Source organism: Apteryx mantelli, chromosome 6 (genome assembly GCF_036417845.1).
Source record: "Apteryx mantelli isolate bAptMan1 chromosome 6, bAptMan1.hap1, whole genome shotgun sequence".
NCBI classification, from domain to species: domain Eukaryota; kingdom Metazoa; phylum Chordata; class Aves; order Apterygiformes; family Apterygidae; genus Apteryx; species Apteryx mantelli.
The window spans coordinates 43,847,389-44,424,104 of NC_089983.1; the positions used below are offsets into that span (position 1 = coordinate 43,847,389).

General features: G+C 40.7%; 4 protein-coding genes and 1 long non-coding RNA gene across 10 annotated transcripts; all 5 read left to right on the top strand.

Moving 5' to 3' along the window:
* The first annotated feature begins 36,945 nt into the window (after positions 1-36,945).
* On the top strand, positions 36,946-71,637 carry LOC136992323 (uncharacterized). The gene is made up of 3 exons (XR_010884510.1): positions 36,946-36,985; positions 38,649-38,822; positions 71,582-71,637. It is a non-coding gene; the product is annotated as an uncharacterized lncRNA (long non-coding RNA).
* Positions 71,638-92,783: 21,146 nt separating this feature from the next.
* THSD7B (thrombospondin type 1 domain containing 7B) lies at positions 92,784-312,281 on the top strand. The gene is made up of 27 exons (XM_067298639.1): positions 92,784-92,856; positions 92,933-93,740; positions 102,828-103,076; positions 109,594-109,763; positions 122,158-122,313; positions 123,919-124,116; positions 153,948-154,139; positions 157,712-157,946; positions 160,317-160,432; positions 169,065-169,197; positions 170,278-170,381; positions 207,847-208,041; positions 212,500-212,763; positions 228,960-229,138; positions 276,565-276,698; positions 277,427-277,580; positions 286,702-286,843; positions 288,314-288,429; positions 288,887-289,004; positions 295,505-295,650; positions 301,416-301,575; positions 302,103-302,276; positions 302,374-302,469; positions 303,482-303,564; positions 305,183-305,375; positions 309,170-309,257; positions 311,110-312,281. The coding sequence occupies exons 1-27, from the start codon at positions 92,784-92,786 to the stop codon at positions 311,189-311,191; spliced, it is 4,758 nt and encodes a 1,585-aa protein (XP_067154740.1). The 3' UTR covers positions 311,192-312,281.
* A 7,106-nt stretch (positions 312,282-319,387) lies between these two features.
* LOC106498446 (carnosine N-methyltransferase 2-like) lies at positions 319,388-342,397 on the top strand. The gene is made up of 8 exons (XM_013959674.2): positions 319,388-319,407; positions 332,909-332,970; positions 334,153-334,291; positions 335,339-335,391; positions 338,418-338,525; positions 338,659-338,789; positions 341,078-341,171; positions 342,042-342,397. Exons 1-8 carry the CDS (start codon positions 319,388-319,390, stop codon positions 342,395-342,397), a joined length of 963 nt encoding a protein of 320 aa, XP_013815128.2.
* Positions 342,398-369,486: 27,089 nt separating this feature from the next.
* On the top strand, positions 369,487-387,268 carry LOC106498438 (histamine N-methyltransferase-like). Of its 6 annotated transcripts, none has more exons than XM_013959666.2 (9): positions 369,487-369,550; positions 369,670-369,717; positions 369,833-370,101; positions 374,203-374,396; positions 375,271-375,323; positions 378,517-378,624; positions 382,493-382,623; positions 383,132-383,225; positions 385,996-387,268. In XM_013959666.2, exons 4-9 carry the CDS (start codon positions 374,272-374,274, stop codon positions 386,349-386,351), a joined length of 867 nt encoding a protein of 288 aa, XP_013815120.1. In that variant the 5' UTR covers positions 369,487-369,550; positions 369,670-369,717; positions 369,833-370,101; positions 374,203-374,271; the 3' UTR covers positions 386,352-387,268. The 6 variants fall into 6 exon arrangements, with proteins under 6 accessions (XP_013815120.1, XP_067154694.1, XP_013815124.1 ...); XM_013959668.2 differs by having other exon boundaries at positions 369,545-369,575; XM_067298593.1 differs by having other exon boundaries at positions 369,497-369,717.
* Positions 387,269-533,844: 146,576 nt separating this feature from the next.
* On the top strand, positions 533,845-571,519 carry SPOPL (speckle type BTB/POZ protein like). The gene is made up of 11 exons (XM_067299397.1): positions 533,845-533,902; positions 550,250-550,384; positions 550,571-550,692; positions 550,973-551,124; positions 555,114-555,241; positions 559,993-560,170; positions 560,264-560,319; positions 562,104-562,226; positions 564,860-565,002; positions 565,090-565,143; positions 567,233-571,519. Exons 2-11 carry the CDS (start codon positions 550,307-550,309, stop codon positions 567,375-567,377), a joined length of 1,179 nt encoding a protein of 392 aa, XP_067155498.1. The 5' UTR covers positions 533,845-533,902; positions 550,250-550,306; the 3' UTR covers positions 567,378-571,519.
* Positions 571,520-576,716: the final 5,197 nt, after the last annotated feature.

A 576,716-nucleotide genomic window follows, 5' to 3' on the forward strand; every position in this document is an offset into this window, starting at 1 on the left:
GTCAGGTTACAATTCCATCCTGGCTATCATTCTGGTTACAGACTAGCTTCTCAGTATGGTAGATAAATGATCAAAACTGAAAACATTCCTTGAGCATTTCCAACTACAAAATCTGCCAAACCTGAGTGGTTTGCATTTTTCTTGCCTTAAAACTAAAAATCCCAGGATTTCTTAAAGTTGCAAGCATGTCTGGATCATCATTTTCATATAGGCCTGCCTAATTTATTAAAATGTATATGGAAAAATAGTTGTTGTATTTGCAACTTGGTCTAGTACTAGATAATTTTTTTGTTTAATTTTTGTTTCAATGTGTGTGGCTATTGCTCTAGAATTAGGAAAATGTTATCTCTAGAAATTTTGCCTTTCTTGAGATGGGTTTATTTTTGTTTTGTTTTTTTTACTGAAGATGGTGGAAATTCTGGAGCTTATCTTCAAAAATGAGTGGGTGGTGGAGCAGCCCTGAAATGCAGCCCTTTGCATCCTCTAATTCAGGGTGGAAATGTGATGGATTCCTGATTGCTTGTGGTAGTTGAATAATCATAATTTTTGGAAGCTGTTTGCCTTTAAGCAAAGAATTCTGAAAATAAAAGCTTCAATATGTAATGTGTAAACTTTGTATGGTGGAGACTACTGTCACTAATATTACCTTTGGCTATAAGTGTACTATTACAGGTAAAATTACATTTTTAATATTTTGTGTTTTAAAATTCCTGTGTATAACACTTAAACTTGACTATTAAAAATTGTTTTCTTTATTCTTGATTCAGCAACATAATCCATTTCTTGGGTAGAGTACTAAGAGTGTCATTTGCAAGAATCACTCACAAAATGTTAATTCGCAGGTAATATTGTTATCAACAAACTTCTAGAAACTAAGTACTTCTAGAACTTTGTCCTATTAAATGTTCAGGTATAGTTACAATGGGAAAAGCTGCTTCCAAATTCGGGGAAAGTGCTAAAGAATGCTATTTGTCTCTGATTAAATATTGAGGACTTCTGTATTAAATATTTAACTGGCCAACTGTACTGCAATCGAGTAGCGGAGAAATGATAAAACCCTGCGTTTTCACTTAAAGACCGTTTCTGGGCCAGATGAATAACCTGTTCCTAAATGAATTGGAAAGAGGGAAGTGGTTTAAATACAAACAAGTCAGTCTGTTACCGCCAGTGACGCTCCGGATCTCTTGAGAGAGGACACTTGTTAATCATGTTAACCAGTGCTCTTCTGAGCCATTTTATCTACAAGCTCTCTGAAGGCCTATTTGTAACTTTTGGCTTTTGGAAGCAAGTGTCTAGGAAGTTTGGAAAGGCCATAGCCCATATTGGGGAAAGCAGAAATCATGCTGTTTGAACTCTTCTTGTTATGCCAGAAGTCTGTATCAAAATTGGCATTAAAATGATGCAAAGTGAAATGATTCAGATTGATATGATTTTTGTCAGTTTTATAGACTTTGAAGCAGATAGTTAGAAAAAGCAAAAATACTTTTTCAACAATGCATGAAATGCTCCTTGTACTTTGAGGAGAAAGTGTGAAGGAAAAAGGAAAATAGCACACTACATTGATGCTCAAATTCACATGGTTGTTGATTAAAAAAGAGTTTAGGACTTGGTCTTTTTACTTGTTGATTTTGAATGCTGCACATTTAGCTTAGAGACAGGTAACCAGGTATAATGGATGTGAAGGCAGAGTTCTAGACATGGAGATACCGTAGTGTACTGTGAAGTCATTATGGGCCCATAACACCTTTTTAAAGAAGAAAAAAAAAAAAGTCTATTTTGAGGCACTGTTAAATAGTCAGTTGGTCCAACATTACTCACGTAGATTGCTTAAACTCTGCCTCCGTACACCCATGACACAGGGAGAAATAGTTTGTCATGAATCGCAATGATTGCCTCTAAAATGCTCTGAGAAACGTGTGCTCTGAGAAACTCTGTGCAAAGTGTTACTCCAGGTACCGCTGAGAGGTGACATGATGGCTCTTTGCTCCATTTGCTCATCCTCTCCTCTCTTCCTCCCACCCCACCATAAATTACAAGGCAAGGGGAAGATCAGCCTCAGATATCACGATGAATGATAATTTGGTATCAGATGACCTGGATATACATTTGTCTTAAAGAATTTTAGCCTGAAAATTGAGAGAGGGTTTAAACCACAAATGAGAGAAGTCCTGGAGCAGCATCTCGGTCTGGAGGGGTTATGTATCTGCAGTCTCTGTATTTGCTGTTATATCCAAGGGAGTTTGACTCTAACTTGGCACCTTGATGCTATGGCTTTTAATGGGCTTTTGTTTTGTTTTCCTCAATGTATTAAAGCTTGGTCAATGCTAAAGATGTGCTGGTGTCTCTCCTGAAGGGTTGGGAGATCTACCTTGTCCATGTGCTTGAGCTAGTCAGATTACCAGATTTAAAGACTGGAAAGCATGTTCATCCTGATCAGAGAAAGTTGAGATTTTTGGCTTTCTTCTATAGCATATGGGATAGCTCACTTTCTAAGATCGTCTGGGTGTTCGACATAACAGATGGCAATGCCCATGATCTGTTCTTCTGTCTCTCCGTGACATGTTACAGTCCTTACTAGTGTCTTTTACTCTAGGTTTTAACTTTGTTATTGGCTGTTTAAAGTTGATTGTAGTGTATGTGGAGACATGCAGACTAGATGTTTTATAGGCTTCTGGATTAAACATCTAATGCACTTTTCTGTGGTTGTAGCGGACTGAACTTAGTGATGCAAATTGTTCTTCCTATGTTATGTTCTTTGAATATATTAGCCAAGCTTTTCCAAATATGGAGATATTTCTTGTTACTATTGTAGTAAGTTTTGTGATTGAATTCATCAAATGTAAAAAGAATGACTGATTTCATTGGAATGTCATAAAGCTGCACCTTATAAAAGGCGTGAACTTATATAAAATAAGACATACTAAAAAGTGGGCATTAATCTGTACAAGCTTGCTGGCATACTATAAATTCTGCCAGTGGACCAAATCTTGACATTTAATAGCTTTCACATTCCATTTCTTGGTCTTCTCTGAGTAAAAAATGTCAATGAGCGCTACATAAAATGCTGTATCTTAAAGACCAGTGACTTTAAGTGTACTTTACATATTGTTTTTACACACTCTGTGGCTGTTTTCCCACCAGGCGTCAAGGGTGTGTGTGTGTGTGTGTGTGTGTGTGTGTTTTTTGTGAATATTATCAGTATGTGTATGTCACTTTTTTAATATTTGAAGGCATCTAACTTATGGGGACATACAACTCTGGATCAATTACCATATGAATAAGGCTTAACTGGATCCCTAACCTAATGGGTATTTAGCCATGTGCAGTTTTGCGGTTTGAAGTTTGATATCAAAGATATCTGTAGCTTGGCTGAGCTTTATCACTTAGGATAACCTTTGATTGTCATACGGGGTCTACAGCACAGAAGCAGAGAGACCTGCTTTTGGTTGGTGAAGACTGGTATGCAGGAGAGAAAGGAAGATGCTTCAGTTAAGACACTGAATTGAACCTTGATATACTCAGTCCTGATACAGGACATTGAAGTCCACTAAGTGGGAAAGATGACTGAAGATCCGTATTTAGTTTCATAATAGTATGTTGAGAAGTCTGTAACTTTGTGAAGCTATTAACGTTGTATTGTAATGCGAGTTGCAGTTCTTACTCTGAATTTACATCAGATTTCTGGTGTATCCTTTTAACAGTTTTCTGAATGCAATATATGTATTCACAGAGGGAGATTCTGTTGTTTGAATATCTACAGCTTTTTCCAGCATCCTCATGCAAAATATTTATCAGAAAACTCTGATTGTAGCAGACTGCTTAATGAAAGATTCTGGGCTTGACTGAAGTTCTTCTTCAATAATTTTTTTTTTCTTGTTCACAGTAGGATGGGGGTTAGGGATTTACGTAGGATTGGGGATGCTTGGGTTCAAATCAATGCTGCTTGGCTTCATTCAGAACTGAGACTTGGATTAATATTCTGGAATGCAGGTAGATATTTTGAATATAAAGCTACAGTGAGGTGTCTCTCTTTCATGTTTTTGATGTAAAATATATGTGAGGAAAAAAACCATTCACAATCGGGGAGAACATTAAAAAATTGCAAGATGAAATAAACCACTTCCTTTCGGTTTTAATAACAGTCATGGAGGAGCTCTGCAACTCCCATGTGCACAAGACAAGACTGTTCATAACTGGGAAAGTTGCTTTAATTTGGCTTGAAACGTGGTCCACCAGGAAGTATTATAAACAACTTTAACTGTATTATACAATGGAATGAGGCTATTACTTACCTAATTACCTAGATTTTCATTAATAATGCAAAGTTTCCTGCTTCTTCATTTCTTCTGGTGATTAACCAAAGATTTTTCCTCAGTGATTTCACCTCTGTTTTGAGAGAGGTGCAATGAACAGTCCGATAGATCTGTCCCTCTCTGTCCCTCCTCTTTTTTTTTTTTTTTAAATGAAGTGATTAACCTTTAACGCAAAAACTACCCTGACTGTTAACATCTTGTATGTTATCCATGCTGAGCGAATGCTGACGTGTTGGTGAGAAGGTTAATGACTGAACCTCAGGCGAGGGGAGAAATTGATCTCCCATTATTTAAATATAGATCCGAATGCACGCTCTGAGACTGTTAGACCAAAAGTTAAAAGCAATGAAATTCTAAAACTACAGCAGAACTTAGATTACAGAATCTGTACTGAAATTATTAAAGTTACATTAACAGGCAACTCTGAATTACAGAGCTATACTTCTGTCAAAACAATATGGTGTTATCATTAACTGTAAGAGCAAAGCATGAGCAGTTGCTGTAGTTACTGGCACTCTGAGATGGTTTTGTAGCCCATAATTCAAAATGTGCTGGCTGATACTTATTTTACAAAGACTCTGTCGCTGGCCTGTGCACTGCTCTGGGCTATTGCTCCGGTACGTTGTGTTGCCCTTTAGACTTCACTCTCATCTCCCAGATTTCGAACGAGGGAAGGCAGGAGCTCGTGATGCAGGCGAGATCTGGGAAGTGCCTGGGTCCTCTGGCGTTAACCGCCTGAAGCAGGTGGGTGGCCAGACCGCCACCTGGAACCAGGCAGGGACCTTGTTCTGCGTGTCTCCATCTCCCACCCCACCTGAACGGGGCAGTGATTCGTTTCAGAGGAGAGCAGCAGTTTGCTGGTTGAACCGCTGACAGCGATGGTGGCATCTTTCTCTGTGAATTACGTTTGTTTGTGTGAGTTAGTGTCGTTATCTTAATAAAGCATGAAAACGATTGATTGCTAAATCCAACAGCTTATTGTTGTTTGTGGCTATCAAAGAAATTCCTTATATAAACCATGTGTGATAACTGTAGCCTTAGTTGTAATCTTTTTTTCCTTGTTAGCTTCTTAAATTATGGCCTGTGTTTAACATAATTGTATGAATACTTTTAACTGAGTGGTCACAAGATTCAGACCTGTGGGAAGAATATCAGTAAATGCCCTGACCGTTGTTTCCATTCAAAACATTATTATGCTCTAACTCTAGTATAGAAGGCAAAATTCTCAGATTTAATATTTTTAGAATATATTTTTGTAAAACCATTTTAATGCTAATTTTTATTTTCTTTGCAAATAGTGTGTTAAAAGGCAAATGGGTAAATGTTTGCTTGAGCTGAAGTAGTGTGATGCTTAATAAGACAATTGTTGCTGACGTTAGGAGGAAGCAATTGAAAAACATACCTATGCTTTAATTTTTTTTAGGTATCTTTTTATATTTAGTTAGAAAATAGTGTGATTGTATAATCAAGGTAACTGTTTTTAATGGAATTTTAGGAAATATTATTTTTAAGTATTTTTTTTCAGGTATTGCTCAATGTATAATCATTCAGTGCATTTTTTTTCTCCATAACCATGTGTTCATCTCCTCTTTGTACAGTCAACTTTGAGTTAAAGGGTCAGTGAATTAGATTCGAGTTGGTGGGTATTAGGCTTTGTTTTTCTAAATAAAATGTTAAATCTAGGCATACATCTTAAATACAAAAAGTTGCACATAAAATGCCTGGGTGATCTCAAATAGTGTGTGGGTTCCAAAAGGATGTACAAGTAGCTTCAACTTCTTTGATTCTGCAGTTCATCATCTGTGAAAGAGGAAAACTTCACAGCAGATCCTTGAAAAATGTACTAATTTGGAGGTTTTAAAAAAGAAACATAAAATTTGAAGGTTATACTTTAGCAATGGCATTCATAAACAACTTCTATTCAGTTTGGTGTCAGCCTCACCTGCTTTTTTTGTAGTGTATAATGCTTATTAGGATGGGTTCATGATTCAAAACTGAAGATGCTCTGTACTCTTCCACAGTATGAACAGCTGTAAAAACAGATTCACTAGAGAGCTCAGAATAGCAGAGATTGGAACAAAGCAAATGAAAATTACGTGAGAATTCATTAGTGGTGATTTCTGTGGAGTTTGTAAATATGAGCAGAGACACTGCATTACACAGCTGTTGCTGCTGATGTACATGCTGGTTGCTGGGACGGTCGCTCTTGGGCCCCGCAGGAGGTTCAGGTTGGACCCGTTGGCTGCCGGGGTGCCCTGGTCCCCTGGGATCATTGCACCAGGGCTGCAGGCATGAACCTCGCCTCCGTCCTACGCGTTGCTGGGCCGAGTGACGCCCGATGGTGGGGGGGCTCTTCCTGCAGGCATTTGGTTCTGCTTACTGCAAAACAAAGGCAGAGAAACTAGGCTTCATTGACCTCCTGTTCTTGCCCCACTGTGGTTTTTGTTATTATTATTTATTTATTTACTTATTTTATTTTTTGGTGTGGATGCAAGCCTGGTGTTGAGATTGTTTGGGGGAAGATTATTTGTCCTCTTGCTTCGCTGCTGGCAATGCCTTTGCTGAAGTTAACAGGTGAATAGCCTAAGTAGTGCAGTAGTAGCTTCTATTTCTGCTGCTGTCCTACTGCAGAAACATAATGGTGCTTTTATAAAACAAAATTTAAGTAAGATGCTTTGTGGACTTTCTTCTCAAATGAGTTTAATACTCTGGGAAGCTCAGTAGAGAATTAGGTGTTTATGCATGGATGAGGAGAGACTTAATGAAAACTACAGTCTTTACTCATTTTAGGCTTTCTACCGTTTTCAAATAAGTCCACAGAGAAGTTGGAGTATTTACAATAAGGAATAGGTGCACATTGTTCCTCTCAACACTTCAGCATAGATATTAGAGACAAATAAAACCCCCAAAACCAAGCCCAGAGGCAAGCTTTGAAAAACGATAATGGGAAAAATCTCAGAAAGCTGTGCATTTTGGAGAGAACTTCTTGAAAAATGTGAAACTCCAGGGCTACATTGCTATAAAGTGAACCGCTGCTTTATATTTAATTGCCCAAGCACTGAGAAATTTGGCGAAAACGCATGGATTTTGCTAGGCACGGTCTTTAACAACAGCAACAACAACATTGGCCGTTGTTACTTGCTGCAGGTAGGGCTGAAAATGCTGTTAGGCTTTATGCAGTTTATCTCCCAGTGTGCAGGTTCAGTTCCCTTCCCTTCCCTGACCACATGTGAGAAGGGGCAGTGTGAAGTAACATATTCTGTCTGTATTCATAATTTATTTCAAGTCCGCAGGCATAATCTCATTTGTCCTCCACTGTTAGTGGGATAAGTTTTGCTGGAAATCACACATGCTATAAGTGGTGAGAGATTCTGTTTTTTCAGCTTTTCATTTGCCTCCTGTAAAGAGTTATTTTGAATAAAAGGGCAAATTGGGGAGTGTTGTATAATACGCTATACAGTGTGTTACCGCCGTGGTTTTGAGGAGGCTCCCAGGACTCTGGGTTGCCTGGTCAATAGATGAGCAAGTTTTTTGGGCAGATAATACGTTTCTCTCGAGTGCAGGAAAAAGATATCTCAGATGCCTCCTATCGTCTGTTCAGTTGTTTGGCAGAGCGTTGTGAGCTGGCCTGAAGACGACAACATAGCTCTGCTAGGGCGTAACGGGGAAGTGCTTTAAGGTGTGAAGGGAGGTGGGGGACCCTCGTGCTTCTCCCGTGATGGTGTTTATCTGCCATAAGCGAAATGCAAGCACGGAGAAGTCCAAGACTCTGATCTCCCTTACAACTGTGCACATTGGGAATCATGCCAGCAGCGAGGCCAGGGCAGCAAGAGTTTTTCTTGGATGGAAAACGTGGCAGGACGGAGCTCCTGTCCGTCCCGTCAGGAGTGCTGGGAATGTCGGGGACTTCTGTGGGAAAGCAGACACAACTGCATAAATTGTAGAGGTATTAAAGGTAACTTTAAACTACCAGCAGTCTGGCTGCAGCAGCATGAAACTCATCACAGGTTAATTTTTCCCTCTTCTCAGTATTTCTGTGGTTGCAGAGGAGCAGAACCTTCTACTTGCAGTTTTTCCAAGTTAAATCGGCAGGTTATAGACTGCCCTCCACAGTGTCAAATCAAGAGCCTGTAGAGAAAGCAAGTGTGTGTGTGTGTGTTTTTAATCTTGGAATGTTTTGGCAACTACAAATACAGGAAACATGAATGTGTGTTAGGCATTTTGTGCAGCTTCTCGTCTTGTTTACACTGGAATAAATCTGAATGAGCTCTGGTGATTTAGGATTTATTTGGTGTAAATTAGATTGAAAGTCACCCTGGGGGCTTAATTAAGCAGCGATATAAATAGTGGCGTAAGTTAAATATTAGCTGTAGATTGCTCCGATTGCGGGTATGAATGGATGCGAGCGTAGTTAAACTTTCATCGACGCAGAAGTTTTAATTCCACTTGTTCCTTGCCATCTCACTGGTGTTTGGGAGTTACTTAGAGGCAAGGACGGCGACGGGAACCAGAGAGCGCAGGGAAGGCGCAGGCGCTGCAGCGGGAGGAGCGGGGTGCAGCCAAGGCGAGAGAGGGGTGTTTGGGGCATGCAGTAAGGAGCCGGAGGAACTGCAAAGAGAGGTGGGGAAAGAGGACGGGAACGGAGAGAGAAGCCCACTAAAACTTCAAGTCACATTCAGTGAGGATGGGAGCTGGAGTCACCCCAACGGCTGGAGGTTCCTCCCTGGTTGGTATTTTGTGTTTTATCTGTTGCTTTTGTTTACTCCTTTGCCTTTCAGCCAAAAGTACGTATGAAAATTCACGTTCTTATTTACCCTAAGCAAGGGGGAAGGATTTAAAAAAGCAAAACAAAACAAAAAAAACCCCTTGTCCCTGAAGACTCTTCCATGTTGTTGACAAAACATTGTGTAGACAGACTTGAATCTCCCAGTCATGCCGAATAAAATCATTTTCTGACTGATTAAATATAGTACCTGCAGAATATGTTATTAAATTTGCAAACTGTAATACGGTGTCTCCTATCTTGTTCCTGATAGCTAAAGGTGGCTGTGGAAAGTTTTAATACGTTGTCCCTTCTGTTTCCCTGGTAGATATTTCTGCAGAAATGGATAAGGTGATGAGATCAGAATCAGCCGTGTTTCATATGCAGAGGCAGTGCTGCGCATGCAGGCTAAATCCTTGGAAAAGCATCTCATTAACTTGCCACATGCTTAGTGGTGGGCATACAGACCTAGCAAATACGTCACTGCTGCACTTTCCTGAGGGAACGGTCCACTTGCTGGAGCAGTGACAAGATATGTGTCTATATAGCTTAGTTAGTTTTATATTCTTTTAAATGTTAAAGGTTATTTCTTTTTGACCAAAGGTTCCATGCAGATAATAGGGAGCTTGCAGTTTGTTTTGCATTTGATTGAATCCTGAATTCAGTGGTAAAAGCAAGAGATAAATTCATTAAAAAACAAAAAAGCAAAAAAAAAACAACAAAAACAACCCTCTCCAAAAACTCTTTCCAGCAAGGAAGTTTGACTGCGACTAAAGCCAGAATTTTTCTTCATGTAATATGTATTTGATTGGCTTTTAATGATTAAAAACTCAAAGTAATTTTGGTTGATTTTAAAAGAAAAAAAATGTTATGAACTTTTAATTAAAAATATTTGTATTCTTATTCATTTCACTTTCATAGTTTATGATTATTGGATATGGAAAGTGCTTTGCAAAATTTAAATTAGGGCTGTCATCTTGTGGTTAGAAATTTTCCGAGGAGTTAACACCTGATGGGTTTGATGCTACTTTTGTTGAAGACGGCAGCAAAACCGTCCCTGACCCCAGCTGTCCCTGTAGTCAGGGCAGGCCCCGCTGGCCTCGGTTGCTAATCCGCTGGGAACCGAGGCCTCCGTCCTCCCGAAAGCACGAGAAGGCCCTGCGAGAGGAGGCCTTGGTCTGCCGAGTTTGAGTTTTCTACCCTCTTCCCGCAGTGGAGCCCGCAGGACCAACGCAAGACTCTCCCCTTTGCAGAGAGGAGCTCCGTGGCTGTAGTCACGCTCCGCCGCTCGGCTGCGGTGGCTGCCACCCGCAATCCGTAGGGCGCTGGGCTTCCTCTCGCTTCCCGCAGCCGTGCGAGCGCGCGCTGGGGGAGTCGCTGAGGAGCGAGCGTCTGACGTGCTGCGCCTCGCCGCCCGGCTCTGCCCCGCGGAGCTGCGGGTGCAGCCCTGCCCCGAGCCGCCTGCTGCGCGCCGCCCGCCCCAGCGCCTCGCTTCCCGGGCTCGGCGTCGAGCCGGCGGACGCGGCGGGGGGCCTGCGAGGAGCCAGTGCTCCGCTCGCCCCGCGAGGACTCCCAGCGCCCCGCGACTCCCCTCAGCGGTGCTCCTGGGGCAAAGCGAGGACGTTCGCCTCCAGCTGGTGAGGGGAACTGGAGCAAGCCCTGCTTCTGCTTTTTGCATTTTTAGTTGGAAGAGAAAATAGCATCACAACCAGCTTTCTCATTCTTTCAAGGGCTGAATTAGGCTTGAAAGAAAAATGTGATCCCAGTAGGAAAATATGAAGTGCCTGTTTATTATACTAATATTTTTCAATGGCGCTTTTTACAGGCGTGCTAAAGTTTTCTAGAGCTTGGTTTTGCAAGAGAAAATTGGGCACTCAATTTATAAAGTTAATAAATGATGAAAAATAGAGTCTTTCCATATGGATATAAGGCCCATGATAAGACTGAAGATGTTTAGATATGAGACTTAGCATGTTAAATTCTTTGTGCTTTCTGTTAAATAATAGTAGAGGGTAAAAAATGTTTTTTAAGTTGCAAACATATTAAACAAGGATACTACACAATAAGCACATCTGAGCCAACAGTGTGTCTCTTTATTTGCAGTAAAATCAGGTGGCCAAGGCTGACTGAATAACAAGTAGAGAGAGCACTTTGGAGTCCAGAAATGGAGAGTTGGATGAAATAAAATGTGAAAAACTAAGAATAAATTGTTAGGCTATGAAATAGCCTATCAAGAGATAGCTGCCTCTGAGACTTTCTGTTTCTTAACAGTAGACTAGACTGGGCACTCACAGGTGGAGTAAGGAAGAATTTTACGATGACAAGAAACCGGAGTTCATAAAACAGGAGGACTTTCTTTTTTATTAATCTGTCTTCTATGACATAACTTTGTGGTTATGACTTTGTGAAGAGCAAATGCCCGACTCAAAAAAATAAAGTGCTCACAAGTATTGTTTTAATGAATGAAGAGGATCTTCTTGCCTAGTTCTTGTACTTAAGCATGCAACAGATGGGGTTGTGCCAATGCCTCTTCCGCATACCCACCACAGCATATATTTCTTCTTTCTCTTCCTTTTGACTTCAAGTTAAAACACAGCTAATGGAAACTTCACCTTGAGACTTAGCAGGTTTATGTACATCATTGTACAACCTTGCATGTCTTTGTTTAAAAAAAAAAAAAAAATCCATGAAATGGAAAAATAATGGGATAAATGATCAAATCAGACCAAAGCCTTATGGTTAACTTTTGCAGGTCTACTTTGTTTTAAGACACTCTTTGATTACCTGTTTTGGAGAGTTTTGTGTTTTATCCATATTCTTTTTTTGGATTAAGAAAATAATTGAAGTGAGTCCCTGCCATGTGAGTTATGGGAAGTTCAAATGTAGGTCAGGTTTAAAGAGGTTTGTAATGAACTTTGTTAGAAGTATCTTACTTCAGTGGTTTCCTCTGGTGTATTCAAGCTCATATTTTTTAAAAGCTGCTGATTTAAAGCCTAGCTTATATAAAAAGGATTCCTATGTTCAGACTTTTTTGACACCGGAGGCCAAACAATTCTCACACTAGTCATTTAAAACCAATTTTACATTTATGAAATAAACTTTTTTTAAAACATAGGGAATGATTAAAAGAATAGATTAAAAATGGGGAAAATGTGCCTGTCATATGTATTCCTGTAGGATGAGAATATTCTGTGTATGTTGATTAAAAAATAGAGGCTTGTACAGGAAAAATGGTGAATGTTCTTAGGGTTGACATTCACATGATAATCACCTGAGAGATTAGCACTTTGGTTAGCCGCCTAATTCAATGAAATGGTAAACTTAATGATTAAACGCCATGGAGGGTTTTGTGCCAGGTAGTTTTTTGTTTGTTCGTATGCTATTATTAGACATTACCAATATTTGGGGTGAGGAAAGTTGGTGGATTCACAGCTGTGTTGTAACTCCAATGGAGGCAGTTTCACTGAGAACCTGAAGATCTTTTCAATATAAATTTGGGCCAGCTGTAAAAGCCAGGATGTATTGCTGGTCTTTAGGAGGTGGAGATACCGAAAGTGAGTCCCTCCGTACCCTCCCATTGCTGCAGATGGTTTGGGTGTCGGATGACTAAGTCCTGTCCTTTAAACAACTCCCAAGGAGTGCATTGGTACAAAGTATTGCAAGGTATAAATCCTCCTTCTGTCCCAAAACATCCTGAGGGGTTTCATGTAGAATTTCCTAAACTTGTTACTCTGAGAAACACGATACTGTCTCCTCTCTGATTTTTTTTTTTTTTTAAAATGTGGTTTAACCCAAAGGGAACAGATGAATTCCTATAATTGGACTTTACCACTAACTGTGCGTTCCTTAATTTCCCTGTTGCATATAGGTGTTATGGAACATACGTGCCTAGTTAACAAGTTGTTATGCACTTGTCAAGATTGAAAGAGAAGAATATCACTGTAGCCTCACTTTCTTATTTCTCACCTTATACTTCTGTGAGGCAGAACTGGCTCTGAAGTAGTGCATTTATTTATGGATTATTTTAACTAATTAGTGTTAGTGAATTATAAAAATGATATATTCAGATATTTCAAACTGCACTGAAATATTGAGAAGTCTATATAGAATATTAAGAAATATACTGCATTATGAGAAGTCTGTTGAAATACAATGGATCACAGAATTTGGAAAAGTTCATTGTTTACAAGTGCGTCTACCTGTATTGGTGTTCTCTACCCTTCTTTGTCAGGGTTCACGGGCACTGGCAGTGCCTTATGCGATGGTGTTGAGAACTGTAAGTCCAGGCGCCCTTGGGAAGTCGGTAGACCTGTGAACAGTTCATTACTCTATATTGCACAGAATCTTGTGGGAACTTAAATTTGCCAAACAAAAAGCTTTAAGGCTACTGGCTTTGGAGGATTGCATGGACTGTACACTTATCTCCATTTCTTTTCATCTTAGTGATTTTTTTTTCCTTCTATTTTTAGAATAGGCCTGGTACTCATCATGTTGTACTGAAAAATTGTTCACAGTTATTTTATGGGTATCAAACACTGCAGAAAGCATGGTAGTTAGTGAAACAATTGGGTGCCTTGTACCTTGTCTAGAAATAATTGACTTATTAATCTTAACCACGTCAACCCCATCACATGAGGGTCAAACATAGGTTAATTCTAATAGGTAGGAATGTGTCAGTTTACACTCTAGTTTTGACAGTTATTCCTGTTCCCTGAGAATTTGCTAATAATTTTACAAAGAAATTAGAAAGAGAGAAGGAGATGCTGAGTGAAATATAATACATATACTGAGACCAAAAAGAAGCTGTGTAGCAAAATTTAAGCCCTTATGAATGGAAATTAGAAGAATAGTAAATGAGGAAAGTACCCTAGCCGTCAAACAAGAGAACAAAAAAGATGTATTCTCTTCTCTTTTTGCTTTTTTCCGGGGCTCTTGTTCAATGATCAGTTTTCTCCTGTTGCAAACTGATTGTTCACCCGCATACTTAGCGATCTACTACCTGTTGAGGCAGATGTTTAATGCTGTCTTGGCACAAAGTAGATTCTAGGCTTGGGTTTGTTTTCTTCTGTCAAAATCTGTGTTACAAAATTGGTATTTTGTAATGTTGTTGTGATGCTGTATTGTGATCTAATGGACAGAAGTAACAATCAAAAGGTGAATGTTAAATAGCTTCAGCTAAACAGATGTTTGTCAAGAATAAGTCAGCTTACCTTTTACATGCAGCACAAAGGTCTCTATGCTTCTGCTTAATCAATTTTAAATGAGTTCACTGAAATCAGTTAACAGTGTTTTAACACTGCTAACAAGTATGGGAAGACCTGAAGATGGGAATTAAGTGTTTTGCTTGTGCACTTAAATGCATATCAGACCAGTATAGATTTTGGAATCCTTGCCCTAGACCTTGTGCTCCATGTATGAACGGCTGGCCTTGCTGAAGGGAATATTTTCAGTGGGGACTGACTTAGAGGGGAGAAAAGTATGGACTTCCTCCAGGAAGTATGGGCTTCCTCCAGGCCTTCTTTTTTCTCAACTGTGGAGCAGAGAAGTTGTGTGAGGTTGGGGTGAGGAATGAGTGTTGCAGAGAGTCACATAACATAGAAGTAGTGTCAATATCTAATAAGTCAGAGGTGATAAACTTGCATCATTGCAGGAGCATGGCCGTCGTTGGTATGTTATGTCCATCTCTTGCAAAAACTGACAGTAAAGCTAGTTACTCTGAGTTTCAGATGGTCTCTTGCAAATACTTCCCAGCATTCTTGAGAAAGCAAAGGCTGTTTTAGAGCTGTAAATGAGCTGGTTGCTGCAGAGGGAATCTCTTAGTGTTCAAGCTTTGGTCTGTGAACTACTTTACTGTCCATGACTACGCAAGCAGCTGGTTCTTGGAAGCATATTAAATACAGGATTTTTTTTAATTTAAAAAGTCTGAAGAAAGTACATATGATCCATATGGAAGGGAAGGGTGACTGCTAGAGCTGCAGCTCAGACAGAGACTGCCGAAAATAGGGGAACATGGAGTTACTAAGTTCTTTTTCTCAGTTCTTGTTATCAGTATATACGTAGTTTATGGTACGATTTTCATTAAGGGGCCCAGAATTGTAAAAGGAAAAGGCTTAAACATTTCATACCACCTCAAATGATCAGTGACACTGCAGAGGTGGTCACTGCCATTGCAGATGCCAGAAATACAGGTCAGGTAACGCCAAGAGCCCTGTTAATGATACTGGAGAAACTGGTACCCTTAAGCAAACCAGTCATGATTCGTTCAGTTGTCTGGAAAACCTTTGTACTTGTTTTCTACAGTTCCCCTCATGTCCCTGAGACAGCTTTGCTTAGCTGTGCTATGGCTAAACAGGTGATTGTCTGTTTTAAAAAAAAAAAAAAAAAAAAAATCTAATCTCTACATTGCCTAGCCAACATAGTGACATCTAGCAGTAAGCCACGGTTTTAGAAATGAGTTTAAAGACTTTGCAGAGAAGGGTAGATTTAGGCATGTCATTGGTAGTCAACATTATCCTTAATCCAATAAACTGATGAAAAAAGGTGTCAAAAATATTAAAATGCCAACCGAACAAGGCTTCAGAATCAGATTCTCTTTAGTACTGTTAAATTACAGTGATGCTAGTGAAGCATGGATTGTCAATTGCTGACATTTTGCTCAACAGAAAACTGAAAGAAGAATGCTTATAGTGTCTGATATCGATGGTGGAGTCATTGGGGATTACAGATGTATAAAGAGACAGGCAAGGTTAAACAACAAAAAAATTGATGTGATTTGGGGTTCCAGAAGTTGCCTCCACTTCATGAAAGTGATGCTATATGTGTCTCACAAGAAGTAACTTCAAGGTCATAGAAGATTGTTTCTCCGTACTGTGGAGTACCAGGTGATAACACATGTGGATTGCAATAGCACAGGTGATGAGTCTTTATGTTTCTTAAGGTCTCAGGCAGTCCACAACTGTGATAGCTTGAAATGAAAGAGTTTATGGCTTCAGGACATGGCATAAATGAATTGGTTTCCCAGTGATGCTGATATTCCAAGTGGAATTGTGTTCATCTGAGCAGCGGCATGAGTCACCTCCAGGACTAACTGAATATTACGGTCAAATTTAGTTCATAGTTTGACTGTATTTGTTTGGATGTTCTATATTGTTTAGTTGCTGAGGGTCCTTATTAAGCTTTGAATTGAAAAGGAAGACGTGCTGAGGGGGCTGCCCTTCAGGGCTTTCTCTGACGCAATGTCAGAGAGATGTTGCTGACTTCTTGTTAGGCAACCCGTTGAAACTGGACATGGCATAAAGAGGACTTTTGCAAGAATGTTAAGCACTGAATGGTCACTGAAAGCTTCTGAATCTTATTCCACATTTGTCTTGTGATTCCTTGCTCTCAATGCAGAAAGTACATTGCCAGAAACTATGGTATCAAGTGAATCATTTATATTATTATAGCATGGATCTAGTTTGCTAGACATTAGTCTAGTAAAATATATGTATGTTGAAGATGATATACGACTGCTGTTAAACTTTATAAATCATTTATAGTGTTGTAAATAGGGTAAAATCAGCTAGCCTGGAAAGAATATGCAAATTAAAAAGTAAAACTGAAATTGAAAGAAGTGTGAAGTGAAAGGAGAGATGCCTGCATTTGTGAGAGGAAATGAGAAGAGGATATATTCTCGGTATTCTCTCTGCATTCTTGTAATCCAACTCTGAGAACTGGGGAGAGGAGGAATTAAGGAACTTCACAGCTGCAGCAAGCAAAGCAAATTCAGATAAAGCCTGAGTGAGCCTATCTTTGAGAGAGAGAGAGAAGCAGTGGAGATGAAAGAAAAAATTGTTCTGAGCAGCTCCAATGCTGGGAAGAGAGCTCACCTTCCCCTGAAGCTACCTAACACCCTGGTCTCTAACTGAGACTTGGTACGGGAGAAGAGAGTGGTGGGAAAGGGTTGGTTCTGTAACATAGCAATGAAGGGCAGAAACACTACTGAATTCATCTTCGCCATGGGTAGCTCAGAGATGCTCTGAAAGGAATTGGCAGCTAAAGGCAGAGTAAAATTTCAGGTACATATTGATATATAAAACATTTTTTTTTCCCTCTGTAACATGTTTCTGATTTGGCAATTAAACACCTAATGTTTGCTAGAGTAAAGCTGATGTTTCTTTCCTTATCTAAGGCTAGTCATGAGAGAAGCGACGAGGTGATCCTACAGCAGGGGACGTCTCATTACTTGGACAGCGGTGAGCCTGCCTGCAGGAGCATGCAGGTCTACTTGCAAGGAGTCTCAACTCAAAACTTGCTTTTGGGCTCTCAAGAATTGGAACAACATTTCTACCACCTTGTGCAGACAAGTGACGCTGTTGAAGGATGCCTGCTCTGACTGAAGTGAGCTAACACCCTTCAAACAAGTAGCTCGTGGGATGATGGCAGCCACTTAGCCATACGTGGCTTTGGAAAGAGTTCGATAGTTTTTTCAGTGCCCGTCACTAGCAAGTTGAAGAACAAAGCAGAGTGTGTATAGATTTTGAGAGGTATGGAGGCACGCATAAATGATAGGAGAGCCGTGGGAGATTGAGCACTGTTCTCGGCTGTAAGAGTAGTTGCTTTGCGAAATTTTACATCCCTGGAGGAGTAGGACCTGCGGTGAGGGAAGGCGGATAAAGTGCAGTGTGCTCTGGCACGTTGCCTGTAAGCATGTGGCTGATGATTGTTCATAAGATGGGAACTCATCTAGGGCTGTCAGTACTGGCATTTAACTGGGCAGGATCCTTAATCCAACCTAAATTGTTATGAGGCTTTCAATTCCCACAAATTAAGGCTTCGGCTTTCTGTTTCTTTCAAAAGACAGGACGATTTCCTAGCACACCGATCTGCACTGTATTATTTGTCTACCCTTATGATTCAATTTTCTATGTACTGCTTAACTGCTGTGAGGAGAAAGGCAATGGGATTTTGCAAGGCAGCCCAGGACGGCTGCTGTCGCAGAGCAGGTTGCGCACGCAGACGTGCCCAGGGCCGGCGCCACGCTCTGCGTGGAGCTCCAGGTCTGGGTCGGCAGCAGCGTCAGTGCAGTGCTTTGCTGAGGCCGCCCAGCTAGCGAGGCGTCTGCGGGGCGGCTGGGAGAGCCCTGCCCTTCGCCGTGCCGTGACGGTAGGCACCCAGCACGGAGGACACGTACTCTGCCTCCCTGAAGTACCAGGTCTGCTTCACTTGATGTCCCCTGACTCATGAGAAGCGATAGATAAGGAACGGGGCTTTGTCTGAGCCCGTGGGCCATCGTGCAGCTCTGTCAGGCTTGCCCCGAAGCCCGGCTCTTACCAGGCAGCTCCTTGCTCTGCCGGCCTTCCTGTTACAGCATCAGTCCCCAGAGGGAGCTTGCAAGCTACGTTTTCATTATTAGTCCTGTGTTTGGATTTGGTGCTGGCTGCCTCGATCTAAAAAAAGTGGCGATTTTTCACCGGAATCATGCAATTTGAAACAATGCAATGTAGTGAGTTCCTTTTAATTTTTTGTTGGGTTTCTGAGCCCTTAGAGTGCATTCAGGAGGATGTTTGCAGATTTTGCGTTGCAGCCATGAAATACAGGGAACTTTCTCTTTTGAGATGAATGAGGAGTTTCATATAATAGTGTGATGTATAGATCTGGACCTTAAGGAAAAGAAAAAAAAGTGGTAGACTATAAGAGGAGTATTTATGGAGGCATTTTTATGTTATAGTTAGAGTGCTTATTTTTAGTTGGTGGTCTATTAGTATGCCAGTTGCGAGCAATCAGTTTTCTATCAAATAGTATAGACTGTGTTGTCAAATTATATATTCTAATTGATTATAAGCCTGTATGTAGTATATGATTAAATTTTATTTTTAGTTGGGTTTGTGAGTGCCCGTTCAGTCTGTTGCGCAGTCGAAAGCAAATTTCATAGAGGGATATATGTCCTAAAGGCAATTTTATTTCTCTGTGTGTAATGAAAGTTGGTGGCTGCAAAGAGGAGGGAAGCAAATTTAATGCTCCTACTGGTGAGAAGGCTGCAGCATGTGTGGTGAGCATATCAGGTCTGCTTGGCCTGCTCTGCCAGCCAATATCCGTGTGTGGTGTTTGGAGGCAGCATTGGGAAGTGCTGCCTCTTGCTCAGCTGGTATTATTAGGGATAAGGGCTGAAGCTGGAGGTGCTGCAGGACCTATAGAAGGTCAAGGAGATTAGAGGATATGAAAAGAAATTGGAAGTATTGGTGATGAGGCAGCTGAGGCCATGGAGAAAATGGGGGGACGAGAGTGGAGGGCATGTAGGAAACAACCATAGGAAACCAGGCTTCAATAGTTCATGGAACAACTTCTGAATCAGATAAAAACAGTAAAAGAAAAACATCTGTTTAACACATTACATATAACACATTGTTAAACATTAAAAACAAATTTTCTAACAATTTTATTTAAACTAATTGCTTTTAAAATAAGACCATAAGTTTTAGCAAGGAGAATGGGTAGATACTGTTCAGATTCCATTAAGATAATTTTCATAATACCATGTTTTCCATTAGAAAACGACATGAGAAGTGTAACAGGCTGCTCTTTTGTTAAAAACAATGAAATACTGAGGAGTCATGCTAAGCAACTGAGAGGTGTGATTTGAGAAGAGAGCATATGTGAGGACAAGGTGCTTCATATAACCCCATTTTCTCTTGTAGAGTAGGTTTGATTTATATGTGAGCATGGGAATTTATTGTAGTGAATCTAAAAATGGAAACAGATCTTTGTGATATGGGCTATGGTTCACTTCCTGATTATTTGCTTTCTTAACAATAAACAGATACGCTAAAACTGCGTGTAACCACTTTTCTTTCTTAACAATAGGTATGGTGGCTACATGCAGTTTTAGGATAGAGCCAAATTTATTATCTCTGTTGTACAGTTTGGATTGTGTCTTGCTGCTGGTTGCTCTTTGCAACTACAGTTCTCAGAAAAACCTGTCATTTCCCTGAGGGTCTTAAATTATTTCTGTGTTGTGGGTGTGTTTTTTTTCTTTTTTTTCTTTTTTGCACTTTGGTTCAAGATGAGAGCTAGATGGAATATTATTAATGAACATGTTTAATGAGTATATTAATGTATTTTATGTATTGGACTGCTCATCTGCATACATTGCATATTCTGGGACTTTATCCAGAAATCCATTTTTCCTTCTGGAAATAAAATGAAAAGGATTTTAACCAAGGAATTTGATTTTCACCTAAATTATAGTAATGAAAAAGTTCATTTGAGTTCAGTGACAACAGAATCAGGTCCAATATTGTGATAGTTCATGTCCTGAGGGTAACTTTCTTTATATAAGATTTGTTGAGCAGTGTCTGTAGCCTTCAAAAGAAAGATTTAGGGAGACCTTATATTTCCTTCCTATTATTTGAAAGTAAATGACACTTTCTTCATGAAAAATTCATATATACAGCACTAATTAAGAAAAGTATACATCAGGATTTATCTAGACATATTTTTTCATGGTTTCTGTTCACTCTCTTCCTCTCCATTAAAACTATCTCCTCCCCTTCCCCATTACAATCTTTTTGAGCTGGATCCTTTCAGGATGAAGTCCCTCCTTTACAGAAGCTTAGGCCCTTGGATAAACCCTTTTTTAACATTTTAAATCTTTTTTAGTATTTCTGATATTCTATAGTAATAGATAATGGCTTTTATTAGGACTTGCAAGCAAAGTGTTTTTTAATCCCAAAATAACAGTTAGCCATGTCAGGATTATATATAAGCATAACCTTTTTTGAGTGTGTCTGGAAATCACAATGAGCCCGATGGACATTATTTTTCACAGGCTGCTGTTTTAACTCACTAAGGCATCGGAAGAGAAGTTGCAGTAGCGCATGTAATGTGAACAGTTTTGGATGCATTTATTTTTCATTTCTCTGAGATGCCTCTAAAGCACGGTGGCCTCCGGAGACTCTGATCACTTGCTCTCTGCAATCTCAGCCCATTTAATGTGTCCTGTATGGGGCGTCTGGAATCATTGTTCACATTGGAAAGTATTGCTTAAAAAAAAGTGTTTTTTTTTTTTTTGTGTGGGGGGAGTGGGTGTGATGATGGTGGACTTGTGTTCTTTTTCAGTCAAACTCTTGCTGTTATGTTGAAATGGAAAGATAGATAGGACGGGGTTCAATGTTTGCATACCTTGTGTAATTTTTAGTACTTTAAGACTCAAATTTGTAGCCTTAAACGATGGCTAACTACAGGAGCAACTTTTCTAAAGATAAAATGGCTTTTTCAGTTCTTGACACTTTCAAATCAAGATCACATCTATCTTTAAGATACATATCTTAGCTCAAGTAGAAGTTACAGCCTTGATGCAGATATTTTCAGTTTGATTCTTTGGACTGTTTTTGCAGGAAATTAGATTGGATGTGCACAGTGACCTACTTAAACTGTGTAAGTCTTCATTAGAGAAAACAAACTTTACAAAGTTTTCATGAAACTAGGTATCTGTTCTTTTGTTCAGAAGTTAATAAAATGATTGTAAACAATTTTGTGTGGATTATGAATTTACAGGAATCTCTTAATATTGAAGTAGAAGCATACTAAGCAGTGGAATGGTACGACATGCTTCTGGTATGTCACCTGGCTGAAGGGACGGTAAGGTATGGGCTTGGTTGAGGGTGCTCCAGCGCAGTATGCTTACAAAAATGTGTATATATACAAAAGCAAGAGGAAGGAATTACATTGCTGTACTGTAACTCCACACCAAAAGAACACATGTTCTTAGAATGATATATTCATTTTTAGCTCTGCTAGAAATTCCTAATTCTCCACTGCTGAGAACTGGTCTGTGAGAGAAAAAAGCTGGCAGCTAATGGGAAGAGGGGGGGGAAAAAAAGAAAAATGGGTATTTTTGACTTATTTCACACTACAGCTTGTTTTGCAGTCATAAGCAATGAGATTCAGTTCAACAAATATGTAAAGTGAGGAAAATCGGCAAATGGAGTGTTCTTCCCGTTTCATTATCTGTATGTCCTTTTGAGTGCTTAAAGCATCCATTGAGGTATCACTAAAATTAAAACCTTTGAAAGTTATATATGAAATCACTGGTAATGTTAAGGTTCACTGTTTTCCAGTGAAGTGTTTACAATGTTTATGGTATTTCTAATGTGCATTAGGATGCTGAGAACTAGACAAAAACTCTTCTCGTAAATGTAGAGTAGATTTACTGGAGCCGGTACGCTGCTGTTTACTGGGCACTTGTGTGCCTGGGGGCCTGAGAGGTTTCTTGTCAAGTTGTGCAGCTTGCGTTTACAGCTAGGTGAGGATGTGCCTTGCCCAGACCTCTGCCGCCGGAGAAAGGAGAAAAGACAGATCTTTGCTCTGTTAGATTACCCTATCGAAAAACTCCGTCCAGGGTTTAACATCGCGTGGTCCCTGAGAAGAGTCAACACAGGTTTTTCCTGGCTTCTCCCTGCACCCTGGGCTGGGTTATAGAGGGACAAAGTCCTGCCACCCCTAACGGCGGGGGGGAATGTGCCCTTGCCTGGCGCACCGCGGCAGCTGCCCCGGGGACGTGGTGCTCCTGCGCGTCCCCAGAGCACACAAGGGAGCCCGAGGCTCCAACAAGGTGATTTATTAAAGCAAGGTGGCTCTTGTGTTGTCTTCCAAAAAAAGAGACTTGGAGTCGGAGGTACCATTTCAGCAATCTCTAATTTTTATTTCCCTTTTTGTTTAACCAGGGTCTGGTCTGTCACTAATTTAAAGTGATTCCATGTTATATCGACTCTTCACGGTGAGCTTCATGGATAAGCACTTTCTTTAAATAATTGAATATGTCGTCTTTTGTTGTGGCAGGTCCCTGCTCACATTTCATCTCATATTCTCCTTCTTTGTGGCACTGCAGTAATGTGGGGTCTCATGGCCTTTCTCGGTGCACCCGTTTGCAGCACAGATTGTTTGGAAAAGTTGCTGGCTGAATGCTGTGCTGCTTTGATTATCTGGAAGGCAAACTGGCATCAGAATAAGACTGTTTCGCTCAGCCTACTTCTGCCGCCTGTGTAAGCTTTGTCAGAGATACAATCGCTTCTTAGAATCACTGATCACCAACTGGCCGTCCCAGAAATGCTCAAACTTTTTTTCTTTTTTGGTGTGGGATAGTCAATGAGTGCCTGTGTATAATGTTCACTCATGGTTTTAAATGCTTTTTCCCAATTGATACAGTAGGTATTGACCTTGCTTTCTGTGTTTGCCCTTGGTTCCTCTCATCCAAGTGATTCCAGTATTGCCCTCCTGAGTATATGCTGTCATCTCTTCACTCTGGGGAGGCTCCGTCTGTCACCTCCTTCCCATGGGGTCCAAGGGCCATCAAGTGTTGAAACCGTGGCAGGCGCTTCAGCGAGCGCTAACAGCGCGGTTCTGGGTTTGGAGGGCCCTTGCGGTTTGGGCAGGACGATCTTGGCGAAGGGGAGTATGGCTTTTCTTGGATGGGCCAGCATAGTTGTGAACCTGACTTTTTCGGCTGATTCTGCCAGCTCCTTCACCTGAAGATAGGTTACACACTGAAACTTCAAGATTGCTTTTTTTCCATTGGAAGTCTAAGCACATCACTGGTGTGCAACGTATACCCTCCCTTATATAGGGGTTGTCTGTGCCCATGGAGGCCTCGCGACTAGCTGGGTCGGTGGGATGTGTTCTGCAAGCTGGTGGTCTCACGTGCTTAAGGACCTGCTTTGCCTTGTTTAACGTCACTAACAAAGCTATTAAAATAAAGTGAAGCCTTAAAAGCAATTTTTGACATTCTTCCTAAATAAATTTCATGAGGCTTAAAATACGTAGTTTATGATAATATCTATGTGTATTTTGTATGAGATGGGGCAGAAGATGGTGTATGGCCATAGCTTCCTGTTTAAAAACTGCATGTTGTGTAAGCATTTGTTTTCCTGTCCATTTTCATATTAATTGTTCTAAAATAAAAATTTTACAACTGATTCTCAAGTCTTAGATGCTGCTGAAAACTTCTATTAGGAATAGATTTGTATAGATGATATTCAGTACTACTTTCAGTGCATGGAAATATACTGAAAGACTATTTTTAGACATTTTACAAGGCGGTCATCATCTTGCTCATCCTATTGCCTGTACTCTCATTTCTTGCAGTTTGGAGAATTTTTAGATTCAAATAAAGGGAAAATTAGGTACAATGTATCAATTTACCTGCAATTTTCAGTCTCCTATTACAACTGCTAGTATTTTTGTAATGGATACTGAGGATAATTTTAAATAAAACTTTTAGGCTTAGTCAATTTGTGCAGTATTTTGGGAGATAAGCTGTTTGTATATGAAGAACTATGCATATTTGAAGGGCATTCATGTAGCCCTCTCGTTTTGTATTGTTTCTCATAATAATAATCGATTATTCTTTAGAAAGGCTGTTAGAAAGTTGGAAGCAGGCAAACATTTGAAATCTGCTTGAAACTCTGGTTAGAAACAAGCCTGGAGTATCGAGCAATCTTTCTCAATATACAATTCATATCGTATTTGTCAGAATGGACAGAAGTCCAGAAAAAACTGATTGGATTTTATGCTCTGCTATAAGCTGTTTCCATGTTTCTGTGTGTGTGTGTTTTCCCCCACCCCGGACCCCACCAAGGGGTCTGCAATGAAACAGAAGCTACATTTTCCTGTCTCCTGTTCTCCCCTTCTGCCTCTGTTTTTGCTTGATTGTTGTTTGTTTCAGGACATTAACAACACCAGCATCAGAATATAAGAAGTGAGAGCTACTAAGTAGGATTACATTAAAATGATGGTTTACTTGAGCTTTTACGTGTGATTAGATGATTATCTGTCTGTGCTAAACTGCAGTAAACCGAGGTCCTTGGCAAGAGAATGCCAGGTTGCTTTTGGCATTCATTAACACTGAGTCCAAGTCGCTGATAAGGTTGTCTAGCAAGAAAAGTGATAGAGAAAAGTAGAGCCTGTGTATCTCATTTTATCATATTTATATCTGAAAATGTGTATTTTTCTGTAAGTCGGGGGAAACTTCCCACAGGACAAAAAATTCTGTAGTTTCTCCTTTATCTTCCAAAAAGAGTGTTGATATGGAACAATTGCAGGCACGATGAAACCCCAATCTTGAAAGTAGGACAGGAGACATTTTCCACTTTCTACAGATCAATCTTTTTGTATCAGAGCAATTGCAGTCCTTTAAAAAAGACTCATGTACTGAAGAAAAATTACATAGTAAATGGAGTTCTGACTCTTGTAGTAACTCAATTCCCTGCTAGTTTTACAATGTAAGGAAAAAAAATTACATGGGCAAAATTACCGCACAACTCTTGTGCTGCCTGTGCCAAATATTGTTTGGTAGATTTTTAAAGAAATGTCCCAGGCTTGCAGCATGTTTACTGCTGCCTTTTAAATTGCAATTTTACTTTAGATTTGTTTGCGTAATCAGGTATATTAGATTACTGCTCCTAAGTCATGTATTTAATTCAGTTTTTCATCTCTGATGGACAAAAATCCTAAAAAAGGGTAAAATAGTCCAAATAATGTGGAAGACAAGCCTGAGAATGGATGCAGATTTTAATATTGAAAGTGCTTGTAGGAGCAGTCCCAGGTACTTTAGGCAAGCAAGAATGTATGTAACCTGGGAAGCTATCAACAAATGAGATTTTATGTAATTTAAAGTACAGCCATTTCACTGAGGAAGCTGGTAATTGCTCTAAGCATAAATCTACAAAGAGAATTTGTGCCAGCTCTGATTTTTCCTGGACATTTACTTATCTTTTATTTAGATTCTGAAACACTTGGAAAATAAAGGCTAAAGTCTGGTAAACATCCATCTGTATGTATGCTTTTACAAAAGATAGCTTTATACGCTAATCAGCTCATTCCTTAATTCAGCTGATTTGCAAAAGTATAGTTTGTGTGTGGGGGGGAATGCAGTAATATATATTATGCCGTAAAAGACTTGCGAGTTTATCTTGACTAGTATGAGAGCATGTTTTTGTATGTCTTTCTAAAAAAAATAAACTTTTAGCATATTTTAACCACCACAAACTCTAGTCAAGAAAAAGCACGTTTAATATTTGTTGGCAATTGGAATTGGAAAATCTGGGTTCCCTCCTATTGAATAATGTGTTCTTAAAATACACCTGGTAGCCGAGTCATGACACCCTTTGAGTTGTTCTCAGTCCTTCCCCTGAAGCGGTGCTTTATAGCTTTATACTCCTTGCTTGCAGCTTAGATTTGTGCCCAGTATGTCTGAATAGATATTATTTTACTTTGCTATTAGTAATGAAATGGAACTTTAAAACAAAACTAGCCGCTGAATATCACAAACTGATTTGGGAGCATTTGTTTTATAGACTCTATATTGTTCTTTCTTTAGCCAAATGGAAACTAATCCATAGCTGGTTTAAAGAAACTTTAAGTTATTTATTCTAATATAGTTAAATAAGTATATCTGTTTCTAATAGTACACATAAGTATTATAAATGAAGCTAATAACATTTCTTGTAATTAAAATTTGGGGGTATGATACTGATTACTTATTTTGGAGAGAAAGAGTGTAAGGAAGTCTGTAAGAGGGTTAAAAACAAGCGTGGTTAATAGATAAAAACAAAAGAAATCAGATGGATTTAAATTGCTTTTAATATAAATTTTAGGAATATGATAAAAATAGGTATAATCATGAAACCTGACTATCATAATATATAACCACAAGGCAACCTTAATTCTAGCATTTCTTAAATTCTGATTATTTGCAAGTCTAAAATTGTTCTAGTGTACTATTTTGGATGGAATGCAGTGTGTCTACATGCTGCTTCCTTTATAAGCTTTTCCAGAAGTGGGGGAAGCAGAAAACAAGAGAAAATATGGAGTCATGAAACTGAATGTAGGGAACCAGAAAATAAGAGAGGGGACATGCAAGTGGACAAAGGGCTAGTGAGGGGCAGAATGTTGTAGAGTGAGAAAACCAAGCTGAGAAAAATGTCAAGTTTCTTAAAATTGTATCAGTTATCTGTTGGAAGATATCCACTAGTTTAGTATGGGAAAGAATTAGAGGAGAGGAAAGAAAGGGTTTGAGAACTGTGGAGGAAATAGCCAGGACTAATTGTGCAGCTGGCAGTTCAACTGGAGAGCTGAAAGGGATGGCAGAACTGAAAACAGAAAAGAGAATTAGTTTGAAATGGCAGAAACGAGCCTGGTTGTAGGATTTGTGGAGATGCACCACAACTTGAAAATTGATATCTGAGAAACAGACATTGGGCTGAGTTTGATAGACTAGCTTTTTGTGGTGGGAAGTGGAAGCAAAGAAGGTCAAGGACAATATCAAATACCCTGTGTGATCTCATAGCTGATCCTGCTTTGAGCAGGAGGTTGAACTAGAGATGTCCTGAGGTAGGGACCTGCCAACCTGAATTATCCTGTGAACCTGTGAATGAGGCATGAGCGGACCTGATGACTGTACTCAGACACGAGGGGTCAGAGCAGGGAAAGAGTCATCAGTGCAATGCCAAATAATTGTGTGCTGGGAAGGGCTGTGTATGAAATGAAGCTAATGTTGAGAAACTAGGGCTGGATGCGACTGGGCTGTGAATGTGGAGGGATGGGCCTATGCAGCCCGTCAGTTCACCGTGTTTGACTGACCGTGGGACAGAAGCAGAGCTTATGGAGGAAATGTAGCCTCTGCTTTTCCTTCTCTTGCCTCTCCTCTTCTTCGGTAAATCTTTGCCTTAAAGAAACTAAGTGATAATGGTTGCAGAGGAGTGCCACCACAGGAGATGTTAAATGGAAAATTGTGTTTGAAATTAAGTTAAAAAATGCCTGTTTCAGTGAATGAGAATGATGAAATGGGGATACAAATCCGTTGAATGATGAGGACATGGCAACCACAAAGCGAAATAAAACAGGTCCTCCCCCTAGAAGCTGAAGTCAGTGAGAATAAATGTGGGGATTAGGAGGAGGGAATGGAAGGAAGCTTGATAACAGAGGTGTTGGTCAAAAGTTTTAACAGCAGTGAAAGCGATGTAGAAAGAAGAATGTAGTTGACCGCAGCACTCAGAAGAGGAGAAACAGTGGGAAGTAGTAGAAGAAATTGGAAGCCTCTGGAATAGAGGTAGAGAAGTTCAACCTTTCCAGCTCTTTTTGATCCATAGCAGTGTCTGCGAGAGAAAGAGAGGGCTCTAATGAAGATCCTGTAGACACATATCCCTCAAACAGTCACTGTGGGAGCCAGTGGTGGGATAAGAGATGAAGAGACTGGGGATAGTGCTGTGTGTTTTTCTTTTTTTTCTTTTTTTCTTTCTTTTTTTTTTTTTAGTGATGGAGTGGGTGTTCCTAAAACAAGTGAAGTAGAGTAAGAGGGGTTTAGGTGTAAGCTATGGGGTAACTATACAAGAAAGGTATAGAAGGAAATGGAGGGAGAACCAGAATTTGGGCAGGTAACAGTGAGGAGATGGGCATTTTACATGGATAATTTTGATAGCCGTGTTCTGTACGGCAGGACCTACCACTGTCCAGTGCATGAGTAAAACCTCTTCCTCTGGTAGAACTGGCAAACAGAAAACACTTTCAGCTAGATGTTCTCTTTCAGTGTGGGAAGGGTTGTTAATCATAGACCTGTCAGGAAAGCTGAGTCTAGAGCCTTGTGGGCTCCACAGTCAGAGAAACCAGAGAACACTTTAAGTTACCAGTAGCGTATTGAAGCTCTGAAATATGAAATTAACTGCTAATTTTCATAGGTCACGCTCTTTCCCATAAACCAAACTCATCTGCTCTCCCAGGGGGAGGTAGAACAACTGGGCTGACTTCTCATTATCTCTTTCTGTGGCACATCCTTATTGAATTACTGCCAGGTAGATGTAGCAGATGCTCATCAAGCCACGGCAGGACTCCTCTGTTAATTGAACTGTAATGGGGGTGACAGCAGGGAAGGTCAGGATGATAGGACCAGTGATGTAACGTGAACTCTGGTAGGAACAAGCTGCACAGGCAATTGACCTTGCTTAAATAATATTATACTAAGGATTTTTATTAGTTGATATCATTATGATTATTTTTTCGTATTAATACTGCGGTAGTGTCTGGGACCCCTGCGTGGATCATATTATATTGTGTTCAGGGCAAATATCTTTCTCTCCCTAAAGAGATCAGACTTTGCAATGTGATAGAGTGAGTGACTATAGGAGAAAAGAAATATGAATGGAAAAGGTAATAAAGACAATATTTTAAAATAGATATATAGTTTTACCCAACCAATTGCTTCAATTGATTTAAAGAGTAGTGTCTGTCTTTTTGACTACCTTTATGATGACATGGTATCTTTGTTGTCATCATGCACAGTTGATCTCGGGATGAAAGCATGTCCATCTTTAAATAAATGTGTAGGAGTTGTTATTAATAGCTTTTCATATGAAAAGCACGTTCCTAAATCTGTTTTTGTGGCTTTTACAAATTTCCTGGGAGTGCCTGACCTTCAGGCATGCATCCTAATGCCATGTTGAAGCCAGAAAAATCTATCTGATGCTTCTTCCACTCCAGAGGAAGTGATGGGAGCTTGCGACCGGTTTGTGTGTCTCCTGGGCGCTGCAGCTGGTGACATGAGGTCTAGGGAGCCTTTTCTGAAGACCCTCTCACAATGGCATAAGAGGAGGTTTGGTATAAGCAGTGATTCACACAAAAATAAAGTCTGGGGGCCAAATGCTACCTGTGTTACAAGCCATATTGTGTTACCACTAGGATGTTGCAGTGAGTTTGTATGGTAATTTCCATAAATTGGATTTAAAGCATAGTGTTTGCATATTGGCATTTGTGCCTTGTTTTTAGAAGCAGTTTTTAGAAGCAGAATTCTTTATATCTGTGCCAGTCTTTCTAAGTTTTTTCCATGTGTGTTCAGCCTTTGCTTTGTCGGTTTTTTTTGTTTTTTAACATAACACCATTTTTTTTAAACCTTTTAATACATGGTGTATATACAGGCCAATTTGCACTGATGGCAGGGAAATCTGCTGCAAATTGGCTGGCAGGAAAGTGAATGATCCATAGCAAGGCATCACAAAATGTGTTTAACTTATTTTGACAACTCTAGCTTTAATTATTTAAAGTACGTGTTCTTCCATGAGACCTTACTTATACAGGGTATATACTGTAGAAATAATGAAGCCTTGCTTGTATGAGATCTCATTACAACCCTTCACTGTTGATCCTTGATAGGAAATAAAGAACTACTGCTTCAGTATTTGATTAACAGCGCTCCTCTATATAGTGTTATAGCGTGGCATTGTGCTCCGTGTTTTCTCCTTTCCTGCGAGTTCATACTTTGCATTGAAGTAAACAGCTGATGGCAGAGGATGCTTTGGAATAAATGTTTATTTCAGCACTTTGAAAATGAGTTTTTGAAACGGAATTTATCTTGTGGATACATGTGCGTCTGTTCATATTAACTCATTCGTGCATAGACCAGAGGATATGTAGCGCGAGCTGCAAAATAGTAAGGACAAAAATATAGATACAACTACTGTTGAAAAGATATTATTGTTAATGTAGGCATTACAGCAGAAGGAAACTCTATATATTCAAGAAATATTGAACTTGACCTCTGCATTTTTGTACAGCCATATAACAGCACACTGTGGATCAGGGTTATTTTGGCCATAGTCACCAACTGGTGGAGTTCAGTTTTGAACTCCTCAATACTCTCTCTGGAACTGAATATCAAGGTAAAATTGTAGCATTTTTCCTGCATCTCTCTAGCTAATTTGTTTGGTCAGTTGCTTAGATATGTACATGCACTCAGTTGCTCTCGTTGTTGCATGAAAGTGTAGAATATAGAATTTAAATTAGAGATAAGCTTCAGATGCGCCACTCCTGTGGCAGGCTATACGCTAGCAAGAGGCAGCTCATTTTTTGCAGGAAAGCCGCGTGAGCCTTATCACTGTGCCTGACATCCGCTGTCGAAATATCGTGGAGATGGAGGTGAGCATCTTATTGTGTCTCCCTCTCCGAATGGCAGCACGAAGAGCTCTCTGCTCGCAGGAGCTCGGTCATGTCCTGCAGCGCTTGGAAAGACCAGAGCTGAGGGGGAAGCAGATGGCCCTTCCCCTACGAAACAGAGCTGAAATCTTTGCTGAGTTCGTATGCTTTGTGATACTCCATCGTATTATTTTGACCTTCTGCTTAAGATTGATAAGCTCTGTGTGGTGGCCATGTTCCACTGAGGGGGAGGAAAAAGACCTGACCTACAACCTGTAATGCCATATTCATGTCAAATAATATAAAGTAATGTCAGAATGCAAAAGAAAATCACTGCAGTAAAACCGTTTAATTTCTGTGAACTGAAAGCACTTTAATGGGGATGTGAGGAAAATCTGCCGTTGTTCCTGCAGCAAAGGTTATGAGGTGGGTTTTTCTTTTCTTTAACTGTGTTGCCTTATAATTTGTGACTTCAAAGCCTTCCATTTTCGGTGTGAACGGTCAAGATGCTAAAGTAGGGAGTTTGCTCTGTGCCGAGTCTGATTTCCAGGTTTGCTTGTTAAGGGAAAATAATTTAAAAAGTAGTTTTCAAATGGTATTATATTGCTGAATGTGCATTATATGCGATGTTTTGCCAGTGAAGAGAGAGTAACCCTCTTTGAACAACAACTTGCAGTAACACTTACTGCAATAGTGTTGGAACCAGTGCCAGCTCTCTTTCCCTTTGTTGTGTTAATTGCAATTCAAAAGTAATCCAAGATGTATGCAACTGTGACTGCAGTTCTTAGATATAGCTAAGTTTAAAGGACCTTTAATTCATCCAGTGCCGATGCTAAAAGATACAGCAGAGCAGTAAATTGATAACGGACTCAAACTTCTCCCTAAGCAATGAAAAATGAACGAAGAAACTTTGTTTTATTTTCAAAGCCATAAGGTTTTGCTGTGACCCAAAGTACATGCCATAGCATGAAACATCACTGAGCTTATTTCTGTCTTGTGTCCCGCTGTGTTGGCTGACAAGCGCAGCACAAAGAGGCATCCATGGGTGGCTGCAGAAAACTTATATACGTTCAGAGATAGACTTCGTAAGTTTATAGGAGTGAACTCCGTTGAGGGCTATCAGGTGCAAAGATCTCCTTCGTCTTGACTCGAAGTGCATAAGCTGGGAATAGCAGGGAAGTATAAGGAGAAATATCATTTATGCATATTCTGTTCTTACGCTGTACCCTAGGCATTTCGTATCGGCCTCTTGTCAGAGGCAGGATATAGGACTACACAGGTACTTGGTTTGACTTGTTACAGCTGTATATTATGTATTTAAGTAAATATATGAAAGTGTACAAACAGTGTGAAAAGATTACTTTTAATTAAAGTTATTGGACGCTTTCTGTGTTCTGCTGCTGAAGAAATGTTGGTGCCAAAGTTCACGAGCAGAAACCTATTAGCAGTTTTGAGCGTTATGGTCTTATTTTCTCTGTGCCTGTTCCTGGTGTGAGAAGTATGATAAAAGCTTGAAGGGTATTAGTGAAGGTAAATTAGTTTACTTTGAGCAAGAAGACATAATGCTGAGATCCCCCAAAAGTCCACGACAGTTGAATGCAATGGAAAATGCCAAGGCTGGCATAGCCTTCAGGTACTCATAGTTGTGACTGATCCGCGCAGAAGGAAGTGTTGGGGTGCTCCTCACCTGCTGAGCATCATTCGCCCTGCTCTCATCTGGCAGAGGTGCTGGGGAAAAAACTGTGTGGTTGTGCAATTGAGGAATAATCAGGACGGTGCCGTTCTTTCATGAACTTTTGAAATCTTGCATTTGAAATCTCTCTGCTCTTTTGACAGAGTGCAAGTCATATGCATACAAATGAAAACAGTTTTGCTTCAGCTGTGTTTGTTTAACTGATCTTTTGAACTGGGTTCCTCAGAAAAATTTGAAATCATATATACTTTTTATTACTGAAAGTCAAGCGTGCTTCCATATAATACATTGGAAGCACTTAGAGTGAACTAGATGCAACAGCAATATCATTCCAGGGAAGAGTTCTGTTCTATCGTTGTTTTAATTAAAGTCATTCTGCTGATGGAAAGTCTATTCTCTGGTGTTTTCTTTAATGTAGTCATAATGCATCAGTTTGAGCTCCATGTCTAGAACATCTTTCATTATAATCCACTTAACTAAGTTTATAATTAAACTCCTGAATTCAAACCTGCCTTTGTTATGTTTTAGGATGCACAAAAAGTAAAGCAGGAAAACTTAGGTTTCATGGTTTTTATCCCAAATAAATCAATGTAAATTAAGAAACACTTCATTGGCAGTACAATAGCTTCACATTCTTGCTTTTAATCCCCAGGATTTTCCGTAGCTCTGAGAGAAGAAACAGGTACTATTGAACAGAAAAAAACCCATGGAGTAATTAATAGGTTCTTACAATTAAACTATAGGAATCACCAAAAGACCGGATTTTGCAAATGTAACTGATAAAGACAGTGAGTACCTACTAGGTTTTTCAGCAACTAAACGTTGAGAAAACTTGTTTATACCTGAAAAAGGATCAGACTGGATATAGGTTAAGCTTTCCCTGGCTCGAGGGGCTGGGATCCTCAGGAGGGAGAGGCCAGAAGGAAGGTAGAGCTCCCTGCTGCTTTGCCCCCTTGCCGACTGGTTACTGGGGGAAGCATGGGTGCGAACTGGAGCATGAACGCAGCGAGCAGTATGCAAGCTTACTCCTAGTCCGAAGCAGGCTGTTTTAGACTGTCTAGTAATCGTTTGTAATTATCTTCCATATGTAGATGTATTAACAGCAGATGTTCTCTTAGGCATTATTTACCCTTGCAGTTATTGTAGGAAATTACCAAAGAATTATGCAGCTTAATATTTTGATTCCCTATGAGTGACTGCTTACGACAAAAATGGTCACAGGCAATTGTCAACCAAATCTATAAATCTGGAGCGTTTGCACAGTGTGTTTTCATCCCGGATTTTAAAATGCTTTTGGAAGGAGCATAAATGTCCTTAACTGAGGTTTGCAGATGAAGAGGTAGGGGTATAGAAAATCAAGCTACCCTTCTCATATATGCAGAGTCACTCCACTGAAATCAATGGGAGTACTTGTAGAATAAAGTATTAGTGTCAGAATGTGACCTTGAGTGGTTTTTCACACAGTTTGACACAGCTGAAAATAGAATTTAGGGTGCCTGTGCTTTAACCAGAAGCCTGTCTTTCTCCAAATGTGTAAGTGGAAGATTCTCTAGTGTTTATTTTTCATATGGAAATAAAGGCAGTTTAGTTTAACTGCATTTAGTATTACATTAAAAAATTGGGCAGTATGCACATATACCCATGCCATATGCACTTACATGTAGGATCTGTTCCTAGTCTGATTTATATGGGTGTGCAAACATTTTCATTTTTTTTAAACTTAGTATATCTAAAATAACTAGTAGCCTTTTTTTGGAAGACGTATGCCCCAGCGATGGTCTACAGTGTCTGTGGGTGGTTGTGGGCCAGGCATTCTGCTGATTTTAGAACAGAATAGAATGAATTTTTTGGATAACAGTTTTTTGAGAAGGTGAGACAGACTTACTGCTACCTGGGGATAAAGAGTATACTATAAAGGACCAAATTGTCTTAGAGTATCGCAAGTAGTGGGTTTGTGCTGTACGTGGCAGGCATACAGTTACATAATTGCTATTTACGTTTGTGTTCAGAAAATTTATTCATGATTAATGACGCTTATCTTTGTACTAGATACCTGCCAGATGATTTATAGCCAGATATAAGATCTGCAGTTTCTTTTTTTGTTGCTATTTAAATTGTTTGGGATTATTCTAATTGCATCATGTATTTTAAATGAAGAGCACTGTCCAGGTGTCCTTGTAAGCATATTCTTCTCATAGAAAAATATGAGAAGAATATGCTTACAAGGACACCTGGAAAAAGTAGGTCAGATTTACCTGTGATGTGGAAGGTTGTCACTCCCGGTGAACTTGAGAGGAGTTTAGTTGATGTATAACATGGCTAAAATCATATCTTAGATTCAAATCTGTTTAAATTGATTTTTTTCTAAGTTCGCTAATAAATACTGTATAAATGTTGGAACAGAGCCAGACTGAATTTTCGTAAACCATTGAAATGGTGCAGAAAGTCTAAAGAAATATCGTGTCCTGCAGATACTTGCAGAAGCAGCAACTGGTCCCTTTTCCAGCAGTGCAATCTGTGTAGACTGGGGAGTAAAAATTGGACCATCAATCTTTTGTCTTGCGGTGTTGGATGCTTCTGAGGACTCTGATGTTTCTTGGATTAGCACAGTGACTGTTACGTGGAAACATCTGCTGCCGAGCGCTCGGCTGTGTCTTGCGGTTGTCTGCACAGTGGGCTGGGAAACGGGAAAAGTTTCAGGGAGACTTTTTTTCTTCACCCAGCTACGCAGGGATTAGGCCAGGATTTGACTGCTGGGTATTTCATTGAGGTTCAAAATTAAATTAAATTTTGAACTTTTTAGAAAAATAAGATGTTTGTAAACTCTGTGCATATTTATTCATTTATAACATTGACACTATACTTGAATAGCTTGTTTTCAGTAGAAATTTAAGTGTCTAAGTGAAAGTCTGTTCTTTAAAACTAGTTTTGTTCAATTCTGTCATTAATGGAATTAGCAGAGAATGAGATAATGCTTCAAGATCATCAGAAAACTTGCACATGTCGTTTTCAAAACTGCCTTGTAACTAATGGATGAGGATAGCCTTATTTTTCTGACCAAGATGCCATACGAATGGAACAAAATTAAGAGGATGCTTGTGTCTAACGCTTCAAATGTGAAGAAGACAACAGTGGGTCACCTCATTATTTTAATTTCATGAGAATCTATTAGTGCAGAAGTTTACTTTGCCAGGCTTGTATTCTAAAGGATATTGAATAAATCCAGATAATCAGTTTTGGAAGAGCAAGATAATTTTCAGGTAAAGCATGCATCTTGAACAAATTTAAGCAGTTACATGGATTTAATCATGAGTAGTCTCAATGAAGTCAAATTTTAAAATATGAATTTCCATTATTTTTTTTTTCTTTTTCTCCTCTGTATTTGCCAATTTACAGCTAGCCATGCTGACACATTTGGAAGCTGAGATATACTGTAACTAAATTTGATGTGAAGTGTTGGTGGCCTTCATAATGTAATTTATTCATGTTTCTGTAGATAGCGTATGTTGCCTGTGCAATAATTTTTTTTATCGTATCAGGACAGAACTGCTCCTGTTCCAAATTGTGTTATACAAACTGAGATACACAGACAAATTTTTATTGTGCTTACTGTGGTGTAAGCCAGTGGACTCTGCTGAGTTTTGCTGGTGTAGGTGAGATTAGAATCAGTCTCATGGTGTCTAATTTATTTCTAGTTTTTCTGACTTAATGTAATCTCTATTCTTGCTCCACAGGGAGTAGCAGTCTGTTATCTTTGTCGCTTGCCCAGAGAATGAACATATGTGAAACCCCTTGTTTTGGGCAGGAGTCTGCTACCCTCGGGGATTTACTGCTGTTTACTGACCCTTTTAACGCTGAGAAGGAGGAAGTATATTTAGAAAGAAGCTGATTAGTGCTCCTTGCACTTCATTAAAAATCTCAGCATCTTTATCAGCTGTTGCTGAGTTTTCCTTGGATTTGCCCTTTCCGTGCCTGGAGCTGTGCAGGACATGTTGTGTTTACTGTGCTCTCCCGGGTCTGGAGAGCTGCCCTGCAGCTCGCACGTGTTGTGCGCGCCGCGTTGGGCACGCTGGCCCTGAGCCAGCGCTTACCTTGGAGCATCTGCCTAACTTCTTTGCTTGCATCGCACTTCTGAGCGTGAGCAGTGTTGGAGCCAATGTCACTAATCCCGTCTCTTTCCCCGACAGAAAGCTGGTGACTCTGTTTGCTGACTGTCATACGTGGTACTTGTAATGCTGAGGATACTAGGGGAGTCGCTCATCCGCAACTCTTCTTTCTGAGGTGAGCACTGACTTCAATGAGCGATGGCCAAAACCAACCAAACAAAAAACGCCCCACTTAACTGCAGGATGGCTCAGAGCCGCGCTCTCTCTCTTAAGGTCTTCTCTCCTGCGCTTGTGTTGGGGTAACATCCTTCTGCCAAGGAACGGAGCCCTCGGTGGCTCGTGGCTAAGAATGCCCAAAGTTTCCGAGCTTCACGTGGGCTTCTTACAAGGCCCCCTGATGGTCTGCATTGCGCCCTTGAAGTGTCGGGACTCCGCAGATCACGTTCTAAATTAAATGCGAAATTCTAAACCCTAAATTAACCCAGAAAACATGAGAATGCAATAAACCTGTTACGTAGCCTGCATTACTGTGTTTGTTCAATTTGACAGGTTTTTCAGGTCGTGCAATTTGCTGCTTGTATAAAACATGAGAATGAACTAAACCAGATAACAGATATAACATTGTATATACCATTGCAGTTAGTCAATATCTGATTAAATATAATTACATGAATTGATCATGACAGTAAATGCTTCAAAGTAATTTAAATACAGTTTAAAATTAAAAGTTTTACTGTATATTCAGTATATACTATTTTCAGGTTTATCTTCAATTTCTTATCAAGAACTATACTGTGTATTATGTATTATAACAATGTTGCTTTTCATAAGGTTAGAAATGTAATGAAATTTTCTCCACTAAACTTGTAATAACTGATAATTTTAATGAAAATCACCAAGATTATGCTAGTGAAGACAAATGTCGAAGACGGATCTTACCTCTCTGCTTACCCCAATATGCATGTGACATTTTTACCTATAAAAGTAGGATTAATCAGTAATAACAAGTAGAGATGTGCTGAGAATATAAACATGATATAAATACAAAAGTTATTATATAAGAAAAATTTAATATGTAAATTTACCTCAGAAAGTAGCTCTTGTTTATCGAGTGTGGCATGTACTGTGAACATGTTTTGATATTTCAAAGCTGTTTGGATTCAAAAAAGGTATCTTGAAACTTGCATAAAACAAAAAAAATCCCCCTAAGCAAGCAGGTAGTTGGTATATACCTGGGTAATTCCTGGTTTTCCCTTCCAAGCTGGTTCATCATGTACTCATAAGCAGTCCCCTGCTTCCCTGAATTTCCTGCTGTATTTCTCATGTTATTTCTGTTAATACTATGTTAATACATTGTATGGAGCTAAAACATTTCCAGATCTGGTATTTCAGTTGTCAGTGATCTTAAAATGTAGGACATGGGATCTATATTCAGAGCTGAATTTTGCCCCTTGAATCCATTCCCAGCTTTGGTTTAATCTGCCTATAACGTGATAATATTCATGCTAAAGATAAATTAAATCGTAAAAAGAAGGGACATGTGACACACTGTTATCAGATCCCTTGTCATTTATTTGCACTGGCAGATCTTTTTTTAAGAACTTGCTAAAAGCCCTTACAATGGCTGTCTTTGTAGGATGGGACTGCAGGCCCTCTGGGAGCTGCCAGTCTCTCCCTCGCTCTCTCCCCCTCCAAGTTGAGCCTCTGTAACAGTCTTGTCCTCAGTGAATCAGGCACACAGGGACTATGAAATATAGTGCCAGCACTTTACCCTTCGACTGAGCCTATTGCCTTGGTGTTATAAGTCTTCTAAGAAACTTTCTTTTGATTGATTATAGGACTGAAGAAGACAAGAGACGGTATTATCTGAATTATGCTTCTACAACAGACCTGGGTTTCTCCTCACTGGGCATGGCAAAGCCTGGGGAAGTCCTTCCTTTTATTTGTATTTTTACTGTTACAAGCGGCTGATCTGGAAGCCAGGAAAGATCATCGGTTTATCTGGAAAACAGGTAGGAAAAAGTTGTGTTGGCTTATTTACTATGCATTTTCTGCATTTGAGGATGGAGTGCTCTTTCTCCATTCTATTTTATCATAGTAAGAAATAAAAAAGCCTGATAATGTCTTCTGTTTATAAATTTTTTTAACTGAAAAATGGGTGTTTTATTTTTTATTTTAAATTAGTAATCTTCATTTTTATTGCAGTGTTATGCACCTGAGTGACCTTAGAATAGAATTTTGGACTCCTTAGTGCTTTTAATCTAAAAGTAAAAAACTTATCAGATACTGATGTCATCTGAATGTTGCTTCTTTTGAAATATTTAATCATTTTCTTTTCACATTTGAATGAAAAGGTCACACCAACACCTTTCAGAATGAACTGAGTCAAAATTACATATTCTTGGTTCATATACCCATATTTAGCATTTCATTGGTATATTTAGTGAATTCCTCCTGTCCATCAATCAGATTGGATGCATGCAATGTTTGAATGTCCAAAATTGGATGCACACAGTGTTGAAAACTTTTTCTTGGAGTCGTATTGATAACACTGAGATCCTTAGTGCTAGGAAGGAGATAAAGAAGAGATGATAGGATAAAAATGCATAAAACCAAGCGTGATACATGGTTTGTAAATCACATGCTTATTTTGTAGCATAACACGAGAACAAAGACTGTTCAGTGATATGGAAGGACTGGCAAATTCAGGAAATCTTTACTCAAAGAAAGTACTTGATCAGGAATAGGCAGTTGGGCTGGGGGATTCATTGCTCAGGAATACCACTGAGGCCAAAGACATACCAAGATAAAAAAGGCTTGTCCATTTATGGCCAAGCAACAGGGTGGTTAAATTTGATAAAAACATAATATCCCCCCTTTTGGGGGAGGAAATGCTTTTTTTTTTGGTTTGTTTGTTTATTTCTTTTTTAATCATAGTACAAGAGAAGGTAATAGACAGAAGTAGCCACATGATGAAACGATTGTCCTGGGAGGGTTCCTGCCCTTCTGATAGGGTTACTGCAAGTTTCTCGTCTTAGCCGCTGCAGAGGGGCACAGTGCTGGTTAGGCAGGATCTGACAGAGTATTTCTAAACAAATTTTTCACAAGATTGTGCATGTAAAATGAAGAGGAAGTGAACAGCAGCACAAACTGACAAACTGTCTTTCTCCAATTCACTGTTGTATACATGATTTTTGAACAAGCTTTGAAAGGTAGAGGTGTTTTCTTAAGGACAAATTAGACCCTTCTGTTCTATTATACTTCTCTTCAGATCTGAAATGTATTGTACCATCAGTCTTTAGAGGTGTGCATAGGAATTCGTAAAACTTTATTTTGACTTCATGATTCTAGCTGACAGTAAAGAACTACTGATGCTTCAAAAACTGATGCAGATATATTTAGAACTAAGAAAAGATGGTCACAAGCTTCCATGGACATGTGATACTGTGCTCTGAAAGTCCAGTGATGTGTCCATCATGGAGCTCGTAGCTCGTTTTCTGGATGCAAGAAAAAAGAATGTGTTGGTTCTCATGTCTCCCACAGTGACATCTCAAGGCTAGTTTTAAAAAGGTTGAATCCTGAATTTTTGTGCACTTTCTCTACATATGTAATGATTAGAGGTAGAAAACAGTGCTGTGTGAAACTTTATTTCTGAATGAAAATAATTTGTGAATTTTGAGCCGCATCATTTATCTTGTTTGGCAAAAAGAAAGGGTTTCAAGTTAAGTCTAAATCCTTTTATATTTGTAAACAAAATTTTCATTTTTGTTTAGGAGTATTTTTTTTGAAAACTTGATTAAAATTTACTAAAGTTGAAACCAAAAAACATTTAGTTTTTTTTTGAAATGAAGAGTATGTTCACCCAAGACATTTTATGTTTTGCTAATGAAACAAGGTAGTATTTATGAAGTTAACAAAGTAGCTCTGCAGTAGTGAAAAAAGCATTTCTAAATCCTGAATCTCAGTCTTTTATAGTTGTTCTAAGAAATAATACAACTGGCTGAAATTTATCTTTACTGTCTGAATGTATATTTGTTTTGGGAAAATCTTGACAAAACGGTGTTAGGTATCTTTTACAGTGTCATGACATAGAAAATAATCTCTAATGACTTTTATTGGATAATTCTGGCATTATGTATGTGTTGCAGATTTCATTTCAGAAGCATTTAGGAGCATGTATTTTAAAATAAAATGCAGTGACCTTGAAATTAATTACAGAAGAATGTCAGTAGATAATTGCATAACTCTGCCATCAGGATTGCATATGTGGTTTGCTTTTGTATGCCTTATTTTTTAATTTTTTTTAACTTAGCCTTACATGGTTTTTCAGGAAGAGTTAATCACAATGGTGCATTCTTCTTGCAAGAGATTACAGTAAGATGTTTTGGGAAGAAAGGGATGATAACTTGGATGGAACAAGTGGATCCGGAGAGTCAAGGTGTTAACATAACCTGTTGCTGTAGGATATTAGTAATATAATAACTTTGGGATTTAGAGTCTAGAGATATTGGCCTAGTTTGTGTCATATATAATAGAAGAATTCATGCCACACTTTGAGGACCAGTGTGTCCAATACAAAAAATAAATACAGAGCATACTGAAGCTAATATTAAGTAGTTTTTAATGTCAGAACTGAGCAGATCCATTCTGATAGAAAGAAAACCTGTGTTTACTGCCTTTTTCTACTGAAATGGTCTTTTATGAGAAATGAGCAATTCCTAATGGGAAAAAAGATAATCTGTTTTGTTTTTAAACCTTGAATTGTCTGTTGCAAGCATGGCAAGTTAATTACTTGCTTTAGAGAAATTCAACTTATTATTAAAATGCTCCATGCTTTGTAATCAAATGAGAAGATTATAATTTATTGGAAGCTGTGGCTTTAAGACAGTGAATTTATAGGTGCTCTAGTGGCGTTTCCTGGCAGTTAGGAGTTCAGAGGCACGTTCTTAATGGTGATGCCAAAAAATGCACTGTATCAGCACTCTGGTGTATAAAGCAGTTTTTTTTTATTTTTACCTAAATTCTTGTCTGTATCTAATGAAGACTCATATATTTTCACCCTGGGCATGGTGGTCTTGGTGTAGATGAGAGCAGTTGTATTGAAGTCACTGCATCTGCAAACAAAATTGGCTCTATATTTCTAAAATTTAAGAGCTTGGCAGAGTGGTTTTGGAATAGATTGTACATACTCTTTCCTCAGCTATTCAAAGAGTTAGCACTTGTATTTTACTTGTTTGTGGCCTTTTAAAAAATCAGATATTTTTAGCTCCTGGTTTTCTAGAGGATATATTAATATCTAAATATCTATATACTGTATCTTTTGGTTTCAAGATATTTCTTATCAGATACTTATTTTGTGACCACCAGCCAAACATGAAAGCGATAATTATACCAATTAAATTACTCAGCGACCTTAAGTAGCTGAATAATTTTTCAGCACTTGCTCACTAACAAAGCAGTTCTAGTGATATAATCTTGAGAAAATGTAATTGGTTTTAAACCCTTGTAAATTAATATTGTTTAATGTGATATCCAATTAGCAATGTGCATATTTCACCATGTTAATTTTCTTCATCTCTTGAATGGTCCTAAAAGTGCTTGGGATTTCTTTAATGCAGATATGACAATGTTATAATAATGGCCACTCAACCTTTTAAAACTGTAAATAGAATATTACTACACACGAATCCTCAACATTAGTTTTTATTTTGTGGAGAAACTCTGAAATTAAGTTCTTCAGTCTAAAATACGTGCAACACAGGAAATCCTTCAGGTGTCTTACAGCAAAGGGACTGATAATTAGGATTACAAAATGCTTTGAAGAGATCCATAAATCACTGTTGGCAGAAAAAACAGCCCTTCCCAGAGGCACTTGTAGTTATATTGGCAAGTTGCATTCTCACTATCACTTCTGATGTCTTTAGCTCCTCTATAAACCACACATCAGTAACAGCGCATGTGCTGTGTCCCCAAAATGTTATCAAAATTGAAAGGAATAAGAGATGTATGCCATGAAGGTGACTATCAGAGCTACAGCTGTGATGTAGCTTTTTTTAGTACAGGGAGTATTATTAAAATGCTTTTGTATCGTGAAGCTATTTTGATTTTTAGGGAAAAGTTCTCAAAATTTGGTAAAAATGCTGTTTAACATGGAAATAATATACTGTATAGTACAGAAGGGAAGAAGAGGTCAATTAAAAATCCAGATGGCCTGTCCCAGTGACTCCTTCATCTGTAATTCAGTCCATGAAATAGATCCCAATGGGCTTGCAGGCCAGGAGGGACGCGATTACTCTCGTGATTGGGAAGATGCTGGAACTAAGATGTCAGACTGGGAAATAAACTTGTAATGCAGCTGATCACAGTAGGAGAGATTTTACCTGAAGAATAAACCATTAATGGTTTTTGGTATTTGTGGACTTACAGGTCACCAAACCTGTCTTCCAGAAGTTTTATTGCCACAGGTGAACACGCAAAACTTTCGTCAGAGTTATTACCAGTATCTGAAAGGGATTCTTAAAAAAAAAAAAAGTTAACCATTAGTTTTTGATCATTAGTCTTCAGGCACAATCCATAATGGAAAGGGTATGAAATCAAGTTTTCAGAGAACATCTTCTAACGTTGAGGAACCTTTGAACTACTAGTGAATGTGGGTGAGCCAGTTATGAGTAAGATGAAAAAGATCTTTTGTTCTCTCTTCTCAGATAATACTGCTCTAAAGTACCCTTTCTCAGGATCTTAATTTCAGGAATACCAAGTGCTAGTTTGGAGGTGCCTTTGACCTTACATGTTAAAAGACAAACTTTTACCTAAATACACCAAGTGTTAAAAGGACTCCACATCTTTATCTTCAAAGGACGGTAGATCTCAAACCTGCTGAAGAGAGATTTAATTGAAGATAACACTGCTGGATGAGTAATATCTTTCAAAAAATTCTACAAGATTAAGAATGGCAATCTATCCCAGATTAAGTGGTTTTTTTTATTAGATAGGAAAACAATGCAAGAATGAAGTGCAAATATCTTTTTAGTGATCTTTTTGTTGTAGGTATGTGGAAGCTTTGTGATATTTCTCAGACTACCTGACGCTTACAAACTCCTACTGTTGTAGCAAATGTTCTTTCTCATTGTAGGTTATTCTTATGTTTTCTTGATGGATGGAATTTTCAGTATTTTTAGAATTGAAATTCAGTCTTGATTTAATCAAATTATGAATGATCCTAAAGTTCTTCAGTATGTTAAGAATTTAGGACTACAGTGGTTCTCTTGGGTCATAGGTTGCAATCACATCATATTGACAGCAGCAACGATTAATTAATTATTAAAAAACCCTATTAAGTTCCATTCTAAAATTAGTCAGAATTTTGTGATAAACTTGGTAATGGGAAAGTAGGTCTAGAATTACAAGCTTTCTTATTTTCACTTTTTATTTTATTCCCAACTAGTTTATGCCTTTGTTCTTGTGTCACACTGTTCTTCAGTTTAACTAACTCTTCTTTCCCTGGTATTTGTTCCTGATTTATTGGCAAAGTAAAGACACCAAGCTCTTCAAGCCCCCTGTTGTTAAACAAATCCTCTTCGATCCAGTTTGTCAAACATGGGTCTTCAGAATTATATCAGAGATATCAGATGAGATTTGACCTGCTGATATTTTGCAATCTTCACTAGAAGTGTCCTGCTTAATATATCCTAGGAGCACATAGGTGCCACTCTTTTGAACATTTTGTAAACAGTTTAGTCTGAAACAGTTCTCATGTCTTTAATCCGTTAGTTTAAATAGCCTTTTAAAAATGCTTTAAATATAAAAGATTACTTTAAAAATAGTTATAAGTTGTTCTAAAACATTCTTTACAAAGAGCATTTGTTATGGGACAATATACATTATATTTCTGCAAAAACTTTTAAGTCACTGATTCTGTGAAACTTTGTAACAGAAGTTGTTATGCAAAATTTCACTTGCAGCAAAACTTAATAAGCAGAAAATGAAATTTAAATTTCAAGGTATTTGAAAAGTTAGCCTGGTAGATTAATGAAAACAACATTTTTAAAAAATAAGTCGCAAAATATTTTTTATGTTTTATTTTGTAAAAAAGGTGAAGTATCACTTAAAAAAATTCTCAGGAATAATTCAACAGCCAACTTAAATAATCCAAATGTCTTTTTGCAGTGGCAAAATAAAAGGAATTGAAATCTTCAGTTTGCTTACTGCAAGGTTGTATAAGAAAAAAAAAATAAGGAAAATAATGCATAATGTTAGGAAAATGTAGAGCAGGTTTTTCTCTGGTCAACATATAACATGGTTGATAATATCCAAAGGCAGATTTAAAGAAGTGGCTTCAGCAACGGGGTAAAGAAAAGTCTTGAAGCCTTCTCCTCCTCCCAAACACCGTGATGAAAGAAGGCAAATAACACCTTAAGTTTTATAATTTTTTTTTTTTTTTTAGAATGGCAAATTGGAGGGGAAATTTCTGATCATTGGCAAAATCTTTTAATTGTTATCTTCCTATCATTTCTGTTCTTTCTTTTCTTCCTTTTTGTTTCTTCTTGCCTGTTTCCCAGAGCCGAAGCCCATTTGCTCGGCTCCCAGCTCCCTTCCTTCTCACTTTCTTCTTGTACTTTCCTTTTCCTCTGTTTCCTGTGTTTTTTTTTTTTTTTTCCCCCTTCCTTGCTGGCTCATATCAATCACTGATGTTGGAGAAGATTTAAGGGTGGCCTCAAAGCTGATCTCATATTTTCTTTGAAAGGAGAGCCGTTGTTTTGGATTGTGAATTAGCTTGCTTTCTCTCCTTATGATTCCTGACCCTTTCCTACCCGATTTTCACCTTTCTCTTCCACACACCTCTAAATTTTATTATATATGCTTATGCTACTTCATCTCACCCTTATCATTTCAGTTCTGCTGATACTTGTATCCCCATCTGGTATTACTTCTTTAATATATAAACCAAGCTTGGAGTCATGGAGATGCAGCTGTTGCTTTCTTTTGTAACCCTTTGTATGGGTGGAACAAAGTTTTTATGTCTGTAAGACATTTCAAAATTAGCGGATACACTGCGTCCTCAGACAGCGAATGGCAGTGAGTTTGTCAGGGCGTTGGACCAAGGTACATGAGAAGAGCTCGACATATCTGAGGAATGTTTCTGACGCTGGGAAGTGGCTCTCCCAGCCCGGCTGGACGAAGGTGCCGGGGAGCCGGGGGCACGCTTGTGGCCGGGCCGGCTCCTGCTGCTGCGGCCTGGGCTCCAGCTGAAAGGGAAGCACGTGGGCCGAAGGCTGCAGGATGGGCATCATTAGCTCAGACGATGCTAATGAGCATGAGAGGTATCTGAATTACTGCTGGAGGAGTAAGGGTTGAGAAGCAGAGGCGGAGGAGCGGAAATGTGTAAACTGGTGCCCTTTCTCCTTGTCTTGAGACCTTACTATGTTCTTATTAGCTTGGCTTTTCCGCAGCGACTCTAAGACACAAACCGAAACATTCTTTCTCGTGGTATTACTTGGAGAAAGAGTTGCTAGCTTCTGTGGTCTTCCTAGAAAAATGTACTGCAGCAAGCAATACTGGAAGCCTTGAGTATTGGTCAAAGAAAAAAGATAAGCTAAGGAGAAACGGAATTGAAACTGAAATATATATTAACATTAACACTTTGCATGCTTGAGGAAAATATGCAGGATACGAGTTCTTCAGCAGAGACAAGTACTGAGTGCTAGCATGGCTGGTAGGCTGAGGACCATGCTTGCTGCATTTGGTCGTAAGCTTTTACAGCATGCCCCGGGTAGTTTTGTTATTGGTGGGCTTGCAAAACTCTTTCAGTAGTTCTTTCACACAAAGACTACACACTTTAACAAATATCTTTGTCCAACCAACATCAAGTGCATCAAGTGTTCAGTAGGTGGTTGTTTAAACTAGATTGCACAGGAGATTTGTGCTAATCTTTTAATGTCCCTCTTCCCTTCCTGAGAATAATAGGTTTTGAGAATGAGGTGCTCTTTCCCTTTTTTTTTTTTTTTGTTGGTACTGGGAAAAGTAGGAGTTAGCCATGTTATCCTTTTCTTTCCTCAATAGTTACTATGGGAATAGAACTGTGGGTCACAGGGGGAAATCTGCAAAAGTGGCTTCTTAAATTGTTCATGTTTTTTTAAAAAAACAAAAAACCTTATTATTGGAATTGTAGTAGTTTTCATTCAACTTTGTTGGATTGTATTGTTGTACATATTTCACTCATAAAAGAAGCACAGTGAGTGGCAAGAAAAACAGATGGAGATGTTTTTGTACTTTTTCCTTGGGGTTAAATTTTTTTTAATTGAATGCAGCTGTTGGGAAGATTTCTGTTACATATAGGCGGAGTATTAAAAATGGGTGGTCACACTTTCAGCCTATTCTAGTGCTACTCTAGAGTTAATCATTCTACTGCTGTTCAGTACCCCATCTGTGTGTGTGTGTGTGTGTGTGTGTGTGTGTGTGTGTTTTTTTTTTTTTTTAATAATTGTATCTTAAGTTAGTTTGAACATGGGTTTCACTTAGCCACTTAACTGAACAACTTCAGTATATAGGGTAATCGCCCTCATTCAGTTATCATCTATTAGATAACAGAGCTATTGTGGATGAATGTGCAGATGCGGATTGTTAATCTCAGTATGCAGGTAACACAGTTGACAGTTTCTAGGACCATGAGTTTTGGGTAATCTGATACCACTGTGTCCCTAAAATTTTTCCTGCTATGTATAGGAGTAGTTCTGCTGTCATCCACGTAGTCTCTTTTTATTCCTTTTTTCTTTTTGAAAACTTTGAATAGTGTAAGCCTGGAAGTGGCAACGGAGAAGTTAAAAGGAATGAGGCATATTTCATGATAATCCAGATTATTGGTGTAGTGGTCATATGGCTTGTTTTAGTTACCTTCAGCTAACTGATAGATACAATGAAATTCTTGCTTAATGTAATAGATTCAAATATATATTAGCTTCAGTTTGCACAGAAAGTTCCTGTTGAGATCAATAGGAGCATTTTGTGTAAATCTATAGGCAAAATATGGTGCTCGCTTGGTAACTTTGCCTGTTGTCTATCACTTTGTAGACTTCTGCAGTTACTTCTTCTAGAGACCTTTGAAAGTTTATGGTTAAAATTATCTCAGTGTCATACTTGAGAAGAACAGTGATTTAGGATTATGGAGCTAAATTTGGAAAAGCATGTTAAAATTTCAGTATTAAAGTTCTAAATATATTGGTTCTATATGCTGGGGGATAAGTTGTAGACAGTTGCCGGAGTATATCCTGCTTTTGTGTGGCACGTCCTGGAAGGCTAGCCATGAAAAATCGCTTTCCAAATTAGAACTTAATAAAAACTTTCCTGCTCTGAACGCTAAGCCCTACTCCCTGTGCGATTAGTGGTTTCATTTCTTTCTCAGCAGTTGGGTAATGATTATGGCTCCAGATGCTGCAGCAGTGATAAAGAGATAGATTAATTTCACTTGAAAGGGCATATGTTCAAAGGGAAGCCAGTCGGAGCACCATGGCCCCGGAGCAGGCACCGCCGTGGCCCCGCAGCCGCCGGGCCTGGTACGCAGCCGTTCCTCGGGAAGGTACCGCTCCCCTCACGGTCTTTATCTAGCCAGTATGGCTGGTGCTTAGTTTTTCTCATTCTTTGGTGGAATGTTTTGCTCTCCGTGTTCCACAGTATCTTGTTTTTGGGAGCTGTTTGTATCTCTTTATAAAGCAGGGTCATAAAGCTTTCTGCTGAAGCTTCTGAGAAGGGGGCTGATGCCAACCTAGTCCAAGTAAGAGCAGCCAAGTGCAGAGCTGAACTTCCGCTCTGTAGAGAAGGAGCGATAATGAAACAGTCCCTATTCCCTGCCATAGCCAGTGGCAACTTCAAAAATGTTCTTGGTGCTTTATTTGCAGTAATAGTTCAAACCATGTGACTTACTTCAAAAGTCAGGATTTTTCAGTATTAAAATTTCAAAATAGTAAAACAATTTGATGTGTAAGATAAATATTTTAGTAAGTCTTTATTTAGGTCTTTATTGACCTATTGAGTAGGTCAATGCAAGAATAAAATATGGCTGGTGGTGATAGCCACACGACTAAATACAGGGCTATGATATCTGATGTTTACTGTGTTATTATTTGAACTTTTTTGCTGATGCATGTCCTTTGGGGTTTATTCCATCACCCCAGAGATCCAAAGACCTTCAAATACCAGCAGTTTAAAAAATATCCACCTGTGTGTGAAACATGGTTTACTTCTCTATAGTGTGACATTTATATCCATAAATTTTACAGGTCTGAAGCTGTCAAAGACAATAATAAATTCTGAGCTTGCGACATGTTTAAGATCTTTTGACCCATTAGTTGAGTTCCTTGATATCACTCAGTCAGTTGCTTTTAACTAGAACAAGCACTTGTTTCTAGCTATTGAAAATCTTACTTACCAAACTTCACAATGGAGATACTAATATAAAGGAAAATTATTTCTGTATTTTTTTAAATAAAATCTGGTGTGTATTAACTGCCTGTTTTTGAAGCAGCTGCCTGGAAGGGAGTTACTTTACAGGCAAGCAGCAAAAGGATGTTGTAATGATAGAACACTAGGAACTTTTCAAAAATTTTTATGTTAAATATATTGCGCATAAGATAGTGTTTGTGTAACATTTTCATTGCCATTCCCTCATAAAAACACTTTAATATTCTTGCTCATATTAGTAAAGTAATAATGCTGAATTCAAGCTGGAATAAAAATTAATTACAATAAAATATTCGCCACTCTGTGTGTTAAATGTATACGCTGTAAGACAAGAATAAGTAACTTACCCAAGCTTTCAGTATTTTCAATTAAACTAATTCAGTACTTTAATTTTTCTAGTGGAATCAAATATTTCTTTGGCCCAATATACCTACATCTTAATTTAAATTGTTATTATTGTAAAGATTCTTGATGTGTATTCCTGAATTTAACTTCATTCACTATCAGCAGTCTGCTTGCAATGTGTGAAGTCATGCCTGTGCCTGACAGGCAACACACATGTATTCATTTCCAAGTTCCAGAAATTTGATCCTGAGTGTCTATGCAAACTTTAACTATTATTGTTTATGCTTTTATGTTAAGGAAATATAAATCCTCTACATTTTATATTCCTTTGCAAAGTACAAAGAAAGCCTTGCTTTTAGAATTTGCCCCAAACATGAAAAAGCAAACAAAACAAAAATATCAATTATATTCTTGTTCAAATAGCACTAAAATGAATTTCATCCATCATATTTGTGTTAAGTATATAGTATACGGTATATCTATGCGTGCTAGTGTCTATGTGCAAGTGTATTTATCCATATATGTTTTTTGCATATATTTATATATAGGTCGTGTATAACTATTGCCGTATAGGCAATGACACTGGTAGAGTGACAGAAATAGAAACTTAGCTGCAGTGTTTTGAAAAGACTGAAGAAGAATCAGAGACAGGGAATCACAGTAAATGATGACAGTAATGTTATTGTGCCCTAAGGGTCTTGCAAAGTACAGTACTTAAAACCAATTTTTGCTTTGTAGATAGGTGAGCATGTCTCAGTTAAGTCAATATATGCAATAAATGATAAAGCTTGGTATTACACACCTTCTTTGATATTTTTCATACTTACTGCTTTAAAGGTAAGATTATATTTATGTTCAAAATGCTATTAAGCATTTTATGGTTTTTTTTTTTTTTTTTACAACCTTTCAAACATGTTGCTTGGTTTAATAATAGGAGTTCAGGCAGCCCCAACATTTTTGGTCTTGCATTTGGTGTTCATTGATGGCTAATTGACTGCTGACCTTTGCTAGAACTCTTCAAAAAAGCAGGCAGCATGAGTGATTGGCACTTGGGGATAACAAATCAAAGAAGTTGAAAAGTAGATGAGAATGTTTAATTCCCTACAGTTACCTTTAAGTATTAGACTGTTTTGGGGATTAAAACAAAGAGTGAAAAACAAAAAGTTCTTTGTATTACCTTTTAGATATTTTAGAAATATTTATGTACTTTGAAGACATATTTTCCTAAAAGTGACGTCTGTAATGTGTCCTTCATCCATCCATGAAATCTGTATTACAAACAGTTACAAAACATTTTCAGAAATACCCAAACTTGAAATATTATTGTTATTTTTAAGGTGATTAATCTCTACAGTTGACATAAAAATGAAGTAAAGAGATGAAAATTTATTTATTTATTTATTCATCTTTTTCACTCTGATTTACTTGTTTTTGATTGATTTTTAAGTAGTTGAGTCGGCTTTCAAAGTCCTTGAAATGATTTAATTATTACAGCACACAGGGCCCCAAATCAGATCTAAGGCATTTTGATACAGTGTTTGGAAATAAGCTAGTGAACAGATGCAAAGGATGCCCAGCTGCTCATACTTGAGTCTACTAGATTATCCTGTAGATAGGAGATTCCCTGTAGACCTTAACTGAAAGGTCAGGAGCTAACCGTAGTTTGATAGTTTAACCTGTTTTACCTGTTCAATACAATATCATTGGGACAGATATGTTGGAACTCTATGGGTGCGTGTGTGTGTCTTAGTGTATCAGGAGCTAAAGAAATAGTAAACTCACAATGTTCTGAATACATTGTAAAATAAAGCTATGCAGCACTCAATAAAGCAATTACATAAAAAGCATTATATTCAACTTTGCTTCCAATATTAGCAGAAATAATCAATCATTTTCAATCCAAAGCATGGTCTAATCGTTTTTTTTTTGTTGTTGTTGCTGCTTTGAAAGGTTACATTACTCAGTTATCTTGCAATTGAGCAACCTTTTCATGTTTGCTTCATGTAGGATGTTATAAATGTTCTTTCTTTTAATCTCAGTATTTTGGCATTAGCTATTCTGCGATAGTCTTTTAATTTCAAGAGCTTTTCTTGTCCCCATATAATTTCTTATTGTTCTTAAACATTTTGGAGTGGAAGCACTAATTGTCACAAGCAGGAGATGAGGTTTTTTACATCTCTATAAAGCCTCTTTTTTTTGTTTTTTTTTGTTTTGTTTTTCTACTTGTGCAACTGTCACCACTTCTGTTGTCACTGAGTGTGTATCCAACATAACTAATCTCGTTCAGCTTCATTTAGCACTTGTTCCTTCTCAGTTTAAGGATTTTTCTTCCTTTGGCACACCTCAGGACGGTACACAGCCTTTCAGTCTTGTCTCTTTTAGCCTGACCTCCTTACAAAGTTACTCTTCAGTCCGATCCCCTTGACCAAGAGTAACTTCTTCTCTCTCATACGCTTTGCTCTGAGCTGTGCTGGGAGTGCAGCGCAAACTTCTGTTAACAGTTGTTGCTGGTGGGTATTAACTGATATCAGCTAGTTAACTGAACCCTATCAGATTCCTTCTTAATCAAGTAATTTGGGAAATGGTTAAGGAACCATTTAGACAATTGAATTTTCACTATTAGGTTAGCACTAGTCAGTTGATACTTTTAACAGAAAGAAGGACATACGAGAAAATGGAAAAAAGAAAATTCCTATCAAGCTTTCTACCTGCTTCACCTCTCAAGGTGAACAAGTATACTGGATGATTGATTAATAAAAAGACAGACTTAATTCAGATTTTTATCTTAAAGTGTAAGTTTTATAAAGACTGTTTTTTAGGAGAAACATAGATACTTTGGGAAAGAGTTAGTTTTCAGAATTTCTGGAACTAGTTCTTGGCAATCCTTTTTAGTTTTGGAAGGTGCCATTTAGACAGTATTAATCCCAATTTGAAATACTGACTTTTAAGCCAAAGGGTATCTCCTTTTCTTGGATATGAACCTGGATTACTGTTAACTGAATTACTGTATCCTGGATGCTGCCCATTGGCCCATAAATTTGCTTCATGCATTGACTAACAAATTTAGCATATTTTATATGAATGAGAATTAAAAGGCCAGTAGCAGTGGGTATTTTCATGTAAATAGCAATTGAAGCATCTGGAAAATCTTGACTAAATGCAACTTCGGAGTATAACTATGAATAACATATTAATGCTTGGAAATAAATTATCAGGGATTTTTTTCTTTTTATGTCTTAGACAGCTTTGTCAAGTAATTTCAGTGTAATTTATTGGTTATTTATTTATTTATTTATTTATTTTATTTTGTCCTAACAATTTCTTCTTGCCTGGCCTGGGTGGTTATGCATTTTAGTGCCCATTAGTCTCTCCTGGTATCCTATAGTCATGTACACATGTCCTGCTCTACTTGTCTTAGGGTAGGTATTAGCATATGGAAGATCCATATGTATGTGAAGGAGTTCCAGGTGTGTTTTTTTTATTTTAATTTTAATTTTTACTTTTTAATCAGCATAGATGTATTCAATCTGACTTCTGTTGTCTTTTTACACTGACAGCTTACTGCGATGACATAGGATATTACATGAAAATCATGATGGTTAATATATGCCATGAATAATTGCAGATTTGCCTTTTTTAATATGCAAAGTTTCATAACTTCCCTATAAAACCCTATTTCTGTCTGTCTGAAGACTCTATTGATAAACTTTCCCTTAAGCAAACATACAAATTAAATGTGAGAACCTGCAGCTAAAAGAGATTGCTCCAAGGCAATAATTCACAAGGATGAAAAATCAATAAGAGTTTCATTAAGGAAAGAAGGAAAGTTTAGACAGGCTCTTTGCTTTTATTTTCTATGGAAAATAGAGGGCGAAATCATTGATCATTTTATTCTCCTGTTCTCAGAAAGAGGAATCATAGTGCTGATGTAGGTATTTTGAAGCATGAATGTGGTTGGGTGAAAGAATCTGACATCTGGAATCTCTTTTATTATATCCCCAGTGTGTCTTTCCAAATTCTTCTCCTTCATGTCTTCCCTCTCGTTTGTATGAGCAGCACCTGCTGTAAGTAGAAGTATCCTCAGAAGAACCTGCCTCAGTAAGTAACAGCATGGATTTATCGAACATCAGCAGCTCCCTGTGAACTCCTGGTATGCATGTGGGTAGCGTCTTCCATGGTGAAACGGGAGAAGCTCTCTTAGAATACATTAAAAGTCTGTGTGTGCACACGTGTGTGTGTGTGTATACATGTATGCAGAGAGAAGAGAATTTTGAGGCAGTGGTATACTGAAAATTTGCAGTGAGGCTGAGACAGAGACATGACAGTGCAAGAAATTTTCCATATCGATGGTTTCCCTTAGCTCTTCCTCATTTCAGTTTCTGGTGTATCAGCCACTCCTCCCAGTTCTGTGTCATCTGCGAACTTGCTGAGGTTGCACCCTGTCCCATCATCCAGGTCATTCATGAACACATTAAGCAGTATTGGCTGCAATATGGATCCCTGGGGGACGCCACTAGTGACTGGCCTCCAGCTGGACTTGGGGCTGCTGATGACAATCCTTGAGCCTGTCAGATCTGCCAGTTTTTCAGTCCGTGTCACTGTCTGTTTATCTAGCCTGTACATCATCAGTTTGTCTCTGGGGATGTTATGGGAGACAAGGTCAAAAAAACCATTGAGTAGTGTTAATTTTCCTGTTTACTCTCATTCTGACTAGGAAGCACATCTCCTATATACTGATGAACTTCCTCTTGCTTTGAGTATGTAGAGCTGTTCCTAAAGGGAAAGGGGAGAATCAAAGACAGAAGTGGAAGTGTTAAGATGAAAAGGTCTAGACTGCCTACTTTTCTCATGCTAGGTCCTAATTCATTAGTCTTTGTCCAGGTCTGAAACATTTGGGTGGTCAAATGTGTCCAAAATAACTCTTGCTTCCTGCTGTCTGTGATGAGGTGATGAGCTATCCAGCCCCCACTATAGCTTACCTTGCTCTAAGTTTTTCAGTTTAGAGCTGTACAGATTTTTTTTTTTTTCCCTGATGAAGTGTTTTTGTACTGAAGTATATTTTACAAAACCAAAACAGAGCACTGGAGCAATCAAGTTCTCATGGAGATAGACCAACCTGCTGTCAAAAGGAGCTGTGTCCTCCCCCAGACACAGGTTTCCATCTTCCTATCCTTAGCCGCACTCCTGCACCGGGTCAGCATCAGTGACCGTGCCGGGTGAGTCAATTCATTTAGGAGAAATGATGGAAAATACAAGCATATTTTTAAGGGTTTTCTGTTGAATCAGCTAGCTGAAATGTGACACGTCCTTCATCAGATTTGGTGAGAATGAGGTGAAGTGATGGGAGGGCAAGAAAACAGTGAGGTGAATCTCCGTAGGTTTGATACGGGGAAGGGAAATGACACAACCACAGGTGTGTGGTGGGTGAGTGGGAATTACGTGGGTCAGCATGCGTGCAAAGCTCTGACGAGGGGTTCCCCTCTATGTGTGTATAGGAGCTCATACCTCTTTGGAAGATGGCGTGTTTGTGGACTGACATAGCGACATAGCAATTATATATGTGTCATAATTCTGCAAGTTTTTTTTTTTAGTTTTGCTATTAAAACTTGGTGATGACACATGTTAACAATCTTATAATGACCTTTGATGATTATCCATCTGTTTGTTTCCATTAAACACTGGGTTTTTGGTGTTTGTCTTTTAGTAGCTGTCTGATTAAAACATACCTGGCAAAGATACTGTCAGCCAAGAGCAAATTTATTTCTCCAAGCCTGTTTAAAAAACAGAAATCCTGGCATGATTGAATAGTAAATATGAGCTGTGTGTCTTGTTCAGTGGGCTTTTTTTGGATGCCTTATATGAACGAAATGAGTGACTAAGTGAAATGCAAGTGACCTAGGGCTCTGACAGAGTTGCGATGATGGATTAAAATCGGATCAGGGACGCTGCTACCACCCCGTACCATCTGCCCTGCTCTTTGTTGTAGATCCCAAAGCAGCAATAGCTGGTTTGTTCATGGATCAGCTTTTATAACACAGTTTTTAGCCTGGAATATTAAAGTAAGCTGAACGGGGGTTGATTCACTTTATCATACTTCACTAAAGCTGTTCTGGGGGAGCTGATTTTAGTCCACCATGGCATGTTATTTGTATTATGAAGGCCGCCTTAGGTAATGTAGTTATGCTGCTTTCTTGCTTGTGTCGTCTTACACTACTGCTCTGCAGTGCTATGTGGTTGCTCTATTCTGGTTTTGAGACTAACAGTGTCTCCACAACTTCGAATGTCTCTTCTCCTTGCTTTCTTTCACAGAGGAGCCAGCCCCAACAGTTAGCGTAAATGTTGCTCGAAACCCCAAGTTTCTTCTCAGCATATTTGAAATTGTACTTGTTCAACATTCCAGTCCCACAGAAGCACTGCTTCCGAGTTGTAAAAAATTTTTTTAACATCATCTTTTGAAAGCAAACTCTTCTTTGTCACTCAGATATTTCTATGATATCATACAGTGATTCCCCAACATTTTCATCTGCAGAGGATCTGGACTGTAATTTGGAGAAGTTTTTTGTTTGGTTGGGGAGCAAATTTAGATTTAAGCTGATCAGTTGCAGTCTATATGGTGCACCATAAACCTGTGCTGAGTTGTGTTAGATATTTTTAAACAGTAATAAACATCTGTTCGGGGCTTAAAGTCCCAGACCCCTAAAGCCCTTGGCCTGCCTAATGACCTGTTCACCTTTCCTAGTTTTGAACAGTAACTAGTGAACAGATTGGATCAGATCTTGTTTCAGCATCATCTGTTTTCACAGCTGAAGCTCCCATATGATCACATCATATAAATTATTTAAGATGCAGAATCTATGTAACCAGAGCCTCTAGTAAAGGTTAAGGCTCCATCTGTTCTGTCAACCTCAAGGACTGCTCATTTCAAGGAAATAATCCGTGTTGCTGGATGACATCATTAGAGTCAAGAAAATTCAAATATGCCCCAAAGTTGCGCAGTAGTGGAGGTCTAACTGCATTAACACAGTGCCCCAGAGATGCCTTTGGCCTAACTTCATTCCCACTAGTTCAGTTCTACCCCGCGCACAGCTGGTGCCGTGTTTAGCCTCCTTGACCAAAAGCTGGACTAGACTGGATATAGCAGAGGCAGAAAACATGTATCTGAGAGGCTCTTGTTCAAGAGGAGCAAAGAATTACAAAAAAAAATATGTTGCACATACTTTGGATTGTTTAAGTTTTCAATTAAAAATCTTATCATTAATCAGTATTTCAGCGATTCCACCCAGAAATGAGGAGAGCAGCTTTACTTTATTGCATAACTAGAACCAGTGGAATCATTTTATATGTACAGGTGATGACGAGAATGAGAATGGAGCTGTGCAGCTTAAAATTCCTTTTCCCCAGGATGTAGCTGTGCAAGTTTGTGTCGCTTGCCTCCTTGTCTCAGAGAGCATGAGCCCAGCTACTAAACTGACAGATTTCTTCTTTCTTTGCCTCCTTGCTCTGTGACATGAGAATTAACCTTTGCACTGTTCTCTGGCGTCTCCTCAAAACCAAGTGAAATATATACTCTCTATATGCAATATTATTTTTATATATTTATATATAAAAATATATATTCTTTATTAAAATTTGCATGGCTTCAGATGTAGAGACTTAAGGAGTCTCTAAACTTTGGATAAAATTTTGAGCATTTAGGATAAAACTGTGAGAGTTAGTAAGGGTGTTAGTCTCATAGATCAAAATTATAAACTTTTAAAGCTTTATTCTTAGAGCTTCATTTTTTTCCTATTTAAATTATTTTAGCCTATCTTTGAGCCTTTTTCTTAAGGCTGGCTGGTTTCCCTTCAGTTAGAAACTTGGCAGTATGATAGATAAAAGATCTACTGTGTAGCTCTTGTATACTTTTCTAAATATAATAATTATGTTCTAGTCTTACATTCTTCTGATACAAAAACAAACCAGAAGCACCGTATTCCTACTCTTTTCCAAGAACAATAAGTAACAGCCTGAACAGGCAGCGTAGTGACAGCTGCATAGTACCACTGATGTTACAGGTTGTTAGAGATTTTGCTAATGGTCTCTATTTTGGAGAGATTTATAACTCGGAGCTTTTGGAGAGAAAGGGAACAAACAAAGCTAAATAAATTTTTGTATTTTGTGATTTGAGAAGATTTTTAGAGAGATCTTGTTTGGAAGGCCTTCCTGGCCTCATCACAAACTTTTCTTTTTTCTGGTGATAGCTCAAAAGTGGAACAGTTTTGGCTGTTGTACTGTGATATATTAGAGCCCAGTGCGTTGCGGCTCTGGAAGGCGGGTCGAGCGGAGCTGCCGCGTTCCTGGTACAGAGCTGGGGTGGGCATCCGTGGAAAGCAGCAGCGTGCTCGCTCAGGAGGCTCCGCGGCGCCCCGGCTCCGCTGCATGCCGATCGCTGGCATGATGCGTCGGAGGAAGGTCAGGACAGGCTATGCTGCCTCTTGGGACCTTTGGGATTGGGATACGCTTGGTTCGGACCGTGGTAAGAGCTGCGGAGCTGGCAGCAGTTTCATGAGGTGTGTTTGTTCCCTGCCCCCACGGAAAAGCATACGGAGGAGCTGAGCTGTTCAGCCGGCGTGCCTGAATCAAAGATTTATCCCGGAGAGAAGAAGGAAATTAAGAGGAGACAGTTAAATCTCTTTTTATGCTTTTTGCCTCTATGGGATTTTTCCTTCTGTGCCACTACTGTGGTTTTCTGAGCTGAAAGCTGAAAATATAACAGAACATAAAAGCTCATAAATTTAACATAAGGCAGAAAGGCCATAGAATGAATAAATACATTTACCTTTCAGGAAATATCTTTTGCCAGTCGACTTCTCTCCGTTCAGTTTGGGCTCCGCTGTCTCCAGCATACAAACTCGCCTGTGAATCCTGTTTCCAGGAAGAGATTGCTCCCAAATGGCTTTAGCCTCCCCTTCAAAGGATGCTGCTAACCAGCGAGGACAGGCGGCACTTGAATTTTTCCTGAATTTAATGAAACGATCTAGTACCATGATACTATTAAACAAAGAATTAGTGGGGCTTTTAAGAGCTGTGGTCTCTTGGCCTCCTTTGCCCTTCGACTGCCACCCCCAGCGCTGCCCCCTGCCCCCATTTCCTACCCCCTCTCGCTGGGAGCGTCCCCCCGTGGCGGAGGCCGGCTGTGAAATACCCTTTTGGGCGCAGCTCCCGGCTGGCGCCAGCTCGGCCCCGCTCGCCGCTGCGGGGCGCAAGCGTGCCAGGGGCAGGGAGGAGAGGACGGGGCGCCGGGCTCTCCGCAGTCCGCCTGGCGCATCGGAAACCTCGGGAAAAGAGGGAGTGAAGAACGCCGGTGAGCGGTTGTGCAGGGCGTGCTGCGCCGAGGGGCCGGAGAGCGGGGGAAGACGGGCGCTCTTCGGAGGAGATAGGGTGGGTACCTTTCAACGTCCAGTAAAAGTGGTTGAGTGAACAGACCGACACGGCTGGCAATACCTACGGTTTCGTGCTTTTGTCAGACCTCTCATGTTCATTCTGACATAAGTTTTTAACCAAAAATGTAATAAACTTTTTATTAAAATGCATTAGCTGCCCATAATCATAATAGCCTTTCACGCATTTTTGGAGTGGTCAGGCTTAATTAAAGTCAACATGGTATTATTTTTTCAAGCATACAAATGTGTTTAACTGCCTTTAAAACCATGGGAGATCCTTTTCTCCCTGGTCAGTTCTTAAACACCCCTCATTAATTTCTTTCAAGCAGCCAAATTAGTGGTAAAATGTTTCCAAAATCTAAGTTTTGTTGACCATATTAAGTTTCTCTTTTAGTTTTTCAGAAAGGCAGGCAGGAAAAACAATATCTACTTGCTGCAGGGAAAAGGCTGCTCAAATCACGTAGTTTAAATCAAATTGGGATCGAAGTGACTCATTGATTTATTAAAGACACATAATTAACCAGAACTATAAATTCAGGACCAATATCAGCATTACAACAGATGAACTGCAGTACAAGACACTATAAATTTATAAACACAGTATTCATTCTTGTTATTTTAAAATTGGCCTTTCCATTTGAAAAGGGATATAGAAATAGATAAGAAAATGCTTGTAGTTGTTTTGTTTTGTTTTTCTTTAATACCTTGCCTTAAGAGAGGAAATATCATTGTCTTTTGAATAAAGAAGAAATGTTAATTCATATCTATAGCTGGTTTTTCTGGCTAAATAGGCATTTTCACTGCAGTAATTTCAGGCTGACAGATCCCATAGAAAAATTTTTGGTGTTTTGTTAGGCTCAGTTGGACTGACATGATCTGATAGGCCAAATCTCTGCGCTCTCATTCAGTTTCAAGGCAAAGCATTATTCTGGATATCAGTTTATATTCCTGGCATGTTAATGAAAAGACTTCCCAATTTACTGTTTGATGTTTCTGTTCCTGACTTACCATTTTTTCCTTTCTTTTTATTCTTCACATCCAAGGTGTAGCAGGCTTTCTGGGTGTTTGGAGTCATTGCTGATGAGCTGTGCGGTACCTAAATTCCCCAAAGATTTTGTCAACGCTGTGCGTGCTCCAGACTGTGTGTTAGCCAGACTGTGCGTGTAACATGAGCGGAGTGTGACTGAGCACAAACTGGACCTTTCCTTGTGGTCAGGAACCTCTGTGGTATCACAATTGAGGGAAAAGAAAATACACTTTAAAAGAGCATTCGGTGTAGGGCTGTCTGAGGTTTCTGGGAGAGAAATGTCTCTTTGTCTTGGGCATGTGCAGCAGATTGGTACTTCTGAAAAGTACTTTAGGTACGTGTGCTGGCTGTGCAGATGTCCTTCAGGTGTTTAGTGAAGCTAAAGCTCTTAATTCAGGTCCAAGAATGTATCACTCGGTGTCCAAGATGGATGAGTTAAGGTTATCTAATAAGAACTTTAATAGGACCCACATTGCAGTTAATCGTATTGTTATCGTGATTCCTTTGGTTCCTAATATTCTTGAAACATTCATGTTATTCTTAGCATTCATGCTAACCATCGCTCATGTTTTTTCTTTCCTTACGTTTTGTGATAAATTCTGAAGTCTAATCTGTATTCATTTTTATCATTTTATATCCTTTTTCCATTATGTTATATTTTACAATTTTTTTTGTGAACTGTTTTAAACAAGTCTGTGCTTTTTTCTAGATTGGTTTTTCATGTTTTCTTAAGTAGTTCCCGGTGATCGTTTACATTTCTGGTATATATTCTTTTTTTCTATCTGATTTGGGCTCAAAATTGTTTTAAGAGTATAGGCATCACCCTTTTAAAGAACTGAGTGTATATATATATTAGAAATTGGTAGGGACTGTAGTCCTTTTAATTATAATTTATATAATTAAGTCAGAATTACTTGTAAAACATAGACTACCACAGTGTTCCAGTTTCCTTTCATTCTTTTTGTTGCAAATACCAATAGCCAAAGCTCTCCCCCAAAATATCCAAAAACAAAATACATGGAAGAGATATCTGAAATATTGACTCCAATTATTGAGCTTTGTAAGAAGGGGTTTGCAGACAATTAACTATGACTACCAGTAATTTTTTTGAAGTGTTATGTTATTTTGACTACATACCTAATGATGTTATAATAGATGTCAACTCATGAAAATGGAAAAATTAGAGATGAAGGTGGATTTTCAACAGCACAAAAGATAATTAGGTGTCTGACTCATATCCAGCGTTAATGCAAGCTGAGTGCCAAGCCCTTTTTCTGCCTTCAAAAATCTCCCTTTAGGAAGCTAACTAGTTAAACTCCCACTAGTACAAGATTCAGTTATTTGCACATTTCATATTAATTTCCATTTTCTTTTATTAGCATTTTTTCAAAGTTGAATGTGAGTGAGTTGAAGGGCCAAAAACCAGGCTGGAGTGAGTGACTTGTTTTTCTTTTGGGGAGTGGGATGCATCTCTCACAAGGGTGTTGACTGTGGACAACCTGTATCAGAAGTACTGCGTAGCTCCTTTTTTGATCGTTCCTAGGAATGTCAGTTAAAGGGATGCTCTTGGTGTACCCCTCTTGGCTTACTACAGTCTTTTTATGGAAGGCTTAACTTTTTGATAGCCAGATGTGACAGAACTGATCAACTGCAAACTTAGTATTTGCATACAGATTTTTGAAAAGAGTGTTATCTAGACTTTTGTTTCAAATAAAGACTGTTCTCATAATTATTGAGCCAAAGGAACCCTCTACTGACAGTAAAAGGAAAAGCCAGGCGTTAAGCCTAAGATATAAAGCTATCATAGGTGACACTGCTGTCATGACACAGACTTGACTTTCTGGACTTCCTGCTTTCCCTCCTGATGCTTATTACTTTTATAGTTTTCTTTATTTTTTTTTTTTTTTGTATTTAAGGTTCACACACGAGCTGGTGACCTCATTTGTCCAAGCAGTTAAAATTTTTTTTCCCCTCTGAAGGAATATAACCACTTCTTTTGTGGAAGCACTAGATAGTTGAGTCAGCAGGAATTTCCCCTGACTTTGTGTGAGGTCTGCAAAAACAAACAAAAAACCCCACTACAAATCCATACACAACTTTTAAAGAGTACTGTCCCGATGGACAGGTTGGTTGCTTGAAAACACACTTATTAAACAGATAAGTGCTTCTTTGTAGTATCTTTTTTGATGCAAGGCCAGAACATGGTGTATATGAGAATAAATGTATGTATTTTACTGACATTCTGGAAACCTTGCTTTCCCTCTTCCACCTCAAATAAGACCGTAGGAACAACTGCAGTGAGTAACAGCACAGTTGCATTTAGCCTAGCCTAGTCTCAGATGTTGGCTGTGGCGGCTGCTTGGGGAAATTATGTAAGAAAAGGGTGAATGTAGAGGCTTGCCTCTCTTGCTTCCCCTTCCATTTCTGGCAGTCTGAAGCTTTAGGAAGTCCTGAGCTGGAGACAGTACCTGCAATAATAGCCTTAATAGCCCTGATGGACTTTTCTCTAAATTACTTTCTGAAACCATTTGTACTTCTGGCAACCAAGCATCCTAAGGCAACAAGGTCCAAAATTTAGGTCTTCAGAGACCTACTATGGCTTATGCTGAAAGCTAATTTGGTTTTGTAACTGTATCCATTGGTCTAATAAGTAATATTCCCCTTCTTTACAATTCTTGCTTTATAATTGAATTACACATCATGTTTTTTGCAAGTTTTAAGGTTGCTGCCTGTCAGTTAATGGTATGAGGATTAGTGAATAACCATTCCCTTTTCCCCTTTCCTCTTGCCCATTTTGATATTACATATACTCATCATATGTACCTTAACCGTTTTTCTTCTGTATTCTATGTAGTCCCTGTTTTGAAAGGAAGCCTTTAATAATCGTTGTTGCCCTTCTGTGGGCTTGTCCTAGTTTTGCTCTCCCTCTTTTGAAATGGGGATCTAGGACTGCATGCAGTCCCCCAGATGTGAATGCATCAATGCGTGTACCATGCCCTGCCTGGGGACGCCTTGGGTGTCAGTATTTCCTGATGGTCTGGTTGTCTTTTTCTTCAGAACTGTGGAGCTGGTGTTTTCATACCGCTGCTCGAAATGACTCTAAGATGTCTTTCCTGAATGATAATAGCTATTTTCAGAACACATTGCTGTGTTTGTGTAGTTAAGATTTCGTCTTCTCAAGTGCAAGAGGTTAGACTGCTGCTGAGTGCAAAACTGAATCAGGGAATTTGGTGATGTAGCTATTGAACATGAACCAGGGCATTTTTACCTGCAGGCTTGTTGATTCCTCCAAAGGACTCTCTTTCTTGAAGTGTGGCTTTCTTTTATAAAACCCGTGTTAACTGTTCCCCATAATACTTGTGAATCTATTTATTCCATTGATATAGTTTCTACCAGTTTAACTTTTTCATTAAGTTGTGGTTTTCCTGGCTTTGCAATGAACTGATGATGGGAATGGATTTCTTCAAACCTCTTGATTCCTCAAAAAACCCCCAAGAAAATAGAAGAGAGGAAGAAAAAGGGAGACGAGAAGGTAGGCAAGCATATCTTCTCTCGCCTTTTGGACAGCACAAGTCTATAGCACTCTTCATTCCCATTCGGCGTGCCCTAACAAAACCTTTTATAGGGAGCTGGCCTTATACATCTATTTGTTTCTGTTATGCCCAATGCTGTTAAATATCTGTCTCTCTGATTTTGAAAGAAAATAACGTTGTTTGTGAACAGTTCTGCTTACCTTTTAATAAAAATAACTAAGGTTTTTCTGTACTTTTGTTGGTGTCTGCTGGAGGTAACCTTGTTTTGTTACTTCTATAGGGAGTGTTTGAAATGTTTGTTCCTGAAAACCTGAAGCGTTTGGTGGGACTGAATGTGTGACCCAGAGAGGGTTTCTTCTGTTTAGCTGGGGTTGCAAACAAAGCAGCAAGAACAGTTCTAAAACTTGGTTTGATGAGTCTTTAGTGGTATTGCTCCGAATGCTCTGCCATTTTCAGAGTTACTAGCAGCTGTGTTAAGAGACCTGGAACTGTGAAATGAAAAGAGGAATAGTCTCCCTGGGGAAATGGGGAGTGCATCGGGAATGCTGGACAAAGCACACAGATAACTATGAATAACAACTTGTAACATCCGTGTCACAGACCAGAGGACATAGTGTCTTTTTAATTTCGGATGTCTACAAATATGTCTTTTCTTGATTATAATTAGAATTCTAGTGCATTTATTGCTATGAACAGATGAAAGAAAAAGCTCCTAGAAAAACAGGCAACGCCTATGTCAAACTGACTTGTTTTTCTGAAAATGCTGTGAGCAATGTAAAACTTTAAATACCTTTAAAGTGGCATATTTGGGCACCTGTATTATCCAAGTCAATTATATGTCACTCCTGTGTGCTTATAACAGGTAGCTGATAGGAGAATGAGAAGCCTGGCATTTTGGGAAATCCAAATCTCTTCTTGTGCTCCTCTGCCACAGAGGTGTACTTCGCTGCTTACTGGAATTCTTCCATGTCCAAGAGGTGAAAAGAAAATTCTAATATCAGTTTGGTCGTAGACCTTATCACAGCCTTGCTGGGTAATACCCATCTGTTGACCAGACTGATGGAATGAATGATGAGATGTCCTGTGAGATGTGTAAAGCTACTGAAAAATAATTTTTTCCTATTTTTCTTTATTGTGATCATAAAAAATAGATCATTAAAACTGTTTTATAAACATGAATGAGCTAGAAAATATTATGACAACGTAAGTTACTAAAGATATAGAAATGAAAATTTTTGATGAGATTTATCTTCTTCCTTTAATTTGTACTCCTGCTGTACTGTAAATGTAATAACCATCAAAATGAAAAATGCAACAGATTGATAATACCATTGAGTTTTAATTAAACCACTGAATTGAAAAGGGCCCAGATGGATAACTGGAAAATGTAGTTGTAACCCTAGTATGAAAAATGCTGGATTGCTAGTGATACGTCTTGTAAATAAATGCTATGCCAAAAATAACCTCATTTTTAGAACATCTTCCTAAAATTAATCATTTAACTTTCTAAAACAGATGGTTTCTAGATTTTATTTAATTTAGCTGCCAAACACTTATTACCCTAAATCAGGAAGTATGCCTTTAACAAATCCCTGTCTAAGAGTCTAGTCCCACACTGAAGCTTCCTAGTAAATAGATTAGTAGTGCCAAAGCATGTGGATTGTCAAATAAGTAAAATGACTGCTCAGTCTATTTAAATGTTGAAATTTCATTAATTTGGCACAAATGCTTAATACACAAAATGATTCAACTCTTGGAACGTGAGATAATATTAAACACTACCAAAGTAACATCAAATCTTCTACTGTTTGAGTTTTCAAATTATACTTTAAGTGGAGGTTCTTAATAGAAAATGAGCTACTCACTGAAACATTTCTTGCTTCATTTCTTTTCAGAGTATTCCAGTTAATATTTTTGTCACTAAACAAGCTGGTGTGTGTATTCACACACAGGTCTGTGTGCACAAATGAGGACAAAAATCTAGTTCTCCCCATTTTATTTTCTGGTGAAGACCCCAGATGTTGTTATCAAAGAGAATCTTTGTCTTCAAGTTATGTTGTATGCCTCTTAAAAAGAAAAACACTAGTCTAATTAAATTAGCTGTGATCAAATCCCGAAGTTAGCTCAGAAACTTGAAGAAATCAATATCTTGTTACCTTCAAAGCTTGTTATCTGTACCTTGTCATGAATTCATTTTAGAAACTTTTTATGCTAAATATTGTAAAAATCGATCTAAAGCGGCAAAAAAATTTGTGATCAATAATTGTCTCCTAGTCGGAGAGAAATTCATTAAATTTTATGTGTATTACATTGTCACATAGTCTTATTGAACTCTGTTCTAATCGCTACATTATTCTTGACTGAGAACACATTAGCTGTAAAAATTCATGAAATGAGAAACATAACATTATAAAGACTTTGTTTAGGTATTGTCACTAATGGGTTGTGCAGAACAGTGGAACACGCTCTCATTTCCCATAAAGGTGCATTTATGTCTTGCATTGTCTTACACTTAAACATGGATAACTTTACTATTTTATCATTATGTAAAGAAATTATTTCCCAATAAATTCAGAGAGACATAAAATACTTTCTCCCCCCCCCCCCAAAGATTTAACAGGCCTTTTCTCTTCCGTGCCCGAGATATACATCTTATCTTCAGGAAAAACAAGATTTGGGGCAAGATTTACAAGGTTCAGCATATCGTTCAGAGAAGCGGTTGAAAAAGATTGACTTATTTCCTTGACTTTTACTGTAGTGATCACTGGTGTGATTTTAGAGGGGTGTTGGTGATGATTTAAGGTATATCTCTTCGGCCTGCTCCAGTCATCTGTTTCAGCTGTTGCCTACGCGACAGTGGTGGGAAGGGGGTGGTTTAGGGGATGAAATAGCAGATGAACGCTCCGTAGGGAGTCCCCTCTTCAGTAACGGACAGAGCGAGTCCTCAGGATTTTCGTCTCCTCTATAATGTTGTGAGGGTATCCGCTTTGTTTTGCGCTGCTCCCGCCATCCTCCTCCAAGCCACCGGCTCGCTGCAGGCTTGGGGCCGGGTCCAGCTCAGGGTTTCCTTCGCGAGCACCATGGCTGTAGGGGTTCCTCCTCCTTTACAGCTGTTCAGACACGCAAAGTTGTTCCTTTGCTCATCGGCAGAGATGCGCGTTGGGCCAGACTAGACCGTGTTTAAGAAACCTGCTGGCTAACTATGATAGCGGTGAGGGGCAGCGCATCGCATACCTGTGTGTAGCGTACCTGTACGTCCACCCGCCAGGAAAGATGGAACGTTATGTTAGCTGGTATTTTGTTAACCCTTGTTGCTAGCTGCCAGGTTTCTCTCCTGATGCACTGTCTGTCTTTTTGCCTTTCTTTCTCTATCCTTTTTGGTATTCCTTTGGGCATATCCTGGCTTCCATACAGATACCACCCAGAGTGAAAAATAGGAGTAGCTGATATTCACATTCAGTCCTTCTCTACTACTTCAGCTTATTTTGATGATTCAGGGCAGCCTACACATTTATGTAAATTGAATAGAAAATATGACTTCCTGTTGACAAAACAGGGAGAAAATATGATCTCAGAGGAAAATGAAAAGCATCTCTTTTAGCCAGAATAATAAATAATTAAAACTGACTTGAATGAATTGTCAGAAAAGAGTACTTAATAAATTTTGACTGATATTAAGCATTATTGTAATAAAGAAAATCACTTTTCAGTGTAGCAGATGTCACAGAATACACGCATAAATGTAAAGTTATTATCTATTTATAGCATGTGTATTTTAAAAAAGCGTATGCCTGCATTTGCGTTTACTGGGTAACTGAATGTTTTTTACCCTTATAGCAGTTCATATATTCTTCATGGAGAATAATATATAATGGTGTAATATAAATGGTCTCTTCCCCTGAGTCCCATATGGTTTTATTTAAAGCAGAGTAGCAAAATGAGTTAAAGTAGTGTTAATTGTTTGAGCAAATCTGATTAAGGTTAGAAAAAACCCAAATAACACTTGTTTTCTCCATGTCAAACTTGGAGCCGTCACACTTAAATTGTTACAAGAAGGTTTTTTGGTTTGTTTTTGACAACACAGTTTTAATGGATTTGCATCAGCAGAAGTTGAGGCAAAATTTACATTTATTACTGGAACTGGAGTCAGTCTTATAAAGCAAAAGATTGCCATCTGGTACCTGTTTTATACTTGAAACTTCCTTTGCCAGGCAGAACAAGATGACCAGCAGGTGATAAAAGCGTTGGCTGGGGGACGCTGGCGCTAGCGTGTCTCAATGTGCCTTTTATGACCCAGAGCGTTTCACTTGCCTATTAATCGAACACTGTGCAGTGATGTATTGCATAATATGTTTGTGCTGCCTGTATTCCATAAAGCAAACATAGTTTGTACTTACATCACAGATTAACATAATCTCTTGACACACTGACTTTAACAATATTTTATTAAATTCCTAGTTCCTGGAACAGGCCACTCTCACAAGCGTATTTTTGAGAGGCTCACCTCCCACTTCATGCGACCACGCAAGTCCAAGGCAGGCCACAGTATCAGCCAAGAAGCATTTCACGCCAACATCTGAGCACAGCAGATCTTCTTTATCCTGCTAGCAAATGACAGAAACTGAGTATTTTCTCCTGTATCAAAACCAGATTGCTCTTACTCCGTTTTGACTGCATGAGTGAATCCAGTTCCCAACCAGTGGCATAGTGCCTTTTCATGCACACTGCTGTGGCTAAACTAAAATGTTCGTGTGGTCAACAGTATTCAACAGTCTCTAGGAGTAGCTCTGAGATGCCAGCCTTAGTCTGTCTTGTGTCATTCCTTTTGTATCTTTGAATTAATGTTTCCAGTTTCCCAGTGATTATAGTGCTAAATATTGATATTATATATGCAGTATCCAAAATTGCAACTCAATTATTTGTCAGAAGTTCTGCTGAATCCTTTTCATTCCAAGCTAAAATCTATGGTGAGTATATCATTTTAACCAGGGCCAACATTGTATATTAACTTGAGCCAAAAGTTTGACAGGATGTATTAAAAAAACCCATAGTCCTAATTAGCTTGTAATTCAAACGGTGCTATAGAACGAATTTTCGATTGTAGCCTCTCTTCACCGTGTTTACTCATAACAGTTCAGGTTTGCTGATGGATCATTGTATCCCTGCCCTTGCTAACTTTTGCGATCGTGAAATAAATTTTTAGTGGCAATCCACTAATTTTGAAGTACATTTTTAAGGGATGAAGGTAGTTAGAGTTTGGCAATCTAAATATTTACTGATTTACTGCATCTGCTGTTCTCCTACATTCATATATTGCACTGAAAAAATAGAATTTTCTCATGCTTAATTTTTTGTATCTTTAATACTTTTTTTGAATTTCTCAGTAAATCTGAATCTAATCCTGCTACCCTCCTTTAGGTGGTGGAATAATTTGGAGTTAATGGATAGTAAAATCTGGCCTTGAGTTTTTGACATTCAGGAAAGTAACATGTTTCTGTGTAGTAGTGGGGATATTTTAATGCAAATATTATTGTGTTACGGCTGTTTGTAAAATTGTTTTTTTTTGTGAGTGTGAGAAACTGATAGAAATGGCTACAGCAGGTTGCTGCCTGCTGGGGTACAGTTTTTGGTGTAACTTGTAATTCAGATACCTTGCAAGAGTTTTGTAATGAAAACACACACTATCATTTCTGTCTTTGTTTCCACGGCATTTAATCCCATGAAATAAAGAAGGGCATTTAGTCCTCAGTGCTTCAGAGATGAAGGAACTGCTATCTATCGAACCACTAACTTTATGTGCCTGAAGAGTATGAGATGCTTTCAGTAGGAGGAAAATAACTGTGCACCTCTGAGTCACATATTTCGCAGTTTTACCTATGATCTTTCATAGCTATTGCTCTTTGCTAATTCATTTATAAAGCAGGTGCCCTATCTGAAGTTTTCTTGGCAACCTGTCAGGTCAAAGATAAAATCAACTACAGTAAAATTTACTGGAAAAACTGGTGGTAGGCTTACTAATAAAAAGCACCTGGCATGATGAAAAGCAAAATGTATTCTATGATATATATGAGAGGAAGAAAGAGGAAAAAATAATCTCAGCTTGTAAAATAGCCTAAAGAAGGCTTTTTCCGCACAGCGAGAAACAGCTGGGCATTGAGCGCTTTAGGGCTGCGTGTCCTCTTACTCTGGACTTTAGACAAGGGACTGGTGTTTGGAGGGACCCAGCTCCGTAACTCCAGTGTCCTAGGCCAGTCCCCAGTCTGGAATAGCCTGAAATGTAGACGTGGCCCCGGTCGTGGAGCTGACAGCACGTGCGTCACCAAAAGCAGCAAGTCCCCGTGCGACGCTGCTGTGGCGAGCAGCTGTCCCTGCTGCAGGACTGCCCTGGCCCCTCCAGCTGCAGGGTGTTGGTCTCCAGGGTCTCCCAGAGGAAGACAGGAAGTGCCAATGTTTTTATGTATTACTGACAGTGTCTGCTGTGGTTGGGAAGTCTGTAGTTGCCTAGTAATACTACCTCTCGCTTCCTTCTCTTTCCACCGAATTTGGAAGGCTGTGCGTCGTCAACAGCGCTTGCGTGCAGTGGAGGCGTACTGCATTTGCAGAGCTTGCCCAAATAGATCCCAGTATTTCAGGAGCTTAATTGGCCTTGCCTACATGTAAAAGTTATACTTTTATGCTTTTATGGCATAGCTATGCAAGCAAAGCCTGAGGGCTTAGTTACAAAGCACAAATAATAACAGTAATATAGCCTTGCTGCTCTAGCAGCTGGTTTAAGCTCCTATAAACTCTTGCTTTATGGGAGGGCTTGCACTTGTATAGGTATGGTGGCAGATATGTGACTTTTTATTTATGTATGTGTATATAAATATATGTGCAACTGGGACTTCTTAAGGTATATAAACCAGGTTCCTTTAACAGTTTTTAAAAGGTTAGGTGATCTTAAAGGTAGGAGGCCAGCCTGACTAATTTGAGCCTGGGCTGTTATCCAAGGAGACAGGAAAGTGCGAGGAGTTTCATACTCAGACCACGGCCTGAACCCCCTGAGGTTTTACTGCCATGGGAAACAACATCTGGACACAACGGGCGAGTGTGGGAGGATCCTGGTCAATATAATAAAGAGGTCGTTCCCTTCGTGGAAACGGAAACTTTAGACAGAGCTGTATGTTTTTAGTATGTACAGGGCTTTTCCTTAGAGAATTAAAACTCTCTAGCATTGCAAAATAATTACAAAAATTCTTTTTTATAAACTGAGCAATTTAGCAGTAGAAAATTATTTTTATTTTGGGCAAAGTTTTGATCAAAACATAAAGTGGGAAAGTATTTGTGCTAGTTTTCCATCTGTAGCGAAGTTTTATAAAAACAGTGACCCATCTGTTTCAAACTGCTGCTTTGCTAGTGTATTTATAAATTCAGTGTTTTGCGTAATTAATTTTGTTAAATAAATATCCCTGACTTTTTTTCTGTACTTTAATGTTTCATGGAGTATGTTAATTAATGGCATTTGGTTACTTTCTACTAATAATTCAGCTTTGGGGAAAGAAAGCAACCGTGTCAAATAAGCTGACCATACTTCAATTTGAAGTCAATGACAGAGGTTCCTAACTACTTCAGAGGAAGCAATATTGGCCCATGGTATGAGATTGAAAAAGCCGTAATTGTATTAATTGAATTCAAGATCTGAAGGAGTTAACTCAAGATCTAGTTTTTTCTCAGCTAATTTACTAGGAACATGTGGAGAATCTCATTCTTCCATTTTCCTTCTGTCTTCTTTTTTTGTCACACAGCTATCATCATAATTTCTTCCCCACTTAGTTCCCAAATTATTCTGGTCTATAACTCTTCCCCATATCTACAGTTAAAATAGGCAAAGGTTCTTTAGCGCTCTCTTTTTAAAGGTCCCTTTTTTGCACTGAAGCAGTTTGGTTTTCAAAATACTCCAGTGATGTGCACATGAGGCATTCTCATTTATTCCTTTTCATTTTGTCTTCTAGCCACTACAGTAATGAAAATTTTAGAAAATGTCTCAACAGCAACGTAAACCATCAAGTCCAAAGATGTAAACAGATTAAAATTTTACCCACTATTTGCCTTGCCCGCTCTACCAATGTGCGATTTTACACCAGACTTTGAAAATCATCTGGTTGATTGATATAGCAATAAAGGGACATTTAATAGCAACCAAGATAAAAAGCTTTGCCTAGCACTCTTCCTCACGTAATAATGATCCTCACAACATTTCAAGACCTTCTTAAATGATGAAAGTACACTACATAAAAATGCCGTCTGACAAAACCCTCTGCACTTTGAAAATTGCTTCTAGTATGAGGAGACCAATTAAAAAAATAAAACTTTTTTCATGTGACACCTGCCATTGTAAGAGAATTTGGAGTCAAGTGAAGTCGGAAGAAAATGAACACAAAAGAATGTATCAGCCCCTTGTGGAGATGGAGTTATTTCCTGCTGCATAATGTTGGTTTTACTACTTTTTCTTTTTTTGTTAAAAGATGCATTGGCTGTCAGTCTTTACATTCATAAAAGGTTGGACAGCAATCAAAATTAGCTAGTTACTAAATATTGTCTGATCTGTTGATTTATTGTAACTGTAAATTTAGTTGAGCAACAAAACCATTGTTTTGTCATAAATATCTTTAAGGAATTTCTGTCTCTTTTAGGTTTCAGGAATAATGTACATTGCAAACAACGTTCAGTTGGAGCTGGATCTTTTGGGAATTGCATCCCTGTAGGTGAGGGCAAAGTTTTGTCTTCTAGAAATTTGTTACATTGGTAAGGCAAGGTGAACCTCATACCCTTGTTCTTCGCTGGAGTTGGGGAGAATTGAGCCTTTTGCCTGTGCTGAATTTCAGCAAAGTCAGGGCTCAGTTTTGCTCAGGGCTGTCGTAGGGTCTGCAATCCCATCCTCAAAGGGAACTAGGCGTATGCGCAGCCTTTGCAAGAGGCAAGGGAAAATAAATGTGCTGACTGGAAAGCATAAGGTTATGTACTTTTTTCAGCAGAGGGATGTGGACGTAGAAGTTTGAAAGCTTTGGATTGTTGAAGTTTATTTCGAGATGGGGAGGGAGGTCTTTAATTTCAGTTAGTCATTTGCAGACCTGAACATGCAGGACCATTTTCCCCTCATGTTTTCAATTAAAATGAGATATTTTTTACTCTGTGCTGAAGCACAGCTCATCATGAAAAGCAAAGAAGAAATTAGGAGTTACTGGATATGTCTTATGAACACGTTATAGGGTATGCAAAGATAGCGAGGGTATGGTTTAACAGATTATACGTGTGAAGGAGAAAGAACCAGTTTAAGCCAGTGAGTTGAGGATTTTGTTCTTCTGGTGCATCCAGTTGATTTCAGTTGGTCTAATATTTCTTCCAGGATTGGGACAGTAATATTTAGAAGACATTTGAATTTTAGTTGACTTCTTGAGAGGTCAAGAGAAATTGAGTAGCACCGCCATGGAAGGACTGGAGCTGAAATCTGTACTATTTACTTAGGAGCTTAATATTTGGTACAAATGGAGGATGGAGGGATTGCAGAGGTGTGAAAATCACATTTGAAACCCAGATTCGAAGTGATCTTACGCTTAGGTTTCTGCTGAGAAAAGTATTCCCAGGGGAAGGCCTAAGAAGACAGTAAGTGAAGGGATGTTCACGCTGTTTCTTTTAGCATGTTTTCCTCTCTTGGGCTGAATGAAATCTTCTCCCATCCAGCCCCATGAACCTTCCCAATCTTCAGCATCTTGTGAATAGACCATTTCAGCATCTGCTTGTCAGAGGTAGCTAAGGGCCTACAGTCATCTCAGGTGGTTAATGGTACACGGCTTATTAAAAGCACAGAATTTATTCTTCTACTGCCTGTAGCTTGGGAGTGACTTGAAGTTACAGATTTCTGCTGAAACAGCTGGAAAATTGAGGGGTGTTCGGAAAGCAGCTTTAACCTGACCCCTGCCAGCGTGGGGGCCGGAAGGGCGGCCGCTCCGGAGAGGAGCGCAGCGCGTGGGCCTGCTGCGGGCGCCCCGAGTCCCCTCCCGGGGAGCCGGCTGCTCTCCAGCGCCCCGCGGGCTCCTTCCTCGGAGTCTGCCCAGGAGGTGGCCTGGTGAGCACCGCCGAGGTTACCTAGTGTTTGGTTCCAGGCAAACGAAGCCTGTCTTTTCCCTAACGTTGTTCTCCACCACTCTCTCTTTCTCTGTTCTAGGGCAGGAGCCATTTCCCATGGAGTTTCAGTGCTTTTTTTTTTTTTGCCTTTTTTTTTTTTTTCTTTCTTGCACTGTGTTTTCTATATGGGCTGAAGAAACTGATTCTGTGGAAATATCTCTCGAAATAATAAATACTAAGTTACTCCTAAAATGACTTTGCTACTGAAAAGTTATTTTTGTTTATGTTCTTCTGGTGAACAAAGCAAGCTATGCCATTTTTATAATGTTAGTGTTTTGCTGTTAGAGAAATGCCATAAACATGCTTCACTTTCTCAAATGCTGGAGTACTACAGACTTGGCTTTAGATTGCTACACTTTACTAATAAAAATTAGTTATGTATGATTGCTCCTCCATGTGTTTCTTCACTCTCATATAAGCCAGTTGACAGAAAATAAGTAAAATAAATACTGTGAAATCATAGGGTAATTGAAGGATGTAAATTCCTCAGTATCTATTTAGGACATTTAGACATGATATTCTGCCTTTTGAAAACACTTTGGTTTGTACACTGGCCAGTAATATGAGATGATAATGATTTCCGTTTCATAGGAAACGTGATTTGCCCAAACGTGGGCTTGAAGAAGTTCTTTACTTTGAACTTACATTTGTGGAATTAAATATCAAGCCAGAAGGAAAATGCCTGAGGTGTTAATGTTTAATTGGCATTGAGTCATACTGCTGGTGTAGAATTTTCTTTTTTTTTTCTTCTTTTTAAACCTACAAATGCAGAACAAATATATGTAAGTGTTCCAGTGACTTTGACAGGCTTTGAATGGGGCTGTAGAGCATTGCGCTTGGGGATGAAATAGCGCTCCGTTTTGGAACTGGCACCAGTCATTTAAAACAAACAAACGAAGAAAGGTACCTTCTCTGCCATTAAAATGTGTCTGCCGTACAAAGCCAAAAGCACTGCTGACCTGCATCACATCTGACACGTTATCACAGATACGTGAAGCCTGAAGTTAGCGTGTATCCTGTTCCTAGATCTCTTCAGATATGTAAGTTGCTAATTTATCAGTGCTGAAATATTTTAAACATTAAATTGTGTTATAATTTGTTGCTGTTGGTAATTGGCAAATGTTACAATTAACAGTACAGCAAAAGTTGTTCCAGCTGCTTTTATGAAAGCCCAGGCTTGCTGTGGTTGCCAGCTGTAGCAAATTGCCAAACAGAGGCCACGCTGATTTATTGTAGAAAGTTTGCTGCTTAGTCTTTTTTATGACGAGCGGAAGTCTTTGCAATTTATGGTTATTCTGTATGTTGCAGTCTGCATTAAGCTGTTACCCTGTAAAACGAAGGTGGCCAGCCTTGGGTGGCCAGCCTGCCTGCGGAGGTTAGGCAGCACTGGCTGGAGTAACTGCCACATCTCCGCCGGCAGGCACGCTTGCACAGTTTAATTGTAAGGTGGCCTTGAGCTAAGATGACCCTAATAATTTTTTAAAAGAACAGAAATAAAAATCAGCAAACATATAACTTCAAAAGAAGCAGGTCCACTGCCTCCTCTAGCCCATCTGCACAACCTCCTGCTTGGCGCCAGAAGCCACAGGGCTTTATAGCTCAAACTGATGCTCCAGGAAAATCCTGAGCATTGCGCAAACAGAGCAGTGGAAAAAAAAGATCTTGACAATTTCTGAATTTCCACAGGAAATCTGTTTGTTGCCATTTCGGATTTCGAGTTGTCACTAGAGGATGAGATAGAGGGAGAAAGATTTCTCCTGTAAGCCTCAGGAGAAAAGCTATCACAGTGGAGTATTGACATGAGAGGAAAAGCCTATCTTTTGCACTATTAAACATACTTAGGGAAATAGTTTACTGTCAGTCACCGTTTACTGTTAGAAAATTTCTTGTATGTAATTCACAGGGACAATCTGAAGAAGCTGGTTTGTATTTAAGCCAACCTTTTTCCCTTTCCGCGTGGGGCGATTCTCCTCCTTGGTTCCCATCTAGCAGGTTGAGGCCGTGAGACTGCCCTTGCTCCCCGAGCACCCCCTCCCTGGGTCTCGCTACCTTCAGTCGCTGGTGTAAAATCTTCTCAGGGTAAATAGTAAAGCAGAAGCATGCTGCTTTATTCACTTGGGGCCATTAGATTGGGCTAGGTGTCTAGAGAAAGAGGCCATTTGCTTTAGCTAATGCCATCTGGTGTGTCTTCCTAACCCACTTTTTCTTCCTGTACAGACAATTTTCTTAGGACTGTGTTCTATTGGTATTTTTTCTAGAGCTAGTTTTTATTTATTTATTTATTTAATTTTATTTTTTCCCAGGTTTTGTCTGGCATATCAGATATTGGGTCTCATTCAATGGAACTACAAAATGCTTAAATAGATAACAAAATGGTGTAAACAAATAATAGAATTTTGTCTATGTAGTTTTGAAGCCATTGTGTAAACAGCCATTCGATATGGACTGCCTCAGGATCTATTTCTCAAAATTCAGTATTTTTAGAGCACTGTAATTTTATCCTGGTTAAATGCAAGTTGCTAAATCAAGAGACACTCTAAGGGGGAGCAACTGGGACTAAAACAGTGGCAGTGATAACGTATTCTCATAATGATTACTAAGGTTCTCAGGGGAAACTAGGGGGAAGCTATGAAATGGGAAATAGATCACATTCTGGCACCCATCAGCCTGTTATGTATTACTTTGCTTAAGCAGGTCTTGGGGTAAAGAGCATACTAAAACCTGAAAGGCTCTTGTCTGGGCAGAAAAGAAAAAATTCAGCTGCAGGATGACAATGGAGAGAATGACAGGATTGGAAATGGAATAATTTGTTTCAGCAGCTCAGGGGTGGAGGTAAGAGGCATTCTAAAAATTTATGAAAGAACAGGATAAAATGTATGTACATAGAGTCTGTTCATATAGACTCATTATTTTTACTCTCCAATCTTCATGTTAATACCTTTGGGTGAACGAACAAATAATTATTTGTGTTTGAAAAGAAATGGTTTTTGGACTCATTTTAATAGGAATTGTCACAGTGTTGTGAAAGAAGAAGAATTAGAGGTGTTGTGTTAACATGGTTGGAAAGCAGAGGCAATAGCCCAGAGAGCTATTCTGAGAATGGGTGATTTCATCCAGGAAGGGAAAAAGGCTGCATAATCCATTCCCCAAAGAGGTGGGGGGAACTAAAAAAGGGTTTTAAGAGCAGTTTCTTCTGCAACTGTAACACCTACTGATTCTCTTAACTCAGGTATTCACAATCTATTGAAAAATTCATGCAGGTTGTTTTAATTTTGTATTTTGGAGTAGTTGCTGTAGAATAGTAAGCTCCCTTTTGGTTACAAGCTCTTGTTGTTTTTACTAATAAAAATTAGGTTTTATTGTTCTCTTGGGATTTTAATTGCATTAAGAAATGATTGGCCCTAATACACTTTTACAGTCTATGATAATTATAATCAAGTAAGATATAAAAGCATAAAATTATGCTGAAGCAAGTGTATTCTTGATCATTAATTAGTGAACTATCAAAAGCATCATTGCAGATGGTAGTCATTTTCTGTGTTTTAGGACAGAGCCTGACCATTACAGCCTAGAATATTTGTGTGGTAAATATTTTTTTTCAGTTACTCTTGCTTCAGTAAATGCATCTGAATGTGTATTTTATATACATGTCCTACCTACTACATGTATATGTACTGAGTTTCTTTTCATATATGAAATTATCATCAGTAAAGGTATTACTGGCTCTTTTAATAAAACTATAACTGTACAAGTGTTTCACAAGTACAGGTACTTTCAAGGGCTGCTGCCATTGAATGTTTTGAATAAAACGCAGATAAAAGGTAAGATATTAAGCAACAGTTGATAAGTTGTGACTAGGGGCAACAGAAGGGAGTTTGGCATAAGCAGCATTTGTAGATACCACTGATTTGGAGAGGTTTTGTGACGAAGAGTTGATGTTTTGTGGCAGATGGTGCCATCTTTGGCTATCTGAGAGCTCTCAGATGGAGGTTGCCCCCTCCTCAAGGATGGGATGGGAGAGGTGATGCAGTGCAGCTCTGAACACCTTGGTAGCAGCCGAACTTCTGCCAACCTAGGGATTTTTAAAATGAAGTGCAAGAGGAAAAGCATAAGAGCCTTCCTATTTCTCTTGGAGAAATAGTGGACCTAAGAAAGGCCAGTCCAAAGTGTTAAGGACAGGTAGGCTCATCGGTCAAGTTTGTGCGAGAGCGTGCCATCAAAACTGTTGTAAGCACAACTTTATTTACAAGGAATGCAGAGCTAAAGATCCAGAGCATCAGTACCACCGAATTTCCTTGATCTACTGATAGATGACTCTGCCATGTGCAATATCAAGATAGAATGTGACATTTTTGTCTTACGATAAGTCCCCCTCTAGTTAAATGGGCATCACAGCTTTCTTTGAATTGCACAGAGACTTTGATTTTCTAAATCCTATAAAGTGGATTTAGGTCCCAGTTTCCCTTTCATTGATTAAAAAGTTAAATTTAATTGCTTATGCAGTGTCTCTTTCTATTTTACTCATTTTTATCAGTGAAATACAGGCCCACATCTTTGACTTCAAACAGTTACATTTGCATAATCAGCACATTTGCCATTCTCCCTCACAGTTTTCTTACTGGTTTAGCTAGCTGGGCTGCCATGTGATCTGACCACAACGGCTAACCACTCCTTGGTGGTAATTTACATTATTATTGTAATATGGATTAGGCATCAGTTGGAAGCGAGTCTGAATCGATACTATCTTTCTTCCTGTGCCATCTTAAAAGAAATTATTTAACTGTCTGATACCCATTTAGAAATTCATAAGCATTACTTAAAAGGTTCCTTGCCAAAGTGAGTTTCATCAGTGAAATTCAGCAATTGGCTTGACATCCAAACTGCAGAGTTAGAGGAGGAACAGCATGTGTTTGGACTGAGGACAGAATTTGGCCCTCTCTCTTTTCCTTTGGGACATAGTGCCACGAGCGCTTGGGTTGAGTGGCTGCAGGTTGCAAGTACTGATGCTGTTAACCTCTAGAGTTGAGAACATGGATATAGTGAGTAAAACATTAGTTTCTTCTTGTTGAAAAAGCATTTTTTCTCCTTGAGCCAGCAAATGCTTGCACGAAAGTAGACGGGAAAAATTAACGAATTCTCCTGCTTGCCCAACCAGTTCAGTTGTCTGGGGCTTGAATTCCCTGCAGAAAGGAAGTCTAGAAGATTTTGCAGGAAGTAGCAGCTGTTCTTCTCCTTCCCTGGGGCAAAGGATATGCATCATGATCAGTACAAGCACCTATCTCTTATCAATGTGATTGGCACCCAGTGACTTGTCATAACAGTCCAGCTGTTAGATATTGTCATCCTTGAGGGTCAGATGACATATGCTGTTGTTACTGCTACATGCCATTTATGCATATACTTGATGCTGAATTAATATTTTGATACAGATTATATAAGCAGTTTCATTATAATTGCAAGATTTAGGAGTTTAAGATAGCCATAAAATGGTCCTTTCATGCCTTGCTAATATTTTGATGGGGAAAATCTGTTTGCCTATAAATTATGAATGTAAAGACACTATAGACTTATTGTTGTGAATGGGCTTATTCACTTATGAAACTTGAGGGCTTTAGTATAGCCTTAATCTAAGGAAGAGTTTATAAAAATGCTCCAATCATTTGGTATTTAAAAAAACTAAAACCAGCTGCTGTCATAAGCATCTTTGTCATGCATAATTTTTTTCAATTATTACACATGAAATGAAATTCTTTTAAAAGATTTGTCTTCTGCATTAGAATATGTTATAACACCCAAGATTTTGAACTTTGCAGTCAGAGGTAGCCTTAGTGAACTTGTTTTTCTAAGGCATTGCAGCACCTAATAAATGGGAATAATCTTTCTGACAGGGTTTATGCAAAATTTTGTAAAATATCTTTCATTTACATCTGTATTTCTATTTATGCAAATGTCTGAAGCTGATTTATTCTTGAGAATAAGCTATTTCACTATGCTGCAGTACAGCAGGCACTTGTGTTTTTACCAGGATTTTGGCTGAGAGCTCTGCTCAGCCTGGCTTGTGAGACCGTGATCCTGCGTCTCATTTAGCGGTAGCAGTGATAGGACTTTGGGCTGTAGTTTTAGGAATGAAAATCCATAGAGCTACATTCACCAAGAAAGAGGGTGCATCTCTCAGAAATTGAAGTGGGTCTGTCTTAAAGTAAATTCACACTTTCCTGCCTTTGCAGTTCTTGTCCTGTTGTTATATAACTTGACTTTAGATAGACCATCAGTAACTGGAGGAGGTCTTCACAATACAGAGCTATCTGATGACTTTTCTGTAGAGTATTTTTTCAAGTGGCTCCACATTGTCTCCACCGCTCATCACTTCTTAAGCAGATGCTCTCTGTTGGATATCTTTTCTGTAGGGGCACAGAGGGAAAGATTTACTTAAAACTTTCAGGGCTTCAGTTTTGGGGTCAACCGGCTGTTCTCCTGCATCTCAGCACGGAGGAGTTTGTCCTCTGCCTGAGGAGTCTCGTCCTTTGCTCCCACCTGCCTCCCCTTTTGCTTTTTATAATTACGTTCTCTTCATTGCTGCCTCATCTCCATCTTAACTTACAACACAGCTTGTTAAAAATTCTCTGTGTGGAGCTCTGCTATGGGATGGTGACAGGCCTGCCAAGAGTTACGGGTCAGGATCAGAGGGGAGGGCATCTAGCGGCACCGTGGTGGGTGTCTGTCACAGACTGCCTCAGCAAAACCGAGAGGTCCGTGGAGCCTGTGTTATGCTCAAAGTCTTGCTCATGGGCAAGGAGGACGCACACCTTGTATCCTAGTAAAGCCAAGAATTTATTGTTAGTATAACTGAAGTCTTAGGCGTCTGATCATTATTAGTCCAGATCTAACTGTTATAGAAAAAGAAAGAATAGTAATGCAGTTAAAGTTGTTAAACACACACTTCTTAGTTTCTACCCCTTTTCCTGGTGTTACGCATGTGCTTCCCCAGCTCCTCTGGGCGCTAGTGTTGGTGGATGTTACAGTGAGTTGTCAGCCTCTGGAACCCACTTTTTATAGCCCCAGTAATATCAAGATCTAACTAAAATTAAAACTAAAAATTATTCTTTATCATCTGAGAAAGAACTGAAGTCATTTAAGACTGATTTTTTGAAGTTGATAACCGTCTTAAATTTCTAAATTTCAGATGGGACAAACTGTAAATGTTTTTAACATGCAATTAATACAATTTGTGTTTTCTTAGCTCCCTTTTCTTCATTGATTCTTCTATTCAATCACTCTTTTCTATTTGTGTATCTAAAATATATGGCTTACATTTAAAAGGATCTGAGATCAAATTGGCTTATTTACTTCAGAATACTGTGAATAATGTTTGTCATGGGAATCATGAGAAGGACTAGATGTTCCTGATAGAAGAGTGTTTTCAGGTGTCTTGATTGAATTAAAGAGTGCCCACTGGAATGAAAACCTAACTAACAGCAGTTATTTCAGTATCTTTACTGGAAACAACATATCTTTCTCATTGGACAGAACTACCAGTCTGATTTATATACAGTTGTGTGTTGTCCATTGGTTGAGGATGTCGACATTTTTTTTTTTAGTGCTGTATTTTGTGGATGGATACGCCAACTTTGCTGTGAAGTTGTAGTTCTGTAAATCTGTCTGGGGAGAAGATGGAGAGTTGGATTTCTTACTGGAACAGGTCAGGTGGCCCCCTCTATTTATTCCAAAAGTTGTTCCTGGTGCCGTTTATTGTTTTGTTAGGGTTGTATTGAATCTTCACCTGCTGGTTAATGAGCCAGCTGAGACATGCTAATGAGCTGGTTCATGTGGAACCAGCATATACATATAAAATAGCAACACCAAAAGGACTTTGAAATCTGTGGTTCAAGAGGTATTACCTAAGTCATTTTATTAATAATAATAATAATAACCCCCCCCCCCTTTCTGCCTGTCTGGATTACTGTCAGAGGATTTGGAGTAACTAGATGAACAGATTACAGTGCTTTGTCCATTGCCTGTCATCATCTAATGGTCACTTATATCCACAGCCTCTATCATGACCTCAGGGACACTAGAAGTATCTTCTCAGAGAAAGATTAGAAACTGGCTCCAGTATTTCAGAATCCATGATATGGCAGTCATGGCTCTTTGCATATGCTTCTGTTGCGTTGGGTATAGATTAGGTAGTACCAAAGGAGTGAAAGAACACTTAATTGTTTCCAAAATTTGCCTGAAATGGGTAATTTGGATATACATATCTAACAGTATGTGTGTGTGTGCGTGCATATGGATGTATATCTCTCCAATAGTATATTAACACACATATATTTCATTTTATTAAATTAATAATTTTCTTGCTTTTTCAGATGTGCATGAAAATATTAAGGAACATCTATTTTGGCTTCTCTTTTTCTCCACCCTGAGTTTGAGCATGCATGGGTTTAAAGGTTGCTTGGGAATAGCCATCTCCTTTCGGTAACCTCCCGTCAGGCCTCGGAACTCGTATGCTCCTTTGAAACACAGTGCTCTGTCAGTGTTCAGTAAATTGAGGGATTTCATGTCCTATCGTGATGAACCTAATGATGAACCAACCTGAATAGTTGTAATAGTTCTAATAAGCACTTTTAAATTAATGACCACGACATTTTCTTGACAATACTGCTAAAGATAATATGGGATTTCTGGTATTCTGACCTAGTTTTCAATCATTTCCAGTTACAACAAGGATGATAAATGAACATCACCAAGAAATGATATTTTAAAGCATTAGATTTGCTATATTGGTGACACAGTGGAACAACGATGTAACCAGAAGGGTACCAGTGCTGATGTTTAATGTAAAGCTGTCTAAAAATTTGTATTTGACCCTTTTGTAAAAAGTCTGATTTTGAAATGGAGGCATGCTTAGTTTATGGAGGTTTAACATGTAATTATTACAATGGTATAAGTCTTAGATTTGTTTAGGATAAATGATCATTTTATGTATTCATTAGAACTACTTAGGCTACAAAATAAAACTTTATTTTTGAATTTCATGCAAATATCTTTAGTTGTAGTGTGAAAAATTAGAACATTTAGGGAATCTTGTGTAAATTGGTAGCACTGTGTATAAATATCTCTGCAATTTAAAGTAACAGAGGTACCAGATGTGTAATTAAATTAGCACAGATATTCTGCAGAAAGCTACTTCTGTGAAACAGAAACAAGCTTAATGTGAAAATCTTTGCTTTTGAGAACATGCATGCTATGCACATCATTAACCTGTTAATTAAGTCTGTTAAGGGCTACATTTTCTCAGGCCTTGTTAAATGATTACTTATGTATCAGAACATTTGTTTCTCAACATCTTCAGTTGCAGTGTGGGCTAAAATTTTAAAAGCAAATGTTTAAGTTTGGATATAAAATATGCGTACAACAGATGTGCACCCATAATTGGTATTTTTCAACATTACCATTCTTTTACTTTAAAAAAAAATCATAACCATGTTATCTTTTATGGCAACAGTGGCCAGATTTATATGCTTACATCCTTACTTTCACCCAGGTTAAAAATTGTTCGTGTCTCTTCAGCAAACAGCAGAATACCTAAATGCTCTTTGCACCCTGCTGGATCTCTGATGGTCTTTGGGAAAAATGGATCTATGCTAAGCAAAGGTGTTCTCAGCTTTTTTAACATCTATAAATATGCATTTTTAACCCCAGTGCTGAGGTTTGTGAAAATGTGTGTAGAGGTGCACTTCTGGTAAATTTTCAGTGATGACTGTTCAGAAATATGTGAACGCTACAAATTCGGGATAAAGTGAAAAATACAGCCGTCAAAGAGGCAGCAAAATTTTAACAGTATTATAAGGCTGTCCTCTGAATAATTTTAGGGCATGATTTGGTGTTTGAAACCTACCACCTTGAAACTGAAGTCCTATTTTCAGTTTTCTCTTTTTTTCAGTAGAATAACTGTTGAAAAGAGAGATCCTGCCCCTTCTGCTGACAGTGCTTATTCCCACCCTGGAGGGTAACGTTGTGCCCGCTGCAGCCATCACAAAACTCGTGCTCGTGTTGATTTTACTGACACAGATTTATGACCAAGACTATGGGACACTCTTCTCCATTTTATACTTACAGACTTGCTGGCTTTTGCCCCAAGGAATCTAACTCAACAGTAAAAAGAAAAAAGAAAAAACTTTAAAAAAAAAAAAAAAAAAAAAAAGCAATCGAGTAGAAAATTGTTCTTTATGTTGTAGTGCTTTATTGCTCTCTATAGCTCTAGGTTTTGTTGTTGTTGCTCTCGTTTGGGAGGTATGTTTGTAGAGAAACGCTACAGCAGAGGCTCTGTTTCTCTGTATTGGATGTATTTAAATGTAACGTCTTGCTCTCCCTGAAATACACAGGCATAAAGTGCTCATTTAAAAAACTGGTTCAAAAGCATCGTAGGATGATACACCTCTTTATAAGATCTTCAGTTCTCAGGCTGGCATGGTGCAAAGATCTGAATCTGACAATATTTTACTTTCCCACCTGCGTTTGCAGTAGTTTTGAGTGAAACCTGACAAGCGGCTTGCAAATGTGATGGAGATTTTTCTTTCTTCACATATCTATGTAGATATGTCATGTTTACTTATATTTTGTAATTCCTGACACAGGAGTGCTTAAGATCTTTCTAATCTTAACATCTGTGAATGGAAGGAAAATAAGGAAATATGGAAAGGAAATAGTGTGATCATGCTTTCCAAGTGCAAACTCAGATATTTTAATTATTTTATTCTTCTGGACCTTGTAGTTGAGAAGTTAAATTTATGAAGTGATTGGGAATTTCAGTGTGGAAATTAATGGCTTAATGGCTTTCTCGTTCCTTCCTTCTCCTTTTCTCTCTCTCTTTTTTTTTTTTTTTATTTGCTATATGCCTGTCACTCTTCCCTGAAGTAAAACACACTTAGATCTTAAAGCCCATCATCCTCGTTTACACTGTCTAGAAACTTAAGCTCTTTGGTCCTCTTAGATTGATTGGACTCTGCTCAAAGTTCAGCCATTCTTCCTGTCAGCAGCCTTTTCTCAGAAAATCTACTAGAGAAGCAGATTGATTTACTGTTGAAGAACACTTTTCATTCTAAAACTATGGCACAGCTCATATTGGTATAGCTTTGTATTGTTTATTTCTGCACAGCAATTTCCAAGTATGGTGGAGACCTCTGCTTTTCCAGTGTGGTGGGGGTGTATATATACTATATATATATATGGGCAATATATATGGTGTACAACAACTTGCATTCAGATTTTATAAAATTGATTGTACACATATTTGAAAATGTTCTTTTTGCATTAATTAGCTATGCTGTCTGTTTTCTGAGTTTCGATCATCTACGTAGAAATACTAATTAGTAGCAGTTTGAGCACCATGGGAAAGCCTGTCCATACCATAGCTCTTCTATAATGCTTATGAACAATAACGCCAGTCTGGCCCATGCAGTTGAGAAAATGCTTCTGTATAAGTGGTCTTTTGCCATGGGTGTCTATTTTTTGCAGATTTACAACATGTAACTAAAGTATATTCTCATGTTGGTATATTAGCTAATTTTCATACTGCAAGGAAATCTCAGTTGAACTTTTTGTCATAGGAAAAAGCAGAATTAATGAACTTGATTTAATGTTGTGTTTCTGAACAAGGCGAATACCCAAGGCTAGATGCACTGCCCAGTGAGTGCTAACAGGAGACCAGAGGCCCCACCTGGAAACTCTTCTCCATTAACATACCGGTATGGGTGTACAAAATCAGCTCTGACTTTGGTCTGCGGAGCTGTGTTTTGTGACAAAGCTCTTCTGGTATTTTGAAAACTTCATTTTGGTTTTGCCAAACTGGGGCAGTGCCATTGACAGGGATTTAATGCAGTTCCAGCATTTAATGTCCTCTCTAACCAGAACGTGGTCGGGGAAGATACAGAGAGGGTGGGCTAACTCCTGGTCGATCTCCAACTTGTGAGTAGGTCTGGACGAGCAGAAGCGCAAAGAGAAAAGAAATGTTATATGAAGGCTGCTCCCACTCAGCTAATCCGGCGACTCTGCTGAGGCATTGCCAGCGGTGCTGGGGTGTCGTGAGCATCCAAGGAGAAGGCAACCTTGGGTGTATTGGGCAGTGCAGGACAGAGTTATGCAGGCATTTTTGTACCTTTAGCCTTCCACACGCAGGCTGACCCAGCATAGTGCCTCAACGTGCATTTCTGTGTTTCGATTCATTTAACATGGTTTACTGATTGCTGTAGTATCTGAAAAATACACTGGCTTGTGTACTGCAAGAGTTGCCATAAAATATGTAAGTTGAGAATGGCATGAAGCTGAGCAGAAAAAATACAATTCTCCCTTCAAATGATGTCAGGAGATGGATACTGAAAATTTCTGCGGTTATGTGCGTATGAAGTAACTTCTGACACTTAGGCAGAGCATCAGAAAGGTTTTGCAGCTCTGCAAGTTGTTTATGGGACTATTAGAGTTTTCAGCTTTTTTCTGTGAAACATAATTGTTTTTGTGAAGAAAACTTTTTTAATTAAAAAATTGAAAACTTTGAAAATATTGCAGTGGGCAAACATAATTTAAGCTTAATGAAAGAATAAGAAAATGAGAAACTGCTGTTGTCAGAATTCAGAATAAAGGTCTAGTCCTACGTTCCTTATATATTTGATGTTCCCATTAAGAGCAATGGGATTTCTTTTTTTGAGAAAGGACTGAATAATGTCAGGTAGGTCTATATCTTAGTATATTTATGTTTTCGTAAATATACAAATAAAATTCCTGAATCTAAAATACATCGTTGAAAGTATTTTTTGGTGTTTGCCAAGTAATAAATAATTATGGAATCAATATAAGAATCCTCCCAGTGTTTCGGACCTTGAGTTTCAAATGGATGTTGAATCACTGCCAATGTTTCCCTCTTAAGTTTCCCACTGAGGCCCTGTGTCAGAGCAATAAACTTTTCAGAGAAATGTCCTGGTATGGTTCCTTTGGGGATCCATTAGTGCTAATCTTTAAATCATTTGGGAAAGTTCCTTTCTGGTATTTGGAGGGGTCCCTTGTCCAGAGCGGAGCGTGCTGCCTCTGCAGCAGTTCTAGGAAGCTGGACCTGGGGTGAAATCGGGGTTTTGCACGCCGGAAGAATGAATCAGAGTGACTGTCTGTGTGAAGGGCAGCAAGGGAAATCCCATTTACGGAGCAGCAGAAAAAGCCTTGTGCAGAGGTTGGTAGTGTTAAAATCTGGGCCAGAGACTGTGATATGGCATAAGAACCTGTATAAACCTGGACTGGGCCTTTTGAATCGTCCAGTTTGGTCTCCAGTTCTTACAGGCATAATCTTACTGATCCACAGGAATGTCAAGCTACCTTCTGCTTCCCTGCAAACAACAGAATAGACACTTAGACCTCTTAGATGATTATGCTTGAAGAGGTCTGGCCTTTTCTATGGACTGGAAAGAAAATTGTAATATAATCATAGAGAAGAATGAGGCTCAGAAGTAGGCATCTTTGGGGTGCATGTCAAGTAATGCTCATGGTCTTCCTCTGGATCCCTGCTGATACGCCAGGAAAGCCCAGGCTGCTCCAGGTGGAAACCTGTGTAATAGTTTGGGTAGATGCCAGCGATCCGTTTGCACGACGATGCCTTGGTACCGGTTTTCCTGACCTTCTGTAGCCACGCTGCTGTTCACAGGCCCTAGCGAGACGGGTTAGGCCATTCTGGAGGAGCACGCTCCCTCCTTCCCGGGGGGGCCCTGTTTGCAGGGGACGCTCCTGTCCGCCGCCTCAGGCGGTTCGAGTGCAGGAGATGCTGTGGAACCAGTGTTATACTGGTTCTTGGCATTTGTCACTGGGAGATAACAGTTCCCGTTGGGGAATGTAAGCCCCTAATTCGGGGTAGAGTGACTGAAGAAACATTTTTCAGTTGCATTTTGTGTTAAGGTTATATTTACAAATATCTTGTAAAAGCTATTGTGTCTAAAAGAGAATCAGTTTTCATAAATGTTTAGAGCTGTGAAGAGGTCAAAGTTTGATTATAACTCTCTATAATCTAGTACTGATATGTTTTTAATCCTTTACGCAGTGTATTACTCGTAGTTGTAAGCTGCTAATAACATCTTTATACTTTTTGTTTTTATAATATATATAAACCTGTATAAATTGTGGCCCCCTCTCCTAATGTCAGTTGCTATCAAGACAAGAAATCTGTTCTTGCTAACCCTCAAAATATGTTGTATGGGCAATACAGAAATGTTTTGGAATGTGTGGGTTGCTGATTTTTTTAACTGGGAGTTGAAAGAAAAGACTTTTTTTTTTCCTGGGCTGTCTCGATGGTGTGGGCACATGATGGAGTAGCTAAGCTAATGCAGTTTACATTAGTGCTTAATATTGAAAAGTCCTGCCTTCAAGTGCCAAGGGTTAGTAAATCACTGACTTTTCATAAACAGCAGTGTTCATTACATTTTACTGTAGAGTGTCTTTCTTGCTGGAGTGCGTCTTGAGTAACCCACATGTGGATAGTAATGCAAAAACTTGAAATGTAAAATTGGAACAAACTGCTGCACGGTTATAAGTCACTGAACTTCACTTTTATTCAGATCTAAAGTAAGATGAATAACTAGGCTTCTGAATTACTCATTAGTGTAGGTCATGAAAATTTTAAAAAGTGCTGCAGATATTTGAAATTGATCACAGGAACTGGAGGAATTTGTGCCCTTTGTGACACATTGCAAATCGTACAATATACTCTTATTTTGTATAGCATCTCTCATACAAATTATAGTCGGAAGTGTTTTACTGAATTGCTGTTAATAAAACATAGCAAAATAATTGAGACAAATACAGGCAAGGAAGAGAAGCTGTATTTTGGCTGTGATACGTAACAGCATGGCGATTAGATGCGGGGAAGGCATACAGTAAGGCTCTTCCAGAAGACAGAGGAGAAAGCAGTTATGCTAGCGACAGTTATACTAATATTGCTTTGTAACATGAAATGCCTAACCATACCAGGTCTGGTATAGTAGACTCTGTACGGGGCTGGTACTTGCTCCAAAGATTTCAGTCTGCAAGAGGCACGAGTGAACTCAATACACTGACATGGAGAGCATGATATATAAATTATACGGCTTTGATCAGCTTGGTAAGGTTTTTGTCCGAATCGTTTGAAAGATTTTGCTTTGTGTTATGTCAAATATCTTTGCATTATACGAAAAATGAATTTAGTGATGAGAAAACACGTGGTAGTTCATATGATATTCAACAGTTTGTTTCCTATTAAGAAAGTCCAAAACTCATAAAAATTAATACAGATGCTGTTTTACATGCTTTTCTCATGCTATTCCCATTAGATAGAGTATTACTAATAAACAATTCTGAGGAAAGCAGTTCAGTGGAATTTATTTTTTGCCATTGAAACTAGTAATTAGAATAAATTGGTTGTAATACCATTAGGAATAAAGCCCTTGTGTTGTTTGAATCAGTTGTTTGTTCCCAGAAATCACCAAGTAAGTTGGAGCTTTCTATTTTGTTGGGCCCAAACATGATCTGATGGGAGGGTGCTAGAATGACATCCAGAGTGACTATACGGGATTTCAAGCACAGATATTCAATTAAGATACACTATGGTGATCTTCCAGAGTTAAGATTACATCTGGTGGAGTCATTCTTCAGCCAGGCAGTTATGAAGTCATACTTCATTGGTAGGATATTTGGGAATCTTTGTCTCTGCTAAGAATTAGTGCTGTTTAAACACAAATCGTTGAGGTCTAGAACAGCTGCTTCTAAATTTGATCACTCTTTTGTTACCTAAACTGAAGGAGAAGGAAAAAAAACCTAGAAAATCCATGTTCCAGTAATTGTCCATTAATTTTTCAGTGTCCTTTCACTATTTTATATATCAGATGTTACTTGGACAATATCTATTACCTGTTTGAAATAAGTTACTAATGTAATCCTCTCTTTAACTGATAGCTAATCTTGTGCCAAGGTTGCAAATCAGTACATAGTCACAGGTACGGAATAATTGTGGAAGATACTTATGCTGAATGAATTCTCACATGGTAAAATGATTGCAGTTAAGCTAAATGTAAATAAAAAACTGAACAGTAAAAAAAAAAAAAAGTAAAAAATAACCATTAAAATGTTAAAAATAAGCTAATAAGGATTGCTACAATGCTTATGCTTTATTAAGCAATAACATACTTACTGTGGAACTGTTTTACAGTTCCGAATACATATTTTAGGTTTGATATTTGTGGTGTTTCGGTTTATCCATAGTGTGTAATCACGGTATGAATAGGCTGCTTGTCTTATGCTTTTGTGACCTGTGTGTCAAAGGCCAAATGTCATTGTTTCCTTTCAGACATAATCATTGCATAATTGTAGGTCTTGCAGCCGGGAATAGCAGGTCAGTGCACGCTGCATCAAATAAACGACAATTGCCGTGTTATGTTGCTTGGTTGTAATTGGATTAGAGAAGCAGTATGGACGCATAATATAGTATTCTTTCCGTCAGGTAAAAGACGGCAAAACGGTGTGTAGTTTTACTTTGTTAGAATGTCTTAATTTATTAAGTTCTTTAATGTCATTATTACCCTGTAGTGTTACGGATGTCTTGTAAGAAACAGCGGGATGTCTTTATTTGCAATTATCCATTGTTCAACTTTCTCATTTTCAGGAATAGTGATTTGATTGAATTCCTCTCTCCTGTTTCGTTGACTAAGTAATTTATTTGTGCAACTGCACAAATAGGTTCCTAGGTACTTTTCATATCTCAGTGGTATCTTGTAACGTTTCCTTGTAAAAATGCATTTTTCAGTGCAACACTAAGTCCTACTGGGCAAACCCTTATTTTATTAGATGCTCATTCATAGAATATTAGAATAATTCAGGTTGAAAAGGACCATGGGTGGTCATCTCGTTGAACCTCCTGCTCAGAGCGCAGGGTCATCAATGAATTCAAGGCTTTGTCCAGTCAGATCTTGAAAACCTCCAAGGATGGAGATTTTTACCTTCCTTCAGGGCAGCCTGTTTCAAAGTTTAATTTTTCTTGTACCGATACGTTTTTTCCTTATATCTAGTTGGAAGGTCCCCTGTTTCAACTTAGTCCACAGTCTACCTTTCTCCCACTTGGCCCTGCTGTGAAGAGTCTGGCTGCATCTTCTTGATAACCCCTTCCCAACACATTATTTCTTAGGACAGCAGGATTTATACCCATATTCCTCTACATCAGCACATCATAAAAAAATCCCATGGAGTAATACAAAGCAGTTGCAGGAGACAACTGGCCAAGTTACACTTACTAAACCTATTGTTGTTCTTTCTCTGTTACACAGAACTCTTCAGTAATTTTTGTGCTTTTTTGGGCTTTGCTCATCAAATATTCTATCTAATGGCTGCAGATTTATAAATCCCTATATTAATAGGATAGAGAGAGATGCAGAAGAAGCCTGAGCTAGAAGTGGCTGTAATTTGATGTTAAATGTGAATTTAGAATGAAAAAAAAAAAAAAAAAAAAAAAGCAAGGACTCATAAGTAATTATACCATCATTAAACACAACCACAGTTTGCAACTATTCTGTGACAAACATGCCTAAAATGTAGCCTGTTAATCTGCTCTTGGCATACTAAAAAATAAGCATAAAATATAAGGCTAAAAATCAGATGCAGATTCCCATTACTATAGATTTTTTTTCCACTTCCCGATAAGTTCTTCTGGACACAGCAATAAACGCAATTTTTCATTGCTTAGCTAAATTTCCTGTTCAGTAGCTTAACTGAGTATAAGGATGTAAATACTTCCCAGTCAATAGTGTGCCTTGTAATTAGTATTTAATTATTTTTTAGAGGAACCATGTTAAATTTACACTTTCTTTGAAATAAATCTGAGGCCAATTAAAAGAAACAGCAGAATGCAAATAATAATATAATTACATTTTATTAAAAACACAATGGAATGTAGGCATCAAAGGCCAGAAAATTCACTTTCTGACTTGAAAAAAATACTAAAGATAGGGGAACTGTAGTGTATTTTCAGGTAAGTAGTAAGTATTATACATGCACTACTCTTAACAAGTGTAATAGTTCTGTTATGAGGTATTGGATAACTTTTAAGTGTAGGAGCAAGATGAGACTCTCTTGAGACATGATCACCAAAATCCCTTCAATATGTTAAGATTCAGTCTGAGTGCTTTTCTCTGCCTTTTCTTTTTACTTTGCAGGCAGTTTTACACTTTATAGCACCTAGGTTATTTTGCAGACCTGACAGATTTTTAGAAAAATGGCAAAAATCCTTCTATTTAGGTTTGTCTGATTTAAGTTCACTTGCAAATCATTAAATAAGATTGATATGATTTCAGGTATGTGTTTGTATCCTCCAAAACCAAAAAACCAGCACTGTTGGGTTTAATTTTGATTTTTGTTCTGTTCCCAAATGACTAGCTATGCTACTGCCTATAGTACCTGGTACTGCAAATGGAAACTACTTGCTAAATGTATTTCCCGGAGTAATTTAGAACTTGATGCGCATGAGGTGCCTTTTCGGCTATTAGGTGCCTTTTCTGCTATTAGGTGCTCTGTTCATGAAGCAGCACCCTGCGGGACCTATTTTTGTGGTACATATACTATAATATAGAGTCAGTTCCTCCATTTCAGACTCCTATTAAGAGTATGCTCTTATTTCCATAGTATTTATCTGCACTGTTTTATCACCTCAGATGATGATTCAGCTGCTTCCCAGTGCAGTTTATTCCATTGACTAATTGCTCTATTAAGGATGTTTTCCTCTTATCTAACTTGACTTTTTTCCTATTAGATTATTGTTCCTTTATGATCACTTTTATATTCATTTGTGCAAGTGAAATTAAATATTCATATTTCCTCAGGCTTTGGGATGCATTTTACTGCTCCAAAAATGTCACCGGCCTGCCTGTAATTTGGGATTTTATGGGACATTGGAAAGTACCAGGTCTCTTTCTCCAAGTCTCCTGAGAGCGGCCAGTCCTCGGGAACAGCCGATAGCTATTTACTTGTTAAAATATGCCGGAATATATTGGTCTGGAGCTTGATCTTGGTGTTGGGACAGATCCACGGCGGGAGCATTGTGCTGTTGGTCAGCCTCTGAGGTGGGCAACCAGCATGTCTTGCAGGAAGGCGCTGTGATTATGGCTCCGCGCTCTCTTCCGCAGGTCACTGGGGCCGGTGCGTGGGCGACTGCGGGGCAGGCGGCGTTCGGAGCCGGGCCGTGTGGTGCACCCACGCCGAAGGCTGGGCGACGCACCACGCCAACTGCGAGCCGACGGACAAACCCGAGGACCAGCGGCGGTGTTTCAAAGTGTGCGACTGGCACCTCGAGCTGTTCGCGTGGGAGGTTTCCGCGTGGAACGTCTGCGCGCTTGCCCCCTCAGCTCGCGGCGAAGCCGGGGCCCGGCCCTCGGCTTGCGTCACCGCCCAGCACGGGCTGCAGCGCAGGAGCGTCCGCTGCGTGCAGAAGCTCAACCGGACGCTCGTTGCCAGCGAGATCTGCGAGCATTTCACGCCGCAGCCGCCGACGGAGCAAGCCTGCCTGATACCGTGTCCGCGGGACTGCGTCGTGTCGGAGTTCTCCGGGTGGTCTGAGTGCAGCGCGCGCTGCGCGAAAAGCTTGCAGCACAGGACTCGCGCCGTCATCTCGCCTCCCCTCTATGGGGGCTCGCGGTGCCCCAACCTCACCGAAGCGAGGAGCTGCGCCCCCGCTACGTGCGCCCTGGGGGAAGAGGACTACACCTACAGCCTCCGAGTCGGGGCATGGGGCCAATGCCGGCTGCCTCACCCCAAAGAAGTCGGCCTGGCTGGAAGAGCTATGCTGGATTTCGGGTCGGAGTCTGGGGAGCGAAGTGCGGTCAGACTCCAAGGTTACAAACCGCACCTGCATTCGAGCCCGGCGGACGTGGAGATCGGGTACCAAACCAGGCAGGTCAGGTGCGTCAGGAGCGACGGGAAGAATGCTGCGTTGAGGTAAGGGTAGTTTTACACTTTGCGTTTTAGTTTATCCCAAACAGATTTGTTTTACAGATAGCTTGTTCTGCATGGCAAGGCAACAGCAAAAGCATGCACGTTTTTGAGTTCTAAATGCAGATTTTAATGTGTGGGTGTTTTATGGTCTTTTTTGATTTAATTCCCTTCTTGTAAAGCTAGTGTTTGCTGAATATTTTGCTTACTTCTATGATTTGTTAGTTTAATTCATTAGTTTAATTAATTTTTAATATTTCTCTTCTAATTTTTGTTGTTTTGAGGAAACATTGAGGAAATGGAAGTTCATTTATATATAAATTTCTTTCCACAGTTACTGGGCCCTGGCTGTGCATGAACAGCATTCTTTTTCAATGTTGTACTGCTTATATTTGGCTGAAGAGGCTAAAATTGCATCAACTTAAACTCCTTTATTCTTAAAAATCAAAAGTGAATAAAATAAGTATGTTGAAAAGTTTGGCCACACAAATTGACTAGAAAATAGTTCTTAAAAAGTTAGATCAGGGAGCAAAAGCCTGGTTATCTCCTGCCTACTGATGGGCCTTCACATCTGCGTGTATCTCTCATGGGTGCTGATACTGGATACGCAGATCTGTGGCTTGTGTTTCTTTCTTTGATAAGGTGGTTGTTGATATCTATCCTCATGTGTTTTATCTAATAATTTCTCTTAGTCTGTGTAGGATGGTTTGCTGTAATTTGAATGTGAAGGTAACAATAATATACAGCAAAAATTTGAAGGATTTATTCTCTCTGTTTCTTGTATTTAAATTCAAACTGTCTAAGCTCTGCCATTTAACTTCCAGATTGAATGTGAGCAGGTGCCAGGAGCTATAGGTTACTGAGAAGCTGATTTAGTTCTGAGCAATTCAGGAGCCAGGATTTTTGAAGAACTTTTAATGTTCTATTTTTCAATAATATTAGAAGTTCTTCAAAAATCCTGCTCCTGAATTTTGCGGAAATCAATCTGTTTCGCAGTAATCTGTAGCTCCTGGCACCTGCTCAAATTCCAGTTGCAGAGATAAGGGGCTGTTTTGTGTCCAATGCTCTACTCCTGCCAGTGTTGGTGGTGGTTTTGCACACCTACTGAGGTGAAAAAATATGCATTCTAGCCTTTTGCTTACTTCCTCCTATGAAACCTGTAGGAAAGTACAGTTTTATTTTATTGGCTGGAAAAAAAGTCAAGATTTCTGAACTGTTCCAGCAGTTTCTAGCGTCTTTACTATATTACCCAGCTCTAAATATATGCTGATTCTGAGTATACAGATTTTATGCTCGTGTAGCTGCTTGACTTTAATGGAGTTACTTGTGATTTATGTGGGTGTGAGATCAGAGTCAGGTTTATGTTCGCTAACAGTTATTAGCTATTTTGCCCGCTTTTGCGTATCATTCCTTCCCGGATGCTACAGACGGAGAGGACGGAGTTGGTTTGAACGTTACGAGCCCCGCGGTGCCCTGCGCGCAGCACGCTCGCCCGGAGAGGGGGGAAGCAGGGGAGCCGCCTTCGCTCTTCGCTTCGCTCCCGTGGCAGAGCCGCACGTGCGGCCTCTGGATGACCGCGCAGAAGGTCCCGGCAGCTTTCGTTTTAGCGACTCCGCCTGCGGTCAGACTTCCCCGGTCCTGCCTGCTTTTTGGGCGAACCAGCCCGTTTTGTGGCCGCGTACAGCCCCGCTGGCCCCCCGCTCGCAGACCTTCTGGGCTGGGGCTCTGTCGCGGGTTGGTGGCAGCAGAGAGCTGACGCTAACCCGTTATTTACTGTTTCTAAGCCCAAATACAGTTGGAAACTTTACTGATTTTGCAGGGGACAGAAGGTCAGGTTATTTTATACAGCCCGGTTTGTCACACGCTTTTCTTCTTTCTCTCTCCTTTCTTTCCTTCTCTTTCTTCTTCTTTTTTTTTTTTTTTCTTTTTAAACCATGTTATTAATGGTCACCAGGCAGCCTGAACTTGGAAACCTGAAATCCAAAGTTATACTGCATGGTTAGTGCCAGGGCTAGAGTGTCACCGATACAAAATATCTGTGACAACAGCTCCCTTAAAACATCCTGTGTTAATGTCACCCTCCTTTTATTGTGCAACATATTTGCTGGTGTTCTTTGGAAGAATGGACCAGATCTTGCAGCTGTCTCTTTACAAGAGTGATGATATTTTGGCTACTGATAAGGAAGAGTAAATGCATTTGCATAACCCTGAAGCAGAGTTTGGCAGGCAGCCAAAAGTCTGCTGTAAAACTGGCAAGAAATGCTTTATTTGTGCTTTTTCTTTTTTCTGGCTGAGGTTTCAAGTTTAGAGTAGGGCCAACACTGTTGGATAAGTACCGATGAGAGATACAAATTAAATTTGTGGAAAACTGAGGCAAGAGAGAGAAATATCTCGGGATGTGTTTTAACTGAAGTCTCTGAACTGCATAATCGGGAGGATCTGTCCGGCTTTTCCCGCCATCGTTAGTTCTGCTGCTGCCTAATTGTTAAAGGAGAGCGGCAGTAAGGGGAGCGATCAGGCAGCGGTCAAAGGCCACGCGAGGGAAGTAAGCGCACCCTAAGCCCGTTGGCAGATTTTATAACGTAATGGCAAAGATGACTCTGCAGTGGTAACAAGTGGTATCTATCATCCAGTTTGTTCTTTATTATCAACGTTTTTGACTTCCTGTCCTCCAATAGCCCCGTGGAGGATTGGGTCATTCTGCTGGTGAGCAGAAATCTGCGTGTGTGCAACGGAGAGGGAACGCTGGGACAGTCCTGAGTGCCAAAGACCTTTCTTTTGCCAAAAACTGTACTTTGGTGGAAAGGGCGCAAGCTGTTTTTAGAGACTCAGAGACTGAGTGCGTTCTTCTAGATGCAGGATCACTGGCAGGAAATTCATTTTGGCTTCTCCGCTGAAAAGTTTGCAGTTCCTCTGAATTGCAAATGAGTATGGTTCATGCCTTCTCTTGTGAAATAGCTGGCAGATGCAGGAGACGGGCCTGAAATGTGTTTTTGGTTTTTCATCGATTCTTGCTGCGTTACCCAGTTGAGCCCAACTAAGAGAATCCGTTGGTTGTAGAGTGAGCTCTAGGTGGGAGCTGAAGAATCCTTTGCATTTAAAGGAAAACATTGTTTTCATTTAAATAATTGATTATATGAAGATCTCTGTGTCCGTATCAGCCATAAAGGTACAAGCCAAAATCCTAAGAATTTTAAAGGTAGAAATTGTAAATTAGAATTACTTTTAGAGGCCTACAGGTACATGGGAGATTGGACATACCTATTATATCAGGTAAACAGAAGTGGGGAATGTTTTGAGGAAATACATTGCAGTCTGGATGTCCTACATTTGTCAAAATGAATGGAAGAGAGGAAAAGGATGAGGAAAGGCCGAGATGCATCTTTATGTTTTGACAAACACTTTGAAACATTTGAACCACAATTGAACTTGAGCCAGGTTCCATTTTTGCTTGGAAATAATTTTGCTGTAGACATTTTCTATTTGTAAGAATAAAGAAAAGTTTGAATTTTGTTTTAAATCTCATCTCTCATTACAAAATCAAGCATAAACACTTCCATATGTTTAAAAAGTCTCTAAAAAGTCCCAAGAAATGTACATGCTAAAATTCCTCTGTGCCTTTTCATCATGTCACAGTTGTGAAAATCTACGGAATATAGAGACAAAGGCATTTGTGTTCTTTTTTTTTCTGTTTAGATTAGACACCTAAATCACGATTTAGTGCAATGAGTGCCTATAGCTAGGCATTTAAATCCTGATTAAGTCTATCTTGATTTTCACAAGTGATGAGGCTGCGCTACTAAGCACACTAAGAAGTTAAAGTCAGGAGCAAACAGTTTTAGGGTTTGTTTTTACATTTGGATTAGGAGTCTTTTTTAGATATGTGCTTTTTAAACTCCTAATTCCACGTGTAAGATGATGATGATATAAATGGAGTTAGATTTGGGATTCTGCTTTCTTTGCCTTTATGTGTGAGGTCAAATTCAGTCAAGGGGTAGACCATCCATCGAGGATAGCATTCATGTCTCCTGTTTGCTTGTGTAATTCGAACTCCCATTATCCATTTCCTAGGGGATTGCACTTAATCACTGTGCTACAGTACATTTTTAGGAAAAATTATTTGCAGTTGCTGCTGTTGACACTATTCTATTCTCTTGATGGGTTTAAAATTTTGCAGTACGAAGGCGGGAGCACTGCACAGAAATATGCGGTTTGGTGGCTATGATTCTGCTCTGGGAGAGAGGAGTTGTGTATTCACATTCCCCCAGCAGAAGCAGAAATGAGCCTAGGTGCTCGTTTTTGAAAACCAGTCCCTGAGCTATTGGATAAGAAGGGGATTTTATTTTCTAGTTCTTTTTTCTTTTTTTTCCTTTAATTTCCTTTGCTTTTATTAAAAGCATACAAAACAAATGAGCAATTACTGCTTTTTTTCATTGCAATAACGGTAACATTTTAAAAATATTGCCCAGTAAGAACTGGGCTTTTTTCTTCTGTTTTCAAATTGTGCTGAAAGCCAACCACTCCTATAGCCTTAAGATTTAAATGTCTGCCTAGGTAACACAAATATAAGTCTGTATTTATTTTTAATTGAAACAGGATGTGGCGCATTAAGTTTTGGAGACTGATTCATCGCCGATGCCAAAGCCCTGTGATCTCCCGACTCCCGTTTGCTTTGCTCGGTTGTGTGGCAGGCGAGCGCTCCCGGTCTTGCTTACCATCCTGTAGTGCTCGCAGAAGGGACGGGTGCTTTTTCTGCCAAGGAAGCCTCAGCTGTATGAATTTAATACATGACATCATCAGTCTCCAAAATGGCCCTGGCAGCTCTTGAGGGCCCTAAAATACATTCCAAATCCTTGCAAGTATGCCTCTTACACCGATTGCCAGCCTCCAAAGGGAAAAACGCGTTTGAATCCTGCTAGACACTGCAAGACTGCTTTCGTTATTAGACGGTAATGTTGTTAGCCAAGCAGAGAGAACACGCAGTTATCCTAGTGGCCTGAAAAGTTGGATAACTGATTAGGTTTCCTTTGGTTTAGTGCTTTTTTTTTTTTTTGTATGTGGCTTACTCCTCCTTCGGTGCACAGGCAGGCAAAGGGCTCTCTGGCACTTGGGTGACTTAGACTTTATCCTTCTGCTGTCTGCTAACTAACTGACCCGTCTTAAAGCGCAGGCAACAAAACGTACATTGTGAAAATTTTTTTATGGTTTTACAGTATCAGTCCAACCATGCAATGTAAAAAGTATCAACTGTGTGAGTACCTTATTATTTAACAGTCATCAGATTGACCCCCAAAAGGGAGACCTAACTTGATATATTAATGTGCAGAAAATCAGTTTACAAACAGCGCTTATGTAGTATCTCGCCTCCTCAAGGCTTCCTTCCTCTTCTCCTGTATACCCTGCTAATTTGGAAACTGCCACAGCAGTGCAAATATACACGTGGCTGGTGGACTCGGAGCAGCGAGTGGAAGGACAGTCTTGCGTGCCCAAGCTTTATCTGTACTAGGTTGCCCTAAATACATCTGTGACATGAAAGATTGTGTCTGAACTTGAACTTAGCATAAAAGGAAGCAGCGTGTTTTTACATTTGCTCTTTGTGTTGCTCGGTGTAACGATTAATTTGACTTCTGCGCTCTGAATGAATAGATACAATTTAATTAGATTCCCATTCTGTTAGGCCGTTTCATGTAATGCTCTCTCAAAAACACCTACTTGAGCAGAAGAAAAGCAGGATGGAAATTGCCAGCTCCACGTCTTGTTCACCTTAAAGCCAACAAAGTTATCTCTTTCACCTTTTGTGGCAGGAGCAGTGGAGGGATTTCTAGGGAAAGAAATAGGTATTCAGCCTTCTCATGCTTCAGAGGGTTTTGCAGATAGCAAGAAGAATTGTTGGGCAGAGATGTCTTTTGTGGCCAGTGTTGGCATGTGTCCATACATGCATATTGAGGGGTATTGTCTCGCTAAGAATTGGGGCTAGCAATATTAATTTAAAAGAAGACCCCAAAGCAGTTTTTAAAGACCTAATTTTCTTCAGTATTTCGGTAAAGATCAGGCCAGACTTCAATCTCATTTACAAGCAGTGCAGCCCCCAAAATGGAAATGGCTTTTCATAGTGATGTCTGAAGGTGAAGCTTAGATGACTCTTTTAAAATGTGACATTGGTTACCCTCTGTCCTATGCTCTTAGATTGGCTCTATCTACTTTTCTAGCATAATCAGGCCTATGATTTGCATTTACTAGAATTTTATCGACTCAAAATCTGTAATTCTTGTTTTTTGTCAACATGGTGGCACAAGCGACTCTCCTGATAACCCTGTTGAAGAAGTAGTAAAGGGAAATAAGGTTACAATTTGTATGTGACTCCACCTAACCTAATGTTACAAGCAGAAGATTTGGAATTACTGGGTTAGGACGAGTTCAGCTGTAGCGATTGTTCCTGCGCAGCCCTTGGTTCAACAGGATTGACATTTTGTACCAGAAACTGTTTTGCAATAAAGTATCAGTTGCATTTGATAATAGAGTCATGAGAAATCTTTTTTAGATTTAAACAAGAATAATTTTGTTCTGAGGCATCTATATCACAGGTTGTTTCTACTTTATGAAGATGTTAATTAGTATAAAATAAACCTTAGCAAATTCACCTTTACAGCACCTGTGATGAAGTGAGTTATTTTCTAGGTGAAGAAACTGAGACAAAAAGCGTGGAGTTAAACATTTTTTGTTTGGATGTATAGATTTAGGCCACTAAATGCTGTATTTTGTCAGGAATTGAGGGTCTAATCAGATTTGATCAGGTGTCAATGGGAATATTCCTGTTGACCTTTGTGAGAACTGGACCAATCTGTCAATTGGGAACAAACGGGCAAATGTCCTGTGTCTCCTCTGCTTCCCATAGGAAGCTGCCATGCGACTGGCTCCTGAAATGTTACCTGTGCTACAGCACTCTTAAATGTGCTGAAAAAAATACTTTTTCCTTTATAAGAAGTCAGACCCTTCACGTTAGGTTTAGCTGCTTCTTCTACAGCTGTTTCTGCTTTTTACGCTCTGCCTGGTGAAATTTTTTTTTTTCTTGTGACTAGAGCTGGTCTACAGACTCTACCACCTTTGGCTTATTAAAGTTCCTCCCCAGAATTTATTTTTCAGGACTTAAAAAATGGATTACACTTATGCTTTAAAACTGTTCCTGTCCATACTTCTCAAGTATGTCTTTGCATTAATAAATACTCCTTGTGCCTCAGACATTGCCCAAAGAGACAGTCTTTCCTGAGCGTACTGTAGTCTAAAAAGGTCTTTCTGCAGTCCGTACTACCCTGCCTGCCGTCCCTTCCTTCTGCGCTCTTCTCCTCTGGACTGGCAACTTTGCACTGGACTCCTGTTATCCAGGCCTGGAGCCCCGTCTCTTGCCGGGTGTCCAACCTGCACCCTCTGGAGGTGATGCTGATTCCTTTGAAAATCTGTAAAAAAGACTGTAAACAATTTTTTGAAGCACATAAAGCTTAGTGAATAGATGTGCCCCAGCATTTTTTCTTTAGAGAAAGTTTGCTTTTTCTGTGTTATAAGTAATATTAAGTGAGCTAAACAACTGGTTCTTTGGCACCAGCGCTACATTTCACACCTTTTAAGTGTAGATATATTTCTTCCTTGCAGTTGGTAAAAGCCTGACTGTGAGCAGCTGGGGGCTGGAGAACAAGACAAATTTAAAGAAAGTTCACACTGAGTTCATGTGCGGTTCTAGTTTCTGAGACTGGTTTGCATCATCAGCATAATGCTGGGCAGAAATTGGGGGCTCCTAGTTCTTTTTCTCCTGGTAGCTCCTTTCTTCTGGCCTTCCCTTGTGGCGCTCCAGTGCCGTCTCTGCTTGTTCGCATCCCACTCCTCTTCCAGCCTCTCCTTCCCAGCTCTCTGTTGCCTCGGTTATCGAAGATTTTGAGAGACAAAGAAAGGTTTTTCTCCAGTTTGGGGAGCTTATTGGTGACTATGGGGTCAATGACAGGTTGTGATGAAGTGGAGCAAAGGAGCAGTGTTTCTGCGTGTTCACTTCCAGTGCGTGCGGGGCAGAAGGGAGCAATTTCAGACCTGCGCAGCTCTGGCCGATGCTGCGATGAAGGATCAAGGAAGGACAGTGGCCTTAGCCTTGAGTTTGTCTCCTCCCGGAAGTCCTTGCCACATGCAACTACTTTTATATATTTTGAAAAGCTGTTGTAACTTTGGGACTGTATCTTTTTTTATTTTATTCTGGGACTTTGTTCTGTTGTGCCTTGATATCAAACTGACCTCTACAGTAGTGAGCTCTTAAAGGTTGGTTTTCCATTGCCTTGAGCCTTGTGCGGTGTTTTGATCTCGTACAAAATGAATGAGAGCTGTGCCTGGTGTAAGCAGGGGGAACTGAGGCCAAAAATACAAGCACGGTTGCAACCTTCCAGACTCTTCCATCGTTTGTTAGGTCTGAAAGCACTGAGACCTTCTTTGGTTGCGTTCGTTCGATAACAGAATGCAAAACCAGACATAACCAACACATTTTTTGTTGGTAGGTGCCTCTGTTTCTTTTTGTGATTTTTCAGAAACAAGCAGCTGCAGGCCTCCGTTAGGGAGATGTTGAACTCTTCCTTTTCCAGTGGAGCAGAGCTACTCAGCAGGCAGCGCTGGGACACCCGGCCTCGGGGCCTGTGGCTATATAGCCCAATGCGTAGGGCGATGAGAACTGACATCAGTGACAGCAGTTCTTCTGGGCTCTGGTTTTGTTGTTGATGCTGGATAAACTATGAAATTCTGATTCTGCTCACGCGCAGGTGCAAGTGTAGTGCCTTTTGTGTCCCTTTTAACTTGAGGTGAATCAGACATTATTTGGAAAGTACTCAGCATGCAAAATTGCACCGAAACTTTCTGAAAATGCAGTATATTCACTGTATTACAGCTCCTCTTACTTTCATTGTATTGATATTGATGCAGTTCTTCTGACTTACCAAAGTGACCCTCAATTTCCTCTAGTGTGAGTGAGACCAGACCCTGACAGGGTGTTTGTGGGTTTGGGTTGAAAAATTAAAATCTGGTAATCAAGACCTCCTCGGCTCTTCTGCTGTTTTCTTATCACAGCCTTTGTGTGCAAGAAACCATCCCTGAGACCTTGAAGTCGTGTGTCATGGCGAAGGACTGCGAGACGTCGGCGTGGTCTGCGTGGAGTCCCTGCTCAAGGACCTGCCGTGCGGGAGAGCTCTCCCCGGGTTTCCGGAGCAGGCACCGCAGCGTGAAGAGCGTCGCCCTGGGGGCTGGCAAGGGCTGTCCCGAGCTAGAAGAGAAGGAAGCGTGCAGCGTAGGAGGCGAACAACTGCAGCCTTGCCCCAGGTAGCGTGCGGGCTTTCACCAAAGTCTTCTGAAGCAGAACAGCTCCTGTTTCATTATTGCCTTGTGCCAAGCACAGCTGACTGGCTGTGTGTATGTATGTATGCGCATGTGTCGCATTTAATTCTTTCTATCTGTGTCTATAAAATCATTGATTTGGTAATTATTTACTATTATTAGTGGTATTACTTGTTGTTAATAATATTCTTGTGATTGTTGCTATTATGCGTTCTTGCAGCAACAATGATTACAGTTTTATATAGATATAAGTTTAAATTACAGATGCTATTAATAGGTTTATATTTTCATATTTTAAAAATTGAGGGCAGATCCTCTGGTTTTTTGAAAGAGCTTTCACACCGATTGCTGTTTGACAGAATTTCCTCAGCTGTGCAGAGACTGGGCAGGTCTCCATAGCTGTACTTTCACTGACTTTGAAAACATAATCTTTACTTCATGTTTCCCCTTCATCTCCCCATAAAAAAAATTTCAGTCTCCTTGAGGAAAATGGGAGCTGATCAGAGGTAACAGACCAGTCTTTACTCAGCTCCATTCCAGGCACTTCTTAAAATGAAGAAAACTTTGCAGTCCCTGAGTGCTTGCTTGGTTTACCGCAATCTTGGCTCTGGTGGAAGGTGAGGATCTCATTTCCTTTCTATCTGCAAATCCATGCCATTATGCTTGGTCAGGCTAGCGTAGAGAGGGCCTCATTTGCTTTGCAAAGAAGATAAAACTTTGCTTAATTTTTCATGTGAAATGTTCTGGGATTGACTGTAGAATGCTTCAAGACTGATAAAATTTTATATATGTGTAGATAAATCTCACTGTCTGTGAATGCATGTGTTTAATAGAAGGACTATGCAATGATCAAGTCATGAATTTCTGGAGCTTTGCTAGGTACTGCCAAAACCTTTGCTAACGCCCTTGCAAGATGCATTCCTTAGAAAGGCATAACCTGTAAAAGTGTCGCTATAATGTTGAGTTCATTCAAAATCAAATGCTGATCATTTTTGTGCACCCTGCTAGCAGAAGAGAGGAAGTACAAAAAAAAATCCTGTTGCTTGATTAGTTCCTATGAAAAAGCTCTTACAGCGTGATTTGTGCTCCTGCCCAAATGCATATCAATTTCAAAGACAATAGAGCGCGAGATTGTCTCGCTGATTTTTGTCCCCTGTGCGGGAGCATGGCTGCAGGTGACGCCTGATTGGGGTATGAGACGCCGGCTCATGGGTAATCAGGCAGGGAGCAGACACATGGCTGTCCCTAGCTCCTCAGCTTTTCGCTTTTTTGATCCTGCAGTGAATTAAAGTGTGAATGATCACAAGGGCTTGGTGCAGAGCCAGCAGAGCCCCCAAGGTGAGACTCTGCATACTGCTGATGGTTTTGTCATGGTGTCACTCTTGGTATAGACAGAAACCTGTTAGTCTGTCAGTATAGCATTGCTTTGCCAGAGTTTTCATGAGCGTACAAACTCCTAAACTTTTCTCACCCTGCCATGCCTGCGCACTTTCAGTCTTTCAGTCTTTCCAGCAAGGTATCTGTGTGAACTGGGATAAACTGTCTAATGAACTAGCCCAGAACAATTAACATTAGATGTACATGTTAAATATAGCCATTGAACCAGCAGTATTTCAAACTGTCTGTAGTATTTTGTTATTTCTAGGGTTTTACTGTTTGAAAATGCAGGTGATAGACTATGAACTTTACTCACTACATAGCTTTTAAAGAGAATTTTACAATAGTTGCCTAGGAAGTAAACTTCTAATTTAGCCACTCAGCGCTGCAGAAAGAGGCAGGAAGTGAAAAGCTGTGATGCTGCAGTATGTTTAGTGGGTCTACCTGATCTAACGCTCTGTGGGCCAGAGGGATTTTATGTTAACGAACAGAAGGCAAACATTTCTGAATATGTTATTTGTGTATCAGCAGCCAGTAAAGGATGTTACCTGTGCGTATTGCAGGCTACAGCCTGGTACTTGGGAATTGGTGACTGAGATGACAGAAGTAGTGCAGCCTCGACAGCAGTAGCTTTCAGCTGCAGAAGAATGCAGTGTTAATCCTTGTGACTTAACGTAGGAAGCCCCTGATACTCCTGTTCTTATTTGAGCATGTTCTTTTTACAGTGTAATACCTAGAAACGTTAAACTTTTCTCCCCTTGAATCGTACGTACCTCATTTGTTGCTTTGCTGAGGTTTACCAGACAGTTTTCTTTTTTCCCCTTATAAGAAGAAAATAAATTTAAGGAAACTCAGTATCAGAAATTAAAGGATTTCTCTTTCATTAGTGAGATCTCAACATAAGCCTGTCTGTCTGTCTTTCTGGCTTGAATTTGCCTTATCAGGTTAGTTTTAAAATCTTTAAGGTAGGTATCTTATTTACTTTCTCAGTTCACAAGAAGTTGCTCTAAGTCCTATAGACTGAAGAGACCAAGAGATTTCTTTATATTAGAAAGATACTGAACACTTATTTGTTGCATAGCTGTCACTGAGTCATCATTTTAAAAACAATGTATTATGTCATTTTATCCTTGATGTGCAGCTTTCATGTTCACTGGGAATAGATAGATTTTCCAGAATTATGTGTTTAAATCTTTCATTTTGGTTGTGGTTGCTATGTTACATGACAGGGATTTAGAGAAAAACCTCTTTGCTTTGTTGGAAATTCAAAGCTTTTCAGAAGCTAAATGGTGGAAAATGGGAAAGTTTTTAAGATCTGATATGAATGTGATGGTATCACTTTGCAAATGAGCCCCATTATGTACCCTAATTAAAGGTAGGGCATTAGTGTGACGCAGGGAAGACTTTAAAGGAAATGCACTGAATCATATAGCTGAGCTGCTAGTGTTGCACTTTGAGAGCAGCAGCAGCACCACTCGCCGTCCTTTGAACTGTAGTGAGCTTAAAGGCAGCGTTCATGTTACTGGGACCATAGGGCTTCGCTGCTGTTGGACACGCAGCAAGGATCTTGCCTGGGCTGGAAAGCCTGCTTCCCTCCCCTCAGGTGAGGAACCAGCCACGGCGAAGCTTTGCTGCTTCAGCCCAAGGCTGGGCATTTCTCATGCGGCCGCTCTGCAGATTGGTGCACGTTGTCTTAAACAGAGGCATAAAACTGTGTGTAGATTCTGGAAGTTCCCATTTTGGCCAACACTGTCTAACTAGCCCTCTAAGGAGTGGCGATGGGGTCTGTCGATCTTGGGAAGGTAGCGAGACTTCCTGTAACTCAGCTGGTGTTGTCAAAAAGTGGGGCAAGCCTATTGGGAAGCCAAAGGCAAAGATTGTGATTTTTTTAGCTCTAGAAGACAGTCTGTAGATAAACCCGGGTCACAGCTAGGACTATAAGTATATTGAGTTTGGGTCAAATAATCCAATTTTGGTAACCAGGTAATCTAATATTGGTGAGTAATAAATGAGATGTTAAATCTATTGGTGTGAAAATTGTCATCAGCCACGTTTTTGCCATAGGGATTGCAAGCGTGCACTGAACCTGACCATCTTTGATGATCCAAATGTATAATGTCCTTTTCACTTCCTGAATTGTTGTGCTCGTCATCCTCTAGGGAAAGTGAATGAGGTTTCTGAATGGTACAGCCCCTGTCTTAATGCCGATGTAGTACAACCCTAAGGAGGTCAGTGGTTTTTAGCTTTTGCCTTCAGTTCCTGTTCAGTTGGCCTCCTCCTCAAGGATATGGCTTTGTAGTCCCCTATCTCCAAGGCTTGTGGTTCCACACCTTCTCCACCGTGATCCAGCAAGATGGGTGATGTCCTCGCGTGCAGACTATCCAGAGTTGCATTGGTGTTTTTGGTCATCTTCCTTCAACTGGAGAAATCACAGTCAGGTGGCAAAACCACTGTGGATGTTGCTAATCATTTGTGAATACTGGCTTAAGGCCACTGAATTTAGAAAGAACCAGGCATTTGCCAGCCACTGATCTCCATTCTTCACTAATTACTATTAACAAGCTTCTGATTAAAATTAAACAGAGATTATGCAGTCAGTCTTAGTAATGTTAACTGTGTTTATGATAGGTCATGGATGGGCAAAGTAATAGGAAGTATCAGCTGCTCTGCTTAAAAGCCTACAAAGATTCTGCTGCAAAACAGTGACTGAGGTCGCTGTTTCCTCCCGCAAAGATCTTTCCTTAGGTTTTGCACTCAGTGGGGTAACAGCATGTCAGATATGTTTCCAGTGTAGTTGCTTGTTAAAGACCATGAGAATGCGTACCTTTTAAGCAGCTAATACTTATGACCAGAATTTGGTTTTTTTGAAACTCCACACAGTTGAGTGCATGTCCAACTGGGAACAAGCAGGATGGTTGGTACAGATTTAGGCTGGAGAGCTGCCCACAGAAGAGCAGGCACCGACTCTGGCACCTGAGAGCTGTTCATTAAGTATTGCTCTGCAGCGGTGTAGCGGAGTATCCACTTACTCTGTGAAGAAATCTAAAGGGATTTTTTTAGATTCAGAGGCTGATGAGGTTTAATTATCTCTGAGCTCAGATTTAGTTACTTTGCATAATTTTAATCACTGATGGCCTAATTTTCGTAGGTGTTAACTCCCACAGTTCACACTGAATAGAAGGAGCAGGTGCTCACACCTTCAAAAATGAGTCTTTAGGGTCCGGAATTCACAGCTGACTACCTAAGCTAGATATTGATAATGAATCTTTCCTTAGTTACTTAATTATTGTTTTAAGAAATACTTCCCTGAAACAAGTGTTTCCATGACTGAGGAAAGATGTATGTGCTATATATTTAGACTTCCAGTTTTGAAAATACAGACCTGAAAAGTATGGTGTCCTAAAGGGCTGCGGAGGAGGAATTTTGTTCACCTAGGACTTGAGGAGGAGCAGCTTTCTTTGCCTACCTGAGAACTGGCGGGCTGCGTTAACTCCGCATGCTCAAAACATGCGATGAGGAGTTCCACAGAGGAAAGAATTCGTGGCTGTGCTTTATATGTTGTGGGAGTTCAATTATTTCATGCTTGTCGTGTAAAATGTGTATTTTCTCTGCTGGTAATAAACCCTGTGAATGTATCCAGATTTGTATTATTTAAGAGAGCATGACAGCTCATCTGAAAAGTACCTGTAAATTAAAAGTAATTGGCAGTATTCACAAACATTTTCTATGAGTATATAACAAAATTCATAAGCGTTTGTGGTAGAAATTATTCTTACGCCTGTATTTGCAACATAAGATGTTACACGAACGTTGATGTGTGCTCAGGCAAACCAGTGTATTTATTTTTCATATAGTTTTGAGATGCATGTTTCTTTGCCGTAGCTGTAGTCCTGTAGTCAGGCAACAGATATTTGCTATGGAGAATGAACAACATTACAAGACGGAAGTCGTCTTCCATAGATTTATCCAGTTGTGCTTGAGCTTACAGCGATCAGTCATCAGGCCAGCAAACATACGGCGTTTCAACAACCTGTGGAACTGATGTAAGAAGATAGAGCCTTTGTTTTGAGGAAAGAAGGAAATTATTTTGCACATACTATAACAGTAAAAACTATATGGAAAGAGTAAACTATGCAATATAGAAAAGCTAAGATATAAGGCAGCAGAAATGTAAAGAGATTGGTTAACAAAACATTTCCTAAGATTTGAAGTCAGGAAGCTGAAGGAAGACTTTGTGCTCTTATTTCCTGGACTGATACTGTGACCTGTTAATCAAAATGAATTATATCTGTGAAAACTGCTGTATTAGAAATATGCCCTCCATTTCGAGGCATGACAGTTTTCCCTTTCCTTGATGCATAATACTATTTTCCTTGTAGTTTTAATATGTTCTTCCTGGCACTTAAGCCAGGATGTACCAATGACAGTTGTTTATATAGCATTCACATATTTGTGCCCAAGAACGTTATCCTTTCTTGAAAACCATTTATGTTCTTTTGAGGTGAGCTGAATATAGAACAAAATTTTTTTGCTAGATCTTGCTATATATCACAACTTATAGAAAGAAAAATGTGAGAACTAAATTACTTTAGTCAATTCCTTGAAAGAATTAGTAATACCCTGGGTCTTTATAAAGCTGTCACCTATAGAAAAACTGCCCAGTGCTTGGAACTCCATTAATGTATGTAGGGTTTTAGCTATTAAGTGCACTTCAGAATGAGATGTTTAGTTATTGGCCAAGAGAGGTGGTTTTAGTGGTTTGAGCACAGGGTACAGAATTAGTTTTCACACTTAATCAAACCTCTTAATCTTTGTTCCTCTTTTTTGTACCCTCCTCAAAAGATGTTGTCATGATGATTTAGTGTTTTAGGATGCTTTGGAGATTAGTACTATGTGAGAAGTTTTACAAGTATTACTAACAAATGACAAATATTTAACAGTCATAAATTTAACATTTAACATGTTTCCAAACAGTCTGTGTCTCAAACAGGGAAGTGTTACTGCAATGAATAAAGCAATTTGTGTTCTGAAGAATTCCAGTTTTGTCATCTCATAAGCTACCCCTCCCTCACTCTGTTGTCTTTTCAAAAACTCTTGTTTTACTGACTTTCTTTTACTTCCCAAGGTTTTCATGGAGGACTTCCGAATGGAAAACTTGCCAAGTGTCTCTCCTCCTTGACCAGCAGGACCCTCGCCACCGCAAGCACGTAGCCCTTTGTGGAGGCGGCATACAGATGCGGGAAGTATACTGTGTCCAGATCGCCTTAGAATTTGGGATGCACAAACTGAAGGAAGGTACGTGCTCAGAGTCATTCTGAAATGTCTGGCACAAGCAGCTGTGACTGAGAAGCAAAAAAATACCGTAATATGCAGTCTTGAGGCGGTTAGGTTAGCTGATGCCATCGTTGTAGCGGTGGTCGCCGATGAAGGTGTTTCTGGGTGCCTGAAGAAGCAGGAGGGCTGCATGGCTCTGCGCAGGTTCCTTGCTTGTCCTGGGACCGCCAGGAGCCAGAGCTTTCTAGAGGTGAGCCCCTGCCAGTTCTGTAGGTGTATTCATATTGGGGGGGGGTTGGAGGATGGAGAAGGAGCTAGATTTTGTTTTCCAGTCCTCCTTGTAATTGAGTTTCCTTCCTGTCTCATATATCAGGTAGCCCAGCCCCCTGGTAGCTGAATCCATTTATCTGTATTTTTACATGTTTTAGAGTAAAAAATAACATGTCACACTCCATTCCGGATATGGCTTTAGCCTCTGCTTCAAATTGATACACAATCTTTCTTGTGATTTGAAGGGGAAAGCCAAAATAATATTGTCACAACTTCTGAGCAGACAGACAGTTTTTGGACTCTGGAAGTGAGTTATATTCCTTTTAGAAGAATAATGAGTAGATACAGATGCGTGATGAATAATTCATCTTAGTCTATTTTATTTACTGTATGTAGTGCTCCTGCAGAATATGCTTTTGAGCAGAGATGGTAAGATAATAAGAACACAACATCATCCCTTAGATTTATTTGCTTACAAAGCCAAAGCAAATGTTTCCTTGGGCACACTGTGTGCGCTAGCATCCTGCACAGGCACTAAGATTATAGAAAACCAGACTCGTTTTAATCTCTATTCAGTCCATGCGTAGTTGCTGCTTCACCTGTTCCAAACATCTGGTGCTACCTTGCTCTCCTACCACGAAAAAGACTCCACTGTTCTACATAAGCAAGCGATGCACATGCCTTCCCTAGTAAAAAAAAGCCTTCTCTTGGCGACAGGAGCCTAGCATTTCTTAACTGTCTTCATCCTTCTAACCACCTCTGTGATCCACGCAATCACTGTGTGGCCGGTCGGTGGGCAGTAAGCTTTAACTGTCTTGACTTTATTCACTTTTTTTTTATTCTTTATTTAGTATTGTGAGTTACTCTAGAAGACCAGTATCTGAAATTCTTAGACCAATGTAATTAGAAATAGAATTTGTGCTATATATTCAGTGTATGGTCACCTGTAGATTTTTCTTTTGTTCAAAATTCAGTACAGCTTAAAAATTGCAAGCCCTTTACTCACCAGAAAGAAAAAAGTTCTAATGGTTTCTTTTTTAAGGACAAATAAAAATTATTAGCAACTAAAAAAAACCCAAATATGCACAGCAATTGCACAAGGTATAAATTATTTCCACCATACCAAGGCAATACTGCTAATTTGCAGTAGACCTTAGAAAGTGAGAACCACATCTACCAACAGCATAGTGAGACACAAATACAAAGAGGGTAAAACCTAATGTCCTTCTCTACTGTCCCGTAATATTCAATGTCTCTCATTTTTTGGCTGATCAATTTTTGTTCTTTGAATAAATATGGAATGATGGCTTCTCTTGCCTCTTTTTTTGGTAGTCTGAACTGATAGAATAGTTTTATTCATCACTGGAGTACCTCACATTTTATTGAACCATTTTTTTTCAGTGCTGTGGAGAAGATGGGGAAGTTAATCCTTCTATGTTTAAGCTAATGTGGAGTCTAATAGCTACTAATGAAAATACAGTAGTTTTTCTTTCTTCATCTCAATGTCCTTAAAGGGATCCTTCAGTAAGCAGACAAGTGAGTCTAACAGGATATTGCTATTCATCACAGTGGATATACTTCTATTCAGAATTTGGACCTAAGCACAATGAGATATGTAAAAGAAGATTTTGTCCCATGGTCTCTCCAGCAGCATTCTTGAATAATATGTATTGAATTGATCTTGGAGAGAGGTACCATCTGTGAAGTATGTATATATATTGTTCCAAGCTCTTTTATTCCCACAGGATATCTCTCTCATTCTTTCATTTGATTAGTTTTCTCATCTATTTCTTCTTTTATTAAAATGTGTATATTTAGAATTGAGCCCCTGTTTTCCTGAGTCCCCATATGTCAGTTATTCAGAAGGTTAAGTCTACTTGAAATCTTTCTATTTTTGATTTATAGAATTCTGAATTGAAAATACTGGAAATGAACAACTTTCATCCTGGTATTATTTCAGAAATGTATTTATAAGATTTCATATCTTTCCCCCTGCAAAGAGGTGACCTAAGACATCCCTGCCGTGACCCAAGTCTAGTTAGTTACTGCTTAAGCGTTAGGGAGGAATTCCATACTTATAACATGGGTGATAAGTGGGAGGAACTTTTGAAAAGAGTGCAATGTGGTCTGAATGACCAGGTGAATTAAAAGTGTCTTAAGTCGTTTTTCAATTCAACATTAATCTAAGAAACCATTTTTGTACTATTCTTGTTTCATATCAATAAAAACTTGAAGTAATTTTCCCATACCTGCTTCAGCTGAGTTTATGATCTACTATTTGGAGGCTTTCTGCCTCTCTCCAAATCTGTGAATCGTTGTCTTCCAGTCTTTGAAGTCCTTTATAATATTGTTGCATTCAGAGACTCTTCCATATGTCTAGATGAAGCTGATGGGGAATGCTTGGTAAGTGTTTAAGGTGTTGTGTGATTCAGATATCTGTATCCCTGTATATATGGATAAGCCTATGTATAGAAACCTAGGTTTTGAGACAACACTATTTTTCATGTTATTCATGCTATTCCATCCAAGGAATCTACATTGCTATTCAGCTGCAAGACTTATGTTAATTTTACATAATGAGGTTTAAAAAGGTCCTTGTGTTTTTTCTTTAAGCATCTCATTGAAATTTTTAAACCAGAAAGGTAGTCATCTAATACTTGATTTATTGTCATTCGTTCAATATCCAGAGATAGAAGCAGCAAATGTATTTGAAATAATGTTGCTTTTAAGGAGGAAACAAGTTTTGCACAAAAAGCAGCATAGAATATATACAGTGAGTGACCCTGCATTACAGCCCCAGTCTGTCTTGTCTTCCCATCATCTGAGGATGCTCCCTGATCCCAGTGCCCAGAAGTCCCAAACCTAGAGAAAACTGTAGAAATAAATGGTGGTGGTTACCCTTGTTAGCACCTCTTTTTAAATGTTAATCTGTTCACATATCTAGAAGCTCTAGCACTTCAAAATAAAGCAGAAATGCAGATCCTCAGCTTATTTTCAAAGCTGGGTACTGCTAACATAGAATACATATATTTCATCCTTCTTCTGTAAGGGGATTTTTCTGGAGTAAGAGAAGATTTTGAGAGTGTTGATTTTATAAATATTATCTGAAATGTAATAATTTTAGATAATTATTCAAATAATTTTCCCACAAAAATTTGAGTAATGTGGATGAACATCACTAACTCATAATCCCCAGTGTACTTAAAAAAAATATATATATATATATACATATATATTTAAAAATAAGCATTTGGTAGAAGTATGGAAGAATATTATACAGCGATCACTTTATGCAGTCTCTCTCCTCATTTGGAGCTACAGCTGTCCTTGCTTCCTTACTCAATCACATTAAATATGTCCACTAATACAGGAATTAAAATTCTTTTAGAGTCTAGGGATTGTGTCTGTGTTTGTGTTCAAGTTGTTAAGGAACATATGAAGTGCCTACATGTAATCTTCAGGAATTTTTGCCTTCTGTTCTGGAAGCCAGGAAATATCCTTTTGTTTTTTAATTAAATTTTGCTTTTGGGATATTTCTAGAGATTATAACTCTTTATCTATAGTCTAGGGGATAGCATCCTTTACACAATTCTCCAGAAGTGTCATCTTTCTTATCTGAACTAGTTACCGGTCGTCCCTTGCTGTCTCTAGTGACTAGGATTGCCGTTTTCTCCATCTTTTCTGTAGCTTTCTAACTAGGGATCTGCCTGCCCTGTCATTCTTTCATAAGATTTGTGCTTTATATATCTTGACATTTTTTCCTTTTTTACTTCTTTGAATGAGATCCAATTTACCTCTCACTTTCAGAATTTTCTTATAAAGTTTTTGGAGCCTGTCTGCTTAAGTTTTAATTATAGGATTGAAAAGACCTTTGTGAAATGTTGTTCTTCCTTGAGCCTTTTTTTGTTTTCCCAGCATAGTAAACTTTGCTAATAAAATTTATCTTATATTACCACCTTGCCAACAACTCATTGCCTTTTCCAATCTTCTTAATCTTTGTTATTTTCCACCTGAAAATTCACATTTAATTCTCATACCTGTAAGAAGTTCTAGAAATTTGCTTAATATTTGTTTGCTTAATATTCGTCTCCATCATATCAGTCTCCATAATATTTGTTTATTTGTTCTTGGATTTTAATACCAGATATGTCAGTGAATGATCAAGTAGCTGATCACTCCTCCAGATACTGAGGTAACTCCATTTCCCTTAATATAAAAACCATGAAAAATATCATTCTAGAATAGTAAGCCTAATCCTTAAATATAGGCCCTTCATTATATAAATATTACTCAGGTTCTTTTTTTCTAGAATTTAATAGCTCTTCAAATGTTCCTCCTTATGCAATTCTCATCCCTCTTAACCCATCAAAGGCTGAATTATGATTTAATTGAAATCCCCCAACAAAATACGTTACCTCTCCATAACAAAGCATATTAAAATTCCTAGTAAACCATAGAAAAGAGATTTGACCCTGCTTAAAATGTATAGGGATAATTTTCCTTTAGGTGATTTTTGATTTGAGTGTATCTTCTTTCCATATTCATCATACTGTATTTTAAGACAAAAGAAATAGATGTATCTAATTAATGATATCTTTGACTTTTGCCGTTTTTGAGAGCGATGGAGTAGTTGTGCCTTATTTATTCTTAGATACCTTTTATTGTTACCTTGCAAATGTGTTTCTTGAAAAGGTCTTTTTTTATTACATTTTAATTCCTTTTTCCTATAAGAATTATGCAGCCTGTCAACTGTTGATCGACTTTATTTCTTGGCTTACTCATTCCACCATAGATCACCAGCCTATAGTCTTTTTTTTGTTTGTTTTGTTTTATTTTTAGGATTCCATCGAGTTCATCTTAGATCTGATTTTTTCATAAACTACAGTGTGCCACTGGCTGTAACAACAAAATATGTTGGTTAAAACTCCTTTAGTCTCTTTAAAGTTCAAAACTTAGTAAATGTTCAAGTAACTTTTCAGTACTAATAACGTTACATTTTGATCCACCCTTGTGTATTGCCTTGTATATTTTTGTCTTACAAGTCACTTCATTAATGGTATCCCAAAACAGTCAAAGCATTCCTCTACCCTCTCCTTCCAACTCTGACGATTACCGAGTCCTCCTTGTATGGGTTTCCAAGGATATGGGTTCCCTTTTCCCTTTCCTCTTTTCCACAAAATGTTGAACTTTCTCCCTACTTCTGATAGACAGAAATGTCTAATCCCTTCTTACCTGGTGAGCAAAATTTTTGGACTGTTCTTAATTCCCATCTGGGAGATGTTTAGGCAATGTGTTTTATTTTCCATAATTTCCACTCCTCTTTGGAGTTGCTCCGAGATATATTTGAGGACTCCCCTTTTTCACTTCCTATATTGTGATGGATATATTCTCATCCCTTTCTTTCTGCCCTTTTGTTTTTTTTAGCCTTAAAATATGCGTTTTTACCTCCTCTGGTCGGTATGCTCCATTTCTTAACGAGGATGCCATTTTTCTTCTGCAAGTTCTTTGTTCTGCTCTGAATCATGATCTTCCAGTGCATGCCTTCTGGGGGATTAATGTGTCAAATTGGAAACGTGGCATCTGTTCAATAAACTATGGAAGGAGTTTCAGGAAGTGAAAGATGTCAGGGAAGAGTGCTATTTGCACAGTGCGCCGTCGTGTCCTTGGAGTGCTAGCTGTCGTGCGAACCACCAGCTCCGACTCCTCAGAAGCAGTAGGTTGGTTGTGCAGATTGTTAACATTTAAGACTGTTACCATCTTGCATATTTTTTGGGAAAGGACTGGGTTGTTGCAGATAAGCTGTCTGTAGCAGTTGGCTGCCGGGTATGCGCTATTTGACTGAGTGCGAGCCCTGCCCTATATTAAACGAGCACTGGTTTTCAAATGTATGCCTCTATGCTGGTGAAGCTGCAGGAGCGAAAAGATTGATTTACTCTAAGGAAATAAGAATTTAGGGACTTTGATGCTTAAATCCTGATGTTCTTTGGTTTATGCAAATTGAAAAGGAATAGGTTAGAATGTGTTAGTCCTAAGAAAACTTGACTAGGACCATAGAGGAAAGATAACTGATGGTCAGCAATGGCATGAGAAAAATCTTGTTTGGCTGGCTGATGATACAGCAACGGGATCATCCAGCACGAAGACGAGTTGATCGAATTCACCAAAACCAAGTTCTCAGAGGGAACCCCCCTTCTCCCCTGCCCCAAACTAAACCAAAATGCCCAAGCATCTGCCTTACCCCAAACTAGTTAGTTATTGTTGGTGTGACCTAACTGGCTAGAAAAGATGAAAAATATACCTCTGAAGTGCAAAATATATCAGGCAAGCCTGCGTCAAATTTATATTGCTGGGATGCCGAGTTATTGATCTGTAAGCTCACCAAACACTGAGCAGAATTTACAAGATTAAAGTCACATAATGGAAAAATAAATATATAACAGCTGGCTTATTCAGGGGAACCCTTTAGAAGCAAGACAGCAAATCTTATTCAGTTCTTTGGGGTGCTTGACGGTATTGTTTAAATGTGCATTTCAAAAATTTGAGTTCAAATCCATTAGGGAAATGCAACCTGTGTATTTTAGAGGTATAATATTTTCAGTTCTTTCATGTCTAGAAACTAATTAGAGTGAAGTGAAAAGAATACATACAAAAGACTTTGACAGTGAAAAAATGTGCCTTCTAAAAGTACCTTTAAAAGAATATGCCTCTTTTTGTCAACAAGCTATTTGATATGACCATGAAATATTTATCTCATCAAAAATACATTTATTTATATAGCTCGCTGTGGTATGCGGCAGTTCACATGGTATCCCGTCAGTTCACATGAGATACTAGGTTTTAGTTCTGGTCTTTATCTTTGAAATCTGAAAAGTTAAAAGCATTTGTAATTTGTGGTTATTTCCTGCCGCAGGATTTAGATTAATTTTATTCAGAACCATGATGATTTGTTTTGCGTAATTTTGCCTGCTGTTACCACGAGGAGGGCGAGCTGCGCTGTGCTCAAACACCACGCTTGATTCGGCTGAAAGAGCGCGAGGGTTCGTCCGTGGCCGCCCCCGGCCGGGGCACGGCGAGGGGGTGCCGAAGCCGGTGCTGGCGGGGCCAGTTCTGGAGCGGGACGCGTTAGAGCTAAATCAAGCTTAGGCTCTCGGGACAGCGGTGCGTGGCCCCGGCTCTGCCGCTTCCCGGACCCGAGCGAGTGGCGCCGTACCACGAGCGTGCCCCAGCCCAGCGCGAGCCGCCTCGGGGCCGGCCGTGCCGCGGTGCGTCGGGGACACGTCCCTGCGTTATAACTTTACTTACTGGTGGGTCTTACTGTTGAATGAGCGAGGAGCGAAGTTCAAACTCCTACGCGGCTTTCACGAAGTATGTGCCCACCTCTGGGTTTTCTTCCCTTTTTATTCTGTGGCTTCTCCCACCATCTCTGGCAGTCTGTTGCCACCTCCAGGGATTTCCTGCCTCTGATGGCCTTTTCCAGAGAGCAGCGAGCAAGGTGTGAACATCGTACAGACTCCCTTTCCCCTCCTCCCGATTGCCCTTATTGGCACCCCCGCATCCCTGTTTCCTCCGCTCTTTTTCCTGGACACTCTTAACTTCTCTTACCACCCGTGCTCTGGTCAGTGGGGTGAGTGCCCAGCACGGCACCGGCTTTGGTGTGACAGCTTGCCGCCTTTGCTCTTGCCGTTGATATTCTGTACGAATTCTGCCGCAGCAAAACAAGAGGAGAGCCCAGCTGGGATCAGGATCCCGCTGTACAACGGAGTATATGGACACAGGGAAACTTCCTATTCACTGAAGTGCTAATAATCTATGTCGCTTTAATAAAGTTGCAAACATCTTTATTGTTCTGAAATATGTTAAACTGTTGTCGCTCTTGGCAATCTGCTATTAACCTTCTTTCATGCTGTGATTAGCCTTCTATTCATACTTTGTTTCCTGTCTATTAAATAGATTTTAATTGATAATAGGACTTTAACTTTGTGCCTTGTGGTTTCCAAACTAATTGATTCTTTTTAGAAGCATAAACCCCCCTTTGCATCAGGTGTAGGGTGCATTAGGCTTTTTTAATGGAGTGATGCAGCAGGCTAGGACTGGTGCCATTTGCAGGCTAGCTAAATTGCATTCACCAGTTCTCCTTTGTCTAACCTTCCGTTTTCACTCTAAAAACAAGTCTTTTGGGTAAAAGAAATTACTTTCAAATGTTGTGCTGGTTAATCCCTATTATGTTATACACAGGTAGGTGTTTTTATAACACAATTCACTCCCTTGTGATTTTCTCAAGTAATTTCACTTCATATTGATCCAAGAGTCCTTGGTTCGTAAGTCCTGGCACAGGCAGTAAGAACATTTACAAAGATACGCCATTGCTTTCTTGAACCCTGGTAATAATTTGTCATAGTTTTGCCAAAAGATATGGTAAATATCTGGATTTGTTGCCTTGAGAGTTGAATGTTAACTAAAACAAAGCCTGTGTCCATATAGAAGAGAGAGTCCTGATGTTCTTTACTTGCATTCTAGGTGTGTTAGAGATATTTAGAAATGTCTCATATGGCTGTTAATATCAGAAGTATGTTTTTTGTTCTAAAGGGGAAATGAAGCTAAGGTCCAGTGATTTACCTCCTGGAGAGTGAAAAAATAAATTTGAAAGGAATCACTGCAACCAAAGTGTAGTTCTTTATGTCCTCTCTCTGTCTGACCATCATTGCTTTTTAACTTAGTATTGGTATGTGTGCCTGCAAGTATGAATATATGTGACTATATTTACAGGTAATTTATTTATTGGCTTAAAAATACATTATGCAAATAATTGTATCAGAGCTGGTTTCTTCTTCCAGTCTCCCCCAAAATCAGTACGCAGGACCACAGTAAAAATATATAGGGAAACAAGATACTTTAGAACCCAATTTATTATCTCCTGCTGGTAGCAATAACTGGAAAATAACAGCAAATAGTATGATTCAAACTTCAGGCAGACACTGGTGCTGGGAACAGCTGTAGTCACATTTATAAAGGAGAGATTCAATATAACAGCTATAGAAATGTGCAATGTTTCAGAGGCTCCCAGATTAGTACTTGATTGCTTTTTCAAATTTAGTCTATAGATTGGGAATAAAGGATTTTTAAAACATATGAACAAGTGAAATAAATATACTGCTACTTGAATCAGAGATTATTGCCTCCCCTTCCCACTCTTCCCTTCCCTGACTCTTGTTTCTACCTTCCTCTTTACCCCCCCAAAAACAGACGAATATTTTTCCAAAGCACATAATTTCATAAAAAGCACTCTTTCTATGTGATTGTAGGAAAATGCCTTTACAAAGTCAATTACTGAACAAAATCAGAAGGCTGTCCAGTATTTAAAGACGGGTCTAGCAGCTCTGTTCATTTATCATGGGCATGCCCTGAGCTGTGTTTCCTGACCCTGTGCAACGGCGCGTCCCCGTGCCGGCACTCTCTGCCTTTCGGGACGCTGCTATCTGTGAGAGTTTTGGAATTTAAAAGGTTCATGGAAAAAGATACAGTATAGTTAATCAAAAAAACATATTTATTAGAGTATGAAGAATAGCAATAGTCAGGAAGATTCTGTGGGGAATGAATGTTGCTTTTTAAGAACGTTATATGACTCATGCGTTATTATAAGGAGCTAAATTAAATTGAGACTGTTAAGATGAAGCTAAAAAGAACCAAAGCTGTGTCAAAGAGAAGGTGAAGCTTGAGAAATCCTATCGCTGGCCAAAGGACTGAAGAGAGTGATTGCTAGCATCTGGCCAGGCTCATGGCAAAGCAGGCAGCGTTAGGACAGTCGGTTCATCCCCGACTCGGGCGCTGCGCTGAAGAAACGCACAGACCTTTGTGGAAAGACGTGACGGCGTTGGCACGATGCGGGGCGCCTGCCTCGCAGCGCACGCTGGGGGGCTGAGCCGGGACGTCGTCCCAGCGGTAGTGCCGGCGTGCAAGGTGTCCCCGCACGGGAACGCTCGGGGCGCCCGAAGAGGAGTATGAATGCAGCGCTCCTCTGCCCTGGTTCTTCCTCTCGGCTTCAAAACCTCTCCTCCTTTCCTCCTCCCTATAGCTTTATTGTAAAAAAAATGAAGACATGGTCACAAGGCTGAAAGCAACTAAGTTTAAGCAGGTGCACTGACAAAAGTCACATAAGCTTTTAAGCAGAACTGGTGGAAATCAGCTGATGGAAACAGGAGTTGCCCATCAAATGGCTGATGAAGCCAAGGAACTCTTTTCTAGAGAGCTCCTGCAGTCCATGTGGTCACTGTTTCTCATTGGAAATAGAGGCTGTTTATAGCAACTTGTTTCTTTTAAACGATGGTATTGTATACATGCTTATTAATGCAGCCTGTTCCTTTTTGTTCTCTCTTGTTTCTGAAGACTTTCACCGGAGGATTGTAGTCAGTGCAGTGGGAGTATAAACTGGCACAGGCCTAGAACATGTTAACGATATTTCATTAAAATAATCCCATGTATTTTCTAATTTACTTGTTTATAGACTATATAGAACTACTTAGGCAGGTGGGAAAACAAGCAGTCTAACTCTAGTGACAATTATGCTGTTGATCCTGGGTGATCATAAGAGGAAAAGAGCTCCCAGTAAGAGACTTTAATAGGAATCAGCCCAGAGGAGAAAGAGGAACTGGAAACTGTCCAGCAGAGAAAGGAAGGTAGGGATTTCCTCCAAAACAGGAAGGAGTCTTCCTTGGCCTATCAAAAATAACACGTCCCTTCAACTTGTTTGTTGTTGACTTTCCTTTTTTTTTTTTTCTTTTACTCAAACTACAATTCATTTAAAGCACTCTAGGCACCATTGGTTGTAGCCGTTCAGTATCCAGGGCTGGAGAACCAGCTGGCTTTATCTAATGATAAATTTTATCTAGTGATAAAACAATTAATTAACTTTTCTTTATTAAATTAATACAGAGAAAAGGGACATTGCTAACAATGAAACCTTGAGTAGAGCAGAGGGGGACTGGACTTGATTCTTTGAGTTGACTATATGTTCTCAGATGTATTTTCTTTCATTTCTGTAAGTCAGCTCTCCAAAAAACACTACACAGTTTTGCAAAGCTTAATGCTGAAAGGCAGGTTAAGTGATGCATGAGGCTTCTTGGTAAAATAAATACTGTTACCTTTAAAACTCTAATATTTATCTCATTCTGTCCATCACTTGCACAGTCTCTAGAAAAGGTCTGTTTACATTAGCATTCAGGTGAATTGGATTTATGCTGACTTGTAATCTCTAAATGATCATGTCAAAGGCCATACAGTGTCTCAAAAATTGTTCAGAAAGTGGTCTTTTTACTAATGTGTTCTCTTTCAGGTCAGAATTAAATTTCAGCTGTTAATATTTAATCCTGTTATTCTGAGGAGTCAGAATCACTGGTCTTATGTCTCAGCTTCAATACTTGCAGGTCAAAATTTATTGGGATTTTGAGCACTGAGATCGGGGGGGGGGCGGGGAAGGGTGTTTCTCTTTAAATGATTCATTTTAAGGAAGGTAGTAAAACATCAGAAAAAGAAAAGATTGATAATATTTTGGGCATATTTTAAAAATCCTTTTCAAGTTGGTTCTATGCATGGAAGCAAAGAAAAATAGACATTAAAAATAAAAAAAAAAAAAGAGGATAAAGCAAATTCAGTAGCTATAAAAATTAATGAAGTCTTGGTAATACCATGGCAGAGTAAACTCAAACAAGCCTTTGCCTTTTGAAAGACTGCTTTGATATTGATTTATCTAAAGAGACAGCCAAATTCAGCCCATAATGTAATTAAAATGCAGTATCATGTAATGACTCAGAAGACGGATTTAAGAGTCGTCTTCCTTCTTTTCCTGCTCCCCCCTCACCCCCCCCCCAAAAAAAAAGTTAAAAGGTGAGAGAAATAAATTGAGAGCAGAAATCTCTTATGATAACCGGATGTACAAAGGGAACTGGCTTTCGAATTTATAGTTCGTATCAATGCAGTTGGTGCTGGGCGAAGGTTGGGGTCTGGCACGGAGCTGAGCCTGGTTCCCGGTAGCAGCGTGAGCGTTGGAGGTTCCCTCGGGACGCCCCCGTGCTGCAGCGCCCTGGGACGAGGTCTCTGGAGCCCTGTGCATTGGTCAGAACAAAATCGCATCTTTTTCTTTCCCCCTTAGTTACTAGACCTGTTGATGGGAAGCTGTGCCTGGGCCCGGTCCCCGCCGCCTCCCAGCTGTGCAGCGTCCCGTGTCCCTCGGAGTGTGCCGTTTCCTCCTGGTCGGCCTGGGGCCCCTGCGCTCCCGAAAACTGCCACGATCGCCAGGGAAGACGAGGTGAGGATTTCTCTTACGGCACTGCGTGATCTGCAGCGAGTAATATTATGATAAGATTGCAGAAGCAATGGTGTCAAATTCTATGCTGGGAGCTCAATGTATTTATTTTTAAATTAATCTCCTATAGAATGAAACTCTTGGATGTGCATACAGAAGTGGAATATTACCTTTAAAAGGTTTTTTGCAGTTGTTCTTGAAAAAATTGGTAAGATTTTCAGCCCGATTTAGGTCCTTTTATCCTACGCTGAACTTGTACAAAGGGAGGGTTTCTTGAAGTAGCGACTGCAAAGCTCCGGACTGCCTGGCTGTTCCTCTGTGGTCCCCATCCAGCCTCGCCAAATGCCTGGCTGTGCAGGGGAATGCTGAAGGGAAGCGGGAGGGAAGGGAGAGAGTGTCAGAATCGGCCCCGAGATACACTGTGCAGCCCTGCCAGGCTGTAGTTTAGACTGACCTGCGCGTTTGTTCTCGTTCTGCTTTTTGTTTAAATACTTGGAGTAAGAGCGTGCAAATATTATTTAAAACCCCCTGGATCTTAATTGCCCAGAGTACATGTTCTTTGCTTGCAAGGCTTTGAGCTTCATTACAGAACTTTTCCTTCAGATAAAAAATATGCTGAAAAGATATTATTGGAGTACGTGTCAGGCAATAAGTATTATTATTTGGTAATTATGATGTTTTCAGAAAATAATACATGTTTCTCAAGTGATTAGAACTGGTCAGAATTTTTCAAATTGAAAAAGATTAAAATACTTTTTTTTGATGCAAAGGTTTGCAAAGCCTTTTCATTTTTAAATTGTTTTGAATGATTTCTTTTTCCTGGTTGGAGAATCATGAAGTTCAGTCTGTTGTATTCTCTGGAATGTTCATTTTTTATTTTGTTCTCGGTTTCATGGTTACTGCATATTTTCTTCTGCCTTTCTAATTTCTTGTCATTTCCATAACAAAACTTGCTGAAAGACACTTGCATATTAGTTCTGCATTTTGTACAGCAATATGACTTTTGGTTTTATTCAGAGGGACGTAGATTATGTAAGCAATTCTTTCATTATTTTTGTAACCTTTTTCTTCCACTTTCATTTGAATCTACCAATTTAATAAGATGTCATCTCCATGAGGTCTCATATGCATTATGTATCACAAATCCTTACACCATCATAAGGTGGAATACTAATTTCTTGCTAAACTGCTCTGCTATATCTCAAAACGAGTCTTTTCATTAGTGAATTCCCTGGCAGAGTATAGATGCCTTTTATATCTTCAATTTCTTATGTTTCTCTTTTTCTTTTTCCTCTAATGTTGTTGTTACCTTAATATCTGGCTGCTTTGCTATTTCCTGTATTTGGAAATGTGTAAAGTCAATGAGAAGGAAAAGAAATGCGAAAAATTTGTGCTTCTGGAATTCTTTGCTCAACATTAGGTTCTGCATGCCCAGACTGTGGGCACATACAGCCAGATACCAATCAATTCAGTAGTTGCAAGTGTTGTACTCTTGTTTGTGTTTATATCCCCTAGGTCCGCATGCCCTTTATAGTCCTCTTGCTAGCAAATTACTGGTATGAATATTTTTTTGCAGTTTTAAAGTTAATTCAGTTTCTCTTTTTCCAGGCTTTAGAATGAGACATAGGCATGTGATCGCAGATCCTGTGGGCACTCTGGCAGGTTGTCCACATTTAACTGAAGCTATTCCTTGTGAAGACCCAGCATGCTATGAGTGGATCATTTCAGAAGGAATATGTGTGACTGACCATGGAAAATGTGGGCTTGGAAACCGCATCCTGAAAGCTGTATGCAAGAACAATAGAGGTATGGAACTGTATCATCTTAAAAGCCCCATATTTTTTGTGCCTTCCTTCAAAATGTTTTTTCGTTGAAGAGCAATTGCAATTATTTGCAATAGGTCCTCACTGAATTTTTATGAAACCCCCAGATTTTGGTGTTGACTGTGATGTTCACCAAAGTGTAGCGCTAATACTACCTGGGATTTTGCTTGGAGGTTTCTGGGCTTCCACTGAGGCCAGAAGCACTGTGACCATTAACAAAATTAGTCTGGACCTTTTCATTTCTTCTAGCCTGAGTTTTTGGAGTGCATTTGAATGCTTATCTCGTTATAACAACCCACTTACAAAATCATGCTAAGGAATTTGTGCTGCCAAAATTAATACGAGAATTAGATGTTATATAAATGAGATGACTGTACTGAGTAATACTTTACTTACTTGGCAGCAGTTTGAGACCTGCAGCGTGTTCAGTTTACAACTTGTTAATAATGAATAAGTACATTTTTACATGACGTTTACAAACAGCCAGCAAGAGCTTATTGCTCGTACATGGTTTGAACTTCAGCCAGAACCTTCATTTCTTGATAAGGTCAGTGTTGTCAGATCTTTAGATTCAATTACATCAAGCCCAATTTTGCAGTCCTTAGTCACACTGAGACTGTACTGTCATCTCAAAAGAGGCAAAACTATGGAGCTTTAGAGCCTAATATTATATCTGAGATGGAGAATTCTTCTCTTACATGGTGCTTAAACTGATCACAAGAAATAGTTCCAAGTTGATAACAAGATGCGTTAATTGGCAAGTGGTTAAAAATAGTTCCTCGTTTATGAGGCATTATTAACTGACAGAATTAAATAACAGCAGCTTTGCCTGAAGAGCAAAGATTCTTTTGAAATGCATTAAGAAATATATGTAGTTTTCTTGTAAGTTTGTGGAAATGGAGCAGTGTCTTCAATTGTTACAAAATGACATAGCCAAAATCGAGTAGAGGGAAGTCACTGAGTTTTGTGCGAGTGGTGTCCTCAGATCTGTGATCGCAGTTGTAGCTCCAGTTCTGCAGTGACGTGCGCAGGTGGATTCTCGTATTGCTGAGGAGCACCGTGTACTTTGCTCTCCAAAGCTGAGCCAACATCCGTTTCTGTGCACTGACTTGAGACACTGAAGGAAAGCAGATAGCACGGCAAATGCTCGCTGATCTTTGCTCAAACTGTTCTCTCAGGTTAGGGCTCCTTGAGGTGCCATGCCTTTGAAGTGCGTTTTCTTTAGTTAGTTGTTCAACAAAGTACTTTAAGTCTCACAGTACCCTTTTCACTATCATTTCTCTGTGCATATTTAGTTGCAATAAGCAATGTTGGAACATTCTCCCCCTGCTCTCCCCTCCCCAGGGCAAATACTGTCACTATACTCAAACATTGTCTGCTTCTAATTTAGAAGATTTCCCGAGGAAATATCCAGATCACTAGACAGATTAGAAGCATCGGTTAATATTACTTTTAAGCTTCTCTGAATCTTTAATCCAGTAGGACAGGACTGTCAAAATCCTTAAAGTCAAAGTTGAAAATGTCAATTCGTTTATCCTTCTGTCAATCCAGTAATACTAATTGCTTTGTTTATAACCTGTGCTCCTTCCATAATGTTCTCTTAACAAGATTCCCACTGAAATAATTGGTATATTTTCCAGGATATAAACTGGAGTAAACAGCAGAACTGCATAAAGTGTTTTGCTTGGGATAGTTGATTAGTTGGTAGCTGGAAGCTGATAGCAAATCATGAGAAACTGCAAGACCAATCAGGTGTGGGTAAAACAGCAAAAGGGCTATGGTAATGCTCAGCATTTATGCAGAAGTTCAGAACTCTGTGCAAGTAACTGCGCTGTTGAAAGCATTTAGGGTAGCTGCTTTATGTGCTGTTTTCGTTTACTTCAGTGTCTTTTGTAGAATTCAAATCTATGTCCTAAAATCCAGTCATTTCTGTAGCCCTTACCATAGCATGGTTACTCAGTGTTCCCATTGGATGCCTAAAGAGATAAATAATACGTTTCCTGGACCCTGTTAAATGACAAAATCCTATGTACCCTCTTCTTAACAGCAGAGTTCATTTGGGGCTGGAGTATGTTGATTTGGTAACTTGATGCTTCTGTGTAGCCCTGCCTGCAAGACATCTTCCTTTTCCTGTTGATGCCAGACTTTTTGGCATGATGCTCTCCTCCTATTGCAGTCTGTTAGTCGAGTTGCCTTTAGAAGCTGGAAGGGGCTAAGCTGTCCGCCCGGTTCGTAGCAGGTAGGCTGCAGAGCAGCCACACGCAGCAGCTTGCCACCCTTCCCCATTCTCCACTGAGCTCCCAAAGCACCTGCCCTGATAAGGGGGTGCAGGGGGGGGAGCAGGGATGGGGGCTAACCACTTTCTCTAGCTGAGACTGCACCTCAGGAGCCCCCTGTAACATCCTTCTTTTCATTTCTAAAGGCTGTTTCTCCAAAGCCTTCTCTGTCAAAGCAGTATCTTTTTTGCAAGGGTTTGCATGGATTTCAGTGGCATAGCACACTCTTCTACTTCCACTTAGTCAAGAGGTATAGAACTGGTTTTTGTTTCTTAAATGCATTATTGTAGGCAGAATTTGGGTCCATAATGAAAGGGCCTCCATAGTGCACATGGTGCACACAGCATTTTTTCATGGCGCAGCTGGAGCCTATCGTTTATGATTTGCAGCAGATGGGAACGTGGGAGGACTGAAGAGACCATGGTCTTCTCATTGCTCTGCGACTGCCAGCTCTGCCTGCTTCCATCTAGTAGTATCTCTAATCTCTGCTGATAAGTCACTGGGACTTGTGCTGGGGTTGTGAGAAGCTCTTAGTGTCTGGTCCATGTTCCTTGAGTGCGCCTCTTCTGTAGGGTCTGAAGGCAACAGTATAATGAAAAGGAGGCAAGGAAATTATGGGTAGAATGGGAAGGGAGCTGTGTCAGGTGCTTCTTCCAAAGTTGTTCATTAATTAGTTACTCAAATATTGTGATGGACAAAAGATACTTTGGGGAAATCTGTGAAGCCAAAAGACTAGCATGGGAAAGATGGATGATGGTACTGATGGCTAGAATACGTCTGATGAGGTGCATGGACGTATAGTTCAGATCAAAGAATGTATTTGAAAACTGTTTTTTTTTTTTTGTATTCGCAAACAACCCAAGAATTGTTTGTGATTTTTCTCAGAGTTGATTTTAACTTGTTCGACAAGGAATTGAATAATCTCCTGTTTGTAATGTATTCTTAATCAGATTGTTGTGAGTATTTGACATTGGAAATTTGGACAGTTTTGATTAGAACTGAAAAACATCCCTGTGCATTGACTGGATGAAAATAACTCTCTGAAAACTTTCCAGTTCACTTGCTTTCCTTGAATATTGTTGCTCAGTAGATACAAAACCACAAACACGGTCAAAACCTTCTCATTTTAAAAAGCAACTGGATAGTAGCAAAAATGTGTTTTGTTTCAGTTTTTGAAAATAGAGACCATAATTGTCTTTCGTGTGCTGTGCCCTTGTGGTGGCTGCAGGCATCTTGAGTAAAGCGCGATAAAAAGAATGCAACGCTTCAGTAGTCTGAAGAAAACAGAAGATTATAATAGAGTAGGGATTGGCTCAGGGTCAGCAGGTAAAATGTCAGTCCGAACAGGAATTGGTGCACCTTCATAGGTGGTTTCCCAGTCTTCCCGTTTAGATGCTAAGAAAGACAACTGGAATCAACATATAAATGTTGTTTGGGTTCAGTCTGATGGAAGAGCGTAGGAACCCTCTTTATGATTATTTCACATTTGTATTAGGCTGTATTAAAAATAGGTGAGTAGACTGAAACAAGATAAATGTTGAACCAAACTGATTTTCAGAACTGCACACTGTAGCCACGTAGCTTGTGAGCAGAGCAGTGAGGAGTCCAACCTGGGCTCACTTAGGATGCACACTTAACATACGTTAAAGAAATATAACAATAAATTCCTGAAATAACAAATACGACTCATACAAATAACAATTCATTTTCCAAGCATTTTGTAAATGTTTCTTACAATACTCTAAATGAAATCTCAACTATCAGCAATATTTTTAGATTGTAAAATGTTATTATTCAGAATCATATCCAGAAGTCATCAATCTATTTTGTTGTAATTCCCATGTGATCGTTGGTTAATTTGCTTCTGGCTGTTCTGATACCCAGCAGAGGAGGTATTAGGAATAAAGTCAATTCCTCTGTGATAGTGAATAACCTAGTGTCCAAATAATCAAAAATATAAATTTATATCAAAAGGGACTTCATTTTTTTTTTATCAGTAGATCAGCAACAGAGTTTAATTCAAAGATACTCTCTGATTTTACTGAATTAAGGTTGTTTTACTTGACTTCTAGTTAATAAATGTAATCAAGGAAATATAATGCAGATTAGTAATAAAACAAGAATCTGGCTCTCCAAAGCTGCTGAGTGATTGCCGTTCCTTTCTACACAGGCAGCTTGGGTGTCTGGGTTACTTTACTTTGAGGGAATTTAAATTGCTGGGTTGTCTTCCTGTTGAAGAAAGTGTTTAATACCTTTTTTTTTTTTAATACTGTTAATTAGTTTTCCTTTTATTCATCTGTGTAACCTCTTTGGTTCTAGGCAGTCAGCATTTAGAACATGGCACTTGCCAAGGAGGCAGCTGGGTTTTTTTGTTTTGTTTTGTTTTAAGCATTAGTCAGTTCACTGAAAAAAGTACATTTGGGATGAAATACATCTATTCCCAAATTTTGATTCAATTTGACAATTTTTTCTCTAGAACTGGTGAAAAGATTTCATCGAGTCAAAATGTTTTCTTTCTTGTTTTTCTGGATTAAATATTTCATGTTTACCTTTTTGCAAATGAAAGAGACCAACTTTAAAACTAAATTAAAAAAAAAACAAAATAGAAGAGGATATGAATAATATAAAAGCAAAATATTCTTTTTAGATTGAAACAAACGTTTAGCTTTATCTTGAAATTACTTTTTTTCCTAAATCCTCTCCCAGTCTCTTTCCAGTCTACTTTTTTTCCTTCTGCAGTTTTTTCTTTCTTTTCTTTTTTTTGCTTCAGTGCCCGAACAGAAACCCATTATTCACACAATGCTATTGACAGAGCAGACACTAAAATCCTGTTGGAATTCAAGCAAAGAGTAAAGGGAAGTAAGGTAATCAAAGCAGTGTTATTTTAAGATCCAATATTGTGTTCTGCCAGAGCCTGACAGTGAAACTCTGCACTTACAGAAGGCTGAAGACTCTTTGGGGGTAGAATATTAATAATGCTGTGTTTAGCTACCTGTCTGTGCTTCCATTTCAATCACGTTGTATCTTTTGGTCCCCCAAAATGGTCGTCTACAGAGACAGCTTGCAGCGCGTATGCCGCTCAGTACGGAGCGTCGCAAGAGGCCTGAGCATTCACGGCAACTTTGCTTTTGGTCTTGTCACTAGCCTAGAGTAATTACATGGAAAGTATGCATTTGACTTTTTGGAAATCGAAAATATGAAACAAGCATTTACAAAGTCTCTAAAAGTGCTCTGAGTTCTTCAGAAAGAAGACACTCTAAGTACAAAACCTGGCTGTTTTTAATTCCTGATTCAATGCATGAAGCTAGCAGCTTTCTGAAAAGTTCTGATTTAATGCAAATCTCTGCAAAGTCCATGTCCTTATTTGAGTTGGAGTGAACTCTTGATTTTTTCATGTCATAATGGATTAGTGATGCAGAATAAATTTGCAGTCTGTTTAATTTCTCAGAAAAATGATGTACTGTGTTAAATTTACTGAAAAAAAGTTTTAAATATGTTTTTTGCCTTGTCAGAATAAGTTTTTACATCCCCAGTGATACATAAGGTTCAGTGACACCTCACAATATACCATGTCCAGTAGTACATATAGATTTGTTTATCCTGTAATAAGAACAGCATGAGCGTAGACTGTGATCGTTCTTTATTTCAGAAACTAAAATTTTTAGAAACCAAAGAAGCAATTTTGTTTGTAAAATTAAAATAGTTGCTTTCAAGTTAACATGGAAATGTACCTGTCTTTAGTCTGACTATACCTGGAGTAAGAAAAAACATTTGTTTTTTAGTAATGTTTTTTTTTTTCCAGATCTGCCTATACACTGAACATACCTGGGAGGGCTTTAACTTACTGGGGAGGACAGATGAAGAACGCGCTTCTGGTGATAAGGGATAAATGAGAGAACAATGTATAGATAAAAGTCATATGGCTCAGCCACTGGATTAGGAACTGTTTGTCTCTGCTTCCTAAATTATTGTGATTCAAAAAGACTGTACAATGAACTGTACACTTTTTGGATAAAATTTGTGTTGTCAGCATTAGCGTGACAGAACTCACAATGGGAGTTTTGCCTGAATAAGGTCTGATTAATATGGGTACTCTACAATATGGACTATTCATGTAAGTGCAAACTGGAGACTTGACAACTTAGGCTGTGAGATTTGGAATTACTTCGTAGGGAAAGGTAAAATTATCCAATTACCCAAAACACTTGCAACACACAACCAAAAAAATAAAACAGGAACCAGATAAGTCTGCAGGTCTAAGACCTAAGTCTGCAGGTTCAATTACTGTTGTAGCACTTGGCCTCCTGCACCAATTGCTGATTCTGCCCCTTAGTCTGTGATTTTCCCCCACCCTAGCTGTTGGAGCTGTTGATCCCAGCACATCATGTTTTGTTAACTGTTGGAAACGCAAATCCTGACAGGCAATGTGCATGGCCTTCTAGCAATTAGGTAGAATCCTTACTTGTCATTCACCAGGCTTTTTGTCTTCCAAAGGATGTAAAATTGGCCTCTCTTTATTTATTTATTTTTTTGAAGACCTAGTCTTTCTAATTAATAAGCTTAGGAAGCAGAAGCTGATCATTTTAGTTCAAAATGCCCTTTAGCTTTACATTGTAGAGAAAAGTTTTTTGTGCTTTTTGGAGTAATTTTACCTAACAATGACCCAGGATAATTATGCTAAACTAAAAGTGTCTTTAAAGAACCGTTGCACGTAATTTCTTAAGTCATCCCTAGGTGGTGATTTAGAAGATCACCACCAAGCAGAGAACACAAGTAACTCAAATGCCTTCATATATTTCGCGTATAGAGGCTAGGAGGAGGCGGCTAGTGGACTGAAGGCTTTTGATCAGTTTGCAGCAGTGATGGAAGGTAATATATTGCAATGTAGCAGCAAGGTTGCTGAGTGTTTCAGAAATCCTCAAGAGTGGTGTGGGATTTGTTCAGTAGATTTGAGGCTCTTTTTGTAGTCATGAAAACTGACCTGTTCTTTGAGCAGACTGGCTGTTGAGGATTGCTACAAGCCAGGAGGAATGGATATAATTATGTCCATCAAGCCTTACCTCTCAGCAGCTGGTACGGTGACAGGTATTTGATATCTCCTGCTGGAAATGTTTAAAAAGACAAAATGCAGATTGTGACCTGTTCTCGGGATGGTGCATTGACAGTTGGAGGACAGGCACCATCAAGAATTCAAGTGAACTTACTGTCTTTGCATGCTCTACTAAAATTGGTGTCTGCAGAAGAAAGAGGGGATCAGCTTTTGGTTAATTTTAGGGTCAGTAACTTGCTGAAAAATAAGAGCAGGGGCATCCAGATCGTACGCTTTCTTTGCTAAGTCACATTTTAATAGCTTAATTCGTTCAAGACTGCAGCAAACATATGGCCCACAAGCCAAGGAGGGCAGAAACTCAAAAGTCTGTACACAGTCCTTGTAGTAGCTATACTTGCATCAATACCTGTCTCTTGGAGTCAGGCATACTGTGTCAAAATACAAGGTGAAGTATCTAATGGTGGGAAACTGGAAGGGTTATGGGCTTGAATCTGGAGGATAACCTCACGCATACTTTGATTAGTTTCCTTTATTTTTAAAAGTGAGTAAGCTGCATGATTTCCAGCTGCCCTGTGGTTATGCTTTTTCCAAGTCCTGATAGTCATCCCGAAAGCAGGTATACTCAGTACCCAGCAGTGAGTTTTGCTCTGTGTAGCTGGCAGACAGAGATACCAGCAGAGATAGCTGATCCTAAAGGAAATACATTGAGTTGATTAGGCATATAGCCAGTTTTCGTCCTCTCTGTGCGTATCGATAGAAGGTATTAGATCTACTTGTGAAGATTTTTATTTATGCCGGCCGAGATAAGTGTGAGCTTGTGGTGTGAAGTGCCTCACAATTCGCTTGTGTGAATTTCTGTGCAAAAACAAGATCCTTTTCAGTATCTGGCGCTCCTTGTTAGTACCTAATGCGTCCGAAAGATATTTTTCAAGACTTCAGAACAGTGTTAAAATGGTGAAGGCAAAGGCCGTTTCTTCCCTGTGGCTGTTTTGGTAGAGAGGAGATGATATTTTCAAAGATCCAGCTCCCACTAGCATTAGTGGGAGGGAACAGCAGGTGCCGGTTTTTGTGAAACCAAGCTTGTAACGCTTGCAGGTTTGGAACAATGGTTCAAGATAGCCCTCTAAGAAATGGGAATTACAACATTAAGAAAAGTATAAACATCACTCATTACTGCAAGATCTGTATTGCCCTTTTATGTTTTAAATGTTATGGAATAAGTTTGACATAAGTTGATCTGAGTTTGTGATAAAGGTTACTTAAAGAGCATGGTGTGTGTATGTCCTGTAGATCTGTTACACTGATGCAATGGGTTTGAATCCACTGTATAAAAGGATTAATATTTGTATATTAGGCTAGTTCAAAATGTATAATTTTAAACTATTTATTCAAAAAGTGCTTCTAAACCATTTTTTTCAGGTCAAAGGGGTCTTTTTTTCAGTCTAACTCCTTTTTTAATTTCCCAATTACAAGACTGAAGTAGTTTGTTGTATTTTAAAACAGCACATATATTTATAGTTAATTTTTTTTAAATTGGAAAACAAACCTTAAAAGAGATTTTTTGCCCCTCACAGTATATTGCAGAAAAAATCCCATGTTGCTTAAATGAGAAACAAGAAAAATACCTGTAAATGCAGGTAGCAATCCTTGTTTTCTCAGGGAAACTGAGCATACAGCATAAAATACCTTTTTGGCTGTTTTCTTTGAACTAAGTATAACTTCACATGTATGTTGAGTTCATTTTCTTTTTAGAGATTTATTGCATTGCTTAGGGAACACTGATTAAACAAAGGGGAGATGTAAATGAGCAAGATAGGATCCTTTTTGAACTCTATTTGAAAATATTTAAATGGTAGATAGAGGACAACGACTAAAATTAATTCAAAGACTAATATTTGTTTACGGAAGAGGAAGGAGACTAGAAGGATCATTTTGAAATGCAGTATCAGGGGCCGAATTCTTCTAGAGCTGTCACCTAGCGATGGCTGAAGTTACCGGGAGGAGTACATGGGAAGGGTGAATCTCATCCAAAAAGGTTATGATTTTTGGAACCAAACAAGTGAAGAATTTCACTGCCTTTCTTCTAATGAACGGAACATGGAGCATACATTGATATTTTCCTTACTTCTTGTATATCAGTTGATAACATTTGTGTTAAGTCTCTCAAAGACCCAGTGCAGTGCTCACAGTAAGAAGTAGGATTGGTTCAAGACATGTTTTTTTCCTTCTCATCCCAGGTTGTCCTTTGGGTCTGGGAGAGGGCAGGCTCTACAGTTAGCCCTAGGGACAGAGAGTAAAGCAGACTCTCCAAGGCATTGTATGCTCTAGTCCCATCCTCTTTGGTTTGGATATGTGAAATAGCGTGAGGGGGTCCTCTGAAAATAACCAGTAGCTCTCCATGATGTTCACATCAAGGGTATTTTCATCTGGTTTCATCTGGTAGAGCTTTGATAGAGCCTCTTTAGACAACTATGACACAGGGCAAATCACAGAACTTCCTCAGGCTTTAGTTTCCTGTCTGTAATACCCCCTTGAGATACGTGGATACAACGCTTTCAGGTTGTGCAGGCAGAAACCTTTCATTGAGGCAGCTGTTACGAATTGTCTGTATTGAAGGGGCAGGCGACCGTTTGCAGAAATGTTCACAAAATACTTACTTTTTAAAAAATAAGTGAACTAAGAAAGGTTGATGTTCTAGATATGTGTGGCAGCTGTCCTCCCCCTGTGCTAATCCCGATTTCCCCACCATGCCCTCAGCCGCCTGCCTGGCCGTACTGCTCTTCTCTATCTCGTAGCCCTTCCTTCCCGCGTGCCGGGCAAGCAGCTCGGGGCACTGGTGCTCCGCTAGCCGCTGTGCAGCCAGCAAACAAAGCACAGCAGGTAACTTCTAAAGATGGCAATGACTTGAGATGTTCTCCACTATTCAGCTGCTAGTTAAGTAGATGTGTAAATCTTTAAAGGAGCAATTGCTCTGTCAAATTTGGTTTAAATTAGTAAGCAGTTTCAAAAGTTTCTGGGGTTTGGCAGATGGTAAACAGCATGATGGCGTATGCTCATGTCCTTAGGAAGACAAGCTAAAACAAGCCAAAAGACGGTTTGTAATGCACTAGAAATATTTTTTTTATTCTTAATAGATGAAAAATCTGCTTCAGTGGATATGTTTGATGAATTGGTAATGAAAGTTATTTTAATTAAGACTTTTTTCCAGGAGAAATACTCAAAACATTATAAAAGGTTTAAAGTCAACAGAGGATCATTAGGGTAAACAAATGCCTGGCTATGTTTTATTGCATTCCCTATGTGAGGACTAGGAGGCTAGAATCCAAGTTACGATATAACTCGTGAAAGAAAAACAAGTTTCAGAGTGAGTTAATTGCATTTCGCATGAGGCAGGATTGTTTAAATTCTAGGAATTTAATCTCCCGAGGTAATATGGAAGGGAATAAACTAAACCTGATTCTGCAAACAATGTGTTTTCAGGATTGCGATCAAGTTTAGTGGTGAATATCCACAGCAACAGACTGCAGCGTTGGTAGCCTTTGTGCTTCCAGCTGCAGAAGGGTTTGGCGCGTGCGGAGACGGACGAGGGAAGAGGTGGAGGCGTCGGGGCGGAACAGGGAGCTGTAAGCAGCCTGCAGGGCTGACGTGCTCTGTATCCGCTGTTCCTCAGACAGTGCCGAGGAGTGAAGCCCGGGTATTTCATCCTGAATGCTATTGAGTGAAAATTAAAGTATTGCACTTTCTTTCAGTTTCTTCTTATCAAGCTGTTTATAAAGTAGGCTGATTAAAACAAATTTAGTTGCTCGTTTTGAGGTTAACGGGTGCTGGAAGTGAAGGCTCTTCCCTTCAAATAAAATGTTTTGACAAACTTTTCATCAGGAATTCAATAGATGGAAACTTTGGACCAGTTTGGCACTGAAGGGATTGGTTTTGGGGCGTGTTGTTCTCTCATTTTCAAAGTAGATCTTCCTCTTAATTCTAATTAAATATTTTAAAGCCAAGATACTCTGTTAGGCAGCAATTTGCACTTTGTCAGGTGGTCCTAATGGAAAGAGAAAAACATCTACTAAAATAGTAGAGAAATTGCAGAGCAGTAGAAATGACCGTGGGATGCAGTTTCTAACTGTTAGTTAATACTTGTCGGCAAAATTCCTGCTGGATTCAGTGCTCTCTGTGGGAATGGAGTCAGATCCTCGTATAGATCGTGGGCTGTGCAGAGGCACAGGAGTTCAGTGGACCTAGGTTACAAGATTGAGTTCTTAAGTTGTGACATGAAGTAATGGGCTATGAACAGCCAGAAAAAGGAAAAATTTCTAATTCTGCTGAGACTTGGAAGCCAAGCTATTATTTTAAGTATAGATTACACTTATCACATTTATTTATCTGTGTTGGATCTCATATTTATTAAAAGGGAGCTTTTATAAACTACTGGAGTGAAAGTGAATTAGTGAGTTGAGAAAGATTAGCTCTTTGAGAAGATTGAGAACAATTTAAATGCCATTGTTCAGTGTTTTTCTTGCTTTTTGTCTGTAAGAAGCACATCTGTAATTATCTGAAACTGGGTACTGCCTTTGTTTAAAAGAGTTAAAAAAGTAACAGGATAAGATTTTTCATAATTCCTTTTCAAATAAACAGCCTGTTCAGTTTGTATCTTTAGGCAGTTGGCCAAGGGAACATATATAAGAGGTGAAGTTTCTTTAGAACTGAATCATCCCATATTGGTGGGATGCCTTTTCCAGTTTTGAAGCCAGTTCCTCCCATATGGTGCAATTTTAATCCATCCTTTTACCATAGTTCTGAGAACCGGTGAATTTTTTTCAAAAATTCCTACTGAGATGTGGGAATTGGACGTGTTCAAATCTGTCCTGGGAGCTGTGGTCTGTATTTTACTATCAGTTGTCTGATGACGGTGTTGCCATATGTACCCTTATATTGACGCAGCAATCACCAAGCCCAGAGCCAAAAAAAAAAAGAAACAAGAAAAATGACTCAACATGGGTACTGGGTCAACAAGTGCACAACTGAAAAGCGGTGCTTTTTCCTTTCATATGATAAAATAGCTATAAAATATCAAGTCTTTTTTGTAGAGAAAAGCTGATGCTCCAGTAGGACTGGTAAGCCCTCATAAATTGTAGGGTATACTCTTAGGCAGTTCTTTTAAAGTAGCTATGTCAATGTTTGAAGCAGATGAGGGACAGGGGTTTTGCTGCCTGTAATACATGGCAGAAACCAAGATGATCCCATAAGCTGGAATTCTGTTTTTGTTATCAGGTGCAAAATATAATGAAGCAAGAATTCCTCCTGGTTTCACCAGATCTCCCGTTTAATACAAAGTTAGCTCTGTTCTGTTGTATGTTTAGTGCTGTGTCAAAGGAGAGTAGAGCCAAGAGGGCATTTTGTTCTTTTTCTTGTTGTTTACAAATAAAGCTGACTGATTTGGTAACTGTCTTGGAAACTCACTGAGGCTGTAAATTTAGCAGAGAGCTCCCTGGGCATGCATAGATCTAAAGGTAATAGTTTCTTGCCTATCAATAAGTAAGTATCTTAAGACCTTTGCTTTTAATGCTATATACAACTTAAATCCCAGGAAAATAATTCTACTCCTGCTGCTCATTTATATCATAGTAGTCTGCATTAATTCAGACTAGGCTACATCTTTTAATACATTATTTATTTAGGTCTTCAAAATGTCTGTAGTACGGCATGTGGTTGACAGAGCATTTTTTTGTATGTTAATAGTATATGGCAACCTGTTTTCCCAAGATGCTTAAATAAATGAATGTCTTGAAATAAAGCTCTGATTTAAAAAGCCCATTTTTTTTCTGTTGAAACTATACCATCCCGCAGCCTTTTGCTGATTTCTCTTCTCTACAATTGCCTGTTTTTAATAGTTCTGAAAGGATCTTCGATTCTTTACTTTTTTGTGCAAGATGTACTTAGATGAAGGGTGAGGTACTGAGCTCATATCTTCTGACAGTTCACAAAGCTTACAAATAAAAATACATGAGGGCTGTGTAAGCGAGGGTAAAGCAAATGGTGTACAATGCTCGGAAATGAATGAGTCCTGCGAATGAATATTGGCATGTACATCTTCAGCCCCGTATTAAGATTAAAGCGAGTCGTCTGGGATACGATTGCGTAATTGCTTCTGTGAGTGATTTGGAGCTGCTCTGTAATAAGTTGTGAATACTGTAAGCTGACCTGGTTAATGGGATATTTACTAAAGGAATATATTTGTATAGTTTAATAGGAGGATGTTTGAAAAAATTAGCAGGATGGGAAAGAATGGCTCAGGACAGTCGTTTTGCAGCAAGCACTGGAGCTGGAAAGAGACGGTGCCGGGTTTGGAAAAGGCTAAGGGATGCAAAAGGAAAAAAGCACCATGGGCAGATTAAGCTTTTCTCAGGAAAGAGGGAGTAAGTGGCGCGGTAAGACACGGTGGGAAGAACGCGAGAAGGATGTTGGACCTGTTCAGCTCAGAGGGGAGGAGACCCTGTTGGCGATGCGCATGCGTAGCCGATTGCTCTCGTAACATCCTTTTTCCCCTTGCCACCAATGACACTACGGAAAGGAAAGCGCCGCGGCCGCCCACGCTCACCGAGACTGTTTGGGGGAGCAGGGTCTCCACGCTGCCGGCTGCGGCTTGGGGCCTGCGCTCGCGGGGCTGCCGGGAGCTCCCAGCACCCGGGGCCCTCGCGCTGCCCGAAACTCCCGTCGGGGAGCAGGCCACCTCCGGCAGAGCCTTCCTGCTAGGAAGGATGTTTGCTTCTCTTGGCGTGTCCTAGCTTGGAGAGTGAGGTTTTTGGGTTGGATCCCCTTCCCGTCCCGGCGGGGCCAGCCCAGGGTGCTGGGGGCAGCACTGAGGTCCGGGCAGTGCGGAGACGAGCTCCGAGCGGAGGCAGCCTTCATCCTGTAGTCGTGACAGCTTCATTTGCTTAAATATCTGTTTTCAAATTTAGCTATTTTAAGTACCATAGACTAAGATAATTATTTCATGAAGTAGTATTATCTGCAAATTAACCTTGGATCTTTGGGTAAGTTCAGAGAGAGAGAGAGAGAGAGATAAGGAATTTTATCACAAATTGCCAGACTTCTTGAGTTTAATGTAAAGGCCGTGGCAAGTAATACATTTAAACTGCATCTAAGTAGAAAAGACCAGAATATTAAAGTCTAAAAGCAATAAACATTAATTTATGCAGAAAGTTTTTATTTTTTTCTCCTTCTGGTTTATATGTTCTCTTCTCACACTGTCATGTAATGAGATTATATTCTGATTTAAAAAAAGAAAAGTAAAATGTTTTATTTCAGTAGATAAAACATAGCTTTTTAAAAACATGGGCTTGCCCTGTGTTGTCTTGAACTAGTCATACAGCCTTCACTTTGTTCAGCATGGTTGCTGGACTAACAGGTTGGAGAGAAAAAATCCCCCTTACATAGACTTTCAATTGAGATACATATTTTCATTTTCAATGACAACTAATACATTTCCTGTAATTCCTTTCAAATATTCACTGGCAATATTTCCAGACATATATTTTGAAAGTTAAATGCTTTAGGATTTATATACTATAGTATGTAGGTAGGTCGGAGTAAGCTAGTAAGTCTGTATGGCCCACTTCATTTCAAGAGACTGGTTTGTATCTCGGAAACAGTATAGCTGTGATAGCACAGTTATATTATTAACATATATTAACAGCTTGGTTAATGAACTCAGGTTCTCAGCTCTTTGCTGGGCTAATTAGCCCAGGGTGAAGTGCTGTGCTAGAAAACTGCTGTTGCTGGCTCCAGAGCTGGCCTGGGTGTCGTTGCACAGCGTAGGGTTTTGGCCACCTGTCCAGAAACATCTCTCTCTCTTTTTTTTTTTTTTTTTTAATGGGCTGAAATTGGCATGAGTAAAGAGCAATAATTAAAATAATATTCCACAAGGTTTGCATTTTAGTACAGCAGTTTGATTAAAATTGGATCAGCTTTTTCCTCTCCTGTGAGAAATATTGTTCACTTCATTCCTAATGAAGTGGAACCTGTGCTGTGATCAGTGTCGATGATGTCACTCTGGGCACCTGCAGTTCTTGCAACCCTCTACGTACTGCGGAGCTGGAATGGATATTTTTAATGGTAAGCTAATTAAGGGCTATCTGTGCAACTCGATACTAAGTCTTGAATGACTGTTCTTAATACTCTTTCTTCTGAGATTCACGTGACTTACGTAGGTTAGCTTGTTCTCTTAGTTGTAGGGACTTAATTTTCTTGGATGATGTGCCTTTGGATCCCTCAGTCATGTCCTTTGATGTTAATTTGGCCTTTGTCTGCATTGGGAGCTACCACTCTTCAAGTATCAACTCTTGCTGTTGAACACACAGAAAAGCAGGTATGAATTCTTTCCGCTTGTTTACGGACTTCCATCCTACAGCATTTCTTCTTTTTATACTCCAGTCTCTACTGCAGGCTCTAGTAATTGCTGGAGATATCACACATTTAAATCCAGCCTGAATGCCATGGAGTTTCTGGCTAGGGTGCATTTTGGATCCTATCAGTTCTGGAACTGCTCCCAGCTAAGCCAGAGCTTTTTAATACAGCTGCTTGTGAAGCCCACAGAATTTGGCAGTGTTTTCTGTCCAAATCAGTCTCTCAATACTTTGTTCCACCGTTCTCTTGTCTGTTGACTCTTTCAGTGCTTTCCCAAAATATCAATATCATCTTTGAACTCTTGGTGCATTGCTTCCTTGAAGGCTTCTCCTATTCCCTGCCAGTAACAGCAGCTGGAGGCAGTCCAAAGTAATTACTAACTATTTTGGAGACTTTACTTTGGCTGCCCTATCAAATATGTGCAGTGAAAGCAGGATTGCTATGGGGCCTCTTTTTTCTGATCAGGGCATCTCTGTCATCTGTAGGCTCTTTTTTAATTGGAAATTACCCACTCTTATTAACACAGGAGATACCCTTTGGTCCAAATTCAGACACAGAATAAATGTATATAGTTCCCACTAAAGAGAGAAGGATAGTCTCATCCACACACTGCAGGGTGAAAATTTGCCCTTTTGTGTCCCTTCTATTTCTCTTGGAGGAGAATTTCATTTTCCAGTAAAGGCAATAAATTTTTGGCTGCTCAGATAAGTGACTACAGAGGTTCATCATCAGAAATGGAGGAAATAAGCTTACTAAGAAGATGGATGGTGACAAGAGGAGTGAAAGTTGTTATCCAATCATTTGTCATGGTCTGAGACATTGAGATGTATGGGTAAGACCCCTAAAGGTGTATAAAAGTTCCTTTTCCAACAGTCAGCTGGTATGCAATAACTTACCTTGTGCAGTCAGCCAGTGTTATATGCCCTCTGAAAACTCATTTTATTTGCATCTCTTTATATACATAGTACATAAGCAATAACATGTTATATATTGCTGGGAAGTATCTATACATTGTCTAAATGTAACCCTATGATTGCTGAATATACCGGCAGACTTCCCTGGTGCTTGTATTAACTCCCTTTTCTCCCTCCTCTGTCCCAGTCCAGATGTTAACATTATCTATCTTCCCTGTTTTACTGATAATGTTCTGCTCAGGGATTTCTCCAGAGATTTTTCCCTCTGAATGCATTTCTGTGGTTCCCTGCTTTATAGTAGTTTTCCTCTAGTTCTTTCCATGTCTCAAGACTTCTTTAAAAAAAAAAAAAAAAAAAAATGTAGCAGCCATTAGGTACAGCGTCAGCTAGTGAAAAATTAGATTAAACATTCATGGTTGTAGGAGTGCTTGTTAGTGTGTATGTATTAACACTTCCTGCCAGATTTCAATATGTTGGAAGCTTATGTTGCTAGTGAGGTGACTTTAAAGTGTTTTCCATCTGTAGTGGAATACATTTCAACTAACTATCTGAGAGCGGTTAAAATCTTGCTATGCTTACCTTGTTTCAAGGAAACCTTTCCCATTACTTCTTAATATGTGAGTATTCCTCTCAAAACAAATGTGGTCAAGACCAAGTCTCTGAAATAGTTTCTTATCCTTCAGCAGAAAGCACTCTTCTGTTCTGTGTATATAGGTGACTATACCTTCTGGTACAGAATCTCTTGCCTTTGCCTTGCTGCTTAGTCCACTTTACAGCTGTAACAGTACAAAAATCCATGATTTTGGCTGCGTTGTTCTGTGTTGTTTGCTGTTAGATTCTGATCTACAGCTTGGATAGCTGACTTCAAAAGGCATGGGAAGATGATGCTTGCCTTGCCTCATTTGGGCTTGCGGTGGCACAGAATAGCTCAGGAAGGTTAATTTGATCAACTCCATTGACTTTGATCAACGCCGTCAGCTTTTGATTTAACTCCGTTAACATACAACCCTCACCTATTTCCCCCAGCCTGTTCTAGTATTTCACGGTCAAAAAGTTTAATCGGCTCAATGTATTCAGTTGCTGGTCTCTCTAGTAGCTGGCTCAGGAGGCTGTATGTGACTGCTGTTTACTCATAGACAGGGGAGTTTTTCTGTAGTTCAACTGAGAAGGTTTTAGTGGTGAAAGTCTCAGGCTTAGTCCTCAGTGATGGCCTGTAAGCCTGTGCAGCAACGGAGGTGTGCTGAGTAACAGAGTAACACTCTACAAAGATCAAAATGTTGGTGCATCTCAGAGGTGTGTGATTAGGCGAATTAAAGTCAGGGTTTGGCTGCAGTTCTAGAGTTTAAGTAGAGTTTAAGGTTCCACCAGTGTGGTTGTATCAATGTGCGTCACAGTTGTGCTAGCATGATCTGTCTCCAGGAGAACAGCAGTTACGGACCCCATGAGTTTGGGAGCACTGCTCGAACCATTTCTAACAGTGTGACTTCACCTGAAGGCAGAGAGTTGAGGTGTCTGTGCCTGTGGGTATTGAGATGACTGACTGTGACTGGGAAATCTGTTCAGTCCAGGCTGTAGGAGGTGTGAAACATTATTTGGCTGTGCTTCCGGAGAAGCCAAGAAGATTTTTTTTTTCTTCCTATTTCCACCTTATCTATGACTGAACAATTACCAGAGATGTGATGAGAACACTGTATGCAGAAAGTCATGCCATTGCCTTTTTTCTAAATGATTCTGAGGTCCATCTAAGTGGCAGTTATCTCTGCTTCTAATCAATGAAGCTGAAGCTAATATGCTAAGTGACCTTTCAGAAGAAAAAGGAGGTTGTGCCAATATTATACTTGAAGTTTGAGTCAGCTTTTGCACTTTATCATGTAGTTGGTTGCGTAAACTGTTACCTTATTGACTTGTATTGCCGCATCATTTTGTATTATATAAACCAAGTTAGGTGATTTTTAAAATTTGTCTTGGTTGCCAGTTGTAGTATTTTAATTGCCCAGGTACCATTAGTCTTGTATGATGGCCCTTCTTCATTTTAACGTTTGATTTCACATGATCTTCATGGCTCCTCAGTTTTATTTTCCATCTGACAGCAGATATCTCTGTTGATACTGAAAACACTCAGCCCTGTCTCCGCACCCCACTGACATTCATTGGGTTACACTTAAATATCTATGAGCAAGCTAAATTCTTTCTGTGATCTCAGATTTTTGTGCTTAGCTGAGTTTGGAGCTCTTATTACACCACTGCACCGGATGAACACTTCCCAGTTGGGTGAAGTCAACAGGATTTTTACTGCTGATTTCACTGCCTGTGGAATCAGGCCAGTTTACAACAGCCTGTTGGTTAGCAGGGGCTACTCTCTAATACTTTGCTTCTCTACATTTTTATAGTGCTTAGGAGTCTGATGGATGGAGCACTCAATTATTTAGCATCGATCAAGCCTTTTGGTTACAGCTTCTAAACAAACACTAGTATTGCCTATTTTTTTTCCAAATATATAAAATGTAATTCTCCTACATTAATGCACAAACTTCAAATAAGCATGTGTTGTAGCCTAACCAGCCCTTTTAATGAAATGGGTTTTGAATTGAAATTTTAAGTATGCATGAAGACAGTAAGATACCATTTGCAGTGTTAGGATTTCAATAACATATGGAATTAGCAGAGCTTTATTATATTTCTGTGTGTGCATGCACTCTGTTGAGTAAAAGTTGTAATAAATAAAAGTTCAAAGGTAAAATTTTATTGCTGTGCATGAGAAGAGAAAGAATAAATAAGAGTAATGTGATCATGCTCATATATGTTATGAATTTTGAACTGTCTATTAGAAAGTTTGTCAAAATGTGCTTATGTTTGAAAATACAGATTAAATCTGAAGGTTTTAATATTGTTCTTCCTTACATACATATTCCTTGAGAATATAAGTGTAAAATATCTCCTGCCGAAAGCAATAGTCATAAAATGACACATTCCCATTTTAATAGCTGAATAATCAGAACGGGAATATTTTCTAAGTTGCAGAGTGGTTATTGCTTTTTTCGTTGGAAGACTCTTTAGTGGTTGCAAACCAAGTTTTATCAGATATTCTCCAGTTTTCCTGTTTGAGTTCTTGCTTTTGAACAGTGTGTCCAAATGCCTCCTGACAGTCTTGACACTTCAGGGTGCTTAAAAAGAGAGAGGTTTTCATTTAATTTCATTTACCGATTCTGTATTTTCCTTTAATCTAGTAGTAAAGTTAAAATAGTGGTTCTGCAACAGTAGGCGAAAAACTCTTCGAGAACGACTAGTTTGTATCTCTCCAGGCCCATTACAGTTCATACATCTTTGTTTCTGCTTTGGAGCAGCACAAATAAAGTAATAGGTCAGCATGACAGATTTATTGGGAGGGTAGTTGTTGGCGTGGGTGCCTCTCAACTCAATGAACTACATTTGTCTGAAACGCTAGCTCAGCACGTAAGCTGAACTTCGGTACGTTTGAGAAAACCCTGCGTTGATGAAATTTTGACATCAAGGATAATTCCATCTCCTCCATTTTCTCTAGTCACTGTCCATTTACTTGGTCCCCTATCATCTTCCTCATTTGTCTACCTGTGAGCAGAGGGGCGCTCTGAGGAGATTACCGTTTCAGGGCAGTGGCCTTTTGTAGAAGTCTTTGAACACAGTCTTCAGGTTTTGGCTTTGCTGCTTGATGTGAGATGAGTCAGCAGCTGCAGGCATGTAGCATACTCTCTTTTGTTTTTGTGTGATGGGGTCAGCAGTTGATTTAATAGCAACGGTTCGGCTCAGACCTTACCCCTGCCTGATGGGGTAGGGACAAGGGACTTCCACTCTGTGCGAGATTTGAGAAGATGCGGTGGTGGAGCTTCAGCATAGCCTCTCAAGCTCTTGGGCTTCGTCTTCTGGTAGCTGCTGATCTGGTGGCTACACACATTTCCCAGGTGACTACAGTAATGCCAGCCAATGCTGTGGATGTGTTTAATTTTGCTGTGTAAACATTCAAATGACAGTATTCATCTTCATCAAAGCAGAGAAAAAGAATGAAAAATTTCCTGGGAAATAGTTTCACCAGCCTAAAGAAAAGAAAAAGTAGTATGCTGCCTTACCTAGACTAAAAAATCTAGAGCAAGCTTCAGGCAAGGGCTTTGTCTCAAGGCTGCTGCGAGTAATACACATCATTTTTCTCTGACGCACTAGTAGATCTGTTATCTGTTGCTTTTTAATTACACTATCCAAATACAAGGTCTTCACCTGCACTGCCTACTAGGAAAGATTTCTTCTTGGAAACAATGGGATTTTGTCTAAGTGAGAGGAATAATCACAAATTCCAGCTCTTAGACTTTTTTTTTGATGACTTTGAAACATTTTGGACTGTGAATAAAGGGGAGAAATGGTAGATTTTTTGAAAGAACAGTAATCAACTTTAAATCTATGTAAACTTTCTGGAGCAGTAGAATAACGAGAAACTTCTAAATAAACCTTGCACATTTTAGGTGATCATAAATGATTCCCTCCCTTAAATTTTTTTTGTTGATGCCATCCTAGCTGAACTGTAAGCAGGATTAGGCTGCTGTTACAGTATAATCAGTGAACTGGTTATAGAAGGTGGAGCAGTTTAGAGATCTGATGCACTTTAAATGGCGCTAAAGGAATGATGCACCACTGACTGTAAGTGTAGGCATAGTTATTAGTGATGTAATTAAAGTTCCACCTGTGTGGGCAAAGTGGAAGCACACTGCAAATGCAATATTTATTTTGGGTTGCCAACATTGTTTGATTTCTCCCCATCTTAAGTACTAAATGATCTACACAAAACACAGTAGGAATTAAACACTTCCATTCTTCTTTTTATTATAAAATGGTTTGAGGATAGCTCAGAGTGTATTAGCTGAGTGTAACTTAACCCATCTGAGAGCTGGCTTGCCACCCCGGTTCAGTTTGATACGTGCCAATATTGGTGTAACCAGTGATCATAGTTTTTGTTTTTTATTGCTTTTGTCAACAGTAGATTTCAGTCATTCATTTAGACTCTCAATTGATGATTGTTCTGTGTTATTGAGTATATTTTCTTCTTTATTTTGGTCTTTTTAAAGCCGTCTAACAGCATATTTTAATATCCCTCCATTCTGAGTTTTGTGGATGAATTAGAGACAAAATTGCAAAATAAAATACTAACTACTGTTGGTATTTCTGATAAAAATAGCCTAGCAATAGCCTAGTATTCAATCCTCCAAGTTTTGAACATTTCCTGATAGATTTTTGAAGCTCTTGGAATTGCTTTACAGGATTAGACCACACTTGGAGTCTGAACTAGAACATATTTTTGTGTTAACTGCTTCTAAATGAGCACTTATTTTTAAGTAGTTGGCATAAATCTAATTTTAATTTACTGTTTTCATTTTCTTTTGCATTGATCTTCTTTGTAGAGATTCAATTGCAGACTTGGAGAAAGATGTTTTCAAAGAGGCCAGATGGTATTTGCAATTATTTATTATCATTAGTGTTCACCGTATCTGAAAACAGGACTTTTGCCAACTTAGATAAACCATTTCTGCTCTACTGTTGTTTACAATATTTCAGTGTCTGATGTTAATTACAGATCACTCTTGGGGCAATTTTTGTGGCTAGGAAAAAAAAAGATTCTGTTTTTCCACAATATATGGCAAATCGCTAACACTTATTTTGGGAATGTAATTTGGATTTTGAATGATATCATGAACAAGCCATCAAAGTACATCATTAAGAGTAGCATATTGGACCAAAAGTCAGAGTAATCAGAACAATGGGTATAAAAGCATTGCACTTCTCCATGCACACACACAACTTTTTTTTTTTTTGGATCAATTATTAGAGCATAAAAATCTTGTAGGAGTGTATCATTGCCATTGTTTGTCCTTCTACTCTTTTCTATTGAGTTTTGAGAATGAAGATGGCACCTGAATTGTGCAAAAATAGAGTGTTTAGAATTTACAGCTGTGATGCATTGGGAATAAAACACCACCTTCTTTATTCTAAATTAAAATGCCCAAATACCGCCACTAAAGTTGTGCTGCCCCACTGTACAAATATATAAGGTGAGGTGGACTCTATATGCTCTTGGAATAAACAAGCTGACTCTTAATGATTGTTTTATCTTAAATTTTTGGAAATAAATGAATATTTTAGTAGCACATAATATTTTAATACATTTGACTAGTTCATGTAATTGGCTTCTACAATATTTTGTGTTAATTGACATTTTTCACAAAGCAATCCAGAGAAGGAAATAGAGGGACACCTGTTTCATAGTTATCCTGCAGCATCAATTTCAACCATAAATCTTAATTGTAATCAGTCTTGATCAACCCACCTGTGTAGATTCCTCCATTTGTATGTAGTAGGGGGTAATGCAGAAAAAGGAAAAAGAGGAAAAAAACCCCCCAGAACATTAATAAGGAATATGTTTAGTTCTTACATTTTACGCTTCCAGATTGCTGTGCTCTGTTAATTATCCGGAGCAGCTACTTGAATTCATATGCTCTTCTCCAAGAACACAATGAATGTAATTTTACTTTCAGATGCACCTGAGCAATTTCTCTTATTTCGGGAGGAGTTGTTCACCCATCCACGAGTTAGAATTCGTTCTTTTGCTTTCACTCCCCAGCCCAGCAGGTGCATGTGTAGGAAATTTCTTTAAATGACTAGTTGTGTTGGGACAAAGAAATACATGGTCTGCGTGGGACAAAGAAATACATGGCAGGCAACGTGTTAGGTAGGTAGCATGCCTGATAAGCTGTATCATTTTTTAACCTCTAGGCTGGTGGCTGCTGTATAATAGGGCAGAGTCTTACAGCTGGGATGCTCTCTGCAGCCTTGCTGGCTGCTCGCTGAAATGCCCCCCGGTGTTCCCTTCACTGAAGATTCCTCGGAGTCGCAAATCAATTTTATTACATATATTTATGTAAATAAAAAGGGATAAACAGGCCAAATTGCAGAAGGGGATATGAAGGAAAGAAAAACAAGTATCACTTCTTTCCGTACTCTTCAAAGTCTTTGCTCTCATAATCACCAAAGTGATCACACGCTGCCCCTTTTGAAACAGCCAAGGGACATGGTCATGGCCGGTGACATGGGGATTAGGGCAGAACTTCATGTTTTACAGTGATTTTTATAATGTATTTCCAGACATACTATTTCTTCTCCTAACTTACTTTCTACTGCTCTGTGTCTGTTTTTTCATACTTCTCTTTATCTTTTTACTTTCCTGTTTCCTTATTCTCCTGAAACTTTCTGCTGTATTCCTTATTCTTCACTGTGAATTATGCAGTTGAAAATTAGTTTTTACTTTACCTAATGCTGTATTCTGGCTCTGTTATTGTATCCACTTCTTTTTCTTTCTATTCATTGTCTTTCTTTTCTTTTTGTCTAGAATGTTTTACTTGCTGCATTTTTTCATAATTGCATTTTAACAAAGTTTTTCAACTCAAACCCTTAAGGATTGTGTCATCTGTTTTCTTTCTTTCTTTTTTGTCCTCAAGGATGATCCTGGCTATATTTGGACTTATTCCCTCTTTTCCCATGTGAATGATTTTTCTTCCTCTCAGTTTAATTTTTTTTCATGATAGATCTTTACCTCCATTCTTCTTCTTTGTTACTTCATTCTTCTTTTCTGTTACAAGGTTCTGATAATAGTGATGGACCGCTGCAATTAAATTTATTCCATACACCACTGCTTTCCTTGACAAACTGACATCGCTTGTCACAGATGTTCTTACCTATTGACTGGCATTAACAAAAGTCAACCAGGAGCCAAGAATTTCAGTCAAGTGTGACATTGGTCTTCCAGTCCAAAAGTCAATGTGTGCAGGAAGACTGAACACAGCAGCTTGTGGATTTAATAAGGTATCTCTAAAACTGGTAGTGCAACATGGAAGAAAAATCAGTGATGTTGCTAAAACATGAGTATATGCAAAGCAGCTATATCCAATTTCTCCTATTGTTATAGTTTGATTGTTATTGCTTTTAAATGTAACATTTCTGTTAGCTGATTAGATGTCTAGGCCAAGATTTTGTCATCAGACTGCTTTCTCTGAAGGAGATATGCAATTGCCGTCAGCAAACTGGCATACAGTCAATATGAATTTTTCTGAATTTACTACTGTCTGTTGACATCTTATTCTGTTACAGGCAAGTATTTAATCAAAGTTTATTGTCATTCTTTTCTGAGATTTAAATGGGACATAAAATTTAACGATATGTATAGTATTTTAGATGACGGCTTCATTATTTCCAGAGAACAATTTCAAATGCTACAAGGAGAAATATTGATGTCAAACTGGTAATTGTCATTAAATATGCAGCATTTTTGCAGCAGTCATTTGTGCACAAAATAAATTTTCGTTACTTCCTGGTAGCAATGGAAAGCCATCTAAAATGCAATTCCTTCATGTTGGGCCTTTCCCCACTGCAGAGGCCGGAGCTCCACACACACATGCAAAACTGAGATTTTTCCAAGTAATGTTTCAAATTTTCCATCGGAAAAAAATGAACAGGGTATAGTGGTGAATGGCAAAAGGAGGCTATTAATTTATTAAGTTGATCCTCTTTCAATTCCTACTGCCTAATGGGACTTGTTTTTTTGCTATTTTAGTCTTATCCTGTCCAGTCGACTTGGGTTCTTTGCCAGTCTGCATTTCTGTAATACCCTTTGCCGGAGCCATGAGGCACGTCAGTGGCAGGTGTAATTAAAGTGTGTCATGGGAGCTGAGTACTCAGGTCACTGGGAAGAATGAAAATAATATGCTGGAGCTGTGGTTTCTGGGAGGCATTATGTAAAATAAGCAGATGCAGTTTAATGTTGAACTGACTCGGAATGAAATGTTCCTGTTGATTTAATGCCTCACAACGGCAGGACCGTGGAAGTGCCTTGTCCTTTCAGGATTCAAAGGACAATAGGAAAATAATTAAGTTTTCTGGAAAAATACGCTCACTCTTTCAAAGAGAGTTCTATATTGTTCCTTCTTTTCTGGGAAGATTTTCATTCATATGAATATAGATGAACCAGAAATTTCATTCAGAATTTTATTTCTCTGTATGTGGTGGTGGTCGCTTGTTCACTTTCTTCATGACCTTTTCCCAGAATTCAAATTAGGGACCAGGCAATAAGGCAACCTTATTAGCAAATATACTTGCAATAATGCCATACTTGTCTTTTTCTTTTTTCCCCCCACAGTTATTACACCCTGATATTAGAAAAAACAGGATTAAATCCCTCCTATGTTGAAAATGTTTTCTGTTGAATTCATCTTATGTATTTAGTTTTAATCATTAATTAAAAAGTTAAGTGAGCAAGTAATGAATACTTGAAGGGAGCCAATGAAGATGGTGGCCTACTGATGGAAGGTTAGATTCGATGAGCTGGATCCAGTCCAAGCTAACTAGTCTTTTTTTTTTTTTTTTTTTGAAATTGCCTATTGTCCTTTTGTCTTTGACTGCTCTATTTACTAATGAACAGTCTTCAAAGTTTATTCTGCCACTGCAGATCGCACCCAGTGTACAGTTTCCCATGAAGAGCCCTGCTTTGGGCTCTATGTAGGAAAGACCAGTGATCTGAAGAAGTACTGCTCTGCTCTGAACTGCCACTAAATGTAATTCCTGGGTAGCCCAAGATGAACTTCAGAGCAACGTTGTCAGTTCTCACGCAAAAAATTCTGATAGGGAGCTAAGTTGCAACTGTTGTTATCAGTACTATCCCCCTCCCTATTTTTCCTGAAAGCATTCCAGACTGGGATCCTTGTGATGTGATCTGCCATCCCACTGCTCTCCATGGCTGGTTTCAAATGCTACATCTTGAGACCTAAATACCTGCTTAGAGGGGAATTCATATTGTGTTTAGATGCATTATATAGGTGCTTAAAGACATTAGTGTTATTTAGCAGAGAGAGCAAACCTCCTCTAGAAAGATTATTCAGAATATCTGAGATAAGAATTATACCTTTAAGCTACTGGGTGAACAGTTAGAAAGCTCTGGGGACTGTAATATCCCCTGTAAATCTGTGACAATGCATAAAGCACATTTCAGATGTATCCTATTTTAGTATTTTTCATGGAAAATGAAAGATTATTGCCTTCTTTTCTAATATATAGTAGTTTTCTGAGAATTCTCTGCTAGGCAGCTGGTACAGAAGACCGTAACCCTTCTGTATTAATACAAACTAGTAATTAAACTTGAACACAGTGAATAGAACCTTAAAGTAATTCACAGAAGTGAATGTAGAATTGCACCTTCAAGCACTTGGTGGTAAACTGTTTACAGCAAAACTCAAATCTTCCTTTCTTTGCTGAGGAACCATGGATTGCAGCCTTTGTTTGCAGCGCTACTGTTGTTGCTGTTGTTTGCTGTAAATCCAATGTGAAAAAAAACCTCTGGGAGAATAAGTGGAAAGAGGATTTTTCTCCTTTGCCTCACTTCCCATGATACGGTTGCTTTAAAATCTGTGGAATCAGAATGGGGGAGTACAAGTGCCTCCTTTTAACCTAGGCTCACAGGTGGAAAAAGCCACCCCCAAGGAGACCAAAGTGTTTGGTGCTCTCTTCTGAGTAAAGTGGTACGTGCTTAGAGAAGGTCTTTTATAAAGTCAGATTAAACCAGTGGAAAAGCTTCAGTGGCTTTCAACAAATGTGGTTCTCTTTAATACTTATATCTGTCATACAATCTGATTGCTTGAAAATTTGGACTAAATCCAAAATTCACTTCTTGATGGCATTCCCTTGCCATAAAGTCCATATGTAATGAATGTATGGGGAGGAGGGATGCGTGCTTGCTGTGGCTGGTGTCTATGGTGGCACCCCAGGCCTGCGACCCATCTCGTGCCTTGTTGCTCAGCAGCCTGTTGCTGGCTGTGCAAATGCCTCCTTTGCTTCTTTCCTGGGAATACAATGGTGGGAAAGGAGGATAGATGTTTTACCAAAGAGCATTTCACCAAAGCATGTAATCTCATGATGTTACTGTAACAATAATTCCTAAAATCAAGCCTGACCGGGATGCCCTCATGTTATCTGCTGCTATACAGACAAGCTGTCAAAATCTTAGCAGGGATTTTGACACTAAAATAACTCAAGGAGACAGTTGGAATGAGGCTTACGGGTTTATTTGGGATTTTACGTTATTTTTCTCTAAAGATAGTTCTCAGTGTTACATGAGCATCCAAAGCAGCAGCGGTGATAATGGGCAAGTCTGAGTGGGTGAGTAAGCATGGTTTGCAGGGATTGCCAAATGCCGTACAGCTGTACACCTGTGCTCCTCAGGAATGGGGACTGTCTTGAAGGAAGGTTTGGTCTCAGTTTTGTTATTGAGCAGATTTAGAATAGCACTACAATGACTGGGTGTATCTAGCACTACAATGACTGGGTGTATCGAGCATTTCCTGATGAACATAGGCAAGTGCAAGGGAAAAAAAGGACAAAAAAATGTGTATTTTTAAATCTCTTGCATTCTGATTGCCTGCTAGATTCTCTGTTACTTCTCATAATATGCTTGAAAAGTTTTATTTGTGCCTCAGGGGCAATAAGCCTGTCTTCATCTAGGGATGCAACTGCAGATAATACCACTGTGCTATTGACAGCTTGATGTAGTCTTGCTAGCAGCCTGCCTGCCTCTCTTCTTTACTCACCGGTACATGTGTTGTCTTGTAAAAGCAATACAGATTTTTACCCTCTTAGTTATAATTGCGTTCTGGGCTGCCTCGTTACAGACCTCTGTTCCTGTAGCATGTGAGGTGAGAGAACCAGCATTATTCTGATGTTGCCATTATGAATTTTAATTTTTTCCTACATATAATTGAGCCTGAATAGTCATTATGTTTTCTTCTAGATTCATAATTAAAGAAACCTCAAAGGAAAGCATCGTAACTATTATAAGGGCAAAAGAGGTAACATTTAGAGTGAGCTTGTTGCTTATAAACAGCTCAATTTGAGCTTCAAGAAATTTCAGATTTGTAACTGAAAATTCATGAGGCCCAGCAGCACCAAGCAAGAGAACAGTGTAGCAAAGTCAATCATATCTGTCCATTGTTTACAGAGTTAATTTCTGCTATCATTTGAATTATATCTGCAAAACATTAGGTGTAATTCAATGCCAAAAAAATCATGAATCATTTCATCTCATTTTCATGAAATATGATCAATTATGCTTTTGTCATAAATCCTATGTAATTAATAAAATTACTGGACATTTCCTTTGTTATTTTTAAATAAAACTATATTTTACTTTGCTTTTTAGGCCATAGGCATTGAAGGGTGTATCTGTTCATCTGGCTTTCTGTGTAGTATGTATGTTTGGATCATATCAATGGTGGAAAGCCACACTCATACATACCTGAGGTCTCTGTCTCATCCCTTTTTTGCCATGGAACTCATAGGCAGTTTTATTCCTCTCCCACTCTAGGAAACTTGTGTATTCACTGGTGTCTTCCTTTCCCTAGGCCTGAGAAGGAGGAGGTATGGCTGGGACGTTAGTAAGCTGCTCCCATCTCCGTTCTCAGTTTTAGAGAGATGCTTCTTGTCGGGAATGATGGTTTTGTTCCCAGTCCCTTGGTTCATCTCCAATAGCAAATATTTCCTTTTGGGGCAGGGGTGGTCCAGCAGATCCGTTTTTCTGGATTTCCTGGGATTTGAGTGAGAAGCACACTTGGAAATGGTGCATGGCTAATTCTGTGATGTTGAAGAAGAATGACCAAAATGTCTATCAGACACTTCTGTGGCCTGCATGTGGGAGAACACACCTTCTGTGGGGACCTGCACAGTTCTCATTGTGAAAAATAAATTGTATAGATGCAGATACCTGGAAGATATGGGGCTTGTGGTGGTAATTGATTTTATAGTTTTTTACTGATTGAATCATCTTGTTCCTTCATGGTTGCCACCTTTATGAAGCAGACTATAGCCAAGAGGTTGTACATCAAACTTAAACCGCATTTTTCTTTTTTGCTTTTCTGAAGAAATATCTCAGTTGGTTGTTTGAGTACTTTACTTTCAAGCCTGAAAGCCTAATCAAATGTTCTTTTATGGTATATTCTTCCATTGGCAGACATGCATGTAACGTAAAGTCTGTCTGTGTGATGCAGACCATGGATATTGAACCGAGGCTAAACTTCGTCCGTGTTTTTATTTAATTTTATCTTGTTTGTTCCAGGTGAAGAAGTACCACAAAACCTTTGCTCAGAGCTTCTCCGTCCTGAAATAGTGGCTTGTGAAGTACCTTGTGCCACAGATTGCGTCGTCAGCGAATGGTCACAGTGGTCTCCATGTTCCCAGTCGTGTTCCAGTAAAAACGCTGAGGGGAGTCAAAGCAGAAGTAGGTCTATCTTGGCCCTTCCTGCAGAGGGTGAGTGGTAATATTTCAGATTGGTCACTGCGTGTTCATTCAAGGAGTTGGCTTGCATTCCTCTGCCAAACCGTATTTGGATCAGAGCTAACCCCAGTACTGTAACGATGACAAAAAATAGCACTTGTCTGTGCTTTATGCCTAGCAACTAAAAGATCTTTACAGGCTTGAATTAATGCATGTGTTACTTGGAGAAATTCTGCCACAGTTCAAAATTATTTACTTTAGCCTATAAATTATTGAATATTAAAGGCCTAGTCTGGGCTGAATATGCTTCAGCTGCATCCTACCCTAATGAAATTACTGAATGACCTAAACTCCTCATACAAGTGTTTTTATATAGGAACATATTATTACTGATTTAGAAAGGAGGAAGCTGTGAAAATGAGGAAATAGAAAAGGACCTTTATTATTATTGCAAACCTAAAATATGTTGGTCTTATTTTTCTGTTGGAGTGAGTAAATTGCCCTTGATGAATTTATATAATTTCCTCTGGATCTTCATTGACACATCATCTATCTGGATTTAAACATTTCAACATTACGGTGATAGTTTTTTACACAAACTATATCTTAATAGAATTATAGTCTTCCAACTGTAGTTACGCATATAGTAACTCATTGAGTGTGTTGGTTTATCACACAGGATTGGAGTGATACCATACTGAGTGCATAAAAATTCATAAAACAGTAACAGGTCCAGCAGACTAAAGCCTAGTTGACACAAAAGAAAATATTATTGCCAGTGCTATGTGCAGCTAATCCAGCAGCAAAACACCTCAGATGCAAATCTAGTCTGGGACAAGCACTGTTAAATGCTATTTTGGAAATTGTCGTTAAAACCTCCTTACTGGAGCAGTGTAAGGACTTGATCTTGAAAACCCTTACTCATGTGAATGGTCTCTATTCATATAAACATCCTTATGCACTTGTAAAGAAAATTGGAATCCTTCAGGATGAAAACTGCTATGTAATTGTAGATTGATAATAACTACTTCAAAAAAAGTGTATTAGCTAGAGAATAATTCAAATGAAAAATAAAGTTTTCTTTGTATATTCCATGGAGGGGACAAAATGCAAATAACAGGTAAACATGGAATTAAAAAAGTAGAGGAAAGTCTGAATAATTGTTATGTTAAGGAATGAAGACCAGAAGTACTGAGATCTTAAAAATATGTAGCCTGAAAACAGTAAACTAAAAATGGCATGCTTTGAACTGAACACTTCAAATTCCTCAAAAAGGAATAATTAACTAATAAAACTCTAACTTTTTCTGAACATCATAAGCAATGAATGTAATAGCTTCCTATACAGTGTCACACAGCTACATAGAGATACTTAGTAGTTGATCAGACTTTGCGAGTGAACGGCGACTAAAGCAGAAATGGATTTATTGTTTTTAGCCCTGCAGTACTAAGGTTACGTTGGTACTCCGTTAGCCTTAGTTACTGTGTTACCTGCTTTCCCCAACTCTTTCATACCCAGCTCATAAGCGAGCCCCCAGCTTTGGCAGAGCTCCAGTAACACCACAGTTCCCATTTCATTCGTTCTCTAGCAACTGCGACAGGAGTAGCCCTGGCTCTCGTCCCTGAAGGTCTTCTGGATCCCACCTCACGGACTGACTCCAGTTCAAACCCTGGGGGCATTTTCTCCAAGCTGTTCACCAGATCCCATAGTATGAGGACTAGGGGGCAGCTGATGAAACTAGAGGAGGTTGGTTTAAAACAGATTAAAAAGATGCTTCTTCACACACTGGGTAGCAAACTTGTGCAATTCGGTGCTGAAGGAGATTGTGGAGGCAGACAGTATCAGCAGGTTCAAAATGGATTAGACCAATTTGTGGGCAACAGGTCTGTAAATGACTACTAAAAAGGGCTTGGCGGGGATGTACTCTCCAGCATTTCTTGTACAACCGTTGCGAGTGAGCTGCAGAAAGTGGCCAGGCTCTTGTGCTCTCCCTAAGCAGCATCTCCTGCTGTCAGTTTTGGAGACAGAATATTAGGCTGGATGGGCTATACCTTCTCTTACATTCTTAAGTTAAATTGCCTCATGATTACCCTCCACTACTTAGGAGAGCTTGCTTACCACTGGCATTCCAAAAAAAAAAAAAAACACAACAAAGAAACAAACCCTTGGTTTTCCCTGGGAAGCCATAATTTGCTCTGCATTATATAGAAAGGCATATTTGCAAATTTTTCATAGTCATCTTTTCTTTTTTTCTGTCTGGTGGATGCTAGACATTTTACCATTTGCTTTTTACATTTGTTACATTTGCTCAAACATGCAAGAGCAATAACTGGTCTGCAGTTTTCCTGCCAAGGAGAACTTTTCAGGAAAGTAAGCTAGCTGGGTGGGCTAGTTTATCTTCCCATTTTTCACTCCATCATGGTACTAAACCGTTCAGAGAGTGAACGCAATGCGGAACAGTCCATTCTCATGAAAAGAAGAGAAAGAGGACAGTAATGGACTTGATTATCCAAATCAGCGTGCTGCTTAGGAAATTACCACCTTTCTTTTTCTTTTCTCCGTGTTACTGATTGGGGCCGTTTGGGGTTCCACATTATGTGAAAAGGCGCAGTCCTGCAAGGTGGTGAGCGTCCCTTTGAGGAGCAATAGGCCTTCATCTCCCGTTGATTTTAGTGGGGCATAAAGGTGCTCTCTGCCTTCTGGATTCTGACCCCAACACTTTTTTTTTTTTTTTTTTTTTTTTTTTAAGAACTGAAAACTTGTAACTTTAATTTTAATGCACTTTTGCTATGTCACAAGTTGCCAAATTTTCCCTCTTGGAGGAGAAAGGTTTTGATTTTAGTCATTTTTGCTTCTTTCTTCCTGAAATGACAATACTTACTGTTAGGATTTCACTGCATTACTTCCTAGCTTTTGAGCTGTGAACGTCTGATTCTTTTATGGAATAAATTCAGGTTGCTGGTTGGAATTGCAGTAGTTTAGCAAAATCTTTGGATGCCAGTTCGAAAGAGGCTGCCTCAGAAAAGTGAGGCTTCAAACTCAAAACCTATCTTTCAAGACTTTCCCCCTTGATTTGCAGATGAGGGTATCAAATGATACATGTACAGAACCTCCAAGACTGTGGTGCAGAATTGTATACAGCTCAGCTCTTTTGGTCAATGCATGAAGGGAATCCATATATTGGAAAAAAATGCTCCTCCTTGGGAAATTAGTAAGGAGAATGAGCATAAAAATAAAGCTTAATTTGTCTTTAAACCTAACTATGTGTTTGCTGCGTGATCCTGGCATTTAAATGGAGTCAATGTGGCTGTGTGTAGGAGTATCAGTAAGGTAACTCAGAAATACACTTTGCCTATTTCTGTTTTCATTATATGTTGGAATACAATTTTATGCAAGGCTAGTTTAATGGAGAAACAATATTTTAGAAGGTTGTTATTGCAGCCATAAAGGTCAGCAGCTTTATTTAAGCTTTATTTATTTATTTATTTATAACGGGGGGGGGGGGGAAGGTATTAAGCAGAACTGTCATTTCTATGTATTTTTCCATGATTTCCTTTTGCCAAATGTTATAAGGTAAAATATCGTACTGCCTTGACCATTTCCAGGTGGAAAAGCCTGTCCCCCTGCCCGAGCCCTGCAGGAGCACCGTTTGTGTAACGAGCACCCGTGTGTACCTCTCTTCTGGGAAACGTCCCCCTGGAGCGCCTGCTCCGAAGGGGCGCTGGGATCCGCGCTCAACGCCACTGTGGCCTGGAGCCGAGAAGCTGCCTGCGGAGTGGGCGTGCAGACCAGGAGGGTCTTCTGCACCAAGAGCGGTTCTGGCCAGGTTACAACCAAAAGGTATTTAAGAAGGTTTAGGTTAGTAGCGTTAGGTTAGAGCAGTGAGGTGGTGTTTAGGTTGCTACAGCTTTATATAGCTTGAGTGACTATTTATAGTTAAAATAGATAAAATATGAAAGTGTTTTCAACTGATTTAGGGAAACTACAGCTTTGAAAATAGTTTTATTTCTGGACGAGTTCTCCACTCTTCCTTCACTACTGTGAAAGGGATACTAATATATAGCAAAAATAAATAGCTAACCTCTTTTTAATTCTGTATGTAAAAGTAAGGAAAAAACACTTTTCAGTGGCACAGAATTTTTCTATAGCTTTTCTAATATTCTTGTTCACAGTTTTCGCAAATGTTTTTCCTGAAAGACAGTTGTGAGGGTAATATAAACTAGATCCAAACATAGCATTCATCAATACATTACTATCAATGCTCTAATACAATGCAATGTCTATTTATTTTTTTATTTTATTTACCCCATAATAAGGCAGAACAATATGTGTCATATATATCATTCTGTCGATTTGTATGGCTTTAGTATTGTGGTATCAACACAGTAAAATTATGTATTCTGCAGTAAACATATTCTGAATTTTGATTTGCTTTACTAAACTAGGCAAAAGAGTAGCACAGATGTTTTCCCTAATATAAAAAAATTAAGATACTGCTAATTATTTTTGCACTGTTAATGAGTCTAGAGACTTACAGCTGAGTTTCATTTCTTATTGTAGCTCTCAAAACAATCCGGTTCATATAAGCAGACTGTGTTGATTTCAGTAAAGTTAATTAAAATTCTTGAGGTTAATGAGATTAATTAAATAAAAGGAAAGAAATCCAGTATTCATTTATAGCTAGCGTCCATTGATATGCTGTAACTTTGCCTGCTTAAACATATTGTTTATAGTTCTGTGTAATGTCTAAAATAGCTGTTTGTCCCCTTCACTTTTGAGATAGTCTAAGGGGAAGTGGAATTGAAAGGGGAGAGTAAATATTCCCAGGAAGCACGGCTATGAGAAGGGGAGAGGAGAGCCCCAGCCCTCTTCCCCTCCCGCAGTGCCGTGCGGAATGGGCGCCCTTGAGCTGATCTGCAGTTGCCAAAACGGAGTAAGATTTTTCGCAGACATATTTTATATTAGAGTTTATGAAGGCTGATCCAAAGTAACGTTGGGTTTAAAACTGCTGCAGCTTTAGTGCACTAGTGATACGGCTTCAGGAATAGGTTATATTATGTCAATAAATAACCTTTGCGTGTTGGCATACTGAATTTTTCCTATTATGTGGTTTTCCTGATTTCATGAAGAAAAATTACATGGTATCTAATGAAGGTGCAAGCCAAAGACAGCTGAATAAAACCAAGAACTGTGCAGAAAAACATTTCCACATCTTGCTGGTTAGGTAACAGAATTCTACCTTCTAGAATAATCATGCTTAATGAGAAGAAATGTCTCTTTGTATTTATTTTCTTTTAAATTATGCTGCTAAGTATCTGATTACCATCTCGGTCATGGAATCATGACTTTAAGATTTATTTTTTTCCTATCATGGTTTAGTGGCATATTCCTTTTCTAAATGTACTCATTTGGTTACATGCATTCCTAGGTATTGTCGAGCAGTCTGTCTACAGGAAATTAGTAAAAATTAGAAAAGACTAATTCTCTCTATGTTCCCCCACTTGAAATGCACGATGTGCCAGATCCCAGAATATTGCCCCTTTGCCACCCTTCCAGTTTTTAATTATTAACTGTTTCTGAAATTTTTATAAGAATATTCATTACATTTTCTTCATTTAGGATTTAAAAATGAATAAAAAATCACAAAGGTCTTATTACTAAATTATGTTATATAACATTTCGAATAAAAATCTAGGCCTCAGTCCTGAGCTGTGCCTGAAGATTCCTATCACGCCTCAGGAAGGGGACCACAAAAATCACTTTAAGCTGCTTTGTATTTCCTAAAGGTTGACAGTTGAGGAGTGTCGTATCAGTCCTTATACACACCTGTAAGTGGTTTGAAGGCTCTTGTGCATTGTGCTAAAAACCGACAGGACTATTTGGTAAACACAACTATTCACTTTCTTCAGTAATAAATATATCTCTTTTGCTTCAGGGAGCATCATGTTTTAGGCATCGTATAGAAAGTAACATTTAGTCTTTAGTCATCAGGTCAAACTTCACATTTTTTTTTTAATCTAAGCAAGTGTGCTAAATTGAGTCTGGTTACATGAGTGCAAAAGAGAAGAAAAGGGAGGCTTGCTGTGAGCAGAAGTGAGATCTCTGTTATGGCACTACGCTCACAGCCCGATGAGCGTCTTAGGAGTAAAATGTTTCCCCACAGTTTGATTTCTGATTGATGATGTGCTGTCTTTGTGTTCATACTGATAGATGTCCAGACTCCATCAGACCTGAAATGGTGCGACCATGTCTTCTGCTCTGCAAGAAAGATTGTGTTGTTACGCCTTTCAGTGAGTGGACTCGCTGCCCAACAGCATGTCAACCCGGTAAGCCTTTAAAATGAGAATGAAATTTTAGGCAAGCTGTTAAAACCATAATGTTATTCCTGGTGTTTTCAAATCATGTTTTCAAGAATATTCATGTGGCTCACAGTATGTGTTAAATAATGAACCCACAGGTGAGCAAATGAGTCTTCATATCTTCTGAGTTTAGGCTCAGATAAGTAACAATTGTCTTGAGGAAAAAGTCTATCTTATTAGATAACCAAGTTCTTTACCCACTCCTAAACATGTTTTTCAAGCAACTCATTCATGTTCAAACTATTTTTTAAATCAGAAGACCACTTAGAGGAGATCCTAGCTTATTTTAAATTTGGGTAAACCATGTTTGCCTGTGATTTTACTGTGTTCCCCCTGATTTCAAACTGTGCCTTGCTGTCAGTTGTCTAAGATCCTGTCGTGAGGGCTCCTGACCTGGGAGCTGTCCCTCCACCTGCAACCATGTTCACCTCGCAGAGGCACGTCATCTTCAGACACTTTGACTCTGGGCTATTAGAGAAAGAAATTTTCATAACATATCCAGGCTCTGAGATTCTATTAGAAATATATGGTGTTGCATTAATATGGAAGGAATTGCCACTCTGAATTGCAGTTTTTGAATTTTTGTTGCCAAGTCTTCTAGCTACATCTGAAAGGCAGATACTTCATGTTTTCACGTGAGGAGGGAGGAACTGGGCAGAGAGCTCTAAGATGAAACCTGAAAGATTTCTCCCAATTTGGTGTATTTAATCCATGCCTCGATGCCAAACAGGGAAATGAGGGGAACCAGACGACACCAGGAGCAGAGGGGTGCCTGCAGCCCCATGAGGATTTCCTAGACTCCCAGGCATCTTGAGTTCACTACTGCTGCCTTCGCTTTGAAGTTTTTGCTGGGGCTTTAGCAGTTCCCTGTTCTCCAGGGTTTCTTTCCAGTTCTGTTTCCTGGCAGCAGAAGCTGCTATAGCAGGTCTTGGGGATTTCACGCACGGACTTGGGCAGCTGCCAGCATGTGTAATGCTGAAATGGGAAATGCCTGCACCAGGGCAAACATAAGTGAGCAGCGATGCCACATTAGTGAACAGAGAGAGACAGAAAGGATCCGCAAATACCTGAGCCCCTCCTTTTCTCACAGTGCACTTCCGTGGGGCGCCTGCAAAAGGGCGTGCGGGATGTAAGCGTAATGCGCCGGGTGGTCAGGGAGGGTTCCTTCGTGCGGGGAAGGCAGAGCTGGATAGGGGTTTTCCACTGAAAGAAGGGGCTGAGCAAGAGACCAAATCAGGGGAAGGAGCTCTGGCAGCTAAGAATCCCTTGGGTGGAAGTAGAGTGATGCATAGAAAACCCTGCTCACACAGATAAGAGTAGGTGGTAACAGCTGGGCTTCCTTATATGGCATATTTCCCTGCTGCTGTGTGTGTTGTTTTTTTTTAATATATATTTCTAACCAAGTTCTCTAAGGCTCATCATAAACTTCTGATCAAACCCACGTGCATATGCACACGCAGAGGCATTCCTTTGCAAAATTAGAGAATCTAGTAGTTTCTAGGGCATTCATTTGAGTGAGTTCTGAACTTGGGAGTTTATTGATGCTGATGTGTTTAAGGGGATTTGGGTCCTTAGGAACAGATTTGGACATGTAAATTCTCTTTCATTTGAAATTCCTTCTGTGCTTCTGCCTGCAAAGTCTGAAGTCCAAGTCCCCAACATTGTATTGATATATATGAAATTGCTAAACTATGTGAAATGTATTTCTCCTGACAAACTTAGGTGTGTATACAGGGTTGGGCAAATCGCTCCTGTGCTTTGCAGTGTTTCTTTCATCTAGCTGGTAAGCTTTTGTATGGTAGATGTTTAGCAAAGTTTCTTTATAATGACCTGGTGTTGTTTTTTGTGACAATTCTGTGTGTTTCAGTAATTGTTCAGATGAAAGTCCTCCAAGTTATCAGAATACTTCCCTTTTGTTGGCAGCTTCCTTGCTCTTCAAAGATTCTCAGTGGATGCTCTAGCGTAGTCCTTGTTAGATTTTACAGGGAAATTAGTTGCTTTCTAAAACAGTGAATCCTGTTTTAATTAGCAATTTATTTTTAGACTTTAAATGAGCTGCCTATGAAGAAGTAGAATAAATTACCTGGTAAATTACTTTGTTTATTAAATAATAGTCTACAATTAAAATGAGAAGAAATTAATTATTTAACCTCCTCGGCAGTGTTATCATTTTAATATAATTCTAAATTAAAACTTCTTAGATGGGGGAGTTTGCTTTTTGCTAGATCTGTTATTGATATGGCTGCATTGTAAGATTCTTTTTTTTTTTAATTTGCATTACACAATTAAAAAAAAACCTCAGCATGATAATGAAATTGTGAAAACACTATGCATATGTGAGTTGCTGAGTGTTTTGATTTTTATAGAAAAGTTGTATTTAATGAAAACAATATACAGATGGTGAATTACTAAGCAGATCAAGCAGGAGCAGGTATTGCATGGCAAATGTAAAATTAAATGCGTACCAGCGTAAGATCAGAGCTTAGGCAAACATGCAGTCTCTAAATCAGGTTTACACAGAACTTTACCTGTTAAGCTGTTTGTAGTTTATCTGAGCAAATGCATCCAACTTTACTATCTAACGGTAAAAAAGCTGACATTTCCCCTACATTTAAATGTCATCAGACAACAGGCTGTCTTCTGGCAAAGGATTATCTCACCTCAGAAGTGTAGACAGCAGTGAACTCAGGGCAGTAACAGATGGATGGACAACATAATTCACAAAAGAAGTGCAATTGATTCAAACACCTGTTGGTGAGTCAGGAACAGGGAGGTTGTTACAAGTTATTGATTCTCTGCCATTTCGGATACTTAAAGGTGACAACTGTCTACCACACTCTCCTGTAATATATCTATTTTAATTGGTCTTTGAGGATGAACTGAGACAAGAATCAAAGAATCAAAATACAAGTTTCAGAATATGAAATGGTTTGAGTGTGCAGCAGGTAGGTTTTCTCCATCACCTGCAAACCCAGTGGTGAAGGTGTGCTGGGGCAGTAACTGTTTTCGGCATGGGTGACGTTCTCTCTGATCTGTCAACATAGATATAAAATGGGGAGGTTAAAAAGAGGTCACCAACCTAAACAAATCACAATGAATACCATTTTTCATCTCCTTCCTGAAAATAGATTGTTCCTATAAGTTTTGAGTAAAGCGACAGTATCTGTATGGATCACTCTTATCTAAAGCTGGGAATATCTATACATATATTTTTCAGCTGACTTTTATTAGTAAGAAAGGGTGTGCATGTATTTAATTACTAAGAAAATATGTGAAGATTATTTATAAACCCATTGATTTCTGATTTTCTGCAGTTGAATGTTTGGGGAAGCTGGAGGCTGTATGAAACGGTGGTGGTAGTTGTGTGTACAGGATGTATGCAAGCTCCCTTTCTCTGTGCTGTGTTGGTGCTCCAGCAGCACCTCTCCTCTTCCAGGCGCTGCTGGTCTGCAATGCAGGCCAGCGATTTCAGTGTTATTTAATTCTGTAAATAAGTTTACATGAAATGTTAGGCTGTAACTATCCAATTTATTTCCCCCATGACTTAAATCAGTTTTGAAATGAGTTGGGGCAGAAGTAGATAAAATTTATGGCGTAGCCATGGTAAATAATTCTAGTGACCTTTACTTTGTGTCGGACAGTTTCTGTCAAGGATCTGCCTATTTCTGTTCTCATAAAAACTCACCCAGAGTTCGCCAGGTTTAAAGACTTAGGCCTTCAAAAGGTCTGTCCCCACAAAAGTACTGGAGATGACTTTGATTTTGGTGCCTAAAATCTTTAGGGTCGACCCTGATCATGCGTGTGCTCACAAATCCTGTGCTGCCTGGCCTGTGCATGTCCCCTCCAGTCAAGAGCAAAAAGGCTGAAGCTGGATGCTTCTTGTAAAAGCTTCCCCAGCTATTCTGGCAAGATGAAGCCAGGCTTTATGGTAGTGAACAAGTTTGTCCCTCTTCTGGCAATGGTGATTCATCTTTCAGAGCCCTGGGCAGTGTTCCCCAGGGCAAGCTGTGGGAGTCAAATGCAGAGGAAGCCAAAGTGCGAGAGCAAATGAGGAATACAGAGAATGGATCGATAGAAGGAGTCATATGAGTCTGTGTGTAAGGAGAAGTTGGGGGAATGGAAGAGTTGCTGGATGATGGTGTTTTGTGTTCCCCTGCTTTACAGGTGCCAGGAGGAACAGTCTGTGTGCTCCAGAGCATTGAATTGCCCCATTCATTCGCTGTTGGCAAATATCTGCAAAAGCTTCTGACAAAACCTCTTCATACTCCTTCAGCTCGGTTAGAGAATGGCCTGTTAATGACGACTGTAGCCAAAACAGAGGCCCATGACACCTATAAATTATAAACATGCTGATCAGAATAGAGCTAATATTAGCTTGCCTTGAACCTGAGTATAAAGCATACTGAAATAGTGTAACTAGCAACATTATGCAAGTATTTTGCAGCACTGTGATGGCATAGCCAGACACAATGTTTAAGGATTTTACCTAAGTTATGTGAGCAATATGACCACCAAAAGCAAAGAAAGATAGGTGTAGTTGCATGTAGGAGGCATTCAAGTAACAAAAGTAGCAAGACAGAGAAGATAAACACAAGGGACTGCAAATAGGTAGGACATCCACCCAAAACCAAACCAAGATATCCTGTGAGGGGAGCAGAAGAGGCCTCCCTTTTTAAGAGGGGAGTGATAGCGTAAAAACAGCAGGTGTAAAGGAGGAAAACCAGAGGAGAAAGAAGACAAGGGCATGACTGTAGCCCTCAGTCCAGAAAATATAGCATCGACTCCTTGATGTTGTATCCTCACAGCTGATTTAGGATGCAAGCGTTGAAAACTAACAGTTTTGTATATGTAGTGGTGATTAGTACTGTATAAGATTTAGCCATCAGCAAGAAGTGTGCTCTTAATCAATGACTTAAGTAAAACTTAGTTTTAAACTTTAAAACTGGCCTGATTCGCAAGTTTTCTAAACACTCCTATCACAGCGATCTCCGAGTCCCTAACTGATACCGATATGACAAGCGTGTTCAGTTGCAGCAGCTAGCACAGTGAGTGATGAGTACTGTCAGTAGCCCTGTAGACTCAAATGGCATAGGCCTGTGTAGTCTAAATTTCTCTGTCCTTCTGTCCCTGTGATGGCATATTGGCATTTCCTTGAAGAAAGGAAGGGAGATGACTTTTAAAATCCTAAAAAATAGCCTGCGCCCCAAACATTCTCAAGTGGCATTATCAAAGTTGCAAAGTCAAGGACATAGGAGTTAAGGTTGTCTTGAGATCATGGGGTTTGATCTTTCAGGAGGGCAAGCAGTCATAGCCATACTTGAAATCAGCTGAAGTTGAGCTTTAAACATACAGTACAACATAATGCTAACACTCTGGAAAATCAGACTATAACAATCTCAAATGATATATAAAAACTATGTTCATTAACATTTGTGATGAAGGCTGTAGAAAAGCCAATGAGGAAATTCAATTTTGAAAATGGGGTTTGAGTAATGTGCAGTAGATGTTGAGGATAATTTAGTTTCTTGAGGTGGAGAAAATTGCTATGGGAAGCTCATTTAGATTTGGTACTGATTAATAGGAAGGAAATGGCTAAGATTCTAATAGTGGAAGATAATTTGAATGAAAATCATCTCAAAGCGATAGAGTTCACAATTCTTAGGAGAAGGAAAGAATGGCAATATCATCAAGACAGATTTAAAAAAGACAGACTTCAACAAACTCGGAGAATTGGTAGCTATACCTCGTGGGAATATGCTCTGTGCAAAAGGGGTGTAGAAAATCTGTGAGCTACCAAGAAAGACTGTTCTAAGGTCTGAAGCCTGATTGTGCAGTTATGCTGCTTCCCATCTTGAAACTATTTCAATAGTAGATAGGGCCGGTAACACAGGTGAACAAATGTATGTAGGCCTGTATAGGACTCGCACGTTCAGGCTTCCAACTGTGAAGAGAGAAAAATCAAACACAGCTAGCACAACCCTGTTTTTATCTTTTCTCATCATCAGAATTGTTCAGAATCCTGATTCCTTTTTGATTTTCAAGTTGTTTCACAAAACTGAGAAACAAGAATGTAACAAAAGATGGGTTTACAGGAGTGCCTAAAAATATAGGATAAAAATCAAGAATGCAAAATAAGTTATGGGAGGATATTAGATAACAAGAATTCCATAAATAGAGTAGAAGTAAGAGGAAGCTAAACAAAATGTATGTCCATTACTTAATGAGAAATGGGGGAAGCTCAACACGGAGAATGCTGACATTGTTTCAGTCTGCAGCCAGGAAGGGAATGGACTAAAGAATATATATTTCAATAAATTAGGTGTTTCCATGTCAGTAGGTCTGCATGAATAGAAAAGGAAGTAATAAAGTAATGCCAGAGCATTTAATGACTGTCTTCTGAGATAGAAATTGATAGGTCCTAAGGGACTAAACAAAACTCAGTAATATAAAAAACAGAAAAAGAAAGATAAAGAAAATTATAGACTAGAGATCTTAACTTCATTATGTAGAAAAAAACAAGAAAACTATTAGTCAAGTTATAAACATCTTAAGAATATGAAGATGATAAACTGGCCAATATGGATTTGTTGAGAACAAAAAAACTGCCCAGTGAGTTCAGCCCAATCTCTTCTTTTGACAGCATAGGTGGTCTAATGAGTATGAAGAAAGTGGTAGATTTTTGACACATGAAACTGGAAAATGTGCCAAGAGGGGTTGTATAGAAAACTGTTCTTGGCCCCATTCTATTTGATATTTGTCTTAACAACTTCAGTGCTTGAATAATAACATTTGGGGATGATACAAAGCTGAAAAAGGTAGCAGATGCAGTAGACTACATATTAAATGATGTTGAAATCTTTGAGAAATTGCTCAAAATATGTCTTGGGAAGGAAAAATCAATTGCACAAAATGGGAAGTAAAGACATCAGTACTGTCTCAGGGACCTCTGGAGATATAATGGACTACAAAATGAATGAAAGTCAACAAATTGAAATGGTAAAACTCATATGGTTTTAAATGGGCTTGTCATATGTAAGGCATTGAAGGTATTACTATACTTTGCACTGGTGAGGCCATAGGTGGGATTCCTTGGGCCCTGTATTTTAAGACAGTCACTGTTGAAAGATGGTTGAAGTAGGAACTGTGAAGAACTGGTTTTGCTTAGTCTAGAAAAGGGAAGACTTAAGCTGGATATAAGCCCTTTGCTTTTTATAAAGGCTGTTCAGCAGTAGATAGTGATCACATATTTTTCCATGTCTAGTGAAGTAAGATAAAAAGGGATCTGCTAAATTTACTGGAGCGATGATTTGAGTTAGATTTCAGGAAAAAGTTCTCTGTGAGGCTTTACAAGCACTGGAATAGGCATCCAAAGGGAGATTGTAGGAAGCTGTAGTAGCTGTTGTGTCTGTGGCTGTTGAAGAACCAGGAGGGGAATTGCCCTGGGCTTGCTGATCCTATTGCCAGAGAGGAGCTGGCGTGGGCATCCTCCTGATGAGTTACCTCCCAGGTCCCAAGTTCCTTTGCAGTGATCTCAGTCTTAGCACTGGTGTGAACAAAGGCTTGCTTAACTGACAGTTTTGGAGGTGACCACTTTTATTGGACTTGTACCATCTGTTCACGGTGTGAATTTTCCCAAGTTTTCCTTCTACTATGACACACTGTAATCTTGCTACTGCAGCTTTGGCCTTATCTTGAGCTACAAAAATAATATTCATACAATTTGGCTATTTTACACACCGTTTTCCTCTCTTGGACAAAGTAGATTTGATGACGTCCAATATTATAAGGCATGTTTTCCTGGTCTGTAATTATTTATGTAGTTCTATCAAGATCCCTTTTCAGTATTCTAGCATCTGTTTTTGAAGTGTGAATAGAGTACGAGTAAGAGTACTGCTGCCATACATAGCAGTTATACCAGCTCTGTCTCCACTTCTTACCCCTTATGCAGCCAAGGACCCCTTTTGTTTTAGCTATGGAATGACATTGGTGGTATATCTTTTCCTTGTCACTCCTGCTGTGTTCCAGTATGTGGCGTGCTCTGTTGTAGACTGTGAACTGTGTTTCTGGATGGATTGACCTTGCATTAGACTGATGTTAAGTTTAGAATTACCCTCTGTTGTTTCAATGCCCCTCTTATGAGGAAGTTATCATTTATAATTTCTAGACTCTCTAAAAGATGGGTTGCTGGCAGCAGCCTGAGACCACCAGAATATGTTCTCAAGAACAAAATCTTTCATGATAAGTTCTTTTTTCCTATTCATTATAGATAGTTGCTTAAGTCTTTGCTCATACTTATTTTCTTGTCTGATTCGATGTTCTGTAAAAAAACCTTTTTTTTTTCGTCTTTTTTCTTCTTTTTCTCTGAGACTCTTGATTTATAAACCTTCCAGGTGCACTTCTGCTGAACTATTTGTAATTCTGAAGCAGGCAGTGGTATCTTTTGATACAAAGTACTGTTTCCCCCACTTCTTTGGATAGTGCCAGAGGGCTCATGATTTCAAAATATAAATGTAATGCAAGGCATTTTTTAACCAAGACAGCTAGATCACTCGCTCAGGGTGCCAACTGTGTGGCAGGCAAATTTCTGTTTGTTTTGCAGGCAATGCCACAGCAATAAAGCAGTCTCGATACAGGATAATCATTCAGAATGCTGCCAATGGGGGACAAGCCTGCCCGGACACCTTGTATGAAGAAAGGGAATGTGAAGATATTCCCATCTGTCCAGTGTATAGGTAAAAAGAATTAGCTTCAAACCAATTTCTTGCCAGTGGGTTTCTGATTCTCTAGAAATTAATCTTATGGGATCATCCTGTACAGCTTTTACCTGAAAATAACACACATCTGGAAAATGCAGGGTTAGAAACAAATAAGTGTGTGAATAATAAACCCCTTGTAAAATGCGTAGCACAAGCAAGTACAGTTTAAATTGGAGATTTCAGTAGATCTGGCATCATCAAAACAAGCACCAATAAACACACCTTCTAAAAACAGTAACCTCTGGGTTTGAAGTGTTTAAGGAAAGTATTACTGGGAACTCCTCCCTGAATATATGTAAAAATCAATGTAATCTATTTTGGGACCACAGGCACTCAACTGCCTTTATCATAATTGTATGCATATTGCAGAAACCTTGTCTTTTCTCCAGGCTCTCTCATTCCAGTGAATAATATGCACTTTAAAAATTTCTGATTAGACAAATAGTACAATAGGGCAATTTCTCACCACTCTTCATTAAAATTCTATGACCCATCTGTTACACAATGTTAGTAAATAGAAATGTATTATATCTTTCTGTATAAACCTTCAACCCACACATCCTTTAGGACATGGTCTCAAAGCACAGCACAAAACTGGATGTGGTGACAAAACAGCAGTCTTAATAACATTCAGCTCTGCATAGCTCTATGGAAAACTGTTTTCCTCTGTTCTTGAATACCACATATCATAACGTAGAAGGCAGATTATGTAAAGCATCAACTGTATTAGAAGGGGCTTGCTGGAGAGCCTGATTGCAAAGCCCACCAAAGCTGTTTCTTCTTTATTTTATGTGACTTTGAAGTATGCCCTACAAAAATGAGAAAAGACACCATGGTTGGAGGATGAGTGTGGTTTTCTAGAGGTTAAACCTTGAATCCGAGTATCAGTTGACACTGCTTATTTCAGGTGTAATTATAACTTTTTAAAACTATTTTTCCTTAAGTTTCTGCAGTATCTCATCATTTGTAACTCAGCTTTCTGAAGTTTTTGCTTGCACATATTAGCTGTCTTTCAGTTTTCACCACTTTAATAATTAACCTTTTTTCTTCTAACAGGTGGAAGACCCATCGATGGAGTCACTGTGTATTGGTGCCAGATTCAGTGAGACAGGGTATACTGGGACATAATGAGGCCTGCGGACATGGTTTACAATCAAGAGGTAAAATTTCTCCATGCAACCTCCAAGTATTTAAGGTGATGATGGATCACATTTAAGTAGGGTCTTTGCTCTTTCACAATAGCTGATTTAGAAACAAAGTGACTAAAGTACTTCAACTATCAAGTGAAGTGTTCTGGGAAGTGGTCCTGTTGTACTGTTTTGCTGCTGTTCTGGAAGTTAAAGCTCCGTGATACCATGGATATTATGCTTGGACTATAGGAAGGAATACATGCTTGATATGCAGTTGTCATTACAGTAATCTGTTGTTCCTGACTAAAGATGAAGCACGTGGGTTTTGAAAGAACTGCCTATAGGCTGATATGGAGTAATCTGTGGTTGCTGCTACAAAATGAAAAGGGAAATTTTCTCACAATTTTAAATTTTACTAGTAATTTTCTTGAGGCCAGATTTGCCTTAAGACTATTTGAGAAGTTCAGTGTGGGTAAAGGCTTTGGACTCCTGCCTTTTGTGTGATTAAGCGCTTGGAAAATTGTCTGAACAAAAGTGTTAAGAAGAATTTCACTATTGAGAGTATGAGATCAGAGTCTGTACTGATTCCAGCAGATGGCTTAGAGATTTGACTGTTGTCAGTCTGCAGGGAAATCCAATAAAACCTTTAACAAAAGGTTATTTTTATTGAAAAAAATTACTATACAGGTATGTTAGCTAAAGAAACTTGACATAATAATTTACTCCTTCACAAGGTTAGAACCTGTTCTTTAAAGATGAACTGAATTTGTTACATAATCTGGAAACAAAGGAAAAGAAAGAAAAGCCCTGACAGTATGTGGGCTGTATCTGAAAGAAAAAAATGTTTCAGACTAATGCTCAAAAGAGGAAATATCTTTCACTAGGTTTTGACCACAGTCCTTTCCACAAGGTTTTCAAAGAGAGCTCTGTAAATTGTCCTCAAATTTATTCCTGCTTCTGCATGTGAAGATAATCTTTATGCTCCAGTAGATGCATGAACTTTGTATTAATAATATTCTGACAGAATTTTAAGAGTAATGGAAGAGTATCATGCTTATTTTTGCTCTGTGAAGAGCTCTTCAGCTCTCAACTCTTCAAATAGAGGGGTATTTGCTGTTTTGGGGAAAATCATGGGAAAGTAATCTGATAGCATGGTGGGTTTAAGCAAAAATTATTTCAGCACCAGGTTCGCTATTTAACTGTAATTTTCATAATAGCTCTGGTTTTCATAATGATATGATATGATAGAACCAATCTACTGGTTATTATTAAGGATGAATGGGGTTTCAGGAAGATGAATTCTCGGGTGAAATCAATGTATGAAGATTTTCAAGACATTTCCTGCAAACTAGGGGAGCAAACTCCATGGAGAAACCAGCTGAAACCAAGCTGCTAGCTCTGGTCATGCTGCTTCTGAAAAAAAAGTTGCTAGATTTGCAGTGAGTCTGTATCTTATCGATAAAAGTGGTTAGTAAGGGAAACTTTTAGAAAGCTGCTGCTTCTACTTCCCCTTGCAACTAGTTGAAGTCTTCAAGAGCAGCTAGTGTGTGAGAAGGGGAAATGTGCCACCATATTGTCAGTGAGCAGCCATTCAGCCAAGGATGCCGTGTGCTTACACACCTTGGAGAAGCTTTCCAGTTCGTAGACCTTGACACTTCAGGACTTGTGATCTTGTCATTCTTCACCATGAAGGGGGTCATTGGAGATTTTTGAACTAACATGTGAGGTGAGGCTGAGGGAGCTGGATTTGTTCAGCCTGGAGAAGAGAAGGCCATGGGGGATCTTACTGTTGCTTCAAGTGTGGGGTGGAGGGATGTTCATAGAGAAGATGGAGCCAGACTTTTCTCAGAGGTACACAGTGAAATAACAAAAGATAACACTTGATCACAGTTGTAATGAGGTAAACTCCCAGATTGCCCACAGAGACTGTAGATTCCTTGGAAATACTCAACACTCAACTGAATAGTGCCCTGAGTCACCTTTTCTACTGTTGAAATCAGTTCTGCTTTGAGCAGGCATCGGACCTCCGGAGGTGCTTTCCAGCTGAAATATATGTTGTATGATTCTGTGAGTCTATGGAAATCCTTTACAGGAAACTGTCCCATCAGTGTAAGGACTCCAGGTGTTATAAAACCATATATATATATATTTCTTTTCCTGCAATATTCAGGCTTCCTATGCATGAGTTTGCATTCCAGATACCACCACCACTCCAGACAGTAATTGACTTGCACAGTAATTGGTGTGCACGGTGTGTCAGCCTGTTTAGCCAGTAAGTGCTTATTCTCCAAAGAGCATTTGTATGAATTTGCACAATTTCTTTTTTTCCATGTAACAGCAATTATCCTTTTACCACTGCAGATAATCAGTCTCACTGTATCTTAGAGCAACCATTTTTAGATTTTTTTTTTTCCTTTTGCTGACCATACCATGTCATGTAAATAAGAGGATTTCAGTTTTCAATGACTGTCATATCTGGCCAATTATATGGGCATTAAATTCATACCGGTTATTTCTAAAGTATGTATGTGTGCGTATGTGTGCATATATTTAGAACTATGATTCTGTTGAGGGAAAACAAATCTGAAATGGCTTTCAAGCTTTATTCTTTCTCTAGGATAGATTTTTGAGACCCTACTTTATGGTAACTTGCTCCATGAGTACTTTCTCTGAAATTGCATACAGAGGTACCATGTAACATGCTGAAGATACCAGAATTTGTCTGTGAATAAGCAGCAGAATAACCAAATAGATGACAGCCCTCTGAAGCTGCAGTTTTCATGGCTTTATCTTGGAATGATATTACGCTGTAATACTAATTACAGCAGCCTTTCATTTTGTACTCAGCTTCAGTGGACTAACGTATGCAGAGAACAATCATACAGGTATGGGAAAAATAGCAGTTAGAGCTTGTTATTTAAACTTCATTAAGGAATGATTTGCAAAAAGCCCCCCAGACGGGGCACTCCAGAATAAAACAAGGTGGGGATATTACTGTTGCTTGGTAGTGACATAGACAACATTTCTAAGAATGAAGAGCTCTACAAGCTTTTTTATTGCTACATAGCTGTCATTTTCCTCGACAAGTGACTAATTTACTAGAAGGTGTCAAGACTGCGAGAAAATTGCTTCTGCTTCAGATGCCCTTCAGTGACTTTAGTATTCACTGATGTTTGTGATGGAGGATCCTCCTGAAATGACCTGTCGCTTCAGTGCCGACATGATCAGCCACCTTAGACATTTACATTTTGGGGGAAAAATGTCTTGCTCATTACAAGGTATTGTTAACATTTAATTAGTGAATGGAAAGCCTGTTTTAAGCAAGTGTCTTTGAAGGCTGTTTCAAAAGCTATGGGATGAAATAAATAGACATGTATTACAGACCAGACTGCTGTAATGAGGCTCCACTTTTAAAAAGTAGTCTTGGAAATACACTGACAACATAGTTATGAAAAAGTAGTTACTTTCCAGAAGCAGAGAGAAGCTGTGGCAATGGAACCCGTCATGTCTTTTTTCTTCTGCTCTTGCCACATCTTGACTGTGATTCATTTTGGGGATTTGACTGTGTTTCCCCCCATTAACATAGACCTTGTGTTCATCTTGGAGCTGTAACTCTCCATTGCAAGTATAGGGAGTGCTGTGACACAAAGCAGCAAATATTCTTAGAGAATGATTTATTGATTTTATGTACAGGAAAACAACAATAAAGCCACCAATGCAGTGATGAGAAACTACTTCCTCCGCTTGGGAGAAGTGCGCTCTCCCTTGCTCACCTGAGGGCGTAGGGTGGATCAATACTGAATAGTGGTGCTGTGCATCTCAGTATATGTTGTTTGTATGCTGTAGGATCAGGCCATGTACACTCTGTTTCTTTCCTTCTTTAACCAGGTTGTAAATTCATACCACATGGAATTTGCTAAGATAGTTGGGGTTAAATATGATCCATTTCAGTGAAAAAGTTGATATATGAATTGGCAGTAAAAAAGTAGGTTCAAGGAAGCACCAAATTCAGGGAATTTAAGACTTCTGTCTCTTTCATTGGAGGTTTCTGGCTCTAGCTTGGAGCTTTTTTGATAGCTGTAGGAATATGGCAGATGAAACTGGTTTTAGACTGAGATGAAGATCAGACACTTACCATTATGAGGAAAAAAAAATCCTAACAGTCTGCCATGTGAGTTTTCTGAGTGTGTTTAAACCTGAGGATTGTTCAAGTAAAATCTTATGTAAAGTATAAACAGAAGCGCTCTTGCAAGCGTAGTTTTTTAATAAATTAGTGACATAAATTAACGTTTGTTCCATACTCAAAAAGATGAAAGAGTGAATTCTAGTGTTGTCTGTGAACACTGCGTTTACAAATATATTTCAAACAGGCATCCTTTAGATGTATTATCTAATGTATTTTCAAGCTGTAACACAGTAATGGCCATATAAGTTACTATTGTTTCTACTGAAATTGTTTTATAGTAACCTACATGTAATGAGATGTGCCATCAAAAAAACATCACGGTAAATAGTTAGCCAGCACTTCTTATTGCCTGTTATGTATGTGGTTAATGTAATTGCTGATTAGCTAAATAAGCAGATACATTCATTGTAATTTCAGTTGTGTGATACTGCAGAAAGCTTTTGCACAGAAATACCAATTTTGAGAGTTACGTACTGGAATTGCTTTATAATTTACAGGTTGGAGTCAATGTGGTAACCCAAAGTTTGTATTGAATGCATGTATGATAGTAAATGTGGCAAAAACCCAGCCTCGTTCTGTTAGATGGTGGTATTTTAGGAGCAGTATTTGATAGTACAATCCTGTGTGTAAGTCTGTCCAGCTGACAGTAGCGTACCTGTCGTCAGTAGCTCCCTCTAATATTAGTGTTAATCAGAATAGGTGTCACAGTCCTATCAGAGTGATGCTGAGGACTCCCTGGGTTTGTCAGTGCTTCTTGCTGGAAGTCTACTGGTAATGCTGGCCTGGGGACCGACTCCGAATCGGAGGTGGTGGGGACACGAGCGACGCTGGGGTTCGGAAGCTCAGCGAGCTGAACTTGAACGGTCCCTGGCACCGGCGTAGTCATGGAGGCTCCAAACGTCACCGTTGCCTTGAGTTGTGAACAGCTTATTTCTGCTGTGTGCATTTTGTGAAGCCCTGATCATATGGCTTAATTTGAAGTATGGCTGTCTAGGAGACACTTGCCTGTCAGGTGCTGGCTGTGATAGCAAAGATAGAAGATAGTAGCTGCGGGGAAAAATAATAGTTCGAGTAAGGACAGGAGCGGAGTCCTGTTTGTGCTGTGTTTGACAGGAAGATTTGTGAAGCGAGGTCTGTCTGTCATGTGGATCGACGTTTTGAGGGTGGCCTTTTCTAGACTGAGAGCCTTAGTCCAAATGCACTTGCGTGCGTGACGTAACATTTCCTTCCCATTGCCGTTACAGGAGTCACGTACATCTGTGACTTAGCAGACACTATCTATGCAGCCATTCTAGAGAATATTATAAATTCACAAGCTTGGCGTTATCTGTATTTTTGTTTTCTTGTCACTGATAATGCAATTTTTAGCTTGTAAACACATGGAGGGAAATAAAGTGATAAGAAACAACCAAAACATAATCGATTTACTATTCTTTGTTCTTGATAATCTAATTTCTCTCTGTGGCAAGAGAGGGGGCTGGAGGGTAAGCAGCAAGGTACATGGAAAGCAGTACAGATAATATTCCTCTGACTTTAGGAAGAAATGGAATGCAGGCCCACGTGATAGTCTCCCGTGTGTAATAGGAAAGTATGTTCTGGAGGAATATGGGATAAAGTGGTTGTGCGACTTGTAGAAAAAACACACGCAAAGCTCCTTTATCAGTTGTTTGCTGTCAGTCTGGAAGGCCGCCTCAGATGGCTTCCCACGGGGCACATTCCCTTGGTTCCCTTCAATGTTTGCACTAGCAATATGGGTAATGAAACAGCACATCTGTAGCACATCTGCATAACTGCAAATTGCAGATTGTGAATACTTTGAAAGGCAGGATAAAGATTCAAGTTGGATAATCAGACAATGCTCTGACTTCATAAGAGTGAAATTTTCATTAAAGATGGTAATAAAAAATGTGCAGCACTTGCACTGTGTACAAAACTGGGCAGTAGTACTGCAGAGCTGAGTCTAGAATTAAGACTTATAGCTTATGAGTTAGTAGCGTTATACTATTGCAAAAAATGCAAATCATAAAATCATGTATTTCTTAAATTTTCTTTCTGACCTCATCTTTCTTTCTTCACTGTCAGAATGTCTGTATATTTCTCTACCTTTTTGCTGCTTTGTAAAAATATCATCCCAGTTATCACAGGAAATCAATCTTCCTTTCCCTTCAATATTTAATTTTCCTCTCCTTACTGAAATCATGGTGAGTAAGTCCTCATATATATTGCCTTTATTCCTTGAGATTCACCTATGCATGTAAATAAAGCAAGTGAGCCACTGGCAGGAAAAATATTAATGAAATTTCAACAATAAAAGGCTGAAAATATAACTTAAATAAGTATAGATGTATCTGTTTTGGTGCACAATAATTCATTAATAATGGCAAACCTAATTACACAGCTTAAGCCAATATGGGATGCAAAACATAAGTAACTATATAAACCAAGAAAGGAGGATCATGGTATCATGTCATGTAGTTATCCTGATGAACTGCATGGTTTTATGCATCCCTAGTAATTCCGGCTGGGAAACTGTATATTTTCCTTGAAGCACAGCCACATGGTTATTAATTTGTTCATGAAATTTAAGTAGAACCTCTTGGATATGTTGGGCTTAAAGAGGTGAGAGAAGAGGACTAATGTAGTATTCCAGTAGAGTACATTTAGGAACAGAAACCAACACTTGTTTGATTAATGGATTACAATTTTTTATAGTTGTATGTTTAAGAAAATATGACTAAGTCTTTTTCTTATGCTGTGATTGCAACAATCTGAAATTATAATGAAAGGCTGTTCAGGTTGATCTGAGATACTGACAAATCCATCTCCAAAAGTGCCAGTACTGGTGATTTGATAATATTTTCATGAAGCATAAAGACTCTGCATTGTCACTAATTTAAAATGATGTTTAAGAAAAAGTATATTTATATTCGTGAACAGCTCAAATACTCTCTCAGTGGAGTTCTGTGCTCATATAAGTAGACACTGGTAAGCAAAAGAAGGAACATTATTTGTTCATGTTTTTCTAATCTCCTTTCATCCAATTAGGAGGGAATTTTAGGAATTACAGACTGCGAGTCAGTAGCATTATTCTATTAAAAAATGAAAATCGTAAAATCGTGTATTTCTTAAATTTTCTTTCTGACCTCCTAATTCCTAAAACAGATTCTTCTGATTCCTGAACTAGAGTATTTAGAACAGGTAATCTTTCCTTTTATTCTTGTTCCATGATGCTTTTTGCTACTGTAAATAAAGACAAACAATTTAGGTCAAATAAAAACTTCAGAACTTTGTCTTTAGTAATATCAATTCCTTGTTTACCAACAGATTCAGAATATATTAGAAAAAGTTTTCAAAATACACAAATTTCATTCAGAAAAACAAATAGGATATTTAGGAGTCTAAGATCTGGTGAATATCAGTGAATGATTTAAAATCACTTGTGAACCTAATGAAAATGTACCCTTGATTTCACATGTAAAACTTGTTTTCAGTCTTGATGAAATATGTATATCTGTGCACAGGAATTTTTATGTTGAGAGATTCATCACTAGAGTATGGATGTTTTATTATATGAGTTTGGATTGTTTGGCTCTAATTTGTATTAGTTTACATGTAGGCTTTGATCTTTAAAATATTTCCCAAAGCCTGGGTTTAACTTTGGGTTTGATAATAGATTAGTTTCATGCAAAAATATATGGTAATGTTTTACAAAGATGGAAAACAAGGAAAAATTGAGGAGGAGGAGAAAAAGAATATAAAATCTCCTGTTTGGAAAGCCATCACATATATGTGCTAAGTCTTTCCGGTATTCGTGGAAGAAGGAGGGCATCCCCTGGCAGATGGACAAACAGTGGGGTTTATTCAAGTTTTGGAAAACTAGAGCTGATCAGGAGCAGAAGATGGTAACAGGCAGATGAGGCAATGTGAAATGTGGCAGATAAATAACTGAGGATTTTGTGGCTGCCTTTGACTTTCATGCAGTTTAATTTATGAAAACTAAAGTCATCTCCTCCTATAGAAATCATCCCAGGCCAATTTCCTGAAACCTGACAGCACAGCATGTGTATGCAGGTATGGGCATCGCGGTACTGGAATCTGAAGCTGGATAATGATTTGGGGGTTGGAAATAGTCCTCATGTCATATTGCATCCCACTGATCTCCACATAATGTGTTCCTGTAGACCAATTTTTCTTTACTTGGGTCTTAGTTGATAGGACAAGGGGAAGAAAGATTGATACTGATTTCCAGTGACAGGTTGTTCACAAAAGAATGATAGTGGACTCCCTGGCTTTTTTCCTGAGAAATGTCAGCAGACATCACAAGCCAGACACTTAAAACAGTGCTGCTATATTCCAGTCTGGGCCCAGACCAGCTTCCACCTCAAGTATATCAGCTGTAAGAGTATTTCATAAGCAGTAAGAGAGTTGGCATGACCTTACTTTATAGTGGCTAACTAATAGCAGGAGAGACTCCAACTCATTTCTGTCACTGTAGCCTTATGTTAGCAACGTAATAATTGAGGAGACTCTTAAGGGAATTTGTCCTGACATTACTTGGTACAGTGCAACATTTTATCCAAAGGCAATTCAGTAATCTGTAGTCTTCCTGTAAGATAAAGATGATGAAGACTACATCAGATAAATTACATATGTTTGATTTCCTTCAAAAACAGGACAATATATTCTACTCTATACAAGGAAACAAGAAGCTTTTCTAGCTTAGCTATATACTGTTCCTATCTGATAATCAAAACAGGAATACCTTCATCTTAGTACCACACACAGCATTTATTTTCTGGAAAAAAAAAAAAAAAAAAAAAGGTCTTGATCAAGTAGAAAAGCTTTTGAAGCCAGAAGGCATAAACACTGAGAATGTATATTACAAGCATGTACGAGTAGAGGGATTGTTAAAAAATCAAGATAATGAGAAGTAAAGCAAAGGAACATCAAAGCTTTCCAGGCTATGTTTTTCTGCCTTGATTAGGAGGAAGGAGGGAAGAGAGGGAGGGAAGAAGGCTTTAGATCAATAGGAAATGGCCCCATCACCTCAAAGTCAAAGGCAGCAGAGCTTTACCATCCAAATGTGCACAATTTACAAGAATTGCTAGGGCATCTCAATCATAAAAGTCCCAGATGATCTGACAGTACTCACACCATATTTAACAGGTACACAGAGAGCCTCAAGATCATCTTATCTGAAGGAAACTCCTCTTCAAATGTAGGGGTAGATAGATTTTCATTTTGTCTTTCATCCTCTGATTAAGTTCAGCTCTCTTTGGTCCTCCTAAGATTTCTTTCATCTAGTGTGTAGTCTGTATGATCTAAGCAGCTATGTGTGGTGAGTCATTTTGGGGGTCCTTTTTTAAATGATGGATTGTCATTAAACAGAGAGTATAGTAGATGAAAGTGGTCCAAGGAGAACCAAACTGTGCTGAGACTTACTCAGGCGGATGAAAGACATAATGAGGTAGGTAATGAAGAGCAATCTCCCTCTCAGACTGAAGACAGGCCCTTCCAATTACGACTTTTTATAGCACCAGCTTTCAGTGATTTAAAATCCTAGTTATAAACAGTTGATTCTCGGATTTCTATGACAAGTCTGAAACTCATATGATATGAACAGTAGGCATGGGGGGCATGATCCGTGTTTTGTGCAGAAATCCTTTTTGGGACCACAGATGGATTGTACGTAGACCAGATCACGCAGCCTCGTGCGCTTTTAATCATAAATATGGGAGCCATTTCTTTCTAAAACTCTTTGTGTTTTGTTGTATTATAACCTGAAGCATGAGGGTTTACAACCCTTAATATTTTATATGAACTCATGCAACTGTCAGTGAAACTACCTTTAAAAATGTGATCTTTTCATATTCTTCCTAATCTCTTGCCTGCTGCTGTATCTGGTATCCCTGTGTTCCACGGGTTAACTGTGCCGTGAGTGAACTGTTTTAGTTTCTTGATGCTTTTCAATTTAATTGAATTCTCCTTTGCTCTTGAGACATTTGAGTCTAATTTGATCATCTTTTCTGTTTATTTTATCTTTCATGTCCCTCTTATTCACCTTCCTGAGCTGAAAACAGCCCCATTCAGTACAGATACAAATCCACTTTTGCTTTTATAAAGTTTTAATTTGCTTCTTGTTATGGTTTTGTTGTTTACAAATCCAAAGATAATTCATGCCAAAGTTGTTTCAATTTATGAGAAAACTGTTAAAAATTCATCAAAGCTGGGCATGAGATCTAGGGTTCTCTGGAAAATGGCTTTAAGGAGAATTTTTCTTCAAAATAGTCCCTCTAAACTGGAGACTTTGAAGCATGACCAACAATGAACAAGTTTATTACAAAGCTTTTAAACTCTTAGTTGTCTGAAAAACATTAGAAATGTTCTTCTCCAAGCCATTAAGAGAATAACCTCTTTTTGGTCCATAATAATCTCAGTCAATTGAAGTACCAAAATATGAGAAATTCCAGAGACGACAAAGATGGGGAGTTTATTCTTGCAGTATGATAGTACCAAAGAGACTTAGTCTGATGCTTGTTTTACCTGAGCAATAGCAGAAGAAGAAATGAACAGTCCTGGTTTTGAAATGCTGAGCCTGCTTAAACCAGTGAAATATTAGAGGAGTCAGTTCTTGGAGAAAAAAGAGCACGAAATGATGGTGAAATGAAACACAGGGATGTTGTTAGGAAATGCCCAATTTGATTCATAGCAGATATTGTTCATTGTCACATTGCTGAGCTTTGGCCTGCCTTTGGAGAAGCTTGGTAAAAGTTGCATTTTGCGCTTTGCCTTATTCTGCATTAGTTAGAAAACACTTGTTCTTATTGGATATTTTTGAGTTAAGTTTCTTAAGTAATTAGATACTACTACTCTACATGAATGTTAGCATTGTAAATAACAGAGAGCTCATCTCTGTGGCTTACTGTAATCTTCAGGCACAAGATTGTGCCTGATGTGTGACATGTCACAAAGATGCAAAATGAATTCTGACGTCATGTTCGTTAAATCTGAACTTGTATATTTATGTTATTCCAACAGCTTCATGTCTGCAGTTGAGGCTTTAGAGAAGAGTTTTCAATTGCAGAATGAACGAATAAGCTTGGCTCAAACTGCCTTTCAAAAATCCCACAACCGTACTTTAGAAGGGGTGCACTAGAGTGACAGTATGGTGACTGGAGGTGATGAAGCTACTTATGAAGTGCTTGTACTTGCAAGACTACTTTGAGCAACTGTGAAATGGTTCCTATTGCCTACGTTTGCTTTCCATGTCCAGCAGTGCTCTTTTCTGTTTGCACTACTGAAAATGTTTATGTCACTATGTTCTGGTTGGCCTGGAAAGAGAATTAATTGAAAAATTAAAAATGTCTTTTTTTTCTTTTCCCTTTTTTTTTTAAAGCAACTTTCATGTATTAGGAAGATGACAAATGGTGGTTTCTAATACGTAGAGGATTGTTAGTTATGGGATAGAAGTTTTCTCTAATGTTCAGAAATATTAAAAAATCTGAACAGTGTGTTTACCATTTTCTAAAACAGTCTAATTATTGTAACAGCAATACTTTGAGCACTCTTCCCTTTGGAAACAACTCCCTTCTCCCCTTTCATTAACGGTGTTCTCACTGATTTGTTTCTCAAAAGGCTCAGGAGAAGATTCCATCTTCTTTATGTTATAATAAATCAAGAGAAACTTCATCCAAAAAATTGGAATTCCACTGGAATAAAATTACTATACAAGAAAAAGCCATCTCTGTATTTTGATGGCAATAGATAGTCATGAAAAAAATGTCATCTTCTAACAAAGATTTTTCTAAAGTCAATTTTTTTTCTGGCAGCCCCTGGTTTTGCCTTGTGCATGCAGCATTTGTTAAAGGGTTGCTCATACTGGCTTTGTGAAATCAGGAAAGTTAGGAATTATTTATTCTGATATTTGACAGGCTTTTCCCAAAGTAGACAGGGTATTTTGTAATGTCAAATTTGGATCTTGGATGTGAAGCCTCATAGAAAACCTGACTTCTTACCTCTTTTTTGGTTAATTCTAACATCAGTTCTATTGATCTTTCCTGACGGTTCATAGAAGTTTCAGTCCTGCAATCATGTATTTATTTTCTTTAATATGTGCCCCAGGTGATGGAAATTTCTTCTAGTTATCTCTTTTCTACTGTCTCTTGGATATTAACTTTTTGCATCTTTGTTTTTATCCCAGTCTTTGTGTTGGCAAAGGAAACGCCTGAACTAGAGCTATACTATAGGGAGGAATCTAACCGACCTATTAAAATGTAATAGGCTTATCGAAGGCCAGCCACTTCAGCATTTGTTTAATCCAGGGTGAAGCAGATCAGCGTGTCCTCAGGGGATGTGTTACGTGACAGGGCAGCACACCGAACCACTGCTGTGCGGTAAGAGCACATGAGACGCCATAGCTTGCTGACCAGGAGCCTGCGCTGCTGGCTTATTTTATTCCTGAATTCCCTGGGAGGGCATCTTAATAATATCTACTTACTAACAATGTTTGAGCAAAATCAAGCAGAAATTAGTCTGCGGAACTGAGCAGGTATGTGCAGCCACGAACTCTTGAGAGAGTTTTAGGGATGTAACTCTTCTGTTGCGTTTAACCCCGAAGCGTGTGATTTGGCCGTGATCACGTGTCACTCATCCACAGAGAGCGCCCAAGTGATACAGGCTTAGGGAAAAATATAGAAATCTCTTCATAGCTGTTCTGCTTTTACTTATTTAAACTGAATGAGCTGGCAGTTAGGGCAGAAGAAAGCTCTGCATGGTCCATGCTGGGGCGCTTGTCTCGTGGTAGTGGCAAATCAGACCTACCACGCTTGTGAGACGTCGCTTTGACTGGTGGGTGCTTTTTCGATACACCTCTGAAATGATCAGTTAACGGAGCACATAAAAATCATTGTCTGCAGGATGGATTGGTTTTGCACAGGGGCTTGGTTGCTGGTGAGGTTACGTGTGAATAAACCTCCAAACACACAAAGTACGTTGGTGCTTTAAAATAAATAGCTATCTTCAGTGCTTAGTTTCACGGAATATAAATTTTCATGTAATCTAAGCACATCTGTTCATAATAATTAACTTCTGTGGCACGTGAAAAGAAAAGCTACATCAGCTGTACAGTGTGATGAGATGTATAGCTTTGTATCTGTTCATCACAGTGATTAATTGTAGCGTTTATCGGAAAATGGCTACTTTTTATTCTTTCTTGTTTTTAGATCATGTATCTTGCCTTTTCCTTTAGCTTATTTAAATGTAAATACCTTGCAAATCCAGGGTGAAAGCATAAACTTACCAATTTTAAGTTCTTTGATGAAACTGGACAAAAAACGTCTCTCTTAAATTGTCTTATCTGAAGACTTTGAAAGATGCCTGTCCTTCCTAGTTATGTGGATTTCACAGGTGAGTGTAGATATTACAGTAACCATGAAAGAAATTTAGAAGAATTATGGAATTCCTTTTGGGCCTGAGGGCCAGTATTTCCAAGGGGGTAACATATTAATAATGAACATTTTAGCAGTTTGCAGGTGGTCCTGTGGCTTTGCAAGTATTAAATACTTACTGTGAGAGAAATAATAACCTGATGTGTTTCCAGAAATTAAATATACTTAATTCCTAGGCTTTAGCTTAGTCAAGCTTGAGTGTGCATGTTGTGGAATGTAAGCACAAAAGTGGTGGGTATGCGAGTACAGCTATCAATTAGAGCTTAGCCCGCAAGTAATTTCATCATGGGAGCCAAATGATGCTATTGTGCCGTTGTATTTTCTCCCAGTGCAGTTGTCATCTTATTCCATTACTTGAAAACAAGTTAATACTTGTTGTGCAGATTATTCCTGCTCTTACAATATTACTGTGTTTGGAAGTCTCTACTTGACTTTCTTTCTTTCATTTTTTACAAGGTGATTTAGCACTTGCCAGTGCAATGCTATGGATTAAGTAATAGGCTTTCACGCACAGCACCTCTGCAGCCAGCAGTAAAAATCATGGTATTTTCTTGAGCGGAAGCTCCACCTTTAACTTTTGCCTGGACGTGTTACCAGCAGCAAATAATGACTACTGAACAAGAGCATCGAGGTGCGGAGTTAATCTGTCAGCCCTGCAGACGCAGTGTGCTGATGCACTGTGGGGTGTGAAGAAGCCCAGACTGGGGGGTAGGAAGGGGAGCAAGTGCAAAAAACCAAAGCCCTCAAAAACCTGTGGCTGACCTACTTTTTTTTCCTCCTCCTGTGGAGATAAAGATGAAGGTCAGCCGTAGTTTTTCCACGGGTGTGGAGTTTGTACAGTAAGAATGGTGGAAGCAAAAGAAATGATGTTTGGAGAGCATTTATTGAGCAAAAGTCTAGAAATCAGGTGAACCTGCGGGTTGCTATGAAGAAAATTTAGCATACTATTTAAAAAAACTTTTGAAGTTGCTCAAATCGTATTGAATAACAGATAAACAAATGCTTTTTTGAAATCTCACTATGACTGGTGTAAATTCCTTGATTGAATTATACTGCAAACAGAATACTATAAGGAAAAATGTCTTCACCAGTTACTTTTTTTTTTTTTTTTTTTTTTTACAAGTTTCTTATTAAAAATTCAATGCCAGGATTTTCTCAGAAGATAAACTAGACTCAACAAAGAAGTTAATGTAAAAATAAGCTGTTGCAATGGCATAAATGAGCAGATAAAATAAGCAAATAAGCAATTTGCAGATAGAGTCAACACTCCATGAAATGTTTATAAAGGTAATATTTAAGATCTCATAAAATCAAATTGTGTTCAGATACAATGACAAAAGTCAGTAATAAAGCAGCAGTGAATCAGGCCCAGAGAGAATCGTAAAGCAGAAAGCTGGATTCCGTTTCAGAGCTTTCTTAGCGCTAAGCATACTATATTTTTTTTATGGAAACTCCACCCAATCTTTGCTTACCCAGTTATTCATTGTTAAAGTGTATGCATATGAATCAAACTGCTGAAGGTGTGTGTTTTTTGATGCAGTGGAATTTAATTATTAAAAAAGGCATTTGGATGTCATTTAGGCTTCACGGTGCTGAGCATTTTTAGGATTCTGTCCTCAAGGAAACAAGGTATTTCCTATTGCGTGTTAATTTATATAATGTATGTAATCCCAAACTGTATGGTCTTATCCTCCTTTACAGTGCAAGTGCAGCAGCTCTGCTGCTTTTGGAGTGTCCTGAAAGTGGGGCATCAGGTTCGTTAATGCAAATATGGACTGGACCTGGGTCAGACCCTATAGAATCCGACACGCTAATTATTCCATCTGAATTGTGAACCATTAATAACCACTGTCTGAATACAGCCTTCCTGCCAGTTTTTCTTCCACTCTGTACTTATTTTGATAAGATATAGCCTGAGTACAGTAAAATTGTGACCGTCAAAAGCCATTCTGAAATGCAGTTACATAGCACTCTTTCTTTGTTTTCTTTTTCCAGAACCCATTATTTATTGCAGAAAGCAAGTTGATGCATTTAACATTTTTGTTGTCTGTTATTGCTTTTCTTTTTATCTGCTGAATAATTGTTTCTTCCAGTATTTCTGTGCAAATCAAAATTAAGCTGATGGACCTATATTTCCATGTCCATCACCTTAAAAAGAAAATAAGATTGTTATAAAGACAGGCAGAGTGTTTTTCTTTTCCCAGTCTTCTGATAACTTGCACTCCCTGCTGCTCTCTCAAAGATGCTCATTTCTGACACTTCATCGCCCAGTTCTTTAAGCATCCTAAAATGAGGATTTGTTGGGATAGCCAATTTCAAAATAGCCAGCTTATCCTTGACAGCTCTTTCCCCTTCAGAGGCCTGAGAGCTTTGCTTTAAACCTCTTTGTTTTAGTTATTAATTGCAGTTCTTCCTGGACTGTAGCTGATGTGCATAGTGAAGTGCAAGGCAAACTTCACTTGGGTCTGTTATTTTGGGAGGGGGTTGGCGGTGCCTTGCTTTACTGCCCTTGCAGAATGGCCCATCGTTGCCTTTCGTGCCCTCGGCTGGCTGCATCTCATCGTGTGCCTTGCTGATTTTTGCATGCTTGGGCTGTAATATCCTATAAATCCTTAGGAGCTCGACCTAGTTTCCACCTTTCTTGTTTGAGGTCAGTGAAGAGCTTTCGATTTAGCTCAGCTGGTCCCTTACACTGCTGCTGATCCCCACCGTGGTAATGTTTCCTCTGTAACAGGACGACTTTCACTTCTGTCGTTTGTCTTTTCCTTATGAACCGCAGCTGTCTTCGATCTCCTCCTCCTCCTCCCAGCCCGGCCTTCCAGGACACCTTGCTTGCCTTTTATGCAAACGTAGCTGTAGGAACGTGTTAGTCCTCCTGCCCATCCCAGCTGTTGTCACCGGTGTCATTTGACAGCCGTTCTCGTTCAGGCTCCCGTCGCCCTCCGTGTTCTCCCTCGTTCCTCCTCGCTGGTTAGCCTCTAGCTGAGCAGGGTGTTTACTCTGGTTCCCCCCCACCACCACCAAACCCGACCAAATTCCCCGGCTGAGCGGGGGCACTTGCTGTGCTGTCCGGCGTTCCTCTTGCGGTGGTGCGGTGGGTCCTGCCGCTTGCTCGCAGCCGCTCTCGGCCCGTCCGAGCTCCTGGTGCCGGAGCAGCAGCAGCTGCCGTGCAGGCCGGCAGCTGCAGCCAGTCCATCAGCCTCTGCAGACACAGCTCGTGGTTGGGGTAAATCGTGTGCCCCTCTTCCTGCGGGTCTTGCCCGAAGAGCTGCACTCCTTTACCTTACTGTCCCAATCAGGTGAATTCACCTGTCAAGTCTTGACTACAGCAGCGTTTCACTCAAAAGCATATGTTAACGTGATAACTCTGTAAAAATCTTCAATCTGTTTAATTTTAAGGCTTTGTTGGGTAAATATGGTTGTATTTTGAAACCTCAAATAAATATCTTTGCTGAAGTGTAATGTAAACATACAGCCTTTCCTTCAGGTAAGTATCTTCTGCTGGAAAAGGAGAAAAAAAACAACCAATATACGTCCTGGAAAAGGCTGGTGCAGGACGGAAGCAGGGTGATATTTAAGCTGAAGTGCCCCCCCTTCGCCCCAGCTGGCGGTCTGGAGAGGAGCCAGTGGGGCCTGCAGAAGAGCTGGACGCACAGAGCGGCCGTCAGCCGTGTAGTGGGTCAGGAGCGACGCTTCCGCAGTGGGAGCTGCCTCCGGCAACGCTGGCACATGAGGCAGCCTTTCTGCGGAGGGGGAAGGCAGCTCCCATTGCTTGCTTGCTTGCTGTCTGTAAGTCACTTTGGTGGTGGGGGAAAAAGTTCTATACTGGTAGCTGTTGACTGTGGTTTGCTATTTATTTAGTGTTTTTGTAGGTGTAGCAAATGCTGTGTTGATGAAGGGTGGTCTGGAAGGGGATTACACAGATATGCTTGCTTGAAGTTGTTCCCGAAGGGTCCCACCACAGCAAGCGTCATGGAAAATATGTTAGACTTTGTGTTAAACATATATGATAAGAAAGGTGGATAAACATTTGAAATATAGAGAGTTAAACATTTTCTTTCTTCTTCAGTATCTTTACTCATTCTTTTGCCATGGTAAGACTGTTAATCGCATCTTTTAATTTAAATGTATCAAGAGTCTTTATCTCCAGTGTATGCTTATTTTTTCTAAAACAAATTTATACAGGAGTGTGAAAAGGGCTTCTGTTATCTTGGACGACTTAGAATACAAGAATCTCTGCAAAAAATTGTATGAATCTCTGCTTTTTTGCTTGTTTACTGTCTGCGAAAGCTCTGGGCTTGTCTTGTCAGGACTCCTGGTTTATTGGTAGAAGACGCATCAGTAGTGGCAACTCATCTTCTTGTTCTCTCTGTTAGAAAAACTTGCTGTATTTATTAAGATGAATAGGGGAAAAAACCTCTTCTGCTTAAAGTTTTTACGAGCATAGATGAGGGCATTTGCTGCCCTTCTCCCCAGTTCTCTCTCCTGCCCAGGAGAGAATCCGTTTTATTTGAGATTGAAATCTCTGGTGGACTTTCGGCTCTGTAAAGCAGACCCGAGCCGACCCCGCCGTGTGAGAGCCGGAGTCGGGTTGCCCCGTGGCGCGAGGAGGGCGAAGGAGGCCCGTTTCCCCGTGCTCGCTCCTTGAGTCGGCGCTTGCCCCGGTGCAAACGGAAGGGAAACAAGATCTGACCGAGATGGGCGATGTCGGTTTTGCGCGCTTTGAATGATGGCACAGGAGAGGGCAGGATCGCACCTGAACTCCCCCCTCCTCTGTAATCCAGGGAATGGCCCTGCTTCTCCAGAAACACGTGGGAGAAGGGATACCGTTTTAGCCACGCTGTCCAACCATAAAGCCAGGCAAGCAGTGACTTTAAGACATTTGCAAAAATTTCCGAAATACACAATCTGCTGTCATATTTTAAAACTGTTCGGGGGTTTTTAAAGCTTCACTGTATGTTTGCAGTTGTATGAGTACTTAGCACAGTGGGTTATCAGTTGCAATAGACTTCTAATGCTTTCCTTTATTATTTTCAATAACAAGAGAACAATTTATTTTTTATCTCAGCATAATCAGTAACTTTGCCAGTAGTGCTTTCCAGTACATTTTTTCTTTACCTTTTGACAAATTACAACTTTGTGTGTGGTGTTAATCATACATTTTCAATATATGGCATTTAATTTAGTGTTCTGGCCTTTTATTATTTTACCTGGGTTACTTAGGATCCCCCCGTGGAAAGCTGTGGGAATGTCTTTGTTACACATGCCTAATGCTTTAGGAGCTAAACAGATGAGTAACGTGAGCTTTGTAGTCGCTGTGTGCCGTATAATGTCCTAGTCATAATTTTTGAATTGGCTGTCAACACACATTAAATCGGAGCATCTGTTTGAAACTGTAGTATCTGTAGTATTTCATAAGCTGCATTTGACAGTTCATTATCTTATCTGTAAGAACTCCTTTTTTCCTTCATCTCCCCTCAAAAAAAATATCCCTGCAACTGAACTTTTAGTAAAAGTCAAGATCACAGCTTTGGAGTAAAGTTATATATGGGAATTGCCTGTCTCCTACTTGAATATATGAGTAAATCAAAAGTACTGATATGGTAATCTAAATCTACAGTATGTTCTCTTGCATTTTATTGAAACAAAAGTATAGTAAGTTTTATTGGCCTTTTAAAACTATTCTCTTTAGTAAAGCTTCCTTGAGAAAGTTTATTATAACTGCACTTAAAAGAAAATAAAATTTCAGGAATGGCAGTAAATTATAACAAGTATTTTTTACCTAGTGGAATTGGGTTTTATGCATGTATTTAGGCATAAGTGGGATGTCTGTTTAAATTAACTGAGCAGAAATATCTTTGAGTTTTCTGAAAGAAAACACAAATACCTTTTGTTTTCTGAGGGGGCCATTCGGGGGAGAGGAGAGGGAAGTACTTTTAATCAGCAATCCACATTTATCCCTGTGTTTCTAATTTTCTCATAAAACAAATATCATGAAATGCACTATCTTAGTGTGGAAGACTGATTCCGTTTGGTTTCATTCAACTAAAGGAGGCTGGAAAACAATCTTGCTTTTGATTATAGGAACTGTAGCTAATATGCATGAGAGAATTTTTCCAGAAATCCATTTCAATTTATGAACTAATTTTGGTTTGATTTGGCCATATGCCTTGCTAATATGTTAAAAAAAATCTTTAGAATGTATGAGCTTTTAATTGTTTTATTAAGTGCTGCCAGAAGTTACAATCTTTCTAACATTTTAATGTTTCCAGTAAGTTCAGCTTCTGCCTATAATTTGACATTATGCTGTTGCCAGTGATGAGCGTTGTTAATTTTTTTATACTTTTGAACAAAAGTCTTTATTTGACTTGTGACCTGCTGCAAGAATTCATTCAGTGCCTTCTAAAATTCCTATTCCAAACTTTGAAGGTTATTCTGACACAGGTTATTAAGGCCTTTTTAGTACTTCTGTGTTGCCAAGTGATCCACAGACCATTCGCTCTTGGAGGAGGTACAGTTTTAAGGAAGTTTCTGCATGGATGGTTAAGTTATTTGCATTGCTTCTTAACATTTTGATGAACAATTCTTGGATATGCAGAGGGTGCAGAGAATAACTGTGTGGCACAATAATACACCCGTTGTTCCTGATCAACTGAAAACAATTCAAATTCCTACCATCTCCCCCTTCTCCCCAGCTTCCCCTGCAAAATCCAACAAACACGTTTCTTGTGCCTAGCAATAAATATACACTGTGTCCTCCTGCTCCTCGGTGGGATTAAAAAAAGGCTGAAGAGCAGAATTATCTAGGTGTTTGGGCCACCATTCAAAGGAGAGCCGGCACTGCGTGCAGAATCATATAGGCATTTTATATAATCGTATAAATGATCTACATTGTAGAATCACATAAGCGCAGGGGAAGCACTTTGCCATGCACAGCAGACGATCTACTGCATGTGGCTGTGTAAAAATGTAGTAAAGCTGGAGGGAAAGTCCCATACGTGGGTAGCATCATCTTCCAGGGGAATTTTCTTAAGCTTATGCCCTCCCTGACATTGTCTGGAGCTGTGCAGAGATCTTGGGGTGGGAGGGAGCTCGGCAGGCTGCTGCCCGGCACTGCTCCGCTCTCCCGCTGGCTCGCTTCCCGGGCTTGGAGGAGCGCCGGGTTCAGACCCGTGAGTTGTTCTGACAACGCTTGTCCGCAGGAACTGCGACCGGCATCCCAGTTCTCTGCCTTAATTCCTGACACGGTTTAAACTTCTATTCACTTGTTGTCTACCAAGACTGGTGTGTACATTCAGCAACAGAAATCCTTTGAGGAATGTTTCCCTGGAGGACACATTACTTATTGAACCCTTTAATAAGAATGACTATGGTCATGCACTAAGTGCATAGTAGTGCTCTTAGGTGATACATAGAGATTTTTCCCCTCTGTTACTGGAAAACACTGCTAACCTACTTTTGAAGATAAAAAATAAAGTAGCACCCATACTTGACCTTTATTCCTTCAGTGGGATTCCTTTCAAAGAATACTTTTCCCAAGAAAATTTTTTGACTCAGTTGCTTGTAGCTGAGCTTTCTGAGCTACCCCCACACAAACTTTCTAATTTCTTTCCTGTTATTGCTGTTGCCTTTCCCTGTGTTGGCCAGAGCCTGTACTTTGGGCCCAGTCATGTTTCCCTCTCAGTTTGACTATACTGATGTCAATGCGAGTGTTAGTGGTGCTGATCGCACAGCCCTCCTGAAACGATAGGAATTAGTAGCCCAAGGGCCTGATCCCTCTGGGAGAGCAGGCGTGCTCGGGGCTTAGCTCCTAGACAAGTAGAATCCTCCCTGGCTCTTAGTCCCATTCAAATTTTTTGTTCTTTTTTTGTTGAATGTTTTATCCTTTTCACTTCTGTTTCTTTCATTGTCAGTTTGAACCTTGGGCAAAGGAATTGCCAAACCCTGGCTCTTGTTCAGTTCCCTTTTACCTGAATTTTTTTCATACGTATCAGTAAGGTCTATTGATGTTGGGTAGAGAGCTAGAAAAATAAAAATCAAAGTTGGTTCTGAGAATCCTCCTGTTCCTCATTTGTTGATTCAAATTTTCCAGCTTAGTTTGTTTCTCCTTTAATCCTTGTTGCCCATGACCTTGTAGAGCTTGAATGAAAGCGCTGGTTTTCTTTGCCTCTAGTATTCTGTCGCTAGGCTGTTCATTAGCTTACAGTGAGGGATCTGATATATTCCACCACATGTGCCCATACTATTAGTGTTGTTTTGATCTACTGAAGAGTGATGTTATCTTTAGTTTCTGTAACAAAATACATTTTGCAATTTTCTTGCTAAAATAAATTTTGCATTATTCTGAGTAAGTTTAAAAACGGTGCATGAGGTCTTGGTATTTAATAATGTAATACCAGAACTTCATGGCCTAAAGTTTAGTTAGGCTAGTATTTAAACTCTGTGGCGGTGTTGCTATTCTACTAACCGTCATCACTTCACACATCTTTTTGCAAGGCCTACTTTTGCTTTAAGCTATAAATGGAAGATGAGATTTTATTACAGATCTCTTGGATTAGCTACACAGGAACTGCATTGGTGGACATTGGCTTTGATGCATGTGAGCAAGAGTTTATAGTAATATTTGCTATGTTTCCCTTCTAAAAGAAGTTAATTCACTGAAAAGATACATGAAGATTACTACTAAGGTGTATTAACTGATAACCCTAGAGCCTGGTCTTAGAATAGGACAAGACAAAGGTTTAAAGAGAAATTGAGACTGAAACAGTGAAGATGATTTGGAAAAGGCAAAATACAGTTGCAACGTTTTCAAGAATCTCTCAGTTCTGCGTAGCCATACAAATCTTAATTTATTTAGCTGTGCTATGTCAAACTTACTCATAGGAACAAACTATGGTGACTTCATGGTGTGTTGCAAGTATTTAGACTTTCATTAGAGCAAGAGTTAGTTTCCCAAGTATAGCACGTTTTTATTGAAAGTCTCCTTTCTTTTGTGCTTCCGATGAAATAAAAAGAATATAACAGCTGCTATTTACTGTATCTTTGAAATACACTCTTAAAATTTCAAACATCAGTTCTCTCTTCTGTAAAGGAAATGTGAGGTGAATCTTAATGGGTTTTCAGAGTATTGCAGCTGGTTCTGCATTGAATTTTATTTCATAACTAACGTATCCTAAAATGGAAGAGAGGATTAGCACTTGGGGAAATTTTGGAAGTCCTTCTTATTACGTTTCCTTGGTCTTAAGAGAAACGGTAGCACTGGTATAATAGGCCATAGTCTTTGTTCCCTCTCCCCGAACCATGTACGTTCTTGTTCTTGACATCAGCTGATAAGGCTGCTAGGGCCAGATGTTCCTCCAGGCTTAATTTTGCGGGGCTAACATCAGCTGTAAGGCAGTGATGGGCTCCTTAATGATCTCCAGCATGGCTGGAGTGGAGCTGCCTCTTCTGAGCTGGTCGTGGGTCCTGGCTCTGGTTGCTGATGCAGAGGATTTCCCAGAGGTGCTGAGGATATTCCCCCTCTTACGGGGAGTGGGAGCTGAAGATGCCTAATTGTGGCTCAGCTGCTTTTGAATGTGCCGATAAAGACATGCTGAGTATTTATGGGAATAAGGAGTGGGTCCGCTGTTGTGGCACTGGCAGCGGATGAATAGCAGCCTCTCCCAGAGTTGCCATCAGGTTACTATCTTTTCTTCTTTATGTTTTTGTGGGCTATTATTTTTCCTGATTTTATTCTATTTTTCTGTGAAGAGCAATTTTTTGAAGAAGTCAAAGAAAAGCATAGAACATTTTTGTAAAATTTATTTTACTCCCTGTTACTTTCCCAAAGCAACCTTCCTCCGCTTTAAGTGCTCCTCACGATAAGCCTGAAGTGTCTGATCTTGTTGTAAAGACAGTTGGCGAAAACCTTTTGCATCAAGAAGGATTCACGCATACAGCAATTTTGTGGCAGAAGCTGCTCTGAGCTTTAGCAAAGATGAACAGAACTTCACAGGTGAAAAGAGGGAATAAGATGAGAATCAAACTGGTGATTTATGATAGCCAAGATTAATGGTCTGTACTAGAAAGAGTATAATATAATGAAACATATAGTGGTATCACGGTCAACTTTACCCTGAGGTTAGCTAGAATGAAACACATGAAGAAAATCTAAAAATATTAATAATCTTCCAGCAAGGTGGGAAATATTGCTAGTTCTGATGCAATTTACTTTCTATTGTATTAATTTGTTTTTATTGCACTTGATTGTTTTTGCTATTAAATAAACCTGCAAATTATGGATCCATTATTTATAATTACGTGATCTGAACCAGTGGTAAAGAAATCGTGGAGAGAGAACTTTTTGTGGCCAAATATTGTATCTGTTACACATGAGCAATCCTATAGTAATCAGTCATGTTTTGACTGTGTAATTGCTTTAGAAACAAATGCTTCATTCACAGGTACTAGAACGAAATTTTGATAGGACCTGTTCTTTTCCCACTGAAATAAATGTGAGTTTTGCCATTTGTTTCGGTACAAATACAATTTGCCTTGCGAGGTGGTGGAGTTGCTCTTTATGTGAGAGAGCAACTGGAATGTATTGAGCTGTGCCTAGGGGTGGATGAAGAGCGAGTCGAGAGCTTATGGGTAAGGATCAAAGGGCAGGCTAATAGAGGTGACACTGTTGTGGGTGTTTACTACAGGCCACCTGATCAGGATGAGGAAGTGGATGAGGCCTTCTACAGACAGCTGGAAGTAGCCTCACAATCCCAGGCCCTGGTTCTCATGGGGGACTTCAACCACCCCGATATCTGCTGGAATGACAACACAGCTAGGCACAAACAGTCCTGGAGATTCCTGCAGAGCATTGGTGACAACTTCTTGACACAGGTGGTGGAGGAGCCAACAAGGAGAGGTGTGCTGCTGGACCTCGTACTAACAAACAAAGAAGGACTGGTGGAAGATGTGAAGGTTGGGGGCTGCCTTGGCTGCAGTGACCATGAGATGGTGGAGTTCAGGATCCTGCGAGGAGGCAGCAGGGCACCAAGTAGGATTGCAACCCTGGACTTCAGGAGAGCAAACTTTGTCCTCTTCAGGGACCTACTTGGAGGAATCCCATGGGTGAGGGCCCTGGAAGGAAGGAGTGTTCAAGAGAGTTGGTTAATATTCAAACATCACTTCCTCCAGGCTCAAGAGCGGTGCATCCCTATGAGTAGGAAGTCAAGCAAAGGAGGTAGGAGACCTGCATGGATGAGCAAGGAGCTCCTGGCAAAACTCAACCAGAAGAAGGAAGTCTACAGAAAGTGGAAAGGGGGACAGGCCACTTGGGAGGAATATAGGAATGTTGTCAGAGTATGCAGGGATGCGACGAGGAAGGCTAAGGCCCGTTTGGAATTAAATCTGGCTAGAGATGTCAAGGACAACAAGAAGGGCTTCTTCAAATACATCAGCAGCAAGAGGAAGACTAGGGAAAATGTGGGCCCGCTGCTGAATGGAGTGGGTGCCCTGGTGACGAAGGATGCAGAGAAGGCAGAGTTACTGAATGCCTTCTTTGCTTCAGTCTTTACTGCTGAGGCCAGCCCTCAGGAACCCCAGACCCTGGAGGCAAGAGAGAAAGTCTGGAGAGAGGAAGACTTTCCCTTGGTGGAGGAGGAGTGGGTTAGAGATCATTTAAGCAAACTTGACACCCACAAATCCATGGGCCCTGATGGGATGCACCCACGAGTGCTGAGGGAGCTGGCGGACATTATTGCTAAGCCACTCTCCATCATCTTTGAAAGGTCATGGAGAACAGGAGAGGTGCCCGAGGACTGGAAGAAAGCCAATGTCACCCCAGTCTTCAAAAAGGGCAAGAAGGAGGACCCAGGGAACTACAGGCCAGTCAGCCTCACCTCCATCCCTGGAAAGGTGATGGAGCAGCTCATCCTGGAAGCCATCTCCACGCATGTGGAGGAAAAGAAGGTGATCAGGAGTAGTCAGCATGGCTTCACCAAGGGGAAATCATGCCTAACCAATCTGATAGCCTTCTCTGATGGAATGACTGGCTGGGTAGATGAGGGGAGAGCAGTGGATGTTGTCTACCTAGACTTCAGCAAGGCTTTTGACACTGTCTCCCATAGCATCCTCATAGACAAGCTCAGGAAGTGTGGGTTAGATGAGTGGACAGTGAGGTGGATTGAGAACTGGCTGAATGGCAGAGCTCAGAGAGTTGTGATCAGTGGCACAGAGTCTAGTTGGAGGCCTGTAGCTAGCGGTGTCCCCCAGGGGTCAGTACTGGGTCCAGTCTTGTTCAACTTCTTCATCAATGACCTGGATGAAGGCACAGAGTGCACCCTCAGCAAGTTTGCTGATGATACAAAACTGGGAGGAGTGGCTGATACGCCAGAGGGCTGTGCTGCCATTCAAAGAGACTTGGACAGGCTGGAGAGGTGGGCAGAGAGGAACCTCATGAAATTCAACAAAGGGAAGTGCAGGGTCCTGCACCTGGGGAGGAATAACCCCATGCAGCAGTACAGGTTGGGGGTTGACCTGCTGGAAAGCAGCTCTGCTGAGAAGGACCTGGGAGTGCTGGTGGACACCAAGTTAAGTATGAGGCAGCAATGTGCCCTTGTGGCCAAGAAGGCCAATGGTATGCCGGGGTGCATCAGAAAGAGTGTTGCCAGCAGGTCGAGGGAGGTGATTCTCCCCCTCTACTCAGCCCTGGTGAGGCCACATCTAGAGTACTGCGTCCAGTTCTGGGCTCCCCAGTACAAGAGGGATGTGGCACTACTGGAGCAAGTCCAGCGAAGGGCCACAAAGATGATTAGGGGACTGGAGCATCTCTCTTATGAGGAAAGGCTGAGAGAGCTGGGCCTGTTTAGCCTGGAGAAGAGAAGGCTGAGAGGAGATCTTATCAATGTGTACAAGTATCTGAAGGGAGGGTGTCGAGAGGATGGGGCCAGACTCTTTTCAGTGGTGCCGAGCGACAGGACGCGAGGCAATGGGCACAAACTGAAACACAGACACTTCCATCTTAACATGAGGAAAAACTTTTTCACTGTGAGGGTGACAGAGCACTGGAACAGGTTGCCCCGAGAGGTTGTGGAGTCTCCTTCTCTGGAGATATTCAAAACGTGCCTGGATGCAATCCTGTGCAATGTGCTCTAGGTGACCCTGCTTGAGCAGGGGGGTTGGACTAGATGATCTCCAGAGGTCGCTTCCAACCTCAGTGATTCTGTGATTCTGTGATAATCCCCACTCAACTATAATGATTAGTTAGAAACTTAAGATGAGTTACAGAAGCTAAATAAGAAATGTATTTTCCTTTTTTCTGCCTATAAGAAAGGAAGAGAAAATCATCATATGAAAAACAATGCACTGTGAGATATCTCCCTTTGCACTTTGTCTGTGATCTTTTGCCTTGTTTTTAAGAGAGTGGAAGGAGAAAGCAAATAGTCCCTTTAGATCTGTTAGCTTCAAAAGAACTGTAAAAATGAACTACTGCTGACAATGATCTCAACAACAAACATAATAAAAAAAAATTACACTCATCTTTCCTAAGAGGCAAACCTATTGGAACTCCTTGGCTCACATTAAAAAGTTCACTTAACATGATCCAGGAAAAATATGAATTTTATACTTATGGTAATCAGAATTTTAAACACACTATGTAGAAATTTGTCCTTCAGTGCCTTGGACTGTTCAGTCTTTTCTGGTGTGTTTCATTTTTTTTCTTTTCTTTTTCTTTTTTTTCCCCCTCCTTAAGAAAGAAAGTATGCCTGAGGTAGGGTTTCTGTAAAACATTCCCCCCCCCCCCCAAAAAAAATGTTTAAAAAGGTGTGTAAATTTTTTTTCTATATGTATAATTTATACTTTATATACAGTTGTGAAACTCTCACACATCAGATTGTGACTTGGTCTTACTGGCATTCAAATCAGCATACTTAGGTGTCCCGTCGGGCAAATCTGCTGAAATGCCCAACACATCTGATTTCTCAGGGTTTGGCCCTGCAAACCTTTTCACAGTCCCTTTTGGCGCCTCTCCCCTTTAATCCTTTTCTAAGTACTGACTGACCTTCCAGTCTCAAGTGCAATATCTTTGTTTTGGCTTGGAAGGTGGACAATATTCTAGACTAGCTGAGACATACTTAATTTAGATATCATAAATTATGTGAGTATGCACTTTTATTAGCTTCAGTCAAAGTAGATTTAGTTATTTATCAGTTTTGGACTGGATGTGAGTAGCCCGACTTCAGACCTCAAAGCACTTAACGTTCTTATCTGTTCTTTACTGCAGGAAAGTGGTGGTTGAAATAGAAAGTTGTATGCAAGACCCTGTATGCAATATGCCTTGGTACTCCAACAATATTTAACAGGAGTTTCCATGACTGGAAAATAGATGTAGTAAGGGGTCTTCCAAATTTCCGTGTTAGTACTTCTTGAACTCTAGTTTTGGATTTTGATAAAGGTGACAAGTCTGTATGCTGTAAAACGCCTTGATTATCTGAATTCTGGAAAAGTGTGGGTAATAAAGCAAAAGTAGAATAGACCATATTCTAGTCTTATTTTACACCAGTGCGAATCTGAATATGGTTAGTGATGCTTAATGGTGTAAACAACATTATGCGTGCAGTAGTCCCCAGGAGGGAATTGAGAGTTTCAGACCAGTCCCTTTATCCTCCCTTAAATGTCAGCTAGGTGGCCAGGCAGTGGGCAAATGTGAATTTTGGAGTAAATGGAATGAATCCACCTCAACGGACAACAGGCAGCAGCACAGCCCTTTTCGTAACGAGGAGACCTCTGCAACTTCAGACTCATTTGTGCTGCCTGTATCCCCCCTCAGTGTGCCATGTCGCACGTGAGCAAGAGCGTGCCTGGTGGTTTGCCCCAGACGGAGGGTAAGTACCGCTCTGTATACTGCCACCCTCCTTGACTGAGACAAAAAGCAGGTATTGTGTGAGCCTTCGCTGTGATACTTGCTCTTCCTTTTTTTTTTTTTTGATTCTCGTAACCTTGATTATCATGCCTGCCCCACCTAAGCTATAAAGGCTTCTGAGCAGGACCTGTGTCCGTCTTTGCTTTTATGAGGCCTTGGCCTGTTTTTTTGGGGTAGTTATTCAAAGGTTAATAACTCTCAGGTATTCTAGAAAGTAAGATTCTTCAGAGTCAGAGACCTTTCCTGTTGAATATAAGGGCTTCAATAAAATCATCTCTTATATCCATTTGAGAAAACAGTCAAGGCAGATGTGCTTATTCAGAAGTCTTGGCACCAAAACTGAAGATGACAACTAGCAATAATGGGAACTTTTGGGTGCCAGCTCCCCCTGTAGCCTGGAGTAACCCCTCAGAGTTCAGCAGCAGCAGTTTCCCATCCCTTCCACGTGAGAACATACGGCCACAGACAAAATTTGGGGCACTGGTTAGGAATTTACTGCTTTTGGTTCAGAAGGAACAATGTAGTTCCTTAGAGGCCCTTCTCTGAGTTTCTCCCATAATAAAGCACTTAGTATAGCTGATGGCAGGTGAGGTTTTTCAGCTTTTGTCTCCCATGACTAGACCTGTAAAACTTCTGAAACATCTGGAAGTCACCAGACCCTGAGAACCTTTACAGCCTCTAATCTCCGATGAGAGGGAAGAGAAGAGCTGGGCAGAAATGATCAAGTGTCTGGGAGGACTGTGCTGTCTTGGTGCCGAGAGGGAGAATAGGTAGGGTTAAGCTGAGGGCAAAATGCCTGGAGGACAGATTTACGTGGGGCTGGGAGCAGGGCTCATAGGACTGGAGCTGGGCACCGAGAGCAGAATTAACTCGGGGCAGGAGGGAGGACAGGCACGCGGGAGTGGGAGGCAACAGGATTAACTGAAATGTTGTCGAAGGGGCCGTATATCCCGCGTTCCCAGCGGCGAGTTGCCCATCTGTGACTAGCGGACAAGAGCAGGTTGCTCTGAATGCGACAGTGGCAAGAGCCAGTGGTGGGGTGGAGCAGGGGAGCGGGGAGCTGAGAAGGAAGGGGAGATGAAAATCTCCGTGTTAACTTGGACCACAGTAGTTTTTAATATAACGTTGGGGCAGATGTAATATATGTTGGTGTGTTAGTGTTAAGCTCTGGATTTAATATCCTGCCCTCCAGTACAAGAATTTCCAATATATCTTCCTAAACCCATACAATGCAATATTTTCTGATGTCCTGTTATCTGAAATATGATACGAACAGATAATTTTGTCAAACCTGATACCCAGAGTTCAGATTGAAACGTCCATTTGGCCTGACAAGTTTACGGTTGTGCTGAGGGCTTGGGTGTCTTCCAAGACCTTCCTAAGGCTGGGTTTGCCGCGTTAGTTGGCTACAGCATTAAGCTCGCTGCTCCTGTCATGAAAGATGGCCATACGGTGCTACTAAAAACTGGACCTGGCTGAAATAAAACAAGCTGGATTAGATTTCTCATGTTTTTAAGCTCATCCAGCTCTCACTAAATACAGTGGCAAGTGACAGCAGAGCTCAGGTCAAGCACCATGCCTGCTTTCCAAGTGTTCAGCTAAGTGATTTTCTGATTTGAGTTACCAGAAACACTGCGAATGTTGTTTGATTTCCATTTTGTATCTCTTGTCTTATTTGGCATGTTTAATACTCTTCATTTACTGCATTCTCAATGTGTGTATATGTAACAGGACATCTTACATTTGTTTTCAAGTTGTGCAAAAAATAATTCATCTTAACCGTAACCTCATAATTGGTGCTTCAAATAAATTGAACTCTAGGTTTTTTTTACTAACTGCAGGCCACAGAAAGAGGAAAAAAGAAAACGTATTTTTGTATTTTGTTTTGTTCCTTGAAAGGAGCAGAAGCATAATTTATTTCATAAATCATCTAATGCACTTTCATTGATTTTCTTTTTAATAGAAAATGAAAGTAAAGGCAATTCAAAACCTATAATAAATCAGAAAAAAGGGAAAAATTGTGAAAGATTCCTTAGATTGATAGCATAATGTAGAAGCACTCAGATTGCAGTTATTCACTGGCCAAAGTAAATTTGAAACATTAAAAAATCATATTATATTGTCTCTCTAGCCATGCAGAGTCTGAACCACTGTAATAAGAAAACACTTGTATTAAAATGAAAATGGTGCTAGGCATTGATGTGTCAATCCCATGTTTTGTATTCAGAGTTTGAGCGGGAGGAGAAATGGGTCTTATAGCCATATATTTCTCTTTTTTCTGTTTCTTCTTAAACAGTGGGCAATGTTGATTCGGGGACGAGTACAAATTAAAACATCCAGTCACATAGCTTAGTAAAATTGACATCTACAATTGAATCCTGTCAGTGATCACCTATTCCTAACCAAATAATCAATAACGTCGTCCGTAAGTACCAAAGAAAATTTGTGCTCTGACAACTTACTTTAAAATGGCACGGTGGCGTATCCAGCTTAAGGCGTTACCTTGCCGAGGTCGGCAAGCGCTGCTTGTGCCGCTTCCAGTGTGCAGCCTCGGAGGCGTTGCATCCCTTGCAGGCAGACCGGGCTCTTCTCGTGCTTGCTGTTGGGTATTAACCGCAAGGCTCCGACCCGTGGGCCGGCCAAGAGTGTGCAGGAAGAGTTGGTCCTTTCCCTCTGGCGAATGGAGCTGCAGGAGAGTGTGCCTGGATCCGCCAGTCTTTTGCCCAGATACCTGTCTATTTGTGGGAAGACGGCAGCAAGAAACCCAAAGCCAAAATGGCAGCTAAAACATGGACCTTTTTCCTTGCAAAGGATTTCTTGTTTTGCATGCTTTTTTTTTTTTTTCTTCCTGCTTGTCCTAACCCTTCTCCCTTTCCTCTTGTTACTGTCCCTTCTCCACAATGACGCTCGAAACATGACCTTCCTCCCACCCTCTTCTTCCCAGCCCATTTCATTCGCATCATGCCCATTGCTTTCGTTTATCATTTCCGTTGATATTTTTCACCTTTATTACTCCCCAACCCTTATCTGGGGCCTTTGCTTGTTTAGAGGACAAGATCTTTGGGGTCTGTGTTTATTCAGTGTTTCATTTGTTTGGAGGAATTTGTTAGCCCTTTAGCACTACTGCAAATATCATTAATAATTACAAAATGGGAAAACTGGTGATCTCAAAGTTGGTTTCCTTGCTGTGTAACTAGTTGTTCCAAATCTGCTTCAGTAGTTTTTACTAGGTTTCTGCCTGTGATGTCCTTCCCAGCATTATTTGCTCTTTTCTTCTGACTTATTTTTTATTGTGATTTCCTTTTGTAAGCCCGGATCTCGGATGCCCTTCACTTCCCTGCAGTGAGCTCGGCTCAGTCCCAGGGCAGTGTTCCCAGCAGTGAAGTTAAGCGCGTACATGTGTCTTTCTGCAATCGGGGTCTTAAGCTTGAATCTGTGTCTCAGCAGAGCCTCTGGTCTTCCTATTCTGCGCGCAGCACAGTTTATGGTCTCTGAAAGGCCTTCTCTAATTAGGGGTTGTGTAACACACTGAGAGTAACGAAAATGCTCCATGTGGGATTTTGGAGAGACTAGTTGTGAGTATGAAGCAGCATCAATATAGAAAATAAATGATATCATCGTGATTTATGAGACTATGCTTAGAGTCAGCAGGTCTGGATCTTTAAAGTTGCTTTGTTTTAAAAGCTGTATTATCCCTGAACTCCTTTTTCACATATGATTAGTGATAATGATGTTCCCTAGTTACCGTTACATTGAGGGGTAATGAGAATAATTATGCAATACAGAATAAGAATTTTTCTGAACAATACGAAGATAAACATTGCATTAAAATAATTACTTTGACTTTACATGCTGGCTTTGATTTTTCACAGATTCATAACATTAGACACCCTGAAAGATTATTACATCATCTTGTCTAATCTCTTATTTGTTGTAGGGCATCCCATTATACGAGTGCTAAGTCCCCTCATGTGATTGACACTGGAACATAGCTTAGGTTTAGTGCCCAGCCTGGGCCTACCTGTCTGGAGTTATCGGGCATTGTGTTCAGATGTTCTAATGACATTTAATTCCAGACTTACGAAAGCTCTAATATAGGTACCCCGAATTGAAGTGTCATGGTACAACATAATGTCACTGTTTGGTATTTGATATTCACACTCTTCAGCTTTTTACCCTTTCAATCTGTTGAAATGTGTTTTTGAAGGAGGATTGATTATAACTTTGGTAAATGAACGCGATTACCCAGAATGTCTGTAATTGGATTTTTACTTAAGAGGAACCATATTTATGTTATCTTTCTTTATTGCTTGCAATGTTGTGCCCATAATATTTCTTTCTAAATGTATTCACTTTTGTTAGAAGTGCTTATAGCACTGTAAGTCATGTACACCTATGCAGAGCACGCGGGTTCCACCAGTTTGATGCTCACATATTTTTTCAAGAGTGATAGAAAGTCCTCTAAAGATGTATTCAGCATCTCCGCAATTTGACAACAAAAAAGCATTTGATTTTGCCATGTAAAAGTTTATAGAATAAATGTCTGCTATTTAATTTTAATTAAAAGATAAATGTAGTTAAAGAGTATCGCTTCCAGATGCCATAAGCTAAGATGACAGCTTACAAATGTAGTTGCATGTGTAAATATAAAACATGAAGACGGAGAGTGTCGTGCTGAAAGAACCTGTTAGCAGTCATAGTTCAGTATCTGGACAGGACCCAGTACCGGGACCAAGGGAAACCTCCTCCCCAAACCATTCAGTTAGCAATTGATTTCTGTCTTGAATCAAAGGGGTCGCATCTGCAGCGACTTACACACTGCTAATATTAATCACTAATTTGTGCTGGCATCTCGAGGGGTGTATGCAGCGGTCTGTTCCCTATCTCCGGCTCTGCCCTGAAAACGGGCTTTGCTCGGCAGCCAGGCGGCGTGCCGCAGAGGCGGGTGGCAGGCGCACGCCCGCCGGCAGCCGGTCAACAGTCAGCTCTTTGCTTTATAAAAAGATAACTTCCTTTTAACATTTTAAACTTGGTTACCTTTCAGTTGAATTCACTATTTTCTCCTTTTTATTGCTATGAAAGAAGATGTACTTTTTATGTGCCAGCCTTTGTTTTATATTTATATCAATAGAATGGCTTTAAATTGTCATCCTCGAGCTTGGCCCCAAGTGTTTAGTTCCAGTTTGGTGGTGTTTACTGGTAGTAATAAGAAAGAATAGCCGGAGTTCAGAAGGAAATCCTGCAATTCTCCTCTTTGTGGGAATCAAGATTATAATTTGAAACCCTTTATCTGGCGGTGTCCTGTTATTAGCTGTTTCTATTCATACGTTTGTGTCGATTTAAAATGCTGCAGAGATGGTAGAAATCACACATTATGTCCAGGAGGGATTTATAGTTATGATGTGACTTTTCCTCAATGCACAGGGCTGAAAATGAACTGCATTTGCCCTTCCGTGGCATCCTGCTTAAAAAAAATTGGGACATTGACATAGCAGAAGATGCTTTGTGGTATGGGTTTATTTAAAAGCATTGTGACAGAGGATTATGAGGAAATATTTTTCATGTAACAGAAAACACTTAGGAGCTAAACCAATCAGTAGATTGAAACCATCAAGGAGAAATAATTTTATTAACTTTCCTAAAGTTCCCCCCAAACCAAATTCATCTCATTCTGTTTCCAGAAGTGCCTGCATTTGAAAATACTTTTCTCTTAAAAGATAAAGGTAACTTGACTGGGAAATAAGTTTGCAACAGGCGAGGAGGAGGTGACTCTTTCCATGAGCAAACTTATAGCTATGCAGCTTCCTATCTGCTACTTATGAGTCCATTAAAATGCTCTAATAGGCATTTGCTTTATTATTTGATTTATTTTAGCAACCTGTGCTGCTGACCTCAAACAGCATATATAAGAAATCACATCATCTCTTATGACTGACGTGCTGATGAAAAGGGCTTTAGAAGATCAGGTGCATTCAGTTCAGGCTTTTAAAGATACCAAAGAGCAGATTGAGGAAGTCATGCATCGGCATCATCTCGGAAGATGTTAGCGAGCTCTGAGCAGAAATGAATTCTCTCCCGTGCTGGGGCTGGCCCCTTGTTTTGTGCGCTTAAAGCAAGGAGGGCCTCTCTGCCCTCCCGGCCAGTCTGTGCAGTGATCAGTTGGGCATCTGAAGAGCCACTCACTACCATTACATTATTCGTTGTTTTAATAGAGCTTTCCTTTACCCTTGTTTCCTATTGCCAGTAATTTCTTTAAGCTTCCTAATTTCTGTCAAATATTTGCCCTGATCTCATACGTTCCTGTATATTCATTACCTTTAGCATGTAAACTGCCTCACTGAACTCGGGGAATTATTTGTATGCTTAAAATTAAGGACATCTGTGCAGAGGATCAGGCCGGTTGATAATAACTCATTGCAGCATGGAGTGTCTGTTTTACCACTGATATTTAACAGCTCCATCACTTGTGTCGCCATTAATTAACATCGTGAATGAGTTGTGGTATTCTGTCAGATAGAGTAAATATTTCAACGTGATTTTTTTATTATGCAATTGCAAACAGTGCTCTGTAGGTCCCGCAACGTAAGCTGTTGGTCCTTTCCAGCGGATGCTAGCTGCTGTGGCAATGCTGAAAAGGGCGTTTGCATCCGCTCAGCCTTGCTTCATGTGGACAACTTTGCGTTGTCTCATCTTCAGTGTTCATTGGTGAGGGTAATGAGGCTCCGCAGACCTTGGGCATCAGAGTCTATTACTTGTTTAACCCTCCTCGAGAGGGCAATTACTGCGCTTTCTCCTACAGCCTGGTGACCTCTGTCCTCACACTTTCATAATTGAGAGCGAGAATCTCTCCAAGCTTCTGGCTGCCAGTGCTGAGAGATAGGAAGGGTCAAAAAGATTGGAAGTGAAAGGCAAGGATCAGCAATTTAGAGGTAGTTATTAATATGCTGATTTACTCTCACTGGAGTCTGAAGAGATTTCAGCAATTGCTTGCCTTTTGCATGCTCTTTAAAATGCTGATTTTTCCTTAGAAATCTAGGTACATTTTAATAAATTATTTTTTATTTCCAGGTAGTTGCCACCTCATCCTTTTCTCCCATACAGTACTGTAGCTAAAAAACAAAATTCATGCAACTTCTTTGCAAAGTTACACCCCAGTAAATCTTTAACTGTAAGAAAACAATGAGTCATATTTCTCTTTTTCTTCATGCATTCCTGGTTATATTGAGTGTTGGCAACAAGAAAAAAAAATGTATGCAACCTCAAAAACCTGAATTACTTAGGAATCTCCATAAAATAATATCACAGGTTGTTAAATAATAAAATCTGGATTAAATCATTTAATCTTCTGTAGCTTTATGATACAATGTGTGGACTTGCATGAAATCAGAGTCTGACATGACTAAACTCTTGGGGCCGGATTCAATTCCTGACTCTGTCCCTGACTATTACTTTAATCAAGTCACGACCTATCTTTGCCTTGTTTAACCTATAATGTAGGATATAAATAGCCTATAATCTTGGAGATTTTGAGAGAATTAATTATTATTAATGAAATGAAAGACTCCATGATGTGCAGGCTATTTTTATTTATTATAATTACTTATTATTAATTCTCTGAAACTTTAGCAAGTTTTATTATAGGCTTCCTGTGACTGAGTTTTATGCATTAATACTTTTGTCCTCTCATCATGGCTATGCAGCGCCATTACCCCAGTGCTATTAACGTTTGCAGGTTAGCTCCAGAAGAGGACGGGGGGCTCTGGAAAGAGGGTACGGGTCAGAAATGAAACTCAGGGGAAATCAGTGCATCTAAATCCTGGGCTGGGCTCCTGCAAACCCCATTCAATGTTGCCTGGCCATGGAGGCATCCAAGCCTGGATTCGTAGGGCCTCAGCTTCACCCTGGCTGTGCGCCTGCTACTTCTTGAGAGCTTTCGGCAGGGGACTGAGCAGGAGCTATCCCACGTGCACTGTATCCCACCTGAATCTGGGCTGCAGCCTGGGCAGTCAGTGCCAGGTGGGGAGGCAAAGAGCTGCACACGTTCCTGAGCTCTGGGAGCGCTGCGGGTCCGCGAGGGCCTGGTGGAGTGGCGCTCTCCTCCGCCAAGACCCTGAAAGTAGCTGTTTTTTTTCTGTTAATGGCTCTGTTCAGCAGGGCTTGTAGAGCAAGCCCATTGCACGTGGGAAGATCAGGCTCCTAGTAAACTGCGACGGCTGCAGGAGCTGCTGACGTCCCCTTTCTGCAAGGGGTCGCCCAGGAGGCGAGAGGCCCAGGACCTCCCCCAGCGGAGCTACGTTCCCCCTTTCGCCCAGCCGGGGAGCCTGGCTGCCAGGCCGCAGCCTCAGCGCCCTTGCCCTCCCTCCTAACGATCTGCGTTAATGCAGAAGAGACTTAGAGATTCGTATGGCCAGAGAGGGAGAGCCCTGCTCGCTGGCGTGACGCCTAGAGCTCTCGCCTGGAGGTCTTGCGGGGAGACCTGGTGCTCATGCCTCGCTGCAAGAAGCGTTTAGCTGCCTAAGTAGCATCTGCCACTCAAACAGCTCTTCCCTCATCTTACGTGGAAAAGGTGGCAGGTTTTCTTTTCTTTTTCAGTTCTGGGGGTGAAGTAATGAGATAATTTCAGTTCCGTGGATGGTGTATGCATCACAACTTGGGAATCCTGGCCTTGACCAAATGTCATCATTTCTTAAACTGTCGCCCCAACACACAAAATGACCAGCTCCTTGAGAATACTGCATTTACATCATGATGTAGATAACAAACTTGTTGAAATAACAATATGTCTTTATGGTTTTGTGAAGCTTCTAGCACAGGTTTGAGTGAAACAAGAATAATGACCTAAAAATAAATCAGCTTTATACTATTAACCCAGAAGATTGAATCTCACATAGAGCACAAGTACCAGCTGAATAGAGTATAATTCAATATATAAAGCAATATAAAGATTTCTATATTTTTACTCTTCAGCTGTTGCATGCCTCTCAGAGAACAACGATTCTGCAGATGTCAGTGAATGCATGAAGTGGACAGGACCTATGCCTTCTCTTGTGCAAGAGTGTCTCGTTCCCTGCAAAGATGACTGCACATTTACCCCTTGGTCTAAATTTACGGCATGCTCTTTTGACTGTGAATCAACAAAAAGTAGAAGACGGTCACTCACAGGTATAGTTAATCTCTTGTATTATTTATCTCACGGCAATACTTGCAAATAATGTTTCTTAGATGTTGGTGAATTGATTTTTGATCTGGTATTGATCATTGCCATTTTTATGCACGCACATTGCAGGGGGAGAACAGTGCAGAAAACTCAGTGCTGGAAAGACAAAGTGTTTCATATACGCTGTAAATTAAATACAAGCCATTTTAGGCATAAACCGAATAAAGAAAACAGTGACTATGCAGTGCGCGAATATATTTGACCAATTAATCTGGGAAGCATGAGGCAAATGTGTATACAAGAATAAAAATCAATGTATTCTTCTCTTTAAGACTGTTAAGGTGAAATCTGGGTGAAGTTTAAGGCTGGGAGTTTTGTGTTCTGCAGTTTCCAATAGTTCAACACTACAAATTAATACCATGAATGAGGAAAACCTGATATCATTAAACTCGTTTTGTTTGATCTTTTATGTATCTTAATAAAGCACTCTAGTTCATGCTATTTCATGGTACATTTTCCCATACTTACTATTTTATTTTGTAATTATGTTATTTGAATGCTGGCCAAACTGAAAACCTTTAAAACGGGAGAACATTAATAGTTCAGGGCCACTTGTTTTATTAGGAGTTGTCTTTTCCTCTCTGCGCTTGGCTAAATCAATCCAAATGAATTATGCTTTTTTTAGAAGGTTTGTCAGAAATGTACTGTTATTGTTATCCTACATACTTCCAACTTCACGTGTATTTGTCTGCATTTAAGTACTATGGTTTAGCTGGGTTCAGTTTGCTCCATTACTAGAGGTTTGCTCCATTACTAGAGGGGAAACATCAAAGACTTCTACCATTAAGTAAAAAATTAAGCGTTGTTGTAAAAATATCTACTCTGTGTGATTGTTTGGTTATTCAATTTGTTACTGTTGGAATGATCCAAGTTTTGAGTAACTTACAATCACGTTATACAAACATAATGGAATCAAACTGTTTTATTCATGAGTATGGCTCATTAAAAGATAAAGATTTCTCTTTTACATAAAAGTCATTATTATAAAATATTCTATTGCTTCTGTCAAAGAATTTATTCTAAAATGTTCTCTTTTTCAATGCCTGTATTTTTAAATGAATAGAGGTCCTCCATCCCTATCAGAAAAATATATGCCGGATCTTATAGAAAATGTAATATACTGTAAGAAATTAAGTGAATAGTTACTTCTTCATAGTTTTAAATCTGAATTTTCTTTACAAATGTGTGTGCAAGTCGCACACAATTATGGTCCTTAATATTCCCTTTCTTACTCCATTCTGCATCAGACATAGGTCCGTTCAATTAAGTGGACCAAAAATGGTCTCTGGTCTTCAGGTTTCGATGCTTATCTCTTGGCTCATACTGCATTTGTGAGCAAAGGCCATCCAGCTCTGCCCTCTGGGAGACGTAGATACGACTTTATCAGGTTCCCTTCATCAGGATGGGAAGGAGCTCTTGTCTTCTCATCTCTCTCCCAGCCAGGGCTTTCTGCAAAGCAAGTGGTTGTAATGAAACGGGTATCCCAAGTGGTGCTGGGAGGCAGCAGAGAAATCCAGAGAGCAGCAAGGCAAGGACGAAATTGGACGTTGGTTTTGCTTTGGCCACCGCTCCAAAGGGGCACTGGATGAGACTAATGCTGATCTGTCTTTGCATAAAACATGAAAATTGGAGCTGGCCCTCATCGTGTAGCTGGAGACCAAAAGTCCTGAAAAAATCTCGTCCATATAGACTCAGTCCAAGGATATAAAGAAAGTGCTGTTCAGGAAGTACTTCATGGTGTTGAGTCCTCTATCCATTTGTATTTCACCTTTTTCATAAGATTGTATAAATTGTACCCTGTTTGACACCATATGTCTACATTCAAATGAATGCTTTGGCTTCATTATAGGAGTTTGTTAACAATGCCATTTAGTGGGAATCTCCTAACTGTTTGCTAAGTGTTTGCTTGCCTCCCACTCGGTTTTTGATAGTACTATTCATTTTACTTTGTAAGTAATCATAGACTCTACATATGAAATTGGTCATTACTAAAGAAGCAAAAGACTTATTACAAAACACAAGAAAATTCAAAGTCACTATAGTGAAAAAGGAACTTTGTAGGCAAGTCTTTGGTTAATTAATAATACAGTCAAATATTCACTGTACTATGGATACAACTGCATTTTCCATAGCTAGGTAAATTTTTAATATTTCATATGATTTTAGTATATAGTATGTGCTATCTGATAACATGGAATGTATATAATATTTATTAGCCTACAGAAATTAATTCAATTTGAAAAAGAAAATACTATTTATTTGAAGGGTTTGTGTCCTTGAAAATTTTGGTGATGGCATTTCTACTAGTAATTTTTAAAGCAGTCCATGAAGATAATAAAAGTATCTCCATCACTGATTCTAAAACTACTTTATAACGAGCCTGGAATGAATGTCACTTTTGCCCTCAAAATAGGGCTTTAATAGCAACTTCATTAGAGGGAAGATTTCTACACAACAGATGGCAGGACAAATTGGAAAAAGTGTCGTGCAAGTGTGAGATTATTAGCATCCTTACTTGTATCTGATGTGCTTCACATAATAATGGCAAAACTTAGAAACCACACAGAAGTAGCCAGCTCCCAGATCCCATGTTTACTAATACGATGCAAAACACGCCAAGCCTCTCTACATACACACTGATGGAGTTTTTGGTTTCCATCAGCTTGTCAAACATAAAATACTTTAAATGCCACTAGAGAGCTCTCAGTCTATTTAAAGTCTTTTAAAAGACTTTCCTTGAAGTGTGCAGACTTATACCTCTTGCACCTCACGTGAATTTGTTCATAAATATTTGCTATAATTTGGGTATTAGAGAGGATAATCTGAAGAAGCTGAAGTGGGCTGCAATGAGCCCCCGAGGCAGTCTTCCCTGGGGGCTGCCTCAGTGCTCTCAAGCACCTTCTGTGGCTGGTGCAGATTTAGGCACACTAAGTTACGTGCCTAAAATTTGGCTGCGTAAATGCCTTTAGAGTTTGACTGTCGTTGCGCTGCTAGCTGAGAAAGGAGGTCTACGTTATTTGGGTTTCTTTGGTTTTGTTATCCCTTTGTGCTTGCAAGCTTCACTTTTCCTGGAACTCTGAAAATAAAATTTTGAAAGAACTGTGGTGCTTGAAGGACAATAATATTAATGATCTACAATATGTGCCCCTTTCTTTGGACATACGTGTGTATATGCAAAAAGACTTGCATTCATGACAGGCAAGCTTCTGCTCCTCCTGATGTGTGGTGGAATGATTTTATTGGTACAGGACTAGAAAGAAGGTTGTTTGGGTATATTAGTTGTTTATTTTTAATATCGCACTGGGTACAGTAGCAAAGAGAAAACATTTCTTTTGACATCACAGCTTTGAAAACTCTTTGCAAAACTATTTTTAGACTGTCAGGAATCCCAAAGGAGCACTTTGAGGCTGTGATAGAGATATGGTTTGTTACTGAAGATGGATTCTCCCCTTCTGCGTGGATGCCAAATAAAAAGACATCTCTGAGTTCAGACAGCATGAAGATTGCTCCATTTCGCCTTGGCTAACCCATGGCAAGAACAGCACTGATTTTACCTTTCAGAGGCTGTACGTGGACCCTTTTTCCCTTGAGCAGTTGTAGGGATTCAGGAGCAGGAATTCTGCTCTTTACCTTCTCTCTCGTGGTAGCTGGGACCTGCAGGAGATGTAGATGTCCTCCAGGAGCAGGGTCTGGAGAGTCCAGTTGCAAAGAGCTGTACTGTAGTTTTATTACAGTTTGCAACTGTAGTTTTGTTTAAGTTCTTCTGCTTCCTGAAGCTCCTGAAGAGGAAAGATCTTTAAACAGCCTTGTTTTAAAATCTGTTAAGGAATAGAGCAAAAGAAAACATTAAACCAAATGTAACCATTGAAATGCTTTCTTGACCTAATATCTTACTAAGGATTATCTTTTCTGATTTCTTCAAAGTACAGTTTGTGTGCAAAGTGCATGTTTAACTAATTTGTAAAGTAGCCTCAAAGAAGAAGTTTTGACTAATGTAGACTCCTTTGCAAGTTGCTCTAGCAACCATGGATTGCAAAGGGAATAGAGACAAGACTATCAATTTGTTTGCATCAGATAATTAGGGAAAAATGATATTATATAAAACTGCAAAGAATTTTCTCAGCAGATCATTACTACAGTAAGACTTTGCATTTTGCTCAGTACCTTATCCATCGCAACAGTATTTCCAAGTTCTCTGGTTGCCCCTGGAGATAAATACATTGTCCTTGCACTCCAAAGCACTGGCAAGAGCTAATAGATGCTTCAGAAGCATTCCTGTATATTAACATTCAGATTGTCTTGATTCTAATGTGTTGAATTCCTGCAAGTATAAATAATATGACGTGTTGTTATCAAAAGCAGCAGATGTTAAGCTAACGAGCAGATTTCTTTGGTTGGAACAGGGAGAAGCAGAAAGCGAGACAAATGCCAGAATACAGAAGTTTATCCTCAAGTGGAAACTGAGCTGTGCCCCTGTGAGATGTTTACCTCACAGCCCCATGGAAATTGGTCAGATTGCATTATTGAAGGAGGTAAACCAGAGCTGCAATTAGGAATGAGACTCCATGGAGACACCAAGGAATGTGGAGAAGGTGTTCGACTCCGAGCTATCGCCTGTTACGATAAGACTGGCAGGCTTGTGGAACCATCTTACTGTAGCAGTTCTGGTAAGGAGATATTTAACTGCACAACACATGTACATAACCCCGATCCTGAGCAGAATTATCTACTGAACAGTTCATGTTGGGCCCTATCATACGTGTGTACCTATGTCCTTGCCATAAATGTTGCCATAAATGTTGAATGTGGTTCTTCTGATATCTTCTTGCAGCTCTTAGTACTAAGATTTTCTTCAGTTTAGTGTAAGGATCTTTTGACATTCCCTACAATTGAAATTAGATAGAACAGTGCTGAACTTGGCTGTACAAAGTCAGGATGCCAGATGGATTTCTTTTATTTGTATTAAAATCCCATAAAAGTATAAGCTAAATTAGAAGGAGAAGCTTGTATATCAATCAGCATTTTGTTTGAACGTATCTCCTACTTCACTTTTTAACTGTTGATGCATTTTTATTCCTTCTCACTAAATTTGCAGTCCTTACAGTTGTTTCCAGTGTGGGAATCAGGAATTTGCTTGAGAAAGCCATGTTTAATTACAGAGGCTCTGTGATGTCCCCTTCTCTCTCTACTACCAAGTACATGTGACTTCAGCAGTCAGTGGTCTTATCCTTGCAATTTTGTACCAATCTCCAGCCTAGATTGATACACAGCATATATTCCAGTTTCCCAGCTTGCTGAGAATTTAGGCTGTGGTTCTGTCCTTGCAGCTGCTTGAATTCTTATATTTAATCAAGTAGCCTACATCAAACAAAAGCAGATGCCTCAGAGATAGGGCAGAGATAGAGCAATGGGGCAAGCAGGAAATGTCATTTCATCTGGATATTCTCTCCTAGTCTCCATAATTTACAGTTTATCAAAATCATTGCTCTAAATTGGTTTACAGAAACACCTCTTATCTTACCTTGGCTTCTGCAGGGACAAACGTGCACCTTTCCTGCAACCCACTGAAAACACTAATGCTCTCTGAAACTTCCAGTCAAAAAGCCTAGGACACTACACAATGTCATGTAATGGTTTGGCAGACTGGTGGTGGACTGTATGATGAGAGAAGGGAAATGAAGTTTCAGGAGAAGATTAATAAGTCAGTCAGGAACCATTAAAGGTCTGGAGGAAAAGGGAGCAGAGAAGGAAGTGGGGCTGCTCTGTGGAGGGTCTTCAGGATGAAGATCAACCGCCTGAGCTGTATGTGGTAAAAGGAAAAAAAAAAAAAAAAAAAAAAACCTAATGAAGTGATTCAGCCCTAGAGTGAATTCGGCATGCAGCTGTTTATTACTGTTCCAGCTGGCTGCACCGATTCATAAAGCAGCTTTCTGTGGCTTGTGTTTCGACGATGTGCTGTTGTACCAATTGATTATGCCTCTGTGTCCCGTGAAGGAGGAATACCATACCTTTCCCCCTCAGCATGCCTTTTCTTCTGCAAAAAGGGAGCTGCTGGGTTTTGAAAGGTGGGTTTGTCTGTGCAGTGACTTGCTCTTTTGAAAAACTCAAGGCTTATATTACTATTAAAAAGAGGAGCTCATCTATGTGGGAGGCTTCTCTGAATAACCTTGAAGCCTGTTTTCTGTCAGTGATATTTATGTGGCATTTTTAATGGTCAGGCTTCTCTTAGGGAGGTAGTAGAGAGTGGGATCCCAGCTCAAGAGGATTATTGTCGGCTTTCTTGTCTTCGCCTTCTTACCTGAGTAGCAATGATTGCAACATGGCCCTGGCACAGGGTCCCTAGTGGAGGTTGCAGAGGTGGTCAATACTGTATAGCAGAGCCTTTTTGTACACTCTCCCTCTTACAATCTATTTCCAGAGTAGTCCTAAGCCCCTTAGGTTTGGAGGTGGGAGGGCAATGAGGGATGGATGTTCCCACCTTCTGGCTGCCCATAGAACGTTCCCCCAAGGGTGAACTATTAATCTCCAGCCAGCCAGAGTTTAATATTCAAGATGTTCAGGATCTTGCTCTCCCAAAACAGAGTATCTGATTTAATAAAGGCATTCGGGGCAATCTTGTCATAATAAGAAACAATCGGTCAGCCTGGTGTAGGGAGAAGTGCAGTAAGACATGGAGCCTTGCAGAGCCAGAGCATCTTGTGGAGCTCCTGATCAGCCCATAGCAGGGATCCCCTAAAACCTTCCCTATTTGAATCCTGTGCCTCCACAGGTGGCTGAGGTCTGTCATTTCTCCTGGTTGCTACCCGGTGTTGGGGGCCTTCTGTTCTCTGCAAGGCGAGCAGGGAACAGCCTTGCCTTGCTCTCCTGAGCACATGAGTTTTTCTACAGCTTTGGGCCTACTGAGCAGAGGGACATAGGTTCTCTTTCCATCTTTGGGACCTGCCTCCAAACCATATTATTTACGTGAAGATACAACCAATATTTATGGTCACTAGAGCTGGGAGCTTTCAAAATGCACTTCTGAACACATTATTCAATTAGCGATAGAAACAAATCATTATCTAATTAATAATTAGCAGAATGTTATTCAACCATAATAAAGAAGAGCAAATCACAGAAGCATGCAAAATTGCTAAGCCCTGAGAAATTGTTCATGACAGGGTTTTCTAAGTAACTCTATTTGGCCTGCTCACAATTAATATCAGATGACCTTTTGACATTTGCTAGCTGACTATATCTAATTAAGCCATCACCTTATTTATTGAATGCCAATCGCTCTGATATTTAGGCATTGTTCTTGCTTTATGGCGAGTAAGGATGTTCCTCTTCTCTTTCTTTCAGGTCTCCCGACCTCTCTTTGTTTCCTGTCCTTTTCCTTTTGCAGGACAGGGCTCTTCCTTTCTTTCTCTTGAACCAGGACAAAAGTGAGAAATTCTGAGACTTACAACTCAGTTCTTTGCTGAGTCCTTTTGAAGACATTTTGAAAAATGTAGAAAGACTTCAGTGCTACAAACCTTGCCTTAAAAATTAGATTTAGGTTTGTCCCAGACTTGATAATGCTGTGAGAACAGTCAGTCTGTAGCTTTTCTAGAGAGCAAACTTTGGTCTCTCGCCTTCCCTCAGCAATGATTTTTACTTATCCTGACTGAAAGCTGGCTGTTAAACTTACCAGCTTCAGTAGGAATCTTGATTCAGATTATCCTCAACCTATTACCTGTAACTATATTTAAGCACACCTTCTCAACAAAATTTTTTTTCCCCATAATATGGGGAATAATATTTATATGTATAATATATATAATAATATTTATATATATATGTCTTCCCATTAGAAGACAGAATTATCTTGCATTCAGCTCTCCAGAGGGCCAGGGGAATTCTCCATGTGCTCTCTGGCTGGTGGAGTATCCTCTTTGGATGTGAAAATTGTCCTGTTAATCGCAGTTTGCTCACTTCTCTCAATCTGTCATCTCAGTCAGTTTCTGGTACTATTTTTGAATTTCCACCTCCTTTGTTTTGAATTATTTCATGTGATTCCTTTGCCTCTCATTTTTTTGTGCTATGCCAACAGGGTATTTCATAATCTTAGAAGAACATAGGGTGCCTCATCTGTTCCAAATCAAAGGCTGGAGATTTCCATGCTCTTACACAGAGGTTCTCCTTTTGATCTGATGATGAATTCATGGAAAGCAAGAACTTATGAACTGTGCTTATACTATTCAAATTCTGCTTTGCTTGCAACAACGCGAACCTGGAAGACACAACAGACATAGACCTTGGCTTTAAATCGTGGAGCAGTTAGCTGCAACTTACAGTCACCTTAAAAGGCTTTAATTGTCTCTAAATTTATGAAGGGCATGGCAGGGACACTAATATACCTCCTTATTCACGGTAGCAAAATGTTATGTTGTTATGTGGTTGTTTGCAGCTGTGCAAATCAAAGAGGACGGAGGTTGTGCTCATGGCTCCCCAGCACCTCTGCTGATGCAGGGACATCACTTGCTTCTTCCCAGTCCAGTCGTTGGACTTGGAAGGGCGGGATTAGCAGGCAGATGCACCAGTAGGACTTAAAAGTTTTGATGACGTGAAAACTGGGTGTTTTTGACGTTGCAGCAAGAATGCCCACTCCTGTGAGGCACAGCAGACCTGTATTCACTACTAGTGCAAGTGCTTCTTCCTTCCTGATTAACCATGTCCCTAATGTTGAGAGATTTTGGGCAGTATGCAAAGGTCATGCATCACGAATTTCAACTCCTACTGCTTAAAACCGTGTAGTATCAAGTCTCATGAAGCTTGATTTTTCAAAAGGTCAGCACACAGTCGTACTGTGTTTCTATCCAGGGCATTACTTGAAAATTCTGGCCGCCCACTTAATCGAAATTGCCTGCCCTTAACCTGTGAGTTAACATAAGAACCTGCTCTAAAACTCTGTGGTGTTTGAATCCCTGCACACTCTGACTCTCAGTCTTTTATCTTTTCGGTTATATGACAGCAATCTTTCCTTCAATTCTAAAGCAATACCTGTAATTCTAGTATTTAGCAAAATTACTTTTTTCCAGCTCGAAGGAGGAGGATGCTAAAAGCATGCAAGTTAAAAGAGGAGGAGTTATTTTAGGAGACTGAGACCTTTTCAGGTAGCTTTTAATTGCCAGACTGTAGTAGTATTTCTGCAAAATGATAGTTATGTAGCTCAAAAATCTATAAGCAGAACTTGAACATTAAAGAAATGTGATCCAAGTCAATCCTGCACTGATAGCATACTTACCTTTTATACAAGGTAATAGCTTTGGGAAAAAAAGATGGAAAAGCTACATTGAGTAAATGTTGTATATTTTTGAAAGTGTATCTATTTTGGCATTTACTGTGGTATGGATTTTTTCATATATGGTGAATATTATTTTGAAAAATGAAATTGTTGCAGAATTTCCTGATTTTGTTTTGAAAATTTTCTGAAATAGAAACTTTTCTGAGCAGTTTTTTTAAATCCCATTTCACCTGTGTTTTTGAAAATATTTTTTAAACGCTGAATTTTATTCTTAAACTAAAATTGGATGTAGTAATTTCATTTTCTCCCCACAAACTATTAATTCCAAAAAAGTCATAAACACTATCCTACAAAAAACCCTACAAATGAGGCAGTTTACTGCCTTCTTTCTTTGCTAACAAAAATCTACGATGCTGCCTGTGCTCTCTTCTTCCCATCTCTAGACCTTACACGTAGGAGCCTCAGCATGCCTCTTCGGTGCTCATGGCACCATCGTTTAAAGATTGCATGTAGGCCCACTCTTCAGCCTCTGCTACGCCTCCTTTGCTTGGCATGTCTGCTTATTTAAATATTATGAACCTTCTGTTTCTCTCTGTGGTTTCTTCTGTGTCTGTCTGTGGGATTTCTCTCGATGACCTATTTATTATAAATAAGCTATAGGAATATTATGGGACAAAACTACAGTTAAAAATATACCAAACTCTCATTGCTAGCACCTCCCCATGCACATCCACGCGTATAAATATGAATGACTCTAGTATTTATGAGAACAAAGCCTTTAAAAGACTTTTGGAGGAAAAAGTTCCTGCTGAAAATTCACCTTTTTGTGCACCAGGGCTTGCTCTTTTCTGCCAGTCTGCTCACCCTGAGAGAGAATCAAGGCTGGCTTTGGATCACAGGCTGCTGGGACACATTTCCAGATGCGGGACAGGCCTGTTCGGCCCTTGGGGCCCCACTTCAGGATTCCTCGAAGCTGCTGTCACTGGTGACCACTTGTCCGCTATCTCATAGCTAATAACTTCTAAATTTAGCCCTGAAATCCCAGCCGAGTTCTCCTCTGGACCTCTCAGACATTTCTATGCATTTCCTTGAGTGCAAAGTGACACTCTTAATTACAGCTGTGGTTGCCCATGAAGTTATAAGCAGAGCTAGAGCTTTTAAAGGATCTTCCCTCTATTTCTTGTTTGGCTACAGGGTTTTTACATATTGCTCTCCTAACAGTGCTTAAAGAACCCTTTTTTTTCTACCTTTTCCTTCCCTTTCTTCCAAAGTCTACTCACCGTATGAAAATTTGACTATAGTTCTTATCTCCTGGATGTTAAAAGAATTCTGAAATGAAATTGGATCAGAAAACGACTGTTCAGACATTGCTGTTTTCTGTGTTTTCTCTGGCAAAACAATCAAAGGTAAAAAGCCATCAAAGAGCCTTATTTCTAAATGGGTCAAACTGGTTATCAAAGAAGCTTATTTAAAACAAGCTAAGACTTCCCTGGAGGCATTAATACACAGGAATGCACATTCGCCAGATCTTTATCTTCTTACAGAGAGCAAGCATGCATCTTTCGAGAAAATATATAAAAGATTAGCTATACGATCAGCATCCTCTGTAGGTGCCACGTTTAATCATAATGATGTATGTTGGTGTTCCTCAACTCTAAATATAAATCTTTATAGCATATCTTTTCTTCTGTCTTTCTTGCATGTGTTTTGCTGCATTCTGTAAAGTGACCCTTTTGAACAGGCGACAGTGCTGGGCTGTGAGAAGGAATGACTTTTTACTAACCTCCAAATTGGCTTTTTGATGTTTCAGTATGACGTTTTCCAGGATCCTGAATTCTGATTGCTACTCCTTGGCACGACAGCTTGCTCTAAGGTGAATAAGGCTGCAGACTCTCAGAGTATGTCCTGGCTGTGTGCTTGTCCCCCTTATTTGATAGAGATGGGGGGGAACGTGACCCTCGTGCGGGCGGGTGTGCAGAGCAGCCGATGCACTGTGAGCCTTCGCTTACCAAACCGCCTTGGCTCATGTCCGTGCCCTTTGTTTCTCTTATTAGACTCTGTTAGTTTTTCTCTGGTTTTGACAGGTTGATTTAAGCCCTTCAATGGGAGTCAGGAACATTTTGGCTTAGAAATAGTAACTCAGGGTGGAAATAGTCTATGAGAGGTTTAGGAGAGCTCTGGTAGCAAGTTAACACGTTGGGCAGTCTACTACTACGATTCCTGCAATAGGCTACAAGAAGAGTATCTTTTTGAAATGTGGCCAGTCTCTAAATCCTTAATAACTCATTTATTATAAATATGGCCTAATATAAAGCAATGTTCTAATAAAATGTTATCATACTAAGATAGATTCAGAATTAACATTGCTCCCTCCTATGTGTCATTCCATTTAGTGTGTTATACTGGAATGATGAGGAAATACTTTTTTTTTTTTTTTTTTTTTCATTTGAATGAGTTGTGGATGCAAGTGTTAAGGTGTCTGCTTTTTCTGCTGATGGATAACATCATGATTCCTTCAAGAGATATGTTACTGTAGCGGAAAATGACATATACTACTGGGAATTCCCAGAATTCCTCTCAGGTCTTGCATGTTTTTTTTGAGTCTTTTTAATGTGATTGCCTCCTATATGACTCTGATGAACAGGACTCTCAGGTAAATAAATGGATGGCAAATCGGTGTTTTTTAAATGGAAAGTCACAGTTTTGTGTCTTCACCATGGTGAGGAGCCCTGTGCCAGCTGGACTAGCAGGCGTTTTGGTTGGTTCCACATAGTGTTAAGGGATTTCATGTCTGACATATCCTGAAGCTCTTTCAAAGCAAAGTCATCTGTTTCTGCATGTGTGGAACAAGAGTCCTACAAAAATAAGAATTCAACTTTTTGCGTGTGGGCCAGTGTCTGAATAAAATGAGCAGTAAAGAGTTTGCTGGTGCACTGCACACAACAACAAAATCAGCATGAAAGGAAGAGATGGATTAGTAGAAGATATCTTTTAAGATGCTTTATATAGTCTGCCTGATCAAGGAGTCTGAGCGACCAACTTAGAAACATAACACCATCTGAATTTGTAAGGTTTGAAGAAAGGAGCCTGAATTAGGAAAAATAGACACAATTAAACTTCAGTCCAATTTGCTTTAAGGATTCTCAAAATTGTATTGATGAGTAACTGAGAATTTATCCTACCTTAGTCTATTCCTGGGTCTGAGATGTACTTGGAAATCTCCCTCTTCTCCCTGTTTTGTAAGTGAGGAGGATGTAAATGAAATCTCTAAGAGCTTAGTTTGCAACACTTCTGATCTCCCTCGCTAAAGACAGAGATTCCCTCCATGAAATCTTGGATCTCATTAATGCTTGGTAACATGGGAGAGCAACCATCAAAAACCATAGCAGTTAACACGATTGTATCTCTTTCGGCCTTGGTCTGAATTTACTGGCCAGGAAAGTCTCCAGGAGAAGAAATTGAACTATGCAACCACAGTGCTCAAAATCATGCTGCAAAAGTGAAACAGAAATCTGTGAGGAAGTCATCAACACTCTCTGCTGGGGCCTGGCTACATCGCAGAAATGACCTGCTTCTGGGTGAGTGTTTTTCATCATCTGAATGAGCTCTGCTGTTCTCCCTGTGCCCGTGTCTAAGTGGTGGAAAATCAGGAAGACTGTTCCCTTTCTTGAAACACTGTGTCGCCATTGGATATCTTTTAAAGTGCATCTTTATTTAAGGAAGTCAGATACCTTTATATGCCTGCCTCTGTAGCAAGGTGACCTAGGGAAACTCCTTATCAGCGCAGGCTAGACATCATGCTAAAAACCCTCCTCCAAATCAACCTCAGCGCCGGATCTCTTGGTAGCTGTCTGTGACACTCAGAAAAGCCCTTGCAAATTTTCCTAATGTTGTTAATGGTTAGTGGCATCTTAAAATAGTGTGAGTATAATTAAAGTATGTACTTGGGTTTCTCATTTAGCATCAACGAGACAAGAAGGAATTAGGGCGGTGTATCGATTTAAATGTATTGATCTGCGAGGTCACCGTGTCACAGGAGGGTATTTGCCGCCTGTGAAAGCAGGAAGGGGAAGCTGCAGAAGGCCGTGCTGCCACTGAAGCTCTTCAATGCCTTTTCGGTAGCTGGGTGACCTGTTCTTAAATAGAGGACCTTGTGGTCGTTAATATATCTCACATTTGTAAATTAAAGTCCTAGGAACATGAAGACAACCCAGGGAGAGAGAATTCATTTCTTTTGCCTGATTTTGAGCCATCAAGCCCTAGCGATTTCTGCTTCTGCTGCTTTAGTGCACTGAGACTGCTTAAAATCTTAACAAGAATGAAATACGAAGTTCATAAAATATAAAAACACCTGAGGTGTTTTATGCTAGTCATTAAGATTAAGCCCAAGAACCAAAGACTAGTGAAGTATCTGAAGCATTTATGACTGCCAGTCCAGCAGGGTATCTTTCCTTATAGTCATTTTTTCTGTTTAAAAAAAAAAGTAAGCTTTTGTTCACATTCTTATGAACCTCCTTGCTTGTATTTACTGCATGTAAATCTAATTGTTTTGATTGCTTTCCTTTTCTTTTGCAAAGTCATGTGGTAGCTTTTGTCTGATGTAGTAGCAGTATCATAGTCCAAAATATTTGCTAATTATCAGGATACAAGGGACTGCATCAGCACTTCCTATTCTGTGAAAAGGAAACCATGCAATTATTGTCCGAGTTAAGTCAAAGTCATCCAAATGTGGCTTGTCCATGTCTCCGGTCATAACTTGGCAGCTGAAATGAGCTGACATGTTGTGTTGACAACGCCTAACTTTGTATGCTCAGAAACTGGCAGAAAGATATCCTCAGTGGAGGGCCCCAAGCTCTGAAATTGAGTTTCTGAGTGTGCTCCAGCAGAGCCTGAAACCATTGACTTTCAAGCCATGTATGATTTACTGGTGAAGGAGGTATTTTTGGTTGCCATTTGGCAGCAGTTTTCTCCCAGTGATGAACTCTTGGCTCTGGAAGATACTTTCCATGTGGTCCAAATAGCCCAAATCTATATTGATGCTCAGAACATGCTGCAAAGTACATCTATTTTTGCAGCTACTGTGGAACTGGGCCTTTGAGAGAAGTCTGATGTGTGAGAAAGAAGGGAATTTGATGTTCTGTGGACAATTTAATTTTGTTCTCACGATACGTTGCAGAAGCCTTGTTTTATTATATAAATATAATAATAATAAACAAGGATTATCTCAGTTCTTTTTTTAAATATCTGCTTTGCTGTGGATTGAGTAGCCTGTAAGAGCGTTTAGGCTAAACAATTTATAAATAGAAAGAGTACAACCATAATAAAGTGCAGTAGAATGACTTTCTTTCCTAATATTCAGAGGATGAAGATACAGATAAAGAAAATAATAACTGCTCAATTTTGTTTGGACAAAAGGGATGATTCTCCCAGTTGTAGAGTGATGAGCAGCAAAATATATAAGAAAACACAGCTGAGCTCCTATCCTAACTGACATTGATCCCAGAAGATGATTTTTTGTATTTGAGTAAGGAAGGATTACTTAAAAATGTTCAGTGGAGGAGCTGCTGTGATTTCACCATGGGTTTGTCCTCCAGAGCAGAGGTGGTCACTTGTGGCTGGCAGGTCCAGTGAAGACCATGTACCAGGATAATGCCCTAGGATTATAGCCTGGTGAATGAAAGCTGGCACAGACTTTCTTAATACGTCAGGCCCTGCAAGCAGCTGGGCCATCCATTCACATGGGGAAGGACCTCCCAGAGAAGGGGAATGATTTCCAGAGCTGCATTGGGAATTGGATTCTAGACAGATTCGTGTGGTGGATCTCTTGCTGTTCACATGAGAAGCTCCAGATGAGAAGAAAGTACGGTGTAAAGTCCTATAGTCTCAGAAGAGTGTCTCTTCTCCAGAAGAGCTCTCAGTTTGTTTCACAATATATTACATGGAATGTGCTGGTTAATGGAAATTTTAGTGTTTAGTTAAAAGATTAAATCTATCAACTATCATGGTTTGCATTTAAGCCAACATTAGGTGTAAGCTTGCAATCTCTTTAAGGAAGAAAACCATGATGCAAAATTAAAAGAAATTAGGAATCATAATGCAAAGTCAGCATCAACCTAACTGCCTTGTCAGGATTTATAAAGGCTGTGAAATTGAACAATAAAAGCAACCTTTGGATGAATTTCATTAACAATAATGACGAGTTAAACTTACCAGCATTTTTTACAAGTACTCTCTGGTCTATTTAGAATCTCTAATGAGTCTCCTACAACAGAAGGAGAGCAAAAGCAAGCAGGAATAGATTAGCTAAGGTGGTCCATTTTTTGAGCTTTGCAAAATATTTGATGTAGAAGGTATTTTTGTTGGGTTTTTTGGTTGGTGTTTATTAAGTATATTCATTATATTATCTCATAAGTTTCCCAGCTGGCAAACTAATAATGCATAAAGCATCTCAAATCATTGCATATTAGAAAAAAAAAGGAGTAAATGTTTATTCTGTGGCAATACTGGTTTCTTTTCAGATGCAGCTGATATTGTTAGCAACTTTAAGACTCCCGGATTTTACTTAGGTTATTTCAATTCATAGTGTACACCCTTGAAAGAGCCTCAGAAGACCTCAGAAGGAGGTGCCCACCTTGTAATGCTAATGGCCATGTGGTGGCCCACGGTGGAGGCAGCCCATTTGCTGAAGGCGTACTCAGTCTGTGCGTGACGCCGAGGCACTGGAAGTAACCGTGGGGTTTGTTTCGCAGGAGATCCCAGAGCTGTCAGCGGAGCAGTGTGACCCCCACACGGCGTGGTCCACTGGGGCTCAGCAATGAGGTCTGAGCTGGTAGACTTCCAGGACTGCACAGATTTACTGGTGTTGCTCTACGTACTTCACATTCAGCTACCAAATGAATGTGAATTTTAATTGCGAAATGAATCAGTCTTTTTTTTTTCCCTACCTTTGGTCTGTGTAATTAAGAAACAGCTCTTCAATGGCAGTGTCGGCTCTGGTGCTCCCTTGTTTGTTTGTTTAAGGGGGACCTCTTTTATCCTATGGACTCTGAGCGAAATTAGTTGTCTTATTACCAGTGGCAGTTGGAGTAACACGCAGAATTGTTCCTTTCTTATTTATGACCTTGAATTGCATGAAGCACCTCAAGGGTTACAAACAAGAGTAGAGCTGCTGGAAGTTGGTTAATTGAAATGATGAAATATGCTAGAGTGGCTACAAATGAGTTTAAAGCCAATTCAATTAGAAGTGCATCTGTTTCCTTTTTCAAATTGCTTTTAAGTCAGCCGCTTGGAATCCTTTCGGCATGTTTGTTTAACGCTGTGCAGACCTCACATCCTCGCAGATTTGCCATTTGGAAGCGCAACAATCGGGTAGGTGTCAATGTCTTACATTAGGTTGTAAGCCTATTAATGGTCTGCTTCTCCCACCACGATCCCTTGGTGAATATGCAGGGGGACGCAGAGGGACGCTGTAGCCCCTCGTTGGCTTTGCCAGGCCTGCTACGTACTGCGCCTCATGTAGATGGCAAAGAAACTGGGCTACTGCAAAAATCTCCACCAGCGCTGCATTCAGTCCTCGGTCCATAGGTGTTTCTTCATGCTCTCTGCTACCTGCCTCTGAGCCCTGCACCTCGGACACCCACCAAACCGTCACCCTCACGTTGTTCAGCTGCTTTCTAAAGCCTCCTCTCTGTGTTGCACAGAAGAAATAAGATCAGAATATCAGTTGTTACATCATGTATATGAGCCTTCCCGGTACAGCCGGTATATTCTGTGGGTGCTTTGTTCATTATAGACGCCATAAGGAAGAGACTCCATTTGTGGCTTGTAGAGCAACAAGGACGTTGTCTGTTCTTAATGAATAAATAATAGTGAAATTTGCTGTGCAGCCTAGGTAAATGCATTTGTTCATCCCATTATTTTGACAATGTCTCAGTCGTAAAACAATTGCATTTACACATGCAAAAATCTTACTTGATCATCTGGTTCATTTTTTTACTGCCAGCTCAGGACTATTCCCTGTAGTATGATTGAAAGTGCCAACTTAAATATCCCATGCATTGGTGTTCCTGTGGCTACCTCACATAACATCTGTGTTCACAGCTGTAGCTCGGTGACCTTCAAGAACTTGCTGTTGATTCAAGTAGTACAGAGATTTTCCCATGTATTGTTTCTGAAATAGATGAGTTTTGGTTTAACAGTATTTGAGATTTTGAGGAATAAAAAAAGATGTTAAAGGAGGCTTCAAGAATTAACATAACACCATATAGAAAACAGGCTGAGCAGGTTTGGGGAAAGGAGGAGGTCTTTTTCCATGGAAGGCTGCGGCACCTCACCAGAAGTTTTGGTACCAGGTTCTGCAGAGGAGAGGAAAAAAGGGATGGGATGGATGAGTGAACTGTTTAAGGAGGACATGGACAAAACCCAGGCTTGAGTTAGTCTCACCAAGTTGAGTGGAAATAACTAATACATTTATGCTCTTTTCTTTATTCCTGTTTTGTTTTGGTCAATGATATTTCTCTGGTTTTGGCTAGTTACTGTGTTTTATTGTTGTTTCTTCCAATAATAGCCTGAATGTAGGATTCTTTATTAATAGATGGTTTTAACAGCATATCTTCCTTGTTATTTTTTTTTCTTATATTATTCATCATGCCAATGTTAAAAAGTTTCGTAGGAATGCCAGTACTGGGATTACTGTGGATATCCAAACTGGACTCTTTTCCACCCACTGGCTGACACTGACAAACGCTGCTTGGCTCCTGCAGAGAAAAACAAAAAGTCCTGTTCTCACAGGCAGTGGAAGGGTTGGGAACCAGCTGAGTACAACGTTATTTACTAGATTCGCCTAATATCCATAAAGATGTTACACATTTGAGCAAAGATGATTTGTCACATAAAGATTTTTTGCAGGAAATTTTTTATTGAATCTTTGATCATGGGGTTCTCAGCACAGGATTAACCTCAAGTGGTTAATGGAGCAAATAATGGCAGCTTGCAAGAAGAGCTTGAAAGAAAGTTATCTTCCCATTTTGATTCTGTAGCATTGTTCAGTATAGAGAACTGCTTTCTTCTGGATGGTAATGTAATTTATTGCTCTATTAGCTGGCCATTATTTATTTATAAATAATATAATTTATAAATATGAGTGAGGAAACTCAAAATATAATAAGTTGGCCTCTCAGCACCAGGAAGTCTGCAGAAATTCAGCGGTTTGCTGAGGGATCTCCACAGCACTTCCCTGGGATGAAGTAGAACAACTCTCTTCAGTTTTTTTATAAACTTCTCTGCAGTTTATTATAACTGTTCCTTCTTCTTTCTTACATTTCTTCTTTCTTATATTTCTTTTTTATTAGAGATGTAGGTCTTGAACTGCCAAAAGGCTTAGCCCATTTTGCCTTTGCTGATAAGTTGATAACCCCTCTGTCTAATCCTACTTTGAAACAAGGCGCTTTCTTTGTTTCTGTTGAGAGTTAATTACCTAGGCTGTCACACAGCCCAAGGAAAAATGATATTTCATATGGTGGTGGAACAGAACTCTTTGGAGAACTGCCTGAGAAATGCTTCTCATAAATCTATCATGAGAAAACTTCTTTTACTTATCATAATGTATTGTGAATTGCTTTGAGTGGCAACCTAAGCAGTTGGAATAGAATATTAGTGGGATGTTGAAAGTTTCATTTTGGAAAATGTGAGTCTATTTTGGAAATATGTGTATATGGGTGTGCACGTGTATAATCTCATTTAGATAAGAATACAAAAGATATACAGTTGAAATATCTCAAGAAGCATAAACACCACCATAGTGGACTGGGTAGGAAATAACTAAGTTATCTAATTCCAGTGGCTTTAGAGCTGCAGATGAAAAGGCAGCTCAACCCGGAGAAATATGAGGTAGCAAAGTAAAACAGAGCACACTGTACAGGGTTAGTTATACAACTTTAGGGAAGAGTTACAGCATGCGTTACTGTGGAAAAATTACTGCAGCTGTCAGACTCCTTGGTGGCTGCTGTAAAAGAAAAGGTAACCAAATCCTGGCACAAAGCAAAGGAGGGGAAGAAAAAGAGCATCATGTAACAGAAGGAGGAACTGCTGTTGTTTCTGGCGTTTTTTTTAAGTCACTGTTCACAAAACCAACTTCATTATTTGTTATACTTGCAGGAGGAGGGAGGATAGTTTCCTGGGGGAAAATGCCTAAATAAGTCTGAAAGCTTTCCTGAAAATGCCTTCAGCGTGCAGCCCAGGCCGGGAAGGAGGCAGCGTGCTGCTGCTTCGGCTCAATGTTTGGGGTGTAGCACAGTTCTGGTCCTGCGTAGGCAGCTAGTTAGGACACTGCAGAGTTAGTAAGATCAGCTGCGGGCCAGATTAATTTCCGTGCCTTGGCTTTGGTGCTTCCCGACCGTCCAGGGCTGCTGTCAGTGGGTTTGGGAAGGAAGCTGCTTCTTGTCCTTCCTGGCTGTGTGTGGGGAAATCCTTCTTAATAGCATAATGGAATTAGCTAGTTTGGTATTCTGTAGGTAAGGAATATACAGAGGAGTGCAAGTGGGATGAAAACCAACTGGAAAGAAGGGGCATAAAAATGAGAAATATCAGAAATTTGGTAGGGATGAAATCCAGTTATTTCCATGACCATAATTATCAGAGCTGTCAGAGGGCCTAAGCCTTTTGTAATAAAGGCTGATCTTAGCAGCCAGTAACTTTCATAGTCTAACGTGAAATCTCTTTTTTGTTTAAATCAAAATAGTACATACGGACATGACAACCAGGTAATAGAAACTCAAGGAGAATGAACATAGCATAGTAAGTAGGAATGTGTAGGAACTACTGCACACTGTTGACCATATTAGTAATTCAATATTAGTAATTCCCTTGCGACCCTGAGTGTTTGGGGCACCCTCTCCTCTACCTTTCTGCATGTGGGAAGCTTAATGGCCAATGCTGGGCTATGGAAGATCTCTCTTCCCCGTGCCCATTCCCAAACTTGCTGGTGAGGACGTGCCTATATGGAGGAATTCTTCTTTCACCCTGGGATGCCCTGTTGGGTGTTAATGCAGTAGGGTGCGAGCCATCATTCCCAGCCTTCGCCTGGGCGCAGCTGGGAGCTATTTCCATTCAAATCTTTTCTCCTCCCAGGTGCCTTTTTCTCTGGCTTGGGTAAAGGGTGCAAGTCCAGCACGCTTTTGCTGCGCTGGGAGCGGCTCACGCTCCTCTGGGAGGTGAAGGCCCTTGCTGCGACCAGGCTCCTCCGTTCCCTGCTGAGGCCGTCAGTGTAACCTGCCAACAGATTTTATTATGGACAAATTCTTGTAGGGACAATAATTACCACCTAGTGGTAATTTCACCAGTTTCACAGCAGTTACTTTTGTCAGTGTGTCCTTTACATTGGTTTTATGATGCCCTTCGTAAAGATCATTGGACTAAACCAATAAGAAATTAGTTTCAATCACATATCATCATCTTGTGTCAAGAAAGCATTGTAAGACCACAAGATCTTATTTTTTCTTGAAAAAGTTATCTGTGTATGTTGATTATACACATTGCAGTGAGACATTAGAGGATAGAGGTGGCTTTGATTAAAACATCTTTCTTCAATTTTTGGTTTAGGTTACATTGAAGAATCTTGCACGGTTCCGTGTCCGTTTGATTGCAAGTTGAGTGATTGGTCTAGCTGGGCCCCTTGCAGCTCGTCCTGTGGAATGGGAGTGAGAATCCGCTCCCGGTGGCTCAAAGAGAAGCCGTACAATGGAGGTCGTCCCTGCCCAAAACTGGACCTCAAGAATCAGGTGAGCTGCGTTAAATAGCCGGGAGAAAGCTCACGGTGGTTGTTGTGCTTTTAGTTGTAATCACAAGGTCCTGTGCTGGTGAAGAAATTAAAAATACGAGAATAATTATGAAAGTAGCTCATGAAATTTAATTTTGTTATTCTTCCAAGAGAAAGTTACAGTTATTATTTGAAGTCTTCCGTGTCTGTTCAGGTACCTTAGTATGATCTGATTTAAATGTTTTGATTATGTCTGTTTTGATACTTTAAAGATGTGGTGTCCTTTAGATTTTTGTGAGTATTTTAAAAGATACAGTTATATCTTACTGCTTGAAATTTTTTGAAGTCTTGATAACTGTCAGAGTTACTATTGCGTAACTGCAAGACAGTTTTTCAGTGTATGTTAATACAAATGCATGTGCATATGAAATTAACCTATTTCAGATAGAAATTCCCATAACAGAAAATAAGGACTACAGCATTTTTCCAGAAAATTTGGTAATGTTGTACAAAGAAGGGATGTTTTCTACATAATATATTACCAGAATGTTATAACAATGCCTCTTTTCATTTGTTCCAGGAAAAAAAAAAAAAAAACAAATCATTCAGTACTGCTATGAAATTGTTCTGTGTCTCTGTTAGTAGGTGCAGTTGTCGGTGTGGCCCACACAAACTGTTTATAAATTACACTAGAAACCTGTGTCTGGATGAAAGCCTGAAGTGGAAGCGAAGCACATCCGTTGCTCCTCTGAGTGTCATATCCCTTCAGTCTAACGTCCGTAGACCATACTTTCCCTGTTACTTAAATCAGTCCTTCCTATGAGCCGTCCTTGCTGGTTTTTATTATTGCCGTGTAAAATCTCAACCCTGTCCTGACTAGATGTTCATTTCCCATGTATTATACAAAGCTACGATAAAAGGACATTGATTCAGAGCATTTGTCATCCAAGTACTGCTTAAGTGTTCCGTTTGGACCATGATGTTTCTTTCCGACTCATCCTTTGTTTGTATGGTCAAAATTTGAGCGTTAGAGGCTGGAGTTAGAATATATTTTCTTGGCAAACTGGGTTTGCGGGATTTAATTGCCTGTTTTATTCTTCAGCACAAGTGATCTCTGGGACCTCCCTTTGTAGGAAAGGATTTTGTAGGCTGTCCTAGAACTTCTTGAGGATTGAGAAGAAGATGCTTGTGTAACAGCAAAATTTGACCTGAAACACTCTATTTCTTATCTAAGAGAGATTTTTTTTCTCTCCCAGAGCACAGGAACCCCAGACAAATAATCCCCTCTCAATGGAGTATAAATGTCTGAAAACTCAGATGTCTTGGGATATTTTAAAAATCTTTATCTCTCTCTGAGACTGTGGTTGCTGCAAGAACACTCATTATATATGCATTGACTAAAATAGCACCATGCACATATTCCCTCCAACATTAATTGCTGTATATTCAATATTGAAGTATCTCATCAGAGGAAAATAATCTCTAAATTGTTACTCTAAAGAAAAAAATCAACATGTATTTGGATAATCCTATATGTATTTCTACAAAACTAGCAGTGATTTTCTACGTTTACTGGTTAATTCTGCACACTAATTAACATTGATGAAGTACTGTTTAGTTTTGCCTATTCTTTTTTGCCGATTCAACTATCAAAATTAGTTGATAATAAGACAGCAAATGTCATGCACAAGGGACTTCATATATATATATATATTTTGAATATATATAGGAAAATATGTTGTAGAATATATATAAAAGGTCTTTAATAGTAGTCATACAGAGATTAGTGTAATGGCTTGCAGGTGTTCAAGCTGGCAGCACCAGTTATTTACCTTGCAACTGCTATGCAGCAGTCGTGTCCAGGGATGCAGGACCACATCCAACACCTGATTCTGAACTTGCTTCATTTTCCTCGCAGTTAATTTTTTTTCCTGTGAGAAACTTGTTAAATTCTTTTTATTGCTTATTACTATTCGAAATTCGTAGGCAGTAGCCTAACTTAGAAGCAGCAGGGACCAAGAAAATATAAAACTGCAGTAAAGTGTATGTTGTCCATACCTCAGCGCTCTTCCTGATAGATCAGGCAGATCACCAAAGAAGCCAACTGAAATCCCACAGTAAGTCCTATGGTAACAATAAGCTCCTTTGTAATGAAAAGATACTGGGGTTTGTTACCCATAGACACAGCAGACCACTTCTATTAAAAGTAAACTTACTGCTATAAAGTTTTGCCTATTCCCACACATATTTTATTTGCTAATTTCAAAACCCTTTCAGAAGATATTAAAGGAAAGAAATTGTTTAATGCTGGAAATTACTTCTTTGTAAGGTTTATTGGTGCACAGTCCTTGCAAAACGCCATGGCTGTTATTAATATAAATGTGCTTGGTGCTTTTTGCCTCTTTTCCAGGAACACAAGGTTCAACACTATTGAATTCATTAGAGGGCTTGCTATTGTGTGCTCTAGTAGTGACACCTTAGAATTGCATTAAGGCCTGGTTTGGGGGATTTTTTTTTTTTTTAGGGTAGAAGCTATTTCTAGCTGTTTTGTCACAAAATAGATTGCCTTTTTCCAATTTAGATTTATAGGATTGGATTGAATCCTGTATGCTTCAGAGCTTTTAGGATAAGAAGAAATCATTGTGCTAATTTACTGTGATCTTCTCACATTGGACTTTACACAGCAAGTGCAGGAACAGATCAAGCAGCTTGTGGGGAGCAGGAGCAGGTCTTCAGACACGTCCTGTTCCCTGCTCCCCTCTTGTTCCCCCATCCCGCTTTGTCCACATAAAAGGAAAACCTTGGGAAGAAATCCTTGTGCCACTGAAGTTAATAGGGATTTGGCCCTAGATCCAGTCACTGGAAGAAAGTGTTTCCAGTTACTGTCACTGTATATGTATATGTGTGCGTGTGTGTTTCTCTTCTTCGCCTCCCCGTACTCTGCTTAATCCTGTGTGCAGTTAGGGAGGAGTTTTGCTCTGCGCCCGCTGGACTTCGACTTCCGATACTGGTTTCGAAACACTGAGGTCCTTAGGCATTGCAAGGTACAGGAGCTGCCTGCCTGGGTGGTAAACCAAATTAGCTGATCACTCTGATGTTGAGCTAAGCTGGACACATACCATTAATCCACTGCAAGGCAGACGGTCGTTTTTTTTCCTCTGGTCTGGGCAGTGTTTAAATCCTTGAGCAAAACTCTATAGAATTCATTATATGTTAATATATGACATCCTAATTATTCTTTATATAGTCTCATAATCTGAGTTAAATACATGCAATGCAACACTCACTTTTGTTTGATTTCAAACATGAGAAAACTAAATCACCTTGGTGCTAAGATTATTTTTTGCTGGCTTCTGTGTTATATTGTGTTTTATGTAGCTGATAAGGATTAGAACCAAGAATAAGCTCCTAGGACCCCGTAGATACCTTATTATTTCCATATTATTTCTCCAATACTTGTATAACTCAATCTGGTTGTAACTTGGGTCTTGTTATAACTTAATCATTTACTTTGGAGAACTGTCCGTTATCCAGTCATTATAATTAGAGCCTGCAGTCACTTTGTGTCTTTTTCTCATTAAGTCAAATCATCCTTTAACTCTCTTTTTGAAGGGTGTTTTCTAAGCTCCTACATCTCTTTTCTGGATGCCTTTCAGATATTTGACATAAATGTAGGTACAGAGGGCAGAACTTGAAATAGTATTGCAGCAATTCTCTCTTACCACTTCCCCTCATTTCCAGGGCCTGCCAATACAGGTACTTTAATATAGCTGCTGCTTTGGAGAGAGAGGCAAATTACATGAGCAAAACCATTTATTTGACCAGTATAAATAATCTGAATCGCATAAACTGTATCATAAAAGACTCTCTTCCTAGAATTAGTTTAATCAGTGCAGTGCAGTTTTCTTGTGTATTCAGGACAGGACTTTTTAGCATAAATTTAATTTTATACTGTGATAATAACACGTCCTATTACTGCATGATATTCCATGGAGGAATTGCCCAAGACGAGTGGGCTAAGCCAAGGGCTCGCCTTTCCCTAAGGGCCGGCGTGCTTCGAAGCCCCCTTTCCCATGCCTGAATGCCATCCTGCCCGCTGGACTCGCACAGCCCAGCCACTGTGCAGCAGATGCGAGAAGTGAGCTCAGGAGAATTAATTCTGCTCTGATATAGTTCTTCTTCTCATTATAATGTCAGTGGAGTATGTTGAGCCCTGCCAGATTTTTATTACAATTTTTAATTGTAGGAACAGTTTGCCTGGGTAGTATGCATGTGGTATTCTAATACAATCATTCACTTTGATATAGCCACCCTAGCCTTTACCTTTCTTTATATTATTTCCCCATGAAAGGTGAATTACATTATTTGGGGGAAAAATTACAGTATTTCAACCCCGATTCCATGCAGTATGTTGAAATACTTTTGTCCTGTACCTCTGTGTGCAAACTGTTTAAGAGTTAGCGCTAACTACATTTTTGCCGCCTCTTTTAAAGAAAATGGGCATCGTATGTGGAAGCTGAGGAGCGCTTAGCTGAGGGTGTGATTGCTCCTGCGCAGCCGATTGGATTATGGGGCCAGCTGGCAGATGTTCTTGGCTGTGCAGTGCATGTTAAAAGAGGGGTAGCATTTACATTTTTCTCTTTCTGCTCTTATTTAAATGCAGTTACACAGCATGCAGCTGCTAAGCTATTTAATATGTAGTTCTACATGATGAAAGGTTAAATATGAGTTAAAGGGTTTTTATTGCATGAATATTCTTTTATAGGTTTTTGGGATTACTACAAGAAAAATGCATCTTATTTTAAAGACTCATGAATTCCAAGGATTATCTTTTTATTGATTGCTCTAATATATATTCTTGTCAAGATTTTCCCTCCTTCTCCTCCCTCCCCCTCTCTCTCTAACCCAGTCCTGATAAAGGACAAATATCACAGCAAATAGTTTATTCCCTTCATATATACTGTATATATTTAAGCACATATTTTTAAAGACTTGAGAGTATTTGTAAAGGCAGGCAGAGCAGGAGAAAATCTAAGGTATTTGAAATTTAGACTCACCGCCTCCTTTAAAATAAACATTTTATTCTTAATAACATTTTCAGATGTTCACTCTAAAAATGACAACACGCATCAAAATATGAGAAATACAGACACCTTACATGTTGCAGCTGAAAGTCCTTTTCCTGAAATCTCATGTAAAATTTAAAAAAAGGGAAAGGAGGAGAGTGGTACATTTACAAAACAGATCTCTTGGAAGCAAGCGTGAAGATGCATGAATGTCTGGTAATCTTTTCATCGAAAACGACTGGTTTAGTTCTACTCATGCTTCAGAGAAAACAGGGTTTTTTGATTAGCACCGAATGTGTCAAATTTCATTTCAAAAGTGAAAAATCAGACAAAATTATAGGCTTTGAAAACTCACGGTTAGAATGTAAAAGATTGGATGGGCTTGAATACTAATGTTAATTGTAGAAATTGCTATCTTTTGCCAAATAAAACTGGTCTTGGGCTCAGAGTCAGGAGGAGGAGTGCGGGTTATTTTCCTCCTTTTTCTAATTGGTTATGTTAGGAAAGGTCTGCTCAGGAAAAGCCTTTTATTAAGATGTTTCTGGGGCCTTACACACTTTAATTACTCAAAAAATGTTAGATAAATAGCACGGTATTATGTAGACTTATTCGCATTCAGTGGCAGCCTCGCAAGGCAATTCTTGGCTCACATCTCACAAGTCTCGTTTCTGTGATCCCCAAGTACCTGGACACTGAACCTGCAAGCCTTAGACTGCCTCAGAGCTCTGCCTAAAGCGGGGCAATATCGCATGCCTTATCGCAAGGCGCTGCAGCGAAACGGCTCCTTTTTTATTTAGGTAGGTAAGTGCCCTCAGAAAGAGCAATAATTTCATACACAATAAAGTTTCTGGAGAAGCAACAGCTAACTCTGCTACATTTCTCCCATTTTCCTTCCTTGAGCTTATATTCCAGTCCATACCTGCTGAGGAAAAAATATTTGCAACCTCTTTTGTTTATCTTTCTGTCTCCTATCTGACTATGAATTTATTAAAATAGTATTTATTCTCTTGAGTGTGTCTGACCATAAAAAGATTTATTTTCATGCTTTATTTTGGTGTAATAGTGATGCTTTTCCTTTGCATGAACGTATTTTATAGACACACACACACACACACGCACGCACACACCTATGTGCATGTGTGTGTATATGAAGCGTCTTTGAAACTGTTGGGTTCCTGTGTTAGAAGCGTGAGCCCCATGTGTTTCCTTGCCGTCGGTGAATTAGGCTCACATACAATTCCTGGGTGTCTTTGCATGTATGTCCCTTCCCTTTCAATATCAGAAGCTGTTCTTCAAGAACGTCATTAGTAATGTATTAGCTATAAATAGCTCCTGATTAAATCACTTCTTTTTATAATACAGAATTCTGATGGTCAAAAAAGTCACTAAACTTTTTTGAAGGTACTCATGAAATCTCTTGCTTTCACTGATTTGAAATGCCAGTAATTTATTTTTGAGCCCAGTCGTATGCTAGTGTATCAGTAACATGAAGTCTGAGATTCCTTTAGACGGTGTGCAAGGGCCCGGTTCGCCTGTGTGTTCCTCTAGCTCTCTCTATTGACACTTAACTTCTGGAGACAAAAATCCCGTGCTTATTCTCAGCTTTACCTTCAGAATATCTGTTTTCCTCCCACTCGGAGTAAAAGTAGAAACTATAGTACAGAACATGTTTGTCCTCTAATTTTAGTGCATTTTTACAATATCATTAAAATGATATGTGTTTTTGCCCACTACAATAATATGGGACAATTTTAAGTCTCAAAATAGAGTGAAAAAAACACTAGTTTTCTTAGTATTTCCTTGCTATGGCTGAAAGTTTTGATACCAAACAGTAATTTAATACCAAATACAACAACAACAACAAAATTAAATGTGCAAAAGTACCAAAGCCCAATCTGTGTAGTCGGAGTACTATCCCGTGTTCCTGAAGAAAATGTCTAAAAAGTCTCCAGAAAGAAGCATGCGATACTTCAGTTTCCAGATAGATAGATACAGCCATATCCTGTGTTGTCCTTCAGGACAATAATCTGTATCGTGCACTGTAATTCCCAACATATATTAATGCTGTATTCAGCTTCATTAGCTATCCACACTCCATTTTCATTTCTCATGCAAGTTTTCTATTGAGTAAAGGTGTTATACAGACATATTTTAACAACAACCATTTATGAAAAGCTCTATCCTTGCAAAAATTGAGCAGTTCAGCAACATCTTGGAAAGTATTCTTTGCTTTTTGTTCTGTATAGCTCTTTCACACCTCCCTGCAGTAATAATGCATATTAGCATGTGGTGTCAAGCTGTTTTCTGTGATTCTGAGAATACGCTTGCACTTACAGAAGTTAAATATACTATGCCAATCCACTTCCCAGGAATTACTGTGAAAAATTCTACATTAAAATCCACAAAAATTAGCAGCCTTGTGCTTTACTGGTTAAACTACGTTTTTCTTCCTCCTAAAGTCCGTATGGCGTTCTTAATAAAATGAGTATCCAAACAGAATTTGTTGTTGTACAAGAAAGTGATACATTTAAATCTCTCTTGAATTGAAAAGTCTTGCTGATCGTTTCTGATTCAGATACGGGGTTCCTGGTTTTGTTGCTGAAGAGCAGAATTAACATTTCTATGGCAGCATACTGGAAAACATAGTGAAAGGCAGGAAGCATACCAAAAGTGCTTTATCCTATTTATTTCTGTGCAGCGGAAGTGGAATTAAATGGAAAATCAGCTGTAGGAGGTCAGGTTGCCCAGTGGACGGAGTATTATCATTTCACCTTAGGAACAGAAGATAAATTGGTTTAGGCAATATTTTTTAAGGAAAGAAGTTTGGTTTGTGCTGAATCTCGTGTGGACGATATGTCACATTGGAGGACCAGCATCCACCGGGTGTCATAAATCAGCGTGACAGCGTCTAACGCCGAGGCTGAACTTACTCTGCCTCGTCTTTGTCATAGGAGCAAAAGAGCGCAAAGGATTGATGCCTTAGCTATTCCTTGGCAGCAGCTTTCATTGTGGGCTTTTTCCCCCCTTCCTTCTTTTAGAAAGTTTCCTATTTCTTCCCTGTAAAATTTTTTCAGGGTAATTTGTTCTCCGTTTTACAATCACAGTCATTGTGGAAGGGAAATACTGCATAATGGTTAAAATAAGTGCATAGGTTCTGTTTTAATTTGAACAAAACCAGGAATATTCAAAATAAAAAAATGTTGATATGTCTTTACCTTTTCATATGGTAAGATGCAAAAAATACAGCTTACCTGGCTTTTTATACATCTTGTCATATGTGACTCAGTCTTCAGAAACAGTGAATTAAGCAGAGAGCTATCACTTTTCTTGCTTTTGGCAAGCTAGATGAAGATTTTAACATGTTTTCCTTTTCTTCACTCTCTTTTATTATTTCTGTGTGTACAAAATTAGTTTCTGAAGTATTATCGTGATGGTTATATAGCCATGTTTGCTCTGAGAGAAGACGTGAATGCAGAAATTTCTTCTGAAATAGATTCTAAGTCAAGTAATAAAACTAATTATAATAATTTGCAGTTCTCTGGAACCTGCCACATAACGATTTCAGAACTTTTTGAAGTCTGAACGCAAGAAGATATTGGCAAGATATTAAACAAGGAGCAAATTAAGGCAAAGGTGGCTGGGCTCTGCGTCCGATTTCGGGAGCCCGCGTGTGTAACCCGAGGCTCCATGCCGAGCCGTGCCGAGCGCCGGGGCTGGGGCTGGGCGCTCCCCGCTGCGTCGCGCGCGGTCAGGATCCAGCGAGAGCCTCTTCCAGGGGGAAGCAGTGACCAGGGGCCTCAGGGCAGTCTGCCCCCAGCGCTGATGCTGGCACGCCGGGAAAATCAAAGGCCGTGGCATGAATTTCCTCTCTGCTGGGTAGAGGATCCCGAATGTGCTTTGTTCAACAAAATACGAGCGTCTCGTGCAGACCTCTGTGCTGAGGTCGTCTGCGTTCGCTCTGCTGCGGGGGCATTTCCGGCTTGGCTGGTGAATAAGATTTTGATCACTCTTTCATTTCTCCGCTGGAGAGCAATGTCTTTTAGGAGGAAGAGGACGTGGCATTTTCTCATATTCAGCAGTCTGTGTGCATCCTCAGTTTAAAGTCTACTAAATTCAGCTGGATGGTTTTATTCTTAGAGGAGTAGTTTCCTAAAGATGGTCCGACTTGCCTGCTTGCTTTGAATATATCCTAAGCGTTCAGAGCAGAAAGTTCCTACTTCTGCGCTTAAGTGTATGATTTTCAATTTCTGACTCTCCTTTAAGAATAAGTGACAATAATTTGAAATGACGTTGTAGTTCCAGCAGGGAGAATGGACATGAGGAAACATGGTATGTTGGTTCATCCATCAAAGCTACTGAGAAGCCCAGTAACGCTCAGACACCTCTTGCATTATGGTCCTTAAAATAACCCGGGTCTTGCCTTTTTAAAGTGTTTAATATTGCTGTGTTGTTCCATGTACAGCAGTTATCATTGATTAATACTTAACAAGTGTTAATATTTTTTGTGGTGCAGACATTTCTTGGGGCCATTTCCCAGAAATTGCACCCATATCATTTGTTCTGTTTGCTTTGTTTTATACAGTATAGCTGATTGATAGATTCAGGAATGGATTTTATTTTCTTTTTATGTTGTTTAATTAATTTCCTCCTCCAAGATGGCAGAATAAAAGTGAAAATGACCTTCTGTACTCCTCTTGATATCTCAGCACGTGACTACGTGCATTGTGCTGGGCTTGCCATCAGCTGAATGCGCCCATTTGAACTACGAGCTGAATGCATGGATTTTGCATCTTTTTTTAGGTGACAGCATCGGGATCATCAGCGTTACCAGACTGCTAGTTGGAATGTAAACCACTCTGTGATTTTGGAAATCAAGGCCCAATTACAGCCTTCTGAGTGACTGTCAAACCTAACACCCATGTCAGGGAGGTCCCTTGTATGCAAGGGCTGTTTTCCAGAAGTTGAAATTCATTCTAGTCACATACAGGTGGGTTTTGGAAAGGAAAGAGGAAATTAAATCTGTCTCCGCTGTACAGCTGCGTAGGGCTCTCCCTGCCTCCTGAAATGTCTGTTTTAGCAGGCAAACCAAGACAACGGTTGCAAATAGCTCTCTCTGGGAGAGCGTGATAGAGAGAGTAGGATAGGGAGCTCACCTCATTAATAGTTCCAGTAAAGAATTTTATTCTTTTCTATTGTTCTTGAATTTTCATTCAAGAAAATTAGCAGGGCTTGTTCATCTATTATTAAAAAAAAAAAAAAAGAAAAAGAAAAAAAGAAGCAGAAGAAGGTGCCCGAGAAAGTGTTTTGTCTGCTGTGGGGTTCCCCAGGGCTGCTGGCCTCCCGGCCAGGTGGCATCGCCTCCGGTGCTGGGAGGCCGGGGGGCATCGCGGTGTGCGAGGCGGGAGCTCTCTGGCATGATGATGGCGAGGGAGCGCTTCCGGGAACGGGAATTGCCGCGCCAGTCGTATCCCGTGGCTAGGCGAGCCTCGGCGGCCTGCGGTGTTAACGTGAAGGCTTGCAGTCTGGGGCGTCACGTACAAATGTGGCTGATCCTTCCTTATTTACGTAGGGATCATCATAGATCGCTGACACCTATGTGCGTGTTATAAATTAGCATGGTGGCCATGGCCACCAGTAGAACTAAAGACAAGGGGATTTTAATGTATTAATGGAAGGCAATGGGTAGATTTCTCTTCTGTAATGAGATGTATATTCTGCCTTGTCGAATTTTATTTGCTGCTTTTCACTTGAGGAGTGCATAAATCAGCAGTGCTCTGCAGTCTGATGTGATTTATTGGCTAATTAAAAGTTATGAGGGCTTCTATTCCTTATGTAATTCATGTTATTTTTGAGTCGGCTGTTTCCCGTGTTGTAACGTAACCAGGAAACGCGCTGTTTAACAAAGGTGGCATTGGGCGAATCCTTGTGTTTGCTAGCGGATGTGACACGAGACAGCGTCTCAGATGTTAAAACTTCACTTTGGGATATGAGAAGGATGAGATCTATTTTCAGCATTTCACATCTTTTCTACCAAAAAACCTGGGAACTTTCTGCCACAAATGGACTGTCTGTATGTTGAATTGTGATCGTATTTTCATAGAGCTTTTTGATGGCATAGAACCAAATAGACTGTTCCTGTAATAGGTAGAGTAAATGCAATGATATGTAAGTGTATTAGGTAGACAGTTGCAATTAAAAACAAATCTGCTGTCAGGATGGTCTCTCTTTAAACTAAAAAAAAAATCTACCAGGTGTATAAAGCCAATATTCAAATTCACAAAAAATGATAATTGCTTATCAGTGCACCTAGTAACGTGTAGCCAGTACTGATTATAGTTTTATGGCAAGTGTAGTCTATGTGCTTGACAGAATTATGGATTGGTTCTCAAAGGGGAGAGAATCATTTCACAGTTTCACAACAGACAGATTTCAGCTACACTTCCATAATTTTAAAAGTATGTTTAAAATGGTTATTTCCATTTTAATGGAGAATTCTGTTGGGTCTGGGATTGGCCTGTGTGCTGTCGTGGGAACAACAGAACAGCCAGGTGTAGTGTTTTGTTTTAGTTTGGTCACCACATTATCTTTTTTTTAAGTTGGCAGACTATTGCACTTTTCTCCCCTTAATTAATAATCAGCATGTATTATAAAAATATTTTTTTTCTCCATATGGTTTTATATTAAAGAATTCACATAGTTTCTGCATGGATAGCAGAGATGGTTAGATTGTGAATTTCAGCAAAATCTGAGGAATTTTAACCAGACTGTTTTGAGTTGTGTGTCTCGGAATAGTCATCTGATTGGATTTTTCATGTGTTTATCTCCCTATACCTCAAATATTGTCTTTTATTATTTGAAAATTTATGTGCCTGTTTCAAGAGCAAAGTTTTGATCTTTCTGTGGTGTTTTTGGAGTCCGATACCTCCGTTACGCATTTCAGGTAAAAAGATTTGATGTCAATTTTGATTCCACTGATGGCAAAAGTTTTTGCTGTTGGTTCCGGTGGGAATAGGAATTTCATATAGCCATGAGTCAGCTGCCCTCTATTGGTTTGTTAAACTTTTGTGCGATTGCAGCCGTGTTTCTTGCGACTCCCTGGTGGGATGCGGAGGAGAAGCCTGCCCTGAGTCCTGCCTGCCGGTCACGTCTTGCAAATCACTGCAGCCGCTGCAGGAGGACGCTTCTCTTAGCCTCGCTAGTTTTGAATTTTCTAACTAGCTTTATATGTAACTACAGTTTTGTCACTGAACGATCTTAACTGTTCCTGAGACACAGATTTGCTTCTGGTTTTTATAAAACCTTTGGTTGTTAAAGTTAGATTTGGGAATCATTAGTAAGAACCTTGAAACTCTTTTTTCACTTGATGAAAATGGAATTGTTTTGCTACAAAAGCATACAGAAAATGTCCCATGTCGCCTTTTAGATAAAAACTGTAGATATCTTTCAAGTAGTCAGAAAGATTTTATCCATGGTATTCTGCAGGGGTTTGACAGTTAGACAATTATTATTAATTACTATTAACTTTGACAATTAGAATGCTAAACCAAATAACTGTGATTTAATATCTGTCAGCTCTCATGGTCAATCTACAGTTAACAATTTATTCTTTTGTGTTAAGTTTAGGTGTTCTTTATTCTTTTATAAGTTAGGTTTAAATTACGCCTTTGTTAAATAAAGATGAGAATTTTTCCTTTTTTTGATTAAGTGACATGTGATTCAAGAACTTTCTGATTAACTACCAGGCATAAATATATTTTCATTAGTGTTCTGAGGAGCCTGAATAAAAAAAGTAATGTTGAAAAGCAGTTGGGTTTAGCGGTCTCTTCTAAGACTCTAGAAAGTAATGAAAACCTAATCAGAGTACTTCCTTAAAAATGTTTTATTATATCTGCATTTAACTGGTGCAAACAGTTAATGTACCTTTGTGAATGCTCTTCTATAGATATGTGGTACATGGAATTCAGTTTTTTTGGTTTCCCTTGTTCCAGTGGGAATGCTGGGTGCCCCGTAAGTTAAGGAGAGCGCTGGGCACACGTGGAGCCCCGGACTCCTGGGCCCGAGGCTCCAAACACCGCAGGCACGTTGAGGAAGCGGCCAGACTTCCACGAGGCACCTCAGCAGCTTGCGTTTGCTTTTCCCGGGCATGCTTCGTGAGCAGTAGTTCTGGCAACACGGCTCTTTATAAGTATAAAAATTTTCAAATTCTTTAAATTAAATCCAATCCGGTCCTTTAATTTAAATTCAGCCTACTCATAAGAGGCCACCTGGAACATATATTTGTATATGTTAATTATTCTTCTGACAGCTAAGTAGTATTATCTTTGCTGCTATTAATCCAGCTATTAATGAATTATTTCTCTGCAACTAGGGATCCATATCTGGCTCAAAATATACATGCCAAATGTTTATCCGTCTCATCTATGAGCTCCTCCATAAGAGGGTAAATCCTTGCTTTAAATGCATATTTTAAATCCAGGTTTTGGTGTAAATCTGTGTCTGTAAGCCAAGCCCAGTGGATATTAATTCTCATTATAGCAATGTATATTTTTGATACTACCACAGTAACTGGAAAACAGCACTTCAGTTTTATTTTGGCTCAGCATATAGTTTAGTTAGAGTTTGATTTGCAGCCTGCAATCACGGTGCTTTTTACTGAGGCTCAGCTCTTGCTGCTGCTGCTGCTGCTGCCTGCGGGGCAGAGCGTTTTGCTGCCCTGAGCAGTCGTGGGAAGGCGACGCAGGGCTGCGCCGGGGCCAGGCTGCTGGTCTGCAGCGCGACGTTTCGACGTGCAGGGACACTGATGGCTTTTCTTTCGTGTTGTTTTCTCCCGGCTAATAGCTGGTTGTAAAGTTGGAGAGTAAATGAACACGATTTATATTTGTTGGGACACAAACATCAGTAAGTGAGTACTTGAGCAACTAGAGAAGCAATAGATATTCATTAGAAAATCCATCAGAGAAATCAATTATACTTGGAGTTTGTCTTGTTGAGAGAATGCAAGTGCTCCGTCCGTGCAAAGCGATATTACTGCAGTAATCAGCAGGTGGGCAGACAAAATAGGCTTTATGGATAGTCTCACAGGTGAGTAAAATAAAGAGATTAATTTTCTATTCCTCGCATTCCCCCAGCAACCATTGACAAAACAGGCATTTTGTAAGAATGAGGTATGGAAGATTGTATTCTATGGTGTACAGTACGTACACACACATCAGTCCCGAGGAAAAAAATGATGATTAAACTCAAACAGATTAAATATTTGCATATAAAAGAGATTTTTTTTATATATTCATTTCAGGTCAGTGTGTGATAAATGACTCATAGATTTTCATCAGCATTCTCATGTCTTCATTTTTGCATAATAAGTGTACTTTCTCTGGAGTTGTATGCAAACGGCAGCATTTTCAGTGTAGTTACAACTCACATAGGAAATTCTAAATACAAGTTGTACTTAGGTCATATCTGCATGCTAACCTCATAAATTAATCCTGCCTATAGAAAGAATAAATATATTTTAAACTTAATTTCCTTGTTTTCACCCCGTCTTAGTACTGTAGCATACCACAATGTGGTTTTTAGCAAGGGAAGACAACATAGACATTTCTTAAGTCCTTTGGATGCAACTAAAATTATTACTTTTTGGGGAGAGAGAAAAATCTTAATTTTATACAGATTTCTTTTACTCCATTTGTTATAACTTTTTCCAAAAAAAAAAAAGGTAAATAATCTTTTCTGACAGGTCACTGCCTGTTAGACTACGCAGAGTTCTTACAAAGCTCTTTAGAATATACATAACAGGGAAATAAAATAGCTGTGCAAATCAGTGTTGCCATTTATAATTTGCGTAGCTCAGATGACATACAAGAGCACGTTCCCTTCATGGTGCTATTGAAATGTGCTGCTAATTGAAGCCCTGTACTTGCTTTCTCTCTGCCCGAATGAAAATTCATTCTTAATCTAACGAAAGCAAGAATAGTCGGTGCCTGATGGGTATTGATTTTTGTGATTGCCCTATGTTTAAAACCAAGGATGCAAATCTTTTCTAGCAGTTGCATGTTTTTAATAATGTTAAGGGAGTTACTTCAGTCTGGTGTCAGGCTGCGCAGAATGGAACCAGACAATGTGTTTTATATAAAATCGTTCTTGTAGCGCTCCATCTCACAGGGCTCCGCTTGAAACCCACTTGTGAGAGGTTTGCGTATGGATCCAGGCCCTGTACGGCCCGTTTCTCCCCCCAGTAAACCATCCGTGCCTGAAACGGTGCTGCGTGCTTCGCTGGTGGCCAGGAGGATGCTCGCTCGATGGCATTTATGGCTGGCTGCTCTCCGCTTCTGGAGCGGACCGATAAATCTGTTGCAGATTGTGTGATAGCAGATGCAAACCCCGGTTTTATATAAAGTCTTCGAGCTAGAATTTTTCCAACTACAATGTTATTCTAACCAAATGCTATCCCTGTAGTCTCTGGCCGAACTCTCATCATTTAATTAAATAAAGGCAAATTCCAATTAACTTTGAAGAGTCCCAGAATTGGCTCTTTTTTTTTTAGAAAGCAGTATTAATTTACACAATATTTCACTTTTTTCTCTGTATACAGTGAAGGTGAGACCTTTGATCCACATCATACTTAAAGCAAATAAAGAGGTGTCTCTATAGAATAGTCAATTGTTTCCTGTACTCGAAGTTGTCATGTTTTTGCTGGCTTGTGGTCTGACTCGCAGGCTGCCTAACAGACGAGGTTGGACTCTAAAAACTGAAAGACAATTTTTTGGCTCGAATAGATGTTGATCAGTGGTGTTTGAGAAGAAAGGAGTGAGCAGCCTCCACATGCTTTCCGGAAAACTGTCCGATAGTATTTGCAGCATTTTACTGCTGCGTATTTTAAATGGTGAAACAGGGAACAGTTGTTTCTTAAAAATGTCTTGTCTGTTGTGCGAGAAAAGTACGGAAGCTCATCGCACGCGTCGAAGGCACGCGCGTCCGGAGGGCTGCCTGGAGCGCAGGGTCAGCGTCCTGCAGGGGCAGGACCGTGGTTCCCCGGAAGCCACTACCGCAGAACCGAGTGGGGCCGGAATAACCGGAGACGGTGCACTTCTATTTAAAATGACGTACGATTAATGTCAAAGGTCCCTGCTTTGTGTTTCATCAGTTTGTTTAAATTGTACCTTCAGTTGCACTACTCTTCCTCCGCTAAGTTCCATGGGAAAAAATACTTCTTTTTAGCTCATTTTTAATTACATTGTCTAACCTGAGGTGTGTAAATCCTTAGACTTAGACTCCACTTTTCTAGTTTTAGCGAGTATAACTGTTGGTGGCTTTTATTGCTTTTATTGTTACATTTCGAGTATCTAAAGGTAATGGGGATATGAAAAGTTGCCTGTTCTTTACTCATTCACTTGCTGATGGTTTTTAATCATTTAAAAATATTTATAAGGAAAGTGAAGGGAAATTCTTCCATTAAATAACAGTTTTTTCCCTTGCTTCCATTAAATTCAATTGATTAAAATTCCTAATAATTTCTGTGGGAACGAGAATGAACATTTTTTGTGATATTTCCTCCTGGCTGCCCACGCCTGTCTGGCTAACTGAAGCCGTGTTAGCTCAATTCCCTAAGCAGCGCTGACCAGAAAGGAAGAAGCATTTTTGAGCTAGAAGCAGTTACTAAGATATGGTGTTACTCAGTACATACTTCCGAGCAAAGATCAGATTTTCAGTGGTCTTGGATTTAATTTGCATTTAATTCAAGATTTCCTCAAGATAATTGTGTGTTTGGTTCACTCCTCTAATTGCAGGCTTGCAAGAAAATTAATGTATGAGCACCCATGGGAGGGAGTTAAGTGCAGTGGGTTATATTAAAATATTTTATCAGAGTATTCCAGGTTGGCGTGCGAAATGCTTTGGGGTACTTTCATAGGACACAGAACTGAGCTCCCAGGCATAGTCCGCAGAAAGCGCATACAATTGTTTCGGCCAGTTAAAAATATATTAAATTCTACCTTGACATTAGGCAGATTGTCTGCATTATTTCAATGAAAAAGCTGTTCCATCCTCTCTTGTTTAGAAACCTTGTGATTTCCGGACTCAGTGGATGGGTAGTTTTTTTTCTGTCTCATTTTTGCTGAAGTTTCCATTAGTACCAAAAGCTCTGCTGTCTGGTGTTTTGCTGCCCTGCAGACTTTATAGAGAGAAAACAGCTCTATCGTCTAATCGCAGGAGAGCCGTCCCTCAGCTGGCAGTTTGCTAGATGTATCGAAGCCTTTTAGCCTCTCCTTGCAAGATGGGATCTTCATTCTCGCAGCCTTCCCAGTAAGTGTCTTCTGCATTTCTTTCCGTTTTCGATAGTGGCCAGATCTGTACACAGTATGCCAGGAAGGTCATCGCAGGGCTTGGTAAAACAAGGATAACTGCCTCCTATCTTCTGTGGAAATGCTAACACCTGATACCTCCTTGGGTTGCATCTTCCTTTTTTTAGCAGCCACATCACATCCTCTCTCATTTTGTGATTCCCCGCTGCAGTTTCTCAAGTCTGCCAAGTCTTCCAGAGCCTGGCAGATCTGTTTTGTTTGTAGTGCCCACATATGTGACCTGCATTCTGTATTGGGGAGCTGCAACCCCCTTCTGCTACTCCGGTCTGCAGATCTCCAGTTCGTTCTTCTTACTGCCCCACTCCTCTCCATATAAAGATGTCTTGTCTTCAGTAAGCTTAAACAGGACAATTGTTTGCCAGCATAATTGTTTAAATATTAAACAAGACTGGTTTTAAGACCAGTCCTTCAGAAGTGACACTAAGTTCCCCCCAGCCTGACACTTCCCCATTTAACATGACTGTTACTGTCCTATCTCCAGCAGTTCCACGACAATTTAAAATTTTTTACTAATTCCCATCTTCTTCAATTTAACTAATAACTTCCCAGAAGACACTGTATTAAGGCCTTACTGAAATTAGTCAGCTGAGATCTGTTTCACCTTCTTTGTCCAGAAAATCAGTTTTCTTGTCAAAAAAGATGTCAGATTAGCCCTTTGTGTCTTACCCATATTAAACCCATGTTATATTTTCCCCATGTTCACTTAGCTTCACTGACTTTAGTTCTTCTTTCCTTAAAAAATTTCTAAAGCTTTGCTACTGGTGAGGTTAGAAGGAAGGACTTTTGGTTGCTCTGATAATTTTTTCTTTCTTTAAATATAGATAAGACATCTATTATTTCTGGTTGTATGATATCATTCTTGTCTTGCTAGTTTCATTTAAATTTGCTACCTCACTTGAATTTTCATATGCCAGTTCTTTTCACTACTCTGGATGGAAATGATTTGCTTCCTGACTTTTGCACAATTTGTTTCTTGTACAATGTGTTCCTCTCAACTGTGATAGTTTCTTCATGGTTAATATCATTGACCTTAATGAAAATTGAACTATGTATTCGTGTAATTTGGGGTTACACACTGTCTTTAATCTGTACTCCAGCCTCACTGTGAAATAGCTTCACTTCTTTGAAGATTATCTCTATGCAGCTAAAGAGTCTTTTGTTGCTTGTTTTAGAGTCTTCTGAAGCAACTCACAGGACTTGGTTTCGGTAGCTGTCACTCTGCCTCCTCTGCTTTCCTCCTCAGCTGCCTTCATAAGCTTTAGGAAGGAGCTTTTCTTTGGTGCTCTGGCCTTTCTCCCGTCCCACGTGAACTCTCTTACTGTCCTTGCTAGACTTTTTCTGTCTGTGTCTGTTTGACTAGCGAGGCCCGGACACACCACCTCTGAGTTTTTTGTTTTTACTTAAGATAGAGTCACTGTAAGTTTTGCCATCTTTGACTTCAGTCTTCTTCCCCAGCCACATCCTTCAACATCTCTGGTAGCTGACTTCCCTAACTAGTTCCCTTGCTTTATAGAAGTTGCCGTTTTGAAACCAAGAGCTGTGATGGAAAATGCCAGCCTGCCTTTTCTGAGGATTGTATGAACTTCTCTTAATACTTTTATTTAATTTAGAAAGAATCAGCATATAATCACAGACTCCAAGTTTATTTTTAGAAGCAGTTCTTTTATTTCTCTTATTTATCAAAAAGAACTCTAGAATAGCACCACCACCTTGCTTCAACTGTTGAATTAACCTGTTAGCTATTGTTTTTAGGAATATCTGGATCTAACATTATTGTAGCAGCATTTGCTCTGTAACCTATAAAAGGGAAATTAAAATCTTGTTAATAAACAAATATCTCTCTAATAACACTACAGAGATCTTCATTCGTATTAAAATCCAACTCTGGAGGTCTACAGCGTGTTGCCAGCCAGCGTCGTCACAATGGAACCAATGTTAGTATCTGGTCCCCAGATAGTTGCAGCCTAATTTTGATAATCTTCATCCACCATTTAATTCACTGAGTCTTGTTTAGCTCTCACTCTGGTGAAGCTCTGTGCCTTCAGGTAAGTCCCTCCTGATTTATATCTCTGAAACTCAAGCCAGCTAAGCATCATCTTTATTTAAAGCCTTTCAGAGCTGTGCTGTGCTGCTCTTCAGCAGGTAATACAAATGTTTGTATTTCCTAATTCATGAATTGTAACTTGCATGGAGAGTTTAGATTTTTCAGTAAAACAACTAAAGCAGTATTTTAGTATAAATCTCAAATTAGAGTATGTATGATGTATATGGATATACACAGAGAAATATCAGAGAAGAAGATTAAAGGGTGGGCTAGGCTGTAAGTACAAAATGTACTACTTACTATGATTGTCCTAAATGCTCTCATTAAAGACCTCATAAATTCAGAAGGAAGTTCCTGTAGTCAGTTTGAAGGAAACATGCATATAAGATACTCGGATGACGTAATTACTGTTCAAATGTAGATTTGGGCTCACTGAGTGGGCAGCTTTGCAGCAGCTCAAGGTGTCTTCATCCTCTGGCTGTTTGGTGTTGCCCTTTGGCCGAGTGACTGCCACCTCCACAGCAGCTGGAAATCAGGTATCATTTTACTTTTTAGTTGTTTTGGAAGAACCTGTTGTTTCCTCAAAGGCCTGTTGAGATGGACTCCTCAAGAGTAAGGTGTGCAGCAGCTTCTGGGGGGTGACAAAAAGAGTCCCAGAGCAGCTGTGTAAGGCTCTGAACAGCCTTTGCAGGCACTGCCTTTCCCTTCCTTCCCCCTCTTTTTTGGCAGAGATCAAGAGAAGAGGCTTGGGCTTCGTATCATTTACTGGTGTTCATTGGGATGACCTGCAGGATTATTGGCATCATCCAAAATTTCCACCAGTAAAATGTTAACGCCTCTCTATATCCTCATGTCTGTCTTCTCTGTCATGCATTTGCTTCCACAGGGATCTATTGACTGCATTCAACCTTGCCACTGTTTAACATTAAACACAAGTTTAAGAATTCACCTACATGTATCATCGTGTGTAAAGGCAAAGATATTTGCAGTTGGTGTTTGATGAGTGATTTTTTTCACATCTTGTAATTAAATAAAATCCGTGAATATTAGTTCACATGAAAAATACATAAGAATGCATGATACTGGCCAGGAGGTTGTAGGTAAAGAGAATAAAAGAAAAAATTTATTGTAGGTACTACAGAAAAATGAACTTTACAAGTTAATGGCATTGGTGTTATTACTGAATACTGTTTATAGCAAGTAAATATAAATATATAAAGATTTATAACACATATCATAGAAAGGTTTGAGAAGAACTATCAGCCATTGTTTTTCCTATTTGTTCTCTTTTCTCCTTTGGGGATCCTAGCTGTGAGTTCAAAGATAACTCAGAGGAGAAAAAAACAAAACAAAACAGACAAAACAGTTTGCTAGAATGTCTTCATTTATAAATAGTGCCAATCCAGGAACAGTCCTTTTTTTCTGTTGTAAAATACCATTGTCTTTCTTTTTTCTTTTCCTCCCCGCCCCCAAACTGCCGAACTTGGGAAGGTCAAGCTTGACAGCCTGGTTTGGGAATGTGTGGCCACGGAGTAGTATGACCTGGCCAACCTCAGTGGATGTGTCTCTGGTGTGCCTGCCCTATCTGTGTGTCCTGAACGCACTCCAGTGGCAAATTACCTGCTGCCGAGGGGGCGGTCCAGCCTGCGCATCCATGTCACCCTTCCCTCGGACTCACGTTGGAAAGCCTAGTGATTTGATATGGTGATGGGTTGCAATAAGGACACCCTTACGCTAAATACTATCTGTGCCATTTAGTAAGGGCTTTACTGCTAAATAGCAGTGACATTCCTGAAGTGAGTGTTCCCGACTGGATAGCTGTTTTGAAACAGGTGAGACGGTGAAATGAAGGTGCTTTTTAAACTATAGATGTGCTGCCTAAGAGTTACGTTTCCTTTGTTCCTCACCTTAAAGGTGCTCCATAAGTCTTATTTCTTCTTTAATTACTACTAAAGAAATAAAATAGCATACCATTGCTGTGAGCAGCGCTGAGCAGGTGAAAGCCTAGTTTAGAGGAATATGTCCATCAGTTATGAGAGAGAACCTACATATTGTAATACTGCTTATACTGAGTATTCCAGAGGCACTAATTATTCTGTAAAGCTAAGAGATATATCCAGACCTTGATAAAATGCATTCAGATCTCTACCTAAGCAGCAGATGAGAAGATCTGATCAGATCAGATCCATTTAGGTAAAGAACTAACGAGCATGAAGTTTAAGTGAAGACTGCCAGATCTGGTTCATTGTTTGCATGGTGCTTTGGGATGAAAAGTGACTGTTTATATGATATGTGATCATGACAGCTTTATTAAAAGAAACATTGTTTTGGTCCCAGTACAAATACCACAAGTAACCAAAACCCCTAAAAAACTGCATTCTTTTTTTCTTTTTAATTTGCAGTTGCTTTTACTCTTCATGACTCTTCTCTAAATTACTGAGGCTTTCTTCTCTTTGTCACATAAAATACATTTTTTTTCTGTGTATCAACTGTTACCAATAGCCCAGACACATTTTTACTTGTCAGTAAACCATCAACATAACACAGAGGGGATAATAGGCTAAATTATCCTTAAGCAATTGCAGTTGTAGCTATTTCATGTCTTATTGCAGTATGTAAATTTGATTCTTTGCTGGGTACCACAGACATATCTTCATTTTGACTACTGGAAGGCACAGTAGGATAAATGGATTAAAGTAGGGGAACTAGCTCTTAGCATTATTTCTTATCAGTTTTATGGTAATGCCTTCACTAAGCTAGTTGTTACATATGCACATAAGACAGAATTCCTCCCCCAAAGTGGTTGCCTAACAGTATTAAACCAAATGTGAAAACAATAGGAGAGGATCAAAGAGTAATGAAAAAGGTAGTAATAATGAGATTGGTCATATACATTAACAGTATGCATAATGGGATAGTGGCTATCTTTTAGCAAGGCCGTTTTTTAAAAGAACAAGTGAAACAAACAGCAGCCACTATTACTAAGAGTGATATAACCTAGACATCACGGCTGGCTGATTTTAGGAGAGAGAGGTGAGGGTTACAGCAAAAGTAGATCTTGAGAAAGTGTGAAAAGCTAGGAAGGGGAATGATTTTTCATGCTCATCCCAGTTAAGTATTCCAGAGGGGCAACCTAGAGGAAAAGTATGAGAGAAGTTCAGACATGAGCGCTCCACACTGGTATCATGGACAGTATGAAGTGGGGACAACTGAAGTGAGAGAGAGATGGACTAAAATAATGTGTTGGCTGGAGAGAAACACTTTAGATATGACAGTGTAAGTGCTCATTTAAGAGGGAAGTTGAAGCCATGGGGAGGATAAAATTAGCCATGGACAGGATAGGAAGAAAGAAAAGCAGAAGAGCCAAGTGATAGCTCTCTGGTGCCCCATAAAAAGGAGAATGAGGGAAGGCAGCAAACTTATGTAAGGCATAGCAAAGAGACAGCTAACTCTTGTTCCTTCATATTCATTCTTTGGTGCAGTATGTATAATATAGTATGTAATGTCTTTGGATTAGAGACCTTGTATTTGTTCCTTTGAACATCAAGCATTTTCAGTGATGCTCTCTAACAGAAGTACTACATCTTGATGATATGTAGTGCAGCATTCTTCAACTAGCGGCTTATGGATCACATTCATCCCACTAATGCTATCCAGCTGACTGGCGCGGAGGATTACAGGATACATGTTCTTGCCTGCCTGACCAGCCTGGGACAGCAATTTTGGATGGCAGCTTCTGTCCGCTGGTGATGTTCCCACGCTGGAGTGTGCTCTGACAGGTAGGGACCCGCATCCTCTGCTTTTGCAGATGGAAACACTTCTGCAGGGAAAGTTTTGCAACTGCAAGGAGGAAGGAGTGAAGAAATTCAGCATCACCAGTAGGTGGAAAACTCCTCCTCTTCCTTTCACCACTTATTGCCAGCAGTAGGGAGACCAAGAAGGTGTTGCAGGAGGGTCAGGGAGAGGAGGCTCAACAAGGAGTCAGAATGGGGATCACCTAGGTGTGGAGGAACCCAAGCTGCTTCTCTTCAGCTGCCCAAAATCTGTGGCCTCTAAAATACACTTCTTACCCTCCTTTCACCCTTGCCTCGTGAAACTCTCGCTGACTTCTGTCAGTCTTCTCTGCCACCTCTGATCCAGCTCCGCTGCTGCCACCAAATTGAATTTTGCAGCCTGTAGAGGTAGGGCAAAATAACTCATTCAGTTTTGCCTACATTACTGAACAGCCTCGGGCTGGCTCTGAAGGGAGATGGGTATTTAATTTGACATTTGTGCCTCTGCAATTCTCCTCTGTAAGCTGGTGGAGAGGTTTTAGCACAGTTATGGGGGCCAGCTAGTGCAGGTGAACAATTGTCAATGCTGGGATAATCTCTTGAAGAACAGAAATATATCAGGTTATACTCCAGATTTCTCTCTGTGGGATGGTACTACTCAAGGAAATGAAGCCTAAGAGAGAATTTGGCAACAGTCTTATTTTAAATACTGATTAATGACTATTGCTTTTAGCTGTAATGCAGCTCCTGATCCTCTTGTGTGATATTTTAATATGGCAAAGGAATTATGATTAGTGCATTTAGATTTTTTTAATGTTCAGATAGTTAAAATGCCCCATAATAATTGCTGCCTTTAATATTCAGTATAACTATTACAAAGATATAATTGCACTTTGATGTTGAAAAGAAAAAAAGGATCCTGACATAGTTTTGAATGCTTTTTTTCTGGTAGCTTAAATCAAATCCTTAAATTTCAAAGTCCTTGGCAGCAAGTTTTAGGAACTTTAATTTAAAAAAAAAAGTCTTCCATAAATAAATCAAAACTGAAAGACTAGAGATCATTAAATGAGTAGTTCAATAAATGCAGTAAAAGGTACAGTAGAATATGTACCAAAATAAGTAAATAAAAGCCTCAAAATCAGAAAACAAATCCAGATTCTGTGAGCCTGTAATCTGAGATGTACCTGTGCAGCATATAAAGTACCTCAAAGATTTCTAATCGTTATTCTCATGACATTAAAATATTTTAGCTCTGATTCTGCAATATCTCACACTGCTGAAAGTCAGGACTGATTTTGAAATGGAATTACAGAAAACCAATAAAAATGAGAGCAGGCTCCAGCTCTGCAAATTTGGCTGATACTCGGCAGAAGCAAAAAATGTATGCATATTTCTTCCCTTCTTCTGCCTTGCAAGTGATAACCTTGTATGCAGTAGTTTTCATCCTGCTCAGCTTGTAATTTGGTTGCTTTCTCTTCATCATGTCAAGGGAAAAAATAATCCATTGTGATTTTGTAAGCCTGTGTAAGAGTTGAAAGAGCTTGAACGAAAACCTTTCCTTGAAAAGCATTCCCCCAGACGCTGTGCAGGGCTGCCGTAAGGCGTGGGGAGGCGTCTCTGCGGTTGGAGTGGCTGAACTCGCTGTGAGGGGCTTGGCAATTTGTCGAAAAGCATTTTTCGTGTACAATCGCCTCTCGCAGGAATTATCGCTCTCCCACCCAGCCCCACCAGCTCTGCCTCGCCTCAGCTGTTGCAGGTCGCCAAGCTTGTCCTTGGCCCTGCCTTCTTCTTCTGCACACCCTGCCGTTGCTTGTGGGGCTGCCGTGTCGCCAGGACACCGCATCTCCTCCGTGGGCCACCCGTCGGCTCAGCCGCAGTCACCCAGTTGCTACTTTTCCCCCGCCTCGCATGGTAGCCCACACTGCCTCCTGTGCGGGGAAGAAACTTCCCCTTGAAGTTCCTTAAAGCGTTACCTTATCTTCTCTCAAACGCCATCTTAAGGTATCCCTTTGCTGTGATTGCTGCCAGTGGACATTAACCTAACAATTCATGAGAGTCCTGGTTTTGGTAAGCTCTTTTCGTCGTATTCTGTTCGGTTATTCTCCTCTCAGCCTTTTCTGATGTCCTGCTTGACAAAGGCAGTCATAATCTTGCCATTGTTGCACATCTGTAGAAGTTTTACTTAATAACTACTGTCCTTTTAATGTCATTTTTATTATGGGTTTTAGCTGATCGTGTCCATGTTTTGATATACTGCAAGTAGTAAGTGTTCTTTCCTCCAATCTATAGGTTCTTCTTCAACCATCATTCCTTCTTTCTGCTCCCCCTCCTCCTTCACTGACCATAAATAAAGCTAAATATGGATGATTGACCCTCATCAGCCTCCTGGCATGGTGTTTCCCACATTGTCAGAAACCCGGAGACCCCCACATCTAATTAAACAAGAATTAAACAAAAATAGAGCATGTGATTTACAAATAGCATAGGACTGGCTTCTTATTCCTGTAGGATGGCACCGTAGAGAGGCAGTAGTGTTGTGTGAACCTCTGGGGAATTACCTGTAGTGAGACTATAGAGCAGCAATGGCTTTGCCTGCTGCGTTGCTCAGATGAGAATGAGGTGGAGAAAGAGGACATAGCTGAGTCTTTCTTTCCCAGTGCAATCTTCTATATGCATTTTCCAGCGTCGATGGAAGAAGCAGTCTCCTTGAACTTGTAGTTACTGTTGACAGCAGTAACATATAGAACTGGAGCACGGAGCATGACAAGGTAAGAAGAAAAGCTGCGCTGTCTGGAGAGGAAGTGATGTGCTGTGCGGAATAGCTATTCCCACTGCTATTCATAAGCTGGTTCTGGTGAAGGTGGTAATGGTTTAGCCTATATGGGGTAGGATAGGTTGGAAGTTGCAGGAAAATTGAAAAAAGTCACTGTGGGTGTATTCCCTCTAACTGAAGCCTTCTAACTGAAATGACTAACATGGCACTTTAAAGTTGGAAGACTAATATCACTTTGCAGTCAATGGAGGGAGGGGGATGCCTATAGCAGACCCTAATTAGAAGCCTCAGTTAGAGGGGTTTAATTCCCCATGTTTTCTTGTTATGATCCATGATCTTATTAATGCATTTTTAAAATGAAAGAAAGTGTCAGACTTCAAGAAGGATAAAGGGTAGGTGGAAAGCCTGAATATCTGGTAAATGTTCTTTTCTGTTCTTTTTAATCATAATTCAGGGTGCTTTTTTTCTCCCTCTTTCATTATTTTCAGTAAAATGAAATTGCAGCTTAGCATTAAACTGATTTTGCAAAGAACTTTGACTGCATGCTCCTTCTCTTGCAAAGGTGGCTTGATCTCTGCAATGCAATTTCTTGCATTAATGCATGAACCTTTTATATATGTTTATTACTCTTTTGAAATGCAGTGAACACTTCCATAAAGATATATCCTCTGTCAGTGTCTCAGCTGCTTAAAACCGGAGTGACCAGATAATACTAAAGTCAAGGAGAGAGTTACAGAGTATTTTCTGCAAATGTTTGTGAAACAATCTTGTAATACCTTATTGCTCAGAAGAAGGCTTTTAGAGGGCCACCTGCTGTGTCTAGATGTCCCAATGAGCATTATTTTTTGTGAAACACCTTTGTACCTTGTCTGCATAGCTGTGTACTATTAAGAGTAGTTGTATGCCTTCTGCGTACAAAACGTTTGCTGTGCAAAGAAATGTGCAAGTTTCCTAATGGCGACAGACAGGAAAAGAGGGATGCTAAGAACAGCCAGTGTTCTCCATTTGCTGTGGTGGAAAATCCTATGTATCTAAATACCTCAAAGTGAACGTACATACCATAGTTTCCATTATGAGGTTGGATCAGCTGAGAATTCAAAGTGCCGAAGTGACAGTAGATAAATAACTCCGACAGGAGTAAAGATTATATTTAATCCGGGAGAGGATTCTACTTAAATTGCCATTCACAAAGAGATCAGTGGATCACTAGATAAAAGGTTTTGGCCATGTTTGTGGCAAAAAATATATATTTTAAAGCCATTTAAATTATGCTTTTTTGAACAGGTACAACGCTGCCTTTGCTGGCCAAATGTCTTACCTGTATTTTCTTGTATTTTTGTATTAATAGATCTGCTGTATTTTTGAGAGGAAGATTTTTGTGGCAGAAAAGTTTGTACACCCAGATGCAGCTCTCAGTATGGTTAACTTACAAAACTTTGCAAATGAACCCTTACTTCATTTGAACATATCTGAATGCATTCTTCATAGAAAATCTGCAGGAAATTGCATTCTGGGAAGACTCCTCATAGAGGCATCCAAATATAGTTCTACCATTCTCTTCTGTGTTAAAATATGTCAGAATTATGTCTGGGAAATCAGTGCCTTGCATTAGTTCAGCACTAAATATTAGCGAAGTGGCTCACCAGTAGCTGACCCCAGTATAATTGCACAGAATTTGCAGCAATCAGTTGTTCTCTTGTGCATCTCCCCTGCACCGTCATCTCTTCCCTTAACTTTTACAGTAAAATCTTGTCAAACTCATAAATGCCTTTCACACTTTTTTTTTTTTTTTTTAATCTCTAAGGGCTAAACTTTAGGCTGACATTCTGACAGATTGGATAAGGAAATGCCTACCTGAGCACATTTCTGACAGCAGTACTTACCTCTGACCAATTAGCAGAGCTTAGTGTAGGTGTCTCTTTGAGGACTGTATAGGCAGAAGTCCACTCAAGATGGCAAATTATCAGTTGCAAACAAATAATGTCTCGGCCTAGTTGGTAATTACTAGCTTCTCCATGGCTTTGGTTCCCACAGTGAAAATTGAGAAGAAAGGGCTTGTTAGCCCTTGTGACAGGTTTAGCATTGATCCCTTTCCTTCTCTCTCCAAAATTACATCACTTGCAGCATTTTAGTGATGTACTGTACGTGACTGTCTAGTCACCTGGCACTTTTGGTAGTTCATGACGTTTGCATTTTGAACCCGAGTTACTCAAGCATGTGCAGCTTCTCAGCTGTACATAGGATTAACTCCATGAGGAGACAAGAGCTTATGAAATATTTTCTCTCTGTAAGTATTCCCATGTTTATGTGTGTGTGTACTTGGGCAATTCTTGCTGTCATGGGTGAGGGGTTTATAGATCCACCATCCCTCAGCTGTTAGCTCAGCTCTCCTGGGGGATACAGCAGCTGACTGTATATACATTGCTATTTGCAACGCAGACTAAGAATGGGTTTCTGCAAACCACCTTCAGCACCGTGACTAGGAGCTAAATGCAAACTATTGAACCTGAGAGAGCAGCATCGAGTTGCTTATAGACAGTCATTTCTTAAACTGTTCTAACAGGAGCTCAAGCACTCATGAGCAGCCACCCAAACTCAAAACTGCAGTTCTTGAAACTTGGGCCTAAAAGGTTTTGTCCTCAAAGGATACCTTCAAGCTCATTCGGAATGAACACTGAAGTGTAAATTGGAATGATTCTGTCCATCTGTGTTATTCTTGTACTTTTTGGAAATTGTACTGACATTTAAAACATCAGATAAGCCAAGAGGTTTTTCAGCTCTGGTTTCAGAGGTATTTTAGGCTGAATATTGAGGAAAAATATCTACACAAAGTGAAATAATATCCCAAGTAACCTGATGAAAGCCCTTATAAGTAACTGAAAATAAGACTTTGTTATACTGAAACTAATACTATATTAAGCTAGTTGGATGGTTAGATAGACATTGCCCAAGAATTTATTACTCTAGTATTTGTGATTCTAAACTGTGTATTTATTAGATTTTCCTGTTAGGAAAAATGGAAAACTATATATTTCTCTAAGAAGGAACAGTCATCCAAAATCCAACATATGGCCATTGGAATAAAGCAGATAAAAGAGAGAATATTCAGTTTCACTAGGAAAGTGGGATAAAAGATGGCACAATTATAAAAGAAATATATATATATTATGGCAGGTGGCTGAATGGAATCAGACAATCTAAAGACCAAAGCTCACCTGTTGAACCGAATAAATAATTCAAGAATTCCCTTGATCCCCAGAGATCCTGGCTGAATTGGCGATTCGGCTCTCCGGGTCCTTGCCTGCTGATGTGGATCAATATCTGACAGCTCTGCTGCCCCTGTGAAGACGGTTGGGACCTCCCTGGGCTGATCTCAGCAGTCTGCATCGTTGGGTTTCGTTGGCCTGAGGCAGCCATAATTTTCCTGCCTCCCGTTACCGTACCAGCTTTTAGAAGTTACCTCTCACTGACCTGAAGGCCAACTATTTGACGTATTTCTCCTGTAAGGACTTTTGTGCTCTATACCTACAAAGTTGTAAGCTTTGAATAAAGATTCGACCACTACTAAAATATCTAGCAGCAAGCTGACCTTCCTGATGCAGAAAAAAAAATGTGGTAACGCAGTAAGGGTAGCAGTGTTCAAGGCACGAAGATGCCTGCAGGGATTAAGTCCTGCTGACACTCAGATTCCTGCTATCTAGTTGCTTCTGAAAGTACAAATAAAGTTCCTGAGGTTCCTTGGGGCACTAGCATTTTAGCTTAAAATTGTTCTTAATGTACATATTTAATAATCTTATCTGTGCAGAGAGTGCTGCAGTCTACAGAGAGTTAGGTCAGACAGTACAGGCTGGTCCCTACCTTTCTTCCAACTTCCAGGAAACCTTGGCAGCATCCCTCTCTCCAAGCTGCTGAATTCTGCAACCACGAATCTTGTGCTGACATGTCAAATGCTGCTGGAGAATCAGCCCGTATATATCAAACCCAATTGCAATATGTGTTTTCATGTTACTCTGCCAAGTAGTGTATTGAAGAAGGTGTGGGAGAAGAAAAGGAGTGTATTATTGTGAAAGAGCAGAAGACATCGGGAGACCCCGGCTATTTTTCAGGCACTATTATTTAATCAGGAACGTTCAAAACCGGGAAATGCTGGAGGGAGATAAGGGACGCGTACATGGTGGCCGTTACGTCGCGGGTGATAATCTGCAAGGTTCTGAGTGAAGCCGACTGGTCTAATCTTCTTAGGTTTATCTGCGAGAAGAATGACAAACAGTTACCTAATATGGAGATACGTGGTTAGAGTTTGTGGGCAAAATGTAAACATTTTATACTGCCAGTTTCTCTCTCAGCTTTGAGGAGCTACAGTGGACTGAAAGAAGGGGTAAAGAGTGAGTTAAAAAAAGATGTGGAACATCCTAGAAACAAATGCCAGCCCAATTAAGGGGAAATATTGAACTTAATCCTCTAAATCAGTTCAGTGGTTCTTTGCAGTTTCTAGTCTATGGAGCTGTCCAGGGCAGCAGAGCTAAGTGTAAACAAGTTAAATATGTTGATATAAAACTGAATCGTGTATAAGTATCCAATTTAGAGAGAGAAAGCAATGTTCTGGTTTGATGGCACGTTCCCGTTCTCCATCAAAGTCTGGGTAGTCTTTTGCGTCGCTACGTTAGGCCTCGCGAGCTCGAGCGGGGTGCCGTTACGCAGCCAGCGCTGCTGCGGGTGCAGGCTACCGGCCCCTAACTTATCCCTGCGTACGTGTGCGTTCTGCCTGGGTGCCCGCTGCCAAGATAGCTTCGCCCGCAGCGAGTTTAAATGGAATTTTAAGAAGAAAACAATCCTGAAATGAAAATAGGGCAGAGACGAGCCTGCACGCTTAGCTGTCAAACTGCTCCGAAAGAAGTGAGAAAGATAGATAACCTTGTGCGAGCGTTCAGTCGGAGGGGCTCATTCCCCACAAAAACATGCGTTCTTATCATCGGAATTGTTAAAAATGCCGGTTGTTCCATGCTGTAAATAAGCCTGATTGTGTGTATTACCGCTCGCAGCCCAGATAAGCTTATCTCGCCCCATCCCGGTTTGTTCTCCCTGTTCCCCAGCTCCCTTTACGTACAGCTTTGCGAGGGACCGCTGGGCTCGTCGTTCCAACCTGCCTCTCTAAGTCTCCCGTGATTCTTCCCCAAGGAGAGGGGTATTTACCCGCCGTGGCACCTGACCTCGTTCTCAGGCGGTCTTAAAAGCGTAGCCGTGAGGCGAACGGCAGCTGTTGGCAGCTTCGCCGCCCCTGCTCGTCCGCTGCCGACGCGTCCCGCTGCCGACGCGTCCCGCTGGTGCTGGAGCGGGGAAGGCGCTCAGCGCGCCGGCCAGGAGGAAAGCTCGAGCGCCTGCGGCGGGGAGGCCGCCGTCATCCTCCGCGGAAAACCCTCCCGTTCCCACCTGCCGTGCGGCAGCAGGTTTCTGTAGCCGCTTCGTTTTTGTGGCGTCCGGGTGCATCCTTAATCATTTTCTTTGTGCGAGCCGAAGAAGGGCGATGCCCTTTCCTTTCGCGCGGGAAGCCCCGGCTCGGGGCCGTTCGCCTAGCGGCATGTCCGCCTCCGCTGCCATCCGTCCCCCTGCGAGAGTGCGGGCGGCTTGTTTGCTATAAATATCCGGAGCCTGATTTCACTGACCTCCCTTTCCCACTCATGTAGTCACTGTGTACTGAAACCGAAAAACGCCAGAGGTTTTGTTCAGAGCTGCCGTATGTTTTTCTGAAATGCAGGAGGAAAGCGGAGAAGTCTCCTAAGGTGCATTTCTCAAGCGGATGGAAGAAAATGTCCCCGAAAAAAGACTGCTGCGATTGCCCCACGTGAGGCCGCGTCTTCGTATGCAAGCTCGTGTCCCGTGGCTGCCGTTTGCCCGGGGGGACTGGTCCAGGCTCCGGTGCAGGGAGTCAGCAGGGGACCTGGGTGTCTGGACCTGATCCCGCTAGCACTGGGATAAGTCTGAACTGCTGTAGGTTCATTGGCGTCCAGTGTTCGCCTGAGTTAAGTCAGCCGTTGTCCTCGGTAGGCGTTATTCCCGGTACTTAAAAAGGAGACCGCGTTGCCTCAGGCTTGTGTTTTCCTCCTGTTTGTAATGTCTTTAGGTTTTATTAAGAATAACGTTTCCATATCTAAATAGACACAAGCACAAATATCGGTGTTAATCATTTGATTTTATTTTTTTTCATCTCCCCCCTGCACAAGAGGGAGTTTGTTTGGCACTTTTCCTCTCTGATAATTTTTCTTGATATAAGAGAAGGTAACAGAAGGTAGCATGATTATTCTATCATACTAACTGAAATAATTATAATTTTTTTTTAATTATTATTCCTACCAAATGCAGTGGATTTTTCAGTGATCTAACATGGATATTTCTCCATATCCATCTTAAAAAATGTGGTATAAGTCTGCCCTTCTCCACAGCCCAGCTATGTCAACATCTGGCCATTAAAAATGTTATTTGCAAACTGATGCCTATATGATAAACACTGAAAGGGATTTAATGCCACACTTAAGTATTTTTAAATGAAACTTGGAGTGAGCAATTACTTAACTTGCTGTCGAGTCTTCATCTCCTAGTTATTTGTCAGCCTAAATGAAAAGGCAGTGAAACGCCGTGGATTGTTTCCCATTTGGCATACATTGAAATGGATGATTTGTTTGCATAGCGGTCTGCTGCTTCAGTCGGGCCAAAAGCAACGCAGAGGCGCGCGTGGCTGGAGCCCTCACGCGCCTGTACAGCTGCACTGCGAGAGCTTTCAGTATAAAGCTGATGAAGCTTGACTCTAGCGCCTGTGTAGTTCATTGAAAGCAAATGGATTTCCGGAAATGATTCTGTAATAAGCTTAAAGTAACTGCGGGAGCGTCGCCTATTGTTCACACTTAGAGCGAAAGATGATACTAAAGTCAGCGTTAAGCTGACAAGTGGTAAGTATAAAAAAATTCGCCTTTTTAATGCTTCTTATTTTCGGGGTATCATGATCTGTCTCACATTCTCATCGCGGGTACGAGTTGTCTCGGGTGATCGGGAAGCTCCTCCCGGACTTCTCAAAGGTACGCGGGGAAGGCTGAGGTGGAGCCCAGCGGGGCGCCCCGTCTTTTCTACTGCTGAGTGACATTGGCACCGGCTCTCTGCGTGCCTCTGCCGGCCTCATCCATACTGTGCTTTGTATCGTGCCTTGTCAAGTGTTTGTAAAACACAGTGAGCTTCTGCTGCTAGTGTTTTGCTTTGGGTTTTCCTTTCCTTTACTACTTTCCAGGTCACTGACAGTATTCCTTGTTAGCACCTTTCTCTGGTTTTCATTGAAATGTATTTCTGCACAGTGAATACTTTTCCTTCTTTCTCACACTCACTCACAGTTCTTCTCTGTTTTCCTCTCTTTTGTCTTTCCTATCTATTGACCTGTATTTATTCTTAGTAATTTCCATGTGTACGTATATTATATACCTATGCCAGGTGTCTGACCCTCAGGATGGACAGTGATGCCTGGCTGGGTGAGGAGGTGATGGTAGTGATGAAGGACAGCAGGAGCACGTGGCTCGGTCAGAGGCAAAGCAAAGACTTGGAAACCTTTATCGAGGGGCAGGAAGGTCCAGCTTATGTTTTCCAAGTGTGCTGTCCATTTTACCCACACCAGAGTTACAGCAGAGAAATAGAAGTAGTCATTAGTGAACAGATGCAGCTGAGAGAGCGTTTGTTTTATTTTTATCATTGCTTTTCTGTTTTCCTTTTCCAGCCTGCCTACTACTGGCGATGTCATGATCTAGCTAGCAAGTTTATTATCCCTGCTCAATTCCAACTCCTGTCTTGGGCACAATTTAGTAGCTGGAGATAACGCAGTAGAGAAAGTACCGTCTTCGTCGTGAACTCGGGGTTTATGGGGTGATATGTGGTCTGGCAGAACTCCAACACACTGCTGATCTATAATGTAGAAGTGGTTTGTTGACAACCTCTTAAAATGCATGTAAAATCCACACAGACATAGTTCTTCCCTTTGACTTTAATGTACAGTTTATATTCTAGATAGGTAGTATGGGTTAATAGATGTGGTGCTCCCTTAATGATTGATACTTGATTTATGGGTCTTCTGTGGGGTAAGGGCTTCGTGGATTCTAAGACCAGAAGTAGACCGTGACAATAATCTGCTTTGACCTCTTGTATAAAGTAAGCTGCTGACTTTGAAGTCAAATCCCTAGCTACCTGTTGAGTTGGACTATATTTGTAGAAAGGCACCTCACCTTGGCTTACGCTTCAGCTAAGGAGAATTTACCCTGGATGAGCTTATCCAGTAAATAGTTACTGGATGATTTACCCAGTAAATAATATTTACCCAGTAAATAATTTCCCTCATGATTAAAATATACCCCTTTTTAGATACCTCTAATAAGAATTTGTCTAACTACAGCTTTCAGCCTTGGGAACATATATTTCCATCTGCTAGCTCAAAGAGACATCTTCTAAGAGAAATCTTCTCTATACATTCCCCAAAGTGATCGAGTCTCCTCTTTGCCACCTCTCATCTGAACCAAAAAGGTAGGACTTCTTAGCTTGCTGTTGTAAGACCAGTTTTTCAGGCCCTGAATTATTTTTCTGGGTTTCCTTTAACCACTCTGTCATTATCACTGTTATTTTTAAAATGAGGAACAAGAACTGTAGGCAGAGTTATAATAGTGCTATTAATATTTAATATAGTGTTAATTCCACTGCCCTGCTTCTGTGTGAGGTAGAAGAGAGGCACTGGTTTCACAGTACGGTCCTGCAGCCTGTGGTTTGTTCAAGGAAGGAGTAAATTAGCCAGCGTGGAGCTCAGGGAGGCTGCAGATAGATTGTTTCAAGGCCCGGGAAGATCCTTTTAAAGCTAGCTCAGGTATTTTTCTGCTACTCTGCCTCTGGAGTGATATGGCAGAGTTGCTTTTTTTTTTTTTTTTTTTTTTGACTCAACATTGCTATTTTATCTGACAGTGATGCCATGCTTCATTGACAGACCTGCCATCATATAGGTTGTCAGTAATTATACTGATGTTTTAAATGTTTGCTGATTGCATCACTCACCAGCTTTTTCATGATTTTGCTTGGGGCTGCAATAAATTGCTGGTGTCATAGGTGCAGAAGCCAGGATAGGAGTGTTGCAGGCCATGATCTGGTTTTTGCCCATTACATCGGTTGCTCCTGAACAGCTGATGTTTTCCTTCCTGAAAAGCAGCAGTGGAAATTCCACGACTCGCTGAGGCAATTTGCTGCCCATCTGCCTAATCTTCCTGTCATCCGTTGACTCTCAGCTGGTTCAAATCTTTCAATTTTTTTTTTTTAAAGTTCAGTGCATATATCTGAACAAGGTACCCATAGCTGACATGTTACTTCAGTGTTTTACAAACTGTAAAACTTTTTACAACACTGTGATATTCTTGAATCATGTCCACTTTATGATTCTTTACAATTTCTAGATGCTGGGAGCTGGAACTGCTGAGAAGCTGGTTATCTCCCACCCTGTGTTTGCAGTATCAGTCTTGCTTAAGTGTAGTTCTGTTCTTCTCTGTTCTTCTCTGTATTAAATTCAACCCCTATTTTTCAATACGTTTCTCCAATTTGTAAAAATCGTATTGAATTCTCTTCATGTTCTCCACTTGCCTCACTGTCCCTCCCTTCTTGGTAGCAGCTGCAGATTCAGTGAGAACCGTTTTCAATCCATCAGCCGAATATTAATGAAAATATGGAATACGACTGGATACAGAACTTAAAGCTCTGTAGAGCCGTGCATGAGGTTTCTTGCCTCTTTTACACTACTAACTACTTTCCGAGTATGACTTTCCAATATGTTTTGTGCTTACCATGTATTAGATTCATCCAGACCATATTTCCTTAGCCTGTTAGTGTCAAAAAACTTACTAAAGTCAATATAATACCTACCATTTCATCCCTATCCACAGCATCTATTATCCTGTTATAGAAGAATAGCGGAATGATTTCACACAGTTTGTTCTTGCAAAATCCATGTTGCCTGTTACTCGTCTCATTATTTTCCAGGTGCTTATAGATAATTTCTGTATTAAAATATTTTTTGAAGAATAAAATTTTATCTGGCTGCTTTGCAATTCGCTGGATCCTTTGCCCCGTTTCCTCTGGATGTGTTCTCCGTAAGTCGCAGCTCTCTTACACTGCGTCATCTGAAGAATGCTCTTTCTTCCCACATGACCATGTCGCCATCATTTTTAAATAATCCCATTTACCCAGAAGTTATGTCAAGCTTCTGTCCAAATTTGCCCTCCTTGTTGGCCAAACTTTGCAAGTCAGTGCTCGTCATACAGATTTTGTCTTGCCTGCCTTTCCCTCCACTGCTTTGGCAATCTTTCATTTCCTACCGTTCTGTGTTTTGTGAGTTGACTGTTTTTAGTGTTGGGCCTTCTCTGTGTAGTTCCAGCAGCAAGCAACCATGTTTCCCTTTTCTTTATTTATTTGAGTCTTCGGTTCCTTTCAGATCTCCCATTAAACTTCTGTTTCTGGTCTCTGCCTTTTAAGTTTTTCCTCTCCCTCTGCTACTGGCTTTCTGGGCAAATGCTTTCCTTTTGACAGTTTGCATTGTCCTTAAATGACTGTTTCCTCTTATTTATACCACATCCTATTTGCTCTGTTGCATTATTTAATTCTCTAAAAGGTTTAGGTTGTGTGGTTTGTATGGAAGACACATTGCAAAGCACAGTTGTGTTGTGTAATTTTGATATGCATTTACCTTCTACTTTCTCCTTTTACATGCTGTTTTGGGAGATAGCCTTTTTTGCTACGCTACCTCCAGAAGCACGAATGTGTAAAGATAGTGCTTTGGGGAATGGCAGAGGTGCAAGAACTGCTGCATCACTCGTGCCCTGACATATCCTCCCTGAATTCCCCAGCATTACAGAGCAGGGCTTGGCAGGCTTGTGGTTATATCGTTACTGGGTACCTCACCCACAAGTTCACCAACAAATAAGGAGTTTTGTATTCTAGTAGAGTCCCAACATTCAGATGTCCAAAATCTCCTTAAAACCAAGGCACAAAGTAAACAGAAATATGTTCTAGTGGCTGATGTTTCTAGAGCATGGACATGTGTACATCTGGAGTTAGGCAGTCATTCCTGGTCAGATTTAATCCAAAAATATCTATTTGTTATTTATATAGCTTCTCAATAACCAGCAATATTTATGTACACCATTGATGTACATTTTAAATAAATAGCTACTGCAGCAAAAATTTGACATGAACAATATTTATTTTTTCTTCGTAAACATTTGGATATACTTCTAAATATCCACATGTTCCTTGCTAGAGGATGATGTAGAACAGCAGAAGTCAGTAGAAGCCTTTCCATTGATTCCCGGTAGAACTTAACCTTTGACACAAGGAAGTTCTCCGTTTATTAAATACAAGTGTGCTCGCTAGGCAGCGATCTCGGATGGAAGCAGAGCTTCCCTCTGCAGCACGTCTGCGTTTGGTAAAGAAAACTGGGCTCTTGGGCTTAAATCTTCTCTGTCTGAATCTACCTACAAGAACAATCAAGAAAAACTTCAGAATTTCTAACTCTGCAGCAGTGAGATTACAGCTACCTGCAAATCTATTCAGTCTGGATCTGTCTACTCAGAAACCTGAATTCAGTTAGCTTGTCAGGAGGGTGGCCTCTCACCGGCGATGCTAGGAGGTCTGCGTTACCTGTAATTATACAGAGGAAATTGCTCAAGTCAATGCTATGTCTCAATGCAGTACGAACATCTGCCTTTCTTGGCAGTAAGACAGTTATCATAAATACGCTATGCAACAGACTGTCAAATATGCTGGCTTCTGGAGTAACCTGCTCTTCTAAGAGAGATTTTGCAACTCCAGTTAATAATCAGGCTGTGGCTGATCGTTTCTAGCTCCAGCGCTGTACGCGCTATCATGCCTTGATTGGCGTCTGTCCTGCTCTCGGTGTGAGCGAGGTTGCAGCTTTCTGTCTCTCTCTCTCGTGGCTGATGAGGAGGAATCAGACCTGCCGCTAAGTGTGTTGGGGGGAGAATGACAGTCTTGTACTAACGAAACAATTAAGACTGCAAGTTGACTTCCATTTCTATTCCTGCTTTTGCAACCTAAAACGGGACCATTTCTTGCTGTGAATGCAGGAAGCCCCAGGAGCAGTTTGCAGCTCTCTTGGTTTCAAGCCTTTGGCACAGTCGCATGGATGTGTATTTCCGAAAGCGTCTGACTTCCAACCATCTGTCACTTCCCAGTCTCTTCTGTTTCTTGACTTCAGTGCTATCAATCAAATTGTTCCTTTCAGTGAACCAGTTTTAAATCTCGTATGGAAAAATTGCGTCAGTCAAAGATCATACTATATAAGGACGAAAGTATGACAGCTCTGTGACACTGTAATTTGTTCTCATTAAAGACATGAAAATAACCTGGCAAAATATTAGTTTTAACTTTTTGGACCTTGAGATGGTTTAAAATCTCTTTTAAAGGAAAGACCAGGGCTGAAACTTTGTCTCTGAGGCATCATTTTTAACTTGGCAGTAAGTTCTGATTGTCTTTTCTTTAGATTGCCTACTGTATAGGTGCCTACAAAGAAAGTGCTTCTTTGGGACTGTTTGCGTTTAGTACCAGCATTTGTTTCATTTCATGTGACAGATGCCTTGGTTTTTGGATCTCGTAATCACTCGCTCATATCCCATTGGGGCAGAGTTTTGACCTCCCGAAAAGCTATTATTTGGTTGAGGAGAATAGGCTTGCTGCGTGGCGGGACGGCATGGTGGCCAGGTCACCAAGGGATGCCGGTGGGTCGCTCATGTTTTCAGGGGGCTCAGCCAGCTCTGGGCCTCCAGGGCACATCTGCACACGTGTTTCGTTTTGGGTGTTGTTCAGATGAGTGGAGTGGGGACACCGTGCTGCCCAGGCTGCGTTAACGAAAGGTGATTTTGTGTTGTTGGCTTTGGCAGGCTGTTTCAGGGAGACTTCCTCCGGGCTATAGGACAATTTGATACAGACTTAACTAGTGCTGCTACTGCACTGCTGATGGACCCCGGGAGATTTCTGGTGTAAACTGCCTCCACCGCTTCTCTGTAGGATGTGCATGCGCTATATGCCCACGTTATTGAATTTTTATCATTTAATTATTTTTCTGTAATGAAATCTATTTTGCGTTATTGATTAGTATTCATGGAGATGGGGTTCCACCTGATAAAGCACAGCTGGCTCTGTTCTGCCTGACATATATGCTGCATTTAATCTACAGACTTCACAAAAGATAGTGCCACTCAATTAAGATTTAAATGTCTAAAAGCCTTTAATATCTGTTGTGACTGATATTCCATAATTGTGGGGTTTCTTACCAGATTTCAGGTTAAGCTTCATAAATTTTTTTTTTCCCTAAGGCTTTGATCTTGAGGCACTCTCATGAAATCCAGAGGATGGCTGAATGAACTCTGCTTCATTCTTCAGCATAGTCCTGCTTTTCATTCGCTCATGAATATATGTCTGATTTCTGCTTAGAGGGATTTTTTTTTCTGAAAGATGGGGAAATCCAAGAGCTGAATACAACCTTACATTGTAGCAATTTTATTTTAAGCAGAGTTTCTGCTTTTTTTCGCAATATTATCATACAGCAGCTCAACTAATGAATATATAATTTTCTTTCCTTTCTGCTTGTCATGCCCTGCTAACATGGACATCTACGAAGGCTCAGGTTGGTGTTGCAATCTGTCTTCATCTTATTGTTCTCATTTAGTAAAAAGGGGCTTCAATGTTGTTCATCAATCAGCTTTTTCCCCCTCCTCTCCTTAAAACTAGATCCAACATTATTACTGCATAACAGATTCATCCAGAGAGGTGCCACATTCATTTGTTGCTCCTGAAACTATCCTTCAGCTTCAGTAAAATGTGCTGTTTCAAAAACAGGACATGCATTTATTTATATCAGCTTAAATTTGCTATGCTTGCCGTTCTCTGTGTCAGGGAGAAAGCAGCAGCTACAGTATCTAGAGCTTCTGGAATCAGCAAAAAAGCTCACCAGAGCTCTCCCTAATGACTTGCTGCCTTCGTTTAGGCCTGCGTATTTGACAACAGAGTGAAATGGTATTTGGACCTATCTGTGGTCTAGATTCAATATTTTCCTGATAGTGAAGCAACATAATTGGAAAAGTAAAACAAAAAGCCGAGCCCTCGGAACTGGTGATTTGTAATTTTGTTAGCATATCCCTGATTCACACTTTAAAATTTCCATTTCCTAGTATAATTCTAAGACAAAATTGTCCTGCTTAAATATTTCAGGTGGGAATACCTTGTATCTGGGAAATATCTGTGTTCGACTCCTCAAAGGGTGAGGAATGTAGTTACAATAAACCCTTGGGTGCAGTTTTTTGTTTACCAGTCTTCTCATTTACTGCCTTATTAGTCATGCAATAAATACCAAAACCACTGTTGTTTTCAGACTTGCCCGTATCCTACAGTAAGTTCATGCAGCATCAGAGGCGTCGTCCTTCCCGCGGCTGCCGACTCGCTTTTGGGCCTCTAACTTCTGCTGCTAGTTAGAGGGGTGGAATTTATTGAAATGAACAATAGAGAATATTTTTTCCCATGTTTTTTCACATTTAATTACACCGACTTCTTTCTTTAATCTCCAGTGAAGGATGCTCGTGCTTTACCATATTACAACTCAGTATTTTTAATGCCTGCACCAAATTTACAGAAAATAAGGGCACTTAGCACTAGTAAGTACGAATTAATAAGCCCTACCGAGCGACACGTTAGTTCTGTAAGTGTTAGCTGTAATGGCTGTGGTTCTGCAGAGCTCACTTCAATTAACTTTTTAAACAAGACGTTTTCCATTCATTGCACTTACAAATTTGAAAAACACAAGTATCCGTCTTTGCATATTTAGTTATCCATTAGAAGAAAATAAGAGATTTGCTAGGAGACTGGTGCTTTTAAAGTCCAACAAAAAGACTAGTTACGGTAAAAGCATCTAAAGAACGTGGTGAGTCGATGTTGAGCATCCAGGTGTCTTTGTGTCAAGGATATACTGTTGCTTTCCTAATTTCTCCTCTTTTCTGTTTTCTTACTGTGAAGCCAGAATTTTACACTGTAGCGTTAGATCTGCTTCCTTTTCTAATGGCATCATCCTGAAATGTCTTCATCTAAACTTTTCAGTATCTGATTTTAAGCCGCGATGTCGTTGCGTTTGTGCAAGATCGAGGGTATTTCCAGATTCAGTGCCCTGCTCCCTGAGGGCTCCCTCCAGCCTGTAATAAATCGCTTAATTCTTCATCCTCAGTTTTCTCATATGTAAATTGGGATTAAAGTTGAGCTGTTTTGAGGGTTGGGTTATAAATAGGTAATCAAGAGCTAGGGAAACTTCAGAGAATTTGTAATTGTTCTTACCCTTCCTACTCACAGAAGAGCTTTCTTTTTTGGCAATATTTTGAAACCTGTCACCAGGGCTAGTCATTTAGAGTGATTTTTGAAGCGTCTGTTCCTGTGTTTCTGGGCTTCAGTACTGCCCAGCGGACAGAGACTGGGAATGTATATTTGTGTCCTCCTGTGTTATGATAGGAACAATTGTTGCCCTGACTCTCAATTCATACGTTGTGCTTAGACATTAGAATAAAATTGATCCCATCTTTTTCTCAGCTGGAAAGTTTTAGCCAATTCGAGGTTTTCTCTGAACTTGGTTCAACACCAGTGAAGGCTTTCATAACCCTATCAAAGTTCTAATTGATTTTCTATTTTCCTTACCACGAAGGAGGTCAAAAATAGTAACCCCCTTTTGATTTAGGTATAAATGAAAACTAAATGTGCTGAGTTTGTTTCACTAAGATTTGTGCAATTATATTATCTGCTAGAGGCATGAAAAAATCCAGGAGTTCCAATATTTTCACAAATCTTATCACATGCTGACCTATTCAAAAATTTCCACCATAAATCATTCTAAAACAATATCTTTTAACTTTGATGACTAGAGTCCAAATACCTTAAAAAAAAAAGTATTCATCTCTGAAACAACTGCTTGCAAAACCCTAAAAAATTAATTGTTCAATCAGTTTTAATACTGATGAGCAGTTAGTATGTTTGTAGCAATTGTGATCAATACATAAACTACAGTGAAATAAAATCAATTTTATTTTAAAGAGCATTATTTAATGTTGAAATTTTAATGAGGTTATTTCTGTGATGCAGTATTTGTTCATATAGAAGTACTTGTGCTTCAGATACATAGTAAATTTTGTAAAGCTTTTAAATGCATGCTTAGCTCTACCAAATCAATTAAACATGTACTTAAGTAATTACCAAAGTAAGTACTCCATTTTGAATTCAGTTTTCAAGAATTGAATAAAAGAAATTTATTATCAGAAAATGCATGTGTTGGAATAAACGGAATGCAAATGCAGTATTAGGTAGAGCATTACAAGAATTATTCACTTAATAGAAGGGTAGAACAGCACCTAACAACCAAAAAAGAGATTTGGACTAACTGGATGGAGTCAAGGCAGAAGTCAAACCTGCAGGTAATCACGGTGTAACTGGATCCTCGCTATCTATCTCCCACACCTGCGATGGACAGACTTGAGTGCAGCCGTATTTCGCGACGTGCTCTAGACCCAGTCATGCTGGGCTGCTTTCAGGGGAAGTGCTGGCTATAGCCCAGCTTTCAAAAGTCGTGGACATAAGCTGTGAGAGGAGCAGAGGGCCATTTTTGCACGGTGAGATCCCACCGCTGCTGCCTCTTGACATCCAAATATGCAAGAAAGATGGAAGTGGGTGTGCAAAAGCATTAAAAGTGGACAAACTGCTGGCAAGTCTCAGTAGAAGTGTTTTAATATCTAAGCTTGAATTTCTTTTCCAACAAGCATCTTTGCTCTCTTTTTGGCATATACAGCGCTTTGGAGTTATTCATGGTGGTCTCCATAGTTTAGAAGTAGGTTGTTATTTCTTTGGTTCTGGTTGTTTCAATGTATTCAGTCTAATGTAACCTTGGTATAAGGGCAGTGATGTGAAATGAACTTATGTTAGAAATGAATTTAGCCCATTTTTATTAGAAATGAATAGCACAGAGTTTGTCCTTAGGGTCTCAGGCAATGACTACAGTGATCTGTTTGGTTGTTCTAATATAATAAGCAGATATTGACTTTAGTTGAGGTGAACACCAAGATTTACTGACTTGAAAGCTAAAATATCGACTGAGGGAAAGCCAGAGTCAATATTTACCTTGAGGGACAATAAATCTTGATGTTCACTGAAATATGATGTCACTGTGATTTTCAGAAGTGTTGAACACCCGCGGTTCTAGTTTAAGTGCAGGTGCTCATCAGAAAACCTGAACATCTACCTGGAGCATAGCTATGAATTTCTTCTAATGAGTCAGGTCAGTTGAGCAAGTGCACTTGTTGTTATATGTCTTCTAGAAGGTTAGTGTTGTTCCTGACCTACGTGTGAATAAATAAATTGCAGAATGTTATGCATCACATGAAAGCTTTCTGGTGGTTAGATATTTGGGCTTTTCACTAAAATGTAAGTATCAGCTATTAAAGAGAAAATAAATAGATTAGTGTTTGTATATCTTGTTTAAGTAACTTAACATGAAGATACCTTAGCAAGGACTCTGAGTTTACACTGGAGTGAACGGGAGCTGTCTTCTTTTTTAGGACAAACCTATAGCAGGTTTGTCTCTTAAAAAATAGCTTTTGTCTTTCTTTCCTTTACTTAGGACTGGACCCATCAACTTGATTTTAGGATTCAGACATTAATGTACTCCAGATTAATTGTGGTTCTAACTCAGAATATTTCTATTTCAGTTCAAAAAGGTCCTATTTGTTCCAATCTAAATTTAATTCTTTGTCCTTTCTTCATTCTTCAAAATGTTATTAGTATTTGCAGAAGATTTACGGTCTTTCCGTGTGAGCTACAAAGACTAGGAGTGATACAGTGGTCCCGTGAAAGTCCATGGTAAAACTCCCAGTGGCTTCAGCCAGGCATGATGTCACCCCTTAGGAACAGGCATATTTATGGTATCCTGCATCATCTAGCCCAAGAAACAGCATGGGAATATATATAAAAATTAAGGAAAGCAGTTGATTTTCTAAGGTGCTAAAAGTGTCTTGACTGTGTTTATTTCTTGAAAGCATTATGAGGTGCTAAGATGAGGTGCTAAGTCCCGTGAGGAATAGGGCCAGGCTGGCCTCTGGAGGCACTAAGGTCTGCAGCTCTGCAGAGATCAGGCGTCATGAGTTTACAGCACTTTCCTACCTCCTGAGCAGCACAGAAGAGCTGTAATGGGGCCCGCTATCCAACCTGTCATCTTCTTCAGTTTGCGTGGGATGGCGTGGTCTGAAGGATTTTATAAATATGCTGTCATTGAAGACGTTTAGGGAGGGTTGAATGTTAAGCAGGTTATTTTCAAAGGCACTGTTGCCTTTGTGCAGTTTGTGCTTGGGCCGAGAACTGGACGAGAGGCTTCGTTACCTGCTGTGGGGAGCGGGCAGGCGGCACGTGGTGGGGACCGCGCCGGGAGAACGCGGGGCGCGGATCTGACCTGTGGCTCAGTCACGCTCCACGTCGCCCGGCAGGGGCTGGGGGGCCCTTTTGCAGCCCTCTCCGGGCTGAGGTGTGCGGTTGCCTGGCTTGGGTGAGGAGCGTGGACACCACGGCATGCTCCAGCACGTATCCGTGTCCCGACAGGGCGCTGCTGCAGACCTGGGAGAGGGGAAGCACTCCCAGCTCCCCCTGCTTGGAGGTGCCCAAAGAACAGCAAGGCTTAGCCAAAATCTGTTGAAAATGCAAAACCAAGAGCATCATCTGTTTGACCTTCTTAAGCAACATAGCTGTTAGTAAAAGATATGAATGAAAGGCTTTAAGGCTCTGTAAAAAAAGAGGAACAAGAACTGGTTGGAAACAAATGATGGCTAGCCAGGAGAGAGAAATGGGAGGAAAACACCGTGGGGCAGAAGAGAGGAACGCGTGCCAGATCACCAGATTTTTTAAAGGCAAAGACAGAGTCACAAATTATATTCACAGCTTCTAAACAGATGAAAAATGCACATCCACACAGAGTTTCACTGATGGAAATTCGGCATCTGTTTCCGACTCCCATTTAAAGCAGAGCTTACCAGTATTTGCACTAGAGGAAATTGCCTGTCCCAGTGACACGTGGTAGCTATTGATGCCTTTCGGGTGTCTTCAAAGTAGCGGCAGAGATGGCTTTGCTTGGTCTTGAAATGGGGCAGAGGTGAGAGGTGGTTCAAAAAGGTGATGTGGCTTATTTGTAACGATTATCTTCCTGGCTTTTTGACTGCTAGCATAAGCAGGGAATCGTGACCAAATTCTAAGTAATGACCGAGACAGTAGCATAATATCGCTCCGGTACGCTCTCAGTGCAAGGCACGCTGAGCAGGAGCTGCAGGGTTTGAGTCCGGTGTTGAAAACCGTGCTGCGTGCCACCTTGCACGCCGGCGTGCCCTCTGCACCTTACCCAAGGCAGCGGGGACGTCAGAGGAGACGTGCTGGTGAAGTTGCCATGTAATAATACGGGCTTTACACGATTAGGCAGTAGAATACGAATGCTGTGTTAGCAGCTGTATTATTGCTGTCCTGCCTGCTTCAGACAGAGAGCGTTTGAGGTATTGCTTCGCTTCACTTGCGTTTGCGTAATTGCTTGTGGATGTGGTCTCCGTCTTGTCCTCGCGTTTTCTCTGCTAGATTTTAGTGCGTTGGCACTGTGTCCCTCCCCGAATCCTGCCTGCTCTCTGGAGCAGGAAGGTGTCCCGCTAGGTAAATACTGCACAGTGTTTTGACCCCCGAAACGCAGTTGTGGTGAACTCCTGATATTAGCGCTCTGCTTCTTCTGGATGTGCACCCCCAATGGTGTGGCCTCGGGAGGCTCAGAGAGGGCTACAGAGTTAATCCGGATGCGTTTGGGATCCATTAGCTAAAAAGCAAGTCCTTTCTCTCTCTGTGTAATATTAGTGAGCTTGGCTGCACAGCTAACGAGCGGGGCCACTTGATCAGTCTGGGAAACTTGGGCCCTACTTATATCCTGTAGAGATACCTGCGGGTCGGATAGGTAGACCCATAGACCAGTGCCTCGGTGTGAAGAAACCATTAGCTCGTGGTGGCTGCGTGATGGGCGGTAGGGTCTTTGCAAGACCTTGGCGCGGGCGCAGCTGGAGCACGAGAGCCCCCTCTCCGCTGCAGTGGGACGCCCCTCGCGCGGTGGCGTTGCGTGGGGAGCTTGCTGCCTCGCAGACTGTGGCTGCACGGGTTTCCTCCTTCTGCATGTTCTCATGGTGTTTGTGCACAGGCCCTGAGGAAGGATTTGTGCTCATCAGCAGCCTACGCATGAAAAAAGAGATGTCCCTGCCACCGAACCCCGATGCTGCTGCTGTGTCCTGCAGCCCCATAAGGATCTGACTTTTTTTGCTTCCTTAGCTGACTCCCATTTTTAGTCGTGTGCTTTATTGCTGGTGGCTTAGCCCCTTGGCCCACGCTGTGGTCTGCGCTGATTCTTTGTGGTGGTCCGTCCCTCGCCCCCGAGCAGAGCCGCTGCCACGGCCGGGAAGGCGGTGGCGTGTGGAAAGCGCTCTCGTAGGTGCACGGTGCGTTTTTTCAGTGCAGCGCATTGTGCTTCATAAAGAGCAATGGAGAGCATTGTATCTTCACATCGGCTTCTGCAGACCAGCTGGATTCAAAATAAATAACTTTTATTTGTTTCTGTAACAAAACTATCGATGGATTCATTAGTTTAAACATAAAAACCTGCTAATGTAACATTTCTCAGTGTGTTGCTTCTAACGGCTTGAATATCTGTCACCTTTTAAGATTGCTTATCAAGCTTTGGGCTGTATTTTTCTCTCTACGTAGATACTATAGTTCAGGTGAATATACAATACTGTCTGCCTGGGAGATGTGTTGGAGATAAGGCACTTCCAGGGAAAAAGCATTTATAGGTTTTGTACATAAAAATGAAATTTGTAGGATGCATAAAATTTCATTCTTTTGCAGTAAATGACTTAAATGAATATGTTAAAAGCAAAGGTAAATGACCACTAATTTTAAGTTTGTACCTTATGGAACATGAAAGGATTCAATACACGCAGTCCTGGTGAATGATACGTGATAGATTATTGTGCGAGCGCTCTGAGCAAATGAAATTGTAATGGAATTTTGTTTTGGCTCTAGAAAATAGCTGTTATTTATTCTGTTTCCTGAGATGCTGCATGCATACCACTGTTTATTATACACTTAAAAATCCCTTGGCAAGTCAATAATGCATAAATGAACTTAAGGATATTACAGTACTCTTAGCATAAGGAACATAAGCCAGGCTATTTTTCATTGTACTCTCTTCTGGTTTGTGTGAGTCTTTTCTGTGGAGATGCTAACCTGGATAGTTCAAATGAGTAGTTCTGATTCTTCTCCCTGGCAGGTGCATGAGGCAGTCCCATGTTACAGCGAGTGCAATCAGTATGCTTGGGCAGTAGAAGCGTGGTCTCCGTGCAAAATCAGCAGCGAACAAAATTCCCTCCACTGTGGAGAAGGAATACAAACGAGAAAAGTCAGGTGCGTGAAGACAAAAGAGGAGTTACTTCAAATTAAAAAGAGCTAAAGCATATTTGTGTAAAGATGAAGTTACTGGCCAAGTGACAGGATGTTGTTGAGTGCTATATATTTCAAACGGAAAGAAGGATGCGTTTATGTGAAGTGGTTCACAGGAAAAGCATCTCAGAGATGCAGCCTTGTGTTATAATCAAGACTTGTTTGAGGAAGAAGGCATGATCCCTAAATTAGAATTCTTCCACTAAATGCCACGTACATGAAAAGCCTCCTGAGCAGCAACCCCCCCCGCCCGCTGATTTGCTAGTATTTCCCCAAATACTCGCACTGGAGTGGCATTCATTATTAGTAAGTATTCATTTTCCAGGCATGGGGAAATGCTGAGTTATTTCCAAATGTTATGATGTTACTAGGAGGAACACAAACCTTTCTTCCTGCTGGTTGTCATTTGCTATTCGCTCATCTGCCATCCAGCTGAAATGAAAAGCATGTGGTATGAAGCTCAATGTTTGTTTGAAGTATTTCTTGAATAACTGTGAGTAACAAAAACATACATCGTGTGTGTAATCATTTGCATTATTAATGCAATTAATTCCATGTTTTGACCAGTTGTACTGCATAGAACTAATGTTTTATATGTAGTGTCTTATTTGGAGTCGGGCAGACCTGTTCGTCTTCATCACTTCTATGATAAGCTGATGACCATCATGTGAAAAATTCTGTTTTCTGTGTAGATGTGTAAACACCGCTGAGGAACAGGAAGGCGAGACAGTACCCAGTGCCCTGTGTAACCCGTCTGAAATCCCAGAAGAAATTCAGAAGTGTAGCTTGTATTGCCCCAGCGAGTGTGCAGTGTCCGACTGGGGACAGTGGAGCAGGTGCCCACAGGTGAGCTCACCTAGTTGTGCTTCCTAGGGGGATGTTTCTCACACTTCTTGCTTCTTACTGCCCTCGAACCATTTTATAATACAGCTATTTTCTTACAACAAAGTAAATGATTTTCCAAGGGAATTCAAGCTTAATGGACTCTACAGCCAGCATGGTTGAATCTGGAGAGTTTGATCTTTCTACAGCTCCAAAGAAAGAGCTATAAAAAATTATTAAAACACATTGCTATTACTGTGACAGTTGATTCAACCCATCCTTCCATGTAGTCTACAGGAAGGGACCCAAGGAAGTACAATGGGTGAAGGGATTGGTATTTTAGTTACGGTAAAAGCTGTCCATGTTAAGGAACACTCCCAAGGGAGTGCTCTGCCAAAGATGCACGACTCCTATAACAACCTTTTGGTAAACCATGGTGGTGTCACTCCTCTAGATGGGTCTTAGGCCTGAGAGGATGACTGCTCTCCCTTCTCAAAAAGCAGTATTTTTGTCTAGTCTCTCCTCCTAAAAACCTTGAAAGCAGATTTGGGGCAACAGCAACAGAAGGACATGGCAGCAAAATACCCAAACAATTTGTCATGTCAGAAATACTCACAACGCTGTGCATTATGCAGGGATGCAAGCCACTGCCAAATGCCCTGTATTTTTCTAAGTGGTCAAGATGGAAAGAAGTGGCAGATTCTGTCTCGTGAAAACTCTCAGGCTTCAAAGCGTGTAATTTAAAGCCTATTGTTTCTCTCTGATCAGTGTTGAAATAGTTGCCAGGTTTAATGTAAGGAGTTTTGTAATACACTTGCTTGATGTATTTAAGTGATGAACATATATTCATTGCCCTTATGTTAAAAGCCCATTATCAAAAGTCTGAACGGCTGTTGGACAGGAATTTATACTATTGCTGACACAGATAATTTCCTTCCATAATATTTTGTGTAGCGTATTAATATACTCAGTAAGAACATGTCAGATAATATCATTTCCTGTATTTACCTCCTCCTGAGCAGCCTAGTTTTGATGAAGTATAACACTCCTGAAACCAGTATAAATGCTTAGATACCTTTCAAAGTCCCACAGCGGTAGGACTGTTTCTTTGCCATTGACTTTTTTCAGAAATAGATTTTCTTCATTTTGCATGCAGCAAGCTAATGCTGATACCCTCAAGGCCACTGCGTGTTTTTCAGGTGTCTTAGCGGCAGTCAGTTGGTCATGAAGCACTGCCTAATCCTTTAAGCATCCTAGTATCCTTAAGACATCCTGAGTTTTTGCCTGAAGACTCCTTTTTGGCTGTGGTGAAGCCTCCAGGGCCCACGGTTGCACAAAAGGGATGCCTAAAATGTTGTGGGCGGCTGCCCCGTTGGGCAGCGTAGCTCTTGGCAGTTGCAGTGCCGAGTGCCACGGTTCCTGTGCCTCCCTGCGCATCCTTTTGCCACCGTAGCTGTTAACTCACAAGTGTTAGGGCGCCTGCATGCCAATGCAATTAGCTGAACAATATGTTTTCACAAGCTGTTCTACAACGCTTTGTTGGGAAACGGAGATGACTGCGTGCTGCTAGAGCATGTGTTTAAATAGTTCTGTCCCGACACTAAACAATAAACAGCTTTAGGTTTAATGGAAAATAAAAGCCCCTCTTTGAAGAGTTTACAGCAGTGCTGTCTGACTTTTACAGCTGCATGGGCCGTCCGTGTTCCTTCAGTTTTAAGAGAGAACCACGCGGCACAGTCCCTCGCAGGCTGCACCCGCGCTACACATCTAAGGCGAGCACTGGATTTGCTCTATGCGCAGAGCGACCCTACCAGGAAGGTGGACTGTGTTCGTTCTGTGCATGTGTCTGGATATGACGGAGCAGGGGTGGAAGGCAAGACGGTGGCCAGAGGGAGGCATTACCCCCACCAGGACAATTAATGCAACCCTCAGCCTCCCGAGCTGCTGCTGGGAAAGGTGGTCACGGAGGATGGCCGCAAACTAATCGGTGGAGTCAGTGAAGTCGGTGGAGTCGATGAAGTCAATTATCCAAAAGCACAACCATAAGTTTGCATACATAGAACCTCTTTTGCATACGTAGAACCTCTTGCTTATTAGCACTGCCTGTTTAATTTTGTTTGAGGGAAATTTGTGCAGTAGCTGGTATACTCCTGTGGGGTTTCTGACGTATGGCAAACTGGAACAAAATGTCCGTTTTCAAAATGAGGCTGTAGAAAACACTTTTTTGTATATTCACTGCAAATCCATTTTCTGAGCATGACTCCTTTTGCTTCCCTAAGTAACCTGAAAATTTTGAATGGTCACATTATACCAAGAAGAAAAAGGAAAATCCTTCATCCTGTTTGCTCTCTTTCAAGCACATTTACATATCATATCAAAATAGTTGGCACTCTCTTAGTGATAGTTCTCTTGTAAGGCAGACCAGCAAAGAATATTCTGAGACATCTTCCCCGATCTCTAGTCACTTCTGGCTTACTTGAGATAAAGAGGATTTATGAAACTTGACAAATTCTTGCCCATAAGAAACAAGCAACCGCAATTTCACCACAGTTTCACCATCATCTTTGACCGAGTAGCTCTTTAATTTGATATATTTGCCTAGGATTTTGGTCATGTGAGAGTTCCTCTCCAGTCACTTTGGTGTTCTGCTCATATTTTATAGAGTTGGTAATAAATTCATCCTGATAGCAGAATAACAAAGTCTTAGCAGCCAAACATAAAAAGGCCTTTTAGATTATCTAGTTTACCCTTTGTCAATATGTCATTGTGTCCTGGATACTTTTTAGGGTATTATTCAATTTTTTCTTGTAACAATACTCATTCCAATTGAATATTCAACATTCAGCATTGTAAATGATCTTGAATCTTACTGAAATCAATGAGTCATAAGGGCAGCCAGTGCTCTGTCAATACTTTCTTCGATACTTCTTTCTGCACAAATATGCACTGTTTATAATGTTTCTTTTACTTTTTTCTGGCTACATTTCCCTTTTGCTTTTAAATATTGGTCTTTCTAGAGTCTTCTTTTTAAGTTTCAGATATCTCCAGAATTCCTTTCTGTGTATTTTCCAGCTGAATTTCTATTTTTGCGTCTCGATTATACAAAGATACACACAAAGATATATTTTAATACAAAATTACACAAAGATAAATTTAAAATTTTCTCTAATTGCACTTTGTTGTGATCCAGAAATGCATCTGCCTGAAATATAATACCTGAAGGTTACTTTTTGAGGTTCTGTCTCTTTATTGGAGTCAAGACGTTCATAATTACTGACTTAAAGCTTCCCTATTACTTTCACATTCCCTGTTGTAAGAAGTAAATTCAAAATGGTTTTCCCTCTGATTGCAGATGATTTTTTGGCTCATAAAGTTTTCTTCTTTGTAGCTAAGTAACATCCATGTAGCTTAAGTATCCAGGCTTTAAAGCTATTTAAAATAACAGTTTGAAGCTTGCTAGTTAGAAAAAAAAAAAGCCATGAGAAAATCAGATCAACTTTCATTTTGCTTCAGAGATTTCATATTCGTTCCAGCTACAATAGTGTGTTCAGCCAGACATCATCACTTGATTGCTCAAAGAACCAGCTAAACAATCTGGAAACTGAAATCCTATCATCTCTGTTAAATATTCAGTGATCGAATAACATGCACTACCTGCGGTGTCTTGACTTTGTGTTCATCTGACTTGGAAATGTAATTAATTGACTTCAATTGAATTCATCAAAGCATGCTTAAAATGAGTTAATATGCAAGTTGTGCTACAAGTCCCTGAAATAATTATCTCAAATTTATTTTGTTAGCTCTCCGCTATCGTGGGGTAACAGTCATAGCCCCAGTATCAGATCTGAGTGGCCTCCGTGTTTGCATCAGCTGTTGGCATTTCTCGTAGCTAATTCTGAGAGGTCTGAAATTAGTTAATTATTCGAGGTTACATGTCTAGTGAGTGAGAACAGCTGTCCCTGTTGCAGGGAGCGTTTTCCACATGGATCAGTAGCAACGTGCAACGCTGAGGACTTGTAGCAATTGGGTTGTTATTCTCTTGGATCTGCTGTGTATGTGTAGGATTTAAATAACTGATCGTATGCAAAGTGGGACCAGGCCACACAGGTGACTCGCAGGTTTTTGGTAGCGGCTTTCGTCTGAGGCGTGAGGCTGCGTTGTTCGCGTTTGGAAATGCTTTCCCCTCCTCGGTCAGCTGGGAAAGACCTTGTGGGCTCGTTCGTGGACTTCGTGGCTCCTTGTGTGCCTTGCGGAAGTCTTCATCACAGCGTCACGCGTAGGTTTGGCAGAGGACCTGTAGTGTGGAGTTTGGATTAAAGCAATAACTGATATGGAGTTACATTTCTAGCCCGAGCGATAATTTACTTGGATGAAGCATGAGCCTTTTTGCTGGTCCAGGGCGTTTTTGGAAAAATGTGCACTGCTTCTTTCACGTATTTGTGACTTGAATTTTTTGTATGGCCTTATAAAAAAGTTAGTATCTGCTGCATTTTTTAGATTCCTAGTTCTGGTTTTATTTGTCTTTATTAATGATAATTTTAAAAAATAATTGTTACAGTGGGTGCAGGCAAGGTTTCAGAACTTAGATGCATCCCAGAAAGAAAAGGTGGGCATGAATTTTCATTTTCATTTCGTTTCATTCAGTGAATTTTCATTTTAAAAGACTGCTCGTGTTTGTTACAAAACATCTATATCTCCATGAATAATACGATAATGTCTCATTGCGCTGTTAAAGCTAGTTAAACCCATTACTGCAGATGCGTTTACCTTAGTTGAGGGTGGCTTGTTTCAGTACAAATAGCCTGGTAAATGCGAGGCGGCTAGCTATATATAGCGCAGTTTGCATTGTAGGAGCTATTTGATAAAGTAAACAGCTTTAAGGGCTGTCTAATGGATTACAACTTTTGTGCTGTACAATTATGATGCATTTGAAAGCCTCGATCAATGGGTAACATTTTAAATCAATCACAAAGAAGGTCGAACAGTGTATATTAGTGTGTAATATGTTAACAACTCTTATTCAGGAACTTAGCATTTATAACCTTACAGTTTTACGTTATTTAATATCCTTCTCTCCCAGAACAAACTTTCTGTGCTTTGTCTGCTCTCTTATTGCCTGGAGAAGAGGCCAGGTACATTCTTTGTGTGTGTTTATATCCCTCACTTTCTGTGTTAGCTTAAAATAGTGACAAGTGGTCATGGTGGAAAAATGTGATTGGCTGAAAAAAATATTAAAGATGCAGTAGTTACAGTGCCAAGAATTCCTCCATAGAAACAAGATGATGGCTTTTGTAACATCTGAAGTGAATGGTCCTTTGGGAAAACCTCTGATTCATTCCTTTCTTAATATGGTATGTACCTCTTGTTGCTTTAGAATATTTTGTTTCTGTAGTGGTTTATATAATTTAGTCTATAGATTGCTGTCCCTAGCTCAACTTTTTTCACACTTGATGGAAAAGGATAATGGAAATGGTGAGACTTAATACAATAAAGTAGGCTGGAACAGTATAGTTAGGTTTGTAAAGAAATTTATTGTGTCTATGTATGATGTCCTTACTCTGTAGGATATTAATTTGGGTCCTGAGTTAAGTCCTTATTATTATTTCCATCTAGAAATTAATTCCATCTTTACCACCGATATCAGAGGAGGCTTGTGCCTAAATTACACGCTCTGTTGATTACAATCATCGAGCAAGAATCTTGGGCTAAATCCAACAAACAACCTAGTTTTTAAAACTTAAATGTCAAATCGAGTTGGTGCCTAACCTTGACGGCTAAGGCCTAACTTAAAGTTCTCCAGGCCTCTGAACTTGTGCGTCTGTGTGGCACAGTTGCCCCCATTTCGTAGGTCTTGCTTTCTCTCTTGTGTCTATGACCAGTCAGAATCCATATCCCTCCTCCTGCTTTCCTCCATACATCTTATATCTGTTTATACACCTGGATGGCGTAGGAGGTGGGTTTCGGTTATCCTGACTGGAGGCAGAAATTGGACGAAGGATTTCCACTTGCCGAGCAGGTAGTGAACTCTCATAATCCCCAAGTTAAGCAAGAATTACTTGAATGGAACCTCAGTTCTCCTGGAAGATCAGGAATAGGTGCCAACTTTTATCATTTTCTTCATTTGCAAGAATATTCAGAATCTACAGCTTCTGTAGTCTTGTCTAGTTCTTAATTAATTCTGTGCTAACTACTTACTTTAATTACTCAAATCATCTTCCTTTCCTTTCTTTTGCTGCCTTTTCTGTATTATTACTGATAACACTGTTTCTGTCCTACCTCCTAAAAAATGTAATTTGTAATCAGTGGTGATTAGTTTTTCTCTCAGTATTTTTTAAGATCCAAATTCAGGACTAGATCCATACAGTTATTAGAGATAGCAGTGATGATAACGGTGACATAATACCTTCTTCCCGGTATCTTGCACACTTCTTTATTTCTTCCTAATACACTCTGTAACCCCCCACTGGAAATAATCCCTCTTCTTTAACTTTTACTGTTCACATCCCCTAACTGTTAAGCCATTCCTTGTTTCTATCACACAGTAAATATTTAATTCTTCTGGGCTGGGATTTTTGAAGGATCCTACAGGAGCTGTGCACCTAAGCCCATTGGGATTCCAGGGCAGTTGGATCCTCGGCTCCCTCTTGCTCCTTTGAAAATCCCAGCTTTCATCTTTTGCTTTGCAAGTCATTCCCTCCTGCTGCTTGTTCAGTTCCATATATATTTGGCTCAATTTTTTACATAGTTAACTTGAAAGAGTAAGGCCAGAAAATCAATTATAAAACTAAATTGACTTCTCAATTGACGTAGAGAGAAATTCAACAAATAATATTACAGGATATTAGTTACAGTTTGCAGACTTTGAATTCCTGCATGTTCCCCGCGTACTCAGCTTGATTAAACGAGCACTTTTCCTACAGAGATTCTTTATTATTCAAACCCGGGAAGAGTGGGTTGCTTATCGTATAAGCTGGCTTCTGCACAACATGGCTCATCAGCGCGGTCCGAACGGCAGCTCCGGAGCTGCGGTAGACGAGTCATTTATTTGTACGCTGGCGAGCACGAGCTATGCTTTGCTGTGTTTGAGTCGCGGCCGTTCCGCTGTTCTGCTCCCCGCTGGGAAGGCGTCGGAGAGGGAGGATAGTGCTGCTGCCCGGCGGCGCTGGGGGCTGCGGGACGGGGGGTACGCGGCCAGCGCCGCCGTGCATCAGTGCCCTATGGTCGAGCACAACGGGGCGCGTGTTAGGCAGAGGCGGGGGAAGGCTGTTTTATTAAAAGCATTCGCTTATCTACAAATGATGCATATTTTCTGGCTGCAGGTTCTTATTTTGAAGGAAGCAAGAGCAGGTGTTTCAGAGCTGTTCTTTCACAGAATTTATTGAGTCCCCACCACACACACGCACACCTTGGTAACATAATGCATAAAAACACTAATTAAGGGTAGCTACTGAGATACCGTCTTTGTTTGTTTGTTTGTTTGTTTTAAATTGTCAAATCATTGACGTTATTAGCCCTCATCGTGAGGATGAACAATCAGATTAGTTGCTGAAAAGGTAGCAAACTGTTGGCAAACGCTTAGCATAGGTGTAATTTTCAGATGATTAAGAATAATTGGTTATTTTAGATGACCAGGGATATTTGAATAAGATTGCCATTTAAAATGATTTGACAAGATGATGTATCAGCAATAAGAGCATAACAGAATTCCCTTCACATAGTATAAGCATAAGGAAAATAGGCCTTGACAGCTTAAAGACTGGACCAGACCTTTTTCTGATTGTACTGATTTTTATTCTGTCTAGTTATGCTATCATCCGTGCAACTAATCCTGTTTACAGCAGTCTGAGATCTAGATTTATGCTGTAATGCCATGACATTTCTTTTTAATATTCACAATGAAGGAATTATCCATACTTTTGCCCATGCAGAGTTTAGTGTTTGCAGGCAGTTGCATGTTAATAGATCTGTGGTTTTAAATTGTTAGTTAATTTTTGTATTAAAGTACTCTATAGAAAAAACACATTTTAAATTTCCAAGCATTTATGAAAATAACATATTTCTACTTGCAGTGTTTTCTGGGTTTTCCTGCTGTTCCTGAGAAATCTTCAGCTCTAATGAGAGACTGTTAGGAATTATATGGGTCATCTTGTTCAGTTAAATTGCTCTGAAAACTCTTAGTAAGGATTTCTTTCCATCAGGTTTGCTGGGACCGCTTGTGCGTTCCTGCTGGCCTGGTCCGTGGGAACGGCGCTGCGTTTCCGTGGGCCAGCACCCTTCCCCGGGCCCCTTTTCCCAGCCCAGCCTTGCAGCTTAAATGGCTGTTCTGTGCTCACTTAACGACGTCAGCTTCAGAATAAGCTTATTTAGGCTTTTCCGCCATTACGGTTAAAAACAGCTGTTTTTCGTGCTCTTCAGCCCCGATTAGCCCTGTCCAGTGTCAGGAGCGTTTCATCCTTGGAGCTGCTGTTGCCTGCTCGGGAGGGAATGAAGAGAGGCCTCAGTTCGTTTGCATCCGCGTGAAAACGCAGCCAGGCGAAGCCGGGTTTATGCGTGCAGTCTGGCATCAGCACACGCTTTGGAAAGCGCCGCCGTCCCATCGACAGCGTCATAACTGATGTGCAATGGCAGATGTCCTTCCTGTAAATGGAAGGTTTGCTATAACATCTACTATTGCTTAAAAACGCGCTAATTGTGCCCGAAATCTTTGGAACTTTTTCAACTTGTGAATAAGTAGAGGTCATATCGTTACTGCTTTATAGTGATTCAGATGGTCCTGCTATTAAAGATTTTTTTCCCAAATGATACTACATATTTAAACTGGGGTACTTAGGCTGGTACCGGCATACTGGTAGTGTTTTTTTTTTTTTTTTTTTTTGACTCATGAGACTCAAATACTAATCGCCTGCTCTGTCTCGCCTTGGAAGACTTCTGCTGCGGACCCACCACCATCTTTCACAGCAGCAAAGCAGGGTCTGGTACTGCTACAACCAGCAGGGAAGTACGTTCTGCGTGCTTCGGTCTAAGTAGCTTTACAAATATAATTATATCGTGCCTAACGTGGCAGCGGATGTGAATGCGACAAGCCCAGCCCGTCCACGTCTGTAGTATTTCCTGAGGTCTCTTCTACCCTCCGTCACTTTCCTAGGTGTGTGACCCGAATGCCATGCAGTTACGAACACGGCAAGTGCTACGGTCCTCGGTCGCTACGAAGCCCTGCCCTGAAGGTTCACAGATGAAGCCGTGTATTCTGAACCAAAATTGCTTCCAATATCACTATAACCTGACAGGTAGGTATGTGCGCTCCGATATGCTCTTAGCAGGGCGAATTCCAAAGTGACACCTTTCACTAAGTGATATTAAATTGAAATTTTGCTTTTCTAAATATCTCTATATGAAGGACCCTGACTTTCACCAGCTGCGTATTTAGTTATATTTGCTTGTGGTGTTTGTTAAAGGCTTGATATTTGAAGAGTTATGTTTAAACATCAGTGATTTCACTGAAGTTAATTACAGGCCTACGTTTTTACAGATTTGTGGATAAATGCACAATTTTACTACTTAAGTTGTCATTACAGGTACAGTAGAAATAAGTTCAGTTGGGTCTATTCTTTTTGGTGGATTATCAACAGAATTATTTATTCCATTATTGTCATATATATATATATATATATAAAATAAAATTACATATATAAGTTGCAGTTAAAAGTTCCATAGGATTCCAGTGCAGCCAATATTGCCAACAAAAGTATGATTTGAAGGCAATAGAAGTTATAATGATAGACATGGATATTTTGAGAGTACATTATTCAGAACCTTAATTAGAAACAATTAGATCTGTTTCAAACAAACCAGAAAAAAAACATGAAAAAAATCCTCTTTTTCTTTGACTAGCTCAGATAAATGAGAAAGACCGAAACTAAGATCTAAGATGAATTTGGGGGTGGGTGGAAAGGGAGACCAGAGCAGGAGAAAATGTTAACGTATAGGTCTGCATAGAAACAGAGCCTGTTTGAAGTAAAAGCCATAGAAACACATAGCATCATGATGCCTTTTCATCATCACGTTTCAGAAATGAAGAACGTTTATGTGTTTGTGTTTGTCAGAGGTGGAAGATGCAAAGTATTACACTTTCCTTTCATATGCTTCCTATTTGTTGGTGGTGTCTGGGAATTTTAGCCATTTTTGTTATGGTTTTTGTTCATTTTTAATGGTGTTTCAAGGCGTATTTCAGTTTAGTTGTATTCTGAACATCATAATTTTGGACAGGTAATAAGATGCATTTTTTTTCTACTAGAAATACTACTTTTATAAGTGTTAGAGCTTAGTTTGAAATAATTGAAAGCTTTGCTTTGAGACAAGAAATAGATTAAAACAGAGTTACTCTTCAGAAACTTCCATAGCTACTTTATCAAAGTGAAATTTTATTTCAGACAATGCAGTCTTGTATATGCGCCAGCTGGATTTAACTGATACACTTTATCGGCATTTAACAGTTTTCTGTGCGGTCTGATGTGTTAGTTTTGTTAGGGGAAATCTGAGCATGAAGCCATGAATTTCTCATCCAAGACTTGCTTTTTTTTTTTTTTTTTCTTTTTTTTAAAGTAACTTCCTTTTGCGTTTTGTTCTCGGGCTTGATTTAAGCTTCCGTGGTGAAGCACCGCATTAAGAAAGGATAATTAGCATGCTGAGCAAATAGATGTAAAACTGAGTTACAGCTCTGACCTGCTGGACTGAACCCTTTTGCTTTGTGCTTTCAGAGTGGAGCACGTGCCAGCTCGGTGCGAATGCGACTTGCGGGCCAGGAGTTAGGAGGCGCCTCCTGAGCTGTGTGCGCAGCGATGGCAAACCGGTGCATACGCGCCACTGCGAGCAGGTGAAGCCAAGGAACACGGCAGGGAAAGGCTTGAAGAATGCCTTCATTTCTAGAAAACTGATGTCTTCTGATACGCATCAAGACGCTATTTCGGAGTCATGGGCAAATTGTCTTTATTACTGGAATTGCAGTAATCGGGAATATTAATGTGCGTTAGTGCTCCTCGGCTCAAAAAGGGGGATTTTAGTATCAGAACAATGTGCCTGGGACACAGTGCTATAGGTCCTATATTACCCAGGTAGCACCAGAGAAGCCAGGGCAGGGAGATTATGACCCATCAAAGGTTTGTGAATCTTCCTTTCAAAATAAGACCCAAAGGTTTACAGATAGATGTAAAATTCTTCAAAATGATATGGCATTTTGCTGATTATATCCTCAGGAAAATTCCCTGTAAGTGGCGACACTGGGGTCTCGCCGGAGCCACTGCTTGTATTTAAATTTTGTTATTTTCTCGTAGGCTAACTTGGAAAAGCCCGTGAAGATGAGCACCGAGTGCCTCGTGGGATGCGTCGTGGACTGCCGGCTCTCGGCGTGGTCCGCCTGGTCGGAGTGCTCGCACACCTGCGGCGCCGGCGGTGAGTCCGCACCTCGCCTCCGGCCGCCCTCGCTCTCCGTGGTGCAGAGATGGCCCGTAAACGGGCACTCTCGCGTTAGCCCCCCGTCCTGCGCGTACCCACACAAACGCCAAAGAGAGGTGCAAGAGCACCGTATGTTTCTGAGTACATCAGAAAAAGTGGAATTGTTGCTTTGATTTGCGGTAAACCCTTCAAAAATGATCTTTGGAAATGTGTTTCAACAGTCCAAGAGGTTTTTCTGAAGTTTTTGTTTGTTTTTTGTTTTTTAAAAACAGGCTTTTTTCAAATGACTCCAAAATGAAAAATGCAGTTTAGGAAACAGGTAGACAAATGCCTGAAGTATTAACCCCTGAGATATGGGGAGAATTTATATAGAATTATTAGAAAAGCTAGTTAGAATTGCAGGATACTTATAAATAGATTAATAACTAAAAATCCTTTTGGTAGAGTTACTTTTAGTAAGATAATTGTATCATACTGAAGAAAAAACATTAAGAATATTGTTCATTATTTAGTGTAATGCCTCTGTCTCCATCTTGTAACCACAGATCCCTGGGTATCTGTATGATTCCAGTAACTTAAGCAAGTTTTTTTATAGTCAGTAATGCTTACCAGCATACGAAAAGCAAAAGGATAAGGACCCTATTTAATTTTATATGATTTAAAAAGTCCTCTGAGCGTTGACACAAGGAAATGCATTGTAGGATTTATTCAAAATAAGCCTGTGACATTATTTCCCAAGCTTCTGACGTGCTTTAGACATAAGCTAATCTTTAAGATTCAAGAGCCATAATACACCTTTCAATCAAATTCATTTGAGGTCAAGAAGAAAAAAGTTCTTAACTTCTGTAGTGTGGTCCCTTCACATGGATTTCAGAGATCAAAGCATGTTACAAAAAACGTAGTATTTGGATTATTGGTGTTCTTTCTCTGATGAGTTTTTAGTACTTCTATTAAAATAGTATCTGTTAACATAAATGAGTAATTCAAAGTACTGTTTTACCAACAACACACTAAGAATACTGTTAATTTCAAATACTATTTTTTTCTTCAAAATCTCTTTTGAAGTATTAATACTTATGTTGCCAAATGGACTTATATTACTTTTCTAAGTGTTAAGTCATTTACTAGAATAAATAGAACAACACCTGCAAAAGCAGGTTGTGGCTTCTTGGTGGCTTTTAGCATGCTAATGGATTATCCAGTGGAGCACTGACTAGCTCGTGCTATCTAATGGCTGAAGGTTTTTTCATCCTGAGCTCTTACGTTGCGTTGTCTGCAAAGGGATGTACTACTACTTAAGTAAAGGTATGCCTCATTTTCTGCTCCCAGCCCTAAAAATGCTTATGTGAAAATCCTAAAAACTGATCAAAGAGCTGATGGTTCCCCATGCATTTCAAAAGTAAACACACACTCTGTCTCCTGAGTCAGAGCTGGGCTTCTGCAGAGATCTGAGCCGACTGAACACAAGAGTGCCCTGCAGGAGCAGACCTCAGCCTTGCTGTGAATGACCTTGTTGTAGGTCCCCAAACTTGCTGAGACTACTTGAAACACATAGTCAAGCTCAAAGGCAGCTCAGTTTGAGTGACCTTCTGGCCCACCAAGAACACAAAGCTGTTACGCTACCAGCTAGCAAGCTGGCTTGTACGGTTCAAGCTGTACATTTGTGTGATTTAAAAGCCGTAGATATCATTCTACGAACCTGCGTCAGCTAAGGATCTACAAGAACTGGCTTAGAACGTGGGTCATGAGGAAGCCAAGCTTTGTTAGGTCCTTCTTGATCATTTGAATAGCTTAACCAAGAGTCTTTCAGTTCTCTTCCTGGAGTAGGAATGATTAGGAATTTGTGTCTGTTTGCTCCCTCAGTTATTCTGAATGCAGTGTATGTTGCTGTAGCCCCAATCCTGAGCCGAGTTTTGCTGCAGCAAGAAGCATCAAGCATGGACTTGCACTGATTTCAGACATAGCTGACTGAGGCACCTACCTACCCATCCTGTAGCTGTGGCCTTTGTGCCTTTCCAACAGCAGAAATTGAGACACCTTCATTTTAGTTTCTTTATGGTGTTCCAATTAGTTATAAATGCTGCTACTTTATAATATTAATAAAGAAGGCATTAATTATATATGCGTCTACAGGTGGTACCTCACAGATAAATATAGTGAGGATTCCCTGCCCAAATCTTCAGTGCTTGCAATGCCTAGAAAATCAACATGAGTTTCTCATTGTCATTTGTGAGAATAGGATTAAGCCTCAAATTAGATATAGAAAAACAAAGGATGACAGTAAAGAAGCTGTGGGAATAGGCTGTAGTAAGCACTGATTCTGCTTTCCTTTGCCAAATAAATAATTGCACACTATTTGATAAAGCTAAAATGTAGGGCATAAACGCTTGCTTCTCAGGAATGAATCACAGTGAATCATTTGCATGTACTGCTACTGGCTCTGCTCTTTCCGCTGTTCGCTCAGAATAAGATTCTGCTTCTCGGGCTTTTCTTGGAGAGTGTGTGGAGGGCCTGCTCAAGGGCCATAAACGACTTCAAAGAGAAACATAATTTAAATATCATCGAGATCAAAATTTACTGTTGCTGGATTTATGCTTTCATCTGTTTCTTGAGCAACATCGCTAACGTTTTTATTTCCGAGTTTCTTAACGTTTTTATTCTGGCTGTCTCTTCCAGTAACGTGGTTTGCTGTGATATATTTTAATGGCTGGTACCCTTTTTCCGCTCAGGTTTTATTTTATGGAACGCTGCGTCAAAACATGATGCGGTGCTACTGTATATGCGGCGCTGACATCTAATATGGTTCTGGTACACAGCAGCCGGAGGGGAACATATTGATTTTTATAACTAATGATGAGTCGAGTAGATCTCTCTTTCCTGCCTGTGCTGAGCCTACGGAGGTGTGTAGCTTGTATTTGCCTCTCGTAGCTGTGGGTCTGGGCAGCGCCTGTTCTGGGCGCTGCTTAGCTCTTGAGGCTGACATTGCTTTATGTAGTAGAGCTCCTCATACTTGCTGCTGTGCTGTTGTGAAAAGATTTATAATGCCATCTTAATGGATGATGTGCAAAAGGCCTGAATCAAAGTTACGGGAACAACACTTGTTAAGGAGCATCTCCAGCAAGCAGCATTTGCCGGTCCTGGCTGCTTTGGACCCGACCTGGCCTGACCTCCCAGGTTGTGTTTAAGGAACTTGATCCCTGCTCTAGTCTTGCGTTTGCGTAATAGGTTTGCATTTTATAGGCTCTGACCGCACTTGTTAAACAGATTAAACACGTCGGTAATTTTGACTTGGATTAGCTCTAGCAGAAATTTTAATCATCTCGGTTTCAGCTGTGTAGCGTTACTTTGTGGGGATAAAACGCAAGGAACGGCACAAAATTTTTCGGTTAAAAATGCTAGCCTTCTGATCTGAAAACATGACCCTAAGTTTCTGAGATGAAATTTTAGCCACTGATCCCAAACAGCTTTTCAGAGACTGCTTAGAGCATTAACAAGTCCAGTGTCTTTTTCTCTTTCAAAAGTACTGGGAAATTTGAGGATATGAAGAAAACCTTCGCACTTTCAATTTTCAGCACACTTTCCGTCTTAATTTTCATGTCATTTAACGCTACAGAGCGGATGAAACAGAAATGTGGCTAGTTCATTGAGAAATTTAAGAAACAGTTCAAATTGCTTTGTCTATTCCAGAGATTGTAAAGGAAGCAAGTTGCAATTTCAGCTGTAGTGAAATTCTAGTCTCCATAGATATTAATAATTAAGATATTTGTACAGTAAAGACAAGTGGAGTTTTTCTGCTACTTGAGTCACAATTGAGCACCAGGATAACGTTTAAGGTGTGAGGGGAAAAAACCCTGGAGCCTGAAGAGATGCACTGCAGTGATTGTGCCCAAGGAAAATGGCCTTTTCAATGAAATCCCCTACCCTGCTCTTCCTGCTTTAGTGATTTATTCACAGCACAGCCAGAAAGGTGGTAGCAAAAATGAGTCAAACACCAGCTTACCATCGTGAATGCAGTGACTTTAAATGGTTCGGATAACCAGCTGCTGGAAAATAAAGCATAAATGAAAACAGAACAGTTGTTAAATTCCTCTTAAAAGGAAAATAGTATTTTCCATTCAATGGTCTTGTCTTCTACTTTTTGCTAGAAAGATGTTAAGCAGAGTGAATAAGAGGAAACTATTTCTTTATTTTAAATAGTTTGATGAATGCTTCAAGGCTTGCAGTCTCGGGGTGCTAGGGCCTCGCCGCCATCCCTGCCGGCTGTCCAGCCTTAACGCCCTTCTCCCGTAGCGGAGGCCGGGAGCGTGCCTGGCTTCCCGCGGGGTGCCGCGGCGCGGAGCAGCCCCTCGCCTCGCCGGCGCTGCGCCCGGACGGGGTCGAAGGCAGGGAGAAGCAAGGCGCGATGGGGTCAGAGGGGCTGGAGCAGCAGGAGAGGAGCTTTCCCTGCCCTCGCGCCGGCTCCCGGCGAGCCGCAGGCACTGCTGCGTTTCCTTTGCTCACAGCCGGCAGGATCTTTTCCGCCCCATAATGTGTTCGAGTCTGTGACGGCTGATTGCACCGACGTGTGGGCAAGAGCTGTTATCATCGCTTCTACTGCAGACTCCCCAGGTCCGGGGGATTACAGTCAGAAAAGAAACTAGTTTTCAAATGGGTTTAAATGGGTTAAAAAATGGAATTCAAAGGGTCAGAGCGCGAGAATAGCGTTGTAAAGGTAAGAGGCCTTGCTAAGTTAGCTATCAGTAGCTTTTTCAGGTGAGTCTGCTTGTAATTTTTATGTGCCAGAATTTTTTTGGAGCCGCTTTCTGTAGACATCTGTGATGGCGGTTCCTAGAAGTGTGCCTTAAACACAGCTATGGTGCAGCTGATTAAAAAGCGCCTACATAAATAGCCGTAAGTAGGGCCTTCGCGCGTCGCGGAGGGTTTGCTTCCAGCATTTGGACTGACTCGCCTCCGCTCAAGACCGCGGCTAAATGCCTGCGGTACAGACGGCAGCGCCTGGGCACCATATGTTGTCTCTGTCCTTTACGGGGAGTTGCAATTAGGGCTTGCATCCGTCTTGTTGCGTGTGCTGCTCTGTGCCTGAGACCCTTTTCAGCTGCCTCTCGCATCCGTGCCTATCGAAAGTCGAGGCAGAAATGTTATCCCTAGCACAATTTTGGGCGTCCCACTGCATAAGGCTTTTTTCCTCTCTTCTTTTTAATTGTAGCCCGGATTCTAATTGAAACATTTTGAGAGAAAACATTCCTGGACTTAAATGGACAGCAAAGGAGAAGAAAATGGAATTGCTGTAACTTTAATGAATGTATTCAGCTTTATTATTTCAGAAGTGGTAACATAATTGCTTTTTCCATTCAGTAGCTGAAGAAGTTTTCACCAAAAATAAATAGGATTTTAATGGAAATTGTAGAAGTGGTTATGGATGGTAATAGCCATTAGAGTACTTGCAATTTTCAAATTAGATGCACATAATTGGTCATAAAAAGAAAATTTCATTTGTTAAAAATCTGTGGAAGCATATTGAATGTATAATGTTGGAAATGATGCTGTTATTTTCTTGTCATATTTAATAATCAGGATTTAGTCAAGTATTTAAATGTATTGCATAAACAAATAGTATATTTGGAAACATACAAAACATCAGTGACTAAACCACAGAATAAAAGATTTAGTAATTGCATCCATATTATCCAAGAGTTTTCCTGAATAATTACTTTCCCAACAGCTTTTTATTGGTGGAAAAATGAACTAGTAATAATGATAAGCCCATATAACTGCTCATCACAAAATCTGCCTTTATTTCTATTGATAAACTACACGTACGGGGTGTCATAGCAGCACTGTAGGTTTGTCAGCAATGCAGCAAGTCTCTATAAAAAAGATGAAACTTGTATATGGTGTTAATTAAAGAAAAGCCAAACTACTTTTAACTGCATTTTTATAAACTGTTGCTAGTTCACAGACATAAAATGACAAGCTTCTGTCCATAAAATCTCTCCGCAGCTGCCAGTATTAAAACAAAAGCAACAAAACAAAAAGCCCGCCCAGCCTGTTCGGCAGGGAGCACGCCACAGCTGTGATCACGCGGTGTCGCAGCTAAGGGTCTCCGTTAAAAACCCATGGCTTGGTTCTGCCGCGAGTCTGCTGGTGCGGACGGGGTGTTTTCGTGGGCTGGCCGTGACGCTGGCGCCTACTGGGGTCCGCACAGGCGGGTCTTTCTACGGGGCTGGGGCCTTAGTGAAGCCCCGGCCTCGTCTCCTTGTCCTCCGTGGGCACAGAAGAGAGGATGACGGTCCGGAGGAGGGGAGTTTGGGGCTGAAGAGAGAGAGAGGGGTTATAATAAAAAACAGGGGAGGAAGAAGCTTACGGAGAAGATGAAGCCACAGAGGACTGGGAGGGAGGAGAGCACCAATGTGGAAAGCTGCAGAGATGTGTAAGGGGGGAAAAAAAAAAAAAAGCAGCATCTTGCTCATCTTACGGTGTCTTCTCTCTCGGCGCAGGCCAAGCGGTGCGTTCGCGCGCCGTCGTGCTGCGGGCGCAGGGCGGAGGAAGGCCGTGCCCTGCTCAGCTCTCCCAGTACAGGCACTGTCCCGTCAAGCCGTGCTACCGCTGGGCTCTGGGAGAGTGGTCTCCGTGCCGGGTGGAGGTAAGGCTTTCTCGGACGCTCGCTAACTGCTCCCAGCGGTGCTGGTGCTTGATGTTAACAATAAAAATCATGGTAATGCGACAGAATTGATTTAGGCCGCTGTTCGTAGGTTTGAGGTGGGTTTTTTTTGTCATTGAAAGCGTTGATAAGATCCATGATAAAGCGGGGAAAGTTCAAGAACAGTAAACCTGCTCACATAATCTTCCAACTATCAAAAACTATTTATAACAATATGAGTTCTGGTACTGTAAGCTTATAGAGGTATTAAAAGAGATTTACAGAGTAAATGTGCTTGAGTGAGCATAGCCATGGTGACCTATAATTTAATTATATAAAATAACTCTAACACAAAAATAGATAGGCTAGTTTTCAGGAGCGTTTAGTGGGTTTTTTTTCTTTCTTTTTTTTTAAAGTGCTCTATAGGAGGTCTCTCCCTACAGGGTGTTAAGTACGATAGTGTAAGTTATGGTATGAAATGCTGATTTCTACTTTCTCCTAAGTGTGGCTATCTTTTTAATGATCTAAAAATGGCCGGAATAAATTGCCATGTGCTGCACACACACTCTGCACCTCTGCTTTGTCAGCACTGGAGTCTTCATTTTCTCACTACCCTTGAGTTGCATCAAGCTTGAATTGATTTTTTTTTTCCCCCTACACTTTTTCTCCTCTCCTTATCTGTTAGATCGTGTTTCATATATTTAAACACATTAGTTAGTAAGCCAGATTAAGTGGACATGAATCTCTTAGGCTGAAGTTTCCCAGGCAGAATGAAATCCACTCAGTCTGCCTGAAGCCGGCTTTGCAGAGATGCAGGTGAGGGAAGTGTGGCTGAAAAATCCCCTCCCCGATCCCAGGGCACAAGACCTCTGTGGGGATCTGCGGCTGCTTCTCCACATTGCAGAGTGTAGGAAAATAAGGCCAATAATGCATGTAAAGACACATCCCTTGTCTTTTGTGGCCTGCCCTCTAGCATGGTGTGGCTTCTTGAGTACCTACTCACTTTCTTGACAGAGGCAAAGCAGATGCAGGAGAGCATCTTAGAGCTGTACAGAGTGCTGCCGGTGGCATCACAGATATCTAGAATTTTTCCCAGGTGTTTATAAATGAAATCTGGACTGATATGATCGTTGGACAGTCCAAGATCAGAGAAGCAATTAAGGCCACCTTTCTTTCTCTGTTCCTGTATGGAATGACAACTCCTTGCAACTGAGGATGTGAATATGATCTGTGTATGTACTGCATACCTTATTTATTTATGTATAACATCCTCAACTACCATTTTGTCCACCTAAGGCAAGCAAATTCTGCTAAACATTAGGGAGGAGACCTTCAACCATAGGAAATAACATAGCTGATAATTCAGCTTCCATATTAATTCTTTTAACATCCTAGCATATTCCAGCTGAATAATGCATCTTGCAGAATAAAAATGTGTGCATCCAGAAGCCAGCTAAATTTCAGCTCAAAGCAAGTAATCATAACCTGCTCTAACCCAGATCTCATTCTGCACTCCCTGTGCGATACAGCTTGCTTCTCCTCTTAAATTACTGTGTTGTAGCTTCTCTACTCTTTGCTTTGTTTTTTGGAGAGGAGCCATTTTTTTCATGTCGAGTTCTCTTTAATGAGGTGCTTAGGAATTAAATGCAGTTCATAAATATAGGATGATTTATTCCTGTGCTTTTTTGGAAAAGAAGCTTAAGCTTGCTTTCTAAAGAAAGCTCTCAGAAGTCCTGTTTTCAAGGATAATTTGTTAAATAAGATAAATGCATACTATGGTAGAACCAAAATACGTATTATGAAAATGTCCTCCTGTAGTAATATAAACAGGGCACCTAATTATTAGGCTAAAATATTTCTTTCTTGTATTATGAGATAACTGAGAATGTATTTCTTAATCATAGAAGGACCATAAGTTGACTTCATGTGAATAATTAGAGGTTTTTGTGTGTTTAGGAATAGATCTTGCTAAGTGTTTTGTATTGCTGATTTTCACAGTACGTAAATCAGTGTGCTGCTGTCCATGAAATTACACATATCACGGGCACACCTCCAGCGGAGGGTGCTGCATCTGTGCTATGTTCAAGGGGATGCAGAACTTTGAAAATGGGCAATATAGCTAATCTTAAAGGGATACATTACATGAATTATTTTCCCACTGGAGCTGAAGTGTTTTACCCTGATAAGGAGGAAGAAAACAGTAAAAATTAGCAGTGGCTGACACTGTTCATAATTTTTCCAATAAGGGAATATAAGCCAAGTAACTAGACATTACCAAACACTAGCCACCTACAATTCCCAGGCTACGAACCCTTCCTTTTCTAAAGTGTTTTAAAAGCTGTCCCTTAAATGTGATCATATAGCACTTTTTTTTTATTAAGAATTTTTATGTAAGTCAGTGCTCATCACCATGAGCATCAACATGTGATGAGACTGGCATTGGCCAATCAACTCTTTACCTAAAATGACTGTGAACATGCACGAAACCCAGGTAAAAGCTGAAAAGAGAAAACTTTTCTTACAGTCATGTCCAGGCAAAGCATCTCATTAGGACCATCATCTGTTCGGTTACTAATGTGTTGTATGTGGCTGGTAATGCATCAGAGAGGGTGAAGTAAGAGCAGGTTTGTGTAGATGCTGTCATATGTCAGCATGTTAGCAAATTAAAAACATCTCTGGTTGTCAAAACACTATCTTAGGTTACACTTCTATTTGTTTAATTGTATCTCTTCTCTCTCCAAGCTAATAACTAAAAGTCCTAAGCGTTGCTGGCCAAACCTTCTCCTTGCTTTCTGGGTGGTCACGTGGGGTGAGGGGGGCTCGCAGGGGGAGGCTGCGTGCAGGGAGACTGGAGATCCCCAAACACGCGTAGGGAACCCTGGGCTCTCTGCGTGCTTGAAAGGGTCAGTGCGGGAATTTGTGCAGCCGCGGGGAGGGAAGTCCTGCCCGCTGGAAATCAGAGCCCTGCAGATTTCCTGCAAGGAGCTCATGACTCGAGAGAAAAATCCTGGTTCTGCGCAAACCTCAGATCATCACATCTACCAAGAAAGGGCATTTACAATACAGATTTGATCCCCAGAGTTCTGAATATTTGATAATCTGCTAGGCAATTCTCCTCTGATTAGGAGCTATTCACTGCAACCTCGTTGTGCCATTACTGTAGCAAACTTCCACTGATTCCACACCTATTAATTAGATCTTCAAATGTATAATTTTGGGGACATGAATAATTTTTAAGATGATATGAAAGTTAATATAGTGCTCCTGCATTGCTTATGACCTTGCCAGATGTACTGAAAAAGCCAGTGTCATATTCATCTGTAAATGACAGGGCAACGTTGCATCTTTTAAGTGTGTCATTGGGTTCTGTTGATTGCAAAAACAACCTTGCTGGTCTTGAATGAAAGCGAGTAAATGGAAGCCACTATTCAAAAGCTAACCTTTACCTTTTGAATTGTTTGAGATGCCATGGTTTTTATTTATTTCTTATTCTAAACATAGGAAAATATGAGTGTATTTCCAGTATTACATGGTAGAGGAATGAAGAATGTTGCCTTGAAGCGTGTTGCTTTTTGTAGTGGAGACTACCATACCAAAAGAAAATAGTTTATGAAAAAGAAAATAGTTTATTCATATTCATATATTTATATAACTATTTGTATATTTGCATAAATTTATGTTTATATATGTTATTTATAAAAGAATACATATCATTTTAAAAACTTTTTTTGTCCTTTCTAGTAATTGTCAGTCATTCCACGAGCCATTTCTTTGAGTTGGAAATACACTACGGTTTGATTAGTGCCCATATCCCCAGAGAATTTTCTCCACATCGTATTCTGTTTCCACCAGCAATTTCTAAGAACTCTAACCCAATTGACAGCTGCATGAGTTATTCACACACCATTAATCTGAGACCGCAATAGAGGTTTCGGTGGTGAAACAGTAATTTAGAACAGTAAGTTACATACTGACTAAAGTGAAACAGGGTGTTGAAAACTTGAAAATGTAGCTGCATATAGTAAATCTGCACTAATACTTCTCTAAGACACTTTTGATTAGCAACTGCTTTAAATCCAACTAGTTAGGCTCCTATTTTCATTTCATTGTGTGTCAGCAAAAGGAGGAATGCAGAAAATGAAAAAGGTACCACAGGTATATAGGAGAGCCGTTCTTGAGATTCTTGCTATCAAACATGCTGGTGAATAAATGTGCCTGGTAGGGAGCCATTCAGTTCTGCAGATGAAGTCCATTATTTTAAAAAAAATCTACTGCCAAGCGATCCAAGTAGCACTTCCCTCAGTTATACAAAGGCAATGTTTCACCTTTCTTCTTGAGTGTTATTTACTGAATTTTGTAAAGTGCCATTTCCACAAGGCTTAGGATGCACGTGCATAAAGCGTTACACAGATTTAAGGTGTGTACCTCAAACATCATTGCAACTCTGTTTGTCAGAAGTGGATTAAGGTGGCCTTGGTGCTTCAGTTCTTACAGCATCCTCAGTCCTTGATCGTCAGTTTAGCCAAACGATACTGGTTTTCCAGTAAAGGAAGCCTTTTTTAGCCAGTATTTTGGTATATTGCTAAGTGTTTCAGGACTGGGCTGAAGAGTGGCTCAGATGGAGTCTTCTGTTGCTTGTTCAGAGTTAATTCAGTGCTAACAGACCGTGGCTAACGTTGGAAGATAAGTCAGTAGAGTATGTGCAATGAATCAGTGATATCTGTCCACTTTGGAATCAATAACTGTCTGCACAATTAAGAAATTACACAAACATCCTAGTAGATGACAATCCTTGCAGTCAAATTAAAAGCACTGAAGAATTTTTGCTGTTGCAGATTTACACCATTCAAACACTCATATTGGACTGTATCATCAAAGGAGATGAATGGAAATGTCCATTCTTTGTGGCCAGGCTCTGCCCTTGGCTTCTTTAGAGTAGCTGAGAATTTTTGTTTTCAGTTAGCTTTTCAGTTAGTCTTAAGAATCAGTAAATTCATTAGCTCTAATCAAAGGCATGAAGGGTCAACCCCCAAGATAGCAATCTCCTCCAGGATGTTCATCATTTTTGGTACCCACCCCTTCTCCTAGGAGGTTCCAAGCTTTGCCATATGGGAAAAGACCAACTGTCCTAAAACAATGCTCTTTACATATCCTTTCCATTCATGCTGTGTGCTAGGCACAGGCTTCAAGTCCTGCATATTTGAATTGTTCCAGCTAATTCATTTCAGTATTACATTTTCTTTTGCTACTGTTAAAGAAAACTGTTCTTGCACTGCCCCAGAGCTGTGACCCTCTTCCACTCTGAACTGTGTTAATGCTGAGTACAGTAGTTCTCATCCATGCATAGCGTCCCATTGGCTCCCGGGGGCAAAGCTGCTAGCCAGGACCACGTGGAACAGAGCCACTGCACAGAAAGCTCCTGCCAGAGCTCTTCCTCATCTCCTCAGCTACTTGGTTCTTCCTGGACCTCCCAGGTGGAGAAGGAAAAGCACTTGTGTGCTGTTCTCCCACTTCGGTTATGATGTATTTTCCCATGCGGCTCTGCCGGCATGGGGAGAGGAATCTGGCAGTGCCCCTGGGTCTTGGCTTCAGTAGAGACATGCCTGGAGATCTCCATCTGTCCTTCTGTGACCTGGCATACCTGGAGGACTGTTCAGTCCAGGGACCAGATTTGTCTTTGAAGTCTTTTCAGGTGGAGTCAACCATGTTCTTCTGTGATGTGCCTATGTCAGCAGCATGTGTCTCTGTTCCTTTCTATTGTTTTATAGGGTGGACAGTGTGGAGATGGCTTCCAAGTCCGCAACCTCACATGTGTAGTGCATGATGCGTCTGTTTCTGATACCTCCAAACCAGTGGAAAATGCTTTATGTGGTGAGCTACCATCAAAAGAGAGTGTGCTGCAATTACCCTGTTCTGTGCCTTGCCCAGGTAAAGCCTTTGGGAAGTCGCAGTAGATTTCTGTCTGAGATAGCTTTTTGAGATAGAGATGCCTCTATAGTTCAGCAATTGTAGCTCATACTGGTAGAACAGCTGTTGTTCATTTTTTGTTTTATGTTAATTTACAAAAGTCAGAGTTATGCTCAGGCCTCCGTTGTTCAAGCTCATAGCCCCTGCTCAACTTCTGACATATGGCTGTGGTCAGACGATACGGGAAATTGTGCTGCAATCTCAGCTTAGGGAGCATTCCCAGCATTGAGCACTATCAGAGATACTACTAAGAACATGTAATTCAGCAGATCAGCTAATGCTCAGTCTGATGCTTCTAGATTGCTTGAAAAAGTCTTTCTTTCTTGGGAAGATAAGATACCATATGAAGCAGAAAATCTGAATAATGCCTATCATTGAGTGATAAACTGGTGGTATTTTGCTATTAAAGTTGATGTATACTTAGACTGTCCTTATCTTTTATGGCTGATTCCTTTTGATAACCCCTGATTTATTCATTCAATGTGTAGGTGATTGCCACCTGACAGAGTGGTCGGAGTGGAGCTCATGTGAGCTCACGTGCATTGGTGGCAGGAGCTTTGAGACAACAGGTCGCCAATCTCGATCAAGAACATTTATAGTTCAGGCTCTTGAGAACCAAGAGAGCTGTTCTGGACAAGTCATGGAAACGCAGCCTTGCTCAGGTAGCGTTGTCACAAGTCTGCTCTCTCCCATTCGAGAATTTCTTTTGATTTTGTTGCAATGTGAAGACTAATTGGTACTGATGTCTTTACACTGTAGGAGGGAAGTGTTACAACTATCTGTGGAAAACCAGCCTATGGCGAGAAAATGAACGCACTGTGTGGTGTCAGCGCTCAGATGGGATAAACGTCACAGGTATAGCCAAAAACTGCCACACACGATTGTGATTAAAAAGTCTTCATCCCGTTTTATTTCTTCCTCTGAATCAGCTGCTCGAAGGACAGTTGGAGTGCCTTTCTGCGTTCTTTCAGAATATCAATTCAGATTTGTGTGTAGGTAGGAATTCACCAACCTGTTATCAGGTCAGCATCACACATGTCATTAAATGAGAGTAATTGGGTGAGTTACTCCTATTGTTTGGTTGGTCACAGGAAGAAACGAGTGCACATATTAAAAGGCCTACCTGGTTTGCACAGCTGATAGCGCAACCTTTTTGTAACTGTAGAGAAAGGAAGAGAAAATTGCATGCATGGTAGAGAGCCCGGATTCTTTAACTCTTCTTCTGTTCCAGGCACAGGAATCTCAAATCACTCAGAGTTCAAACTGTGAGATTCCTGCTGTTCTTGTGACCTACAAAGTCTTCCTGTACATGATGAAAAGTGAAATTCATGGTCAGCACTTTGAAGCTCCATGACTTCTTGGCAAAGGCAATAGGGCTTGCACATCCTAGTTCTATTTATAATGACTTGTTACAATAATATACAAATTCTTATGTGCACGGGTTGCCAAGTAGTTAAGAATGCATTAACATTTTTTTATGCCTGTAGAAGCACAGACTTCCCCAAGTGAGGATGGGCTAAGGTGTTAATGTGGATTATGTCTTCTGATGTAGATAAGACATTAATGGGGATGAAGAAGATCTGCATCTAATTCCTGATTCTGTCCCCAACTTCCTATGTGGCTTGTGGCAAATTCCTTAATTCTGAATGTCTCCATTCTCCATTAGTAGGATGGATATGATAATAATTCCCTGCCTTGTTAAGGCAAATTAATTAATGTGATGCCTACAGATATTATGCTAATGAGCTCAATAGACTAGTATTTAACCATGTAGAATAAGCAAACAAGTAATACTTACACTATAGTGATCCAAGTCAAAAACATTGTAAAACCTACCCTTTAAAGTGCTCAATAATTTCTTTTACAGGAGGGTGTTCTCTTCAGACCAAACCGGCTGAAATTCAGCACTGCATTCCAGCATGCAGGAAACCATTCTCCTATTGCACAGAGGTAATTAGTTGCTGCAGAATATGATTGAGGAATTAACACTGCAAAAGCTATTCAGTTATCTTCTGTATCTCAAATGCATTTTAGGACCTTAGAAAATAGTTTAGTGTGCGCATAATACCACCTTGAGGAAGCTGCAGGAATTTCAGTCTGAAAGGAAACCTTCGCAAACCTGCGGAAACAAGCTGATGGTGTTATAATTTTGGATTTCTTTTTGTAGAGCAGTTTTGGAACCTCTTAGTTTAATTTTCATTAAACTCTATTGTTCTGTCACACAGCAAATGAAGACTGCTTAGAACTGGCTTGAGAGGAGATAAAAGCATACTTCCCTTTTCTCTCCTCCATGGACACAGAAAGCCCCTCTGTCTGTGAGGAAGCCATGGTAGCATGATCCCACTGTCCTCATGCTACCTCCTAAAGCAAAACCTGGAAGGGACCTCGTTTGCTGAAATGTTGAGCATCTGCAAAACCTGCTGAAGCCTTAAGGCATTGTCTCTCCTTTGCCACCCAGCAAACGCTAGGCACAGATTTCAAAATTGGCACTTCCTATAGTACCGCACTCCAGCGAAAAAGCTTCCCAAAATGGCTTATTGTTAGTCTCTGTGTCATCACTGTGACAGAATATAAAACCCAGACCCCTTCAACTAGCTGGGTTGCCGTTGGGGAGTAGTTGCTTGCTTCTGAAAATAGCCTCCACAGCTCTCAGCATCAGCTGGATATCTCGTGGGAGGAAGTACACATCGGAAACGAGCTCATGGGCAATTGAGTATGGCCATGGGGGTTGCTGTGAGAGCGCTGAGAGCCTGCAGGGATATAAAAGTGATGGGTAAACTGGCATTTATTATCTATAAAACCTCTTGAGATTCCATTTTCTGCCCAAAGCCTCTCAAGAGCTCAGGATCATCTACCAACAAATTGAGGAGGCTGTGGCAAAATGCTGAGGTCAAGAGTTAACTTCTGATCACAGATAATGTAAATCAATCACTTTTTTGGATTGTAACAAAAGATATCAGACCCTCAGACAGATGTTGTAATTATAAGATAATTAGCAAAGAAAGACAACCTAAGAAAGCTGTATTAAAGCAGACATCCAGAAAATCGAGCATCTATTTAGTGAGCCACAGACTTCTAAGAAACCTAGACTGATACAGGGCAATGGATATTTGGTCATAAGGACAATGCTTCATTTCAAGAAATACTGAAATGGAAATACTTTGGAATAAAGGGTTTGGATCTGGAGTCAGACTGTTTCTTTGTTAATCTTATCTAATGCCCAGCATGGTTAGCAGTAAAATTTTTATTGACAAGAGAGGTTGAGGATGAAGCCACAGATGCCTATGATTAAGCCTGTTAGAATGAAAATGCATGAAAATGGCTCCATGTTGGTCTTCTCTGTAATTACTGACTCTCTCTCAGCTAATACCCTATATACCTTTTTTCTTTTTGGTCTGAAATGGATTTGCAGGTACCAGTTCTTGGCTTGTTTGGTTTGGTGGAAGTTAACTTGCTGATCACATGTGCAGAAAGTAGTTCACAGTTTCTTCATAGTTTACCTACAATTTGCACTGTTCTGCAAGAGGATACTGTTTAGTTTAATATCGAATTCCCTTTTATCACCTAGAGAGGAGTCTGCGGATGTGAGCGAGGATATACAGAAATAATGAGATCAAATGGTTTCCTGGATTACTGCATGAAGGTACCAGGTTTAGAAGATAAGAAAGCTGATGTTAAGACTGTTGCTGGAAAAAATAAACCTGTCAACTCAAAAATGCATGACATTTTCAAAGGATGGTCTATTCAACCTTTTAATCCAGGTGAAAAACTTAAATATGAATGGAATAAATTTTCTTTACAACATTTCTGTTGAAGAAAGGTACATGCTTTGTAGATCATAACATCAGAGATTGTGTCTGGGAGCTGCAGAGCAGTCTTACAATTGCTAACTTGTGTGTCATCTTTCTTTCCTTTGTGGCTATATAAAATAATCGTAATCTCTTATGCTGAGTGATAGCGGAGACAAAATGAAGCAATAATATTTTGCAAAAGTGTACTCATATGTGATTTGGGGGGATGCTTACTATTATTATCTGATGATGTTTCTACAAACGTTGTGTTTGGACCGGGAAAGACATTGATCACTAGCACTTCAGAAGACTCAGAGCAGAAATACACATTAAGATTTCTTAAAAGAAGAGGTTGGTTTTTTTCTTGCCATGTTTCAAAAGTATATGAAAAAACAGGGTGGAAAATGTATGGACAGTTGAAGAGGCTAAAGTTTTAAGTGTTGAAGTTAAGACATTAAAAAAAAAAAAAAAAAAAAAAAAAGACATTCCCCCACTCCCCACCCCACTTCCCTGAAACAGGCAAGCTATGATATACCCAAATAGTGAGTCTTAAACTGGTCTTTTACTCTGGTGTCATAAAATGTTTCCCAGTTTGAACTGGCATACTGAATATGCCTAGACCGGCATACAGCATTGGAGCCATTGCTATAATATCTGATACCAGTTTGAGCATTACTATCCAGGTAACGTAACCAAGTAATCTTGAACAGTAGCCTAACTAAATGAGTGAGGTTGGGTAAAACTTGGGGAGTAGAAGTCTGCAGAAGCAAACATACCTGTTTGATCTTCTTGCTCTCACTGTATTTTTCTTCCCCACTTTTCACACACTTGCATTTTTGTTATTTTTTTTTGGTGAGTTTCTCATTTTAAAACTAATTTCACAACATTAATTTATTCAAAATAAATTTCTAAAATAGGAATGAAACTTTAAAATGGAAGACAAAAGTGTCAGGCATGTCAAAATGCATTAATTCTCCCCATGTTCTAAAATCCTCCCAGTGCCTCCTTCCCCGTACTCTGTGATGTGACATTGTGGTTGTTTCCTATTAGTTTGTAATGAACATGGGATTTTAGAAAACATGTAATGAAGAATTCTGCTACGGTATTCAAGGGGCCGTAACTCTGCCTGATATATGTGATCACACTTTGAATGTTACATTTACATATTTGATTTGCATACAGTAGTTACCCTTTGCATTGACAGTCTCAGAGCTAATAGAGCTTGGTCCAAAGCCTTTTAAAGTTGGCTGGGTTTAGATCAAACTCATCATCCAAAAGCCTACGCAGTTCACTAGCAGCTCGGGTCGCAGGTTTGGGGTTAATTGCCTTTTTGTCAGTGTCTGTAGACTTACTTAGGTGTCCCGTCTTCAGCTGATACCTTTGTGGGGTTAGCAAAAGGGAGAGAGGAGTAGGTGGATGCTACATCCCTCTCTCCAAATCAGCATTCAAGGCTGCAGCCCTGAAAGCTTGGCCTTGGTGCAGCATTGTGGTGGAGCTGGTTCTCCCTCAGGGGCAGGGAGAGAGAAAGAGGGTCTAAGGAGCTTTTACAAAGCATGGTATGATTTAATTTTTGGGGCAGAAATGTTACAGAAACACTACATGGCAAAGCAATAAAGAAGGCACATGTCTGCTAGGCAACCCCATGGAGCCCTGTAGGTATCTCTTCAGTCTGTTCCTCTATGTGTCCTTCAAACCACAGCTCAAGGCTAGTATGCTTCAGATCGTTCCCCTTCTTTGTCTAGCTTCATGACAAAATATGTAACTGCTCCCCTAAAACAAAGCTCTCAGGCTTACTAATGTGGGGAGTTGCAATAATTACTGCTAGCTACGCCAAGGAACCACTGTCACCAGTTATGCCCTCGACAGCGAGTCTATGGTGAACCTTCCTGTATGAATGGCGTTATAACACTCTTCAGTATGATAGCCCTTGACGTTTGTGTACTTCTAAGGCCTGGTATCTGTCAGGGGAAATGTATGTGCCTTTGTCTATTTAATTTGATTTCCCTTCCTGGTTATAGTTTGGAATGCAAATTTTATACCAATTTAATGAGACTGATGCTTTTGTTCTTTTAAATGTTCTGCAGGAGCGCACAGAACTGATTTTGAATCAGGCTGTGTTTTTCCTTTCTGTACCACGCTCTGAGAGGCCAGAGTTCAGGTACAAAAACTTTCTCGAGTTGAGAGGCAATTTAAATAGTATTGCTAAAATGTAGGCTGCAGGGCCCAATGCCTTTATACTGGGGATGGAGAGCATCTCTGCCTTCGTAGTGGACGTGGAGGGATGCCTTTCTCTTGCTGTGAAATCCCCTTTGCAGGACTGCTAAATGTTTTGTGGCCCCTCTCCAGTGGAGAGGGGCCACAAAATTCATACCTGGACTTTAGCACAAATTGTGGACGTGACACACTGAGCTCTTCTCACTTGGGAGATAGGCTACCAGTGTGCTGGGGAGAAGAGAAACTCTGTGAGAGATACTCAGCCTTTCCACAGAGTTGGGAAAAAGCAGTAGGGATGGGATCTGGTTAAATATGTTTCCCTTTGAAAAATATCGTCATTCAAACATAAAATGTGAAGTAGGCTCAGTGGCTGTCCCATGCGGCGGCTCCGTGCACGCATGATGAGTCTGCTACGGCTTCTGTCAGAATCATTTCCGTGGCCATGGGGTGGCTTCGTATTTCTGCCCCCAGTAGGTATTAACGACTTTGATATGAATAATACTGCATGGAAAAAAAAACAACAACATAGTTTCTGTCTACAAGGGATTCTATACATCCAGATCTGGGCAAGAAGCAGAAATGCTGATTTTTTAATGATTATTATTAATGCGAAGCTTTTAATTCAAAAACCATCAACACAACATGTTTCAAAGCTTTCTATCAGAAGGAAAATGCCAACACGCTCAAGCTGAGCCATGTGCGTGGAAGGGCTCTTGCAGGGTCGCGGGGTCCGGTCCCCTGGCCCGGCATGCAGACAAATCTAACAGCTCTGTCAAGAGCCCTGTCTCACTGCCCCTTAAAACTCATTACATTTCCTGCTCCCGCAGCCCAACTAGAAAGCTCTTGCACAACTTTATCCCTCTTAGTTTTATAAAACATGTTCTTGTTTTTATTCTAAGCTGAATTTATTCCCATTTGTACCTGTCCAAGCATTTTTTCAGCTCTAAGTAGCTTGTTCGCTCTGGTATTTACCCCTAGTGACCCCCAGGTACTTGCAGAGAGCAATCGCATCCCTTCCCAGTCTGCCTTTCTTTAGGCTGGGCGTAGTAGGTGTACCGGCATTTCTGTCGGGGTCGGCTCACCGCTGAAGCGGGTTTGCCGGAGTGGCCTTTGCAACCCGCGAGCGGATGCGCTGCAGTTGCCTCGCGCCCTGCTCTTGTCTGGGGCTAGCAGCCCGGCTGCCTCGTGCTTCCTCTGCTCCACGGCAAGCACCGGCACTCGGGAATGAGCTGCGGGAGCTCTGCCAGAGGGGAATAATGCTGTTTTGGGAGCACTGACCTGGAGGGTTCATTCTGAGTTTTCATGAGGAAAGCCTAAAATCTTTACCAGAGTTAAAATGCTGTTTTTAAAAAGATTGCAGGAAAATGTTTTCCATCAAAAGCATGCTCTTTATGGATTATTCCCGGGCAATCCTTGCTGTGTTTCCCATCAACAGCGATATCAATTTTGCTTGTGTGTTTTTTCTTTATTTATCCTCTGAAGAATTTGTGTGTATTAGCTTCTTACTCTTTCCTTCTCTCCCTCTATCCTTTTTCCTCATCTTCCAACAGATGGTAGACTGAAGATCTGGGTATATGGAGTATCAGCTGGTGGGTTCCTCATCATCATTTTCATGATTTTTGCATCCTACCTTATGTGGTAAGTTCTGCATGTATTTTGTCCTTTGTTTGTTTGCTTTTATTTAAATAATCCAAGATACAGCACAGTCAAAGCCCTCTGTTGCAGAGGTTTAATCTTTGAGGTCTTAAGGAAGAATTGAACTTGGATAATTTAACTACCATCATTTGGCCCCTACCTCAGAATAATTTAAAACTCTCAAAATTGTAAATGCTAACTGATATGATCTTGAAGAAGTATGGTGGCTATATAGGCTACATGTGTGTCTATTTAGGAAAAGAATTATTTTTTGGTTATCAAAAGGCACTTACGTTTATGCAGACTTCTACTAGGATTAGAAGGACTTTTTATTGTACCCACTTCAAAAAAGATAAGTAAAACTGAAAAAAAAAAAAAAGACAAGAAGGCTGATTGGATCTAGAAGATAGTTCCGTTCAAGGAAGGACTAAGCAGAATAAGGTCGTTCAGTTGAAAAATGATGCTCGACAAGGGATTACAAGGGAGATCTATGAAATCGTGAATGGAGTAGAAGAGGCAACTGGGGAAATTTTATTTCCCACAGCATAAGAAGTAGGAAGCATCTGATGAAATTGTCATTTGAAATAAAGAAAAGATTTTATTTTTCACACAGTGCACTGTCACCTCGTGAGCTCACCGCTATCAGGTACTGCGGATGCCAGAAAGAGAGCGGGATTCCCCCATGGCTTAGCAGGTCCCAGGCAATGGGGGCCCTGGGTTTAGGTGGGGTTTCCTGGCTCTATGCTCCGGCTCAGGAAATCCCCAGGTAGTTTTTTGCAGCGAGACCATCAGGAGGAAACATGCCCTGTTTCTAAAACTTCTGTTTCTAGCCACAATTAGCAGTAGGATGCTGGGTGTCCTGGACCCCACGGGTCTAAACCCGTGTGCATCTCTGCCGGTGTGTTGTACTACGCGGGGAGATGTTTGCCTTCCTCCAGAGCAGCAGTCACCACGAGATAGGGCTGTGGTTTGATAGAGTTGACATCGCACTTTCTGGTTTAAATATTTAAGAAGATGCATCTCAGAAGATATGAAGCATCAGCATCTGTGTGTCCTGCAGGGCCCACAGCTGTCCCTGAAGCCCATGGAGCTGGCATGAGCTCCAGAAATTATACCAATCTAAACAGTTCAAACCTCTAGCAAAGCTGAGCCGAGAGCTGGAGAGTTGCCACCGTTTCCATGGTGGTGACATTACCCTACGTCATCAAAATCACTTTATTCTCTCTCTCCCCCTCTTATTCTCTCATTTTCTTTCTCGTTCATTCCCTCTCTTTCTCTTCAGTTAAAAGCTTAAATAACAGAGTTTGGATACTAGCTGGGAGTTTCCTTATTTTATAAGATGTAAGTACCATTCCTCTGTGATGTCCAAGTGGAGCATATAGAGGATTTTTTAAAATAACATTACACAGTTCTCCATCACTTGAAGACTAGTGAGTAAGTATATGTCTCAGGAACAATAGTTATTGCTGCTTCGGTGCAAGGGAAAAATGAGCATATCCCTGCTGCAGACAGTTGATGACTCCATTTTTCTGTGAGATGTTCCTTGTTTTGTCATCTGAGATGACAACACTGGAGACTTCTGTCTTATTTCATCTTGCAGATTAAGAGCACAGCTGGCTGTAGGCTGTCCTGTCCTTCCTAGGCAGGCGGCGCACCCATCCTGCACACTTAGCAGCATAGGCATAGCTCCATGCCGCTTTGCTCCCAAGGGCCCACTACACAGCAGTGTCACGTAACTGCAAAATGAAATAGCCAACATGGAGAGCTGTTTTCTTTTTTAAATGTTTTTAAGCTTCATACACTACTACAGTTTGCATTTGTTTTATTTCCTGAGATGCTTTTATTTTCCTTGCAGCAAAAAAACAAAACAGCATCAAAGCCCTCCTCCGCAACAGAAGCCTCTCACCTTAGCCTACGACGGCGATGTTGACATGTAACAGGAAAAAAGAAGTCCAAATGTAGACATCTACTGCCTTAACTGCTTTCTTTTTTGTAAGTCTCAGACTTCTCAGTTTTTTGAGGAATCTCCTGATGTGTAATATGCTGGGCAGAACAGAAAGATTGCAAGCTTAGAATTTTGCCACCTCTTTATTTAAAAAAAAATACAAATAAATAAAGAGTCAAAGACTTGGATCCTGTGAAAGTTTTCTGAAGAGACCTGAAAACACATCTCTTCCTGTTGAGCAATGGGAATAAAAAATTAAGAAAATCTACAGACATCAAAAGGCATTACTAAAAAATAAAAAAATAAAAAAGGCATGACAATCCTGAGGAAAAAGTGACATTTATTGTAAATGACAAGTTTGACACAGCATCATTATGCACTATATTAGTGCAGGGCTCTTTATTCTTCACATATTTCAACAATGAGTTTTCTAGTGTTTACATTTTGTTCAAAAGACTTTAAGACTGGATCATGCATTTTGAGAAACGCAAAGAAGAATGAGTTGAAGTGTCTGAAATTATCTGGTTTTTTTTTTAAAGTTTATTGCTTCTTATCCTGTTTTCTAGTCTGGAATATGATTTTGCTTCATTTCCACCTATAGGACAGAATAAGGATTGTTATGAAAAAGTGTAGGTGGTTTCTTAACTGAAAATATTTTTTAAAGAGTTGAGTAGATAGGTGTTTTGATGAATGGCTAGAGGACTTGATTGTTTAAAAAGTATTCTAAATTAAATTAAACCATGTAGATACATTATGGCCAGTTTAAATTGTTATTCAGTTTAATTAATACAAACTCTGCTTTTGTATTTAAATTTTCTTATCTGAAATATTTATAAATTCTTTTTTCAAATTTAATTACCTGACCTCATTTAATATACATCTAACACAAATACTGTTTGTAGAAGGTCTTGCTTTTTTAAATGTTTCAGAACCACTGAAAAGTTACATATTATAAACATCTGGGAACATTTGAAGAGGATAAATGTTTATAATAGTATGTGTTGCAAGTAAGAAAGTGCCATCTTGTGGTATTGGCTTGTATTTATAAGCAAATAAAATGCTAAGGAGAGTGAGAATATTGCTTCTGGTATATTGAATTAAATGTGTGTAAACAACATTAATTATTAGTGTTTTACTGTGTCTGAAATTGGACCCTGTTCTCAAACAGTTCTGGGGTATTTTGTGCTGTAGTGATTAGTAAAAGAAATACTATAGACAAGCAGAATTTCAGAAAATAATTGCAGATCTGGAGAATGTTTGGTCTTATTTTTAGCTCAATATTACTTCTTATTCCAATAATTAGAAAGAAGGAAGGAAAAGAATTATTCCCAAGCAAAGCGATCTGTGTAGCCGGTCTCAACGTGCAGTTGCTTTGGCGCGGATCACGCCGAGAGAAGACCGTAATGAGGACAGAATGCCACATTTGGGCGGCTCCGTTGCTGTTGCTCACTTTGGGAAGCTGTTAGAATATTGGTGTTTTGGTGAAAAAGGCTGGTGGTGTAGAGAGGATTGCTTCCTCTGGGTCGCCCAGAGCTCCTCCCGCGGCAGCGCGCCGCGGTGCGCCGTGCCAGCGCGGGAAACTGAGAGGGAAAACTGTCGCAAACCCAATTTCCCATTGCAGATATTCTGCTAGCCCCACGTTCTCCTGCAGAGCCAAAACTGCTCATGGGGTAGAAAGCAGGAGCTTTCTCAGTAACATTGGGGGCCTAAATCTTTTTTTGAACAGTGCCCTGTGCTTAACCTTTGAGTAACATACATAGGCTAAGAGGTGCAAGGGGAATAACAGCCCAGTGTTATTAAGAAGAATATTGCCAGATCTTAATATATTTTTTTTCTGTGGGCTATGATGTGAGGAGAATACTTCTCTGTGAATAATGAAGAAATAAACTCAACTGTAAGCTGTTCAAAAAGGCATTGGCGTGGGAAGGTTGGTGTAATGATAACTGAAAATAATAACTGCAACATGTGGTCATTGCCCTCAATACCGGTGTAGATTACAGTCCAAACTGCGATGCTTTCATCTTCCCTGGGCCAGCCCAAGAACTGAAAGCATCGCTTGACTCGGAGAACGACTGAAGTGCACTGATTTCTACAAGATTGCTGCGTTACATTTGCCTTATTCTTAATCCTGACTGAGCAGTATCTATTGGAGTGTTTCAGTCTGAAATGTTGCTCCGTCCCGAGTGCCTGGCGTAGGGATAGCCCTGATATGCATTCAGAAGATATGTCTCAAATGAAGACCTGATGGTTGTTGAAGAGACATGACTCAAGTCACTGCTTGCAAAAACAGTCAATTTCTGCAGGGGGCAGTTGTTGCTGATAATGTTGAAGAGCTTCGTATATACGTGTAACACCTTTGCATGTGCGTATAATATACACTATGTGTTTTACGTGATGTGGGATAGATAATTATTTATATGAGAATGTTAGTATGCAACACAGTACTGCAAAGCTTCATAACTTAGAACCAGAAATGATCATTCATGAAAATTTCACAATGTAATTGCAGGTATTCAATAACTTGGGATTGAATTAAGCTGCGAAATTGAGCTGAGGAGCTCATGGCCCTGCAGGATCAATGAGGCCGAGAATGTAACATAATTCAGAAAAAGGAATTGGATATTTAGACAGGTACCAAGATTATTGCTGCTTGTAAGAGCCCCGGATAAATGTGCTGAAAGGGATACCCAGCCCTTAAAGCACTTTGTTAAAGCGCAGAGTCAATTCCTGCCTTTCAGAGTCCGGAATGAGTCATGACATGAAAGAAGGATTAATCCCAAATCTTGCCTACTCAGTGCTTCCTAACTTTATGCCAAAGTAGCTAGTGCTGACTGCTGCTGCGGATAGGAAGGAGATCTTGGTCCGATTCACCAAGGTGATTCCTATACCCCTAACCAGCTCATCCTGTTAAGATATTTATCTGATTGTGTTTAACATCATCTAATGGTGAAGAGTTTGCCAAATGTCCTGGAAATCTGTTTTGGTAGTTAATAACCAAACAATACAGTAGTATGCACTTACTGTGTCATTCTTTTAGTTTCAACGCTATCGATTTCAATGCCAATTGCCAGATGTTTCCTCCCTCTATATTATAGCTGTGAAACATGCAACTCTTTCTGAAAACCTTTGAGATCTGTCTTCTGTGGGATTCTCTCTCCTTCATTTAAAGACTTCAACAGTGAAGCAGAATAGCACCAACTTCAGTAAGATGCCAGAAGACAAATTACCAAGAAATACTGAGGTGCTGCGTGCTTACCTAATTCTTGCAGTTATTTCAATTATGCTCATAAATAGGATATTTGCATGCAGAGATACCACATCTCTGCATATCATTGTGGCTAAACACTTGGAACATCTGGGCTTTTATATGAGGTATGTACAATCAAACTCCATTTCTTCTGGAGAAACCTCCTGAAATCGTGGGGAGCTTGCCGCTGACGTTAGGAGGGCGGGATGCCAGCTGCACTCCTCTCCCTTCCTCGATGGTTAGTCAAGAAGCATCACCAAGCACTTTAACTCCAGACGCTACAGTCCAGAACAAGGACTGCAATTTTCTTTGCCCTAGTAACAGACTGCTGTAAAACTTCCTCCGAGACAAGGTAGATAAAGACCTGTGAATTTGTTTGTGCTCATATTGATATGTCTGTAAGAATAGCCTAATTGAGTAATTCCTTTTGCTCAAGTGCACCTGCATTCCTGGCCGGTTTCTTAAAGAAAATACTATCTTTCTTGAAAAAAAATGGGTTGAGCACTTCCATTTTGGTTTAGTCCTGGTAAGTGTAAAGTTACCATTAGAGATCAGATCATTTGCTGCTAACATAGCGTAGCTGGTTTCTTGAAAGAGTTATTTTTTCCCAATACATAACTTAATTTTCCCCTATGAATGGAAGGAGAGATGTAGTTTAAATGCAATGTCAAGGGTTGTTTTTAATTGGGAAGTAGTAATGCAGAAAAGAAACAATATAACTCAGCGCCTTGAAAACATGGAGCAGGATACCTGGTGTATTAACTTGCCTCAAGACAGATTAAGATTCTGTCTAGTTTAAAACATAATTTATAAGAATTAAGTGCCAAATCTTACAGCTGTGACGTGCTCCTGTCCTGGACAGGCGCTTGATTTATATTATCTGGATGAAGGTTTATCTGCATGCACACTGTTAGATGCCAGCAATATGCGTGCGTATTATTTGATTGCTCGAGCCACGGGCTGACAGGTAGCTCTGTTCCTGTCATTTAGCTGCTGGCACCACCTGGGCATCGGGCCCTGCCATGAAGCTGCTGTGATGTGATGTGACTTGACTTGTAGCACGTACGATGGGTCATGCCTCCTGCTTCCGTCAGGCGTGAAAACCAAAGAAAGTCTCATGTAATTCACCTTGGTTTTGCCTAATCTGCTCTGTCAGCCAGAGAGGGAAATTCCCCAGCTCACAGCAGTCACCCTGCCCCAGTGTGACTGTGTTGATGGGCGATGTGATGTGTTCGGGCATTTTTACCAGTCTAGAAAGTTTTATGGCTGTGAAGTTGCCTTGAAGAAGTCTGTCTAACCCCTTTGGATAACTAGGACTAGAAAGACGAGAGTAATCAAACATATGCTGGTGTAACCCAGGGGCTCTCCTGCTTCGGTTATACAAACGGGTAAAGCATGTGCAGCATGTCTTAAAGCATTCGCTCACTGAACTTGGTGCAATAAGCAGAACAGAAGGAATTTACCCAAACTATTATTAAGTAAATGGAGTTGCATGTAGGCTTTGCTTGTTCCTTCTTGGCAGGAGTAAATGAAAGAAAAATCTCACTACAAAATCTGACAGCCCAGGACTCCACTGTCCCTTGAAATGGTGTATTATTTGGCCACACTTTGTAATCTGGTTACATTTACACTTGGAGAGAAAAGAATGGATTTGAATGAATAGTTATAACAGTAATCATAGCTGCAGGATGCTTTCTGCATGAATCTTTAATATATACCCTTTTATCTTCCAATCTAATACATTTTTCTCTTGTTTTAAAATGTAAACAACATTTATTGGTCACATATGAAATGTCTCAGAAAAGAGTCCAAAATCCCCATATTTGCACTCACTGGTAATTACGCTCATTTGCTTTGATTACATGCTTTGTTACAATAGTGTATAGAATGGACTCTAGACAGATACGTGGGTTAAAGCAATTCATGGGATTTATCCCATCTGTGAAGAGATGTTTTGATAGAATGAAAAATCAGATGCAATTTCCTCTGATAAAGAAGAATGTTAATTTTCTCCTCTTTTCTCCTCTGCTTTATGAAAGTTCACCTGCATGTTATGAATATTGTGGTTGTTTGATGCCTATATGACATTTGGACGAAAACTCTTCAAACGTAATAACAGTGAAGAATCTTTCAACAGTAAGCAAATGAAGTGGAACACCAAGCATTAATTTTGAGGCTGAGGCAGTGGTTTTTTGGGTTTTTTTTGTTTTTTTCTTGTTTTTTTGTTTTTTGTTTGCTTTTGGTGCAGTCTGGCTTCTGCAGAAAGCCCTTTATGACCAGGCTTCAAGGAGCTTTTCTGCAGAAGTGTCAGGAATGGATGCAGCCTAGTGAGCCTGTTTACATGCAGCTGCCATTGCCCCGGGAATCGCAGTAGTGCGATATTGGTGTGCAGGTATCTGCGCATTGGCGGGATTAGACCTAGAACAACGTGACTTTTCTTCTCCATTGCAGCTGGCTTTTTGTTAGCTCAGTTCTGAACCTTGCATTTAGCAGGCATTAACTTGCGGATAATGCCTCTCATCTGATGCTATTGTAGCATCAGGCAAAACCCCATTTGGAGAGGGCAGAGGAGGGATATGTCTGCTCCAAAGTCAATAAATGACACCTATTGACTTCACTTAGACATGATCAGATCCTCTGTAGGTTATTATCTGTTGCTTCCTTAGAGCTGTCCACCTTCAGCACCCTTTGCAAATATGAATTCATTAGTCCTGAAACACCTCAGGTGACAAAGTGATTCAGTCGCAGTTTGGTTTTCCTTTCTGCATTCCCAGTCAATGTAATTCAGTGACTGAATTAGAGAAGAACATCACCTCAATTGCTGTGATAACGCAGACCTGTGAGAGATCCCGAGTGTGCCGTAAGCAGTGTGCTCTGCAGCAGGGTGAAGCTTGTTGGCTTGCCTGCATTGGGTAGACCAAGCATATCCAAATTTATTTAGGTGGAGTAGTTGGGATCTATCTCAGGGCAGAAATATAAGATCATTTCAATGAGTAGACGCAGTAGAGGTTTAAATGTAATCTATCATCTTTCATGCTTTGAGAAAATATAATGCAGAAAGTCCAAAGAGACATTGATGGTTTTCCTGTGAGTGGTGGATCATTTTAATTGTTTCCTCTGATGACGCCAAAGCCTTGTCCTTATAAAAGCAACCCAAAGGAGGATTTTGGAGAGGAGACTTTTCTATGACAGAATTTTATTTCTTCCGTAATATACTAAGTAGAGCTTGTGGAAGTTGTTGCCTAGGTAAAACACCAGCAGCTTCTTGGGTTCCCATTGCTGTAGTTCAACAGTTTGTTTTGAGAGGTTTGCTAAAACACGGCCAGTGGGTCTGAACTGGCTGAACTGTCTCTGCATTGCTCCCGCTGCCAGACCCAGAAAATGTCAGAGCAGAAACGAGTTATAGCAGAGCAACTTGAGCCATTTGTCTTTCTCCCTAATGGCCCCACGCCTCTCTTTTAGCTGTGCCGGATGGGACGGCTCCGTCCCGCGGCTCTCTCCTGAACGCAGCGATGAAATTCGCCCTGGTTTCTCACGGCTGTGCAGCACTGTGAGGGTGGGAGCTCTTCTTCAGGAGAGCCCAGCAGCAAACAGCAGCTTCATACGCTTAATGCAGTCAGCTGATGGAGCCTGTTAAAATCTGAATTGAGACCAAAAGCTGTAATGCAGATGTGTCACATCACGGTTGCTTGTCACTCTGTTCCTTTCTATGATATGGCAGATCCACACCCATTATTTTTAAACGTAGTTTCTCTTACTGCAAAGCAGTAACTGGAAATATGATTTTTTTACTCAATTTGTTGTTGAAACCACTGTCATCTTCTGAGAAAAGAGAGTACATTTACATGGACTGCTCTTCAGTAATTCTGTGTTTTCTTCAGGATTAGGGGCTGTCATAATTTTCCAATCTCTATCAAGTTTTGTCCACAAAATCTGTACTGATGAGCTCACGGGACCTCAGCCAGATGTAACTGAGAAGAGCACAAATCTGTCCGCAGCGCTCAACAGGCTGCAGAGAGGCCAAAAGGATTGAATTTCTCTGCCTGTGTCACTCCTGTATATACAGCATGGATCATTTCTGACAAAAAAAAAAAAAAAAAAAAAAACCTTTCGATTTTGCAAAGTTGTGCAGTATTTTTAATATACTGGAAGAGCACTGTCTAGATATGAATTGACCCTCTCTAAGGTGAGACTGATGGATCCCCTTCGCAGTTCCCACTTCGCATAGCCGTGATTTCATTTCGCAGAAATCAAAAGACTTGATGAACTGGCAACCCTGCTCACAAATCATTAGGGGCAAGTCTTCCAAATAATAAAATTTTGAGTATTTTTCCATATAATGGTAGAGCTCTTACTCTTCATCATCTGATTTCTATAACCATGGCAACCAGGAAGAATGCAACTTCAGAACCCAGAAAGCTGCAGGTCTCACGTAATCGTGTGCACCCAGGAAGCGGGTGTTAGGGGGGAAAGCCCCAGTGGTGTGATGTGTGAAATGAAATCAAGAGCGCTGGTAGCCCTGGAGCGAGCAGACGCACCAAGCGTCGCCAGCCCAAGCTCCCTCCCAGGTCTCGCCCAGGGTATGCGTGACATGTTCGGGACTCGTTTGTCCTTCTGTGGCCTCACAAAGAAGAATATCTTCATTTGTCAAGGTGGCAGGGATGCTAAATGCACACATGCCCACCTGCAAGGACAGTGAGATCCCCCCAGCTTAGTGACACGTGTGTTGTCTTCTCCAGTAGGCTTCTGCTGTGCAAGGCAGGAGGCTCGGTGCCAGCAGGTTCACCCCTCGCATTGCCCCTGCGCTAGGGGCAATAGCCGAGCTTGGCTCAAGGGTGCTGGTGTCACTTCTCCGGCACTACAGGTAGGACCGTTAATACCTAACGTAGACAGACGGAAAAAAAAAATCTGTAACCTGTATCAAGACAGACTCCGTTGCCGATGACACCAATGGGGACAAGGTGAGTCTTGTGGGTATTAGCAGTGGGCCAGGGACAGAAACAGCGATAGCTGGGCCAATGCTGGGAGGTTTAGAAAAAAAAAATCTCCCTATTAAAATTCTGACTGTGCCTAAAACTGTTGCTTGATGCAGTCAAGCATGTTCTGTTTTTCTTTTTTTAATATTAGACACTTTGGCCTTGTCTCTTGCTTTCTTTGTTTCTATTAATTATCTTTGATTTTCTTTTGCTTCTTTATCAGCTTTGATTACTCTGTCTGTAAAACTTCAGATCAGTAAAGAATTTAAAGTGAAGCTTTTTTCTCCCCTGGCTGACACTGAAACAATGAATATGAATCAGAATTTCCATTTCTTTTTTTTCTACATCCATTTGCTTGATAGAACAGGCTTGCCAGACTAGTTTTACTTTGATAAACCTAATAAGGAAAAAGCACTTTCTAGCTCCATATTATTTTATGCCTTGTTTGTGACTTCAGAACCCTTTTTATGGATTTAAAGACAATTTATGCTTTATTGCCCTTGAGTCATTTTATGAGAGCACTTGTGTTTTCCCTGACATAAAAATGTCCCCCTATAACATGATGAATATTAAATATGTGCTTGAGGGGAAACGAAGCAGGGCGCTGTGACCCGACGGCTCCGTTTAGTGCGGCTCCACGCGGGGAAAACTGAAACGTCGGTGTTGTCCGACCGTGGGCGCAGGGCTGGCTCCTGCAGCGAGACTCTTCTTGCAACCGCTTGCTCGCTGGAGGCTTTTTGGCGCTCGCCTCACAGACACATTTCCTCGTTTCATTTGCGCTTCCTTCACCGCATTATGCACTTTTTCAAAGGAGAACGCAGGTCCGTTCCAAGCGATGACATGTGTCACTAAATAGCTGAAGACGGGGGTGCCCTTCCGAGGGGGCAGCAGCTGTCTGCAGCGGCCTTTCCGTGCCGCGGTTTGTAGCGAAGGCTACGTGGGTATTTGCATAGCGAGAGGCAGACTGGATTTATTATTCTCTTCTGCTATAGGTATTTATCTGGAGGTTGTATTCCCTGGGTTCATGTTGCATTTGTTTCTGTGCCATCTACTAGCTGATGCTGCTGGAAACGGCTGTGCTAGCAGGGCGCAATACCGATGCAGGTAGCCTTTACTGAGTCAAACATGCTTTCTGTATGATAACTGCTTTTTCATGGGCGGAATGCTTTTTTTCAGATAATAGAAAAATGACTATATCTGGACTATACCTATAAATACGAGATGGACGACCAGAATAATTATCGCTTGCCTCGGCAGAAATAACTGCACGGCGCAGCATAAATCTACTGGCGATTGTTTTAACTAACACACATTCTCAGCTGAAATAAAAAATAAATGTCCCAAGGCTTTCGTGGAGATGAAAGGTCCCTGACCAGTGGCGGTAGCAAGCGTGGCCACCCCGGCTGCGGTGTGCCTGGCCAGCCCTGCGCCCACGCTGTGGTCCCGGCCGCCTCGATATAACTACACAACTCCATGTAGGCATTAACCAGTTCTAGATCTGACTGGGTTCATGGAATTATTAAGATCTATATGGATATTAACCGAAACAACATTTTTAGTGTTAAGAGAAAGTCCTGCGGTAAACCCGGCGTGGAGAAAGCAGAGCAAATGCAGATTCGCGCTGTGCTGATTCCCCCGACCTGCCAGGATTAAAATGAAACGGTAGGGACGTGGCCACGCTCGGTAAAAGCACAGCATCGTCCCATTCGTCACGTTTATTGAAGGTGATACTGGAGTTAAAAGGAGCTTTGCTGTCGCCTTGGGTGCAGGGGGGGTTTCATGCCGTGTGCGCAGGCGCGTCTGCATGCTCCGAGCTCCCGGGCTGTAATTCCCTACGAGTTTGGCTGGTAGCTCGTTGCTTTCTCCAGCTCTGGAATGGTTTTATTTTAAAAACGTGGCTTCCCAGAGCCTCCTGGAGACCCGGTGGGATGTCGGACCTCGGTGTACATCATCGGATGCTCACTGAGGTGCGGAGCACCAATGGCACCCAAACCCGCAGCCACAGGAACGGGGAATATCTTGCTAGAAAACTGAAGCACTGCGGTCAAATGCCTCCCTTCCCTTATTTTCCCGTCCGCAAGTGTCTGTAGGGGTGGTTTTGCGACTCTGCCGTGCCGGCGGTAAGTCTCCCCCTGCCCTAATTGCTGCTGCGACGCTGGGCTTTGCGCCGTGCTCGCCGCCACCTCGCCGGCTGTTCCCAGCCTGGCGCCGAGGCGCCGCGAATAACGCGTTAACTAGCTGCTGCGTAAGCCCTGCGTCCCCCGGGCAATTATTCTAGCTTGTGCCATCGCAGACTCAATTTGTCCTGCAATAAGTGCGATTTTCTGAGAAGTTAGTTCTGGTTCAGTCGCTAATCAGCCACGTCTGGGTGGCGCGGCTATTTTTTTTCCTTTTTTAGGAAACCAGTTGCGAGCCAAGCTGCCATGGAAGAACGCGCGCCTCTGTACCACTGCAGTGCTTGCAGGGGAGCACGTATGCTCACAGGTGTGTATGGTATTAAGTCAACGAGCAGAAACATCTGTATGAAACATGCAGTGGTGTTCAGCACTTCCCTAAAGTGTTAGCAAACCTCGCTTCCGCCTCTCTGCCAGATCAGGACTAATAACTTAACACGGATATAAATCTTAAACATGAAAAAATTGCTTGCAAAAGGTGCTGCAGGATCGAAATGGAGATGCCGGCAAGAAAGGTTATTTGATACACCATCTAATTAATTCTGGGCGAGGAGCATCATTATATTGTAAGAAGAAAATCATTTTGGTAACCAAACAGTATGTTTCAGCTGGCAAAGAGCAGGTAGGTGCCCGCCGGAGCATTGCATAGGCGTATCCCCCAGCCGCAGCAGGAGAGGTCCGCGGGAGCGGGGAGACATCCGTCTGCAGCTGCGGTTCCTCGAGGCTCACCCTGCGCTTTTCGCTTCCCTACGCCCAGCAGCTCCTGCTAGTTACCAGCAGCGGGAGGCAGACGTCAGGACCAGGTTTATGTGCCTTGGATGATGGGCTTTTCCCACTTCCCTGTGTTTGTCTAAAGAAATGAATGAGATGGAAGTTTCCCAGCAGCCTTGGAGGAAGGCAAGGGCAGGACGGCAGGGGAAAGCCAGCGTGCTCTGCAAAGTGGCCTGGAAGGGTTCAAGGCTTGGAGGTTTTTTCAGACAAAGTAGTGAGATATGCCAAAGGGCTTTAAGACCATGGAAATGAAACGGTGAACCCCGCAGTGGCCTGGCTAGCTGCCGTTGGTGGCTTTTGCTACGAGGAGTAGTACTGGTATGCTCCTCTCCTACGTCTGTCTGCTTTCCCAATTTTTTCATCGTGTTGATTATCTGAAAGTGAGAGGCGTTTTCCCTTGCCCTGCTGGTCCCCAGTGGGACCACGCGCCCTCTGCTTCCCGGAGCGCTCGCCGGGCTCTGCTGTTTGCAATATCCTTGCCAAGTCGGTTGATCTTTACTACCGCTTCTGTTACTGCTCATCTTCCCGAAGCATGTCATAGAGACACTGAGGAGTCTTGGAAATGATAACAAAAAGATCAATATGCAGCGTTGCCATCGCCTTTCAGCTCGTAGGAGTTCCCTGCTTTTCTGATGCCCACTCTCAGTGCCAGAAACACAGAAGTGATAGAAAACAGCAGCAGCTTTTATTGCAGCGTGCTGTCCAAACTCACTGGGGCTGACCCTGATGTCCTTCAAATCAATGGCAATGCAGCCCCTGCTCTTGAGGGAGCCGGGATTTCAACTCCTTGCAATTGCACTGTTACTACTTAAAAAGCAACCCCAAAACCCCACGCAGAAGGGACCTAGAGACCCTCCTGGTTCCCCAGGGTACCCGTCTGAGTTAAAGGCAGGCACCGTTACGCAGCCGTTTGCCATGTGGTGGGAGGATGATGCTGCCATCCCCGGTCCAGCTTGGGGCATGCTTCACGTTATTTGGGACGTCGGTGGGCAAACTACCGCACACAGTGCGGTTTCTGTGGCAGTTTGCCCACCGACGTCCCAAATAACGCCAGACCTGGGATGGCAGCATCGTCCTCCCACCACTGGAAATGACCCCGGCAAGTCTGGGAGAAGCTGTCTCAGGGCTCTGATCAACATTGCCTGCACATCAGAGACCCGGCACAGCTGGAGAGCACACTCCTGAGGGCAAAAGAGGAGAAAATGGCTCTTTCATGTCTTCTGGCATAGATCACTAGCCGGAAGAGCTCCTCAGGAGCAGCGTGCACAGCAATCCCACCCCAGCTTGCCTGAAACTTTGCAAATCCCCCCTGACCAGGCCTGGTTTGGTTTGCGAGGGCTTTTCTATTGGCTTCAAGGCTTCATCTTTGCGTAGCATCTTGCTCAGTCAAAATTGTCTAGTGTGTTAGAAGAAATGATGCGTGTAAACAACAGGAACTATATAGATAGATAGTGCTTATCACATGCGAAACCTTTGCTACGTCTCCAGAATACCAGAGATACCGTGAGTACATGTATGCTGTAGATAAATAGCTTTAACCATGTCGTGCTGTTGTCTGAAAGGCCGAGTCCCCTGCTAAGAAGACCTAGCGGCTGAATTTCACGGTCTTATCCCAATCTTTTGGTAGATGCAAAATCACAAGCCCTGCTCTACCCTGCTTGCTCATTTTGAATATATTATTAAGTTTTTATTAGTACCAAAAGAACATAATTAAATAGCATGCTGACTGCGGATGAGCACTGTATTGATGACAGCTCATGGCAGGGGATTTCATTAACGTTGCTGCTTCCAATGCACGGCATCAGAGAAGACTTGGGCATTTCCCATTGCAGCTGCAGGTCTGTCTTAACATCACCGAAGCACTCATAGTGCAGGAAATTAGGTATAAACTAAAATATAATTAAAGGCCTGGTGACAACTTGATAACACTGAATAATTAAAGTGTTGGTAGCAAATCCTGAATTTTAATTTGCTCTCTATAACTGATATGAGAAATCAAGATCAAAAGTGTTTTCACTGCTTTAGGAAAGCTCGTTCACAAATTTATTATTTAACCAGGGGAAGAAAAAAAGGAGAAAATTCAATGTGGGGTTTGGTCTGTGGATAACTTTGGACCAAGTTTCGGCCCGTATGTTTGGGTTACGTTCCCAGGAAAACCTGTCCATGGAATCGGTAAGGGGCATTGACTGTAAGCCACAGGGTCGCCACAGCGAGGTAAATCCAGGCTCGAGGGCAGGGATGGGGACTGGGGGAAGAGGAGCACGGTGGCACCAGCCAAGGCGAGCGCGCCGGGCGCTGGAGAGGAGGCGACCCTCAGCAGTGCCCCTCCTGTGCGCTGGGCTAAATCTGGAGCGACAGCGGGGCCGAGTTATACGGGAGCTGCTTCCATTTTTAAAAATTTGCAGTGATTTTTGAAGCAAGCTGCTACAGTCTTGCTTCATCCAATTTATTGAGTTTTTTGATGCCGGTCATTTTGTGACCCACCAAGCCAGCTCAGAGTGTCTCGGGGGCAGCATCTCTTCTCTGCGCCGGGGCCGATGCTGCCGCCTCCGCTGGCCGGGGCCGCTGTGAGAGGCCGGGGTGCCGGACCTGGGGGTGAGCTCGGCAGAAATGACTCATAGCTGGGGGAGAAGGTGGGTGTCAAGAGCCTGCAGGTCATCGTCTTATCATCGTACGCATTCAGGTAAAGTAAAGAAAACTTTGCTGTGTTGAGATGGCATGTGACCGATGAAACTGGAAAACACGCAGAGTTTTCTGAGGCGCTGGCAGGTTGCTTGTGCTGGGTGTTTATGGCAAAATAATCCCATTTGTTATACCCTCCTGACTGCCCTGTATGTCACCATCCATCCACGTGCAATATAACACTCTAAAATTGACTGCTAGCTCCCTGTCCCGAAACCTGTCCTTGTCGAACCTTTTGGGGGGCTAATAAAAACATATGATAATAGCATTTTGAACTCATTTCAAAGGCATGTTTAAATAGCATTGTTGGAGGCTATAAAGTGCATCATCAACGCGAAGAGCTGAGAAACAGGCCATTAGAAACTCAAGGCGGCTTCCCAGAGCCGTTATCTTCCCGTCGGCAGCGTGCGATTCAAGGAGGGCAGCGCAAAGAAACTCGCTGGGTATGTGCTATTTTTTATATGATAGCACTTCTTTTCCTACACGCATAATGTGCCAGTGCATTAATCCTTACATGTTTATTAATCAACTTTGCTGAACTGGTTTTGAGAGCGTTACTGCTTCGTGCAGGAGCGGCCACTGCTTCGTGCATGGTGGAAAGGATTTGGGACGCGATAGCGGGTTCAGCGTCGGGACGGGCAGGGAGCACGGCGTCCTCTCTGCTAGCTCTGCCGCGTCTGATCCCTTGCCGAGTCCCCTAATACCTTTTGTACGCCACCTGCCAGCTCATTCGGAAGCTCTTTAAATGGGGTATTGGCTTTGCCATTCCCCCAAGCAGCCCGCGCTTGGAATTCCAGCAAAAATCGCCGTGTAAATAATAAGCAGAAGGAGGAGGCGTTTCTGAAGGGACGCTAAATAATGTTTGCAGAGAGGTGACGCACGCAGTGCCTGGCTGCCTTCCCAAAGGCGAGGAAACCTTTGGGCTAATCCTGCTGGATTTTCACCCGTGGCCAAGCCCGGCTCAGCGCGGGAATACGCAGCGTATACGCAGGACAAGGGAGCGCTTATGAGACCCTTGAAATATCCTGGCACGGGCGCTAGTTGGGCAGAAGGTGCAAAACCAAAAGCAGTATTAAGTTGTGTTTTTTTTTTCCCCCCAAGCAAGTGTTTTCGCTCGGCTTGGCTCTGCTGGCTCCGTGCGAGCGGAGCAGCGCAAAGGCAGATTGTAAAGGGACTCGGGGCCCTGTAACTCTATCAGTTTTGATCAATTTTTCAGTCAAGTTAGTAATACACCAGGGAGCGTGTCAGCGTGCTTTATGGAAGTCTGCAAGTGCCTACCGTGGCTAATCCATAAAGCTCAAATGGTTTCCTGGAAAACAGACATTTTGTTGTCGCCATGAGGAGACTGCTAAGCAGCGGGGAAAAAATAGAAGAAAAAATACACTGAGCCTGCGGTACCTGCTCTAGATACTGCAGACACCTGGGGTGGGAACCGCCCACAGCAGCTAAGGGAGAGCTGCTTGCAGTATCTGACGTTCAAAAGACCGCAGGGAAGATGATGGAAGTTGTTGCCATCTCCATGCTGGTTTATTTTCTCCCCTGTAACCCTTCCACCATCTCGCTCAGGAAAAAAACCCTGCACTTCTGTTTATCTTTAATGAAATCTAATTATCAATTTCTGGCAATTCTTGGAGGCGCATTTTAAAATACACACCAGTTGTTCCCCTGCCCAGCTCTTAAAACGTGGATTGCTATGGACTGATGGCATTAGCTCAAGGCTTTAAGCTTATGGCTTAAGAAAGATGTTTCACCACCTAAATATTGAATGGTTCTCCCAGTTTTCTGGATTTATCCTTATGATATAAGATTATTTTGCTTGCAGGCTATTTATCAAGCCTTCATTTCTCAGGCATCTCAGAGGTATCAGCAACTCCCCTTCAGTATTAATTATCCTTCCTGAGACACCTGAGGTTCCTCCCTCGCTTCCCCCACCAGTCGTGGAAAGCTTTCATGAAATTGCTTTGGAATGAACCCATTTCTGGACTTCTTTCAAAGGCTCTTCTGCATTTGGATCCCTGAGGCACGTGCTGGGTATCCCAGGGTCCTCCAGAACCCCAGGGTCCGCCAAAAGCCAGAAATTTACCTTTAAAAATATGCCAGGAGAGGGTTTTTTTCTACATTCACCTAGATCCTAGGACAACTACTGATTTTGCAGGGGGGAGAAAAAAATTGCCAGGAGATTTGCCTGTTGAGCCGGAGGGAAACTTCCCAGCTTATTTCCACGGTAACCGTTCCAAATTATGGCTATTTCCAGAGATTACCACTTTGCTGAATGCCGTGTTTTCCCCGCTCCGTTCAATATAAAGCTCTTTTCCTTTCCGCAGCCTGCAAAGAAGGCTAATCCGCAAACGGACAGCTGAGCCGGGTGACGAGTCCCGAGGCGGAGAATAACATTCGGCACGCCGTAATCGCACCGCAACCGCTGCCCGCGGCCCGTCGCGGCGGGGAGGGATCGCCGGCGAGCGATGAGTTTTGGAGTGACCTCTGCCAGCCCCGAAGCGAAAAGCAAAGACGGCAGCAGCCCATGTTAGCGCCAAGGGCCAGCTTGCGCGACCGAGCGGGGATCCGGGCGAAAGCGCAAGAGCAGAAAAGCATCCTTGCAACACCATCTAGTGTGCAGACTGCGTAAAAGCTAGCTCGTCTTTAGTAAAATATATCCAGCGCCTGTGGTCCCTTTAGCCTGGACAACGCTTTCCGCTCTGCCTTGCAGTCGGCTGGGCGACAGAGAAGCGTGCGGCTAGCCCTGCGTTTTGCCCTCCCGGCTTAGAAACGCTGGGCTGAGCCAAAGCGCCTCGACTGGCTGCGTTTTGGCCAAATAGCTGCAAACTGAGAAGCGTTCCTCGGCAAGTTTTCGGGCTTTCAGAGTCATTTCCCTCCTCTGCTCAGTCTGCGGCACGACCGGCTGGGGCGCGCTGGGCGGCAAACACCTGCTATGGTCCAGCAGGACCATCTTGCGTGGTCCTGAGGAGCAACGGGCAGACTGACCACATGGTGTAGACACCGCGGTTTGAGAGCCGGCAGAACGCACAGCAAATGGAAAGGAAACATTCGACCGATTTTTGAAGAAATTTTCATCGAGCTAAGAATATTCTTTGCAGGGGCAGGGCAAAGCAGAAGGATGTCCAGCCGCGCGGCCAAAGCCTGCTGCGAGGGCTGAGCGCGTTGCATCGAGCCCATGTGCCGCCTCTCCCTGTTTGCTCCGCATACCCAGAAAAGGGGGGCATAAGTTTAAATTCTGGTTGTGGTTCTCCTGGTTGAAGAGCTGTGAGCTATCAAAGTGTACCTACAGCCCCTGTAACCCTCACGCTGCCGGCCACCTCCGGACACTCAGCTGCTGTCGGCTGATGACCTGGCCAGGCTCGGGGCAGCCCTTTAGCGGGGGATGCAATACATATAACCTACTGCAGGGGACAGATTTAAGTCAAGTTTGGGGAACTCCCTGAAATGTGTAATTTAGCGCAGCCAGGACCCGATGGTTTCTTGCAAAGTCTGTGCTCCGCAGCCCAGCTGGATTACGAGAATTGCCCCTCACAACCTATACGCTGGTTTTTCTTTTTCAGTAATTACCAGATTTTTTTCCTATAGGAAAAAAATATGTGTACACATATGAAAAACAAATACTGTTGCTTAAACACTGAGATCTAGTGCTACCCAGAATCTGCAATAGATTTAACAGGATTAATGTGAAACAAAATTTATTCCTTAATGAGAACTATTCTTGTAACCATCAGGAAAATGAATGCTGCAAAACTGCTGGTGATCTGACTGTCTCCCAGAACTTCCCTAATGCAGAATACTGTTTTTGCACCAAATATTTCCCTTAGGAGAATACAGAAACTGCCAGCTATACTGTAGAAGTTTTGTCTGGAAGACTGACAGTACCTGAATGATGAAGTGACTAACTAAATAACTTGATGATGGCTGAATGATTCATTAAAAAAGGATGCTGGTACAGAAGAAATGAACACTGCTCAAAACAGAATCAAAGTTACATTACGTGAACCTTGATCAGTTTTTATAATAAGGGTAGGGATGTTCTTAAAAACTAAAGGAGTAATGCTTTGAGGAACTTTGTAAAAATGCTTAGGTCTTTTCCGACATTCTTCATCCTAAATGCTGATCAGTGGAATACATTAGGAGATAAATTCATTAAAATTCTGTGTTCATGCCAAAGTGAAATGGCCAAATTATTATTCTTTAACTCAACGCAATTCAAAAAAAGAAAAGATCAAAACAACGGAGCAGCAGCTTGCAGTGGACATCGCTCCTTTACGCCTGGAGTGCAGATAGCAATGAAATTTTACAGGCCTGGCTGCGCGTAAAATTGTGGTGATGCAGGTCAAAATGTTCTGGAATGCTGATTATGTGTTTCTGAATAACCTGACGTTCACGCCTGGAGGAGCAGGCGCAGGACTTGTTTGTGGAGGCCGGTGGCCAGCAATAACCAGCCTCAGACGGGCTCGCCCCGGGGGAAAGCCAACGACCTATTTCTGCAGGATCAGCCCGTGCCAAAACCGATCACTGTAGCTGTAAGGCTTGCAAAAACACTGTTGTTTTGTTTTTACCGCCCTGCGAACCGGCTTTGTTCATCCTCTTACCGCAGGTCCCGCAGCATCGCGGCGGAGCTCAGAAACCGGCCTCTCGCCCTGGCGTGGAAAGCGCAGTTTAGCAAGGATTTAGTCGGGAGCTTGCCAGCAGAACCAGAAGCACGGCGCGCAAAGGATACATCCCCCAAAGCCGCCACCTCCGCAGCCCCGGCCAGCCGGGCGCCGGGGCGCGCACAATGCGCTATTGTTCCCCGCGGCGGGGAGAACAAGCGCCATTGTCGCGGGATAATGGGGCTCGGGCGGCGGGGCGCTCCCGAGCGAGCGGGGCCGGGGCAGGCGGGGGCAGCGCCTTAGCCCCCGGCGGACCTGCGGGGCTTATCTTTCCGGGGCTGGCTGCCGATCTCTGCGGCGCTCTCCGTTAATAAAAGGAGTCCCCGGAGCCGTGCCGCGGGGACGGGGGCACCGCAGCTTGGGCACCGCAGCTTGGGCGCCGCGACCGCCGCTCCCGTCACGCCGGGAAGGTACAGCTTTCCATCCCGTCCCTGCCGCTTTCCGCCGCTGGTCCCCAGGGCCCGTGCTGTGCCGTGGGGGCACCCAGGGGGTGGAGGAGCAAAGCGCGCTGCCGCCCGCTGCTGCGCGTCGGGGGCCTGCGGCTCTGCCGCAAGCGTTTAGGGATCTGGAAGGAGGATGTAAAATCACCGCCAAGGTGGTCAGACAGGATCGGGGTCCAAATCTGTGTTTTACAGCTTGTAAAGGAGCCCTCTTCTTTCCTCGTCTTGGATTTGAACGTTTTGGTTAAGATCAGCGGTGCGGTTGTTTCTGACTTAACGTGCTGCTGCAGACCTATCTTAGGGTGGAGATGACTTAAATCTGTTTGAAAGCCAAATCTGATGTAAAATAAGGTCACTCACTTGATGAAGCAATCCCATCTGAGGACGAGATAGCCGGCCTCAGTGAGCTGTACGGGAAATTGCACTTTTTTGCATTGCTTTTTTTTTTTTTTTACCAACTCCCTTCTGCAGCGTGGCTCAGATTTCTTTCCATCACTCAAGTAACCCAGGCCGCCGTGACAGGTGCTGGTAAAACCCTTATCAAACGCGGGAGGTCACCGAAAGCGCGCCAGTGGGTTGAAAAGCTGACGTACAGTAGGAGAACAGGTGGATGTGCTAACTTAAGCTAGCCTTTAGTGGCGCTGAGCCCGGGGCACGCTATCCCTGGGCAGCGAGGACCGCGCGCGTTGCTGCCGAGCCCCGGGGTGGCCACGAGCTCCCAAGGGAGCCCCGAGCCCGGCCCCGGCAGCGGGAGCGAGCACTGTGCCGCCTCCAGCATGGAGCCGGCCGCCGGCAGGAAAAGGTGAGCGGACTCGGGCAGGGTTTCCCCGCATCCTGGTCACGATGGGAGTCGTAGCTAAGAAAAGAGATACTAACCTTATGTTTCAGGACTTAATCCAGCCTGTGACGAGGCAGGACCAGGAGGCAACTTGCATCTTTGTGATCCTAATTCTGTTGCTGTCAGAGAAAGCAAGGTGGCTCCAGGGTTCAGTGTTGGTGTTGGAGGTCCTGCCCCAGGCTGAGGACGAACATTACCAGCCCAAAGACCACGGAAGCGTTAAAGTCGGTCTTCGGATCTGGGCTAGATTTTCAGCCAGATTTTAGAGAGTGTCCGTTTATTCCCAGCGATAAGGAAGCCTGTCCCACCTTCCTAGCATCCGGCGTTAATCTTAGAAACTCTGCCTGGGGAGAAACGCCGCAAGTCTCGGTGGAGGAGTTAACTTGGCATCCTTCGTGTGGGCGAATGCTTGCGCTGTACAGGCTGTCCAGGCCACCTGGCAGTTCTCCTGGGACGGCTGGAAACATTTGACCGGTCAGAAATGGAGTCCGTATCCCTCGGACTCCCTGCTGACCAGGGCTGTTACTCTGCGCAGGGGAAACGCTGCTGCCTCACAGCATTTAAGTGGAAGATTTGTTCTGAAAACCATCTTGCTCGGTTTGTCCAACTGAGAGCACAAAATAGTCCTCTACTTTGACAGTCAGAAGAGGTCGGAGAGCTGAGTGGAAATTTGAGGGCCTGGTCTGCAGCCAAGTTGGAGCTTATAACGAGAGGCTGATTTCAGGCTTAGTGCTGCTGAAATTCAGCATTTTCCGAGAGATTTGAGGTCAAGCTGGTGGAACTGAGATCTCTGAGGTACCTCTTGAGAGTCAGAGAAGCTCTTCTGATGTGATTTTGGCAAGGATTTCAGACAAGTCACTTGCTCGTGCAGGCTTCTGGCAGCGCTCTAGCTTCTCCAAGTACTTCTGGGACACCTTAGTCTTTTCTTGCCATCGCTAACCTAAGTAATGTGTTATTTGAACCTGTGGCCACTTCCCTGCTGCCTCGTATGATATGTCATGATATGTATATCTCAGAGCCCTACAACAAGACTTGCATTTTTCCTTTCCACCCCTTGGCTTGTTTCTTGCTCATGCCAGAGCTTTGTTCCCTGGCAGAGAGAAAAATGTGGCTTTTGGTCCGCTGTTGCACGCTGCTTGTCACGAAGCAGTTTCTAATGGCAAGGCTTTGGGAGTGAAACTTGTACACTAGCACCTCTGCTTTACAGAGATGAGGCTCTTGCTCCAATTTCATTTCAATACTTTCCTTTTGCTAGTGGCTCCTCATCCCTATTTTATACATGAGGCACGTTGTCAAATTAAAATGAAGATGGGACTTCATTGGTGGAAGTCTTTACAAAAAGGCCTAAACTAAGAATGTAAACATTTCCTTCATGGGCAAATGACTTTTTTACCTCTTGCCCTTTCAGTCCTATGGATTTTATATATTACCCGACATAATATTTTCAGCCAGGGAAAACTGACGTTAAAACAAAATAAAGTAAAATGGACCCTGGGACATTGGGCCAAGCGGATCTTTTAGCACTTCAGGTGCTGAAGCTCACTCTAGCCTTTTCCTAACCTCACTGCTGTTTTTTCTACTCCACTCATGATTAAAGGTTTCACAGAATATGTAATATCATTTAGTCTAATGCCTTTCACTAGTATTGACTGATTAACAATTCCTCAGAGGGAGAAAAAGCTTTCATGATGCACCTCAGACAAATATTGGTGCAGGTGGAAAGTCCTCTACTGCTGTTTACGGATGATCAGCTAACCAAGAAGTTTTGATTTTCTTTTATTATAGTAAAAGAACACAAATAGCATTGATTATCAAGTAAGGAAAGTTTGCCAGGAGTATCTTCCTTTTATTCTGCATTCTCAATGCAGCTTCAGAAAACATACAGGTTCTTCAAATAACCAAAATGCTATACTTTCCTTACAGGAATAGGTTCCACAGTATGAACTTTGAAGAAGAGATTCTGACAGCTCCACATGATAATTCAGGTATTTGGGAGGAAAAAAAAAAGAGATTAAAGTAAAATGCCCACTCAGCTTGCTATCAGAACAAATACGTCTTAATTCTGTTGGAACTGGAGTTAGAGGTTGTTAAAAAAAAAAAAAAAAAAAAAAAAGATGAAGCAGGATGCTACACTGACTACAATCCAGGTGATTTCAGGTTTATTTTAGGGTATACTTTCAAAGTGTTGAGGACAGATTTTGAAATGTTTATGTCTCATATCCACAGAAGTGGAGACCGTTTCAGAGTCCTGTGAGGACCCTGAAGGTTGAATGAGCTGGCTGGAGGATCTCCATTCACATTACCAGAAACATAGCTGCTTATGACATGTGGTTTCAGAAAGACCTTAGGCATCCATTTTAAGATTGCACAATCTGGTGTGAGACATATTTTTCTGAGTCCTAATACAAAGTTTTCTTATTAGCTACAACAGGTTAAATGCAGATGTTAGATAAGCAACTCCTAGTAAGAGAAAAAGGAGGATGAAGATGTTCTGCCAAGTCCTGCCCTTCATCCTCATTTTATTTAGGAGTAAAAGCTGATTTTTCTTCTCCTGGGCAGTTTCTGTTCAATGTCAGTCGCCAGTGTTCAGGCTGGCACAAGCCTGCCCCTTGCAGTGTCTGCATGACGTTGGATCAGCTCTGCTCAGTCTTTGTTCTCCTGCGAGAGGATCTTCCCAGACCACACCAGGCTCTTTTGGCATCCGTTTTGACTCTGTTTGCCGTGAAGTGGCTCGTACGTTCATTCACAGAGGCGCAGGGAGCCCGTAGCTGAGCCAGGTCTGAACCTGGAGGCAGGGACGCTCAACACAGCGCTTTGTCCTGACGGAGCCTCCCCGCTCGGCTGAAATGCTTTGGCTTCCCCTTGCCTTTTCTGCAAACTGAATGTCATCAGTGTGGCCACTTCAGGAAATTCGGGGCCATTTTCCACAGAGAGACTTGTAGAAAAGAGGGAGTCAGCTAGGCACCTTGACAAATACGCTGACCTCAAAGTGTGCCTGAGAGCAGTTTTCCAACTGTGAGGTGTGAAGAGCCTGTGGGGTGTTTGCAGGATGTGTGAGGCTCCGGGGACACATGTCCTCCTGGGTTTGGTTTCTTATATTTGCTGAGGACTTGGATTCTGCCTTTGCCTTGGAGCTGCTAACGCACAATTTGTATTTGTTTCTCAAGAGCTATACGTAGTCCCTTCCATGAGAAGTCTCACGGCTGAGGAGTACGTGGAGGCCTTCAAGTCGTTTTTGGATCATTCTACGGAGCACCAGTGCATGGAGGAGTTCAATAAGCAAGAAATGCCCCACATCATGGCTGGGTAAGGAGCACCACCATGAAAGTGAGAAAGCCAGCCGTGATGCTGAGCGGGAAACTTGCATGTAAGGATCAGCAAACGTCTGGGGGATGAATAAACTTTTAATGCGTTTCAGTTTTAAGTCCCTTAAGGGGACTTAAGGAAATATCCCTTAAGGGAACATTCTATTTAATGACTCCAGAATACGTTTCAATTAGTACACTGTGCTGTTTTTCAGCTTTTATTAGGAAAAGAATCAAGACCTCATTTTCATGTCCATCTCCTTTCATTAGCTGACTTTCCAAGGGTTAAAGCTTTTTCAAAAGAAATCTCTCTCTTGTGCTCTTTTCCTGCTTTTGGGACTTCATCACACATCAGTAACACATCTCTAATTCTCTTCTAGTGACTAATTCTTACTTTCCTCAGTCCCCTAAGGCCTCCTTATTTCTATTCCAAGTTGATTTGCATTGCTTAAGTATCAAATGATAAACCGTGTTTGGGAAGTATAGATGTAATGCATTAAGCCTGGATGACTCCAGATAGTTTTTAAACACTCTAGATTCAAAGCCACAGTAAAGCCCTTTCAAGTATGAGTAATTTTTCATGTTACTGTATTTTCCACAGTGAAAAAACGTAGGCAGGAATCTCTGGCCTCCGATTCGCATCGGGGCCAAGGCTCCTTGAATATCTCCCACCCTCCAGGATTTATCACCTTCTTCCCTGCTGCTGAATCACTGCCGCGGTGTCCCCAAGAGTAACGCGAGGCCCGTGCGCTATGGGAAACGCAATCATGCCCCAGCCACAGCTTGCAGAAAGTTACGTGGCACAGGAAGGGCAATGCTATATTCGGATGCCTACTGTACTTTGAAATATGACTCTGCTAACGTCAGGCCTGGCCATGCCACACTGCGTTATAGCTCTGAAGAGATGCTCAGATTTCTAGCCCAATACGCATGACAAGTCTCAGTTAAATCTCTAGGTAAATATGACATACCAGATAATAGAATTAAAGCGTAAAATTGTATGAAATAGTGCGGTTAAGTGACGTGTTGTGTCTACTTGTAATTTCAGTCTGGGCAATGGGAAATCCACCCTAAATGTCCTGGGAGTTGGCAGCGGCACAGGTAAGAGCGCGACAGCACTGGGGCAGCTCTAGCTGCAGCAGAAAGTGCTGCCAAGGTCTTGAGCCAGGGCGAGAACTATTTGGGCGTTAACAACCAAAATTCCCACTGGAGCAGAGATGTGCCAAGTGGGGTGCTGAGCCGGGGCAAGGGCGATGCTCCCTTCTCTCCTGCACCCGCTTCTCCAGCATGGGTCAGCTCTGTCCAAGAAAGGGCAACCTGGTGGTCTTAGCTTAGGCTCTGTCTTCTGATGACTCTCACCTAATTTTATGTGCCTAAAAGCAGACTCCTGGTCCAGGGGAGGTAAGAGCTTGTGAAAAACTCAGTAGAAAAAATTAGGGACATCAGAAACACTTGTTCCACCCTAAGGCCCTGTCTCAGAATATCCCACCCGAAGGTCTCTCTTGTTTTCATTGCCATCCCAGGGACCAAGGCTGGGCTACGCTCTTGAGCTCCAAGCAAGCAAAACCCGGGGAGGTGACTGCCAGCTGGCCAGAACCCCTCGCACGAGGCCTGGGCAGCTTTTGCAAGATGTGCTTCTTTTTTACTGCTGTGTTGTTTGGGTTTTTTTCCAGCGATAAGTGGGGTTTAATTGCAAATGATATTTCCCCCCAGAGAGAAACAATCTCTTGGAAGCAATGTTTTTAAAACTGCTTTAAATGCATTTGTTTAAAAAAAAAAGTGGTGAACATCCAACTTTTCTCCTAGGACACTGGGAGAGAGAAAATAAAAAGCAGAGAAAAGATGCAGCACTTTGATTTGTCAGAATAGGCTTTTGCTTTTAAAAGTATTTTCAGCTGAATTGTGAGTGTTAATACTTTCAAGTGAAAGTAATACGTTTCTCACTTGTTTCCTTGCTTTCCTGAGTAAAAGAAAAATAGCACTGAATTGTTTTCCCCAGTTGGGAATACATTGGAGCATATGAGAAAGGGAGGAGGAAAAAAATCTTTTGGCTCTCAATTACACCCCATTTGCAATAAGTAATATAAACCAGAAATTCTGTCTGATCCAAGAAAAGTGAACTTTTTTTTTGGTCCTCATTTTTTCTTGTTTTCCCCTCAGAAGGGTTTTGGTGGAAAAGTAGAAAAGCTAAGCTTTCCCTTTCCCGGCTAGCTAGTCAGCCCCCACTGCCCCAGCAGTGCCCAAGACAGGAATAGCTGAACTTCTGCAGCCAGGGACAGGAGTGAATTAATCGGGTGTTAAGTGAAAGGTTATACCTGATCCCTGACCTTTTCACGCTTGGAATCTGATTTCATAGAGCCCCCCCCCCCCAAATGAATTTAGTGGACTAAAATATCAATGGGGACTAGTGACCTACTCACATCCAGCTCACCGTTGCTCATTCGCCCGATGCTTTCCCGCCGTTGGCGCAAGTTTCTCAGCTGCAGATTCGGGTAGATGCAGGGTCGCTATTTGCGGTCGAGTTTTGCTCTTGTTTCCTGCGCGCCTTGACGTATCGGGTAGCGCTGGTGGGTCACGGCCAGCTGCTTGCCGGCGTTTCGCGAGGGGTTTCAAAGAGTCAACGGCAGCCGGCTGCCGCACTGCCGGAGGAGCGGATGGGATTTCCCTGGGCACCCCGGCGCCCCGTCTGCCAGCGCACAACGGGGTCGGGCCAGCGCGGCAGCCTGCTGGGATCACGGCCAGTCCCAGGGGGGTCATGGGCAGGTCCTTTTTACTGTATCTCCTAAGCCTTTTTTTTTTGTACCATGCTGCAACCGCGCCAGTGGCCCCCGATATGATCCTCACCAGGGCGTCAGCAAAAGCACACGGTAAAATCCCATGTTTCAGAGCAGGAACTTCTAGGCTTTGCTGGAGTCCCAGGTGTAAAAAGAAGGTATTTTCCATCTGGTCATCTCTCCCTGATCAACTCCTGTGTTGGTTTGTGCCTTCAACTGAGATTGCTGCAACCGCTTTCCTTGTGCCTTCAGCCAGCCTGGGGCAGTTTCTCCCGCCCTGCTGCAGCTGCCATTCCTGAAGGGTCCTGGTGTGTTTTTCTCCAATTTCAAAGCCCCGTCCTTCCTTGGACTTTGATGGAGTGCTGCCCTAGCTGATATTTTCCTCCTTGAATTCTATTTACTGCAACACCAGCCAATGAAGGCTACTTTTCTCATAGCTATTACGTCAGCTGAAAGGATACGGAAGCTTCAGTATCTTGTATCAAGACCTCTCTAAGTGATATTTGCCATGGCAGGACTATTTTTAGACCCCACCATAAGCTGCAGACTGGGATTCTCTCAGAGGTCCACTCAAGGTGGTCACCTCTGCTTTCTATCTCCATAGCCCCTAACGAACCGGATGGACTTTATACACTTGGTGTATCGGGAACCTTTCTGATGGGGTCAGGCTGCTGCCTTGTCTCGGCAGGGGCTGTGAGTTCACTAGGACGGAAATGCAGACTCACACTTAACTTCTCTGGAGCTCAGAGCACAATAGATAATTTGGAAGGCAGCTGTGTGGGATGCTCAAGCCACAGATAACGTGAGTCACTATTCCTAGCTCCCAGATAACAACTGGTTAGTAGATGCTGAGAGCTGAGACCGTGTGGACCGTGGCCCCAAGGAGGAAAGACCTGGTACCATGTAACAATTCCCAAACATCTAATCCCCCAAACCTGGTTACAAACACCTTAGAGAGCCTCCAACTGAATGAATAAAGTTTGTTCAGTTTAACTGGGATTAATTAAAAGACTAACGCTTTCTGGTTAAAACCAGATTAATCTTTGATTATTTTGACCTGTTTGTCCTATAACCCAAGTGAGTATTGGCATTATGAGTTTTCCACGCTGTTGCTTATCTCCTCCTGGTTCTCAGTCTTATCAGTAAATATATTCTCCAGGTTTTGTTAGCCTGAGCAGCAAGATATGGTGATATAAGACTATTAGTGTCTTAGATGCCACCATACAAGTCTCAAGGCAGAAAGGGTATCACTTCTGCTCTGAGGATCTCCTAGCAGCAGTTGCGCTACCATGTGTGTCCTCCTAACACCATTCCAATCCTTTTTAAAGTAATGGATTTATGTTTATTGAATAGGTGAGCAGGATTTGAAAATGATCCGGATCCTGCAGGCTGAACACCCAGGGGTCTTCATTAACACAGAAATCATAGAGCCCAACCCACAGCACGTGGCAGTGTACAAAGGTGAGGTACCCTGGGGCACCTACGTGGGGCCTGGGATATAGTGAGGACTGCCGATTTGAATGTTGGTTTCTGCTTGTTTGTTGGTTTTCCTGTGGTTTGTGAAATTCCTGTTTTTCTTCTTCTTTTTCAACAGAGTTGGTTAATCAAGCTCCCGATCTCCAGAATGCCTCTTTTATTTGGCACCAGCTCACTTCCTCTGAGTATGAACAACAGGTGAAAGAGAAGAGCGCACATAAGAAATTTGACTTCATCCATATGATTCAGGTAATGTAGGATTAGCTTTAGCAACAGTAATATTTTACTAATATTAGTAATAGGGCAGTATTAGCTTTATACATTCCCTTCATCTCTGCTATGTGCTCCAAGCTGGGGAGACCAGAGCTGCATGCAGCTCTCCAGCGAGCGGTCATTGCTCCAGCAGCTGCGCAGGCACCAAACCCAGCAGGGCTGAGGCCGGCGGGAAGCGAGTGTGGATGCCGTGGCTGTTTCCGCAGCGCGGCGGCAAGGCTGACCTTCCAGCAGCCGGCCAGGAGCACAGATTGCCTGGTGACACCAGGCAGTCTGAGGCGACACAGAGGCCAACAACTACCCTTTGCCACTGCAAAAAACTAGAACTTTTTGGTTTAATTGGACCAGTTTGGATGGCACTAAAGGGAAAGGTTAGTGAAATTTCTATCCATTTTGGGGTCAGAAATTATGCAGCTGTGTCCCCGATGAAGCTAACATTGTATGTGTCTGTTATATTTTTTAAAGGTTGTTATTCACTTCCTTAAGTGGCAATTATTTTATCTTGCTTTCATTTCATAAGAGCTGACCTTCAAAACTGGAAAATATTTAAGAGGTTTGGTGACTGGGTCCGGGAATAACTTACATGTCCCAAGGGCAGTCCCAAAGCCCTGCTTTGTGCCTGTGCGACTTCTTCAATGTCTGGAAGAGGCCTGGCCTGTCCGTGGCCCAGACACGGCCTAGAAATGCCCCTGATAATAAAGACTAGTCACAGAAATGAGGCAGAAACCAAAGGACTCCCCTGTTATATGAACCTGCACAGTGACTTGCACACTGCAGGCTGCAAAGGCACCTGCAGGGGGAAAACCAAAACTGCAGACTGTGTTTAGATAAATTACAACTTAACTCTCTGCGAGCTCTCCAGAAACAGTTTTTTGTGCATCCTTAACTTCTTGCACTTCTGCCTTTGCTTCTGGTTGTGCACCTGGACCTTTGCTGGAGCCCTGCTTTTGTCCCTGTAAGATGAAGGAGAGGGGAAAATCACCTTCAGCAAGAGCCTATCATCAGGTCATCAGCTGATGCTCACCAAAGAGTGTGAAAAGAGAAGCAGGCAGGTGCCAGGAGACGCTCCTGTCTCCATACTAAGCCAGAACAGCCTCATCAAAGAGCCAGCGGTGATGGTCCTGATTACAAGCTCTTTGCTTGATAGGGCCAGCGCTCAGCTCTGAACCTGCTCATCCAAACACCGTTTCTCATGCTGTAGTCGCTCTTCATGGAGAAGTGGCTTAGCAGGACTGCTGGGCTCGCCTTCTCAAGCAGGGGCCTCCCATGTGTCCTGTAGGCATTTGGTTGCCATCAGTGTAAGAACAAATTGCAAATTACTGCTGGTTTCTGAAGAGATGCCAGGTGAATATGGACTTACAATTCATTAGTAACTCATTTCAGCAATTCTCTTTGATAAATCAGGGCAGTCACAAACCATCAGGCCTTCTCTGTGCACTGTTAGCAGGGAAGTCAGCAAAAATAGTGAAGATCTTGCCTTAAAAACACTGCTGAGTTGAAAGGATGTGCGTATCTTATAACTGCAAAATTTGCTGGACTCAAAGGGCAGTGTTCAATAGCTCAACATCCAGCGTGGGGCTGACAATTACCAGAGTAGCCCAGAGGCTGACACTGGGATGCATGCCATTGGGTGCCCTCCATCGGCAGCCGAAGAGTGACACTGCATCCACCCATGGCAGATGGGCAGCTGATGCTGGAGCCAAGGGGCTTGCTGAGACCCGACAGTGCTCAGTTCAGTGGGACCTCTCAACCTGAGCACTAAGCTAACAGGAACCTCTCAAGGTTTGATAAGGAGAAGTGAAAAGTTTGTACTCCTGTGGGTGGAATAAGCCCATGCCTCAGGACCATCTGGAGAGTGGCTCTCAGGTAGGGGGCTCTGCTGCGAAGGACCCGGCAGGTATGGTGGACACCACGCTGGACATGCCTCCCCCCGTCTACTTGTCTGCTTAGATGTCGATACAGCATCTCTATCTACACAGAAAGTGTCATTTCCAGACAGCAGAAAGATATTTCACTCGGTTCAACTGCATCTTTCTGTTGCTGGTCATCGGTCTGAATCAGAACACCTCTTCTTAGTCTTTCTTTTTTCTTCTCCAAGTCCTTTGGTTTCTCCATACAAGTTAAAGCCTACATTAATCTCTTTGTTTGGGTTGGGGAAAGTATTTTAAAATAACACAGATAGACAGATAAAGAATTTAAGCCTTTGAAGGCCTGTTGCTCTGTAGAGGTAGAATAATGGCCATATGTAACTCTGTCACTTCTAGATGCTGTACCGTGTCGAAGATGTTCCTAACACGATCAAGTTTTTCCACAGCTGCCTAGACCGTCATGGTAAACTCCTGATCATAATTTTGTCAGGTAAGAGGAGCTTTTGATTTTTCGCTTCATTGTTGTTGTTTTTTTTTAAAGAGCTTTGAAGTATGAGAACCACAAATATTTGTCTTGGGATTTAGATAGCACTTATTCTGTAGTAATCAAATAAAGCAAACACTGTATTTTGTAGGGAACATGCAATCTTGTGCTTAATCTCTTGGACACCAGTGGCTGATGGGACTACTTATGCATAACCCATGTGTTCTTGCTTCCCTGAATATGATGTGGATGGATGCGTTGCCACTTACCTCACAGTGGTCTCCTGTTGTGAAATTAATGACTAGAGAGAAGTGTGATTATTAATGAGTGAGGCTTAATCCTGCTCTTTTTGAAGACAACAAAGATGTTGTCACCGACTTCAATGACAGCAGGAGTCAGCCGCTGTCAGGCGCCCACAGCAAGCAGCAGGACCCCAGGACAACCGAGCGGTTGTGACTTGAATTGCTGTTATGCTGCAGCGTCCGTTGGGGCATGCTCATCAGGTGCCAGCAGCAGCTGGCTTGCCTCTGTGCGTGCTCCTGCTAGATGCCAGAAAAGCGAGTTCATGGTGATGTGTCCAAAGACAAGCCGAGTGCCATGAGACCCCATGTCGGCGCGTCTCCCCTTGCAGGCAGCTGCATTTAAATAGCTAGGAGAAGTGTGGGAGGAGTGTTGAGGGAGACCCCAATTTTACTTCTGTCCAGACAGTGATGTTTATAAGTGGATCCAAGTAAGAGAAAAGCTCTTCTCCCACTCCTGGCAAGGTCTGAGTCAGCAGTGCGGGGACTAATTCAAACTAATGTAGTATTTGCATTAGCTGGTATTCGACTGCCTTGGCTTTGCAAAACTAACCTTTCCTCGTGCCGTGTCTGACAGATAGTAGTGGATGGGCCACCTTATGGAAGAAGTACAGGCACTGCTTGCCTTTAACCGACAGTGGCCACTACATTACCTCCAATGACATCGAAGATGTTTTGAAGAGAATCGGGGTTGAATACCAAGTTTATGAGTTCCCGTCTGGCTGGGATATCACGGAGTGCTTTATTGAGGGGGATCCGGTTGGAGGCCGCATGATGGATTTCCTAACAGGGACGAAAAATTTCCTGGGCACTGCACCCATGGACCTGAAGAAGCGTCTCCAAGAGGCTCTCTGCCAGCCCGAATGCAGCAGCAGGAAGGACGGGAGGATCATCTTCAACAACAACCTGAGTATGATCGTAGTTGAATCCTAAGGTCTGGGCCAGCTGCAGAAGACAAACAGGGGTGGGTGTAGGGGCAGTGCTCTGCCCTAGCAGGCGGTAGTGTAGAAAGGAGGCAACTGGCAAAATTTGAGAGCAGGCAGGTGAGAAAGAGAGGTTCAGCTTGCAGCCTCCTATTTACAGCCAGGATTGATGCAACTGGGCTCAATACTGTGGATGAGGTCTTTGCCCCACTGAGGTCAACGGGGCCAAGATTTCACCCCAGATGTTTAGCCCAGCCTTAGGAGATCTGCAAGGTCTGGGCTGGCCTTGTGTGTTTCCTGGTGGGAGCCCATGACATGAGTTTGCACCACCCGACCGTGTATCATGGACAGTCACCATGTACCAGCTGGGGAAGTCCTGGTCCACCACATGGCTGTCCAGAGAGTAGGGTAGCTTCTCAGAAGAAAGAATTATGCTTAACTGAAAGTCTACAGGGAGATCTTTTTAAGGGAGTATATATACTGTCGGTGGTTTTGACACTGGGATTTCCAGTTCTCTCTCTCTGTAGGGCATGTTTACATTTCCGAAGACATGTTTATATGGCTAGGTGCTGCACAGACCTACAGTCGCTTTGCAGCTGGTCCTGGGTGGGTGGGCAAAAAGGCCTGGGAGGGGGCTGCAGACCCCCCTTCTGTCTGCAGAACTGCTAGACTCCAGGGTGATGCTTACCCCATGCTCTTTCAAGCAGGTATTAATTTTGTTACTTTCTTACTACTGTTTTTTTCTCCATGTAAAATAAAAGCAATTTTAAAACAAGAAATTCCCATCTTGTTCTGTAATTGTGGGCTTAAAGAAAATGAAAGAGTGAAGAGTTTATTTAGTTAAAAATAGAGAAATGCAAAATACCCTTTTATGGAAATATTGGTAATTTATTTTAAGTGAGAAAGACAAGGTTGAGGCCTAAGAAGAACTAGAATTAATTGAAAATTTAATACAGAACATGGCTAATGAGAACAGATATCTTAAAGAAACCGGTCTGTGCTACAAAGGTTTTCACCTGCTCGTCTAGGAAGGAGGTTGCAGTCAATGCTAAGACCAAAGATTTCAGGCTGAGTTTTTTAATAACTGCACATCAAGCTTGCTAATTTACGAGCAAGCAGACCAGCCTTAACCTTTAAAACAACATGCATTACTACCCAGTGCCAGCTGGAGGGCACAACGGGGATTTGTTTTCTCTCTGCTCCTTGCTCACTAGCTGCTCTGGCCACGCGGCGCTTGGCTGAGGTTCCTCTTTCCAAACTAGGGTAAAATGCTAGCAAGTTCGGGCCACGCGGCCCACTCCGTATTAACCTGGGTTGTGCAGCTCGGCAGCAGCACTGCAGCTCTTTGCCAGGGAAAAAAGATGCTACAGGTACCTGCGGGCTGCAGCAGAGCAGCGCTGTGCCGCCAGGGCCGTCCATCTGTCCATCCGTCCATGCTCCCTGCTCTGCTCGAGGGGACCAGGCGCTGGAGCAGCCTTGCACACCCTAAACCTCAAATTTGTTCCAGCATCATGAACTCACCACAGTTTCTTTCAAAATATCCCATGTCACCATTGCTCGAAGTCCTGGTGGTGCTGCCAAAACTGCCCCGCTCCATGTCCATCCGTCTGTCTGTGAGAAGTTATTGCCGGAGGGCGCAATGCTGCCATCCATAAAGGTAACGGCAGCTCACAGAGTGGCGGTGGCTCAAGTCTGGGCTTTGGGTTTGGGGCTTGGTTTTTCTTTGTCTTGTATCCTTTTGAAATGCAGCCTTTTCTCCTGCAGAACCTTCCCCTGAAGCTGTAGCATTAAATAAGGGGGAAGCAGTGGGAAAACTGTAGCGTAGCATCGTTTCTCTGGAAGGACCGCAGCACCCTCACCTGTCAGTACTATTGGTCTGGCTTTTTCTTTGCTGCCAGTCTAAGAAACATAAATCAAAACTTGACAACCTCCTTCAGAGCATCCCATAACTATGCACCATCTTTTTTATTTTGATCTGTGTTGTTTTTTATTCTACATGCTTGCTCCCAGCCCTGGGAAAGGAAGATAAGGCTGGGCTAGAGGAAGGTCTCGCATTGCTGCTCCCATGGAGTGCTCCTCTGCCATGAATAATTCCCATGCTTTATTTCAATATATTAGTGATCTCTTGCTCTTGCTCTTTCTCTAGCCCCCTCTCTCTTGTAGATTTAAAGGAAAATCAAAATATATCAAATATCAGGCTTGGTTTTCAAGCTCCAAAGACCCTCAGAATAACGTTCTACCTGTTAGTCTTTGCAGACACTGGGAACAGTCCAAGTTCACCAAAATCCTCCCCAACCAAAAGAGCAGGTAGGTTTTCACCTCCCCCCCCCCCCCCGACCCCAACCTTGGAGTTTCCTGCCAAGAGAGAGAAACTTCCAGGAAGCAGCTATTTAACAGAATTGGTGATCACGTAATTTACCCGCACCACTGAAAATCAATGCACACGTGCTCGAAGGAAAAGGAGCACTTCAAAGCAGACAAGCTAGTGAGTGACACCAGACAACCTAGTTAGTGACAGCTGAGGGAGATGAAACAGCGTGCCCCAGCAAAAAAACTTGATGTTGAACGCTTTATCTGTAATTTTTCTTTAGATTCTCGGAAAGCAGGTCATTTAAGAGGAACTGTATGTGTGCTCCTGCAACAAACGGTATTCTAAGTGTCACGATGTCTATTTTATTTATTTATATATTCATTCTTGCATGAGTATGTTATTTATTAACTCTCTGATGTGCTTTTCAAAGCGCGCTGTCGTCTCCCGCAGAATTTGGACACTGGCAGCGCACATCCTCTGGCGCCGGTCCGGCGTGCGGGAGCGCCGCCGGGTTTGGGCGGCCACGAGAGGGCTGCAGCAGCCAGCAGATTCGCTCTGGGAGCAGGCACGTAGCCCGGCAGGCTAACGCTGTGCTGGCTTCGTGCAGCTTTCTGCGCCGGGTCGTAGCTGGTTTCAGCTGCTGGGAAGCCGGGCTTTCTTCTGCCGCAGCCTCACGTCCTTGCCTCAGCCTGGCGCTGGGCTCCCGCGTGTAAAAAGTGGCGATCGCACCGCACGGATGCCAGCAAGGGCTGCCTATAATCTGCTTCGGAGCGTTTTTCTTCTAAAGGTTGAAGTGCTGCAGTTCAGCTGCTCCTCAAATGCCCGTCTGCAGCCCGCCAACACGGTGCCAGGGCTGAGCGGCGTGAGGAAGGCGAGGAAGAGGAGGCTGGGGAGCACGGCATGGCTTTGGCTTCAGCGCCAAATTGACCCTGCCGATCTCAGGGCAGGGTGAGACCTGTCCAGCTATGAGTTTCTTGGCCGTTTCTAACATTGCCAGTAGCAAGGAGCAGGTCCTCGGTGCCAGGAGGTGACTCCCGGGGCCGTGCCCGTTCGCGTGACGTGGGAGCTGGTGTTACAGCTGAGGTGCTCAGAAAAGAGAACCTGCTTTATTTAAGGCCACTGATTTTAGCTAAGGCAGCAGCTGCCACAAGATGCAGGAAATGTATTGTTCAGCCCCTGGCCTCCTTTAATTTCTTGTTTGAGCAGCAGCAGCAAAAAAAATCCCTCCAAGAAAAATGTTTGAAGAGTGCAAGCTACAGCTGGAAAGGTTTCAGTTGTGAAGAAGGTCTGCAGAAAACCTAAGATGGTTGGATCCCGGCAGAGCATTTCTCTGCTCTCTGGGAAGGAGCAGCAAAGAGCATAGCGGTAGCTTCATTTCCACTCGTCGGTTCCCGATAGTCTGATGACACCATTGCTTAGACCTGCTAGCAAGTTTGCAGAGAAAACATATGTTTTGTCATACATTGTAATGATGGTACCTCTGGTGAATTTAGAAACAGGATAAAGAAATTTTCATAACAGCCTCTCAGTCCCTACTGCTTTGTTAACATTTTTTAGCATCCTATTAATCACTCGATGTGTATCTGTCAACAGCTGATACTATGGATTAAAGAAGATTGCAGCTCATTGCTCCAGTGGCTGCGTTTGCTTTATGTTTCAACCCAATGGGCATTTCGCCACTGACTTCAATATGACAAGACCGAGCCCCTTGCTTTTATGAGCACTTCGTAATGCTTTCATACCTCAAAGTGGTTTTATTTTATAAGGTAGCTAAGTGATCATCCAGAGGGTAAATGTTTTGATTTTATTATTTCTGCAAGAAGTGCTAATATACTTTATAGTGCTGAACAAACATTCTAAGAGAACTTGATTTGCAGATGTTTTCATGCAGCTAAACGTTGACTTTGGTTTGTCATGCTTTGGCAGGGCATGTCATTTGTTATTTGGGAACAGCAGCAGGTATTTGGGGAAACTTGGACAAAAATTCTACAGATTTAACACATTTAGCATATAGACCTTCTTCACTATTTACTATTGACTATGGGTTATTCTCCAATTTTAAATATCAGTTATCCATTTTGGAAGGAAAAAGAAATCCCTGTAACTCACATGATCTAACCCAAGGCAGAAATAATTACCACTGGGGTTGAAACAACTGAACTGTGAATAACCTTCAGTGTAAAAATTATTCACCCAAACTTACCCGCAAGTGATGGGACTTGTTTTCATATGTGCTTAAAAATAGTAATGACAAAAATACAAATTTCAACCTAAATGTCCTTCCTAAGCTTTTGTTTAATTCCTAAGCTTTCCCTCCAAGGTCTCATCCTTCCCGACTCACTTCCCCAGCAGTGCATCCCTCCTCCCCACAGCGTTATCCAAAGGCAGCTGGAGCTGGGGAAAACCTTCCTGCTGGGCTTGGTGGAGGGGGTGAGGGCTTGCCGCTTGGCTGGAGCAGGCTCACCAGGAATTACTGCCAAATGCAATGCAGAATTTTTGCTTCAGGGCCTCAGGTGACAAGAAACAAATGACCTGTGGTCCTGTAGGTGTTTTACTGGGAGTGCGTCACCCGATTACAAATGCCTTAAAACAGCAAGCACCGCCAGAACGTACCTTCGCTGCATTTTGTATAAATTATTCCTGAGCCAGTGCTTAATGTTTATTAATATCCCTGATGCTTTTGAAATGTTAACTAAGGACATTAATATAACATGTAGTACAAAGCCATGTAAGGGAATTAAAGAGAGAGTAAACTTCTTGCTTTCTTCTCAGTATGGGTGAGCTGCATTTCGGGTCACACCAGGGGAGCAGCCTCCCCTTAGCAAATACGTTCCCCAAATTTACTGCAGGTTCAGGTGGGAATTTAAAAAGATCTAGCACTTCCATCATCCAGCAATAAATTGCTTTTGAGCATAATTAGCGTTTATACTGGTACCAGAGTCATGTTTATGTATGTCGCATCAGTCCTTGAAAATGTAAGAATATATGAGATTTCACACTGGCTCGGCCAAAAAGTGCACCTTGCCCAGAAAAAGCCCACCTAGCCCACCTGGCAAGGGAAGAAATAAGGAAAGAAATAGGGACTAGAGAAAATAGTCTTTCTCCTACCACGTCCCTCTCTCATTCTTCCCCAGTTCCGCCCTGCCTTCTGGCAACCTGCCGGCTAGGGACCTAGGTGCCTCTCCACAGTCTCCTTTTATCTTGGTGAAAAAGATCTTCTTTTCCTTTTTTCTAGCATGAAAGCCGTCTGGCCTCCTCAGACATGACAGCTCTTTTGACCCCGCTTGGCATACTTCATTTCGGGCTGCTGTGAACCGGGTGACACCTGCTTGGCCACGAGTTGGTCACCCACTTGGTGCCCCTGGATGGAAAGAGCAGGGGGAGTAATCAAATCAGCAAGGAGGAGAAATAAAATCTGTATCAGCCACAGCATCCACCAGCACACAGGGATGGGAGGTGGCGGATCACGAGCTGTCCAGCACGTGGTCCCCAATGCTCGAAGGGGGAATAGAGGGAGAAAAAGGTTGTTTCTTTACACGTTTTAATCCTCCGGGGAGAAACCTGTGCACCCATCACTGTGACACGGAGGACGTTTTCAGCTGACAGTTAACAGTTGGCAAAACAGGATCGTTGTGTTGCCTGCTGTCAAGAAGTGGTTGCTCATAACATTTTTCCAGGATGCACCATAATTTTATTATCAGTCAGACTGAAGTTGCTCTGGAGCTGCTACCTGTCTCTTCGGTACGAAGGGGAGAGGCGGCTCGGCAGTGCCGGGTGCTGCTGTTTGCGGGGTGCCTCCAAAGGATTCGCCTTTGGTCGGGGGACCGTTATGCCCTTCATGTTCACCTGCGTCCTGACTGCCACGGGGTCTGTCATCTTCCGTTTCCAAAATCAGGCTAGAAACAATATCAGAAAGTCTCTGCTCTTAAAAACTTCCCAGCTGGGTATCTTTTTTTCCCGGTAACAGAGAGGCATGTAAATCTGAGCACGCAAAGGGCAGTTCATTTTTGTAATTAAGTGCCGCACCTGCTCCCGAGAGGCTTGCATTCTGCGTGCAGCCCTGCCGCGAGCTTCCCCAGCCACGCCATAACCACTTAATCTTGCCGGGCCTCAATTTTCCATCTTTAAAATCTTCCTTCCTTTGCAGGCAGGTTATGAGGCTAGATCCATTACTGTAAGTGAGAGGCTATATTACTGAGGTGATAAGTGTCATGCCAATACAATAGTAATAATAAATAACTTCTCTAAAAGTGTAAAAAGGTCTGACGTTATTAATTGCTTCTCAAGCGCTTGCAGCGTGTGGGGCAGAATGAAGAGCAGGCCGACGGCTCTTCTCCTGCTCACGGTCTCTCACTTTGCACAGAAATGGTCTTTCTGAAGCTGAAATTTCCTCAGCGCACCGACCCAGCAAGAAGCCCGTCACCTTTGCGATTCGCTCATGACTCACACTAGGGCTGGGATGAACCTTCTTGGTGCAGAGGTTGAGGGAGGCCCCTGGAGAGGCAGGGGAGACACCGCTCCATCCATCCCCTAAGGTTTTTCAACGGTTTACTTCCAGAAAGTCTTCCTATTTTCCTACAATATTCACTTCAGACTTTCATCACGTAAAAATGGAAACACACCCTTTTGCTAATATTTCCACGTGGCATGCAAAGAGGATCCTCAAAAGAGCCCATATGGGAGCGTGGCACACATCCCTCTTTTGGGGCTGGAGGCACAACTCATTCCCAGATGTGCCTCAGCATGGGCTCACTGTCGCTGCCCATCGAGAGGTAAGGATTTGGGGCAACTTATTAAAGATGGAAAAACAATATTTAGAAGAGAAACAATGAGAAAACCTTAAAGAAAGCAGTTTCTCCTGTTCTAATCATACAGTTTAAAACTCATGTAAAACACATCCTCCTAAATAGCAATAGAAAATCCTGAGTCCTTTAAAATTGTTATAGTTTCTTCCTAAAGTATTTCTCATTTCAATTGTCTTTAGCTGTAAGAAAAACAAATTATAATTTCTACAAACCCTTAGGTGGTGCTGCCGTCGTGATGCAGGAGAACCACCCCTTAAAATGCTTAGACAAAACGAGGACTTCGCAATGTCAATGATGTAAATGCTTGTCAGACCCAACCCTCAGCCAGTTCTGAATCTCCCCGGACCAGTTGTCCAACAAGCAGAAATACAGCGCTAGCACCAAACCCTTCCTTTTCTGATGAGCCGCAAAGTTTCTATGTTTTTTTCCTCTAACAACAAAGGTAGATGCTCTAAATCTTTCCAGTCCTAAATGCAGATGGTGTCGGATGACATCAACAGGATGCAATGCTTTTAAATGCTTCTAAAAAAATGTGATTCCATGCATCTCCTCCAGGCTATTATTCGGTGATGGATGTGCAGAGGGCCTTCACGTTGCCCCCAAAGTGACGGACGCTCTTTGTTGAAGGCAGCCGCGGGCCTCAGCTGCCACAGAGCCCTGGCACAAAGCCTTACACGCTGCTCAGTCCCACCCTACGCATCCGAGCCAAGACGCTCGTGTAGATAAGTTCACCGAGCAAAAGCAGGTCATGTCAGCAGAAATAATGTGTCCTTTGAACCCCCAGTACCTCATTTTCCATCCTCTGCTGTGGCATATATTTCCCTTTGATCATTGAGTAAAGAGCAGTTGTTTCTCTACAATGGAAATAAAAATAGTTGGCATGAGCGGCTGCTGTTTTGCCTGAGTTTGTATAGAGCGAACATTATTAAATGTTAACATGAAAAAGACCTCTCGAAGGAGAGAATTTCTTCACCCAATTAGTCCTTCCTAACACACTTACTCTTTGGAGGCGGGCAGAGCACTTTCAGTGTGAAGCTTGCTTCCTGTGATCATTTGCGCCAATAAAAGTCTTGTGAGAAAGCCGATGAAAACTGACGTGAATGCTCCTGAAGTGAATTTATTTTGATATTTGACTTGTCAGAAAAAAGTGGCTTGCACTTTTTAACCAGATCCACTATCATGCTATCTCTTGATGGTTTCTATTCTTTGATAACTCCTCAAATGATAATAAAGCTCCTAGGCATAAGTTTCTCTTTGAATTTGCAGCTGAGAAAATTCCACATTTGAAATACTCGGAAATGCAGTTTGATTTGATAACCTGTACACCTGAGGTGGATAGCTACTTTGCTGAAGACCTTGATGGTTATTTCAGTAATAGTAGTGCAAAAATACTCTTCTGGCTATGAGAAATTTCAGCTGAGGAAAGAAGCTTTTTTCTAGCCAAGCTACGTTATAATCATACTTCACGCTTAGGCAGATTCTCTTATCGAAGCATGTTTTATTCATCAGTTCACTAGACCCTCAACTGGTTTTGTCTAATTGTGAATTTCTGTATATGACCCAGGCTTGGAAGTCCAACTGTGGCATTTTTTACCGCAACACCATGCTCTGGAGGGCCCGAGACAGACAGTGCTGGAGGGAAAAAAAAAGTGTGTAAATTCAAATGAGGCAGAATATGGCAGATTAAACAAATCCGGAGGGAGGAGAAAGGTCAGTAGGAAGGACAAGAAAAATTTTTTCAATCATATACTTACAATGTGTCAGCTAGGCATACAAATCTGATCTTTTGTAAAACTGGGAGGTACTCTTCAACTGCAATTGGAATTGACTCTGAATAGCCAAAAGCGTAAGAACATCTTCAAATGAGGGTACCTAAAATTAGCTACCTAATCCCAACATCTATTTTAGGAACTTGTACTAGTGGTCAGATTTGCACAGAGTTCTTTTGCGGCCTCAGAAAAAGGAAAAACCCTGAAAATTAAGACTGAAGTTGATAACAGGAACTACCCAAATCTAAAATGTGGGCCTCTGCAACTTTTCTACTGCTGTAAAGCAATCAGTAACATGATCATGACTAGAAACTATGAGTCTTCTAAAGCTGCAGTCTAACCAGCAAAAGAAAAGATATTTAATGAGGACAAAAGAGCTAATGGCTGGGAAGAAACCACTTTCCCCCTGCTGCGCATTTTTGGGGTCACGGTCACATTAGTCACTTTGATTTTGTGCAACGCAGTTTCCTACCTCAACCCAAGAGTTGGGCTGGTTTGTGAGTGCTGCAACCAGCTCATACTTCCTAGTCCCTGTGCAGGAAGGAGAAGTTTTTAAATTGCCCGTTGCTAGATATGATTGCACAAGAGCCACTGTATCCAGGCGATGGGCCTTGAAGTCGTATTTCTCACTGCGCTCTGGAAGACTCTCTCAGTCAAAGTGAGACTTTATGCTTGTTTTTAATTTCACAGTTGTTATAAAGATTAACATGCAGCTTTTTCAAAGAAATAATTAGGTAGCATAGACTAAAGCACTTTCCTGTCAAATAGTAATAACATATTTAATCAAGTAAAAAACTATACTAAGTATAATAGATTTTGCTGTCTATAATTCATTACTAGATCAACAGGTGTTTTATAGTCCACTCTAGTGTATAGAATAATGTATTTTTTTTATTTCTGCTTCTGTTCTATTTAAGTTAGCAACTATTAAGTCTATTCTTTTCAGTGAACATCTTAATACAGTTTCCATTGTAACAGAAATATATTTATTCTGCTCATTTTTGCCAGACATCGCCAGTCTGCCTCAGTTCTGTATGCTTAGTCACTCTGGGGTAAAATATCACATCTTTTCTCCTGTGGCGTTTCCACCCGATGCCTTCCAGGTTAGACTGGATACTCTTGTTATTGGCCCTTGCAGGCGTTGCAATGAATTGTCAGTGGATTCTGTTACTAAAATCTTCAAAACCATCCGTTTCCTTTGGTATGGCATTCCTATGCCTGTGGGCACCAGTGGTAGTCCCCAGCTCTTGTTCGTCAACAGATTTCACGTTTTTGTCCCGTTTGCTAAGCCTTTTAATGCAATTATTATATGTTCAGTCCATAGACATTCCCCTAATAGATTTTCTCCAGTCTGACAGTTCCCTTTTCAAAAGAACACCTAGTATCTGCCTTTTTGCCATTTCCTCAACTGCATCATAGTCTTCAGACGTTCTTCTGTTGAAATAATTACTTCCCTTGTGGCACCTTAGGCAGTGCTTATTTAAAGACAGGAAAGATTAGGACTATGGCATTTTTTCAGTCTAATAAGTAAATAGATGAATAATCTTCCCAAAGAAGAGCTCGTGTGACATGGCCTGCATCATGCCTGGGAATCCCATGGGGCATTTCCAGTTTCCCTAGTCTTCGAGCTTCTGCATTTCTCTTTGACATGATGAAAAATCATCAGAAAAGCTAATCTCAGCGCACCAGCTTTTCTGCTGGTGTAAATCAGTGCAGATGTGTTGGGATATGGACATTTGCCCTAGTTAAGACGTGGGTCTGTAGTATTTTCAAGTAGGATGAAGCTTCTGCGTAGCAACAAGACACGACTCTGAGGGGAACAAATTTAGCTGAAGAAGAAAGACGGTTTCCCATGTTAACACTGTGCAGGACAGGCTGAGGAGATTAAAGAACTGGAGACGAAGTGATTCTTAATGGTAGAGGCATCAATGATGGGAAATCTCCATCGGGCAGCTTGTGCTAATCCATGACTAATTCTGGTGGCGCTGTTGGCGATCTGCAAAGCTGTCGTCATCCGGGCTGGGAGGCACAACCCCTCAGAGCAGCACCGGTGCCGAAGCTGGCCTGTCCCTGGCGCTGAGCAGCAATGCCTCCGCGGGACAGATGAAAGCCAAGCAGCAAAGTACGCGGTTAGCAGGAGCTTCATGCTGGCTGTCGGCACTGATGTGCTTGCCTGAAAGAGTGAGTTGTGGGCTGAAAATGGGCTCCTGATCCTGAAAAAGGATCTCCCGGCTAAGAGTTCTCTCTCCTCTGGGGAGCACTTTGGATGTGCGTCTTGGAGCAGGAGGAGAGGAATGCTGCTGCCATCTTCCAGAGCACGAGCAGGTTGGAGAAGACTTGTTACCCGAGTTTGGCTTTAAAAGCTTAAATGTGTTTTTTGGCTTGTGACTGGGCTAATGTCTGAGCGATTCCCCTGATTGTAGAAGGCGCTGATGCATCAGCACCAGCCAACACCAGCACCATTCATCCACCGAGGGAAGTGCTGTGATACATCAGTGCTAAATGCTTATTTGTGCCTCGCTGCTCTAAGGCACAGAAACTAATTACCAAAGATAAATTAGTCCTTGTGACAATGACTAGGAAATACATGTCCCAGGATAGGCCACCTTGACCACAAACACACATAATTCTCTCCCTGATTAGCAGCGGCACAGGCTTGCACAGCGTATCCTTCAGCCACGGCGCGCTCGGGAGGGGGGAGCACGGCTGGTTTCGCCAGTGTGAGAACAGGAGTCAGGAGTGTTTTGTGAGTCCCTTTTCCATACGTGAGTTGGTCACTTCACTTGTCTCTGTCGCTATTTGCCCAGCTACAGGATAGCAGCAATAATATACTCTGTGTGGCTACCAGAAGCAATTGCTCCAGTTTCTGTCCTGCTAAACCTTTTGCTCCTCTCCTCCTCCTCCAGATGTCAAATTCTGTGGATCTGAATGTGGATGGAAACGGGAGGAGCATCTACCCCATGTTACTCTATTTTCAAACTAGCAAAAGTGTCTGTAGCCGAGGATTGCAGGGTGGGAATTGGGTCCATGGGGGACGCAAGTGCCTAGGAAGCCGCAAGCATTGCTGGAGCCTTGCTAACCCTGCAAGAGCAGGGGAGTGCTGCTGCCGTGCACTTTTGGCCCCAAGTTCTTGCCAGAAGCATGTGCAGCCACTCTGTGCACGGCAGCTTCAGCAAAGTGTCTACAGCAGCAGAAGGCAGGGAACAGCTCAAGCATAGCAGGCACGACACTGTTGAGTGAAGCACACTGCAACCTTAATAGTGAACTCATGGACACCTGCAGGACTGCTGCAGGAATAACTTGAGCGGGGGTCAGGATCTCTCAGGATCTTGTCTCCAACCAAGGAGCCCCTTTGTTTGCCACCTGACGCTTTCTCTGACTGCTCTTGAACTAATGTTTTCAGTTCTCAAAGTTACCAAATCCTCCTCTGTACTGAAGGTGCCCCCTAGGTTTGTGTCATCAGCGCTTTTTTATTGCCACACTCTTCACTTTTATGCCAAGAACATTAAAGGAAATATTAAACAGTATGTCTGACCCTTGAGGAACTGCCCCAGGAAATTCCTCCCAGCCTGGTACTTCGCCTTTCAAGGCTATTCATTGCTTGATGTGAAGCATTTTTAAGAAGAATAACCTGATTTTTTATAATTATGTTTTCACACCAATTTTGAAAAGCTAATCTTTTCTAAATATGAACTATTTTAAAGTTGTCATAACAAAGCATCTTAGTGATCTTTGTCCAACGTCTTAGAGTACAGGCTCCGGAAAACCACATTTCTGCTTGATCAAGTGAAACGCCACTTCTGGCTCTGTGACACTTTCTCTCAGCCACTTTTCCAACCGGTGGAGCAAAACTTTGAACAGGTTCACGGGCGCTGCCCGGCTGCTGCCTGCTCATTGCTCCTGTAAAGTGCATTTCTCTCTCATGTTCGCTCGGGGGCTGAGCATCCCCAGCCAAGGACTTGCACCAGGGCTAGTTGGGGGGGGGGATGGTTTACAAGGAAATAATATTACACTTGCTTGGCATTACATTTGCTTGTTCAAAGCAAGCAGCTAGTCATTTCCTTTGTCGTTTTTAGTAATTTTACTTTTAGGCAGCAGAGGTCAGCGTTGCCCTACTGATTGAAAACCACAGTTCCCACTGAAAAAGAATGGCAAAAATGTCGTAAAGATTATTTTTGATTATCTCTTGTGTTTTATCGCAAAGAAAGAACTGTAAATTGTGTCTCCATGCTACAGCAGCTCCTTCAGAGGCGAGCTGGCGACCCGCCATGCGCCTGCCAGGAGATGGGGCACGTGGCCTCATCCTGAGCCACGCTCTGCCCTGGCTGTCCCTGCTGCACGTCCCTCCTGGCTGTACCCCCACGGGTATCCTGGGGATAGCTGGGATGTCCGCAGAGTGCTGGCATGGCACCAGCCCTGCGGGAGACTTATGTCCTTCACAGAATTGCAGAATGGTTGGGGTTGGAAGGGACCTCTAGAGACCACCTAGTCCACCTGCCCTGCTCAAGCAGGGTCACCTAGAGCACGTTGCCTGGCACCCTGTTCAGATGGGTTTTGAACATCTCCAAGGATGGAGATTCCACAAACTCTCTGGGCACCTCGTATAACTCAGAGTTGGCTGCAAAAGAAAGGGAGGCTCCTCAGTTCCCTTGCCGAGGAGGCGGTGAGTGAGGCCTCCTGCCTGGTACTGCACTGACAGGCACCAGGCGAGTCCAGATCTCAACAGTGGAGAAGAGACAGCAGTGAAGCTGCGTGGCCCTCAGCATGTCACCTGGGGCAGGTGGACACGCCAGCGTGGGAGACAAAAAGGCGAGGTTTATTCACACTTTTGATGCTACAAATCACGCCAACATTAGGCAAGGAAGTGATGGAGGCTTTTGTTGTCTGAATGTGTGATTTCTAAACAGGTTTTGAATCACTAGAGTCATTTTGGGTTTTTAAAGCAGAAAGTCAGTGTTTATGGTTGTCAGTCATTAAAATTTTATCTGGTCAAGTATACATGAAGTTCTACAACATTTGCAAAATATCAATATAAACTGCGTATCGCAGCTGTTTACTAGGATGTTAGCCTTTTTTCTTTTTTACAGATTAAAATATATCTGAAAAATTCTGAAACATTTTTTCAATAATTATCTTTCCCAAACAGCTCTTCTGGCATATTGGGGCTAAAACTCCATGTGCGTAAATGCCGTTCTTCAGCAGTTTCTACCACCATGCCTTACTTTATGCTTACTTTTGCCTGGTTTGCGAATCCAGTCCTTTGGAAAATTCTCCCTTGCTCACAGGAACCAAAACATAGCACTCCAAAATAGTATCAAATGAGTAACACCTATTTTCAGAGATACTGTCAAGGTACAAGGCAGTTCAGTGCTCATGAAACCCAGAAGGGACCATGAGATCATCTAATTGCCTTCCTACATCCCTAATTTTGCTTTCAGTAAGAAAATTCTTCTTTTTGAAAAACATCTGATCGTTATTTTGAAGACTCTGTTCCTGCATCTATGTCTTAAGTGATTCAGCTGGGAAGTTTTTAATTTGTTTATTCTGCACCACGCTAATTTTGTATCTCTCCAATTGCATAATCAAAATATTATGCATCATCCAGTCAGTGGCTGTACAAGTAAAATTGGTTACCTCAACATTGTTGCCTTCATCAGCCAAAACCTTAATCTCACAACAAAACCTAGAAATTCTTGACAAGGGCTGTTTGCATAATACATGCTGGTTGGCATTTTTTATCTATCTCTTCTTTAAGTAGGGAAATAGTATGACACAAAGCTATTCCTAGAAGCCTGAATGGCCCATAGGGACCGTATCGTCAGCTCGTGCAAAGCAAAGTGGGTTTTACAGCTCCTGACAGTATGGCAGCATGCGGCCTAGATGCTGCCCCTCTTTGACGTGGGTTGAGGAAAATGTCAAAACTCAAGAGCTTCACACCTTCTCCCTTTGCCCTCAAGGAGGTACAAAAGAAGCTGAATATTTTTCTTTGCCTTATTTCTGCTACATGTTATTTCTTACAATGCCAAGATAGGAATGCCAAAGAAGAGTAAGTAATTTGAAGGTTGAACTTGGTGTATCCTGGTAATGGCAAGGGAATTTAAGTGTAAAGGTCAGCTTGGCCCGAAGCACTAGCTACCCAGTTGTACCTGAATCCGAAACTACACAAAAGATGTCTGTGATATTACTTGCTTTGTTGGACTAGTCTAAGGTAGCTGTCTGGGGAACCCAGCGCAGAAGTTTGATGAACAAACTCTTGCTGAATGCCCTGGATGCCTCTCAGACATTTGCAATGTCTCACATATTTCTGTGTTTGCTTATGTTTTCCACATCTTGCAGTTTAATGCGATTTGGCAAGACATTCCCATGAAAAACCTGCATGAGACCACAAATTAAAAGCATAACAGCTAGACAGAGGATTAGCACAGCAACCTTTGGTCTCCAGACCATTCATATCCTGAATACATCTGGTGGCCTTGTCTTCATCTCCAGTGGATACCCATCCACAGGACAGAACAGCTGCCCAGTTTGCTGTGTGTGGTGGGTGCCTGGAGATGCCCATGGCTGGAGCAGTGGGGCCAAGCACAGAGTGGCACTGTTCAGAGAGAGCCGTGAGGGCTGTGAGGATGCATTGCTGGAGCCAGGGCTGTGACTCCTCCATTTCCCCCAGAGTCAGATTTGCTTCCGTCCCCTTCCCAACCCTCCCAAAGTAATGGGAAATTCCCTGTAGCCCATGGGAGCCATGGAAAGCCTTGTCCAAAGCTGCAGTTGGCAGGACTGTAGGGATCTCCACCTCCTCCTGCTTAGGCACTGGGCTATCTCACAGGCGTTATCTGGGGTGCCTGGGTGATACTTCTCCTATATGGAGGACCCCTTGTCTCGTTGGCACAAAGCATCACTGCAGGCAGAGCTATTAAGATAAGAAACCCCAGTAAATGTGCTAAGAAGCCAACATTACATGCTGAAGGTTTGTTTCTGCTGCCCATTGCAGCGCAGCCGAGGGATGAAGAGACTCCTCCTGGCACCACCACCGTCTCAGTTGGAGCAGTCAGGAATTGGGTGCACTCTAATTCACCCTGCCTCTTTGCCCTGGAGTTTGGGAGATATTTTCTATTTAGCTCATAAAAGGAAAACAACGCAGAACCCCTTCACTGTGGCAATAGATTCAATCAGTCTCAGTCCATTAGTTTAAATAATCAATACCTGTAAGTGCCATAATGCTGTCTCCTACTTCATCACAAAAGCTAAAAAGTTACACGTGTGATTAGGGACTTTCTCTCCATTAACTTTAGGAAAACTAAGCAGTCACTGTTATGACATCTGACAGGTTGCTTCTCTCAGTGAACCTGGCAGGGAGAATTAAAGATCAAAGAAAGAATAAAGCATAAAAACAAGGCCAAAAGCAGCAACAAAGAAAACTCGGCTTCCCAGCTTTTATGCCTTGTTCACATGCTGTCAGAATCTCTGTCTTGAAAAAAGTGGCTCCAAAGTTTTACGTGAAGCCACTTTTAGGGCTCATATATACACTGTAAAAGTGTTGGGTTCTTGGTGTCTGCTTTTTGGAGGGTCCTTTGAAGAGGCTGGATCTTCAGAGGGTGCTGCCTTCCCCCCAGCATGTTGGGGGACGTTCTGGCTACAACAGCAGAAACAGAGTAACTAAAATCACGTGTGAAAGCCTTGGCCACCCGTGCACAAAAGTAGACCAACGTAATCCAAGGAGTTAGAAAAGAGCTCATTGCTTGCTGCCGTCAACAAGGATTTTCTTCCTGCCCCCCCGGGCTGTCCAGACCCACTTTTTGCCTTTGTGTGGAGTTGAGGCAAAGCTCGTTAGGCTTGTAATTCCCCTTTAACGAAGACCTGCAGGTGATTTCCTGTCTCCTAGAAAAGGGAGGCTTCTGCAGAAGCTGGAGGGCAGATGTGGGAGTCATGGGTTGTTGCTGGTCCTGCCAGTGAGGTGACCTTCAAGTTGCTCTGTGTTTCTCCCTCTTTGCTTCTCGTCCCTGGAGGTGTCACTGCTGCATGAAATGTGAGGCTGTCTCCAGGTGAGCTGGGGCTGTTGCGGGCTGCTGCAAGGTCCATGAGAGCTCCATGGGGCTGTGTGTTGCTCTTGTTCTCCAGGCTTTGTTTGCTCTTCTGACCGGAGCTGCCAGCCTTCCCTGACTGGCATGCAGTGGAGAGGTGGGACTTGCTCTGTGGTCTGGTTTGCAGCTTGCTCCTTCTGTGTGAAAAGCGTTTGCTAGGATGCAGCGTCCTGCAATAGCAACTGATGATAGTGGCCAAGCACCTGCTGTAGGGTTTGGTCCGAAGAGGATTTTGCTGTAGTAAATAAGGGTGCTGCGCATGCTTTGGTGGCAGTCCCCAAAGCGAAATCCCCAACCTTACCTTAGGCATGGGGAGAGCTGGATATGGACTACAGCCAGAGTTTGGACCCTCAGACCTAGTAGGCATGGGAGAAGACTATAAAACTTATTGACCCATACAAGAAAGAACAAGAAATGGAGAGCAAAGCACTGGCTACTTAAAACGTTGTTTACAGAGTAACTGTAATGACTCACGAAATCACTTATGAATATTTCAAGCAAGGAAATTTGCATTGCATTTCTGCCTTCTGTAAATCTTTCAAGGTTTGACTGAATTATTTTTCAACATTAATTATAGCATCATTTATTTCTTTTCAGTGGGTACAAGCATCCTCCAAATTAACAGTACGTTCCTATTAATGTTCCATTTCTGATGTGACAAAATGCTACATTCATCCCAAAATACAACTAGGCCAATGAACCAAAAAATAGGTGATTAACAGAAGCCCAATTCCTAGAATAAATCAGAGATTTAATGTAGGGGTTCTCATCTCCCCAGCGGGTGACTTAATCCTTGGTTTATATGCTTATCTGCAGCACATTTCTTTCTGCTGAACACTCCCTCATTTTTGCACAAAAGCAAAACAAAAGGCCAATAAGCCACAGTGGGACAAACCCAAATGTTTTGCAAAATGGCATTCTTGTTTTCTGGCCAGGCTGGCGGTCGTTTCCTCCGAGAGGAGGGTGTCATGCTTCGGTCGGCAGCAAGACCGCACGCAAGCGCAGCCAGTGGCAGGCGCAGAGCTTGTGCTGGCAGCAGGGCTGTCCGGGGAGGAGAAGGGCCCCCAGCACCAGCTTGCAAGGAAAGACCCTTCGGTTAAGCAGGGCCTCAGTTTTGCCTGCTCTGTTATTAGGTGCTCTTCAACAGGCCATCTTTGGGCACTAATATGCAATAGAAGGAATTGTTTCTGCTGCTCTTAAGAACGAGTTTTATAACTTAACAAAAGGATCCCAGATGTCTATGCTGTTGCATGTATTTATAACCTGGGCATCTGGCTGAGATAACAACTGGTCTCCATCAAAACTGTCCCTTTCATTCTGAGCAGGCAATTGAAAACACGTCTCCTGCACATCTGGACTTGGAGGAGCTCAGTGAAAGTTTTCCCCTTCGAACAGGGATGGCTCCAAAATACATATAGGTCAATAGCAATTTAACTTTATCTTAACTTCTGTGGGCCCTGGATAGTGGTCCTGGGCCTGACCGACTATGGTAGTGGGGCTCCTAGGTAGCAACCGGGTATTCAAGTCCTGCTGAAGCCCCACCTAAATTATCTAGATACCCTTCGTAGATCAAGACCCTCTGCCTTCCTTTGTGAAAACTAACTCACAGCTGAGGCGAGAAGTAGAGCAAGGAGAGGAGAAGGAGAAAATAGCAGTTACCAAGGGAATAGTTGGGAATCGGGAGCTGGTGGCAGCAGCCAGGTCTCCTGGCATGTGGTCAGCATGGGCTTTGCACCCGCGGGGGCCGTCTGCTCCTGGCGTGGTGGCAAGGGCCGGTTTTAGAAGAAATGCAAGCCGGTGAAGAGCCAAATCTTCCAAAGCCGCCAGCTGCCATTGTTATTTTCTGTCTGACTTAGTGTTTTACCCCACAGGGAACTGTTTGTGCTGCAATTGCAGCTTTTCTCCTAATTGCTAAGAAACAACAGCAACAAAAAGCACATGAGGAGCTAACGGCTAGCCAAAGTTTGTACTAACAGGACAAATGAGTTGTTTCTTTCACATACCCTCCCAGTTACCAGTAATTTAGGGACTCCCCTGAGCCACAGCTTGCATCTAAAAGGTGTTGGCGTATTCCTAGCCCTGATGGACCTTTATGTATGAATTTATCTAGTAACTTTTAAAAGTATTTATGTGAACACCCTGCCCCTACATTTCACTCCTATCTTCCTCTACTGTTACTGTTGTTGTTTGACTTGCTTTTTCAATTCTCCTTGATGATACAAAAGGGACAACTATTAGGCAACTCATTTTGCCTGGAATGGGCAACGATAACCTGGAAATGAGGTCCTCTTCTACAACCAGTTAGAGCCAATGGAAGTATTTTACCTATATATCCCGAAGGCAGGAGCCGGGAAAACACTACCTGTAGAAGTTGTACACTACGCCTGTGTGTCTCAGCTATGATTACAGGGACACCTGGAGCCCCACAAAGTCTTGGCACCTCTTCTGCTGCCTGTGCTACCAAGTGAGGTGGCAAAATGCATGTTGTCCCCCGTTGTACAGGCAGGTAAACAGAAACGCAAGAAAAACAAAAGAATTGGCCTCAGGTGACCCTGTGGTGCTGCGGTAAGGCCTGGAAGTCGCCTTGTTTTGCCTTAGCTGCTATCTGCCCCATCACTCTTTCACTATGCAGGGAGTGGGGGTGATTTGTTTTCAACCGTTCTGGGGAATTTTGAGTTTTGACTCAATGTTAACCAGTTTAAGTCTAGTCCCAGACTTCGTAGCTTGGAGGGCACGGCTGCAATTGTGTTCTGGTGCTCCTTTTTATACAACATTTCCCTAAATTTTTCCCTGCGTTTTCCTCTACTGTGCTAGCCATGTACATTTATATTCTCTCTCGTTTGCCTGGAGTGCTCTGCGTCTTTGCTTTATGTGCTCTTGAGGAAAATTTAGGTAGGGGAGGGATAAAATCTGTGCTTAGCTGAATCAGATGCATTATTGTAAAACTTGCTACCTACATATGGTCAGAAGTGAAGAGACCTAGGAGAACTTGCCTTATACTGCATTTCTGAGGATAGGAAATAGTGTGGGGAAGGAGTGTGGGAGAAGCTGAAGCATCCACTGATGATGAATGCACCAGCTCCTCCTGTCAAGTTGTAACTTGTAATATGGTGGAGAAAATGCCATGTGTTTTTCTGTAGACACCGGGGATCGGTCTAGTTTACCTGTCATGCTCTGCTTTAATTTGTTAATTGATAGGTGCAATTGTACATGCCAGTGTAGACACCCCCAAAGAAGCAGTGTCCTGTGTGGAGTTCTTACCTGAGCACTGGTGTGTATCCTGTCCAGATGAGACATTGCGCCTTCACGGAAAATGACTGTAGCTGGACGTCAGATCAGGACACATTGTTTGCCAGTTAAAACAATAATTTAAAAAAATCCCCAGTTGCCCTGATGATTTTGCATGTGTCCATGTACTTATTCATCTGTGGGTGTGCAGGCGTTTGCCTCTGGAAAGTGCAGAGAAGGACAACTTTGCATTTGCACGCATGGAGGCGGGAGATCAAAGCTTCAACCCCTGTGTGTTACTCAGGAAACTGTCCTATAACTGGGAAGAGCAAGCAGGATCCAGGTCTCCCTCCTCTGGACTGTGAACCATGCAGTCAGTGAAATCCATTAGTAATAGCAAGATGCTGTATTTTTCAGCTATCTGTGACATAACTACTACACTTTTGAGTTTTGGTTTTCCTTCCATTTTCATCTCTCATATCCATCCTTGCATAACTTCTGGAATGCTCCCTAATTGGAAAGATGTTCCCCAAAGCCCTTCCCTCCAGGCCCCACAGAGTCTGGAAGACACAGCTAGAACTGCATTTCCACTTTGCCTTTTTATTACTGTATCACAATGACAGTTATAATTGAGTTGACTGAAATATCATGAATTTTACCCAAGGTAAAAATTAACCTATAAGAAAGGAGGAGAGAAGTCTGCTGTGCCCTACGAGCTGGGTCCTCGGAGATGGGAAGATCTGGTACCTGAGGGAGGGAAGCCCTTTGCTCACTTTTTCTTCTGTCCCTGTTGACTTCACTTTTATTTGCCAGAGAGGAGACAAAATCAAAAATGAGCAGAACACGATGAATATGATCCACAGGGGAGTACTACTTAAGAGCAGAGATTGCAAAGAGGATTCCTGCTCAATAAAAGAGTGAATACATGTATATAAAGAAACTCGGGAGCCTTTGTCTGTGGGAGGATGAGAGGTGAATAAGAATCAAAATAACAAGCCTGCAATGTAGCTTTCTAATAAAACCATGATACCTTTCGAGTAACTGGTCCTCAGCTTATTTAATCAGGAAAATAGCTGTGAGTTTAAATAACTTGTAATATCGAGTGTACACAAAGGAGAGACTGAGCAGGCCGAGACAGATGCGTCAGGCTCTTGCGGGAGGATATGAGGCTTGGAAGAAGCCGTCTCACATGGAAGCTGCCTACAGTGGCACAGCCCGGATTGAGGGGAGAGATAGGAATGGTATAAAAAAAAAATTTTTATTACAAGCAACAGTTGTCTGCCTCCAGGGCAGAAAGGGAGGGAGAGCAGGAAACATTGCGATAGACAAGGAAGGCGAGGGAAAAGGCTGGGAGACCCATCCGGAGAATGCCAATTCCCTGGGCTTCGGCAGGGGAAGGGATTCACAAAACGAGCGATGGGTTTCTGCGGGCAGCGCCAAGCCGCGCTCGTCCCCGCTTCTTGCAGCTGTTGTCCCCACTGCAAGCTCCCGGTCACGTTACCCGCCAGCGTCCGTCACGGCCCTGCTCCCACATGCACACAACCTTCCAAAAAAGCCTTTTTCGGACAAAATTCTTCATGTCTGGCTTGAGTGCAAATATGCCTTCAGTTTAGTGTTTGAGGAAACTACAGTTGTTTCTTTGGGAATGACTTTTCACAAGGGGCCGGGGGAGGGAATCAACAGTGTTTTTTCTTCCAAAAGTTTTAAGACTGCCCCTTCTGCATGCCCTGCTCAAAGATGAATGAACTTTGCAAGGAGGAGCTTGCAAATTAAGGCTTCTGTTGGCTCCAAATTGAGTGCAACTTAATTAAAAAAAAAAAAAAGGCACTATCCATGAAAAGCTCTGCCACATTTCCACTTTAGCAGTGTTAGAGTACTATTTTGAGGGCTTGGGGATGATCCAGTACCTAGCACTGGTAAGCAGTAGCAAGGAAGCACTGTTTTTGTGATGATTTCATGTCACTGTGAAATCCCACATTTGCAAGCTCTTTTATGGCACTAGGTGGTAAGCTCAGTTCTGAAACTAATATGTTTAAATTGTAGTGTAAAATGCAGTAGAAAAGTAAAGCGTGGCTGTTCCAAAAGTTAAGTTACAGCGTGTAGAGAGCTAACGCAATCTTCTCTTTTTTTATGATGGAAACATGAGGTTCACAGACCAGCCTCCTTTTCCGTCCCCAATAGCAGAGCGGTCAAGGGTCTAATTGCACACGACACTCGTTGGCGTTAACATCCAGCCCTTCTCGTCTTGCCCTTGCCCTTTGCAAGGGGTGGGAGGGGGAAAAGCACGAGATCGTTTTGTGGTTATGAGCCTCTTGGTGCCTTCCAAACGCGTGGGGCTGAGCTGTGCCCGTTGCAACCTCAGCGCCGTGCCGGGGCTCTGGGGCGAGCGGACCGCAGGGATGGGGCTGGCAGGGCCGCGGTGGCCCTGGCACCTCCTCATGTCACTGCTTGCATCTCCTCCTCTTCTTTCCAATGACAGCCGCGCAGTTACTCAGCAAACAACCACGAGCTGGTTTTATGCTCCACTGCCACGACTGTGCGCTGGTGGCAAGGTGCACTGCGGCCGAGGGGAGCTCAAACGCAGAGCTGCTGCTTGCAGCACGGCACTCCTTGCAGGAGGTTTTGATCTTTTTTCTTTTTTTCCCCTCCACTTTTGACCTGTTGTCAGGCCTGAAAGAAGAACGACTGAACTAGCAACAGCAAGGCTGAACATCTCCTTGATCCGTGCCCTGAGGCAGAGGGAGGTTTGGGGCCTGCAGGGCTCCCCTGGGAAAGTCCGCGCTTGTCCAGGCATCCTTTCCATGCAGACAGCCTAGGTAAACACCAGTGCCTTGCTCTCTGCTGTCAACTCTGTTTTCTCAGTGAGAAAAATTAAGATTTTAAGCACCAAAGTTGATTAAGTAAGATTAAGTACTATAGCTGGCAGATGGGACAAATACCAGGAGGCTGATATGGGTCGGCTTCCTGGGTAAGAGCCAAGGAGGCAGTCCCACTTGCCACGTGCCATCTTCTCTCCCAGGAAGCAAAAAACTCTCTTAAGACATACGGATCAGGTGAGGTACTCAGTGTATATATAGGCTGCCACAGTAAGTTAATGTCCAAAACAGTGAGGGTGCTCTAGGCTGTAGAGATACCCGGTGGACGTGCCACCCCTGTATCTGGTGCTGGCAGAGCTGCTACCCAGCCTCAGTATCCCATAAACTTAAATAATTAAACAAATTTTGTGAAAAGGATATAATTAACTAGGTCAGCTACATTTCAGCCCAAATGAAGGCTTAGAAATATCTGAAAAGTTCCTAATACACGGTTTTATAGTGATCTTAATGCCACGATTTTGCCTATGAGAGGAGTATGTGGCTCCTCTAATCAGAAGGACGTGTGTATAAGCCATTTCCACAGCTTATCATAAGTTCCCACAGGAAGAGATATGAATGGCATGAAAACATTGCGCTTCAAGCAGGGAGATTTAGGAGGAATGTAAAACATGCCGAGGAGGCACAAGCAGAATATTCAGTCGTCAGACTAACGCCGCGAAGGAAGCGGGGCTGTTAAACCAACGCGGCTGCTCCGGCTGAGTTAATGCATCGGAGCTGACGCCGGCACGACGCTCCCGCCGACGGCTGGCGACTCCCGCAACGCGGGCGCGAGGAAAGCGGTGCCCATCTCCGGGGGCGGTTTGAGATGCCCCGCTCACTGCGCGAGCGCATTAGGGAGCAATCAGACGAGGAGATGAGGGGAAATTAATGATGACGTGCAGGCTGCAAGTCTATATTGGACAGATATGGGAAAGGCAGTGCTCTCCTGACCAGAAGGTTGTTTCGGAATAAGTAGGAGACTATAGCTGTTACAAATGAAAATGATTTAAAGCATAAACAAGTATTAAGAGCTATGTGACTTCTCTGTCTCGAGTGCTTTGTGCCTTCATCGTCATACTGCACCCTGGTAAGGTGGGTCTGAAGCTCTCCTGAATTGCATGGTACCGTGCGTTGTCTCATGTGACCGCCTCTGGAAAAAATATGTTGGCGATGGTATTTTTCATTTATAGGTTGTTTGGTGTTTGGCAGTTCGAAACAGCTGCCCTCCTAACGCTGCACCTCGAAAAGAGAAAGTAGTCGTTCCCACGCGCGGGCAACACGCCCTGGAAGTGACTCCCTTGTAGCGCAGGACTGCTGCATCTCAAAGTCTGTGCGGCTTCGCCGAGCCGGCGCTGGGTGCTCGGGCTCGTTTCCAACCCCATCGCTTTCGACCGGCTTTTTGATAAAGCGTGTTCATCAGTGCAAGTGTGCGCAGTCCTTCGGCACCTCCGAACACGGATACGCTGATGACCTCCCTCACCAACGTTTTCCGACTTGAATTTCTTTCTGTGCTTAATTTAATTAAGAGTTTCAGTTTCAAATCACTAATTGAAATACTCAGTAAAAAGCACTTCTTTCAGTCTGGGAATTGAGCACTGATTTGTTTCCTGCAATGAGATATTTTGCAAGCAGTCTTTGACTCTAGTAAGTTCAAAAAAATAAAGAAAAGAAAAAAAAAAGCAAAATATTGCTTCAACTAAGGTGCGCATTTGTAAAAACCGTGGCCCACTCCTCGCGACGGCTGGCGTGCGCGTCTGCACGCCTAGCAAGCGGCGAGAGGTCCAAGGCCGCGTTGCGCGAGGCCGGGCGGGAAGCAGAGGGTCTAATTCCAAGGTGGTGACGCCTGCACTGGGTTCGAGGAGGAGGACAAATCCCCCCCCCCCCAAAAAAAGGCACTTGCAATTCCCTGGGCGCAGGCGTGGGCAGCGCGGCGTCGGGCTGCCGGGGACGGGCCGGCCGAGCGCTGAGCCCGCCCAAGGCCACTTCGGCAAAACCCACCCCGAAACGCCGGGAAGGGTTTGCTGGCCAGACGGGGCCGGAGACGAGAAACTTGGCTCCTGCCTTCCCCATCGGCTGCGCTTGAATTGCTGCTCCGGCACGTCGGGGCCAGCTGGGGCTGCCGCCTGGTTTGTAATGGCTTTATTTAGGAATTTCTAAGTTACTCGGCCCAGCAGCCGCAGGCCAAGCCTGGTGCTGGACTTCCTGCCCTGACTGAAGCGCAGGGCGAAGACGGCAGCCGCGGCCGCGCGATGGGCCCTCGAGCGGGGAGCGCTGCGTCCCTGCACGGGCGCACGCGCGTGGGTGCGTGCACGCCAAGCGTTGCAAATTTCCATTTTAATAAAAGCAACCTCGGAGGAGCGCGAGCAATAACCTGTCTGCTCTTTGGCACTGACAGTTCAGTTGTGCTGTAAAATGAGATTTTTTTTTAATTTTTTTTTTTTTTGCCACCTTAACGTGGCAATCTTGTTATCGACTTCAGCTCACATCAGTGGGCTTTATTAGAAGACAGCAGAAATAATTCTTTTGACATTAAGCAACGTCTAGCCTCGGCTCGTATCGCGCCGGCTGAAGGAGATTTAATCAGACCCAGCGGTAAGCCCAATAAACTCGAGGAGCCCCGGGCGCGGGCATGTGGTCCGTCTACGAGCGCTGTGAAGCCTGGCGACGGGCTCGAGATTCGGTCGCTCTTGCAAAGCCCCGTGGCTGCAGCCTGGTGCACGCCAGCGCGCGGGGTCCCGCCGCGAGAAAATGGGTATTACCCGGCTTTCTGCCCATAATCGCTGCCCTTTACGTGGGCGACTAGCAGCCAGTCCCACTGCCCGGTCTGCGCCCGGTGTTTTTGCTGCCTTAGGTAGCGCTTTTCATCTCTGAAGCACGTTGCAACATCGGTTAATGGATCGGCCCCGGCAGCAGTGCGACTCTTCGGTGAAGGCGCCTGTGCTGCCGTTCCCCTTCTTGCCACGGGGCCGGCATGGTGCGCAGGGAAAAGCCCCATCCTCCTCCTTCTTCCCTCCCTCCCGTGCTTTCCAGGGAACTGCACACCGGGATCCCTTGAGGAAGGAGGAGACATCGCCCACGCGCCCCCAGTGTCTACTCCACGTTTCCTGCCGAAGTCCATGTAGACGTGCTCCGGAGGAGGAAACCATCTGCAGATGGTTCCCAGCTTGCGGTTCGCCGGAGGCTCCTTGCCAGACCCGGGGGGTGGACCTCCCTCGTACGCACGGGCTTGTCCCGCAAACCTGCGGTGTGTCATCGCTGGCCAGGCGACTCCGGAGTCAGGAATCAGCCCCGCAAGCTGCCGTGACTAAGAGCAGTTTAATGCGCAACAGATCTTGTTTCCCAAATATCGATACTCCTGGGGCTTTCGTCATCGCGTTTCGGAAGTTTTCAGCATGAGGACTACGTGCTCAGGCTAAAATAGCGCAGGGAGGCGAAAAAAGGCAGGGTACCGTCGGAGGTCCCGCGCGGGGTGGCGGGGCGGCAGCGCGCTGGCAGCGGCCACGGCTTTGACCGCGCAGGGCTGGCGCCGGAGCGAACGGCAGAAAAAACTTGACATCGAACATGCAGAGCACCAGATGCACCTAGGTTTTGTACTTTTGGCTCTCTAAACTTAGGTTTTTCCATTAAACGGCAACTGGCACTGGGAAAGCTTTTTTCAGTGGGTTGTGGGGGGAGGAGAGGAAGGGCCAGATGCTTTTCATTTATTTATCTATTTATTTATTTATTTTTAACTGGCTTGCGCAGCTCTGATGCTAATTACGTGGGTTGCCAGAGCTGCCCGGAGCAGGAACACCCTGGTGACCCGCTCCAGGTGGGTTTTGACCCGGGGTGCTGATCACTGCCGTGGGGCCAGGGCCGCCGGCGGGGTTCAGACCTGCCCTCCGCGGGAGCGATTTCCGTGGGATGAGCGTTCGCCGGGAGCGGGGCACTCGCCTGGCCTGCGGTTATCTGACGAACCAGCAGCTGCTGGACGTCGTCCCGCCGGCCTCGATCCGCTCTTCCCTCCCAGCTGGCTTTTGCTCCCCTCTGGGACCAAGGAGCAGAACGAGTTGCAAAACCGCCTCCACCGCAATATTTCTCCACTCGCTCTTGTGCGATGTTTATTGCAACGCATTCGGTGAAAGCATTTTGAAAATGGGGTTGTACGTATGGAGGAAAAATATAGTTGTCTTTCCACGCAATTGTAGTTGCTCTTACTGAACAATGCTAATATGCAATCTTTATTTTGGTAAACAGGCTAAATGTTAAACTACAGCCCTTCTTGCTGCAACTGTGTCTTTAAAGGTATGTTTATTAATATTATTGGTATTACTGTATATGGTTTTTACAATGCAAACTGTTCATTTCTCTGCGCTCCTAAAAGTCAAGAGTGGAGGAAAAAAATTAATTTAACTTTTAGTCTTTCAGGAATCACCTTTTGTATACACCACTGGCAAGGTTTTATTTTGCATCGAGACACTACTCAGCACCTGATAGACGTCTCCGGGTGGTGCCAGGGGCGCGCTGGCGCTCGTGTTGCGTGCATCTCTTGCGAAATAACCGTGCGAGCCAGCGGCGGGCGTGGGACGGACCGCGGCTCCGGCTGCCGCCTCCGCGTCGGGGACCTCGGCTTTGGAGCGCGTGCAGCCCTGTGTTTAGGAAAAGGAAACTGGGAGCCTTTAGAAATCGGTACGTGGCAGCAGCTCACGCTGAAATAGAGACGTGGCATTGCAACACCTGAAACAGCTGTGGACTAACCAATGCACGGGGGGGGGTGCTGCGTTTCGGGGTGCCCGGGCTCCTTTTCCCCTGCGCAAGGCGCGGCGCTGGGGTTCGAGCTTGGTTTTGCCTGGTCCCCGCCTGCACGGCGCGGTGGAAACGGGAGGAACCGATGCAGTACTCCCTCGCATTTGCTGGCTCGCGTTCACCTGCCAGCGGGGCTGATGCTTGTGGTGTCACCTCCTGCATTGCCACCGTCGCACGGGGCCCGTGGGCGTGTTTCACCCCGGAAACAACAGCAGTGCAAGTGGCTCCCTGCTTTTTGCAGCTCAGCTGGGACGGCAGAAGGCTCTGCTCTAGCCCAAACCTCCCTTGACTCGCGTTTTTCCCCTGCTTTTTTAAACAGGCTGTGGTGGAGCAGCTGGATGCCAGCAGCTCAGAAGAGCTCGGTGGCTCCAGCGAGGGTTAAGTGCTTGCACGCCGCAGGAACGCATCCGCTGCGGTCTCGCCCGGCGCTCGGGTTTCACCCGAACGTGGCGTGCGGTCGCCAGCCTGCGGCTGCGCTGCGGGCTGCTCCGTGGCACGGGACCCGGCCGGCTGGGTGCAGGCTCGCCCGCGTAAGTACCCGAGCAGCAGCAGCAGCAGCAGCAGCAGCAGCAGCAGCTCAGGGGGTTTCAGGAAAACCCTGGGGAGCGGAGGCGGCTGCCATCCCTGCTTCGCGGGCATCCGGCAGCGAGAAGCAAGGCTGCGCCGGCAAGCCCAAGCGCTTGCCTGCCGCGGTTAGCTTAAGGCACGCTCGCTTTGTTTTCTGAGTTCAGGGGGAAGGTTTGAACAGTTTTTATAGCTTGGGAGCTAGTTTTAAATAGTTTTCCAGTGCATTTAACACCAGGTTTAATTTGGATAGCATGTCGGTCTAAACCAGGGGTGGTTCAAGCAACCGGAGCGTAAGCAGAGAATCGGGCTTCAAAAGTACAAAATCTATTTACGGGATTACAAAGAAGTTGGGACTAGCACGGCAGGGAGCACACGCAAACAAACCTTATTATCCCAAAGTTTCAGCTATTATGTAAAAGTATCATCAGCCTGATTCATGAAAGTGTTTTCTTCCTTCTCTTTACTCGTTTCAAAGTCAACTGGCTGCAGTTCAAACAGCAAAACCTATAACGAAGTAAATGAGACAAATTTGAACAGCCAAAAGTGTAATGAAATAAATGAGTCAAATTCCTCGAACTGCACCTAACATGAAAATGAATTTCAGCTGTTCTTATTAGAGAAAGCCAAGCACAGGATATGGGCAGATTAAATCACAGGAAGTGGAAGGAGTTACATAAAAAGCTTGATTAGTTAAATCTCCTCATATTAACCATAAAATATTTTTTCAAGATTGAAGGTGGTAAAATATTTTCATAGCAAATGACAAAACCTCTTTATCCACTTAAAGAGTGAGATGTTGCAGGGAGCAGAGGAATGGGTAGACGTGGACTATAGCACTTGTTTTCCCAGGTGGGATAGCTGTACGTCATTCGTACCCTGTGTATATAACTAGGCCATCACTTTTCTTACTTTCTCGGAAAAAAATTATTTTTGGTTCCCCTAGATTAACTCGGGCTTCTCGCGGGATTTGAAGGCTGGTCACCTGAAAAAAGCGAGCAGTTATCTGTGTGTGCGGCGTGTGCCTGCACGCCCAGGTGCACAGCTTGTGCAGCCTGTGTAATGCCTAGTGCTAAACACGTATTTTTTTTCCGTGCATATTAGCTGCACATTTCGGTGGGGTGCACGGAGCAGATGCTGTGCTGCCAGCCTGAGGGATGGTCATCCGCATAATGGAGTCGCTTCAGCTGCAATTTGTTAGTCTGTCTTGCTAAGGTGCAGGCGAGATTACCGCTCTTATCTGACGAGAACAGGCTCATTACAGCAGCCGTGTGCAGCGACGACGGGAGCCCTGTTGTCTGCCCACGCCAGGCAGCTCCGGGGCGTCTGCTCGCGCTGGCATCCGCCTCGGTGGTGCCTGGAGGGAGCCGGTCCAGGTCTCGCCAGCCGGTTTCTCCAGCCTTCTCCAAGTTCATTTAGTGGCTGTGAGGACAGTGGAGGTGCTCTGGGCAAGGAGCCGTTATTGCCCCAAGGCTGAGGAGCGCCCGGGGACGTAATAGTCAGTAGAGGGATTAGTTCATATATGGAGACTTTTTAGCACAGTCGCGTATGACATTGTCCTAAACCAGCAAGGAAGACGTGGCCTTGATGCAACCACTGTTAGAGGGGTGGAAAACTGGTTGCAAAAGGTAGTCAGCAAGAAGTAGCCAACAGTTCACTGTCAAAAAGGAAGTCTATGACAGGCGTGAACCTGAGCCTGGTGCTATTTTGTGTCCCCATTCATGACTGGGGAATGGAGCAGGCTTTTATTATTAAATGTGCAGCTGGCACAAGGCTGGGAAGGACTGGAAGGACTCTGGAGGACAAAAGTGTAGTTCAAAGGGATCATGAAAGATTAGAGAAACAGCCTGGAAAAATCCAGCCCCAAACCCATGGCTTGTAATTCAATCAGGACAAGAGCCAAGCTCTACCCTCAGAAAAGAATAACCGATGATACAAACATAGGACGGGAGATGACTCGATCTTTGAAAGGACCTAGGGGTGACGGGATCACGAGCTGAAAGCAATGGACAGAATCACCTCGGAGAGCAAAGGCGAGCCTCATAGGAGCATGTGTCCCTGACAAGGACGGTGAAGCCATCCGTCTGCCATGCTCAGAGCTGGCGCGACCTCGGCTGGACGCAAGTGTTGGTCCTCGGCTTCTGTGCTTCGAGCACGAAGAGGATCAGCTGGAGAAAGTCCAGAGAGAGCACTAGTAATAGTCAAAAGTCCCCAGACCATAACCTCTGAGAGATAAGCGGAGGAGACAGTGAGCTGGTAGAAGTCATCAGTAGGGAGAACTGGTGCCATCTTTAGATACTGGTACCTGCACGGAGGCAGAGGAGTCCTCTATTTTTCTTGTCATTGAGGACAAGAAGTAATGGACTTAAATTGCAGTGAGGGGAATTTAGGTTTCACATCAGAAAATTTTCTGATGTGAATCACTAGAATGAATTGGTTGCAGAAATTGCACCACCTCCATTATTCATTTTTAAGAACTGGTTAGATAAACATCTGTCAGAAATAAGTTTCTTGTTGATACCTGAGGCGGGGTGATGAACCGTGTGTCCCCTCGAGATCCTTTCCCTTGTGCCTTTACTTCTGTGTCACGGGGCATGTACTCACTGAAAAGACTTCTTTTTTTCTGACCAACATTGACCCAAGAATACAAACCTAGCAAATGTGTGGTGGATGTGCCTTGGCTGCCGTTGCAGTCCTTCCCGCAGAAAACTGGCTGATATTTCCATGTCACATATCATCTCCCTGTTCCCATTTCTCTAAGTGTAAACTGGGCTTAAAACTACATCTGTTCCAGTCATTTACGCAGCTTTTGTGAATTAATGACTTTGCCCGTGGGAATCATACCATTATCGTCAGAAGCAGCAGCAAAATAAAGAGTGTATTTATAAGGTTTTTATTGTTTTCACCCCACCATCAGAATCCCCTTTAAGAATATCAAAAGACTGAAAGCTAGATGGCGACACCTGCGAGGGTCTCTGGAGATGTGTGCTGTGCTGCCTTCTCATCCAGACCATGTCTTTCAAGCCTCTCCATGCCTCCAGGAAATGGGGGAGATTTCCTTTTATTTAAGAACCATCTGAAAACCATTTCCTGGGCTTTAACAGAGCCCTGTGTCATCACAGTTAAAAATTGCTGGCATATCCTCTGTGGAGATTAAAGATGAGGTATTGCTGTTTGCGGCTCAAACCTCATCTGCATCTTCTCTCACGGAGCTGTGTAACGCTTTCTTAGGTGCTCGGTTTCGAATATAAAGTGGCAGGCCAAGGATGGGGAGCAAATCCGGTGCGACCACGCACCTGCAGCTTCTTCGACCCCTTTGGTGGTATCCAACCAACACCGAACTCGAGCTGGATGTGTCATCTGTGAGATGTTTGAAACCTTTAACCCTTCTCCGCCTGTTATTTGTTATTTCTTTACTAGGTCTGAAAGCAGCGATAAGGGAAGAGCCGAGCGGTCCTCTTCTTCTGTGCACCCACTGCGGCGCCTACCATGAGGAGCCTGATCGCCGACCACGGCAGATACGTTGAGTCTTTCCGTGTCTTCCTTGAGAACTCAACTGAGCACCAGTGTATGCAGGAATTCATCGAGAAGCAGCTGCCCGGTGTCATATCCAGGTAACCGCCTCGGGGCTTTTGTCGGAAAAGCCAAACCGCAGACTGACTTTGCAGACTGATGAGGACAGCAGGCAGCTGGGACACAGCGGAGATGACTGCAATTTTTCTGACAAAGGGGTTTTTCTTTGGAAATCTTTGGAGATGAATCTGGGGCGACACTGCTGATTTAAGGCAGAAAGCAGGCCGATCGGCTGCATCTGCTTGAGTTTTGTATGTCTCCAGGGACGGAGGTGCTACAGCCTCGCCGGGCCCCTGTTCAAGGGCTCAACCACGCTCATTGCGAAGAATGTTTTTCTTAAATCCAGTGGAAATGCCCTTACAGCAGCTTGTGGCCATGGCCGCTTGCCCTTTGGCTAGGCATTTGCTTTTCTCCTGACCGCTGCCCTGTTTCCTTCCTCCCCTGCACTTTGCTCAATGCCATCACCCTGGCTTTAGGCACCACCAATTCCCCACAGTTTAAAGTTAAAACCAAGCCAAATGCGATCCAGGAGCAAATGCACACAATAAAACACCTATATATTTGTGCACATGTAGATGCGTGCACCTCTAAGCACTGGCATGAAGCAAGCGTGTGGTTGCTTCTGCTTGTGTGCACTCATAAGAAAAGCAGATCTCCTCTGTGAGTCACCAAAACTCAGAAATCTCTGAAAAAATTCAGAAATCTCTGAAAAAATTCAGAAATCTCTGAAAAGCAGAGTTCTGCATCTGCTCCTGCCTGCCAGCTCATAGGCATAGATCTACATCCACATATACATATTGCGTTTGATTTCGTCCCACGGGTTTTAATCTCCATAGGATCTCTGGTGCGTCGCACAATGTATGTAACACTGTCTCCTGGGTAGCTATCCTAAAATTTATAAATAATGTTTTGCAGTATCGGAAATGGGAAGTCTACAATCAATATTCTAAGCGTTGGTGGCGGTGCAGGTATGCTATGAACTTCAATATTGATATACTTTTACCCTTTTTCAAAGAGCAGAGGATTACAAATCACAGAAAGGATTGGGGTAGGAAATGCACCTTTTCTGAAAGGTCAGCTCCGGTCTTTCCTGAACAAGTCCATCGTGTTTCTATGCGAAATGTCATTATGTCTGGGATTCCTCAGAATATTAAATTAATTATTGCTTTCATTGCAATTACTCTCCCCCTAACTACTTGCTGATTTGGCAAACTCCCTTCCCTGATACCTCTTGCCCGGTGCTGTATGCTGGCCGCTGCTCACCTCGGTTTTGCCTGTGAGCTGTTGCTGACTGCGGTCGCTGCACAAGCCCCTTCTGCCGCTGCCGTTCCCAGCGCACCAGTGCTTACAATGTGCTCCAGGCATGCACGCACGGACAGCTCTGGTGTGCCGCTTGCCGAGAGGCGGCTGTGCAGACACACGGACACCTCCAACCTTGCCTGCATGCAATTTCCCCCCCTCTTCCCATCGCTGGCACGTGGCTGCAGTGGTAGAGCCATGCCGGCATGCCCAGGGTTGGATGTCCATCTTCTGACCAGATCCCACTGGGATCTGTATCAGCAGGAGAGATGTGCTAGGTCTCTTATCTGAAGTTAGCTAGGTGAAAAAATGACACCGATACCATAAAGAGCGGCTTCTTTCCATGGGATTCTTGCTCAGATCCCCCTTAATTAAAACCTCTGTTTCCTAATTCTGCTCTGCCCATTAAGTCATTGAACTTCAATTTTATATGAATAGTTAATTTAGTTTAAATGCACTAGTCATGCCATCTCTGAAGGCTAATCCCAGCTTTGTCGATCTTTCCTTACAAGTAGAAATAGCTGTATGTAAATGCTGGGTATTGGTTATAAAATAGAGAGTGTGCCAGTGTGGGAATTTTTCTTTCCAAACAAGGGAAACCATTCTTCTGCCAGAAAAAATGTTGTTTTTAACAGGAATGTTTTACTCAGTCAGTCAGTGAGGTATTTAACTCTCTAAGCAGAGACGCTCCAGCTTAGCATGGTGGATATTGAATCAATACAGTGACAAAGCTCATTTTGCCATGGAAATAAGAAAAAAACCCACAACAGCTCCTCCTTGGCTTGGAGAGCGCTAAGGACCATGCGGGTCCATCGGGAGCTGCTCCCGACCTCCAAAAGTCGCTGCTGCGAGGCCTCGGTGGGCGATGAGGGCAAATTTGCCAAAAAATTTCTTGTTCAAAGGCAAGCAGGAGCCCTTAGCTTTTCGGGGGCTGCACAGAGCTCCTCCATGCGCCTCCGTACTGGGTGGCAGCACCGAAGGAAAGGGCTGCTTTTTCCCTTGTCCACCTCTTCTGCACTTTTTCTGCGGCAGGAGATAACCATTTACCATCACGTTCATGTCCCATTACCACAGCCCATCCAAGGAGTCTGCCTTCGCCTACAGCCTGCGCCTGATTAAGTTCACGCTCCGGCGCGCCGCTTCCTGTACCTTTAAAAGCCATAAAAGACATCAACGCTGCTATAAAATAGCAACTGTGCTATAAACTATCCCGTTACGTAAAATGTTTAATTAGAAACTTAATGGTGAACATAGTGGTAGCCTTTAAAAGGTAATTGTGTTGGAGAGTTTAAATAATTCCAATAGCCTAATTGCCAAATTGTTGATAATGCAAGCTGCCGCAGATTTGACTGTAAAATGCCTCAGGACACTTGTTTGCATATAAAAGAGCTATCTGAAGTCAATTAAGGCTGTGGATTAAATTATGAATCAAAGTTATTTTTTTGGTTAAAAACAATACAAGAGTGGTTTGGCCACAAAAGAAGGGAATGGAATATATTAACCTATCAGCATATGGAAATGTGAAATTCAAAAATTTTTTTAATTGGAACCTGCACAGCCTTTTCAAAGGGATAATCCATTTTTACAGAAAGTTGGTAAAAAAAAAAAAAATTGTAGTAGTTAATTAAAAATTCCATGTTCCCAGATTTCACCGTGGCAGCCTGCTAACAGCATACTTTGCTCTGATTTTCAATAAAATGCAAGGTTTGTAGTGATAGCAAAACCACAGCTACTTCAGAAATGCAATTTCCCTTCCTTGAAAGAGCATGCTTAGACAGCTGCCGTGTAAACTTTGGTCTTACCAAGGGCTTTAAGAAAGACACTTGAGTCTGAAGAGATCAAACTCATCCTCACTTTTCATGTTTCATGCTTAGGGCCTATTGGCACAGAGACATTTAGGAAAAGGTGAAGCCCTTGGACTTTCAAGCTGTGGTGGCCCATATAGGGCCAAGCAGGCGGAAACCTCATCATATCAAAAAGGAGCCACTGGGGGGGAGGGTGGGTTGAGCTCCAGCACTCACATTATGGCTGCAATCTCTTATATACTTATTTAAAATACTTAATAAAGTATTTTCTTGAGTGAGTCTTTCGTACCTCAATTCTTCTGTAAAGTGGAGATGACTTGGGCTGGTGGGAGCCCAGGTGCAGTAAGGACCATGAGGGACACAGAGGTGGTACAGACGTCGTGAAGACTCACTCCAAAATCCAGCAGCAAAGCTGTGGGAGGGGAAGAAGATGAGCCCAACCACCATAGTGATGTTTTCTGACCCCGGAGGGTCCTCCACCCCTTGTTAGACCCTTGCCTGCCTCGGTGCAGCTCCCACGGGTATAAGAGTGCTCTCCACGCATATTTATTCAAGTGCGTTGAGCAAAAGTGGGCCCTGAGGAAGCTAGTGAAGCCTCACAGATAATGTCCCTGGACTGGTGGCCAAGGAGCATCGTCTCCCCAAGCTCTCGATGGTAAATGGAGAGAAAGATAGGCAGAAAATACAGTCCGTTGTGGGGTACTCTATATAAACAGGAAGTTAGACAGCCACAAACTGTGCGTGTAACCCAAGAGGTTAGGCTGCGACCAGAGAATATACGTTCACAGGATAGCACTGACTGTAGCTAGCTGATAACCAGAGAGGAGGAATGAAGATTGCTGGGACCAATATTTATTTTCTCACATGCTAGAGCTGTATCCTTAATGGAAGGGTCCAGGCAAGCCAAGAATATAAAATACCTACAACTCCATTGCCCGCGTGATACATTTTCCATACATAAATGGCAGGCATCAGTCTGCAAGCGTGGGACCTGCTGCTGGGGATAACTGCCTGCGCGTTGCTTTGCTCTTGTGCGTGATGCTGCCTTTTTCCCCAGGTGAGATTGACCTGCAGATGCTCTCGAAAGTGCAAGCCAGGTACCCAGGAGTTACCATCAACAACGAGGTGATAGAGCCAAATGCTGGGCAAATCTTCAGCTACAAAGGTATTTTTATGTTAGCTACATTACATTTACATCAAATGCATTAAATACATTAAAAAGAGTTGAATACTGGATGACCTCCCATTCAAAGGCTTTCTTGGCTGAATTTGCTCTTAAAAGTTAAAAAGGTCATTCTATGTATTTCATCCTTTTTTTCTGTCACTGCCTTTTCAACAATATTCACTTTCTCATTAAAATTGTAGTCCCTTACCCTGCAAAGACCTTGGTGTGGGAACACTTGGGACTAGACAGATTTTTTGCAGTGTCCATATACGCAAAATATGGTTTGGCAAAACACTTCAACAGTCTGGGCAGAGGAGCCTGTGTTATCCTGTGCAGTCATGCCACCCTAAATTGCTATGTGGTTAGATTTTGAAAGCTAAGCAATGTGGGAACCGATGTGTGATTGTATGGTAATAAAATAAAATCTCCACATTGCAGAGAGAGTTCTTCTCCTTTAACTTGCCCTGAATCAGGATCCTGGAGCAACGTTACAGGGAAAGCTGCAATTTTAGTGTTTCACAGTAGTTCTCGCCTAAGTATTTTAAAAATTGTCTCCAAATATTACATAAGTAAACCTCACTGTCACGCTGAGCGGTGTTTGTTAAGAAAACCATAGGATTTTCCACGGAGTAGTGGGGGTTAGCATTGGTGCTTTGGTCAAGTTGCCTCACAAACTGAGCATTAAATAATATCCCAGTTTGATTACTTCATTGGTTTATTACTGGTTTAACATCCACTAGGCATTACCCAGCAGGTAATTATAGCCTTGTATAGAGGTGTCTGCTGGAAGAACGTGCCAGTAATGGATGAACGTCTTCAGCATCACTGGAAATGGTCTAGACCATAGTAAATACCACCACACTATAAACTCACGAGTGTTTTTTGCTAATTGCCTCTGCATTACATGGTTCTGATCTGTTAAAAGGAGAAATAGAGACGTGAGCGCAAAGGGCATTCACGAGCAACCACTGCCGTCCCGGCAGCCCTGTCACAGACCCCTAGCGCAAGCTTCCTGGCTTTTGCACTGCTCCGGCTGGAGACGGCAGAGGCTGAGCCACGGAGCATGGGTCAGGTTTGCCCTGTCGATGTATTAGGCAGCTCGGGCACTTCCACATACCTTTTCCGTCCTGTCTGTGCTGAGGACCATGTGCTACGTGAGACTGCATTTCTGCTGAAACCTCCCAGTGGTCTCACAGTCTACTGCCAATTCGTTGGCTGCACAATCCTATTTTGGTGAGTTTTTTTTCCCAGTAGAAAGTTAGAGAAAGTGTAAAATGTTGTCCTTATTCGAAGTTTTATGCTAAAATAAAGATGAAATATTCATCTAAATTTCCTTCTTTAAACTTTCTTATTTGGTAATTAATCATGTCCCCAGTAGGTATCATTAATTAGGTTTCTGAGCCCTAAGATTTTCCTGGGAGAATTGAAAACATTAGCTATGCCTCTGAGGACTTGGTAGTTAAATTTTCTGCCTAACCAGCTATTTTCTCCTTGGTTAGGATAAGCCAAACTTATGAGCAAAGCATTTTTTCTGGGACATGACAATTGGTGCTTTCTCTTAGAATGTCTCTTATGAGAGACTCTCCTCAAATATGAGTCCTGTGGCCAAGCTTTGAGTTTCCCCGATTCCTGGTCCCCTTGATGGCCATGGCCTGCATTTCGGCTGCATGGCAGCTGAGCTGCTCTGCAGTTGCCTGCATGGCACAACGCAATTGCATTCGGTCAAATTGCACTGCAAGTCAAGGCCGCAGGAATAGCTTTGGACCCAGGCAAAAATCTGCCTGGGATTGAGAAGAAAATTAAGGGGAACTTTTCACACCTGTTAAGGTGGTACATTTTGGGTTCCAATGACTCTTTGGGCAGCAACTTCCCATAGTCGGAATGAGTTTGCCCTTCTGAAATTTCAGCTTTAAAAGCCCACACTGGTCAGCAATTCGGTTTTCTTCCTCACATCTCTTTGCAGACTGTCGAGCAATTAGATGGAACCAGATTGTGCCAGATTATTTGTGATGATGATAAGATCTGCTGCTGAATGAAGCCTGAGTTTAAAATAGCAATTAAATCCGAACTGCTAGCACAGGAGCCAGTGACTGATAAATGGGAGCGAACAGAGTAACAGCAACAGCAGCATCCAGAAGTGGTAGCCCATTTCCAACTGCAAAAGAAAGGAGATAAGCACTGATGGGCTGCTCCTCATCTATCCTACAGGGATATGTAATAATCAGAGCCTAAACAGAGAAACATTTTGATTAGTGGTATAAAGGCACTGGTCTCAGCAAATCATGTTGTTTTGAACATGTGTTCTGTAGCTAAGGCTCAGGCTGCCTTTGGGCCATTTAATTTTTAAATTTATGTAACTCCACTGAAGCAAAGGAATCACATCAGGGCTAGCTTTGTCCTGGAGCAATCCAGAGCGGTGAGCAAGAGCACGTTGAGATGAGCTCCATATGCCAGCAGATGGACATTAGCGTGCCAGCATCCCCTTAAATACAAAATTATCCCTCACTTTCACTCCCATAAAAGTGAAGAAATGCAGTGATGAATCAGGACCCTCAGTATATCTTATACTTGGAATCCTCTTCTCCAGCCTTTCCATTTCCTCACACTCAGTCGCTGGATGTTCATTGCATTGAGGTCTGAAAACAAGCCTTGTACCACTCTCTATAACAGTCTTCGGTCTGTTCATGCTATTATCCCTTTTACCTGAAGTAGCTGGCCAAAACTGTGGGGTTTTGAAGAATCTCACTTAACTGACCACAGTAGGAGCCAAATGTCAAGGGACGGGGTCTGGACTCACCATGCGAAGCTCCTCTCCTCCACCACCTTCCTAGGAACGTGCTCCCAGAATGAATCGTTTGCTCCCTCTGCCCTTCTCTAGTTTCTAATCATGCTTCTCTCCAAAACACAGCCCCTTTGACCCACGCTGAAGCTCTCGTATTTATTCTGTCCGTCTTGGGGAAACCCACTGCCATGGCTGAGCTTCTGCTCAGCCCTGTGGATTTTCCACAGCAGCCTACATTGCTTTGGCAAGTCCTAAGCAAAGAGGTCGTCAACCATTCTCCCATTTAGCATGAAATGAGCCTCTTGTGGTCTCATTAGCATTTACTATGGTCCACACGTTTTCATGCAGCTTGAGCCAGCCACAGAGAAGCATTTCCTTTTGTTTTTTAAGCTGACAAGGACTAACGGAGCCTGAATAAGGGCAGAAATGGGGACATCAGCCTGCTGATTTCTGCTATAAGCCAGTCCTTGCGCACCTGGCCATGGGGAGCCAGCCCCCCCGGTGTCCTCTGCAGCTCTTTGTGGGGCCAGACCATTGATCCCACCAGCTTTTTAATTACCCCCTTGCAGGCTAATCATCTGGGTGCATTTGCAATGCGGCTTACGTGGCGGCCCCAGAAGAGCTGTTGACTCGGGCACCAGAGTGTGGTAGGAGGCTCTTACGCCACCATTGCTACCACAGCCTTTCTTCTGGGAAATTGCAACCGCGATCTAAGCACACTTGCAGTTGGAGGCTCTTTGGCCATGGGTCTAACTGTCCGCTTGCTGTAATAAGCCAGGCCTTGGTCTCAGATGCCTGGGCTTTGAGGATCCCATGGAGGAATCAAGGAATTTTATGCTCACTGCCAAATTCAAATCCTGATGTGAGCAGCATCAGCTCCTCTTAAGTAAGTCTTCATCCTACAATGATCTGGACAGCCACCTTGTGAAATACAGGCTCAATATTTTAAATATTCCATTGCTGTGTTGAAGTGGTACCAAAACTTCCTATTTAAATATAACTTTTGGACATACTACAATTCTGAATGAAAATTGATCCTGTATTTGCAATTAAGATAACTCTGCACTGTCATCTCCCATATTTTAGAGCGTGTAGCGAAGACATCAAACCTCGAGAACATAAAGTTTACCTGGCACAAGGAGACAGCTCATGAATATGAAAGTCGAATGAATGCAGAAAAAGAGTCTAAAAAATGGGACTTCATTCATATGGTTCAGGTAAAAGTCTCTGCAAAGTAAATGTTGTCAAAGATCTGGCTCTTAAAAGTATGCATGAAGTATGTGACCTCATTATCCACTTTCAGGGAAAGAAAGGTGAGTTTATTTCCCTGTAATTTAAAGCACTTAAGTGTAAGTGAACTGCAAAAATGAAAGATGAGTTACCGTAAAGCAGCTTTGAGCACAGTAGTCCTATTAACCAGACTGTGGGTGGGAGTCAACTAAAAATCCATTTTAACTAGTGTTCTCAAAGGTCCTTGTCCTCTCCGTGAAATTGCCTTTGTGTTGCTAACTTTACTGAAGCCATTACAAGCCTTGTCTTCATGGCTAAGAGGCGTATTTTTCCATCTCAGGTTAAGAAAGGAATGTGAACTTGCTCTGCAGACCACATACGCTCCGCGGCCCCATGGCTGCCCCGCAGTGGTGGTCTCCCCTGGGTTTGCATCTAATCTTCAGGGAAACCCACTGCCCAGGATCATGTATCTGCAAGTGTTTCTGCTCTTTCCAGATGCTGTACTACGTGAAAGACATCCCAGCCACCATCCGGTATTTCCACCAGCTCCTGGAGGCTCAGGCGAAGCTCCTCATTATCCTGGTGTCAGGTAAGGCCACGCGTGCCACTCCATTTGGAGAGAGTTGGCGAAGGTTTTGGGGGTTCCCATGAGCGCACGTCATTTCAACGCAGGCCAGCTATAAGCTGGCATTTATTTTTATTTAAAATAGCCTGAGTTGCTTTATCACAGAGAGAGGTTGTGTGAACTGGCTGGGTAATAAGTGGTGTCTCTTCATCTATACCTGTTTAAATCTGCTGAGAGGCTTTGTCCTGCTGATGGCGCTCGCAGGAGGTCCTTTGGCCTCTGCTAAAGCTCGTTCATCTAAAAGCCTTTCCAGAAGCCGGCACCACATTACATGGAGACTTGCAGTATGAAGCAAACGGCTACGCTGGGGCTCGGTCGTGCCCTACAGCAGGTGTTGCAGCACATATGGTTCATTTTCTTCGCAAACTGCCCGTTTCCTTAATATCATCCTTTTATGTAGAAAACCCCATTCTTAGGCTGTTTCAGAGCTGCAAGAGATGCTGTACGGTCAATGCAGCAGGCAAGTGTGGGAGCAGAATAAACTGGGACCTTATAACGCTCTGGGCAAGATATGCTAAAGATACTGTAGTGGCGGAGTCTAAATGTGACTCTAGAAAGCCTTTAATTTGCCTCACTTAAGCTATGGGAGTTTTAGTAAACAGTCACAGCTGATAATTTTTCGGGAATGTTAAGTTTATTTGTTCAGAGCTTTATGCTTAATTTTTATTGAATTTGGGCACATCTACAAAATATAATGTTTTTGATGAAGTTTCGTTTTTGTGTTCACGAGCTTTCTGCAGAGAAGCAACATTTCTCCGAGCTGAATTTATTCTAAATACTTTTTTCCAAAATGTCTGAAAGTGTTTGCAAGCAGTTTACTACAAGAAATCTGTATTTTAAATGATCTGAGTTACCGTTCTTGTTCTTTGGCTGCATGAGCATAGATCATGATATCAGGCTGTTACTGATAACCTGAGTACGGTAATGGAAGCTCCCCTGTTTGGGCATTTTGGATATTAATGAAATTTGAATACAGAAAGGGATACACATCTATTCAAATTTCTTTTGATTAAAAATTTGAACTTATGAAAAATATCTGAAGTTCTCTCTGGGCCAGGTGGGTCTGTGTTTTCCCTTTCCTCCTCTTTCTTCTCTCGAGCGCTGCAGCACGATTCACCATGCCTGCGTGGCTGTATTTAACTCTTCTATGTTCAGACGTAGGAGTGATGGAAACACCGGTGAGCAGCAATGGGTGTTTCTTCTGCAAACCTGGCTTCTGTGGCCAACAAGAAAGTGGAAAAGAGAAGTAGAGCTCAGAATAGCAGAGAGTAAAGGAAGGGGGAAAACCATGAGGGAAAGAAGAGTGTAGGGAAGGGAAAGAAGATGCAGCTGCTGTGAGAATAAGTGCTAAAACAAAAAGAGGTACTGAAAGACAAGCCGAACAAAGCTCATTTCAAAAAAATGAAGGTAGTGTCATCGCCAACACAAACACATTAGGACGTGTTAATGAAAAAACAGTCTGGGAACAGGATTAATAGGAGAGCTCTTGGTCAGTCAGTGTCGGCTGCGATTCGTCCTGCTCCGTACCTGTCACAGGATCAGGAAAGTTGCAAGAGCTACGTGGAGTTGTTTCTAACACATTAAAAAAAAAAAAATCTGTTTACATCATCTTGAAAACAAAAGTAGTGCCATATGCTGAGCCTATCGAGAGCTATTATAATAATGCTTCTTTCAGGTAGTGTATAATTGCTCGGCTCGGAAATGGCACTGAGTCACACAACACTGACACCAGCACATTTCCTGCAATTAGTGCTCTGCGTTCGGTTTCCACCGGGCGAAAGAAAATACTGTAGTCCCTCTTCTAAATACCAAACTGTTTATTTGACTATAAATAACTGTTTGCAGATAAACCATTTGCAAAACCGCCAAGCAACTGTTTTTGGTAGTTATGGAGATTTATAGTCATAACCCTCAATAGCTGCTCATTAGGCTTGAAGTTATTTTCATCCCGTCTGGTCATTCTAGGCCATCCTTTTATAAGCGATTTAGAGCAGCAATGCTGAATCACAGCCCCACGTTGCGGGGCAGTGGCGTGCGACCACCCTTGGCGTTGGTCCAACGCAGGCAGTCCAGCGTGGGCGAGTGCCGCGTTCGCTATCTGGGACGGCTGAGGCAAGCTCGCTGTCTTCTGCCCCAGCCCTGAAGCCAGGGCAAGGCCCCACCTCACGTCCTGGAGTCATGAGGAGCTCTGTAGCCCTTATATATTCCATGTAGCAGAGAGGCAAAAGTGTTTCAGTGAAGCCAACATGCTGACTGACCACAAAATACCTAGATGAAAGAATAAGAGAGGATTTGGTCTTCCAAATCAGCAGCTGAAGCCTAAGGAACAACTTAAATACAGGAGATGCCATTGAATAGATAGTGAATAACTATGGATGGGTGTCGCCAAGCAATATAGGCCTTTGACATTGCTTCGTGCATGAAGAAGAGGTGGGCTGTGTTGGGACTGGATGGAGTGAGGAGTGAATGCACTGAGCTGCCCTGGCCTCTGCTGGGGGCTGGTGGGAGCCCAGGGGAAGGGAGTGCGTCCGTCCGCTCCAGCACGCTCGACCCCGGGATGGGAAGGTGGCAAGGCAGGGGTCTTCACCCCCTTCTCCATGACACGTGTCCCGACTCCGGGGAGGCTCAGCTTGCAGCGAGGACCGCAGTCGCTTCCGAAACAGATGACCAACAATTTGTTCAAATAGGTTTTTGTCCTTATTCCTGAGCGTTTTCCTTATAATTTCTCCATCAGGAACCAGCGGCTGGGAAACGCTGTGGAAGAAATATGGGTCTCGCTTACCTCTCAATGATCTTTGCTCTTACATTACCTCTGCTGACATCAAAGTGATCCTCGACTCGGCAGGGTTGAAGCACCAGCTCTACGAGCTCCCATCCCACATGGATATAACCAGCTGTTTCATGGAGGGGAACACAGATGGGGAGCTGCTGCTGGATTTTTTGACAGAAGCTTGTGAGTTTTCTAAAACTGCTCCTCCTGAACTAAAACAGCAGATAATGGAAGAATTAAGAAAGCCTGAATGCAGCGAAGAAAGAGATGGAAAGGTGCTTTTTAACAACAATCTGAGTGCAATAGTGATAGAGCCATGAATTAACTTTATCTCTTTTTTTCATCCAAAAGCTAAGTCAGACACAAACTGCTAACAGTTGAAATAAATCAGAAATTTTCTTGCTTTATAAATAGTTTAGTTTACTTCAGGTTTGATAAATACCTTTTGGAGCCTATTAAGAAATCAGTATTAATGTCTGCTGTTTTAAGTGAGCTTTAATACGTAATTAATTCTGTACTAATCTATGCATGCAGAACTTACTAAACAGTAAATTGTGCTTTATTGTACAGATATTGTACAATCAGCATAGGTGTAACTTGGACCATCGACTGAAGCACTGCAGAAACCAGTATGTATCCTCTGACTGATGCCCAAGAAATGATAATGGCCTACATGCAATGTTATTGCCATCAGTTAAAAACTCTCTGCAGAGCAAATGCGTAGTCTACAGCTTCTCAGTGCAGCTTGCAAAACCTCAGGCTCAGCACAACCAACCATTCGGATGGTTGCACAACTAGATTTCTTCAACTTCTCGTGATTTCAAAATATTGTACTGCTAGCTAGTGTGAAGCAGCCGCATGTCTTGTGAAAGCGTGGCAGTTGCCTGCGTCTCTCTCTGCAGCTAATACCATTTAATAGCACTGCTTCCCTATTCCCGTGTTTCCACTTTATTTTCGTGGTGTTGCACCTGTGGTGTCCCAGGGCTGCGGAAGGGAGGTGCTCGGAGGTGGCCGTGACGCTGGAATGGGACCAGCTGCACCCACGAGGTGGACTTCACTAACGGGCTCTGCGCAAACCCTTATTAGGAATGAGTTATTGCTGTTACACAGGGCTTATCTCGTATTTTTAATTAAACACGCAAAATTCTGGTCCTGGCCTCTAAGTAGCCTTGTTGCAAAGGCCATGTATGGCTTGTCAACTTTGTAATGCGAAAGATGAATAAATTCAGAAATCAAACTTACAGGTTTCAGCGGGATTTATTTCATTTTCAGTGGAGTTGCGTCAGGGAAATCTGTCCTATGTCTAGTATGAGACATTCAGCAAGAGGAAACTCTTTTGAACCTTGTTTTCTGCGGCCGAGGAGACGTTCCTGCTCCTGAGCACCTCTTCACGCTTCGCCGGGATTCCCGGCCGAAACATCCTCACGTTCCTTCCCTAAACCCCCTCTCCGGGTGCGGCTGTCTCCAGCTCAGTAGTTGATGCATTTGTTCTGCTAAGTGATTTTATGGTTCTAAGAACCGTTATGCTCTATACAGGGCACAGTGCGTAGTGGAATACAATAGAGCTGCTTGAGTGAATTTAATAGGCTGAAACTCAGCTTATCCAGGGAGACGCGTGTGATTTCTACCACTGAAAGAATTTGATTCAGCGTTGAAATATTTTACTTTATGCAACACTTTAGCTGCAAGAAATAATGTTTTATTTTACAAATGTTTATTTCCAACACAATCTAGATTAGCAAATATTTGAGGTGAGAGGTGATTTACTAGAGAACGTATCAGGCATTAACAGCTGTTTATATTCATTTTAAGGTGAATTATTTGAAATACATACTTCTCCTACTGATCAAATATTAATCCCAGTGTACTTTAGGACGTTTCCACAATATTTCTCAGCTGTTGAGCAGAACAAAATCTATTGCCACTTTTATACAGTGCCACGTACAGAGCCCTGCATTAGAAGACCTCAATATTTTCTGACATGCCGAAGAGGGGAAAGCGAAAATCTTTCGTTAGGACAGCATGTTGCGTGTGCTCCTAACGAAAACCGAATTAAAGGCACAGCTATTTTCATAGATCTTCTGCGCTGTCGGCTGGCGAAGGAAGTGGTCTTTGCACGTCGTCACGTCAGCCCTGTTGGAAGCGCTGTATCCCCGAGAGCCGCAGAAATAGCATGAGAAATACCCTATTTAATCAGGACGTGGCAGAGGCCCCGGGGAGAGGGGGTGCTTGCTGGGCACGCGGTGCTGCCCGGAGCCGTATTTAAAAGCGGAATTCCCTGGGGAAAAGGCACTTTCACCCTGGGCTGGAGAAGGAAACCAGATCCATGCAGGCGGTTCTCTTCCGTTCTGAGGAGAAATTCATTAAAAAACTGGGAAAAAAAAGAAATCCAGTGAATTCCATTCTATTTAGCTACTTCTTTTAAGGGGTTGGGGGAAAACTACGCCAGATGAGTGCCGTGAGGGGATAAATTACTTTTAATTTTGCATTGCTAACACACATTTCCAAGAAGTGAGTCCTGTAAATATTATTTAGCAGGAAATGAGTGCGGGGAAGGACAATTTTATGCTCATTTGGCCGTAAAAACGGAAGGAGTTTCTGTAAACCTCTCAAACGACTTCCTAATAGCCCGAAGAAGCACATTCCCGTGCGAGCATCGCCCTTAGCGGTGCAGCGAGATGAGAGCGCTATTCGGAGCGGGTTTCCCCAGCGGCGCCCGCCCGGGGAGCGGGGCGCCCATGGCGGTTCCCAGCGCTCTTCCCGCGCTGCATCAGTCGCTTTCCTCCGAAAAAGTCCATCTTATCGCGACTGGCAGAGTTTTTCTCCAGCCGCGCAGGGCGTGCGAGGAGGTGCCGGGGCGCCCGGGTTTCTAACCGGCGTAAAACCCATCCCAGCCACACGGGCATCGGGCTACCGGGATGCAAACTATCCCGGGAGCAATCTCGCGACTTCTTCGTGCACGGATGGCCCTTTCTGGTTAAATATGTGCTTCAGAAGTGCCGTATAAACACTTCGCGGGAGCATAACTGTGCGGGTGTAATACTTTGCATTGCCCCTCTATGCCCCGCTCGTTAGAGATGGTCCTAAACAGTAATTTTGTTCAAAATTGGTAGGCATCCCTTTTTCTTCATTTCACAGGCTCATAAACCTGGAATATACGGATTATGTTACAAGCACAGGGGGGGAAAAGCCCGGAGGGAGGGGGGAGAAGGAGGAACTCCTGCAAAATGCCAGGCAGATATCCCGGCCGGGGTCTCCGTGATAAATCAGCGCGCGCTCCCAGCTGTGCCGCCGCGGCGGGCGGCTGTTTCGGAGGCGATTCCCGCAGGAGGGCTGCTGCGCAGGGACGGGGGCAGCGAGCGGCCGAGGACGCGGCTTGCGTGGGTGCGGGAAGGGGGAGGCCGACCCCTGCCCAGGGACCCCGTCTTCCCGCGCCTCCCTGCCCCGGCAAACGCCCTCGGCTGCAGCAGCCTCAAGCCTGTTGCTTGAAATCATGCGCGTAAAAATATTCTTCCTTCTCTGTTAATTACAGCCGCTAATTGAACAAAACGCGCTTACATCTCCGGTGCTGCCGCCATTCCTGCATCGATATAATTCATGCTCGCAGCCCATGATTTTTCATTTTTATTTTTTTTTAATGTCATTACACGGTAGGGCAAAGTCTTCAGTTTTAATAAAAATACAAATGCTAAAATGAAATGGATTAATATCTAATTTTGCATCTTCATTTACATGATGTGCAAAATTATCTTAAAAATTTGTTATGGATGAAGCGGCTTTCCACCGATTTCAGCTTTTTTCATCCCGGAGAATGTTAACATAAATTGTAGCATAAATCATTGCCTTGTAGAGTACCAGAAGGTGCATATAAAAACCCATATCTTTACTGCACATATTTCCCATTAACCATAATCTATTAGTAATTGAAGTTCATTACAAATTCTTGTAGACTTTATTGCTATCATGCTGCATGACATGGTGAACCTGGCTTGCATAACAAGAAGTCCTTGCTGGGAAATATCCTATTAACAATGACAGTGCATTTGTCATTGTGATAATAAATCCAAGAGCTGCCTGTAGATTATAAATTATTGCGGCGCCATTTCCACCGTTGTAGTTTAAAAGTTTTGTCAGCACTTCCATTTTAAACCCCCGTTTTCCAGGGAGTTATAACTTGACCACAAAAGCCTGCAAAGAGCTGCAGCTCGCCTTACAAGGTCTCAGCCCCAGAGTATGTTTCCTCCCCTAATACGATTCATATTTCATCCACATTAAAACCTTAGCAGCAGAAGGTATATTCATGGCAGGTTTTTTTCTTCTGCATTTGCATAGCTTCTAATTGGAAAAAAAAAAAAAAGCCATTTGACAAGCAATTTGTCCGTAATCTGTCTAAAGATTTTGGTAGAATTTAAAACTGTAAGAAGACGGAGAGATGGGGGCGGGGGCGAGCCGAGTGCTCCGCGGTTTAGCAGTTGAAAAATCCTGACTCCTTATCTCCAGGTGCCATGGACTTCAGCGAGGCACTGGGCAAACTCTGCCGCTCTTCAAAGGAGAAACTAAAGCGCAGTGATGTTACCCATGCGCCTTGCAAAGGTGTTTTGAGGATTAATTGATAAAGCTGAAATTCTGGCATCCACTCAAGTCATCCTTCATCATGTCTATGCAATTCTTTGAGCTCTATATAGGTCTTAAGTGTTATTAAAAGAAAATTGCCATAGAGTTGGACTTTAAGTGTTAATTATGACTCAAGATGTAAATGACATCAGGTCAAATCTTTCACAATTTAACTCCGTAATTGACTTTGGCTCGCTACACCAGGGGATATCTATCTAGCTGAATGCATTTGTCTATCATATTTCTCAAGTGCTTATAGCAATGCATCTAATTAGATGGACGTAGCCATTTATGCCTCAACTATTCCTAAATACTGCAGGGTGAAGGCTGAGCCCCACTGAAATCAGTGGCAAAGCTTTCCCATGCATCAGCAAGGCCAAAATAACCAAAATAACCAAATTAACCACTCCTTGAAATCCCTAAACCTATCTGTATCATAGTTTCCCACCTAAATGCAATATAAGGACCTGGTATGTTTGAGACTATTAATGCTAGAAATACGTTTTGATGGTTTTATACCAGCGTGAGTCCACAAAGGTGGCAATGAGATATCTTGTCTTTCGGTGAGGGTGAAGAGAATATTTGCCAGCAGATTTCGTTTCTTAGTTTTCTTAAAGCAAACAAAAAAAAACATTTTTGGAGGCTTTCTCAAGGAAGGTTAGCATGAATCCTGGTGGAGATGAATTAGTGGCCAGCGTATAGGTGATCTTGCCAAAAATGAATAGCAATGCAATTTATCATACGCTTCTGTAATTTGTCTCATGACTATATATTAGATTAGATAAAGACAGATAGATATGTGAATTGGATGGACTGGACTAACACTGCAAACTTACTCCTATTTTTATTGAGGCTGACAGAAGGACATCTACTACCTGCCTTGCAATCAGAATTTGGCCTCACATTTTTAATTTGCTTTGAAGCATGATCTTGTCCAACAACAAGGAAAAAGCTAACTTGACATTAAAGAGTTTGTTGATCATCTCTGGTATTTCATTATTCAATATAAAATTCTGCCGTACGTTTCACATTCAATCATTTTAAAATCGTTAATATAAAAAACTGTAGGAGCTTAAAAATAACTGTAGCAAGCAGCTGTGAAACAGGTACAAACAGCCACTACATGCTGCACTGTTTTCAAGGTAACAATGCAATAGTTTATTTTGTCCACTTCCAACAAAATCCATACTTCAAAATCCACTTTTCATACCAAATCGGTCTGTCTGTAAGACAAACCGGCTGCTGCTCAGAGCGTTTACCTGCACACGGCAAAAAGATGTGCTACGCTGCCTTCAAATTCGGCAATGTCGCTAGCTACCTTCTGCAGGCTCGCTGCAGGACAGTGATGGATACCTGTTCTCCTGCACCGCTTCCCTCTCACAGCTCTCCGTCCTGCTGCTACAATCGATCACGGATTTTTCTATCAGGCTTCATGTCATATTCGAATAGCGAACACGACTCGCTGTGAGCAGACTGCTTCGGAGTGCACCGAACGAAGCTCGGCCGTGGAGCCGCTCTGAGCACGACGGGCTTGGGCACGTCTATGGACACCGTGCGATAACGGCACGTCGGTAATATGCTTTTATGTTACGGGTTTGGATTGGTGCTCCGTGACTACGAAACCTGCCGCCGCCATCCCGGCCACGGGAGAGCTGGTATGTTAAATAGGGAGCAGCGCCCTGCTCTTCGTATTCCCTGTTCTCAAAGAAATTGCAGGTTCGGAGCGCACGGGCGAATCCGGCAGTATTGGCACTGCTCTTCTAGCTGGGATGCGAGTTACGAAGCCGCACCTGGCTTTTGTGTTTGGCGGTTTATGCGTGCTCTCAAGAGCAAAATGGAATGAAAGCAGAGCATCCATCTCAGGTCTGCATAGAGATAAACTTTGAAGATTCACATCCTAGCCATCCTAGAAGAACCAAATTGTCAATTCCTTACTTTAAAAGCTCTTTGGGGATCACTGGTTGCTTTCGTAGCACCTAGCACAATTGAGCCCTCATCTTGGTTGGTGGTTTTTTAGGCACACCTAAATAAATAAATAGCTTTTTTTCTTTTTTTAAATGTGGAGGAAGGATCATTACTGAGAAGAGGACCATAAGCAATTTGGAGCAGCGATTGCAGATGCGTGTGCATCTTCCTGCCTTGTCAATAAATAAACAATCATGATAGTCCCACCATTTAAAGCTTGTTTTAGCCCAAGCTGAAATGGCTAGAGATGGTATATAACACACGCCAGCATATAAGTACTGTTTTCCATTTTATAGTCTAAATTTCTTCTGCCTTAATTTCATTCATTATTCCTAATGATGATTGGCACCTAAGCAAGGGCAAGCGTTAGGCTGCCGAAAGCGGTGCTGGCACAGCCCGCGGGCGCGAGACCGGTGACGTCCCGCATTTAATCACGGCGCAGACACAAGCAACGGTGCGTTAGTATGATGCTTCCAAGCAAATTCTGAGTAAAAGGCTCTTTGCTCTTCATGTGTATGCAACAGGCTCTCTCAGGCTCTGTGATGGGAGGGCGGATGTTGAGATTGCTTGAAATTACAGCGCTCTGGCAAACAAACTGCAAGAAGGCTTGGGAGTCAGGAGTCACAAAGTCTTTCCCTTGGAAGCTATTACAGGATGGGGAACTTTCCCGAAATGAGACAAGTGAACTGCTGCTCGGACAGACGTTAGTTACTGTCATAGCAGAAGGCAAATTACTGTTGTAAAAATGCAAATATCGCCTGCCGGGCTGTTGTAGCACTTCTCCATAGCGCTGCATGGCTGGCACCCGGTAATAATACGGGACGGCAGAGGGGTAACAGAGTACGATGCTCAGAAAAATGCAGGGAAAGCTTGCACTGAACGTGCAGGGAAAGCTTGCACTAAATATGCAGGGAAAGCTTGCACTGAACGTGCAGGGAAAGCTTGCACTAAACGTGCAGGGAAAGCTTGCACTGAACGTGCAGGGAAAGCTTGCACTAAACGTGCAGGGAAAGCTTGCACTGAACGTGCAGGGAAAGCTGCACTGAACGTGCAGGGAAAGCCGCACTGAATGTTCAGGGAAAGCTTGCACTGAACGTGCAGGGAAAGCCGCACTGAATGTGCAGGGAAAGCTTGCACTAAATGTTCAGGGAAAGCTTGCACTGAACGTGCAGGGAAAGCCGCACGTCTGACAAGGGTTTGCAGCGCAAAGGGGTTGGGAGGCAGGACGAAAGCTGCCGCCTCCTCTGCGGTTATGCCACGAATGCACTGCAACATTTTTCAGTGCTTCTGGTTCCCGAGAGCTGGGTCCCTCCCGGCCACTCCGTCCCCTCTGCCGGCCCTGCTTGCAGGCTTGAGTAGAAACCATGGGTCAACCAGGCAAACGCCCGGGGCTGGAGAAATGCGGGGGTCCCACCTCGCAGCTGGAAGGGGGCGGCCGGGCCGTGCTGCTCGCCCCGGGCACCAGCCCTCCGGGAACCGTCTGGTCCCGGCCTGGGAGCCTGCGTGGATGAAACGGGTGGCCGAAGGCGTCGCGTTGGGTGCCTGGGCCAGTGAGTCTGAAAGCTGGGGTCATGACGAGCGCTGCCCTCTCCGTTCCCATCTGACCGCACCGGCCCCTCCAGCGCCCACTGATCGTGTCCCAGCACATGGCTCGTCTGCGCTTAGGAGCCTCTGCCAAAGCCAGCGGTTGTTACCGGCGGCGCAATCGCATTTCCGTTCGGAAGGCAGAGTTTCTCCAAGGCGGAGTTATTTCTTTCTGTTTGGCTTTTAGCTAAAGAAGGAGGCACTGTAATTTGATTTCTCACGTATATATGGCTGCATGCTCACGTTAGCGATGCATGAAAGTATTCGCTTTCTTTTGCAGTTGAAAAGGGCGGATGAAACGTTAGACATGCTGGGAAAAAGAAGAGGAATCAGTCAGAAAGGGGCTTCCTAAAGGAAGCAAAGCTGGTGCTGCGTCTGCACCGCAGTATAGGAAAGGCGGCGATCCCGAGGCCTTCCCAGGAGAGGCACTGGCGGGGGAAGCGCCGCTCCCAGGGAAGGGCTTCCTCTCAGATGCTGTGAAAAGCAATTAAAACAGCCTTAAAATAGGAAGGCTGCTTCTACATTTTGTTTTTTCTGGTGCACACTTCTGCGATCTTTGTACTAACTCTCCCCTGAAACAGAGGGGCGAGGCCATTCCTGGCCTAAGGCAAAGGCGACTGCTCTCCTCGCCATCGATCCCGGGGGACGCAGCAGGGCAGCACTTTGCAGCCGGAGCCTGCACGGGCGGCCGAGGGGCTGGGCTGCACCGCCGGGCCAACGGGCGCTCTCGGCCCCGTGCGGGCAGCGAGCGGGGCTGGCTAAACCGGCCGGCGGGCAAGGCTGGGGAGGGATTCCAGCCCTCGCCGCTGGCCCGGAGCTCTGCAAGATTTGCCTCTTTCCCACCGAAGCTGCCGCTTTCCGGCAGGACGGAGCTGGGACGGGGGCTGGGACCTGCACGTCCCTCTGCAAGCTCCTGCTGCACCGAAGCACGGTGATGTGCGGCAGGTGCAGCGGGAGATGCGGAGCGGCCGCCGGCCAAATGTCCGACAGTCCGGCATTTAAGGTGTGCTGCCTTATGTTCATGTTACGCTACCAGGCAGCTAAGGGACTTTAGTGGAAGAAACGGGCGATTCCGGGTTTAGATGTACGGCTTCAAGCCTCTGGTGCTTTTCAGTCCCGACCCGCTGGAGGTCGAGGTCCAGCAGCGCGTACTCGCTCGGGGAGCAGAGGAAGGCAATGCAGCGTCCTTGCGCAGCGCTGGGAGAGAGCTGGAGCCGGAGCGTGTCGCTGCGGTGGTTTTAATGGAAATAACACGCAAATCCACAGGCAAGGAAGCTGCGTGGGAGGGCCGGGGCGGAGGGCGCGATGCGTTTTGGTGTTGCAGACCACCGCACTGCGCCGGCCCGGGCAGCTGCCGCGTCCCGGAGAGCGTCCCAGGGCCCGGCGGGGCTGGTGCCACCCAGGGACACACGGCCAAACCTGTCCTGGCCCCGAGAATGTGAGCAGCCGAGTTTTTAATGAGGATTCGTCCTTTATGTTCCTAGAAACCATCAAAAAGTCATGATGTGATCGAACGACTCAAGCCTACAAATTGCTTCCAATTTTATTTTTATACTCTTTGTGGCCCTCTGTTAATTTATAGCTAGTCAAACAATAAATAAAGCCAATCTTACCATTTGCATTCATCCGACCCTATAAAAGTGCTAATTTTAAAAAGGTTACCTAGAATTGGTGCGAAAATTTGATTGCTTGCATTAGCATATTTAAATCCAGCTTAGAAATGGTTTCTTTTCTGAAACATGCATTTTGTTAAAAGCTGTTTAGTGCCCATAACCATTCTGCTGATCTTCTCAAAATATGTTCTCCTTATAGGCCAGAGCTAACCTGTGCATATGGAATGAGCTCAGCTTAATGTTGTGTTAAAAGCGTTTGGTCTCTAGAGCAGTCACTCTTCTTAATAATATGTAATCATATGCCATCTATTTAGTTTTCATTTAACTTGCCCCATGAAAGCAATGAATCCAGTTTAATTAAATGTTCTTTTAAATAGCGAAATGACACTGGTTTTAAAAAAAAATCTATACACCATAGTCTTAGGGCACCCTCAAGATATGAAATCCTAATAAAGAGGAGGTAAGATGTACAGCTAATAATAGAGGAAGTTTGACATTTGCTGTGTAATTTAGCGAAACAAGTGCTTCCTTGCCAGCTTCGTGTAAGATCACAGTGGCTGCAGTGCCGTTCAGTGGAAGACGAAGAGCCATTTTCGTAAAAATGCTAATAAACGGCTAATCCGAAAATTGGGCTGGCGTGTCGCAGAGGGACGTTGTGCATCTGTAACGAATTCTGCTGGGCTGCGGGTGAGAGGGGGTCAGCTCCAACGGAGCATCCTAACCTGGGGGGGAGGGCAGGCTTTGAGGACCTTTTCCAAACCCCCCAGATAGCCCCTTTCACTTTTACTCCGCTCAGATAATTTAAGCCTGGTCTAACCCTGATCAGCAAGCTTTTTAACTCTTCTGTTTTCAACGGGCAGCGTGAGGTAGAAGAGGAAAACGAGGCAGAAATGTGCGGGAAATGTTAATTTCTTTCCCTTAGAAGAATCGGGACCTTTTATAAAGTAGGTATGAGAGCAAGGAAGAAATAAAGACAACAATGCATCTAACCCGTTAGTAAAACGAAAGTGCTTGCTAATGTATGCAGTGCACCTGGATATGCCCATTCAAGTAATTACAAAAGGGAAAAGCACCAGGGAAACAGGCAAGCATGAAGACAATAGCCATTAGAAACAATATTAAATTAAGCACGCCTTCAAGATCTACAAATTCACTGATTAAATTGTGCAGTACAAACCCTGCCTCGACTTCACTTAGCTGGAGTCCTGGAGCGAACCTGCAAAACGTGAAAAATGCCTCTTGACTCGCATCGAGCTGCAGCCAGAGCTGGTCCTAGCTTTGCTTAGTTTTGTTTTGCTTTTCAAGATGGAAAAAAAAAAACCCTTCTTGGCAGATCCCGGCTTGCCGAAAGCGTCGCACTCTCCCTGTCTGAGCAAAACAAGGGCAAGAGAAGGGCACCTCACGCCGTGCCGCGTGAACCTTGGCTTTATGCCCACCAAAATCAGCCGGCACGGTCTCATTGACCGAGGAGCCCTTGCACGTGGCCTTTCGGGAACGTTTGGGTGAATTTGGCCACGTTGCAGTTTCTGCCCCTTCTGGAAATTCCCGCCGCTCGGCACCGGACGGGAAGGGACTGGGCTGCCGCGGCACAGCGCTTGCTCTGCCCCCGTGATCCCCGGGGACGTGTGGCGTGGGTTCGCCTCTCGGTGGAAAGAAAGGGCAGAAGAAAGCTCAAGAAACACCCGAAAAATGTGACAAAACAGCATCCTCTCACTGAGAGAGGAGGAAGGAGTGAGGACAGGATTATTAAGAAGTTTATTGGAATACATGGTTGTTTACGACCATTTACCTATTTTTGATGAGGTTTCCGAGGCTAACGGAAACTCTCCTGCTTTCTCCTATTTTCCTAGAGATCTTCTAAATTTGATCTGAACCAGCCAATTCTGACTGATTTTGTGGTGCTAAACATTAAAAACAGCACGCAGTTTCCATATCTTCATGCTAAGAAGTGGGTTGTTGCTCGCTAAAATGACAGATTGGCTGTTGGGGGAGAATTGTGATTTAAAAATTGTTAAAAGACTCTTTTCTAGCAAAGATTTTATTGTCCCCCCACCTCCATAACCAGGGCCCCTTTCTGTTCCCAAACCACCAGCTCACTGGGAAACGCTCCCTCGCCTTGCCTTGGGTCCCTACCACTTAGAGCAGCTTTATTCCAGCTTTCAGCTTTATTTAGTGCAAAGAGAAAAAGGCCTGAACGGAGATTATGCATTTCTGCTTCTGTCCACTTGGCCGCTCTCTGCGTTTCTCTAGTGGAGGAGGTGCTTCGACTTTGCTTGCTATTAGGGAACACTCCTAATATCCTTCCTCCCCCCATTTCCCCAAGCATTTCCAATGAGCTAGAAGGAAACAGCGAGGGCTCTCGAGGTCAATATTTTGAGAATAAGTATATGTAGTGGAGGCCTTACCAAAAATCCAGATAGATCCCTGAGAAGCGAATTGGTGATGGCTCCATCTTGGTCATATCCTAAATGACAGACGGAGTCGCACAGAGCCTTTTCCCCTCTCTAAGCCCACAGACCTCTCACAGCCCTTTGCCATTCACATTCCCATTAACCGGTGACCCCTGCACTACAAGCTGTAGCACTGACACGCTGGTGAGGGGATAGCGGCTAGATCACGAGTGGTAGGACAAGCCCCCTTGAACGGTGGACGCTGTCAGCTGCTTCACTTAAAGGTCTTGAATACAAATGGAAAAACACCCTGAGTGAGGAACAAAAACGCTGTTCCTGCAGCGAGCACGTTCAGGAGGATAGCTTTTGTGCACCGCTTTCGGTTTTGTAATTAAGACTGCAACAGCCTATAAAGTGACACATAACATATTAAACACCTTCTGTGTCTTAGAAAGTGCAGACTGGGTTTTACGAATGGAGCCTCCTCCGGCCCAGCTGCCTCAAGCCATATGGTCACTCTGCTCATAGCCGAGCTCCCGCACACTCAGAACCGGAGCAGGACTGCAGCCGGGAGCCTGGCACAGGCAAAGGGCAACGGTGCACGCGAGGGTGAAGATGGTGCTGGTCAGACAGGCTGCTGTTAGACGTGCTTTCTCTTCTAGCATTTATGGACTTGATTCAGCTACTCAATTTGTTGCATGTAGAGCAGCCAAAATAAGCCTATACAAACTAAACAGCTGAGAACAGATGAAAATAGAGCTAATAATATAGTCATTAGGAAGAGAGCCAAAGCAGAAATTGCAGTGGCTAGTGTGAACGAAAATGTCAGAGAAGGGATGGGACCGTCTGGGCTCTGCGCTCACAAGGAGCACAAATACTGCCCCAAATGGCAGCTCTCCGCAACGAGCGGCTGGACCTGCTGGCCTGGCACCGCACATCGCCCAACAGGATCACGCTCAAGTCCTGGGCAGTTTATTCGCAGCCTTGCTTGGGGGCGGCAGCCAGGCAGCAGCACTCTCAGCGGGTAAGTGTAGTAGGTATCTCTGGGTACAGAGCAGCAAATTCATGTCACCTCAGAAGACAGGGCACTGGCTGCTCTTACAGATGTGCAAGTCAGTGCATCTGGGAGCTGCTGATTTGCAGGCACCAAAATGGGTTGCAATTAAGAGAGTCGCAGCCGGCTGCTTGCGAGCAGCAGACTGACCATCGCAGAAGGGTCGGCGATGGAGATGGAGGAGATGGACAGCCTAGGACTGGTGTCAGCAGCGAAGCGTAGGGTGAACGGCTGCCTTGTCCAGGCGTACGGAGGTTGTAGTCCTGGAAACATAGTTCAAGCCTGGTGCATTTTATAAGGCAGCCTCAGTGGCAGAAGTGGTTAAGAGCAGCAGAGCAGTCAGGGATATTTTACTGCCGTTTGCTTGATAGCCAATGTTTCTGATCCATCTAAGGTCAGACAGCGCATTTCTTTTTACCCTCAGGTGGAAGCTAATGGTAATGCGGCTCCTTGGCTTCCCATTCACAGCACTGATTTTGAAATTGTGCAAAGAGGCTGTGCACATCCTTAAGCAGAAAACTTCAAGTGCCTTTTTGTGTTGAGTGCACTAGAATTTAGATCTACCTCCAATCCAAAACTGAAGGAAAGTCCTTCCAGAGAGCAAACACAGGGCAATTAAATACATACCATGTCATGTAATAGCCTTCTGCACAACGTGATCAAACTATTCTCTTTTATACGAGCATTTCTGCTATGTTAAAAATGCTGTAGAGCAAACGATGCAAGCCCACACTTCAAAAGTATTGATCAGAATGATTTCTCTCTTCTCCTCTTGCCTTCAGCTTTCTCAGGTGGTTCCCATCCAGTCTGTTGCATTCTTAAAATGAAAAAAAAAATCCTAATTTCTTAATCACATGTTACAGAATGATTGTGATTTCCCTCAATATCTCCTTGTGCCTCTAGGGAAATATAGTCTAGGCCTCTTTCTGACATCTGTCTTCCCTAATCCCCTGTGCACACCCAGGCAGAGGATTTATTTAATGGTTTGGAAATGTCCACCTCTTCAATGATTTTTGCTTGCTTTGTTCTCTTGTTGCTGGAGGAAGAATGTTAGAAGTTTTCTGGTTTGTTTTTTTTGTTTTTGTCTTTTTAAGTAACACTGTGAACTTAAAAATCAGACTTGCTTCTGAATAACTTTTGTTTACAAGTAGCACCTAAAACTGCAATAACAGGAAGGAAAATGAACTATATTCATACTCCCTGACTTTGTTCGCTTGAAGTTGTCAGAATTTAAACCTCTGCAGTTAATTTTCCTACTTATCTGAGGCATCCATATGGCCTCCATCAGAAGTTTCTTAGCTCCTCGCAAAAGCTCTAGTTAGAGCAATAATTTTCTCCACACGGCACAGATGGGGAACAAAGATGCAGAGACTTGAACCGGATTTAAAAAACGGTTTAGGTGTCTAAAGCTGAGAGTGGAAAGTGGCAGTTCCAGGAGCTCTCAGCTATGAGCAGTCAAGAGGAGTTAGGTGCCTGTTTTCATCTTTCGCTACCTGAATGCCTGTAAACTGTAGCCCTCGCTGATGTACCAGGTTCGTCCATGAAGCCTCTGGCAGGTTGAACCTGGTCGGGCCCAAAGAGCTGGCTGAGCCCTGGTTCAATATGAGGCAAATGTTAAATATAGAGAAAAAAGACCAGAAAAGCACCCCCCCCCAAAAAAAAAAAAAAAGGCTAGGATAGTTAAATAGATTTTGAGTGCAGTGTTGCTTGCGCTGCCTGCGTTACTGTGCGGGTCCAGGAGCTCTCCCTGCCTATGCAATTTATAAATAGCTAGCCTGCGGAAAGGCAGCAGAAGCGCTTTTCTAAAGAGATGCTCTCAGTGTGAGGGCTAGGTGAAAGGCGAAAGATTTCTCTCTTTCTTCTTCACTTCTGGCACTATGCAAAGCAGAAGGCTCCCATGCCAAACCGTTTCAATCCTTCTAGCTTTATTACCAGCCTTAGGGCTGCGTCATCCTGGACCTGCTGCAATCCAATCTGGTCTCGCTAATACTTCTAATATAATATTTATAACAGCCCAGGTTGAACCAAAGGCTATTTGCACCGACAGATGCCACAAGCTATATCTTTCCATTCCGTTTTATTGTTTGGTAGCTCCTGGCAAAGAGGGAGAGGATTTGGTAATGAAATGCTCCTTCTCTGCTTTAAATGCACAGGAACATTTTGCTGTACTGCCAATTTGTTAGGGTGTAATCAAGTGGTTGCTGTTTGGTTGTCAATATATTGTAGAAGGGGTGAATATGATATGTGTCTGGTTTAATTATCAAGCTGCAAATGCATATCAACTTTCAAACTTGTAGCTTTGGGGACACGTATATTGCTGAACAAACTCATCTGAGATGCTGTGGACAGAGGACCTTATTCTGTAATAGAGGTGTAAAGGCTTTTCTTCATAACTAAAGATAATGAGTTCTGCAGGACTATAAATAGGTGAAGAGCTGTTTTGCAGATAAAGCCTCTCTTTGATATTTTTCTACAGCAGAGCACTGGGGAATATTCTGCAGGGAACAATCTTCTCTGGGCAGATGGTTGGACCCAGACACCTACTAGATATATCCCATGTCTAGTTTTCATGATTTATATAGCATCACCCCTTGGAAAAGCAATTCTGAGAGGACATTATGATTCTATAATAAGCCAGTGTACAAGAAAAAGAAAAAAAATGCCCATATAAATAAAAATATCCTTGATAGTTGGAGCTAGCCAACTTCTTAGAACTCTTCAGCTCAAGACTTGGCTCAGTTATTCAGATTTCTTTCTTGGCTAGAACCAGACAGAGCTTTGTGTTAAGTGGCTGATTAAGCAAAATGACAAATTTCCATGGGAACATCAGTGATTTCTGGGAGAGGCGAGAAAAGCCAGAGAGAAAGAAGAGGGGCGACGAAGGAGGACAGACACCCAGGACCTGTACAGGAGGGCTCTCTGCCTGGTGCAAGAGCTGAGCTCAGTCTCTGGTGTGGCAGAGCAGGTATTCAGCGTCTTCTACCCTAGATATCCGCCCTAGCTAGTGGGCTATTTATTAACTATCTCTGGGTGAGAAGGAAGTCTCCTATTTTCCAAAAATCCTGCTTTCACCCTGTCATAGAATGAGAAAAAAATGATGAAATGTCAAAGATAATAGTTAGAAGGAAAACTGAGACCATGATGAGAAATGGTTGGAGAAAGGTAGTTTTAATGTTAACAATTAATTTTAAATTGAACTAACATTTTATTTGAAATCACAGACTAAACAGAGGAAGACAGTAAACTCAGTAAATAGAGAAAAGTTCTGAAAAAAATAATATGCCACCTTCATATATATTTAAAGCTGCACTCTGTCCTCCAACCTTGATCTCTCTATATAAACACAGTCTGGAAAAAAAGCTGAGAGCTTTTCAAGCACCGTGCACAAACAGAGTGCAGAAACTTGTCTGTTTGTTGTTTGTAATCCTTCTTAATGCGTGTACAAGCCTATGATCCATTGGTAAGTCCTACCTCATACTGTGGCTCTTTGCTGCAAACGAGGTGTGCTCATCTAAGCACAGCTTAGTTTTCTTTAAGGTGAGTGTCACCTGGAGAACTGGATCCCCTCAACTTGCGCAGAGTTAACCTAAGGCCAGAGAAAGAAAAGTACATCCTGAATGCAAAGCAAATAGCAATTACCCCGATACCTCTTTATTTCAGCAGTGAACCGGAGCTGTATTTGTTCTTGGATGGTGCAACTGTTCTCACTTAAGCCATGGGAGCACGGGCTACAAAAACTAGAATTTCCTTGCCCAGTGGAATCCGCCTGGTGTATACATTACAGTGTGAACTGCTTGAGCGCCGTATGGGAAAACAGCACGTAACGCATTCTTGGTCATAGCCAGCCAGGCTGATTCACATTACCAGGAAACCAGGAAACAGAGCTTCTCTCTGACTGATTTTGGTCAACTATCATTTTTAAAAAGCCTCAGAGGTCCTAAAGAGGTCTCTCCCACTCCTTGCATTTCTCAATTTGTGTAAAACCAAATGGAAGAAAAACACGGCAGAAGGTTCATGCAGTTAAGCTCTAGATTGACTTCATCCACCTTAATGCTTTTTAATCACTCTTTGAACAAAAGATTTAGTCTTCATAATCCTCCTTTTGCTCAATTTGCTGTTCCTTACTTATATGAAATCCACTATTTGTTTAGTTTCCCTGATTTCTACCCCCCAAATGAGTTTGCAGAAGAAAAAAAATGGCTAATATCACAGGAAAAAATGAGTTTCAAGAGTACAGTAAATTCCAAATTATAGTGGTGGCTTTTGTTTTGTGGCTCTTTGTTGGAAAGGTGCACCCAAAACTACATGGAGCCCTTTTCCCTGGCTAATCACTGGTCTCTTCCTCTTCTCACGATATTTTCCTTACGCAGAAGCAACAGTACTGTGCACCTGCCTAACAGAAGACAACCGAAGTGAATCCAAATGAGGAAAAAGGGCCAAAACTATCAAACGCTGACATTTCCCCTCTGCTGCAGGCATGCATGGGGAGAAGCTGGTTTTCGGAGCAGTTCCCCTGTGCAGCTCTCCTGCACCTTCTCCTGCAGGCATGAGACCACCTGGCTGTCGGGAAATGCCGCAGCTTGCTATGGGAAGTGGATTTATCGCGTGGAGTCCGGTTTTGCCTGGGGGTGAGGGAGAAGAGCGGATGCCACTTTAAAATGTCCTTATAAATCAATGTAAATAAGGTATTTGTTTTAAGAAGTCACCACTCCGTGGCTTTCCACTGGGAAAACGAGCCCCAGATGGCAGAAAAAGCTACGGCAATGAATTTCTACAAGTCATAAGATTTGTGTTCCTGCGGGCTGTCGCAGTTTTAACTGGAATCATTAACACCCTTACGGTTTCCTCAATGAGCCAGGAGTGCAAAGACCTTGTGTGTGTCCTGCATGAGCTGTAAAATTTCTCTGGGGTTGTAACAAGACCAGGCTAGCTACAACGCGCAGCATCTCCTGACCCTTGTCGGACAGCGGCATGCTGGCGTTACTTGCTGTGAAACTTGTCCCCCTCTTATTTCACTTGCCCCCTACCATTCCCTTCTGCATGTAAGGCTGTCCAGCCCAATGCTGCGGCCTCGTTTTGTCTCATTATTTTAATTTCTCTTGCTGGCTGAACACTGTCGCCTGTTCTCCGGGCTCTCCCGTTCCCCGGCTCAGGGCTCTCCCTCTTCCCTTCACTCCCAGCTGTCAGAAAGGCAGATCGCAGCTCTATCAAGCACTGGAGTTTTAGTTCATACGGGTTCATACAAACGTCTGTGCTGGTTTTGATCCTTTTGGGTCACGGCTTTGAAATTCGCTCCAAAAGACCAGGGGCAATCACACGCGTCATACGGCTGCGTGTCAAACGACAAAACCCACGGCCGCACGGGGCTGCAGGGAGGAACCGCACGGCAGCCCACAGTCGCTCGGCAGCACGGCATCGCTGCTCTCGGAAGCTCGGCAAATCTTTCGGCAAACTTGGGGCACCCTGCGCCCCACTGCTCGCCGCCCTCGCCCTCCTGCAGACGTGGCTTTCTCCAAGCTGCCCACAAAAACTTCAGCTGCAACTACTGGAGCAAGAATGCAATCAGACCTTCAAGGCTAACACAGCCCTTGTTGTGAAAGACCGAGGCTTGTTTTCTAGAGACATTTTTCAAAGAAATTCCTACTGGAGGCTCTGCTTCCTGGCAGCGTCTGGTAGCATTAGCAATTACCACCACTTTCCAAATCTTTGAGCATATTTTAGGCTATCTGTGCTTTAGCTTGACTGCAGCAGAGCTTGCCGAATCCAGTGAAAGCAGTGGTCTGGCTAGTCCCGCACGCCATGCCTGCCTGGGGTCACCGAGCGATGCTTCAGGGGCCCTTGGCCGCTGCCGCACGGCTTGCTCTGACCACCTGCCTCCTCCCTCCTCTCCCAGGCAGACTCAGCCCTGACAAACGAGTGTTTCTTTCCTTTCCACAACGTTCATCTCTGATTCGTGGGGCCTCCAGGTAGGTTGAGGAGAAAGTCATTCAACCTCAGTATTTGGGCTCTGCAGAGGAATACGTTGATGGCTCTGATGTGGGCACCAGCTCGTTGGGCAGGAGAGCCAGAGCCCAAATCACCTCTCAGCGCTGGCCATGAGCCAAGGGGAAGACTCTGGCAGCAGCGGGCGCCTGCGATGACCCAGCACAGATGCTCCTTCCCGGGTGGTGACAACTTCCCGTTGTTCCTGCTGGGCTCGGGGATGTAACTCCAGGGGCTGACAAACCTCATGAGATGCAAATCCTTCTGCTGGGCTCCTCCATCTAGTCCACAGCTATGATTATCTCACACCTTCCCTGTTTTCTATGGCAGCAATTTCACCCAAATCCTGCTCTATTCTGGATTTCAGCTTGTACGTTTTGAACAAAATGCTTTTGACTGATTTGCAATGCCCAGAGCTATCCACACTCGCACGTTTCCTCGTTTTCATGATATCTATCTCAGGTGTGCTGTAGACCTTCTTACAGGAGAATGTTTGCAAAATAAAAAATTAAATGCACTTTATCTGTCTTACAATCTGCAAAGCTAAAAATATATCACATCTTCCATTAGTTCCTCATTTAAACTAAATCAAGTCAATTAAATACCACTCTTCAGATCTTATACACTATTATATACTTGAAAACATTTATTCTCTAAGCTGATCATAAATAATAATAAGTGCAAATTAATCTAAAGTACTCTGTGAAGTTTTATCTTTCAATTAAACAATTTCACTGAAGCCTCTTAAGAAAACTTATTACTGTGCTTCCTACTGCTCCCTAAGGTCGGACAGATGCAACCAAACATACATAACATGCCAGATGTACGTGAAATCCTCTCACAACCATTTTTTGCTCACGAGAAGCAAAAATTATGCCCTTAAACCATGTGAAGGAGAGAAGACCATACACCTAGATTCAAACTCTATCTAGATTCATTTGGAAAACTGGAACATGATTTCCTCTGAATAACAGACACAGAGCCCCAGGCACTTTTATATGTTCAAAATTAAACTTACAACTGGCATACATCTGGCAGTGATCCTGTACACTAAATCCATTTGGTTGGCCAGATGGCCTGAGACTTGCAGCTTTTTAATCTCACACACAAAGCACTTTAGGCTGGAAAAAATAATAAATACAACATAATACAGCATCACGACAAAATGCCTCTTTTATTGGTTTTGGAGCTATAGGTACGGGAAAATATGGGGAAAGCAAGTATTGTTTGCACAACTTACTTCCCCAAATATGTCATACTCTGCAAGTGCTTCCTTTTTTTCTTCTGTTTCTAATAGCTTGTTTGTCATCGGTGGAGGACAAGCGACTCCTTCGCTAGGAGGCTGCCTGCTGCAGGCAGAGGGTGGCATAATCTGCTGCCGCTCTCCTCCAGCGAGGAGGAGCAAGACTGTGAGATCTTCATACCTCTTTCATTCCTACCCGCCCCAGCACAAGCATCCCTTGCTGTCTTTCTGCATTAAAAACAGAAGCTGCTTTAAGATATGAATTTTTTTTTATGCTGTCAATATCTTCAAACAGCCGAGGGCTAGAAAAAACAAACACTTCATTTACTTTGCTCTGAATCTGAGTTTCTTTTTTTTCAAACGCTTTTCTGTATGTTTTTTCAGTGAAATCTCTTCCTCCCATGGAGGTAAGCAGGACCTGCAGCCTTTTTTCCTATACGTCACTGATCAATTCCCACACTGATACTTGTTTCTTTTCTCATGATCTGTATCCCATTAAAATCGATGAAAAAAACCTCCCACTGACTTCAGTCTATGTGAATAGACATCTACTAAGACATCATGCTATCACTTTGACTTTCACTTACCCTACAAATCAGTTAAATTTGTACTCTCAGAAAGGCAGTACCTTGCTAAGAGTTTGCCTTCATTCCTTGGGAGTTTTCTACAGTGAACGTAGCAACGTTACCCAGCTGCGTGAATGAAGCAGAAATTTGAGCTTGCTGCTTCAACCTCTCAGAATTACCCCTGTGTTCTTGCACTGACGAAGTCTACATTACCTTCAGGTGATCTCTGGCCACAGACATCCCCTTCTCTACCCTCTCTTTGGTAAGGTTAAGGGACCACCTCTTGCTTAGGCTTCTAGTATTCACTGTGCAAGCGATTCACTCGGAAGAGCAGGTTTTAAGACAAACAGACATCTTGACTCTCTGGTACGCTTCATCTTTCCAGTGATGCCTTTTTTGCTGGCAGCTTCAAAGGCATCTTAGTGGATAAACTGTCTGACCTACTAAAAGGACTACAAAGAGAATCCCCTTCTCAATTAATTCTTGTGCTGCAAATTCATACTCAGATTTGTTTCTGAGCAGCTTTCATTTCTGTTAATCAGCTAAGACAGTTTAGTTCCCTTGAGTTGTTGCTTGGCTGCAAATCTCCTGTACTGTACTGTACTTTTCCTTATTATTTTAGGAAATGTTGCTACTGAAAAGACCGAGGCCTGGACCTCAGGTGGAGTGAACCAGCGTATCTCCACTGAAGGAAATTCTTCTGAATTCACTAAAGTTGAGGAAAGCAGATCTATGTCACCCAAAGCACCAGTCCCTCAGTGTTGCAGAGATAGCATGCATGTGTCTTATTGCCTAAGGACCTAGTCCGAACGTTGGTTTACACTCTTAAATTCCCTACCATTTTATGAATAAAACTAGCTTGAGGAAGAAAATTGCTCTACACTTTCATACCCAAGTTCACATAGGAAATCAGGACAGAAAGTAGCTGAATATAATCAGAGATGTTTACAGCGTACATGGATGTTGAGCATGTCTTACAGATGAGAAAGCAGAAGCCGAGAGATGGTTTCACCCAAGGCCATGAAGGGAATTAAAACTGGAGGTAGGAGAAGAGGTTAGTGATCTCTCCTGCCCAATTCTCCACGCAGAGCACTGGACTGGGCCATGAAAGGAAGAGGTGTGGTTCAAAGTTGAGATCTGTGGCTTTGTTACATGAAAACACACTAAAAATATGCCTAAATCGGGCCACTACCTGGAGTGCTTACCTGGACCATCTAAGGCCTGTGGATAAAGATGTGAGCTCAGAAACAAAACCACTAAATAAAGGCTGCCTCTTGTCCGAGGTATCCCCAAAACCCACCTGCAGTCTCTCGCTCATGGACAGTCTCTTCAGCCAGATCGGCCAACACTCAGCGCATTGGGAAACAGAAGACTTTAATCTGGATGCCTAACTACTAATTTCTAAGCCTAACTTTAGCCAAGCAAGTTTGACAATGCTGGCCTCTGCCTTTAACACCGTTAGTATTCTGGAGGGTCTATTGATGATTTCATGCCAAATCAATTTTGGCACATTAAAGTAATTTGTCCGAGATCCAGCACAAGAGCTTTCCTAATAAGTCAGCTCTCAGGCTCTGCAGTGCTGGCAGAGAGGTAATATGTGCCTGCACAGGTGCCCTCAATCTGCTTTAAAATCTTCAGAAAGATTTTGCTGGAATTAAAAGGATTTTAAAACATAGACTTTCTTTTGAACCTTTGCCATTCATTTTAACTCCGAGCTCTTTGTTGTTTGTTTCAAGGTAATTTTCAAACAAAAAATTAAAATTGGCATGAAGAAAAAATGTTTCATCTTGGAATTAAAACCTGCCTCCATAATTTTGCATATACCTGTATTTGTGCTCGTGAAATTGCACATTACGCTGTCAAAATGTACACTTGCAGAATAATTTTGGACTACTTGATGTTAGTAAGGCAATGTGCTTGTCTGAACAGTGCACAAAAAGGCAAGAACCACCGTGGCATTCATCAGCGTCCCTTGTGTACAGCACATACCACCTACTTCCAAAATATTCCAACATTTCACCCCACATGCTGATTCACATAAATGTGCCGACCCCTCCCTCTTATGTTTGTAAATTATAAATCTGTGAGATGAAGGATCGTATTAGCTGACCTTACGGAAAATGTTATTTACACTTTATTCAAGCTGTGAAAACTTGCAGTGTGAAGTACAATGTTTCTCCCACCTTTGTGTGTTAGGTGATATGGGAAGTGTCTGGTTTTGGGGAAAAACAGGTTCAGAGGTCTGGTAAGTACTGACAATTGCCAGTTCTAAAGAGTGCAAGAGTTTAGTTGCTCTCTGGGTTTGATACGTATATTTTAGCAGTCACTGATATTTTTTTCATTGCAGGATAACAGATATTTCAGTTAGGAAAGAAATAGCCAGTGATGCTAAATTGCTTGAAACAGGAAGCAATCAGCTCCTTAACTGCTAGCTCTTTAAACGAGCGTGTGAGTTAATATTTTGCAACACAGAGACAGAGTTGTCCAGGGTCCATCCAAAACAGCGCTGCCCGAATTCATAATGGCTCACCGTAAAGGGAAAGGAAAATAAACACTTCTGCCTCTTTGCATTTTTTTCTCCCAGTTATGGCTTTTACCGTCTATCCCTCTTTATAGGTCTTGGAGAGCGCCCCAGACCCGGCTAATGGGTTTTGGTCGGTCAGCGCGGCGGTCGGCTCGGGAAGGGCCGCGGCGGGGGCTGGTGGTGGGGAGGCCACCTGGCTCTGCCGGCAAAATGCACCAGAAAGTCCCCGGCCCCCAGCGCCGGGGCCGGTGACGCCAGGCTGCGGGCGATGCAGGGCCCCCGGAGATGTAGGAGCTGGCTTTGGCTGACAGTCTTTGGGGTGACTCAGATCCGGTCAGGCGGCGTAAAGATAACCTTCAGTGCCTCCAACGCTGCACCAGTCCTCGGGTAACGGACCCGGAATGCAAATGTGTGTTACAGAAACGAGTGTTCTGCGTGGAAAAGATAAACCTCTTCTCACCAACGTAACGCTGTGTAGGATGGCTGAAGAGTCCTTTGCAAGCGGCCTAAAGATAACGTCTCAGAAACGAAGGGCACATTTTTCATGCGCTAGGTAAATATACACACGGGCGGCTTTTCCAGTTCTGGCGCATTGCTTCTATTTTCTGTTTCACACCATGTGAATAAATGTTTCTCTGCTGCAAGTTCAGGACAAGCTTTCCAAGGCAAAATCCATCCAGATGGTCACCAGACAGAGGGAGGAGTCTCAGATTTCTCTTAACGTTTTTTTTAAACCAAATAAATTGTTTTCTACAATGTTCTTCTCTGATGGCGCCTTTTCTGTTATTGCTCACAGCATTGATGGAATAAGCTGCTTTTGTTGATTAAAGCCCTTGAATCCCATAGGCAGTTAAAATCCTATCAGAAGGTTCATCTTCTCAGATGTTCTTTTTATGTTCTTTAACTATGCTTTCTGAATTCGGCTTACTATTTCAATCCTTGTAGCTAAGCCTTTCATTCTGTCTTCATATAGTTCTTGGAAATTACATGACTACTGTATGCAGTACACATTTACTTTAAACTAGTATCTATATTACTGTTATACACGTATGTGATGCCCCAAAATTACATTGTTTGTACACTAAACACATAGTAGGTGAGCAGATAGACATTTGACGAATGCTCCCTATATTATTCCTGGCTTTATTTCTTCAAAAACAAAACAATCACCAAGTCTTTAACCCTCCAAATCCTTCCACTATATTGTTTGAAATATTGCATTTCTTTTCAGACCAAATGCTCTTTTCTGCTTTTTCCGAAACAATCACTTCCATGGGCCCAGGTGACACTCAATTTGCCGCAGGCTTGCTTGTCACAGAAACTATACACCGCTTTCTTCCCCCTCCAGAAGCAAAACATAGCAGGTGAGAGCCACCACTCAGCGCATGAGCGAAGCATCGATTGCACGAAGAGCATGAGACCTTCGGCTACGACTAGCCCAAACGCATTGCTTAAAACACTACAGTCTTCATCGCAGCCCAGGCCCCTGGATCCTAAATTGCTGTGCACAGTTGCTTTTATCAGGGAGCGTTATGGCAGGTACCGGTGTATTTCAGGGCAGGGCATGCGGTGGGGGCGGCCGAGGACTTTCCCGTCTGCTCAAAGGTGGATCAGAGGTGGTGAGACAGATTCGGTAGGACCGGGTGCTTGGGGCAGTGAAACAGGGACCAGAAATATCCCTGAGACGGTCTCTCAGGTCCCGTTTCTTTCGATCAGCGCTGATCGTTGCACAGGCGATGTTACTGACGGTCAGTAAGGCCTCTTTGCCAGGGGTTTTCTGTTCAAATCCTATTCATTAACTAACAGGAATTTCATTTGAGGGGTAGATGGGCAAGACTTTTTCTAGTGAGCTATGGAAAAATCACATGGATTTTGGTATGATTCATACTTCCTTTGTAATTTCTTCCTTAGAACCAACTTTTGATATGCTGAAGCATGTGAGATGGTCAAATAGCTGTTTCATTTCACTTGGTCATCCCACTTTGTAATATATTCCACATGTAGCTTCAGGTACTGGGAATTAAAAACGACTGATGACTGCCGGTGTGAGCTGGATCCAAACCCCATCAAATTCAGGTCGCATGGTCTGGGGATTTGGTTACGATCGAGGTAACCAAAGGACTTGAAATACTCAGCTTCAAATTCCTGTTCCATCCGTGTGTGACCTTGGGGAGCACAAAAAGTCTTTCTCTGCCTCAATTAAATGGGGATAAATATGCTCCCTACCTCATACACTTCCGAGGATAAATACCTAAAAGATGCTGAGGTGCTCAGATCCCACAGTAATGGAAGCAATATAAGTACAATAGATTTATAGTCTTTCCATTAACTTTAGATGAGACCTTACAGGCATTGTGTATTTCTTGCAATGTTCACTGTAAGCAATTATCATTATTTCCATCTGTTCTTTCTCTGCCTGTGTCCTTTAAAAATTATGGCAAAGGCTGATGAGGTAGAAAGACTGTATGCTTCAGAAATAAACAAAATGAACCAAAACCCCTACCAAAGTATGTCTGGAAAAGCTTATACATTCTCAGAACTCTGATATCCAGTGAGCAGAAAAGTCACGTATACATTGCCCCCTCCTTCAATTCTGTTTAGCTGGTGCCAAATATCCTGTAACTCTTCTCCCTATATCTAAAATCCTAGCTCTTGAGGAAAATGGTTGCAGGCTTTTGCCTGCCAGAGGTTACTCTGCTTCTATGGAGGTTTATGAAATGACGTTGTGTCTCCTTTAAAACACAGCTCCTGGGTAACACCACGGTCAGAGACTCCAAAATATGATCAACATTTAGGAATAAATTCACATTTATTGCATATGAGCCTAGATAATGTGTGAGATTATTTTTGTGTTACATTCTGAGCAAGCTTTAGCATGATTCAGGTATCAGAGAAAAGCATTACCTCCAGCAAGCAGCCTGGGAAAGCCTTTCAGAGCGGCATTTGCCTCGGTCCTCTGCTCGCCCTCGGCGGGTCCAAAGGCCGTTGTAACAGGACAACCAAGGAGTTATCAGTCCTGTGTCCGAGATGTTACGGCTCTGTTTGGGAAGTGGAGAACTGCTTCTTCAGATTTGACTCAAAGTAGCAGAAAATCATTGTCGATGTAAAGCCAGGCAGGAGAAGGGGGGACTCAGCAAAGCTTTGAAAAACTTCTGGAGGCAATGATGGGAACTTAAATAATCCCCAAAATGAACAAAGTAGGTAAGAGCTGGGGGAACAGTTCATTTTGCTTCCAGAATGACCTTCAAGTGAATTCAGCATGATTATGAGACTGTCCTTCCTACTCCTAAATAGGATGTTGTGAAGGGCCAAGGTCATATGCTGAACATTTCAGGAGGAGCAGAGCTCAGGCCCGAGAACTTAAATGTTTGTAATTGCCAGGGTCTTTCACGTGTGGATTTTAGCTGTGTTAACATATTTCTGGAGCTTGGGTAAGTACATATGGGTGGTAAGTTATACCCTGTATATAAGTATACGACCTAAGCATATGGGTGGGAAGATACCTATTTCTGTACAACCCACTCAGCGGCAGAAACGTTCTTCAAGACAATTCAGGAAATCTGTTTATGTTAGTGGCACAGCTGATCCTTAAATGGAGACGTACTCCCCAAGTACTGGCACGCTTTGACTTTCAAAACATTTTTAGTCTTTCATGCTCAGAAAAGGACAGCATCATTGACTTCCTTGATAAGCATCACAGACTAACAAAAAGAAATTTGTACCTGGTCCAATACGGTTGCTTTAGAAAGCTCTTACCACTTTCCATATTCAGTCAATGTGTACCAACAGGTTGTTACCTAGGAAAGTACAGATTTGTGTCAAAGACTCTTCAGGGCAATTTCTGCATGTATTGAAGAGGTTCGTCCTTACATTCTCAAATGATTCAACCAGCAATTAAAGTGTTAAAATTCTGTATTCAAAACTAGCAAACACAAGTAAAAGAAAAGTCCATTTGAAAATATATTGCCATCTGTGTGTGGATAGGCCTGTGTGTCTGAGAAATGTTATAGAGGTTAATTAGAAAAATTATCTCATCAGAAGAAAGAAATCAGGTGTGTGGAATCTCTGTGCCCGAGACACGCTAATCTCTCCTAGCTCTGTTTCAAGTGCAACTGTGATCCATCAAAGTCATTTCCTGTGCAATCCCTCGAGGACATCAGAAGTTTAGCCAAGTGTGGCAATACTTGCATCGCACCTACAGTATTAATGAAAATGGGTGTCGAAGCTGCTTCCTGCAGCAGTGTGCAATAAAAAATAAATGCAAGGCTGACGTATTACTGCAGTTAAATACTGTTGTCCATGTCTGAAGAGGAACTTACGAGTTCTTGCTCTCTATGGCTTGTGAGCACCTCCCCTGAGTTAAAAAAGAAGTGATGACTGTTCTCTGTCTCCTTTGTCATTTGATTGTTCTCACTCTCCTTCTATCATTCCTCATCACAAGGGGTTTGGAAATGTTTGCTTACATTCCTAAAAAAATTTTTTCCTCTAATGAATAAGATGGATAGCTAGGCAGTACAGGCAATAAGAGGTGCACTTTTAAGAGGGGATTTTAAAAGAAAGGTTGGTGATATCACTGATTCTATACTTGGGGAGAAGGAAAATATGGACAAAGCAATGTCAATGTTTGCTTGGTTTGCATCCAACTACTTTGTGTTTTCAAGTGGTTGGTCATCAACACTGATACTTTGCTGGTTGTTCAGGTCAATGATTTTGAAAGGTTCATTGTTTCCTTAGAAAGTTTTTATTTGAACAAAAAGTCACATACATGATTCATTGTTCAGCTCTCATGCAAATAGGTCGTTATGTGGAACCAGATATAACAGCAGCCAAACATTTTGTTTTCAGCTACAGTGATATTTCTCAATATTCTCCTTTGGGAGGATTTTGGTGTTTCTAGTTCCCAGTCTTCTCTGCCATCATTCACAGGACTTGTCCCTTTGACTGCAGTCACAGAAGAGCAAGATTTAGCCCTAGGTTTCTCCTCCAAGAGAAACAAACTGTAAACTGTTGGGTCCTTTGTTTTTATCTTTGCTTTCCTGAGAGTGGCCCTGTTCATCGGATGCAGCCCCTTGCCCTCTCTCCCTGCTCAGGCACAGCCCCTCACAGGTGGTGGGGAAGCGAGCTCCTAAGCGCCAGCCTCAGATCAAGAAGCAACAAAATTGTCAGCCCTGAGATCTATTTTTATATTTTGCTACCCAGTGTCACCATAAATAAAACAAAAAATCACTTCTGCAGCTCTCCGGCTTTCTCCCTTTATCAGCCGTTGTCCCTTCTGCTGCAGCAATACAAAACAAGCAGGAAAGAAAACAAATTAAATTACTCTGTGGTGCATGGAAAGAAAATGCCATTTAGCCCAGAATTCCCACTGGAATTGCTAGGCTGCAACAGGGAAAAAAAATCTAGTAATATCACTGCTGCTAAGTGCAAGATAGCACCACATGGCTGTTGTCTCTCCCGGCCAGATGCTGCAGGAAGGAAGGCACCAGCATCGCCGCCCCTTCTGAGCCTGACCCCATTGCAGGGGCTGAGGGCAGCCGCGGTCCTGGGGGAGGCAATAATGGTAATACCATTTTAGGCCTATTGTATGAGCAGAGTTTGGTAGCTATATCCCTTCCTTACTTACTATTACTGTTTCTACTTCTGTTCCACTCCTACTGCCATTACCGGGAGCCACGGTAGCACAGCGAAGTGAAGTAACCCCAGGCCATCGCCGGTTCCTTCCGTCTGAGTATCTCCAGCTGGTCTGCACATGCTAATTAGCTGCCGAAACGACAATATCAGTTTAGCGGTTTGTTTAGTGACCGTAATCCAGCAAAAGCCCCTTCCTCGGGTGCTCGGCTCCCCGCTGGGGAGGAGCCCTGCTGAGGCCACGGGCCCCTGCCGACCTGCTCAGGGAGGAGGGACCTGGGGACCTTTCAGAGGAGGCGGTAGTCTGGGACTTCCGTACGCCCAGTCACTGCTGGCTTTCTGCCTTCATCACGGCTACCTGCACCCTTTATAGATTAGATATACCTGCTCTATATGGATCGTTTATACTTACGTGTAAGAACTGTACAGCAGAGTCATCATCACTAGGACAGGACGTTTCCTGACACAACTCAAAATCTTATTCATATGTAAACCTGCAAACCTTCAAAAAACTGTTTAAATTGAGCAAGAAATACACTCCATTGAACTAATACATACGTAAGTGTGCATACCTTTTTAAGAAAATACTTTTTTTTGTAAATACTTCTTGGTATTCAGATCACTGGTCAGACACAACATACAGGCTGGAATTCATCACCGTCAGAGCAGTACCGCGAGTGTAACACAAGCTGCTGCATACGCTTACCAGCAGCGCTTTAAAAGGTTTTCATTTTCTAGTTTACCTTGCATGCGACACAGATTGACCTCTTAAATGTTTTTTTTTTTAACCCCATTTTGTTTCCAGTATCATTCACAATTAGAGACCCTCTTCTCTGCCGCAATGTGTTTATTTTGTTCTGTGCTGATTTGCATTGTCCCTAATGAGCAATTAACAAGATGTCAATTAATCATGCAAATGGGAAGAAACAGATATTCAGATGATTGCACTGTCTGGAGCTAAGACCTGGGACTTCAAATAGTTTGTTGTTTCTTATTTGGTTCATTTTTTTAAATAATTTCCATAACTTTCTGCTTATGCTGTTAAAGATAAACATGTGCTCAAGACCTTCATTGCATCAAGGTCTTACTGGTCCTGAGAGGATGCATTTCTGGCAAGACATATCTCACATCAGATGCAGAAAAGCATGCACATGTGTAATGGGCCCGGTGCCTTCAGACAGCACGAGCCCTCCTGCGTGCACCCTGCCCAGATGGTCCGCACATGTCCGCACACCCCGCTTTTCCCAGAAACACGGTACCTCGTGGGAATACACAAAGCTCTCGGAAGGGATAACTGGCATTTTGTGGATGTGCTGGAGTTCGTGTTGACCGATACAAGGTATGTGCAGAGCCTAACACGCAGTCAGGCTCATGCTTTGGCAATCACGGAGCTGGCTTGGAATATGTTCAAGACATCAGGACAAAACCCTCAACATACACATGGACAACATTGCTTGGCAGTAAATGCGGACGTGCTCAGGAAAGCTTAAACGTATGTTATGTGTTATGAGTTCTACTCACAAAAGAAACAAGCAGCAAAATCAAGCCTGTTCGACCACAGTGCTGTTTTGCCATCACAGAAAGAGACTCAGAGCTTCCATATTCAACTATCCTGGAGAATTTATCAACGATAACTAGGCAATTTCCCTCACGCAACTGCTGACAAGAGTAAATCCGGGCAATAGCATGGGTTTAGGGGACTGGAAAATCAACGAATGTTGCCTATGGCGAATAAGACGTGAGCTCACACGCAAACTCAGCAGGAGCGGTGGCGGTGCTGACGCAGTTTCGGGTGGCAGGCTCTGCCTGCTGGGGCTGGGCGGGTGCAGGCAGCCCAGGCTGCTCGGGCTCTGCTGCTGTGTTTCGAGGGCGGCGAGGGAGCTTTGAGATTAGGGAATAAACCCCCGGGGGTTTAACCCAGCGGCGAGCCGGCCGGGGGCCGAGCGCACCCAGCCCGCTTGCAGGTGGGCTCCTCCGCCGCCCCGGCTTCTCCCGCGGGAGGTGGCTCTCCACCGCCGCGGCGATGCTTGCAGGCACCCGCCGTCTGAAAGGGAGCACGTCCCCGGGAGGACCTCGAGGCGCGGGCGCATGGTTTCCTCGGTGCGGCATGGCACGGCGCAGCGGGACTGCGCTGCCCTCGTACGTCCTCTCCTCTTCTCTCCGCTGGGAATTTCCTCCTGCTTAATTTGATTTTGCAGTTCTGCATTTTCCTGAGTATACTCATTGATTTTGCTTTTTTCTTTCTTTCTTTCTTTCTTTTTTTTTTTTTCCCTGGCAAAAATTATCCAGTGATTATTTGAAAGGCTGCGAAGGCATCTGGGGATTTTCTCCTACGCTGTTATGATTTAGGCTTGAAATTGCTTAACTGCTGTTTCCTGTACTTCTCATTTTCAGTTCCCTAATGACTGTATCAATTTGTTCCCTACTATTCCCAATGACAGGGCAGTGTTTTGTGTGCATGTTTCAACAAGACATTTAAAAATCTCTTTCCTATAAACTGCAAAAAATTTGAGCCTTTTGTCCTGGCTACGCTCCTTGGTCAAGTCGGGCATGGAGCCTTCTCACTTGTGGCACCGGCAGCCCAAGACCTGACAGCAGTTGGCTAATACCTGAGTACCACTAAGCATGCTCAAAGTTTGCCTGTTGCATCTCTCATTTAATTTAAATGATTAATCACTGGTGGAATTTATTGGCTTTCTGTGAGGAATTACAGTAACTGTAATGTTATAAAACTCTTTAGTTAAAACATATATAGAAAGATAACAAAGCAACAAGGACAACGAGAGAGAGGGAAAGGCAGGAAAGCGGAGTCTCACTGACATGAGCAAGTGGGAGCCTTGGGAAAATGAAACAGGCATGAATCAGCTCACACTTATATAGGACTAAATTAGAAATTCCTCCCCCAAAGTCCGTGGTATTTTTCTGGTACAATGTGGGCAGGAGGGAGTACAAACACAGCATGTGTTTTTACTTTTTAAGTAACTCTTAACATTGGGACAAATACCCTTCCACTTGATGTGATTTCCTAAGATGAAGCAAGGACTCTCTTCAAGCCAGTTTTGCACTGAGATTTGGGCGTATTTATTAGCTTAAAGAGAAGGTAACACATAAATCACTTTACATAGGCCTAAATAATTTTCCTGCTGGAGACAAACTTACGTGTTTGCAGTGTTTCTTTTCTGTTGCCTTCACTTTCAAATACCTAATTCTGTATTTCAGCATTGAAAGATGAGGAAAAACTGCTTGTTTGCCAGTTTGAGTTTCTGAATGTATAAATGTTCATCTGCTACGTGCAAATTAGCTTTATTTCAGAAAGGATTCAGAGCTGTCTCTTCTGTCTGTAGAATTTAGGGAGTTGGTCAAAATATCATTGTTTTTAATTACTCTTGTTTTATGTTGATGGGCGTTTTAATGTAACATCAATCAAAAGCAAGTTAAGGTGTACTGATTTTACTGATCAAGTTCGGTGAATTTATTTCCAAATGTGAATAGTTCTAATAATGTATTTTTAAATGGATTTACAATACTGATTATTGGGAGAAGTAACATTTCAAAGTGGCTTATTATTAGAATGAATCAAGCTTATTTACTATTAGGTCTCTGAACCATATGGCATACTTTCTAGGAAAGGACAAGCAGTAGCTGTGTCGTCTTCGTCGTGTTGCGAAGGAGACTTCTTTGGGTTCCAAGCACCCATAGAGGACTCAGCATATGTTCCTCCAAGAAACCTGCTTGTAGTTGGAAAAGGAAATGCTAACAGATTGCTATAGATTGCTATATGATCAAAATACCTCACAGAAGCTGCTGATACTAATGGTCACTGATATTTCTTAATCATACAAAGACAAAACCAGGACTTGATGTATGTAGTATGCAACAAGCCTCGCTTCAGTGAGTATTAAGGCTTCCTTCAAAGGCATGACCTCTTGTTGATTTTTCATGAACAACAAACGTTCTGTTTTTATTACGAAAATCCTGTATTATGTTTATTATTTTTGCTCAGTTTGACTTCACTTTCAAAAATCATCTGCATGATGATTTAATTCAAAATATTTGCAGCTTATTTGGTTACTCTGATGTAGTGCATTGGGTCAAAATATGCACCAAGCACTTTTTATTGTGTTTGAGGCATGTTTTTAGAATTAACTTAGGGTGCATTACCCTTGAATTATCTGTGTGAGCTAAAGAAAGCAGATGCAGGAAGAATGTGATTATCTTGGTAATGTTTGTGAAACAGATGTGAGTGCTAGCGGTAGGATAAAGCACCCTTCTGTATTATTAATGTTGTTGCCACCGGGTTAATAATGCACTGCAGATCCTCTGCCTCCTTACTTGGACTACTGGGTAGATATGCTAAGAAATACTGTTAGAAAAGGTCATATCAGAAATATCTGTCTAAAATTGAGTTTACCCATTGATACACTGAATGAATTTCAGCTTCTGAGTCCTAAAGCATTTTATCCCAAAGGTGGGAAAAATTGAGAATCACATTTCTGTTTTCCTCTCCTTTTTTGGATTTATTTTTCCTCAATACGAAATATTCTAAGAGGACAAAAACAAGCACAACCTAAACGAAGAGACCTGACTTGTCCAGGCTGCAAGAATTTAGCCATTTCTTTCAAGTTTTCCATAACTTCGGTGATCATTAAACACAAAAAAACGAATAGAAGGCACATGGATATGTACATTTCCCCCACTATGGCCATGGTCCCAGTCTTCAAGCCATTCATTACTACAGGGCATTGTAACAATATTTGTGGGGACCTTCTCTGGAAACGAGCTGAGACTATGAATGGTCTTTAATTTTATGGAAGCTGTTTAAAGTGACGTTAAAGCATAACCTTTTAATCAGGTATCCTTGTGGAAAACTTTTCCATGGGCATAAGGATTCACGTTCTGGGTGCATGGAAGAAAAGTTTTCCTTTTATTTAAGAAAAATCTTATAAGAAACATAAAGTGCACAAGGGGTTGTATGCATTTGCTTGTAAGGAATTGAGTAACAGATGAAGTATGAAGCCAACTCCCCCTGTCCTAAGCAATAGTCAGGAAGCGCCAGAAGTCCCTTACCCCGAGCATGACCCACCTATGCCCCATCCAGGGGCCCAGTTTGCCCCAGTAGCAGGCCAGCGGCCAGTAGGGCCATAGGAGAAAACGCCAATACATCCTGTCATGCTACAGTCTCACCAGCCCCAGGATCTGGTCTCACTCCCTAGGGTAATGCAAAATGAGTTGGGGCTGCAACCTATCTTTGCCTTCCTTCTCTTTTTTCCTTCCTTACGGTGCCAGGCTACAAAACGCAGTATCCGCCATCTGGCTTAGTCCACACGCAGGTAACGCAAAGGGAAGAAGTTCTTCGTCCCTCTCTGCCACTGTAAACAGACAAAACAGCCTGGCAAGCTAGTGCCGGGCGAGGCGCATCAGATGCGACGGTACGTGAGACAAACCAGGCACCTAGGGATGCAGGTACCCTAACACTCGACCCTACGTAGGTTGGCATCTCTGGGTAAGTATCATATTCTGGGCATGATTCCCTCACAGATTTCATTCCCTGTTTGAAAAAAACCAAATTCCTCAAAGATGTCACACATTTGCCTACAAAAGTAAACTGGCAAAGGAAAGATAAAAAACATATATATTTCTTTTACTAGGCTTCTAGGGAATAAACATAGAGCTCTATCTTCCTCTTCAACACTGTAAGAAAAAGAATGCAAAATCTCCTCCTTGAAATACTTTGGCACGAACAACTATTCTGCGCTATTTGTTTAGAAATCCAGTGGGGCTTCACCAAATAAAAGCTAGTATCTTCATACTGGTAGTTAAAATAAGAACTAATTTCATGCACAATTGGCAGTGCATAAGGAACTTCCTTGATAGACAAAGAGCAAAAGATTTTATGAGGCTGCATATGTATTTATGATTATTTAAGATTCTTGTTATAATGAGGATCCTTTAAGGAGAGGAATTTTGTATTTTAATTTGCATAAAGACAATTAAAAACTCTTTTAGAAGCAATTTCTCTCTATATAAAAAGTGAGAACATAGCACCTTAGTGGCACAGACATCTGTTACTTAACCAGATGTCACCACGTAAACTCAGTCAGGCAACACCATCCACCAATCAGAAACCACCCAAACTACATCCAAAGCCAAAATTCAGCGGGTGACTGGGAGCCTCAAAAGCAGGTTGAGAAATGATGGGCCTTTCTTCAATGTCCTCATTAAGCATTCTGTGACGTTTATTTGTTCATCGTTGGCAAACCGTACTGCGTCGTACGGCTCTGTAGCTGCTCCTTCGTATAAAGTTAATCCCCGTGACCTACAATATGCAATTCTTGCTCACGAGATTCATATCAAACGGGCATTAGCACTTCAACGCGTGAGATAGATAAATACCACTTCTTCGTTTCTCATTATAGCTATAGTTTAACATCTTTATTCTGGAGCTGATGTATCAATAGCTCTGAAAGAGATTAAATATTGCTTGTTTAAGTGGTACGTACAGCGATACAAACTCAGGGGACTGCAGTCCACCGCTGAGCAGTACTGGCAAAGTCGGGGACTGATAAGCCCTTTCTGAAGTTAGCTTACACTTTAAATCAGCAGTTCATGAAAGGCACTAAGAAAAACTATTATATTACCAGAATGGATGGCAGTACAGTTTATATGTTACACCTTGAAGTAAGCAGTAGGATTTTCAATCACTTGATAACCTTGAAACTGCTAAGGTATCAAATTGCTATCATGAATATTGTGCAGGCACAGAAATAACTCAGAAAGCTGCTTTTGTGAATAATAATGTGGGAGAGAGCAATGCTCTCGCGGGCTGGCGTTACAATAGCACCAAGAAGCAAATACACACGAAGGCAAGGCATGCACTTAAACAAGCATATTTGCATTTGACTATATATCAATCAGTTATCAGTACTGTTAAATCATACCTGATTCACAGAGAAAATAAAAAGCCTTCCAAATATCTTTGCCATGCAGGAAAAAGAAACTGAAAGAAACTGCTTTTATATATGCAACTGAAACTGTTAGATTAAAATGCTCTATAGCCTGATAGGCATTACACCTTGAATAGAGTACTTTAAAAAACACGTATAGTACAAGTTCTTACATGTAGGAATATGAAAACCAGAGCAACACATCTTCCTGTTTTGCATGCAAGACATTTTAATAAATCCTGTGCCCTGATTCTGATTTCATTCACACTGGTGAGAAGCCAGAGATTTACTGGTAAGAGAAATCTAAATCAGCCTTCCAGACTCCTGTGTTTACGTCTTGAGTCAACGGAGTTTATACCAAACTCCGCTTTTGTTCTAAAGTACAACACGGTTTTAGTCTGGTGGCATTTTCAGGTGACACAGCCTACTGAGATCATCTGACAGCCGTGTGAAAACTCAGTGTCTGGAGTGATTCATCATTGTGTCAGATTGTCCTGCACTTTGTCACAATGACTGACAACAGGGGAAACTTGGAAATAAGACAAAGATTCAGCGTTCGCTGATAATGCCTGCATTGTGATTAGAGAAGGAAGTGAGCGTGTGAGGAGAATGTTAATTCTGCCCCCCACCCTCAATTTTATACCGCTTTTGCTTTCGACAGCTGCGCGTCTGTGCTTACTTTCTTCATCTGGGTTCACTCTTGTGGCGTTCTTCAATCCAGAATCTTTTTTCCTGTTTTCTGTGTTAAGGAGCCATATTATTACAAATGCAAAAAGGCACAACATCATGCAGAATGATAAATGCTGTCAGTAGCACTACGCTATGCTTGGTCAGAAATGTTTCTGGGTGGACGTTCCCTTCCCTCCCAAACACTAAAGTTAGTAGGGTATCTCAGCAGAACTTGAAACAAAGGTAAAAACATTTTGAGTTGCAGTTCCAGGAATGCCGTAAAACCCAGGAAGGACCCATGTGAACGTGCACCTGAAGGGGGATCCTGTGAAACGCTCTTATAAAAGAGATTGGTGAGAAGGTTTTCTTTTATTTTGGATTGACTTGCAATAAATGTTTAAGATAATTGCTAACTCAATAGGGTATTGACACACAAACAACGAGAAAAACCGGTTGCAGCAATTGTCATGCTCTAAAGCTCCTCGAGTTTTATCAGTGTTCACAGCAACAACATCAAAGACCACAGACTCAGCTGCCTAATTAATTGGGAGGAAAAGAGAGGCCAGTTCAGAGCGCTCCAGCTGCCAATGTTATTTTGCTGGGTGAAGAACAGGAAAACAGCAGCAGCAAGAACCAGCAAGTGAAACATCGCTGCCTCGACCAGAGGAGCAGATGCAGCAGAACTTCCCCCGTTCCTACGCGCGAGGGAGGAGCAAGCGGCCGTGGCAGATGTAGCCTTGCCGGCCAGCGCGGAGGCAGCGTTTCGGTCGTGGTTAGAGGGCCTCTGAGTTATGTGGGCTGCAGAGCACGTAATCAACTGCTGGTGTTTCTCATGGGGAAGGCGTCAGCGCTACTCGGAAGACAAGGCGTGGGCAAGCGCTGAACCACCACCTTTGCCCTGTCTCTCCTTCCGCTCTGCCTTTTTTGCTGCTTTCCCCAGGAAAAGGTTCACGAGGGAGGCTGGTTTAGCAAAAAGCAGGTTTGGAAAAGAAAAGGTGCATATAGGTCTGAGTGAGACAGATGAAGGAAATGCCATTTTGTCTCCGTTTTACAAATGGAATATTGCAAATTTCTCCAAAGAATATTCCTTACCTGGAAATACAACAGGTATGTATAATTTCAGGGCTCAATCTCACAAACAGCCAACTTAATTTGAAGTGCTCTGTTGTACTTCAGATGCTGGGCCCTTAGAACTGAAAATAAAAAAAAAGAAATTTATGATGGAAAAAGAACGCTCCAGTTATTTAGTTCGCACTAACAATATATTTTTCTTTAAGCCAATAGTAAGTTTAAATATAACACCCTGAAGAAAAGATGGGCAAACCTCACGCCGGCCAGTACTCCACTGCAAGCCTCTGCGGTGCCTCCAGTGTTTGTGGTGTCTTGGTGAGGCACCCCAAGACGCGCGGGCGAGCTTGCAGCGCAGCACCGTAGTTGTCGCCCATCTAATCTTATTTCGCCTCTCACCCCCGCACACACAGATGCGGCTGTTGGACCAGCCCTGCGGGCACTGCTGGTGGTGCAAAGAGCTGCACTGTGCTGAGATCTGCTCTGCTGCGTACGCCTGCTTTTAGGTGAAACCAGCTGAGACCTAGTGATGCCTCGTGACCTTTTCTTCCACCACCTATGGGGTGGCCACGGGCATCTGCAGCCCACGGGGGTCCATATTGCTGAATAAGTGCCTATTCCCCAAAACACCGGCAAAATCCCTCTGCGTTTAGGAGTGCCCTTCCCAGGAAGGCACCCAATCCAGTTGATCTCTGTCAACGGCAGTGAAAAAAATAGCCGGTAACACCCCGTAACGCCGTCACTGACCCCTCACCACCAGCCGCGGGTGGCTGTGGAGCACGAGGGAGGAGGTGAGGATGGACAGTACGGGTGTCAGTGCACTGCTCAGAGCAGTGGAGAGAAAACGGGGCCTGATTCTGATCGCACTTATGCTGATATAAAATTGGTAAAGCAGAGACTTAAGCAGAGTCACTCCGTGACCAGCGTAACCGAAAGAAAACCATTCCAATGTAAAACAACAAGGAGGCACCAATTCACTTCTAGTTATAATGGTTTCACTGTGTGTTGACTTGCACGTGAGCACACCTGTGCATCCTTTCCCTGCAGAGGAGAAGTCCTTGAGAAGGTTTTGACCATTGGGACTGCCGGGGGTGCTGGAGCCCGGAGCCGCCTGGGCCCCCGTGCTGGGCTGGGCATCAGCAGGACGAAGATCGGCGGGGTTAACAGCATGGCCAGCCTGACCCCTCTCCTCTGGTTGTTTGTGGGGGCAGGTGCCCCTTCCCAAGCTGCTGCTTCCCAGACATCTTTTCTTCCGCTTCCCATTTCTCTTTCGAGCTCCCGCAGCTCCCCCAGGTAAAGCGAGGTGAAAACTGAGGTGACTTAGGTGAGCTTATATGGGAGCATCAAAGGTTTTTACTGCAATTGGTTAGGATTTTGTTTCTAAAAACATGGACTAACAGCTTGAAAATGTTTAATGAATTGGTACATTAATTTAAACTCAATAACACATTTCCATCCCTAGCAGTAATACTGTTCAGTGAACAAAAGTATACGGTTTATTTGCTGAAAATGGTTTATTTCAGGGTGGTGAGTGAGGAGGCAAGAAAAGGTGAGATGTTAAAATATATCTCCACAATAAATGATCCATAGATGAGAAAGATGCCAGAAGTTATCCATTAAATAAAACATTGCAGGCTGAGGGAACGAACGACTTTATTGACATTGAAAAATATCATAATTCACTTCATTTTCTTTAAAATGACCAGTAAGACAAACATATTTCTTTGCTCTGTTTCTTTGGCAAGATGAGTTTGAACCATCAGCTTAAGGTCTCTGGACCTTTAGCTTGTGACAAAGGTGATGGAAGATGCAACTTTCCTGAAATGTCTTAACAACCACAACAACATCTGTCCATGTAGATATTAAAGATATAGGCAGTGAAACCAATACAAATCCACCATAAGATTACAATCTAAACAGCTGGGAAGCAATTGCTATGCTCGATCATTCTGGTGAAATTATTGCTGACCTTTGTACTACCCATTACGATTTTTTTTTCAAGTTGTTTCTTTCTTATAATTAACATGTAGTATTGAGCACAAGATTTTTTTTAAAAAAGAAACCTTCTATATGGATTGCAATTATCTTTGAAATATTTTAATATTAAGAAAACAGCATAAAATAAAAAGCAGTTTGATTTTTAATGTTCCAGTTTAATTAAGAAAGTGTTCAAGTAATTTAAAAATGTATGCATTAAAATACCAATTAAGCTTAAGGCAAGTTTTCCTATTAATTTTGATGACACCAATACAGGGGTGTCACATAGAGGTGACCCTTTAGAAACAGTTTATTTTGAGTATTACCCTTGGCTATATTCATACTGAGAGAAAATTAATTAATTTATAAAGAAACTACACCTATTTTGTTAATCCCAACAGGCTGAGCCTTGAGAACTATGATGCAATTCTCACAACAAATAGCTTAGGAGATATAACCTCCTTTCAAGGTTTTAATTACAATTTTTATTTCTCAGCCATCCACTTTAGGTGGCCATCATGTTGAAAAGTGATAAGACTTTAACATAATTTTACTTTTTCAGTATGAACACAACTGGAATTTACAGTTTGAAATAAAGAATATTCTAAAGGGCAGTAACTATTTTTAAAATGTGTTTATTGTTCTTGTTCTGTACTGTTGACTAAGTGATAAATGTAACCTTTTAATACATTAAAATTTAATTATTGCCTGAAAATCTAAGGCAGGAATACTATGAGTTCTTTCAGTGGTGCCGTAATATTCACAAAGCAGCAGTCCATATATCTGGTCTGAATATTTACAGTTAAAATTTTGTGGCTAGCCAGGCACATTGAAAGGCTCAGAATAGATCACCTTCCAGGAACGGCTACTGGCGGTATCCTTACGAGCCCGGAGAAGCTAATTCTTAAAGTCAGCCTGGTTATGATGGATTTAAGTTAAATTTATCTCATTTCATTTTAGATCTCAAATTGGTTAATGAAGCTGAAATATGCTTTATATCAGGGAAGTCACACTGATCTGCATGAAGAACAGAATTTATGCTGACGTTTGAGTCAAGTGCAAATACCACCGTCGCTTCTTCATTACCGAGCTAACTGGTGTGATCTATTCTGTTCAGCAGGACTCGAACAAAATGTCAGGTTCCTAAATGAAGAAGCTCCTGTCTCTCTGCAAGAAATTACCTGATTGGTTAAAAGTACTTCAACCTTTATTTAATTCAGGCCTTACGAGTGCTCTTTGGCACAAGCTCTTGGGATCTGATCTTATGTCGCACTTACTGAAACTCATTTAATTATTTGCAGCTGAGGAAGGCAGGCAGCTAGCTATCACACACAGTGAAAATCTAATCCGCTGCTTTATCAGCTTGAACCCCAAACTGGGGCAGTCGGTTAGGATGCCTGTATTTGCTTCAGTCCCCATCCACTGGTAACAAGCCTGTTAGTACATGACCCTTTCCTTTCAGCTGGTTTTTAGGGGGCTGATTTCTTCCAGAGGTTTAGAGGTGTTTCACCAGCGCGTGTCCATGTCACCCTTCAAAGCCCTTCTCCAGTCTAGTCCTGGAGATGCTGGAGCAAGGCAGCACGGCGCACAGCAGATGAATCAATCAAAGCTACGGTCGCGTGGGCACCTCCGGCTTAGTTCTCGTCGGGGACGAGATATATTCAGAATATCCCCGAAGCTCCCTGGGCTTCCAGAGCTTCCCCCACTGTGTCACAGAGGTCCCCGGGGACATCGGGGGCTCCTCCTAGCCAAGGGGGCAGGCGGCGCTGCTCCCACTATTGCCCCCCATGCTCAGCCAGGAGGTCATTAATATTAGGGCTGCAAATATCCGCAGTGGTAGTTTCAGTTGCCAGATTAACTGAACGGAGCAATTCAATTGCTTCGGATACCCTGCAAACTCGGGCAGGCAGCTCCAAACCAGGGACAGGGTGTCAACACCACCACAGCAGCTCAAAGGAGCTACAGCCCCAGCATCGCTAGAGGATGGATTATCGTCAAATTTTTATTAAGACCAAACACCTGCCACAGAGTTGTAACTGTTTTTCTTGGATCCTTGACCACAAAAAAAAAGAAAAAAGAAAAAAAAAGAAGTATGCTATGTATTAAAGGGTGACAAAAAAAGAACAAGAAAACACAAGAAAACACAGATTTTACCCTTATGGACAGAACGTGAACAGTTTTGATGGAAAGCACATGCAGAATATGGGATTCAGCCTAAGGCTAAAGACTGAGAACCAGTGACTTTTACAGCTGTAAAAATTGGCTTTATGGCTATCATTAAATTAAAGCGTTTCTACACATGGGGGACTTTTTTCACCAGGGGTTGCATATCACTTAGCACTATCGGTCAGCTCTGATGTGCTGTCATCATAAGACTTCTTACTTTAAATTTTAACATAGGTAAATCAGAAACATTTTTGAATGAGGATATTCAGTACTGGTGAGTTTTACACTGTGCTGGTTAGATTTATGATAAATTCTTATGTATGCGATTCTCTTTTTATAAACACCTATCTGAGCAACACAGAAAATATATGGCGTAAATGTTTTCTTTGAAAAGTTTTGTACGCTTCACGATTACATAGCTTAAGAAGTTTAGAAGCCTTGGGCAAGCAAACTAAGTATAACAGGAATGCTTAAGAATTGTTTGTATGCTTGATTTGTTTTACAGTGCATTTGGTCTTTAGTTTTGATTGGATTGTCGTACTGAAACATGAAGGGCATTTAGAAAGTAAGAAAGTGAATAGGATACATTTGCAACTATATGCCCAAAAGCAAGATCTTAATGCCAGAAGTAAATTATAACAACTTACATTACTGATGACATACATTATAATTCAAAGCTTGGCAAACCACATCAAGGTTGTTCTTACCATGATCTGACAAAGAATGTCTTTAAAGCCTTGTGTTTTTTAGGTTTACAGTAACCAGACTTTATATATGCTGGGAATTTCAAAAATAAAAAGCAAGCATTGCCAAGAGATAAACCTAATTTTCTAAATGCTGTTGAATCTTTTTAAAAATTCAAATACTTATGCCAATAATCATAAGAGTACAATGGTCCCAAGTAAGAGATTTCAGCCATCATCTTTTACTACAGCATTTTAGGGTGACCGTGAGGAGTCGCTTAGGGTTATATCTATAAAAGGATTTAGGTATCGAAGTCTAAACTTGTTGTCCAGCACTGAAGGTTTCCTCGATGTGCAAGCACTTCTGTTGGCGATGTGAGATGTGCAAACGTGTGCAAGTTTTGCTTGTGAGCAGTACAAAAGCGAATGAGTCTTCACACTCCCCCAGAGTGTGGCACCTCTCCCCGGTGTATATCCCAAAGGATTTTTGGCCTCAGTATTCCCCAGAAAAAACATGCTCCCGGAGGAGGACTGAGCACAAGCCTCACGGTGCAGCTCCAGACCCACACGGAGAAGGGGAGGAGATAACACCCTCCTCAATCCCTCATCCACACAAAGACGGCTGCACTGCTCAGACCAAGGTCGTTTAGAGCTCATTATGCTGACTCTGGCAGCAGCCTAGGGAAGCTGTAGGAATTCTCTGTGAAGCTTATTATACAGACAGGAATATCAGTGTATTCCCCCTGAACACGCCTGCAGCTTGCAACGATTTGCAGATCGTGGACTTCCTGGGTAAAAGGTGACTTCTGTGCACTCCCTAGCCCTCAACAGATTTCTCTGCCCTGGGTTTGCCTCGTCTCCCCTTGGAAACGTGTGAACACTTAGCACCCACAGCCTCCTCCAGCAGGCAGCTCCACAGTTTAATAACACGACTGGTGAAACAACTCCTTTTGTTTGTTTTAAACCTGCTGCTGGGCAGCTTCGTTAAGATTCCCTACCTCTTGTTTTGGAAAAGGGAATGGAAAATCTCTGCTCACACTCTCCCTGCCACTCTTGATTTTACAAGTTTCTGTCATATCCGCCCTCACGTTCAGCTTTTTTTCCACGCTGAAGAGTCCCAGCCTGCCTCCCTGGTAAGGAAAGCCTCTCCAGCAGTTTAACTCATTCATCTCACATCTCACGCCTATCTGGTTCAACACCTGATCTCCCCAATGGGATCAAACCCCGAGTCTCCCATTACGTTGACCTGACACCAACTTTCTCTTATGGGTAAAGAGAACTAAATGCTCCACAGTGTTACACCGATTACTCAGAGGATCAGGGACCTTTTGCTCCGATGAATGAGATTCAAGTTTAACTGCACAGTGAATGATAAGGAGTAATATGATTGCTCCCAATTTACTCTGGTGGGAATGGCTACCACTTTAGAATCAGGCCCACTGAAAAAACAAAAATAAAAATATTCACAATCCTTAAACATAATGAGCCTGATTTGTCTTCATTTCAATCACAATCAGTCAGAAGTAACTCCACCAAAGGAAGCCTGAATGAAATATTAGATTGTATATTTAGGTTAACAATGGCTGAATTACTTTAGGTTTAGATTTTAGTGCAGGATTTTACTAAAAAGAGATCCATGCTATCACCGTGTCATGATGTTGAAATTGCAAGCTCCTGGCATGAACATCATAACGTCATTGCACCAGCCCAAAGGAGGCAGCGGCTGCGCTGGAGCTGGCCGGAGGACAGGCTCTTGGAGCAGGGGCTCCCCAGCCCCTCTGATGGGCTGCAGCATATCACACCGTGATCGTAAGCTCTTGTGGCTTTCTTTAGTCTGCTGCAGCTGCTTGGAATCTGCCTGGTTTTGAGCAGTTCATAATTCCTGAAATTTTCGCTCAGTCCAAATTTAAACCTACTGTATAATTAAACTCCGCAGGGTTTACATTTATTCTGTAAGTGTTTGCATGCCAAACTAGACCTCTTCTATTTAAAAGAGCACAAAAGATTTTCTATTTCATACCAGCTCATCTGAAACTGGAAAATTTCAACTAATCTTGTAGTACCTGACTCCCTTCTTGATTCACTGATGCATCCACTATGTAACTGGAAGGGCTGCAAGGATGGGAGGAAACTCTCTAAAGAAGTAGCTTGTCCTGTCTGAGTTCTTCTTCTCTGCTATTGCACCTGGATATATCAAATGCGTGTTTCTTAATCTAAAAGCTGTCCTCAAATGTTCTGTGAGCCTGTACATGACCTCTTCTCTGATAAGTCTTAATAGATATCTTAATGGTAGAGCTACACTTATTTCAGAAAAATGTAGTGCAAATCACTTCAAGTCCTTCCTTTTTCTAAGAAACCTAGAGAGGTGACCATTCTGGTTTTATTTTCTAACTCTGTGTTTACTCAAACAGCCAAATCTGGTATCCTCAGCACATGAGAGAAAATTTTCCTTTTGAATCATTCTGAGAGAAAACTTCATGGGCTTCAAACTCTGAGAGGATGAAATATCTTTTGGTTCTCCAAACTCTGTGAATGATTCCATAGGGAGAAGGAGCACAAACCTGGCAACATGAATACTATCACCTGCTTTCCTGAAAGATGAAAATACAGTGAATTGCCTTCGTCTTTTCTTGTTCAGACTTAAAGCAGCAATTACTAACAGCTTACTAAGGAAATAATGTTTGGTGATTTATTGCTATATGACAATTTATGTAAATGCATTGATGGTCATACCATTCAATTATCACTGAAGTTATTAGACCAAAATGTAAGATTTTCTGATAAAATCTTCTGCATTAATATCTAGCCTAGTAGGTAAATATGAACAGACAAATACTTCTTCAATATACTATTTAAGCAGGTAAAAGCTCCTGAACTACAGTTATCCTAATGACGCGACAAGCATCAACTGCCCTCTGAAGCAGACTCCCATAAATCAAAGAAGTAACCTGCATGATGTGACAAATTTATGATTAGGAGAAAACTAACATATTTGAACTCTGGTATACAAACATGATCTGGATCTAAAATATTTGGATTTTAGTCTTTCTTTTAATAATGAGCCAAACTGGATCCAAACTTAAGGGAGCATTATACTTCAGACAAATTTATACTGATCACAGAGGCTACGAACCAACTTTGAGAGCCAAAGCATTGCAGGCCTGCACACTAGGTCTTTCATCTCTGGAGACTCTCTTTCTCAGGCCGCTTAGAAGTTCATTCAGAAATCTCGGTCTTGCCAGTTGTGGATGTGTCCCCAGATTTAATGTTAGCTTGCAACTCGTGTGACCAGCAGCCTCTCTGCCAGAGGCCTAGAAACAGACCAACACAGATCTGCAGGTCAAGGAGGAGAGCTGTGCAGGGAGCTTAAATCATACTTGCCAACACCATGCCTGCACCGTGGCTGGTCACCTTTGTTTTGGTGACAAGTACCAGATTCCTACAACAACAGCAAATGTAACCAGCCACGCAGTCCTGGAGGTAGATCGGGAACATGCATGCAGACAGGCAGTTGCTAGGACTCTCTGTTTCTTGCTAAGAGCACATTACAGTCTTTATTCTTCAGCTGTACTGGTAAACGGTCAATTTATTTAGATGACCCCCAAGCCCTGTGTGTCCCCTCCTGCGGATTTCAGGTGACTGGCACAAATGACGGACGTTCGGCCAGTCTGTCTGGAAGGCCCAGCTTGGCAGGAACAAGCAATGGCTTTTTCCTCCCTTCTCTCCCGGCTACTCACGTCCTCGATGGGAATGCTGATCTGCGAAGAGGCTAGGTTAGCAGCACCCAGGCCCTCTCTACAAACAGCAGGAACCCACCTTGCTTGCAATTTATAGGAGAAAGCATCCAGCCTCAGAGATCGTGTTTACTTTCTTGTATTATCAAGGAGTTTGGTAATGAACATGGATGTCTGCAAAGATCTAGTAATGATGAAAAGGTCCATTTGTAAAGGACAAGAGCCTGTATCCTATCTGTTCAATCTTAACATTTTCTTCAGAATCCAAAGCATCTCTCTTACCATCACACAAGAAAGCAACTTGCAAAATGCATTCAGTTACCAAATTGCCTTACGCAAGCATTGAATTCTTAAGAGCAGAACATGTCTTAGGAGGACCAATTTAAAATGGAAAAAACACAGAAATCAGAGGGTTTGAAATTGAATAAGATTAGTACAAGATCAGAGTTATGCCACCTAGGATCTGTCAACATTTATGCAATAATAACATATATTCTAAGTTCAAACTGGAGTGGAATCTGAGAATCCGTTGGAGACTTTTCATTTTTACATCTGTAAGTTTTCATCAATGTAACACTGATACGCGTATGTTTAATAAGTGCATTAAAAGCTGAGTCATAACAAAGCTGTACACTCTGCCTATTCCCCCAAATTTACCTTGATCACAGAAAAAAGAGAAACCATGAAGTTTCCCTGTATTTAAATAAAACTAACTGAAATCAGACTCACAAGTCTACTGCAGAGGATCAAAACTCACAGACTGAAACTTTCCAAAAGAGGAAAATGTAACAAACACTGAACTTACTAAACCAGATTTACCAGTCATTTACTATCTCGTATATTGATTAGATTATAGGCCTCAGGGCTGAAGTTCATTGATTTGGCATTCTGCAAACACTCAGAACAGTTCTTACTTCCATGCTAATGCAGTTAAACAGAATTATGGAAGGAAGGGGTGTGACAGATGAAAATAAGTCAGCCCATGCCTTCACTGACAGGAACATGGGCCAACCTGAACTTCTTCTTAGCGGAGGATCTCTGTTTGATGTCTGCCTTACCTGTTGAAGGTGTGAAGACATCCAAGTCTTGGTAGCAGTTTTGTTTAGAAATTCCAAGTGTCCTCTACAGAAAACATTTAAAATATGGCATCATCTTCTCTCTTCTAAACAATGGTTGTCCTAGAAAAAAGTGATTTTTTTCCAAATTACCATATGTTGATATCTGAGAAATTATGATAAAATCCTCTTCCAAATACTCAAAAATATTGCAGTGTTTCAGAAAGCCCAGTTTGGCAATTAAGAGCAAGTATGGATATTTAAGCACTACACTGTGTCCGATACACAGCTGATGATAGCATTTATGATCATCAGCTAGCTGGAAAAAAAGTAAAATTCAGTTTCATGGCTGCCCTAAAACACCCATGTTTTAATGTGCTTTTTTAAAAGAAATGCAATTTATATTTCCACATTCTTTTAAATCTAAATTATATTCCTGCACGTTCTTTGAAAGCAGAAAGTTGAATGAAAGGAAACTAATTTGGGTATCTTGCTGTGGGAGAACCTGCAGCCTGAACTCAACCAAGCTATTAGACACTAGAGAAAACACATGGGAGAGAGCCACAGGAAACGAAGCTTCATAAGTTCCACTGGTCACAGAATGACTAGTTTCTCTCTTAGGATTAGCCCTTATAGAAATGAATGGAAAAGCTGTGAGAAACTCCAGCAGGTAACTAATTACACAATGCGAAATTAAGCATAGCCCATCAGATATGTCCTCTACCCCACTCTGAGTGTGAAAGTGTACTCCAGTGCCAAAAAAAGGCAAAAAAATTCAAGGAATCTCCACGTCTCCATTTGTTGGCTGAAATTATTCCTTTTAAAATAATGTGGCAAGAACTGACATTTTGGCGACTAGATTAATTGCTTTTACCCAACTGTAAATGCCACTTGCACAGGGAGGAAAGGAAGCACAGGCCAGATGCAGAAAATTGCTCCATTTGCTGGTAGTGTAACTATTTATATGTTGACAAACAGTTGTGCCAAGAGCAGATGGATATTTTCTAGTATTAAAGAACTGCTAATTGTTTGCTGCTGTTTCTCTCAAGTTCATGGGGGAAAACCATTGGTGTTCTGCAGAGCAAGGCATGAGGAAACCACTTCAAACCGTGCATTTGGCAAAGTGGCCCAGCACCTCCTACGATGGCATTGAAGACACCCTGAAGCAAGAAGATGCTCAGCCAGATGTCAACTTAACAACTATCAGTAAGGCATGACCACAAGGAGCAGCACTTTCCAAATCTTCTGCAAGTCCTTCACAAAACTGTAGAAATAAGGCAGAAGCATTCACTGCAGAGTCTGATTAACAGCATGTCTTAGTCAATATGAACCTATTAAGATTTTTTTAGTCACAAAGTCATTTTGGCTACCTGTGTCTCACCCACGTTTTAATTATATTGAAATATAAACTTGCTTATCCTAAAATGCTGGATGATATCTATTTAATCTGACAAAGAAAAGGCATCTTTCTGTAAATCTGTGTATAAGTTAGCTCACCACTGCTTGTTTGTATATGAGGTTGAGGTGAGCACCATCTGCTTATGACATACTGAATTACATTAGAGTAAAATGTAAAAAAACATGAAGGCAGATAAAGAGCAGGAAATGCTTTTTGCAACCTAAAGTGCTCTTATCTAGCTTTGGTTAAAAAGAAAGAAAGAAAGAAAGAAAGAAAGAAAGAAAGAAAGAAAGAAAGAAAGAAAGAAATTCAGTACCATGTGTCTTGATATTTTTATATATATCACTACTAAAGTACAATTCAGTTAGCTTAAAAAAGTCTCAAATCTGATTTATCTACAAGACACACTTCACAACACAAACCAATTTTGCTGTAGTAATACCATGTCAATATTTCCTGACAGAAGACAAATGTTGTTATTATTTTGCCATTTCTTACCTTTGTGAAAGTTTAGAATTTTACAAAATGACTCTTCTTTACATGTCAAAATGGTAAGTTGTTGGAAAGAAAAAAAAATTGAAGCCATTCTTACATCTGTTGACAGTGATGGATTCTGCTGTTAGGTTAAAAATGATTCTGGCACAATATTGACATTTCAAAAAGTAAAAAGTAAACCATGTTTTTAATGGATACATGCATTTTTCCTATATAAACTGAGAAAGATAAAGTAAAAAATAAAAAAAAAATTAACAGAACTATTTTTATTTTTGCATCCTGTGGTATTAAAAGCGATTTATCTGTGTGTCATCTGCTGGAGCTATCTGTGCAAATCTGTGCAACCACATATTCTTCTACATAGTGGTGATCTGATCCTTGGAAATAGTAGCTTTTCTTACCTTTGGATTCATCTTCTTCTCTCCCTTCTACTACATTATCAGGGACAAAACATAAAAAGCCATTATCTCTGCTTTAACTGAGAATAGAAGGAGGCCATCTCCACTACTGGTTTGTCTATAGGTGTAATTTGGGCAAAGGCTGGTTGACTTTCCCAACTGATGTCCAGAGGCACAAGAAGTACCTCATCATCTGGTCTCAGATAATAAATTTGAGTTTGTCTCAGCCGGTGATCCGGTGGTAGGTGATAATGCTATGGGGGTTGTTGCTAAGAAGGAAGATCAAAGGATGGCCCTGAGAGACCTGTCCAGAGTGACCCAAAATCAGTGTCAGTGCTCTCCAGAGGACCAGGCTATGAGTAGCCCTTGGCATCAGTACAGCTGAACTAGTTCCACAAAGGGCTGGTGAGCTTGTACAGCAGGAGAAAAGCTTGCTTTAATAAAAGTATCAGGGTCCTGATGTTGCTCCAATAAACCAGACCTCACTGAGCTATCCCAGTCAACAAGAGTTATCTTATGACAACATGTCATCTCCAAATGGTATCTGAAGCAGGTGGTCCTGTCACCCCTGATGCATGCCAGTCACCCCTAATTCATGCCAGAATTAAAGGAGATGGTAAAGCAGCTGTATAATATCCATACAGTACTTGCAGAGAGAAAATGGAATTACTTCATTCACCAAGTTAGCTACTAGTAAATTGGTACTTTACTTGACTATAAAACATCGTCAATTTTGACCTTTGCAGAACATTTCATGACATGAACATTTCAGAACACGAATCAATCCAATTACTTGTTAATCTAGCCAGGTTTCAAAAATATTCATCCCAATATCAAAAATTAGCAAGTGGCAGTTTATAGATTAGTTATGAAAAGTCCAACACTGGTGTTTGGTATTTAAGCCTCAAGAGCGCTAAGCCAAGTTACTGGTGAGCTGAATGCAAAGACATGACTTCAAATATGGGCTGAATAACAAATACAAATATGCAGTTATATGATATCTATATTTGACTAAATTATGCAGACCAGCTTCAAAACGCTTTGGGTTTGAGGAATAGCAAGACCCCAAAGGCCATCATGATCAAATTTAACCAAAGTTACAGTATTTATAAAAAAATACACACACTGTTTTCTTCAGAGCTCTACTGATTCATTTTAATTACAAAAAAACAAAGGCAAGGAATACAGTGTATGTTTTATTTCAAGCTAAAGACCACAGAACGAAAGCATAAACATTTTCACTTATCTAAGGACCAGCTGCACTGAAATCAGTAAAACTATTTTTGCAGTTTTATTTATATTGCAATAGCTATATTGGCCTAAAGCTAACGTGAAGGAAGAATTAGGCCATATATTAAGTGCAACACATTCTGTAGTTCACTTTCATGTTGATTATTTTGGTATGTTTCCCAACTTCATGCTGTGCAAGTAATTGTCGATTATTATTTTACATTGCAACAACTATATGAATGATCTATCAATTCTTGCATGAAAGTAAATGTAACTTGTATTCTGAACTGTAAAAACAGTTTTATTCATTTATCCCTAATCCTGTGCGTTCTATAAGCAGAACACAATAACTGTTACCTTAAAAATTACCTGAAGCTTAATCTGAAAATTGTACAATAACACACAATTACAGTATTTTAAAGAATTTAGTATTATTATTTTCTGTTTCCCGTATTTATTTCCTTCCTCGAATTGGCAGAATGTTCCACAGAGTAAATTGCATACATTCTTAGATGTGAGCTGGGGAAACGGTAGGGTAAGTAAAAGGCAGTGCATATTTCAGTGCATATTCCTTTAAAATTACTGTGTTTCTTTCCTTCTTTATCTTCCACCAGAGAAGCCAAGCAGATGATTCTGCAAAGACTTATACCGCCCTTTAGTTTGAACTATGCCACATACACACATATATAACTATAGTCTGTATTAACTCAATGAATTCTGTATTGAATTCATTGGCAATTTCCATTTTGTTCACGTAAGTTTTAAAAACAAAGAAAACTGAAACACTCTTTTTTATAAAGTAACATAAAAACTGGCAAAGTGACTCACTTGCTGCTGTAATACACAAAATCTTTCTCTTTTCCCAAGGTGAATTCGATTAGATATAGGGATTAGGGGGGTCTTGTATTGAACTCCTAAGCCTTTTCCGTATCTTTGAAGTTACTTGCACGCAGTATTTTGAAGAACATAGAACTGTGCTAGAAGCACATTCGTCTCAGTAGCTTGGGATTTTAAAAGGCACCTAATATTCATTTTCCAAAAAAATTTTAGCATGAATTTTTCATGCATCTAGATATGAAAATGTTGCTTTCTCTGTGCACATAACAGGTTATTAGAAAACAAGGCAGTGTGTCTGATTCCTTTCTTAAACCTGTGAAAAATCACATAGAATCACTTCTTTCTTCAGCCCATTTGACTGAACATAAAATCAAGATTTGTGCACAGAGAACTACACAGAAATTAAGTACATGCATTTATTTGATACCAAATGATTTTGAACCATTTTAGAGCTGAGACAAGTATATGCCATGTATGATCATTTTCTTATTAAGTTATGATTCTTACCAATTACTCTTCATAAAATATAATTGTGATTGACTATTTTCCTGTTTCATTTATTTGTAAAAAGCTTTTTGAAAAGCTATCTAAGAAAAAAGGGAATACTATTCACATTTTCAGAGCAAAAATGTGGCTGTGCTCCCCATTTGTTTTGCTTATAATCCCAAATCCACAAAACCAAATTATTGTTTTGTATAGTTTGATTTCTACTGCATATACAAAATGCCATTTAATTCCTCTACATAAAAATTATATATACAATAAACCCTTCATATATACTTGCAATTTTAGTAAACTAACATATATTTCTAAACCTCCCAAGTTAATGTTCTTCACTGCCCACCAATCTTCACCCATAGCTATGTAGAAACCTCTTCTCTATGACACGTGAAGCAATTAATTCACACTGCCAAACACAAGAGGAATGTAATGCTTTTTCAAATATCAAATCAGTCCAACTTCATTTATACTTAAATGATTTTTCTGGTCCCTCTTCATGTAGATACCTCTGCAGTCAATTAGCATTGTCACTTTTAATCTGTAATATTCAGATACTGGTCATTTCCCATTAGAGTCTTATTAAATAGATTCTAATGGTCAGACAGAACCTTCTGCAATGTAATATCTGAGGAGAGAAAACTGACAGTCATTATGCAGCTGGCATTTACTAAAAGGTTAGATATTACAGATAACCTTAATCACGAATTACATTGCATGTCAGTGAATTAGCTCGTAACTTTACAATTCCACCTAAACAGCTAAGTTTTTAATTCAAACACTTTTAGACCATTACTCAATTAAATTTAACCATCTATGTATTTGTTTCCTAATTAAATGTTCTTTAAACTTTAGAGCACTTCTTTCAAGATTCCTGAGACTTCGGGAATCTTGCTGTATGTTTCCGTGGGTTCATGAGACTGCAGAGGAACAGAAATCACAGGGAAGCACACAGCACCTTCAGAACATCACCAGTGAAGCCAAAGGAAAGTTTTCTTAATTGAAAAGAAGAGAAAAATGCCTAACTTCTTCCTAGTGATTGTTGTGTAGCCTTGTCAAGGAATTCCTTTGCCAGCAGAGGATCAGTTTCATATCGGTTTAATGGGACTAATTCATGGTGTGATGGTATAAAAGGTTTCAGCAGCGGCAGCTAGAAAGAGTTGGCTTGTAAAGCCATAAGGTAGTTTTGTAGGCTGGCTTAAATGAGTGATAATAAAAGTCTGAAATTACATCAGACTTTTATGTTACACATTTGACAGACAAACCTATTTGAGAGCTTTGGATTCTGCTCCCTATAAAACCATAGTCCTTTAAGCTGCAGACACATGTCCTCTTCTGGATCCAACTGTGCTGCCCCACCTGCTTGATGAGAATCTCTTATTATTTAAGCTGCCCATGCTAAATGATTCATTTGGAGCAATCACATGAGCAGCTCAGCCAGCAGGCTGAAGGGAAGATAACTTCTGGTAACACAAGCTGTCACCAGCAGCTGGGCAGTGACTTCTTCAGATGTGCTACTCTTCCTTGGTACAAAGCTCAAAAGAAACTGCTCTTTTTCAAAGTCATCTTTTCTATATGCAAAGATGACAGAGCTTGGAAGTCCATTTTCAAGGAGTTTGCTAGAAGGCACTTCTCTCTGTCTCATGAAAAAGAGGGGAGCAAAGTCACCGCCTTTTTTCAGTTTTGCTACAATCAGCTTCAAACTCAACAGGTTCATTGATGGACTGTGGGTTCAGACTTCTCACTGTCTCCAACTCAATACACACCTAATCTGAGCAGAGGACAAGGATAAATTTTTTTAAAGAAATCTCGATATTTGGTGAGATTTTTGTGACAGATAGATTCAAAAAAATGATTCTGTAAAGCAGCTGAGGACTACTTTGAGTGTAAATAAACCCAGAGAAAACAATGTGTTGGTCAGGATGTAGATAAATGCAGAAATCAATATATCTCATCACATAGCTTTCAACAGTGAAAGTTAAATCAGGACATAGGAACCTGGTGATCAAAATGCCTGATCTGATGTCCTTCAAAGTCAACAGACACCCATTGGCTTAAAGAACAACAGACCAAGTCTAATTGACCAAAGTGCTTGGCTTGCTGCTGGCTTATTGGTATAAGATCATGACAGGGATTATTAAACAGTGGTCCATATATCAGCAGTACATGAACCATTTCCGAGGGGTAAGAGGAAGCAGTTCCTGAGTATTTTGTTAAGGCACTCATGGGGATGATGGTAGGTGTAGATAGGATGGGTAGGGTTGGGGAGGATGTGGTTGGGCTGTAGTTTTTGGCATGTCTTCTTTTAAGAACGTTTATTACATGGACACCCTTCTTCCTTGAAATTTTTATACACTACATAGCCAGTTAAGGAGTGTCACATACCCACAGTGACCTGTCTGCTGCCTCTTGCTTACATCTACGGTGACAGCTCTCACAGATATCTAGCCTGGATCTTTCCTTGAAGAGAATGGCCATCACAGTAGCTGCTAGCCCCATGTTTCTCACAGAACTAGCTTCTTGCCTGTTCCCTTGAGAAGAAGGACCATCCCTTGCCCTGAGGAGATGCCCCTGGCAGATGTTGCAGGATTAGTGAGTTATGGTGAGTTATGTGTGGTGAAACGTGCAGAGGATTTGCCTTTGCACCTAGACTGTGCTGTTAAAGAGCTATCAGTAACACCCTGAGTCTGAGATAATCACTTTTTAAAATCTTATAGTTCTGGTTAAAATACATTTCTACCACAATTTTGGTGTTATTGTTTCCCTTGGGCAGTATTTTATTAGTAGATATTTGTAACTTAATCTCATTTTATTTACTATGAGGTCCTCAATGACCATAGTATTTTAAAAAGTATTTTCTAAATGTAGCTATCCTCAGAACATCCCAAATGGAGCAGGATAAAGCTGGATAACACCATTATTTCTGCTTCTATAATAAGGGAGAGGGGCTGAGACAAGGAGGAAAAACTAAACGAGTCAAGGTCAAATCTGTGGCAAAATGGGGGAACTGACCATGGATCTTCTAATCCCTAGACCTTCTACCCATTGCAACTCTAGAAAATAAATCATGCAAGCAAAAGCTAACTCTCCAGTAACTAGGTAGCATCAGTCACTGTATTCACACAATATACATTTTCGTTATATAACTTTATGAAAATATCCATTTTGTCTTCAGCAGTGCATGTTTTCAGGTTCTTTTTCTGCTAAGATTTGTTTAACTGATTGCCTGCCTGATCAGTCTTACTGATTGTTTATCTCTAGTGGCATAACAGCATGCACAGAGCTATGCTGCAAACTGACAGGGATTTCACTGTATGGAATAATTCAATGCCTCATTAAAAAAGAGAATTAGACTTGGCTTCAGAGATTAGTGCCAGGAGAGTTTTGTTATTTTACATTCTCGTTGATGCACACTGTAGGGACACGTAGCATTGATCAGCAAGTCCTGAATCAAAAGACGCCGCAGATGTCAGTGTAAACCAGCCTATGCACACTTTCTCATGGGTCACAGAAATTTGTGTGTATTGGTTTATTGCTGAAATTCCTTCTGAAATAGTCCTGTTTACATAACATTCAGGCTAAGGAATCAACCACCCAGAAGAGAAGAAATATAGTAAAAGTTGAAAGCTCGGCCATAATTCTGCTCCTGAAGCTTACATGTCAGAATAATTCCTGTCAATCTTTATCATTAAGACATTATACTATCTATAATGCAATGCAGTTTGCTATAGTCTTCTGTATGCTTTACAGCTAATGCAAAATACTTGAAACCTGATTTGATTTTATGTTCCAGTGGGATCTACTAAATAAAACAAACTAAAAAAGGAGAAAAAACAGGTCAGGAAAGCTGGATTTTATTTACCTTATCCTTACTAAATCGTTGAATAACTTCAGGCAGCCTCCAGTTCTCTTCTTCTCTGTCATGTGGATTCCCCAAAACTTCCTTTCGGTGGTGAGTAATAGTAGCTCATTTGCACATTGAAGAAGACATTGAACTAGTTTGTTTGCGTTTTGAGGCTCAGATGGAAAATGCTATAAAAAATATTTTCCCTGCATCCTTATAAAGTCTGTTTGGACCTAGAAATGAAAGCTAGAAAACTGTCTAATATCCTGACAGCTTTCATTTCTGGGTACACATGAGAATTGGGAAGAGAATATGTATGAATGCTTTCTGACAAGGCTTTTGATATAATAAGGCAGCCTAACTTTGGTAGCTATGGGGACTGAATCAAGGCTGAGGGTCCTTCTGTTAGGCTGCCCGCAAAAACAAGAGTTGAGAAGGGAGACACGCTCCAGAGATATCCAGCTAGCTCTTTACAGGCCTTCTGGACAGCAGTGTATCATGCTATGTACAGCCCTACTTGTTAGCAAATTTTGTCCCTGCTGCGAAGTCCACTCCTTTCTCCCTGTGGAATAAACCAAGACTCCTGCTATATTGCTGTACGGAAGAAAGAAAATCTCTGCCCAACGCCCTCCATCCTGCGCGCTCATGAAAACCAGAACACATCTCTTCGTGTACAAGTAATACAAATATTACAGAGCTGACTATAGGGAATTAGAATAGGAGACTAAGCTCTAATACCCATTAACAAATAACCACTCTTTCATTAAGGTATGCAACAAGGACTGCACAGAACAGAAAACCATGGTGATTTAATATAGATTTCTAGTTGGAATGTTACGATACCTGTAGAATATTTTAGTAAATTACTGATGTCAGTTGTATTTCTCTTTGAGACTAGGGAAATAGGTTATTGGCACAATAAAACATCTAGAGGCATTTAAAATGTCAGTCTAATAGCAAGAACCAGTAAGGCTTTTAATTACCTTCTGTGCAATTTTTTTAATTGCTTCAGTGGTTGCAGTGCTTACTGAATTCCTGACAGAGCAGCTGAAACTGACTTAAAACGTTTGTGAAGCTCTTAGAAAAAGTGCTAAGAAATGTAATAGCATTCCAGGGAACTCTGTGGGATCTTTTAGATGATGCATGTGAGGAACTCTTGTGCTCATTTTGTGACACGGGTAAGAACGTTCTGCGTAACCTGCCTGAATGGATATCCACACACGTGTTCCCCTTGCCCCTTGGTGGTGGCTGCCCATCGTGGAGAGCCAAACTAGGGCGCTTCACTTTAAAGAGAGCAAAACCTATCCCTCATATTCCAGACAGCCATGCGGGAAAGAGCGGGGGGTCACAGAAAAGGATGAATACTAGAAATAGTCCCAGGAATCTGTCAGATCAACCAGAACTTACCTTTATCTTGCAGATCCACTTGCAGATCTTGGGATTGAACTTTGTTTTTCCTTCAAGAGAGAAAGCTATTCTAATAATGGGAAAGAAAGTGCATGAAAATTTTCCTCTAATAAAATTTAATTTACAAATAAATAGCATACCCCACCCAAGGACTATCCACAGTAGTCACTGAGGCTGACTTGCAGAATGACAGGTAACCAAGTGAGCCTGTCATTTTTTTCCAGCAGAGATTGGGAATGCCCATTCAAGCTGGAAATGCTACCTGGAAACCAAACACCTTAGAGGTCCATGCGTGGCTGCAGGTCCTGCTACCCGTAGCCAGATCTGGAATTGGCACAGGACTGGCTCTTGGGAAGCACTGGTGCTCTTCACCCATGGACACGTAAGGCTGTGTCTGCCCAACCCTTCTCATCAGAGACAAGACCAGGGTGCCTTACCCCAGGAAACTGAGCACCGTTGATGCTTCCTGGCCGAGGGAGGTTGGGAGTGTGAAAAATCACAGCAGAACTTCAACCTATGGCTCTCAGGCAGGGCAAAACCATATGCTTTCAGGTTTATTTCATACTACACTGCACTCTGTTAATAAAATGGACTTCTAATCCATTCGAAAAACCGCACGGGGCACAGATCCATCTCACAAACCTCTCCTTCCCTCCTGGGGTTTATCTTGATTAGGCTGTAAAAGTGCATCATTGAAAAGGATTAGCTACCATGTTCTAACATTTTTTCAAAGCGTATTTCTACCCTACAAAAGCACAGTGGTATCACAGCCTAACAAGCATGTGGTTAAAGGGAAATTTTTTCCTAATAAAAACAAGTATTTTCCACTCTTGCACACACGAGGAGGTGTAGACCTTAATCACACAACCGGCACATAAACTAACATTATCTAATATACTCTAATAAACCTAGTCAGGACAAACCCTTGGAAACATGATGACTATGAAGACACGTTATGGAAACAGGAAGGAATAAAATATTGCCCAGTGCAGTGTGTTGGGTCTGGTGGACGTTTAAAGGCATAAAATAAGACTATTCATCAAAAACTATTGGACTTCTTATTGACATTTCTAATTGGAAAAGCTGTGTTTTTATTTTATTTTCTAGCTATTAATTTCTGTCTTTCATTGAAACTGGGAGGAAAACATAGACACCAGGTAAAAATGTACTGGACAGCCTTTCTAGACTGAGGTTTTAGTTAAATATACAGAGTAGTCCTCAGAGTGGATATTTAATAGCAATTCTGAAGGTCAGCTATAGTCAGTAAACAGTTCTATAAATTATTTTGAAAAATTCTTTTGATGAGTCCTTGCAATAAATCCTTTTTGTGTAAACTATAACATATTCTACAGGGTCCTCTCTGATTTCATTTATACTCACATAAATCAAAAGAAAATCCATTGAAGCCAATGGAGTTACACTGAAAACAGAAACTTTCCATTTGATTTTTCTAGGAAACACAAATTCATTGCATCAACTTTTCAGGAGTACAGTGCTAGAGAAACATGTGTTATTGACCAAATCCATGAGAAGATCTTATGCTCCGGTAGTCTAATAATTCATCTTTACCAAATACTTGTCATAATTTAAAATTGTTTATTTAAAGGGGCCTTTCATATTTTACAGAAACTGGAGAAACTGGATCAGTATCTTTAGTTTAAATCAAAGTGAGATAATTTGATTTAAACAGGGTTTTGTTGATACTTTAACTCAGAACATGGAAAACAAATTAGAAAATGCAGGGCTGGTGGTGGTGAGGTACTCTTCCACACTAACAAGAAGGTTTTAGAATATGAGTGTCTCTTTGTGGGACATATTTTATCCTGCCTAGCATACCACTGTCTTTTTGTATGTTTGAATGCAGAGACATTGTTACATGCGCATACCAATAAATACAAAGAAAAAGCCAATATAATATTTTATGTACACAAAATGCATCATCATCATCGTAGCTAAGGAAGTCTGGTTGTGTGTGGATTATCACATCATGGTTAATCAGAAACTCTTTTTACAACACGTACGATTTTATGATCCCATTTAAGTGCTCCAGCAGACAAGTGCTTTTTCAGAATGATTGGGTCTCTCTACTTAGCCAATTATTTTCATGAAACGTCTAGGAATAATCATTTATTCCTCTGTCAACTTTGGCTGGCCAATGTGTTCAAAAGTTTTTAGCAGGTTAGCACAGAAACTGTGGTTGCACAAGCCTTGTTCCAGAGGATCAGACTAAAATATCATTGCTTAATAGCAGGCAGATGAACACATAGAAAACCACCAAGATCCAAGTCTGACTAAGACACACGCACTTCCTAGCACAATATCATCCACGTCCGTTGCACAGCTTGACCACATGCATTTAGCGTGGACATTTCTGCGAAAAAGAAATGCAAATTGGAAACTAAATTTTTTCTTTGTTTTTAATCAGAAGCATTTTGGTTTCCTGTTGCCATTCTGTTTTCATTAAAACTTGAAACATTTTTAAAATTAGGTAATCAAAAATTTTGACAAATCCTAGAAAAGAAATCAAAAACTCCTGCTAACAACTTATCAGCTTATATGGAATGAAGATTCGTCGGAGGAATAGACATCAAAATAAAGTGAGCAAGGTATGTGAAAAGAAATAGGAGAGGACAGTAACACCTTTACAATGAGAAATAACATTTAAATGTGATAATTTGGCTTATTTTGTGCTATAAAAGTATCCCTAGAATCTTTAACAACTGTGGGAAAAAATTCACATAGTTCTCCCAGATATACGGTTCATTATTTTAATTAGGGGTTCCCTCTCACGTCAGAGAAAAGTACAGATCCATTCAATATTTAAGTACTGTGCTATAAATTTATATGGTAAGAGCTCAGAGGACCCTTAAAAAATAGGATAGGTTAGAATAATTTTTCATACTTAAATTCTGAAACTCATTCAAACACCATAACCAGTGTATTGGAAGGCTGTGTTTTTTATCTGATACCACTGTTCTCATTCATCTATCAATTTTTGTTCATTACCAACTTCATAACATAGAATTTTATTGAATCATTGAATAATGTTTTCTATATTCCTCCTTCTGATTAATGTGTTTACTGATGCAAAAAACAACAGATATTAGTTTTGAGAATACAAAACACTACACTGAATTGAGCTTTACTGCTGGTTCCTTTACCTAAGTGTCTACAGATAAGGAATGAAAACATTTGCTTCCATTTATCATTTCAACTACAGAAGTCCCAGTATCCTATTATATGCAAGAGGTTTCACATTTGAGACAAAACTTTAATTATCAGGTTGCTGCTAGAATTGTGATATATTCTCATGTAGTTATATTATCTGAAATCTTCTAGCAGCATTTCAATGTTTTAATTATAACCAACAATCAGACCTTTCATTTTACATCTCCAGAACATGGCTAAATACAGTAAGCAACAACAAATTTTATTATTGATCTTTAAGGAGGTGTCCGATGTTAACTTCTCTTTACTCTGACACTCGTTCTTATTTCTTTTATTCCATGCAGTCTTTAGTCTGGCATAGGACAATACAATTCATTGAGTATCTAATAAATTTAATTATACTCAATGGAAACATTTTTTGAATCCATTCTAGTACTAACAGACTTCTGTAAGCCAAGTATTTACTTAAAAAAGAAAACTCAAAAACTGGAAACTCCACAAATTTCAATTCATTCCATGTAGTGGAAAAGGAAGGTAATTTTCTATTTTCAATTTGTACATTTTGATGAACTATTTTCTTCCACAGGTTCCTAAACCTGAGATTATAACTTCAGGAAGTGCAAACCCAGCAGTCCTGGGGCAAGTTACAATCAGTAAACTGCAGAGCTAGTCTTCCCATGGGTGCAAGGGCACAACAGGAAAAAAACAAAAAAGGGGATGCCTTAAGATTTATTTAAGAAAGAGGCAAAGTACCAGTTTAAAGTTAAATAGAAAGGTGAATGGGTCTTGAATTATTATACTCTACACTGTCTACAACCAAGGAATAGCAAACCAGTGACAGGAATGCAAAGACAACAGCTCTGCCTGTGAAGTTGGGCTTATAAAAACACGTTGTAGAATAATCACACCGTGAGGTACTTTAAACCCTTCTGCAGCCTTGCTCTCATTGCAGCGCCGCCTCACCCTCCCTCACCGGCCAGCCGCGTGAGCACCCTTCCACCGAGACCACTTTGGATAACGAGGTTTGATGGTGGTACAGACAGGGTCGCTGTGCACCTAATTGACCTTGCGAGGCAGCACCAGTTTCCTTTCATCCACTGTTCAGTTGGTGCTGTAAGATCTCTAACCAGCTCGACAGCTGCAATTAACCTCTCCAGGAGCTACTCGGATTTGTCCCTACCAGGTGACATTTAGCGGGGTGACTTACTTTGTCCTTAACCCTTTCTGTATTGGCCTTCCCAGCTGTTTACTGAGCTGCCTTCTTTTTTTATTAGCGGCCCTGTGACCTCCAGAGTTACAAGCAGTGAAGGCTGCAGCAGCGAGCACATCCAACGGGGAAGATTAGCAGCCGTCAGTCTCCCTGGGCAGAACTGTGCTCAACCACCTCTAATTTTCTAGGACTGTGCAAGCTCATGGTTCACAATTGGGTATTGCTATGAGGAAATCCGAAAGGCAAAAGCAGAACTTTATATTAAAGACACGATCAGCACTACATCACAAGTTGTTCTGTCCTAGTTTTTTTCTTTCATTACTCTTGCAGTATCATCGTTGGTGTTTGAGATTCGAAGAATACTAGCTGTCTAGTAACAGTCATATTGGAGTCAAAGCTATACTTCTACATCGCTGCCTAGCTTCCAGCTCATACCAATATAGGTTCCTCCAGAAAGTATCCCTTTCTCTGATATTTTGTGGATGCATATGAGAACTGATTGGAATAACATATTATTAAATGTGCATTTTGTTTGCATGTGGAATTTTGTCTGAAATTCCTCTTGGTTTTCCATTTTCATCATCTGCTTTCAATAGCAAATTTTATTCACTGAATCAGAAGATGATAGAATGAATTCAATTCTTTTTTCTCTTTACCCTTTTCCTGTAGTTAACTTGAATGATTATTCTATTTTTCTCTGTTAATGAAGATTAGATTAACCCTCTTCTTGTTCCAGGTTGCTTTGTGACCACCTTCTCTAGCAATTATAACTTTCTTACTTTGATGTGAGTAGTATTATAAACAGTGCTCTAGATAATGGCCAACTCTACCATATGGAGCAATAAAAATGCCTGGATCCCCTTTTGATTTATACTGTGTAGGACTAGTAATTCAATTCACTCCACTACTTGATTTGTTTTTCATTGCCAGTACACACTGGGATGAATACTTTAGGGATTATGTTAATGCAGAAATTCCCAGATTGCTTTATTTGTCTAGATATCAGCACATTTTCCTTTTTATGAATAGCTTTTGTTTTTATGGTTTATTCATTTACCTGGACTGAATTTCATTTGTCATTGGTAGGTCCATAATCTAGATGTCTTCCCAAATGAGCTATACTGTACGCAGCGGCTTTTTTCTTTATACACTCAGTTGATGTTAGCATGACTACTTGGAGATCCAGCTTATAATTAAGGGGCATATTCAGCTGATGCTAACTACAGCCTTCCTCTGCATGGGTCTGTTATTACAATCTGTCACAATCTGACACTAATGTAACATTTGTATTTCAGCATAAGGCTCACTCCAATATTCATTATAAAGTCTGAATTTGTGACACACAATCACCAAGACTACTTCAGCTAACTTTACCTTTCACCTTTGACTTCAAAGTCCCTTTTGGGCTATTAGGAAATGTCCTCTAAGAATTAAAAAATGATTATTTCTATGCCTTCCTTAATGACCAGGAGACCAACAGTTTATAATTCTTACTGAACTGCTAGACCAGCAGTTAGAAGTCAGGTTTTCACAGACCTCTGAAAAAAATGTTAGAAAAATCAATTTGTTTGACAAGAATTTGATACTTCATCCCTAATTTTATGCTGAGCTACTAAACAGTGGCAAATTGTAAACATTTGCAGGAGCAAATAACCTCCAAATTTCAGGGGTGGTTCTCTGCTATTCATATTTGTCTCTGCTGCTGGAAGGCAACAACAGTTCTTATTGCTCAGGCTGTGTCCTTTAATGGCTTTGCCTGTGCATCACTACTACGTGGATCGTTTCACACATGAGGTACTTCCAGTCATTTAGCAATACATCTGGAAGCACTGTGAGCAGCAATGTTTGCTAAGGCAACTGCACCCACACGGGAAAGAGAGAGATTTCCACATCCTTGAAATGTTAGAGTGAGTAAAGCATACCTTTCTCATGCAATAGTAGGAACACATAAGATCACTGAAGGGCAATATATGGCAATATTAAATAAATCCATTAAATAATAAATTTAAGCAAATTTGTGCAGATAATTCCATTCACCTGCAGCAGAACATGTCTACCTATAATCAGACTTAGCTTTTGGGTTCATGAGCCTCATAACACCAGGAGAATCAGAGCACAAGATACAAAAAGGTAGAGAATCAGAACCACCAGTTTCTGAGAAGAAGATGCAGCATGAAAATGGCCAGGATATAATATTCAAAATATCCAGTGAAACAGAAGCAGAAAAAAATAACCAGATCACAATAAGCTGCACTGCTTATTTTCTATACAAATATTTTCTTTTTTTTTTAAGTAGCCACTCTCCCTTACATATTCCCTACCTTCTGTGCAATTTTTATTGTTATTATTTCCAGCATGACTTGCAGCTTCCAGGAGCAGAGCCTGGAATAGCCACTGAGGCTTTTTTGCTGAACAACAAACTATATGAAGAATCAGCACTGTATTATCTCTACAAACATGTACTCTTCCTTAGTCATTTTGCAGTTCTCAATCTAGTGGATGTCAGGGTATTTAATATGGCCCATTCTTCACGGAGAATAGTCGTCCCATTTGCAGCTGTGAGATTGATAGTGCTGTGCGCTATCAATCCCAAAAGCTCTGATGCAGGCCGTGGACCTCAACCAAAAGATTCCTTTCTGTGCTATCAATCTCACAGCTCTGTACTCTCTCCAAGTCTTAAATCAGGCTGGTTGATATCTTTCCAGTTTCTGCATTCCTGCATCAGCAGTCTGGCTAAACAGGGTCATCACTCACTACCTTTGTTTCAGGAGTGGTTACAAACACAATATCACTTTCTGCAATGCTACGTTATTATTATTGTCATTACTATTTATTTATATAACACTAGCACCCACAATGTGATAGGTGCTTTCCAAACCTCGAGAAAGCCACAGACTCTCTCCCCCAAAGTGGACAAGCCATACAGAGACTTTCTGTTATATGTAGGACTTTCAGTCCTAGACAGCACAGATAAATATCAGACATCAGTTTTGTGTTGAATAACAGGCAACTGCAACATTTGCTCCGTTATGGATGTTGCCATCTTTAATCCACTGAGCTCTGAGGCACCACAAAAAGTTGCTGTATGTCAGAGTGGAAAGGCAAACATACCCTTCTTTCAAACCCACCTTGCGCTGTTTCCTTTTGGAGGGAGGAAAACTACTGTATACTTTGTCTAATGGTCATTGAGAGGCCTCTCAAACTCTCTCAAAAGGCCTTATATGCACTGTGCTCGTATTTTCGTGAAGAAATCCTACGTAAATGTGAATGTTTCAAAAATTATTAAACGAGGGTTGCTTGCCTCCTTTTTACGTGGCTTGATTCAAATTTTTTAGACTAAGTGCATCTATACGGTGTACTTTCTACAAATAGGCACCCAATAAAAAATACATTTAGAATTTGAGTCTTGGGAGGCAGAAGAAATCTTCAGCCAAAGGCTTATGGCTCACGTAAAGAAGAGTGGAAATGTCCCTCACGTATTCAAGTCTTAATATAAGCTGATAATTAAACGCTCTACCATTATTGTTGAATGTGGATTTTAAATCCTTAAAATATGGGAATGTCAAGTCACCTTTCCCACTGAGACAATTTAACAATTGAAATTTATGAGCCATACCCTTCATTATGACTTCCGTTATGTAAGGGGATCTTAATTTTAAGCCCATTCCATTTTTCAGTAGTAGGCTGATGAAATAGTATGAACCATAGCTTTTACAGAGCTTTTCCTGTACAAAAATGACTAGATAATATCCTACATTAGTACTTGGGTCTACGCAGTGTTACTTCTGTGAATCAATCTCTTAAGTCAAAACTAGGTACTTACCACCTAGCTACTTAGCCTGTTCTCCGCCTTAGCAGTACAGGAAATAAAAGAGTACAGGGACTCAGCCTAAAGCCAATGACACTGCCGAAAGGACATAAACAGCAGCAAGAACAAATGAAGCATCAGCATTTCTCCCTGTGTGGCTCGACTGGACGAAGTGAGGAGCCGGGTCTGCACCCACCCCCGCTCAGGGGGCCCCTCGGTGCAAACCCAGGAACGAGGGAGCAGTCAGTTTATTCAGCTGAACCAAGCCAGATCAGAGATGCAAGTTACAGAGAAGCACTGATGTGACGGTTGTTGTATTTTTCATTTCAGTTCACTCGTCCCTAGTTAATATGCACCAGAAGCACTTCAGGACCTGCACCCTGCTTGGAGTGCTGAGATGTATGCTGTAATGAGAATCCATAATTTAGTGGAGGCTCTCTGTATTTACTGTTCCATTTTTGTAGCCCATAAAGGCTGTCACGAAGACTGAGGCCCCACAGCGCTACACACTGGGCAAAACAACTCCTTCTGAAGGGTTTAGTGTCCAGGCAGATACAGCAGACCATGAATGGAAAAGGAAACAGAGGAAAGAAAGTGAAGACAGTGCAGAAGACCAACTCAATAAAGAGTTGGAAATGATACTCAAGGCTCCTGAAAGGCGATCCACTCTTCTGACTGGGAGATGTGCTCTTAATCTGAGGATTACAGAGGTATTTGAAAAGATGTGTGGCTTTAGTCCTGAAAAAGCATGTTCTGTAAGAGGCAAAGCAGTAGCCTGATACATCATGGGGCAGAGAACATCAGGCAGATGAAGCTGGTAACGTAAGGATGAGAAAACAGGGACTGATGGAGATGGGGAAAGGTGGTACTGGGCTCCTCTTATGCTCCTGTGGACAGGGGCTTGAGAGGGATTTGAGTGTGAAGTTTGCTTCCCTTGGCGGGTGGAAGAGACGATGTCAATGCGTACGGCGAGGCCCGGCGTGAGCGCACTCACCTGCTCGGCTCCAGCCAACACAGCGCCCGCCGCCCTTGGGGAGCAGGATGCTCACGCTCCTGGCTGCACAGACAGCCTGAGCTCACCAGCCCCGGGAGGAACAGGCTGAGCCACGAAGAAAGAGGAAAAAAGTATGAAAAATCTCTGCAAAATGTAAGGATCAAATGGAAAATTTAGGTAAACAAAATTCTCCACCAGAAAAATATTCAGGCAAACCAAAGAAAAATCTACTTCTGATATGGGTAAGTTTTAAAAAGAGTTTTTGTCAAAACTGATGTTTTCATGTAAAGACACAGGTGAAATTAAAATGGAATATTTCAAATGGCCCAAGGACTTGGGTCAAGTGGCCTCAGCCAGTGATGTTTTTAGTTACCAAGGTCCTTTATTAATCTCTAACCCACACTCTGATTTTGTCTGATTAATTTATATATGTAAAGTCCATGGCCTTCTTATAAAGCTAGTTTTTGTGGGCATTATCTGCTGCAAATACTTAATTTATTTCTCATTTTCAAGGACAGACTTCTTTATTTTGAACTAAACTTCTTTTCATTCTAGAAAAGATCCATTCTAGGCACAATTTCAGTCTGCAATGAATGTATTTGGTGAACTAATTTATTCCTTTATCAGAATTATAATCACTTATTTTTTATGCAGACAAACTGTGCTTCATGAAAAAAGAATTGATTTAACTTTCACTGCTTATAGTGTGAGACTATAAAGACACTTGTATGAATCTTACAGTAATATCTTTACAGAAGACAGAAATGAGGATATAAAAACCTGAAATACAGTTCACTTTTAGATTTCAGTTTAGTAGAAGTGCATGACACTTTATCAGTTGTATAAGTCCTTCTAACTAAATTATGTTACACTGATGATACTATTAATCATGCCTACAGTATTCTCCCCATTGTAAGAGATATCTCATATCTACTCAGGCTCTACTAAAGAAAAATACCACATGCTCATCCTCTATTAAAGAAAAATAATGGAAGCAAGCTAATTGCTAGTAACAGTGATGTGAAATCCAAAACATGAACATATGCCAAAAACAATTGGGAAAAAATGAATAGTAAATTCTGTCAGTAAAACTGTTCTGTTTTTCAGCAATAAAGCAAACTAAACTATAAAGTTACTCTATAAAGCTGTTAATGTAACGTAAATCAAGGCCTCTAGAACCAAGGTCACACAAAAATTGGAACTTCCTTAAGAAAGGAAAGCAAAGTAAGTAAAAATTCATATTATATGGAATATACTGTCTATTGAATAATGGTGGCCAAAATGAGGTGAGAGAAGATATAAAACAACATACTGGATATGAATGGGACAGAACACTCATCAGTATGCAAAAAAAAAAAATCTGTTTAAGGGAAGGATAATTTAAAGGCTCTTTCAACAAAAGCAAATTAACTACACTCAATATCAGCTTCAGCATTGCAGTCCACCCTAAATATTAAGATATGCAGACAGCAAATAGCTAGTATTTCTTCCCTCTCTACTGCAAGTGATGCTAGATCACAGAGAGTTTAGAAAGGGTTTTAAAATCCATTTGAAAAGGGTTACTAAGCTGAATGAAAAATATATATTGTTGCATATTGGCTTTATTTTGGAGGGAGGGCATTCTACTGTATTGCAAAGTATGACCTAAGTGTGTTATTTTAGATCTGAATCCCCCCAACTGTCAATAAAACTTCATTTATTACAAAACTATGACTTTAACTGCAGCAATTCAAACGCCTCTGTGTGAAAGCCGAAATAGCCGAGGCGGTGCTAACGGAGGCCAGGACGCGCGCTGTGGGTAGGCGTGTGGGTACAGCACCGAGCAGGCCAGGGAGCGCGCATCACCCCCCGCGCAGCACGGATGTCCCTGCAAAGCGCTGGTGCGCTGGGTGGCCAGGGGACACCTCGGCAGGGCGCGTACCCACATGCAAGCCCTGCAGGATGGCCGTCCCCGCTGGGCAGCACATCACCGCCAAGGCTTCCCCAGGGGGACTTTTCTCCACCTGGTGATTCAAGGGCCAAAGCCCCTCCGGGCAGAGCGAGCGCCACGGTCGTGGCAGCTGCTGGCGGGGCTCTGTCCCAGCTCGTGGGTGCTGCCGGCTCCGTGCCTTTCAGCTCCAGGCACTTTCCCAGCACCGGCACCCTTTACCCTGGCTTTGCAGAGGGCCCCAAGCTTCTGCCCTTAAGGATGTGATTTTATTGCCTGTGAAAAGCACTGGAGTGATAGAGCCCAAAGCTGAACCACTCTTCGTGTAAGCTGGTGCAGTCTCCAGGCTGGAAGCTGTATCGGCGAAGAAAGCCAGCTTTCCCCCTGCTTTATCCTATGGTTTCCTCCCTTTTTGGGTATTGCTCCATACGCTGCTTTAGACTCTGTGAGGGGCTGAAAGAGTGGGTGCAAATACATCTAAGTGACTCTCTTGCTAACTTACATCACCGCAGAATTTGTTCCTTTGTGTCTAATATATTTATAGAAGCTGGCATTGTAACAGGCAGCTAAGGAGAAGCCAAATGAAAGCATACGCCACCAATTTATAACCAATTTACATTCCTTCAGCACTTTCCTAAAATCATCTTTAAATTGAGCCCCTTTTCACTGATTTAAATCATTCAGGTTGAAGAAATGCTCATCATTTGCCTATAGCTTCTGTCAATGTACAGCGGTGTTTTCATACATTGTCATCTGGAATAGCTGAAATTATTTCAGTAAACACTATTATTTAATTTTCCCACATATTACCATTGCATTAGGTCTGAAAGCTCATCATGTTTTTCAAAGCAAAAAAACCCACCAAAAATGGCACACAGGGGCTCCCTCTTCCAAGACTGCAATAGTCAAAGGAAACATGATTTTTTGGCTTTTATGCAATTTATCCTGATGCATTCACTTGGACCATGATGCAAACACTTTAACTTCAATGCCTAATAACTGCCTCTGTGTATGTGCTGAAAATTTTGCATGCAAAAGCAGAAAGAGATGCATCATTAGCTTCTGCACGCACTGGAACAAAATGCCCTAAGGAAAGGATCTCATGAATTTACAGTTGACATGGTCAAAGACCGATGGCTAAAGAGCACCAATTAACCATTTAACAACATATTGTTGTTGTTGTTTGCTTTAGGCTTTTTTATATGGACTCTGATATAAGTGTGGGTGTATGCATCTCTGGGCAGAATGTGAATTAGATCAGATAAAATATATATCAGCTCAACAGGGTGCCCCAAAACACCTACCAACCAACCCACCTATTACTGCATTTGCCATCTTAAGCAAATTCAATTTCTTTCTTTGTGATAAAATAAGCCAGTTCAAAGTAGATAACATCTCACAATAATGAGTCCCAAAGCTGTAATTTAACACAAACCTAGCAATTCTATTATACAACACATCCAGTTCATTAAAAACAACAAGCCAGCTTGTACATGATCTGTATCACCACAAATCAAATATCAGCAAAATAAGCTGCTGGGAAGTGCATGGTCCAGTTGAAAAAAAAAAAACCCAAAACCTAAGCAATATAATCATCTCAGAAGACAGTCAATTTAGGTTAAGTGTTCAGATGAAATTATGTTTAAGAGTCATTAATGCAGAGATAAAAGTAGCTCTCATCCAGTAAACTTAAAAGATCTTACTTCTACCTTGTATAAAATAGCATATTCGTGGTAAATATATTCATATTTAATGTATTATTCAAAGTATCTTTGAGTCTGTTCAGCCAAATGGCTCATAGTATCAGTCTGGTTAACAAGTATTAGTTTATTTACTGAAAATCTGTGTAAAAGACAACAGCAACCCATTTAAAAAATATAGCTGAAATAATTTGGACTCAGTCCTTTATTTCATGAGCTGTTGGGCACCTGGCAACTTTCATTATTTTTAACGAGATGCTCCAAAACCTTTTCAAAATATGAATACCTGGCACAACAGTATCCCAGCTGAAACACCTTACGTATTTTAGCATTCACACCAGTGCAAAGCTACTAGCTGTGTTTCATTATACTTGTTTCACTTTATTTAATGGGAAGAATCTATCAGGTTTAATCCTGATTAAATATTTTTAAAATTACTCCAGGCTCAATAAAAAGCAAGAAATGTAGCTGACAGGTTCTGTTCCAAGTGGTCAATTCTAGTTTTAAAGCAACAATGTATAACTCTCTTTTTAATAGGTTTATGTTTTTAATTGCACTCTCCAATCTAATTTTACAGCTAATAGACCATTCAAAATGTTGTTAAAATAGTATATATATTACTGTAGCAATTTGGTTACTGCCTTATCATCCATCTACCAAAGTGCCCTCAATGTATTTACTGCAACAGCATCGGAACAGCTCATATGCCGGGGCCCAGAGAAGGCCGTCTGGGCAGGGTGATGTCACTTGGTCAAGGGCTGACTTCATATCCCAGTTTGGGATTCATAAACCATACTGACTACACAAAAACCACACGGACAGCAGCAGCAGCAGCACACATCTGGAAGTGCAAAAGCATGCAGCTTAAGAAAGGGAACGCTCCCTCTCAAACCAGGCTCTATGCCTCCTGAATGCACATGCGCAAAAGGGAGCCTTCTGACTGTTAAGATATACAGCTTATATGGCCATTCCCCATCTTCTGCAAAGAAAAAGCAATAGCTGTGTTATTTTGTTTTTCATATACAGGAAACACAGGTTCCAGCTTGGTTTTCTAAATGCTACAAATTGCAGTTTTGCATTGGACCAGGACATCACAGAGTGCAAAGCATGACTTGTACAAATCACAGCCAGTGATAGAAAAGGCCATATCCACCCAGCAATGAATCCTGGTCTTAATTATGTGTCATCAGGCAAACACACATTCCTTGCAATAATCTAGGCTACATTACACCAGTTTACAAGGAAAATGAAAAGGACAGTACTACAATCACCACAACAAACTGCCGGCATGCCAAATTGAGTGAAGCCGTGCCTATAAAAAACTTATTTCATCCTTGCAAAAATACCTATTTTACATTACTTTATCATGATTCTGTAATGGCTGAAGAGGGACTAGTGTTCCCATGTGACAAACAGGGACATCAAGAAGCCTGTAATAGTCTGGCTATTCAGTGTGTCTTCTGCTGCTGCGTGTCTTTGTGCCTTGAGAGCAAAGCGGGCCAGAGTATTTGCCATGCTCACGGTAGTGGTTACCCGTACATAACTGGGAGAAGAAAGCTGAACACTGTCTTCAGTGCCTCTCAGGTTTGGTATGTGTTATATAGCAGGGCTGGGAGAGTCCTCACAAAGTCTTAGCTGAGCAGATAAGTATTACAGATGCTTAAAATCAACAGCCATTTCGGTACAAACAACACAAGCACTAACAGAAAGGCAATATGTTAATTAAGGCTTAAGCAGCTGGGACCCTTGGAGGAAACATATTACTGAGACTTTGGCAATGCATGAGAAATTCCTCTGCCATAAAACTGCCTCCAGAGGCTCCGGGAGGGACGAGCAGCAACTCATTTTGTGTGAGGAAGAGAAGTGAGAGGCACCATGCATCTTCCTCCACACAGATACCTGACTCACGCTCACCGTAAAACGAGTAACACCAGGCTGCGTGGAAGCCTTAGTGTGTGTCCCCTATATCTTGGCACACAAATCCCACCAAAGGAGACCCTAACAGCTACCAAAATCCTGAGAGATTGAGCAAAGTGATTTCCAAGTAGTTAAAGATTAGCCACCCTGCCACAGACATCATAAAATCAACAGCAGTTCATCAGGCAGTTTCTGTAGTGAGATCCACTATCCCTAAGACTGAGGTCTCGAGGCAATGCGTAACTTGAAAGTATTTGTTTTCTTTTAATGCAAAAATCTAAAGATTAGGCTCATACCCATCTGCACCGGATACCCAGAAGAGAGGTAGCACTAAGAGAAAAATTGTTTGATTAATTTGGGACTTGAGATAGATTTTTAAAGATAATCGTTCTCACTTTTGGGAGCCCTACTGTGCTAAATAGCTATGTCCTGTCTTCAGAAGGGACTAGGGCACAGAAAGCCAGATCTTTTAAAGGTACAACTTCTCGTATCTGGGCTTGAACAACTACTTTTAGGTGTTAAAGGTATAATGATAGAAGGTTATGGTGTCTATATAAAACAGATGGTGGAACAGTGATGGTCTAGACTGGAGACAGCCAGAGACTGGAAATTCAGAACATTTTTTTCTGAATACATTTGTGGAAAAAAGTACAAGAAATGAAAACACTAAACTTTCATTTTGCAACCATCAAAACCCCATTATGGTTCAGTGTTACCAAATGTTCTCAAGAGCCTTAAAATTCTCTGAAACCCCAGCAGTGAACCAGAAATGCTGGGCTTCCCCAAATACTCCACAGTCAGGGAACATGTTAGTCCTGGGTTAGTCCCCTGTGCCCCAGTAACAGACATTTCCTGACAGGCTCTGATGATGCCAAGAAATCATGAAGCCTGCATGTGCTACCAGTCCAACAGAGAGGATGGATCAGGAAGACTCTCTGCTACATTTTCAGCTGGGATGTTTTTATTTTATGGCAAGTGCCTTTTCTCCTGGAAAATGATTCTGATGGCAAGTTCCCAGCCCTCACTCCATTCTTATCTGGAATGCTTCCCTGATGGGAAGGATGGACAGTGAGCAAACTCCTGGAGGCTTGGAACACTTGGGCTCATAAGGACATATTCTGGTAAGGACTGGGCTTCCATGGACTGGAAAACATCACAAAATGCACTGAAATATGTCAACTGTCAGGCGCTGAAGAAACGGACACCTTCCCCTTTAGGGGCATGCGGGACATCAGTGTGGCTACTAAATCAAGTTTCAGAGACATGGTCAGTGTTCAACAGCTATACACTGAGTCAAGTGATTACTTGAGCCATATTCTAAAATATTTGCCAGTATGTAAGCTGCAGCAGCAATAAAACGCCCTTTTGTTGAACTATTTTCTTTTTATTCTGCTATTTTATGCTTACTATGTAACTCTGCCTTCTTCGCCATAAAGAATGAATCAGGATCCGAAATACTGATCCTAGATTTAACAGCTACCACTTGCTGCCTTGAATGCACAAGGCTTCACTGAATGTCACACTTTGCAGTACTGCTGACTTGATTCTTAAGAGTTCAGTTTGCAGCAAGGGAGCTTGTGGGTGAAAATCTTATTATCATAAATATATACAATTCAGCAGTTTACTTGGTTTTAAAAAGGGTCTTAAGCCTAGCTCATTACACAAAACTTGGTTTAGGCCAAAACAATTACAGATCTCCCAGTAAACTTCCAGCTGCTGGAAGCAGGGGTAGGGGGAAGAGAAGGGGGACTAAAACCAGTTAAAAACAAAACAGACTTCTGGCACCAAAGGATTGCTCTTCCTCTAAACAGAGGATAACAGTAGTTAAAGAGAGGTGCTGATAAATACATCATATCCACAGTACACACACACAGGTTTCTGTACAATGCTTATACAGGAAAGTTGCTCAGTGTCATTTCTGATTCTTGAAGAACTTCTGTTTAGCCGATCTTCAGGCAATCAAGTGATAAGTTTGCAAGGTTTCAACACCATTTCATCCATCGGCCAGTACTACAAACCCACAGCAACCTTGGAACTCAGAGAATTTCTTTAACCACTTACGTACGAGTTTTTCTGAGATACATCTTCTACCAACTATGAAGCATTCCACCTTAATGCAGTCTGTACCCTGAATAACAACATTTTAGCTCACTTTGACACAGATACAGGTTATATAGCACCAATACATGTATCATACTAGTTACTATATCTGTAGCAATCAGTAATTTTAAGGAGTACTGTATTTGTTGTAGAAGGAGGAAAGTGAGAAAATATTGTGTAGATGATATATTCCAGGGATTTCCACCACACATACAACTGTGGATTTGCACAGATACCTGTTATGTCACACTGTAATTAAATTATTTTTTGGAAAATAGTAAGTCATAGCACATTTGGTAAACCTACAAAATGAGGTGACCAGCAACTACAACTATTTTGGCAATTTAACCTTACTTGAGAGAGGACATAGAATCAAGGCAAGCCTTTAGATATGAAACATGAAAGTCTAATCCCGAAACAAAGTGTATGCACCTACTGGTTTCAACAGAAGTTGACAGACCAGTTCCTACAGCATAGTAAATTATGCTGGAAATGAAATGAGAAATTACCAGTTTTCCAAATTCATTGGGAAATGATATACAGTATGAGGTATTGCTTCTCAGGTAAAGCATCAGCCCTCACCTCCAACTCTGTACTACAACAGTCACCAATGAAACTTAATTGCTGACCAAAGAGAAGTAAAAAATGAATCAATGATTAAGCATGAAACTGCCAGTAGGCAGGCAGGTAAGCAGAGATTCAAAGGGAAGCGGTCTTTTCACATGGATTAGCTTCACCTCCTCTTGTTTCTCTCTGCTAGCATACCACAATTAATACAATATGCACCAAGAACTTGAAATGTATAATAAAAAAAAGTCAAATCTTTTTAGTAGCTAGTGCTAAAGTGCGACTTCACTTGGAGCAAGGCATGTAAAATCAATATCAGACTCATATTTTGTGATTCAAGTAAATGTTAATTTCTTTATATATATATATTTTTTAGTATCTTTTTTCCTAACTGCTTCTGCTTCTGAAAAAGGCTGTAGAGTTAGAATACAACATGGAATTATTTTGCATTAGTACCATGACCTCCCGGTGCATGCTTTATTCTGTTTTCTACCAAGGAACTTCCTGGCTTTTTCTTGTTTTCAAGACACTGATGGCTTAGCAATTCCAGTGGATACCTGTGGCTGAATGTAGATGACATTGCTGTGATGGGGGTGAGTAGCCTAGTCCTCAGGCCAACATGATGCTAGAGCCTGGTTTGGTGACAGAGGCGTGCTATGCAGCAGAGTCCAGGCCAGCTTTTGCCCTGCTCGTCTACCTGTGGCTGCAATTTCCACTCACCCTTCCTTCTCCCTTCCTGGAGGATGAGGGGACCCCAAGGCATCTGCATGGACCTGCCTACAAGCACCCGATTACACCAGTGAACATCTAACTAAGGTTAAGTGAAGTGAGTAGGGATGAAAAATGTTAAAGCAGTGTTGCTTTCACTTGCCAGCACTTGGAAGGGAGTGTTGGGGAAGAATTTGCTGTGGCTTTTCAAAAGCTCTCAGTGGACTCAGCAACACCATGTGTACACTGTGTAGGCACAATTTGCCTGTCCTCATGCAGTGCGCAGTCATATACCTGATAGGACAATTCCACAAGTGGTTTAATGCAGTAAAAGCAAAATATATTTCTGCCTGTAAAGCCCTCCTGCACCAACCAGCTCAGTGAATTTTGTATTTATAAATTGTGATCTCCTTAATTCTAACATTGAGGATTTCCCATGCTGTACACCCACATCTCCTCAGTTACAAATACTCTTAGAGTATAAGAGAAAGAACTTTAAAATACAGAAGCACTTTCTTTCTTTTTTCTTTCTTTTTTTTTCTACACACTTTGCTTTCAGATCTAGTTCTCCAGCTTTTACTTGATCTTGTCTATGATTTGATTCACCATGTGGCTTAAAAATAAGGCTAAAATTCTGGCTATCTCTATGTTTATTGCTGAGCTAGGCCTTTGAGAGAATTGGTGCCTCAGGGAGAACCCGACATTGCTCAAACCAAACCCACAGATTTTGAACTCACTGAACCTACCAAGATTAAAAATCCTGTTCTCGCATGCAATTTTTAGTCCCCAATCTCTAATAGCTAAATGCCATCTGAAAATAACTGTCCATCTCATGTCACTTCTCCCCTCGGCATCTCCAACTGCTCAGTACAATTACCAGCTTAGTACATCTGCATCTTGTAGTTGTTCTCAGGATGTCCCTCTTCACCTCATAATGGTTTGTTTATAGCTTGGGCTAAGCCTGCCTGGAGGACAGTAGTTTGTAATTATTTTTTTTATTCAGAAATATTTGTAACAAATCTTTTGCCTGAAAATTTATGTATTGAACCCAATTAAGATGTACACCATGTACTTCTGTCTCTTCATAGCAACAGTACTGCTACAGAGAAAGAATAACTATTGCAGAGAACAAAAAGTTTCCACAGTGCTTCCTCTTCACAATATAATCATGATTATATTAATGTAGTGTCATTATTAAATGAAAATCAAGAAAACCTAGGCCTGTAAATGTTACTTTGTAGGCAAAGAAAACCTTATTAGTGTTCCCTAGCTGCTGCTGCAATTCTTTCAGAGAAGTTTTATAGCTGCAATATATATTCCCTGCCTGCTACTAGATTTCTGTCTTGTTTATGGAATTTGAATGGTGTATTAGATTAAATTCTTCATCCTGCTTCTTTCCAGCAAGAGAGATCCCAGACAGATGAGTTGATGAAAATAAAGCAGAATAGAAGTAAAAAACCCCCTAACATTTAAGAATCAGAATTTTGTAAACACCCACACTTGTATCACGTATCAAATTCTCTGCTGATCACTGCTGAAGTCATCTCAGGAGCAAGAGCAAGGAAAATGTGGTCAGGCAGCTGCAAGAGCTAGGTGTTATCCTGAGTCCTAAACTCAGAGCCTTTACACCATGAGACTGAGGCACCAGAACTGGAGATGTGCAGGCATCTGGTTCAGGTTCCTTCATCCTCCCCAGCTCGTCTGAATGATGAGCCCTGAATCTTAGTATATATGGGGCGGGAAGCTGCTCTCTGCATCTCCCTGGCTACCACCCCCAACAACTTGTCTGCGTTGTCAAGAGACAAGCATGCCCAAATTTGCCTGAACTTTCTGCCTTAGGAGCTGGGGGCAGTGAAAGCGCAATGGCTTTTCCGGTATTTGGCTTGTTAGCCGCAGTAATTAGCAGGGTCCCTGCTGAACTCACTGTCTGGAGGACAGGAAATCCCTACCCTGATTTTAGGACTGCTCTACCAGACGTGTTATAGCAAAAAGCAACAGCACAAATATCTCAGGTCTTTCTTAACGATAACAAATGTGACAGGTTCAAACTCACTCAGAATAGCCGGGATCATTGATTAGCTGTCCTTGGTGCCCTCCAAAGGCAGTATAACCCCATACAAACGCCAAGACTGACAATATGAAACAGAGGAAACTATATTTAGAAAAGGGGGAAAAAATCAGCTCTGGCATACACAGAAAGACAACATATACATGAATAAAAACTGGTGCTGTAAGGAACATGTTGAGCCCGTACCATCCCCCGAAGTGACAATATCCAACAGGCAAACATCCCTTCCTCCATCCTCCTGCCTCCCAGTGCAGTCTGATGTACCTCCCCGTGGGCCTCTCCCACTCCAGGCCTGCTCTCACCCTCCACACTTTAACGAAGTTGAAATCTCTAATGATGTCAACGTATGTAGTAGCTAAATGGTAGGGCCTAACTATGCTGCTGCTCTTTCCAGTCAAGAAGACCTTCTAATCCAAAAGAGTCCTCGACACAGCCCAGTGGTGCATGGTTTCCATTGAGTAAAATCCACATCAAGAGGATTCAGTGCGTTTGGTCTCAAATGTCATTCCTGTCTTACACAGTTTATTCCCACTAACCAAACAATTCTGAAGTGCATAGCGACTCCTAAGGTGCCATGGGAAGAAGTGAGGCACACACTTTTGTGAAATGGAGCCTTCTCCAGAGCAGATGGGGGAAGGGAGCCCTTTCCTTCCCCCTCCAGGCTCTCTCTGCATCTGGTGGACAGCTTATGTAAATAAAATAGCTCCATGGCCTTCCTCCTAGTTCAAATGGGAGAAGACAGCCTCTTTCCTGCTAGTGTTTTAAGCTCCAGGGCTTACTTTTAAACCCCGAATAACCCTACTGAGTTCAGTGGAGTTACACTAGCATTGAAACAGAGGAATCAGAATCTTTGAATCCTTAGCACACCAGTGTTGCTAGCGTTATTTTATTTATTCAGGTCGTTTTTCCAGAAAACATCCAATTTAGATAATAGCTAGTGGGAGAAGCAATCCCCTTTAGGGATCAGCAGTGGTTGTTATACGATTTCTCAACAACTATTTTCTTAGCAGCACACAAGTCTGCTACTGAAATGCTACCTTGGTAGCATATGAAAGTACAGCTTCCAGAACTACTTAGGTCTATCGGAATTGAGAAAATACCCAAAATGTGAACAAAAGATTCATAAAGCAAGATTAAATCATTCATAACAAATGTATACACTTAATTTGGCCTCTTCTTTTCTTGGCTAGATTGTTTCTTTTGAGCAGAAAAATGCCAGGAGACAGTACAGCAATGCACCCCCTAACACAAGGGGCTGAAAAAAGCTTTGCGTATAATAATTGCTTTGGCTGGGCTGCTTGGCATGTCGAGGCTGTAGCACAGGAATTCTAACACAGCTGATGGCACACAGGTCCCTGGTAATTCTCTACACTTCCACCTGTCTGCAGCACTGTCCTGTCCTGGATGCCAACATACATTTTTACAATTAGAGCTAAAATTTCTTCTTTCTCCAAGATTTTTAGACTATTATTTCTGTAAACAAACCCAATTAACATAAATTGGGAAAACCCAATTAACATAAATTAACATAAACTCTGCAATTTCTCATTAGCTGCTTGTTCATTAGTACCTGGGCCTGAATTGAAGCTTATTTTTCTGTCAGCGATCACAAAAGCTTAGAACATGTTTAAGGAACACATCTGTAGATTTAGCTATCCTCCCACACAAGATCAATTTTCAGTGAGTGCCCAGAGGCTAGCCACTCTTACAGACCAGGCACTTCTCCAGAACCTCATCTGAAGACCAGCTCTGGCTACTGCCCACATCTCAGGCTACAAAGGAAACATCTCAAACAAAGAAATAAAACTTCCTAGTTTTGACTCAGCATTTTGACATGAACCTTGAGTTTGGAGACTGCAATTGCAGATAATAAATCCGTTTCCCCACGTTTATTAGTTCTGTTTGTTGTGTATAGTATTGATGGCTGTCCTTTTTTGGCATTCTGCTCTAAATCACTGTCAAATACTTTTTAAGAGTCTTCATTATATTTTATCTTCTGATTTCACAAACAAAACAATTTCTTCCTGACAGCTAATAAAATGTCAGCCAGCCTTACTTGCTCGTATTAGTGCTGCGTATCACAATATTCGACACTGTTGCACAGAAGAGGCAATCATATACTGTGATTGACAGCAAGGGGAGTGGGTTCCTCTGTGTATCCTAGATGGTGCTACACTGATAAAAACAAAAAGTATGTTTTGCAGAATAGACCCACCTACACTGATTGCTCTCAAATCTCCACAGTTGCTCATCTCTGGCAGATCTCTCAGAGCAAAGGAAAGACACCTTCCACAGTTAGTGCTTGGCTACTAATTCACTCTCTTTTGCCTAAACTCATACTATCATTCCTTACTCTTATTAGTGAGCCCTAGTAGACTAGGACCCACGATGTTAGACATTCTAACAGATTTTAATATAGAGATGGCTTTTCTACAAAAGAGCTTATACTTCAGAAGAAAGAAATTATTTTCAACAGAAAAATGCCCAGCTGGGGAGCAGCTCTGCGGAAGATACCCCAAGGGTTGCAGTTGACAGAAAAATGAACATGGGCAGCAAAGAAGGCCAATGGCACCCTGGGCTGTACCAACAAGAGCACAGCCAGGAGATCAACAGAAATGAATATCACCCTCCGCTCAGCTCTTCTTAGACCACATCTAAATACAGTGGCCAGTTTGGGACTCCCAGTACAGTAAACTGGAGCGAGTCCAGTGAAGGGCCACCAAAACTGTCAGGAGATAGAACATCTGGCCTGTGAGAGGAGGCTGAGGGAGCAGAGCTGGCTCTGCCTGGAAATGGGGCTTTATCCAGCTGGGTAGAGTCATGAGTAACCTGGTCTGATCTCAGAGCTGACCCTGTTTTGAGCAGGAAGTTGGACTGGAGACCTCCTGAGGCCCCTTCCAACCTGAATTACTCTGCAATCTTATGAAACAGCCAAATAAAGAAAAACCTTGCCAGCAACTTGTTATCTATTCTTACAGTCTCCTTGGCCTGGCTTACCAACAAATCTTACCAACGGATGTTGAAAGCTTCAGAGGCCTCTGATGATTCAAGCCATCACACTGACGTATATGTGCAATACACTTTCAATTACATACTTTCAATTACACATTAACTCATGTATATCATGTCCATATCTGCAATATCATGAGAGTAACAATGATTTTACAAACACCTTTGGACTCACAGGGATACCCTTAACAATTTTATCAAAATCCTTGGCATTAACACAGCCCAACCTTACAAGCATCTTGACTTGCCTCCTAGTATCAAAATCTCCTCACACCTTCTAAGCACATTCCAGTCCAACAGATTAAAACCTCTCAGGACTTTACTGTCCTTTATGAAACTAATGAAAAGCAACAGCCTTCCTCTTATTATATTCACCAGCAAGTATGAAACGCTTAGGAACTCTTTTCTATTTAAATCCACTAGCAACAATCTTAGAATGGTCAATATACAGTTATAGCCCAGCACACTAATGTCATCTGAAAAATAGTTTAACTTAATACAGCTAGCTATGAACTGCAGGAGCTGAGAAGCAGGCACACTGTCTATTATACTGCTGTTGTTAGAGGCTGTTGATACCAGCGAAACTTTATTGATTCACTAGTGGTTGAGCTGATAAAAACATAAAAGTTGAAACAAATAAACCCCAGCTCCCACAGACAGTAGGACAGACAGGTCAGGGCAGAAGCCTCTTTATATGAAACAAAACTTGAAAGGGATTGATTATTAACCAAGACCTATTTCCTTTTTCAAAGGGAATTAAACTCATAGCTGTGCATGTATCTACATTTGGACTTGTATAACTGCAGGTAAACTTGTAGGAAAAGTTATAGTCCTTTACTCATATTGCACAACTAAAGCAGCACATATTTCATGTGTAGACAAGATCTAAAATGTATTATTTCCATAGTCAGCTTTCCCAGCGAGTTTATTTGTTAGAACTATCCAAGGAGGAGAACATGAGATAGGCCAAAACAAAATTTAGTTTGCTCATTTGTGTGAAAATGAATGTGAGAGAACATACATTCACATATGGAAAGGGTGAGGGAATTAAAACGTGGGTAAAAAATTTACCTCCCTAGCAAGAATCTAAGTTGCCTACGAAATAGTATGGAAAAAATAAATTAAAATAAACAAGAAGTACAAGCAGGGTTGTTAGCACATGGACCCTCACTTCATCACTGAACATCTACTGAATTCTTATAAACAAATTTGCAACTCTGGGTGATCCCTTCACTGCCTACTAAATGCAGAATGAAAATTGTCAGGGATGGCTACAAATACTAGACGCTTGATGAAAAAACACAGAATAGTCTTACAGTGCAAACTAGTTTGAAAGAAGCTGACAAGAGGCAAAGGTTATGCTTTCACATCAGTGTTAGTCCAGAGTAATGCCACTGAAAGCAGAGAGTTGCATTAGTCCTTGTGCCTTCTTTGAAAAGCTTTAAAAAGAACTACACAAAAATAATGCAGATTATGAAGTTTAAAAATTATTGGAATAGAATCAGCAGAGAGCCGTTTATGAGCAATGGCAAACAACAGGAGGTTCATATTTTTTCTCAGGGACTTTGGGATAAAACTGACTTTGGGGAATGATTGATAATTTCCATTGACTAGCTCCACTGTCTTGCGCTTGGGAGGACATATGCAACCTCACAAGGAACAGACTAGAGCAACAATCTCTGTGATGCTGCTGCTCTTGCAGAGGAAGTGTTTATCATTTTAGTACTTTTCTTAGTGGGAAAGGTTGAGTTAATTTAAAGAGAGAGCAAGATTGTTGCTATTCAGCAAACAGAATCTTTTTTCCCTTGCACCCGTGCAATATTTTTCACAGCCACGCTCAATAAGAAAGGCTTATAGCATCACAGAAGTCACCATGAAACACTGAGCAACTATACTATGCTCAGTCGTAGCACCAGATACACATACAAATCAAACACTGTTTGCATGATCCTCTTTGTTAGCAAAGGTTAGTTACACCTCTTGCACTTCTAAGATTCTTGGCTCTTATCTCTAATTAAGCAATAGCTCACCCAGCTGAACATGGAAATTGCACTGATAAAATCTTTAGAAGTCAAACCTGCAAGAGCAGTTTTGATTTAAATTACACAGATATCACTGATTTTACTTCAGGAACCCTGCGATCAGAATTTGCAGTATGTTATTAATAATGAAAGGATTCAGAAAAGATTTGACATGGAATATGAAAGCAGGGCAAGCTTTGCCTCTTGGGACATGATCTCTGAGTGACAGATTTACTCCAGCATATTATCTGAAAAAAGACCTCATATAAAATCACTGAAGTCAATGGAAAGACGCTCTGTATATCAGACTGACGGATGAAGAATCAGACTGCTACAAACTGTGTTAGTTCCCCCACAGCTGAACCCTTCCTGGAGCAGTTACCCAGCGCTGTGCAGCTCCATGACTGACATGTAGGGGGTTATTAGGGATGAACTGCACAGTACAGAACAGTCACTCACCTCTTCCCCAAGCAAATGCAATGCTCCACCTAACTCATTAACAAGCCGTTTGCAGAGACTGGGCAAATGGCTAAGCGAAGAGAGCTCCTGAGACTTTAGGGCTGGAATGGGGAAATGGGAGACACCCAAGGACTAGAGAGATGGATACCAGACTTATAAGCCTGACAGATCCTAAAAATAGGTGGCAATGAGGCCCATAGTCATAGCTTTTTGCAGTAAGGAAGCTGACCTGTTGACCGAGTTAGGTGCTGTTATAGTCCAAGCAGGCAGGAGGTAGGTGAGCCGAGATGACAGGGACACTGCTTGCTTCCTGGGAGGAAGTGCTCTGCCGGAGCTGGGATCATTTTGAAGGGCAGTAGTCAAGTTCTCCTTCACCTTCACAGGACAAGGCTCTGGTGAAGGAATTGGGGCACATGGGAAGAATATCAAAATGCTTCTCCAGCTCCTCTGACCACCACCTGCCATGCCATCTGCTGCTGCTGCCAGGACCACCTGGGCAAATCACCGCTTGGATGGATCAGCAAGAACAGCAACCAAAGGAAGGGCAGAGATGACATATCATCAGCCTGAAGCCCCAGTGGCCTCTAGAAACTGCAAGCAGAACTGTTCCTGCTCTTATCAGGTGTACCGCAGCCATCAAATACACTGCAGTCACCAGAGATGAGTGAGTGACATTTGACAGCCCTGACATATGTTATATCTCCATGCATAATTGTGCTTTTTTCATACTCCAGGTGAGATGGCATGAGTTCAAATAATGACTTTGATTCTCTGGCTGTTGAAAATAATATTTTCATGTAACTGTTATAGTTAATATAACTGTCTGAACTTTGAGAATACTTTTAATTCAACAAGGAACATTACAAACCAAAGCTCCCTGAACTGGTTTGCTTTCTATACGCCTTGCTTATTTACATCAAAGACTTCATCAATTTCAGTGACAAGACTATGATAAAAATATATTATAATAACCAAAACCAACTGTTAATTACTTGAATTTCCAACTAAACTGAGATTATGTTTCAAAATTACTATAATGAATAGGCTGTCCACCTCAAAGGCAAACTGGTACATCTTATGTCCTTAATCTGGACATAATTTGCTTTATTTTGCAGAAGCACAAAATGCTACTGCTTGCTAACTTCCCAACATGTTTGTTGAGGCTAGAAAATAGCTGTTTGTTTGCTTTGCAGCAGAACAGTCAGATGGTATGCTGTGGCTAAATACTAGTGCTGTTTGTGTATGTACAGCAGGTGAGATAGTAAGTTTGATTACAAAATTGCTTTTAACCACTTCTGCAACATCACCTCAATATACAGTTTTGAGTCAAAGGACACCCAGCTTGGATAACTCTAGCAGTAGTGTAGCTCAGTTTTTATATGTATTATCAAGAGCTAAGGCCCTCAGCAAAGTACCCTAAACTTGCACACCAGGAGAATTATGGGGAAGAGTGTCTGAAGTGGTTATTTAAAGCTCAAGGAACTCAAGCTTACAAGAGAAATATCTTCCAAGGCCCAAGTATCTCTTCCTTCCAGTTGTCTAGCTCAAAGTGACATGCTTCCTGCTATATAAAAAATTAGGGGCTACTGGAGGAAGAAAAATAGTTTAGTTCCATGTTTGTCAAGGGGTCTGATCCATAAACAGGGAGAATAAATAGTATGCTGCTATAAAAGATAAAATACATACAGCCTGAATTTTGTGACCAGTGTTGGTGAAAGATAAAATTTTTGGAATAAGAAAAATGTCAAACACGAATCTTAGTCAGAGCCAGGCTTTTCTAATATTAATATATAATAATAAAAAGAAGTAATTTAAAGTTACATAAGAGTTACTGTGGCTTTTTGAACAGGGTTGTTATATTTCCTCCTTGAAAAACAGCCGGAGTCTTGTGGTTTCCTGCAAGCCCAACACTTGTAGACTTGCCAGGTAACCACATGGGAAACCAGTTCATGAAACCTAAAACTGAAAAGGAACCAAGCCAATAGCCATATGGACAAATTGCCACTTGAAATGCTTTTACAAATCTTGGTGTCCCTTTGGAAGCCTGGGTTGAGTGAATTCTTCCTCTTGATCAAATACCGTGTCAGATATCTACAAGGTCAAGCCTTAGCAGGATTTCTCAAGTTAGAGAGAACTCTTTGACCTTAATTCATTTCCTTTTTAGTATAACAAGTCCAGTGACTATCAGAATTACATTGCACATACTCAAGTATTAAATGTTTGCAATAGAGTAGTTCCAAGGGAAACTAGTAAAAGGCAAATAACATCAAGACATGATGCCATGAAACACAGTGGTCTACAAGAACAGAAGCATAGTGACTTAGTTTGATACTGAGAGGTGCTTCTGGGCATCCTTCCAAAACACAATATCAATTAGCAAGTACATCTAGGCCATGATTTCACAGTCCTTCAGTAATCTTCAGATTCACAAGAGATGCAGCAACCTTGACAGATATTACATAAGATTCACTTTTTTTTTTTTTTTTTTTTTACAAAGAAAGCTGTCCCTTGTGCCTCCCAGTTGAAAGGAACAGTAAACTACTAGAACTTTCTTGCTTTGTCTCATCTCATTAATTTTGATTTCCAGTGATCATGCCCCATAAGACTTCTCCATCCATGGAACAAGGGATGTCATGGTTTCTCCAGCCAGTACTAAGAGATACAGATGTGGCAGAGAGTACAGATTAGAAGGAAACACATGTATCAAAGTTCCTGTATTAGTAGTAATTTAATAATAAATTTATTATTAATTTAATCTAACTGTCCATTTTCTCCATTTTTATATTATTAAACAGATCAAATAGTGTATATCTTGAAAATGCTCTGTTCCATTGTGGTTTCTTTACAAATATGTTTCTATTTCAGTGAGGTCACAGAGCACATAAAATTTTCATATAACTGAAATGAGCTGTGTAGGGTAAAAGTAAATGCCAGCAGGCATCTAAATATTGTAGCATCTGTTATATTTTACACTCTGTGACCACAAATCTTATAAAGCTTCACTGCATTTTAGCTGTATTCTTCACAAACTATTGAAGATTGATGGCTAGTGTAATTGCCATATCTGATATACTATCATTTTTAATATACTGAACTACTGAAGCTGCCCCCTTTCTTTGTACTATCAACCTATGTCTATTTTATTTTTCCATAAAGCATATATTGTCCCAATGGTCAATTACATTACCATCAACTAACACTTTTACTCACTGTAGTATTATCTTAATTTTCATTACATTCTGTTATATATAAGTACAGAGAATAGAGAATACATGACAGTATGCAGCAAGATAAAACAACCTTTCCTTTTATAAACAGCTAATTTTATGTATTTTAAAGGAATTATTTTTTTCCCTTTCTTTTTGGTTATTAGCTATATTTTCAAGATAACACTGGGTCAAAATGGATAATGCTGATGAAAACCGGACTTCTGAATTTTAAATGCATTTTCACATTAAATCATCCAGCAAGGACAACACTACCTACAAATATGCAAATTTGTAATCAAACTGGAAATCACTAAGGCAAAAACCACAAGCTGGAGTTTAGAATGAGATCAAGAAACCCAATAAAATACAGTTACATGCATAATGAATAGTTAGAAACACAAAAAAAACAAGGGGATATCAACTACACCATCACTTTTCCATCCATCCTGTTGGCTCAAGATGGGTATGATTTGAAGAAGAAATTATTCTTAAGGACTGAGCACTAGCACCTTGTTGATCAAGTCAACAAAAAGCTTAACAAAAAAACCCCAGAAAAAGTGCATTTCCCCAGCTAATAAATTAAAGCACTCATTTGTCTTCCCCAGCCTGGTCCATTACTCCAAAGAGCACTCCAAATATGTACAACTGTCTTTGCATTCATTTCTAATTAAACACAGCATTTCTGCTAGTGACAAGAGCACAGTGGCAGTCATAAATATCTGTTGACTTCACCACTAAGAGAAAGATTTTCATTTTCAATAGCGTGTAGGTTGCCAGTCAGTTAGAAGTTCTGACTCAAAAACATCAGGAGTTTAAACCAAGAGCCATAACCTGCCCTTTCATTAGTTGTCTGCATACAGGATACACTAACTTTAGTAAATTCCTACAATAATTTAAGTTAAAAGCTGACAGTGGTAACCTGCATGTGAACCCTTATTCACATCAGAAGCACAGCTGGCTACAGCTGAATCCCCCATGGGAGTAATGATTTCTTGGTTTGCAAGAACATGCTCATAGGGATCTCCTGAGAGCAAAAATTTCTGTAGATACTTTTAATACACTCATCTTTCTCTCAGAGGGTATGTAAATGTATATTAGCACTGATGGGTATAATATATTCAGAGGAAAGGTGTCAGTCTTTTGAGCAACAAGCCTACTTCTTTTGCCTCTTTAATAAATGACTCTGTGAACAGTATACAAAGTCACACATTTCTCATTAGCTGAAAAAGCAAAAATGCTTCAGAACAACTACAGAACTACTAAAACGTTGAACATCTGCAGAGATATGGTTTAATGAACAAAGACTATTGAAGGCACTCACTGTCCTAATTTCCACTAAGTTGACAGATAATGCCCCAAAACTGCTTTTCAGATCCAGCATCAACTAATAAGCTAATCAGAGCAGAACAAACCATTTGCGTATGACTTTAAAATAAAGAATGGTAAGTATAGTTATGCAACATATGTAGTGGGCTTTTTGTTTTTAAACAAGAGAATGATTTGTTTTGCTAAAAATGCACACACTTATGCTGAATAGTCTGTTCAGTATAAAAATACCCAGATTTGTCTAAAATTACTGTGCATTTTGTATGAGCTACAATAAACTCTACAGTTGTGAACTCTGGCCAAAATTCCGTTCAAAGTCTGTAAGATGTAGCCTGAGCCACACAACTCTGCCATTTAGCCATTGAATTTATTTTCTTTGGTGAGCCTCAGTCCACCCATCAGTCTAGATCAATAGGTGCTTTCCAAAAATGTTCTTTAAAAATGCTCCACAGTACAGTTCAGTATATTTTCTGCAGTGGCTAAGCTTTTCTTGATAGGAGAATTCTGTATCTGGTTAACAATGCCTACTGCATGACTCAGTAGAAATATTTTATTAGAAATAGATGGCAATAATAAAGACTTAAAAGAAAGATGATAGGCTTATTTTTAGCAAATACTGAATCTGCAGCCATGATATTTCATGAGCCCTGTGGCTTATAACTTGGAAAGTGATCTGCAAATGTTTGAAGAGTTATTTTGACGTCTGTCTTCTGTGGTCATTTGCTTGAATCCTCTTTCCTTCACATCTATTTTAAAATGCAGGCTCCTTGGGGCAAAGACTGCCATCTCCTTGGCGTTGTATGGATCTTGCACAATGGATCCCTAGACCAGCATTGTGACAAGTCATAGCATGACTTGGGACTTCAGTGATAACATGATTTAGCACAAATCACACATTAAATATTTAAACAGAAACAATTCTAAATTATAACAATTTTTATAGTAATTAATTTTTAGTAGGAGCCATCTATTAAAATATAGGCACAAGCAGGCATGCAACCACTTAGTGGGTTCACCACTATGTTATCTAGGCACTGAAATTATAGTATACTAAAGATAGTCAACTCAAAATTAGATTGATGGCAATTAAAATATTAAATTAAATTAAATACATTAAAACAGAGCCTGTTAAAAAAAACCACAAAAACTTACAGCATTGAACTTTAAAATCAAGGCCATTTCTGTTTTTTAAACACAGAGCCAAACCATGTAGCTCACTTTATCTCTGAGCTATTTCCAGGCAAGCAGGTCACATTAATCCAGTCAGACTGTGTCTGTTCTCCTCAATGACATGGGCTGCCCAGACAGATAAGGTATTGGGGACATGAACCATGATCATTCACCTCACAGAAAGAGCATTGTTTATCATAAAAAGCACAGCTCAAGCAAAGGAGCTCTGCTTACAGAGAATAAGAATGTTAGCCACTGAGTTAAATTACCATGGATCTCTAGAAAATGGCTGAGATTATGAATTAGATGTGCAGAGATCTTGGTTATTATTTTTGTCATAATAATTCCCCCATCCAGTTCACTGCGGAGCTGCAAAAACAGTCATGTTGAACCAGAGGAAGGACTATATTTTTTGGCAGCACTACTGGCTTATGCCAGCTTAAGGTCTTTGTGAAACTACTGCTCCAGACTAAAAAGCCAAATTTACTGCAGAAAGGAAGGTACTGAAGTGAACGGCTCCACCCCGAGATGAATTTAAACAATGGTGTCCACCTGCTAATAGCTGGCTCGGAGGCCTGGAAACACAAACACGCTGGCTTACCTTAGCAGGCTGTGGCATTTCTGGGAGAAATTTAAAATTTGTATTTGCATTGCTGACTCTATCAGTTATAAGGTAGGCATAAATGCTGATCTTTGTACTGTTTTATGCAGAGGGTGTATAAATATGTAAGTGTTCCAGTGAAAAAGTGGATCGGCTGTGCTGATAAAAAGATTGTGTTGTAAAACTTGATTTGTTGTTTGAACAGGCCAAACTAAAGTCTCCTGATCACTGTGAAAGGAGATGAAATACATCCCTCTGGCTGCTGAAGGATAACTCCCCACCCTGGAGGAAGGGAGCTCTAGGAATCCAAACATGAACCTGGCGCTCCCGACCTGCTCCTGAGTCAACATGGCTACAAATGCTATTAAAACACGAAGTTAGCATCTCACTATGCCAGAGGATTGAGCCTGGGACACACAGCTAGGAAAACCTAAGGTCTCAGATTTGTCGCTGAGTTTGGGCCAAACATTTAAATTCTCACTGTGTCTCCCCACTCCCTCTCCTGTAACACGGAATTAATAATTCCACTAAATTTCTTCAGAGTACAACAATGAGAATTAATGAATTAGTGTTGGCAATGTATTTCAATGACAGGAAGCACTGCACAAGTGTTAAGTGATCTTGCTGTTATTGATAAGCCTTAAAATCTGTGTACAGATGGCGGACTTGGTGTCTCAAGAGCTAGGAGTTTTTATAGAGAGACATAGATCTTGTTAGAGTTTATTGGGAAACAAAGCAGAGTGTATGAAGGTCTTGTCTGCACTGCCATGTCGTGAAGACTTTATTTACATGATCCCATCGTTCTGTGGACAGATTCAGCAGCTGCAATAGTTAATGCAGGACTAATGCGATTCTTCATGTGTCTGTCAACAACTCCATGACCTTGCTGGAAACCGAAGTAGGAAGCAAGTTAAGAAATAATGTTAACAGAAGAAAAAACATGGAGAGAAAAAGTGGGAGGTCCTTCTTCAGACACGAGAAATCGCAGTACATTAATAGTCCCATTGGGAACACTGTATCTGACCACTTGATGTCAGACTTGACCCACATTTCAATCAGCTTCCAGGGTAACAGAAGCTTCAAAGGAATTTGATACAGAAGTTACTACACTTGAACAATTCAATTTGAAAGACATTTCTTTGGAACACAAGTTGTGGGAAGTCAAATATATGAAATAACATGAAAAGCTCTATTTAAATCTTGACCTATTCAAAGGAGCTGAACAAACCTCCTCACAGCCAAAAAGGTCACATGGTATTCAAATCTTAATTATATTGAAATCCTTATATCCAAGCATGTCTTCTGTTTTTAGGGAAGCTTGCAAAAGCCACATTTGGGCCTGCACATGGCACAGCTCTCTGGAAATCAGCCAGACAAAAGTCCCCCAACCTCTTGGAAATATAAAAAACAGATCCCCTTTCAGTTCCAAAATACACTGACCATCTCTTTGAGTAAATACTAAAGCATCTTATTACTCTTTGCAAGGCAAAACATTCTGAAGTTACGAACCTACACTTTCCTCCAGATGAGGCTGTGCAGGTGACTGATCTCAGCCTGCCCCACCACCGCTCATGATGGCCTTCCTGTCAAAGGTCATCAGCTTCTGAGCTTCTTGCTTGAAAATATAGAGCATGTCCATTGCTAGAACATCATTCCTGATGCAGAAATACAGTTGAAAAAAATTGAGAAAAACTATTCATCAGCTTCTAATTTGAGCAATATAAACCAATTTCTCATTTCAAATACGTACATTTAAACATTAAAAAAAAAACTTTACTGCCTTAATTTCTTTTGAAGCATTTAAACTGCTTAACAAGGTCAGGTCCCTTGGCCTTAAACTAGATCAACAAAATGTACACAAACAGGCATGTGAGGGATGACAGTAAATAGCAGCAGAGGGGATTGCATACCACCAGGCACCAGAAGTGGTAAACTACAAAACTGTAATTTCCAGAAGACAGCTACCCACAACCTAAGACCCCAGTTCAAGAAAACATTAACCAATATTGCTTAACTTAATCATGTGCTTAAAGTTGCATTGAGTTCAATGAGACAGAAGCATTTGCTAAAAATTACACTGGTGTTTGAGCGATTGTTGCAAGAATGAACTTCAAAACATGCTGAAATAGCATTCTGAATGGTGTCTAGGTCTTCACAGAGACGTGGATATCAAGAAACTCACAGTGGATCATATAAAGAACTGAAATAATATCACACAAGGCATAATGGCATAAGGCAGCAGGGAGAAAATGAACAATAAGGTGTAAATATAAGCATTTTTAACTGGATTCTAACATTATTCATGCACAAAGACACCAATCCAAGAAAATATTTATACACTTAGAAGTTATGTGTGGGCTTAGATTTCAGGGGCTTTCATGGGGTTTAACCACTTAATTTTACAGATGTCAAGGTTTTAGTGTTCTAAATTCACCTGGGCCCTGAGTTCAGGATTTTCCCCACTTTTCTCAGCTAAGCTTGCTTCCTTCCTTCCACTGCATGGAATCAGGAATACCTGATGATCTGTGTATCCTTCGACACTGATGCTATCTTTATCAGAGCATTCAAACCACCAGCATTCATTACCACAGCCTCAGTGACTAAAATTACCGTTTTGAAATATGCAGTCCCATTTTCTACTCTGTATACCAATTTTCAGCAATCATAAAAGACAGACCTTTCTAGGATCCAATGAAGCAATACAATAATCTATATTCCCCGTTCAGAAGCAGAAAAAACATGAGTGAAGCAGTATAGTATCAGCAGAGCATAACACATCAAGCATTAAAAACAAAAAAGAAGAAACACACATTTAGTGTGAATGATTGTTAGATAATTAATAATCGCGGGAATACTACTGTCTAAACAATTACATTTAAAATTAACATGTATTTAAAAATAAACATAGGAACAGGTGGCTGGGCAGTTAAAAAGTGGAGTGATCTGATTTTTGAGTTATTAATTGCTACTTGCAATTTATTTTCTCCTTGCTTTTTTTTCAAAGTAATCTTTTATCTTATTAGAAGTAGCATGTCAAGGTAAATGTATCATTTATCAGCTTCCTCATGAAATTTAGGAAGGCTGAAAGCATAATGTTTTCATATCTCCTAAAAAAGAGTCATCATCTCTCTCTGAATTTAGATGACCACACAGCAGAAATGGCCCACTCTACTGGAACAGAGTATTTATCTGTGTATCTCAGCCCTGCTTCTGACTATGGCTATAATTCTACATTTTAGAGGAAGATGCAAAACTACCTATCATACACCTTTTTGTGTCTTATTAAACTATGAGTTTAATAAGAAGCAAAAGAAGTTTTTTCTAACTTGTTTGACAAACCAGGTTTTACTCTGAAGCCTGAAAATGAAAAGGATCCTCACCAGCATTGAAGTCCTCCTAAGGTGCTTAGACTGATAAGTAACAGCCTTTGGAAATTTCTGATATGAAGCAACTGGAGGTAACAGTGGCTACATAAGACATACAAATTCCTCTCATTCCCTCACAAGCTCTCTCCTTGGATGTCTTTAGTTTATCTGCTGCTATATTAAAGCTCAGCATAATTACAGACTCCGACAGAGACTTCCTAATAATCAGCAGCAATGCCACTACAACCAGTCAATCTGCAGACATCATTACAAACCTATAACCATCTGCAAGCTCCTCTTCCAGACAATAGGAAAAGATCAGATGTTTCCCGAATGACATCCCAGGCGAACCTTACACAAGCTATTTACTGAAGAACTGCTCTGTTTCTCAGTTTGCACATCGGCTAAGATGAATTTTCTGCCTCCAAGCCTTCAACCTTGCTGTGCTGCCACTCTGTTGAGCTTGACCCTCATCTGCATTTAGGGCCTGTGCAGCATCTTACAGCCATTTCCCCCAAAATGGAACATGAGCTGCTCATGGGGTGTAGTGCATACTTCATTTCCACAAAATTCAACACCTCCAGCAGGCCACTCTGTTAGGTACCTAGTAATGGCAAACTTCAGGTACCTGAATCTGAATGAAGACTCCACAGTTACACTTGGTCATCTGACTAGAGATTAGCAAAATATATTTCAAGCTCAGCACATGTGGTTTTCTAGCAAGAGCCATCACACATGCCTGGGCAAATCCCATGAGGCTTTCGTAAGTGAACATACCTACTCTGCCATTCAAAAACAATGGGTTTCATTTATAATAGACTGCCTCAGGAAAGTCTCATCAAGCCTAATGAAACAAAACAAAAGGACAACCCTGCCTTGGATTCAATCACCCTCCATTTGGGAAAACAGGTCTGATTTTTCATGGATTAGACACACCTAGATCTCTTTAAAAACTTCAACCTCCAAAGTGTCCGCTTGCTGTTTTAGTGCTCTGGGTCCAAACATGGGGCCAGGGCTAAAAAAGCTTTTGCTCTCTTGAAGCTAACAGCAGAGCTCCCCCTGACTTCAGAGCTAAGATTTCATCCCAAAGTTACATCCTCTCCTCTGCTCTTCCTTCTGAACATCTGCTGCTCTTCCATGATTCAGACCGATCATGTAGCTACCGGTACAGCACAGGAACTAATTCATGTTGGTTGGCTAGTTTCTGAGAGAATGATCTGCTGTTGGAAGGCTGAAGGTATTCCCCTCCACTCTGTAGGGTGCTGACCTTTTTTTTTTTTTTTTTTAATCACAAATGGTACCTCTTGTCAGAATTTTCATGTTGGATAGGACAAGCTCTCTTAAATGACCAATCTGTAGATGTCAGATGGTGCATTTTGGCTATGAAAAGGAAAAAAGCTTGATCACAGCTACTGCCAGATATGCTTGGAATGGTATTCCATAGTAGAGGCAGGGTAAATCTCACAGTCTAAGGCCAATGAGCCAAAATGCATGTAGAATCTGGATAGTGCATACATTTTCTCACCAAGGCTCAAGTATTTTCTGGCCCTCGATCAGCTAAAGACTCTTTGGCGCGTGAGGCACTACAACTGCATTTGATGATTCCCTGTAGTTTCCAGATTCATCCTTGTACCTAAGTGTGGAGAAAGCATGGAACAGACCAGAGAGAGATCAGGATATGACTTGTTTTGTTGAGATTTGTTTCTCAGAATTTCTGACAATAAATGAAGTGCAGGTTTGCGTGAAGGTAGCCTGGGGTCAGTGGGATGGAGAGGGAGGAAATTCTTTCAGGAATACTAATAAATGTTACTGACTGAAACAATGAATCATTCGTAGGTCATGTGGGTTCTATGAGATTGAATTCATAGTTCTTTTATACAGGTGGCTGAACAGATGAGAAGCAAGCTAACTCATTCCTTGGAAAGGTCAGGGCGACCATGAAACTTAATTCCTTCAGAGCAAAACATAAACCCACTTTTTCAACCAAGCCTTCCTATAATAAAAGGAGGGAAAATAATTATATACATGGGATTCATTCTATTTTGAGAATTCTCAAATTGGGGAAGGAGGGGGAATCCTTATATGCTTAGAGTTTGGCATATGCTTACATTCTTTTTTGGATTAAAATCCAAATCTGAAGCACCTTTGCAGTCAGTGTGATTAGGCAGTATAAATTCAGTGCAAAAGAAAAGTCAGACCAACTAGGTTCTGCTCCAGAAGAGTGAGGAGACAAAAAAGGAGCAGTTTCAACTGAGAAGGGAATGATTGTTGCGTTTGTCTTCCAGCGTAAGATCTAAGGGACATCAGATGAAACTAGCAGTCGCCAGATTCAGAAAACAAGATGCTACCTTCTACAATGAAGTTAATCTGTGGACCTCCATGTTAAATAAGGGATCAGATAGATTACTTGGGTTGGGGAGGATAGAGAGACAAAATTAGTGGCTCCTGACAGAAAAAGTCATCACCAATCGCTCAGCTGTAGAACATAATAAATAGAACATCACTTTACTTTTGCCCCATTGCTATATTCTTTCATTAGTATCCACTCGCAGCAGTGGTTAATGACAAGATATGGAGTTAGTTGGACCTTTTCTCCTGTTGAAGACGGCTGTTCTTTTAGTCTTAAGAGGTAACGCAATCCTCTGGATAGTCCTGTTGCTACAATTGTCATGGAGTGGCAAGGGCCAGCTGCTGCCTAAGGGAAGGAGAACTTGGAGTCAAGGGTGACCCCAGCACAGGCAGTGCCCTCATCCACCCAGGAGCAGTCCCACCAGGCCTGAACACAGTGGGAGAGCCAGGTGCTGGTATCAGGGTCCATCAATGGTCCCAGACAAGGCAAACCATGAACCAGGTTGAGGGTCCATCCAGGGACCCCCATTAGGGACAAAAGGAGACAGAGCTAGGGACAGGACTGAAGACAAGGCTGTGACATGGGTCCAAAGTCCATGCAGGAGATAGGGCCAAAGACAGGGCTGAGGACAAGCTATAACATACATCCGACGTGTACATCTAGGAAATAAGTTGGTTAAAGCATAGGTACCAATGGCCATCCAGGAAGCAGGGGCAGAGGCAGGGCTGGAGGCAGACACACCTACAACGTGGCTCAGGCAGGGACTGACAGCCCCAGGCTGGGCTGAAATGTGCTCCTGGGCCATGGGCAGGGGTTGGGTGGAGGCTCCTGGTGAAGCTTGTTAGGACCATTGAAGTCTGTTAGTACACTCAGGGCCCTGACAACAATTCACACAAAATGGTCGGCAGTAGAGGTTTCTTTTCTGCTTACCTATGATCTTTGAGGAATTCTGGCCAATTGAGAATGACAAGCTTGCACAAGTCGCTGCACTAGACATGTGTAACTCTGTTGTGACCCAGTAACATTTAACATACGCTTTTCTCATATGCTACTGTCCACACAAGAGGTGAAGCAGTTCCACAGAATTCTTTCTGCACAGTTTATTCTAAAACGTATGAATGTATTTCAGTAAGAAAATACATACAAGTGAGAAGCAATAGGACAATTGATTCTTTTCCTCAACTATATCTGTTGTTTTTATGAATGCATCAAAGAGTTTGTGGGAGTAATTTGGGGGCTATGGCTCATTTGCCAGTCATCAAAGTCATTCTAGCATCAGTGCTAATCTATTTGTTTAACTGACTTCTTTTGCTGGGAAAATAATTAACAAAGTGCAATCAAATAGAAACCTGCCAAAACATAATTTTGGAAACACAATGGTTTTGTGCTGAAAATCTGTGAGATCCTGAGGAGGAAGTAACAATTTGGGGGTCTTGATATAAACTGTTCTAACATTTGATCATACTATGTTTGTGTGTGCTAATGAACAGCAGAAAACCCAGCAGGCTTTCAAACTGGTTCTTATTTCCAAATAAAATAAGTTAAAGTAACTATACTTCAGTAAGCAAAACATTTTATGTAAAAAGTTGTTTAGATCTAGAATACATGTGAGGTACTAGTTATTTTTAGAGGTATGAATTTTTTTACAACCTTTGACTCAGAACATCCTACTAAAAACCTCCTTTCTAAAGGATGAAAAACCTGAAGATGTCTATATTATTTAAACCAGCAATTAGAACCAGATGTTACTGCACTTTATATTTAGACACCAAATTTCAATAACTTAAACAGAAGGAACATTCTTGAAGGACAGAAGGAATAATTTCTAAATGTAATTACAGCATATTGTTTTGATTCTCTCTCATTAATTTACCTGATTGCAAAGTAAAATTAAATGAAGTTATATTTAAATTTAAAATTGGACCTGTGAGTAATGTAACATCTTATTATGTTACTGTGTGGGAAAAAATAGTTTTAGTGTATATTTTGCATTTCATTAAGCAGCCCATGTCCTGCCTAAGGCTGCTATGGGACATGGAAAACATAAAAATGTTATAACATTAAGAGTACAAAGTGCATCACAGTTATTTTGTAACAACCCCCCCCCCCCAATACATCACAGATGTTTTTCTGTAACTCGGATTGCAAGCAAAAAAATAGAGTATGCTTAAGAAAAACATGTGATGTAGGTAGTTGTCACTACATGCGTTTGATAGATAATCAGACTGAAAAGTTCACACAACTTGCCCAGCATCACAAAGATGGTATCAGTGCTGAGCTAAAATTTTCTGTTAAGACCCCAGTCCCCACAAGAAGGCAAACTGCTGTAGCCTAGTCCTTGTGACCCTCAGGTACGATGGGCTGATTCGCTGCTGGATCTCTGGGGACACAGAGGATGTATAGCTTGCACGCTTGCACTTCGGAACTGCCTCCAGACAAAATGTCTGCCAAGAAGGGAAGGAAGCTTGACTAAGTAGCAGGAATCTAATCTGTCTGCTTGTTGACAGCACTTGGCTGGGAAATACAACCACTCTGAGTAAACAAAAGCATCAGTGTAAATGGTCCAATTCTTGGCAGTGTCGACAAAGAAGAGAAGATAGGAAGGCAGCCCTTCAGGGCTGAGTGAAAGGCAAATGCTGGAAAGTTATATTTCATTTGCAAGTACGCATCTATAAAAGACTAGTCTCCACAGCTACCAACAGCACTCACCAAGGTTTATAGCTTTTAAAAAATAAAAAAAAACAATATTCATGGTTGTGTTCACCATGCACTAGAATCTAGAGCTACAAAAGTATTGACACCTGTAGTTTCATTAAATTCACACTTTGCAGACGTGACCTCCGGATTACCTCCTAGCAGTTGATCTGTCCTTGTTCTGGAAAGCTTACTGCCTAAATCCAGACAACCAGACAGAAAACAGACAGGAAGCTCCAAATACCTATACAACATTTTTCTTCCATGAAGAGAAATTGACACTTTTAATCTTAAACAACTCACCCTTGTTTTTCAGAACAAATTTTCTTTCCTATTACCAAAAAAATAAATGGCAACAGGCATCCATGTCCATAAGACTGCTATGAAGACTTATATGTAAGCACTTTAAGCATTCCTGTGCACTCAGTTTCACTGCATCTGTGGCAAAATGCTGACTGCATGCGGTACGATCCAATGTTTCAGGGTTCAGGGACTGAAAAATAACTGCACATTTCACCATGTTTTTAATATGAGTGCTAAAATCTGGTTTTTTAGCTGCAGTTAAACCCACAGGCGAAATAATATGGTCAGTAATTCAAACAAAACCGTCACTGACTTGAGAGGAAAAGCTTGAAAACATTTAAGGAAGTCTGTTGGCCTAAGACCTGCAGACCTTTATTCATGAGGCTTATCTGTCCCATTGAATGAATGGAATAAACCACATCAGTAAGAGTTAACAAAATTAGTGTGGGTCTCATTAGTTAACTAATTAGTGTGGGTAGTTCTCATGTGAGAACTCTTCTCACATGAATTCAGTACAGAGTAATTCTTTTGATTTCCTTAGAGTTACACTAAACTTACCTTAGTGAAGGTAAAATATCAGAGTGTAGACCTTTGATACCAGCTCACTGTATTAAGACCTAGAATATTCGGAGGCTTTTCTACCCAAACATCATCCGTCCTTTAAAAATCTTCCTTACAAATTTTACACAAAACATTCTTTTGTCATTTCTCCTAACATTAATTAGTATTACAGACTTTTCTGTCATCATTGCACAGTAGCATCTTAGGGTCTCCAGTATATTACTGGATTTACCTACCAATACCTTTGGCAAGAAGGAAAGAGAACTAACTTTCCCATTTGCTGAAGGAAGACACAGAAGTCTGCCTGACTGCATTTCCTTAGAAACTCTGAGGTGGTATACATCACTACCTCTGCCATTCTTCTACATCTTCTCATACCATCTTCCTCTCTCCACCACCAAAATCACTTAATCAGAAACAAAGCTCTGAACAGGATTGAGGGAAGAAGTAAAACAGCAGTGTGGATGCAGCTGCATCATTCTTCTCTGTGGAAGAAGTTCTCATGTATATGGGTTCTCTCCCCTTGTCATGGGAGCATGCTCAGGCTCACTGTAAATCAATAGAGAAGGTAAGCTGAGCAAAGTGCAGGGCTAGGAACAAACAAAACCTAATACCTCTAGTCTGCTGAAGGTATTTGTACAGGCCTAAAAGTGCAGTATTATCTGAGGGAAAAACTGAAGAAATGACACCTAGGTGATCAAAAGTGTCAGGTATCCTTAAACTGAATTTGATCTTCAGGTTCGATATTCTGAATGGTTTTGCCTATTAGATCCCAGAAGAAAAGCTCCAGTCTGATTTATTTTTAAAAGACCAGCCCATACAAGGAAATCCAGCTGCTTATACTGGGAACCCCCATAGCTGAAATGTATATATAGCCTGACATTTTGTTTTAGGTTTTATGTATTATCCTCTCCTTTGAGAGACTGACCATTTTTTTAGGTGGCTGTTAGCTGAGAGCAAAACTCTGTCTCCAAGCAATTGCAATCTGAAGTGCTCAGCTGACAGATATCTGTTTGTATTTGCCTGTTATATGGGGGGGGGTCATCAATATGTAGCAAATTTAAGAACTAAGCCTTGGTTCAGTATTTATTCCTTTCAAAAAAAATATGAAGAACTTTAATAATCTCTTTCGCACATTTATAATCAATTCTTTAACCATTTCTATTTCTCAGGTAGGCTTATTTAAAGTTATTTCCATTTCTATACATTCGTGTAAAGCTCTGGCTCTCTCTACTTGCAAGTCTGCTTGAATTTCTGATAGGTTTGCTTCTTACTTGACATTAATCCAAGATTTTTTGTTTTAAATTTGCTTATGATGTAGCAACTGTATTTTAGCTTTGATCCATTCCCATTTGTTCAGGATCTGGCATGCTTGCACAAGAATCCCCCTTAATCTCCCTTTTGTTAGTGATAGAGGACAAATGTGATCAAACTTTCTTCATAAATTGTGTCTTAGTTACTAAATCATTTTGGATTGCCCTCTGCTGCACCTTTTCAACGCCTTCCTGTAATGAAGTGGCTAAAACTGAGCACTGTTTTCTAATGAGATGAATAGTGTGCCAGAATAATTTCTGCAGCTTTATACTCCACCGTACCAGAGATATATTTCAGAAACATGTTTGTTTTTTCCTTTTTGTTATTGTTACCAGGAAGTAGTGCTAATGTTTTCCTCTATTATCTACAGTCCCTTCTAGGTTTGTTTCTTAATATGAATTCCATGTTGTCTTCACATTTAGACTGTAATCTTTATGCTTATTCTTTTGGTAATTGGCTACATTACTTCACATTATGCTGCACTGAATTTTATGAGCCACTTATCCACCCAAAGGCCAATAGGCTTGTGTTATAAATATTACATTTCTGCTCATTCCAAGCAAAGTTGCTATCACCTGTGTTTAAATCCTTAATCTATTCCACTCTCAAAACACCTCTGAGAAGGGTGAGCACCTGCAGTTAAATGGACTAGTCGCTACTCAATCTCTCTCATAAAAAAAGAAAAATATCACAGAAAATAAAAAACAAAAAGAAACAACCCACATCATCTATGTAAGAGCAATGACTCTCCCAAAGGAGTCATTTAACTGTCAAGGGAACTTCCTGACTTCTTAGCTGACTGCAATGTAAGTTATCACATTTCATGAAATCTTGTCGTCTACCAACATCCATCACTGTCTTCAGTTCCCTCAATAAGTCCTTTAAAGGATCCTTCTCCTCAGGACTCCATCTCCCTGTAAGGAAGGGTTCCCCTAAAACCCTATCTTGGTCCCTTTTTCTTTTCTCTGGGTAATTATATCTGTAAGCCCAAATTAAAATCATCTCTTTATATGAACTTTATATCTTTATATCTCTTTTATATCCAGGTAGCACAGGAATCCACCTCTCTGGTTCATACGTGTCTCTTTCAGTCCACAACAATATCTTGGCTTTTTTCTCTGATATCTCCTCATAAATGGAGATATATCTTACACTAAGTATGACTAAAATCTTGCTGTTAGCCTCCTTACTCCACTAGACATGATTCTGCTACTCCTTTTCTTGACCCTTGTGATTTTTTTTGCCTGTCACTCAAATGCAGGAATTATCAACCCTGAGCTGGGAAGAGAAGCCTAAGATGTGTCAAAGTCTTGCTGATTCTTTTTATGTAAGAACTGCGAAGCAGCTTTTTCTTTCCAATAACATGCTAAAACTCATGCAGAATTTTAGCTGCAGCAATTATTTCAACAATTTTTTGATCTTGCAAATATAAGTCTTACCTCTTTTATATCTACATAAGTCTTCCTGCTTCTTGCTGATGCTGCTACCCCTCACTTTTTCATCTCTTTGCAAGTCCCATTTCTTGGCCACATTAATTTTAAGATACTTGTTCTTATTGTCATGCCCTTCATGGCCTATCTCTCACTGGAAATGACAATTCCTGCCTCCACTGTCTAGACAAGCCACTCCCTGCTGCCACCCCAGTTGGGGTGGTTTTTCCCTTACCATCCATAGTGCTATGCCATTATCCTTAAAACTATTCTTATAACACTCCTTGGCTTTACATCTACAATGGACAAATGTTAGGCAGCTGGTATGCTGATACCATTTGCCTTCATGCTTATCAACTGTTCAGTAGCTTCTTTGCACTTCACCATCTGTCCATCTCCATCTGTTGTTTCCTGTCTTATACTTTGAATGTAAGCTCTGAGAGTGGTGACTGTCTTTTAATGTTTTTAATTTTTTTTTTTTTGTTCACATAGCAGCTAGCACAGGGGGTTCTGCTCCATGACTGCATTTGCTAGGTACTATGTAAAACAAATTACTCAGTCATCATGCCAGTGGATTATACTCTCTGCAAGGAGCAAGCATGCAGCTGAGGGTGCTCATGGACATCACGTCCTTTTGAACCTGTAACTAGCAATCATTTCCTTCTCCCATTGCTCCCTGTTTCTCTGTTAATGTGCGAAAAGATAAAGCAGAGAGAAGGTAGACAAGCTAGCAATATCTGCCAGTCTTCCTACTCCTTTCCTTTCTCTGCTTTTTTAACTATCATCTCTAGGAAAGCAAGCTCAAAAATCATTTCTTCACTTCCTCATGAAAGAAGTGCAGGAGAGGAATTTGAAAAGAGTGAGAGCTGGTACAGATGACAGAAAGGCAGTTCTGGAAGAAATGAAATGATTAGCACTAGCATGATGGTCAGATCATCTTGATAAGAGACATACAGAAAAAAACTGACAGGAAGAAGAGCTCTGAAGGAGTATGGCATTCAGGGCTAGAAGCATGACTGTGAGAAGCAGTGAATTGCACAGCACAGCAGGCAGTACCTCAGGTATACAGGCAAGAACAAGAGGGAGAAGACCAAACTGAAGAAGGTTAAAGCAGGCAGGGAATAATGAAGGCAAGGTTATGAGTTGACTGCATGGAAAAAGACACCTTTCTTTCTAGACCTCTGAAATTCTTACAGAATGCCATTACTGCTTTTAAAGTAAAAATCTACCACATATTCCTAACCTCTATCTCATGTCACAAACAAAAAAGAATGTTTATGATTAGGAACACAACTATTCCACTCACTAATGCAGAGATCCTAAGAAATGCCAAGCACCTGCTTTGAGATACCAGACATCCTCTAATGCCACTGAAATAAGTCAGGAGTTTATGTAGCACCTCTGAGAAAGTGTTCAGTATTCTGCAGGATTGGCCCTCATTCCCTTCTTTTAAGCCTGGAGATAGGAAAAAAAACCTAAGCATGACACCAGATGTGATTCTAGCAATGCAGTTTTTACCCTCAGATAACTTTAGGCACTTCAGATGGTGCCTTTATATTTTTTATTTTTAGACACACATTTTATATGAGCAGTGAAATGACACATAGCAACACCCTACCTTTTTAATGAAGTGTTTATCTGTGTTTACCTTTTCAAAGACTATTTATTTTGCTACAACTTATGAGTTTGTATGAAAAGTTAAAGAAAGATTCAAGATAAATGTATTTTAAGCCAATAAGGGAAATATAGCTGAGTGGTGTTTAGGAAAGAGATTTATGCTATATTTCATATATTGATCAGCACTGATAATTTAAACACAGTCTATCTGGTGACTTAGTATTTTAAAAGACAGATCAAAAGCAACTATTTAAAAGAGCAGTTGCTGGAGAACTTGGGGACTGTCTTCAATCTGTATAAAATAGCACAGTTCCACCAATTTCAATGGCTTTACACTGATTTACACAGCAGAGAATCTCCTGCTCCATTTTTGCAAGAGATATTAAAATGCATGCAGTTGATTGAATGTGGCTTAATACTGCTAATCCAGCTGCCCTTGGCCTCTCTATTTTCTCTGCTTAGACTTTGGAGATACTATGTAGGTAAGCAGCATTAAACTAAGAGTTCTTCAAAGAACTGGACAGTATTGATTGGCAGATGTTTTAAAGCCATTTCTATAAGTATTGTGCTCTGTTAGCAATAGTTTCAGCCTAATGCATACTAGCTCAAACTCAGTGTATCTCCTCTGATGCTAGTGAAATTATGTGGATATACAGCAGTAGAAGGCTAGCTTCTTGTAAGCATAGGATCTACCTTTCAGGATCAGGGCCCACCTTTTATTTCAGTCTGCTATAGAAGGGTTCCTGGGGAACAACATACAAGTGTGAAAAATGTGCACTCCGGGATGCTGGGGAGTGATCCCAACATGCTACTGCTGACTTACCTCCAAGTACTGAAAAAATTCCAGTTTCCTTCTAGACAGAGACACCCTATTGCATTGAGAATATTAGAGCTTGCTACGTCTCAGCTCTTGATTAGGAAATTAGTGCTGCCCCCTCCCTTCTTCTTCCTAAATTACAGCAATTGTACCTGTGAACAGGTGCTATAAGAAACCAGCATCCATTAGTGTATTTTCTAGTTTCATGATTAGCTGATACAAAACTGTAATGTAATCAAGTCAGGATTCATTTCTTTGATTAGCCATTGAAATTATTTCATGCCTAATCAGATATCTGGCTAGTTTGTCAGCCTTCTTTATGGTGTCTTTATTTCTAATAGACGGTCCAAATCCATTCACAACAGAGGATCTGATTTAAGTATATGCGTAGGTGTCCTCTGACTCATCTTTGAGAGTCAAAATAGACAGATGAAATAACAACTTTGATGTGAGCTTATTACATTCCTCACCCCAAAAAATGCAATTTTAAATTATGAAGACTTGTACAACTGTTGGATTCAGTCACAGGATGAGACTAGAGACATTAACAGAGAGAACGGAGAGAAACAGTTTATTGGAACAAGCTCTCTGCCTAGCTCCAAAAAAAAAAAAAAAAAAAAAAAGTCTGCAACAATACAGATCCAGGCTAAAAATTCTTTTCTAAGTCATCACAAATAGGATCTTCACTCATAGTTGCCAAGATTTTTTACATTCTCATACCTTAAGATACTTATCTTTGGCAAGTTTTCTGTATAGTATCAAGAAAGTCTTTCCTTAAGACTGAAAATTGTAAAGAACAGATATTCTTGCAGGTCTTAGCTAGAACCAGTGATCTGACTGTAAAAGAGAGAGATGAGACAACAAGTAGCATATGCAGTTTGTTTTGAAACAAGGTTGTTTCCCAGCTTGTAACTTCTCTAAGTCTGTACACTGTGAGTAGGTTCAAAATCAATACACAAGTTAGTCTTTGTGAAGCTTTCTTGGGGATTCTTAGAAGAGTAGGTGAAAATGAGTGAACGTTCTTGCTCCATGGCTCTTTCCCTTCCCAGCCTCCCTCCAGGAGAGGAGACTACTGTAAAGAAATGCAGATCTTGGTCAATGTAGCTCATTGGCTGCCTGGTTTGGGGACCACCACTGCTGTACCACCACTGTTAAGCCAATCCAAGGAAATCCTAGAGCAAAATCCATTTCTCCAGCTTAAAGCTATGATTTTTCTGCCCCAGACAGCTATTTTATTTATGTCCAAAACCAGACCCACTCAAATCAATAGTTAATTTTCTATCTAGCTTATTATTTTGGTTGTTCTATGACTTTTCTATGAAGTAAATTTCTTTCTCACCTTGCTCTCTTCTCACACACTCTTGGGTTGCTACACTGCAACATACATTTGAAAGAAGACTGTTTCAGATGCTATGTTACAGAAAAGTTTCTGCATCTCATTAAAACTCCGAGATCGAAAACTTGCCGTGCAGGAACATGAAACTGGTTGCATTTTTAACATTGCTGCAAGAGCTAGAATTCTTTTAAATACTAAATATCCTAAAGTAGTTTTACCTCATTTTCACAGAAATTACTTTGAGTTCACAGTTAATCCTGTTTGCTTCAATATATTTTTCCAAATAGTCTCAAAAAAAAAAAAAAATCACTGGGTAAAATTACCATTTTCTCTTCTTGATTCTCCTAAAACAGGTTCCATCAATCACAAGTAGAAGTGGAGGCATTTTATAAGCCATAAACATTGCCTTAAATTGAAACTTTGCTGATTGGTGACAAAAACATTTTTGCTCTTCTGATTTCTGATTTTCTCATCAATTGCTGCTATTTAAAGCTAAAAAAAAAAAAGCAAAATGCAATTACAGTAACTCAAATAATTTCTGAACTTACAGAACAGAACTATCTGGGGTTTCAAGTTCAAAAATAGATAAATGAATATAGCAAATATATGATTTTTAGATATTATAAAACACTCTACTGGATAAGTCTGAGTCTAAAAATGTAAATAATTTAATTGTAAATTTCAGCCTTTTAAACACAAACTCAATTTAAAACTGCAACATCAAAGGTTGTTTACAGCTTTCTATGTACAGGGTAACACTACAGTCCAAAACCCAGCTGAATCAAACTCAGGAGCAAACTTCAGAGTCAAAGACTGCTGTCTTTGAATACCCTATGCTTTCAAGTCCAGGTACTAGAGGCAAAGAATATATCAACTATTTCCGCAATCACTCTGCTTATACAGAAGTGGCTTTCCAGCCTCTGGTGATGAACAACTAGTTCTGTACTAGGCGTAAAACTGTAATTATGATTTCAGAGTGGAAGGAAAGAATACAAGAGTACTCTCAGGCTAAGAAAATGAGTCTGGGGGAAACTGATAACAAGACTTGCCCTTAGAGTGGGCTATAGTCAACTCCACTCGTTTCACTCAAACAGCAGTTTGTACTAAGCAACTCTCCCTCCCACCCAAACAAAATCCAGCTCACTTCAGTGGTATTTTAGAAAGGATTAATTTGGCTCATAGTTTAAATTAAGCAGAATTCTAGGTTAAGACATTTCTAGAAAAGCTTCCATCATCCAGCATGGACAGGATAAAAGTCAGGGCTGGTGTACTGACTGTTTTACTGTTTTCAGAACAAGAATCAGTTTAGCTTTTTATTATCGTTGCAGGTTCTCACTGCCATCAGCCATTCATTTCTACTTCATTTGTTGAACGCTTATGTCCTTTTTGGTTAGAACAGGCCCATACAAAGGCAGAAGATGGGACCTTCTACAGAGGATTTCCCCTCTTCCCCTCACAGAAGGAACAGAAAACTGGCAGAAGTAGATCAGCTCTAGGAGTTTCCCACCTTTGTCACTTACTACAGTTCCCTTCCTCTCCCAGTTGTTTCAAATGCCAAATCACTGAATCACTTGGCTGTCTCTAATTGAGCAGGATGGAAAGAGAGCCAAGAAAACTGTTTATTTTCCCCAGAATCAAGTACTAATACAAGACAAAACAAAGGATTGGAGTTATAATCTTGATTAACTCTTTATAGTCCTGTATATATAGGCTGAGCTAGCTTTCTCATCTCTGCAAAGCTAAATATCAACAGAAATGATTTAGTACCTCTAAAATGAAAGAATAATTTCTTGCTGACATCAGTAGGCTCATTCATGACTTTAGAAACTAATTAAATGATAGTAGTGACTGATTTAGTAGTAACCTTCCTCAACACTTTAAAAAGGGCTCTTTTACTGTGTTTGACACTCAGTATAGGTGAAGTGCTATTGAATAAGATGGAGGCCTTCTGTAATTTTCTAAAGGTAGCTGGAACTCCCTCTGCTGCTATCTGCTACTTGTAGGTTGCCTATGATCTATTGCTGCCCCAGTGAAGCACAGGATGAAGATTTAGTTGTAACTATGAACATAATGCGATGAAATGAAGTACACAGTCCCTGAATCAGGCTAGAATAGGATAATGTGTTCACAAAAGTCATGATCAGCCCAGAAGACTAACCTCAAGCAAAGGGAAACCTCAACCTGAGAAGGCCATAGAGGACAAAGACCACTTGCCTGATCATGATGTGCGTCTGAAGAGGAAGGTGGGACGTCTTTAAATATCTGCTTTAGGAACTTTTTTGAGTGACTTACTGCTGATTGCCTCTTTTAGGGATCCCTCCACCCTCCATTTAGGTGCTTCAGTTATCCCAGAGGAGAAAGCTTCCATGAGATCAGAGAGAGCTGAGTGTCCCTCACCTCAGCCTCTTCCCATTGGAAGAGATTATATTAATTACCCATTTTGGGTAGAGAGGACTATCCAATCATCCAGCTTCTATGGGATGATTAGAGTGGTGGTCCTGTCACATTGCAAAGGAATGCAGAGACTTCTTCCTCTTACATTATGCAGACTCTGATCCCAGTGCCCATTAAGCCAGTGGGAGTCAAAGCAGTGATCAGATGTGATCATTTTTGGAGTCATTCATAGGTCACTGATCACATTCAGGGTAATCCAACCCCTTCATTCATTTATTTCAATAGCCCACCTTTTAATACCCTAAATCATATTATAGGATTTCTCTTTCTGGGAGGAGGGAGAGGAGTACAGTTCTTCAATCTTTATGTGGAAAATTATAAGCTATACTGAAATTCTAAAGGAATGAAGAGACACTTATAAAGAGAGGTCTAGTTGTCAAGATATTAAAAGGGGGGGGGGTAGAAATGAAATCAGTGACATTTAAAAAGAAAACTAGAGAATTTACTCAGTTTGGCTTTGCAGTCCAGCAGCTTGGAAATGACGGCTCATGAGATGTTCTGTAACACAAACAAATGTACCCTCAGGGCACCATATATATTATTGATCCTCAAATAAAAAGAGAGGAGAGTGAAAAACACAGATTAGAAAAACTCTGAGAAAACCTCCATTCTAAGTTTTATATCAAGTCTTAAAATTAATGCAATGGCAGATGTGTATTTGGAAAAAGCACTTTGGAACTTCTGACACAGCACCTTCATAACTGCTGCAGTTCAACATGATATTGTAATTCACAGAGAATTCTCATAGGCTTCAGCTAATGTGGGCACTAATTGGAAAATTCAGCGAACAATGGAGAACTATAAAGAAGTTACATTTCAACATACAAATAGTGTCCCGAGAAAAAAAGACTTCTATAGAACAGTAGCACAGTGTAAGCTCTACAAATAGCTTACTATCCTGCAGGGAAACTCAGGGGAATTCATGCACAGTGTTAAGCAGATCTTAATGGTTTGAGTTCTGAAACAAAGGAATTGAACAGAATTGTTACAAAACCTCCTTGTGGCCTCCCAATAATAGCAAGAGTCAGAAGATAGCAAAAACCGTAAGGAAACAAATTCTGAAATTATTATTGCTAGATTTGGCCCAAATTACATAATTTTATTTCTAGCTAACTTCATTCATTTAATTGTGAGTGCCCACATGGTAGTGTTTGTGCATGCCTCATCTTTTATTTAAAAAAATCCAAAGCAACTCCCCCACACACAAATCCACACTTTCGGTTAATTCATTGCTAGCTTACTATCACCCTTAAAAAAAAAGAAAAAACACTCTTTAAATGTGGTGTTAGAAAAGCTGAAAAATTTTAGTGGTGGCATATAAATTTCTGTTTTACACAGCATTTCATAGTGTAACTCAGAAATTCTACTATCGACTGCATCCTATGTAACTGAGGCAATTCAGATATTAAAAAACAAAATCTACATTTTTAATCAAGTGGTATAGTTTTTTATGAAATTCTTGCCTTAAACTGGATATGCACTACCCTTTTAAAAATCTCTCTCTCTGTGGAAATCTGCATCAAGAACCTAGGACCCAATCCTAAAGAGAAAAAAATATATATTTTTTCTGCAAGACTCATATGATAATGAGAACAGAGACTAAAAATAGTCTCCTACTCACTATTAATAACATTCATGACTTTTCATTATTTTTGCATTAATAATTTCAGAGACATGTCAATTGGAGTTACATTTAAATTAAAAATTAAATATACTTGTCATACATTAGGTAAATTCTCTATGATTGCTCAGTTAGATTTGTTTATTTGGGAACCTTTTTAACAATATTGTTAAAATAGGCTATCAAGTTGCAAATGCTAGAGCTATGAATAATTATTGTGAAAATGCATAGTGAATTACCTGTTATTACACATCTTACATCACAGAGATGTTATGCAGTTTATATTTGGCTGAAGAACACTGTCAGAACTGAGGCTAAACAGAAAATTGATGAGATTTCAGAAAACAGAATAATAAACAAGAATATAACAAAACAGACACTTTAAATAATTTGTATAGATAAAACCCAACTTTTCAAACAGGAATACGTCTAAAATTAGCATTTTACATTCAGATTTTGGAACCTAATGAGAAATCACCTGACTTGGAAAGGTACCAAAAATATACTGGTCTAGTGGAAGCTGATATTTTTCAGTACCATCAAAAAACAGGTCTGATCTATTTAGGAGTTTGCCATTAGTAATCCACAGTTACAAAATCTGGAAACCGGCCTATAGGTTTGCATCTCTAATTCAACTCTGCTGTCTTCTCATGGAATCTGATAATGTTTGCCTTTTTGTTTTTTAAAGCTTTCCTTCCATTATATGTTCTTTGACTGAAGACATTTCCTGCTTCAAGAGATTTTCTTCCTGTATTTTCTACGCTGACAGCACACTGTTAGGACTCCAGAAATCAGCTATATTATTAAATGATTATTTATGTATGAGGTCATGGTAATTACCATTCCTAATGCCTTGCATACCCTAATACCTTCAGGCTGGTAATCTTTAGCATGTCTTCTTCCAGCAAGTGTTAAGAAGCTTATGCTTGAGAGTTTCAAACAGCCTGGAGCACAAGACACAATCCTGTTGCATTTCCAACCTCACTTTAAACCAGTGTGCCTTTTCAGCTTCAGTTCTCACACAAGTCATCATTCCTTCATATATACCCAATCTTTATAGTAAGTCTGCAGGGTTCTATCAATTCTCAGAAACAGTCTTTCCATACTGAGTAATACACTTGTTTAAATTTCAAAAAACCCTACCCACCTATCATTTCCATACTCCCAGTCCTATTTGTTTATTCTTCTCAGCAAGACCATCTGAAAAGCACAAGCATCCTCTTCTGAAGCCAGATACACTTTCCTGCAGCTTGTAAGAGCTGTAAGAGTACCCAGGCGTATTGAACAGATTTCTGTAAACTAAAAAAAAAAGACCTATTCTAGGAAAGTAAAAGACTAATAAGAAGGATGGAAAGAGATAGGGAATTAAAGAAAGAGAATAATTGGTAAATATGAGTTGAAATCATATGTATGAAGGTATGTGTATGAAATACACAATACAGATTTCTGCTCCCCTTCTTGAGCAACAAGAGAATTGCTACTACTTCACTCATCTTTCTTCATTATATGTGCATTGGACTTGTCTACATTACTTATGGGCATTAATCTGTTCAAGTTCAAGAAATCCTTTTCATTTCGAAATTACATCAGGTCCTGAAAGTATCTAAATATCAACCCAAGCAACAAAGGATCAGGAAACTTTGTACGTGCTTCCAGCCAATGTTAGGACTCACCTATAAACCCTCTGCCACACCTTCCCCTCCCAGACTTGACTCTGTGGGCGGTTGTGGGTACCGCTGAGTTGAAAGCAAGTGTTTTTATTTTAATCTCTATGAGCCACGCAGACAGAAGAGAAACTCCTGCTGCTGGTATATGCTGCATCTCCACTAGGAGGCTCTGCTGACACAGCTATGGAGGAAGAGGCTTTTTTCCATGCAAAGAGCAGCCCGTGTCTTTATTCCGTGATAAATTAGCACCAGCTCTGAGCCCTCCCTCATCACCCACCAGGACGAGTCTGCTCTGGATCACACATAGGCGCATGGCTGTATTTCTGCCAAATTGGTACGTGAGTTTATGTTAGCTTTAATCTTTTAGGTCAGCTTCATGCAGTGTTGAGTAAAAGATGACATCTGATCTAGCCTGAAGCCTGCCAGGAGAGAGTTGACAGGTCAACGTTTTCTTTAACAAATTTGTGCCAGAAGACCAAGTTCACACAGGATCAGTGATTTGCATTATGAGTAAGGTTCAGTTTGGATCCAAGGAGCCAGAAGCTCCAGATTTATTGTCTCATCAGACTGCAGTTACAAAGGCATCACCGATGTTTTGAGCAAACAAACTTGCTCATCGTGTACTCGTATGCCAAGGGACCATCTATATCGCACCTTAAGCTCTTTTGTGCCAGAGTAAATTTTAGATGAATTGTCTTCCTGAGCATCACTGCTGGCACAAAGAAGGCAGTAAAGAATACCTGGGTGGGAGGGCATACCCCAGAATTGATGAGCTTAAGGCGATGTGGATCTGCATCCTTACTCACTTTTTGTAGCACAGACAGTTTTAAAAGTTCCTAATACCCTCCATCCCACGCATTTCCTCCCTTTAATTATGTTGTTGCAACTCTCCAGTTGCTCTGCTTAGAAGGAACAGGCAGGCTATGAATGTCCGAAGCCAGTTTTGCCTCCAAAGAAAGCATATTTCATGTTTAAGCTTTTAAAATACAAATAAATCACAGTGTTAATAAATATAAGGCTTCGATACCTGTATGACTCACCTCCAGTTGTAACTTCCGATCTAAACTTGGAAAAATTAGCATGACTGTGAAATATTTTCACTGCTCAAAATTTATGATCAGTAAGCATTATATTGAAATATTATTTTCTTTATTGCCCTAATGACTAGTTTACAGCCTTCCTATCGGCTCTTACTATACCACTCAGCCTCTCACAGTCTCTCTCAGGAGAAAGAATGGCCTCATCCAAGTACCTTTTAAATCACTGCTAGCATTTTAGTCTTACTTTGGATTTCGTTAGAAGTCTGACTCTACTCCCATTAAATCTCATTATTAAAAACTCATTTACTTCAGTGAGATTAAGTGCAAACCCATCCTCCACAACTGTAATCCCTTTATTTGCAGTGTCATAAGAAAACAGGTTGTGTGATCAAACACTTAAAATTCTCAAATGAAAACAAACAAACAAACCGACCCACCAGAGTATTAAGCTTTTTGTTAACTGAACAGCATTGTTTGTTCTGGTTCAAGCACACAACCAGAAGCGTCTCTTCAGCTGTTCTGAAAAAGAAGGTGGGAGCTATCTCTATAAGAGCGCTTTACTATCAAATCTATACTCACATACCTTGCCCTTTCCTTAGAGCAAATGGCAGCTCACACAAAGTATGATCTGAGCTCATTTCATTCTCTCCTTTCAGTTGGGTCTCATGACCATGAATACACCACATTTTTACATTATCTTTTATGTAGATTATTTATAACATTTTATGGAGATTACTTACAACTTTCTCAAACACTCCATATAGTATGGGCTCATCAACCGTTTTTAGGCCTCCACACAAAGAAGTTTTAGACTCAGTTTTCTCGGAGAGTGTTACAGGTCCACCCTAGCACACCTAAACAGCTTCCAGATCAGAGCAGCTTGTATCCCTGCAGTTCACAGGGCAGGCAGAGCTCACCTATGCCTGCTTGCCCTTAATTATGGCAGCAGATCCTCAGTCACACGTCAGGACTCCAGCGTGCTAGCCACCGTGGAAACACAGATTAAACAGCTCAGCCCCCAGTCCTTGCCATTTTATCACTACAGTTCTCTCCACCCAGATGCCGAAATCCTGTGATCCATTTTGCCCTGTTTAAAACTGAGTGCGTACTCTTGTGAGGTCCAACACCTTCTTCACAATGTGACAAGAATGTATTAGCTGGCTGTATCTTCTCAAGGCCCAAAGTGCCAGCGCGAGCTAATCATTCATTAGCTACTGACAGAAAAGTTAAAGATGACTCTGAGAGATTTAGACATTTCCTTCCTCCAGCTTTTGGTTACTATCATTTTGCTGGAGGTGACAGCAGGGTCATGTTGCAGTTTCAGAACCCTGAATAGGCTAATTTGGCAACTTGCCCCTGCTGAAATGGGAGGGCTGCTACCCTTTTTCTCTTCCTTCTACTTCTTACTGTGCTCTCCAGCCACTGACCTCATACTGATTTGGCAAAAAACACTGATAATTTTCTTCTTGGTAACAGTTAAATCTGTTCTCAAAGGAAAGAGAGAGGTGAAACCCAAGAGGAAGGGGCAGGAGCAGGACTTCCCCTTTGGGATCAGCAGTCTCTCAGAACTGTAGTGTCATTTAACAGGTCATGTACACACTCCTGAGCTGCTTCAGCACCAAGTCCAAATACAAGTTAAAAGTGTCAGCAAAAAGAGACTTACGGGGGGGGAAAAGAAAATCAGCCTCTGGGCTTTGAGGCAGATTTTTCTGCTGCCAGCAAGAACCGTACCCTCCAGCAGATGGGCAGAATGAATGACTGGAGGAAAATGTGGCAACATATTTTAAAATGTCATAAGTAGATGAGCTAGAGCTCATCTCATCATGCTGTCAGGACACTCAGAGCATTCTTCTGTTCTTACTTCATAAAGAGTTGAACAAATTGCACAACTGAATCTGTCAGCTGAAACCAACCACGTCAATCAAATCTGCACAAAACCACACAGGAAAGCAAAACAACATGTTACTATTGGGATAGCACCCAAAAGCTTCAGTCAGACCCATTTCCCTGTGTCAGCACTGTACTGTACGGACTGCACTTTCAACACACATGGCCCCTGATTCATAGGCAGAGATGACTGATCTTGTGACAGTGTAGAGATTCCCGGTCACGGTAGTCTACAGTGCTCCGTTCTGAAAGGCTTCTATCCCCATTGCAGGTGTGTGTGCATTTTACAGCCTTCCTGTGTCATGGTAATCCAAAACTGGTGCCAAACTCCTATTAAAACGCTGGACTAAAGACTGCTAAAGCTACAACTTCTGCATGAGCTGCCAAGCTGTCCCTGCACGTGGCAGGAACTCACAACAACCATCCCAATGTGATGCTATAATTCCACACATAACTTAGGGCAGTATAAGCTGACGTGGTCTCCATATTCTCCACATTTTCAGCCTTCCATTTCTGCTGTGCTTTGCCTTCTCTCTTGTGCAGCACAAACACTTGTGTGGCCACCAAGTAAAGCAGATGGGGGACTGAAAAAAGCCTTTTAAGTTTTGCTGCATCATATTTCAATCTGTTCTTTTTGACACACAACTGCATAAATGCTGGGTCTCTTCTGGAGGTAGCTTACAGAACTACTTGGTAAATATCCCTGGTCATATATTAAAAGCCTACAGATTACTTGCAACCTGGGATTTAGTTTCTGTGATAAACAATAATCCAATTCATACATGAGAAGCTTTACCAGGCTTACTTCAGAAGCTTATTTGTGAATTTAAAAGCAAAGAGCCTGGTTTCAGCTTGAAAGAAACGAGGCAAATTGTGTCTGGCTTGGTATTCCTTTCTAAAAGTTTCACCATGCCTCTCCAGCTCCAAAGAGCTGCTCAAGATAGAAAATAAGGAAAGATGCAAACAACTCTAGTCCAGAGCCATGTTAGTTATTTTTAGACTAAACAATCACACTTCTAAGTAGTCAGATGACATACTGTCTTCCAATGTTCAAAATAGCTAAATACTTGTCCATTTTAAATGAATGGGCATTATAGATATTTATAATTCTCACCTTTAATATGTAACTCTGCACAATATGTAATTTTGGAATTCTACAACTATACTTTCATATTTATGCAAATGAGCTCTTAAGTGTACTGCAGCTGTTTCCTCAACCACATAAAGTGTTTGCTTGTTGCAGGAAAACATACATAATTACATTAGGTTGGCTGCCAAGAAATAATAGTCCTAGAAGTAAAACCTATTGATCAGACAACTGGTACATCACTCTGCATGTCACAGCACAGCTGCTGTTGCTAGAAGCTGTGGGATCTTTACTTTGTAAACTTTCCAGCTTTTCATAGCTTCATGCCACAGTTTCTTTGCCTGCAAATAGCTGGATAGCTTAATGTTGTAAAAACAGCACCCTTCATTTTTACATCCTGAAAGCGGCAAATGCTTTAAAAAAGCGCAATTCTTACAACTTCCTCTCATATAAACGTGTATCTTTCGTGTGCATAGTCCACATGCACACACATACATACTCTGTATTATCAAGTGGATTTTTAATGGAGGCAGTTATTCAGCAGAGGGTTCGAATTAATTTTGGACTCTACAAATCACTATAAGAACTTATTGGTGAGGATGGACATGTTTCAGACATAGAAAGTTTGGCTGCTCTTCTGGGCACAAAAGCTGCTTTATGGTCACTGGGTCTATCTCAACACTCAGCCACCAAAAATTTCAGAGGCCAGCTGTCCAATAGCCAATGCAGCCATGTCAACTGTTCTACCTACTTGTTGCTGAAAAACATACAACATAGTGATAGCTTATGGTTCATTTAAGTGAGATTTCATAAACTATGACTGGTGTTTTGTTTAAAAGTTTACTGTATTATTTGAATCTTCTCTTGATGCCAATGGGCTGAAACAAAGCACAATCAGGTAACAACTCATGTTGATCCTGTCATTTCATTACATCCATTCTTGGGTGGAGTAACAAGCAAAACCTTAGCACCTTTGCAAGCAAACTGTGAGATTGTGAGGTTGGGTTTTTTGGCAAGGACAGGCAGAGACTGCCCATCAAAGACAAGAGAAGGGAGAAGATACAAGAATGCATAGGAACTACAGATGTCTGTCATCTGGAAAGCTGAGACAGGGTTCTAGCACCTGCACATCAATAGAGCTCTTCTCTCTCATACAGAATGCCCAGGCAGGCTAGTAATGATCAACAGAATCAGAGAGGAAAAACTGATTACTGCTGCCATCAGATATACCTTTTATACACATAAGTTTCAGAGTGACCCATATCACAGCCTCTAACTCACTCTTTTTTTTATGCACATCAAATGTTTTATCTGCTATATCATCTCACGACCTCAGAACTAAGGAAAATAAAATGTTCACTGCAGTAAATGAAATTCTCATATGTGAGCTATCTGCCTATACTTGCAACCTTTTAACCTCTATAACCTCCTGCTGGTTTCTGCACTGGTGTGACCATGAAGGCTGAGGATGTAAATGCCCAGCTTCTCAAAATGATTGTCAAATTGTAACAAAACTCTCTAAAAGAGTCAACACATAAAGACATATATATTGCTCTAGCTGATTACTGAATGTCTAACTGCCACTATCAGATTTAAACTTTAACAATTACTTTAGGAAAATGCTTGATATCTTAATTATTCTGTCAGTTTTAAAGAGAAAAGAAAACCGAATAATATGCTTTTTTTTTAAAGCCCTGGATCTTAACTGTACAGACATACATGGCCAAGTTATAGCAGCTACAGTGACTTATGCTCTTTATTACAGATGGACCTTCAGTTTGTTTATAGTTTTATCAGATGAAATAAAAGCTTTGTCAGCAACAGCAGCTCTTTAGTTAAAATACACAAAGAGCAACATTTCGTCATGGCTTTGCCTTCTATTTTCTATTATCCATATGTCAAAGCCTGCCCTCCCTGCCCCTCTCCAAAAATGAAGATTCCTCCTCGTTTTCTCACAGCCTTGGACTTCCCCTTTTATCATAGCCCACAAAACTCCCTTACTGAATCATCAATCTAGTCATGGGAAGTTGGATGTACCTCACACTGGAGAACAGCTGAGATACAGTGAAAGGAGACACTTTCTGCACCAGCTGAATATGTTGCCTTATCAGCACTCATAGCCCCTGCCCGCTTGAAAATGAAGGACTGAACTTGAATTGGTGATTCATTTTACTACAGCTGAGCCACCAGCCCTGTTCCCACATTATATTAGTATTTTCTCTTGGGCCTGTTGACAGAGCTTTGCCACCCACTCATGCGAACGGGCTGATGAAGTCTGGCTCAAACGTGCACAGCAGTGTGCAGCCCCTGGAACAAATGCAGCCAGCTCAGATCTGCCGCGTAGTCTGCGCTGCCTAACAACGGAGGTATAGCTTTAGCAATCAACGAGTCAAAGCCTGCAAACCTCTGCTGAGATACTTGCAGGCACACTGAGGTGAAACACATCTAGCTGAGACTTGTCGCTGGAGTCACATTCTGGTCAAAAAGGGTGCTCTGGCCTGCAGTCTGCCCTGTTTCGGACAAAGCAGGGGTGGAGCTGTGGCAACGGGTGTGCTGCCAGTAGAGCTGGGCAATGCCCGTATGTCTGATCATCACAACACATTCATCTTTAATTAAATTCAATTGTCTGCTTCTAAACCTAAGTAGCTAGAAACAAGGCCTTCCAGGAATTGCCATTTCTGCTGAAAAAGAAAGTGCAGTTAAGCATACTAGAAAAAAAGGTAACTGCACAGGCACCATTTTCTTCTTTTAAAGAGCAGCTGATACACAAAGTTTAAAATGAATACCAGCTTTTTGAAACAAAGTTTGGTGGCGTGCAGAGAACCAACTGAATTGATCCTAAGGATTTCACAATCCCAAGGAGGCATCCCACAGCACACTGTAAATGAACTCCTACTCAACCACTAGAGAGGAGACAATAAAACACTCATTTACAACACTGCGTAACATCTGCAGGTAAAACCAGTCCCTGTGAGGACTCTCTGAACCAAAAGCAGCTGAGTTACAGATGTTCTTGCAAAACAGCAAGAGTGTTTCTAGTTGAAGCCACCCAGTGCAGGTGAGGCCTAAGGTAATGGCAATAACATAGGAGAGAATAACATAAGAGAACCAGTCCATGAGAAATTGGTCATTATCTGTGGTTAGTGCCTATTTCACAGTAAATAGACTGAGGAGGAATTGATGGTTAATATTCTCAAACTAATAATGATCTAACCATGACTACAGTAATTACTAGATCTATAGCTTTACTCAAATGGCAGTAATTTGCCACTTTAATAAAAGCAACACATTCCTTTGCTGGAGCCTGGACTGGATGTGTCCCATCAAGTTTAGTAAAAGACTGCATCATTACTCCAAATGGGAGATCCATTTTCTTTAGTGTAATCGAAATAGAAAAGCCAGCTGCTGTGTGCTGAGAACTGGTATCTCATATGTGTGCAACGGGAAACAAAGAGCTCTCAGCAGCTTCTAGCATCAAGCCTAAAATAAGGGCAAGCACAGAATCTATACCTGAAACAAAAGCATCAAGCAGGGCAGAAGAATTAGAGCAATGGGAAGTATGTTATAATCATCAGCTTTAGCCCAAAGACCCTCTTGTTTTCTCTTATTCTCTTATTTGGCCTATTCCAATTCCTAATGAAGGAATTTCATTGACTTCACCGGAAATTAGCTTGGGCCTTGAGTCAAACTTGTTCACTTTTACTGCATGACACAAATTTAAGATAGCATGTCCTTAAATCCATTCCCACTTTAAAGTTAAGCACACGTCAGATTATTTTCTCATGGGGATCCTGTCCCAAACTGACCCCCAAACACCTTATCAATTTTCACTGTGACAGCACTTGAAACTTAGATTTTTCACTTTTGACTTCAGATAATTTTGCGAACAGAATTGTCCCTTCAAAAAAGTATACTCACTTAACCAGAAGATGGAAGATCACTAACAGAGAAAGAAGTGGTTAGTGACTCTCTTGATCCTACACATATCCTCATAACCAAGAAACAAGAAGCAAGAGCCCAAATATATCAATTTTACTTTGAAGGACTTACTAAAAATCATAGGACTAAAGAAGCTTATTTTTCTTGGAGATGATTTTTTTGGCACAGCAATATCTGACATCAGTGTAAGGCCAGGGAAACTTCCTTAGTATGCAACAAAGTGCCCAAAATCCTGTACTAATTACACGTATTGCCATGTAATTACACATACACTAATTACACGTTTGGCAGTAGGTAAACTCCTCTGCATATGCGAGCAGCCTGTTAGTCATTGTGCAAAATGCAAGGAGCACAGATCAACAACAAAGCTCAAATACCACATGAAAAAAAAAGAAGGAAGGAACCTATATAACTATAACATCAATGGCAAAGTGATCTGATCCCTCTGCATGTGGTAGAAGAAAATCTGCAGAAGAAGAACCAAATCCTTCTCTAAACTCTCATCTTTTTTGAAGCCATGAATACTAACCAATGTCAACGTAAATGTTGTCAGGCACTCAGCCATTATTAAAAAAAAAAAATTCTCTAAGAAGTACCTTCCCCAGGTTTCCCAGCCCAGTCTGTCCACTGTTAGCCTGCACACTCCTTGAGACAGGAAGTGTCATTTTTACTGCTTCTTACAGTGCTAAGCACATTACTGAAGCTTAGCATCTGCAACTATGAAAAGCGAAGCAATAAGAAATCCCACCGTAAACTCTGATGTGGGTTGCAGAGCCCAGTCCTGCTCGGAAATCAGGAAACTGGACTCACAAAGTATTTGTGAAGGCTGTTAAATAAAGCGGCAATGACGTTTAGGGCTCATCTACCGGGAGACATATGGAAAAATTAACATGTTTTACTCAGGTTTATTTAACTGCATTAAACCTCTCCATAGATGCTCATTCATACTTATAGAGGCTTTAATTTGATTTTGACTAAGGTCTGTCAACATAAGAAAGTTAGTGTACAATAAGCTGGGCTACAAATTTCTGGATCTCTGGATACTCTGCACTCATTCCCCATGTAGTGATGAGATAGCTGGGTCCATGTATATGTGTGTGTATGTGTATATATATACATATATATTTGTATTTATATCTATGTGTATGTATACACACACACAGACACAGACACACACACAAATCATGCTCACACAGGGAGCTGGCATGAGGAGTAACAAGCATGTCATAGATTCACACTCTGCAGAACAGCACTCTGAAGTCTCGGAGGGCAGTGATACAAGTCGGATCTTCAGGGTATGTGTATCTTTGTCATCAAACTTTAATCCAGGCATTCTCTGTTGCTTTTGTGCCCTCAGCCACTTCAGACAGCTTTTCCTCCATGTAGCAAGGGGATTCTACAGACTGACATTCACATATTAATATCTAGGTTCTACAGGTGACAGTACTGTATCACCTAAGAACAGAATTAAAATGCCATCATGCTGGGTGCATCTGTAAAGCAATAGAGAGAAAAACTGTCTCATTTCCTGCTGTTGAATATTTATATTGAAGTAGTGACCAGACTCCCCAATGAAGTTTGGGGTTCCACTGTGTTTGTAATTTTGTGCATGCCTGGAGGAAGGAAATCCCAGCCCTAGGACATTTATCTGCGCAGAAGATGACAAACTCCCCCAAAATATCTACCTCTCATGAGCCACAACCCAAATGACAGCACACTTTAGCAAGCCTGAATATTCCTCTTATATACAAGTTTTAAGACAAGCTATAATTTTCATTTCAACTTTAACTGTTCTTAAAATACCTAAATTGCCTTTCTTCCTGTTTGTATCCATTTTCAGTGCAGCTTCAAATGTTGTCACTATCATAAGAGCTAGAACTTAAAAGGCAGCAAAGTCTCATCTGGAAGATATTGGTACCAACATAACCGATGATACGGACTCTGGCACTGACCATCAGATCAAGATTGCAGACAGTCAATATTAATCCATGATATCAGAGTGTTATTTACAAACAAATCTGGACCTTCCTAAACAGGACATGATGAACAAGGTATGCTCAGATTTTATTTGTCAGCATTGTTTTAAAACAGAAACCACAAAAACACACAGTATCAAATGTATGCTGGTCTGCTTAAATACGTCATCCCTTGGACTAGAGGAAACATAGTATGAACCTTTTCTCCAGGACCATATTCACAACAGTCCTTTTAAAAAGCAAAGGGGCCAAACACTTTTATCACATTATACTACATATTCAGCCACTCTATTAGAAGGACTGATTGGATGTACTTTGCCAATTCAATCCAATTCTCAAGCAATACTCTACTTCCTTGCTATTAAAAATCTCAGCCTTCCAATCTATAATAACTGGAATTGGAATCCTCTGTCTTTAACTATAGCACTTCCAACTGATTTAATCAGTCTATTCATATTTCTTGCTGACCTGATTTTTCTCCCCTTTCACTTTTAAATAACCTATTGACTTGAATTAATCTTGCAGAGGGCTTGTAAGACTAGGAACTCACTGAGTTTTGAAAGCAAGCTCTGCTAGCTCACTAAAGGCCTTCTCACACATCTATTTTCAAGAAAGGTTAAATGCCTAGTGACAGACATAGCCAAGTGTCATTAAAAAAAAAAGAAAAAGAAGAAAAACACACACATCCCACCACACACACAAGAAGAGAATGAAAGTGATGGTTAAAGGAAATATGTACCTGAGAAATTGTTTCAATTGAAGTTAAAATTCGCTTGGGGGAAACTGCACATTTTTGCATAAGAAAATTAATCACACAATTGCTATGAAAATAAAGGGCTGACAAGGTCCATGTGTATAATACTTAGCTCCTTTAGTAAGCTTTCTTGCTTCATGCCGTACTGTAGACAAAATACAACTATGCACTGCATCCACAAAATATTTAACCAGCTACAATTCTCAAGCCTTAAAAAACAACGTGAAGTTATTTAACAGGATTTTGATCCTGGGTTTATACTTTTCTCCTTGTCTTAAAACTGGAGGATGTTTACACAGCAGCTATGTCTACCAACAAGGAGTCTCTAGTATGATACAGACTCATGCTGTGCACCTAATGCAACCTTTTGGGCTCACTAAATAAAAATATATTTCAATTGTGAGAGATCAGATTGTGAACTGAGGGCATTTCAGGCTACTGCAGATTCTTGTGAAATCCATATTCATTTCTTCAGCTTAATTGCCCCCTCTTAACTACACTAAAGTGAGGAGAGAAAGAGGCTGTAATTTCATGACATATGCTGAACCTTGGTCGTGTAATAATTAAGCCCACTAGGAATATAAAGTCACAGACATTTTGTTATAATCAGATACAAGTTTATATATAGTAGGAAAGAATCATTTCCCTGCAGTGAAAAGTATGGAAATGAACATCCACTGGTGCCCAGAAAAATATGAACTAGCTCTTTACTCTTTTTCTTAGTATAAGGGTCATGCTGTGGAGTAAAATACTGTATTTCAAATACAGTGGGTATACTTACCATTTCTACCACTATTTTATAGATATGAAAATTCTCTCAAACTGGGATCAAGAAACAGCATGATACTACAATACTGAACAACTTAATACAGCTGTAATACAAATTCCTACTAAATATGTTTGCATTTCATATAGTTTTATGGTTTCAGGCAGTGGTTCCCCAAATTGTTGTGTATGGATCATTGTTAGTCTGCTAAGTTATGTTAAGGGGCCTATGGAGCTATTGAACATCTTCGGTATTTTCAGTTAAGAATTTGATAGAAGTGAATGATTATTCCCGAGAAACTTAAAGGCCTAACATTGACCCATAATTACACATTCAACAATTGACCTCTCAATTATATGGAAATATTAACAGAAAAAAGCATTCTCTCTACACAGAACAAGGATTCAGATTTCAGCTGAAAATAGAAAAGGTTATAAATGGCCACAAGCTAAACTTTCAGCTAGGGAAAGACACTCATCCAATTACAAGAAAGCTTCTTGTTCCTTCCTGAGATTAAACCATTTGACTGCACTATTAATACTACCACAGCAGTATTTTCTAAAGAGACAAAATACAGCACTTTCAAACAGAGCAGTCCAGTCCTTTTGCAAGGGAAATAGTGCCAGTCTAAAGACATAGAAGGCATCACTTCAAAGCAGAAGCAGTATTAACAGGTTTTTAGTCAGTGGTTTTTGCTAAATTTTCCTCTGCTTTGTTCCTGTTTTTTAACAAATTTATTTATTAATAAATTAATTATAAAATTATTTAAATTACAGAAATTATAATTAATAAATTTAGTGTTTATTAATAAATTGTTTTACAAATTATTAATAAACTATTAAGAGCTTTAGGAGCTTTTGGTATGAAAAATATTATGTAACTATTGTGCTAAGACACAAATAAAACCATTTTTTTTATTAGCTGCTTGGTTATATGGTGTTAGATAAAGAAAGAACAGTCATTTTAGCTGGAGTGACCATTGCATTTAATAAGTGTGCAGGTAAAAGATGTTTAAGAAGACAAATACCACATTACAATAAAAGGCATAGAATCTTTATGTCCGTTTCAATAATTCTCCTCATCATAATCCTAAAGCTGTTGATAGCAGCAGGTATTCTAAAAACTATGTAATTACCTCTCATTTTCCTTTTTTATGCTAGTATTTTGACCTTTGAAAACTACTGTAGATTTAGGAAGTGATTATATAGCTGTACTGTAGTTTTATGCCCAGTATCTACTGAAAATATTTGCAAATTTAAAAGAAATAATTTTCAACTTTCAGTAGCAATCCTATTATCCTATTACTATTCTTACTCACCATGAAACTGCAAAGATTGTGTGGCCAAATTTTCTCTCTTGCTACTAGATAAAAACTGAATATGAAGCTGCTGAAATGATCTTGCATTATGAGCCTTTAAAAATGAAGTTAAAATGTTATTTACAGGTTCAGAAGAGGAGCAATAATGAACATTTTTTGGTTTTAAAGCTATCTGGTCGCTCATGCAGGTTCTTTGACAAAACTATTTCAGTGTTTTAAATGGCATTGAGAGTTCCATGCCATCAGCTGTGAATTTGAGAAAAGGAAATGCTGTTTTTTAATCAGCACATGTATTAAATCCATATCAAATTTTCCTTTAAGTAGTTTATGTCAGTCAATACGGGCTCAGTGTTTTCCACACTGCACCAAACTAAAATGAAACATTGCATAATCAGAACAAGATGTGAATGCATTTTGTGCAAGGATTTGACAGAAAACCCCAGCTGCATATTGTCACAGTGTTTTCACAAGTGTAAGGTTAGAGGACCAAGGGAAACAAAAAGCAGAGGACAACAGAAATAAAAAGGGGAGGGAAAATGAACATTAAGGAAAGATTCAACAAGGCATAAGAGCACTCAGGCACTAATACTGTAGCATCCAATTAACTGGCAAACCATCCCTCAGAAGTATGCATACAGACTCGGAGAAGGCTGGGAATTTCGTTTCTTGATGACTGCTACCGTTGGTCAGGCGGCTTTCTACCATCCTTACCTATAGAGATGCCCTTCACAAAGATGGCAACTTTTCTCTGGAGGCCCTTCCACAGTCTAAAGAAGCCTCCTCCATTTCCAAGGGTTGCTCATCTGCAGAGCTTGAAGAAGCCAGCCCCTTTCCATAAGTCTGAGCAAGCCCCAGGTCCATACCCACAGGGGTTCAAGCTCCTTCGGACAGCTCCCCACCAAGAGGATCCCTGTGCAGCTACTCTTCCCCTAAGTTTTACAGCAGTGTGAATACTGCTGATTGTCTAACAAGACAGTGCCAGTTTCTGGCATAGCCTGCTCCACATTTGACCTACCCGACTGCCATGCTGTGCCTTGCCCTGAGAAAGAGAAAACCACTAAGGTCAGGACCATTACCCTGCTGATCTGAGGAAAAGGGTAGCTGAACAGGCACCGTGTTAGGACCTAAACCTATCAAAACAGGGAGTGAAGAGAAGCAGCAATTTCTGGTCAAGCAGATTTACCACATTACATGCTTATGATTAGTTTTAATTTAGCCTAGTGAGGTCTAAGCAGAAGTGATAGCTCTAAAGAGCTGGAAACTGAATCTAAAAGTGGAGGAATCAGACCACCTTTTGAACAATGATCTTTCCACTGTACTAGATTAATTTATTATCTGTATTAAATTACACCAATTATAGTTAACCGAAAACATAGCAGGGTTCCTGATTTGTGAAGATTCAGGTTAGTTTCAGATGTACAGGATATCCTTCATTTTCCAGTGCAGTTACTACCTGAATTGTCAAAAACTGTTGCATCTAAAAAAGGGGCACAACTCCTCCAATTTCTATTTCTGTGTGAAATGTGTATCCTATTTAGTCCATGCTCCATGTCATGCTCAGGCAAAGCAAAGATTTAGAAGAATGAGAAATAAACTCATGCTAAGTCCTCAGATATTATAATTCGTCTTAATCCATTTGGCCTGTATTAAGTCTGAGTTTCTCATGAAGGTCTGGATACTTTATTTTTGCCTCTCATCACAATTTAATGCAGACTACAGATATGACATCAAGAAAAATCAAACATTTTAGTCTATATAAAAGCACTATAGCAATATACACTCAAGGATGCACTTTCAGTATCATGTTTGACTTAGTACAGCTAAGCTATAATTTATTTGCAATTCCAAATAATTAAAACCACTTATGACCAATTTGGTACAACATTCTAAGAGTCCATGAGAGTCCTGTTCACTGCAATGATACAAGGAAGCAATTTTTGCTGTCATAATAGTCATCTCTGGAGGACTTGTCTTTCTAACACGTACAGATCGTGTAATGAGAATTTTGCTTGCCACTTGTGGTTCAAAGTGAAAATTGAGCTACAGGAACAATGGAGAAAAAAAAAAGTCAGGAAAGAACCTTGGCTATTTTCCAGTTTTAGATCCCCATAAGCATTCAGATATAATTCACTTTCATATGTTAAATTGGAAAGGAGAAGATTTGAAGTTTCAAAGGCCAGTTTATCTTCTTCCTAATCTAACATGCTCATTCCCTTTGCAATGAAACTCTTACTGTTATCTGCTCCTGTCTATTATCACAGCATCCAAGTCCTCTCCAGTGTTTCTGACCTTCACCTCCACTTGCTGCATCTCTCGTTCCAAGCTCCTCTAGGGAATGCCAGCTCTGAACTGAAACATACAGCTGTTTCTTTGCAAACTCTTCTTTCAAAATCCACTTCTACTGTGACACATACAAGTTAGAGGTGACTCATAACAGGTCTACCAAAGGGAATTCGGGAAATATATGATAATAAAAATAGCAGTGGCTTCTTTTACATTTTATTCTTCCTTTCTGCTCTTCATTGGTTAGGTTCTTAGGGCATGTCTGCGCTGTACAATACTGCATGACACAGAGATGCCTGAGCTACTACTGAATAAGCCAGCTCTGTGGGACAGAGCTAATTAGCCTAATGATAGTGCCATGCTAACAGTGTTACATAGCTTTAAAGAATCAAGTCAGTATGTCTGCACAATGCTGCACTGTGCCCCATAACTGCACCAGATTGCTCAGTGATAGCCTGATGATTTCTGTATCCATCAGAATGTAGATTTTGTTGGGAATTGTGTAAACACAACTCCACTAAAGTCAGCAAAACCTCGTAAGAAGACTTATTTGTAGGTCAGCTTTTTCTTAAGGTCTTAGGTGTGTGCAAATACACACTTCTTTCTTGTGAAAAACTCCTATTTTGGACTTTTGTGCGCCCACGTGTGTGTGTGTGAGTGCGTGTGTGTGTGCATGCATGCTGACACACACCCATATCTAAAAAAATAAATGGTTTTCTTGTGTGTGTGAAGAGAAAATATATTGAATGCTGAAGGAAATCAAAGTGGTAAGTCACCCAGAAGTGGGTGACTTCACGTGCCTGTGTATGAACCAGTTATTTGGGCAGACATGGAAAGCAATTTCTTGACATTAAAACATTTCTTGAAACCACTTCTGCAACAGAGACACCTCCGTTTAGGTTCTTTCAACACTGCAGAAATCTGTATAGCTATAAATTTAAGTTCCATCTATATTAAGAAATTATCAAAAAAGTATTTCTATACATTGCAGAATTACACTATACTATGCAAATTTTGCTTTACACTAATGAATAGAAGTCCACATTATGGCTTTGTACAAATATAATACAGACAGAGCCACAGGATGCAAGGAAGCCATTCAAGAGCCCAGGCCTCAGCCAATAAGTCTTGTAGACCATGATCTGTAATTAAGATGATGCTCTAAAATTAGCAGAATAGAAAAAAAAATTAAGAACAAGATGAAGGAAGCCATTAAAAGCAATGAGAAGTCAAAACTAGGTATATTAAAGTTTTTAGACCCAGCTTAGAGACCACTAGAGTGTATTACATTTGACTAACAAGAAGTACTTGTAATCCAGAAAGGAAAAAAATAGACTAGACTAAAACCATATGACTGATCAATAAGATCAATATAAAAATATAAATTCTTCAAAATATAGAAATCTCCATCATGACCAAGTCATCCATACAGGACAAACTGCAGATAGTACAGATGCAAACTGAGAACTCAAAAAATCTAAGAAAGCACCAGAATTCTAAATGGTGAGACATACAATTTACCAGACTCTTTTAAAGTAAATCAAAGAAGGAAAGAAAACACATGGAACTATCAGAGTACAAAAGAGTGCAGCTAAGAAAGATAAAGTCATTACAGATAATAAAGGATTTGATACACATTCATGTATCAAATACAGCTGTAGTCATCTAAGCTGTTTGTTAACACTTTACCACAAAACTCCACCCTTCCTCTCCCAGCAAAACCTCTGATTTTGCACACAGCCTGGTATTTTAGTTTAAACTGACAGTGAATCTAGGCTCTTGGAGCAAGACAGCTGAGGTCTGACAAGGCGCTATTCCCTCAGCTCTGTCAGGGAGACCAGCAGTCTCCCACAGTGCCCAGGGCAGCCCAGGATATTTATGTGTATCAAAACTTACATATCTTTATATCCCTTCAAATAATGAGGGCACCCTTCTGGGTGGCAAGGATGTGTTTTTATTCATAAACTGTTACTGGGCAGGACATACACAAATAGCTGTACCCATTATCTGGAAGGAATAATACTCAGCAGGAGAGGTGGGTATTTACCACTGCAGGGTACCCAGCAGGGCAGCTGGGGCCTTCTCCAGTCATTTGGGCAGGGGCTCCAGCCTCGGCACGGAATACCTCCCAGGCTCCGCTACTCCGTTTGTTCGCAGCTAATGCACTGGGCTTTAAAGCACCTGGTGCTTCCCACCTAGCGAAGCAGAACAGAGACCTCGTTGTGCACTTCAAGGCACTAACTCACGCCTGTAGAAGCTGCTGGTGCACGTGACCAGACACAGCACCAACCAACCAACCAAGCAACCAACTGCTTTAGGAATAACTGTGTGGGTGTGACTGACTTCCAGCCCTGTTGCTGGGGTCTCTAAGATGGCCCCTTTGTATGTACAGCTGCTGCAGCATCACTGCCTGTTTTTGAAAATGTAAACTTCCTAAATTAAAGGGTTTATATATAATGTAGTGCAGTGAAAATCAAAGGTGAATTCTGATTCACCGCATATCTTGAATTTTTTCAGGATAGCCAGTTCCATAAACTACATTTTTATGACATTCTCATCCTTGACATTTTGGCTTCTATTTTTCCCAGGTGGGATGTTTAACGACCAATTTCCAGCATGCTCCAAAGTGACTCAGGCATCATTTCTGCACTACTCTGATCACCCTGTCACAAGTTCTCACTCACACAGATCTAGACACCCACCTTCCATCTCAGACTGGGGGCCGTATCTTATTGGTTGAAGAGCAAGAAAGCATTAACAGTAATTGCAGAAATGTTTTTCCTCTGCACTAATTACAGTGACATCAGCATTCTATTAACCTTTAAATTACTGGTATTTTTCCAGGAGATTGCTGTAATGAATAACAGTTAAGAAAAAGGCTCCTTGAATTCAATGCAGAGAAAGTGAGCAAGAAACAAAGGAAGGGAAATGTATCTGTTGCCAGTACAAATACCTCCTAACAGCACTCTTGCATTGATGGACACCTCTGTCTCTTACAGGCCAGATTCGCAGCTTGTATAGATTAGCATATCTTCACTGACTCTGACTACTGGTGGCCCAGTAGCTATAAAACACAAACAGTGCTTTCAGTCCTGCAGTCTCTTGAGAAAAAACACCTGGAACTCAAAGTGCTAAATGGGGTGCAGTAAGTACCTAGCAGCTGGAAACGGTGAGCAGCTACTGTCCTTTATAGGCTCCTGGACAGACAGAAATAAGCACTGTTCTGGGTTCATCTTAATAACAATATACAATGGAATACTCTCGAACATAAAAGAGAAATGTTTTCCTTCCTTTTGTGTTACTCTACTTTTACCTATTAAAAAGCTGATACTTATTTTTATTCCATTGATGGGATTCTTTTATTTTTCTGCAGCTGACCTCAGAATGCAAATATCTTTTTTAGAGAAGCTAAGGAAAGAAGAGTTAGCAGAAGCAGTATTTTATAGAACAAGTCAAATGAAGTAGTTGATGTACTTTTTGTGTGTTCTGAAGATGATGTTTAATGATTTAGGGATGTTTAGTCAGAGGAAAATTTTTTTGTCTGTCTAGATTTTTCCAAGCACTTCATTCCTTCAAGGAAGCCTGTGAAAATAGTTCCCATGAGAATATGAATATCCAGGAAAAATACAGAACCATTCATGCTGATATATATATTTTGTATTCTGTTGCTTTTGGCAAAAGTGCCTGTTCCCTAAATATGCCTAAGGAGCAGGATATACAATGGCAAGCACTTCTACAGTGATGTAATAAAAAAATCTGTTTATAGAGGCATATTCAGAGGCTTGGCATAGGGAGAACACAGGACAACCAGCGATGGAATAAAATAACCCTCATACTCAGCTAGAAAGAACCTAATCCATATGATTTCTCATGGAAATTATTCTCTTTTTCCAAAGACAAGAATAACTTTCATGGACACAGTTTTTATTCCAGTTTAGAACTCTGCAGTGTCCACTTTAAAAGCAGTAAGAAACATTGCTTTGGGTTAAGTTTTCTCTGGTTTCTGCCCTGATTTTTAGATAGCATTTATGTGTATCAAAACTGTGAACTTCACCCAAGCTATTCCTGAAGAAATAGAGTTGTGTAAGAGAGTTCCCACTCAAAGAATTTTTTTTAACTAGGTTAAAAGTCAATCCTCACTTCCTTTTCTCAATATCTTTTCTTGGAATTGTTCTACTTTGTGTAAATAATAAAAACCATTGGACCAGATGAATTGGGTGCTGTGACAACACAACAGAGTCTCATCTGAGACAGGGACTCGAATAATTGATCTGAACCAGGCAGGGGAGGAACTTGAATCAGCTTTCTTCCCTCACAGTGTGACAGACCCACCATGCCATGGACTACACTGGATTGATTCTCTCTGTCTGGGTTTAAAATTTCAGGCAGAATTTCAGGGAAAGCATTGTAAAAATAAAACAAAAAGAAGAGAAATTGCCCTTCTCAAAGAAGTTTCATCATTTCTCAAAAACAATTTTGTCAACTTAACAAAATATCGTGACCAGCTCAGCTGTACCATTTTCTAAAACAGACAGGAGGCTTCAGGACTATGATATTCTTTTTCAGAAGTCTATACCCTTAAAAGTCTTAATCTTACTTAATTTCATTGAGGGTGAGAACAGTCAGCTGTGTGTTTAATGATGAAAATGTTTTTATGAAAGGGAAGGCTTGTAAGCTAAGACTTTAAATAACAAGTTCCAACCCAGAGTAAAATTTTATGCCTGAATTATAAACCTCCTGAAATAGAAAATGTAAGGAAAACCCACAGGCTATTAATCGTAGCAGTGCCAATACATTAAGATGAATAAGGTTTTCTAAAGTCATAAACTAAGCAACTTCAGTTCCTTTTACCAAGTTCATTAGAACTGAATTCTTCTTAGGTGCATTTTCAATAAACATGTATGCTGTTTTAAGAGCTCCCATATTGGAGTCACTCACCTCTGCCAAGGCTCAGAAAGCACTAAGTTCCTAATGCCACCAAAGTTATACTGCTGTTATGGGCTCCACTCTGCCTTTGGCTTCCTAAAATCTTTGTCTGACCTGTGGTTGACTTGCAGTTCTAGGGAATTTCTTATTTCCATGTACATCCTTCTTATTCTAAACTGGCTGAAAACAAGAAATTAAAAAGGTTAAAGTGGATTCAGAGGCACTTATTAATGCATAGATGCATGCATTTATACCTCCAATTTTGTGGGGGGAAAGATGAGCTCTCGTATTTCTTTCACTTCTTATATTTTAAAGAAGGCTTTTTAGAAGTAGCTAACTTGCAGTGATATGCCCAGATATTTCTAGGCATATAAAATACAAGCAATAAATACAATCACTCCTGTTGGCAGGAAAATGCTTTTTATGTGAATCTGAATGGCAAGCTGATGAGAAAGACTAAGAAGACATAATTTTAAGGACCCAAGAGGTAGATCCCATTGTTACCAGGTGCACGCTGGTGTTTCTCTGCCTGTGTCAGTACAGAGAACAACACCTTTTTCTCCATTTTTCCCCATACAAATGTACAAACACATAAGCAAAGCAAGAATATGCCTGATATCAGCCACGTAGACAAGCTAAGAGATATCCTAAGGCCACGTTGCACAAATTGTTCAACAACAGGCTAAAGGAATGAGCCAGAAAGGAAATGAAACCAGAACTGTGGTGGATGAGACTTTTACCATGGTAAAACAAATTATGACATTGGAATTCTTTCCAGATTTGTTGTTTTTCATTCTGACTCAAGCCATGACTCCACAAACATTAACACCAGTTCTGTACACTATCAAATCACTTTGCCATGCAGATTTGATCCAGATCAGTCATGGATGCAGTCTGCACTTCTGATAAATTATCCAGACCAACGATAATGCTTATGGTAGCTTTCTAATAGCTGCCTGAAAACAGACAGTATCTTAAGTAGCGAACACAGTTTATGCAAGACTGGTGATTTGCAACTGGAGCGCAAGACATTTTCGTATCTGGCATCAAGAGTCCAAAAGCAAAATTTACTGCATTGTGAAATCATCACCCCAAAAAGAGGTTGCTTTGTTACATACCCTCATAACAGCTCCACCACACATTTCTTTTCCCTCAAGTCCTTACAGACTTTCTCCCCTCTTACTTTAGTAAAAATTAATTTTAGTATTTTTTATAATTTGCTGAATTACAGGAATGTGTCCATTTCTTGAACTCTCTTGTGTTTTAGAAATTTCAGTAGAAATAGAAATAAGATTACATTCTTTTCTTTTCTCAAAACATTACTAAAATATTGTCTTCTACTATTTTGAAATAAAATTTCATGAAACTATTACAAGTGACTCAATGAATTGCCTATCTAACTATGTGTACTGTCTAACTGTGCAAAACCACAAGGATAGTGGCCCTAATAAGAAAATTTAGAAGGTTGCTGAAGAATAAGGAATAGTAGGGAAGGGTTATGATAGGACCCCGCATCAACCAGAGCTTTTAGGCAAATCTGTTTAGATTTTCTTATTACAACCCAGAGTGAATGGGCTGTAGCTCTCTGGGACAGGATAGGCTCATGCAGCTGAACTGGTATCAGGCAACAATTTAGTACTCTGTGTCTGTGGAAGAAGAAGATGCTCAACGCTGACTGGAGCCAAAGGGAAAAACAGGGTGTTAGGAAAGATAAAGACTAGAACAGGCACCTAGAAATTGGAATTGAAAGTTACATAAGCAACCTTAGCTTGTCATTTCATATCTTGTGAATGCTTGATTTTGCTCTGCTGAAGCTCTTTTTGGGTAGCTTTGTGTGGGCATGGGGGGATGTCACCTGTGGAACAATGGTCTCTATCAGTTAGAGTAGAAGTGGCAGGAAAGCTCTTTGGTTTCTATTCACTGACCATACCACTCTCATGGAAACTCCCACTTACCTTCTTTATTCTTCTGCTTCCCCATTTATAAAACATGAATATCTCTATTCACTTACCTCACAGGAAGTCTTACTGACTCAGTTAATGAAAATGCTTTGAGACACTTAACTGAAAAATAATAAATATGAATCTTCCTCAGGGAAAAGAAAATAAAAACAGCAGATAGCATAATTACCAACAAGAAGAATCACAGGAAAAAAGAAATGAGTTGTAAAATGGTCATTTTTAAGGACTCTTTGCCAAACTGTAAAGGCTATCACCCATGAAAGCATGTTAGAACTGAGTTCACATGAAAGCACAACCCTACCCTACAGATGATCACAGATGACTACTGAATAGGCAGCCGCCAAGGAAGTTATGTTTATACTTTATCATTAGATCAGAAAACACTGTGTTCTCTTTGAATTTTATCCATATCATGCCAGAGCATGACTAGATTTTATCGATTCTTGTGCGCTGAGGTAGATTTCCCACAAACAGTGAAAACTCCCAGGTAAAATCCACATATTTTAAGTCAAAGGTTGATTTTCTTTAGCCTTAATTAAAACTAACCTATTGTGTAGGGTCTTATACATATTCTCTCTTCTCAAGAGAGACAATAAACTCCCAGTTGTACTGTAGTTTGGAGCTAATGAGCCACTGAGCCTCGATTCCACCTTGATAGACTATGGGCCATCATGTTCAGCCTCGAGTTCCCTTTAAAGCATTTCTTCCCTTTGTTCTATAATAGTATTTTAATTTTGAAGAGAGAACTAGGATAAAAGAACACGCAAAACTGAACTAATGATGTACTCCAACATTTCGTTTGTACCTGTACGGTTGTTTTGGTATAACGTACTGGATTAGAGTTGGATGGCGTGTTTCTGATATGCGAAGACAGAGAAAAAAAACAACCGAACTAGAAAGGTTTATAAATTCTCAGATAAAATGATATATGATTCACTTGAAAGCATCTCTCTACAGCTCAGAAGCTGTTCTCTACTGTGACAGATTGAAAAACTCCAGTACAATTTGTCTTTTCAAGCTGTCCCTGAAAGAAGATTCTGGGGGAAGTTTTTCAAGTGCAGAAACATGTGCTGTCTTCTTAACATTCAGTTTATATCCAAGTTATAGAACTGAGAACATTTTATAACCTGTCAGTTTTAATATTTCTCCGTCTACTTTTATAATTGTGTCACTTGTGAGATGTTGTTAGAACAGAGACTGGAGATTGTAAAACTGTGAGGTGTGAAAGCAACACACAGAGGTCTTTGTTTGCATAAACCTTCCAAAACAGAGGACTGGCAAACTGTGGTTCTTGCAGAGGGTTTGTAAACTCTGACTTTGTCCTAGCTCTCTCACCTGGAAAGAGGAATCTGTTCCCTATTCCAGACCAGTGAGTTCTGTCCCCTACTCAGTATCAAGGCACATTTTTTCATTATTGTGGTACGTTTCTTGATTCCCTTGGCCAAATACTTACACATTTGCCAACGCGTTAAACAGAACCAAAGTTATTTGTGATTTCAAGTCAAACTTTGTCTAGGTTTGTCTAAACAATGGTAGGAAATGTGAGAAGTCAACACATTTTGGAAGAGCTGAAACATTCTGTTTCTATATTATACAACTGTTTAGTTTTCGCTTTTCATTAGTAAACAAAAAAACTTGCCATAAAATAAAAGAAAAAAGTTGGAAAAAAGATGAAATAATATAATTTCCTTTTAGAAAGGAATTGAAACATTTTTATTGTTGGTCAACCTGATGGATCATCTGGGATTGTTTGTCTGTCTGTTTTGAAAGGCAGTTTTTTTGGAGAGGAGGCCATTTCTGTGCCAGATATTAAAAAATCCAGGCAGTAATATATCTTCCTGTGAGGAATTTTTTTGTCCACTGGTCTCAAAATGCTGCAGTTGTTCTCTTGGTCACATATCTCCTTTCTAATATGGTTGCTTATCAGTGTTGCTGGAATAAAATCACAGCTCCAAAAACCAGCCAGAGCCCAGCTGGTCACTGGTTTAACAGAAGCAAATATAGCAAACATAGCAGTCAGCTCTGGATAATACGTGCATATGGAGAACCTTGGAGAGAATCTTGTCACACCACCTAGGTTCTTTTGCTTAGAAGTCTCTGTATGCGCCTGTACGTACTTCAACTTTCATTTCCTTTAGGGAACAAGCACTGGGATGCTTTCTTTGTCCACACAACTTTCAGTAGTAGTTGCAGACTAAGCATTTTTCTTCCTGACTGTTGTCTGTTTCCTCTAGCAGACACATTGAACCGCAATGACTACTTTCTCAGATGGTCTGCCTCTTCTGTTTCCTGGCTCCTTTACCTTGAACTCTAGTGTTTCTTCTGCACTAAAGGCTATTAATGTTTTGACCTTTTCCACTCTACAGCCTCATTCTGCCTCAGGTCACAGTTCTCATCAGACACTTTTATTACCCATTCCAGCATTTCCGGAGTTATTCCCAGTAACAGTGTCACTCATTTGATGTCCTTGTTTCCCAATGCATTAAAAAAAAAAAAAAAAAAAAAATCCCAACTTCATCTTCATTTTTGCATCATTATTTTCATGGTCAGGTCTGTTTATTGTAAGATTTAATTCTTGTTTCTGATCTTGTGCATGGTCTTTTTGGTCTGGAAATCCAGGTTACCAGATGGCCTAAGTCTCTGTTCATAGGTGTTGCATAATTGTCTTGTTAATTACATTTCCTTCCATACTGTGGGTATCCTGATCTGCTCACTGACATCAAATTTCATCTAGTGAGTGCTGAATAGTAACAGCTCAAGCTTTACAGTCAAATTGTTCCTGTTGCTTTATTTTAGGTAAGACGCAAAGATCTGCAGTAGTATACAAATCTGCCCTACACGTCTTAAGATTGCCCTGGGTCTACAAAGAGCTAAGAACGGTCTTATTAACCAACATGTCATACTCTGTAACTGTAATTTTGATATAAACTAAAGTGTACTATCAAGAGCATAGGTTTAATTTTCTCTTTCAACATTGTCATTAACTGCTCCCAGAAACCCTTCTGGCAGTTCTATACTCCGAAGTCCAGGGGTCAAGTCCTCTGGGACATCCCTTATCTGCACAAATGGGTTTGCACAAATTTCCACTCTCCCTGTGTGCCTCTTCTGATGGTCATGTTGCATATCTGTATTCCTTTACTCAGTAAACAAAGAGGAGAAGAAGTAATAATGTCTATCAAATTAATGAAATACTCTGATAAAGAGGCTAATCAAGTGCAAAACACTATTGTCAATATTATTTATTTCAAGAAAAAATATTGATAGACTTATCTTTTAAATAAGCCAACAGAAACACAAGGTCACTGATCCACAGTTTTCACAGGTAAATGTATTTGCCACTGATGAGGAACTCTCAGGAACTAGCTGCTTTTTAAGCTCCTCTTGTGATTGTTCATTTAGGTAGAAAAGAGTCAAATCCCCAAGCCTGAGTAAAAGGATTTGAGACAAGGTGCACATAGTTGTGAGATAAGGACTATCTATCTCCGTGCACATGAGTAGTCAAGGAATTACAGGAAGCAAGTGAAAGGCATGTTAACAGAGATAAACCTAAGTACCAGGGAATTCTTTCCCTTCATTGGAAAAGAGATCATGCTGTTAATAGTTGGGATTAGCTAATGAAAACTAGTCTTGGAAAGGATGATTATTTAAATTTTGCCTAGTATGAGCTTTCATGTGAGGTATTTTGAAGGTCAATGTACCAGAAATGGATAGTACTGATGGAGTAAAAGAACAGTTTGTTCTGTATTAACTGCAGGGCTCAGTGCTAACAGTCTTTCCTTGGACTGGAAGAAGCCAGTTTTGAGCTCACAAGGTGGAAGCTAGGGACACCATACAGTGAGTTTAGATAAGACCACACATCTGGAAAACTCATGGTTGGAACTAATCAGAGGGTGTGGTTCCTTCTGTTCCACATCAGAAAGGTGAGAATTTACATATTTCCAATAAAGGTAGGAACAGATTATTTACAGTAGAACTGCTTCCTAGAGAGTTGGCTTTTTGCAGATCAGTATGTACACAGTCCTTAAAACAGTGCGGGCAAACCTTTATTAAAAGCATTATAAAACACATTATAATTCATTCTGACACCAGCTTAAATTTCACTTGATACCAATCTTCCATCTGTATTAATGGTTTGCCATCAGTGCCTAAAAATGTTCTTTATCTGCATGTGTGAACATGTATAGTATACTTGCTGAAAAAGTCCTGTCATTAGCTTTAGTTTTTCTTTAGGCTTTCCACTTTCTCAGACAAATTTAGGGAATTTATATGTATAGACAAAGATTTATTTTCCCTCAACATCCGTGCAGATACTCGGACAAAGATGAACACTGTTATAGCAACACAAAATTTTCCCCACTGTTCCAGGCTCTGAGTTAAACTATAATCCTTAGGTATGGGCATATGTGAAAGTTTTTTCCTTGCATAAAACCTTTGAATCAAAAATTGATGTATTTATTAGCAACAGATGATTTTGGTCATGAGTTACTGAGCTTGACACAAGAATTATCTAATGAAATTCTGTAGCCTGCATTCTGCAAGTTGATCCTATTCATTTCTTCTTTTTTTAACTTGGATAGATATGTACCTTTCTCAGGACCAGAAATAACGCCTAAGAAAACATCTACTTTTAACAGTTTCCTTATATCCATCAAAACATACCACCATAAATTCTTTTCAGCATAGTTCACAGACGTGCTCTCTTTTAAATGGCAGATGTGACATTTTTCTCCAGTAAGTTTTGGGGTGTTCTTTTTTTTCCTGTTGATGCAAACTAACCACCTACATACAGGTTCTCAAAAGAGGTTTCAGAGAAGCCACACTGAAGATAATATGTAGAAAAAATTAATGGTTGATAGAGTTTATGCTGCCAACAAAGACTGATCAAAGTACTAAAAAATGATTCTCTTTCCAGACATTATGGAATTCATAGGTGCCTTTGTAGAGTATTGGTTGAAAAATTACAACCAATTTCTAGAACAACAGGATACCAAAGCCACAAACCAAAAGTATTTCAAAAGACACTTTGACTAACTGAACTAGAGTTATCTATTGTGCCAATTGATCTCTGTTTCTTTCTGGCCAGGTATTGCTGCTGATTTATTTCTTGCTTCTCAAAATAAACTGATCATATTCATCAGACCTCAAAACTATCATTAGTGAGACATGACTCAGAGAACCTTGGATAGCCTCAGGTTATTCTACGTTTATGAGATCACGGCTTCCTTTGAATCTCTTCATTTTAACCTGCTACCTGTCTTCTATTATCTTAAAACTCACGGGACCAAACATATGTTTTAGATGACAAATCTGATCTTTCATGGTGAACTTTGAAGACATTTTTTAGAGTTTCATCCACAATTGCCAATGAATTTGAGATAACACACTTCATCTTCAGGTCTATGTTGGCACTCAGAAGACAATTCAAGGTAGTCAAGCAGGATGAACATAGTTTGCTGCGTTGTTTTTTTTAATTAACTACCTTATGTGTTTGTAAAAACAGCTTGAAATACTGAAACTCAAAGGATGTATAACATTCTAGTTCTTAATTATGCAACTACTGAAATGTATTTCATATCTATCTGGTCTTTATCACCAAGACTTATTATGGAACTATTATTCAAATGTTATTAATTTAAATACAATATGTAGCAACTGTTCCACACTCAGTTCCTCTTTTTTGCATATGACCATTACTGAACCACCTGTTATACCACTGTGGATAATTCTGTTGGAATCAATAGAGTTACTCAGGTGTAAAACAGCCGTATGAGATCAGTTTCTAAACTTCAAGTATGTATGTAAAGTAGCTGAAGCATACAAAAAGAAAGAGTCAAAAGTTGCTAAGCAACTCAACTCTGAGTTGCAAGAAAGCTGGGCTTTTAGTAGGTGCATACAAAAAATGTGGATTTTTTTTAAATTAATAAAAATAAATACAGAATGAAACCCGCAGGCAAATATGCTCTGTCATGTTGTATAATTACTGCAAGTCTCACACCTTTGCAAAACAATGGTGTCAATAGACTGTTTCAGAAAAAAAATTGCTACTTTCACCTTTTGCTAAAAGTGTAATTTTGACCTTCTCTGAGCATAATATCAATGAGAGCTTACTACATAATTTTCTTCACCAATAAGCATTTGTGTTATGTAAATTTAGTAAAGCAGCTGAGAGCTAAAATCTCAAATGAAGTTTGCATCCATTTACAGTATTGAAACATGATTCAGAGGCTAACAAACACTATCTTATCACTATATAACTCTTATGTCAGACAAAAATCTGACTCTGGATACCAGTATCTGCTTTAATCTACCTTCAACTGACCAGCAGTTTTAAGCTATCTATATAGATGGAATATCTCCATCACTGACTGATACACTCTACTTATATTACATTATTCATCTGAGCTCTTGCTATAGGAATAAGATCTCTCAAATCTCTGAATAAGATGAAGCTCTTTAGATTATGAATCATAATATATCTTAAGACACAAAATGCTTGTCATCAAGGAGAACACAACTAGAAGAAAGCATCAACAGTGCAAGACCTGTGCTATTGAGAACTGCAGAACTTAAGGCAAATACTTATGTCTAAAAAGACATTAAATCTAAATAGACAAATATATTACTGAAAATATCAAACTTCATGTAAGCATCAATCAACATTCTCTGCTTCAGTACAGTATCCTCGAAATATTCAAAGTCTTGGTCTCCATAAGAATTAAATCCACCAATTTATTATAGGAATATATTTCACATCTTAAAGATATGTCTTTAGTATAACATCTACATCTGTACAGTTTATCTATTTTGAGAGTTCATGTGGGAATAAAATAGTGACCTGCAAACTTAGGCTCAAAATACTCTCCTCAACTAAAACTTTCAAAAGTGCTTATTTAAACTAAGGTTCCTAAAAAATACATCTTAACTTTTTTCAAGTTTATCACTTTAAAATAGTAATTTTAGTCTATAACTAGTCATTCTTCAAGCATGCAGATCGGTAAGTCTGGACATCTCAATTTAACAAAACTCTGTATTGTCATAAAATAGAAGAGCTGGACACTTAAAAATTTCAAATCAAGCATAATTTTATTAGAAAACACCATGGGGCTCTTCAGTGTTTTCAGCTTGTATTAGGTTTGTACCGGTATCCTTCAAATAATCCTGAAAGGTGTTTGAATTTTTTTTTGGTAGTCAGGATACGCTATGTACCCTTATTTCATAAGCGTTCACTGTTCAGAATGAACAGTGATTCACTTGTTACACAAATCTTCATTATTTCTGGAGATGAAATTAAAGTGAGACCACATCTTGTCTGCAAAACTCAGTAAGCATTCTACTTAGTAGAAGATTTTCCAATATAAATTCATACTTATTGCATGGGTTACATTGTTTTGATTACTATTTTTATCTATATTGCTTATTATCTGGCATAAATAGTACAGCACACATTTAAATGATCTTTACTTTGAGGATACTTTCACCCTCACATTTTAACTAATTCCGAAGCTTTACAAAGAATGGATCAATTATAGCTAATGGTGGTGAATAAAACTGTGTAAATTACAATTTTGGGGGCTTGATGAAATTGAAACGTTAGAAAAAAACCAGCCAGTAGAAAGTTTGTATTTTAGGGAAAAATAATGAAGAAAAAGTAATTTAGTGTCAAACGAAAATGTTCTGTTTGATACATGGTAAAAACATGATTCATTTTAGGGTTATATAACCTCCTGAATGAACAGAGGTCAATTTTGGTATAAAAAGTGAAAACATGAACTATAAATAACCCATTTCTCCCCAAATCCATTTTTATACATATTATTTCATACAAAAAAATTGCACAAGAAAAAAGAGAAAAATATAACAAAACAGGATATTTTTTCTGTAAAATCTGCAGAATTGAACAAAATAGGCATTTGCATGTCTACCTCATAAATCCACATTAATTACATCAGCTTCACAAAAATCAATACATGTGCAGTTACCTGTCCTGTATATTTGGCAGGCATAAAATAGACATATATTAAAATGATACTGCTGTTTATTTTGGTCACTATTAGAAGTTGTATATTTAGTACTCCATGTTTAACACCTTTGCAAAAAATGTTTGGTTTGCAAAGTATCACAGAGGAGCTCAGTCCTGTAAAATGTTGAGTTCAGAGAAACGTTGGGCTATTACTAGCTGAAGAGACAACTGAGCCAACCCCTGCTACAAAACTCACAAGAATTTTGGGAATATTGATGCTAAGAAATATTCTCGTGACCAGTGCAATTAAGGGTTTTGTCTATCAGCTAGGATAACAGCCATTTCAAGAGCCAGCACAATAGAAATCTCAAAACCAAAAAACTTCTAAAATAATAAGTCTTACTTACATTCTGGATTGAAATGTGTTTTTTCCCCTTTGAATGTGACTTAGCACCCTGATCTTCATGCAGCGACCCCAAATGAAATGATCAGGTTTACTGTGACTATTTGTATCCTCTCTGAGCCAGCTGAATTATGTTCAGACAATGGTTTTACATGAATTTACAAATTACGATGTCTGAAGCCCATATAAAATTCAGAAGTTCATGGTTGTGCTTTCTTATCTGAAAGTAACTTTTAAAGGATTTTTAAAAGTTATTTGCTAATGTATTGAAATGAGGACAAAGACTATACATTTGGATTCATTATCAAATTTATGAATATCAACCACAAAGCAAAATTTGTCCTTTCTTGTTGCCTTCTGGTATATAAAAGAAACCTCCACACTCTCTGAAGCAAAAAGTATCTAAAAGGGTATGCCCTGTTGTGTTTGCTTTTTGGGGAGCAGGAGGGAATAGAGGAGGAAAGATTCAGTACTACGTTTAAAAATACCAGAGTTTGATTTTCTTTTTCTTTGTGAGAGGAAAGGAATGCTGATTCACAAAGAACTTAAAAGAGGCTTTCTCATCCTTTAGCAAGACCTGAAGAGAATATATTTAACTCACAAAAAAATCATCTTGAACACTAGAGAATCTTATAAAAATTCTGTCACATTCAGGAATGTTTTTAGTTTCAAGTTACAGCCTAGGAAACTATATTTTTAAAGAAATCTGAACAAAGCAAAATGGCTGTTGTAGTTCTTGTTTTTAATTATATACACAGCCAGCAGAACAGATTCCTGTATTTAGACTGCCTATCACTTCTCATTATGAAAAAACACTTCATTATACACGTGTGTGGGGGGAAAGGGTTGTTTACGTTGAAAGAGTTGTAAACATTTCCTGATTTGCAGCAAGGAACATGAACTTGACAGGAGTGGTAGTTGTCACAGATGTGTCTTATTGAACGTATCAAATAATAACACAGGTTTGCCATCTTATTTGTGATCTCCTCAATGACATTGCAATGGCTCTGAGAGGCCACAGTAAAGAGAGAGTAAAGTAGAAAGAACCTGGGACACAGCACACAGTTATTCAGTCATAGTTGTGGAGTTCTGGCAAATATGAATGAATTCAACAATATATATTTGCATAGAGAAAACGTAGGGAAAAAGTGGAAGATTTGTAGGAGTGGACGACTGAAAGGACGATGAGATTTTTGGGGATAAGAAACTGGTGATAATACACGTGTTAGAGAATACTGAGAAGGCACTAACAACAGATGATCAGTGATTTGCATCAGGACATTTTGCAGAAAAATTAATGTCATGTACTGCTGCAGCAATCTCCAGTGAGATCCCTTCCATTATGCATTGAAGAAATATCTATATGAAGATGTGATGCCTTATTTGAAGTCCTTACTACCTAGCTTAAGATAAGATATAACGGTGAATATAACAAACAAAACAAACAAAAAGAGAAACTTAGGGAGAAGAACATGACAAGACAAAATAACTTCCTTTTATTAAACTTTCTTTTTTAAAGCATCAGGCATTCTCTTACAGGGAGTAAATTCAGCTGCTGTTAACATATAAGCTTCCCTTGAATTAAAATGTGTTGCAAAGCTGACTAAAACTGTGTGGGAAAAATTTGCCCATCTTATGATAGTCAGAAAACTCAATGTTTTCCCATTTCACATTTTGGATGAAAATCTTTGAAATGTTTATTTATTTTTAATGAAACAAGAAATGGAAGCTCACACAGAACATCTGCTGAGCTAAGGCAAAGACTGGAAGATCCAGGTTCAAGTCTCTGCTAAAATTAATGTTTGTTTATACAAAGTAGAACAGTCTGAACAGGGAAGAATCCTACTGCGCAACAGCCAATACCTTTGTGGTTAAGGTTTTATCTGTGACGTGAAAGACAGGAGACCAAAACCCTAATGGAAAGGACATCAAAACTCAGGCAAAGCAGAGACTTGAGTCTGACTCCTCCACCTCCGGTAGGCTCTTAGCTATAGCCACTGCAATACTGGCTATTTACAGAATCTCACCCTTCTCCCTAAGAAGAAATTCCATGTTTGCTAAAACCTTTCTGCAAAACTAGCACATATTTTCCACTGAAGCATGCCGGTTTCAATACACTGACCTTTACAAGTGAAGACTCATTCTGTTGAAACATTACTGAATAATTTTAGAGCTGTATCACTAACTTGTAATAAATGAGTTGTTTGTTGCAGTGTAACAGGATTTATCTTTTCCTTTTCAGGAAGAAAACCTAGAAGCAAAACATAAAAAAAAGTTAAGGTGGCAAACTCAAGCTAAATTGGGTAATCCTTAATATCCTCAAATTTTAAATTCCTTTTACTTCTACTGCCAAGCCACACTATATACAGACTAAAAAACTTCTCTGCTGAAATTTTGTACGCTTTGAAAACTGTCCATGAAACTGAGACTCATTTCAGCTAGACCAGGCTTTGCATTCATTTAATGCAAAATCACCCATATATCTTGACTGTACTTTTGCAGTGTCGTCTGCTTGCTCTCTTAAAAGTAGATTGGGTAGAATAAGATATTGTGGATTTACCATAGTTCCTCCAGAAAGTACTCTCCTTTGAACAACAGACAAGAAAGGAAAATAGAAAGCATGTGACACTATCAGTGTGATAGGTGGTTTGCTATTGATTTTTCTAACATCAGTTACTTAACAAAAATGATTAATATTAACTTGCTTAACAAATGAAATCAAATTATTATTCTCATCTTCACTTTATTTTAAAAAGCTGATTTTCATGATTTAATTTACTTGCGAATCTTGAAAATGTATTTCAGCAGTGCGTGTGTGTGTGTAATGCTGGCTTTCACCAAAAAGATCTCAAAGAGGTTTATTATGAATCTGTAATTAGGATATATAATTTTGCCTTTGAAATGCAGCTCCCCATTGGGTAGAGAATGACTTCCACTTATAACTTCATCTTGCAAATCACTTAAATGCATGTCTATATATGCAACTACTCCCCTTAAGTCTGTGGTACTGCTCATATGCCTAATACTGAAAAGAATCTATTTTAAATGCTCTGAGAGTTAACATCATCACTACAGCAGCTGCATTCAGACAGTACACCTCACACCATATAAGGTGAGGTGAGGAAATCTGGTCAATACCCTAAAATACATCCTCTTTCAAACAGTTAACATAGGGGCAAACAGGATTTTTATTTCTAAGGGTTTATCTAAGGGTGAAAGTTCCCAACAGTCCGAAACTTGATCACCCTCGAAAGAGGACTGTACTGCCTGCCCAGATTGGAATACTTTAAATCTCCAAATGCTAATCCTTTTATAACTGTATGTTAATATTCTTTCTTATTTCTGGCAGCATTTCTTAAATAAAATTATTCTATAAAGAAACCCTTAAGAATTATTAAGTATGGTGATTAAAAAAGTCCATCCTCAAGAAGGGATCCAACTTGATTGTAACAGAGGAGTATGAGGACCTCCCAGTGAAGGATGGCACCACTGCAGTACAGTAGAAGCACTGCTCTTTCCCAGTGGAAGCTGTGAGGAAAAAAAGTCTGGAGCAGTGTTTTTCATCTTTTTGACTTTAATCTTGTTTCAGAAAGTAACCTAGCTGCTTTCCATGAAAAGCTTTGAAAAATATAAATAGGAGTAGGAAAAAAACAAGTCTCTGTCAGAAAGTAGTGTATTTTGCACATGCATATTCCTGTGGCCTGCTGCCTGGTTTGGGAAAGTATGATCTAGGGCATTGACCCTGGATTCAGGAAACTTTGGTTCTCTTGTTGTCTCTGGCAGAATCTTTGTTCTGTAAGTGCAGTTAATCATTTCACCCTGTCTTGTTTTTCTCTACCATTTTCTGTCCTAATTAGATTATAAACTCAGAACAGTGTTTGTCTCTTATGTGTTGTAAAATGTCTGGTATTAAAGGCCACTTATCTCAATTGACCTGCTAAGTGCTACTATAATGCAAATAACACTGATGTATCCTGACTTGACAGTATTTCACCTTAATGTGACACAAGAGGCTGGTATTATATGGTGCACTTTAATTTAGTTCTGAGAGGAGAAACAAACTCAGGACATGAAAATAGGAATCTGAAGGTGAATAGCAAAGAATAGGACTGGGCAGGAAAATAAATACAGCTTCTATTAAAACCAACTGGAGACTCCAGATCTGGAAAGTGCTAGCTGTTTTACTTGGCAACCACTTATGTGCCCTTCTCTTCCACTTGCCCACATGTCAAGAATATTATATATCTGAGAGGGAGTTAAAACTTTTTAGCCTAAGGGATGCACGCATTGCTGGCAGCCAAAAACCTCTGAGCTGTAATCTTACCCTTTATCAACTAACAGATATGTAGGTGTTCTTCACAACTGCTATCACTGACCTATCCTTGCAGACATTCTCTAGAACGGGATTTAAAGGTGATGGCAGTTAGTTACTATATGCTAAGTTTAACTTATGCCACTGCTTTTACTGCATGCCAAACTAATCAATCTAAATCTTAAGATTCCCACTACACATTCTTCAGTTATGACTAGGAATGCACCTCTGATTTCTGTTGGGGGAGATTTAGTCCTGTCTTGCAAGAGTGGAAAATTTTACTTCCTATTTGTAGTAGCTTCTCCAAGCATTGCACTATTCAGCTCACGAGATCAAGAATCCTGACAGCCTGCGTTCTACTAATGTCTCATAGACTGACAAAGGTACGCTGTGTTTTCTCCTAAGTGATGGGTCATATGAAAGGTAACAGCCAAATTCTCCTCCAAGCATCCTCTTCAGTTAAATGCAGTAAGTCTTAGCTGTGGCTCTAAAGTATTTTTCCTACAAGCATTGGTATGAAAAAGACCCCAAACAAACAGAAAATGCTGGGCCATCCAAAAGCAAAGTAGAAAGGCTCTTGAAATAGTTCTGAGTGAACAAAAAGCAGCATGGACCTGTCAGTAGAGTTTTTTTCCCTGCAGGGTGAATTATCCAAGGCAACGTGCCTCACTAATGCGGTTGTATTGATTTTGAGACCTTTGCTAGCTTAGGTATCCTTACACAGCACAATACTTTGTACACGTATTCCTAGCGCTCATTCCCAAGGGAGGTAATTAAGGTGTCAGCGAGACTCTTAATTCTCTCCACAGTTGGTATTTTCCTTAAAGCCCTGGCCCCTAGAAAAAAATTATAATATACTTTGCTTAAGTTTTATATACAACCCTCCACAAACAAGTTTGCAGTACTGTGCACAAAATTTACAATCGCACATTTTTAGCAACAGATTAAAAAGATATGTCAATGACTTATAGAAATTAATTCCACCTGGGCTAGGGGAAACATCAGAAAAAAGACTTTCAAAACTGTTGGATGCTGAATGTATTTGGGATAGAATGGAAGTACACAGGTCAGGGAGCTGTTCCATGAAGCACATGCAGCAGATGGCATGTAACATGGTGCAGTAGGTGCTCATCTGCGTATCAGCTAGGATGCTGAGAACCCAGCATCAACACTACACATGTGGGGAGTGGTTACACAGGACAAGCTGTCAGATCTTAATGCCTTTTAGAGGCTGGAGCTCACGAGTGTAATTTTCAGCTTTAGCTTCATCTGAAAAAAAACCTCAGAGGCTCCAAGTCTGCCTGCAGTGTGAACCAGAGTAGTAAGTAAGGATGATGACTGGGCACATGCTTCACAAAAGCACTCCTGGGCCCCACTGAAACGCTAATACGACAAAGCCTTGGGCTTCCTCCCCTCTGGTACTGCCGGCTCCCGTCCTCACCTGAAGCCTTCCCGGGAGCACCCCGGCCACCTGCTCCCAGCCATTCCCCTCCTCTCCCTCACACCTACATCCCCTCGGCACCATGTGCCTGCCCGAAGCTGCTTGTCCCCCCCGTCGCCACCCCCAGGCTCCAAAAAGCGGGGGGGGGGGGGGGGGGGGGGGCGACTGTCCGCAGCCAGCCCAGACCGGCGCTCTGGCCGTCGCCTCACCCCCTCAGCAGCCAGGGCCGTCTATCCTGCCTCGGGCCCTGCGACGACGCCCTGGCTGCGGGGCCCGCACACACGGCCGCCACCGCCCTCCCCTCACCGCGGGGAGCTGCCGGCATCGGGGGCCAGGTGAGGGCGAAGAGAAACCACCCGGCCCCGCCCCCGCCAACGGCCGGCCTCGCGCCCCGCCCCCGCCCAACGGCCGGCCGCGCGCCCCGCCCCGCCCAACGGTCGCCGCGGGGAGGGCGGGGCCGAGCGCGAGGGCCCGGATGGAAGCGGCGCTGCGCGGCGCAGCGTGAGCGCTGCCTGCCCGGAAGTGCGGCGGCAGGAGCGGCGGGGAGCGGGTCGGTACGGGAGCCGGGAGGTGCCGTGCTGCGCGGGAGGGGCGGCGGGGGCTCTCGGCGCGGCCCTGGCGCGGGCGGCGATGCGGCTCCGCCGCGGCCCGGCCTCGCCGCTTCCGCCTGCCGCCGGGCCCCGGTGACCGCCGCGCCGCGCCTCCCCTCCGCCCCGGCGCTATGAGCCCCGCCGCGCCGCCCAGCCAGCGCCGCGCTCCGGTACGTACCGCCCGCAGCGCCGGGCCCCGCGGGCCGCGGCCGGGGAGGGCCGGGCGGGGGGGAGGGGGGGCGGGGAGGCCTTTGTGTGCGCCCTCCTGCCGGGCCGCGGCGCCGCCGGGGCCCGGCCTGCCCCGCGCTGCCCTCCGCGGGGCAGCCGGCCCCTGCGGCGCGGGGACGCGCGGGGGAAGCGCCGGGGCGGGGGCGTCTGCTGGCTCCGCGCTCGGCTCCGCTTGGGCCGCGCCCGGCGCTGCGAACGGGCGCAGCGGTGAAGGGTGGGCCGCTTGTACCGACCCCCCCCGCGAGCAGCGAGTCCGCGCCTTCCTGGGGCCTTACGATCCTCGGTGTTACTGCTGTCCTAGCACTGACCCAGGGGACGCCGTGTGACTGATTCTATTTCCATGTATGCAATCTATACCTTGAGCAGTTCCTAACGAGCAAGCCAGTGCAGGCCCTGACGTGTGTGCTTTGCGTTGCAAGGCTGGGGCAGACACTAATACACTCTCTGAAAAAATTTCTTTTGCTTATATACTCTTGTTCTGATTCTAAGCTGTGACATGAAACTTCCTCTAACAAGTTAACATAACGAAAAGCTGTTTTGGGCTTTCTTTTGGGGGGATTATGGAAAACTTGTGAAACTGTAGCAGTGAGTGAATAATATTTAGAAGATCATGCTTGATTCATCTGTATAGTGCTCACCATTTTATACATGGTCAGGAAGTGAAGTTGACTAACACTGGTTTTCACCTGATGATGTCATCTACTGAAGTTCACTGGAGTCTAGTGAAATTTGCATCGTCTTAAGACCGTTCAAGACTAATTGTAGTTGAGAAGGAACATAAGGAATGGAGAGAAGCAAAAATGAAACACAATAACATGAGCACTGTTACTGACTTAACGATTCTTTAACTGTAATATACTAAGAACATCTGTTTACTTAAAAATGCAACTTTGCTTTGTGAAGATATCCTTTTTAAAATGGTGTTAAGAATTTTTAAAATACTATTTGAACAAACAAGATTGTTTCTAGCCTTCTGCCGTGAAACAATATGTGAGAATCAAGTTTGGTCATTCCTTATTCTTCTTACCAGTTTTGCAGGATAAGTAATTTTGATAGGTATTCCATATGGTTAGAGTAATTTGTATCATAGTGGTACTGAAGATGAGCTATTTGCACAGCTATCAAGGTATTTTGTTTAACTGTTCTGGACAAAACCAAATCTTTGGGTTTTTTTTTAATGTTTTTGCTAATTATTTCTGGAAGTAAAAATTACTTATTAAAGGGGTGCTGTTAACTTATCAGTCACAGCCAAAACTAGAAGTGTTTACCTGGCTTCTCTAACTAGTTCCTCAGGGAGGTATAACTGGGACAAACATAGATATTTGTGAGGAATTTCCAGTGTGCTTCTGCTGCATAGTGTTTTTTTCCTCTCTGTAAGTGGATATTTGCTTGGGAAAGGGAAAAGCATTTTTAAACAATATGCCTTTTGTATATAAAGTCACAAACATGGTAGCGTTTGGTACAACACCAGAAGCTACTTCTAACTCTCTTTTGGAAACCTGAGATTTGAAATATCCAGAAATATCCTTGGTGTTATATTGCCTTGAAAGAGCTTTTTGCCAGGCTTTAACTTCAGTAGTTTGCAGTTTGTTTCTCCCATCTTAAATACTACTAGATTTTAATTGTCAATACACAGTGATTGCAGGTTTTGGACACTTGGTTGAAGTCACATCTTATAAAAACTACTTCTCTCTCTCTCTCTTCTCTCTCTCGCTCGCTTGCTTTTTTTTTTTTTTTTAAACACACTACTTCTCCGCTAATTTTTGTGCCTTTACAGGCATCTAAAATGAGTATGTAGGAGAGAGAATGACAGCAGTTGTTACTAACAGTACAAGTTAAAGTGGAAAAGAATTAGCTGAGGGCAGGGCAGTAACAGATATTGTAGTTAAAACATTTGCACATAGATCTCATTGGTTTCCCTTTCTACTGATTCTTTCTTGTTTTTTCCCTCTGCATATGTGGTTTTTCCACTCTTACATATGCTGTCTCTTCACATCTCTAACTTATAACTGTTCACTTTTTTTCTCTTTACATCTTATTCCCTTTTAGGGATGATTATAGTTAGAAGTTTCTCCTGTTGAACTTCTTTCCAAAATCTGGGATGCCCTCATAAGTGGGCTTCCATGTATCTTGAGTTACAAAATTACCCCATCACATTCTGTTTTTTTCCTCTACTGATGAGAAGTAGATATTAATGATTTTTTTTTTCTGACAGTATTCTGTGACAGGCTTATATATTCATTGTAGGCATTTCTGTCTCTTTTTGTCCAGAAGTCTGCAACTTGTTGCCCATTTTGCTTTCTGTTTATTTGACGAAACGTTCTTAAGAATAAGGAAATCTAAATCAGGTCATTAGGCTAATTAAAACCAAAGACTTGATACTTGTAATCATAAAATCCTCTGATCTTCAAAATGTGGTGCCCTAGATCAAAACATGAATGCTTCGGAAAGTGTAGAAAGTGTCAGTGTCCTGTCATATGTGTCCTGGACGCTGCATCTTTAGGATAAAAGAGGAGGCCCTTCCCTCAGTGGCTGTGTAATGCCCTAATGCAGTGAGCTCTCAGCTTGTCCTCTCCAACAGGCTTTCCTACCTTGGCTCGTTGTTCTTTCCTCCCTCTGCAAAATACCTGCATATTCACGGCAGGTTTCTTCCTTGCCTTTTCTTGAGAAAATTCCAAGTTTATCTCCTTATGGCACCTTGTTTCTATTTCCGCTTGTCCCACCCATTTTGAAAGGACTCGTATTGGAACTGTCACTTCAAATGAGAGCAGGAAATCACTGCTTTAGTTTGTACTTAGGATAGAATTGTTGCAACTGTGTAAGGACTGGAGATATTTTCATAATGGAAATTTAGATTCTGTAGTAGTTTTTACTGAGAGAAAATGGACACTTGCCATAGTTCAGTGGGTTTCTTAAGTAGCATGTATACTATGTTACTAGAGTTTGTATTACATTGCGTAAATGTTTCATTTTTTTTGGTAACGTTTTAGCTGTTCCTAACTTGTGTGGTGCCTGATCCCTAGGGGCTGAACATTGGCAGGAGTATGTTCAGTATTGGAGTAACCTTAAATAACAGACCTTCAACTTTCATCATCTCATTTTACCTGCATTTGATAGCTTTCCTATGTGGTTTTTGGTAACCTGGTTTAGAAATATTTTTTTGTCAGCTGTCAAGGTGTTTTAAATGTTCTTTATACATATGCTTGCAAAGTGATTCCTTATACCTATCAGTGTTCTTTTGATCAGTGTTCACATATAGCATTTAGGAAATGTAGTGGGAAGTGAGATACTCCTACTGATTCAGAAACTCATTGGCATGGAATAATCTAGAGATATCACACCTACAAATTCACTGAATTAGATTACTTTTTTTTTTTTCCCCCTGTGGCAGTCATCAAAGATAATGGGACATCACACAAACGTTACCACGCTTCACAGTTTGAGAATTTGACCTTTGTTTTAGTGAATAAAACTTGTTTCTTTTCCATGATGTTTATTCAGAGGTTAAAGGTGGACTATGTGATTTTTAAGTGGGCTTCATGTAAAGTTGAATGGTGGGTGACTAGGAGGGATTTCTGTGAGTGGATGGGTTTTTGTTTTTTGTTTTCCTTATTAGAAGTGTCTAGTGTGCTCTTCCTTGATTTCATTGCTAAATATAGGGAATGAAGAGGATGGGTTTTGTGAACACTTTCAAGATGGCAATTTACATTCTTTTTGCAAATGTTTAATACAAATATATTTTAGATCTCTGCACACTTAGCTGATCAGCACTGGTTAAAGCTCTAGTTTGATTTATATTCCTGCTGTATGATTGCTTTAGAATAGACAGTTGCTTAGCTTTTAATTAGTGGTACTATATCAGTTGAATACTGAACAGTCTGTGTCAGTTCCATCCACTTTCATTCATGTGACATTTGCTCCTTGCATTATATTGCAACTTAACTTCGTAAGTGGGTCAAAGGTGAATTATCGTTTGACATGTAATTCAATTTACTGCTTTATAGGAAGAAAAAGTAATTGTGTGCCAGGGAGAATGCAACAGAGTAGCTCCTGGTGTAGGCAGCACTCTTATGGTAAATGTCTCCAGCAGCTGGGAAACTCCCAAAGTTCATGGGGTGGAGAACCCCATGTTGTTGCACCTGCCTCTCTTGTGCCATGGAGAGGATCACTGATGAAACTTGGGAGCCAAGCTTTTTCTTTTCCTTCTTCCTGACTGTTCCTTTAATGTTTATCCCCTCAGAAGAGCTCATCTCCAGCTGGTGAAGTCACTAGCTGAAGACTTGCAAAATTGGTTCATAAGTAGGTTTAAGAATAGAGGTGAAGGGAATGGGGAGAGATGACTTGCACTTGATTTATTTCAAATGGATTGGTTTGTAGTATATTAAATGTCTGGGGAATTGATTAGACTGGGTGTCTCTGAAAGGGTTTGAGGTTAGTTACATCAGTTGTTGCTTCCTGAACAACTGAAACTGCAGGTAGATGCAGAACTTCCTCATTCTGGCCTGAGGAACAGTTGATATAACTTTCTTCTCTGGTGTCATACTTTCTAGTTCTCTGTTCCGTTTTGACTTTTTCTTGGAAATCTACTTTTCCCAGCAGTCTGATTTTCCTGGCTTTCTCTCTTCCTATCAGTTTCTAATTGATGAATCTGTTCTTTCTGAATGTTGCCTGTAGCTTGTGAGGGATGGTCATTTTCAACAGAAGGAACTGCAGTAAAAGTCACTGCTTTAAAGTTGAAATGCAGTCTAAATACAAGTCACTTTTTTTTGCTTTGAGCCCTTACTGTATTGATGTAATGATTCATATTAGTTAGCTGATAACTTCTAAAAGTTCTTTAGAGCAGGGACTGTTTACTGTCTTCACCATCTATCACAATAGGGATACTGAATTACTTAATCTGTAAGCGATACCTGAGTAACAAAACAGCATTCTTTGGTAGCAGCTTTTTAGTCTTAAAACAGATGGATTCCTTGGTAACTGAGTTTATTTTCAGAGTCATTTGTTTGTTTGTTATAGAAACTTACAGACAAAATCAGTAGAACTGTTTTGTAATGAACTTAGTGAACAAATGCTTGCTAAAATTTGCTTCAACTCCTGAGATGGAGCAAAATATAGTGGTAATATTAAACTTCTTTACATCTTTTTTATGAGCATAATGTGTGCTGGTCACGTTGATATTTAAATATTAAATTGAATAACTGTTGTTTGTAACAGAGGCCAAAATGCAACCATTTCGACTAATAATGTCATATCCGTGACACATATGAAGTTAACTGCAGTAATTATTTGCATACAATTAGACTTGTACCTATCTTTCAGGTATTCTTTCATGCATTTGGAAAGTTCTAAGTATATTCTTTGTATGAACTTTTTTAAAGACTTGAGTCGCACTACTGTAGTTCTGGAAATATTACCCTAGAAACCGAATTGTCTGAAGTCTCTAGGTAGCTTCTTTGGGTAATCGTAGGTTAATGTAATATATTACTGTACTGGCTATAAAAGTTGATGCAACCTTATTGTTAAGTCTGTCACTGCATTTGTCATACGGTTCCAAAGGAATAGAATGGATGGAGTTTAGTTTTGATTCTTTTTTAATCTCCCCACAGAGCTATTAAAGTAGGTTTTGTTTGTTACCTATGTGCAAACAAACTTCTGAAGTTAAAAATGGTTGTGGAAGAATGATTGTGTTGAAATGTGTGATACAGTTTATAAGAAACTGAAAATACGCAGTTATGTCTTAGAAAACTTTCAAAGATATACTGGGAACATAGCTGACCTGAGGAAAAAAGAACAAATTTTGTGATAAACAAAAAAGTGAACAAATTTTGAGAACTTGAGCTTATACTATTAAATTCCATGAGAGGCTTCTGCTTCTCTGGATTCCTGTATTGCTTATGGTGAAAGGTGCCTCATTCTCAAATTCTCTCCTAAAGTGCAGTTACTCTCTCTCCCTTTTTCTTTAAGGCATGATATAAGTAGGAGGAAAGCTACATAGGCAATAGCATGCTCAGATTTTTGTGGGTGGCAAACTTTGTCTCCAGAGTTAGATGCTATGATTGGTTATATTAATAAGTTTATCAAGCAGGATAGGCTTTTATTCTACAGTCCTTAATTCTGAATATTGTTTTACAGGCTGGGCATCATTTCTAATTTAAACAAAAGTCATGTTTGGAAATTTGCCATATCCTCCAACAATTGTGAGATTCTGCTCACTGAGTCGTAAGAGGAAAAAACGTATCAAAGTTGTCAAGTGTATTTTATCTGGTTTGTTGATAAATTACAGTATCTAAGCCTTCACGGAGGTTTTTGGACTCGTATGCAAAGAACTGGTTTGTCACTTAATTCTAGCTCTCTTCTTGATTTCCTGATAGTATATTCTTTTTTTTCTTTCTTTCTTTCTTTTTTTTTTCCTCTCTCTTGAAAGTAATTTTCTGTAACTGCACTGCAGGCATTATACTGCTCAACACGTAATGAGACTGCCTCCTTGGGGTGGTTCACAGTGTGGTTATGTCTGATGTGGACATTCCTTTTTGCAAGGGTAATCTGTTGAACTGCTACAGTGGGTGCAGCATCCAAGGCAAACTTGGAGCATCTTTCAGTCTGCCTTGTTGGACATCACTAAAGATGAAACCAAATCTGTTTACCTGCCATAGCCAGTGGAAGGCTTTGTAAGGCCAAGAAGAAATCAAGGAGGGATATTTGGCTCATTCAAGTTTAGATGCTCTTGGCTTCTGTTTGTGTGGTCTTCAGTCTGTGCAACATGCTTTCTGGAAATGTGACTTTGGATAGTAAGACAGCTGGTTGCAGTGCTAGCTTACAATGCAGTGTTTCACGGAAGATATTACCGGGAAGAGCCTCTCAAAGGCAGCTGAAGAAGCTTACAAAAATGCGTGAGTTTGGCCTGATGCAACTTACTCTCTTTTATCAGCCCTGCTGCTCTTGCCAAACTAAAGTCTGCTTGGCCATGTCTAGATTGTCCAGGCCACCACTGATAGGCCTACACCAGCCTCTTTGTACTGTTTGCTCAGACTTAAGTAAAATGATCTGCCTGCAGAAGAGTGAACTGATGGTACAAGCAGACTGTTCTGGAAAAAAGGTGGACAAACGTATTATCCCGTTTAGCAAGTTATAAGACCTTATACATTCCCACCTTCGTAACTAGGACATTTTGTAAGACAACATTTTTTCTGCTGTTTTGAATATAGTCTTAGACTTCAATTCTAAACCTCAAGGAGTTTGCACAGGGTTGATGGGTGGGTTTTTTTTTTTTTGAGTGAGAAGGTGATATGTTTCTTTTCTTAAGATTGATCTCTAGCAAGGGAGCCTAGTGTGGAATAAGTTGTGCCATTCTCTGTTCCATTCTCTTCCCTCCCCTCCAGATAAGCAGTCTGAAGTCGAAAATAAGAGCAGTGAGTCCTACGGTTTCAGCAGTTGCAAAACCAGCAGAGCTTAGTGTCATAAAGAAAGCAAGAAGTGGGTATTGCTAGTTAGTCTTTCTTGTGAGGCAGCAAATGATTCCATGGGAAGTGAAAGCCATAGACATTTTTTTAACAATTAAATAAACTAATTTTTAACAAATAAGCTTTGTGGGGGGGGGAGGGGGGAATGTGAATCCTACTATTGGTCACTTCAATCTATTGTTTTAAAAGGTTATAGCTTCTGTGTTCACCTAGCTTGTCTGTCTATAAAGAGAAAAGAGATACTTTGAAATTTTTTTCTGTCTTCAGCAATTTGACTATGTGCTGTAAGGAGGAAAAGTAGCAGGAACCTGCAAAGGTTTGAATTATTTTTCTAGTGGAAAATAGGTCTTAAACAGATTATTTTGGAATTGTTGTTAAATCCAAAAGTGTAAACAAATCAAGTAATATCTGGATGTTTTTAAAACAGCAGAATAGGGAAAATGTTCTACATTGTCTTTGAACTTCAGAAACTGGTCTCTATAGGGTAAGAACTTCTAGGATTTTTTCCCTTTTCTTAACCCTTTGTGTGTGTGAACCTGTTTAGCGACAGTCCAAGACTGAGATGCCAAGTTCTGCATGTCTTGATGGCTTTCACCGGGTATTTGTATTGCCATGGCTTTCAAAACTTCCTACTTCATATTCATCTATAGCAAGTAAACATGCAACTCTACCTTTTGACCTACCTGTCTTTCCCATGATGTCTCCTAATCAGCTGTCATGGATAGAATTTAATATCCAGTCCTTTAAAATTAATTCAGTTTCAAGAGTGTTTGACTGGTTGTACTGGCATCAAGTGTAGTTTGATTCCCTGACACAATCGACTTTTGTCATTTGAAAGTTTCCTGTAGGTTTCTCTCCTCGGTTTCCTAGCATATAAATGTCACTGTGCAAAATACAGCAACTGATTTTCTTTGTGACTGCTTTGGTAAGAGGCATGGAATAGGTCTCAGAGAAACTGTACCTCTTACAAAACTTTCTGTAAAAGTGCAACTGTGTGCACGAACTTGTCCGCTGTTTGCTGTGATAAGTAACAAAGAAACAAATTAACGATCAAAAAAAACCCCCACCCATCTGATAACACCTGTGAGTATAAGCTTTTGGCTGGTGAAACCTAGTTGTTACCATTTAAGTGCGAATTTTCCAGGCAATAACAATTACTTGGAAAAGGGTTTGGCAAGGGTTAGTGAGGAGAGTATTATGCTGCTGTTGCACTGTATAACTTGTAGCGAACTTGTAGCAAACCAAAACACCTATTCAGGGGTTATAGTCCTGTGCTTTTCACAAATCCTATGAACCAAAATAAAAAACCCACCCCAAAATCCAGCTTACTGTAAATCTGCTGAAGATGGGCCTTTGTTGCTAGACTTTTTTTTTTTAAACTTAGCCTTCTGTCAGTTAATATGGGTATTACTGTTTTATGTGCAAAAAACAAAGTCAAGGTTAGCATTTCAAATTTGGTGAATTCTTGGTTGTGTGTAGTTTTAAGTATCTGAAGAATATTTTTCTTCATTTAAAAGTTTCACATGCCAATGGTTTGTTTGAGCAAGAGTAATGGAGTGAAGCTAAGGAGGGTGAAAGATCATTTTGGCTATATACCAAGAAAAAATCCAACAGCAATAGATTATTAGAATAGAAAAGCTTCCCGAGAGGAATAGTGGTGGAAATACCCATCTTTTGGGTCCAATAAAACTAGACTGGCAATGAAATCGAAATATGCTATAACAAATAATCTTGCATTAAATCTCCAGGGAAATGGACTAGTAGACTCCAGCAGGGAATGGCTTGGATTATCTAATAAGGAGGTCTATCACTCTCCTATGTTAGAGAACAATAATGCAAGGCTAATGCTGAGGGGGTTTTTTATTAATAAGCTTGACTGTTGTAAACTAGACAGTTACAGTGCTCTCCTAGGCACTGGATTTTCCTTCAACTGAGATAAGCCTTTGAAAAATAAACCTGAATTTTAAGGTGGGAAAGAAAATTCAGAGGAAATAAAATTACAAGTATTCCGTTTTATAATTTTTACAACCACTGTGTGGAATATCCAGTCGTAGCCTGAAATAAGGTAGGCTATACCTAGCTAATTTTGAGCTGCTACCTGCAATGTTAGCAGTTATAGCCATAACACCATCTTCCCGGGAAGTTGTGCATTTTGTAATTGCTCAGTTTTGTCTTGCTGGAGTTCTGTTAGAATTGCCTTGAGGATGCTCATGCAAACTCTGGTGTCTTAGTTGCAGCTATTTTAAGATGTTTCTGACGCCAGCTGTCTGCCCTGTCTCTTTGCTGGAGTTTAGTGTTCCTGGAGCAGGGATGGCAGAGGTATGTGTATGCAGCTCCACAGCTGTCACCGTCCAGTCCAGCGCATTAGTTTTCTCACTGGAGAACCACGGAGAAGGTTATGAATTGGCTCACAGTGCAGATGGTGGTGTATGTTTGTTTCTGCTTATGGTCACTATTGCTAGTGTGACTCAGCTGATATATGGCTGTTACAGTGGTTCTCCATATATAGATAGTGTATACATATATATATACACACACAATGTGTGTACGTATACATTATATATATATGTATATATACACACGCACTATGTTATAGTAGTTCTGTGGCTAAAGAGAAAGGGACGTAACTGTCTTTGCTTTTAACCCTGACATACCTGTCCATTGGGCCAAACCCTTTTGTCTTTATAAGCTGATGTTACTTAGAACTGTGTGACTCAGCTGCAGTGTTGTTGCAAAAGTAACTCAGTCTTGGGCCTTAAAACACCTCTTGTGTCAGACTTACTATTTTGATTTGGTTCACTTGTGTTTCCTCTGTCTTCAGCTCCGTATCTGTGCTGTGTCTCGCCAAAGAACTGATAGACTATTATCCTTAAAGCAATTTAATATTTTTTCCCAACAATTTGCCTCCCCAGTAAATTTTTAAAAAATTCTTTGAATAACAAACCCTAATAAAAGTTGATATCCGCTGGTGGTAGTTTAATTAGAGAAAATGAAATCAGTATCACTATGTAGCTGAAACATATTTATTTTGAATGGGGTTTTGGAAGCTGCTTCTATTACATGGAATGCTTCTTCACTTTAGATTAAAAAAACCCAAAGTTTTGTCTGTACTAGTAGACACACTTATTTGGTTTCTAAATTATGTATTTACTAGGAATAAAAAGTTGGAGGAACAGGGTTTTATTCACCAGTTAACCTTCAGGAAGTAATATTTGAATTTCAGCCAAAGGTGAAAGATTGATATTTCAAAAAATCTTAATTTATAGAAGTTTTGCATTTCTTGAAATGTTCAGTCCTGTTACAGGAAAGTGTGTTACTGTTCAAACAGAATATATGAAGCAGATGTGTGTGATTTGTTGACATGTCATTTTATTAGGCTTTCCTTTAGAGACTACTAAATGATATTATCAGTCACTCTTAGGCAGTAAGTTACTCTAATTTTTACATTAGTTGTTAAATATTTAACAAGCGATTTGCCCTTGGTTAGAGAAGTTTGGTGTTTCAGGCAGGGCAGCCTCCACAGCTTCTTTGTGAGGCATTGAGGAAACTGTGCCCTAATGCTTTGAAAGTGTGCTTTGACATTACTGTTAAATGTTTCTTTATTATTCAGTTGCTGGACAGGACTTGAGAATAAACCTGCACCATGCACAATCCACTCATGTTCAGTTACATCATGTGAAGAGATGTGCAAGTCCTGTGGCCAAAATACAGCCAGCCTGGGAGGGAGACACTTTCATGCTGGAGGCTCAAGCCCTTGAAAGAAGTGATGGCAGAGAGAAGAGTTTTCAGGAACTATTTGGCCAGTTCACAGCGTGCGTTCCTTCCGCTTTTGAGGGAGTGGGAAGGAGCCGTTTATTTGCTTGGTGAATTGGTCTGTGGGTTAGGCTCTGGCAGACTGCGTTTGTCTTTTGGGGGTATGCTGGATAGGCATGTTGTGGAAGGCAGCTTACCTGGCCACTACTGTTACTAATTTGGTGACCGTGATACTGTACTGACGTCCAAAGATAAACCATTGTTGTGATCATTAGCGTGCACATTAGACTATTACTCTGATAAAAGAAAAACTGGGTTATAGTTGTACTGAGTTTCTCTTCATAGAGGTGAGAGCTGGCAGAAGCTCGTGTTAACACCCAGGACTGTTCTTCAAATAGATTTTGAAGTTTTTTAAGGATTTATTATCAGGGCGGTAGAAAATTCCTCTTTGGTGTATTTACATTTATGTGGTACTTCATTAATGTGTTTGTTACCTTTTTTGGTGAAAAACCTATTAAAATAATTCTAATATGAGATATAAAAGTGAGAGCATTTTAGTATAAATGTGTTCTTATGTAAATCTAAGAAGTTGAAAAGTAATTTTATTTACAGTAATGTTAATACATATATAATTTATGGGTATAATTTCTGGGAAAGGAAACAAGATTATATATGTTCATCTGAAGAAATTCATGTTAAAGTGGTGTATAAAGTGACTTTGACTCTGAACACCTCTTCTTAAATATTAGGAAAATGGAGATCCAATACATTTTTTTTTAAATGAAACTTAGTGTAAATACATTTTATAGAACAAAATCCATGCTTTCGCTGGACTCTATGTGCAGGTGATTAATTAGAGAGCGTTAACTTCAAATATCTTGAAGTTTAGTATGAAAAGTATTCCTTTGAATAGGAAAGTACTTCAGTCTTCCAAAATGAATTGTGTTTTGGGGAATCACTTTTTTCATTTCACCTCAGCTTACTTGGTTACTGCTGCTCTGCCAGTACTCTCCAGCTTCATGTAGATCTGATTTAACAGAGACTGTCTCTTTTGGCATATGTACTAGAAAGATTAGCGGTTGATGCTAATACCTTCCTTAAGAGACCAGTAATGGAAGTGGTAAGTCCAACATATTTAGGGTTTGGGAGTACAAGTTATGAAAAATGTTTCTGAGCCTTTGTGTTCTTCTCTCTTTTGAAATAGGATAACAAAAGCAAATGCTCAGAAAGGAGACAGAATCATCACTTACTGCTTCGTGGCATTCTGTATGGTATATCAATTTACTTAAAATGAAACAAAAACCAAAACACCCCACACAAACCATAAACGTACATGTACTGTTGAGTTAGGGATATCCTAATATCTGAAACCCAAGGCAGGTGTTGTTACTAACTGCCACTGCTACTTGCCCTGTCTTTGGACTGTAACTTTCAGCTGCTCTTTTGAGGCACAAATTTAATGTCTAAGTCCTGTTTACAGTTTTAATAGCAATTGCTTTGTCTATCTCTATACCTTGTTTATTTGGCAGCCCAGATGTGGAAACCTCAGCAGCGTATGCGGAGCTACGTGGCATGCTGTTTTTCAAAATACTCCACTGACTTCCGTTTTATAAAGCCAGGAGCATCTTTTGTCCTCGTCCATTAAAACTTGTCTTGGTGTTCCCAGTGAATGTAAACGTGTGTTTCCTCTGATGGTCGGAGACTTTGTACTTCTAACTGGAGAAGACTTTTACCTGGCAAATTGGCCCCGTAGACTGGTTTGTTAAGCCAAGTCCACACAGGCAGGACTCTGCCTGAAAACTCTTGGAGGTATCATATGATAATGTCCTGGCTCCTCCGATGCTTTGTTCCTGATAACATGCAGAGGAATAAGTGCAGGTACTAGCATCAAAATTGTCCCTCTCGGAGTAGTTGTTTCATCCTTCAGATAACAGGCCTGGCTTCCTGCACTTTATTGAGTTAATTCCACCCAGTCATTCTCTGACTGGTTCTGTGAACTGCAGCTCCAGCTGTTCCCAACCATTTGATCTGACAGGCTGCAGTGAAGGTTTGGTACTTGAAAACCTTTTTGTCTGAGCTGAGGACAGTGGCTAATCAATGATTCATAAGCAGATTCTTCAAAGTAGTATTTCATCCTTTCCCCACAGTGCAGTACATAGAACAAAGGGCGAGCGCACACACGCATCTTTCTTCTCACCTGCCCTTGTTGCTTGCATGTTCCGCTTTGCCCTGGTAACCGTCTGTAGCTGCAAGAAGTGGTTAAGGCACCCAGTGACCTGCTTAGTGTGCTTATGTGTCTGGGAGTCAGGCTGTTGACTAAAAATCCTTCCCTTCCCCAAGTCCCTGCGCGCTTTAGGATAGTATCTTTGAAGTTTAAGCATTCTCTTTCACGTTATAAATATTCCCCACTATCTCCATCCCCAAATCCTGATTAAGTGGACTAAGTAAAGTAAGGAGAAGGTAAGCAGTATTTCTAAATTGTTTCCCCACTTTTCTCTGACAGTCTTTTGATATATCTTAGTGTCTTCTGTTTGTCCATTATCCATTTTTCAGTTTATTGTTGGTTTCTTTCTTACTTTTCAATCTGCCTGGATGCATAATAACAATAAAAAAATGTTCCTCAGCTCAGGCTCCCAGTATGATATCCAACTATTCAAAATTCTTGCTTTCTCCCAGTTTTCTCAACCTAAAAATCCGATTGGCTTAGTAAATCCATGCCAAAGAAAAGTGAGATACGAATCTGTCTCCCAAAAATTATTGGGAGCTCAGGAAAGTTGGTTGCCTGCTCCTAATGCTGTAATGAGAAACTTTACAAAAAGCTGAAGCTGTTCAGAGTGATTTGAAAAGTGTACTTACAGTCATGGCTTCTGTCAGATGCTGTAATAAATAATAAAGGCCACGTGGCAGGTCGAAGCACTCTGAAGTACAAATACCCTTCTGTAAGCCGGAGGTAGAATGGCTGCAGACACAAGGCAACTGAGAGTCATTACTGACCATAAAATAAGTAAGTGACAGTTAGCCACCTTTGCTTAGACATAAATTCTCAGTTTATTGTGCTGATTTAGTTGTGAGACAGGAGGGGGCAGGTAACTCTCTGTAGCTGGCACGAGGTCACTGGACACCTCCTAAAGAGGATACTACAGAGCAGTTAATTTCAGCCTTCTTCAGTTTAGAGACCCCTTCAGAGTAAATGACTCAGATCTGCAGCTCCTTCAGGATCACTGGACTTCTAGGAGTTCACTGATCTAAGGGACTGAAGGAATTGAGGAAGGAACAGATTAGAGATGAGGTGATCCTGTGCATCTCAAGGAAGTGATAAGGAGAAATATAGCACATTCCTTACTCTGTTTTTAGAACTGAAGAAAAGTAAACAGGTTCAGTAAGGCTGAGGTAAGCTGTTTTAACACTTTCAGATTATGGTTCTGTAGAAAATCCATCATATATTTGGGTTATAGCTTCAGCTGTTACCACTGAATATGATATGTTACCATGATTTCTGTAAGCACAAGTATGAATGTTTGCTTTATGAAAGAAGGATGTTCACGTTATCGTTCCCTGGATTTTTACTCCTGGTGGTTTTGTACAGGCATTTGAAACAAAGTAGTACAGCTTGTCCAATACGTGCAATACATTTTAAAAAAAAATAGTATAGGGCAAGCAAGTTCCTTTATTTTAAGTTTATTATGACTTTGTTACTAGTTATTATCTATTGAAAATGCTAATTAAGTACTGAAGATTGCTATACAGAGGCATAAATTGTATCGGAAAGAAAAGTCTGCTTCTTATGGGAGGCAGTTGAAATGTATTTCTGACTATGTTTGAATGTCTCAGTGATCTGGATCTTTGGATCCTGCAGGAGTGTGAGTTTTGTTTGTTTGTTTTTCTCTCCAATCTTGTCATAGTAGACAAGACATCTGTCTTGTCTATCTACTAACATCTGTTAGTAGATAGATCAATCTGACGTCTATCTACTAACATCTGTTAGTAGAGATTTGATTGTATAGAATCTACTTCCTCATCTGAGATAAAAGCTGAGAATTAGAATTTTTTTTTTAAGGTTCTGTACATTCATGATTCAGAGTGATTTCTATGTCAGCTGATTTAATGTGCAAGGGCTAATATGCATTCCAGGTGAATGAGAGAGGATACTGGAAAGGCAGGAGGAAAAGCATCAACTGAGGATCATGGTGATTCTCAGAATTCTTCTTTAACTAGGAATAATGAACTTGTTCAAGTTGTAATTGAGTTGCATGCTTAGTGTGTTCTCACCAATGTTTACATAAAACTTTGCTTGTAAGAGTATTGCCTATCCCTAAAGGAAAAGTCTCAACATGATTAGAGTGATTAGTGCAATCAAGTTGCTTTCAGTAATACAATTAATGTTGTTTTATTATAAGCAAAAATACCTATATGTTGAAGAACTCCAGTATTTGAGGAAGATCATGCTCTTCTGATTTTACTTTAGTGAGAGCAGGATATGTTTAAAGAAGCTTTCTGTACTGAGAGAGGAAAAAAATACAAGGCAACTGTGAAAAATGTATGAAGAAAATACTGCTATATCTATAAAGCTTAATTTCTTATCCTCCCCCCAGAAATCCCAGGATTATTTGAACTTCTGCTCCCAGAAGGCTAGGTGTTCTTTCAGAACCGAATTACATCTCCATGGACAACTAATGTGTTGTTACTAATGTCTTAGTCTCACAAGGTCCTAGGTACCCTCGAAAATAAAGAAAAAGATCTTGAAAAAAATTGTAACATCACTAGAGTGTTCAAAGTAATAATTGACAAAGGAAGCATTCAAATAATGCCATTAATGTTACTGAATGATGTGTAGGCATTTGCTTTTATGAAGTATTGCGTGAGGATTCAGCTTGCGGTTTGAGTACAAGTGGTTATTAATGACTATTTGACACCTAGCTTGTCTAAACAAGCCTCCTTTCAACTTTAGTATTCTGGTGCATCGTTTAGTAAAGGGAAATCTGGATATCATACTATGGCTATTTTTTTCCTGTGGCTATTTTTTTTCTGCGCTTAAAGAAGGTGACCAAAAAAAAAATATATGAATTACTTTTTTAGGAAAATTACTGAAGTTTGGATTGCTATCTTGATACTATAAACCTGCAATAAGTGGCAATGTCCAGGGTCCCCACCCCACCTCCTCCTGGAGAGATGTCTAGTGGACCTGTGGCTGAAAGCTGGTGTTACACACAGGTAATTTGCATGAATTCTAGTGTCTTTGTTTTCTTGTCATAGTAATTAAAAAAAAAAAAAAGAAAAGAAAAAAAAAGAAAATTTCCTGTAACACTTTGAGTTGGACTGACAGTCTAACTAGTTCTCATAGTTAATGCTTGACAAGTAAGTCGAACTTCACTGAAGTTTTCTACATCTCTTGTTCAGGTTAAAGTAGTAAAATTTTCCTACATGTGGACCATTAATAACTTCAGTTTTTGCCGAGAAGAAATGGGTGAAGTTTTAAAGAGTTCTACCTTTTCATCAGGGCCAAATGACAAAATGAAGTGGTAAGGTTTTTATTTTGGTAACTGCTTTGGGGTTCTTTTTGGGGGGAGGGGGTTCTTTTTTTGACTCATGGAGTTGTGAAGTTAAATCATGAATAAATACTAAAAATTGAGGATGTTTCTTGAAGTTTTATTATAGATACCAAGTGTTTCTAGTTTTATAGTTTCTACAGTCATAGGGGAACATTCATTTTCGTAGCTTGTGTCATCATATCTTATAAAAATATTTAAAAATTTATTCTGTGTACAATTTTAAATTTTATGATTTCTTCATTTCTTTCAGGTGTCTGAGAGTGAACCCAAAGGGATTAGACGATGAAAGCAAAGACTACCTGTCATTATATTTGCTTTTAGTCAGTTGTCCAAAAAGTGAAGTCAGAGCAAAATTCAAATTTTCCCTGCTGAATGCTAAAAGAGAAGAAACAAAAGCAATGGGTAAGGGAAACTTGAAAATAGTATAGTGCATGCAACTTTGTAAGAATAACCCAAAAAAAGAACTAGTGTTGAGATTTTGTTCAAGTGGAAACAAAATTTAACACTGAGCCAAGCTTTAAAACATCTAAAGGATCCTTCTAGAATCTTAATTAAAAAAAATCTTTTACATGTTTCACACCTTTCTGATCATTGAGCTATGTTAATTCTATCTGTAGACAGTATAAATTATAATGCATTACTAACTGCCATCACTCCAGATTCTTGTCACCTGGCTTTTCTAGCAGATTATTCTTGCTTCCTGTTAGTAGGGATGTATTTGCTTGTTGGTAACTACAGTTGAAGGAAGTGTTTGATTTCCATAGTTAATCAGGTTAAACATGCATGTTTTATGTAGACACTTCTTTACAAGGATTTGGTCTATTTAATCTGATTTGCAATGTAATCAGTTTAAAAACATGAACCACATACCCAAGGAATTAGAAGACTTTGAAATAATTGGTGATTTGATTTAATTGCCTTCCTGATTTGGAAAAAGCAAGACTCTTATTTTCAAACTTATAAGCACAGCTTTGATTAGAAACATTTTTTGGGAAGGCTGAAATTCCCAAGAAAATGTATGATTCACAACTGGAATTCTTTTAATACTAAATATTTTGAGGACCCTTGAAGTAAAGCAGACTGTGAGTTCTAATTCTAATCATTCAGATGAAATATTCTAATAGACATATGATTTTTCCAAACATATATGTATGGGTAGAGTAACTTCTTATGCAGGGTGCCCTTCAGCCAGATGTGGGATATCAAAAAGGCTCAGGCTCAGTAAGTTAGCTTTTTACTTTTATTAAAACCTTACTTGAGTGAGTATACCTTTCCTTTATGAGCCTCAAAAATAAACATATAAACCCCTAGTCGCCTTTCAGGTGTTTATGCATTTGTGAATAATAATTTATAAAAAGATGCTTATTTCCGAAAGCACAATCACATCATCACGTGAAATTAGAAAAACGCAAGTAGATTCTGTGGGGCACAGAGTAGTAGCTGAACACAGAAGCGGTTTTCAGTCTGCTTGCCAAAGTGCAAGGTAACATGTAATGCTAAACTCTGGCATCTCCAATCTGATCTGAGAATCTGATTTACCTCAACAATTTAATGCTGGTCTGTGTTGAGTTTGTGCTGTTGTTAGTCCTGTACATGAAGAATCTGTCTACTTTTTCCTTCCTCCTCTTTGGACTTACAAGATCTTGCAGGATCTGCTCTGTTACAAGTTCAGAATCTTTTGGAAAATCTGTAGTTCTCCAGTACCTGTGCCTAAAGTCTCCTGTTTTTTTTTTTTTTTTGGAGTAACTCTTTAATTTGTTCTTAGTCTCTAACTTCCCTCTTATCTCTCTGCATATCAGGTCTCAACATTTTGGTTCAAGATGATCCTTCCATGCTATCTTCTCCTTGTATAACTGGCCCTCCTGTAGTCTTTAAAGTAAATCCACAAAACAGAGTGTAAATCTAAATACCCTAAGGTTTAAAAAAAATTAAATGGAGGGACTTTTGGAAGAGAAGTAAATGCATATACTTATTTTGCTTTGTATTCATCCTCTTCCACTGATGGAGTTGGCTCCTTCAATCCTTGAAGCCTCCTAATTCTGGAACTTACATGAATAAAACTATCCCTTTACATATTTAGTGGATCATTGATTTTGGTTTGAGACAATATTCCTGTCCAGTAATGTACTGGTGTATGCAATTAAATTTAAGTGTGATATGCAATCAGTGAATGTTTTGAGATAATCATAGAATCACAGAATGATTGAGGTGATCTTGAACTCCACCAGCTCATGGTTGCTGCAGCCAAGGGTGCCCCCAGCCTTCACATCCCTGGCCAGCTCTCCCTTTTTCATAAGCATGAGGTCCAGCAGTTGACACTTTTACTTCATTAGAAACAAGAAAAATACATTTACAGCTTTATACTGCTCCATTTCTGTAGTTTTATATAGTTACAAATTGCTACTGTTCATGTAATTTCAGAGGGCTAACACTGATAGTAACATGCAGGTCTGCAGAATTAAGAATTGGGCTGAATCTAGAGAAGAAATTTTTGAATGTCTCTATTTTTCTTTCTTTTGAATGTGAACTTGTGGTTTCATTTTTGCAATTTCATGGGATTTGTTGTAAGTTTTTAACAAGTTAGTCAAAAATGGGAAAACACTAATCCAGATTAAGGAAAAAAAAACAAAAACAAACCCCACAGCATCTTTAAAAATGGCTGGCATTGTTTTTCTTTCCCAATGTTAAGATTTAAGAAAGTAAACAGAATTCTGTTATTGTTCTGTCACCCTTCAAAGCCCATTGCCATTCAGTTGGTGTTCAGCTGGCCTCTACTTCTGTACTCTGCTTTGGTAGCTTGTTTGCTGTTTGGATGCAAGGTGGGGGCTGTTTGTTTGTTAGTTTTTATTTATTTATTTATTTTTAATGTGTGAATAAGATGTGATAAGGTGACAGGGATAGAAAGACCTCCTGCATTGTCAGTTCATGATTTGTTCTTCGTTGTATCCATAAAATGTAATCAAAACCAGTAGGACATACTTTGCTTCATCTATTTCTGGTGGAAAACTGTGGTGGATTTCATTTCTCCAGCTACTGGAAGAGAAAAACATCTATTTTATACAGCACAATATGTTATATGGTCAAGACTCAGTGATGCTACCAGGTTAACCAAATAGGAGGGAAATTGGACTTTGCTGATACTTTTTATTCTAGAACTTTTAGGAGGAATGCTTTTCAAACCTCTTCTGCCATGAAAAATATTTTACTTCATTATAAACTGACTTAAACTTTTCAGTTGCTCTCAGAAGGCTAAAATATCTATCCATAAAACAAAATTGTGACATATTTCTTGACCTGCTTTTTTGGAATTAAAGAAAAGCCCTGTCTTGAAGGGCTCTTAATTTTTCTGAGGCTCTGGTATTATATTTAAGAAGTATTCTTGCTCTTTTCCTTTTAAACAGTTTTCCTAAATATAATTTAGAATGTGGTTGATTCTACACATGTTTACAAAACCATCTCCAGATAACCTGTTTCCCATGTTTTTGTTCAAAATAAAAATATGCAATGCTCTTTCCTGTGATTCAGCCTGTGGAAGAAGTGACCTAATTCTAGTGGACAGGCCATGTAAAATAACTTTTATACATCAGCTCACATAAGTTTTAATGTGTAACTGTTCAGAATAGAGCTTGAAGAGTGAGTGATTGATTACTGAATGCATCCTATTAGTTCTTTTGAAGAGAGCTACCTTGAGCCCGTGTTTTCAGCATGACCTTGGGAATCCTTTTGAGGGCTGTGAACTTTAGAACTGGGAAAAACAGTTGTGTGGTCATAGAAAATCTGATAGATATCAAAAGTATTACAACAAAGGGCTAAAAAGTCAACTAAAGTGCATCTATTTATGACCAAAGAAATAGTTTAAGTTAACTGAAAACATTTATTTCTGTTTTACCTTTTTAATGCTTTTTCTGTATTTGAAAATGATTTCAACTCCTGAAACAGGACGTTCCATTTCAGGAAGAAGTCAAAACAGAATAACAACTGCAGAAATCCTCTCAAAATGTGCTTGTGATGAGAAATTCATTGTAATGGTACTTTCCTGTGAACAGTTTCTGTTTTGACACATTGGCATTCTTAAATGTTTATTGACAAACTTTTCTCTTGCTGGATGGTGCCTAAGATAACATCTAAGGAGATGACGTGGTTGAATTGCAAATTGTGCTCTACTAAGATCTACTGAGTCTTTTATAACACTATTATAACATAAACATAGGATGTGATCAGTGGTGGGTTTCCTAAAAATGTGAAACACATGATCTAAATATGTTAAATTGATTCACTAGTGAATTAATACTTAGGCTTTCTTAGTACAGATTCTTTAGATATTATCATTTGCTAGGTTTTTTTATTTAACTTCCTTTGTTTGCACATAATTTTTTTTTTTTTTTTATCAGAAAGCCAAAGAGCGTATAGATTTGTGCAAGGCAAAGATTGGGGTTTTAAAAAATTTATCCGAAGAGATTTTTTACTAGATGAAGCTAATGGTCTTTTACCAGATGATAAGCTTACGTTATTTTGTGAGGTGAGTATAGGCTTTTAAGTGGTAAGTTTTTTTAAATAAAATATTTTCTGGTCTAATATAGATGTTTATGTTGATTGAAACACTAATACGTGATAAAATTTGTTTTCTGTAAGCCATAAATATAGTAAGATACAGAATTACTTATCTGCGTTGTACTTTGTTTCCTTTTTTGATACATGTACATGGAAGCGCAAAACAAGTCTGAATTTATCACTTGTAAACTGTTGGGTTTCTCTATGAATCAGCTAGGATTACATTAGAATCATCTGTAAAGTTGTTTATGCCAAAGGTGGTTGATACATGCTGTCTATACAAATACTATTTTACTGAGGTCGCTTTTATTTAAAGAAGTTGCATTTGGAAGCGTAGGATTCTTCTCCACTACATAAGCAAAAGGAAGTTGTTTGCATGTTGGCTTGCATTGTGAAAAAAAAATTGTCAGGAAGAATCAATAGTACTGTAATATAACTTATGTTTTTAAACAAGTTTTTCAGGTAAATAGTTTTTAATTTGTGCACCTGTCCTAATTTTGTAACTCAGTAAGATTCTTGTTGTGAATTTTACTTCTAAACCCGTTATTTATAGGCATATTTTTAAGCAAACTACTATAAAATATTCTTATAATGGCATTATATTTGAGAGCTCTTTTTCCATAGTAATTATTACACACTTTGTTTTCTGAATAAATGCAAGTTCTCTGTAGAAGGACTGGTTAATGCTGAGAACTAATATTGAGAATTATGCAGTAAATTTCACTTCATGGAGTATTACGGGTCACTTTTTTAATATAAGTTTTGTTGGCAGCATGAATTGTCATATTAAAAATTGGTAAAACACTTACTAAATATTAAAAATGGAAACCAGAGGAAGATGCAATATAAGTATAGTGTATGTTAAATATACATTGGCAGGTTATCACTGCTGCCATGGAGTGATTAGTGGCTTAGGGGGATGATAGATGCTTTAACTGCTAGTAAGTTCCTGTAAATACACAGATCAAAGGAAAATGTGTAAAATTGTTTTCGGCAAGATTGCAACTTAATTATATGTCATTATGCTGTGTAGAAAGAATAGCTGAAATGTGGCCCCTGAGACTAGATGGTGCAAATGTGTAGTGCATCTATTTTCACTTGGACAAATTCCAGTAGCTGCATGATAAAATTGTTATGAATACAATTATTTGGGTGATAAAATTAGATGTAACAAGTGCATTATGGTTCTGCAAAGATGCTCATGAGTATTTTCTTTTTTTGAATTTACCCCTTTTTGAATAGATTTGATATAAATAGCCCTTTGAAATATTTGGTTTTGGAAATACGTTGCTTTATATAACTTTAAAGATAAAATTTGAACCAATTCGAACATATACTGACTTTTCCACAGAGAAATATTGTTATTTGAATTCCAGTGCTAATCTTTGAACAAAATTGTTTCCCCCAAAAATTTCTTGATGTTTTAAATGTGAGTGGCTTATGTAAAGTGTTTGAGCTACCCTGACTATAAATGTTGAAGGAAGCACAGCGTTTAGTTGTGCATGTTAAAATAACTTATGGCTTGGTTCAAACTTAAAAAAAAAAAAAAAAAATCCAAATTTTTTTTTTTGGACTCATTTATTCTGATGTGCTCTTCTAGCTATGAAACTGTCATCAGAAATAACAGATTTTGTTTGGAGGATCTGTTTCTGCAGGCATCTGAAGTTTTCATCCTTTTTTAATTTGACTCTGAGCACTAGTTTCTGATTGTCTTACTGCTTATATCCTAGTTTGAAGACTGACTTACAGCTTTTAAAACTGCATTAGACATGGCTTGAAAGAACCTCAGCATATATAGCAGGTATTTAGGAAACGTCACTGAGTACCAGCTGTGCTGGTGAGTCTCCTTCAACCCTCTTGGGCTGCAGAAGGATTGTTTGTTCTTCCCTGGCACTATATACACAGATGTTTCTTCTGCATTGCAGAATGTCCTTAAGATCAGTTGGTGTGACCTTGGATTGGAAATTGAAGGGGTAGATTAAATACTTTGCAAAGCCTAGTGTTGCCACTAACAAGTGACCTATTGATTAAATGCAGCTTCATAACTTTTTTTTTTAAGCAAACTGGTCTCTGGTCCCAGTTCTCACTTTGCATATAATCTTAAATTACCAAAATCTTCCAAATATTTCCAAATGCTAATAGAATTGTAAATTCTTTGTAGGGACTTTTTTCTTACTGAATGCTTTCATGGCTCTCAGTTAACTTATGTTGAGTAGTCTAGAGTATCACTTACAACATCTTTTACTGTTATAATACCACAGACTCAAAAACAAGAAAATGGTATGTGTTATCAGTGTTAATTGTCATTTAACACACTGAATTTGTTAAAGTCATAGCTTATACATCCTTATATACCCTTATGCAGGAGGGTAAATAAGGTAAACAGGATCTGTTCACCTAAAGTATGCACGCAGTGCAAAGCTGTGTGCAGGACAGCTTCCTAAGAAGCAAAGTAAATCAGACCTTGTGGAGTACCTGGAAGTCCTAGCTAAATTGCTGCTACTTCTTCAGCTGAGTTGTTCACTGCTGGTTTTAACTTCTCCTCATCATCCTGCAATTTACTAAAGAAATCCCATATTCTTGTGAGTGATTTTCACGACAACTACTTTGAGGTGCCTAAAGTAAGGATTTGGTATTAGGTGTTGAAAAAAGTGACTGCTTTATAATATCAGCATAAGGTGAGTTTTCAAAAGCTCTGTGGGATTAACTTTATTGGATTTCAGCCTGATTTAAATAAGTGATTCATTTAATTTAAAAAAGATACATGAAATTGATTTTAAGTATCCCATCTGGACAAGTGAGATATAAAATATCAGATCCCTGTAAGTGTTTGTAGTTAGGATCTTTAAAAGTAATTATTACTTAGCCAGCTGTTTGATAAGACAATACTCAGCTGTAGGAGACGTGAATTAAAATTTTGCTCAGGTTACATCTTAAAAGGATGGCTCAAAGCAAACTTTTCTGGGTTTTACAACCATCAATATCTATTAAAAATCTCTCTAAAATAGTAGAAGCTTGGAACACCTGAGATCAGCTTAAGTAAATATAAAGGATGTGTAAGTTACTTTTCTAGGCACTGTTTACAGTTAACAAAGAAAGAGGATCCTGTACAGACAACTTGGAGCAGGAGCTTAACTTTAAGTGAAGTCTCTGGAAAAGCAGAACTCTCTCCATTGACAGTAGAATAGATCCAGGAAGACTAGCTTAGCTAAGCTAAAGCTCCATTTGTGTGTATTCCCTGAAATTGCTCTGCTTAAGTGAAAACTGTGCAACTGTATACACACTAGCCCTATAGATCTTTGAGTGTAGTAAATATATAGTTTTAATGTGAAAGTGAAATTTTGCAGTGCTTTGGGGTATTTTTTTCTTCTTTTTCTTTTAAAAGGTGGGAGAATATAAGGGAATTCTCATAATCACAAGGTGGTATGGGATGAAACACGGAATTAGTCAATGATTCAAGTCCCTAAGCTGCTGTCTTAATTGAATCATCATCCTCTTCTGATCTGGCATTTGGTTGCACTGTTTTGACTTCCTGTGAAGCTTAGCCCTGATATTTTTGCTTTTTGCCAGATTCTGTGGCTCTGGAAATCAAACAAAAGACTGTCTCAACAGTTTCAATATTTTTTCCTAATATATAATCCTAATTTCTGTATTTGGGAGATGCAGTAATCAAGATCTTGTAGTTCTTCTCTGTTCTTCTTTAGGAAGCTTTTATTCTCAGGCCTGTGCTCTCAGACAACAAAAAACCTGCTGAGCTATTCTGTTCCCCCAGCAGACTAATTAAAGGGATGTGTACAGATATCTGAAAAAAGCAAGTAAGAATGCTACTCTCCTGTTCACTTATTCTTCTTTTATGAAAGAATCGAACATGGGGATTAATGGCAATAATTCACTTCAGATACACATCATTCACAGTTATCCTAAAACTAGTTTTTATAAAACTACATCTTGTGAACATGCATTTTGTTATTAAAGTTACTTATCTATTATGTTTTATAATCCAATGACTTGCATTTCTTAAAGATGGGCTTTTATCTTAGTGGGGAGGCAATCACTTGTGATTTCTACCTTTTCTGGACAAAGTAAAATGGAATGATGAGGGCGCAATGTTGCTTACACTTAGTTTGCATTGTCGTATTGGAGTTTAAATATGACCTTGCCCTAAAGTTAGGAATAATATGTTATTACTATCCTTTGGTTATGTTATATCCAGAATATAGATCACTTTTATGAAACTTTTTTCTGTGTTTTTATGGTTCTCATGGTCTGTTTAGAATTTTATTTCATATATAATTTACTTAAGCATGTGAAGAGTGTTGAACTGTTTGTTTATCTGTGAAATAGCATTAACTTTTATTTAAGGATCCTGTTGGTATCTCAAGAACCATATCTGTCCTTGATTTTACCTACTTGTGCTTTTTTTGTCATGTGGTATGTAGTACTGCTCTTCATTTTTGTTTGGGTTGGATAAATACACAATGTTTGACTCTAAGTAAAACCTTATTTGCTCTGTTACTTAAGGGTTTTTCTCTTGTTTTATAAAATATAGACTAATTCCAGTTTTTCAAACCATTGATTTAGGGTTCTGGCCTAATGCCAGAAACACCCCTGGTTTTGCTTTGCTTAGGAATTGTTGAACTTCTAGCCATAGGTGCTGTAATTTAATTATTTATTGGCATTCAGTTATGAAGGAGTTGTCTTGCTGTGATTTTCTGTTAGGTAAGCGTGGTCCAAGACTCAGTAAATATATCAGGACAGTCTAATACAAACACTTTGAAGGTACCTGAATGTCGACTAGCAGAAGATTTAGGGAATCTCTGGGAAACAACGAGATTTACAGATTGCAGTTTTTATGTAGGAGGACAAGAATTCAAAGCTCATAAATCTGTCCTTGCAGGTACTTTCTACTTTTGTATTGCTATTTTTTGTTATTAAAATTTCTAAAAATTTGAAAATTGATTATATTTAATATTTACTTCTCTTGCTACAGCACGTTCTCCGGTTTTTAATGCGATGTTTGAACATGAAATGGAGGAAAGCAAAAAGGTAAGCCTTACTGAAAACTTAACATGTTAATATGTACACAGTGTGAGAAAGGAGAAGAGTTACAGAAAACCTCATGTGTTGTAAATAAAGGTGAGTACTGTCTCATGGTGAATGAGTGGAGGTACTACTCCCTGAACTCTTTCCCAGTGAGCTGTGTGGGAATTTACTCATGCAGAAAGGACAGATAGGGCTGACTGGGGAAGATTCTGGAGGATTTGTTATTTGTTATTTCAAGTGTTATTTCAATTTTTTTCTGCCCTAGATCAGTTATGCTGACATGCTAGATCAGTGGCATTAGCAGCTAACAATCTTTCCCTTTTTGCTTTAGTTTAAAGCCCTACATAAGCCAATTAATTCTACTTAGGTGTTGCTGTACTTGCACTAAAAAGTTTTATATGGTAGCTAGGGCACAAATAAGAAAACTACATATGAATTATAGCTCAAATTAAGCACTGAAGTGAAGTGCTCCTTTTCTTTCACAGTTTCTGCAAACACTTGACCTGTAGAAGTGTTCTGGATGGATAGTTATTTAATCAGCCCAGGGAGCTGCTTCTCCTTTTACACGCTTGATATCTCCCACAACGCTGTTCATGTCTTTCATGAAAAATAACGTCTAAAATGGGTTATAGGCAGAATCCACAACTGAGTGAAAGGCAAGGGACTAGTCAGCTCACAAAGGAGTGTAACAGATGTTCATCGCTTGGAGTCTCGCAGGTTGCAGTGATGTCCCTTGTGTGAATGAATTCATCAGATGAGTGTGGGGCTGCGATACCCCTGACTTTTTCAGAGGTGGAATTTTTCCTCTCTGCACTTGCTTCATTTAAAAACTTTCCCAGGCAGAATTGGAATATTGGAGGCATTTACTTGGGATTTCTGGAGTTAAAGAAACCCAGACATGTCCATTGTTCCTGAGCAGCTTCACCTGCTCAGTTAAAGGGCACGACACCTTCAGAAATGTGCCATGCTGGTGGCCTTCATGTTAGCCGTAAATCTCCAGTGCAGCCCTACTCCTAAATATTGTGCCTGGTTCAGTGCATAGGAAAGCAGAACATGTAGGTCTCAGTGTGCTGGATAACTTGTGTGATTTTTTTTTTTATTATTATTATTATTATTATTTTAATTTTTTTTGTACCCATCTCAAGTCTGATGCTTGCTTCTATGTCGTCTTTGACATCGTTTCCTACTGCATTACTTGTTTATAGGAATACTGTTAGGGCATGGGGCCAAAAGTGCAAGACCACAGTTTTATTAGGAAGGCCTTCAACTATGTGACATCACTGAGATGTGTTTCTTTGCTTTCTGGATTTCAAGAATAAAATATAGGCTGTGTTGACTCCACCTAAATTGAGCCAAAAATGTCTCACTTTGTTCTGTCTAGTGCTCTGACTTCTAATATTCCAAGCACGTAGCTGTCAGGCTGGAAACTCAGCAACATTTTTAAATATTTCTGAAACTGTGCCTTGATTTTTATTTTACTTATTTATTTATTTATTTTAATATACAGTCCATGCCATAGATTCCACATAGAGCCAGACATTTTTAGAAAAAAATGTGCAGGTTAGTTTTTGTTGCCTAAACTTTTTCCAACTAATTACTACCTGACTTTAAGAGTTACTGAGTTTGATTACTTTCTGCTTAATATTGTTGAATGTTAGCTTAAATTTGTAGGGATTCTGTCTGATGGGTTGCGAATGAATAGTAGTATGCATGCAGATGATATTTGATATCTTCACTTTAAAATTACAGCTAAATTACAGAGGTTTTTGGTGATTCTTCTTTACCAGAATCGTGTAGAAATAAATGACGTTGACCCTGAAGTTTTTAAAGAAATGATGAGATTCATTTACACAGGAAAAGCACCAAACCTTGAAAAAATGGCTGACAACTTGTTGGCAGCTGCAGACAAAGTAAGTAATTAGCTCCTAAATTCTCAAAAGTGCTGTTTGTTTATGGAACATTCTTCTAAAAAATCTTTGCAAGATTGGTATATATTTTGATTGCTTTAAATAAAAAGAAAAACAGAGGACTCATCCGAATTGCAGAATGATAGGAAAGGATAGACTTTTTTAGCGGTAAAAGGCTTAGAAACCTTTCTATCAATCTTTAATGACCAGAAACATTTCAGCTATTAATTATATTTACTATCAAAAAAATTTGGGGGGGAAATTGGGTACCACTAATATAACTTGAAAAGTCAGTCTTGAATAAAATGTCTCCTAGATCTTTATATTGTTGAAGAGGATTAATATAAGTGATCTTGTATTAAATAAATAACTGTCTTCCCTAAAGTACTGCTACTTAAGAACCTTTTTTGTCTTCCCTACAAACTGAATAGTTCTAATCTTTCCTTTCTTCTGTATTGAGATCTTGTCTACTCTTTAAGTTGTTGTTCTGAATACTTTTCCTACTATGATTTTTGAGATGAGGGGACTTAATCAAAGTGAGATTATTTTCTTTCATACCGTAACTTAGTTTTCTAATATATATTTTTTTTAGAACATGGTACTGGGTCAAGTTTATCTTTACTGCTTTACAGCTTGAGATGAGATTTTAGTTGCCCATCTTCAGAGAGCACTTAGTTGTCCTTCCCTGAGGATGTATAAGTAATTTAGAACCCAGAAAATGTTTTTTAGTGTGTGTAATCTGAAACTTTTCCACTTCAAGTTTTTGTCACATAGCCTCATGTTGTAATGTTGTTTTTTTTTAATCTAATTTCTCTAAATATTTTGCTTGCTTCTGGGATTTTATTTTACAGAAGCTATGTTACTTTGCACATTTCTACTCTCACCTTGCTTTATACTTTAGGGCATTGCCAAATCAACATGTAAGAATACTGCTATAGCAGCTTGGATGTTACCATCTCTACAGCCATCCATTACTGGTCCTGCAGCCAACCCTTTCTATTAAAAAAAAAAAAAAAAAAAAAAAAAAGAGTTCATAGGCTTTCTGTGCAGTTGCCAGTTATTTTTTCTAATACCTAAAGTAGCTTAAGAAGACTACTGAAGGGAGTCTAAGAATCTCTAGCTGAGTATGGCAATTTCTTAAACTATCTTAGCAAATTCTAAATTGGCTGAGCAATTACATTCTTAAAATATTGGTGGTGAAACTGTCTATTCTTATAATCATAATCAATCCTATCACAATAATGTAAATCATCGCAGTAGCTAATTTCAAGAAATGATTTTTTTTTTTTTTTTTTGGGCAATTTAATGGTGGGGTGCTTTTTTTAAATCTCCTGAACTGTCACTGTCCTCGCTTTGGTGACTTACCACTGTTATTCTTTTCACATTTCCTTGTCAGCATCTCATCTTCCAGAACTGATTGTATTTTGACAATTTTCAGCACAGTCAAGTGGGAAGGAGATATGGTGTTATTTTATTAATGCTGGCTTTTATTTAGGGTGTAATTGATAGACAGAGAGTAGTATGAGGTATTTGATTATCTGCAGTAGCAGGGAATAAAGATGGTGAGCTAGGAGATCCCTATAGCTTATTGTAACAATTAAGAACTGCTGGAAACTTTCTGCTATTCCTTCTGAATGTGAAATAATTATCTAAAAAGGAGTATTCTGCATATTACTAAAGGAATTACACTGTATTACTTGGTAGGTACAGATTTAATTGATGTTTATGTACTCTAAATGGAAGTATCCTGAAGTGGTGTAATGATAAAATGGAAGTAAAAATGCAGAGGTCTAGAAAAAATAGATGTTAGCCCAAGAATTTGACTTTTTTTCAGTGGTGTTTTTGTTGTGTGGAACGGTTGCTAATGCAAATGCATGAGTGACAACTTGAATATATGGAAAAAATATATGTATATATGCATGCCACTTATGCTTCTAGAATTCTTTTCAGACTTAAACTGTCTGAAGGGTGCTAAACTAAATGGGACTGAAAAGATCTCAGTAGAAATACATACAGCTGAATGAAACCTGTTCGATGTATGACATCTTTCAAAAAAGAAGCACTTTTTATTCATGTAAAATATAATATCATGGGTATATAATTATTTTGCATCATTTTTTTGGTAGGCTGTGTCAAGGTATGGGAGAAACTAATATTCAGAGATGGGAAAGATAACTCGGAACAAGTTGGTTTCAAACAGATTAATAGATTTTTGCCTTGGATAGTTTCATGAAACTTTCCATTGTGTAACTTCTTGCCCCTTGCTCTGAGGTATCAATCCATCCGATCATGGCTTTGACTAAAGTACTTGTGCCTTTTCTTAGCATTCCTTCAGTTTGGTAGGGGAGGAGTAGTAAAAGCATCCAAATGAGTTATTTTTGTTTTAATAAAAGTTCTCCCAGTAACACATTTATCAGTTTGTGTAACCTAATTCATGTCTGACCTAATGTACCAGAGGATTCTTAGATACAACGTATTGTGTTTTGAATTACCTGTTTGGATGGAAGCACAGTGATCTGAAGCTTGAGAAGCACTGGGCATTTTCTTGACTGGAACTGTCTTTAATACTGTCTGTAGAGATAACAATAGAAAGAATCAGTTTGAAGAATGATTAGTGTAGTTTTTTCTTTCGGCAGTATGCACTGGAACGGCTGAAGGTCATGTGTGAGGAAGCACTCTGTAGTAACCTCTCGGTAGAAAATGTTGCTGACATTCTTATCCTCGCAGATTTGCACAGCGCTGAACAGCTAAAAGCACAAGCAATAGATTTTATTAACAGGCAAGTAATATCTATAAGATTGTATACGTATTTGATGTCTATGCTTTGTATACCTTCTCAATATTTGCACAGTTCTCTCCATTACAGGTGCAGTGTTCTTAGACAACTTGGGTGTAAAGATGGGAAAAACTGGAACAGCAAGTAAGTTTCCCTACCTCACTGCATTATCTACAAACACTGATAAACAGATTACAGATCTTAAGAAGTGTCACTTTGAAGAAGTGTTACTGTTTCCAGAGTATTGAGGCGAGTCACTGATTGTAAGTAAAGTAAGATTCAGCAGATGCTTCCCTAGTTATGACTGTGACTTTACCTTTAGATGATATGAGGAGTTATCTGCCCTCTGGCGTGAGATAACGGTAGCTAGTTTTGTTCCCCGTCTGAGGACATACCAGCACTGTGAGGAGGTGGCAGCAGACTTTATAAAGGAAACTATTCTCTTCACTAATCAGGTTTGTGCTTGGAGAAGCGGCAACCCAGGTGCGGTTTCAAGACTTGCTTAGATCACTCTGAGCCTGCAGTATTGCCAAAGAGAGGAGGGCAGTTGCTCTTTTGGCCTGTGGCGACTTGCTTGTGCACCTTCCCACATGCCAGCACTGGCATTCTTGCGGCCACACGAGTCAGTCAGGTCCCTCTGATCTGGCTGACTGCGTAAGTGCTAATGCTGATACTAGAAATAGGTTGAGAATATGTGGCTGAGACCGTAGACAGAGGGCAAAACTGCCCATCTTGACTGCAGCATATACTAAGAACAGCTTGCGTGAATCATGCAATAGGAGACAGCCAAAGGTAGTCTGAAACATGGTGAAAGGATGGCAGAGTATTTGCTTCTTGCCAGTAAAGTTAAAATCTGTGTTATACCAGGTGCTTTAAAATATACCAGGTGTACCAGGTACATTTTCTAAACACTCTGAGGTCTTGACAGGCCTAATTAATGAGCATGCGTTGAAAAGAAAGGGTGGTGGTAGAGAAATAGTGAAACACCAGTTAAAAAAGGTAATAAAAGTAAGTGAGAGTACATAGCAATGTAGACTAGTTGATGCATTCCTTTTCAAATAATTTGGAACTTACTGAATTGACTTCTGTCTTGGATAATTGGAAATAAAGATGCTGGTCATCTTTATTTCTCTGATCTATTATAGGTGCTTTAGCTGAAACAATTTGAGAGGGCCTGGCTTAACCTGGCTTAATTCTGGCAACAAGGGAGTCGGAACTTTGGAGCTGTTTCTCGAGGCACTTACCTTTACTGACATGTATCATAAGATTAAAGGCTTCTGTTAGAAATCTGGGAAAGGTTTTTGAGAGATCATGTAGTCTAGGGATCAACTGCTAACTGGTAAGCTTGACCATGCTCCCGAAACAATACGACTGTCATGAAAGGCTTTTGAAAATACAGGGCAATGGACATTTGGGATCAGTGCATAAACTGTTGGTTCCAAGCAATAAATTTATCCTAACTGTCAATATGTTGTGCATCCCACATGGTATAGTATTCTCCTTGTGCACAGTGAATTTTGTGCTTTTGTTTTATATTATTCCACAAAAAGTAAATATATATAGAGAGAGTAAATGCATCATTTTTATCTACTGGATGTTGGTGTGATACTCACTGAAACCTTTGCTTCTATATCAATTAAAAATTTTAATGGTTCACATCCAGAAAAGCCATTGACAGCCATTCTGAATATAGTTCATGATCTTGTACTGAAGCAAGAGCAAATATCCCCAAAGTATCCTTCACTGATACTCCTTAAACTGCAAGCTCTCAGGGAAGGATTCTGCAGTATGCTGAGCTAATCTGCCTTCGTAACTCTTTCTAGTATACAGATTAAAACATTTTTTCCTGCAGATTCAGCTGATTTGTCTTGTCATCCTTCCTTTTCCCCCAGATTGAGCATGATGTTCTTTATAACAAAATCTGTGTTGCATGGAGATTGTCATGTCTTGCTTTGGTTTTCTCTTGACTACAGTAACCCCAATTTTCTTCCAGTTTTCTTGCAGCCATGTTTTCTAGTCCCCTCTTTCCACTTTTATTGTTTTTCTCGAGCAATTTCAAGGTGGTAGTCCTGCCGCTTTTCCAATGGCATCATGTTACTGGCATTTAGAAAGCTTGTTGTCTTTTATATTGCTCAGCTGCTGTTCTGCAGTCATCCTGCCTTGCCTGCTCTTCTCCACTTTGTGCATTTGATTTATGAAGTTGTGTGACTATTCTTAATACTTTTGTTTTCAGCCAAGCAACAGACATAATGGAAACAGCAGGCTGGAAGTCCATGATCCACTCTCACCCTCACTTAGTAGCAGAGGCCTTTCGTGCACTAGCATCCGCACAGTGTCCACAGTTTGGCATTCCACGCAAACGGCTAAAACAGTCATGAAATCTTCCACGAACTTTAGAGAAACTGAATTGACTCTACTCCTCCATGTCCAGAGGTGTTTTCACAAACCATAACAAGAATTTTTGTTATCCTTGTCCACAGAACAGAAGCTGAAAAAGCCTATTGTTTGCTTTTCAGATGGATAATTTATGGTTTAATCCTCAGCTTTAAATTAGACTGATTACTCTAATTCACTGAAAGGCCTTAAATTATCTTCAATGACTCTCTAGTCCATATAGTCTAATGTATCTTGATTTTTTTTTTTAATTATTTTTTTAATGTGCCTTGTCTTTTTGACTAGGCTCTGCAGGATTGCACTAGCTCCATAATGCAGTAAAGTTGATAACTGAAGATTAATTTTTGAAAGGGATCTTCCATTATTTTCAAAAAAAAAAAAAAAAAAAAGACTTATAGTTTGGTCCTGTGCTAACTGGAAGGTTTTAACTAGCCTCTCAATGAAAGCACTTGAACTGGAGGCACATAATGTTTCCTAGACAAGTGCTAAATATAGGGAGAGCCTGTTTACCTTCAGAGAATGCCTACAGGCTATTTATGGCAATATACTGCTTTGAACATAATTTATTTTTCATTGTGGGGGCAAATATGCAATGGTTTGGCCCAGAAGTGTATTTTCATTACAGTTTGTAATGCTTATTGTGTGTGTGTCAAAGCTGTCCAAACGGTAAAAAGAAACACAGAATAAACCTTTGCTTGTGTTTCTTTATGGTCCATCACTAGTTTACATTTAATGCAGAACTGAACGAGAAGTAAAGTGTTCAATGTGAAGACATAATAGTATTGTAGATGGAAAAAATATATCCCACATGTATGGTTACATAGAAAAGTAAAGGATGCATAGAATGACCAAATGTAAATTGAAGAAATGGGCCAAATGGATTCTGAATATGCACTTTTAATGTGTAACTTTTGTATGTTGTGTGGTACATATATATTTTGCTTTTGATGAATTAATGAGGTACAGGTAATTGTGGCTTAACTTTTTTAGATACATTTTAAGATACCCACAGCCACATGGGATTTAGTTTTGTTATAACAAAAAGGAAAGGCATGTCTTTTAAGACTTGACTGAAGGTGACTATTGCAAGCTTTCATATTTAAGTAACTGAATATTTTTGCTTCTTTGAAAAAGACATGTGAATGGTAAAAACTTTGGAAGAGGGATTTTTCTCATCTTGATGTGTGCAGCTTCCATTCACATATAAGGAAGTCACCTACACGTCAAGAGGAATATTTCCCTGAAATGTCAGATGATATTTGCAAGCAGAGACTTGCTCAGTCTTGCATTTCAGTTATTGTACTAGCATTGTGGATGGTATTGAAATTCTGCATAATGTGAAAAGGATGAAACATTTGTAAACTGCTTGTCATGGGCCAGTTCTTTATTATATGAATCCTAGCTTTAATACCAACATCCTCAGTGTTTGATAGCTTTGTTTACGATTGGGAGGAAAAGTCTGCAGTAGTGCACACTCTAAATGTTTCCTGAGTTATTACATTGAGTTTACTGTAATGGTGATAATATGCTATGTTTGTTCTTTGGGATGACTTGGGTTTAACAGTGGGGAATGGGAGGAGATCTCACCTAATTTATAAACATATTTGGATAAAGATTTTAGTTTGCCTATTTAAAAAAAAAAAAAAGTTATACGGGGAGAAGAGAGGAGGAATCTCAGTTTGTTTATTGTCTTGAAACCTCTCTCCATCCTCATTTCATTAAGATTCATCTGAATTACTCCTAATGACATTTTTAGAGGAAAGAGAATATAGTTTTATACCTTGGCATCTAGTCATCCATTAGCAAAGGCAAATTGGAAAAAATGCCCACTCCAATTTCTAAGAATAAAATAACCTCTAAATGCATTTTCTTCTTATGTTCTAACTAAATCTTTATGGATAAAGTATAAAATTGGAAACTTTAATAGTACATAAGGCATCAAATTATATATTTACAGAGATATATCCTTTTATCAATTTTTAAATATTTATCTAAAATAAGGTCTCATAAACATTCTTCATAATAAGACATAAAGGTAATTGTTCCCTCCAAAATAGTGATGTTTTTGCTGCACTGTGTAATGCATTAGGACTATATATCCTCATACCCATCACTGTTAAAACTTGCAGCGCTAACCTATGAAGTGACTTGAATATTTAATACTGTAATAATTGTCCAGTTCAACTTGTTCTAAAGTAACAACATACAGTAATCTAATGGAAAGCTTAAGGATTTTATGAAGACTTTTTTTTTTTAGAAGCTTAAATAGCACACTTTGTACCAAAAAATGTAAAACACTGTGCTGTAATATTATCTACATTGTAGAGTGTCCACTTTTCAAGTCAGGCAGTGTATACCATACATTACACTAACAGAAAATCATGATAATTGATCTGTTCAGATTTGGTTTTATTTATTATGTATATTTTTAAGTTTTGTCAGCTCTTAAGAAAAAGGTAAAACAGTTGCTGTATTCTTAAGTGAGTGCACTAATTATTCACCTCTTTATTCTTTAATTAACTACATGCAGTGTTCTCACTGGAATGGGATAGCTGGTAATAACTCTCTCCTTCAGATTCAGTAGCTTGTTTTTATTCCCCACATCTCAAGAGCTTGCCCTTCAAAACCTCAGTTGTCAGTTTTAAGTGCAGCAGATATGAAACTATCTAATACAATGGACATTATTTTCAGGCTGAAATCTTCGGGGGGTTTCTTAGTTTTATATAAAGATCAGGATATGATGTATGAAGGTGCCATGTTTTGGCTTGCCAACACTACTCCCTCAGATACATGTGAACCACCGCTTCCACGCTTTTCTGGGGAGAACCCTGCATGTGTTCTGTGTGTGCGCGTGTGTGTGTGTGTGTATGACTGTGCAGTGTTTTTTTGTTAAGAATGACTTTCTAAAAATAAGGACTCAATTCGCTGTTAAATGCTATTACCTTTTATGTATTTTTTTTTCCCATTTGAACCTCTCCTAAGGAGATGCTTTAGGTGGAAGATGCTTCAAGAAATAATCCTTATTTACTAGTCCATTTACTGTGTGCAGAAGTATGAACACATTGTGCCTTTTTTAGGATACTAATGCGATGAAAGGAAGATTTAAGAGGCTACAAGATCTTTTTAAAAGGTATTTTTAAAGGTGAAGGATGATGCTTTTTGATACACAGCTGAGGCAGAAAAGCTATGGAATATTGATTTGAGCTCTGCCATATGTTGATTCTTTCTTTCTTACTAAATTCAGTTTCACTGAGGTAGAAACTACAAAACGAAATGTGGAAAAACTTCATAGATACAAATTGAATAATGGTATCTTTTGTGAAAAATGTGAAAATATTTGTTATTAAAAGCTGAGTGTATGTCAAAATGTGCTAATTGTGAGCAGAAAGTTAGTTGTACAAGTTACTCTAGTTCTGATGCTTTTCTAAATATTATTTAGTATAAAATTGACCTCTGCACAGAGTGTCAATAGAGGCCCTATGTGGAGATTATGTTCCTTTTAAATCTTCATAGAAAGGTTTATCTTTTGGGAGGGAAAAAAAAAACAACATTGTGCAGTATTTGAAATTGTGTTTTATGAAAAGACAGTGGATTGCAAAAGTGAAATATAGCTGCCTGAACTAATGTTGAATTTTGTCAGATTTTACGGTTGGTTGAAATTCCTAATCTTAATTGATTTTTTTTTGATAATTGACAAATGGAATGTTGTTAATTGTTCTCTTTATTTGGTATTGATAGCATATTTAGGAGAGAGCTTAGCTTGTTAGCTAGCAAGACACTGACTAAATCTCCTAACTTGGCTTCTGCTCACAGTAAATGGACTGCATTTGTAAAGGGAATTCACATTTTAAGTGTTTTGCAATGAACTTAATCGTATTTGTAACCTGGTTTTTGAAGGCTTAACATAAATGAGTCCTATTTTAGAAATTAAACCAGTGAAATGACTTAGACCTGTTTTGAGGTGGAAATGATTAAGAGAATTCAGATGTGTAAACAGTTGTATCAAACCATCCAGCCTTTTTTTATCAGCTGATGTTAATGGTGAAATACTTTTTGTATCTTGTTGCTGAAAATATTTTTGCATTTCAGCACATCAAGTTACAATAAAGTTGTTACTTATGCAGAATGTGTCTGTGGCTTGTATATATATTTTTTTCCTGTATGTGTTTAAAATGGCTTTGCTTCTTTCTTTTGAGGAAGAGATATTTTAGCAGCACTGTGTATCAGCCAAATGTAAAATATACTGTTGTCCTTTTGGAAATCTTGTTGGGTAGGATCATATTGCAGTCCTGCTCTCATCTCCACTAACTTAGTTATTTTTCCATTTTTACACTTTCAAGTGTAAAGAGCTGTGAATAGCTTAAACCTCTCTACCTGAGAAATGACTGCCTACATGGACTGTGTAGGAAGGAGAGTTGATGCTGTGGTAGCGAAGGCTTTATCCATGAGGCTCATGGTTTCTGAGAGATGCTTTTTCCTCCCCTGCTGTGGAAAACTGTCCTTTTTTTCCTCTCAGTGAGTACAGGTTTATAATGGCCACGTACAATGGGAGTCTTGCATTTGTTACGGGGGAAATGCTCTCTGAGAATAATCTGTATGGGTAGCTCATGGGATTTAATATGTTTATAGATATTTTGCAAAAACATGTAGAACTGTTCGTATGCTGCTCTATTTGAATTTGGAGGCAGACACTTCCGGAAAAAGAACTCCAGAAAAGGATAACGTCAAGGTAAGTTGCTATGTAAAAAGTGGCACAGGCTGTTTGAACAGACACAACTGGCCTGTCTTATCATGTCGAGGCTACTGCCGGAATGTGGCACAACTGACTACTGCGGTTATTCCTGAGGTGGCTTGGGTAACCAGCACGGCTACACACCTGCTCTTACCGGCACTGTCTCGGGTGTCTCAGCATAGAATTTCATCATTTTGTAGGTACGCACAAAATTCTCTGCATTTTCCCCAAACATATTCCCGAACAGTTACTCCACAATGATTCAGCTTAATTAGCTCAAGTTCCTTGTGGAGCTTATGTCAACAACTGCGTAAGGTATCTTCACCAGCAGTGCCAGTAACCAAGTAAACTTGATCGGTTACCACAGTGAATGGTTTTGTTTTATTTATGCAAGTCCCGATTCTTGAAGTGAGCCCCAACTTGAGGGAATAAAGGGAATATTAAACTTAAGTCTTTTTTTAAAAAGGCTGTATTTTTGTTCTTAGTCTTTCTGAAGTCATGAAATGTAAGTAAAAAATGTGATTTGCTTTGGGATCTCACCTAAATGACTGTTTTTATTTAATCAAGATTTCACTAAGTTAGCTATGTTCTATACAGAAGAATATAACCTTTAATATTGGCATTTTTCTATGTTTTAGATGGCTTCTATTACAAGTACTGTTTAAGTGAGAGTATTACACAATTATATTCCACTATGAATTTTACTTGTCATGTTTATTAAGTAAATTATACTAGTGGTACAACTATTTGCATTATACATAAATTACTTTGCACTTAACATTGTGATTGTATGGTAATAGAGATATCGTTAATTGCTGTTAAAATTGTAGCATTTTTAGCTGTTCATCTTTCTCCAAACTTCGTAGTGATTTTACACTGCCTGCCTAGAGTGTCGTATTCTTATTGCACTGTCTATTTTGAAGATTTGCTCTTTGTCTCTGAGGAAGCTGGAAGCTGGAAGAAACAAGTGCAGCAGGCAAATGAAGCATTTTAGATCTATGGTGCAAAGGACTTCCTTTCTCCACTACAACCACTGCATCTAGGCAAAAAAAAAACCCCAAAACAAGAACAAAAGACTCAGCTGTGAGAATTCATGAGTGCTCTGGAATAGAGATGGCCTTTCAGTGGCTGTCAAATAAGTTGTCTTTAAAACAGTATATGGAATTGATGCTTTAAGTGTAAAGTTGGGTTACTCATAAATCAAGTATAAATAGCAGAAATTGGCTTGATTTGAGATTGACGGGGGAATAATTTTGCAGTTTGCTTGGCCTTATCTTCTGAAGTAACTATCAAGATTTGTTTTGAGTTCTCAAAGTATTTTGAAGGAGACTAATAGCAGTAGCAATATGTGGTGATCTTGTAAAGGTAGAGAGGATTTGACTTCCCTTGAAAACATTACTTGACACTAATATTTTTGTCTTGCATTCTTAGTAGACTGTGGAGCATAATAATATTTTTATTCAGGTACTGTATTTCAATCAAGGGCATGTATATAATAAGCAAAAAATCTGTGCTTTCCCAAACTTATGCATGTTTCATGTGTTGGCAGTGATATTCATGTAGAAAATAAATTGTGCTATATCAAACTTAGCACCACTGATCAGAATGGAGGCAATTTATGCCGCATTTTAAGCAGTTCTAGTTTTTGACTTCCCACATCTCTCACTGCATAGATAACTGAGCCATTTCAGTTAATAGAGGTAAGTTTTGAAGCATATGCAAAAAATTCTAATAGTTTGACTTTCGTAAAGCATGGAAGCTTTAAACTCCATATTTTGACCTTATTGCCAAGTAAATTATTTAAATGTTTCAATTTTAGGTTGTTAACTTTTCTATAACCTTTAATTTTATTTATTTTATACACATAACTTTCTAACCTAACTAGGTTAAGTTTATCAAGCCTTGGTATGCCAGAACTACCTGCTACTGAAGTATGCAGCTAAAATGTCTGCTCCCTGTTGTCTGCAAAGACTTGCTAGGATTGTTGTGCTGTCCCCAGATTAAGAGCTGTGATGCTATCCATAGAGCCCACACCATAGGGTGGTGGTGGTGTGGTTTATTTTTTTAAATACTATTAGAATTTTGTGTCTTGTCCCAGTTATATCTTGCAGATGTGTTATTCCTGAAAGGGAATCCCAGGGCAACAAACAGATGGACATAAAAGTTCTTTGCCATTTTTGCCTGCGGCTATTGTAAGGACTGGGATGTGGGGAAGCATGTCCAGAGTATGGTCACTAAGGCTGGCTGATCACAGCTGTAACCAAGTCTTTTCACCTATAAGATAGCTTCTAAGCTACCTCTTTGCTGTTACTTTGTTCAAACACTGAAATGTCCTTAGCTGTTGAGGAAACAGTACCTGGAACTGTTGCATACTTGCTAGCTTTTCTGGGTAAGGTGAACTTACGAAAGGTAGATATAGAACAGCAGAGATGTTTATGATTGTACCTTACTCTTAAAATATCTTGTTTTTTTCCAGGAATGTGTGCTGGCACCTTTCAAGTAATATAAATTAATACAAATTATCTTATTTAGTCAACTCACAAATGCTTTATAATAGACTTTCAGCAAGTCCCCTGATTAAAAGAAGGGAGATACAGCTTTTATCTTCTCTTTAACACTGCCTTTAAATAAAAAATACATCATGTCAGATCTGGTTAATTTCAGAGCAAACTATAAGAAGGGTTAAACTGTATGTTAGGAAAATATGAAGTGTTTTACCAGTAATGCTAGAATAGCAAACATCTATGTTTGACAAGCTGACAGACCAGAGAATTGAAACTTAATGAATCTTAATGCTGTCTGTCATGTACTTCAATTTTCTCAAATTATTTCTTCAATTAGTTCTAGTCTTTGTGGAGGAATGACTAATGATAATTAATACATTCTTATAATTTGCATATTCAGGCTTCAGTCTTTCTGAAAAATGTAGATTTGTGTATGAGGGCAAGCCAGGTTTGTTTGATTTTTCTTTGGGTTGTTGGTGTATTTCAGATTTTCAATTGTATATTATTAGTTGAACAGGGAGACTGGATTAGAATGAGTTTAATATACTTTTTCCAAAAGAAATAAACTGGACATTATATATTTATATATATGTGTGTGTATGTATATGTATAAATCCTGATGTAGAGCTTCTGCTGTTCTTGAGACATTTTTTAGGGCCTCTATGCATCCTTGATGTTATCATTCAGTCTTGTCCTACTCTCAACATGCACATGGGTGGAGAGTGTTACCCAAATACATCGTGTGAATTTTGTGTTTAAAATTGGTAGCATGAGTTTCTGAAAGCTGTTGCTTTTGCTGTATCTTGTCTGCCTAGGAACCCAAGCTTTCCATGCTGCTCTGCAAGGTATCTAACCTTTGACTTCAAAGAACAGTTTTGGTTTCTGCCTAATTAGTCTTGCCTCTTCTGATACAAATGCTCATGCAACGGAAAGAACTGAGCTCCAACAAAAGTATTTTCTCAGTAATGATAAAAAGGGTAGCAGGATAAAACTTCATAAGAGTGGCAGGAAATAAAGATTCAATTTCAAGAAATAGAGCTTAATATTTGGCAAAACAATCAACTGAAACGGATTTTGTGCAAAGGAGATGCTTTAAAGTTACTAGAGCAGAAAAATGCCTACAGGCTATAATGAGCAGCATGGAAGGATGGGACCTTGCAAAAACAAAAAAGAGTGAGCATGACCAAACTATAGAAAGTAAGGTATTGTGCTACAGTCTGAGAAGTGATGCTACGTGTTTATATGCAGCTTTTGATATTGCCAGAATTGCTGTTTGGTTCCAGATCATTTCATCACCAGAATTTTTCTGCATCTGGGAAACACAGGGACAGACAAGATTAAGATCCAGGAGGTAAAAATAACTATGCATCTTCTGCACAACATTTGTCCTCTTTCACAGGGCTGATGGCTTAAACAAAAGTTGTAAGAAGTCTAGCACCAGAAGATGGTAGTTAAACAAAGAGGGCTGTCCCAACACACTTCATTTAAGTGTCTTAGGGAGTGGAGTGCTAGATACAGTAATTAAAGTTGAACACATTAGATATCAAACTGCAGGTTAATTATAAGTTTTCAGTGTTTCTTCGGTTTCCTATTTTTCGTTTAAAATGGCAAAGGAGATCGTTGCAGCAATAAAGAACCTGCAACACAGCTCTGCAGAAAGAAAACCAGTGGCTGGTAACATTAGATCCTGTTCCTGGGTTGGTTCTATCCTGTTATCAGAAGCTGATGCTAAAGCTGCCCTACCTTCTCATAAGAAAGTGGCCTCTACTCCACGACTTTCCTGCCTCTAGCCTGGGGGACAGATATTTTGACCTATATTAGGTCAATTGGTAGTTGGTAAAAACCTATAAAAGCTGGATATATACCAAGGCTGGGTCCTGCCTATACAGTAACTGGCTCAGGACTCCTAAACTGGTGAGATTTCTGTGCTGCTGGTTGAGATGACCACGGGCATTGACAAAATTGCAGGAATCAGTCTATCAGAGGTCTGGGAGCTTGCAAGAACTGTAAAGAGTCTGCATGCCTGAAATTAGTGTCTCTTTGGATGGCTGCAAAAAATCTCTATTTATTTAAACATATACTTAATC

Excerpts from the sequence above, each read along its gene's own strand:
- THSD7B (XM_067298639.1), top strand. The coding sequence starts at position 92,784 with ATGCCGGAATATATTGGTCTGGAGCTTGATCTTGGTGTTGGGACAGAT. Across the intron at positions 277,581-286,701 it reads AGTGGAGCAGGTGCCCACAG|GTGTGTGACCCGAATGCCAT; the intron begins GTGAGCTCACCT and ends TCACTTTCCTAG. Across the intron at positions 309,258-311,109 it reads TTTGCATCCTACCTTATGTG|CAAAAAAACAAAACAGCATC; the intron begins GTAAGTTCTGCA and ends TTTTCCTTGCAG.
- SPOPL (XM_067299397.1), top strand. The coding sequence starts at position 550,307 with ATGTCCAGGGTCCCCACCCCACCTCCTCCTGGAGAGATGTCTAGTGGA. Across the intron at positions 550,693-550,972 it reads CCAAATGACAAAATGAAGTG|GTGTCTGAGAGTGAACCCAA; the intron begins GTAAGGTTTTTA and ends CATTTCTTTCAG. Across the intron at positions 555,242-559,992 it reads AGCTTACGTTATTTTGTGAG|GTAAGCGTGGTCCAAGACTC; the intron begins GTGAGTATAGGC and ends ATTTTCTGTTAG.
- LOC106498446 (XM_013959674.2), top strand. The coding sequence starts at position 319,388 with ATGACACCAATGGGGACAAG. Across the intron at positions 332,971-334,152 it reads AGCTCCACATGATAATTCAG|AGCTATACGTAGTCCCTTCC; the intron begins GTATTTGGGAGG and ends TTGTTTCTCAAG. Across the intron at positions 334,292-335,338 it reads ATGCCCCACATCATGGCTGG|TCTGGGCAATGGGAAATCCA; the intron begins GTAAGGAGCACC and ends TTGTAATTTCAG.
- LOC106498438 (XM_013959666.2), top strand. The coding sequence starts at position 374,272 with ATGAGGAGCCTGATCGCCGACCACGGCAGATACGTTGAGTCTTTCCGT. Across the intron at positions 378,625-382,492 it reads GCAAATCTTCAGCTACAAAG|AGCGTGTAGCGAAGACATCA; the intron begins GTATTTTTATGT and ends CCCATATTTTAG. Across the intron at positions 382,624-383,131 it reads ACTTCATTCATATGGTTCAG|ATGCTGTACTACGTGAAAGA; the intron begins GTAAAAGTCTCT and ends TGCTCTTTCCAG.